This window comes from Caloenas nicobarica, chromosome 3 (assembly GCF_036013445.1).
Source record: "Caloenas nicobarica isolate bCalNic1 chromosome 3, bCalNic1.hap1, whole genome shotgun sequence".
NCBI classification, from domain to species: Eukaryota; Metazoa; Chordata; class Aves; order Columbiformes; family Columbidae; genus Caloenas; species Caloenas nicobarica.
In genome coordinates, this window is record NC_088247.1 from 89,034,834 (window position 1) to 89,611,549 (window position 576,716).

A 576,716-nucleotide genomic window follows, 5' to 3' on the forward strand; every position below is an offset into this window, starting at 1 on the left:
AACCAAAGTACAGTAAGTGCAAGACTGTAACTTGCTCAAGGGCGTTTGCTAAACCCGTAACTTAAGTGCAATCCCCATTACTCAGCCCTCAAGTCCAGATGCTGGGAACTCCCCTCTCCTTTCCCGTCCCTCGAAGGGCACAGCCGGTAATCGCCAGTGCACTGTGCCCACTCTACGGTCCCTGCTTGCCGTACCTGACCTCTGGCAAGTCCCCTTCTCTGGGGCCAGAACAGGAGGGCCAAGGTGGCCGCCTTCTCCCAGCTTCAGCCAGCCCTCAGCTCAGTGTCCTCAGGCAAAGAACACCCATGTAATTCAGCCACTTAACTGATTTTATTTCGAGGGAACCCGAGGACAAACCCTTACAGAATAAGCAGGAACGAGAGGGAGCGTCGCCCCCTGAGCCGCCCCCCGGCCTCCAGGCCTCCCCTCCCAGCTCGCCGCGGGCAGGCCTGGCACGGAAAACGGGGTCCACAGGGAACAAGGCCCGGTCCCGACGGGGTCCCTCACGGGCGGCCACCCGCCAGTGAGAGCCCCGGAGTGCGCACAGGCCGCCCACTTCCCGACACACCGGGCTGGCAGCTCCCGGTCGAGAGCCTAGGCCCCGGCCGCGGCGGCTCGGACAGGTCTTGGCCCGGGAGGCTGGGGGGGTGCGGACCCGCCCGGCCCCCCCCACCCAGGGCTGCGCGGAGGCGGCCCCCAGGGACCCGCTCGCCACCGACCAACTTCCGTGTCGAAGACCTTCCGCGCATGCGCGGCCAGCACCGGCACCCCCACCCCGCCGGTCTTCCCTGGCCGTACCACTATGTGCCTGACATGTAGGTAGAGGCAAAAAAGGGCTGCAGCTCCGGGTAGCTCTGCAGGCCTCAGCCCCCTTAAGCCTCCTCACAGAGAAATTAATTGCCTTCTCGAGTTAATGGGTGCCTTCCAAATTTGCGTCTCTCCTGGTTCCCGCCCCCGATCTAACCCAACTTCCCCCGGGGATGGGCTATGGTATATACCACTCCCAGCTAATCCAGTGGATTGGCGAAACCATCCCGCTTAGGACAGGGGGAGGCACGCCGCCGGCGGGGGGAGAACGCATTGTTGAGTCAGGGGCCGAGCGGCGGGGGAGGGCGGGCGCGCCCCGCCGCGATAGCGAGGTCGTCACAGAAACCGCCGGCGGGAGGGGCCGCCGCAGAGACCTGCGCGCCGCGTCCCCGCTCCCCTGCGGGCCCGGCCGGTAGGGCGCGGCCGTCCCCCTCCCGCACCTTCCCCTTCACCGCCTCCCCAGTGGTCGCGCCCGGCTCCAGCTGACCGGCCTGGAATCCCGGCTGGGAGCCCCGCGCCCCCCCGCCCGCCGCTGCCGCCGCCCCGCGCACCGGCCCCGCCATGGGAGACGCCGGCAGCGAGCGCAGCAAGGCGCCCAGCCTGCCACCGCGCTGCCCCTGCGGCTTCTGGGGGTAAGTGAGACCCGCGGGCGAGGAGGGGGTTGGGCTGGAGCCGGCCCGGCCTGGCCCGGCGCGGGGAGGGGGGCGGGCGGCGAGGCGAAGGGCGAGGCGGCGGGGGGCCAGGGCCGGGCGGGGGCAGGGCCTGGGCCTGGCCTGGCGGACTGGCCGGCCGGGGCGCCAGGCCAGATCGTAGCCCTGGGCTCAGGCCTGTCATGGGAGCCGAGCCTGCAGCTCGCCCCGGGGCGGGGGCGGCCGCTGGCCCCTGCCGGGCGGGCCGCAGGGGGTGCCCGCTGGGGGAGAGGGGTGTCCCCCTGCCTCCTGGCGTGTGGCGGGGTGTGCCGCGTCCCGGGGGGCCCGGGAGGGGGTGGCGGCGGCTCCTGGCTTAGAGGCAGCGGGTGAACCGGGAGGGGGAGGTGGCTGCGTTGCCCCCGGGCGCCGGAGGGCCGGCCTGGCCGCGGGCGGTGACCCCGCGGCCTCTCGAGCAGCTCGGCGGCGGCCTTCCCGGCAGCTCCGCGGGGGGAGGCCTGCTCGCTTCGCCAGGCACGCAGGTCTCCTGGAGCGGCTGCCTCTCGTGTGGGGCTGCCGGCCGCGCTCCGGGGCCTGCCTTCAGCTCCTCATGGGCGCAGATGAGTAATGCGGGCCCCTGGCTGCCCGGCTTGGCGTCCTGGAGTGCGGTGCCCGACACATCCCAGCCCTGTGCCCGGGAATGGGGAGATCTGACTTCTGTTCATGCGGCTCGGGGCAGGGTAACTAATGAAGGAAAAAGGCTAAGGACAAAAATATACCTCTTTCTCCACCTTACAAAGGCAGGGAGGTTCATAATAGATAAGGTCTTTGTTAGCTGTTGGCTGATCCTCTCTTAGAAAGAAGGAAGTAGGGTCATTCTTGTTTGCCAAAGGTGAAAAAAAGTAAGCCTCTTCCTTGCTGAACTCCTCTCACTTCTAGGGTCATGTGTGTCGAAGATGTTCCCTTCAATGATTTTTTTTTTTTTTTTTAAATCAGATGGCAGGTGGTATACTGGCAGATACACATGATCATAAAGTGCTTTTAATGAATGTCACCGAAACATTAGTCCCTAATGTTCTTATTTATGGAAAGTTCAAAGAATATGTGACTAAATAGACTTTTGAGTGCCCACCTGAGATTTACGCTTGTCTGTGGCTGTACGTTCTTGGGATTTATGTCATACAATTTAAGGTACTCTGGGGGAGTGGAGACTGAAAGACATGCGATAAGAGTGATTTAGTGATGTCACTGTACATTTGGTTGGTTTATTGGATTGGCAGGATTTTAAATGAAATCCTATTTTGAGTTATGACAGAAGCCTGAACTTCAACAAATGCCATGGCCCTGCTGGGAGTGATCTTGCAAGACAGTTTATAAATATACAGTAAAATTTTGTTTATTTTTGTTTTGCTAGGCTCCCATATTTGAGCCCGATGTTTTCTGTAAGGTAGAGGAAAGCAAGTTGCTGCTACCTCCCATGTAGCATACTGACTTCTGTAACATGATACTGATGTGAAAGGGTTGCAGAAAGTTAGAAGTGAACTTTTTGTTGTGCTGAACTTCTTGGCTAGTTCAGTGTGTTGTGATAATGAGAAGAAAATCTGGTGCTTCATGTTTGAGGATCTGCTTAATGGAGAGAGGAGGTTTTCAAGAAAACCCATTGCCTTTAAAGTTGCCTTTTTTTTAACATCTGTTTCCCTTGCACAAGCAGCTATCCAAGTGTGGTGGTGTTTTTTTTTTTTTTCCCTCTTTTTCCTGAGAGTGTCATCCATGCAGTAGAGTTTCTTGTAAGATATTTTTGAAAAACAGCACTGTGGGGAAAAGAAGCTCATTTTCTCTACCAATACAGTGAATAAATTAATCTGTTTTTCAGTTTCTTCAAGTGGATGTCAGGTACATTTCAATACACAGTGGCAAGCCAAACAAAACCCAACAAAAACCAAAACTGTGCTGTCAGCCTCCATAGTTTGATGATTTGTTGTACTTTTCAGTCCTTTAGACACGTCACAGTTTTATACCAACTTTCTGAAGAAAGTAAACCATCATAGCAGAAAGACTTATATGCATCTGAAGTTGGAATTCTGCTGTTCTAGATGCCAGCTAGGGTTATTACCAGAGTGAGTCTTATCTGTGACTTTCATGTTACTTTTATATGTCTGTCAAGTCACATTTTGGAATAACAAGGCCATATTTGCCCTTTATCTGCAGGACATTTAAGGCTATGAAAAGTTCTGAAACTTGTAATTTAATGTAGTAGTTTCCATGAAATTTGTAAATAATGTAGAGGAATAGTATTGCTTTATGTCTCCTGGTCCCTATCAGTCCAGTGTTCGAGAATGCTTTCATGGTTGTTTTTCAGTGAGCCTGAACTATGTAGGTAGCAGAACAATTCGGTGTCAGTGGGTCAAACAATAGGGTATAAAAGGTATGCCAAGTATAAAAGACAGTGATTTTTTTTTTTTTTTTTTTTTTAGTAATTGACTTTATGTAATACTTAGCCAGGACTGTTTGCAGTAAGATGTACACTTTCTGCAGTAATCCACAAGATAGGGAACATTAAGGAAAATACTGGAAGAAGCATTAAAATTGAAGTAAACTGTGTGTCTCTGGGATAAAACTTGCCTGTCGGTGAACAGTTGATACAAGGAGCTCCTGAGGTGTGTGTTGATAGTGGTGGCATGCAAAGAGATTACAGGAGAAGACTAGTATGTACTATTGCATTAAAGTTGGAAGGATTCTTCTTTTAAAATGCTTGGATATATATTAGGAATTCAGACCCTGTAGGTTTCAAGAATCTCTAGTGACTGGAAAACTGCTAACATCTTGATGTTTCAAGATCTAAGAGACTGAAAAATGAACAGCTGAAAGAAGGGACTTGAGTGAGACTGTTCAGAACTTCTTAAACATTTGCTTAAGGTCAACAGCTGACGTTTGCTTACCTTTTGTTGAAGATCATGGAATCCATCCTTAAATCTTCTGCAGACTTGCTCTTCTTTTTAGAATGTCCAGTTTGTCATTTATGCTCAAGTAAAGTTCAGATGGAGCACTGACATGATATCTATTTTTTACAAAATCATTTCAGCTACCCAGATAATCTCAGTGGGGAAAACTCATCTGTAGTCGTGATTTTTATGAAAAATTCACACAGCTTACTGTTTGGAAATATTTTGCTCCCCTTTCTTCCTATTTTTATGTCTTAAACTTCAGTCCGTCGCAACTATCTTGCTTTTTATTGGAATAGTTTTAGTGTACAGAGGTTGGAAAGGGTGCAATATGCAAGTTGTTATTTTAGGTTACTTCATCTAGAGTTTATGCTGTGCTGCTCATTCTTATGATGTGGAAAAATTATTTCTTCTTCTGATGGACAGACTCTGTAATGTTTGGTGTTGTTTGGGTTTTTTTTAAAAAAAAAATTCTCTTAGATTAGTGGATTTCAGAAACCTGTTTCACTTTATGGGATTATATGAAATCTTCAGCTCTAAGTTAATAAATACATGAAAATATTATTATATATATTCCAGTTAAGCCATTTTGCTTATTAGAGATGAGGCATATTCCTTTAATGAACTACACATTGGCAGTTCACCATTGGCTTTTAAAGGACTCTACAAAGGTTTCACTTGTGTATAACTCATCAAAGGGCTGGGGCTTTTACTATTAAAGCGGTTATATGCATAGATGAGACTTATAAGCCAAAATACTCCTTGGCTGGTAGAAGCATGTACTGTGAATGTATGTCAGAGAGGATAATACTTTTACAATTCTATTTGTATTGTACTGACTGCTGCTTATTTTTTTTATGGTCCAGACTGATATACCATTGCATTCAGTGCCCTAGAACCAGAAAAGAAGGAAATATGTTAATGGACACAAAACAAATGAATTCCATTCTTAAAATGGTGGCAGCCAGCAGGAAGTTGATTGAAAACATAGTATGATTAGTTTCATCTCATCTTATTTCTGGCAACTGTAAGGTACTGTAGTCAGCTAAAACTGATGGCAATATTGTTTGAGAACATGCCAGCAGGGGTTTTTGCAGGATGTTACCATTTGTTCTGCCTTTCTCTGACACTGCATGCATCATATGTGTGATGAGACATTGTGCTCCAAGCATTCTGTCCAGGCCCAATCCAGAATTTATTTCTGAGTCTGGATTTTCCAGTCACTTATGGATCATCAGGTCTCTGCCGTGCCAAGCTGGCTCTTTTCTCAATTTTGTTTACTAAAATTAAACACTTGATCAAATGGTGAATCATTTAACATAAGCATGATTAGTTTGTGACTGTATATCACCAAAGCTTGCTTTTAGCTTCTAAACAAATAATGACCATATATATATATGCCATTAAGAAGCCGCATCTCTGGCTAGTCTTTTCCTTCCTTTTTTTGGTGATTACAGGTGTTCATTCCATATGAACTCTCAGTGAATGTCCTTTTAATTAATACTTTCTAATCTCATAGGCTGTGTAGGTCATGATGAATGTATAATGCCTTCATAAACCTAATTTTGCTTTAACCACTGTTGAGACATCACATAGATGTTCCTAAATGAGGCTTGAGTAAACTCTTGAAATATATACATTTCCCTCTGAGAATCAGTTTTCACTGGGCTTGTATCACGCAGTTACTTAGGCTTTCAATTACTGAAGCTTTGGATCAGATGCTAGAATAAGCAATGAATTTGTCGGTTTGTGCAAGACAGTGTGCATGCTAATGATTATTAGACTTCAGCATTAACTGGAGTCTTTGAATGAACAGTGAGCAGTGAGGGTGAAATAAGATGCTTTGGGATAGCTGTGTGTGGGGCAGGGTTTCTCTGTAGTTATTGATGATCAGAAATGTCCATTCTTCCCTCTAAAATGATAAGTTGATTTAAATTAATAAATTAATGACACTTATGTTTTAGGAAGGCTAATTCTTACTATCTTGTACAAGACCTAAACCATTTCTTTTGTAAGAGAAAAGCTTGTTTGCTTTTATCTATTACAAATGCTTATGGGCCATCTATCACAGGAAACTGTAGCTTGTTTGAATCAAGTAACTAATTTGCCTGGTGTGGTCCTTGTACTCTGTTTTGGTCTTAGGTTAAGATGAAAAATACTTGAATATTGTATTTTTTTATATATTATGCACGAACTTATGTAATAGTGTGTCAGACCCTTGGATAAAAGAACTTGAAGCAGTTTGTAGTTAAAGCCACCGTTAACTGCTGTAACATCTACTGGTGTGTTACACAAATAGAAGTGAACATTATTTCACTGACAAAAACAAAGAGTGTCAGGAATTGATTTATTTACAAGTTTTCCTAAGAAGTGCTACAGAGGATGATAACAGGTATTGGAGAGACACCAAAATTCTTTGCTTGGATATTAATTTTTAGAAGATAATTGAGAATTATGAGACATAGAGAAGCTTCCATCTGAGGACAGAGGAGGGAGGTGTGTGGACTTCGTCATGTTCCCTGCTTGAATAAGAACATGCAGGATAAAGAATGATAAATTGCGAGGTTCTTGTGATTTCCCTCAGTCTTAATACAACTTGAAAAGCATCTCAAGTAAAGTAAAAAGTTTTTTTTCCACTTTTTTATACAGTGGGGAATTGCCTCTTGCAAGCGCAGTTGCAAGGTACCACATTTTGGATCAGAGCTGTTTGCTGCAGAAGCTTACTTTTAGGAACAGGAGTTATTTGCACTCAAAGTAAAAGCAGATGAACTGGATTTAATACTTTAACTGTAATAAGCTCTTTTCTAGGAATGTGAAAACAGTGCTTTCTTTTGCAGTACTTAATAGAGTAGCCGAAACAGAAAGGCAATTTTCTTATTTAATGAAAAACAGTTGTTCTGGATCAGACCAAAGATGCATCCAGCCCTGTTTCTGATTTAGGTGATAAGTGATGCTGAGGGAATAAGCATGAGGACAGAGCAAGCATGCAGTGATGCTTATCTTGATATTCCTCCTTTGCTTTTGGCAGTCTGACAGAAGGTTGTCCTCTGTTTTATAGATTTATGGCTTAGTAGGTCTTGCCTATTTTTGTGTGAATTTGCATAATGACTTCATGAATCCCTATGTACTCTTGACCCTCACAACGTCCTGCAGCAAGTAGTTCCATAATTTGACCAGTCTCTTTATGAAAAAAAAGTAATTGATTTTGTTTCCTTTAATCTGGCTGTGTGATAGTTCTAAGGAGTGACTAAATTCAAGCAGCTGGTGTATGAGGGTGTTGCGTTTAAGAAGAACCAAAAATAGGCCTGCTTGGTTAAAAATGTCTTTTCACTTTTTCGGTGAAGGTAGAATTTGAGAAAAGAAACACTCGCTTAAACCATTAATTTATTCAAAATCTTTAAATAAAATGTTTTAGAAATATTTTATAATTGTAGATGGATGCAGTGCTAATTATGGACAGATGTATCCAGCACCTTTCAGTCTAACAGTAGCTCCCTCGTTGGTCAGAATGAAATTCAGTGTTTTAAGTACTGCTCTTAAAGTGGGGCTAAAAGGAAAGAAGTAGATTGTGTGCTGCTTTTTGAAGCTCGGAGTTAAAAGTTATTGTGTCTAGGTCACCTCCCAGGTTTCTTTCAATCTTTGTCATGTACCTTCTTAATGTCTTCTGTAAACTGATTAGTTGAGGCTATTGTGATTTGGACAGTGGTAAAGATTATCCCACAGTTAGTGCTATGCGATATCTGTTGTAACACTAATTAGCAAAATGTTCAACTGTTTTATGGTAAGACAGATAAGTTGTGTTTTGTGTATTGCTTTTTAATGGAGCATGCTTTGGGTTCTCAGAAATAGGTATCAGTTTTAAGGAAATACCGCTGCTCTTCTTAACTGTGTAAATTGCAACCACTTCAACATCAGACTTCCACAAAAGTGATAATGTTGTTGGTGCGTGTTGGGCTTGGAGAGCTGTTGAAGTCTCAAAATGTTGGAGGCATCATGACCCAGTCTTTCCTTTAAGGTATTGAAATCAGTGATGGAAAGCATTAGCTTCAGAGAATGATCCTTAGTGGGTATATTCATTGGAGATGTTTGGTTTTGACTGGAATATTTTCACTAACATACTCTGCCGATTATTATTTGGTTTTAAAATTATTTTAAATTAGAAGTTTGTGAATATAAAGAGGCACAGGCTTTTTTAGAGGTAGTTGATGGGAATGATGCATGTGATATATTTTCTCAGTGAAATATTGCTTATATTCTTTGAAGTTTGAAATGTCACTGTTCTCCTCAATCTCCTCCAGTATGCAGCCTTGACTGACTGGCTGGTTATCTGTTATTTGTGTTATCATAAATGTCTTGTGGATGTTTTCAGGCAGTATTTGATGTTGATTATTGTGAAACCCTTATTTGGATCTTGGAGGTAAACTTCATATTCACTTTAGGCAGGTAAATTACATTGTTGTGTTCTGCCTCTTTTCCCCTCCTCTTTTGCTCAAATAGCAAAAATCCTTCCTGTCTATTCAGTTTAGGCAAGGCTCACTTCCTTGAACTTCCTTCTCTGTTTTGGAAAAAATAATTAAAAAACAGGCAATAGCGGCAGCATGAACTGACTACTCTAGATGCCAGAATTGTATTTGCAGATATTAGAAAGATACCTTCGCAGGACACGGAGAAAGCCACGTAAGAAAATACCAGTGAGGACACTATATGCAGCGAATGCAAAATGATTCTGAAAAACACTTTCTGAAAATGAAGCCTTCGTGTAGATGACCATGATCAGTGTTTTCAGACTGTAGAGATGATGTTAACATACAGTAGAAGTGGGCTGGTATTTTTAGATTCTGCAAAAATGCCCAGCCATTATCTACTAGTTTAGGATTTTGAAGTAACACTGGTTTTTGTTGTGTTTTGTTCTCTTTCCGTAATAGGGACTGAGTGTTTATTCGAACTGGTGAGAATTTTACATGCTTAAGGAGTGTGGGGCTTAAACTTAAAACATTTTTTTTTTAAACACATTTTTCTGAAATCTTGTAACCTGGAAGTTGAACAGTGTATTGGAATACCTAGCTCCATTCACTGTGAATTATTCATTACCTGTACTCAGGAAAATATATTAAGAGTTTTGATATTCCATGAACTGAAGAAGGAAGACATTTGCAGTTGTGTATGTTCAATTTCTCTGTTAATAGCATCTGAGTAGTAGCATCATGGTAAGTGCAGTGCTTGCCTGTACAGAGAAGTTGTATTAGGAAATTTTTGATGGATTTGTACATTTAACCTGTTCTTTGGGGTCTTCCCAGCATCAGGGACTGCCATGCTACGTTACTTATGAAAGAACTGTAGGTATCTGGTTCACTTCCTGTTGTTTAATCTGGCCACCATATGCATGCTCTGAACTTGAACAATGTGGGTCAATGGGAGGAAAATAAATTTCAGTTTCTAAATGTTGTATTATTTTTATTAGTGGTTTAAGGGAATTTATTTTGAAAATTACTTTCATTGGCATCATGTCCTTTAAAAAGTTTACCTTGGCTGTTTGGATTTCCAATGTTTGTTTGGTGTAAATTAAAGCGAGTGACAGGAAGTAATGAGGAACTTTGAACAAAGATAACTAGTTTTCCTAAAATAATAAGCAGTCAGACAAACTGAGAGAAAAAGAGGTTATTTGATGATTACTGTCTTCAGCTTCTAGCTCTTTAGTCTATGTAGTATCTGATGCTGGGCGAGTTAATTTGAGGGCCTGTTTTACTAATATATATATTTAAATTTTGCTTGTTTAAATGTAGAAGTCCTGTTTAATTACTAAGCGCCTAAGGAAGGGGAAAAAGGAAGGATCACAACACTTGATTAGAAGCAGCGTTTAAAAAAAAAAAAAGGCAGACTAGTTCTATGATAACCTCCTAGTTGTGCACTTAGAAAAGCAGAATCCAATGTCATGTCCTCATTGACTTAATTGCTAAAACACAACTGGCCTTCACGATGTGGCTGTTACTGAAATCAGCCCTGTCGTCATAACAGCAGCATTTTGATCTCTAATTATAAGTTGTTGGAGGTGTCTCATAGGAAGTTGCATGTATACAGCAGGTAAAATGGTGTCATTAAGCAAGAGTGCCTCAGTGTTGGAAATTGTGTTGTCCTTCTCATTGTTGATTAGGTGCTATTTTCGTCCAAGATACCTCAATATTAAGGAGTCTAGCATTTTGATAAATCAATTATTTGTCTTTGAAACCTTTCTTTAACAAATATCCAATATTACTCTATGAAATGCATTTTTAACTGGAGAAAAGGGAATCTTAGGTCACGTATTGCTTTGCGAGAAGAGGCATTACTGTCGGATGCAGTAATGCTTGTTCATTGTTTAATGTCCTAGTGTTACTTTTTTTTTTTGGTAATCTCCTTCAGTGAACTAATAGACAATAATGGCTTCTAAAATTGTCCGTGTGTTAACTAATGTTTGCTTATTCATACAGATAGGTTTCAAGTGTTCCCCTGAATTATTAACATGTTGATCAATTTAAAATCTAATAATTTCTATTTTTAGAATCACCTTTTGACTGTGTGCTTCTGTACAGCGAAGGACAAAATTAGTGAAAGCATGTTTAACATTGTATGTTCCTATAATAAAAGTTGTCTTCAATTTTATTTGCAAACATGTTAGTGTAATTGTTCAGTTTTTAATTGGAAAATTGATATGGAAAGGATCTCAAATTGATTTTTAAAAATGCTCGAAATTTCAGAAGATTTAAAATAAAGTAATTCTTTGAGACAGCTGAAATTTTGTTTTATTTTTGCAGAGGTATGTGGATGGACAGGGAGTTGTGCTATAACTGCTGAACAGCTTTTAGGTTTAATCCATATATACTCAGTAAATTCCCTAGGTATTAACTCATTTTTGAGCTTTCAAAAGAAAGCAATTAACAATAGTATTTAAATATTGCAAATATATTTTCTTGGCATTAGGGCTTTGTGATTAATACTTCATTGCCAACTAATTGAAATTAAACTTGCCTGGGAAATAATAATTAACTTAAGATGGAGCAAATTGACTCCTCATTTGATTTGAGGAAGTGGACTGACTCTGCTGCTTATAACTTCTTGTGTTGTTGAATACATGGAGTGTTATACTTCTAACATGTTTATCTGAGAGTATATTTCTTTTCCAGAATTAGTTAGATGTTAGAAATTGAAGTGTTGAATGTCACTTGACAGTCTTCTTTTGTCTGTAGTTTGTTAGCAATTGGTTTTAGACACTGGGCAAATTCCTGTTTTATCTCCTCCTTGGGTACCACGATTCTAAATACACAGACATCCTCTAATGCCGATTTTTTTTAGATATATCTTACTTTTATTACAAGAGTTTAGAGACTGTAAACCCATAAAGATAAGGATGGTAGAATGTTCCCCCCTTTTTTAAAAAAAAAAAAAAAAAAAAGTCCTCTTCTTGGCGTTTGAGTTTGGAAAGTGTTTATTATTACTTCTGCTCCTGAGGCACTGTGTGAGAGTCAGCCCCTGCTTTTCCCTCTGCATGTTTTCCTTCATTAGTGAATCTCGTATCACTCTTTGTTTAATTCCACAGTGCTTTAGGAGCCTCGAAGGAAAGACTTGGTAGCAAGGAGTTTTTACAGCTTCTCCACCTCTGTCCTTTAGAGAGAGGTGTTTGTTTTAAATCAAACTTGCTCTAGGACAATATTGACCTGTTGGCATGTTGTTTCCATGGGTGCTCCTGTAGAAGGAAGTGTTTGTGGTGGGTGGAGGAAGTCTCTTTCAATCAGAAGAGTTGCTATGCAATTAGAAAAGCAAGAACTGCCTGCATTATGCATCTGCAAGTCTCAGGTGGCTTTGCAGCACTCTCTTGAAGATAGGACCCCATTATTATCCATTATTCTGTGATGCAGTCTCTCCTTTGACTATTAATGTTCTCGTGTGACTAATTCAGGAAAGACCAGAAATCTTTCTGATGAATAATTAACACTTCCTGTGCTGCTGAAGTGGCTTGTCAAGACAGATACAAAAGGTAAAAGAAAAACACAGTCATGTATATTGTTACATAGGAAACTAAACTGATGTGTTACATCATTCTTTCAAAAGTACTGGAAATTCCATCACTTACTTGCATAACGAGAACTCTAGCATTACAGGTTAGAATTCAGTTGCCTGAGCTGACATGTCTTCTGAAGTGCATCTGAAATTCAGATAACTGAAATTACTGGTTGCTTTTGAAACTGTCGTAACTGGAAACCCAAACTAAACAGAAGTATAATAGACCAGGGCTTTAAGAAACTTAAACCTACAGCTTTCAGAGGTTGCTGTAATTTTGGTTTCTTTTTTTTGTGTGTGTCTTCAGATCAGGTTCCCAGCACATTGCCAGATGTTATTGAGATGGGAAGTGATGTAGCTGCTTTCTTATTAACGTTATTTCTGTCCTTATTCTTTATTTCAATTTACTGATTTAGTAATGAGTTTTTGACTTCTGTTAGCAACGTGTTTGTTGCAAACTTTAGTAAAGAAGTGCTTTTAAGTGGTCTTTATGTTGTGGTCGGAAATGTTGACAGTGTGTGTGGTGTTTCTTTTATATAGATATACATACACACACACAGAACTTTGATTTCTTTGCAGCTTTTGATACAGAATTATGAAAACTGAAATGACTTCTTCTGAAGCACTCATGTAGATGGATTCTGTAGCTAATGACGTACTGTAGAACAGAAAAATGCTCCTGTGTGTTTGTTAAATGCTCCTGTGTGTTTATTAATTGTCAAGGTAAAACAGCTATAAAATAAACATTTTCCATTTGAACACGACTCACTATTGTAATAGTATTTTTCCTGGTATGAATGTCATAGCAACAAAATTAGAGATGATCTTGATTTTTTTTCCCCTTAAATTATTTTTGAGGCTTGTGGAGACAGAGACACGAGGTTTTCTTCAGTATGTGGGGAAGCTGGTCTACTTTTTCAAGTATATACCTAGATATCACCTCTGTATTTAAAATCAGTTTTGCCTATATCCTTAGGTCATCATGGCTGCGACAAAGCTACTGGTAAGACATGAAAGATACGTGTCTTCTGCCATCTAGCTGGACAGACAGGCTCAGTTAGTGTTATGTATATTTGTTCTCAGCTGTTTATTTGTGGGTATTGTTCAAAAACTACTGTTTCTGCTAAAATCATGTAGCATGAGACATAGTGAACATCAAACGTGGTATTATTCTTACCACGAAAGAGATAAGCTGCTAGTTCAATTTGTGCCATCTAAAGATGGATACAGATGTGTTTTAATTTGTTTTGATACTAGTTGGATTAGGCGAGTGTAAACATTTTCTATGAAGGGGCATAGACAGCATTTTACCTTCCTGTAACAGAATGAAAACTTATACATAAATTGACTTGAGAAAAGTGATACTTGCGTAGCTAAAGATCCATCATTTTCATCTGCTAGTCTGCTGATTACAGGGGGTAAGGTGTTAAGTAAAAGTACTGTTAAGTGAGGGGGCAATAAAACAATACACGTGAAGTTCATCGTTTATATATCTGCTATTCATTAGTTTCATAGGTAGAGATAGCTTTGTTTCTCATACCTCCCACTCAATTTCTCAGACTGCTGTAATGCTTTGGTGAATGCGGAGAGTGGGAGAAGATTGTGGGGTCTCCTTTCAGAAGGGGCCTTCCATGGTAAAGAATGCAGCTGGAGAAGATGCATAGCTGTATGATTAAAAGCTCAAAGTCAAGCAGAATCACGGAAACATTAATTTTAATCTTATTTTTCTTGGGGACTAGAGGTGACTGAATAATGCAGCTGATAATGCTGCTTACTTTCTTAATTTTTAAAACTCCTTTTACCTCCTGCTTGTATTTAGGGTTCAACGTTAATTTGACATAGGTAATGAGGTGGAAGAGTTGCAGTTTGCAGCTGCAGCCTGTCACAGTGATTAGGTAGTTAAAGCTTGCTTGTTCGGGTTGTGTACTGAGAAGGTTACACATAGTTTGGATGAGAGTTCAGGATGAGGTAACATTACGGGGCTCATTTTTATTACCTACTGTTAATGGTCACTCTGTGCTTGGTTACTGTGCCTTTGTCCAGGTTTACCTTCAGAAATGCATGAAAAGCTGATCTAACGAAAAGGCCTTTACTGTTTGCCCTGCATGCGTGCAAATGAAACATTTAACGTGATTTCCCACTGTCTGAATTAGGTGGAATAGGTGTACTTATTGGGGTTTATCCCTTCGGTCTTGATTAGTAGAGGAAAATAAGAAGTTGGGGCTTGTTCCCACATTTTCTCCATGTTATTGCAAAATAGGAAAATAGTGAAGATAGCATAATGGTTTCTGTGAGTGCTATGATACCCTTGCTTTTGTTCATGTAGATAAATCTAGGCTGTCTACTTTAGACACAAAATAGTAAAAGCTACCTTGTGCAAATGACAACTGTGAAGATTACAGTTTGCATTTTCATTAATCTGGATCACTGAAGATGGAAAATCCAAAATACCAGTCTGTGTAAAGGTTTCCTTCTCCTGTCACAGGGTGAAGGATGTGGGATGAAGGATTGTTTTTCACTAGATGTTTGAAACCCTTGAACTTTAAAGCAAAATGTGCATGCCAAATTCTTCCTACCCTGGTAATTGCAATGCAGTTGCCTGAGACCTGGGAAGTGTCCTGTGCGAAACGGGAGAAAGGCACAACGCATGAAACAGGGGATCTCATCCCAGCTTTCCGTCTGGCCTCCTTTCTGGAAAGCGCTGTTCTCTGCTCTGTCATCCACTGAACGTCACCCTCAGAAGCCCATTTCTTGTGGCTGGGTGGCCAGTACTTAGTGGAGAAAAGTGAGCTCTCTCTACCGCTGGTCCACACTGCCCTTGGTAGTCGTTGCAGTCTTACTTAGGGGTCTGTCACCTGAACAGCAGTGGAATAAGAGCTCCTGACAGCGAGCTTCCAAGGCACGTGAGAAAGGCTATCACAAATGTCTGCAGTCAGGAATTAATTTAGGCTGTGGCAAAACTTTGAAGAAGCTGGGAAGGGAAGAGGTTAGAGCATGTCCACATTTGGATTATTCCTTTACTTTCCTTGTTATCTTTTTCTTCTAAGTCCTCACAAGTAGAAAAGAAAAACTAGGTATTTTTATTTTTGTCAGAGAATAAAACGTAACAGTTTGGGGTGACCTTGTTCTCTCTGTCCTCCAGGCATTAGATTTTAGATCTGCTGTACTTGCATAAAGGCTTTAGTTATAAATTTATAAGGAAAATGTCAAATGGCTCGGCACAAAATTTGATCTGTCTTGTTAATTATGTAGACACTGCAAACTTCTCCACATACTGCTTAAAACTCTCACTCGTCAGAAAAAAAAGCCCTCATTGCTTATGTGCAATTGTATAATGACAAAGCAAGGTACCTATTGTAGAATGATAAATACCAATACTTTCTACAATTTTACTTTAGATGTTGAGGGAGTAGGTGGCGTATTGGAGAGCGACATTTAAGATATTTGGGAGATCCTGATTAATTTACTTCAAACTGGCTGCTAATGGACTTTATGTAGTTCAGAAGTGTGAGCTAGTGCTTGTCTTGAATAAATTGTATGAATTAACAGAACTTGCATGTTTAATATGCGAAAGTGGACTGATATAGATGGAGCCAGTTAAATTTGTGAGCTCAGATTTGTGGGTCACTGATTAACTCAACAGATTGGTTATGCAGAAGTTGTTTCCAAACAAGACTTATTACTGTTGATAGCACGTTTGGTTATTAAGCTAAACACTTAACTATCCCCCCTGTGATTTAGCATGCATAGTGTTTACTTAGTTGCATTTCTCATTAGTTTGGTGCCGAGAGATGAGATTAGCAGGTTTTATTTATGTTTTGGCAGATTATTGTGTAACTTTTCTTGTATTGCTGCACTGCTAAGTTTATAAAATAGATAAGTTGTTGTTTTGTGTGTTTTTTTTTTTTTTAAGAAAAGCCTTCTACTTGTTTCTTTGAGCTTTACATGATTTGTTATTATTTGTAAGTGCTAGCTGTGTACACCCTGCTTTGCAGATCTGCAACAGAAAGACTGAAATATAAGCTAGATACATTTTTCATTAAAACTTTGATTTTAGTAAACCTAAATTTGGAACAGCAATCATATGAAAATATTTATTTTTACTTGAGGGACACAAAAAGCGCCCTAAACTGGCAAAATAGTTTATCAAGTTGACATTATGTGAAATTGTCAACTGTTAATAAATCAAATGTTCTGCACTAGAATAGTTCAAAATCCTAAAATGGAATTGCTTCCCCAAGTAATTGGGTAAAAGAGAAGTGTGATGCAACATAGACCAGGAAATACTGAGGTTAGCAGAAGAGCAAATGAGTTCAGCTACAGAAGTGTAGTTATAAAGTTGGGGAAAGTGCATAGGAGATAACAAATAACTTGGTTTTCAATCTTATTGCAGACGTAAAGGGAGATTTATGAATGGAAGGTGTGTATGGGGAATGCCGAAAGCTCTCGACTGGGTATGTCACTTGCTCCTTACAGGAGCAGAATTTGGATGGTGCCTGGATGAGAGCAGAAGGCAGGGTTGCTCGTGCACAGGACAAGCCCTGGGTAGTCATTTGAACCAAATTTCAGTGTAAGTGCAGAACAGGTTTTTGTTGCAGTGGGTGGGTACTGTGAAACTCCAGCTTTCGGGGACAAACAGTAAGAAAGGACTCAGACTTTATTTTGACTCTCATATGTCATTAAGAGGAGCTAGGATGATATGGGAACGCATACGGCTGAAAGAGATTAGTGAGAAAAATAGCTAAAAGTTGATTCTACACATTGAAGCATGAAAATGAAACAAGTTACATTGATAGAGATCATGAATCAATGGACACTTTCAGCCTAGAGAGTATTACAGTTTTCAGCTTCACAGGTTTCTCTCGTTGAGATCGTTCAGCCTTTGTGCACTGTTTCAAATATTGAAAAGCTTAAGACTGAAAGAAACCCACCTGAATTCTGATCATGTAACATAGGTCTAATGTATTTTTTTTTCCTTGTGAAAGTTGGGTTTTGATTTATTTAGTGGGAGGGCTAGTTAGAGAAGCCCTGAAAGTAACACGATGAGGTAAAAACAAAAAAGAACTCTTTTTTTATCTTTCATGGGTAACAAGGCAAACATAGTTCTTTTAACCAAGTGTCCTTCACTGAAAGTCCAAGTATAATAAAAGATTTCAAAGCATTTAAATGACTTGTGTGTATATTTTTAATATTGCATCAGTGTTCAACAACTTTGAAATGAGTTACTTGTTGGAATAAATGATACAGTTTTACATTCTAATGTTGTCCCCAACTGGCAGGATAACAGGGCAAAAACTGTTGTATATTTAATCTGTAGTTCGCATTCAGTCTTGTAGTAAAATTTCAGAACATTCAAATGAAGGGATGCCATAGAATAGAATAACCATAGCTCTGTCCATAGTTTGCACATGTGAAAATGAGTCATAAATACATCGTGACTTGCTAGTGTTTTAAATATCAATATGAAATGCTTTTCTACGGCTGTGGACAGGAGTGTAATTATTTTCATTGTAGATGTACAATAATTATTTAATGTCATAGAGCAGTTTTAGGGTTTTTTGACTTCTTACTGGTTACTCTTTTGTGGTTTTAATTACTAGCAGAAATAATCTTGTATATTTTTAAAAAAAGATATTTTCCCCATTAGTAAGATGCATCACTCCACAGTAATTTATTATCATTTCTGCTGACAAACTGTTTTGGGAAAAATACATTCTCAGCGTTATGTTCACATTCCATTTATGATGATTTCTTTGACAGGCACTGTAGTAGTATACCTGATTTTTGTGTCATTTGACCTATTTCCAAACAGTTTTGAGTTGGAAATGACTTCAGGTATTCATTATTTTTCTCTAAAAAGATCCAGATTTGTTGCATGAGTAAGTTTAGAGCCCACAAAATGGTCTACAAGTTCGAGGGGAAAAAATTGGAAATCCTGAATTGAGTAGGTCTGTTCTCCTGTTGCATTTTGACTCCTGTACAAGTTTCTCTGCAGCCTCATTGTGCAATATGTTTAAGTATCTCATGGGAACTTTCTCCTGTCTTTATCCCCTTTCCTTGTGCCTTAGAATGCAAGTGGTGGCAGCGCACCAGGGCCCTGGGAGCAGGAGGATTTCCCCTGGACAGGGCAATCAAGTCAATTGCTTGAAGTAGGGAACAAGGCAGAATTACTGAACACATTGACCAGGGTAAGGGGAACAATTTAGATGATGGTAATGGAAACAATGGTGTTTCAAGTATAACTAAAGTTCAGGTGTCCTGAATCTGCAGGTTCTCAAATTCGTATAATTTCCTGTTAAATTTGGAGGACAGCGAGAAGGGCAAAGCGAGGAGGGCAATAGCTGTTATTAGTATGGATGTTTAACATTCAATGCTATGAACTTAAGAGTAATTTGCGATATTTTTACTTTTACCACCAGTCTTTGCCATAATAAACAATTGCTACATGCACCCAAAAAAGCCTCTTGAGTTTCAGTGATATGTGAATGGCTGCACTGGGTAAGAAATAGTCTCTCAGTCCAGACAAGCTGTAGGCTCCCACATTCCAGGGTGTGATGCTGCATACGGTACCACCTCAAAAGCCTCAGTAACTTGGAAGATGTCAGTAATGAAGAAAATGTATTATGCCATCCACACAAATTCTGCTTTCATAGTTAAATGCAATATCAATACATTGTAAAGCTTTCATACAACATAGCTTTTATAGAGAAGGCTAATGTTTTTAGAGGTGTTCTGCTTTCCCCTAACCAACCTTTGAATTATTTGAGACACTTCTATAAAATATTACAATTTTTTTCACGTTGTATTCCATAAATGCCAGAAATACAGCTACAATCACTGACCTTCAGCTCTATAATGATAAAAATTTCCAAACCTTTGGGCCTGATAAATAAAGAGCATTGTTTTGTACATCGGGGAAACTTCATTTAAGAGTGAAGACCAGGGTATTCACCTGGTTAGCCCAATTCATGGGTGCTATATTTAAACAAACAAACAAACAAAACCCAAACCTGTAGTATGTTTTTGTTCCAACTAAAACTGATTACTTGAAATAAGATACTCACCTTTAAGGAACAGCAAGCAGTACAAAGAAAGACAGGTATGACAATCTGTCCCATTGACAACTGAGAGGAAAGAGGCAGTTCGTTCAAAAACTTTTTTCCCTTTGCACCATTCCATCACTATTCTTGAGGAGGTTTCTGGACCTTCTTGTGTGCTCTGGGATCAAATGTTCATGGTGTATTAGAGAGACAAACCTCGTTTGTGTGACCAGTTTTAGTATAAGTGTTATAAAGGAAAAATGAAAGCTGCTTTAATGTAGCTATGGTTCTCTTGCACAGTAGCAAAAATACAAAAATGAATATAACCTGTGTTCCTCTGAAACTGCAAACAACACTGGCTGTATTGCTGTAGCTTCTGGGTAAACTATGATAGATGAATTAGTTAAATGCAAGCTAGAATTGTGTATGTGTCTTGAAGCTTTAGGAAAGTGTTGGTCACTGGTTTGCAACTAGTAGGAAACCATAGTGTGAAATTCTTGGGGGAGGTGGGAGATGGTGTGTGGTTCCACCCCCCCCACCCCCCGGGAAGAACTTGTTTTATGATGTAAAGGCTTTTAATTTCAAACGTGAGGGTTTAAAGAATGATGTGGTTCTTAAGTATGCATAGAAAATTGTCCAGAGAAAATGACTGTTAAGCAATATATCTTTACATTGTTTTGTACTCTTATATTACTAAAACTAGAGCTGACTGCAGGAGCTTGACCATTGCAGCATGTTGTCTCTTGTACCATTTCTGGTCAATTTAGGGTTTCCAGAGAGCAGGTTTCACAAGCCATAAGTTGATGATATTAACAATATCCTTATATTCTATAAATATATGTATATGTTATATATATCACTTATACTGAAGCCATGGGCCTTAGTACTTTCTTACTACCTCAAACATTTAATCTGTATAGTTGTCTTTAGCTAAGAAGCTGTCTTACCTTTTTTTAAACTTTAGGATATAGGGAAGCAAAACTTGGTCATTCCTTGTGTGATGCATAGAAAATTAAAAGCTTTATCAGTGTTTATCAACTCTGATAATTCTAATTCTCAGATGACCCACAAATTAAATTTTGAGGAAAATTTAATCCTGATATCTGAAGCTTCAGCCAGTTGAAGTCTGAGGTCTTCACTTAGGTTTTTAAAAAGGTACTGCCAAAAGAAAGTGTCTCTTTTGCCTCCCCTCCTTGCCCCCGTTTTAACCTATATGAAGACACCTAAAGGCTTTGAAATTTGTTTTATCAATAGAGCTGTTGGGACTGTCAAACCACTTATTCAGTCCTTTTGAATTTAATAAAGTCTGAAGAGCAGACGTGGGAGCTCTCGCAAACCTTTGCTGAGGGAGATGGAAGTGAGTTTGAAATATATGGTATTGTTCACTTTAGCATTGCTCAAGCATTTTGTGAATGCCTCTTTTATCCTGTTTAAATAGATGAAGTATTCACATTTGATTTCCTGTGTGTTGGGGTTTTTTTGTGGTAATACTTCCCAATGTGTGCATTCTCCCACCTTCTGATTTGCTAGTTCATATGCTGAAAAGAGAAGCAAGAAATAAAGAGCCCAGAACTCTTGTAATGTAGTATACAAAGGAGGCAAATAAATACATTTTTGTGTAGGTTACTCATATTTTCTTTTATTTACTAGAGAAATTTTCTGGGCTATTTTGCATACATGATACTGAATCCTGTAATAAGTTACAAGATTTATCCTGTTCCTCTTAATATAGTATTCAGCATTTCCCCTTCTATCAATAACATACAAGACCACCACATCAATTAATGTATTTGGTTTCTGTGTACTGCTGATAGACTCTAAATAGTACTGTCCAATTTTTGTGAGTGGGTTTTGTTCCCTATAGATTTATTTGCAGGCTGGATTACCATGTAATAGTGCCCACTGCAGACAGCGTTCATTGCAGCCTTGCAATACAGATGTAAGCAGGCTGTGATTTAACTTGGATTTTGCAGAGTTGAGGGCTGATCTGAACTTGATGCAAGTCCTGCTGTGACTCATCCATTGGTACTGAAGTGTGCTAACCTGTTTCTGCAATACATTTCCTTTATGTAGTAAATTCTCATTAGTGTTTCTAGTAGTTCAGCTGATTCAGTGTTTACAACAGCAGGAACCCTTGTGTGCTGATAGTTTGAGTTATAAAAGTGTTTCACAGATGTTAGAGTCCCTAGAGAATTAAAAAAGTTCAGTGCAAACTGGCAGAGACCTGCAGAGTGCAGATTTTGTAACACAGAGGAAAGTCACTATGCTGACGTCTGTCCTGTGGGGGTACTTCTCTGTGATGCCTCGTCATGTTAGGGGTCGTGGGTACAACCCCTGAGGTGGTTATGCCTATGGTATATTTGAAAGCATATAGGGTCACCAGAGTTTTTACTGAATAAACTGTCATTTTAATATTCTGACTTTAGCTTTGTGTGAAGGCCAAGGGGAAGTGGGCACACATGAGCAGTCTGTCCCTGACTCCCTTTGCCTTTTTTGTATTGCCACATCTGATTTTTTTTTTTTTTTAAAGTGTTCTGCAGACTTTTTGAGCCAAAAGCTAAACTGAGATTTGGAGTTCAGGCTCCTTTCTCTGAGAAGGTCAATTAGACACTGGAACAATTTGCCAGTTCTTCATAGGATGTGCTCAAGACAGGTGGAATATTTACTATTAAGTAACCTCCTGTATTAGTGAAGAACACTTTGAGACACAGCTGGTCTTTCTTGGAAACTCTTTCATTTTAACCCATACCTAGTTCACATGATAAACTTCTCTTAGTAAAGTAAGTGATTTTAGGAATGCTTAAGAGTTATTTCTAAAAGATAAAAGTTGGCTGTAGTTGAATACATATCACAACACCTGCATTATTTCTTTTGCTTTTAAGCACCGTAATACCTTCAACAAAATTAAGATTTGAGTTTTGATTAGAGAATATTGTTGTAGATCTGACTGCCTTTTCAGCTGGTAATCTGGTAAAGAAGCAAAGGGTTTCATATTCATGCGCCTCGTTCTAATTTAACAAACTCTGGGGATCCCCAGGTTTGATGGGTGGTAGCTGGCAGTACACCTGTGGGTAAGTGATTTGAATATGTTTGTAGTAGATTGGGAGCAGTACTGACTGATGGCATAAGGAATTATGTACAGTGTTCTGTTCCTTGTCAGGGATTATAGTAGCAGCATAGAAACTTTTACAGTGATGAGTGTGAGTAAAAATTATTTTCAAATAGTGAGTCCTTTAAGCCTGTGAGATAAATGCATGCTAAAATGTCAGATCTTCAGTCTCACAAAGTGTGGACTTTAAAAACTACAACTTTGCTTTCCTATGCTCTGATTAGAAGATAACATCTAAAACTGGAATGTAAAAGTGTGTATCCTGGTGTTAGTCATGACCTAATACATGCTTTAGTTTGTACAATCTCCTGTGTTAGTAAATAATTTGAGAGCTATGTAGTCTGGCATGGTAGCAGAGTAAGTAGTCTTGTGATAGTTTATATTTCAGTCCCTTATACTTCAGCTGGTAGAATGCAGTTTGTCTTGCCTCAATTTAGTCAAGTTTAGACTGAGAACAAAATCCTTCCAATAGTTGTGATGAAGGTGTTAAAAGCAAAACCAGAGTGTTTGCATATACCTTTCTATGTTTCATTTTGGCTTTTAAGAATTTTTTGTAATTTATTACATGGCCCCCCTGCCCCTCATTGCATTGTCATTTGTCTTAGTAATTGTCCAATACTGGTGGACTGGGTTAGATTTTGCTAATGATTTTTTTTCTGTATCCAGTTAAACAGACATACATATGGTCAACTTTCTCATTACAGAAAGTTGTTCTTTTATCAGGTACTTATTTTCAAGACTTTCAGTTTTTGCTGTGGAAGAAATTCATAAACATAGACTGGCAATATGCCATTTTTATTCAGTTGAGTCAAATGCATGTTATCTTGGCTTAACATGTGATAAAAGAAAATGCCGAAGACCAGAATACTCTCCACTAAAAGAACGCATAGGATGCGTCCTGTTTTTGAAGCAGCTTCACTAGTGCTTAGTTGTTCTGTATTTGAACTAAATTGTATTGTTACAATTACAGAAACACAAGTAGCTAGACCTGTGGGCTAACAGTAGTTAATGAGAAGATTGAAGATAATAACTTAGTATTTGCTATTAGATCAGAGATGGGCAGGTTTTAAATCTGTTTTTTGCAAGTGACTTCCCCCTGTTTCTGCCCACCCCGCCCCCCCCCCACCTCCCGAATTGGGATAGAGCATTTAAGGTGCTTTTTCTTCCTGAAAAACTTGAATACTAATACTTCTATTGTATTGCCTCTTGGAGTTCAGGCATCTGCATTCAGAATACTTAAAAAAGCAAGACATTGACACCATGGAGCATTACATTATTTTAAAGGTGTTTCTTATTTTATGTCACATAAATTCTGGACACTGGCTGAAGTGATTTGGGCTCGGGATGTTTATTACAGTGGTGCTATACTTTAATGTGTAGCTGTTTATCCCAGTTAAATGTGTTTGAAGCATTTTTCTATTAAAAGGAAAATTGAGAAGAGTTTTGAAATAATGTATCTGGATAAAGTGCAAAGGTGAGGCAGCTGTTCCTTGTGTGCACGAGTCATAGGATTTGAGGGAAGCAGCACGTTGATGTGCAGTCCAGTTGCTGAACTCCACCACGTTATTGAGTCATTAACTTTCTAGCATCCTTTACTTGGAAAGAAAATGGAGTTGGCCAGTGCGCCTCGAGTCAAGCTTGGATTTCAGAAATCACATTGAAAATGTAGGGGGTGGTCGAGGTATTCAGGCATTAAAATATAATTTGTATGCTTAATGGCTTAAAAAACCCCAACCCAACAACAACAAAAAAAACCCCAACACCCTAAAGAAAAATATCCTTTGGGTATTACGAAGAATATGTTGTGTATGGATCACAAGTGATAGGGGAGGCAGAGATTCTTCTCAGGGGTAGGAGGAAGAGAAACAAGCATAACAATGCTGGTTGCTCCCTTGTGTAAAGGCTTCGAAACTTACATGGCTTGCAATGTTCCCTCTGGTACCTGGTCTTTCAAGCACTTCCATTTCATTCTGGGTTTCTTGACTTAACTGTGCAGGTTTTGGGTTCCCCCCTTCCCCAACTTTGGCATTTGTCTTTTAATGGGATGATTTGGGATGGTTTATAGAGCATATGTCATTGATAACAAGTGAAGGGTATGAGGGCTGAAGGCGGTTTTCTTGGCCAGCATTCATTGTGTCTTAGAACGTCCTGAGAAAGCAACTTTACACCAAACGTTTCTCTGAAAAGATGTCACTTCGATATAAACTGTCAATGGAGCTGTAGGTAACAACTTATCATAAGTCATCTTTCACTGAACTGAGGATGCTTAGTGTATGGCTGCTTTTGTATTTACTTGTGTTTGTGCCTAGGTGCACATTTATGGGAAAAAAAAAATCCCACCTTTTTCTAGCTTCAGGTTAATATCTTTCTTTGTGTATGTTTCTGTTTGTCATTGGCCTAACTTTTGCTCACAGTGTTTGTGGTTTTTTTGGTGGTAGGTTTTTTTTTTTGAGAGCTTGTTTGCTTTTTTTAAGCAGCGTTGCCAAACATTTATGTTTTTATTGGTTTGTTCCTTGAACTCTTTGTAAATTTTACCTGATTTATTTAGGTTTTTCCAAATGCTTCAGAAGTTGAATGTTTAACCCAAACATCTTGAGGGAATTGTTTATAAGCAGTTTTATGTGGGTTAGAAATGCTATGTTCCTTGGAATTATGCTGAACTCTGCCTTTGTGGCAGGAAAACCAGAAGCTACACATGAGATCTCAAGTTTAAATATCCAAAGTGTTCTTTTGGGCCAACATTTGTGTAACATATTACTGTAAATATTACTTTATAACATTGCTGCAGTATAGCAAGCGAGTGGCATTCTGTTTCTTTACTGCGGGATGTTTTTTGAGGCTGAGAGTCTCTGCTCATTACTTGAGAGATGCAAAATCTCTTTCAGACTTCTGCCTGAGAGCTATTAAGATGTTGACCTAAATTTCTGGGTGACTTAAATAAGCATTCAAACTACTTGTGCTACCAGCAGGATAGTACTGGATCACTGAAAAACAACTGACAGAGTTCTGCCAGAAAGGAACTTGGTGTGTTTTGCACTGATGATGATGAGTTAGCCATGGTTTATTTCACTTCTAAAAGTGACTTTTTCTGTTTGGTTGGTTGGTTGTTTTTTTCTTTCTTTTTTTTCTTTTTTTCTTTTTTTTTGTTTGGTTTGTTTGTTTGTTTGTTTTGTTTTGTTTGTAGCAGCTGAGCTGAAATGCTTTCTACCAGCATAAGAGGATCTGCTTTTAGGGATATTTTGTTTAGTTAACTGGCAGGTTGCTCCTAGTGTAGACATATCCTTGATACGATTAACGTCAAATTCCTGAAGGAACAGCTCAAGTACTCATATTCTGTAGAACAGGATCATGAGACATGGCTACAATTTCCCACCTGGGAACTGAAAATGACTGTGTGTAGTCAGGTGTAGAGGCAGCACTGACCGAGGTAAGAGCCTTATCTCTTCCTGACTGTACAACTGGGTACAAGACAGGTTGGGATGGAAGCAAGTGCATTTTTCCATAGTGAGGCTTCAGCTAACCTTTTGAAGACTTTACCGAAGCTTGCTTTAAATGAGGAGAAGAAAAAATACCTGCTAACTTAGATGCTGGTGGCTTCTTTTAGACGTGAGTTTATGAACAGTGGAATAAGATAGGATTGCAGGCATCTTGTCAAAATTCTTCAACTGCTTTTCAAGAAGCACAACAATGCTACAATTCCAGGTGGGTTCAATAAGCAAGGATTGCGAAGAACTGTAAAAACTGAGATTGTCACTCATTTACGAAAGTACGCTGTTCTGTTGCTGCTTTTAGGGGTGCCTTGGGGAGGTCTAGACAAGCAAAGTATCCTGCTGGACAACCTGCGTGTTACTGAACAGGACGAAGCTCCTCACCAGTCTTGCAACTGTGATGGTTTCTTCCTTTGTCCAAGGGACACTCCTTCTTCATTTTGGCTCCCTTATTTCTGAACCTAGCTTTCTGTGCTTTAACTCATAGAAATGAATACTCAATATAATTCTTGGGGTTCTGACTCCTCCTGTCACATCTTTTGCATATAGTGCACCTTTAAGTGCTTTCTCTTTCCATAGTTGGGGGTGGTCAACACTTTAAACTTTTTCCTTGTGTAATGTTTGACTTGTTAGACATTAAAAATATAAACTACTTCATTCTAGAGATCTAATTTTGATATTCTGCTAGCTTTTGTGAGAACACAGTACTTAAACCAGACTTTGTTAGTGTGGTGTGGTTTTTTTGTTTGTTTTTTAATGCTACGCAGCAGTATTTTTTAACCGGTTTACACAAGTTGTCCTTGTAAATGTTATTTAACGTACATACAACAGACAAGATATCTGAGATACTTTGCAAGACTTTGTGTGTGTCTGTGTGTGATTAAAAAGTTCTAACCATTCCAGGCCATGCCAGGCATTTTTAAAGTATTTTTTTGCCAGAGAAAAATTACTTTCATTAAAAAAAGAAAAATGCTTCTCTGTGCTTTTGCTTAGAGAAGAGACAAACTGGGCTTAAATTGCACAAGAATTTAAAGTTTTCCTATTTTCTAAGCTACATCTAGTTGTTCAGGTCAGGAAGTATTGGAATAGGTTTCCTGGGCAGGTTTGATGTGTAACTAGCCGTGCCTTTAAGTCAGGGGCAAAATGGAGACTTCCTTGAGGTTTCTTCCAGGTTCTTTTTTCTAAGAGTGTTCTGCTATTTAGTATATATTGGTGACCCTGTGGTAAAAGGAGTAACATAAATGGAATAGGCTTAAAATGCTGCTTATCAGCAGAGCATTGGAGTGTCTGATCTCAAAAAAATGATAAAGTTGATACAATTTCATATTGTACATCTAAGATGATGATTGTGTTGTCATAGGGCAATGTTAGTTATTACCTGCAATGCACATAAATAATTATCATAGGATCACAGAATGGTTTGGGTTGGAAGGGATCTTAAAGTTCATCTAGTTCCACCCACCCTGCCATGGGCAGGGACACCTTCCACTAGACCAGGTTGCTCAAAGCCCCATCCAGCCTGGTCTTGAACACTTCCAGGGGTGGGGAATGCACAGCTTCTCCGGGCAGCCTGTTCCAGTGTCTCACCACCCTCATGGTGAGGAATTTCTTCCTTATATCTAATCTAAATCTACCCTCTTTCAGTTTAAAGCCATTACCCTATGTTTTATCACTACTCCCTTGTAAAAAGTCCCTCTCCAGCTTTCTTGTAGGTCTCCTTTAGGCACTGGAAAGCTGCTATAAGGTCTCTCCGGAGCCTTCTCTTCTCCAGGCCAAACAACCCCAACTCTCTCAGCCTGTCTTCATGGGAGAGGTGCTCCAGCCCTCTGACCATCTTCGTGGCCTCCTCTGGGCTCGTTGCAACAGGCCTGTGTCCTCCTTATGCTGGGGACCCCAGAACTGAATGCAGAACTCCAGGTGGGGTCTCAGGAGAGTGGAGTAGAGGGGGAGAATCTCCTTGAGGAATTGGTGGAAGGTGGGTAGATTGGAACTTTCAAATTTTATTCCTACTTTTCTATTAAAGGCCTCTTAGACTCTGTTAATACTTAGTATTTTAACCTTTTTACTGTCCTTTAAACAGCAGGCTACACATCTTTGTGAAAAAGATTGTGAGGACTTCCAGAGGAATGTTTGGTGAAGGATTTTGCTGCTGAGATTTTTTTTTTTTAAGAAAGCGTAGAGACGTAGTTATGGGAATATGAAGCATTTATCTTTGACTGGAGGGCAGCAACTCTGTGAGCTCAGCTGAAAGCCTAACTGAATCTGATCTAAGTTCTTACAACCTGTCTTACCAAGTTTAAATGCATTGGATTCTTTGCAGTTTATTTTATGAATTGTTAGAAAAGGCTTTACATTGAAACTCTATCAGTGCTTTTGTGTCAGAGGCCGTGATATGTTTTGTAAGAGTAAGGAGCTACTTTGTTACTGTGTGTTTTCCTCATTTTCCCCTCATGTTTATTTGTGCTCTTCTCTGGCCTTATTGTCAAAAAAGTACTTCACTGTCTTTGTATATTTAAAAACCAAAAAGTGCTTCAGCCATAGAGTGTTAAAAGAATGCTTCAGTGTAGCTATTGAAAAAATAATAAATCAGGGTACAACTACTTCATTTGGATGCATCAGCATATCTTTTGAGTGTGGAAAGCTGCCAGGAGGGCATTGCACTAGTACACCGCGCTATGCATAAAGTTTACCCTCCATTTCATTTCAAATTGAGGTCAGAATGATGAGGTCCTCACGAACGTGTGACTCACTAACTGAAGCATAATTTTCAGCAAATCTTGCAATGATAAGCAACACTTAAATTGTTTACGGTGAAAATGAGGGGTTTAAAAGCGGGATGCTCATTTTCCAAGCAAAAAACCTTGTAGTAGTAGTGATAATAATAAAATCTTATTGATAACACTTTTCTGATTGAACTAGAATTCTTATCACTGAGCATATGGGTTTAGAACAGCTGATGAAGTAGAGGACATTGACTACGTTTGTGGGATATTTAATTTCAGATTTTATTTCACTTAAAAATCTGTTTCTGACTGTATGTGAATGTTTCTGGTTGCCAAGTTCTCTGTAGGTCCACCTGCATTTGACATGCTCCATTTCTGCTTGTTTATTGAAAAGAATTTGGCATACATCATTCTTGAAGAAAAACCCAGCTACATCAGTCTAAAAATATGAATAATTGTTTAAACTGTCCAAAAAACCTTGCCTGTATCCCACTAGCAAGGTCATAAATTAAGGAGAAACTATAAGTATCCAATATGCAGCATCTGTGAAATCAATGAGGTGACTTCTGACTTAAAACGTAAAATAGCTTTCTTTAGAAGCCAGTGTATGGGATATACAGAACTTTCAAAGGAGGATTGAGGGTCTTATTAAGACAATCTAATTAACCTCCTTCCTGTACAAGGTGAAGCGTTATATGCTCAAAGCGAATGATGAAAAGTGTAAGGGAAGTGCAGAACTGGATCAATTTTCTTTTAATGATAAATAATCCTTCTAGTCTGGTTGGATAAAAGTAAACATATGTGGGCTATGGTTTTGCTTTTGCTGTGTGCCAGGATTCAGCTCAGAGTGAATTCTTCAGCAGAGTTATAAACCTTTGAAAATTGCTTTATAATGGAAATGGTGACAGGCCATTAACTACAGTAGTATAAATGCATTGATTTAACATGCGTGTAGTTGTCCTGAGTTGCCAAATACATGAAACAGTATGTACTGAATGTATAGGGTGGAGGCTTCTTTGTAGTTTTAACTAATTAATGACACAATTCATATTATGTTAACGTTTCTCAAACATACAGCCCCTGACAATATTGGACAGGCATCATTCAGAGGCTAAAATACATTTGTACTGTAGTGACACTGTGATCCCACTCTAATTGCTATACTGGAAGGAAACCAAGAAGCATTTAGCATGATGCATTTAATCACCAATGCAATTATAGTGCCACTGAAGCAGAAATGTTTTCTTACTACCAAGTCATAGGAACTTTGGAATCATTAAGAATCATTACTAGAAATGCTCGAAAACCTCATTCCCAATAAAAATGCAGTATCTGGGATTTTACAATCACACTTAATTAGCATCTGTGGCTTAAATAACTTTAAATAGCAAATGCATGCATGCTATATGAAAGCATTATTTTTTCCTCCAAATTCCTTATTCTTCTACCCTCAAAAGACAACCAAACAAAAATTGTTTTCCAAAAAGGCTATTATTCTGGTGGTGTTGTTCAAGCATTGAAACTCTACACCTATGCTAGAATCATTATTTATTTTTATTCTGGTGCAGCTGCATGATTCTTGCTATTGATAGGCATTTGCATTAATAATGCTTGTTCACTTTTATCTTAGAAAGTGTAGGAGACCTAATATAGACAAAGCTGAGCATTTGCCCTTTGGCAATTACATGGATTCAAGCTAGTATTAGTTTTTAGCATTTCTGATTTTTTTTCTTTTTTTTTTTTCTTTCCTCTTAAAGATGGGGATGAGGAAGCTAGGAAGTGCCTGACAATCTGCTGGAAAATGTAGGCTTTTGTTACAAAACCTTTGGTGTTTATTAGATGTGCCTATATACATTGCTTGACAGAAAATTATTTTCATTGGAAAGGCTGAGATCAGGCAAATTTCTGTATAATTCTTCTAAATGCTCTTCAACGATGTAAAATTTCCACATGTAATTTGTTCTTGAACATTCAGATTGAGATTTGTCATCTTTAGATTCTGGCTATTCTGATCAACTAGGAGAGGAGGAAGGAAAACCAAACTTCCAGTGAAGGCATTGATTTGAATGGTACCTCGCGATGGTATACTGCCAGATGGCAAGAAAGAAAAGGAATAATTAGTATAATACGGCATAAATTTGAGTAAATAACTGTCAGTGTTTTTAGTGAAGTAGGTAAGGCCACACCTTCACAAGAATTTACTGGAAGTAACATATGAAAATGGAATTAGGAAAGCAAGCAGAGGGGCTGAAAAATATTCTTAGTTCTTTAGTTTTATTAATTAGCTACATATCAATACACAGGATTTAACATATGTTATTTTTGATACTTAGTGCCTCTCCCTGGCTCTCACTTTATATTATTTATCTTTAACCAGAGATGCAGATGTTGATCTCACTGAAGTTAAGACTCTACAGTGGTCTGCATGTGCCACTGTCTGAAGGCTCAAATAGTTTCTTTTGCTACGGAGATATGTAGGCACAACAGTGCAAATAAGGGATGAAGGTTTGAATAGCCTCAAATGTGGTTTTATTTTATATGTACATGTGGTTTGTTTGTTGCTTGAAGTATATATATACCTTCCAGGATTTCACATTTCTGTAAATTTTTTCTTCTTTCAAAGTCCCTGTGTCATTGTTACCACTTTCATGGCTGTGTTGTTAAGGGAGTGGTTTTTTTCCTTTGGCAGTGGAAGCACGTTTAATACTTAGACTTTTTTCAGACCAAGTCCTGGGGAATTGTTGCCTGCAATCATTCTGTAGCCTCTGGGGTTTTCCAGCTGGCTTGAAGTATCTTCTGCCTTTAACTTGCTCTGCCACTTGACCTTCTGAGCTTGCTTCACCTTGTGGTTTCCAATCTACATAATAATTTTCTGTCACCCTTTAGTTAAATGATTTCTTTTTGACAGATGGAAGTACCTTCAAGTGGGGTTTAACTTTATATTCTGCCTCAGAGATAATACCATTCCATGTGATTTGATTTATCCATAAATATGAATGTCTTACTGAATACCAGCTTAAATTATGTAGAAGTGGAGACTGTAAATTACCAGTATAAAACTGGCTTTCTAGGGATATTGTACACAGAAAATGTATAGTGTAGTAATTCTGGATTAGTGCTGTTAAGCATGAAGCTGGCTTCTATGAAGGGAAATCTGGGAATTACCTTAATATGTTTGGTTAAAAACCATGGTGATTTGATAACTGATTCACAAGCATGTCGAATATCCCTGACCTACTGCAGCAGAAGGGTATAGAAGTGTTGAGTGTCAGCCTAAAACCTTGCAGTGTAAAACATGCAATTCTCATTGCCAGGACTGTCTTTGAATTTTTGTTTTACTGTGCCTTATTCACTTTTACTCTCATGAGTTTACTGTTATGTTCCTAGAAATCTGAATGTGTTACTTTCCGTAAAAGCCACCTGCTCTAGGTAGAGTTGGTCGCTGTGGCCATCTCCTTCCTATGAAGTGGAAGGAAAGGAGGCTGCGTCATGACCAGGACTGTTTGATGCTTTAGAGCTTTGAGTATTTCAAATAAAATTGCCTCAAGAAATAGGAGATATTACAGATGTATAATACATTTGAAAAGGCTATCAGGAGCAAAGAAATTCTATATTTTGTTGTTTCTGGCTGGCAGTATGAGTTTCTGGTGAATGCTGGAGTCAGAGGGAAGTATTTAATGCAAAATAGTGATGTGGTTAACAAGATTTACTATATAGAGAAAACAGCAATAAGTAGGTTTGCTCATTTTTAGGAGTCTAGTGAGAGAGCCTTTGCCTGCTGTAAAGAGGAAACCCTAGAAATAAAAGGGGGTATTTGCAGTGTAACAAGGAGCTATTAAACATGCATTTTCCATGACAGACATTGACATGACTCTCAGATAATAAATAACTAGTAAGTTTGATGTACATAAACTGCTTAATGCATTTTCTTAGTAAAGCTTTTGCTTTAATTAAATATTACACTTTCAAAAAGGGGGTGATGGTTGATCAACACTGTTACCCTGTCTCTGGTGAAAAATGCCGTTTTCTTAGATCTAGTTTAATGTTGATGGATCTGTAGTGACATAAGTGACTGTATAAAAGAAACTAAAACACAGAAAAATTCCGGTCAAAGTTTAGATTCTCTTCTTATTTAGCAACCTTAGACTGACTTGGATGCCTTAAAAAAGTATACAAAAGGATCAGAAAGTGATCCTTGAAACTAACAGCAAACTGAAGTTATTTAGCTCACAAGGTCACTTGTCCAATAGCACTGTCCTTTCAGTGGTGAGGGGGAGGTGTGTTAAGAGTAAATGGCAGCGTTTTTTCTTTTTTTCACATAGCTGTGTGTTGTGTCTGTGTGTGTGTGTTTGTCAGTGTGCTGATAAGTAAATATTACATGGGGCTTTAGATTGATATTTAACAGCTGAGATGGTTGATGATACCACTGAAAACATTTGTCATTGCCCATTCCAATGTCATCGGTATGAACCATCTGAACTCTACCTTTCTTTTTCTTTGCTGTCCCTGGGGTTTAATGGCTTTGCAGAGAAGCTCCTGCCTGGCATTTGAGCTGCTCCAGAAGGTCTAACCCATAAGCAGTGAGTACTGAACTGCAGCACACTAATGCTGTAGGTGTTGACTCACCATGCTGGTTTTAATTGCAGTTCTTCTGAAGGTAGATAATCTGTGCCGACTGCCAACATAGATATTGAATCTTTTGGTATATACCAATTTGATGATGTATTTGTAGGCTACAAATGCGGTTCTGCTTTTCTGTTCCTGGGAATTAACTTTTCGCCTGTGCACATACTGTTTGCATTTAAAACTAGCTTTCATGTGTCTGTGGCTCTTGCAATAGCTGGCAAATGCTTATGTCTCATATCTGCAGTGAACTGTGATCTTGTAGAATTCTTGAGCCTGATGTAAACCAGCTTTCAAATGTGCATGAATTGAAAAGCATCTGTAATGTTTTGATGTGACTAATACTAAGATATGATTGACCAAGTCTGGATTTACTTTGTAGTAACAAAGTAACATACATTCAAAATATCCATTTGCAAATATGGGGGAGGGAGAATTCTATCATTCTGATAGATGTGTTCATTTGTCATATAATTGCTTTGAAAAAATTGACAAAATTTCTGTCTCGAGATAATAAGCAATTTTGATTTTTATAACTTGTATATTATAAGATGCAGATCTCATCTCAAAAGTCTATCCATGTTTGGCTGGAAATAGAAAACAACTGGTTTGGTAGTTGCAGTTGTTTTCGTATATGCATATTTCTAAAGATAAAGATGTAATTGATTTGGCTAAATTGTATGTTCCAGCTAGAGGCTGCCCTGAGGAGTCAAAACAGTCTTGAGGGCAGGGACAGTTTTGGTACAACCATACCTATCAATTTGTGCTTTCAGACCTGCTCAGGATGGTGTTAATGCTTATACAGAATGGCAGAGCTGATTCAGGAATGCTGAACAAATCAAATATTGGGCAGTGGACACAGAAACTGGGTTGCTCTTGCCTAAAGACATTTCAACATGAGGAGAGCTTTTGAGAATATCCTCCAGCTCACTTTGTAAAAGAGATGTTGTGATGTTAGAAAAGAGGTCTATACTTTTTTTTTTTTTTTTTTTGGCCTACTGACTCTCTTTATGAGGGTGAACAATTGTGGCATAATTGTACAAACACTTTGGAGACATCTGGGAGGCTTAAGATATTGCTGTCATTCTCCAGCTGTTTTTCTCTCAGCTGAAGGTTACTGCCCTCAAAGTTGAGCCACGCTAATGGATCATGTGAACCATTCCGGTCCGTGTCAGTGCAAAGTCAGCCAGGTTATTTTAAATTACTGCTGGATGCAGCTGAGGGTAGTAATGAACAGCCTGAGGTAATAACTTCTTAAGCCATTCCAGCTAGACTTCCAAGAGCACATCTGTCTGTGTCCTTATAAGTGCAATACTTTAATCTCTCTGTTGCTGTACTGTATTCAGGATTTGTCAGGGCTGCAAAGCTGTTGCCAAGGAGAGTCTAATATTCAAGTGGAATGTATTGACTCTTCCTGCCTATCATTATTATCAGATTGCAATAGAAAGATCCAAATGACAAGTATATAACATATACATTGGACGGTAAAGGAGGCTTATTTTCAAATATGAGGTGAATGTGTGGAAGTCCTGTTTTGGAAGCTCTTCAAATTGGAAAGATATTGCCAAATGAAGTCTCTTCCCCTTGTCCATGTTCCTAGTTCAGCCACTTCTAGCCACTTATCTTTGATTCCTAGCCATTTAAGTTCTTACCTTCTCTGTATGCTTGATTCATTCCCCAAAAAACTTCCCTTTATTGATTAGAATTATAATGAATTTTTTAGCTGTATTTTTTTTTATTTTTGCCCCAGGTCCAGCAAGACTATGAATCTCTGTTCCAAATGCTTTGCTGGTAAGTGCAGTAAAAGGTTTTGTGTTTTTCGTTAGATTATTGAAACCACATTGTTGGCATCTCCTTCAGGATTTGTGCATGGGTTTTATCCTTCAATGTGTATATAAAATCAGATTTTCCTCCCTTTTGTGCTTCATTTATTTGCTAATCAAGAACCTCTTTTGTAAGTGTACTGATCAAACCTTGTTCTTGAAGTTTATGGAATTCTGGAACACCCTTGAACTACAGAAGTCTACTGTCAGCATAGCTCCTACATGGATGACGTGACTTTCAAAATGCATAACTCTGAATTGTAATTTGGAATTTCGTAGGATTTATTTTGTAATAACCTCTGAAGTACGGTATGGATAAAAAATGAAAAGTTGGTATGGGAAGCCTCTTGCTCCATTTCTTTTTAACTTGCAGCCCTTCCACATGAAGTCATCAGTAGCTCCTCAGTAGGCTAATTTTAATTGCTACATATTATTTTCTTATTGTAAAGTCATTTCTGCTGTGTAAAATGTTAGGAATTGCTATTGACCTTTTTCTGTTAGAGTTTTCTAGCTTTGCCTTTCTGAATTTTATTGGATATTACTAATATTGTAAACTTATTTTTAGTTGTAATATAATTTCTGTCATAGTTCACAATTCTTTATCTCTCTTGGAGGAACAGATATGATGTTAAAAAGTTCAGATTTTTTATTTAAACTTTCAGTTGTGGGCTTGTCTACAAAACATTACCTTAATGTTGAGCTTACAGAATTTTTTTTAAGGTCATTGGTTTCCATTACAAAAATAACAGAATCTTGAAAAATTTAGGCAAAATGTACAAAAAAAGTGCATTTTTTTTTTCTGAGTTTTTTTACAAAAAATAAATTTGGACTTGTAGATTTCAGATCTTAGGTTCAGCATCACTTCTTTAAACAAACAGAGGGGAAATAAAGATTGTCAAAGGCTGTTCAGCAAAACGATGCATGTATTTCTCTAGCTGTTTTCCAAAGCAATGGAAACAGTATGTTGAAGAAAGTGCAAGTCTTTTTTTGTATTCTTTCCCTACTGATCACTGTCAGAAACAAGCTAGCAGGTCTTTGATTTGACTGGGTAGAACTGTTATGTTCATATTAGCACTGTAAACAGCTTCTGTTTGCGTATCTCAGAAATGTGGATTTTCTGATTCTGAGATATCAAAATGGCCCATCCCTGATATTCTGGGTTTAAAATAGTACCCAGACTTCACAGCCAGCAGTCTAGGTATTAAGCAAAGCATCTTTTATTTTGAATTTACTGTTAGTTTTGGTTTTTTCTTTTTTTTTTTTTTTTTTTGTTTTTAACAAGAAGGAAAATTCTTAGTTTCTGTTCTTTAATTCTCCTGAAAAGCCATTGCCTCTGATCAAGTTAATTTTTCTGTTGTAAAAATACATTTGTGTGATTTTTGGGAGGTTTGAGGTGGAAAGCTTGTCTTTTGAAATTTTCAAGACTTTCTTTACAGCCTGTTTATTTTAGTGAAATAAGACTTGAAGAGTTCGAGTAACTTAAAGTTACTGCTAGTTGGAACAAACCCAAGTATTGTAGAAAAAGGCAAATTTACTTTATCTTTTTAGATTTCAAACTATGATTCCTTCAACAAGTAGCATTGAAATAAGCAGTCATATTTGAGTAGTAACTCAAAAACTCTCAAGGTTATCAGTCCCACATAAGTTGTCCCTTTTTTGTTGTTGTTACTAAAATATTTTTAGCTTATTTTTATATTGGGTTTCAAGCCACAGTATTGAAATAAAAAAATGTATGCTCTTGTTTCAGTAAATTTAACCACCACAGAGAGGAAGATTTTAGACAAGTAAGGTGTTGAAAGATGTTTTTCATGATTCCAGGCACTCCAAAGATACAATGTGAAAAAAGTTCCTCTCATTTCTCTTTTAATGTGGCAAGTTACTCATTCAAATATATTGAAGCAGATTTATATGCAAAGGAAAATTGGGAATTATTATTTTTCTTGACTGTCATTTCCTTTCTCTTTTATTTTAGAAAAAAGAAATCCACACAACGAAAAAGGTTAGTAATTTTGTTAAATGTTTTTTGTTTTTTTGTTTTTTTGTTTTTTTTTTCCAGAGGGAATCCAGTCTCTCTGGTTTTTAAAGTCATTTCAGGCACACAGAGCTGCAAAGCCCCTTTCATTTCTGTAAGCATTATCTTTTTGTATAAATCAGGAGACAAGGGCAACAAGTCAGCAAGAGATGAAAACTTTGGGTTTACATTGCAATATGAATTATTACATGGAACTTGGCTATCTTTACTGGTTTTTCAAACCTTCTGAACAATGTACAAATTTGTAAATACATGATCATGAGTTCCTCTTTGTTTTTGCCCTTCCTCTCCTTCCCATTCATGGTCATAGTTTGATGTCTGTGGTTAATTAGCACAGAAGTAGAGCAAAGGGCAATGGTTGGGGGCTGTCAGTTTGCCTTCCTGTTTGACCAAATACTTTTGATTTCTAAACTAATTATCAAGAAAAATTCACTGAATTTTCACTCCCATTTGTCCTCAGATTAAACAAACAGCAAAAGCAACAAGATTTATGTAGAAGCGTGGTCCCCCTTGTTTTGGCTATCTTTGTGCTCTCTTTTTTTTTTTTTTTTTTTTTTTTTAGTGAACCTGGGAATACTTTTCACAGATTATTATAGAGATTAGGTTGTTCAGTCCTCTGTGGCAAGAGTGAACTGGCTACTGCACAGCTATGTGCAACCCTTTGTCTAGAAGAACCTGAAGTGTTGACCTAGGAGGTTCACTGAGCTCTTCGGTACAACCACAAGTCTGCCATTCATTTGCAACAGACGAGTTCTTGGCTTGCACATAAAGGTTGATAAATACTGGAGAGGAACTTGAAGTTAGCCATCCTCTTCAGTCCTCTTTGCTACCTCTTCACCCCAGCTGCCTGTTCCAAGAAGGAATACCTGATTGGTGTTATTTAGGCCCTGTAGAAGCAGCAGGCTCTGAAATGTTCAAGAGCCTCTTTGAAACTATTTCAAGTTAATTGTACTTCGGCAAAGTACTTTACAACATTCTGTCTCCAATTCAGTGCTGACCACATGCTATCAATGCCTCAGAGTCTCCAGATATTGTACAAGTGTAATCCTACACATTAAATTGCTTCAAATAAATTTGCTTTTCAGATGGTTAAGGCATAGCTGCTTCAGACTTCTTGCACATCCAGAATACAAATGCAATAAAGTGTAAGGGGTTTTTTTAGTGAGAATATAGGCTAGTAAGTGAAAAAATCCACAGTGTATGGCCAGAGTATCTCCCTTAGTGACACCACATCTTTTGCTAACACTGCAACCTCTCTTCTTTCAATATGGTAAACTGCGAAATCTGAATGATTAAAATACAGGACAGTGATGAGTGAAATTTTTCAAAAGTGCTCTTTATTACTCTGTCTTTGCTCCCTTTAAATTTATGGAAGTTTTAATATCAGCTTCATGTAGGGGCATTATTTGACTACTTTTGAAAAGCCACTTTTACAAAGTAGGCTCTTTCAAGCAAGAATCTTACAACTGTTCATGAAAACAACACCTGGTACCTCAAGAACTCAATTTTAATTGTAACCTCTGGGAACAGTCACAGAACAAACTATTACAGAGTAAGAACAAATATTTAAATACAGAAAACCGTAAACCTAGATTCTCTACTTCAATCACCCCCCAGAAATGCAGTCTGCCTTCAATCCATTTGATTGTGAGTCTAGAAGGTTTGATTTCTGTTATGGTGCAATCAGCATTGGAAAGAGGGGTGCAGGAAGTGGATTTCAGCGTGTTTAGTAGTATGTGAAACTGAAGGTAAGTGCAGCACTGGGTGGTTTGGTAGAGAGATGCACTTAGAAAACTGGAAGAAGGTGAAATGATGATTACAGTATTCATGGATTTGTGAATAAATTTCATAGCCTTTCTGTCTGGAGGTGTAATTGAAACTTCTAGAGGTGGGTGTCCATCTCTTTTCTTATTCCAGCTCTGGGATGTTTATGTTCCTGTTCTGTGAAGCACTCGATCAGCATCGCTGAATTTGAGAAAATACTTCAACTGTATAACCCAAGAATTCTCTGAGTTTTAAGGGCCTTGAGTCTTAGTTGAGTTTTATTTTTAGTTTGAAATCAAACGCATTTTTTTACGTAGGGCTATCTTGATGAGTAAAAATTACAGATTTTTAATCTCAATCTATCAAGCAGGAAATCAGTGTTGCTGGAACCACATAAGTATTGTCAATACGTATATTTGGCTTTGTGCCAGATTGTGAAATTTTATAACTTCAGTGGTATCTTTTATTCTCCTGAATCTGCAAGATCTAATAAGGGGGGGGAGGGAAGTGGAATAGATATTAATATCTTCTATATATCATCTGATCCTGGAAGTATCAAATTATTCACTATTCTTTCTATCTCCTGAACTCACTGAGATGCCCAAGTGTAGAGTTATTTCGTTGTTTTGTGCATCTTAACCCTTCTGCTTTGTTGAGCAGACTGTTATTTTGTCGTACCTAAATCACACAGTTTTTGGAGCTTACAAAATTGGCGGTCTTATGTGACTCAAAGTCACTTGAATAACACAATTTCCTCTTCTTTCAGTCTTTGTAAATCATGGGAGCTGTTTAGAAAGCTGCCTTGTCTGGCAATAATAACGCCTACTGTAAGCATGAGCTGGCAAGTCAGTGTTCCTGCCCAAATAGATTTTGCTGTTAATCAACTGCTAACTTGATCCTCAGTTAAGCTTTCTTCTTCCTTACTGGAAGCCTTTGCAACAGGTGCGCCTTGCATGTTGCCAGTTCAGATTTTGTTATCTTTACAGTATTATGTTCTACAATAAATGAGAAATTATGCTTTGTTCAGCCCTTTTTCCTAACATTTTCATTCCTAAATGAATGATTAAAAATCTGTTATGCTTGTTGCTTTTCCCTATCCTTGTAATTCCTGATGTGAATCTACGTGTCTTAGTACTTTGTTGGAAAAGTAGCAAGCACTTTCAGAAGATGAAAACAGCACCTAGTACTAGTTTTCTTTAACTGTACACAAAATGTTTCCTTTTCAGTGTGGTATTCCCTTTGTTGGCTCCTAATGGAAGCTGGTGCATCAATTTGTTGCTTCATTAGGCCGGAATTTGTTGCTGTATTCATGTCTGTCTTTGTATTTTGAAGTACATGGACTGCTCGCTACAAAAAACGGCACTCACTGGCTGGCACTTGAGAGTAGTCAGGTTTCACCTTCAGCTTTTATTACACATTCAGGCTGGAAACTAAATAAATCTTTGGGAGATTGTGTAGCTGGTTACAGTGGCAACAAAGATAGTTCTAATTTCTAGAGCACTACTAAGAAAGAACGATAACATTCCAGATATAAACAGAGATATTGTTTGGCATGCATTTAATTCTTTTACTCTATGCCCAAAGAATTTTTAAAAGGGGAAGGCTGTTAGGGAAAAGATGTCTTAGCATAATTAGTAAGCTTGAAAAGGTGAGGTGTGTGCTAAGCTTGAGAAAGACAATCACCATTAGATGGAATTAAGGAAAAAAGAAATGGTTAAATGACTTTACTTGGGCTTCACTTATGTATAAGCTTGATTTGCACTGCTGACCCCAAAGATTTTTTACTTTGTTGGTATGCATTATTCTGCTGCTTTAAAAAATGTAAAGATCTGAGTAATAGCTCTGTTTGGATTGCTAGAGTAGGGCAATATTTTGTGGAAGGATTGGGAAAGGATTTATATGTTTTCAGTTTACGCCTTTTTCCCTAACCTGTCTTAAAGTTGTGGAGGGGAAACACAATATAACAGAAAATGAGTTTATTCAAGTATAGTTGTATTACCTAAGTTTAGGATTAATTGTTTTACTTCACTCAAAAATAGTACCATCAACCAAATTACCCAGCATATTTATAGTACGTGTTCTTCGTGCTTAATATGTACAGGAGAACTGGAAGTGTGAGAGAGAAGGATACCTGAAGATTTCTAGGCTTGCCATTTTGAGTGAAGTTAGTATAATGTTACTTGAGAGGTCCGCTTTTTTTCTGTCTGTGCTATGGTGACATGGAAGTTGTGGCGTACACAGCTCCTCTGTTGCTTTGTGGCAATAGTGATACGATTTTGCTGTGTGTTACCTAGAAAGGCATTAAAGATGCTGTATGGAAGACACAACCTTCCTTTGTCTGGGGACCCGGCTGTGGGAAGCTGGTGTGTGCGCAGCAATGGCTGCTGTTTGATTTGTTCAGTTATTTCTCCTCTTTCTTCCTCCTTCATCTTCCCCCTTATAAAAAAGCGGGAAGGGGCAAGCACTGATGGAGGACAGACCTGTGAAGTATTTCTATTTCTGTACAATTGTTCATGGAAGAAGAAAAATTTCTTTAACAGCTGGCACTCAAATGTTGTGTATTGAGGTAGGACAGGTTTTTTTCTTTTTTTCTTCTTCCTGGCTACTACTAACTTAAGTTAGGGCTTTTTCCAGTCACATTTGAAAGTGTCTTTTCACCAACACAGTCTAGGAAAATTGAATGCCTTTTAATTAAGAACTTCAACACTTTACAGTTAATCAATCCTATCAGCAAACTACCCTGTAGGACATTAGTGACTGTTTCATTGAATTGCATCTTGCTAAATTCACAGTCAAGAATCTGGGGCTCATTTGTTAGAAATGTAAATTATGTTCAAATGAAAATATGACTTAATCTCAGTACTGGCTACCTGAAAAGACTGCCAAGTAGTCTTAATTTTTTTTTTTCCTCTCTCTTGACAAGGCATCACTGATATTTTCTATGTGTTTTCTTTTTCTTATCTCAGAGGATTGCCAAGTCCCATTGTACAGATTATTGACAAGCGGAGAGCTCAGCCCTTTCTGTCTCAGACTTGCATTATTTTTAGTTTTTCACCACTCTGCTTTCTAGTATGTTTTCTTCTTTATGGTAAAGCCAGTTTCTTTCTGGTTTGTTAGTATCTTGTTCACCTTCTAACTTGTAACCTTTTTGAATGACTTGTTGAAACACCAGCTGTAATGTAGTTTCCTGTGTATAGGTTCTCTGATGATGTAAAAAAAATGTTTAGAAATATGACTTAATTGCCATGATGTTTGCACATTGCCAGCACGAAAGCAGAGTTACCTATTTAGAATGTGCAATCCACACAGGTTTAATACATTAAACTTTATTGTAACTCCACTCTCCTATAAATGCATGCATAAGATAGCAGAGGGAATATTTTTCTTTTTTTCCCATTTAGCAATTTGCTTGATTTATAGAAAAACCTGTGCCCTGTTTTGTGTATTTGCTCATTTGGAAACCTTCTAGAGTTTATAGAGACACTAGTGATTTTTTTTTTTTTTCCTTAGCCTCCCTGTGGAGTTTGTTCCATATTACAATCTAATTCCATGTCCGTGTCGTGCACTCCTGAGCTGTTAATTTGTACATTTCGATGCAGTTTGTTTCATCGTGTTTTTGTAATCCAAACTGAATGTAACGAGCTGTGTGCTTTGGGGCCCCAGCCTTGCCTTGCCAATTAGAACAAGTGGTTACTAAGAGAGAGCATGTTTTAAATAAAACATGGCACCTCTGTGTGGGACCAGCAGCGTTTGGGGAATTAAAGAGGATATTTAACTCTTTGAGAAGAGAGGTCAGTATCAGTGAGCACATTTTAGAAACATTCAACTCATTCCTTTGAAAAGTATGGTGCAGATTCATGTGTCATCTTGCAAATAAAATTTAGTTTGTCGTTGGAGACGTGTTACACAGTACTGCATATGGATTATTTAGGAATGCGCAAGGATAGCTGTTGAGTTGACTGCATGTTTTCTAGGAGTGTTATTTCTAATGCCACATTAAAATTGTACAGGACTAGCAGCTAACCTTTTTCTTTCCCCTTGTACTGCTATTGGAGAGGCTGAGGTAGGGCAGACAGAGGGCCAGGTGGTAAAAGAGCTAGTTTCAAAATGTATTTTACAAGAGAAGGAATCTAGAAGCGACTCTTCTATTTAATGTAAGAGTACTAAGGTGATGTGCTAGGTGACCATGAGGAAGGGCTCATTGTTATTTTGCCATTTTGAGGTAGCTGGGAAAGGTTACCTCTATAACCATCAATATCTTATGATTATTGCAGAAATTATCCAGCATTTTACTGGTGTCTACACTAAATAAACTTCCTGGTGAATCCAACCAAGACACAACGACGATTTTGGAAGTTAACTCTACTGTGCAATTCTTTCTAGCATTCCAGCCCCAACATTTCCTTTCCTCCCGTTTCACTCTAAATTGCACGTTCTATGTGCTTGTTTATCTTCAAAGGGAAGAAGTTACTGTCCACCAAAAACCTTCAGCTAAGGACACTGAGAAGGAATTTAGGTGAACAGTCATGGGGATTGACTCAGACAACATTTCAGCAGTCCTTGCCTACACAAGCAAGGCAAGACCAAGGAAAACCTCCCTTGTGAAAACCTTTTAGCTCAGCAGCTAGGTGTGAGGGAAGCACGGCTGTTTGCTAAGGTGACTGGTAAGCAGGTGTACAGGACAAACATGATCTAGATAATAGAGAAAATGTAATTGATGACTTTTCAGTTGTCAATTTTATATGAAAGGAATGTGATCTAGCAGCTAGACAGGTAGCCAGGAACTTGGAACTCTATTTCCTTTTCACAGTCAATGAGCATTTCTTTGGGATACTAGACAAGTTGCCTTTTTTGTTTTCTACTTCTGTTCCTCATCAGTTACTGACAGATGATATTTCCCTGCTTCACTGGAATGCTCGTGAAGATAAAATATTAATATATATGATGTTCAGTACAGTAATAGTGGTCATCTAAGGAGCTGATAAAAAAATTAGAGCCCTATCTTGGGAAACAAAAGGTCATTTTGCGGAACAATATCTGTATTTTCCTCTTCCAAATCAGCTTGAAATAAGCATGCCATTAGCACATATTAGATTAAAATGGAAATTTGCCCCCTTCAAAGTCAGTCAAGGCCCTCAGGCTGACTAAATTGCTCAAAGTTTTGGGATAGGAGCTTGATCCTTTGGTTGTATGCAATGTAGATTCACACCCCACCACCACCATGTTCCACCCCCAACTCTAACATAATGTTAGTGATAGTGCAGGAAATTAGTGTAACAAATTAGTGTCACATCTTATGGAGGAGGAAGGCAATTTTATTTCACAAAATTTGTAATTAAGTTGATTTTGTCTATTTATGCTTTCACACCCATACACTCACAAGACCCAAGATGCATGTCCAAGCACGCTGGCCAACATCACCTGTGTGTGACACAGAGAAAAAGGAGTTCTGGCTGTTGAGCCCTCACTATGACAACAAGGTGGTTTTGGACCTGCCTTTTGTACCCTTGAGGAATGGATGCCGTGAGGAATCTTATTCTTACTCTTGAATTCAAAATACAGCACTATACCAGCTACTAGGAAGAAAATTAACTCTATCCCAGCTGAAACCAGGACACTTCATTTAGTCTTAACCCTCATAAGTCTTAGGGAAAATTCTGGGATTTCAGTTCTTTTCTTTCCCATATGTGGACATTCTACAGTTGCAGTTCTTTTCTTAAGCTTCTCGATACTTTAGTTTGGTCTGTTTCGCTTCTTAATCTGAACACAATCACATTGCACTATTGCAATTAATGCATAACGTTTCTTTTAAACCTTTTAACACTGTTTCTTGTGGACCCTGCAAACAGTCTAGTCATTCCTTATTCATACCAGTCTTCATATATCTATTACAAATATTGTATGTTCTCACAAAGTTACTCTCCAGAGGGCAAACCACTTGTGTAGATTTAGTCAATACAACAAAAATTTGCTTGTTTTAAAACAAACAAAAAAAATTGTCTATGAATGAGTTTACATGTAGTATTAATTAGATGGAAAGTGAAAAGTATAATGACTATATTTTTCAGAGGTATTGAAGTTGTTATTTTATGTTAAATGAGGAATTTTTAAAAATTAACATTTAAACTGTTGGACTAATTTGCAAACTTGGGGGCCGAATCCCCCTTTAGATAATTTTTTTTTCTTGTGATCACATCAAAATATCAATTTTTAGTCAAGGAGAATATTAGTAAGCTAAAATAGTTTTTAGCAGGAATCTGGCTTTAACCTTTATTTTGAGATTAATCTCCATAATGGGGCAGAGTGGGGATTGGAGGGGGGTCTTATGCTGGAGATCTCTAAGCCTGCAGGGCTATGGATAAGGCCTTTCTTGAAAAGATATCCAAAATAACTGCTTCTCTAGTAATTGAATGTGTAAGATTTTGTTCCTTTCCCTTGCAGAAAGTATAGACTGGCTGAATCTGTCACTGAAGATTTAGGAAATGGCAGGACAGCTTATGGTGCCATAATAATTAATCCAATCTGTGTGTATGCATTATAACTGTCTTTTAATTACGCTAAAAGGATCAAGGAGTACAAGAAAGCATAAGATTACTGGCCTAATCTCCTGGTTTAAATCATAGGTTATTAAATATCAGCTAGGTAAGCTGTGTTTGCTGAAAATGACTCCTTTAAACAGATACCCTGTCCAGATGTGAAGACACTGGGGATTCTGCATGCACCATGGGTGCTAGTATTCCTAATGAATAACCTCCCTCAGTATTAAGTATGAAATAAGGTACACATTTTTAGTTGCAACACCATAGGGTTGTTTCCACGGAATTGTACTCCCATTCATTGTACTGAATAGGAAGCAATGTAAGACATTCTGTCATGCCCCGTAACTTCTTACTACAGCATTTACACATTGACCTGAATAGAGAATAATTATTTTCTTTATAGCATTTCTATAGAAATCTAATTAGTCCCCCAGTGCTTCAAGAAAATAAGTAATTTACCATCTTGACATTTCTGTGAGTTGAGGTGGTGATATTAATGTTCACTATACATAGATAAGAATCTAAAGCACAAATGTCAAACCTCCGTTGATATTGGATACCAACTTTGAGAAGCATTGGGACTGTAGCCTCCCTCCCTCAAAGCGTCTGATTTTATGATGCTTTAAATATTGAAAGTACCGATCTCCATACCTTCATGGAACTGCATGGATATTGGATACTTCTGCTAGTGGGGCCCCAAGAATACCCATTTGAACATCCTGAAAATAGATATGAGTAAGAGGAACTTACAGACATGGGGTAGAATTTATTTCTCTCTGATTTCTCTTCACCATTTTTCTGGGGGTTAAAAAGAAGTCGAGCCTAGCAGAAAGGAGCTTTGCTTTCTATAAAATTCTGATGGCATGTTTTGAACTTCTTTCATTCTATCCAGTAAGCAAGTTAAGGGTCCTCTAAAAGAGAGGACTATGATTGTTTGCATTCATTATGAAAATAATTTAAAATTAAGTAGGTCAGATCACAAGTGTTCAAAAATGATTAGTTCAGATACTTGCTGATTTCAGACTGCTTGACTTTTCAGGCTTAGTGGTGGCTTTTGCCATCTTGTAATGCTGCCCCCGTCCTTCTGGTATAAAAACAAATAAATTCAGTTTTGCAGAACTGTGACTGTTACTGGGCCAAAGCATTTGGAAACCACGAGTCAGTGGTTGAGTGTTGATTCTGAGTGTGTTGATTCTGAGCTGTTGGGCTTCAACTGGGTCCCAAGTTGGACCCAAATGCTCTGTCTCACTTGTGATCAGAAGTGCAGAAGCTGAACGAGGAGCCTAGCGGTGATCTTCTGTAGACTCAGTCCACCTTCTGGGATTGCTCTTTCTTTGCTGCAACAAGAAAAGAGCAGAGTAGTACTAGTAATGGTCTTCAGAGCATAACGTGAGATTTTTCTCACTCCCTTGCATTAAGACTTCTCAAAGGACGCATTTGGAGGGGGACTCTGGTTTGTATATTTTTAACTGCTGCTGTTACCCACAGCATAGCTGTTTCTTACTTGAATAACTGAACACATAAATGTAATGACAAACAAGGTTAATGAACTTGGTGTATAAGGAGGAAACCTTGGATCTTTCTAAACTTTGTTTTGTATTTTGGTACATTTATATACATTAGCAGTTCAAGAAAACGAGTAGCATTTTATTTGATCTCGGTTCCTAAAGAACAGGAGCTTTTATAGTTTGGGATTGGAGCATTTCTACCCAGCTTTGTAGGAAAGGTCCTGTAGAAGTGGAGGGCAAGTTAGGAACAGCAAACAGATGTCTTGGGTTGTAAGCATTATAAATGGTCAAAAGAAAACTTGTGCATCTTAAATACTTTAGGATTGCTCAAAGCGGACTTGGTATTCACTTTCTTCCAGTAATTCTCTTTATCTGAGGTGAAAGTTGTTTGCAGTGAAATAAATCAATAATAAAAGACACATTTCTTTATTGGTAATGGTATTAAGGTACAGGCTTTGCTCTCTTAACCAAAGATTGTGGGTTTTTGCCTTCTGTGTTTTGTTTTGTTTTTCTTTCTTTGATTCGGAGTAGGAAAAAAGCCTCCACTACTTTAGATGGTGTCTGTGGAGGTAAATACTGGAGTCTGGCTCATTTCTATGTTGAAAATGAAATATATTGTGGTGTCTACCATTGTGTTTTAGTGATGTTTAGTATAGTATTACTGCTCTTAATAGACAAGCTTTCATTCTCCTCTGTTGACAAGTTCTACCCTGCAATATATGAAGAAATAGCAAGCTGATCCCAGTGTAGGTGCGTGCACTTTTTCACTGTGATGTTTTCTGTGCCTCAGCAAAGTCTGTGCATCATTTCAAGTCCTCAGCAGAACTGCTGTCTGTTCAAGAGCTTTGAGCAGCAATTTAAAAGCTAGATTTTGGCAACACTGGCTCCGTGGTGTGTGGAATTCGTTTGGCTGGTTGGTTTGTTTTGGTTTTGTTTGTTTTTAATGAGGTTTACTATTACCTAGAGAGAATAGATATAGATAGAAATAATCCTAGATACATATAAATAATTCTAGAAATACAGAAGCGTATAATGGATGTTGACATCTACCCCATTGACAAAGGTGAGTTAATGTTTAGAAATACTTTATTAGTCTTTATTCTGCATGATTTCTGTTAGTGTCTATAATTCTTATTTTAAGAGAGTTAAAATTAATTTGTAACTGGAAACTTTCAAGGGTGTAAGTTAAGATAGACATAGTAGTCACTTGTTTTGATAACATGAAAATCGTAGCTCATACATGACTACTGCTGGTCAGAGGTAACTGGATGGATTCCATTATGAGTAACATTTTTTTTAAAATTGGACTCTCAAAACTATGGGCAACTGAACTGAAAAAAAGAATCCAAAATCAAGATGTTTTGCAATATTCTCGAAATCAATATATCTGGTAGCTGTGGACAGCAGCAGGTCTCCAGAGCATTTTGGTCCCTTTTTTTTTTTCTTTTCCTTTCTTTGAAATGGTATTGGTGTGCCTCAGTTGGGGGAAAATATATAGGAATATTCATCAAACACGTTTAGAAATGCAGAGTGCTGGAAGCTTTTGTAACAGAACCTGTTTTTCTTAGTGGTAACCAAAAGAGCTTTTTTGATGTAAAGGTCAGATTTCATGTATTTGTTCCCACTTGAGTTCTTTTTGACAGAATGAAAGGTATTTTGCTCTTGATTTATAAGATATTTACGGTGAGTTAGTACTGCATAAACATCTGACATTGTGAGCAGCTCTGTGTTCTGCTGACCATGTCCTAGTAAATGGTGAAAGGAATTTTAAGATATTTATTGGGGCCTTTTCTGTAGGTACTGTAGCAAAGCACAGAATGTCCATTTACAAGAGAGCAGAAGTCATTGGTTTGGTTTTAACTTGAAACCATTTTCTCTTCCACACAGCAAGCTAGAATAAGTAACTCCCTGTAGAGTGAGAATGAATAGTCAGTTGTGACACTTTCCATACACACACCTGAGCCTGAGTAATTAAATTGTGCCTTAACCTACAGGGAAGGAAAACTTATGGCTCACTTTTGACTTCTGAAGATGTTGTCAGTAGGACTTGAGAGTGTATCTCCTTTTAGGAGATTTCAGAAAATAAAGTACTAAACCTTGTATACTATGATGGCAGCTTGTTCTATAGTTTGGCTTACCAAGATATTCAAATGAGAGTCTAGCTGCTTTTAAAAAAACCAAACAGATAATCTTATTTGTGTCATGACACATGATTTATATAAACTCAAATTGAAGATGATTTCTCTGAAGAACAAGAACAGTATGTAAGCCTTTCTGCATTCTACTATACTGATCAGAATCCATTTAATGGGTTTTGTAAGGGTAAGAAAACTTTGAAACCGTTCTAGAGGTTTCAAAATCTGAAACAGATTTTTAATATGTTTACCCATATAAATGTGTGTGAAGATGGCATTTCAAGGCTTATGTTATCAAGCAGAAGTCTTGCACCTTAGGCTGTGCTTGAGTAATGCCAGATTCAATGATCTTGTCTGCATAGGTTTTTAAATATTCTTCTTCAGCGCGTAGAAAAATACTGAAGTTCTTTACCAATTTCTTTTCCCTATGGTGTTATGCCATGACAGTTAGGAATAAAGATCTCTTAAACTGGACCATATTGTTGTGTCTACGTATTTAGTGAGAAAATAAGCTAAAATGCTGGTCTGTGTTTATATAAGGAAATACATATGCACATACACACTCTGTATTTTTATAAGTATATATGTTCTTCTCTGGAGACATTCAAAACCTGCCTGGACACATTCCTGTGTAACCTCATCTGGGTGTTTCTGCTCTGGCAGGGGGATTGGACTAGATGATCTTTCGAGGTCCCTTCCAATGCCTAACATTCTGTGATTCTCTCTAGGTATGTGCTCTATATTTTATGTAAACGCTCTAAAGTGACTTTTTACTCCAAATCATATGTTAAATATTTCCCATTATGAAATTACTTCACTTTTTAGAACTTTATGTTAATCTATTACATTCCTAATCAAAATAATCCTTTAGAAATTGAAAGAACTTAGTGATGTGCTAAAAGCCACCTGTGTTCTTGTGAATCAACTAAATTTTACCTGCTAGATGCTCCAGAGGAGCAGATGAGGTATGAAGCTATAGAGGTCACTGGCTGAGCACTTGTACGGAAATACTAAGCTACCTCTTGTTAGAGTAACCTCTTCTGGAAGGGCAGAGAAACTATTTTACAAATTTTGGTCTATTTTAGTTATTTTAATGATTAACATAAAATTGTGAAACAGTAAGAATGACAGTTAGCCTCCTGGCCTCTTTGCTGTAATGTGTAAACAGGGATGTTGGGAAGGAATATCATTGCAGGATGTGACAGTCCAAAGCAGTCATTTACATTTACAGAAGTAGTTCCTCTAAATAAATACAAAGCAGGTCTTAAATAATCCAAAGCATTTGAGGTAACTTCTTATTTAAGCAAGTAATCAATCTTAAATTCATGTATTTGTAAATTTTATGAAATTCCATTTTTCATTGAGGTGTATTCCTAAACTGTGGATAGACGAACAAGCTAGTGATATCCTTTAGGCTTTTTAGTTAACACAAGTGCTAAACTTCATGTAAAACCATCTTTTATTTCAAGTTGATATGTTTTAATGTGAACAGTGACTGAGAATCCTTCTTTAAACTCCGATCACCAATTTATAAAACATTTTGAAATGTGAAACGTGATTAGAGTAGCATTTACTAAGTTTAAAATCTGACAATTCTTTCTAGAACTGCCAGGTTAGAACCAATTGATTCCATTTCGCCTTTCCTGGTGAAATTCTAAGCAATTCAGGACCTGGAAATTGAAGAGTAGCATAAGCTGGTGTGAGATGGTGTTATTGAGCAGGTGAAGAAATTCCGTGTTCTTTTCTGCATTCTTCACCAAGTTGGAGGCTGAGTAGCGGTAGAACTTGTGTAAGGATCTAACTGCAAGGGTTGAGATGTTTGCTGGGTTCTACTCAACCTTCCCTTTTGCTTAGACAACAGGAATTCCATGTGCTTCAGCTGGTAGACCCCCAGTAGAAGCCCTTCAGCACACAGCTTGGCAGGTGTCTGGGTCATCTTCTGCCCTCTTTGGTTCCCCATTCCCTGGAAGACTTGGGATTGGGGTGGTGGGAAGTTACAGTGGCATTTACTTCCAAAACCTTGACCTTCTTTTTTTCTGGCTTATATTAGAAATACCTTCTTCCCTTTTATATTGTACCTTATGTTGTATACAGCAAAAGGCTGTATTGTAGTAAGGACGTGGGCACCTTTGCAAAACACTGAGTCCTGCATACCTGGATTAATGAAAGGAAGATTCCCTGAGTTTTGGCTGTACTGCACCTTCCAGTTGGAGTATGGTTGAGTGAAACTAAGGAGGAAATTACTATCATGGCTTTTTTGGCCTGTGCTGTTCTGGCTCTCCAGGTACAACTTTCTATGCTAAAACCTTTCTATGGTAGTATTTAGTATCATTTATTAAACTTAGGCTTAATATGGAGTTGAATTTTATGGTGAACTGCAACTCATGTTCTGCCCTTTGCTCAGGGGAAAGCAAGTAGGAGGCTTCCTGCCTCTCTTCCCAGTTTTACTGCTGATTAGTGAAGCTGAGACTGGAAAAGTGTTTTTCTGGTGTATAAGTTTGTGCAGCAAGCTATTAACAAACTTTCAGTTGTGCCCTAGTCTATTAACAGGAATATACAGGGGTACAAGAATGAATTTGTTGAAAATTTTATGCCTCCATGACCTATTGTAGAACGTTATCCTGCTGCAGTGTTATTAAGTCATTTTTCATCTCCTCTTAAATTAACATTGACGTTCTATTACTGGATTTATTCTTGTCTTCAGACTGGAACATAAAAGAAAAAAATCTTATTGCTGGAATATTAAAATTAATTGTTTGATAAGCAGTACCTTGCTTGAAGTAGAATTCTCCTAGAAAGATGATAATGCAAGATCAATATCTGCTTTAGATTTGCTTTCATGTATGAAAAAGGGCTTTTGGAGCATTCAGAGCATCAGGAGAATGCCGGAGGTAAGGATGAGTTGAAATCGCAGTAAGAAAGAGTAAACTGCAGAAGAGGAGATACCCGTGTCCATCCATGCTGGTATTGCAAGGGACAGTAACTCTTCAGGTAGTTCTGCCTTTAGTGGCATGATAGTGCCTTTTCCATAACTGCCTTTTGTCACTGTTTCTTATTTGGTGATGTGAATTTCATGTGATGTACAGAGAGGTGGTGAGGCTGTTTGAAATGAAATGTCAGCCCTGGTGGTTGGGGTTTTTTTTGTTTGCTTTGAAAAGAGCCCTTTTGCAGAACTCGGTGAAGGTTTGAAGCAGGCAGGTTTGGAGCTGGCATTTTACAAATGCTTTCACTGTAGATTTTTGCTCTGATTGAACTTGGGTCAACCCTAACTAGAAGTTATTGATAAAGAATTTATTTTCACTTATGGAAGACAAATTTGCTTTATAATCCAGTTTCTCTTTAATACTTTTATCAAAATTTCAGACTACTCCAGGTGAAGCACTTGTTTTTAACTTGGCGGAAGAGGCAGATCCGTAGAGAGAGAGAGCTGCAGTGTTCAGCAAAGCCAGTAAGAGGTTGGGGTTGGAGAAGTGGAAAGAAAATCTTTGCTTTGTTTTTAAGATAATTTCACCACCCTACTTGGAGACTTAGAGTCCTTCAGATAAAGCTTAGGCATAAAAGTAGGTGAGCTGGTATTTGACAGAAGTGGTGAAGCACAGACTTCTGCCAAGGGGGGTGATGTATGCAAGGAAAACACTCAACACTTCCACAAAAAAGGTGAATGGCAAATAATTCACTAATTAACAGCCCTAGTCAGAAGCGCTCAATTTTCTGAGAGATAGTTTTTAAATCGGTCATTTCAGAACCTGTTATATTCATTAGGCAAGTGATGATTCGCTTTGTGTTTGGTTTGTGTTTTCTCCTGGTGAGGTGGCCAGCAACACGTGACAGCTGAGGAAGAAGAAAATTATCTTTAGTTTGTTCTGTGGGATAACTGGGTTTTTCCAGGAGTTTTTCTAGTGTCTTGTCTTCCACTTGCTTTCTTGTAGAGTGGCAGCAGAATCACATAAGGTGTATACCTTTAAACACACTTGGTTAAAGTTAATGTCTTCAATTATGTTCATCTGTCTCAGATATAAAAATAAAACCAATGTAAAATAAATTTCAATAGTTTTGTACCTAAAACATTTTAAATTGGTGCAAACTGTTGGTTAGAGTCATGCACTGGCTAGAGAGGTAGGTTGAGATAGGAAAGTTATGTGTTGAGAGTTAGCTTCTTTCTTCTGACCCATGTTGCTGAAATTTAGATCATGAAAGGGATAGTTGGAAACGTTTTCTGCCCGAAGTCTGAGTTGTGTGTCTCATTTGGTGGAACTGACTCTCGATGTAATGGCAGACGATACAGGATTTCTGATCTACTTTTGATATGTGATGTGGGCTTCAGAATACTTTGAGCATAAAAGGCAAATAAGGTAATGGGGTTGTTTCATCCTTACGAAGAATGAAGGAAAAATGCTCATTTCCCCGATGCCTACCAAATGAAACCAAGAGAACTGAAATATATATTCTTAAAATCTGAGTATTACTCTGCAAGAAAATAGCATTTTGTCCTCTATTTTCATGTCAAACACCATGATATTTTTGCACTTGAGCTAGATTTGGTCTCTACTTTTAGATTGTAAAATAAAAGCATAGGTTTGTGCATATTTTAGCTTACCAAAAAAAGTGCGAGACACGAGTGTGAACTTTTAAGGGTTAAAATAAGTGAGGGTAACACTGATTTTTTTTTTTTTTTTTTTTTTTTTTTTTTTTTTAAATTGTTTTCCTCCTTCCTTCTGAGAAGCCAGACTGACACAGGATATCAGCTCTAGCTTGGCTCCCAATAAATGTAAAGAATCTGAGGTGTACCTTACTTTGGAGCTGCCTTTTTTCAAGTGTTCTTACAGCACCATTCGTCTAACTTACTTTTTCTAGCTTGGCCTCATAGGCTGCAACTCCTGCCTTAAGCAGAGCGTACTCATGAGTAGTCTCAACTCAGAATGGATTTTTTTTTTTTTTTAAGGTTTGTGTGAAAGTTCAGGTTATTCAATTTGATCTGCAGAAAAGTAGATAAGAAAATAGGGTATCGGTTTGAACAGAAAAAACCTCATTAAATGAGGGACTGAGTTTGGGATCTCTGTGTTCTGGATGGCGATGGTTTGTGCTGCTACCCGCCCAGCTCTACAGATGTCTGCTGGAAACAGTTCCCTTATATAAGGGAGTGTTTTGTTGTGTCCCTGAGTGATAAGTACACATCCATCAGTGTGGTAACACCTTACAGAGTGCAGTACAAGAAGGTTAAAGGAACCTGCATCTGTATCTCTGATAGCTTTCTGAGAAGCAGTTTGAATGCCTGGGGTGTGATACATTTTCTGTCTTGTGTCATCTATAGGAAGCGTTCCTTACAAATCAGACGTTCTGTGGTAACCTCTTTAAGTTCTTGAAATCAAACCCACAGTGTTCAAGAATTGTAAAACCAATATTATGAAATTTCTCTAAGAAGCAGACATGCATTTGAATGTTAAGCAGCATGTTCCTAGTATTTTTCACTGAGATCAAATAAGTGAAACCTTAATAGTTTTTTATTATTTGTTAACGTGATGAGTCATTTGTGATAATGCTTCTCCCTTCCCCCTGTCATCTTCTTCCATGTAGGTATAAATGGTAAATGTGAGCTGTATTTTTGAAGCTATTTTCTGCATCTGTGTTGTCCGGTGTTTAAATTGATTGGGCCTTTTCTTTTAACTCCCATAATGAGGTTTCAAAACTGCTTTAGTTTCTGATCAAAGCTTTTAGATACGTTCACGCTTGAAATGTACGGGGCTATCAGTAAATATTTTTTTTCTATATGTATGCTCATTACTTTTGCAAAGGAACTGAAAATGAATCTTAACTCTAACCTGGCAAAATTGCATGTGTGTGATACTGGACGCTTCCATGATTAAAAATTTAGGGTAAGGTTAAGTTACTAGCTACTGACAGACAAATTGTGAAAGGTCTAGTAGCTAACTGGGAGAGAATCCATAGAGAAACTATGCTTACTTTTAAAAGTTCTTAGTGTTTAATTTTCCTTTTTGTTCAGTAGCTTGGATCTGGCTCCCCAGTAGTTTGGGGAATCACAGCTGTAGCTTCTCTTCTGCCAGTAGCCAGCGAAGGGGATACGCAGAGCTCCATCCATAGGCCAGAAGAAATGAGAAAAGTGTGTAAAATAAAAATTTTGAGAATTCATATTGAATCATAGGATTCAGTTGAAACATCTTAACAACGATCCGAATTGCTGTTTATTTGCAGTATGCCAGTATGTCACACCTCTCTTGTCAAATTTCTTGAAAGCACTAAACAATAGCTCTGCGTTCACTTATGTAGGGTTGGCAGCTGGGTTGGAAAATCACACTATTCTTTTGGAACCCATCAAAGCTACTCAGTAATTAGTAAATTTAAAAATAATTGAGTCTGTGTGAGTTGGTGGTATCATGTGATGCCACTGGAGACGAAAAGTTATTAGGAAGCTTGAAAAAAATTATTTACTCCCTAGTGCTCCAATCACCATAATAAATCTTCTAGATGATCTTCAGTGAAAAGAACAATAAAAAGTAGATGCTAATTTCAATTTCATTTTACAATGACGATAGTGTTTATGGAATTTTGTTGTGTGGATTTTCTGCTATTTAGGCAGTGGGTTTTGTAATTTCCATGTGCTTCAGTCAAAAATAGAGCTGTGTACTGTCGAAACAGAAGTGCTGATTCACAGTCCGAGCTCAAGAGCGACAGCCAGGAGCTTGGCAGTGCCGCTGGTAGGAGGAACATGCAGACAGGGTTCTTGCAGTGCGAAAAGTCCTGTACTTCTTGAAATTCTCTATCCTGTGTCAGTGGCAAAAACTTCCACACATAAGAAAAATCTGAAAGTTGCATTTTGAGTTGAATTTGTAAAGTTTTTTATATTTTATTTTTTAAAATAACTAGTATACTAGTAACTAGTGAATCAAAGCTACGTTTGTATTTTTAGTGGAAAGCATTAATGTAAGAAATTTTTGCCTAGCGCTTGTTTGCTGTGGAACAGAAGTCTGAATTATGTTTACTTTTGGGGTTCAGAGGCACAAAGTAGATTTCCTTGACATGCAAAGGGGGAGAGGGGACCAGGTACTTCATCAGAGCTCAGTCTGTGGAGTCCCCTTTGCTTACAGCCTGTTCTCCTTGGCATAGTTCAATGACCATTGATCTTCTCTTAGGTTGTGATGCTGAACAAGAAGCGTGGAGAAGGGAAATAAATAACTGAATAGACTGAAGATGTCTTTTTGAAAAGATGAGTTCTCTTTCCTCCTCTCAAGGTGGAGCTCATGTGGGCTTTTAAGGGAAGCTTCCTGCATGGCGCAGGAGAGCGAGATGAGTTTTGGTCACAAATGTGTGCTTGCTTTGAAATGCTGCCTTACAAAGAACTGCCTCTTTATAAATGGAGGTAGCATTTTCTCTCTTCTTTTTTAACTTCTGCTGTCGTGTAGAGGAACAATTTATGAAAAATGTGAGTGCAGGTTAAAGCAGGGCATAGAAATCATTGAAGACTCCGTAATAGATATTTCACTTATGAGGTAAGATCTGGAATGTTGCGAGCCAAAAAAGTCAGCTAATGCTCCTGAAGTATACGAGCATGTACACATCAGATTGTTGGGGTTTTTTTTTTCTTTCTTGATCAATTTTGGATTCATTAATGTAAGCTGCTTTAGAAAGAAATGTTCCTTCACTTGCTTTCTGAACAGTAGGTCCTTTAGTAAGTGTTCAGTTTTCTTGTATTCACCAAAGCAAGGAATTGTCAGAGAAATGGAAGGGGAGGACTCGGTGTAGGTGGCGTTGGGGAAGGGAGCTCTGCCTGGGGCTGTAAAAGGGATGCTTGTCCTGTGGAACCATGTGCATTGTAATAGCTTCTGAAAACACTGAAGGCAGCAAACCATTGAAATGGTTGCCCTTTTTTTTTTTTTTCTTCTTTAGGCATAACATTGTTTTTTAACTCTGAGGGCAGCTTCTTTCCAACGACTGTTCATTTGGCATGATCTGATGTAATAGATTTTTTTCAGGTTTTGAAGCGATATTAGACCATTGTGGCTGACTTGAGAGATATGGAGGAGTGTGTGCATGTGTGTACACACATGTATTTGTATTTGTTTCCCTCACAATTATATAGGTGTGTTTCTCTGACCATTTTTCCCCTTCTCTTTTGTCTACGTTTCCATAGAAATAAGTGACAATTATCCCTATTTCAGTAGAAAGAGGAAATATTCCTCATTTCCAGTTTCATTCCTTGATTGAAGATGCTCTCCTTTCTAGCAGCAAGTACTGGAACGTGTTTTTCTTGTTAGCTATCATTGTGCTTTGCAGTAATGAGAAGGTTTTATCAGTAAAAAAATTTTTCAGCTGCTTTCTGACTTACATCTAACAACATATATGAAACACTTGACAAAATAACAGAATGTCTTCATAGCTCAACTCTTACTGGAATTCTGGATGGGCTTTTGCAAGAAGACCTGCTCTACTCTATGTATATTCTGTGCCATACATAAATAATGTGGAGTGGTGTTTTTGTCTGGTTGTTTTTTTTTGACGCTGGCAAAAGCCTCATCAAACATGTTTGGATGTCATGTAGCTTTTTAAAAAGGGAGGAGAAAATGTGTTGAACATGGCCTGAAATGTGTCATCTACTATTCTAGCATTTCTAAGTAGAAAATACCTCCCTTGCTACTAGTGAAATATGGATTGATCAGCTACATTGGATGTGACAGTGAATGAATGGGAGAGTGAGAGGTGCAAACAGAAAAGGGAAGGTGACAGCATCATAATACTAGAGAAATTTGTAAAAGAATATTAGGTCTATTGATGCCCTGTCCTGTGTCAGGGCCATAGTGGAAGCTATTGACTCTTGCACAGATTCCATTAACCAAATTTTTCTCAATTTAGGAAGCTTCTCAGTAGAAATTTAATTTGTTAACCCGACACAGACCTTTCCCTCTGCCTCTGTTGAATTGGTGTAAGGAAATTAATCTGTATCAGATGCTTTATTCAGAGTTTCAGTTCAAGTTCTTGGAAATAAATCTCTATTTCAGTCGCCTTAGGCAAATCAAGCTAAAAATTTCTACAGTGAGTTCTGTTTGGTGTGGTCTCTAGCATGCATTTATTCTGCTGTGTGTGAATGTATATTGTAGCTGCTAACAGGTTTTCTCATCTGGAAAGTGTGATTCAGATGTGGAATGTAGAAGATGTACTTTACAGAACTGTTTAGTGAAACAGTAAAGAGAAGAAAAGAATTCCTGTTTGTGTAAGAACCTCGGCATACAATATTAAGTTGGACTTTCATTCTCCTTTATGGAAGACTCTGATCTGCACACATAAATGGGCATAGTTCAAGGCAGTTTTCCTGATGATGACGATATACTTAAAACTGTGCATTTTACTTTTTGGTTTTGAGCAGCAGATTAAAAGATAAACTTACACTATTTTTATAGCATTTAAATCTTTTTTCATAGTACTTAAATATTCTCGTTTATGTAGTATCCATTTGGTTTTTTGCATCCTCCTTTTACTTTGCTGTGAATTTCTCATTTAAATCATCCATCATTTTTTCTTCAGTTCATATATGGCACTTGTCTTTTCTATTCTGATTGTGCAATATAAAAAATTTTAAGACGCTAAGAATTACTAAAACTGTATGATTATAAAGTGTTGTTCCAAAAGTGAAATTTTCATTAGCTGAAGGATGAAAATAGTGGCGGTGATGATGGCATCAGTCATTGTCACCACAGATGCAATAAATCCCAAAGCAAGACGGTAGCTGCAAAGAGCAATAATGGAGTTGAGTCTTGCTCTTAACTGTGCTAAACAAAATGAATGTGTGGTTGATATTGCATATATCTATGAAATATTTTCTGTATAAAATTGTCTGTGTCAAGAGAAAAAAACAAATGTGTTTGCCCATTTTGAAGACCAGATATTCTTATACATATGTTTCCTTTAATTTATCAGTTGCCATACCCTAGTATCGAATGTAGAATCTGGGATAGAATGCCTTTTGATGTGAAGTGCAAATATGCAAATCATTTGCTTTGGTGAAAGCCCTCAAATCTTACACTTACACACCATATACTTTTAGTGTTTGTCAGTATTAACTGAGAAGAATGGGAGTAGTCTTTTCTTATGGAATATTGTAAGAATTACAAATAATCTTGCCTGAAGTATTTAAAATGTGTCTATCCGTATTTAAATATCTATGGAATAATGCTTCAAGCTGTTGGCAGCCCTTCCCGTTAGTGTTCTACCCAGCAAGAGCACAGGTGCTTTCTTAATTCTCTGTGGCATTGCATGATGTTCTAGAGGGTATTGTGTTCCAGCAGAGCTGTTATACCTGTTTGCCTTAAGCATGGTGTTTTCATAGCGTCCCAGACTGCTAATTGTGTTGGCTCAAATGTGGTGTTTTCTAATGAATTTACCTCCTTGGTATGGGTATTTGTTTCATATACAGTTCTCCTTATCGTAATGCCTGAAATTAATTAAACAATGTGATTAACATCTGTTATGGGTGGTTTGTTCTTTCTTTCTTTCCCCAAGGTAAATCCTGTAGGGCTGTTATTAATTATTTTATTCTGTGCTCTATATTTATGTTAGTGAAAGCCAGATCACCAAGGTGTACCTTGCCTTTAGAGAAGATACTGATAATATTTGCAGTGGTTTTACTTTCTGAAGGAATTCATTACACAGACTCGAATTGCCTGTGGGGAAGGATGTGCTGTGCAGGTAAGCTTCACCCTGGCTTTAGGAAATTTGTGGTGTGTTGGTTCAGTGCATGGTTCTCTTCAGGTACCATGTTGGCAGATAACTGGGTTTCACGAAGGTAAGCTCTAAGATGTCATCCAAATTTCCTCTCTGAGAAGCCAGTGTAGAGGTATGGACAGATTTCACGTGCTGCTTGCAGTAAGGTGACAACTGCTATATTCAGCACTAGCTGTGGTTCCCTGAGGGTTTGAGCTTTCAGTGTTGCTGCAGAGCATCCAGGGGATGACAAAACTTAATGTAGTTGAGACTAGATCATCAAAGTCAGATGGGATGCAGCTTCCCCTAATGCAAGCATTTCTTAGAGATCATATTTACCTGTAGGTGTTGTTATATAAATCATTGTCTCCTATAAGTTGACAACGAGATTATCCATGATTGTCATGGGTGCTGTTGATTCAGTGTTCCACATGCTGTTGAAATCTTTTGTTTCTATTCTCAAACAGTAGCATCAGGAACATAGTCAGTACTGGCAGATAGCTCTTTTCAGCAACTAATGAGAACTGCTTTACACAGAGAGGGATTCTTTGTCATTGGTCAGACTGCTGCATATTTGACAGAATCACTGAAGGGTTGAGATTGGAAGGAACCTCTGGAGGTCTTCTGATCCAAGCCACCTGCTCAAGCAGGGCCACCTGGTACTGGTTGCCCAGGACCACACCCAGATGGCTTTTGGATATCTGTAAGGATGGAGACACTGCAACCTGCCTGGGCAACCTGTGCCAATGCTCAGTAACCACCACACTGACAAAGTGTTTCATGATATTCAGATGGAGCCTCCTGAGTTTCAGTTTGTGTCCATTGCCCATATTTGAAGGAATGTGGTTGTCAGGGACGGAGCGGGATGAGCAAGTGGTCTAAATAAGTATCCTTGCTATTCCAAAATAAATATTTGTGAAGAAGGAGGAAAAATACAGTTAGATTCTTAGTTGTCCAGGTTGCTTCAAGGAATATTTATTGCATCCTTGGGCTGTTGTGTTTTGAAGCCATTATGTGTAAAGAACAGTGTTTTCAAAGTTCTGTTTGCATTGACACAGATACATATCTGAATGCATGGTGCTATACCAGCCACATATATCCCTGATCTTCTTCCTGTGCTGCACAGCAATGTTCCTTTTCACCCAACATTCTGTCTTAGAGCTCAGTCAAGCAAAGTGTAGTTACTGATTGATGAAGAGTTTGTTGTTTCTTGAGAGTTCGGCTGTTAAAGGCCACATAATAGGAAGCACAGGAGAATTTGTCTTCTTACCTCCTAAAATGCAGTCGTTTGAAGCAGGAGTATTGAGGTTTTAATGATGATGAACAGTTTTTCATCCCCTATACTATTTACTGGGATCTGACTACATTAAATCAAGTAATTAGGCTAGCTGTAATGATGAATTTCAGAAGTTATCTTAATTTACATACAATTATTGTGATATACGTAGTTAATAAGTTGTAGCTTGCCATAAGGCAAGCAATTACTTTGTGTAAAATCAGTATTTGATCAAGTTCTCAGTATTTTAATTTTTCCAGGCAGAATTTTAAAAACAGTGGTGCCCAGTATTGTGTATTGTCATTTCCAGGAGCTTTGCCCTTTCCAGCCATTTCCAATGGAGCATGTTGGTAACAAGACAAAAGCTGTTGTGTAGGTTGCGTACAACAGGCACAGATAGCAACAGTGGCAAACAGTACTTCAACCTTTTTCTCCATCTTGCACTGACCAAGATTTTCACTTCCTAGGTTCACATGACTGTTTTATAGTACCTTAATCAGTCACTGTTCTTTCTTCAAGTACCCATTAACTCCATGGTGTTTGTCATAAAGAAACAATAAGGTGGATGACTGACACTCTCTGGCTCACATACTAAAGATGTAACTGTAAAATTTGACACTAGAAGAACAGCTAATATCGTTTTAACTTTGCGTTTGAATGGTTTTGAGCAGGAACATATCATGCCCTAGAGAAAGGTCAAGTTAATCCTCTGCATTGTGGGTGCTGAGTAATTTATATAGTGTTTCCAGTAGAAAAGCAGTTTAATGGGCCTGCAGGTAACGTTTAATAACTGAGAATGTAAGTTAAATTGACCATCTGTTACATGTCTCTGCACTTGCTGCAATGACATGTGAGATAGTGGAGAAATTTCACACTCTTTTTGTTTCAGATTGTTCTAATTGTTTCTTTTTCATGCAGAGCATGAAAAGACACTTCCAATTAAGAGAATGCCCTCTCTAAATTAAATGTGAATCTAGAGATTTAATCAAACTAATTTCCAAAGTACATTCACTGCTCTTCAGTGTTCGGCCTTGAAGGAGTGGTATGTAACTTCATAACAGAATTGAAGCGGGACTTTGCAAATGGTGCCTCTGAGATGCCTACTGGGTTGGCGCTCTCATTTCTTGACTGATTTCCTTTGGTTAGCAGATTAGTTTGTCCTGGATTGTTTTACTTTGGATGGTTGCATAGTAACTTGCACAGTTTTTCAAAATCCTGGTAATTTGCCTTTAAATGTGACTTTTGGACCCATGTCTGAGGTCCCAGGGCTAACTATAGAATTACAGGAAGGACTCTACAGGAAATGGAATTCAGAAAAATTTTGTCCATATACAAGATACAGTTCTGAAGATGTTAATTTTGGAGACTCTAAATAATTAGAAGGTGGTACCATCCCACAGCAATTCTTGTGTTCCTCGATGGACAGCAGAAATATTGTACCATATGCTAACAGAATAAATAGTGCTTCCCCATATGAGAAGCTGCAGCATCTCAATGTCAGCTGATTTGAAGAATGTCTAGAATGTAGTCACGCACCATAAATGAAAGCTGTCTTGAGAAGGTAATTGCTAACTGTAATACAAGAACACTTTTAAAAATTGAAGTTACTTCAGGGATCAACATGAGTTGAAAAGTGCCCTTAAGCTCACATATATTAGAAGGGCAATCAGTGGTTTAGCTACAAAGACTCTTTGGAAATGTAATAATTAAAATAGTGTTCATTTCTTCAGTGTCCATTTCTTCATGGAAACGTGACCATATATCTATATCTATACATCTATATATATCTACCTATCTATATATATATCTATGTATATACTGTGAGCATAGTTTATCTTATCCATTGTTGAACCTGAGCTATTAATGGTTCAAACACACACACATGAACAACATAAGGGATAGGTATGTACAGAAGCTATCCTTGGCATAAATGTAAATTGAATTTTCAGAAAGATTTCCCTTTTTTAAAAATATCTACATGGTTTTAAATGCTTAGTAACTGAGAAAATAAGTGTTTTATTAGGAACTAAGCATTTTCTGTTTTTAGATAGTGAAGAATTAGGTTCTTGCTTGGAGTATTAAATAATGCCTATAAACTGTTTTAACCTAGTGTTAAGTTGGTCAGATGATGAATGTACTGACTGTATGATGTAGAAAACTACTTCCAAATCAGTTAAATGTTGTCAGTATTTGGTTCAGAAACACTGAAATTCCAAGAAGAAAATATTTTTAAAGCACGTTCCTTGTTTTGGATGAGCAAAATAAAAGTTCCCTTCATTTAAGGACATCAATGAGTGCTTGCGTTTATATAAAACATGATTCTATTGTTGTTGCTCTTTCCCCAATGCCCACTGCAACAGCCTATCCATGGGATGAGTGACAGAAGTCATAATTTTTTCCTACCTTGATACATACCCTGAAAACATTAAATTCTGGCTCCTGTGCATTATGGACTAGAAGGCACTTCAAGCAGAGCCAGGTAGCGGTGCCACCAAATAACCACAGATCACGGGTGGTGTGAAGCATTAGCTTTGTCTGTGGCTGCTGGAAAGCTGACGTGGCATTGGCCATTTTCTGGAGAAAGCTGATGGTTGTATCAGGCGTAATAAAATCACCTTCTTCATGAAGGAGGACTAGGAAGTGTTTCTGCTGCTTGAAAGCATGTGGCACCCCCATAAAAGACGTTTAAGTGCTCTAAGTGCTGCCTTTTAGGGGTTTCTGTAAGAATGAAGCATTGCTAATATTGCCTGATTTACTAGAGCAAAGATTATCTACCCCTTAAGGTAAATTGCTATTGATTGTTTCATGCTTGTTATTGAAAGTTTGCTTTAATGTACACTAATGTCATACTAACAGATATGAGTGGAACAGTAGCTGTGTCTATACCTTCCAAAACAATGAACAACCATCATTGGTATGACAATTCTTACTGCCTATTTGAATGTCTTTTCTATAATGCCATGGAGAAAATATTTGCTAATGTCCTGTGTGCAAATGACAGGAGGGTCTCATATAATCTCTCTTGCCCGCACTACTATTTGTTATTTATAGGTGATATTTTGCAATCTGTCACTATGCAGTGGTATCCTTTCCAAAACACAGCCATATATCTGTCGAGAACAGTATTTATCTCTCAGCTCACCAAATGCAACTCAAATACGCTACAATTTGTAATAACAGGTGAAACAATAGCACATTTTACAATCTCCGTGTTACATCTGTTGGTTTTGCAGCAGCCTGCCAAAGCAGGTTCCTGTGCTTTGAGACTTCTGTTGTGGTGCTATAAACTCTTAATTTCATTTAGGAAACCCCAGCTTTCTCATCTGTCATCATGCTTCCTACTACTATGTCATAAATATTTGGACAGTTAACAAAAGATTGTAAGCCACGATGCTTTCCTTATTTGAATTTTTAATTTTGCATTGTGCTGGTTGCCAATACATATTGTGAACTATGAATAATAACAAATTCTAAAATTCCTATCACTGCTAAAGAATATGTGTCCTGTATACTTTCTATCTTAGCATTTTCTCCCAAAAAACTTGGTTTATAACTTGAGTGACAGCCAGCACTGGACTTTGTTCTAGTATGTTAATTAATATGCATCAGTTCAAGAGACTGTCCTGTTGTTTTCACTACTAGCTGCTAATTCTCGTGGTTCTCATATGTCTTCTCATGGCTTTTCCTTGCTCTTGGACAGTGTGAGAGTTTTCTGAGAGCAGGAGTGACTTTCCAGTTAAGGAGCTGAGGTGTGGATCTTGGGTTCTGCTGTAATCTACAGAGCATTACATCTCAATTCCCAATATTCTGCCATAATTGTTTAAAAATGCTTTTTGTTGACCAAATCTATCAGACTTTGCATTGATACCTGGGACATATGGTTTGATTCTTTCCATTCTGACTTCCGTCATGTAACATAGTCAGGATTGTGCGTTGAGCTCAGATTAAAAAAGATACTTTTAATAACAGAAGTACTGCATCATACCCAGTGAGAACATGCTTGGGTATCCCAGATTGTTCTTCACACAGTTCAAGGAGGACTGCAGCTGTGGTTTATAACTCATGTAGACATGGAAAAAACAGAGGGAGGTTATTCTTATTGTTCTGGATATAAGGAAAATAAAAAGCAAATGTTTACTGTAGTGCTCCTAAATCTAAATAAATAAATTTTATCCAGATTCAGAATAGTTCAGTAATTGTGACTTTGTTCTTAGAACAGTGGGTAACACTTTCTAAAGCAACCAAAGCAACAGGGAACTTTTAAGAAATATAACCTAAGTCATTAACCTTGTACATTGTTCTGAATTTCCACTTACACAAGTTTACATATATTAGTTTTCAATATGATAAATTAGATAGAGGGCAAATAGTAGAGACTTCTGTTGTGAGTTTTGTGGGCAAGCAAATAGGAGTAATGGAAAAATAAGCCATTTTTCCTGCTTGGCATTTATTTAGGTAGACTGTCTTTCCGTTATAGAGCTACTTCAGTTGGTATTTGAAGTTGATTATTAGTATGCCCAGCCAGCCGTGTATTCAGTGCTTTTAAAATACAGTCTGAAAGCTTGATCTGCTTACTTCCACTATATCAATGTTTCTGTTTTCGAAAACACTTAAATGCCTCTCTTCACTTATTGCATACATGGATTCAAGATAAATTCTGAAATGTATATTTATTCTTAAAATTTATTCTGTAGTCTCTTGACAATGCAGAAGCAATAGGAGGAAAACAAAATTCCACATCTTTGTAGCTATGGCCTAACCTGAAAGGAAGAACAGAAAATCACATAGGCTCTCCGAAGCCGTGGAGCTCACCGCTCAGGCTTCTCCTAGTTTTGTTCTTTGAGTTGGACAGATAATGGGATACAGGTTTCTCAGCAGACAGCAAAGCAACTATATGATATGTTCAATTTTTTTATCTCAAAGATAAAACTATCCCCTAGAGACATAATGCTATGTTTCAGGTTACTGTGTTTTCTATAAAACATTTTTAGAAGGCCTGTACTGTCTACTGATTTAACAGCTGCTTTTATCTAGTATTTTTCCACTCAAACTTAATTTTTCTGATTTTGTTTTAATTTTGGACATCATGTTATGTCATATAGAATTAGACAAATGGCGGTATAGATTGCTTTCTTAGACTTCGTGCATTTTATTGCCCTTTCCCATTCTTACCTGCTGAACAGTAGCTGTGCCTCAAAGAAATACTGAAGCTGTTGAGTTGTGCAGTTTGCTCTTTAGATTTGTCAGCCTTGGTTTTAGTTTGTCAAGTTCATCAATATTTGGACCAACCTTGTTCCCCCTCAGTAGCTGGTTCCAGGATTGGTGTTGGGAAGTTTCATCTGAAGCTATACATAGATAAGTTTTCTACGTTTATATGATTGGAGTCAAGCTAGCTCAAATTTAACTCAAAATTTAAGTCACATTGTAAGAGTTCAACTGGCAATATGAACTGGTATAGGCAAACTGAACTAGAAAGCCTCACTTGCTGTTTCCCTCTGCAGACTGTGCTGGGGGAAAAATAACCCATCAAAATGCAAACACCTTGATGAATTCTGTATTTCAGTGTATTTTACCAACTCACAAATAGCTTTGAGACCACAAGGGAGGGGGCAATTACACATGGCTCAGAATGGATGGGCGGTGGAAATTAACAAGCTAATTACAAACTAAGAATATATTGTCAAATTGTCTGAAGGTCAGTTTAGGAATAACTAGACATGTCTTGATTTTGTCAGGTCTGCATCCTAGAAAAAAAGGAATCAATGGTCATGGTATGTTCTAACATGTTCTGGACAGGGCAATGCTTAGAGATGCCTTCCAACTAAAGTAATACAGTAGTGAATGCCAGAAGACAGAAATAAATTTGTGAATTCCCTTAATTATTGCTGAGAGAAATTCAGAAATGTCATGGAAATTACTACTCTGAGTTGGATTGCATTCAGAGCGTTGTCTGGAGTGGGAGGTAACCAGGACTTCTACTAAGAAAAGGAGGAAAATGATTATCTAGAGCACAAAATGCACAACTGTCTAATAACTGGTAGCAAAGGGAGACTTATTTTTGACCCTTGTTGGCAACTGATTTCCCTCTGGAGCAGGAGGGTTTAATTTATAATTTATGTATTTATTTTAGAGGGAAGCATTGACAATGTTGCCTCTCTTAAATCTTTCTAAGGTGCTGGCAACCATGATACCTCTGGCAAAGACATACCTGCTTACAAAGAAAGGAATATTGTCCTTTAGCTAAAAAATGGAAGAAGGGATATTTGTGGAAGATGTGTGACTGTTTTTTCCAAGTTATAGCACTGTTCACAGATATTAAAATATGTATGCCTCTATAGGAAGAGGGTGTAATTTAAGAAAACTTTCCCATAAAGCTACTGAAGCAAAGATACCCAAGTTACTGGATTCTGCAAAGAGCTTCAAACACTCAGAACCTGACTGCTCTCAGAATTGTGACTGCTTACTCTACAGATACATGAAACTAAAGCCAGGGTGTCAAGTACGTTTCTTCTGTGACTGATGCAGTTTCAAGATCTCCTTGTTTGTTCCCTCCTCAGCGTTGCCCCCCCAGTTCTGTTGTGTAACTGGGCTGGGAACTACATGGTGCTGACCAGAGTAAAAAAAAAAAATTGACAACAGAAATGTGCTTGTTCTGATGCGCCGGGTACTATGGGATGAGAGGAGGTGTTGGTTGTTTTCTCAAAATTCAGATCAGTTTTCTGGTGTGGTTCATCACACCGTAATATTTGCACAGCTGAAGACGCCATGTTGGACAGTCGGCTGAGGAACGTGCAGGGAAAGCTGCTTAAACTGCCTCGGCTGTTAGAAGAAATGGTGTCTGAACTGCGGCATGTTTCTCTCTTCAAGATGAGATTTTTACATGATGTAGTCATCTTGTTTTGGATGCACTTCAGTTGCAAAGTGTTTAGGGTATTTTTGCATTGGACAAAATTTCAGATTTTCGGCTTGTGTAGATAATTGGGCAGAATGGAAATAGAAATTTCTTTTTTTTTCACTTTTGGCTTGTGTAGGTAATTGGGCAGAATATAAATTTTTTTTTTTCTAGTTTGAGGAATAAAATCATCCTCAACTAGAGATTAGATGGACTGTATTTGAAAAATGACTTTTTAAAAGTGAAGGGAGGGGTTTTTTGCTGAGGGTAAAAACCTTTTTTTTATTATTGCAGCACATAAAACCTTTTTTTTTTTTTTTTTTTTCTTACTGTTACATCAGAAGGGAGGATGGCAAGGCTTACCATTAGCTGTGTAACTCTAAAACATCAGGGAATGCTGGCTATTTATACCATTATAATATTTGGGGGTTTATAGACTTTTTTTTCTAGCTATTGGTGTACAAATAGTTCAAAGAGAAGGTCAGGAGGAAGAGAGCGAGTAGTGGATTTACAGGTCACATCAGGAATGTGTGTTCTGGGTTGGGAAATGTCAGATCCCAGGAAACAAGACAGCCTGACATTTTCCTCATTTTAATTATTGCAGAGGATTCCTGGACTTGAAATTTCATTACTCTGCGATAAGGAGCATGATCTCAGTTCCACAGAAAGTTGCTTAAAAATACTAATTAACAGGACAATTACCCCTTAAACTAGATTATAAAACAGTGTAGTTTGATCTTTTATCTTAGTCACCACAAAGATGGAATCCCACAGAAATGTTAAAGAAGACTTTGAACTTGTGATTTCATTACAATATTTGCAGTACACTGTAATATCCCGAATATAGTTTCTGCAGTCTTGCCTCTGCGTGTTCTGTTTTGTTTGCATCCTACCTTGTATGGTACAACAGCGGCACTGCCTTGTTTGGGCTGCTGGCTATTGCTGCAGCATGAATAGACAAAGAAGGGGTTTTTATTATTTAAGCATCGAGTATGGTGTTGGTTGTTGCTGTTTGGGTTTGCTTTTGTTTTGTTGTGGTTTTTTTTTTGTTTCTGTTTGTTTTGTTTGGGGGGTTTTGTGTGTGCGTGTGTTATTTTTGTTGTTTGTTTGTTTGTTTTTCTTTTTTTAATCATTGTTGGTAGGTCTTTATTTCCCAATGCCAGTAGTAGGCATATCAATATACTGGTTTACTTTTCTGTCAGTAATTACAATAGGTCTCACAGTGGTTGAGATTTGAGTTTTGAAATGGTCATAATGTGAGAGACTATCATTTCTATTACAGCCACGTTCTCAAGTGTCTGAAGAAAACATGATATGGTGGCAGTGTTATTAACATGAAAATCTCCTTTTAACTCAAGCAAGTCTGTGACATGCTCTATCCAGGGAGCTTACAGATCTGTACAAAAGCATTTGCTTTGCTTTGCAAAGCAGAGGCGATGGTTTGTGCACTGAAGCAACAAGGCTACATAAAATGACTTGTGAAATTAAAGTGTGCCATCTCCTTGAAGAAATGCATCTTCTCATTTTCCTTCTCCCAACCTTTACACAGCCTTGTATTGTCCAGATTGTTGTGGGTCGCTTTGTTTAAATGAGCTTTGTATCTCTGAGTTAATTTTCTGACAGTATCGCTTTAGGCTGACGACTGTGGGTGTTTGTGTATCCATTAAGCACACTGCCAGGACATGTCCTCCACTTGCCACCTCTCCCATTAAACGGCTGTCAGCAGCTTTACAGAGCTGCTTTCTTGCTTTGCATTAATTGCTGCAACTCACTAGATGCAGCGAAAAGCAGCTATTAAGAAGGAACACAGAGTTTGCCTTGAAATTTCTAAAGGTAAATAGAAATGCCATGAGCAGTTAAGTCAGATTTCATATATAGTCATATCAATATGATTAGGAGGAAAGAAGTGTCACTTCTTTTTAAATTTTCTTTTCTCAACAAACCTTTCTCCTTGAGCTCCCACCTCTAAGGAAAATACTGCAAATCTAAACATGTGCATGTCAGCAGATTCTTGGATGAGACTGTCTCATTGAAGTTGTATATAATCCCATGCTGAGATTTACAATTGGTTCTGAAATGAAAATCTGTTAGAATTAGATCAAACATTATCCTAGCTAAAATAAGCAGTGTGGGGAAGATTAATGATTTGTCCATGACAGTCAGCATATAGTAGGGTTGTTGGTGTAAGGCTTTCCAAGAGACATACTAAAATGGAAGAGGAGCGCTAGGTCAATTTGATGGGCTGCAGTTAGTTTGCTGCATATTGATATGATGTATTTTTTTGAAGAATAGGAAATTCTGGTTCTAGTTCTTAAGACAAAAAAGTGCTTTTTTGGATAGAAATGTCTTTGTACTACTTGAAGGAGTAAAAGCAATGGCGAATAATTAAATATTAAAGCAGCAATTTTGTGTATCCAGGCTTTCATTATATTATTAGTTTGGAAATCTACTGGTGAGCATGCATAGAAGGTGAGCACAAGACATGGGAAAGCTTAAGTGTATTGACTGGTCATGTAAAGTTAAATCTAAAGATTTGTTATGTCTGAGAAATTTATGGGAGGCTTTACCTGTGCTTAGACGTATGCTCTGTGATTCAGACTTAATTTATTTTTGAGTTAGTTTTCCTGAGCGCCCTTCATAAGTGAATTCTGAGAGCAAATCATTGTGCTTATGAGTATGCAAGCTAATTCAACAAGGCCAGCATACAGAAGAAGTGGAAAGAGGCTCAGCTGAAGTGATTTTTGCAGCATGAACCACAATGTCAGTGTTGGAGAGCAGAATAGCTCCAAAGTGCTTTGATACAAATGTGTGTCCTGTACATTGGCTGGTGCAGTCTTCTAAAAATGACTGCAATGAAAATTCTTCTGTTCATTCTTCATTCAGCTTTCTCTGTCTCTTCACACTCTGCAGGGCCCTGAATTTTTCACCCAGTAGTGTTCTCTTAAGAATCTGTTTTTTAAACTCCTTGCTGAGTATCATTGAAATGGGCTTTTGAAGGCTGTTCAGTGGTGCTTTTGCAGAAGCTGACTAAGAGTCCTATTGAATGATCAGATACTTACCTCTCCTGCCAAACCTGCTGGGGGGAAGCTTTCTGCTTCCACTGGTCACAGTGTATTGGTGAAATAAGCAATTTTTAATGATGATCTAAATCTTCGATACCTTCTCTCATAGTCATTTGTGTGTTTTATCCCTATGCAGTGTTTCTCTCTACCCAACATCTCTATGCTGCCTTCAAATACAGAGATATAAACCTAATCCTGGTAGAGGAATAAAATAATCTCTGTCACCAGACATGTTCTGTTCTTAATAGTTTCTAGGCCTCTTGGAGGTACAAGTATAAAACCATGTTCATCATCTGACTTAAATATTTTCAGTTCCTTTCTGCTCATTAATAATCATTGCATTGTTTTGTTTTGATGAAAATTCACACAACTACCCTTACTGTGTTGTAAGATGCGTTTAATTCCTAGATTTGTCATCACTTTCACAGAGAAAAAGAAAAAAACATCCCTACCTTTTAAACATGTAATTGCTCTTAAAAAAAAATCTGGTGTCTCCTTTTTCCTTCTGCTCTCCCTCCCACCTACTTTCCCTATTCTAGTGGGACTTGCTCTCTTAACAGAAAATAAATACTGTCTCTTGGGTTTTCTGTAGTTTTTCCTAATTATTCTTAGTGCTTTTACCCATTAAACATGGCTGGTGATTTATTTCTAGCCTCTGAGGAAGCTCATAGTTTAATGGGTGAAACATGATAGGTAATGAAGAAAAATGTTTGGGTGCATGCTTCAGCTTTGAGAAATGAATTTTATCAATGTTATATACTCAGATTTTGATAAGAGCAAAAAAGATCCACTTGAGTTTCTACATTTGGTTGGACATGCTTAAATATTCTGTTTTGGTCTACTCCCATATAATTTAAAAAGCAAACAACCACCAAAAAAAACCCCAAAACAAAAACCCAACCAAACAAAACCCCACCCCTTTATAAAATTCTAACTTTCAACTTTCCCATTTTCTACTTAAAATTTTCCTGTAAACTGATATTGCATAAACCTTTTCAGGGTTTATATTGCCTCTCGAAATCTTTGGGGTGCCTACTACTCCATCTTGTTCAGCATAAATATATATACAGTATATTTTGAGCATTTCCGAACAGTGCTGAAAAAATATGATATTTTCATGCTGATGATTCCCTTGTCCTTTTGCCTGGGCTAAAATGTGTGTTTTACATTTGAAAGATTTTGGGGAAGGGATGGGACTGTGCAGGTGAAAGGGTCTTTATATATGTTACATGTTAGAAGGGATAAAAAACATACTTGATGCATGTAGTGAATGAAGTGAGCTGGTAGTGGTTCGTGTTTCCTGAGGGAGTTTGTTGCAGATTTTTGGTGAGCAATTTGCCTCCTACATTTCACCTATCTGACTTTTATAATAAAAAAGTATTCTGTTACTCCAGAAATCTGTCAGCCATGATGTCAGTGCCGTCTCTCATGGAATGCCTTTAAAGCAGGGCATTTTGAATATAATCCCAACAGTTTTGGAAGATATATGAAAAACAAAGATTGATGTAACCTTGCAACACCCTCTGGTTTTTGAGCAGATGTGCCTATGTGTGTCTGCAACTGTGATTCAGTGTTTGTGTAGAAAACATACACGCAATCAAAACCAGGACTGTTTTCCACTGAGATGGGAAAAAGTCTTATAGCCAGTAGCAAATGAGAGCCATAGTAACCGTGTCCCTTGGAGGTGAAAGCAAAGCTCTTTTAAATGCAATCAAACTGTCCATTAGGGCATTTTTGAAAGTGACTTTTAGATTTCTTTACATTAAAGATTGTAGGACACACAGGTTTGTAGTCATTTAGGGTCTCTTTTTATTTATATTTCCCCCCTTTTTACTTTTAGTGTGGAGGTATATAGATTGGTATATAGATATGTGCACTCACTAATTAAGGTATTATCTAGGCACCTAAGTCTATAAAGTGATGTGCAGTAGAAGAAAGAAATGCAAGTATGAAAAGGGTCTGAAAATGTGGGACTAGTTTGGAATTTCCCACAGATGACCTTACTACCCTGAACAAAATTGTTTAGTTTTTCTACTTATGTCTCATTTGTAAAATGTGTATTGGAAGGAATCAGTGTCATTTAAATACCTGAGACAGAAATTCAGGTCTGAGTACCATGTAAACAAAAGTAAAGTGGTCCTTGCACTAAACAGTATACCATCTCAACAAGCAGGAAAAAATAGTTTTAATATTACCTGTATTCCAAACTGCACTCCTGGCACTGTACACTGGAGGTTGATATATATTCAGCTATGAGGAGATTACATCGTATGTTCAGAATGTCATTGAGGCTTGAGGAAAATTTTGTATTCTGGAAGCTTGAAGCAAGAGAGTTTAAGACAGTCCAACACCTACATCAAATTACAAATGTGTTAATCAGAGATCTTTGAGACTCCAGCACTGGGAAGTAAGATACTTCACAAGTACAAGTTGAAAGGTACTAATTCAAGTTAAACCTGTATTTGTTTAGATCCTTGTATCTGAAATCTGATGAGTGTTTAACTGATGTCTAACACAGATCCATGTATTTACTGATTGTAACTTGGAAATTGATGGTCAGATCTTAAAGCAAAGTATTGACTCCAAATGTCAGACACATTCAGTAACTTGTCAGTTCTGAGCGTTTTGTCAGTATAATCACAATCCTTGCATGTTTCCCAAATTGCTTTTCTTCCCCTTTCCTCCTTGTGTATCAGACCGTAACTCACCAAGTGCTGTGAACATGTTATGGCTGTGTTAAATGTTAAGTTGCCCTCAAATTCCAACAATCTGCAAGTGAAGACTGAAACTCATGAAACAATGAGTGGCAACCAAGAAGTTACTTTCTTGTTTTGAGTTTGGTGCAATGAAGAGGAAAAAAATTAAATCACGTTGGAGGCATTCATTGTCATTTCAGAGTTGTTTGCCATCACAGTATCTCCTAAAGCATGGGGTTTTTGTATACAGAAACATTTGAATATGTATTTTTTTTTAATCTTTTTATAAAGTATATAAAATATCAATGAACATATAAAAGATAAAAATCCTAGTGGAATCCCATAGCTAACTCAATTTATGCAATATTGGGTGGAGCCACAGAAAATCAAAATATCGTTTTGAAAAAAACCCTGTTTTTCACAGCTGACTGCCTTTGTAGGTGTAAAACATTAATATTTATAGTAAAGACTTTGTCTTCTCAGTGGTGACTATACAACCCGTACGGATGCCCAGGGGAAAGGTTCTTAATCAGGAAAAGTAGATTGTCATGAAGTCGGCAAAAACAACTACAGTGGTAGAAGCTTTCTGGAGCCAAATGTTAGTTTTTTTTTTTTAATTTGGTTGTGGACTCAGATTTTTTAAAAGCGTAGAGTAGCATCTATTGTAATTCTAGCTCATGTATTTACTAAGATTATGGTTTCACAGTATAGCGTATATCATAGTCTCTGATAAGTGCCTATTATAGTACCGCTTTAAAAGAACTTGATGTTTTTTGCGGTTTGGGTTACGTTTTTGGTGTTGGTTGTTTTTGTTTTTTTCTCTTTTTGCAACATGTTGATTAGAAGAAGCAACCTTATACTGACTAGAGCCCAGTAATTGTTACCTTCTTGCTCTGTAAAGACCTAATTAGGGTGAATGAGCATGGAAAATAGATACTGAAATACAGTGGTTAAAAGTAATACTGTGCCACAAGAGGAAAGCTTATTTCATTGTGACCAAATTCTGGCATACTTAGAATATTAAGAGGATTAAATGGGTGAATTAAATAGTTCTGCTCTTACACACCATTTACATTTGAAAAGGAGGGCTATGGTAGAGTTTAGATGAGCAGATGTGCCTCAGCTTGCTTGAAATCTCTACAGAGACAACAGAGAAGAGAATGGACCTACTGGGTTTCCTCAGAAAAATTTTACTTGCCAAATCGTTTTTAGGAGAGCAGCAGATATGCATGAACTTCATTAAATTTAAGAGAGATTGATTTATTCATGCATTTTGCTTTAAATTGAACTAGCCAAACTAAATGGCTTTTTTGGGTAGTTTAGTGAGCGCTTAGTGTGTATATATATATACGTATACATATACTTCTCTAATAATTTAGAATCTAAATTAACATTGGAATATTGAAAAAGAAAAGGCAGTTATTTCAGTATCTCATTGTGAGGCTCATTCTGATCTTTATTTTCTGATAAAATTACTTCCAGGTGCATGACACCTCAGGAACATCTTTACTCTCTATTCTCTCTGCTCTTATTATATTTATTTGTAGAATGGCATTTTAAATAAATATAATATTTAGGTTGCATTTACAGTTTTAATTGGAAAACATACTTGAAGTTGCTCTCGTATGGCTTCTTTTCCATTTGCATCTGCAGATTTCTAATAGATGAAGAATTGAATTGTGGAGAAATCTGGCGGATTTTTTTAAGAAACTGCATAAGATATTGGTACATACTCTGGACATTTTCAAGAAATAGTGACCTTTCTTAAGTGGATACATATATATTCTAGTGTTCTTTATTTTGCTGACGTGAATTCTAGTTCTTTAGCTTAGATAGTATTTCCAAAAAATCTGTTGTTTGCAGCTGCATACAGAATAGATGTTGTTTTATGTCTAAACAAGGCACGTAACCTCTGAAAGATTTCAGAAATTCCCAGTTGTGGACTTGCTATTTCCAGCTCCTTCTGGAAAACTAAGCAAGTGTAAGTCCTGAGCACAGGAGCTTGGAGGAACATCCAGGCATTGGTGACAGGGCCGTGACATAACCTGCTATAGACTTCTTGTGAAAAATTGTGATGTAAAAATAACTTGTAACTTTGTCAGTAAGACAAAAATCTGCAAAGCAGTTGTAGCTTGGCAGTTTTGGGGCAGTTTCATTTGAACTTCAATTAGACAGTCATTTTGCATTAACCTAAAGAGCTGCACTTCCAAGTTCTATTTTTAAAAGCAGATGTTTTTGAAGATATTTTAGTACTGATCAGGCATCCAGGTGGAAAGCTACAGCTTTCTGTTCTTCACCGCGTGAGATTTGATGAAAGCCTTTCAGTCTGCTGTCATTGAACAAGTAATGAAGGTAATAGAAACTCTACTTTCTCAGCATCAGAGTAGCAGGTTAAGATTTGTTTCCTTAAAGAAGCTGTGAAGATGAGTTCAGAATAGCAGAGGGATAGCTCTGTACCTTTACTGAACTTCCAGATCTTCCTAAACGTGATACTCTCAGCATACTCTGCTTTTGACAGGATTCAGGCACATTGGGACTGCTCACATTTGCCTAGCATTAGCATGGTTTGCTAATGCAGCATGTTAAGAATAAAGTTACTCTTACTTGCTTCTACCCTAGTTGTGTTGTTTTGTTTTGTTTTAAATTGTGCTTAATAGCAGAAGAGAATGAGTAAAGAAAAAGAAAATAGAATTATGCTCAAGTGAGAAGACGATACAAATATGACCAACAATAGTCTTAACTTCTTTTTCATAGAATATCTCTAAGGTATCATTTGTTTTGGAATACTATTAAAAAGGAGGAGGAAAAAAAGTTGCAAGAATTGTCCACCAATGTAAGATCTGATACTGGCTCCCAAAAAATAAGTGATGAAAAGAAGACATCTATCACTAAGATAAAATGCTTTTTACAGCACTGAAAGAAGTCTGGCAGGCAGGTAATGCAGAAAATCATAAAGATGAGTCTTGAATCTAGATGCTGGTGGCACATCATTCATGAGCATGTACAAGTACCACTCTCCACTGACCAATGTTCTCCTCAATCTTTAGCGTGAATTAACAGAAAGCGTCAGAATCTGACATTGCAATGAATTCGACAAACAATCCCGTTCCTAGCAGTCTTTATGACTAACTTTAAAAAAAATCATTACTTTTCTGCTACTTAATTTTTATGTGAAAGCTAGTCTGAAATTCTTAAGAGTAGTGCCATGTCTGCAACATGAAGGACTGCTGCAGATTTACAGACTGGTGCAGTTATTCTTGTGGCATGGCAAATCAATATCATTGTGCAGTTTTCTTGTAAAGCAAGTTTGATGGGAAATACAGACTGTGTAAATCATCTTTAAATAGACCCGGGAACATAAGTTTCGTGTTTCTAAATCTGCTTTTTTGAGGGAGTGTGGAAAAGGGTTAAGGTTTCAGGTTTGAAGAGCAAGAAAAAAAGAAAGAAGCTCTAGAACTAGAAAGTAGTAATTTTTCCATACATCATGGTGAGCTACTTCAGAGTCCTCTGGAAAAAGAGAGCAAAAGTGAGGGACTGAAAAGCTCTTGATGTTAGCCTTGGCATTACTCTATTTGAGTTTATGCTAGTCACTTTAATATTTGCAAAACAGCAGGGTACTTAGGTATTGTGTAATGTTTATAAAGATGTTATAAGTGCTTTTTCTTTTCAGAAGGGCTGGGTGAGCTTTTTTCAGAAATAATTTTTAGAAACAGGTTTTGTTTGCCTAGAGGGATCAGTATGATTAAGCAGGTTATAAATGGCAAGCCTTAAAATCTGCAAGCAAAAGGGCTAATATCAGAATATTCATATTAATTGATTCGTGGCACTGAGTTCTTCACGCAGTATACTCCTAACCTATATACTTTGCTGATTTCTGTTCTTCTTTCCTCAGATCCATTCTCTTTACAGTGTTGCTTGCTCTCTTCAAACTATTTCCTGTGCACAAGTGAGCAATTCCTTAATAGTTCATGAAACTGAAGAATGTCTGTACAGGGCCAGCCAAAGCTATGGCTGGCCAGCACCCTGTCATCAATAGTGGCCAAGAGGCCAGTCTAAGAAAACAAAACTTCTAAAAATCTCAAAAACCCCTTCCTAAATTTTAAATGAATGTAGGCTTCCTGACTTTGTCATGCATCTCTGGCATGAAATTAGGCAAGTGGCTTAATTTTTCTCATATGCAGCTTTTCCCTGTCTCTCAAAACAGTTGGATGCCCTTACAAAATGGTTATGAAAATGCAGCAAACAGCATTGAAAGTGTATTTGCAAATACTGAAAAGATCATGCAACAATAAATACAAACTTTACCTTTGCACATGTAACATGGGACAGTTCAATATAAAGCAGCTTGAAATATTGCAGTTGAACATAACTGCAGAATCCTGGATTTAATTTGTCACCTCTGCCACCATGGTCTCTTTTGGGGCACTGATTAATTTGCCTTTGTTTTTCAAAAACTCTTTTAAATGTGCACATTTAAACGTATTATTTCAAGCAGCGTCACAACCAGAACTTGATTTGGTGGTAATTTAATAAAGAAGAATTTGACTTGGGACAGACTAGGCAAAGCAGAAGCAGCACAGCTGTTAGTGTAAATGTCTGCAAAATGTAAAAATGAGCTTTCTTCATGAAATTAAATATAGGGTATTGAAATATCTTAATTGAAGGTTGAGCTTCTGTAACCACACTGTTTATCCCAGATGCAGCTGACACATTCTAATATAGCCTGGAGGACTTGGAAATGAAGGAATAAGCAGGAAGCCAGACCAGTGTTGCAACCAAGATTGAATTATGTTCTGAACTGGGAACTGGAGAAGATTGTAGATTGAAGTTCCAGAGTGTATTACAGGGGTCACAAATTAATTAGCAAGGGGGCACGCTGATGGAATCGAATGTGTTTGTTTCACATCAGAGTGCTTGTACTGCTAATGTGTTCTTAGGAGTTGCCGAATTTGGCAGGAAGAAGACGGGGCAGAACCAGGAGCACTCTTGGGCCTTTATGAAATTGAGTGCAAGAGACTTGCAGAACACTCGCCTTTATGAAACAAGATTTAAGATTCAAACTTTCAGTCTTAACTGGATTTGCCTTCCTGTGGAATATCAGTGCAGTTAACAACATGCAAGTCTACAATTTAATTTCTTAGTTAAATTATTGGAGAAAAATTGCATCTACTTGGAATTTAGTTCTAGGAAAAAACCCTCAAACATTAGGCTATGGATTGATATAATCATCTGAAATACCTTCTTTTTACTCCTGTTTTCAGTTGAGCTGCCACTGTTATTTGCCAGGAATCTTACTATATTAATGTTTACAGAAAGATTGGGCAAATAAGAGGAGCAGAAATGTTCCTTAAGGTTGACTTTTAGAATATCTGGTGCAGATCACTTTTAACGTGTAAAACATTCTTTTTGTGTGTAGAAATAGTGTTTCTAGAGATAATCCAAGACCATAGTATGAATTAATGATTCTAGTGATCCTCTCCCATATAGAAAAAAACCCCCTTCATTTTCCCTTTTGGCCTGCACTAAATACATTTATTTTATTGAAGTTTATTTTATATATAGGCAGAAAAACATTTGGTGTCATTCATATCTGTCACTGTGATTCTACTTTATGAGAATAAAATCCATCCTTCAGAAGAACAACTTCTGAAGTTGTTTGCCTCAGAGATATTTTAATATACAGACAATTAGACAGCATTAAAATGTTACCTTACAGCATTTTAGATGAGGAAGAGCAGTGGAATGTCAGCCACAGAGTATTACCTGTTACATTTACTGTTGCCGTTTCCAAGCAAAACCCATTTAATAGGCAAGACTTTACTCCCCCTTTGTTAGATACGTTTCTGCTTCTCTAGCAGGATGAGATATAACGTTTTGGGGTCCCTTGATAAAAGCTACCATCTAAAGTTCATACATTGAAGAACTTGCAGACTTTAATCAGAAATAGCCAATGCGATGGATGATAGGTTTCTTCTCCTGAAGATTGCAGTTGGTGTACCCGGTATTTGAAGTCATATGCACAGGAAAACCTGATGCTCTCTTTTTCATCTATGTTTCTGTTTGCTGCTGTTTTGAATTGTGCCGCTGTTAGCTGTTCAGCTCTGTAGCGTAGGAAGCATATAACTCCTTTCAAACACGAGGGAGTTGTTTTTATTCCTTATGTGTGCAGAATATTTGGAACCATTGTAAAGCAAAGTGGCTGGGTCGTGGGATATTTGTTTTTCCATGCATAACTGCATTGCCCACTGTAGTCAACTGAGGCAACAGAGTGATTTAGACACTTTATATTGCAGTAGTTTTTCTTTTCACGTTGGTACTCTGAATCTTTTTCCAGAGGTGTGCGCCTGATTGTGCACAAATAAAACACCTGTAGTTAGACGTTGTAGGCACCACTGCTTTGTCTTCTAGGAAACTTTACTGCTGGTTATTCGCACAAATTTATGCAGCAGAATTTACCAAAGATGAAATGACATGAGTCATGTTTCTGCAACTCTTTTTCTCCTATTTAATTTCTGTATCTTTCAAGTTTGTTTTGCTGCACTGATTCAGGCAAGATAACAAGATGATACCATTTCACACTTCCCCCCTGCCCCGCTCTGTTGAAGAAAGCAGTAGTAGTTTTGTTTTGGGAAAAATTCTGTAGTGGTTCCTGTTCATACGGAAGGGGAGCATTTCTATGGGTTTTGTGTTATGAATTGGAAAGACAGGATAAAGGACAGGGGTTTTGTTCATTGTTAGAGATGAAAATGATGGATTAGTTACCAAGTTACTTCCGTTAAACAGAAAATCAAATTTGCCATAGCAGTAATTAGTCTGAAGTGGATATATATAACAAGAGACTCTTCCAAGTGTCTTTACAGAAAGAAGGAAGCTTGTTCCCTACTGATGATGATAAAATAGAATTGAAATCAATGTGCAGGCATGCAGGTTTTAGGAAAATGCAATGTAATAGAACACCTCCCTCTGCTGGTAGACATCACGTAGTTTAATCTGCTCTATCGTACACCGAACTGGAAACTCCATGGTGTGAGACACCTGCTGAGGAAGAGGCTGCTCTTGAAGAACTAGTAGAACTTTTTTTAAAGCTAATTGAATTGTACATAGGGTTTCTTGCCACTCTAGCTCCTTGAGTATGATGGCGGAGGGTTGGGCTGCTTGACCCAGTTTATTCTGAGTTTGTCAGGTAATTACATTTTTCTGCTGCCCTCCCCTCTGGCTGCTGGGGTCGGTTACATTTTGCCATTTTTGCTGGACTGTAAGGACAGACTCTCTGGGTGTTTGTGCTTTCAGCAGGTAATCAGAACAGCATGCACGGAACAGCTAATAGCTTCTAGCAATCGTTCGGCTCTTTCTGAAAATTTATTCATCCTTTAGTTTATTCATATTTAGCTGTTTGATCTGAATTTTATGTGCCAGTTCTCTGTTAGTTTCCACAGTAATGCCTCTAATTACTTGTACTTGAAACACAATTAGCCACCCTAACTGGAGGAGAAAGGTTTTTGTTAACTCTTTATCTTGTAGTTTATTAATGCCAAGAAACAGATAATTTCTAGGACTTTCTCTATAACCTTTTCAGGGGTGGGTTCAATCAGTCCATAGAATGCAAGCCCCTGAAGGGGCTATATAATTGTTATTTCTAGCTCTGTTTAGGCATAACAGAGAATGCTTTCAAACACTTCTTGAAAGCATGTTTTAGTTCATTGCCATGGCCATTGCACTTCAGAAAGTGTAACAAACTAGCTGAATGTGTGAGAATAACATTTTTCATCTTGTTTTCCTTTCTGTTTAGTAAGCATTTTAGGATGATTTTTTTCTTGTTGTTCTTTCTAGAGTGTAACGAAAACCACTCTTCTCCCCCCTGCCCAGGTTGAAAACTCGAAAAACCTTTTCCCTTTTTTATATGTCATTAACAGAAGAACCTGTGAAACCTTGTAAATATTTTCTGAGGCTCTAAATGAAAAGCAAAATAGCTGGGGCCTTTCCATGAGTCAGAGTGCTAATTCCAAGGGTGCGACACTGTTAAACTAATGGAAACAAAACTTGTAAGATGGAGGGCTAGCCACAGAATCTATTTGCATGTGCAGCATCCCAATGTTACCAGCATTTAATGAATGTGTTGTTAAAGGTCGGCACATTGCTGCTTTGATTTAGAGATTTATGCCTTGCTAGTGAAGACTACCGTTTAAGGGATCCCAGATCTATTGTAGAGTCATGGCATCATTTTGGTTGAAAAGACAACTTTAAGATCATCAAGCCTAACGGTTAACCTAGCACTGTCAAGTCCACCTCTAAACCATGTCCCTAAGAACCTTATCTATTTATTATGTCCAATAATCACCATTTGCAACCCAGAGCTCCGGAAACAGCACTGGCAAAAGGCTGATTTTCCTCATCTCCAGTAACTTGCAAGCGGTAGCACAAGAGGTCAAACCACGTCAAATCACAAATCATGGATGTCAGAAGCAAAAGGATCATTTTCTTCTTATGTTTATTGCACTTTCGTTTCCATATTAAGACATAGACAAGAGCCTGTGTTTTTGCCAGTTTCAAGAGTGATCCTCCAGCACTGACAGGCAGAAGGATCACTTCATCATCACAAGAGATGCTTTAAGTTCACATGTATTTGCTGTATAAAAATAAGTGAATTGAGGAGAAGTGTATGTATCTGTCTTTTCCACTGGGGGGGCAGGACTGCATCATTCTGGGGAGAGTAGTTTTTCCATTAGTCTTCCTTTTCTACACTTCTTTTAATGTAAAGACATGAGAGAAGTATCTAAATATTGAAATAATCAGCATTTGTAAGAAAAAACATTAAAAAATCCACGAGCTTTAGATATGACTCACTGGATGACTGCATACTGATTTCAAATTTCAATATGTGCTCCAGTAATTTTCTTCGGGATTAATTGGCTAATAATGAAAACGTGTGTTGTCATTGACTAGATAAATTCAACACTTCTACTCTTTTCTTCTAGAAGACAATTTTAATAAGTAGGAATAAAAATAAAATAGTTTTTATTAACTCAAAACTTAAGCATGTTTTGCTGCTCACAGAAGGGCCTAAGCAATGTTTATTTTCTGTAGGAGGTTCTTTGATATCTACGCATATTCATATTTTTGTTCCTAAAAGACTGGAAAAGACATACAGATATATATATATATATGTATATTTCAAGTTTGCTGAAAATAAGCAAGGAATGCCTAAGTTGGGGTTGAGTTTTTGAGCCATAGCATTCCATAGTCAGAAATTAATGTAATACAGTGGTTTGCGGCAACCACATCTAGTGAGAGTTTGCTGCATTTGACCTTTTGCATTTGTAAATCAACTGTCTGTTTTTTGGTCCTTGAGCTTCTGCAGGTTTTTTTGTTGGCAGGCTGAGCACTCTGCTCTCGCACATTCCAGTGTGATTACGGAACAGGAGGAAGGGATGGGAAGTGGGAGACTCCAGCTACTCCTTTAAGCTCCTGAACTCCTTTGGGAAGTTGGCGAAATGTGGAGCTTGAAGCTAAGGCACAAAAGTGTCAGATGAGTTTCCAGTGAGCTTTCTCACTTGTGTGATTAAAGCATGACCAAGGGTTTTTTCATCTTATTGTAGATCACTGCAGTCACAAATTGCTCCTATAAACTCCACCTATAGCAAAGCTTTTGCTCCCACAGCTGAGGACTGTCAGACTTGGAGTTCCCTCTCCGTACTTTTCTCTAGCTACTGCATATGAAAGGCAGATATTTATTACAACAAGAAGCATCAGATTCCAGTAAAGTTGGGAAGAGTGGGAAGAAGCTCACCCCTTATGCTTCACCTTACCATTGATTGCTTTGGTGGTAAAACTTCATCGTGATAAAATACTAAATCTTCCTTTAAGACACATTGCGAAGGGTTGAGGTGGCCGTGGGGGGTGAGGCCGGGCAATAAGAGTGCCGGCTCTCCCCTCCCTTCCAAAACAGCCTTTAGCTTTGCTTCTGGGCTGTTCAAAGGAGACTGGGGAAAAGAGTCTGATAAATGAGTCATTCTGAGGGATGTTTTGAGAGTTTGCCTAGTGGTAGTTATTAAGGTACCTTAACTGGAGATGAGGGAGAGGGAACTGATGAGGGGTTTGTGGGTTAGCACTAGAAAGGTTTAATTTACTGGAGAGGCCTTCTATCCCTTGTGAAAATCCTGACGATTTATAGTATAGTCAAATATTTGGGAATGCTTGAACTATAAATGCGACTGTTATTGACAGAAAATGAAGCAAATGTCCACTTTAATTGGAACCACATAAATCAGACTGGAGGAATTAATTAAAAAATAATAGACGTGTGTTTTGAAATTGGAGGGTTCTCTAGGTATTGGAAAGGGCATGATAAGGTGACTTAAAAGATAGCTTTTCTTGTACGGGAGCTAATTGAAACATTTCTTCTATTAAAACAATATTAGTTCCTACGTGCCTGGTGAATGAAGTGTCTAGAATAAATATGAATGCTAATTAAATTCTGCTTCTATCAGTTAACAGTCCCATTTACAAGATCTCTCACTTATTACAAAAGCACCTTGAGAAGTTCACTTCATTAGTTTACTTCATATGACTTGCTGCCGTTGCAAAGTGCTTAGTTTATGGGTTTATGGATCAGATTCTTCTCATGAAAATGAATGTTTCTCCCCCTTTAGGAGCATAGATTTTGACATATCATCACACTATTAATTTAATTTGAAATGAGGCATTTCTTATTAATTTGTTTGATTTCATAAAAGGATACTAGTACTACAAGAATTCTAGAGATAGGAGTGAAAGACCTGCCTATTTTTTGTAGGTTGCGTGCTGCTCTTAGTCAATTCTAAACTTACACTTGAGTATTTTCTAGAATTTTGACCTATTTTTAAATGTTCATGTTACACATTTTTCCAGTTCTGCTTTGAGAATAAATTCTGTAGATTGCAGCTGCTTAGATGTTTTCCCTAGGATTTTTTTTAAAAACTGTCCTATATTTAATTTTGTTATATCTCCACTATTGTATTACCCTCAGATCATGTTAAATGATTTTTCTCTTTGGTATAAAATGGATCCTTCAAATAATTGCAGCCATTTAGTTTTACAGACTAACTCTATAACCTTGTATCAGTTTGCTTTTCCTGGCTGTTGAGCACCAGAGTTTCTTTTCTTGCTTCTTGCTAGGGTTGGTCAAACTGTCATCATTGTCATCTTTTGCAGTGGAGGCATCTCAGACTCCATGGCAAACTGCCCACTGGGTTGGTGTTCTACAAGTAGTCTGTTTTGGCATGTGTTCCTCCTACTAAATCTGCGTTCTCCATATTACTGAAAAGTAAAATATTTCTTGCAGTTATGACAGAGTGGTTGCTTTATGCTTTCCACAGTTTGTTTGAAGTTCATGCTTTCACCTTGGCTTGGGTTATTCCCAATATCCTTTGATACGGATTCAAAAATCCATACAGTCTCAATTAGTTGGATAATAAATTGTCTGAGTTTCCTAGTTCCAATATCAAATGCTGGTGCAATATAGTTATCCCCTTGTTGCTTTTAGGTTTTGCAGTGCAATAGTACCTTTATGTAGTTGTTTCTCACTGTACATGCTCTGTAATGGATTCAAGTATGAATGCTGACTGCGGACCTGAGGGATTCTGTAACGGGAAACTTAAAGTGGATTGTTAAAATAGTAGTTAACTCTTCATAGCTTCAGTACGTTGCATCCTGTGATGAGAGGCAATAATATTTATTCTTATGTTGGTGAGTTTTACAGAATAATGAAACTTTAGATGAAATAATGTAAGCATGCTACTTTAAGTAGCAATAAGAAATGTGACAAGGGTTTTAAAAATGTTATTTTCAGGGGTTTTGACTGACCACCTCACTGGTCAGTACTGCAATAGCTACGGTAAGCAAATTGCTATTATCAGGCAGAGCAAGGAGTGTTTGTTCTGTGAAGAAGCTGCTCTCAGAGGATACTTTTGTACAGGATAATGAAATTCCCTTTTCATCAATTCAGCATTTTGCAACCAATTTTGGAGATGGTTGGATCATGTGCTGTAAAAATGGCCATTTTTTTCATGGCAGTCATGTAAGTTGTTTTAGGCCTTCCTTAGATTACTAGGTTACTGTAGATTCTTCTACTCTTATGCAAAATTGCTTTTCTCTTCTTTAAAAAGATGTCTGCATACACATTTTTTAATGACTCTGATCTCCGATCTTAAATTGAAGGTCATCTGTAGTAACGTTATGCTTGTTATCTTGCTAGCCTTTGTTTGTTAGTTATTAATGAATTTTCTTGCCAAATAATAGGCAAAAATCTGATAGTCAAATCTGGAGCTTCCTGTGTAGCTTTGAGGGAGTCATTTTACAGAACCATGAGAAAGACGGCCTATTTCAGAATGTCACCTTTAAGCAGGGGGTGTCTCTTTTCAGAAGAACACCTCAAAACACAATGTCATTGGATTTAATGCAAAAAAAAAACAACCCTACCATGTTAAATATCTTAGTAGTTTTACAATTATGACTGTTATTAATAACTTAATTTTAATTTCTGAATGATACATACATGTAATTGCAGCCATGTTCTCACTGTTAATCACACTTGAAGATCCATCTTTTTTATTCTTCATGTTTATGTTGCCATATTTCTAGTATTTTTTTCTGCTTGTTTGAAAAGAAAATTAAATGTATATGAAAAGCTGAGTACATGCAACATGCAAATCACAATATTACCTGAAACTCTTACTAATAATGTGTTGCTACTTTAAAAAGTGTACCGATCATGAAGGATAACTGGGCATAAAGAACACATTTCGGTTTCTCTTTATTAATATAAACTGGAAGAAATTAAAAAGTCATATTTAAGAAGAAAAACCCTAGGAGCTGAAGGGTTCTCCTGTACCACATGCACTCAAAATTGCAAATGAAGTTCAGTTGCATACAAAATCATCTTTCTAATATTTTTGCTGGTTTGTTAGTTCTCCTTGTACTTTGTGCTTAACTCTGAAAGTGATAAGCTCTGCTGATAGTTCATACAAGAATATACTGCAACATTTATTTCATAACACTACAGTCTGATTTTTAATTCATCCACCTATCATTGCTATTATTAGTGTGGATGTATTAAGAAATATGTTTTTGTGTGTGTGTGTATGTTATATATTGTTTATATATTTATAAATAAATTATAAATGTAATTTTTTACAGTGCTTACCTTTGATTCCATTTTATGAGTGGTGTTGTCCTCTAATACAAATGCTTATTCAAATTCTGTGGTGCATTCTCCTTGGGGTAGGTTCTCTGTGTTCATTCTGTGAATGGGCTAGTGCATTTTTTTGTCTGTGTGTTATTTAAAAAGAAAAAAATAATCTGTTCCCAAGTGGGGCTTTATTCCCAGTCCATTATTGGAGTTTCAAAGTGTATTCAGATATCTACTTAAAGGAAAGGTGTTATCCATTTCACACTAATCTATTATGCAAAATGTAGTTACATATGAATGACACTTGAAATGCCTTCAGTAAGCTATGAACTAGACAAGGCCGGTGAAGAGTTGTCAGTAAATAAGTACATGAAATCTTTAGGTATTGCAGTACTATTCCATGGACATAGATGAACAGTTTTTACAGGCACGTGAAGAAAAAAATAAAATTATGCAGTAATTTAAAATAACCATTCCCCTGTGCCAGTTTCAATGTCATAATATTTGTGTTACTTCCCATAGAGTACTTTCAAAATGCATTTTCTCTGAAGTGTGGAACTAAGAGTAGGGTAAAAGCCCATTGTGTATGTTGGGATACTGATGGACTAGCAGACACTTGATGTGACACTAACACATTAACTTATGCTCTGTAAAAGAACAAGATGCTGTGGTAATAAAAAATGTGCAGATTGCACATTTAATGGAGTGTAAGAAGCAAACACTCTCCAAATAACTTTTTTTGCTGGTTCACACTGTGAAGTTATGGGAGCTGTAGGCCTGAAGAATAAAGAAGTGGTGTAATATTGCCTATCAACCAAAATAATTACTTTAAAGACTAATTTTCTCTGCTTAGCATGCTGTTTACTCTGACGCTTCTTGCAACATCCATAATTTATTTAAATGAACCCATTTCTTATTAATGAAAACATCTGTTATAGACCAAGGAATAAGGAGTGTTTATAACCATGACCCTTAAAATAAGCTGAAAGGAGACTTCACTTTTAAAGCCCTTTGTGAGTTTCATAAATTTTATAATTTCTTATACAATAGCATGAGTGCAAATGAGAAAAAGCTCTGGCTTAGTGTTAAGTGGTTTCCCATAATATTTTTGACATGCCTGTCTTTTTCAGAATAAAATGCTTTATGACATGCTGATATTGCTCGTATTTGCCTTTACCTCAAGTTTCAGCTGATTGTAATCACAAAAGTTACTTACCAGAAGCTGAAACGTTGTTCCCTGCTTAGTTACAGGCTCCTTACAGTTCAGCAAAAATAGAGGACTCAGTGTTTCCTTGGGTATTTTGTTGGATATTGATGGCTAAAGTAAACTAAATACTGGAATTGGGACTGTCTGATCTTTTATATCACAGAATCTGGAGTATTTTAGGTGATAGAAGAGGTTGGATGTTCTAAATATTTGTTAGTTTGATCTTGAAGTAATTAGTGAAAGGAACGTATTGGGAAGACGGGCTCTTCCTGGTTGCTCACCCCAATCTGGTAACAATAACTGGACAAATGTACGAGGGAGTTTTATTCCTGTGCGGATGTGGTTTCATGTGGCACCTCTGGTTTTATGGGTTAGAATCAAAAGCTGTAAAGGTAATAGCTTCCATTATCTGTGTTATTTTGTGAGTACAAGTGGTCAGAAGATTGTCCTGCAAAAGAACTTGTCTGGAACAAATCTGGCTTCTTGCCCTCTCTTTTAGTCTAAACTATTTCAAATCATTGTATATATAGAATATGAAATGTTTGTATCATGTCTATATATGCACTGTCATTGTTTTGTTTACAGAGAATCTTTAGTACCAAAACAAAAATAACACTCTTACTATTAACACCCAGTACATTAGAGCCCTACCTCAGATTTTCTGCTCCTGCTCAGCTACTTGATATGCTGGGTACAGCCCTTAAACTCAATAAAGCAAAAAGGATTTTGGAGCTAGGAGACCAGCAGTGCTGCTGCTTACTACTAGCAGCTTCTCTACTATGCAGTAATAGTTTATTGGCTGTATTTCATGCATTTTATTGATAGATCTTTCCTTCTGTTATTCCCCCATCCAGGAAATGGCTAATTTTCACATCTTGCTGGCTCTATCTTGTAACTAACACCAGCATACCTTGAACTTAAAAAACCAAGCCAAAACAAAAACCACCACCACAAAGACCCTGAACCTGAAGGCAGTGGAGAAAAAGATACAATGTTGAGAAGAAAAAGAAAACTTATTTTCTGACTAATGGAAGAAGTTTGTTTCCACTGAACCTGTGTACCAGTTGGAGTTTCTGTAAAAAGTTACAGTTACTTTTCGTTAACTAGGAAAGGGAAAAGTGGATTTGATGGATTTTTGGTCAGTTGTGTATTTTGGCACAGGCTTTGCTAGCATGGTGAAAGTCCCAGTAAAAAATATGGAAAAAATTAATTTTGAAGTGTTTTGCATGCACCTCTAGTTAAATAGAAACTTCTGGAAATTCTGATTAATATCTGCCAACTCTTCTGTTTCTTCCTTGTTGAGATGATTAGGAGAGGTCATTGTTCTGTCAACAGAATTATATTCTGATTTTAATCAGAATAAGGCTTCACCTTCAAAACTTGCCAGGGTCTTGCCTCTGTTGTGTAGTTTTGTTTTGTTTTATTTGTTAGGCAGTTAAGGTTTAACTGGACTTATTTGGACACAGCTCTTAGGTGTAAATCGTTGTAGTAGTAATCGTTGCCAGCTTTAATTGTGCTTGGGAGGAAATCAAGGTGATCTGCAAGTTAATTGTGTTAATGAGACTCCTGGTTAACAGAAGCCAAATGCTGCCCACTGGTACACAGAAGAAATATAATAGAGCTTCTCCAGTATGTTATTTGATTATATATGTATTTGTACCAGGTAAATACTGGACCACATAGTGTACGTATACAGTTACAGTTAGTGCGTCTTAGGGCATTTGAGATTGGCAGTCTCAAGTATTCTTGTCTGCAGTGAAAAATCAGTTAAAAAGGGAGGGTGAGACATGTTCTCAGGTTCCACACAGCTGAGCAGGCTGAGACTTGTTTGCAAGTTAATTGATTTGTGGTCTGAGTAAAAGTTAGTTCTGAACACAAGGTCCTGGATTCGCGAAGGCAAAGAGCATTTCACTGCCATGGTGGAGTTCACTGCTGTGTGACAGCTCTGAACTATTTCACTAGAAAGCTTGTTGGGAGATGCTGTCACTGAATGATCATTTTTGACAGCCTTTTATGCTCTCTTTAAAGTTGGAGAATTTATCAATAGGTTGCAAAAGTGAATAGTTTTTCAGGGAAGAAAAAGCAAAACAAAACCATCCAAAAACCAAAACAGCTTGGTCAATGTGCTCTTAAACTTGCAGCTTTGGGAAACACAGTGTAGCACTAGTACTTACCATACTGTCATTAAAGGACTGTCAGGACTTGTATTATGTAGACCGTATTGTAAAAATAGTTTACATTTCTCTGTAAATGGCTTTTGTGGATAACGCTGAGCTGGTGCAGCCTGAGTAAAGTGTTTGCAGCTATCTATTATAGCAAAAAAAAAATACTGGCTGAGAATTTTAAACTTGCGGTTACTATTTCATAGTAACTATTGGCGTTCTGTAACTCTAGACTTTCTTTTTTAATGCATTTTTATAGATTGCTCACAGTGTATAATATTGACCGTAACTATTAATTTTGCTCTGCTCCTTGAAGATGGAGTTGCTCCCGTTTCTGATACATGCACACAACACAGCTTTACTTCTGTGCACTGCCTTGGATACAGTCTCACGTAGAACACAACTTTTGTAGCCACCGTATGTTTGCAGGCAACGTGTGAAATTTTAAGGTATCTTCTGTACTGATTGTTTAAAGATTGGTGGTTCCTAAAACATCTCCAGTTGTGAGCTCCCCTTCTGTCAGTAGAGGCGTGAAGAACTGAGTATCTGGGGTGGTGGCTCCAGTTCTAATTGCTGCAGCTGTCTGATTGTGGCTGGTGCAGAATCCCAAGCGCTTGAAGCTTTCTTGACTGTACAAACACACTAATAATATCCAGGAGCCCAGCTCGGGTGAAATTTTGTTGATAACTAGTGAGGCCTGAGTTAGGAGATCTTCTTGAGTCCAGTAACCCATCCCTGACAAAGAGCATCCCACTGGTTTTTCAGAGCTGCGTTGTGGAGGTGGATTGTTTCCTGTCTGCCGCCTCCTTCCTCCTCCTCCCTGCCTTTGAGCTTGTCTTCCACAGCAGAAGTTACAGCTTAATTTCTCTGGCAAATCACTTAAATCCTAAATCAGCATTTAGGGACTGTTTGACTGTAGTGCTTCCTAAATCCAGTGAGTCATGTTGGTGAACACATCATCATCTGCAAATATTTATGGACTACTCTGTTTTCTGCTCTTGTCATGACATCATAATGAGCAACCGATATTGATTTATGTACGTGTTTGCACAATTAATAAATTCTGCCTTTATGTGTCATTTTTTAATACAATGTGTTTAGGAATACCAAGAGGTGGTGTACTTCATCTCCAGCTGTCTTTTTGCAAGGAAGAGGTGCCTTTGCATTAGGAGAGTAACTGGATGTTACGCAACCTAAAATCCACTTGTTTGGGAGGGGTGTTACCCTGGGGCATCCAGCGGCAGAACTGAAATCCAGTAGTGTAGCTGGTAGGAACTGGGAATAATGCTGTACTTCGTCAGGTATTGGCACTGTGGGTTTGGGAAAGCCCTTGAACTGTTACAGGTGGGATTTCATAAAACAGCAGAATGAAGTATTGTTTTTAGAAAAGTGTAACATCTCCTTATACTTGTATTTACATGCCTTAGTTATTCCCTCATCGGGTGTTTGCACCTTTATGCTTTTGTATGTACTTTGTGTGAACTATTTTTAAAATGATGCTGTGTGTGTACACTGATATACACAGTGGTAAGCTTTGGATGCTCTTGAACAGCTGTGGAGACAAGAACTTTGTGTAGTTCTAAAATTGTTTGATGTTCAACAACAAATAACTTTTAAGAAATAAAAACTTGAAGGCTACTCTAATTTAGTGTTGGATGAGATATACAAATGATCAGAATGATGATACTTCTGGCAGTGTTTTGGGGTTATTTTTGTTAAGCTCAGGTGTTTTGCATAACATTGGATTATTAGATTGAGCAAGTGGGATGACATATGAAATCTTGGTTTTGATAGATTTCCAGAAGAAGCAGCCAGATGATGACTCTACCCCCAGCACAAGCAGCAGCCAGTCAGATTTGTTCTCTGGAGAAACGAACAGTGACAACAGCAATACCTCTCTAACCACGCAGGCCGCTAACTCCAACCAGCAACTTTTGACAGAACTGAATGTAACTTCACCAAGCAAAGAGGAATGTAAGTGCACAAGTCCTAAGTGACAGCAAAGGAGGCATAAAACATTTTAATTTTGTTCTCAGGCTTATGTTTTACTGACCCCCTTTGCAAGTCAAATGGCCTGTGTTTTGGGCAAAGGGAAAGATAAGGAGTTATTCACAAAATAGACATTGATGGCTTTAACTGAAGAACAAGTTAGAAGGGGTTGCAGGAGTTTTTAACGAACTTTACAGCTGTTTGAACTGCAGTATACATTTTAATTACAATTTCGAGGCACTGTCATTTTGAGAAGCTTTTTCTTGCATTGCTGGTAAATTAATATATATATTCTAGGATAAACACCAATGTCTTCTATATTTTTACTTTAAAACCTTTTGGTTTTTAATAATTGCAATTGCACGTAGCACTGAATGTAATGAATGTTTGTCTAGACTGCTGCTAGGTTACATGCATAAAACTTAAGGTTCTTGTGGTGATCCATCTCTTCTTCCATGACCTATCTTTCTTCTTTGTAAGGCAAAAGTTCTCCCTGAAGGTAAGTTCAAATGTTAACAAACACAATGAGATTAAGTAGTCTTTTAAATTATGCTGAAGCTCTCTATATATTCTGTACCTAATATGTGGAGTTTTAAAATTTGCATTCTACAACTTAAGCTCAGCAGTGGAATTTGTAGTGTGATTTTCCTCCAACTGTAGCTTTATTTCTGAAGATTCTTTAAGGAGAGAATGCTGCTTGAGCTGAGTTTGCTTGTACCTCTTGGCTGGTAAATAGATGTAGAAACTGCAAGAAAAGCATACTAATTTTTTAGTAGGGAATCTACTAGAGCTGCTCTGATTCTTTAACATTGAGATAACTGCTCGGAAATAATGCTGACAAAGCACTAGGACTAAAAAAAAAATCTTTTCTATGCTACACTTGTTTTCAGTTATGTTAACTGTTTGCATAGGATGGTTTTGCTGAGTTGCCAAAGTATTTATTCTGTTTACAAGTATGCAGACTTTGCATATATATTCTTTTTACTTCTGCAGATTGGCTGTGGACAAAGCACAAAGTGTCATTTGGGGATTGTGGTAATTTATTAGACTAACTGAAATAAAATGTTTAAATGGAATTATTGTTTTCCGTCTGTATGTGAGAATATTGCCAGAAATACAGCAGGGTTCAAATGTGAATGTTCTCATACCAGTTCTGTAACTCTTGTCTCTCCTTCACATACACAGTTGCTGCTGAGCACCCGTCATCTCTTCCTTCTGTCCAGCGCTTCTTCAGGGGAAACCTGTAGTCTGCTGTAAAAACAAGGCCTTAAAACAACCTTCCTAGAGAATTCAGCAAAACATTGTGCTTCAGCAACACATTTGGGCCCTCACGGGGCAGGGGGTTTCAGCACCTCTGCTCGCTTGTTAGCCAGGATCTACTACTTGGTGTTACAGGGCACTTTGCCGCTGCTTCATGTGTCAGGTTTTCTGAAAATTTGTTCAGTCAGGACTTAAATTGTGTTACAACAAAACATTTCTGTTGTGGCTGGGAAGGTCTTGGGGATAAGTGGGAAGGTGATTACAGGGATGGAGAAGAGGGAAGGAAATTAAATAGTGTCCTTCATCTGGAATTGCTGTAAGCTTGTGAACATACACTGAAGGTGATGGATATTAGGCAGCACAGCCTGCAGAGAGCATTTGAAAATATTACCTATAAAAAAAATTCTTTGACTTCCTGCTGGGGTGATTTTAAGTGAAATACAGGGGGGAGATTTATTTACAGTTTGAGCTCCCTCTGTCTTCTCTCACATCCCCACTACTTCCTTAATGAAGCTTAATATAATTTATCAGAAATAATTATACACAGATGGAACTTTTCTGATGGATAATAGCCTCAGCATGGAAGATTCTTTCCCGTAATGAAGAATGGTGAAACTTTAAATGTCTTTTTGATTTTAATTTGAAGGTGTCCTTTTCTGTGCCATATTTATTTATTTTGCAGCAAGTTCTACGAAGCATGCACTGCTCTCATTACAGCTTTGTTCTTCAAAGAGTGATATTTTACAGTGGCGTGTGATGATGTACAGCTATGTAGTGGCCTGAACAGAATTGTGGTAATTCACCAGAAATCAATGTATGACATCATTATGCTAATCCCTATCAAAGTGTGAAAAGATGGGAGTACTCGGAAAGGATTCTTGTGGTGCATTCCACTCCCCTTTCAAGCTTTTCAGAAGAGTCTCACATCAAGGCATTTGCCATAGTACTTGAGTCCATGGGTAAACAGATTGTACAGAATTACAGCGAGTCATTTCGGTAATTAACAAATTCCATTCATGTTACAACAACTGAAGAGAACCATAGAAATCTCATGTGGTAAGATTCATATTCTGTATCAGAGAAAGTGAGGGGGTTTTTTGTACTTTTTAAAGTAACCGTTTGCTTTTTTTATCACAGAATGAATGATATAGGATAAAAGTTCCTTGGACTAGATTTTGCAGAAATTCAGTTTGACAATATGCAAGTATTTCTGCCTTTCTTGTTACTATTTTGATTTTCTGTGAGATTTGTATTCCTGAGTGTCTTATATACAAAACCAGTTGTAGTGACTTTCCATCTCCTGCCACCCCCAGTTCTGAACAATCACCTACCCCAGTGTCTCCTTTGCAAATTAATATCTCTTCCCCCTCATATTTGAAATGTAATTCTCAGTCTCACAGTTGCAGTCAACAAAAATGTTTTTTTCCCTTATTCACATGTGTTTAGTTTTGATGAAGTATTGCTTATCACCAATTTAAAAAAAATGCTGTTGCAATTTTAGGGGGGAGAACATTCTAAGATTTCCTTTTTTTTTTTTTTTTTTTTCCCCCCCCACTTCCCTGCCCCGTATGCCTTTTTCTATCCAGAACCTTCAGGTCTTATCAGTTGCAGTAAGTTTTCTGAAATAAACCTTTGCGGACAAGAAGTATATTGGTATAGCTTTACTAAATCTAGATTTGTGTGGATTTTTAATAATCTGTTAACAGATGGTTGAATCAGTCTAAGTTTTGTTCTTCTGCTGCTTCATGTGCAGATAAGTTTCTCTGTTCAAGTTTTTGTACAGTTTTCGTCTATTCTGATTTTTCCCTTCATCTTCTCCCTGCGTTTAGGAGGTCCTAATGGTAGTTATTTCAGTGTCCGTCACCACGTGGGCTGGTTGCTCTCTCAAAGGTTTCCTTTTCTTATTGAGTGGGCAGGGATTTTGTTTATTTTTAACAGACAAGAAAAAAGGGGTTTGACAATGGCCCTCACTTCTCTCTCTCCCTACCTCTGGCCACCAGCATTCTTTAGGAAAATCGGCTTATTAGAGAAGGTTCTATGCATTTTGGTAAAGAAAAGGTCACACTGCACATGGAATAATTTTGCTTAGTTTCAGGCCTTCATTGCTTTCTTCGGGGCTGTCACATTATTTTTCGGTCACTGTCTGAGTAGACCTAAACCTGACACTGTGCAGGTTTAAAACTAACTGTGCTGTTATGTGACAGGAGAAATGTCAACGTGAACAACTCTGACTTTGGCAGCTGGATTGGATTTGATATTTCAGTAGTTCTTAGCTTTAGTTGCCATGATTTTATTTAATTATCTGCTTAACTCTTCCTGGCCAGCTTGAATTAGCAAGAACCACAATTGAAAAAGGACAGAAGGAATATCTGATGTTTCTAGAACAGTTAAATGCTCTACATTTCTACATCGAAGACTTATAAGGAGACACAAAAGATCTGAGATATTGCTGTAAATGTCAAACAATACATTGGAGATTTCAGCCCAGAAAGAAGGTGGTGGTCACTGGCCACACTTTTCCTCTGTGTGTGCTGAATTTTAAATGCCTAGATATGAATTTGCAGGACTGAATATGTGTAAATTTTGACTAGTCATCGTATACCCTCCGGAATTTGAACTGTTGCATGTCAAGCTAAGTGTTTAAAGCATCATTAGTTTATCAAAAACACTTAAATTGGCAAGACAAGTTTGAAGAATGCTTTTGAAATGTTATTTTATGAAGCATTTGCATGTGCTATCTATTGAGATACCGGGATTATAAAGTTAATTTAGTGAGGTTACTTTATGTACATAAAGTGTGCTGCATCTGAGACAGAGATGCACCAGGCTTCTGTAAGAGATCTCTGGCAGAAGGGTGAGAGATTGTTTTTTTCTGCTGCACCTGTTGGATGTTTATACTCTGAATTTCATGGCTTGTTGAAGCATGACTGTGCAAAAAGCCACATATGCTATCGTACTAGACAAAATAATGATTTTTTTTCTGGTTTTGGAATTTAAAAAATGTCAGTATTTTCAACATAAGTTTATGAAAAAAATTGTAAACAAGTGCATCCTTTCTCTTTTTTTTTTGTCGAATGGCCTTTTCTCTGACACTATGCAAAAGATTTCTACCAATTTATAATGACTTCACAGTTTTTGCATTTTGCCTGGGTTTGTCAGCAGAGTCAGATGACAGCTTTCCTATGTATGCTCTGAAAATACTTCATATTTTGCATTAGTATTGTGATATCCTTAATTGTGTTTTGAGCCTCTTAAATAAGGAGGTGATTTCTAAAATGACAATTGTTCCTGTATGCTGTCCATTATATACTTTTCTAAAGGCTCTGGCTTTGAGAATTCATTCATTCATTGCAGTAGAGGTCAGGATGGAACCTTTCTTTTTTTTCTTTCAATTCTGGCTATGGGTAACTTTGGTTTTGGGCTTATCTTTGGCTGAAGGTTATGTGTATACCCACTTCTATAAAGTATTGCATGTATAAAGAGACCCAGCTAGCTGCCTGGTTTTGTCTTGTTTGTCATAGGTGGTTGTACAAAATAATTTGTTTCATTGCTAACCTAATTTATTCTGATACTGATTTTTGGGTTTTTCTCTGATCCCAAAGAATGCAGTAACTGTTAAAATTATGCTGAGCTACTAAACTAGCCTACCTAACTCACAGGATTTAATATTGCTATTAAAGTTGTACCTAAACATAACTGAGAAAGCTGCAGATAGGTGGTGATGATGATGATGATGAATTCTCATTTTCTTTATCAACTCACAAGATTGTCACGTTCTTTCATCTTGTACTCAGTTTTGTTTGTCTTGTATCAGAGCAAGGGGGACCATAGCTCTCATATAGAATACGCACCTGGGTGTTTTTTAATATTGCAGCCATCTTTGGATTTCTATGCCACAGAGTAAGAACCAGCCATTTTCTCAGGCTTTTTATTTTATTAAGTTAGGTAATAGTAAAAGGTGTTTTACCTCTTAAGCGTTCTTTTTTTAGCCTTCTCTTCATTAGATGGTGTGTACAAATAGCCTTTTGGTACTGTTTTTCATATTAAAATTAACAGTAATTCAGTTTTTCATTTAGAATATTCATCACAAAATATTTTTTTTTAATTTAGTACTGCTGTAAACCCTTTTTTTCCTGGTAACTTGCAAGAATGCTTTCAATTATAAAACCATATGTAGTTGTGAGCTGTATGAGTTGTCTTTTGAGAAATACCACTAGTATTAGGTGTCACTACGGAACATACATGCAGTTAGAAACTTGAACAAATCAGTGTCTAGTAGAAGTGTCACCTTCATCATCATTTCATGGCGTGAGGATCTTTCTGTGAGTTTCAATCGAGTCTCAGTTTCATTTAAAGAATATTTCTGATTCTTAAGCAAAGAACTGACCCATAGATTTATGAAATGAACACTCCTTTCCACATCTCTGGCATGATGATTTTGAAACATAACGAAGACTAGTAGAATAGTACCACTGTTAATTGTTCCCTCTGATTCATAGTTGTTTCACACTGCAGAGTAGACAGTATATCCTAGGGTCCCATTTATTAAAGTGAAAGGACCCCGTGGAACATGAAACAGAAACACAGTCTCATAAGAAAAATGTGGGTTAGAGCAGCACAGCTATCAAGGTTACATAAAAATTATTTATAAAATTATAATTTAACTGCCAGTTTCAAAAGCACATTTTCAAACTTCAGCTTGCACCTATAAGGTAGGAAAGTTTCATGTCTATTTTACAAATGAGGAAACTGAGGAAAAGCAGGTGAGTGAAACAATAGCAGGGGAAAAAAAGGGGAATCTGAATCTTGTCTCTATTTACTTCGTTATAGTTGTTAAGTTTACCAGCTGTCCGCAGCAGCACAGCAGTCCAGGTTTCACTTCCCTCTCCAAAAGCTGCACGTAGATAAAAATCCACGAAAGTAAATAACAGCAGATTTGTAAAACTAGAATTTAGAAGTATTTGTGATACAATCCTCTTACCTGTTTAGTAATAACAAAGCTTAAATTATCATGCGGTTTACCCATTCTGCAGCAAAAAAGCAGTCCTTAAGTGCTGTAAAATTAATTTGCTTTTTTTCCTTAAAGAGAGTTATTCTGCCTGTGCAGACTGAATCTAGAGACTTATGTTCCTGTTTGTTTATGTATTGATGTTTGTAATCAATGGCTGTTTTCAAGCCCAGTTGTGCAGATTAATTAGATTATGTCTCTACCAATTCAGGAAACACACAACTAGATTACTGGTTTCGACAGGTTTCCAAAGGTGGGTTCTTTCCTATATTGCCAATAGCCATGAAATTCTCCCTGTCCAGGCTACAACGCTGCTCTCCAAGGAAATTCGGCTCTTATTTATTACCCTCTGCTGGCCCAGTGCGTGCAGGGAGTTGGGGAGGAGCCATCGCTGTACCGAAAGCTCAAAGCAACCCTTGGATGTGCTTATATCAGTCTGATCAAATGTTATTGAGCTTCAGCCTCCTTCACTTATTTTTCACGTTTGTTCATTATCTGGTTTGCAGTTTTTGTGTTATCTGTAATTGGTTCAGTGTATTATTTTAATCTTAGGCTTTGTACTCTTGTACAAGTCTGGTTTCATTCCATTCTGCATCTCTTCCTCTGCTTGGTAAGTGCTTCTGAGTGCTGCTCAAACACACCTGCCACAGCTGCTCTGGGTTCAAACTCAGTGCTTCCTCGAACAGCAAAGGAAGGGGGGTTGCCCTGGTACTTCACTTATTCCTACACAGGAGGTTCAGCCTGAGTGGAGTCACTTCAATTTGTGAAGACTCCAGGAAGGGGAAACAAGAAGTGACCCTGACTCGGGGATGTCCTGCAGGACAGGTGGTCCTTGGCAATTGTTACCGTCTTTCAGGAAGGAAGGTGGACAATGCAGAAAAGCATTCTAGAGGTCAATATAAATATATAGAAATTATAATAGTCTGTTACAGTAAATAATAACAATATTAACACACATATAGAAAAATAAGTAATACATAGTATTTTACTACTTTAGGGAGTTAGCAGAGAAACTGGATTTGAACCTGTTTTTCCAAATTGATATATTTAGAGTACAGTAAACAATAAGTTACAGAAGGGTAGGGATATCAGAAGCCACAAACATAGCAGCTACATTAGCAAGACCTTTTCTTTTAATATGTAATAGTGTTTGAGTTACAGGATCTTGTTTTGTCCTTTTTAATTCTCTGTTTGAATTTACAATCTCAGTGATTTTCGCAATTCTAATTTCTTTAGTAGATTTTAGTATTTTTGCATTTTTAATCATCTTCTCTTGGGATTACATTATTGCTGGGCAGTGACTGCTTTTGTTTGGATGGGGAGATGCAAATGCCAGAAAGCATACACTGGAATAAAAAAAGAGCAGAAGCTATTGTTTAGTCTGTTAATTGGATATAGAGTAGAAAGATATCTTTATTCTTCCATTTTAATCTCTTGTGCTGAGAAAAATATTGCAACCTGCAGCCCTGTGGGTCATGTTAAAAGCTAGACGTGTCGCCTTTCACTGTTCACTGAAGTATTTTATATACCACAATTAAATTCCCTTGAAACACTTATTTTTTGGGGAATGAAAGTGCAGGTCTTTCCTGAGTCATGCTAAGTAATAAGTCTACATATGTGTATAGCCAAGAAGGACCAATGTGTTAGTGTACATGGCTTCCCTTTCATGCAGAATTTTTATCAAAGTTGTGGGGAATATACTGTCTGGTTTCAAATAATACAGAGCTGCCTGTATTCACCATTATGTATACAAAAAGGATTCAACGTAATGACTTCCATGTAGAATTGCACGGTCAAGCCTATACTACATAGCATTGAATTATGCATGACATTTTTAATGGTAGAACAAAAACAGTAGCAGAAGGAAATGCTGCAGAGGACGTGCCGCCTTTGCTGGTTGTTAGGCACTGGTACACGTGCGTGCAAATCCCAGGATATTCTTTGTTGAAACTCTGGTGCTGGGCTATACAAATCAAAGCTATATGAAAGTAATACCTAATGAGGGGAAATTAAATAAAAGAAAAACTCTGACACAGGGAAGTGCAGAATACATACCAACTTATTGTACTTTAGAGAGTGAGAAATAAAGATCCTTTATATTTAGTTGGATGCTGAAAGTATCAACTAGTTTAAATATTTACTATACAGTAATTGCAAGGATTAGTCTTATTTGATAGTCCACAGTGATGATGCCTGTCAATGTATGTTCAGTGAAATGGGGAAAATGTAACTAAAACTAAAGAAAAGCTGCAGCATCTTAAGAGGCAGCTGTGGTCTAAAATCAGTTCATTGAAATTCCATACCCTGTTGTATATATTTTGGTATATTCTGTATCCTGTTATAGATATTGTTTACACAAATTCAGTATTGAAAATGAATACTATACACTTGGTCTTTGAAAGCTGAAACTGACTTGACAGACCTGTTGTGTAGTTTTTTGAATATTGGAAGGGTTTCAATAGGAAACTGGGTAAGGGTTCTGATGCAGGATGGGTTTTCTTCCCGAATGCAGTAAACCCTAGATTAGGCACTTTTTGAGCCTTTTACAACAGTATTACTAACACGCAACCATTTCTAGGTTGTGTTTGGTCATTTCCTGGGTCCTCTTCATTTCGCTTAACATCAGGCCAGGCCCTAATGAGTAGCCTCAGTGTTTGTCTGCAGGCCGAACACGGGCTTCCTGGCCTTTGTAGCCTTCTCTTTCAAGATTACCTGCTCCATGGTTATAAAATGGTGTATGTTGCTGGGGGGGACTTACTGGGAGAAAACTCAAGAAGTTTATCAGTCCTTCTCTGGAAAACAGAAAGTGTAAAACTTGTAAGATCTTTGCTCCCAAGTGCATTTCATTGAAATCACTTCACCAAAAATAATTTCCTCAAGTCTTTCTCTCCCAATTGCAGAACTTTCTTTTCTATTTTGTAGTGTTAAAATGCTATGAGGGTAGACAAAGTTACCTAAGACATGATACTGAAAGTAGAAATGAAAGAAAAACGTGAAGGGGAAGCATCTCGGAGAGAAGCAAAAAGAAAGAGTTTACTACAAGGCCAGACTTGAAAGCATTTGAAAAGAGAAAATCATTCTCAAAGCCCAAGTGCTGCTTTCCAGATATGCAAAGATTGAAAAAATATTAAGGGAAAAAGTATATTTCAGAGCGTGAAAACTTATGTTGAAGGTTAACATGTCATGCTAAGCTCTGTTGTATTGCGAGTGTATCAGTACTGTATCACCAGCAGTCCCATGCAAACGTGATTATTGGTATTTTGATAGCCAAACTTTACTAGATCTCATGTAATTTCAGGCTCTCTAGCATCATCCAATTTATAATATCCAATTATCGATGCTATGATGTGTTATTACCACTGGTAATGCTACTGTTGATTTGTCTTGGCTTCACTATACGGGGGGGTGGTTTATTTATTTATTTTTACTACGAGTTACTAAGGATACTCAATTGGCTGCTATTTTACCAAGATCTCTGGAGAATTCTTCAACGATGATGCATGTTAAGAAAAAAAGCCAGAAAGCAATTTACTACCAAGTAGATAACAGATAAGTGGCCAACAGTCCAGAGTTCAACCAAAAAAACTTAAACATGGAAACAGTTTGTTAGCATATGCTTGTGCCATGCTCTGAAAACATGAGAACAAGATAAGAGGCAAAGTTGTTATCTCACTGGAGTCAGTGACAAGGTTGGCATCAGGGAAGCTGTCACTTTGTCATTTGCATTGCTTGTGAGTTAGTTAGATACATTTCTAGCTTTGTTCCAACATAAAAAGTACTTTTGTCAATGCTGGAAAAATTGCAATTACAGTGTGTATTTTCCTAAAACTGCCTCTTGAAATGTTTATAAAGTATAACATAACTTGTCTTTTTGCCCCAACTTGTCATCTATTTTTTCAGTGCAAGACATATCCATATTTGACTGGGAAGGAAATACTGAGAATTGTAGACTACTTCCCAACATGTTTTCCAAAGACAAGTGCTCCTCAGCATTTTGTATTCCTAAGTATAGTCTTGATGTGGTTGTAAATGTTCAATAGAGGTGGTATTTTGAGACATATGATCTTCTCTGTTTCCAGGTGGGCCATGCACAGATACAGCTCATGCCTCATTAACTACACCAACCAAAAGATCTTGCGACTCAGGTACGTGTTTTGTGGGGGTTGAGGAATTCGGTTTTGCATGATACGTAGCTGTATGGTTATAGTTTAATACTCAGGGGTAGTAACTATATCTGGTGAATGCCAAATAAAAATAAATACTGGTGTTTTGCTGTCAGAAACATATCTATATATAAAAGGATTTGTATGGCAGATAGTTCATCTCAGAGTCCTGTTAAACGTAATTCCATATATAGGCTGTGTTTTCAGTAAATCTTTGTGAACGTAAGACATACAGGAGTAATTGGTTTGATTTAAGTCTAATGATTGTGATTGTGTTCTGGAAATCCCCTCCTTCAAATGTAAAGTATTGAGTAGAAAACTGTTTGGAGTATATTGACTCGACTTTCCCTGATCGAAGATGCAGTATAGACAGCTGATGTTTGCACTGAGACTAAATTTTACCTGCTTTGGGTCCTTTTGATGACTTTACTTCTACATGGAGGACATAGATGGATAATCTCTCACAGCGCTAGTGTTAGTAGTGATGCGTCGGGTCATTGCCAGAAGGAGTTGCTTCTTCTGCAGCGGATCTGTCACGAGGAGCCGTGTGAGCGCTTGTTCAGGCAGGCAGCCCAGTTACCCGCATTGGCTCACACCTTTTTCAGGCTTTGGTTTTGTGCTGCTGAAGGACAGTTCGTGTGATCCTTTCCACCAGCGCCGCTGTGGGAACCCATAACTGCCTGTGGGGTGGTGGGGGCTGGCGTCTAGGTGGTTGTTATGTGTTAGCAGCCTGTGTTGCCAAAATAATTTTTGCCTATATTTGCACTTAGGTACCAACCAGTTGAGCTGTATTGAGTGTGTCAAAAGGAAGAGTGTTGCTGTTTGATTAAGGGCTCTTATTCTTTCAGGAGTTCAAAGTAAATTTCCTCTGAAATCACTCCTTTAAAAAGTGTTTCATGTTGCTCTATGTTTAGCTGAACTGTCCTTGTACCATATGTATGTGTTGTTAGCTTGCCAGCGAAGGTGTGATGCTGCAAGTTGGCTTGGTCTGCAGTGAAGGAAGCTTAAAGAGAATCTACATTACCTTGCACTTGGTGCAGGTGCAGACCTCTCAGTGTGTGATAATCTGTGACAATGCTGTGGGAATTGCTTGCCAAAGAACTCTCTGAGTTTGGCACCGGAAGATACTGAATCCAGCTTCTCCAGAATAGGAAGACTGGGGATTTTCTTTTCTATATAGCCATGGAGGTGGACCGAAACAAGACCAAATGTTTGCCACTGTATCTCTTGCAAACTAATCTGCTTTGCTTGTGGTATTACTAAACTGTATTTTCTTTATATGGTAGCTGTTGTAATGTTTAACTCTGGTTTTCATTGCAGGGTCATTTGAAAGCTTTCGATGATGCTATAGATACTGAAAACTGAGAGTACTGTTTGAATATTTTAAAAAAATGTGCTTGTGATTAGCAAAAAGGCAAGTAAGTCTATTTGGAGTGTCAAATGGCAACAGTAAAAGCTCCTTAGAATAAAGCAGATGAAGCTACTATACATGTTGAAAACCATCCCTTAAATGGTTGGCTAACTTTGCTCGGTAGTTCTCTCATTTGCAGTTATGCTAACGTTTGGTCCCTACATGTTTGTATGTTAATCATTTGGTGTGTTTAGCAAGAAAACAAGGAGATCATCTTAATTCGATGTCACATTTCGTCCTCAGTCAACTAAACCTAATGGTTTTATATTACCTCATTTTCCCCAAATGCTTTTTACATTATTTGCTCAGTGATCTGCATATTTTGTTTGTAGTCCCTTACACTAATAAACCTGTTACCAGGAGTTACAGTTTTCCTCTACAGAGCTTGAATTTTCAGCAAACTTTCATTTTTAAAATAGATTACCATGTTTTCAAAGTCTGTATTTGGGAATCCAGATATATATGGGAATTGACAGGAAAACATTGGCCACAGAATAGTACCCAGAAATGGTGTGACATGTTCAGGCATCAGCAGCGGACTATGTAGGTGAATATTTCACACTACATTCACTTCAGCTTAGTCTCCCTTCCTAGGAAGTTATTTAAGTGATCCAGGCAACGTTTGTCAATACTACACATTGTGTTTAAGCTTCTTTTCTGCAAGTATTCTACATTTCTTCTGCTCTGAAGAGCTTTGAAGGAAGAATGATTTGGTGGAATTCATCTGTGTAATTTTTTTCCTCCTTCAAGCATAGTTTTTCCCTATAGTCTGCCATATATCAGCATTTGAGACAGAAAATTAGAAATTTGACCTACTTATGTTGTATGCAGGTTCCCATCAGGAGGATATTAGGGAAGACGTAAACCTTTCATATTTTATTAGCATTAATGTAACCATTGAAGAAAGATCAAAACAATAAATCTGCCAAGACACAGGAAAAGTTCTCTTACAGACAGAGGAGTTTTTACCTCATGTACTTGTCAACTTGAATGCTGGAGGAGCTGTTCAGATAAAAAATTGTGTTATGACACCAAATTGTGGGGTTTTTTTTTCTTCCTCCTCTTCGCCAGAGTCATCGCTGTGGTATAAAGTATTGCTATTGCAAAGCGTGCCCCTAGGACAAGGATTCTAATGAAAAGAATGAATAAAGCCTTGCAATCATTAGTTTGGATGATGCCTCAAAGGTTTTTGAGAGCCAGTGGTCTGAAGATTTTGTAGGAGAAAAGATGGGACTATGTGGCCTGTTGTATAGCTTTGTATGTACTCTGATTGGTTTCTTAATGGTTAGGTAATGTTATGATTGATGGCAGATACTTTGAGGCTTACTCGAGTCAGTAGGGCATCCAGATCCCATTTATATTGGGTGCTGGTGTTGTGAAAGTGCAGTACTAAGTGGCATATTACTCTTGTTTTTCTGCTGTACAACTAAAGATGATTTAAGATGCAATTCTAAACAGCCAGATTTTAAAACATTTTCATGCAGCTTAAAGAAACCTGGAAAAAATCAGTGGAACTGTGTGAGTACACTCAGTTAAGTTTTAATTGTGCGGTAGGGAGAGTACTAGAAACAGGCAGATAAAATGCGGTAATGATACAATCAATTCATACATTATATCCATAAAGTCGGTGAGTTTTTAAGTACTTTATTTCTCAGTAGCAGTTTTTTATGAGAAACATGCATCTTGAATATTCTGTATAGTTGTACGTGCAGATAGCTTGCATTTTTTGAGGCTATCTGTCCTACATGGGTGTGGTGGTATTTTTATTGTGCAAGATTACAGTATCTGTCTCATTGATCACTGCTTTTTCTAGTTTGACATTTGAGTCTAGAAGATGCAAATAATTATTCCACAGCTTGAGCAAGGCAGTTGAGCAGGTGTATGATCCCTTTGAAGTTTTGAGTTTGTTGATGTTCTTATGCTAAGGCATGTGCTTGACCATAGCAGTGCCAGAAATCCAAATGCTTTGAGACTGAACCCATACAATCGAGAAGACAGAATATTAGGAGCTATAGAAGGGGCAGGTTGTGGAAATAGAAGTACACAGATTTTCAGCCAGAGCCAAAAGCAAGAAACCATTACTTTTGTATGATCATTTTTTATCAATCTTTATGATGAGTAAGGACAAAAAGACCTGGTACACCACTAATTAGATTTTGTTTTGGTTTTTTTTAATTGCTCTGAAGTGTTAAGCTCCTGAGCAAAAAATACACAAAATGTTATCGAAGGGGGTTTGTAACATTAAAAGAACTTTGAGGTATGATTTTCATTGGTTTCCAAGGGACTTTTAAGTTGGTTTTTAGTGTTTGACTTCTGGAGGGCATTGTGTTAGAAATCCAACCTTCTTGGAGCTCTCTCACCGACAGGAAAGTGATGATAGAACAGCCTTCGAGCAGCATAATAAATCACCCAGCCCTGGCAATAATAGTGCCCGTTAGGGACACTCTTTTTTATTTTTTCCCTCTGCTCAGTTTCCAGCTGTACTTATAGAACCGCGCATCAAGCAAGGCTGTAAATAAAAGTTATAACCTAATAGGTGGGTGCCGAAGTGGAACGGACAGGAACCGAGGCATGGAGGCCTTATTGCTGCTCATCAGCAATTATAAACAGGATAAAGTGTCTGGGACTTGCACTGATGCAGCAAGAGCTAATAGAGGCTGGGAGATGACACTGTACCATGATCAGATGATGTATGTTGATGGGTTTTTACTATCTCATCTTATTGCCTATTTCTGTGATGTGTTGTATTATCTGTTCTGTGCTTCCATATCTATCTGGATGGACAGATTGGTTTCCTCTCCTGCTCAGAGGAGCTTGAGCACATATACTCAAGCTTGCTTTTTTGCACATATACTTTACATTAGTTGCCAGTACTGGTTCTCTAACAGCCTTCTCAAAGTGTTATGATTATTGTAGATTAAAATCCTCCTAATGGTAAGGATCTTAATAGTCATATCTGCAAACAAATTTAAGGACTTGCTGCAATTGTAGGATTTATTTTCACTATCACCTTGTTCAACTTTACGAAATCACCCTCATTCATTAAAAACGGTGGATATGGCCACCTGAACTGTCTTTTACACAAAATGCATGCCATGCATTTTAGACTAAATATTTTATAACCAGTGTGGTTGGAGAATCCAAACAGATGAGTTTGGGCTCAATATATCAAAAAGTTTGTTAAAAGTCATCTATAGCTGTGATGATCTTTGCCTCTGAGTTATAAAGACTTCAGCTCTTCCTGGGAAGGTTTTTAAGAGCTTGTTAACACATAGTAATTGGTAATATTCACAAAAGTCTTTCTTGATCTTTTATCTCTCGCAGTCTAGCACATTTCTGTGCTAGACATCTAAATCATCTCTTTACTAAACCATAATGAAAAAAAATGCCTTGAAATTTAGCCTGTACTTGCTTTATTCTAAAGAGAGGTTTTGCAAGTATCTTCATAGTCTGTACATTAATCACTCATGCTGTTTACTTCTGAAGAGAATTTTCTTCTGAGTAGTGGAAAAATACAACATTCAGAAATGAAAAGGTGTGCAGCAGCATGACAGCAGGTGAAAACAGTGGCTCCTGTCCTTGTCTATTCAGTACAGCCAGGATAAAATAAATAGATTATTTTTCTATCGTTTTACTGTATTGGGGTAGGAATACTTACATCTGCCTGTGTTGAAGTACACTAAGGCGAGATGATTATAAACTCATCCTTTTCATAGTCGGTATTTATTTGAAATTAACTTTCACGCTTACTAGCTTCCAGGTGTTCCATTCCTTTGCATTGCTCATAAAGTGAGGAAGCTATAGAGTTGAAGTGGCCAAAAGGACAAAAAATGTAATGTGACTGTGGAAGCCCTATCTCACATGCTTTGTAGATGAATGAGAAATATTACAGACAGTGTTTCGAAGATGTTTATAAAACATGCTAGTAATTCCTACTTAGGAATAACTCCTTTTTCTAATCAATCCATTGAAGTTATTCATCAAAGGATTTCTGGCCTTAAGAAATAAAACAAAATTACTGTTATGGAATAGGCTAAACAGATGAATATGATAATTTACATGCTTATTGATGTTTCCCCTTTTATAGCACTGTATTCCTCAAAATTGTACTCATTCAGATTAGTTCTCAAGAGCATATAAGGCAGCCGTATATGATCTCCATGTTACTGATGCGTCCTTTCTAAAGAGAAGAGGAAGACCTCAGACACAGAGGATTGCTGCTTTCCCCTTGGGTGGTTATCAGTGCTTTCTTTGGAGTTCGCTTCCTTGTGCAGAAAGTGGGATTCAGTGTATGCTGGTGTGAGTGGCAGAAATGTGTTCCAATTTAAGTAGATTTTGGTTATACAGGGGTGCATAGGTTATGAGAAACAAGCTTTTCCTTCCTCCGTGTGCCCTATAATACTCCCAACTATCCGAGATTGGTACCAGGCTGCCAGTTCATTCAGAGTCTTAAGTTTTCAAGTCAAGCATCCTAATACAGAACGTCCTCCAGGTACTTAAAACTGTTACTCTTACTACCTTTATTTATTTATAATCACCCAAATTCATCTTTTATGCTTTGTGCTGTTCAGATATGCCCTTGAACCTTCCATTTTCATTTGTACTTCACCAAATAACCTGCTTAAGACTTTTTTCATTATTTGTAAGTCCGTTCCTCAGCTTTCACTTGTCTTTATCGCTTTTTGCTGCTCTTGATTAAAATTTTTTATCTGTTTTCATTTCCATATCCTGAATGTTGTTATTAAAAAGACCGCATTCAAAGTAGAACAACTTTGAGGAAAATGTGCTTAAGTCAAGAGGACAGGATTATCTCTTGTGAGGAATTCATATTGAATTGTAAGCCAGTAGGAAAATTATTTTGAATGTCAAAGGTAGTACCAGATGATAGAATAGTAAATGCTGGCTCTCGATTAGCTGCGTTAGGAAGAGCACAGCCGGCAGACCAAGGGATGAGATTTTTCCCCTCTAGTTGGTACTGCAACAGGTACCCACAGAGGCTGCGAAATTGTAGTCCTTGAAAATTTTCGAACGTGGACTGGACCAGGCCTTGAGGAACCTCATCCAACTTCGATGTTTACTCTGCATCAAGCTGGAGGCTGGACTAGGTGACCCCCAGAAATCCCTTCCAACCTAATTTTTTCAATGCCACTAATAGAAAACAAATATGATCTGAGCGATTACTAGTATTTAGTCTAAGTTCAATAACACTGAGCTGAGGCAGGTAGGCCCTAGAAGTCCAGGCGGGCGTTTAGTGCCTCAAACATTGCAGAGAAGGGCCAGGAGAGACTCTTGGAAAGGTGGGAGATTTGGGATGGTCAATGCCAAGCAAAGAGCTGGGATAAGGGTCTTTGCACCAGGGTTCTCGATGGCCATGAGCAGCATAAGCAAAGTGTGCTTTAGTAAATAAGATATTCTCCTGAAAAAATGTATGCTGCTGCCTTTATGGCTTTCTCACCAGTTTTTCGTTATGATCTGGTGGGTGGTTTTCAGTCTGGCTGGTGAAATTCTTGCCAAATAGAAAGTTGTATGTTTTTAAGATCATCATGTTTTAAAATTCAGATATGACCACATCTTTGTGTTAAAGTCTTAGGGATTTATGACAAAGGATTTGTACTCAATTTCATTGAAACAGAAGAGTAAATATTTTATTCCTTATATATGTTTTCATTAATATGAAACAACTTTACCTTGAGTATTTTTTTTGTGATTTCATGCCATATTTAGTTTTTAGAACTATCAGGATCTCTGTGATCAGTTAACTGACCTTTGAGAGTAGGTACATAGTTATTATTAGAGAATACACATCCATTAGGCTTACTTGGCATTAGGCTCCCAACAGCTCTGAATTCCTTCTTTCATTGTCAGCATCCACCCTGAGACTGCTGGAAAACCATTCCCAGGTAACAAAATTGCAGATCATAACTTTAAATAAACTGCATCTCCATTCATTTCAAGGGCAAAGAAATCAAGGTTACATGTCTTGCATTTCCCCCCTACAACCCCTTCCAAAAATTTTTAAAAAAATATATATTGGAACAGGATTGGGGGAGCTTTGGGTTTGCTTTAATTTCGATTGAACTTGCCCGATAGCAAGACAATCTGGAGAATGTCACAAAAAATTTTAAATTTATTATTTTATTGCACTGGAGGTTTTCTTTTAACAAGTTCAGCATTAAATGACTAGCCTGAAATATATTTAAAAACACATAGCAACTTATATTTACTTTTTTTTAAAAATTATCTTAGATTAAAACATGTGTAACGTGCAGGGAGCTAATCTGTGATCCTGTTCTGCTGCACTTTTTGATGTGAGGGTTGGTGCCCCAAAGGTTTAATCTGCCTCTTGGTGAGGGCCTCTATTCTGACTAGTGATTTCAGTGAGCGTCAGACAGCTTTTAAGTACAAGTTTTCACTATTTTCCATTTAGATATTAATTATCATACAGACCTTAAAAATACATGGAAGTGGTTTTAGAGTCTCTTGGAAGTATGCCCAAGTCTGTTGAGCATACACAGGGGAAAGTGTATCTTCCTAGAAAGTGAGGGTTTTATAAATATTTGTACATTCACTGAATTGTCATGCAAACAAGTTACCTCTTTTTCCTCTTCCTGTTCCACATTATTTTCTGTAACATATACTGCAAGGAATAACTAATGAGACCAACATCTTGGAACAAGAGAGGGTTGTAAAAGAGCTGGATGTAAGATACAAGATGTGCTGTTGCATCCTCTGAGTTTCACTGGTCTGTCCCACCTCTCCCTTTGTGCAGAGCTGGTCTTCGGTTCAGGTTTGCGGAGATGCTTCCCAATATCTCCTTTTAGAACAGTAAGAACTGCCCAGTAAACCAGCCTGACTTCTGGTGTATTCTAGACAGCAATCAGGTGTACAGAAATTGTCTTCTGTGCCAGGGCTGGTTGGTTTTTCCCCACAAAAATTGCTAGAAAAAGTAACACAATCAAAATATAAACTGATTTTTAAGCTTTATTTAAAATAACTGAATCAAAACCAAGTCTATTTTGAAGATAGATTAGCTGTACATTTCAGAACCTACTCTTAATGCATTCAGTACAATTTTTATCAAAATACATGAGCTCTTAGGTTTTTTCCTTAACATTAATCAGCTGCAGTCCTTGGAATTATAGTCTTTCATTGCAAGATTTCTGTTGCTAACGGCATCACTGAGGTTCTGCAGTTAATGACAAATAAGATTTTTGAAAGATAAATATTGAAAATATATATTTTTTCAGTGCTAGCAGGTGGCAGTTCTTTACAATTCCTCTTCTGAATCTGTGTCTTAGCCTTGGAAAACCCTCATTACACCAATGGGGGGAAGGGTGTACGAAGAAAAACTCAGCGTATAAATGAAAAATAACAGAGCAAGTAGTTTCTGTATAGAACTGGTTTTAGGCTATTAGTTTGAAGAATTACCTTCCTGAATACTGTATTCCATCTGATTGATGAGGACAAAGCTGGAGTATCCTACTAGGATTTTGAAGCAGAGCAGCACCACTTATTTATGCACTCTTGAGCTGACTAGCGAGTATGCAATATTTATAGCGTTATCTATTCTTGTTAACCCAATATTAGAGAATTTGACAAAGCATAAGAGGGCTCTCATTAAAGTCAGCAAAACCAAAACTGTGATATTGCTGAACACTTTTGAATTTCCCATTTTATCAGAACCAGTGTAAGCTTATTTGTATGCGTTTGTACATACACATTCATATATGTAAATATACATAGTTGAATACTAGTAAGTAGTCTTCAGGTGCTGTGGAATGGCCAGGATGTTCATGATTTGCCTTCGTAACTTTTTCATCATGTATATTCCCATGTTGTGGCTTTTTTCTTTGTTCTTGTGTTTCTGTTCTTAGGTTTAGCTATCTGTAGCATTACTCCTTCACTTAATAATCCTGTTCTGATTATTCAGGCCACATATGATCTCATTTGTTCTACAGCTTTAACTGTGACCAGAATTTGCCTTTGTTCCTCTCTCAACCCTAGCTGTATGCTGCCAAAAAAACGTAATTTAATAATGAGAAAATAAGTTCAAATTGATACCTGTAATGGTTTTTTCCTGTTTTTGTACTAGGGAGTTTAGTGTTGTGGCATTTTCTCTCTTCTGGCCTTTTCAAGGTTTGTTCTTTATAACAATCTGAATGTATGAGAGGCTTGAAATGCTTTGTTAGCTATCAAGAAAAAAACCCAACCCAAACAAGCTTCTACACTGCAGAAATTACCCCGAGGAATCAAGACAAGGGGAATTTAGCCCCATGCCTGCACACGGTAGCAGTCACTACCTGTAGATGGTTTTGCTGTCAGCAGCTGGTTTTCAACATGTTCTTCAGCTGTTTCCCCGTGTAGCAAGAGATGGGCAGCGAGCACCAGGCCGAACGCTCAGCGGGACTGTCCAACCCTCCTTCTCTCCAAACTCTCATCTCTTGCTGTGGGCTCGAGGTTCCCGGGCTTTGCTTGTGGGTGCGATTCAGGAAAGGAACCTCAATCGCCTCGTTTTCTAAATAAACAAGGTCCTTTCAGTCAGCGGCAGTAGGGGTGGCCATTGCCTGAGGACACATTTCGGCTAATTGAAATGCCCTAAGTTAATCGTCAAAGGAATTGTACAGTACAGGTGCCTAAATACACTGAAATACATACTTGTTGGAATCGATTGGGTGTATAAGTAAAATATGTTTAAGAAATAAATGAACATTTCTAAAGGCATGTCGACATCAGAGAGTGTAGGGGGGAGTAATGCAATAATTTAACTATAAAACAGATGTAGTGAAGGAGTGAAAATACGAGATGAAAACTAATTAACTTTTCACTTAATTTAGCAATTATGAAATTTATTGACAAGAAAGGTTAATAAGCATTTTCACACTTTTTATAATAATAACGTAGCTAAAATGCATGCAGTAGCCTATATAGTTCACTATTTGTCATACAATTTTCAATGTTCATTTCATCTAGGTTACTGGCACTAGATGAGTCTCTTCCGTTTCATTAAAGACAGTAGTTAATAGCCTCATTAAGTTACAGTGCAGTACAGTATACTTCCGTTTTGATGGATGGTAGTACCAACAATACAGGAAAACAAAAAATGTCAGAGGTAGGGAGGAATTAGTGTGTGTGTGTATATAAAATATATACATATATTTCTGCTCCCTCCCCCCATCTATGTATCTCAGAATTACAGAATGGCTGAGGGTGGAAGGGGCCCCTGGAGACTCTGTGGTGCAATCTCCTTGCTCAGAGCAGGGTCACCCAGAGCAGACCAGGGACACGTCCACTCAGGTTTTGAGAACCTCTGAGGATGGAGCCTCCACAACCCCCTTGGGCAACCTGTGCCAGCGTCAGGTCTTTGCTACAGTAAAAGAAGTTGTTGGGGTTTTGTGGTCGTTTTTACTTACTAGGGCTGGAAAAAACTACTGTTGAATGGGTTTGGTAATTGATGAGAAATAATAACTTCTGCAATGCAACTTCTGGGGGTTATTTTATAGTCTTCAGAGCGATTTAACAGGCAGCCTCCTGAGGCACAGAAGTTGCTGACGGGACCTGAGTTCTATAGGGATTATTCCTGTGCAGTCTCCCTGCTCCACGTTGTACAGGGACAATGAGTTTTAGTGCAATTGCTTTTAAACTCCATGGAGGGGAAAAAATAAATCAGTGAAATGGTGATCCTAAGGGCACTGCGATGATACTAGAAAAGAGACTGTGTCATTAAATGTTACCAAAGAGTTTATGTAAGAATTTTTGAAACATCTGTCTGTACTGTTTTAAGAAAAATCGAGGTGAATTCACGGAAGAAATGAATTTCTTATGAGCATGAGTGCTTTGAAAAAGGTGCACGCTTTGGTTTCTGATGCAGCTTTGAGATGCAGGCTTGATCACGTGAGAGGATGAGATGTTCATCTCAGTGTAAATACCAGAGATTCAAAATAGCTGTTTCCACAGCACTATACAGCAACGGGGAGGAACCGAGGTGGTCACGGTTGTCAAACTTGGCTTGTAAGATGTTAATCTTGAATTTCTGTCTCTGCATTAATAGTCAACAAGCAAATGGGTTTTGGAACAACTGTGTTAATTTTAGGTTCATTTGAAGCAGAGGAGATAACTTTAAATGATGATTCTGGTAAATGTGATAGGAAAGATTTGTAAAGAGGCAGTTTCCTCTAGATGAAATTTCTAATGCATAGTCAACATGCCAGGGAATTAAGTAATCCCTCATCTAAAAATGGAATAATGAAGGAAAAAAACCAGCAAGATATTGCTCAAATTTTATTTAATACCTGTGATGTAGTTATTGTCTGTGACTGTGCAAGTTTCTCCATGGACAGAGGTTTTAACAGCTCATGCTCCTTTTAAAATAGTTTCAGAGGAGAAGGCAGTGATGCTTGAGGGTTCATTAATTATTGCTCTTACTGGTGTTTGCACAGGCAGCTGAGATCGGAAATGTCAGTCTGTCAGTGTGATGGGTTCTTTCTGAAAAAAAAAAAAAAGAGTGCCTCAAAAGCTGTCATCAAACCAGAGATTAAACAGATTCATCTCATTCTTGAAGCCAGCAGCAGCAGTGGAGGGCTCCTCTTACTAGTCTCCCATCTCTTCCTTTCTTCCTTCTTCCTTCCCTGTTACATTTTCTCAGCCCATGTCTCTGCTGGGCCTGGAGCTTCCCCAAAATGCCATGAAAAAAAATCGTGATTGTTAGTGAAGCCATGTGCTTGCAGCCTGCAAACCCTTCCATGGCAGGAGAGGAAGATGGTAGGATTCAGCTCTGACAGTTGTAACACCATTTAGCTGGAAGATTTTGAGGGGAGAACATGAGTAATGAAGACAAGAACTGTTGACAGTAAAGAACACATGTGAGTTTCTGTCTAAGACATAACAGAGTTTTTAAGAGCACTGCTCTGCTTGTTGTTTCCAGTCAAGCCTCCAGTTTTGGTCTTGCTCAGCTGAATTACTTTGTGTTCTCATTTCAAATTGGAGTTTGATAGAGCCACCACAACTAGAAGAATCTCCATCATCAGATACAGATTAAATGAATCCTTATTTCTTAACTCTGAATTAAAATGATGATAGGCAAGTGTCAATGGCAGTTACTCTGCTGAAAAATTTGTTTGTGAAATTTTGGGGATGTCTCATCTCTATTGTTGTTTTTCTTCTTTGCACAAATCATCCTCCTAAGGAAAGCTAATGTCGGTCACTGGCTGAAAGAGTCCTGTTCTCTGTAGCCATTTTTGATTGTTTAATAGTTCACATGGAGAATTTAGTCTTGACTCTAGTTGCAGCACTTCACCCTGTTCATAGGGTATCTTTTTGCAATCAAGGTAGTAAAGCCGTGCATGACAATTTCCTTTTGCTATCCGAAGTTTAATGTTGCAAGATTCCAAGTGCTGGAAGACTTATTTTGCATCCTGTATTGCTTGTGTCAGTATCTTGGAAGGCACCATGGTCTGGAAGAAATGCATGCAGGACTGAATGTAAAAGTTCTGGTTTCTTATCTGTGCTTTTTCCTCTCTCCTCGTACTTGCCTATGAGAAGCATGTGTGCTATTGGTCCATATCGTAATGAGTATTAGCTTGTGCTCCTGTGTGATCAGATACCTGGCACTGTCCCTGAGAGTCAGGCTGAGTTCACCTCAGTGTTAACACTGGTTAATTTATGGCAAAAATACATGCATTTAAAAAAAAATTAGATATCTAATTTTTCATTTCTATCACATATAACCATCTTAAGTTAATATTCAATTAGTCATCACCAATTAACAGGATATGTATAATTAAATATTTTAATTATAGGACTACCAGCCTGACCTAGGGTAGATGTGTTTCTCATCAAGGCACATGGCTTCTTGAACTGATTAGATGCTGGTTGACTCATACACATGAATCCCTTAATTGGACTTTATTATAAGCAGACCACTATTGTTTCCATCGGCTTAATTCAGATTGCCAAATTCATTTCTGAGAAGTGCCAGAATGGCTTAGAAGATGTGTGGGAGGTAGCTATTTCAAAACAGCAGTGTATCTGTTTCTCTGAGCAATGGCTAAACTGCAAATCATGTATTTCCCCATCTTTGGCAACGAGTTGGGCTGGAACAGGTTCTACTGAACCCGGAGTCAGGCAGGTTACGGTGCAGCCACTGCGTGGGGGAGGTTCAAGGCCAGCCTGCTCTTGTGGGTGCTGAAAACCAGTGTCTGTGCAGGGACCACTGCTGTGGAGTAGAGTCGGGCAGCCTGTTCTGGGGATCTTTCTCTGGGATCATCCTCTGCAGAGATTTAATTTAAGACAGGACTCATTGTTCCATGACTGTATTAATTCATTGTGCACTACTTTACTTTCTTTTCCTCGTCAAGGCTTCTGCACTGCCAGGCATTCAGAGGTGGAGTACGTTACGTTCTGAATGTTAGTTTAGGCCTAATAGATGTTTTTTGTAAAGTCCAAGTTGTAATCTATGACATTGATCAAAAAGAAGCCTATATTGAGGCACACATCAGATAAAATTATTGCAACATAATAAAAACTTATCACCTGTATACTGTGAAGAAAGCAGCTCACTTTTCTATTAAATGTGAGATATGGGGACTCTGTACTTACTGAAAAGCCAGGCACATTTTCAGCATATCTTAAGAGCAGTATGACAGAAATAAAATAGATCCAACTGAGGTAAGTTGTATATTTGTAATGGCTGTAACACTGGAGTCCAACAAGTGGAAAAACATTATGAGACAAGGTCTGAAACACAGATAAGGAAAGTGTGTTAGTTTATACTGCATGTGAGGACGCAGGGCAAGTTAATGGAGCATAGCTGGAGGGACAGGCCAGCAGGTATTCTTTGTCTGACTTCATTAGATGTTTGGTCAAGGAAAGTCATGATGTTGATAAGCAGTGGATCAGATAAGCTCATTGAAATAACAAGGATATGAACAATGTTTTAGCCACAGCAGTTATCTCTTCCTTGCTAATCCAGGGCAACTAAAACAGAGTAGATATGTTTTCCATAAGCATAGAACACCATGTGAAGGTAAAAACATGTTCAATAGTCTACTGTCCTGCCAAAAAGATGGAGTTCTCTTGTTATTTGTTGAATTAATGTCCTTTCAAAATGAACTAAACTGAACTAATGCTTTTTTTTTTCCCCTTGATCACCATCTTGCACTAGAATGCTGACTGCAGTAATGGCTTTCAGCTGTTAGGCTACTTGCAACGCTAGTACAAACAATTTACTTTGAATACAGGTTGAATTTAATTTATTTGCAACTTCTATTAAAAAGAAATACAGAACTGATTCTGCTATGCATAGGTTTGGGAAGGGAAAATGTTTTTTCTATCCTGACCTGACTCGGATTTCAGGATAGCAGATCTACTGCCTCTGACATGCCACACAGATTGGGCTTAGGCATCCTACCTTCCAGTCAGTAATGTGCATCTCATGTGCTACTTTAGAGCCCAGGTCAACACACCCTCCATTGTAAAAGAAAAAAAAAGGCACTATGCTACCTGAACTTTAACTTCTTAAGGTTTTCCACACACTATTTTCTTACAAGACTAAATTTATAAAGTTATTAATACAAATAGTATTCTGACTAATTCTTTAAAAATGGCTGAGCACTTTGAATTTACAGCATGCATCTAATGGTTGGGCTCATTTTTTTTGGATTTGTATTGTTGGTGTACGCTAATTTACATATAAATTGTTATCCATGTGGAAAGAGAGGGAAGCACGGTATGGTGCTTTCATGTACCGCCTTCCGTCATCAGAGACACAGTATACATGCTGTGCCGTAACAAACTCCCTCCTGCCCATGGAGGAAATGGGTTGAACCCACGTTCGGTTGTTTTCAATCAGCAGCTGCTTCAGTGAGTTTGTGCAGGGAGGATGAAGGAGGCACGCAGGAGAAACTAAATGAGATGACGGGTGAAGCCTGCAATTGTTTAGGATGGTGTGTACTCTACATATATCTCTATATGACCCAGCCATAGCTGGAAGTAAGCTGTCGTTTCATTTTCTATTCAGTACTGCCAGCAGGAGGGGTTCTTACAGGGAACAAAGGGAATTTGTCCTTTACTTGATGCTCATTTTGATTGTTAAGAAAATGCGTATATGCAATAGAATGGGAAATATCACGCAGCTTGGTGGTGACCTCAGCTGAAAGCAATATACCTTCAATCTGCCCAAAGGGATGCCTCAGCAAGGAAGTTCTAATATTTTCCTAAAATATTTGTTGTGAATGCAACAGATTCACAGTCGGAGAGTGAGCCTTCTCCTGTGAAACGGCCACGGCTACTGGATGACAGTAATGACAGGCCTGAAGAAACCAGTCGATCCAAACAGAAGAGTAGACGCCGATGCTTCCAGTGCCAAACAAAACTGGAGCTAGTACAGCAGGAACTGGGATCATGTCGCTGTGGTGAGTACTGTCTGTCAGTAGCGTCCGGCTTTCTAACGCAGCCGCGCTCGCATCCGTATTGGAGCTGGAAATACAGAGAACGCTTGCATTTTTTTATCTTTCGAAGATACTTTAAACAGAAACTGTAGCTTCTGCTGATAGCAAAAAGTTATAATTAGTTCTTGTTTAATTCCCCCTTTAAAACTTTGGCCTTGATGTACTGCCTTGTCTCAAGAGATCTTGGTTGTTAAGGAATTTAGCTTCAGAAGTCCCTGTAAGGCCAGAGAGCATCATACCCACTTGACAGGAGAAGAAACAAAGCACATTGGTAAATATGCAAAGATGACAAAGTTTTTACAGAGCTTAAAGGGACATAGGTCATCATTTACAATTCTGTATTTTATAATTACTTTATTATTAAAAAGTTAAAAAAACCCCTCTAACTGGAAATATTTCCATTCTCACAGCTTTTGCAAGAGGGAAAACTTGTTCACCATACACTTAAAATCATCCAACCTGGCTTTTCTGAAGCTGATGGCACTGTTCAGCGAACTGAATTGAGGATGAAATTTCATGCTGACAGCCAATTTGGGGGTTCATATTACATACAAATAATCTTTCTGAAATAATAATTAATGTGATTGGATTCCAGAGGAGATGCTCTCTCCTTTGTGGAACGATTGTATTCATAACTGGTTTAAATGTGCTCATCAGACCCAGTGATAATGCACACGGTAGTTACACCTGCTGATTATTTTTTTCATACAATCATGTATTGAAAGCTTACACTTGTGCTCTCTGACCATGCTTGTATTGATACATTTGGAGAAGTTTGTTTAGTTACTTCATTGTGTCTCAGCAGGGGAATAATTTCCAAAAGATTTGCATAGATGATAGGTTCAATTCCTATTGCACCCATGAAATGTAGAATATTCTATTAAAATGTTTTCTGGATAGAAGGCACATACTTCTGAGCAGCAGGGGGGGAGAGAAAGGATTGGCTAAGCTCATTACAAAGACCTAGTTAATGAATTCTATATTGAATAACAAATATCAGTTGAAGAGAAGCGACAGAAAGCTGCAAAGATTCCATGTTATCCTTTGTTATTTTCTTCCGCATCTGTCTGTCTCCAGCCCTCAGAGATTAGTGTTGTGTTGTGCTCTTTCGGACATGAGACAGGCCTTGTTTCAGATATTGGAGCACTGACATAGAACTAACATACATTATCTTTGAAGCCACCAAACGTAAAATCAAAAGCTGTAATGTTCAAATTCTTGTTATGGAAATCATGTGTCTGGATACTTTGAAGTAGCCAGTAAGATTTTTATCAAACTGAAGAAATTCAGCAGCATCAATGACACATTTTGGTACGGCTCTTTCTGCTCAGTGTGGTAGAGGCAGGAGTTCCTGCTCTTGCTCTGCTGCTGTCACACATCAAATGACTGAGGCTGTTCACAGGCACCTGACTGAAATACAGGAATCCTCCCTAATGTTGGGAGCAAGAGAGTTTTACAAGTTTTGGGGAGAACTGGAGAAAAGATGACTTAGCTGTTATGTTATATTATTAATCTTTCCTGGATTCTGAAAAACTGGAGCTATGTACAAGCAACGGAGTTGAAAACAACTTTTAAAAAGTCCTTCCATTGATTAGTAATGTTTTTAAAATTATAAAATAAGACCTGCATTTTTTTAATCGTAAACTGGATGACAAATATATCTAGTTGGCTCCTCTCAAGTTTTCTTGAAGTAGTTCCATAAAACAACACTGTTGCAATATGAATGTTGTAGGAATTTTTCTTTAAATCGTTTCTACTGCATATACAGCTTTATGGAAATACTTCGGTTAAAGTTCATAAAATGTGTTAATAAAACATGAATATGAAACAAAAAATTCAGGGTTCCTCAACAATAAGTGAGGAAATAAAAATTTGCATTCCTATATTACATCCTATATAGTTTAAAGGATGTATAATAAACATTTCTATTTCACGCATTTAATGGGAGTAGTGGGAGGCAGGATTCTATTTCCGTGTTTATAAGAGGGCTGAAAAGACCAGCAATCTTTGGTTTATCTGTGTGGTTATAATGTTTCATTAATGGTGAATTCAGGACCTGCGTTATCTATAATGAAATGCTCCCATCTGATTGTGAGCATAGGCACACCCCGCACTGCTTACTTGTCATAGTAATATTAATAAGAAGCAAACAAAACCCCACCACTGCACAACATGGGTCATCTCAGCTTCGCATCACCTGAATGGCTTTACCAATACTCATCAGCATTTTTAAAGCAGCTGCCTTAGAAACCATTCTCACTGGCTTTGCCCTTCTGTCTGTAAAACTAGGTTGCTTTAGGTCATGAATGACAAGCCAGATCAAAAACCCTGGGGGGAGGGGGGTGATGGGAAATGGGACAGAATAAATGTGTTAAAATTCTCATTTAAAAGATTTTCTAAATCCATGCGTGATCAGGTTATCTTTTTTGTCATAACGCAAAGCACAGGTAATTATGCGTGTTTAACTGGAAGTGTTGCAAATATAATAAACCATGTAAAATACGCACATACATTCTTCAAAAGTAATGGTCAAGGTAGAACGCTGTTTGATACTTAACTCTTTAAGACTCCACAGAACAGCAATTTTATTGTTTGCTGTTACACATCTTCTTGTCCCAATGTTAAAAGTACTGGAAATCATCTCCTTTTTTGATGCTGTGTCATGGTGACTCTTCCAGTGAGATTTTTAGTGAGACACAGTAGAAATAAAAATCTATACATACTGGACAAGTTTTTAATGTAGACATACATGCAAATATTAATCCAGCATAACTGTGAGTTGTGCAATGGGGCACAACCTCTGTAAAAGGGGGCAGAGAGAGTGGGCTGCTGCTTCACACCAGATTGGGAGATCTTTGGGAGACTCTGCTGTATTGGCCCTGCTCTCTCCTGTAAGGCCTGTCCAGGGAGAGATGATGCTTCTGAGCTCGTTCCCTTGACACGACACGGAATTTTAGACAGATTTGGCTGTGCTGCTGGGCTTTGCCATGAAGAAAACAACTCACTACTGAGAAAGGAGTTCCAATAAGGGTTCTTCAGATTCAAACACAACATTTTTCAGATGTAGAAAGATTTGTTTATTTTCATACACGCATACTCTCAAGATCTTTTTTTCATTTTGCTTCCGCTCTCTACAAGTTATTAACTGCTGACAAGAAATTCACAGCTCATAAATAATGCTTAAGAGCCATTGCTATATAAATCGAATGTGTTATGAATTGTGATGGGCCTTTTTGTAGCGTTCTGTGCCTGGAGCAGGAAGAACAGAGGATGTCATTTTCATTAATTTCTAATGAGGTGCCAATTAAAGCCAAGGAAGGAACTCAGAAGGGAAGAGTCACAGAGCTCCCCCGAATCCTGTACCCTGGGGCTGTCAAGCAAGCATGCTGCCTAGCCTCCTCTGAAAGTTCCAGTAAATTACAAACTCATCCAGAGCACATACAGACAAATTCAGCTTCCCTTTGATCTTCAAAAGAGCAATTTGTAAGACGAGTTCTGAGCCTTTTCACATGGTGAACTGGGAGAAGTGATAGGAATTGTTAATTGCTGAGGCACTTTGGAAGCTTCACTGAGAAAGAGAAATTTTAAAATGAATTCTCATTTTGTGCCTCTCTGACTGGATAACCTTTAAATCAACACTGCTAGAACAAAACCAGCTTCCTGTGAAACGTTTCTAGATGACAGTTACACTGTTTTCCAGACAGCAATGTTCTCTGGTTTGGGGTGAGCCGTTCAATAGCTTACTGTCTTCTAATGGATAACTGTTGTATTGAAATAAGTATTTATTTAATATTAGATACAGTGAGCAGTTACATCATCAAGGAATTACAGGAATCATATTCTTCGAGTTACATTCTATGACAGCATTTCTGCTGGAAATGAAAGCAGTCTGAAATCAATTGCCTGTGATCCTTGATCTGCAAATTAAGTTGTCAGTTCAGTGATGTGATAAGCAGGTGGTTACCACAGACTTGCCTTAAAACCAGGGGCAGCAAATTTGTTAGTGAAAGTAGCTATATAACACGGAGTTCTGGAAATGTGTTTTAGAAAAAGACAGTTTGATTATTTGCAAATTACACTATAAATTTATGGGCCTTATCTTAATTACTTGACTAGATGTATATTGCTACTACCTAAAGTTGTGTACATTTTTAAAAGATACCGAGTTGCAAACTTCTAAGCCATAGAAATTATTTGCACAAAAAAGCCTAGCTTATTTTTATAGCAGAGGCTTAGTATTTTACAGGAAAAAGTAGTTCTGTTATCACTTGCTATGTAAAGCCAACACACACAAGTCTCCAGTGGTCTTTAATACAGTTGGAGTTGCATAAGATGTACGAGGGTATTCTAAATGATCAGTGAAGAAATTTCACACCTGTCATGTTAGATCCAGTCCTGGTCAGCAATTAAATTAGTACAGTGTGCCAGCTCTTCGGCAGCTTTTGTGTCTATGATGGTTTTCTATTTGTAGGCCACATCCTAATGGACACATCTGTAGCTTGGTCTCCACTTATCCAGAATTCTTGGCAATCAATGGGGCAGCCAAGATAATGGGCTCTGGAAAGTAAGCCTAGCTTTAGCTTCCAGTAGCAGTACCATAGAGAGATGCTGCCAAATTGTTTGTGTACTTCTCAGCAATCTCAGGTTTTTCATGTTCTTTGGCCAGAATAGATGCTTAATAGGTTGGGAAGATGTTGAAACCTTCCAATTTGATCAGAGTTAAAAAATAACTGCTCAGTTGTGGTGCAATCTGATCAAACAGTTGTTAGTGGTATTTCTTGCCTGTGTGGACAGGAAAGATTTTCTTGGAGTTGGACTGGCCTAGGTTGTGTAGTAATAAGTTATAATTTCCCAGAATGTGGACAGACTCGAACAGTTATGTATTCACTGCTGCTCTTGGTGGAGACTCTGCAGTAACTACTACCTCGGGCATGGGTGAAGGTAAAACGTGGTGGTTTGCAATTTTTATTAGTGAGATGTTGGCAAGTATTGACGTTTTCTGTTTTCTTGATTGAAGGGATGCATGTTCACAAGTGGCCTCTACAGCAGTAAGACTTTGAGTCAGGAAATGAGAGTTTAACTTTGCCAGTGAACCAGGGTGCTGCCTCACGCTGCTAAAGCATAGAATCGCAGAATACCAGGTTGGAATGAGGGTTCAGCACCTTGTTGGGGCACACCACAGATTGCTCCTTTATCAGGGCATAACTTTCCTTCCTAATTAGTTAGGAGCTTCATGTGGATATAACTTTATCCACATAGATCACTGTCCACTGCTTATTGTGACAGAGATCTAACTACTAAAGCATGGCTCTAGAAAAAGGACACAGATTTTTAGTCTTTCCAGTATACAATGTGCCGGGTGTCTCAGAGATGGTGCTGGAGGTGACTTTAATGCAGACTAGATAAATGCCATGTCAAATTTTTATTAGAAGTTGGTGAAATGCTTCATCAAGATGTGATCAAAGTGGGTAAGATTGTCTTGATAAAATGGTTTCTAGTTCTAACAAGTTTAATAGCAAGCTGCTTGGTCCCGCTTAGCAACACAGAAAATCAGCATGCCTGAATAGTCAGTGACTCAATTTGTACCACTTTGTGGCTTATTTATCATAAGGTTAACACATAAGAACACTTAAGATTCTTCATTCTTTGCTTAGATTAGAGGAGGGGACAGGAAAAACAGAAAATAAAGGAGGTGATAATAGTATAAGATGTGCATGTTGTACAGTACATTTGCATCGGATGACAAATTCAGTCATGTGGGAAAATAAAAGATCAAAGAGCAGTTGGGCTGTGAATGAGTATGAAATAGGTAGGTAAAGCAACAAACTAGGTATTTGAGTAATTTTAAGATTACTTGCCTAGAGGGGAAAAAAAAACCCATGTAAGTGAATGTTTAACTACGTTGATTGAAAACAAACAGAAAAAATTGGGGCAGTGGGACAAGCAATTTTAAATGCCTATTAAGAAAATGAAAGGAATCATTGACAGAAACAGAGGTATTCTGGCTGATTATTAAAATAAGAGAAAAAACTTATTTAAGACAGCTCACCAAAAGACACGTCCGAAAATGTATGTGAAGTTTTCATATTAATTTCTTCTTTTGTATGTGAACAGTGATCATGAGGGAAGCTACTCATGGGAACACAATTACAAATTTGAGAAGTAATTTGAAAAGAGTAGCTCAAAGGAAAGCTGACCTTAAGGTGATGACAGAATAAACCTGTGGGGAATAAAGTGGCATTATATCTCTTACAAAATATCCTACATCCTAAACCAACTTTTCAAGTCTGGTGCATTCTAAAGATAATTTGATGCTTGCTAAATTATAAATATACATATTATTAACAATGGAAAGGACTTCCAAACATTGAGTAAATACAAATTCAAGGACATCCAGCCACTATGGGAAAGCATTATAAGCAAGTTATAAAAATCTTTAATCTTGGCAGGGGCAGGAACAAATTTTTTAAAAAAATATTTGACAAACATACCTTCTAAACTATTTTGGAAACCATCTTATGTGTATATGTGCATGTATGTATATACACACAAACACATAAGCATCGTTAATAAGTATAAAAAAAAGAGTGCTGGTATGTTACTACGCTTAGTTTTCCACATCCCTATTTTTAATTTAGATCTGTATAAATCTGTAATAACCTGGTGGATTTCTTCTTTAAAAGTGTCTGTTTCTTTATTTCTGTTTTGGTCTTCCACTAAGCAGAGGTCTAAGAGGAAGAACAGACTTATATGAAGCACTGAGCATTTCTGTTACCCATCAGAAACAAAATGTGTCCACCTAGAAAAGACTGTACCTTTTTTACAGATACTGTGGCAGCAAGTCTCACTGTGATTCAATAACAAAACAGGTAGAAGAAAAACAGCTGCAGATTCTTAGCTTGTGTAACAGAGCTGCTCATTCATAAACACAGGAGATGATGCACTTGTTTGCATTGTGCCAGAATAAATTTGGAATTATTTGATTTACTCAGTTAATTTAGAAATTATCTTCAAAAGAACAGGAAAAAGACACAAACTGAAGAAAAGGGAAAGGAAAGGGAAAGGAAAACGACAACTTTTTATTCTTTGTACAAAGTAGTCCAACATGTATTGAAACTAATGTTTCTCTTAAAAGTCAGTAAAATATTAAATCATGGTTCCATGGAAATTCTTCTGTGGAGAAGAATTTGTAATGGCACAGGTAAATTCACTTTCTAGATGGATAAGGTTTATCTGGTACAAACCAAAATGGCTTCAGGACATGATTATGTATTGGTATAATAGATGTACTTCCATTGATGAAAATTAAATATGAGCACTGGTTCTGGAGATAGTCAAGCAGTTCAGTAAGAAGTATTAAAGGAAAAATAAATCTTATTAGTAACTAGTTACATACTATAATTCTGGGAAGTCTTCCTGTGAGGCCTTAAGATGTACCGTATTCAGCTGTCTTCTGGTGACTGTTCTCCTAAGACAGTTGCTGCCAGAATAGTGCTCAGCCATTCCAGTAATGCCTAAAATCTTAGCTTTCATTCCTGAAAGTACTAAAAAAACCCCAACAAACAAACAAACCCACCCAAAACCAAAAAAACCCACTAAGATTCTTAACTTGATAGGGAATTGGAGCTGTTAACTAATGTTGGTGTCTCTGAATAATATGTATTCTGAAAATACTAGAAATTACATAATTAAAAGCAGTTGACTAATTGGTGTATCATGGATTCCAAGGATAGGACCAAGAAAAACACTTTAGTGTCTAGGCTTTAGGAAAGCTGTCCACAGCTTTAAATGGAGTTCATGGTCTGCTTATAGTTTGGAATCATGAAGTACAGTTTGAGAAGGCTCTAGTATATTCCCCCAGTTTGTTCAGCTAAGGTGGGCTTCTTAGAGCATGTGCTTATTTCTTCCACTGTGCTACCTAAGGTTCTGCAGCAGGTGATTCTCTTGATTTAATAATGTATACTGAGCCTATAGTCCCAATTAATAGATGTAATTGAAATGAGTCAGTCTCTTAAGTCCTCAGGTTCTCCTTAAATAAAACAAGTTAGCGTGGTCCTTTTAAAAACAAAACAAAATAAACAAAAAGAGGTTTTATTGTGACACTACTGATGTGGTAGGTCCTTCAGTATATAACCTTCAGGTGAATTTTCATGTGGAAACTACAGTATGAGGAAAAAAAAGGCATTTTGTTGGTGTGCCACATTAGGTCTCTTCTTCAGTACCTTACTTGTACTCTGGTTACAGAAGAAAGAAGCGTATGCATGAAGTAAAAGATGATGCAATTTTTAATTGTCTTGTATGCACAAGAGATACATGGCCTAGTGAACTTGGACATAAAAATCTAGCTGAGGCTACCTTATTTTAATTCCATCTCTTTCAACACCTTTAGGGAAGTAATTTGCTCTGTCTTTGAGTTATTTTTTCTTATCAGAAGATTGAAGATAATAGCCACCTACCTGCCAGACGTTAAAGGAAACATTTTTGAAGGTTAAAGTACTCTACCCTTTCTAATCAGAATTGTTTCTTTACAGTGTTCTGATTTATTCAGAGTCTCACAGGCAGCTTCCTCAGGACTGTGCACTTTGGGAGCTTCTCCTGGTCAGCAGGAGGCTGCTGCAGTCTGTTCTCAGAAGGAAAGATGCTGCCTAGAGATCTTTCCGCTCAAAGTGAACCCAGCATCTTTGTCCCTATGTTAACAAATAGCTATGCACATAAGTACTGATTTTACTAATATGCTTAATATTTGAAGCAAACAGAGAAGGCCCCCAAATATGCTATAATCATCAGACAAATCCTTAGGCAACATCACCAGCTAGTTCAACTGACCATGAATAAAGACTTAGGTAGCAGGGAATAATGCCCATTAAATTTTGGTTTGAAAGTCTAAATTCTTCATAGGAAGAAATGGGGAAAAAAAATCACACCAATATCAGAACTGGGGGAGTAAGAATATTGAAAGAAATTGTCAAAGTTTGCCTTGAAAAGTCAGAATTCTTTCCAGGAACTAGAATATTTTTCCCCTACAAACTAACTAAATAAAATATTACCTGAAGGAAAATGCCACCTATGGTCTTAAATTCCATGTCTAAGGTATAAGAAAGTGTTAAAGCTCGGTACTGGGACTTGAGATACCTGGTTCTCTACTAGGTTGCTGTAGGCCTTCTAAGGAAATGGTATAAAGATCAGTGTGCAACAGTTTTTACACAAGTTTTAAAAAATAATATTAGTCTGTGTCAGCAGCTTCTGATATTAAGTATTTCTGGCCTTGGAAGAAAGTTTCAAGAGCTGAAATATTGTATTTATGGGTATTATAATCACTAAGGTAGGGTATTTTCTTCAGTAGTTTTTAAAAAGTAATATATTTCATTGTATCTTTATATATCTTTATATGTATTGAAATGAAGATGTTTACCTGTAGAGGTCTGCACAACCGTTAAATGTTCCTGCTTCACAACCGTTAAATGTTCCTGAGTTGCTGAAAGTTGCTAAAATATGTGCAGAATTGGTGTACAGGGGGTCCTGCCCTATTCTGAACAAGGAGCAGGGAATGTTGTGTAAGTCTGCATCCAGGAAAAAAAGGGGAAGGGTGGATCTGCACATCTCTGTAAGCACATGTTTTCCTTTATGGTATAAAGAGAAGAGAATCGCCTGCTGCAGAACCTTAGGTAGCACAGTGGAAGAAATAAGCACATGCTCTAAGAAGCTGCTGGGTGGAGCTCTGTTTCCCTTTGGTTAGAAGAAGAATTACTCTTGACATAGATAGCAAGAGCCTACAGGAATAGAAGACTTTGCATGGAGCAGAATGTGGAATCTAAGAGACCCTGGACATAAGGTGTAAATATGGGATAAAGACAGAAAATAAATTTCAGTTTAGGTTTAAAAGAAATAGAGCTGCTTCTCTCTGGTGATTTGGCCAACAAGTCTAGCTGTTGTCAGACTGTGGATCAATGTGGTGCAACCTCTAGAAAGCTATTTAAACCCAGGGCATACATAATATTACTCAGCAAATATACTGAAAGTCAAACCTGGAACCATATTCATCGTATTGTGATTTGAAGTCTAAATGCACGCAGGATCCAGGAGAACAGTTAGAATTAATACAACATGTAGAGTATGTTAGTATGGACCCTTTCATTATTCATTCCAGTTCTTTATTAGTAGTCTTATCTTTCCTGCATTTTCATTGGGCTAAACAAAATTATACACATACATTATTGAATCACTCAGTATTGCTTGCTATTTTAATTAACTTACTGGATACACTTCAGCTTTTAATTAAATCTGCAGCTTCTGGGAGAAGTGTATTAGCTCAGGTGGGCTTGATGTGGAGAGAATTCCAGAAGTATTAATACTCATCCAGCTCTTTTGAAAGTGTCAAACACGCCGCACAAGGCCCTGCACTGATTCCAGGATCACTCTGACATTCACCTGCCCTTTTTTTTTTGTTCTTTTTCTTTTTTTTTTAAGATTTCACACCGCTCTCAAATCTAAGTGTTCTGGGTACGAAACAAATACTTTCTTATATGCTGGTATAGCCTATGGAAAATCTTATAAGAGTACTACCATTTGCAATAGTGTTACCTGCTATTATGGTTTACCTCTACTTTATTAGGTGTTTACTCTTGGACACTAGGATGTCTTTTTGGTATAAATCTGCTTTTTCACTGCAAACCCTTTTCTTTGGATTCTTTCTTCCACATCCTACAGGATATAACCTTGTGAAACAAGGAATGATATGGGAGGTGCAGTGTTGTTTTCAGTGTGTTCTCAGCCCAGCAAACATGGTAGTGAGTGTTCCTTTTACAAGTGTAGTGGTGGTAGTAATCCTTCGTGAATATATCATTGCAAGATCACATGACTGTTCAAAAAAAACCCAAACTCTCTTCACCTACCTAAAGTCTATAAACTTTTAATTTTGGGCTTAGCTTTTTCTCTCCTTCAAGTCAGTCGTACATTGGTGTTCATTGTCTGGCACAGCTGTTGATGCTGCAAGTTGCTGGGAGCAAAATGGTTTCTTTGCAAATTCTCTTGTTAAATTAAGCTTAACTATTTTTTTTTGCCTTTGTGCTTCAACAGTTTCATGAGTCTTTTGGAGAAAAAATTTTCTTTCAGTTATATTGAGGAAGTATGTGACAAACTAAAATGCTAATTTATGTGAAGTTGCATCTATCACCGTAGATGAACTGGGATCGTACTCCAGTTTTGTAGACATTTCACAACAGTGGTAACGCACTGCTTGTGCCAGCTGGTAAGTCAACATGTAGCACCACAACTACTGCTTCTGCCTGGCTGCTGTGGATTGCAACTTGGACAAAATCTGAGGACAGAGTAGAAGGTTCTAAGGGGAGCCTACAGATTAAATGTGTAGGTCAGTGACTTATGAGGTTTAAAGCAGTTTAGAAATGAGTACTGCATGGTGTATCTGGAGTAATCATATACCAAAGTTGCTCCGTTAGACTGTCCCCAATAGATGTTGGCCTTAACTCATGAATCCACAGTGGGGTGAAGAAGTTGTGATGCAAAAGTAGTTACTCTTTATGTGTGTATTCTGTAGAGCAAGAAAAATATTTGGTCCAAACCAAAAGATTTAACCACTGTTATTTTGAGGTACATGGCAGAACTGAGATATGATCCTGAATGAGACCTGGACTATTTAGTAAGACCTGACCAACAGCAAACTTTTTTTAATTGCAGTTTATAAATACAAAGCAGGTATGCTGTATTTATCACTTTGAGGATTCTTTGAAATTCAGAAATAGTTTCCTGAAAACCTCAGTTCTGTTCCTGAAGATGCTCCCTACTTCTGTGGAGTTGGTATCCACTAGAGCAAAAGCAGGACTTGAATCTAGGAGAATGCCATATATATAAATTTTTCCCACTCCGAATATACTGTCTACAAAGAATCAAGAGGAAACTGTATCTTTTGAGTTCTTCTACTTAGTTCTAAGGTTGAAGAGTAGAATAGCGTCTTGTGTAGAACCTCATTAAGAATTGTTGATTCAAAAAAAACCCTAAAAAATCAGCATGTACTCTGTCCTCAAGTGATATAAATTCTCTGTTCAAAACTGTGTCACATTTAAAGTAGGAAAAAATAGTTTGACAGCTTTCTGTGCAAGTAAAGTAGTAAAATAGGAACGTGAATTTGAAATTAGCACAAATTGGGATAAAAGGTAGTTCATTTGCAGTCTCCACGGTGCAAAACTGCATCTCTTGCCTGCTCCCTAAAGCAGCTTCCTAGGCTTACAATCTTCAAGAAAATAGAAGACACTTTGAAACACAGATTATATGTGACTAAACTTGGAAATAAAAAGTCTTTGCCTTGCAGTCTGAATTCTTGCAGAACCTTTAACCATACCTGTCCTGTGGCTGTTAAGATGATGTCATCTTTCTTTTGTATACAATTTTTTTCATTCATTTCATGGGCAGGTTTTTTTTTCACCAATAGCTTTTTGGTCTCTAATGCATGTTCATACCTATTGCTTTACCCCCTTTGTGGTAGGCAGCAAAACAGAACAAGAAACTTAAATAAATAAATAAATAAATCTTTGTTCCCTTCATTTCTTCTAAGCGTAAACCTAGTAGTACAGATACAAAATGAATCTGCAGCATCTCGTAGGCACCCGAGTCTCAGACATGTAATTTTATGTAGCATCGCAGATGTCACGGAGCTGTGTGCTTCTAGCATGGAACCTGAGATTATGACTGACTTAACGGCAGAATGGAAGTCCAAAGTGCACGTCCAGTTGTGTGTACAGACTGGCAGATTAAAAGACACATTCTAAGGTGTCTTATACCACCTCTTTTCCTCTTTTTTTTGGTTCAGATATTGATCATTTTGGGAGTCATGAGTAAGTATAGACGATCTATATAATGACAATATTAGAAAGGGAAGTTGTACTGACCGTAGCAGATGGCTGGAAAAATAAGTTAATAAGAGAAGTGCACTTCCTACTGCTTTTCCTGAGTCTTTTGCAGCTGTGCTATTTGTGAAGGAATGTGGAACTGAAATGCCTTGAGAGGGCAATTTTTAAGATACTGTGCATTAATATTTAGAGACTTCTAACACTGAGCACTCAAGAGGTTAACATTCCCCATCCACTCTTGTTGGAGTGGAAATGATAGCAAGGATTGCCTCAAGCTATGTTTGGTGGAGTTTTATAAATACATCTATTTAGTTAAAATGCTTCACCATAATGTGGTTTACTTCTCTTTCCCCTTGGGAAGGAATGACATCTTGCAAACCTGGGAAAGGGAAACAGGAGAATAGTTTAGCTCACTTATTTCCAAAAGCTTGTTGTTTAGCTTGTTGGGATTTGGTTTTATAGAAAATGTCAGTAAAACTGAATGGTCCTAAGAGTCGTGTAATGAAAGCTGACAATGCCAATGCAGAGCATTCCCCAAAGAAGAGAAAGGTAAGATAATTAGAGTATATGCAAGAAGCTGTCTAGAAGGAGAATAATACAAGATATCAGCAGACTAGAATATTTTTATACTGCAAAGTAGCAGTGCATACAAGCTGCACAGGAAGTTTTACTAGTCTGGACTATAGAATACTTTCATGTCCTTCCATTGCTGGATGTTCTTTTTGAACAATCACTGAAATATCAGGGGAACAAGCTAGATTATATTGAAATACAGAGAGCAAGTGTTTTCTGAAGTACTTGATGCACAAGACTGATGCACCCACTGATGCACCCACTGATGAATGGGGTGGGTGCCCTGGTGACAGAAGATACAGAGAAGGCAGAGTTACTGAATGCCTTCTTTGTCTCTGCCTACTCTGCCGGAGGCTGTCCTGAGGAGCCCCGTACCCCTGAGGCCCCAGAGGAAGGCAGGGCAATGGAGGAGATTGCCTTGGTTGATGAGGACTGGGTTAGGGAGCAATTAAGCAACCTGGACATTCATAAATCCATGGGTCCAGATGGGATGCACCCGCAGGTGCTGACAGAGCTGGCTGAGGTCATTGCTGGACCGCTCTCCATCATCTTTGCCAAGTCTTGGGAAACAGGAGAGGTGCCTGAGGACTGGAGGAAAGCAAATGTCACTCTGGTCTTCAAAAAGGGCAAGAAGGAGGACCCGGGCAACTATAGACTGGTCAGCCTCACCTCCATCCCTGGGAAAGTGATGGAACACCTTATCCTTGGTGCCATCTTAAGACATATCAAGGATAAGAGAGTCATCAGGGACAGTCAGCATGGCTTCACCAAGGGGAAGTCGTGCTTGACCAACCTCATAGCCTTTTATGAAGACGTAACAAGGTGGATTGACGATGGCAGAGCAGTGGATGTGGTCTACCTTGACTTCAGTAAAGCATTTTACACCGTCTCCTACAGCATCCTCACGGCAAAACTGAGGAAGTGTGGACTGGACGATCGGGTAGTGAGGTGGACTGCAAACTGGCTGAAGGAGAGAAGCCAGAGAGTCGTGGTCAATGGGGTGGAGTCTGGTTGGAGGCCTGTATCTAGTGGAGTGCCTCAAGGGTCAGTTCTGGGACCAATACTATTCAATATATTCATCAATGACTTGGATGAGGGAATTGAGTGTACTATCAGCAAGTTTGCTGATGACACCAAGCTGGGAGGAGTGGCTGACACGCCAGAAGGCTGTGCTGCCATCCAGCGAGATCTGGACAGGCTAGACAGTTGGGCGGGGAAAAATTTAATGAAATATAACAAGGGAAAAGGTAGGGTCTTGCATCTGGGCAGGAACAACCCCAGGTTCCAGTATAGGTTGGGGAATGACCTATTAGAGAGCAGTGTAGGGGAAAGGGACCTGGGGATCCTGGTGGACAGCAGGATGACCATGAGCCAGCACTGTGCCCTTGTGGCCAAGAAGGCCAATGGCATCCTGGGGTGTATTAGAAGGGGGGTGCTTAGTAGGTCGAGAGAGGTTCTCCTCTCCAACTACTCTGCCCTGGTGAGACCTCATCTGGAATATTGTGTCCAGTTCTGGGTCCCTCAGTTCAAGAAGGATAGGGAACTGCTGGAGAGAGTCCAGCGCAGGGCCACAAAGATAATGAAGGCAGTGGAGCATCTCCCTTATGAGGAAAGGCTGAGGGAGCTGGGTCTCTTTAGCTTGGAGAAGAGGAGACTGAGGGGTGACCTCATTGATGTTTATAAATACGTAAAGGGTGGGTGTCACGAGGATGGAGCCAGGCTCTTCTCGGTGACAACCAACAGTAAGACAAGGGGTAATGGGTTCAAGCTGGAACACAAGAGGTTCCACTTAAATTTGAGAAGAAACTTCTTCTCAGTGAGGGTGACAGAGCACTGGAACAAGTTGCCCAGGGAGGTTGTGGAGTCTCCTTCTCTGGAGACATTCAAAACCCGCCTGGACGCCTTGCTGGGTAACCTCACCTAGGTGTTCCTGCCCTGGCGGGGGGATTGGACTAGATGATCTTTTGAGGTCCCTTCCAATCCCTAACATTCTGTGATTCTGTGATCTTGCTTTGTGTCTTGGGTAGCTATTTGTTCTACGTTCATTTCTTACGTATTCCATGTCTTGAAAAAAGAAAAAAATATTTCCCTCCCACACTTTTTAATAGCTTTATTGTTATTATCATTTACATTCCATCTTTCTATTTGGAAGGGATGGAGGAGATGCATAAACATTGTTTGGGGATGACTTGACTTTTGGGGAGGAATTATGTCCAATTAATCTGAATAGTGCTGCAGTAGCTTGTATCATTGCATGGGCTAATCTTTTCTGTTGGTTAATCTGTCTGGTTTTGCTGTGTTGTATGATATCCTCTAGATATCTTCACCTTTAAAATATATGTTAAAATCTGTTCTTGCACAGAAATCTGCTTGTATATTCACACATGCCTTGTTAGATAATATACCTTTGGTAGTGAATTTTTTGGCACCTTCATCTTTTAAGGTTATAAGGTATTTTTAAGTTCTGTTTGAGCCTCTTGTTGATTACAATTGCAAATTAGCCAGAAAGGCAAAATTTCTTGGCATGTGAAGCCAAAGCACACAGCACAGAATTCTGCATAGGAATAAGTCTATGCCATTATTAAGACTACTTTTGAATAGGCTTTCTATAGGGGATCTATACAAACACAAGTTGTTTATTATATAAAATTTGGAATTTGCTGCAAAATCTAGCAGTTTTGAACTTCTGAATTTTGACTTGGGAATGAAAATGATAAATAACAGTAAAATTGGGCAGGTAAGGTGATTTTAAAGTTTCTGAAGCTCTGATTTTGTATGGTAATTGTGGCAGCATGCAACTACTTTTTAAGTAATACACATCAAGATGTTTCAAATAGGAACATTTCTAAATGTTTTTAAGCCACTTTGTAAATGTGTAAGCTGTATAAATATTTAATAAGCTCATCTGGCACTTCCACCGATTCTTAAAACATGTTCACAAACTAAACAAACAAATCTGTCTTCCCTTAGCAGCTTTCTGAATGTCTCATCAATGAGATTAGGACCAGAATCTTGGGGCAGGAGAAAAAGAAGCTTCCTGTCTATCATGATGCTATTCACGTAACAGGGTTCATTGTATTTGTTATATATCTTACGTAACAGTGTGATGTTCTCCAGCCGCACATTAGAAGAGTCTGGGACTACTCCGTGCCCGGCCACAGATGTCCACTAGAGGAGTCCCACCAGTGTGCTGTGCTTCTCCATAGGTAGTTTGCAGTAATCCAATTACTGGGCATTTGTGCCATGTTCCAGAAAGTCTGCCCTCTTTCCATTGAGTTAACAAAGAGAAAAAGAAATTGAACAAAATCAGAGACACTCCAAAATTATAATTTGTTTTTTGTGTTGTGGATTATTATGACATTTAGCTGAATTGTTTCTGATGCTTTACATAGCATTTTGTTGGTATTTCAGCAGCTTACTGTTCTCAGAATTTGTAGGTTTTAGTTGAAATATTTGCTTATTGTCATTCCATATTCCCATCTAGCCAGTGCTCTTGAATGTAACTATGAGGAAAATACAGTCATTTTTCATCATTACCCACACAGAGTAAATGTAGGTCTGTGGTATTCTCTCATCTTGAATATGGAAGATTATTTTCTTTGCTGTCCTCCCCAGTTGCCTTTTCCCAGCTGATTCCTCAGGAATGTTGAGAGCAGCTTCACAGATGCTTGTGTATGATCTTAGAATTCCTTTGAATGATGTTTTTTCACATGTCCTATGCAAAAGACTCATCTGTATGGGTACAAGTAAGGCAGAGATGGTACACTGCTTTATAGCTTTAGCCATTTATGCTCTAGTGATGAAATGGAAGTGAATTTTTAATGATATATTGTGAAGTAGTTTCTGGGGTGCTTAAAAGAGCTCAAAGGTTTTGAGGCGCTATGTAATGTTTTTCCAAAATGTTTGCATTAGGGGCTCAAGGAGTAGGTGATTCATAGTTTACTTCTAATATCAGAAAACAACAATTGCAATAGTGTGAGATATATTATTACATTTACTGGACTGAAATCTTCTATGCTTGAAGTGGAAGTCTGGCATATTTTGGTTGATGACTAGAGTGACTTTAGTTGACAGATGGATTCCCTTTCCAATGCTCTTTCCTCTAGCAGAAAGTTATTTATTTCGTCTTTTAGTTTTAGTGTGCTAAAAAAAGCATTTCTGCAGCAAAATTCTTAAGGGGAGACAACCTGCATTTGGTATCTTCCTATAATGAACTGAACAGTAAATATACCACAAGAGTTCATTAATCTAACTTGTTTCCTAACCATAAAAGCAGAGTTCTCAGGAGAAAAGGTTTCACCTCCAAATCTGGATTGGCTTTAAGGATCAAAATAGAACCACATATATTGGCCTTCTGCCCCAGTGCATATAAGTTAATAATGGAACCATTGTAAAAACTCGTGGTTTTGATACGACATCGGGCACTTGTGTACATGCAGACCACAGAACACCCACTCTGATTTCCAGACCAGTGAAGAAGCAAGGAGTGAATATAGCAATAATAACTTAATTGAACATATCCACTCTGAACTAATGAAACTATGTTCAGAACTACTGTTACTCAACTAGCTACTACATAACAGTATTCAAGTACATTAAATTTTAAATGAAATCTACAAAAATACAAGTTCTAATCTTTAAAGTGACTTGGGCATTTGGAGCAGTGGGGCTAAAGATCTGATGTCTCTTTTGGAAATGAGACCTCCAGAAGATCCTCATTGCTAATTCAACAAGAATAAACCCCCTCCATAAAAACAGCTAATATATGCAAAATTATCTTTAGTAATGTTCAAAATGTGCTTGGGTATTCTTTCATTAGGTATTATCAGTTCTAATTAGCAGATCATTTTAAAATAGATATATAAATAACAGGTTTAGATCATTTAGTTGCTGAAATTAGAAATACTTTTCTCATAGTCTGGGAAAATGAAAATCACCTGCTATTCTTTGTGAACAGTTCTTGAAATTCTGTTCAAGAATGCGTGAGGAAATACTTGACAAACAGAAAAAAATAAAGAATATGCTTCATCTGGAACAAAAATAACATACAGTACAGCTTTTTGTACATGAAAACAGTGCTCTAAAAAGAACTAAAAGGTGTTTAAAAATGAAATAAAGCCATGGCAAAGCACAGAATAGATTGTATTGGGGAGTGGCAAAGAAGGTACATAATGAAGTTACACTATATAATATATATACTAATATATGTACTATATATAAACTATATATATACACAAATATAGTGTATATATATACTATATGATATATATTACTATATATAATATATGTATACTAATGAAGTATAATATACAAAAGGCAAGAGGCTTTGTAGAATGTGAGGAGATGGGGCAATTGAAAGGTCATGTTCAAAAGTGATAAATCATCTTGTATATATGTTTTCTTACTAGATATATAGAATTGTGAAAAGAGTCTTGCAGAAGTTGTGTAGAAGATTGTATGCATGTTCAAGATCTGTTTTAGATAACATTAAATAGCATTTCTACATATGCTTGTTAACCATGTGGAGAAAATCTGTAGAACCATCAGGATATAAAAAACAATTTTTACCTACAAGAGACTGAGACGACTTGAGCCGAGTATAGGTCTGCAGGGTTTCTTGCATTTGCTGTTTACACATCCATTGCAGATAAGATGAACTTGATTTTTGAGCATATCTAGTCAGATATTTATGTATTCTTGTGCCTGCAGTAAATGTTGGTTCAGTAATTTGAAGTCTTATTTCAAGAAATAAGGGAAGCCTTCAGTCCATGCTTTCTGTAAGAGAGAATTAAGTGAAATGCCTGTTCAGTATTGAAACCATAATCCAAGGATGTTTTCAGTTTAACAACCAGACCATGAATTTTTGGCACTTCGAGAAAGATATTTGTCACATTTGATTGCGGTATGACCCAGATTGAGATTGAAGTGGAGGCAGTGATCACAAGGGGCAAGATATATATATATCAATTCAATCTGCATCTTTCCATCCATATTTCTGAAACGCACATGCCAATACAGAAACCTTGTCTTTTTTGCTTTGTTCTTAGAACTGGGTTTCAAAGCCAGACACAGATAATAGACATGCCTTTTCATAGCTGGTGCTGTTGAAACAAAGAGCGAAGAGAAATCATTTTTTCTTCATTTTTTAAAAATAATTCCACATGTGATACTTTTTCCCTTTCTGTTTTCTTAACAGTCACACTAACAGAAAGGTAGCCTGTTCTTTCCTACAGTTGATGTTTTATAGTCTAGGAGCTTGAAATACTTTACAGAAATTTATATATATGTGTGTGTGTGTGTATATATATGCATAAACACACACTCTTTCAAATCATTCACTCATTTTTATAATTTTCGATCTCTCAGATATCATTATTTTGTGGTTTTAATATCTTTTGAGCATTGAAGGAGCAGCAGTAACATAAAGCATTGGGTGAGAGGCGAAGTGATGCTCTTTGCAGCATCAGGCAGGAAAAATATTGCAGCATAGGTGATCTCATACTTTATTGCATATACAGTGGACGACATAAGCCGTGCAACTGTGTGACTTTTTTCCCTACTGTATCATCTTAATACTACTTATCACTATGTAAAATTCATTCTAAGAGGTAGGAAATTTGAGGCAATTTCTTTACTGTTAGTAAGTGTTGGGGCCAAATAAGAAAAAAGCTGATTTTCTTTGTAGACTAGAAAGAGGTGTCTACTGAAGATGCTCTCCTCGCCTGCAGGGAGAAGTATTGCCATGTGTTTCTGAATCACATGCTCCCTGGAAAACTGAACAACAGTGAATACTTCCAGACAAAAAGACAATAACCTGCATCTTTTCAGCTACAGAGCAAGATGATGCGGCATGACGTGTCCCTATGTCGAATGCCTGTTCACCCCCCGTGCTTAGTGTCAGAAGAGTTCACGAAGAGATGCTTCTGAAAACCAGCACAGTAGTGGAGCAGTGAGCCCTGCCACAGGCACAGCCAGCTTGGGGTGCTGGCAGTGAGGAGGAAGCAAGCTACTTACATTTAACAGTTCTGGCTTGAATGCCTGCTTGGGAGCTCAGCCTGAAGTACCATAAGCATGAATTTCAGAAATTATAACCAACTCCACATAAAAGTAGAAAATATTTCAGTGAAGGTGATCAGCTTTTTTTTTTTTTTTTTTAATTCTTAACCATTAGCTTTGTTACTATCTGGGCATACCTAGTTTGGACAATTTTGAGGGCTTCCTCTGTAAAATGAGAGGATGGCAAAAAAACCCCAATCCCTTTGATACTGTGTTGATAAATACTCAAGAAAATGCAGTAAATAATTAGATACTTTTAATACCGTGTAAGGAAGATATGTAAAAACTTAAAGCTGGCATTAATTTTTGAGAACTGAGTAATCCCCCAGTAGGTGATCCTTCACTTCTGATTGAGGTAAGACTGTCACTTTAATCAAGTCCCTAACTGTATTTTTTTTTCTTCCTTTCCGTGGTAGGTTATGTGTTCTGTATGTTACATCGCCTGCCTGAACAACATGACTGCACATTTGACCACATGGGACGTGGGCGTGAGGAAGCCATTATGAAAATGGTGAAACTGGATCGGAAAGTAGGGAGATCTTGCCAACGCATTGGCGAAGGATGTTCCTGAGTGCAAGACTGCAACCAAATGCTGTTCTCTTAGTTCACTAATGTTAGCCTTATTTAGGACAAAGTCAGCCAGACACCTTGTACTAGGCAAGTTTCAGACTACAGCCAATCAGTTTCCTTTCTTTAGCCAACCGTCCTGGTACTGTAGTTTAGGGGTTGATGGTGGTTGACATTGATTTCTGGCTGGTTACTAAGGTGCCTGCTAGCCACCGTATAAAAATAAAACATGAAGAAATACTATTTTTGAGCATGGCTAGTGGATTTAAACAAAACAAGAAAAATCCAAAGGCTTCTGTTATTGCTGGAGTCACTCTAAAAGCCTTACGCTGGAAACATTCCAGCTGCAGAGTTAAAACAAATAGTTGTATAGAAGCTGGTGTAAAAGTTTGCTATGCACATGGCTTTCAGACAAACTGTTTAATGTGCAGCCTTTCACCTCTTCACTGCTAGTGAATCCTGAGGAGGTGAAATACTACTAAGAGCAGCAACTGCAGCTGCTTAAGCCCAGAAGACCTGACTGGTCACTCGTGCCTTCATCGCGTGTGGCTTTTGAGTTAGGCAGTGTCACCAGCATCAGGGATTCTGTTGGGGTAGAAACATCTTTCTGGTTCTTTCCAGGAAGCCAAAAAGAAAGGGGGACAGAGATTCTTATGAAAAATTTTTATATCTATCTTACTATGAAGAACCTATCAGGGTTTTTTTGTTATTTTGTTTTGTTGGGTTTTTGTTGTGGTTTTTTTTTTTCTTCTCAGTTAAATTATTATCTCACTTTAAAGCCAACTCCATCCTAGAGCAGTAAATGGTGCATACTTTTTACATGGCATCCACAGAGATTCTACAAGTTGTGTGAACAGATTCCACACACCTTGAGCAGGGCAGCCATTCCCACCGGCCGAAACCTGATTGGCTCTTGTTTGCCTTTTGCTAAGTGCAGGTATCTGATAATTGATCAAATAAGGCTAATTCACAGCACAGTAGCCATGGCTGGATTCTACAGACTGACTTTCTGTAGTTAGACTTATATATTGGGGGGAAAAAAAAAAAGGACATTTTGTAGCAAACGGAACTCAGTAACAGTATTGGGGAACAACCGGTAAAAACATCTTTATCAGACTGAGTTTGTGTTTCTCACTTCCAGAGTGTCAATGAGATAATCAAATGGGCTACATCAGCCCTGTTTCTATGCAGCTGAACGCTCTCATGAAAATCTCTGCCCGCATCTATTGCAAAGCAAGTATAGCAAGTGGATGTGAAAAGCATTACCTGGAGTAGAATGTTTTGGATCTGTTTAGACCTGTAGTTCTGTATTATGGTATGTCACGTTGAGCTGAACTGAATTGCACCAGTCTTGTCAGTTTGGAAACAAAAAAGCAAACATTGTAATCAGCATGTCTTCTGCTGCTCACAGGGTTTACGCAGGTAAAAAGGATTTGTACCGCTGTGGCCCAGCTCAGTCCTGAGTGAATTTAGCTTCTCAGTCTATTAATAAGGTATTAACAATCAGGTGAATTTGTAAGAAAATCTGAGGGAGGGAAAGATTTGTCTCATTTTCAAATACTGGGCAGATATAAAACATCAGGGGGATGAAGTAATGCATCACTTGAAAAACTCCAGTGATTTGGGAGTAAGCCTGTGTGAGTCACCCTCTATTCTACTTGTTGCAGGTAACTAACTCCTTATAGGCCAAATTATATTGTTACTTTGGTAGTCAGCTAGGAGCGTTTAACAAGGAGACAACTAATTTTAAAAAAGAAATATATATATATATATGTGTCTCCACACACACTCAGCATCTGACTGTATTAGCATTAATTAACCATGAAGCAAATCAGAAGTGTCCCATCATTATAAAATGTCAAAATGTCAGCAATCCAAAAGGCAAGCTTTTTGGGTTTTTATTATTATTATTATTCAAGAATATAAGACCAGCAGCAAAATCTTCTGTAATGTGCTGCATTTTCAGGAAATGGTCCTGGTGAGAGGGACAGTCCAAGGATATTATTTACATTTGCCATGAGAAGTTTAAAAAAACACGGATTTTTGGCGGCTGCTGTGATATGCACTTTCTTTTCCTACAAAATCCTATTAAAGCATTTGATGGGCATTCTGATGGATACAGAAGACTTTTCCGCATTAATACTGAAGATGCTATTTTGTTCCTCCTTAATATTCTCTTTAATCTCGTTACAAGTGCACAGATGGTTTCAAGGTGGCTCTTGAGAGAACACTACTTAAAGTTCATGTGAATTATGGACAATGTTCACTTTAAACAAAAAAGTTGGGGAGGGGGTTGTTCCTTTGCAGTATCTGTTCTGTGAAGTTTGTTAAACGTAAAGAAAGCTTAAGTTCTTGTATCTTAAGAGAAGATCTTATTTAACCCTTTTGTGTTCTAGATTTACTTACACATGTAGCCTAGAGCTCAGTTTTAGTTTAACATATTGTGAAAATATTAAAAGAATCTTGTAACTTCATTCTTTTTCCTCCTGCTAAAAAAAAATTAAACCAATCAGATTAAAGTTTGAATTCTTTTCTGCCTATTCCAACAGGTCTTGCTATTTTGCACCATTTCTGCTGCAAGTTCATGTAAGAAATATAAATGGGGAAAATACCAACATTAGGCCAGTAACTTCAACCTGAATTTACAACTGGTGGAAGGTGGACAGTATTTCCTGCCAGTTTGGAAGGGGATAATATTTCTGCTGGGTTCAAGTTTAGTGATTTATTGTGTAAGCAAATCTGGCTGAATCTACTGTAGCCCAAGTATTGGTAAATTTAATCTTGAGGTTAGCTATAGTAATCAAATGAACAAGCTGTTCATAATCTTAAGTCAAATGCATACTGTTCACTATATCATTGGCATCATAGTTTTAAGATGTCTTAAATGTTCTTTTATGCATTTTGACAACTTCTTCACCTAGAGTAGCTGTATTCCAGATTGTAATGGGCTGTATCCATAATGGATAAGTAGAGAAATAACTATTGTTTCTTAATCATTTAGATGCTAGAAACACAAGGCTAATTAAAAAAAAACAATGGACTGTATTAGAGGGAGAGAGACTATCAAGGTGATTATTCAAAAACAGTTTTGAAAATTGTTTGGAATTGAAATTGTACTTGATTCATGGGACATGTACACCCATTTTTTCCTCAAATTGGTATAGTACTTTCAATTATAAAACTGTGGTGATTCTCAAACAAGATGGCTGTGTTATAGTAAAGGTAAGTTACGTAAAACAGCTCTGCCTTTTCGTCAAGCTTCAGACCTATAGCTGGGGGCAAGCCAAGGCTTCAAGGAAGAGTAAGAATCGCCCATGAAGGCTGCTATGTCCAGCCTGTTCTTAATTGCACTGGTTTCTGTTTTGAAGCAGTTTAGTGTCTTGAATGAGAAGCAATGTAACTGTAAACAAGGTAGTTGAGAATATTAACTACTCCTCAGGAATGCACAGGCAACACCCTGAAAAGAGTCCTGGTGCAGTTACAGCAGTCCAAAAGTAATATTAACTGTTTTTATCTACTCCATGGAAGGTGATAAATACATTCAAAACTCCAACTTTCTTCTTTTGGACAAATTGCAATCCCTTGGCCTCTTGAACACGATGTCCCATTTATATATAACTTTGTACTTGTCGTGGTGTTCAGTTCATTCTACAATCATAGCAGTTCCTTCTACGACGATGCTACAACTTGGATATAAATCTCTAATGGATAAAAGCACTTTTTAAAAATCTTACAGTGACTGTTTCAGTACAAAGACTCTCAAGGGAAGAAAACTGATACTAATGGTGTCATATAGATTTTTATAACAGATTCCAAGAAATGCATCAGTGGAATAATTGACAGCACCTATGCTCACAGTTGATGTGTACACAGTTAAGTGCCCAGACAAATGAATTAGCATTCTTTTTGTTGTAGTGTAGTTACTGAAATTGTCAGTCATCAGTGGAACAGCAAAGAGAAGGTCTAATCAATGTAATACCTTAATGTCACAATGAGATTTTAGCAGATTCACACTGGAGATAATTTGTATGCTCCTGGGAACTTCTATATGTAGAAAACAAATGGAAACATTTAAGACAATGCTACTTAAAATGAACTGTATTTATTGGCACGAGATGTTTATTTCATCACTCAAATACCTGATTAGAAGTCTGCACACAGAACAAAAATAATACAAGCAGTAGTAAGCTGTGGTTCAGTACAAAAGCTGATTTGGCAGGAGCTGCTGTATAAGGATACAGTTCTAGTGTAACCACTTCTTAATCTTATGCTTAGCTGGGACTCTGTCTGTACATACTTTGCTACACAAAGGACCACTGGAAAAACAGTGTGTAAGATTGAACTGTTCAAATGTATTCACAATGTCCATTTTACATGGTGAATTTGTGCAATAGTGGGCTTGATCTCTCCCTGTCAGCATGTAAACAAACTTTAATGCTGCTGGAAAAAGGCACTCAAATAACAGTTTGCAAAGACATCAGTGAGAAAGACATATTTTTCTTTCTCCTCATAGTCTTAATTCATTTTTCCTTTTTGTTGAGGCAGTCAGCATGTGCAGCTGGGCATTTGAAAGTAGTTCTGCTTGAATGTTGCTCTTTTCGGCTTTTCAGTACTCACCACAGGGGAAAAAAAGCATCAGCTTTATTCTTCTTGCAAGCCCCTGCATGTTAGTTCAAGCAGATTAAAATATGGACCTTGGTCTATAAAAGTGATTTTACTGCAGATAGACTGTTTCTTCAGTTCACTGAAACTTAATGCAGACATGATTTACTTGTTGTGGATGTTAGGCTGTGGGTTTTTTGAACTTCAATTCCGTGATACTGTTCATATACACCTTCTTGTAAACTCTGCATTCCTCATCTTCCAATGTGAAGTTGAGGCAGGAGGAAAGAAGGTGTGAAATCAGGAGGCAGAGGATGCAAATTGACAAGTGCGTAGGGATCACATCCACCTTCTTCAAGTCTGATCATAAAATGATGAAGAGGCAAATAACTACTTGCCAAACAACACCAACTTTTTTCACTTGGTACTATGGAAGACTGTTCTGCTTTATCTTTGTGAATATACCTGTGTAGAGTTTGTCTGAGTCAATTCTGCAACATATGTTATATGCAAAGAAATGAAACAGGACTGTTATAATTAGAAAACATTTTTGATGGATTATTTAGTAATAACTATGTATTTTGCTACAGGACCTTCCTATTTTGCAATATGCTGCTATTTTCTTTGGAAGAAAAACAAGCAGAACTTTATAAGACTAACTGTAAATGATTTCAAAATCAGTACATGCATCTGAAGCATTAGGAAAAAATTACTGAAATTATATCTAGTTTTTAAAGATGATGACTGCATCCTCTAACAAAAGAGTTTTGTTCTTCAGATAGTAGCAAGTGTTGATGGCAATGGTTTAACCATAAGCAGAATGTTCCTTTCTGCTAGGTTTGTGCAAAGCTAATAACATGCAATAGGATGCTGTGAGTTAATAACTTGTAGCATGGTACAGTGACTGTAAGTACTGAGAATAAAATTATAGAGACCTACTCTTGTCTGTCTGCTCTCCCTTCATATGAAAGGACAGAAGATGGCATCCACCATTTCCTAGTTGCTTAGTCCCTTTTATTCTTTTTGGAGTTGCAGAAAACATTTTCCTTCCCTTTATCAAGTGTGCTCAGGGAGGATGGTAAACCACACTCTTAACTAGAGTTAAGAACTAGAGTTCTAAACAATTCAGGGCTTTTAAAAATAAAAGAAAAAAAATTGACATCTCTGAAAGCAAAGTGTTGAAAGTCATCTGCTGTATCAGAGATGCAACACCAGAAGGAGCTCTCTTTAGGGTTCTTGGAACACTTGAAAATTATGCATGTATTTTTTTTTCCTCATCTTAAATTTCTTGGGGTCTCTTTGAAGCAAAGTAGCAATCCTTCATTAAAAAAAAAAAAGGCATGGCATTGTATCATCTTTTGATATATATACTGCATGTGCTTTAGATTCCTGAAAGCTTTAGCTAGACCAGTTCCTGGAGATGTCTTAATGTATTACATTTGGCAGCAGCATGAGGAAGATTATGAGCTCCAAAAATAAGTTAAAATTTAAGTTAACAGCTTGGCTAGCACAACTGTTCTTGTCTACACTAGAATTTTAAAATGATGGCTAGCTAAAAATGTTTTAACTGATCCACCCATATCAGCTTTCCTTGAATTCTGCTTCTTTGGATAGTCTGTCACATGCAGAGCAGCCAGAGGTGTTAAATTTATTCTGTCTGCATGTAGACTTTTGCCTTCATCAACCCCTATGTTTATATAGATTGAAATACTAATCAGGTAAGCAGCAGTTAGTCACAAATTCTATAGCTATCTTCAAGTCACACAGCACACCTGTTGTTTTCTCTTTCTGTTTTTGACTGTTTGGTCTCAGGTCCTGTCAGAAACAATAGTTCCAAATAGATCTTTCCAAACACAGACACACACAAATCTGCTTGGACATCAAATGGCTGAAGCAGAATTATGCTTTTGGGCTAAGAACAGCTTTCACTTTCTGCACATCCACATATGTGTAATCAGTCCTTGTCTGGTTTGTCTTCTGGGAAAATGCACTGTGTCCCACTATCTCAATTTTGCCTGTTTAATAGTAGCTGTAGTTTAATCATTATCAACTGCTATAGACTTAGTTGAGGAACCATCATTATGCTCATTTGCAATTCCATTAAAAATACTCCCCTCCTAACAGCTGAGAAGTTTGGGTGAATGCTAACAGTCAGGTTACAAGTATTTTTCAATAGTGTCTCATGCTGTTCCTAGGTGGGTGGATGAAGGGTACGTGTGTCCATGTGTAGATGTAGGATCAGCTAGGTGCTGCAGACTGTATTCCAGCTACTACCTTAATAGCAATACTTTACCTCTGAGGCAGCAACTCCTGCTGAATTAGCAGAAGCAGGGAAATATGTGCTATTTGAAACACATTATCTGATACCTCTCTCAGTCTATGTTCTAATGCCCATGCAGACCTTCATTTCTCTACTCCTTGGCTTCTCTGTTTGATGAAGAAAGCCTATGGAAGTTACAGCAGCGCTTTTGCAGAATCTCCCTCATCAACTACAATGCCTCCCACCCCAAACTGTTATGGTCAAAGACAGGGTCTATGTGAAGAAAACATCACAGTAGATAAAATCTCGTCTAAAGGTATTGAGGCTTGTATCGCCACTAGCTGTTTCCATCGGTAATGAAAATGTTGGTTTTAAGTGTTAAATGACTGCTGCTGTTTAGTATATGAAATTCTTAGAGCTGTCATAATACACTGTAGCAAATAACATTAAGACTGAGTTGTACTTCTAATTTAAACCCCTTCTTCATTGCTCTTTCTCTGTGGACTTTCTCAACACAAGGAACCTTATTAAGGCTAGCTTGATACTATAGCCACTAGAGAAATGCAAGCAGTATTTAATAGTACATCTACAGGTACCAAATATCCATCCAGACCAAGAATAAAAGATTTTATCTTTGTTCTGCCGTGCTTTCTTTCTATTGTTAACTCAATGTTGTTATTCTGTGGATAAAATATAAATGGTTCATTTGCCAAGTAATGCTAAATGTTTATCAATCACAGTGACTGATTTAAAATTACTAGCATGTGGTTGATACTATGGGTTTGGTTTCTTTACATCAAGCTTCATGAAGACAATTCTCAACTGCTACAATTACTGAAACGGGCAGATTTGAATGACACACAAACCAAGGATCCAAGTAGACCCAAGTCAAACTTTTTACATAAATCAGAACCAGTTCCTTGCCTTTACTGTTCTTGGATAATAAAGGTAAAGCCAATTATGCTGCCTCAGCTGCACGCATGCGCAAGTTGTCCACTGGCTCAGCAGCTGCAGCAGTACTCTGTGCTGTTATCCCAAGCCCTCAAAGACCTCAGGATTCACAGAACCTATCATCAATAAGGCCCTGAAGGCAATCAAGTTGTATATTGTACCCGTTCTTTCTAACCACATTTGGCGTGTGAAACAATAAAATTCTTTATAAAGAGATATAATGTATTAAACAAGACAGTGCTGATCTGTGACTGAACTGTGCTTTCTGGGCTGGCTTTCTTTTATCAGCCTTTGGCTGATAGCAGAAAGATAGGGAAGGAAATTCAATGGCCTACGGTACTTAAAGCACTTCACAGGAACTGAAACAAGTGTTAGACCTTATACAGTTTGCATATATCCAGCAAGGTAGGAAGATTAATGCAGTCTTTAACCATTTGTTTCACATCAGCCCTGATTCAGTCACTTAACATCAACAGAGAGCAGTTTTCCTTAGCCAGTGTTCAGCACTCTTCTAGAGTAAAGGCAAAGAGGATACATTATTCTGAGAGCAGCCTGAAGATATATCAGGTAGAGCTAAATATCTGCTATAAGGATTACATAGTTTTGTGTAAAATGTACCAAAATAGAATTCCAATACTGAAATGTGTTTCAAATACAACACTACATTTCTGAGTTCTCAGAAAGCACCATGGGAACCAAGATTGGGGTATTAACAGCAGAAAAAATAAAAGGTAATAGGTTTCCCGCACCATATAATTCTTCACGGTGAGACAGTCTGACCCTTGCTGTTCTTACTGTTCATGGATTTCTTGGTGTAATTTTCTGTCTGAGAGAGCTTAACTGTGAAATACAGTCTATGGATACTGTGTAATTCCATTACTAGATAACTGCTACTCCAAAGCATATGAGAAGAATGAAAGCATTAAGTAGAATGGTTAACTTTTATCCTTTATTTTAGAGCATATGGCTAAAGGTTTGATCCCCTAAATATAGAAAACTAGGGAAATCTAAAGTAGTAAATTCTTCCAAGGAATCTGTGTAAACTCTTCTTGCACAGAATTTATCAGCATGTTAATTCATAGCTGCCAGGTAAATAGTCTTCAGTCTTAAATAAATAAATAAATAATGGGGGCAGGGGGGAGAACCACAACAACAATGATAAAGTAACTTGCTCACTTCAGCCAGAAGCACATTCTTCATGCCATGCTTCTGCTGCGTGCAAATTATTCAATCTGCTACCCAGAGAAATAAAAGTACAAGCATTGCATGCCAACTCCTACAGTCAAGGAAGGTGGCTGAACTTCAAAGGTTTGCAACAGATAAAGGGTTTACATGATCCTGTTCTAACCAGCCTTTTTTATTACCTCTCTGGTGATATGTAGGTCTTATGGAGAAAGTGTAACAACTTCTTTTGTATTGGTAAGGTGCTGAGCAAACCAAGTGTCAAAAACTACAAAAACAAAAAAAAAAAAATAACAACAACAAAAACCACAAAGTCTTTCCTTCTCAAGGATATGGAACCTGGACATGTTCCTTGAGTTGCAACAGGCCTAGGACACTCACAGGATAGTCTCACATGCACAGGCATTATTTGATTAGAGATGACAAACTACGCAACCTTCAGCTGCAGGCAGTTCAGCAATTTGTTCATGTAATTTGGCAAGGATAGAGAAGTAATACTGGGCTCTAAAGTATCCACTTATCCTGAATTCACTTGAATGTATAGCCACCTCTGATACAGAGTTACAGTCCAAACCCACCCACATACAAGAACCAAGCTCTATTTGTGTACTTTTCCATATTGACTGTGCCAAACCAGTAAAAGAAATGTCATCCCCTCTATGACTGGCATAAAAGTTCCTCATCCCTCCAAAGTCATAGGCAGTAGCAAGAAGTTCAGAATCTCCTGGCCAGGCCAAGACCTATGCACCAGCCTCCCTACAGAGAAAACGAGTACAAAACCCTGCTACTGTGGACAGAAGTCACTGAGATTTCCTGCACCGTCTTTGGTAGATGGGCAGGAGAAAAGCATAGTGATGCATAAGATAATGACAGTACAGTGTTTGTGCAGCACTGGAACTAGCAAGACATCTCTTGCATGACTTTCATGCTCTGCCTCCCCTAAACCACTTGGCCACAGTCTACCTATACTCTGCAGACTCTCTCCTCCAGCAGTAGGGAAGGCCTTAAGACCTCCTGTGCAATAACATCCATCCACTTTCTCAGAGAAGTGGCAGATCAACACTGTGGCAAATGATAGATCGAAAGCCCTAGAATTGAAGGGAAAAGAGTAGAACTCCCAGTGCCACCTTGGGCTGCTGAAGTCTATCTTGTTCCGGGTCCTGAACAGTTGGCAAGCAAAGATCAGTGAAGGGGCACACATGCTCCACACAAGCCTCCTTCGTACATCCCACCAACTCTTGTCCAAAGTTGCAGCGGTGGCTTGGTATTTAATGGTGCTGAGACTTGGTGGGGTGGAGAGTTACGCAAGACTTGGGTGGAATGTCATCCTGGCATGCAACAAGGGCAATTGCTTGGCTGGTTTTTAGGATTAGCTCTAACTAGCCTCTGTTGGTAGCCAGGCTGTCAGCAGAATCTAGCAGTTCCTGTCGCAAATTGACAGTGGTCATTTTATCATTTTGGACAGAGAGCTTCCTGCAGAAGCTAGTTTAGTTACTGACCCAACCTGTGGGTGCAAGCAGACCAGGCTGTTCCTCAGGAACATAAACAGTAGATCTTTCAGCCACAGTTTCATTCTACATTTGCTCAAGATGAGCCCTGCATCAGTGACTACACAATGCCAAGATATGACATAACACATCCGACTCCATGCTGAACTAATGCTTTGGCTCAGTATTTTATTTTCAGAAGAAATGAAAAACAAATAGACATAGGACATTACTGAAAGGACAGGTCAGTAGCCAGGGTGACTGGGCTCTACACTAGACTGACTTGTTCTTACAAGCCATTTAAGGTTCCTAAGGTTAGCTGGAGTAGTGTTCTTTCTCGCACTACGAGGGTGTTTGATTTTGCTTGCTAAGTTGCAAATGGGGCTGTTTCCTCCCAGAGGCACTTGCCCTTTGGGAACAGGATCAAAGTATGCAATCATATTTGTAAAGTACTGTAATACTAGTAAAGAAGTGTTACATACAGACTATTAAGAGGCAGTCTGTCAGTATCAATTTCAGAATAGCATGAATAACCTTTTCTACCAGAAAAAAAGCTGCCTGTGTATAGGAGAAAGGGTCACACAGTTATTTATTTGACTGAGTATAAATAAAAACAGTATTTGGCTCCTGAAGAAGAATGTGAACAAAGTAAACCCAGAAGCTGAAGGTCAGGGTTTAAAAGACTTTAATTTAAGTTTTAGCAGCCTTGAAAGCAGAAATTCCCCCTCATCTCACATGGCTACCTCTTCCATAGATCAGGTCTTTGGTAGCACTCCAGTTTCACATCTATATTTATTTCATCATCAATGGACAAAATTTATTGAACTCCAGCATTTAGCAGCTGAAAAGTAAAGCTAAGAAGTAAGAGAGATATCAAATAACTACAAAGACTTCTGGTAAATGGCTGAAATTAAACTTGTTCCTAGATAAGCTAGCAGCTCCTTCTGTTTGACCATTAAGACTCCTTCCCCTTCCACTGATATTTAAAGAAAACCCCTCTGGGAATGCTGCAGCATCAGAGAAATTGCACAAGGCTTCTGTAAATTTCTGGGCTAACAGCGAAAACTTTAAAAAAATACTAAGTGCCATGAAAATCAGTTGCTACAATCTCTCTAGGCAGCAAAGTCTGCAGACAATGTCACTATTCAAAAAAAGTTTTAGTTTGATATTGCTAACAATTCTGTAAACAAATCAAATGCATAGAATTATGCAACTCTGTTACAATGCTTCAGAATAAGTAATTCTACATAAGTGTGTGAGCAAAGCAGCAACACTTCTTTACAGCAACAACAGGATCTCATGCCAGCAGAGAAGCAGCCATCCTAAGGGCACAGCAAACAACTGCATAGCTGCAGTTGCACTGACCATCATTCCACCCAATACAGAAGCAAAAGCAGTTCTGTACTTCACTAGGATATTGCTCAGTGTGTATTGCTTGGCTTGCAAAGGCATTGATCAAACTAGCTTGCAAACTTGGCCAACAATGTTAGGGCTGTACTTGTCTACAGTAAGTCTGGCTGAATCTTTGCGGCCAATCTAAACCTGTGAGTCTTGGGCAAGTCCAATGCTGAGATCTCCAGACTGCAGATTTGCTAGCCATACAGTGCTCAACACCTCAGTTATCAACACACTAACACCATGCAACAAGGCCAGTAGCACCAACACTGACCAGACTTCAGTAAAAACTTGTATTATTTCTTACATTTGGCAGCCAAACTCTGCCCAACCTTGCTCTACTGAGCTTAAGGGCCCACTCTCCCACTTGTCCAATAAAAATAGGCTATGACAGGACCCTGAATCAGAGTATTCATGTGGAACTACTCACCACCTTTTCTTTCCAATGAACACATCAAAGTACACCAAGAAGCTCCCGATCTATAATATGTTATAGTTTGTTTGGCAAGAAAATAAGCCCTCTCTTCAAATAGGTAAAAAGCTTGAATGTGCTTGGTAAGGCAGTCAATAAAAGAGTTTCAAAGCAAATCCTCCCTTCCTCATCATTCTGTCCTTGCAGAAAATGAGAGGGACTCTTTCTGCTGGAGTTTCCCTACCCATGTCACTGCTCTTCTTTCCCTCTAAAAGATTTTCCTATCTGAGAAGAATGGCTATTTCTGAGAAGGTACAAGTACTTCCACAGTATTTCACCTGAGTGCAGTAGCTAAAACAGGCAGCCCTTCATCACTGCTACTCTGCTACAACACACAGTACTTGAAACAAACTGAACAAACCAAGCAGGTATAACCTTTGCTGCATAAGCCCTCCATCTGGTGCCATTTCCATCTACTAAAAAAACCACACACACCCCCCAAAAAACAAAGCAAAAAAAATCAAAACAACCCAAACCACCAAACCAAAAAGAACTGTCCTAGCACAGCTCAACTGATGTGCTCAAAATCTGCCTTACTACAGTATACTCAATGAATTTCCTGCAGCCAAGGGTAACTAAAAAGTCATTTTGCATGAACAGAAGACCTGGGTACAATGAGCTACCTAAATTTAATTCAGAGTTAAACCTTCATTCTTGTTGTCAGTTTTGATGCACAACTTAAAAATAAGCCATGAAGAGCTGCAAAGGCAATTTTGTTCTTCCGTTTACAAAGAAGAAACTAAACAGAAGGCAGCTGCCAAAAAGGTAGCATTTGTTTTAGTCACATAAATAGCATCTTCCATAACCTCCATTTCTTGATGTCAACAAATGACAGTAAGAGAGAAATTGAGATAACAGCAGGTCTCCATGAGCCCAGAGGTAGCATTGGGTCTCAAGTGATGGACAGTTGAGCACTGTGTGCCAGATGGCCTTAAAACCTATGCAGTGGCTCTGCTCATTCTGAATGGCTTCTTTTTGCAGCAGAATGTAAAATGGTACGTGTTTACTAAGCTGTCTGGGAATCAGAGAGAGATGGTTTGTGTAACAGCTCTATTTTTTTGTTTTGTTTTTAAACGAGATGTGTAAACCCGTAATCCAAATGTTTTTAAAAAGCTCTCCCTTTTTACAGCTTCCTTTCCCAGCTGCCAATTTGTTTTCTATCTACAAGCTTTGAGAATTTTCATGATTGTTTGATGTAATAGCTTCATCAGCAATTGCGGGGTTGTTAGATGTTTATGGATATATCCAATTAGTTAGCATGGGGATGGCTTTGGTGTCTAATTTGTTCCATTTTTGCCTTCTCCAATACATTTCCACAGAGATCAGAATACCAGAAACAGAATCAAACTGCACAAGCCAATCAATGTCAGATGCTGAACCCAGCAGAGGAAACTGTGAGAAGTGCCTTTAGAACACCAAAAAGAGGTTTTTTGTTAATTACAGTTACACAGCACCCCTCTGTCTCTCTCATTTCCCCACAATCCAAATATGATGTCTGAGATGGCATATTTTGGCTAGGTTCATTTTTCTCTTTTGAAATCGTTTCACTGACTTTGTAAAACAGGCACCCATCAGGTAAAACAATTACCCAGGAGGTTTCCCATTCGAAAGCAAGATAGGTTGTAATGCTTAATCTTGTGCCCCCACCTTCTGTCTCTCAAGCAATTCTGTCATTCTAGATGCAGGTGAGAAATCAGTGTAATTAGTACAAATTTCTCAGTGGTAGCTGAACTGTCCTCCCTTGTATATGCCATTCTTCCTCCTTGTTCCAAGTGCACAGCAGATTCTTACCTTCAGCAGTATAATGGGAAGATCAAGTCAATTAGTGGTGAGAGAAAAAAAAAAAGCTCCTCTTGTATATAAAAAGGGGAGAGCAAGTACTGCACAGATTAGGTGGCTCATTACATTCTTTTTCATCTTAGATTTTAAAAGGCAGCAAAAATGCTAAAATATCATCACAAGTATTTGCTCTGAGTCTCTACAGTCATACCAAAGTCAAAATGCAACAAAGAAGTATTAGAAATCCCACACGAAGCCTGGGTACCCAACAATTTCAGATCAGAGAACTGAAATGCTTCATGTGGCATTTAGAATGCTACAAGCATCAAATATGCTCTTTGGAGATGATATGTGCCATGAGTACATCTCATTATCCTTTTACACTAGAAAAATCCAAATGTTCACTACTGAAATTTTACTGCTAGACCTACCCTCACTTGCAAAGGGCTCAATCATGAAGAATTCGTTCTTACAGAAAGAAAACCTAGAATACAAAGAGCACTTTCCTTCTGCTGAGTTTCCTACACTGAAGTAAACAAAGCCCAGCCCTTTTCACACAGACAGATCATCAAATGGCTTGATTCAACACAGATTAATCACTATCCCTCTGAGCACACTGGCAACACTACACTTTTCTTTGGCATGAAGAAACCAAATCATGTTCAAATGAGATTGCTGTCTCCATCCAGCATAGAACTGCAAGTGATTGAGTTACCATGGTATAAAGCAAATAACAGCTTGTCCATTGAGCAACAGTAGCCAAGGCCATGTATGCCCTTAACCCATTGCAAACACAAAGCAAAACCACTTCCACTCCGTTCAAGCTAAAATCTTGTGCTAAGTTACCATTTATCACTGGTGCCTCAGTAACACTTTGCACACATTCTCCTCCTCTTGCAAACATAGTCATTCACACACACTACCTCAAACATTTGTTATCATATGAACATAGATTTAGGGATGCAGCACTGAAGATGTTTACACAGAAATTTGAACAGGCCATGCAGAATAAGACTCTTAGTGCATTGAAAGTTTTCAACTGCAGCATAAGCTAGATGCAATTTTCATGTCATGCATGAATAATGGCACTTCCAGAAGGACATCATCTCCTGTTATCACACCAAAGTGCTGTCTGCCCTTGAAGAGAGAGGAATGCCAGCTCCTCCATCATAAAGCAACACTCCTTGCAGCTCAAGACTTTCCATTAGCATCCTCCCACCTAAGAAGTGACCAAGCTTGAACCTGCCTTACCTCACAGAAGTTAGCAGAATCACAGCTTGCAGCAGTCTGCCAGCATGTCAAAGTACTATTCTGATCTGTGCAGTCAGTGTCCTTTTTCCAGCCTTGGCTGATTGCCTCTGAGATGGAACCTCAGCTCTAGTGACATCTTCAAAGAGACCAACAGCTGCAAGGTATTGCACTGATTACTACAACAGACTAGCACTAAAATGGCTGTGAAATCTCACTGCATCAGGATGAAACACAGATATTACAATCCAACATAGAGATGTTCACTCCCAAAAAGGAATACAGTATTCCCTGATGTTGAAGGGCAGTCACCCAATGTATCACCCCTCTTTTCCTTCACCTGTGCAAGTCCCAGTCAGATCCAACAGCTCTCTCTAAGATGATTAGGCAGGACAAGAACAAACCAACACCCAGTGCTTCTAGGTCAGCCTGCCTTATTACCTTCAAGGCACCTATCATGTCCGTTATCCTTGGGTTGGAAGACATCTCCCTAGACCACAAAGTCTCTGGCTTACGGTGACTCCTTAACTGTCAGCAGAGGGAGTGCTCTGAGCTAAGCATTCTCCCAGCTATCCCAGGTGTTAACTGCCACTGGGCTAGGAGGAAATCCCAGAAGCAAGTTCTTCCTTGCCCCAAAAGCAATGCCCCACTTACTAGACCACACAAAGAGCATGAGGGTAAGGCCAAGTGACACGCCAGAAGACTTTAAGAATCACTGCATAGCCTAAACATGCCAGACATTGCTTCCTAAAATTGCATCTTCAGTTGTTGAATCATCAGCAGAGTTCTCTCCACACTTGCTGCAGTTTAATTGGTTTGACCGCAGGTGACCAGGCTGTGTACAGCATTTTACATATGGTGGTACAGTCTTAGTATTTCCCTTTTTCTGCTGAAAATTCCTGATTAAGCATGTCTGGAAACAGAAATACAACACTGAGGTCATCACAGAGTACATGCACAGCAAGCTCTGTCATAACACCCAGTATTCCACACTCAGTTGACAGCTCCATTAGGGCAAAGGGCTGGCCACTCTGTTTTCCTCTTCTACTCGACCTACTGGTTTCATTTGTATTACTACCACACATAAAGCAATGGTCTTTACTCCTTCGCAATTCAATTACCCCCACTGCACAATTTTTTTCCTAATGTTGAGGCAAACGTAATCAAGCCAAGTGTGCCCCAGGCATACGCTTCCTGTGCTGGCCTTTAAACATGGAAGCAGTCACACAGTAAAATCCAAAGAGTCATTGAAAAAACTTTTCAGGTCTCATGTTCTCCGCACTGCCCATGATACGTGACAATGATTGGACAGACCATGCTGTTCCAACACTGGGCACTTCCCAAGCTGCATTTTTTTTTTCCACTTCTACTGTTACTTGGTGTTTCTCCAGCCTCTTGTATCGTTCTCCTATTTTTCTATAACTGTTCAAAGGTCTTTGGGACACGGCTTAACTTTTCATTATATACACAGTAGAGTCTTGAGTCTGATTGGAGCTCTTAGATGCAACGATACAAATTAATAATAATAGCTGCAGAACGGTGGTAATACTCTCCAGTTGTGATGGGCACGCTGGAAAGATTACTTGATGTTTATAAAGCTCTATGAGACTCTTGGATGAAAGTCAACCTAGTGATGCACAGGATTTATTATTCTATTCAGCACTTTAGTATCCAAGGCTAGCATCTATTCTAGTCAAAAAAGATTTTTACTGTATTGTAAAATGGAACAAAATGAAATATATACAGCACATGGTGCTTTATATATAAGGCACAGGCAGCACAGAAACAGAATTTCATTATCGAAATGGATGTAGCTGAAGCTGTCACACACAGTAGGTAAAAGACCAGATTCAGTGACCTCTTATTCCATTTAATCAAAACTGTTAGTATACGGTTTTCCAAAGGCCAAAGAAAATGTGTGGGTTTTTTTTCTTTATCAGGTATTTCATCAGTTTGTAATACAACTTTGTAGTTGCTTATGATGTGAATCTCAAGCAGACTTGACCAGCAATGAAATGAAAATAAAGTGGATGTATGTTTAACAAACAAACGCACAGTTCTATAATATTCTGTTCCTTTTACCACCAGATCTTAACAATTCAAAGAGGCTGCACTCCCTTTTCCCCATCACAAGCTTCTGCTCATTTCACAGCATCTCCCACTGCACTATTTAGATGCAGGTCTCTAGTAAGTCCTCCCCTGCTCCAGTTCTGCGCTTGCTGAGCACAGAGGGTAGATGATACTGTTTTAATGGTGCTAGTTATGCTATATGTGGTCGTGCTGTTTCTAGGAATAGACATGCTCAGACATCAATTAACATCTAACTGCAGGAATTAATCTTGTTCCTCTGCCTCAGATGCCACAGAGATCAAACCAAGCCCATTTGCAGCTTTATTTTTAATTTAGTGGAAATACAGTTTTCCCATCCAGTGAAAAATAATTAAGTGACATGCTGTCCAGGGAATATAATGTTCAGGGATCAGGATGTTTATGAAGAAATGAAACAAGCAGGAAGAGATCATAACTGTGCCAAAAGAAAAGCATCTTTGTTATTTCAAGTCTTTCTTCACACTTTCTCAGCAGTATTTTCTTCACACCTTCCTGCTTGAGTGATCCTCTCAGAGACAGTGAGGATTATGAGTGGCTTGGGAAGGAGCTAAATTTACCACCCTAGCGCACAATCCCTTTTTCTCAGGGTCAGCCTATGCAGAGGGGCAAAACCAGAAGATAAAATAAGGAAGTAGAGGGAAAGGATTTTAAAACAACAGCAGCAGCAGCAATCAAGCAAACCATTTTTGCAGCACTCCCTTAAAGCAGCCACCCATCTTCTTTATTATCTGCTGAAGAGAGAAATTGCAGGCCACGGACAAGGCTTTATACTGTATTTTGCAAGTTTTTGTACTGAATGAAGCCAAGCAGTTTTCAGCACACAGCTCCCAGTCTTAAGATGCTGCCCTAGTTTTCTGTGTACATGAGCAAGGAAGACCTGAGCTTGGCTGGTGAAGTTAGGGTGGAAACAGGCTGGATTATTCAGCAAGAAAAAAATACAATTCTGTATGATAGCAGCAAACCTACAACAGATACCAATCAGAAAGCCATCTGAGCCTGACCCCCTAAGAGGGCTGGGTGAGATAACTCAGTCATGAGACTACACTCTGTGATTGGGTCACAACACCTTCTTATATTAAACCTAAAGCAGCCAAGGCAAGCATTATGTCCACTTCCTAGTGACCTATATTTCTTACTGTATGGAAAGGGACTTTGATGGCTCCTCTGGTTTTCAAAAAGAACTGAACCAACCCTTCCTCACTCCCAGGTTAAATTGGCAAAGTCCTAGGTTAACTTCCAAGATCAACTGGCATGACGCATAGCTTCAGTCATTTTTACTGCTTGTGTCAGTCCAATTATTCTCTCTTGGTTCCTCAGCACCAGTGGCTAGATCAGAGTTGATCTCATCTAAGGCATCAACCCTTTGCTTTTCTTTTGTTATTTGCCAAATACAACATAACAAATACCAATGAACCCTACCTTTTACTTCCTCCTACTAAAGGGAGATGTGGAATATTCCCACTTCAATGCCTTCATAAACAGCTCAAACTCTCCGCAGAAATGCAGGTTAAGGAAAAGGTGAGTGTGAGAAGCTTTCTGGCACTCCCTGTGTGAGGGGGCCATTTGGAGTAGATGAACATCAACTATCAACCCCACACCCACAGAAATTTCAGAATTTACCAAGAAATAAAAAGGGTGGTAGTGGAGCATCACCACTCCATCTGCTCTCATAGGCTTTCAAATCCTACTTTCCTAGTTTTAAAAAAAAAAAAAGAATGGTTCTCAGAGCTTTGGCAACCAGACCCATATTTCCCACGTTGCATTGTAGTCCTAAACATGACAAGTGTTGGTGGATATTTGCCATGTCACACCTGATCCAAGAAACTTCTGGTTCCTTGGGGAAGACACTCAAAAATGTGACTCAGTTTGGTGAGACTCTCCTAGTAACACATCAAATTTACACATGGTTATGTGTGAGTGAAAAGCAGAGACAAGCAGTTTGTAGCAATCTGCAGTAATAAGGAAACCAAGCCCATTTATTCAATGCACGTGATTAGTTACTTAATTTACATTCCTTCCAAGAAGCAATAAACATCCTTCTGCTGCTTCCCATTCCCCTCCCCTGAGACTTTCCACTAGGAGCTCAGCTGGAGGCAAGGAAGGAGTAGGAGAGGAGGGAAACAGAGAACCTAATTCCAGAAACCAATTCCTAGTTCTCAAAATACAGATACATGACTCTGCCAATACATGTCAACCTTGACTTATAACCTCTGTGGCTGCTGCAGTCTTTACTGATTGCTGACAGTAGAGCTCCAAACTGCTAACACCACATCTCAACAACAATTTGGCTTGCTTGCCACTTCTTCCACTACCTTATTCCTGGAGTTTTATCCTGTCCCTCCTAATTGCATCCCCCTCAAGTCACTTCTTACCAACAATCCATACCATTACAATCCAGTACTTTTCCGAAGCAAGAGAAAGTAAGTTAATTGGTAAGAGAGCTGAAAGAATCCATTCCATACTGTTTCATCCTGTCCTACAATAAACATACTTTCTTTAGGAGACTACCATTGCAATAAAGAACATAAAGAAAAGTGAACCCTTCCTAGCACAAAGGTCTTAATTCTCTCTCCAGGTGAAACCACCACAAAACACATAAAACAAAGACCATTCTAATTGGATGGTAATTACCTCATTTAAAAAATTACACAGAATTTTCTGGTGAGAAAAAGCACTTGTTATCACCTTGGAAATACATCCTATGGTATGGAAGAAATACGGAATTAAGACTCTCAGATAAAGGAAGTAACCTTAATGTAAACCCTAAGCATAGAAACAGTACTTTAAAAAGTAAGCCATGCTCAAACAAACAAAAAACATTCTCACATTCAGAGATCTACTTTATTTCTTTCTTCCCAGACCTCAAAGGCACAGGCAATGTGCACCCTGATGCAGAAGCAATTGGTTTACTTCTTCAGAGTAACAGATGCACACCTGAACTCATCAGTAACAAACAGTTAAGTGAAAGTGCTGCAAACATGAGAAAAGAATTCAAATTATTAAACACAACAGTGGTTGGGGGAACATGCCACAGGCATGGAAGTAATGTCAAAGCACACCACTACTTCACACAGTATTTGTATATAACAGACAAGATTTTACAGAGTAGGAGAGAAGGGTGTTTAGATGAAAGACTGCAATATCCCATTTCTGACTTAAGTTGCAAACCACTATGTGACTTACATGCCTACCTCAGTTTCCCACTTATATAATGATGATACTAATAGTCAGACACCTTTTAAAAATATTTTACTATCTTCATTTGACAAATGCAACATTAAGTTTATTCATGCTAGTCACTTCTATCATACTCATTAGCTCTACTTGAAGACATCACAGCTTTATTAGAGACACCGAAACTGCTTCATAAATTTCAATTACCTAGTACAGATCATTATTACTATTATTTTATTAACTCTTCTGTAATTGCCTGTTGTGCATACAATTACAAAGTTAATTTATGTAAATCTCACTTTAGAAGCCCTTTCTGTACCTTTTATCTGCACACCTAGCACATGTGTGTGCTTACAGAATTGTTTTCATTAGCTTTAAAATCGCCAGCCTGAAATATTAATTGTGCTTACACATACTGGTGTGATTGAAACACTAAAACATTGTTTTTCGATGATATTGTTTATTTCCAAAGCACCCTTTTGTGTCACTGAGAAAAAAAAAAATCATCTTACCATTTAGACGTGTGCAGAAATATTTAGATTTATAGGAAATCTTGAAAAAGAAGATCAGATCATTATTGCTTTGATTTTTTTAAGAGGAAAACAAAGACAGCCACCTACTTGGGTCTTAGGCGTAATTAACATATCAAGATCTCACATTACTAATCAACAGCTTTCAGTCAGCTGTTGCCTATTGATGGCAATGGTCTGCTTTTATGGAACACCTGAGGACTTAAAACATGCACCAGAGAGAGGGCAGTCTTCAGTTTTGAGCATTAATCCAAGGACTATTATTAATTGGTAAAATAACTATGTGTTTCTCAAGGCTGGGATCAGAACTCTGGACTCCCAGGTGACTGAAGTACTTCATGTAGGAACCGAATTTCCTTTTCCCACACATTATTTTCTGCATGATGACACAGCTTCAATAACACCGGTAACTAGTAGTCTGCCTCTCTCCCAGTAAGCTACAGGCTTTGACTATTTCTAGGAGTAAAGAGAGATGTGACTTTGAAAGTCATGAGGTTGCAAAGGAAACAACCTCTCACTTTCTGCATGGTTTCTCTGACAAGGCATTACATACCAAGATGACACCTCCATCTCTTCTCCTACAATGAGGCTACCTTAAGGAAAAAATAAAAGCTCTCTCCTCTTTGTTGGCATCTCTGCTCATGAAAGAACTTCAGACGATATCCCAAGTGTTTCCAAATTAAACAGTTGAACTCTACAGATAGGAAGGATGATAAACTCTTCCGCTCAGAATTTCCTACTGGTTAGGTCTGTCCCATGTTCAAAAAACTGTTCTGCAAGTCATTTTGATATACCTAGATTTTCCAACACCTCATTCAAGGAGTGCAAGTGGGATTTCATACAGGTTTCAGATTCAATTCCAGGGAGAGGTGATTAAAATATAAAGCATTCTGGCATTTAAAGTGCCATACTTCATTGTGCTGAATTGTTTTTTGTACCTAGCTCTTAGAAACTCACATAATGAAGCTGTACTTACTTGCCTTCCTCAAAATTAGAAAGCATCTGAAGGTAAAGACAGCAAGTTAGTTTAAAAAAAATGCAAGGGGGAAAAAGGGTACAAAACTAAACTGACAGAAAGCAGAAAACACCTGTAATATTATAATAAAAGAAGACATCTCAGGTTAAGACTATAGTAGTTTTACCTATGCAAGCGTGAGCAGGTCCTGCACAGACTCATACTCTCCCCTGGGGCATGCTGCAAACAAGTGAAGCCATGATGCATGGCAACCTCCCAGAATCAGACGGGAAATTATGAAACCATGATTGGAAAAGCAAGGAAAACAACAGATAAAAACTGAACGAATCACAGGGCATCTCTTGTAAATAAACATAACGACGATGGAATTACTGTCAAATCAAATTACACAAATTACAGATCGTAAGCTGTAGCTGCAAAGCAGCCTGATTGATTACTCCAAATGAAACGAGAAGCAGGAGGAGGACACCCCCAGCATATTAAGCAGCTCCTCACCCAACAGCTGTGGCTCTGGCAGCTCGGCCAGGCCCGGGAGGGAGCTGGGGACGAACCCTCCCGGAGCCAACTTCACTTACAGTGTGACGTTAACAGACTACACGATACTTCAGACTGCACGTTACTTTTAGGTCTTGTTTTTCCCAGCGCGGTGCAGTCCCTGGTTTACGGGTGTGATCGCCCCGTTGGGAAAGCGTTGACAGGGCTGGTGCATTAAACGAGGGGCACAAGCCGCGGCAGTGACAGAGACTGGCCGCAGCACGAGCGCTCACTGCTGCCATAGTGCAGCCGCTTGGGCTGAAAAAGGGAAAGTCGCTTATTCAACCAACAGAGTTAAAACAAGGCAAAAAGGAGCCCGAGCACCACCACCACCTCCCCCTCCTCGGCCCGGCTGCCCCGCCCTACCTCAGCCGCGGGGCTGGCGGTCTCCGGCTCCCTCTGCCGGGGCTGCGCCAGCGCCAGCACCGCTGGAATCGCCGCCGTCCCTCCGGGGCCGCAGCCGCAGCCCCCTCGGCGCGCGCTGCCATGCCCCCTCACGCGCGCCAGCCGTTGGGGCGACCGTTAAACGGCCGTTGGAGCTGCCTCGAGCAGCGGGCGCGTGGTGAGCGGAGAGAGGGGGGAGGCCGGGGGACACCCTCCGAGCGGGCGGCGGGTTTCAGGCGTCTGCTGGGGAAAGGGAGAAACGATCGAGGTGCCGGCCCTGGCAGTCGTGGGGCGGGTAGGAGGAGCTGGTGGCGATTTGGGAAATGGTGCGGGAGAGGGGTCGGACCCCGCTGGTGGAGCCCAGAAGAGGGTCAGGGGGGGTGCGAGCGGTGCCAGCGGCCCTCGGGCTGCGGGACGGTCGGGACATCGGCTCTCCAGGGAATCCCTTTGCTAGGCCGGGCCCTCGCCTGGTGAAGGTCTTCTGAGAGGTGCTGCCGTGTGATGTCTTTCACGGTGATATCTGATCGCAGTAAGATACCTCGCCCTGGGACTGATAAACCATCTTTCTTGTAGAAAGTAGCCTTATTTTAAATTTGAATGGTTTCTTTTAATAGAATAGGTTGTTTTTATCGTTTATTCTGTCTGTACAAAACACACCAGATTTGTTGTGCGAGATGATGCTACAGCAAAGGACGATGTTTAACAAAGATATCAAAGGGTTTCTCACAAAGTGATGCTCAATACACACTTCACGTTATTAATACCAAGGAAAGAAATAGATGGCCACATGTAGGTCATCCATCTCAAGAGAGAAAAAGACTTTCCACGGCAGTTTTTTCTATAAAATTTCATCTGGTGCACCAAAAGTCCCAGTCAGTTGTTTCAGCTGTGTTTCTCTAAGGATCCTAGAAGAAAATAGTAAACCCGTAAATATGTGATTTCATTAAGCTCACAACATCACAGAATCACAGAATCACAGAATGTTAGGGATTGGAAGGGACCTTAAAAGATCATCTAGTCCAATCCCCCTGCCAGAGCAGGAACACCCAGATGAGGTTACACAGCAAGGCGTCCAGGTGGGTTTTGAATGTCTCCAGAGAAGGAGACTCCACAGCCTCCCTGGGCAGCCTGTTCCAGTGCTCTGTCACCCTCTCTGTGAAGAAGTTTCTTCTCATATTTAAGTGGAACCTCCTGTGTTCCAGTTTGAATCCATTACCCCTTGTCCTCTCATTGGTTGTCACCAAGAAGAGCCTGGCTCCATCCTCATGATGCTCACCCTTTATATACTTATAAACATTAATGAGGTCACCCCTCAGTCTCCTCTTCTCCAAGCTAAAGAGACCCAGCTCCCTCAGCCTTTCCTCATAAGGGAGATGCTCCACTGCCTTCATCATCTTTGTTGCACTGCGCTGGACTCTCTCCAGCAGTTCCCTGTCCTTCTTGAACTGAGGGGCCCAGAACTGGACACAATATTCCAGATGAGGTCTCACCAGGGCAGAGTAGAGGGGAAGGAGAACCTCTCTCGACCTACTAACCACCCCCCTTCTAATACGCCCCAGGATGCCATTGGCCTTCTTGGCCACAAGGGCACAGTGCTGGCTCATGGTCATCCTGCTGTCCACCAGGATCCCCAGGTCCCTTTCCCCTACACTGCTCTCTAACAGGTTGTTCCCCAACTTAAACTGCAACCTGGGGTTGTTCCTGCCCAGATGCAAGACTCTACACTTGCCCTTGTTATATTTCATTAATTTTTTCCCTGCCCAACTCTCCAGCCAGTTTAGGTCTCGCTGGATGGCAGCACAGCCTTCTGGCGTGTCAGCCACTCCTCCCAGCTTGGTGTCATCAGCAAACTTGCTGATAGTACACTCAATTCCCTCATCCAAGTCGTTGATGAATATGTTAAATAATACTGGTCCCAGTACTGACCCTTGAAGGACTCCACTAGATACAGGCCTCCAACCAGACTCCGCCCCATTGACCACGACTCTCTGGCTTCTTTCCTTCAGCCAGTTTGCGGTCCACCTCACTACCCGATCGTCCAGTCCACACTTCCTCAGTTTAGCTGCAAGGATGGTGTGGGAGACAGTGTCAAATGCTTTACTGAAGTCAAGGTAGACCACATCCACCAGTCTGCCATCATCAATCCACCTTGTTATGTCTTCATAAAAAGCTATGATGTTGGTCAAGCATGACTTCCCCTTGGTGAAGCCATGTTGACTGCCCCTGATGACCCTCTTATCCTTGATATGTCTTAAGATGGCACCAAGGATAAGGTGTTCCATCAGTTTCCCAGGGATGGAGGTGAGGCTGACCGGTCTATAGTTGCCCGGGTCCTCCTTCTTGCCCTTTTTGAAGACCAGAGTGACATTTGCTTTCCTCCAGTCCTCAGGCACCTCTCCCGTTTCCCAAGACTTGGCAAAGATGATGGAGAGCGGTCCAGCAATGACCTCAGCCAGCTCCCTCAGCACCCGCGGGTGCATCCCATCTGGACCCATGGATTTATGAATGTCCAGGTTGCTTAATTGCTCCCTAACCCAGTCCTCATCAACCAAGGCAAACTCCTCCATTGCCCTGACTTTCTCTGGGGCCTCAGGGGTACAGGGCTCCTCAGGACAGCCTCCAGCAGAGTAGACAGAGACAAAGAAGGCATTCAGTAACTCTGCCTTCTCTGTATCTTCTGTCACCAGGGCACCCACCCCATTCATCAGTGGGCCTACGTTGCCTCTGGTGTTAGTTTTATCTGCCATGTATTTGAAGAAGCTCTTTCTGTTGTCCTTGACCCCTCTTGCCAGGTTTAATTCTAAGGAGGCCTTAGCTTTCCTAGTTGCCTCCCTACATCCTCTGACAACAGCCTTATATTCTTCCCAAGTGGCCAGCCCCTCCTTCCATGATCTGTAAACTCTCCTCTTCCACTTGAGCTTATGCAGCAGTTCCCTGTGTAACCACGCAGGTCTCCTGGCTCCCTTCCTTGACTTCCTACGTGTCGGGACGCTCTGATCTTAAGCTTGGTAGAAGCAGTCCCTGAATGTTAACCAACTATCTTGGGCCCCTTTACCTTCAAGCAGCCTTGCTCATGGGATTTCCCCTAGCAATTGTTTGAAAAGGCCAAAGTTGGCCCTGCTGAAGTCCAGGGTTGCAATTCTGCTTGCTATTCTGCTCCCGCCACACGAGATCCTGAACTCCACCATCTCATGGTCGCTGCAACCAAGGCAGCCCTCCACCTTTACTGCTTCAACCAGACCCTCCTCATTAGTGAGGACGAGATCCAGCAGCACACCTCTCCTAGTCGGCTCCTCCACCATTTGCATCAGAAAGTTATCATCAATGCACTGGAGGAACCTCCTAGACTGTGGCTGGATGGCTGAGTAGTCCTTCCAGCAAACATCAGGGAAGTTAAAATCCCCCATAACAACCAGAGCCTGTGACTGTGAGGCCACGCTCAGCTGCCCGTAGAAGGCCTCATCAACTTCCTCACCCTGATCTGGTGGCCTGTAATAGACACCCACAACAGTATCACCCCTGCCAGCCTGCCCCTTAATTCTCACCCACAGACTCTCAACTCGCTCCTCAACTGCACCTGGACAGTACTGTATACATTGTAGTTGCTCTCTCACATAAAGAGCAACTCCACCATCTTGCCTGGCCGGCCTGTCTTTCCTGAAAAGAACATAGCCATCCATGACCGCATTCCACTCATGTGAGCTGTCCCACCATGTCTCTGTAATTGCCGCCAGATCATAATCTCCTGACCGAATGCAGGTTTCTAACTCCTCTTGCTTATTCCCCATGCTGCGCGCATTGGTGTACAGTCAACCTTAATATGTCACTGTTACCCATCTGGCTGGGTGTGTAGAGGTCAGAAAGCATTGAATAGTTTGCAGCTTGCTTTTTCTTCACTCTTTGCTTGCCCAGCAGTTTGGCAGCATTTGCTTGGGATGCTCTGCAACAAATTATGAGAAAGAAGCAAAGCTAAATATTGCCTTGGCTTCCATAACAGTGTGAAGCTCATACTGTAGCTCAGCTAAATCTTCCTGTGAGGTCTTGAGCAGACAAACTCTTATTTAACTCACATGCTTTTATTTTTTAATAAAATTGTCTTTAAAATGTATGAGGTGCATTGGAGGGTACAAGGTGTACAAGGACAGAAAGTGCACTGTCAGCCAAATAAGCAGCTAAATGCAATAAATAAGTAACGAGAGGAAGCAGAAGGCCCTGAAAGATGGGCCCATAAAGATGTGGGAATGCCCAAGAGAGCAGTCTCATAGAAGAGCAAACACTTCAGCTTTGCTCCCAGACAGCCACCCAGCACAGAGGATGCAGAAAAGAAAGCTACCACTGCTCCTGGCAGATGCAGTAAGACTCCAAACACAGGCACAGGTATTTCCAGGGCTAGAAATATTAATGCTTTATGCAGAAGTACTCAGACAGATGCTATTGCAGGTCAAAAGGGAAAGGAGAATCCGTTCCTACTTGCAGTGATGAGCTCCATGTGACTGTCCTAGAGGGATCAGACAGTCTGCCGTTTCAGTTCATTAAAAATCTATGGCTTTGCTCAGTAATGACTGAAGCCAATTCAGGGAAATCTGGAATTGTCCCCTCTTCTTCCTTTCTCTTCATCCAAGGTGAGAAGGGCAACACTCACATTTCCCTAATATCATGTGTCCAGCAAGGCGGAGATGCCATGCAGGTTTTCTAAACCTTTACAGAGTGGGAAGTAAGTAATGTGCTCAGGCTACTTGCTTCTTCACAAGAAGAATTAAAATGAAGATGAGGGTGAAGGGAGCGACATGACTGTGACCTGCCACAACTGATACATACAGAAGTACACACGGAAAACTTGCTGGAAAGTGACACTCTCATGAAACAGTTAAATCCAAGTTGATGGCATTATTCCCAAGCATTTCATTGATATGTTACATCGCCAAAACCATTATTAACTGCCCAGATCACTGTGTGCCCTTGGCTTCGCATTTATTCCAAATAGATGGAGAGTGGGGGAGATATTTTCAAATAGAGGAGCTGTAAATTTAAGCACTATTTGATTTTCAGAGGTGATGAGATTTCTTAACTGCCAGTGAACTGAATCAAAGGGGCATTTGCTCAGCACTGCTGAAAATTAGGGTAGTTTTGTTCAGGTAGTGCATCAATTTGAAAATAAAAGCCTAGTTTATGTACCCAGGTTGAAGATTTTGACCATTATTTTTGTCAAGCATCAGTCTAAGGCCAAGTGCAAGACCTGAGTGGCACATGCAAATAAACCTAATTTTATTCTTCGCAAATGTTAAGAGCAACAATTTTGACTCAGCTTTTCTTTCTCAGTAGCACATAGTGCTCTGGAAAGTAACGGGTCTGCTCTGTTAATACTTGGATGCTCATTAGCAGAGCTGTCCCCTTTGGGGAGGAGTGGGGGGTGCAGCTGAGGATTGATAGCTAAAATTTCTGACACTGGCTGTGGAAAACCCTTTTCTCTGTTCCTTAAGAGAGGAAAACCTATAAAAAGATTTGTTTTACCATGAAAATGTAAAAGGGCCTATGGTACATTAATTTTTCATATGGAAAAGATAGAAACAGGTTGCAAGCTTAAATAATTTACTTAGAAGAGGTAACCTCCTCTCTTTTATCTAAAACCCATTCATTTTTCAAATACAGGTGTTTTTGAGGAACAGACTACTGCTGGCTCCTGAACAGTCTGTAGTGGGTGTGATTTTACTGGCTCAGTGGAAACCCCAATGGATAAGCCAGCCCCTCATGCCAGCTCATCCCACCACAGCAGGATCTGGTGAACAGTGGGATGAGGGAGAAGAAAGGTCCCATTGATCAAGACTTCTGTGGTAAAACACACAGGTGAAACCCAATAAACTATCCATTAAAGCAGCGTAAATCCTTATGGTGACACCCTTATGAATTTATTCTTGAACCATCCAGAGTTGATAATATTCCTGGACTCCCATCTATAAGGATTTCTGGGGTACTCTCTCACACTGTAGTTACTAGATGAACAGCAAGCTTTGCTGTGCTTTAGTCGTCCTGCCTTCTGGGGTTAAGCTCTGGATAAGGAAGCGGAACACCTCCCAAACCTTTTCCGACTACACAGTGCAGTATTGTTGTAACTGATAATTATGATTAATACTATGCAGAGGGTTATGAATGCAACAGTGCTAAACAAAGAACAAGAAAAGAAAATGTGTGAAATGCACCAAAAACGTTCAAAATACTTCACAAAGAAAGGAAAATGGGAGACTGTCTATTTACAAGCAGTCCTATCTTTCAGAAACCTCCATCCAAATACCAATGTTGGGAGCCCTTCTTTGCCAAGAATTTACTCTAGTTAGAGATTGAATCAGAAAACAAAATCTCCTGCTGCTTTCAACACCTTTCCCAACAAGAAAGAGCATTACAAGCATAACAATAAAGTGGATTTTTTAAGGCATTGCTCTCATGCTAGGAAATGCAGCTTTGTAAACGCCACCGCCTCAAGCCTTCCACCATGTCGGGAATGGCATTAGCGAAGAAGCTGGCAGAAGAGGAGCATCTTAATCTCTGCTGAGTGGTACTGGGGTGTAATACTCACAAAGGTCTTTCTACCATGCAAGGCTTACTAATAAGTCATTAGATCAGTGCCTCTCATTTCTCACTACAGAATGGCCTTTTCAAAATAAAAGTAAAAAAATAATTATTTGCAAAATTCCCCATTACAAAACCATCTGACAGATGGCAGCTGACAGGGAATGTGGCTGTTTTGACCTAACTTACACATCCGAGGAGCAAAGAGCATTCTGCACTTAGGATGGATAGTTAAATCATGCTTACGCTATTTGCTAATGATTAGTTTGTAAGAGATTATTATATTAGATACTAGCTATTTTCCAACAGCTATGTGACCTCATGGAACAAGCCCATATCAATCTGATTTTAGACTGCAAACATTACAGTGCCAAACAGCAAGTACAGTCCCTCTGCTAAAATTTCTTCATACAGAATACTCAGTGAGTAGCTCTGGGTGTGAGATCCACTTATAGAAACTGTTATCTACTCAGAACCAAAATTCAAACTCAGTGGGTAAATAATTTGTTGCAGATAGCTCGAGTAAACTGACAGTGGCAGGCTGGGCATACTGTCACTGTTCTCCTCTATACCCACAAAAAACACTTGTAAAGGTACACGCTGCATAGCAACATAAAGGACAAGCAGAACATCAAGCATTTTCTTTGTAGCAAAAGTGAACGTGATGCTTTTGTCAGCTGCTTCCAGTAGGCGACACAAAGCTTTGGGCAGGAAATAGGAAGCAAAGCATTTCTAAAGGGCAAGTCAAGCAAGCGCTCTCTAAAATTTCCAAAAGAACAAGCACACGTTTTGCAGGCAAATCTGCTGTCTGGCTGGATCTGTTTACCACTTGCCTTATCTTAGAGGCACAACTGAAATAATAACAGGGATTTTGATGCTTGGCGAGTTGCTTAAATACGGCTCATTAAAACCCAGGGTGACGTGGGAATGTGAAGTGTTTTGCTATAAGAAACAGTAATATCAGTATCAGGGACAGACATGTAAGAATGCTGTCACTGTAAGCTGGCCAACAATGAGGGCCGTGTGTTCAAGGGAGGTGGAATATGACTTGGTTTCACTCCGAGGAAAGGGCTTGAGGAGGATATGGGAAAAATGGAAAATCTACAAATCCGAGAAGCTGCAGATGGACAACCTAGTCTACATCTACATCAGTGTTATTGTCACATTAGACGGTGGCCAAGATAAGATTTACTCTTCCAGATCTTTTACAAGGAGCTGAAGCTTCCAGGCGGGCTGAAGAGAGAACTGCTGTGGGACTGGGTACAACATGGCACTTCTCTCATTACAGAAAATTGATTAGCCTGTTGCTTACTGTCATTCCTAATCTTTGGTGATTTGAAACCTGCTTCATGCTGGCCATGCCTGGCCATGATCCTTGTGCATGGGACCTTGCTGGGAAGGCAGCTGGCTACCCAGGAGGGATGATTTGTGATTCCCTTCCATCACCCTCACCCAGAAAAGGGAAATAACTTTTTTATCTGACCTCTGCAGAAAACCTGAAGCCTCCAGCAGCCTTGGCAGCAAGGTGAAGTAGAGACTGATCAGTAGGAATTTTGCCACTGATGTTGCTGATCTACTCCTGCCAGCCCTCAGAGCACACTTGGCTTTTGCACCTTCCAAGGGAGACTCATACTTTTCTACCAGCTCCTGAATCATCTTTTTGTCATCACAAACGTAACAGAGTAAATGGGTATTCACTGAAACTGGAGACTTTTAACTAGGACTTTTCTATTAACATTCATTCTGAATCCTTATCCACAAAGGTGAAATGTTTGGCTCATATTGTTTATTGCTTCACATTAAGCAAAACAATTGATTCTTAATGGAAGAAAAGTACTGGCACAGACGTATCGATCAAAATCCTATTCTCTAACCGACAGCTGTCTTAGTATGTAGGTACCAGAAGAATACGTCAAAAGAATCCATTTGCCTTTACCCTTCATTATATGGTAGTAAAGAAGAATTTCTGATTCTGTATCTGACTTGCTCTTCTCCCTTTTGTCTCTCTGAAGCAGGGCAACGGCACATACACACACTGAATTACCCAAATCCAGTATTTAAAACAGCAGAAAACTGATTATACAACTATGCTCTGCTAGCTCTCCAGAGGTCTTATAACAGCTCATAATTGCTAATTCAGCCTCAGAAACCCCAGTGAGACAGGCTGGAACCATTATTTTAATTTTTAAGTATGAGGAAACTGAGACAGTGAAAGGCAATGACTCATGGAGTATTGCTTCAGGAAGACATCTTAGAAACACGGAATTGCTGTATCAAAGCAGACTGGTTCATGCAGGCTCGGTCCCTGAATTGTTGTGTGCCTGCTTAGCTTAATGGTGTTGGTGACACACTGGCAGTTGCCACCACCAGATAAATCAGAGGAAGTTATAAGATCCCTGGACATAAAATCTCATCATTCCAAAGGCATACATTAATGACTTTTAAAAAGACCTCTCTCTTCATCTTGCTTACTTACTGCATGTACCTCACGGTATTAGCTGTACAGCAGCCAAGCTGTAATGGGCCAGAGAAAGGTGCCTTCTTCCTACAGCTTGCTTGATGTCATTTTATGGCACCCTCCTGAAAGATAACTGTGAGGGTTCTTTAGATGGAGAAGCTAGAGCCTGGCTATCCAGGTTTCTAGCCAAGTGCTGTAACTGTTTATTTGTTAAAAATTAGAGGCATCATCATGACCACAACATTTTAATGAATTTATGACCGCAGTGCTCTGTTCTGAACTCAGAGATGTTTCTATGAGTTAGGTATCTGTCCTTGGTGCCTTCTAGATGAGACCCTGCACCTGTTGTGTCTATTCCTGTCTTATGACTCTGGACATTATAATTCTAGATATTCTTTAAAGGGAACAATGAAGTCTTCTGGTGGATTTTTGTGTTCTCAGGACTGGACAGGCATTGGAAAAGGAGCCTGGTTTTCCTTTTGTTTTCTGCAACTGTAATGTTGGACTGAAGTGCCTGAACACCTGCAAGTCTTTTGCACTAGCTCATTTTGAGCCCAAAGGAGGAAAAAAATTTGTACTTTACATCCAAGCCCTGTGAAACCAGAGTAATTAGTCCTTTATTACAGAAGAAACCACACTCTTTGAACTTCAGCTTCTGTGTTTTTTGAAGAACATCTAGCACTTGAAATCCATAACATTTTGGATTGTTTTCTTTGTCTGAGAGCTACTTGTTTTCACTCATCACCCACTGAAATCTTCCTTGTGTCCTTTCTCTAGGATATATCAAAGGGATGAAAAAATTAAGTAATTCTCTGGGGAGGCATGCTGTTGTTCAGTTTTCCTTTAGCCATTCGAGAATCAGGGTAGTCTACTAGTGCTGTTGCAATGAAAACAGAGCTCTCCTTCATAGTCTTTAGAATGACAAAGGAGCTGATGTTAGTGGTTGGTTACATATTCATTTTAATGGAATTTTCATTCCTCCCTCATTAACCAAGAAGAGGAATGTTTCAGATTACTGATATCCCCCACAGTTTTCCATGTTCTCCCAGGAGACAAATGAAGCCTACTTTGGTTTTCTCTAAATATTTGAGTACCCAGAATTCCCTTCAAGGATTTTTCAGGTAGCTGCCTCTCCTTCTGCATATACATTTCATTTGAGCTAAGAAGCTCATCCTATTTTTCTGCTGAAAATACTGATAGCTATGTATCTGATTTACCATGACAGTGTAGGAGACAAGCATTTTTCCATGCTCAGTTCAAGACACCTTTGCAATCCATCTTCTCCTGCACCTCCATTTCATAATCATCCTGGCCTTGCAGAGCTGTAATTTGCAGAAATTAACGCCATGGACATTACTATACAATAACTTCTGTTTTCTGGGATCGGATTGTGCTTTACCTCTGGTATGACTGCAGAGGTAGTTGGCTCTGATACACTTTATATTATAGCTGAAGAGTAGTGGTGGAGTGCATGGAGCCCAAACTACAAACCTTGGCAGATTGAAAACATCTCAGTGCCTGTGCCACACTGGAAGGACCAGGTCGGCTGTCGGAGTAGTGTGCAGGGACAGCTTCCAGAGCCACAAGAAGTACAAGGGAGTACAGCTGTGCACAGCAGGTCCGTGTGAGCTGGACCTGAGCTAACGCTATGAGGAACCACCACCTCCGCACCTGCAGCTCCATGCTTCTGGTTCCAGGACTTGTTTGTTCAAGCCATGATGTATACCTAGATCTTGGCTAGCACTGTGCTGGATTTAGTTGAATGCGTTTTGCAAGAGATTCTAAAGATGAAAAACTGTCCAAATCTGACTTTACCAAACACAGCTTCATTCTTGGCTCATTTATTGCCTCTGATGCTTTACTTGTTTAAAAGCCAACCCGGGGTAAAGCCCGCCTTACATTTCCAGGAGGCTAGGGAAAGACCAGGCAGAGTGCCAAGACTGAGGATGCTGCAGGAGAGGCCACCTAGCAGACAGAAAAATGGACTTGTTTCTCTAGCAGGGGTGCTAAATTAGTTAACTGTAGTTTGTAATGCATTTGATATGCTTTGGGCCATTCAAGTTCAGGAAAAAAAAGACTTTGGAGGGAAAGAACAGTAAACTATTTTTTGTACTAGCTGATTATGACTACTATTTCTCCACATCTAGCTTTACTCACAAGTCCTAGGCTGTCCTTTTTGCCCCATTTGTGCATGTGATTTCCTTCAAACTGGTTGAATAGAGAGCATATTTGCATGGACATTTTGTTTCACTTCGGTTTCTCCAAAATATGCTTCTTTGGGATTTTTGGCTTCCTGTATCTGCTTTCTGCCACAGCTGAAAGGCTTATAGGAAGTTCTGAGGTGTTTATTAGCTGATTAATAATTACAGGAGAATGAATAATCTCTCTAGCCAAATCGCTGTCCTGCCAGTAGCATGTGACAGGCTGAGAAGTCCATTTGAATGCAGAGGTAGGTACCTGGATTCACCAAAGGGAGCATTTCATGGGTGGATGTTTAAAATTAAAACTATATTTTGGCAAATAAAATTTGCATCAATAAAATGTAAGCCTGAAACTTTCCATCCGCAGTCAAATTACAGTCATACAAGATCCTCTACTTGACTGCAGGGACCAGTCTGGCAGTCAGAAATACAAGTTTATTTTGAGTTTCACTCTTGAATCTCTCAGATGAGGCACAGCTTTACCACTTTTGTGATTGTATCCTACAGAGAACTTCGACTGTCCTACAGCTACGGCTTATAAATCCCTGACCTGACAATGTCGTAAGGGATACTTGTTTGCTGTTTCCCTGCTACGACCATTAGAGAGCGCTTTCTATTGATCAGAGTCCACAAAATTAATTCCTACAGATCTCAGGCTAGCTGGTGGGTTAGTTAGCTTCCTCTTTTTCTGCCATCAAAAGAAGAGTTTAGCATGAATAGAAAGAGGCCATGAACATTGAGAACAGTGTAATTATTTCAAGTTCATATTTTTACCAGCTGTTAATCATGCCAGCAGTTTCCTCCCACTATGCTTCATGTGCTGAGCCTCCTCTTTTCCTTTAATCATGAATTAGTGCACTTGTCAAGCAAAAAGATTCTCATAAAGTCCAAGGCTCTTCTGAATTTACTGATTGTCAGCCCTGGCAGCCTTTCAGCTAAGTTTATTGGGTATGTTTTAGCAACTCCATTCAAGGTAAAACAGTTTGTCACCAAGCTGATATACCATATTAATCCCTCCTGGTTATATAGTGGGATGGCCACTTTCCTGACACCTAATAGTGCCAAAGGGAGACTTGCACCAAATGCATGCCATAAAATGATTGCCCATAAGAACAGCAGCAAGAATCAGGAAGAAGGAGAAAAAAATGTGCAGGGTTTAGAATTCATTAATCTAAATGCCCTATTCCCCTTGTTGGTTTCTCCTCCCTCTCTCAGCAGTTTTTTCCTTTCACATAGATGTTCCTTCCCACCTATATAAATTGTAAATCTTGAGTCCTAGACTGAATTTAGTTGTGTTGTTTAGCAGAAGCACACCATCAGTATAAACACACAGACTTGTGTAAATGTCTTGATTTTTTTCCTTACTGAAGCCATAAGTTTTGTTTGGTAATCGAAATCCCGCTAAGGGAAATTTAGACAAAACAGTAATGGAAACACAGACATACAATAGTGAAATATGAAAGACAGCTGTTACAATCACTTTTACTCCTAGGTATGAATGAAAAAAAACCCCAGTGCCCCAAATTAAGTTTCTTCTGTTGCCAGATAGTTGCAGCAAATCTTTAGTAAAGGCCATACCAGAATGGAAAATACTGTTTTCTCTAGATTTAAAACTGCAATGAAAACAGGATACTGTTTTCTACTCAGACACTGTTCTATGGTTTCCGTTTTCATGTAATAGACATTTGGGCAAGTCCCTCTAATCCATAATCCAGTCTCTGGTATATAAAAATCAGCTTTTTTTTCATTTGCTTGCACAGACTTACGTGTTTTGCCACAGACCTGTCTGTTGTTTTGCTACTTTACCTATTAGTTTGTGTTTGAAATTAGATTTCAAGTTCCTTGAGACAGGAATCTCATATTTTGCACTGTACAGGTGTTTAGAATAAACTGAGGTGATTTAAAAACCACATAAAAAAGAAGAAAACAACATGGCAATGATTCTGAATTTCACAGGTCTTCATTAGTGCACATCTCTACCAGTTTTTACTTCTCATACAAAGGATTCTGGGTTAGTCTTGGAATTACAGATTGCAGGTAAGTGAACTGTGAGCGAAGACTATTAGAATAATGTTTTTACAATATTTTAGTTACAGGGATCTGCTAGTAGGCTGTCACCCATATAAGTAAAGACAAACCTGTCCACCCAGCGAACTAAGTGTTTTCACCATAGACGTGACTCAAGAACTGAAGTTATTAGCTGAGGAGGCTTTTTATAGCATTTCTTGAATATTTAAAGATCTCTTTATTTTGTGAAAATACCATCTCTTCGGGAAAGAGGTTGCCCTCAAGCCATATATATTCCACTGTTTCTTTCTCAGACCTTATTTTGCGATTGCTGGGACACTGGTATTTCCTTCTGGTTTTACATGGGCTTTTATTCCAAGCATTTTCTGTACTTCTGCATTACAGAAACTAATGTTGATGCAGCCATAGAGTTTAACGTTACCCTCTTAACTCACTTTGCCTATCTAACCTAGCTAGGCACAGGCAGTGTTCATTCCTATGGTAGCTGAGTGCCCAGGGAGAAAATTCCACAACTGTTTTCATTAAGAGTAAACAGAGTAATAACCAGACAATCATGCAGTTATGAGATCAAAAGTCTCTCTCAAATGTGTCTAGAATCCACACTGGCTGTGCCACTCTTGATTGCTTTTGCCAGAATTCATTTCCCAGTTGGCATGAGACAGGAAGAAGCAGAAAGAATTTCTGAGAAATCACTGCATTCTCAGTCTCTGGGCAGTGACAACAGCAGCACAAACTGACCTTATCTATCACTGATGAACACTCCCCATAGATACAAACAATGCAGGGAAGCAGCTGATATTGCAACTTCTTTGCTAAAACTCTGTGATTTAGTGTGTAATACACTGGCGCTTACTGTGTAAGTTTAATACAGAACTCCAGGATTTACAGCGGTTCACAGTGTGCAAGAACACTGCCAGATACTGTGATTTGTACGAGACATAATTGGAAGAGTAGAAACCATGGGCAAATATAATACATGGTCTTTGCTTGTTTTAGTTCCTTTATTAAAGCTTTGATATGTATTTGCCAGTTAGCTGAGAGACTTGGGGAGCTAGATCAAAGAAAGATCTCACACGTGTGTGTCTGCATTTTTTCATACATGCATGTGGATATATTCATATATCTGTTAAAATTGTTTTTATTACGCTACTATTCCTATTTTTGTTATATTAATGCTACTGTATATCTGATGCTTTAGAGGTGTGAAGTACAAGTAGAGTATAGGCAATAACTATAAATACTGCATATGCCACAGACTTTAGAATATACCTTTTCTTGATTTACAGCCTTTGGGTAGCCACTATCTGCCTGATTTTGACTAACAGGTGGAGGGAGAAAGGAAGAAGAGTCAATTTGGGGGTTGAGGGACAGAACATGTCAGTTGTTTATGTATATTCTGCTTTGAAACCACATGGAAGATACTTCAAAGGCAGTTAAGGTAATAAATTTCTCACACTAATGTTACCATTAATTCATCTTTGTTGATGATACGCATACCCTCTGCCTCTCAAAATCATGGTGACATCTTTCACAGTGTGATGCCATTGTAGTAAGACATTATATGAAGGTCCTTTATTACTATGGCTAAGAACAGAAAAATCTAATGGATGTCTGAATGATAAACATTTAATACAATAAGCCATACTATGCTGTGCTGTGACATGTCTACTAGAAACTGGAAAAAGCAGCATCTACTTTGGTTTAGGGTTTCTTTTCAGCTGTGGTTTGAATTGGTTCTTCAGCACTGGAAACCATTGCATAGGAACAGTGTGTTGCTCCTATCCTGAGGAGTCCCACCCAGTTTGCGTTTCTTTGGACTCTGTTTCAGGATGTGCTGTCAGGGTGACCTGATTGCTTCACTGACTCCTGTTGCCCTCTGCAAGATGAGCCTTAAGCAGGTTATGCACTTGTGCTCTCCCACTGGAATCGCTACGTCACCAACATGGACATTCCCCCAGTATGATGCTGTGAAAAGGCATGGTCTTCAGGAAAAGACAAGTGAGACAGCAGGACAAGTGCTTTATTATGAGAAGTATGTTTGATTATTTTTTTTTTATTTGACTCGGCAGTATCAAGAAACTCTCATGTTTTGATGATGCATGGGCAGACCTATGATGTAATACTACATAACTGTAATAGCTCAGCAAAGACCCTTAAGCATGTAGGAAGTCAAAGCTTTGAAAGTTCCTGTTCAATATGTGATGCCTTCTCTTAATTTTTTGGTGTTTCTACAGCTTTTAGTATTCAGATATTCAACTTTAAAAGTCTTCTCCAATTTAATACAGAGCCCCAGATGCATCTCTTAACTAGGGAGGATAATTAGATGAACCAGGCACACAATGATGTTCCACTAAGGGTAGTCTCTGTGGCAAACCTTTGAAAAGCAAAAGATAAAATTCTACTGGAATACCTAAAGAAGCAGTAACCATATGGGGCCTGTGATGTTGAATATATCAGAGAAATCAATATAAATATGTCTCAGGATAAGTCAACATATGGCAGGCATCAGCAAGGCTCAGACATTCTCAGCTTGGGTTTTGTGTTTCTTACATAGGTCACAGAAAAAATGCTAATTCCAGGGAAAAAAAATGAAAGATCAAAGCCTACACATGAGTTAAAAGTATCTCAACATGTGGGCACAGCAAGTAATTCATGGAGCAAAATGAGCAACAGAATATATTCCTTCTGAGCTGACACATGTAATACCTGACTGCAGCCACAGGGGTACAGCCACCTCTGTTCCCCCAACCTGGTCTTCTGACCACCAGCATTTGCACCATGAAGAAATGAGCAGTCAGACCTCATACTGCAGGACAGTCAGTCATCACATGAAGAGATAATCAGAATTTCTCTTTGCCTGAATCTCATGCCATGCTGTTCACCATGTTTTCTGAAAATACACCATAAACAAAATTAAACTGTTGTATTTTTCTCCACCCCCTGTCTCTCAGGAATTGCTTTCTGACTCTGTACCTTCTTCCATCCAGGACTGCTCAACAGGTCATGTATGTTTTAGAGAATGCTTCCCTTAAACTGAAGCAATGAACCCTGGCCCCTGCCAACAGCAATGCAACAGATTTGACAGAGCAACAGACAGGTGACGACATCTATGCTAGGAATAGTTTTCTCTCTTTCTGGAGGCAGTTCATACATTCACAAACTGGTCAAATTTGTTTGTAACGCACCAGTCTGTCATTCAGTGGAAGTGAGTTAGCAATTTCCAAGGTAATCCTCCTATTTCCCTGCCAACAGCTCTGACAGGAGCCCCTGGGGAAATAACCATTAAGTAAACATCTGTGTATTTCCTATCTGTCAGCATCTCAACAGCTTCAAAAGTGAGGGCTGACATGAAAGACCTGCCAGCTTTACCAGAGCCCAAATTCTGAGGCAGCTGAGATTAGCAGAAACTCTGACTCAAGAGCGATAAAGACCCAGAGAAATACTGACCTGCACAAAGTATAATAGCAAATAGCTGTTTTCCTAAATGTATAATGTTCACCTTGATACACTATATGTCAATTTCTACAACAAAAATCTCTCTTGAGAACCTGATGCAGGATTAGTATTGTCATCTGTCTAGTGTCTTCTGTCTGATGATGATACATCATATTGTCATCTTGTCAAAATGATTAAGTGAGCTAAAAAGCTAAAATTTTAGCACTTTCATGATAAATAAAATGCATAAAGAATTCTTTTTGTTTGTTAGCATCTGCTATGTTTTAGTAATTTGGCTCCGAGGGAGGAGGGAAAGAAAAAACAGGGTGGGGAGAAAGACAGGTAAGGAAAACCATTAATCTTGAGAAAAATAAGACGGTGATCCACCCATCAACCTTAGGATTATAATCATTCAAAATACAATAGGCAATTTTATTGAAAAAATGATAAAGCAATTTGGTAGTTCACATTCTCAGAAGTAAATTCTACAAAACAGCTGTTACCAAATAGGTTCTACAATATTTTCAAGGGAACAGAATATGTTAGCACCTTTCTTGCCATAAAATGGACCAGCCAACACTTCCAAACTACACCCAAAACCACCTTTGCATTGCACCTCGCAGAGAATAGTCTCCAGTCAGACTACTAGTGAAACTGAAATCTTACGTCACCCTTAATATTTATTAAAAACAGGGAGGTGTTGCAAGTGACATTTGTGATGGACGCTGTACTGTAGCTATCTTGATACAAATTTGTAATAGAGTTGAAAACATTTGATATTTTGGATTTAGATATCATACAAGCATCTCAAGTGAACAAAGGTTTACCATTAAATTTGATGTAGGACTGCTACAGGCAACCATGGGGCATTCTCTAAGGCATCTTCGATTTATGTGCCTACTGCTATGTCTCAGCCCATGACAGCATGCTTGATTTGGCCTGCCTGCTACTGCAGTCAGCAGAGAGAATTAGAGATTGTAGTCAATATGCATGATACAGTTATCTACCAACTTCATTGTTCAGCTTACTTCCCACTGACCACATAGTGAGCCAGGATTTGGCAGGCTTGGAAAGGAAATCATCTAAACTATTTTGTGGTCTCCTGATCTTACAAAGAGTTATGAGACACCAACCTTACTTGTAGGTCAGTTGGTTGATGTAGCCCTGAATATTCATGTTTCATCAGCTCCCTTCCATCTCATCTCCTTCACACTGGCAAAAACCTTGCAACCATGACAGAAGCATCTCTTTGACTATGGATCAGGACAGCCTGAAGTGCCAGGCCCTTTCATGAGCTCCTTCATAGACAGAAGTCTGGCCAAAGGATCATTTCCTGAAGATGAATAGAGATAATATCTCATATGCAAGTTAAATATGTAATAGTTAAGCTTAGAAATAATTGTGTTTAAGTTATTGGAACTGTCATTTCCCTGAACAGTTACCACCGGAAGTTGTTCAGGGTTAATGCTTGGAAAACAAGAAAGAAAATGCCCTGGAGTATTAGTAAACATGTAGCTTGTGTTTCTGAGGTTGCCAGTATTAACACGGACATGAAGGGAATAACAGCATCCTCCTTGAGCGGAGATTTTAATCACCCTGGTCATGTACTGGAACCCCCAAATGTTGGCCCATCACTGAAACAGATTATGTCCAAGTGTGAGAGACAGCAGAAGTTCTTAAATACACCATCAGTCAAACCTGAACCTGGCAAATGCCAGAAGACAACAGGATTTCTTGCTTTAAGTCCTGGGTCCTAGTCTTGTTTGAAACAAAAAGAAAGGTCAGTTTAATGGGGAATTCATATCTTGTAAAATATGCAGGATAAAGTATGTACACTATACTGTTGCTCCCAATTCCAGAAAAGTGGAAAGAATAATGGAGCTTGCTGGCTGTTCTATTCAGGGGCTAATACGAAACCACAACCGTGCCAAAACTTCCCCTGGTTAGTTTTTAAGACTTTGAAATTACCAACTCTGTATTTGTTTTTTTCTGTCCAAATACTTCTACAGGTCTGCAGTTGAGAATGGCACCTTTGACAAGGCAGCTGTCTGTATTTCCTTCCATTAAAAAAAAAAAACCAAACAAAAAAACCCAAAAAAGAAACCGTTTCACCAGTGCTGTATGAGAACACAGTCAAAGAAAATGTTTGTGTAGTAAGGACATGCTTTCTTTCCCTTTCAGTAGATTGAACTTGAGAGTCAGAGAATAGAACTATCACTGGTAGGAAGCCATTACTCTTAATAACCAGAGAAATCAAAATATAAGCTTACATATTGGCAGCAAAGTTCTATTGATACTATGCGGCTTAGAATGTGGCTAAAAGGGAATCATGATGTATTTTCCATTTATATTAATAAAAACTAATTTAACTGCTGATTAATAATGAAACTATTGGCTTAAAAATACTTCTATAAAAGAAAGCATCACCTCTGTTATGTGATGCTGAAGTCTGAACAGTGGAAATAGCAATAAAACTACACCGTGTCAGCACTATCACAAAATAATCTTTTCACTCAGCAGCTGATACCAGCATGTGATAATGTCAAATCTGAATTAAAACAAGGATGTTTATGTAATGGTCTAGCACAGAGCATGGACCATAAAGAACACACTTGTCAGAAATGCATCTATATGTACCACATTCTAATTTCTTAAAAATACACTTCTTACATATTCATTTCATTAGACTGTTAGAAAGCAAGACCTTTTGAGGTCCTTATAATGGCATCAGTTCAATAAATTGCAATGATAGATTGATAGTAAGTTGCCTTGTTAAACAGAATGGACTTGTAGAACTGCACCAGGGAGCCTCAGGCACACCCTAAGCACATTTCTAATACTCTTGCCATGCCCCTCATTTATATATTCAAGTATGTTTGTTTGTGCATGATCTCTTCATACACGTTGTGTTTAATGAAACCATGAAATCAGGCTGCAAAACGGCTATTTGTCAAAAACAAATGCCTCTGAATAGAGCAGAGACTTGGTTTCATGCAGTCTCCAAGGCAAGGGTCTTTATATGGTTTTCAAGCAGCAATCCTGGAACCTACAACAAAGCTTACTACCTAAGAATACAACAGTCCATATTTTCAAAGCTCAAAAATTCTTTGAATCAAACTGGGGATATCTCATTAGCCAAGCGTGTGTATGCCCACAGCTGATTTGCTTGTAGCCACTTGCATACATCAGGTATGCAGAAATATGTGCAAGCATGAATGACCTACAGGCAAACAAGTCTTTATATTAAATAAGCACAGCTGTGTCTCAGCCTCTGTTGTTGGCCTGCATATGAGCTCCAGGCAGCAAGTCACACAATTTGAGAATAACGGAGGCAGGAGGCAGTAGCTAAGGGTAGACAGGAGGGCGGACGTGCTGGAGAGCAGTTCATTCTCCATGAGGATGACCAAGCCCCAGGGCTATTCCAGAGCTGACCTTCCTTGGCTGGGAGGCAGGTTGGTTACCTGCATACAGCACATGCAGGCCCTGAGCAGCAGCTCCTCTCCTCTACAAACCGTACCATAGCGAAGGACCGTGAATGAAACTGGGAAGAGACAAGCAAAGTCTCAGCACATGTATGACCCGACAGATCTGAAAATGTGAAAGCTACTCCACAGTGTACCGAAGTAAGGGTCGTCTTTGGTTCCTCCTTGATAAACATACAGTGGGAAAACTCAGGACGTAGAGGAAGTAATTACCTCACAAATACATTTGGTGCCTTGAAGAAGTCAATGAGCACAAGGATACCAGTGATATGGTCGATATATTATATTTAGGTTTCCAAAAAGCTTTCGATAAGGTTCTCCACAGAATCTCATTCTGCTATGGGCTACCATCAGAGACAGGATACCAGAGCACGGACACTGTACCACTCACTAAGGCTCCAAGAAACTGAGCTGTCATAGGATATAGAATGCCCTGTCATAAAGAAGTAACTGTTTAAAAGATAGGAAACCAAATATACCTTTCATATTCTAATAATACCTCCTCTTGTCAATTTGATTTTATCCCGGAGATGGGGATATTTCAAGGCTTAAGCAATACCACTGTCTCCCATACATGCATGTTGTGAATGTTCACATTCAAGAAACAGAGGGAGGTGTTTGATTGAGGTGTTTGAAGTGAATGTTTCCACTAACACATCAATAACAACTGGCCCACATCCCCTCTGCAAGCCAGAAGAGAACCTGCGCAGCAGTCACAAAGTTTGTTGCTGAGGAGAGCAAAGATTTGTGAATATTTCAGTTTCTCCTCGAGTCATGCAGCCTTCAAGAAAAAAGCTTAACAATTTAAACCTTAACCTTCAAACACAACATCTTAAAATACCAGACAACAAAGAACAGTTCATAAATGGGACTAAAGCTAGCACTGCTTAGGTTAGACACATGCAACTTCCCAATGACCCGGCTGCATTTGGGGATATTTTTGTGATGCATCCTCTCTTATTAAACGCAACATGCTTTTTTCCGTACATCTCAGTTCTTCTGATGCTTTCGAGACAAGAACCACAAACATTCCCAGCTATAGAAGATTGGCATATTATTGGAGGAGAAAAAGGGAAAGAGAATGGCAAAGCACAGAAATAGAGGGATTCAAATAAGATCTTGTATGATTGTTTCATTTTTGCCTTGAGCTATAAGGCGACAAATGCCTACTTTCCAGGAGATCTAATTTGCTTAGCACAGCCTACGAGTATATTTAAGCAGCAGTTAACTGAGAATAAATTACAAAACAAGTAAGTGACAAAAATGTTCTGGTTATGTGCATTTTGTTTCACACCCTGAAGATAAAATGATTGTGATTTGATATGTATCTGGTCTTTCCAACTTGTACTGAAATGATGCGTCACGGCGTTTTGAGCTTCAGCTGCCGATGCTCATTAACAAGTGAGTCTATCACTTAGAAACAACTTTAAAATAAATCTCCAGGCTGTAGCATCCAAACTGACTCTGCTACTGTTTGGAAAGGAAGCTGTACTTCCACCTCAGTCTGCACTCTCTTCATGATCTCTATCTGTTGATGATGATTTTAGAAGCCTAAGCACAAAGATAAACTGGACCCTTACCAAAGCAAGGAGAAAGTATATTTCTCCTTAGCTTTGCTCTCATCCAATTTCTTTTTCTCTTCCCACATAAGTGGGACAATTTAATAAGTGAGTTGAGTGGCAGCTTATGCTCCAAAATCCACACATCTATTTTTTAAAATGGACAGCAGGATCTGATGCTTAGAAATCTCATTTTTACTCTAAAAATCAAATAATAACTGTCAAACTTATTAACTATTGTATGGCTAATCAACACACGAAAGAAATGAGATCTAATTATATTGTATATTTGCTGTGGCACCCCAGCTTGATCTCACAACTTGGTATCGTACTTCCATCTTTTGAGTTTGACCTCTCCACATCCGAGGTAACAAAGGCTATATACATTTGTGACAGGAGTAGTATTACACACCTACAACTGCCTAAGAGATTACACGCTAGAGGAATGTAGTGTTGTTACCGGAGAACAGTCACCACTTTACAGCATGAAGTTCAGAAATGCAGGCAAGGCTTACAAAAATGTTGTTCAAGATGTGAGGCTGATAAGCCAGGCAGACAAAGACCCTAGTATTCATGAATCAAACACTCAGGGCTCCCGCCTTTCACGGTAGTCCAGAGGAAATCAAGTGCTAAATATCTCTGAAACATCAAGCCTTTTTTGGTTCGTTTGAAAACAGATTCCCAAGTCTCAAAATAATTGCCCTCTTTTTGTGAAATGAAGTGAAATACTCATTCGTACACTTCTTCCAAAGAGTACAGTGGCACATCCTGGTAGCAACCTCTTGCAGCTCTTGTTCTCAATATTCACTGAGGCTTCACGGGTGCCCACTGGCCTGAAAGTCACTCAAAAAACCAGCAGCGTTTTCTACGTTGATATTAAAACCACATCATTATGAATTAATACATCAATGATGTATTCATTTCCTTGCCATGCTGGGAAATCAATCCGGTTCAGCCAAAACTCTTCTATTTGCACATGCAGTATGTGAGCAGTGACAAACACGCTCTACCGCTATTTTAACAAAACTACAGACAAGCAGTTAAACACTAAAGATCACTTTATTTCTCAAATCACACCCCTCTCATTCCTGAAAAGGGGCATTTCTAATTGTCACTATTTTAAATATAATCTATAATTTCCTGTGAAGTTAAATACTTTGAAGAAAAATCCCCAAAGAAATAAACACAAAGCACAAGAGTTATTTAACTTCATTATTTCCTTTGAGCATTGTCTGGTCCTGCATTCACTCTGGTGAGTTTTGCTGCTCTTTGAAACTCTTAGAAAAGAAATCCAGAGCCAGCCTTCCTTGCTCTTCATAACCCTCTGCTTATCAGCTGTTTATACAAACTGCTAATACAATGCTAGAGCATGCACGGGATAGCTTATAGCAGTTTAATAATTCTATAACTTCCATTAGAAATACACACATTGTTACTAAGGATATAATTGTGATGCTTTTTCTAGGTAATCACAGAAAATTCCATGTTACGACCAGCTTGTTTCATGATGTGCACATCTGCTGGTGAAAAGGAAATCAGTACTAACAAGGTTTGCTGGGTTGTTCGACGGATGACTTACAAAACCAGATGATTCTCAAAGTTATTGATTGGAACACTGCAGCACAACCTGCAACCATCATTTTAACTGGAACTCAATTAGCCCAAATGGTTGGCAATACGTATCTATTTTGGTATAAAATGTTACCAAGGTCATCAGAACACGCCACATGGCGTTTATTCTCATATGATGAGCACAGACCAATGCAATAGCACAGCTCCTGCTAACAGCCAGCAATGGAGGTCTGATGACACAACTTTTATGACAGTTAGCACAGTAAAAGAGAGGTGAAAATAGTCCAGCAGAAGCAATACCATGTTCCTTCAAAGAGCTGAGACCAGGAAGTTGAAGCACTTCCCATTTCAGAACTTGTGCTTCTGAAAAGCTTTTCTGGAAGGAGGTATCGGTATGAGCCTGAATGAGTGTGGCTGTGAATTCATCCCAGTTACGTGTCCCGCTCGAGACAGTATTCCTGAAAATGCAATCAGGGTCTGGCAGGCTGATTTTGCTACGTACACATGCACTGAAAGAACATTAAAAGGCTATGATAAAGTCTCAAAACTTCAGCTGAAACTCACTGCTGTTCACAACAAGGTCTGAGGTAGTTTAAAAACCACTCAACATTTAGGAAATACGAGAAAGGAGGAGAGGGAGTTAATGCACAAAACTTTGAAGATACAATGATAATTGCTACAGAGAAGGGGAATGTAACCATATAGTTTTAAACTACTGTCTGTCAAGAAAGAGATGCACTGATAGAAATGAGTGAAAAAGTTGATTAAAGCTGAACTTCTGTTTAGCCTGCCTCCTTAAATTTATGAACTTTGAAGGAACATTCACTTCAGAAAGAAAACCAATGATAATAATGAAATTGAGCAAAGCAGAAAGGAAATAAATTTTTACAAGATATTGGACAAAGTTAATAGACATGGGCACTGAATTGTGAAGTAACGCTGTACTTCTCAAAATGAGTCCGCCGGCTGTTTGAATCTCCAGAGAGCTGAAATACTTTCACACAGGAACACTGAAAAGTTAAGAATTCTTTTGAGGTTCGCTTTTGCTGATGCACTTTATTTTGAAAACAACACTTATGTACAACTAACACGCTGAGCAATGCACAACTAGCAAATTGAACATATACCTAGTGCATCATAGTGAGAAATACTTAAATTTATATTTAAACTTAACTCAGATAAGCCTGCACAAAGCCTGACCTACTACTTAAGTCAACAGAAGAACTCTTCTTGATTTTTCTCTTAGGGTAACAAACAGATTGCAAACTGATAATGGAAATACAAGCTCCAAAAGCACTAGTATTTCCCATATCCACGGACAAATTTAACTTTTGCTAACTAGCACGTGACAGCTTAGTGGCATTTTAAAGTCTGATGTGAATGAACAGGGATGAGGATATTTTATTCAGCATATGACAAAGAGATAAAAATAAATACATAAACAAAAAAATCCTTAATATATCACAATTTAGAGGAAAGTTCCAGGCAACACCACAGCACCAATGATATGATGCTAGGTAGGAAGGAAAAGGAGTATAACAAGCAGATTGGGGGATGCATGTAGGAAAAAGTAAGAGCTGTGAGGACTGGAGACAAACAGCACTAGCTCAGACCGTAAGAATCAAGTCTTTGTGTTGCTCTTCCTATCAAAACTACTAAAGCCTTGCTCTCTACATCCTCTTCCTTTTTTTTTTTTTTCAGATAACTAATAGATTCCTTAACAAAATTCCCTAAATTTAAAAAAAAGGCCATGTAGGAACATATCTTTGCAAATAGTCACTTCTTCTTAGGTAACACCTACACTTTCTTAGCTCTATATGCACAGATGCATACGTGTAAGTCCACACTAGTCTTTCCCCCAACTGTTCCTTGCAACTCCAGCTCTTGCTGTAAGTGATATGTTTCTAATCTAATCATCTAAGTCCCATGAACTTTGTATTATTGCATGAAAACATTCACTCATTTACCTCTCAAAATGAGTGACGTAATTCCTGAAATAGATACAAAGCATGCAATAACAATGCCTTTGTTATTAAAAATGGCATAAACAAACTTACAGAATGCCCCAAGTGGCATCCTGGCCTGTAGAAAGCAGAAGAAACCTCATCTGTTTGCCAGCAATGAAGCCGCTGCTGTTGTTTCAAAACCTGTTTCTCAGCGTGACAAATCTCTATGAGAAATGCCTGTGAAGAATTCTACTATCTTTTAGCAGCTGAAAATAACTAAAAAAACCAAGAGACAGCTATAGAAGATGCAAAAAACCCCAATTCTGTGGCCTGACCATGCTTCAAAAGCACAATCTAAAATTTTTATGTAAAGACAAATACTTCTTAACATCTATTGTTAAACACATTTATTGGACTTTAGGTGTTAACCATAAATCGCCCAGTGACTGTAGCTCAGGAGTTCAGAGACAGAGAGGTGATGTAGACCAAAAATGATCTGAAGGAAATGAGTGATTTCTGGAAGGTGTGCAAGTTCCCCGCTTCCTCTACAGAAAGCAGCTGCAATAACTACTATTCACTCAGATTACATGGCACAGAGTTTTAGATGCACAAAGACTTGTCTGAAGAGTAATGCAGCCCAGCTTACCTGATGGTTCAGGAATCACCTGGTACCTTTTGGATACATCACATTTGCTGTAAAAGGCCATACTGGTCAGTTCTGTAAATTCCTCAGACTACTTAATATAGACTGAGATGTTGATATATCTGCCAGTTTTCAGGAGTCACTGGATAATTCAGATAATTCAGAAAATGATGAGAAACTGGGTTACCTTGTTTTAACCGAGGGGTGAGTATCACACAGAGAGAACAGATGTGCCAAGATAATAAATATGAAATAGATATGTAAAAATTCTAATAAGGAAAAGTACTTACATTGCACCAGCAGTGCAGCTCTCCTCTACGATAGCCCAGGGCCTAATGCAGCAGGAGGCACCAGAGAGGCACATTTACACCTGTGCAAGGTGAAGTTACCAGTCATTCAGGTTTTTAGCCAAAGTAATCTAAACTTCAATTCCCATGACGTTGATTTAATGAATCGATTATTATTTTTTTTCAGAGCACCGAGTTGTATTATTCTATTAGGCTGTAAGGAATGGGAAAAATTAGTTCTCTGATCTCTGGCTGGGTGATACTGTCTAACGCCAAGGGTTTTGGGAGCTGACTCTTCATTTCCTTCCACTATTTGTATATATCGTAGTAATTAAACACATACCGTATTATAAAACTAGTATGTAGTTATAATGGCGTTAGTCTATTCGTAAATGGCAGATACCTCCAGTTTCCTTGTATAATATAATACTAGAGTTTTTAATCTGGGCTTTCGTTATCAAAGAAAAGTTGCAGAGTGACTTTAAAACTATTTTTCTAGTAAGCATTTTCAAAATCAAACACAGATTCTATCATGGAATATGGGTGGGACTTCAACATTACCTCAGCCAAAGCTTGTGAAGAGCCAACGAAAAGTCTGCAGGGTTTTCTTGAACAGTTTACAGAAATCAAATGAAGGTTCACTCTGTAACGACCACACAGCACACATGGCAGCAAGGAGGAATACAGGTGTGCTATTTGGACTGCACCCCTGTATTTGAGATGAGCATTTAATTTGCTGTATTTTATGCACCTCACTACAGCCAAATTGCCAATACTTAACAAGTGGGCAAAACCAGCCTTGGACCTGCTCGCCCACATCTTGTTCAGACATCTGCACTATTTAAGCAGCCATCAGACAGAGTCAGCATCCTGCCACACCACAACCGTAGCGTTTCACACCTGCCTGCACAGAATTTTTTTTTAGTTTTGGAGCTTTAGAACCTGTTCTAAATTCAAGCTAAACAATTAGCTACTAGCTCAATTTAACATACATACAGATATATATATATATGAATATTTAGCTACTCCTAAAACTTGACCCAGGAAATTTATTTCTGTATCCTGAACAAAGCTTTGTGGAGCTCCTATACATATATCCAAGTTAAGTAGTACAACTGATAACAACAATCAGTTCAGAGAGAACTAAGGATTCTAACCTAAATACCTTTTAACTGAGACAGGGGGACATGAACAAATTATTATTTCTGAAGCATGGTTTAGTCCTCCGGCAACTGATATCATGACATACAAGCCTAAACATTTACTCTTAAATACATTAACTCTTACTGGTTCCGATTATTTCTGACTACTCCAGCCACAACAACAATATTACCAATGCATTCACTTGCCCATTTGATGGTATATTAACACTTGTCAAAATATAAGCCAGTTAATACTTCCATAGAGAAAAAGCAATGTATAGCATGGCTACTTTCTGTGAAATCACATCTAAATTCCTATTCCTTATTTTGAGTGTCTCGGAGTGGGTGTCACTGTATAACCAGAACTATTAACACACAACAATCAAACAAAAATGGCATTAACTTCTAATCTTTGCACTGACTCTAGATGTACAAAACATCACTGAATAAAGAGTAGATGCTCTCATGCATTTTGCTGGAAAACTTAATTTACTTACAGTGGAACAATTATAGACATTTTTTCTTTCTTTCATGGAAACCAACTCCCATCAAGTCAGATACTAAACTAAATCTTCTAATCCAATGTTATCATTACTAAAGCTGAAGATGCATTAATTTGGATTTTTCAGCAATGCTGAGAAGCACTGAGCTCTTTCATGAGTTGCCATTATAAACAAGAAAACCTCATTTTCTTGGGAAAAAAAGAAAGAAATGAAGATCTGAAGGAAGGAAACTGCAATGACAAACAGTTCCTTCTCTAACAAAATTGGTGATTCCTCCTCCACATTGTCTTTTACATTAGACTTAGATTAACTTCTCTCATTGTAATTCAATTTAACAAGCCATTTGAACTTGTTTTATAGCTGATTGGCAATGGCTGAAAACAGAGCTGCACAATTTTTGCTCACTTCAGAAACTTATTTTCCCAGATAAATCAGTTTTAAGGAGTTTTATTCTGTGAATAAAACAATCTTTTAAATGCACTTGGAATAACTCAATTAAATAAACAGACTTTAGAAAGGGCTTTGTTGAGCTCCATGTAAGTGAGGCCTAAGTATGAATTCAACCTATGGAAGAAAAACTGAGAAAATGAGGCCTGGGGAATTTAAAGATAGTAATTACCATAACTGAAGTACTAATTAGAAATAATGACTCAATAGTGACAATATAGTTAGGGCCATTACATAGAAATCTAAAACTAGGTCTACTTTATAGTTTCTGACAAGAAAGCAATGGATACCTGGTCAGTTATGCTCTACCTCTGTTGCAAATAAAAGTCCTAAATAATTACAGTATTTCATCACTGTTAAACCATAATATTATAAATGCCCTGATGTAAGGCTGTAACAGCACAACTTATTTCCAACGAAAGGTGAAAAAAAAAGAATGAAAAAATCAGAATAATATACAAAAACTACACCTGAAATTGGGTGTCAATAAATACAGACAATAATTAGAAAGAATGAAAATATTCACACCAAACCACATATCAGTTCTCTATGTGGTATCTTCCTTTGTCACTAGTAATATGTTGCTGACACAATGTTTAAGACAGAGACCTGTACAAGGCGATACACATAATAGGGGTGCTTGCTGGTGGGTAGTGTTAGAAGACCAAGCAGAGTTCAGGTCTCTTAAACATTTCACCATTATTTCGTTGAATAAAAAGGTAAAGGATTCCCACTAGAAAATGTGACATTGTGGCAGGGCTTGTGTTAAACGCCTGGGAGCTCTGTGATCACATTGGACTCACCTCAGTGACAGGTGCCAAGAGTAACTAACAGAAGAAAACAAAGCCTGTGAGAAAGGCCAGGTCTGACTGAGAATCAGTCTAATACTAAAAACTTCTATTTACCTGTATGAAGGGACAAGCCAAAGTTGTGGGAGTGAGAATCTCTCAGATCTGTTCATTCAGATTCTTGGCAGAGAGCAAATGTTGTGGGAAATCAATAGACATTTCTGTTCAACAGTGAGTCATAGGACAAGATCAAAAAAATTTGCAGTAGGTTATAGTCCATAAGACTTATTTCTATCATAAAAATTAATTGTACACATCAAAGTTTACAAACTGCAAATCCTGTTATTTCTCTGACAGCCTAAACTCGGAACAGCAGGCACAAACTTTTTTAAAACATTCTCTACAATGGTGACTACTAAAGACTAACAGCTGGGAAGTTATGCCCTTTGCTTATCCACAGCTTGAGAAAAGCAAACTTGTTTGATCAAACTGCAAAGAAATATCACTACTGGCACAGAAGGACTTATCTACCAAAGACAAGCCATGCTCTGTGCATCTCAGTAGCTCCAGCATGGATTACGACCAGGACAGAAAAGGTTTCTAGTTTTCAAAGGGGGAAAAAAAAAAGTAAATTTTTAGATCTATACCTAAACAAGATCTTTGTGTCCCCAGTCGCTGGTCTCAATTCTTCTATGCCCAGGTCCTGGTCGGCACAAGCAGCCTCCTGCTGCCGACCTCCAGACGGTCGGAGGCAGCTGTGGCAGGTGTCACCAGCTGTGTGTAACGCAATGGACACCCAAGGGCTCCCACGTCAGAAGGGAGCAGTGGGAACGGAGCGGGCTGGATGCAAATGTCAGAACTCAACTGCAATTTGCCAACGAGAAATACTATATCGTTATTGATAAAGCCTCATCAATTTTATTTGAAACAAGAAAAAAGAAGCAGCTTTCCTCCTTCCAAGTTTCTACTGATGCGTTTGCTACCACTTGTTATATTTCTTCTCGGTTTTCACACAACCAGTATCCAACAGGGAAATTCTTTCAAATTAAGTAGTATAATAAATTAACATACTATTTGCTATGTTGACATAACTCATTTTATCACTATAGTTACACAAAGGAAAACCATATTTATCCTACACTAGCTTTGTTTTCTTCTGACAAGGCTATTTGTCACCACAGGAAATCCCAAGTTCATAAAACTGGATAGCTGACATTTCCAATATAATATAGTTTGTGAGGAGTAACAATGCTGCTAATTGATTTTGGCAGTTTCATCAGCATTTTTCTTAATACAAAATCACTTTGTTCCATACTGAAAGACCAACAGGGAGCTCTTCCCAAAAGTCACATGGATCTGGAGGGTAAGAGACTGCATCACCATCAGTGTGAAAACACTTAGAACAGGCAAAGGAGCAGGCAATGTAATCCAGACAGACATAGATGGATAACCAATTCTGTGATTGTAAAGTAAGAGCCAGATCTTTTACAATACAGTGTAAAAGCACCCTGTTTTATGAAGATTATGAGAAAATTCTACGCACACACAGCCTCTGAATTTTTAGTTCCAGACTGTAAAACATTTTTTTCTTGGGAAAAAATAAATATCTGCAAATTCTTCTTTTTGTATTCTGAACAACTGCTTGTCAGTGACCAGATGCAGTTCCACTTTTCTAAACCAAACATTTTTGATGATGTGTTGCAAGTTTTCTTAGAGATGCAGGTGAAATTTAAGTAATCATCTTTGGGATTGAAAAATGTGTTTTTCTTCAAGATGGATGCTTGATTTAGGAAATTCCTTTTCGAGTGTAAGAAATGGCAATTTTGTACTTTGAAAAGTCAACTAAGGTCAAGATTAATACAACATCCATTAATTAGTTTCTTGATATCATGAAGGCTTTTCTTGTCATCCCACTGATGAATGACAGAATTTGCATCTCAGCAGGTAAACATGTTTGATACTTCCTTGATCTACTGCACAGCATTTGCTACAGCCAAAAATAATAGACAAAGTGGAATACAGAGTCAAAACAATTTAGAAAACAGATTACTAGTTACAAAGGAATATGAAGGAAGAATAACTTCTAAAAATAACATATTCTGAACTGATGTGTTCCATAAACATTTTCTTTGCCAATGGAAGCCTTCAAGGAACGAACACTTATTTCATATGCCTTCCATTCCACTTGAGTAATTTTAGATTTCCACTGTACCTCTGCCTTTTATTTTCTTCTGTTCTCCTTGCCTTGGCTAGATTAGAGAGGTAGAGTGTTAATGGGGTACTTGATGAAGATTGAAGATCTATTTTCTCCCCCCTCGGAGACTCGCCTGATTTGAACAAATGGAGGCAAGTGAAGCAGTCTCTTCATGTCCTTGGGAAAAGCCTTTTCCATTTCAGCATTTCCAGCTTTCAGACATGGTCCCCTTTGTTCACAGAGAAAAAGAAAGAAAAGGTGCCAGCACAAGAAGGTTCTGAATAATTTCATGTAACGTCAGTGGGCTGCAAAAGCTCCCTTTCCATCTCCTTTACGGCTGGTGAGCGTGTGAACGTGAGGTGGATGCAGGAGGGGAATGCAGGGAATTAGTGCTTGCAGCTTGAACAGGGCGAGAAATAAGCTGTTGGCCACCTGTCCCCACCTCTGTTGTTGCCACCTCCTTGCTACTCTCATCCTTGTGGGTACTGTTTTGTGCTGGGCACTCAAAATGCACACAGTGAAACACCTGGAGAAAACAAAAAAAGAAGATAAAGCAAAACAATTAAATGCTGGCAAAAGCATGATCAAAGTAAGATGAAGTCTATATGGAAGTATGCATGCCAGATCAGTGCCAAAGCACTTCATCAAATTAGAATGTTTCACCATGAGGTCAGAAACATCTATCCATGAGCCATAAACGTTATACAGTGATACAAGAGAAGGCCTTCGAATTATACCAACCTTTACATATGGCACTAAAACTCAGAAAGATGGTTCCAAAGCAGATAGAGGTATTTGTAAATGATATTTTTCCACGCCAAGTAGCATAAACATCTACTACATGCTATCGGATGACAACAGCAATTACATTAATTGTCTTAAATGTATCTTATGCTCTAATTACTTCCTTAACAGGCTGAATGTTCATACACACTAGAAATGAAATTTAAATCATTACCAATATGATTCTATTTCAAGATTGCCCTCTGCTGTAATACCAATGGTAGCTCTACAGACATATCCTGGAGTGTGTAGAAAGGCATTTATAGTGGCCAAGGAGGCTGCTACTTCATCAGATGAAATATTCAATTTCAAACAGTGATCATTTTTGGATGTTTCAAACAACATCTGGAACCACTGTACAGGTGACTGTATCTTAGAGAACCATCTGTTTAAGCATTTTTTCGAATTTATTTTCTATTTTACCTACGCTTCTACTTGTTCTTGCAGTGCCTGGGAGGAGAAGGGCAAGGAATCCTTTAAAATTGTTACAAAACTTCTTCCCACATTATTTCTCAGTGCTACAAACTGCACAGCTTTGCCACATACTAAACAAATAAATTGTAAACGGATTTAAATTTTGCTATTTTCTCATACATTGTAGCTTTATATCTAAAGCTTGATTAATATTAAAAACTGAATTTTAAAATTATTGTTTTAACTTAATTTTGTATGCTTTTATGACATCTTCCATCCTTCTTCCTGCAAGTAGATCACGTCTTTAAAGCTCTTTTCATAAACAAAGGTAATCTCTTATAATCTTAACTGCCCTTTCCCAGACCCTGTCAAGTTCATGTGGGCAAAATCAAATACCATAAACAAGACATCGGTATACGATGTATTCACACAAGACTACACAATATTGTATTTTCGATCCTTTCTTCAATACAACCAAAAATCCTGTTATTATTTTTTGACCATCCCTGCTCAAGTACACATTGAGCAGATGTCTGCAATGACATGTCTGTAAGAGCCCCTGGGTCTTTTCTGAGGAGGTAGCTAGTTAATTCAAATTCTGACAGCATACATGAAATGAATAAAAAAATATTCACAGTCACTGTTTTTTTTAATCTCCATTATATTTTCCTATGCCTCTCAGTAGAAGAATTCTTGCAGTTTTTTATACAAATACATAGTGATGCATGTTTATATATCTATATATACACACACTCATACAAAGATGTATCACTATGTCTTCGGATACATACGTATGAACACATAACAAATCTACACCCGTACCCACACACGTACACATGTGCACAAAATAGTTTTTCTCTGCATTTCTTCTGGTGAGATTTTTTTTCTAAAGTTGAACTAATTTCTACAGTGGCATGAATTCTCTCCATCTGTTACAGTGCTTGAGAAGCCAATTTTTACATTCAGCTACACTTCCCAAGAAGCCCCTTTTATACTCGTCCAGCTCCCATGTTTTTAAAGTAACAGCTATTGTCATTTTCCCAGCCACACTTATGAGCATCAGGATTTGTAGGAAAGAACATTATCTCATCAGCACATCTCTGTAATACGCTGCTTTCTTTGAAAGGCAGCACAGTCTACTGAGTGGGATGGAGGCCTCCAAGTCAGAAGATTCCATATTTCTACTGTATCCCACACCAATAGTGTTTCTCTCATTTAAAACGTCACAGAGTGATGGATGCTTTTTTAAAGCTAGTATGGATACCACTGAAATTTAGCTAACACTAGTCCCAAAGTCCGAAGTATCCAATTCTTAAATTGTTACTTTCATTGTTACTGATTTTTCATACTAAATTCTTAATGCTCAACTCAGCATCTGGCACATTAACAAGCTTGTGAATTTACGACGTTATATTCAGTTACTCTGCCACTTCAACATACAGAGAATCCAGCTTGTGAAAGCAGCAGATGACAGAGAAGTGCAACTGAGCTCACCTGCTTCATCCAGTCGTGGAGTTATGCATTTCAGAACAGTATTACTAAAACAAATAACCTTGCATGTGTTTCTCTAAAAAGGCAGAGACGACAGTTCAGTAGCGTTCTCTATCAATGGCATGTTATACGTCTCACCGATATTTTAAGAAAGGTCCAAAATACAAAGCAGGAAGGCCAAGTACATACACACCGGTGCAGTAATTTGTAAGATAAAGCTCTCACATTAGCAACTAGGTGTCCTTTCCAGGTCACTAATACTGAAGAGGAATAAAAACATAAAACTTACACAGTAAAAGTATTGGGTGACCTGTCTGACAAATACATGATGACAAGGACTAAGTAAAAATAATCCATGTCTTTATAAAAGTAGGATGTCTGGAAGCTCAAGAAAACAAAAAGTTACCTTCCTATCATGTTCTAACATACCAAAAAATATTCAAATGTCAAGTCAAAAAAATCTGTGAACATCATGTCTTTCAAAACTTGGAAAACATGGCAAAGGAAAAGATGCATTTATAAGATGAAATCATTCACAAAATAAAGAAATTTTAGGGGATTTTTTGCAATTCCAAAAATCAGCTCTTCCCTTTGAAAAGTATAGATTGTGCTTCAAAGTATGTGTTGGCAGAATAAGCAGGAAGTATTTTTACACCTGTTACAGTAAAACTCCTTGATGAGAATATCCTGCTGTTAGCATCTTTTGTTTAAAATGAGAATGGTTTGACATAAAATACAACCAGCTATGGGCAAAGAATTCTGAAAACTGCTTGTGTTCTTATTGAAGAGACTACTGAGACTTCATACCAAACCAAGACTCTGGCTACACTGTTAGTATTTAAATTGAAAGTGTGACAAATACCTTGCTGCCTTCTCTGGAAAATGAAAATTTATTACAAAAATGTTACAGACCATCTGTTTAATATTATATATCAAGCCAATGTAATTTAGTAATATGAGCATGCTGATAATGTTCCTCCTCTACAAGCTAAAGGAGAAATAATTTAAAAAAAAAACAGCATTGGGTACAGATTTTAAAGACAAAAGAGGCAAAGACCTAGAACAGCAGCATGTGTTTATAGTTCCATTGAACCCCTACATGAATAGCTGTAACCTCCATTTGTATATGCTGATCTTAACTATAGTTATGCAGTGCTCCATATAAATAATTACACAGGGTATTAGATCCCTTGGAAATAGTAACCAATTTGAAATTAGAATGATGTTTAAAAGCTCCTTACTCTTCATGGCTTAAAGCTAACTTTAAGAATTAAAAGTTGAAGGCAATGTTTCTTGTAGGCTGATTTGCTAAGTTTATGCAATGCACCTCATTCTTTTTTTAATAAAGAGAACTTACAGAGACTGGCATGAGAGGAAACAAGACTGTCTGTATGGATCGGTAATGGCAAAGGTCTTCCTGCCAGTACAACAACGCTGGAGGCAGCTTCTGACTCTGTATTTCTAAGAACTCACTGATTGGGGCTGAACTGTACACTGCAAGAGACAGTGCTTAGGAAAAAACATTATATTCCCAGTTCAGTTGATTGGTCAGCTTCTTTCCAACTGTCTGCTGAGAACTAATGTTGACATCTGGCGGTGCATATGTTTGCAATAATTGCTCTAAAATTGGACATAAACAATGCTATTTGACAATTCTTTCAGTGCTTAACAACCAGCAACTCCATATGCTAAATATGATCAGAAATCCCGACTCCTAATGCCGTTAGGGTTGACAAACTCTACTACAATAGCGCTAACTGAAGTTCGCATGAAAGTACAATATTTTGCGATGAACTAATTGTGTGGGTAAATGGTTTCACTAAAGTCAGCTGTAAAATCTGCACTTCACAATTACAAAAGACAGATGCACAAGTAAACAAAGGAGATGATATTGCATTTGGTTGGTTAGGGCAAAATGTATTTTTTCTGTATAAAACGAATTGAAAAAAACCTGTTGGTTTGGCCACTATTGGTAAACTGATTTACCAGGTATGAAAATAAATTATAACATAATCTTATGCAAATTAGATTTTCTTATGAGGAATGACATTTTTCTTATGTTTTATTCATTAAAAAGCTAAAACAAAGCTGATAAAATCAAGTAATCAGAGACTATACACCTTTTTCTTGTGCACTAAAATGGTATTTTCATCCTTCATCAAAATAAGGAAAAATTTAAACCCAAACCCAATAGGAATGTTTGATAACATTGTGCAAAGGTCAAAACCAGAAATAGTTTACTGTACTTTGTAAAAACCCCAAAATATCCCCCCCAGTGGTAATAGGCCTTCAACTCTAGAGGCTGTGAAGACGATAACACAGTTCACAAATATTCAAATAAGAAAAGCATTCATTCTTATTTCAATGGGTTGCCAGAGCAAAAAAAAATGAATTACATTTTAGAAAGCACTATCAATTTCATTGTAAGATATGAAAAACTGTACTATTGCATAATCATGAAAAATATATGTTTTCTTAAAAGTTCCTTACCTCATTAGCTGTGTTGTGAGTTCCAACTATTCTGATGAAAGATGCAGGCTGTTTATCAAAAGTGATTGTTTGCCACGATCTACGAAAAAGTCCAAAAAGAAATAGAAATATTAAACAGTAACAACAGCTTGCAGTAGAATACACAGAGAATCCATTCAAGGGCAAGTGGAGAAACACTTTACATCACCTGAATTTCCAGCACTCCTTGTTCACTTTTATTTTTAAGTGCCTTGATTCTGCTTATGTGTTTCCATACATACCTTATACTACTGTAATTTGTATGCAGGAATAATACTCATACTATTGCTGAAAGTTAAGAAAATGGTAATAGAAAAAAAATCAAAGTCTAAAATCTGCATTAGACAAACTGTATTAGACAAACAAACTGTATTAGACAAACAAAAGATCAGATAAATAAAAGTAAATGCATCCATCTGTTAACTACTCATGAGGAATATCAGAGCTTGGTTAAAGAAAATTACAGCTCTAGGAAAAAAAAAAAAAGAACAAACATGCAACCAACCAACAACGACAAACCCCAAACAAAACAAAACCACACCACCCACCCCCAAAAACCCAAAATGAACTCCTCCCACTTTAAGTGAAGCAGTGGAGGCAGGGGAGTCAAACTTCCCTTGTGTGCACCAAGGTCCTTCGAGTAAATGACAGTGACATTGAGCATTCTTTGCAGTTCAGGTTGTGAGGATTTCCCCATCCTGACACAGAGGCAGTGGGGAGCACAGACTACCCCCCCAGAGCTGGAGTATAACTTTTTGGGCTAGACCGAGACAGCAGAGATAGATCAGGACCACTATAATCTTCCTCTCTTATTCATACTCTTCTATCTGGGTGAGGCACAACACCCCAAGTAGCATAATGAGCAGCAGGTAAAGGACCCCAATTCCTACCGTACCTTTGTGCTTACAGACACAATGACAATAAAACAGACAAAACAAAAAAGAATAATAGGAACTAGAGGTTTCAGTTTGATGCCAGTCTCCCACTACACTAGATTAGTACTTAAACACATTAGAATTGAAATTATTTTTTTATTCATAAAACATGAAAGCTAGATAGAGAATTTAACTTTTTAGCAAAGCTAGGCTATTACAGAAGGCTTCAGCAATAAAATATAGTTAAGTATAACTTGACTAACTCACTACAGAAGAAAATCATTGGATAGTTTTCCTGAGTGTGTTCAGAATACTTTTAGTAGAGTTCATATAAGAAACGAGGAACCAAAGCAAAGCTGGAATAAAACGACAGTGGCCACATGTAGACCACCCCAAGGCCCGGCAGTATGAACAGCCTGGCTGCTGACTATTTGTCAGGCATTTGAATTTCCCTGTAGTAGGGAAACCTCTTTGCCACAATCATAGCATTTCTGGGTTTAATTTAGTTGACTATTACTTTTATCACTGCTGTCAGGTTATATTTGCTTAAAGAAGATTATGAGCCCAATCAAGACCTAATTTCAAGTAGTTTACTGGCATTACTGCATGAAGTAATGGATATAATTAGTTACTCGTCATAATAGAAAGGTGAGGTCTGTGTCAGGTCTCAGAGGCACAGCAGTTATGTATCTAATGACACAGTTTATTTATATCCCTTATGTGGCTATGTCCTCCTTATTTTAAAGCTCAGGCTGTTTCTTCAATCTCTAAATAAAATAGAAAATGAAAACAGACTATTTTGTTGACTGTCTCGAGATCTGAAAGATTGCTGTGATCTAAACATTTTTTCCCTACATTGGAGAACAATTCTTCTTGAGTTTCCTTCTCATATTACTCCAGTACAGCCAGTCAGTTAATCTTCATGGCCAAACGTAGATTGTTATCTTGAAATACAGAGTCCCAAAGATGAGTGGCTGGGGTGATTAGACAACTGCCACACTACTACTCATAACAAAGCATTGCCACAGTTTGCATTGTGCAGATGCTCTTACATTTACACACATGCACTTTTATGCAAGGAAGAGTAATGATGTAAAAATCAGATTTCCCCATTTAGTGATTTGGAAAGTATTCTAAAGCTATGATATTCTAAATAAAAGAGTTTAAAATCCTAAAGAAGCTGTTAAGAATAGCCTATGCCTTCCTAACCTCTAAGGTAGAGTTTGCATCCTGTGCCAAGAAAATAGGTTAATTAGGGATGATAGAATAGAATATAAATGGGTCTGTGTTTATAGTACTTCCAAGCACTGGTCATATGCACACTGCAGGAGCGTATATATGCAGATTTTCCAAAGATGGCAGTAAATGCCGCTGTCTGTCATATGAAGCTGATGCATTTTTCAGGAATACAGCTGAAGAGTGTGACGAGATATTAAGAGAGGCTGAGAAAAAGGCCTCTGAAGATCCTTTTTACAACCCATGCCTAGATCAGATCCTCCAGGAAGCTCCTAAGCTCTTCCACTTTCCACTGCATTACAAGTCCTTACTTTCTGCTACAATGCTGTTATTAGGATTGAATTATAATTACCCTTTTAATAATATTAAAACCTGATAGAAAATAGTAAAAAGAGGATGTGAGACCTGAAGGGAAAAAGAGTTTTCAATAAATTGGGTCGTTAGAATATTTAGTTCTGTTATGTGTCCATTTTCTTCCTTTCCCATTGGAAAAAGAAAGTAAAAATGACAGACAATTTGTAGAAATGTTATTAAAATTCAAGTTATTAAAATTCAAGCATATTGCCACTAGAGAATTAGTACTTGATAGGATAATGAGAAAATTAGGTGTCTCAGTTTATTTCCTTAGCAAAAAAAGAAAAAGGGAGAGTGGAAAACAACCCAACTGGATTTGGGAAAAGTCATTTGAAATATGAAAGGCAAACCTTCTTCATTAGAAAATGGCACTGATTTTGACTGTAACAATTCATTTGAGAACATCAACATACACAAAGCAATACCTTTCCAGTACAGAAATAATTATGCAGAAAAGAGGTAATATATGCAGTTTAACTACACCCATATACAGGAAGAGAGACTACTGAGAGAACATTATCAAGGCATTTCTGCCCTCTTTTTGCATTTTTTGCTGATATATCAAATTCAGTAAGACTTTTATTTATGTATCAAGCCATAACAATTGTTCAGTGGTGTTCCTCGATTAAAGACATAATAAGTAAGCCTTGTGTTTCTTTTTAATCATCTTCTTCTACTACTAGTTCTAGCGATTGGAAGGGACCTCAAAAGATCATCTAGTCCAATCCCCCTGCCAGAGCAGGAACACCCAGATGAGGTTACACAGGAAGGCGTCCAGGTGGGTTTCGAATGTCTCCAGAGAAGGACACTCCACAACCCACCTGGGTAGCCTGTTTCAGTGTTCTGTCACCCTCACTGAGAAGAAGTTTCTTCTCAAATTTAAGTGGAACCTCCTGTGTTCCAGTTTGAACCCATTACCCCTTGTCCTATCATTGGTTGTCACCAAGAAGAGCCTGGCTCCATCCTTGTGACACTCACCCTTTACATATTTATAAATATTAACGAGGTCACCCCTCAGTCTCCTCTCCTCCAAGCTAAAGAGACCCAGCTCCCTCAGCCTTTCCTCATAACGGAGATGCTCCACTGCCTTCATCATCTTTGTGGCCCTGCGCTGGACTCTCTCCAGCAGTTCCCTGTCCTTCTTGAACTGAGGGGCCCAGAACTGGACACAATATTCCAGATGAGGTCTCACCAGGGCAGAGTAGAGGGGAAGGAGAACCTCTCTCGACCTACTAACCACCCCTCTTCTAATACGCCCCAGGATGCCATTGGCCTTCTTGGCCACAAGGGCACAGTGCTGGCTCATGGTCATCCTGCTGTCCACCAGGATCCCCAGGTCCCTTTCCCCTACACTGCTCTCTAACAGGTTGTTCCCCAACTTAAACTGCAACCTGGGGTTGTTCCTGCCCAGATGCAAGACTCTACACTTGCCCTTGTTATATTTCATTAAATTTTTCCCTTCCCAACTCTCCAGCCCGTTTACATCTCGCTGGATGGCAGCACAGCCTTCTGGTGTGTCAGCCACTCCTCCCAGCTTGGTGTCATCAGCAAACTTGCTGATAGTACACTCAATTCCCTCATCCAAGTTGCTGATGAATATATTGAATAGTACTGGTCCCAGTACTGACCCTTGAGGGACTCCACTAGATACAGGCCTCCAACCAGACTCTGCCCCATTGACCACGACTCTCTGGCTTCTTTCCTTCAGCCAGTTTGCAGTCCACCTCGCTAGCCGATTGTCCAGACCACACTTCCTCAGTTTAGCTGTGAGGATGCTGTGGGAGACTGTCAAATGCTTTACTGAAATCAAGATAGACCACATGCACTGTTTTACCATCATCTATCCACCTGGTTATGTCTTCATATATGTGTCTTCATAACCACCTGGTTATGTCTTCATTTAAGTTTCTCTGTAGAAATTCTACTTTTCAAATTATTTTGTAGTCACGCTATTTGTGTACTTGTGCCATGTGCTCATTTTATAATTTCCTTACAAGAGCTAGTGCTTCTAACTTCAAAATAGCTTTTAATGGTCTTTACAAAAATTTCTTCCATAGCTCTGGTATTGATTCATACAGAAGTCACTGTATTCCAGGAATAGGAGCATTAAAACATATCAAAAGCACCTCATTTTTGGTCTGAGATTAGATACTTCTGCGTAATAAATGTCACTTCTTCACCTTTACTCCCCATGTCAGGCATATAAATCTTTCAAGCTGGTGGCAATGCTTCCACCTTCTTCACTTAGGACCTGGTCAGGAAGAAACTATCAGAACTTACTCCTCCCATAAACTGACATCGCTGTCTTTGGCCTTTCTGTATCTCTCTACTCCTCATTAGTGACCCTGTAACAAAGTGATTTTTCAGGCTTTAGCTTTTCCAAATATTCAGGAAGTGTTGTTCTTTTTTCTGCTTTCACACTTGTCTTGCTGGCTGATTCATTTCAGATTTGCTGCTCGATGTGCAGCAGTCCCAGTCCCTACTTTCACAACAGACATATTAATAATCACTACCTCAAGCTGAGGTTTACATCTCTAAGAGAAGACTCAAGACTAGCAGTCTACTCAGATTTATACCAGGGTCCTCAAGCTGAAATGCAGCACTACAAGTTGTATGGCTAGCAAAGGTCCCCTGATACCACAGCTCCATTTTCCAAAAGAAATTAGCCTTGTTACAGTCCTACGCTGTTTTATTTAACACTTTACATCTCACCTCAGTCACCCAACTTCTAACTCTCTTGTTCTGCCTGGCACCCCTAAGGAGATGCAGTAATTGATGATTAGCATTCCAAAGCCATGCTTGCATCCTGTGAGCCTGTCATATTTAATTACATTTTAACTATATTCGTCTTCTATAATAGCCTGAACATAATTTAGATAATTATCTTTTGCTCTCTTATTCTCTGACTCTGCCTGTCTCACTTGGAGCTCCTTGCAATAAAAATCACTTTCGCTGCTCAAATGTATAAACAGACTCTTGGGCCAACTGCTTTCATCTCTCTGATAGCAACAGCTGTCACTGACAACTCAATGGCTTTTGTGCATCCCACAATCTCTTCACCATGTTCTATTCAGAGGAAGAAGAAAATAATTAGAAACTCCTCCACTTCCCTGTTTCTTCCCATCTTTTTCTTTATTAGGCTATTGCAAGAAGAATGCAGGAAATACTGATGACCAGGTAAATTATAACGCTAGCTTGCTTGCTATTGCTTAAGCTATCTATAGCTCCAAAACAGAAATTCACTTCTTAAATAATTTAATGGCTTTTCTCAGCATTTGGAATCCTGGCTTAGTTATTTCTATGAAAAGCTGCTATCTTTCTGAAGATTTATTACATTTAATAGAATATAAATAATGACCCTTCCCCGTTATTTCCTTCTCTTCTAGAAAGAAGAAATTACAAAAGAAGTGGAAGCTTGTCTTTTGTTGAGATTTTCTAATGAGCCACTGGCACTACAGACAGCTACCACACTGTGGGATCACCAGAGCAGCACTGATTACAGCTAAAACCACGTTCAGGCCAAAAACGTAGGACAAAAGAGAAAACTGTTACATGTAAGTAACGTTCATCGAGCTGTAATAACCATATTGTATTTGTATCACGGCTTGCTTTAGGCTAAGCGTGTACATTTTGTGTGTGCATGTTGTGTCTCCTCACTTTCCAAGGTGACGTACAACCTCCATGTTTTGCTCCTCACTCCAAGAAGAAAAGCAAAGCCAAGTTGGGAAAAAATGTGGAAATGAACACACCCTGAAAAATGTCAATTACCAGCATGTGACCTCTACTTCGCTTTCTAATGCTTGTCCACATATGCCCCCTTCTATATTAAGTGGCACAAAACTTCTTGGCTTATTTGGATGTGGACTTTCTCAATTGTGACTACATATTTTTTTAATGAGACACAGCATTCATTATGATGGAATAGTGAGGAGATATTTGTAAAAGAGATGACAGGAAAAGGAGAGTTGTGCTGTCTTTCCATACGTCAGTCTGATGATTGTACTGATGTAAACAAGACAGCAAGTTATCTAGCATGTGATACTGTCAAAAAATAGCACGCACACATAAGCAAGTCAAATAAGACTCAAGAAGTAATATAGTTATGTCCTGCATACGTGTTACACCCCTCGCTTTATTAGCGAATGACATACTAACCTCTGCTATGGAGTACCTACAAAATAAACATAGAAGTGTGCACTAAAAATGCTATAAGTTATTGTTATACAGTCATTTTTCTTTATAAAATACCAAAAAGGTCTACAGCTATCTAATAAATTGCCTATAAAAAACATGGTTTCCAGCATAACAGTACTAAACAATACAGTGAATAAATGCTCCCTCTCCTGTTAAAGCTGTAATTTAACATACTAATTCAGAGTGTCAGGCCCATAAAGCACAGAAGTCAGACTGGGCAGCTGGCTCAGCCACCCCCTCTCCATCCAACCTCCCGAGCCACTGAGGGGGAGAGAAAGCACGAGAAACAAAATATTGCGAGAAATCAAAGCTCATCCACATTTTGATTTTTAAATTAAAGACAAATTAAGTACAGTTCTATCCTTGGTCAACCTCAACTAAAAACTGTGACCTAAAACGGAGCGTCCGTCTATTCTGCTGTTTCCAGGACGGCACTCTCACAAAAGGTGGCCCATCAAATGTGGTCCTTCTAAGGAAGGAAGGAAGGTGCAAGCTACAAGTACCAGCCTTCTCTCCGCAGCTCTCAGGGGCAAAACTCACCTAATAACGCATCTTGGTTATATCTATGCTATAGTCCATTGAGGAGATAGGAAACATAATTTATCCAGTGTATCAAGGAAAAAAAACCAAGAAGGATTTGAAGTACTAATGGCAGAGGTAATGAAAATGGTGAAGAGAAAAACTAGAGTCTAGAATAAATGTGAGAATAATAAAAACTAAAAATCACCTGTCACAGTATTTGTTACATAATGGTTTTATGTCTTGACGTGTAAAGATCCGTATTCCCAGCTTTTGGGAAAACTCTCCTCAAAAGCGTTTATTCTAAATATACTTCCTATAAGGAACACACAATTCTGAAAGCATCTGAACAAAATTTGTAGTTATTTCTGCCCTAAGATTGGTCACCAACCCAAAGAAAATATCTTTCCTCTATAAGAACACTTTACTAAACTGCTATAAACATTTCATTGCATATGATTTATTGTAGAAACCAAATGTGAGCTTGACAAAGGAGACCTATTAGAATAAAAATTCTGTCATGAAATAGGTTTAATGAAGTCTGTACCGACTTTCCGACATCTCTAGAAAGCTTCTAATGTAAAAGACTCTTTAGAGTACCCCCTACTTTGACAGCTTCAGTGCTGACATTTTTGCTGTTTTAGAAAAAAAATTACATAAAGGAAATGTTAAAATATATTAAAATCGAGCAATGGTAAAACTGCTTGCAGTAATTATCTATCTAAATAAATGTAGCAATCAATTTTCAAATATATTCACATGCCAATATAGGCAACCAGTAGCATCTTTATACTGCATAAGCTGTGTACTCAAATAATTTAGCTTGCTCACACATTTTTTTAATTTCAACAGGTTGTCTTTCTGTACTTCCAGAAATATAGTTTGTATTTAAAAATCTTACAGAAAACAAAATTATTAGCAATTTGCTGGCAAATGTCTGGCAGAATGCCACAGGCCAAATTTCTATGCCATAGCAAGAATTTTGCATATGGCATCTATGCATACATCCTTGGGGGCCAGCAGTGGTGGCAGACGAAGGCTGCGAACTTGAGTAACTTGACCTGTGAGTTCATCTTCCCTACTTTTGTGTACACCAGAGCACATATGCAGAAGAGAGATTTGCGCAATCCTAGAGGTTGAATTGGTTTTGTTGTGCTTACTCATTACCAATAGTTATTGGTCCTGATGTTCACATAGATAGCAAAGATATGAAAAGCCACACAACACTTTAGCACACCCAGTAATACAACTAGTGGGATGCTCTTAACTTTGAAGACTTGTCCCCCCCATAATCCTACAACAGATTATAAGCTATTTTTATTACATAACTTTTCATACCAAATGAACAGTTGATTACCAGCAATTATATAAACAATATTTTTAGAGATATGAGAAAGAGCTATGCTCCCTACTAAACAGTTCCTGTGTAGCATGTAGACTACCACTGTATTTATCGCACTTCTCTCTTACATCCCCTTGGGTGTGATTTCATGGCCCACTCATAAAAACTTCATGTTTACGGCAACCGCCCTTCTATTACTGTTGATAACATCTAATTGACATGTCAAACCTCCAAGGAATACAGTAAATTGAACCACAGCCTCCAAAAAGAATAGAAGAGTGAAAAAAAGTAAATCAGTATGTGCCTCCTCATGAGAGCAATACAAGCAAACTGAGGTTTGTCAATGGAAGGGAGGAAAACTGTAACCCTTTCTATTTCTGCCAAACTGAACTATCTATTAGCCTGAAGGTCAGAAAACAAAGCCTTGCGACCTCAGACTGAAACTTGAGTAGCAAAAAACCTGAACTCACATCCATAACTGCAGTAATTTTAGACACAAGACTAAAGCGAACTGAGACAAAAATAACGAATACAACTTCTGTGTCTGTTACCATTTATAGAACCGAAAAAACGTAGCTACTCTCCCAATACTTTCTGCTAAGTTAAATTTTAGTATTTAATTCATAACTCCGTACCTTAAAAATTTATACAAAAAGACCTAGGTAAAATTCACAAATATAATTTTAAAAACAGAGGAAAGTTGACTTGTGATGAAAGAGCACAAAATACAGTCAGGCAAAACTTGTGTAAGTAACAATCAAGGTAAGAGGAAAAAGGCAGAATGACTATAATATGTAGTTGAAGTGTATGAAATCCTTTAAGAAAGAAAAATAGGTTTACAGGGATACAAGACAAATAAGGGAATGAAACTGGGTAATATGATGTTCAGAACTGGTATCAAGAAAAAATTCTTATTGGGGGAACTCAGTGTGATAGAAAACCAAAGAGCAGAATGGAAGCACCACCCCTGCAAGTATATGAAACAAACGGACCGAGCATTATCCTAAAAAAATATACCACATACTGCAGAAATCCCCAAAGGATGAAGCTAAAGATAAAATAATTATTCCATTTTGTGATTTATATAATCTGCCCTCGTGAAAACATTACTGTAAATAAATCAGTGGCTTAATACTGCACTGGAACAGGTTGCCCAGGGAAGTGGTTGAGTCACCATCCCTGGACATGTTTAAAAGACGTATAGGCGAAGTTCTTAGGGACATTGTTTAGTGCCAGAGTTAGGTTATGGTTGGACTTGATCTTGAGGGTCTCTTCCAACTAAAATGATTCTATGATGTATCTCAATGCAGGACAGTTGTAAGACTGAAGACCATACTTGTTTTGGCCAGCATAAGCAAATCTGTACTTTTGAGAGTTTTAATGAAATTAGATCCTGAATATCAACAATCTAATTATGGCAAATCTCTAGATTTGATGTGTTAACATCTATTTGGCCTCCTGATCATACAAGATTTCAACAGTTGCTATGGCTTTGCCTGTAAGAAAGGGCTACAGATAAAATAGTAACTTACCATCTAGTTAATGAACATTTGGGCATCTCTTCCTTGGGTTATTAGATGAACTTACACAACAGTGAATTTCAAAGTAAACAAATACAAAGGCAGAACAACAGTTGAAGTATTAGACATTCCTTTCTTATCTCAGGCAGAAAATGGATCAGTTTCACAGAAGACATCTATAAATTGGATAACTTTTTTGTAGTAACACTTATTTATAGAGGTGCTGGGAGTGTGCATGTGTGTGGGTGCCTGCATGCATGTGGTTATATGCGTGCTTGCGCAGACATTTTCAGAAGAGAGAATATTACAATTCGGTGAAGGCAATCCAATGTACTGCCATAGGATCCTTCCATTAATCCAAAAGCATTAATCCACATTGTTAAGTTCTTACCCAGACACTGCAAATTTATTCCTGTGCTGACTGAAAAAAAGACTTTCCTTAACGAGATGCAAGGGAAGAGTATTGTTATCCTCCTAGTAAGAAAATCAGCATTTCTGTTACATTGAGCAGAGTTTTGAAAACTTTTTTTTTTGTTGTTAGTTTTTTTTCTAGATTATATACTATGAAGTAACAATACATGTATCTATTTATATCGTCAGCTTGGCAATTTTTACTGGCCTCCAAAGAGACATTCAAATCTTCAATGGCATGGGAGGAAAATCCAATACCTAAAAGAAACAAGTACCGATAGGATAGGTAGTATTTGGTATTGCTAATTTTCTCTGAGGTGGAACTGAGCTAACATCCAAATTGATGTCAGAGTTACTATGATGTTTTCTTCTCTCTCCTCTCAGTAACGTGCATGAAGAGGAGCTGAGAACATGCCAGACACATGGCAAAATGGAGCAACGTAAAGCTGCAATGCATGTGGAAATAGCGTACGACAAAAAATCCAAGGCACGCTAAGACACTGCAGTTTGCAAATCCTTGCTGATCTAATCAAGGCTTGTTTGAAAGATCCATGTGTATCTGTGGCTGAAAAGCAACCACAAGGAACAGAAGGTAGAAGGGGAAAAAAAGAAAAGACAAATTAAGAATTTGAAAACCATTCTGTGATCCTGAATCACAGTTAAAAAACATGACTTAAAAGAAGCTAGATCTTTCTTCAATCAAACTAGACTCAGTTAAAAAAAAAGCTCGCAAATGAAACGTTAGATGCAGTTTTCACGCTTCTGAGAGGCTCCTAACGCTCTGTAATGGAATACAACTCTGGTTTCTCTCTGTGAAATCTTAATTCTTCGTGATTAATAAGGCAAGTCTGTGAAGCTGGAGCCTCTTTCTTCTTTTGCTTTATTAGAGTCTTTCAAAATGTGGACATATAAACACAAGAAAAAATATGTACTTCAATGCCTCTATTGTTCAGGGCTTTTAAGCTCAATAATTACACAAAACGACCCTTTATATCTGTCTGACTTGGTCCAGCAGGCATTACTAGCAGCATAATGAACAGATTAATAAGAATCCTCAGTTTATTTTTGTCAAGTGAGACTTGAAATTGAGCTTAACTATGTAGCAATTTCCCAGACGTCTTACTTGAATATATTTCATCCTCGTATTGTACGAATGTGGCCACACCGAGTTCAGCAGCTCTGGAAGAGGCATTCACAGAGCTGCTGTGAAATTTGCTTCACATAAAATAGGATGAAGCATGGTTGAAATACACTGTTTGACATAAGGGGTACAAGAACAGTTTTGCTGTGAAATTAACTTCATGTAAAATAGGATGCAATGTGGTCAAAATACCCTGTTTGACCTTGCAGGTACAAGAGCAGTTCCTTTTATCCTGTTCCACCTCACCACTTGGGAGCTCAGGCATGAGACAGAATTAAAGATTATACAAAAATTAGGAAAAATGTTATTTTTGTCATTCTAGGTATGACAGGACAGCAGATGCATGCAATACTGACAGGAAGCAACAGAGAAAGCAATGTGAGCATACAGGCAGTTGGAAAGGCAAGAGGGCTGAGAAATGTTCAAGATATTTTATTATGAGATAAAACAGTCCTAGAAAGTAGTTAAGGGAAAGAACGATGAATGAAAATGGATGTGAGGGAATTCTAGAGATAGGATCATTTAGTGAACTACGTATGTAACACCCCACATGCAGTTACGAGGAAAGGTATTCACACACTTCAAACATTATCTTTATAGCGAAAGATATAATCTCACCATGATAGAGATTACCCTGTTTCACAAAAGTATACCCAGAAAAAAAGAAATCCAAAATTGAGTTTGCCACTAACATTGTGTAAAGTATTTTCTCACCTGAAGTCCTTAGACAACATGGAAACCACTCTTGTGTACATTTGAAAAGTGTTTTAGAACTGTTAAGTGCATGACCTAGATCTCTCTAGGTGTTCTTTACCTGTGATATATTACCAAAGGAAACACAGCAGTACCTGAAAACTGCAAATGCACACAGTACATCATAGGACAGAAATATGAAACACTGGACAAGAGCAGTAAGCCTCAAAGATGAAAACTATTCTTGAAAAATCAATCAGAAGACAGTTAATAAATTTTGTTAATGAATCTCACATCCACATCCCAAAGGGCTTTCCATGTGAAAGTACTAATTACATTCATACAAAAACTATAGGAAAAAAACCTGAGAGGAACTGAGCTGAGAATTTAGGGTTTGAAATAGCTATTACATAATAAAAAGATAATAAGCAATGGAAACATGAAATTAAGTTTGGAAGTGTTAAAACATTTATCATAACAGCCTTGTACTCTGAATAAGAAACAATGAGCCCAGCAGGGGGAAAAAAAAAAAAAAGATCCAATACAATATGTTATAAACCTTCTGAAAATGAAGTCGTGCACTCCACAAGAAAATCATAAAACTGCCCCGAACCAGCTATATAGACAGTTGATACCAACTGCCTTAGAACTGCCCATCAATAAACAATATTCATTGTCTCCCAAATTCTATCACAGTTTCAGACTGTTTTTTCCTACCGGGGAATTGAACATGGTATGTCCACTGCCAATGGATTAGGTCCATTTCATAACAACTACACAAGAGAACTTTAAAGAATGATACTGAGTTGGTAACTGTCATGATAGCCTGCTTCATATTTGTCTTCACGGGGCTTATTTTATCAAAAGTGTCATTAACTCTGAGGTTTAACTCCTACTGGCCTTTGGTATCTTCTGTTTTTCATTTGACTTTCAGACTCTCTGTCAGTGAATTCTTCTAACAAGTGCAGGTCCCTATTGTTCAACACTAACACGCTCAAGCCCACTTATCATCAATGTTTTAAAAAACAGGACGGAACATGACTGTTTTTCATTACTGTCATACTGTGTAGAGAAAAACAGCTTATTGTGGAGAAGAAAAAAAAAATAGCTTCCATAGAGCACTTGAAAATTGACAATTACACAACGAGTATGCATTAATTGGCTCTCACTTAGGGAAGGTAAGCAAGCTTCCCCTGTGAAGATAACAGATATCCAGTTTCTGTCTTCAGCCTTTTGAAACTGAGAGGAGGTTCAGAGTAGCCTGTCAGTTCCTGGCTTTGAGCATTGAATTACTAATTTACACAAAATGCTACATTAAAAATACCATTAAAACAACCCAAAGCAGCATACTGATGGTTTAAAGGGGAAGTTCACACTTCAGTAGACTGCCAAAACCAATACATGCCATTTAAAAATAATTTGATTTTCTTTCTCATAGTTTTGTTTGCCACTTACTGATCACCAAAGGTGTCTGTTGAGGTCTGTGTTTGCTACCTTTTTGGCCCATCTTTATGCACATCTTTATGCCCTTGTTCCAGAGAATCAGCAAAATGACTTGGAGACCTCACAGATGACTTGCGAGACAATTCACTCATGACTTTCAGAAAGGATTGTAACTCCACTGAAAGTGCGCGGAGACAGAAAGCCAGGCAGCAACCGGCAAAGGAAACAACTCCTATCCACAGCTCTTCGAAGACAGGAAAGTGAATAGAGAATATTACTAGAAAAGCAAATTTTCTCATTGCAAGTATTCTGTCTCTTCAAATGTGGGCCTCTGTGAAATTCTCCTGAGCTTTAACTCCATCCACTTTCATTTGCTACGGCAGCATATCCCACACAGAAAAGCAAACCAGTTATTCTTCTGCAGTCAACTGCAGTATATTAAACACAGAACTAATGCCAGAAAGGGCAAATGCAGGATTTCAAGACCTTATCAACCACCTAGAATACACTCAGATCTTCAAAATTTAGAATAGAAAACGACATATTTTGGAGTATACGTTTTGGAAAGAATTCATATTTCAGCCTCACACAAACAAGTGTATATTGATTCTTAGCTGACTGCTGCTCTGAGAGATGCTTGTAGTCAAACAGGCAATCCTGGTCTGAGGCAAGAACACACCTGCTTCTCATTTTCTTTAAACAAAGACACATAAGGCGAAGTGATGACAATTTTTATAGCAACGTAGGATTATTCCTTTTTGGGCCGGGATGTCCATGTATTCACTAAGAAAATTAGGATGTGGCTGAGACAAAAAACAGTTGTAAACTTTGACCACATTAGCAAAAGATCTGTTTTGTTTCTTCCAGGTGAAAGAGAGGATGCGGCACTCAGAAACATGTGGAGAAGGAAGAGACGAGGGGGCTGTTGCTTCCACCCTGACCACGCCTGGTCAAGGCGAATTCCTGAATGCAGGAATCTTTAACTGTCTGCCCAAACCTGATGGTGAGTCAAACCCAGGCACACTGCACGAGTTTGATTCTTGCTTTTTCTTGGGGAGTGCCTGAATCACTCGACCAAGAGGCATTTAGAAGCAGATTTCTCTCTGTTGGAGCTGTTTGCACAAAATACCAAGGTATTAATGGTAAGGGGAAGCACAGAGACGGGAAAAACAAAAACATTTTTCGCATCTAGCAGGAGTATCTTTACCATTATACTATGATAGTAAACCAGGTAAACTGCATCACCTCTGCTTTACTACACCATCTGTTAATTCTGGTTAAAATCCAACTCTTCTACTGTTTGTTTTGTTGTTAAAATTACATGCAGTTAAAATAACTTGTTTGTTTTTCTCAGGGAAAAAAAAATCCATATGTTTTCAATTTGGTTCAAGATGTCCTTTTTAAAGGTTTTTTTTTTTATTTTACAGAAATTAAACCAAAAAGTCAGTTCTTCACATTCCCACTAGTGACTGGTTCAATTTTCTCTTATTCATTAAGATGTCTCCTTCACCATATTGAGATCTGGCCCAAAAAGTGAGGGACTTCATTCAGAGCATGATATCTCTTCCATTCCACATTCAACTATTTTTGAGCACTAAGAATATGGGTTTTTATGGTCACACTACCACATTTCAGTAATTCTCAGTAAAATGAAAGTGGTCTAGCTCTGACTGTATATAGTGATGATAGCCTCTACTTCACAAAAACAGTCCTAACATTAATAGCATTTGTCATTTACACAGTATTTTATATATTTGTTTTATATGTGAATATATAGAAACAGTTTAATATATAACTTATAAATACACATTATATATATTTATTTTCTATATTATACATATACTTATTTGTATAGTATTTGGAGTTATCAACCTTTCGTTACAATGAAAGTAATTTTTGAGCTGAAGTCACTTGGGCATTTCTGCAAATCCCACTGGAAGATAAAATAAAACATATTTAAAGGGTGTTCTTTCCTGTGGTGGGGTGATTGAAAAAGTCCAATTTGCTGTTCATAAAGGCCAAGAGATTTAAATGTAGTAGGAAAAAATACTGTCAAATGCAAAGATATCACTTGAAAATTGAGAGGGGCATGTGGGGGCCCACAAACCTCTCAACTTACCTCAGTTACAGATGATACAGTATTTAAATGTAACTGCAGAGGCTAGGAAAAAAAAATACAATTGTCTAATTCATGTGAAAATGGTTCCTGCAACCATGGCTTTGAGAACCTCCAGAACACCTACATTTTGAATCACAATCTTGAAGTAGAGAAAGCAAGTATCTTTATTTCAGGGATGCATCTATACTTGTCCAAGGTTAAGGCTTTAAAAAAACAACGTGTGGTTTGAACATGGGGAGTAGATACTTGAATTGGGCAGTGAACCAGCAATTCTACCTGCACTGTGCAAACTTAAGCAAATGCTCCTTTTGAGTGTTAGAGACTGTTAGTATCAAAATGTACAACGAAAAAGTGCAAAAATATTCCAGTTCTGACTCTCCCTCTCTTTCCTGTTTCCAGTTTCAGCCTTTTAGTGCTCCTGCTGCTGAAGACAGACAAAAAGATGAATTTTATCTATTATGCTGAGATGCCTCTGAGAATCATTAAATCCCCTTTACTCTTTTTCCAGACCCATTGGCAGAATCCAGGCTTTCTGCTCATCAGTTCCCTGTTCTTTACAGACAGTGAAAGGATGTGTCAAGTTCTCCTTCACCGACATGTCTAGATCGCATTGCAGTGCACATTTGAATCGCACTATTTGTTAACAGATGAAATAAAGCTTTAGAAAATGTGTATCGGCAGTGTTGCCAGAAAGGACCGAATAACTCTCTTGCCCTATGTGACAAACCAAGATACATCTCTGAACTTGTAAAATCCATTTTGTTTTGTTTGGCACAAATACAAGATGGGTTGGGGCTGTCCCCAGGTGAGCTGATGACTTCAGTTTTGTCCCAGGAAAGAAAGCAGATCTTTTGGTAAACTGACTCGGAGAAAAGGAGAGAAATAAAACGTTTATAAGTCTGAGTTTCCCTGGGGATCAGCGACGAGATTATATTCTACCAACATTCACTGAAAACTGAGCTTACCTGGCTTCAGGATATGTAATGTATAAATTTGCAGCCCGATGACAAGTATCTGGGTCATTCTTAGAATTAGAAAGCTTAAGAGTCTATCAGCATTGAATTACTCTTCCCTACTAGAAGAATGGGTTTTATCAGCAGCCCCAATAATTACAGAAAAGCCAACGGAAAAGTATACATGTGGAGAGTATTCATGCCCAATTTCTTACCATTTTAGTACAAAAATGAAAATGAAACAGTTTTTCTCTCTTTTTAATTGCTTTTTAAGACACATGTTTTTTATGGAAGGGGCCTGTTCAAAAGCAGAGTGGTCAGTGCATACGGGTCAGGCACTCTGCTTCGGAACAGGAACACGGTCAAGCTTAGGTAACTGGTTGATCTGCTCTGGTTTGGTCTCTACCCTCTCTCTCCTTGCACCCTTCAAATATCATACAATACAATTATATGCTTTGATAAGGAAGAAATGCATTTGATTAAGAAACTCCTTTACCAAGCTCTCTTTTCCTCTCCTACCACATTTCTAGAGGAGGAGTGATTTGACAGCAGGGTCACCATAAACACACGAACTCCGGAGAAATGTGCTTTAGCTTCTAGTGATCACAAAACCAAGAGCATGGTAAGGCAGACTGTTTCTGAGAATGATCAAATAAACTGTTTGGAGAGCCAGTACTGATGTGGATCTGAAGAACTTGATTCTGGTTTGAAAGTCTAGATATTCAACAGAACTAGACACTGTCACCTCCTAAAGCTGTATTTACAAGGGTCTAGAGTTAGAAATCTACAGGTTATGTAATGATCATTTTTGTCACGGTCAAAAAGTCACCTATGTAAGTACTGAACAAAAGCATAAAAACCACCAGTTTCCCAGTTCTGACTTTGTGCAAATAATTGGAAAAAAAAAATTAACTCACTTGCAGGAAATTTTTGTGCAATCAGCCACCATAGTCCACTGCTGCTGATTCGTTGAAACCTCAATGTAGTAGCTGTAGCTCCGATCATCACAGTCCCAAAGTAGCAACCTAAGTATGAAGAAGTTGAGTGATAAGTAAAATAAACATTAAACCAAGCTGTTTAAGTTTTCCAGTTCTTTATTTCCTCCTCTCAGTCCTTTATAAATTTAGCTGTTTCTTTGGAATGTGCCTCTAACACTCAACAAGGTCTCCACTGCTTCTGTCATCTCAAACTTGAGTGTCTCTATTCTTATTTTCCTAAGGCAAGCAATAGACTTACAGGTTTATAATAACCATCTTACTAACATTACTACATTAATTCAATTACTTTTCATTTATTTGAAAGCCAATAAGTGAACTAATTTATTTGGCATGTAACATAACATTGCCCACTTTAAGCCTGAATCAAGGATCTGTTTGGAAAGGTCAGTTTAAGCAGGGAAAGAAAAAAGGTTCTGGCGACTAAAAAATTTTACACTGTCTTCTTAACTGTATTCTCCCTTGTTTTCTTTTAATATATCAGAAGAAAAAGGAAAAAATAGAGGTATCACAGATTCGTTCCATACTTATTCTAATGAACACGCAGTTCTTCAGGAAGGGCACTAAATGACATATTGAACAGCCTTCAATTTCCATACTTGTCTCACAGAGAGGAAGATCTAAAGCATCAAGGATGTGATTTAACTTAAGTGTATCATTCTCAAAAAACATATCTGGCAAATGTTGTATCCTCTCTCCTCTTTCTCTTTATATGGGGATTATTTTCCTATTGTAAGAGATATTTAAAACCTCAACATCATTCCTCATTTTAATTTTATTTCTAAGGATATGAATTAAAGCAAACCCAAGAACGTTGCCCTTCCTCTCCTCTCCCCCTCGGGGGATGGGATTGAAATACACGTACTTAAGAAAAATATCCAGTATGGCTTCTTTAGTAAAAAACATGAAAAATTCTATCCAGCATGTTTGCGAACCAACATAGAACATCCTTTTTCCCAGTGAAGCATCCACAAATAACAAGAGGCTATTCATACAACTTAAAGGGGCAATGGACTGGCCAGAACAGAGGCAGACATGTCTGCATTTTCTTCTTTAGAAGCAGTTAAATGTTGTCCATATTTTGATTAATAGATGTAGTTTTGCCTACATGTTACGTAAAACCCTTGGCCAGTGTCATTCCACTCGTTAGGAGGGTACAGTTTAGAAAAACTAACTGCTGTTCTTACTGTTTTCATATAAACTCCATGGTGAATGTGATATCAAAAACAAAATCTCAAAAAATCTTTTCTATTTGAGTTAGAGATGACTAGACACAAAATAAGCATGCTGCGTTTACCATTCTCTGAATTAAAGCTCTCTTGTCAACCTACCCAAAGGTTTTGAATTGCAAGATTCTAAGTGAACAGTCCACATTATGTCTGTCATGGAAAATTATGTCTGGCTGATTTTGGTTTTGCTAAAACTCTTTATTTTCTGAACCCATACTCAATACACCAATGGAAAATAAATACTGCAATATATTGGCTGTTACTAACTGCTGCTGTCTCCCGATCCTCACGTTCTTGTCAAAGTTAGCTAACACTTGCTAGAATTACTGCTTAAATCTATTTGATAGAGAAGCAAACGAACCTGCTGTAGTCAAAGAATCAAAACATAGGTAGCTATCCAAAAATAGCTATAACTACAGCCACGCACATAAACAGAGCAGTGTGCAAGCCAGATGATACAGCTAACCCATGTTCTTTATCCAGCTGTGTGGAAGAACTTCCACAGATCCACATTTTTCAAAGTGCAATAGATAAGGGATCCATTGATTGTCAATGAAAATAGCTGAGATATACATAAAAACAAATGGAACTTGTGTCATACTACAGACTTTCCCAGAACAGAGTTTCGAGCTGCCTCTCTTTAATCATCTTTCAGAAGAGCATCTAAGTTTTATATTATAAATCCTTTCTTCCAGTTGAGAAAGTCTTTTTTGCTTTCAGCTGCTACCTCTACTGGGAGGAATATCACTGCAAAAATTATTGCTCACTTTTAACATTTAAAAAACTCATTACTGCTAGATGGGGAAAAAGACCTGGCTGGCAGCTGAACGCAGAATCCCTTTACAGAGAGAGGCTGTGCCAAGCAAGAGCTGGACTGTCCTCAGAATTTGATTATTAAGGACACATATGTCTGTACCTTTGCCCTAAAACCCTATTACTTTCTTTTCAAAACAATCTAGTTTAGCTCTCCTTTTTTAGGTTTTGGAATCTCATCATTCAAAGTGAATTTGGATCTACTGGACAAGCAGATTTAAAATGAACTCCCTATATACTCTCAATGAACCCAGTGGATTAATATTATCAAAAATAATAAGCTATCAAAAATTGCTAAAAGAAGCTAAAATAAAACACTTTTAACAGAAGGATTTATCTCATATTAATACTCTCTATTTGCGAATTTTAAAAGTCTGAGCTGACTTACTAAATATAAAAATTGTTTCCCGTAGCATCATGAAAGACATAAAGAAAACTCCCATATCCCAAAACAAAACCACTCAACTCCAACCCCTCTCCCCCTGCTTCATCAGATCCTCCCCACTCTGCTTTTCTGTATCTTGAAGGTCTCCAAATACTGAAGAGATGGAATGAAGTCTTTTTTGCTAATAAATACATAAATTAAAAGTATACAGATTAAAATCCTGGATTTGGTAACTACTAATACTCAACAGATCCTGAATTGATTTAACATCTATATTTAAACCAAATCTTCTAGACGATAAAAAAGAGGGAAAGCAAAAACACAGGTACATTTGTCTTTTCTTTTTCTTTAAGCTATTAAAATGTAGCTAATAACGCTTTCCAGTAGGATCCTTTTCATCATGGTGTTGTTTCCTTGATCCATGTTTTCAAAGCTATGATCAAGAGTTTCAGTATCATAAGCACACTAGTGACCATAATTTCAACTAACAAAACTGTAATTAAAACACAACTGGCTCAGCTTTAGAGCAAAAGGCTAACAGGACATATGTGTTCCTTTTAAGAATGTGTATAATTACTCTCTCCCAAAACAACCTAGCCCAAATTAAACAGGTTTAAAAAAAGCATATGGCTTACAATTATTACAAACCAACCAATGAATAAATTAAAGGTGGCAGATTCTTTCCCAAAGTGACTTAGCATGAATGCTAAATGCAGATTTTTGTTTCTTTGGGATTTGTGAAAGAAAGGAAAAAAAAAAAAAGCTATTTCTTTACCTCCCCGCAGTAGCTTTCCTAGGAGAGATTGGGGAGGGAGACTGACAAAAGAACCAATATGGAATTTATTCTGCATGAAATGCCTTTCTGGATAAGCAGCGAAAAACTTTCAGGTGATCATATGAAAATTCACCACAGCACACTGGGCACAAGGGTCCACTTTTTATGCCCAGTACAGTAATCTTTGAAACACATTCCATGCAAACTACCAGGCTAACCTTTCGTAGAGAACCTATGTTTTGCTAAGATGGATACTAAATCACAGGGAGGAGAACATTCCACTTAAAAAGTCTGAACTATACTCATTGGAAATGCATTTGTTTATAGTGAAATTGCCCATGTTCCAAGGGCTTTCCATATTAGAATAAAAATGTAAATTAGCTCTTGTTAGTAGATCTTGCCTTCAGGATTGAGAAGCAAAATCGGAACAAAGCTTTATCCAGCTCTCTACCTGACATATTGGGAGATTTAAATGTATTTCTCATGTGCCACTTCTTTGGGTATCTAAAGTCTAAGCCTGTCAGTCATTTAATACGGTACTGTTACTTATATCACATGTTGAAAATGACTTATTTTAGAAAATAAAAGCTTTTCAAATATAAATAAAATTTCATATTACAGGTGCAGGAAACGGATTATATTGGCTACTCGCTACATGAAAAGATGCTGCAGTATCTTTTTTAACAGTATTTCCCTAAACGTCATGTGCTTCCCTATGACTGATTGTTCTGCATTTACACAAGTATTTTGTGCTGTCTCTGCTTGCTTTTTATTCCTAGATTTCTGAGAAAAAGATTGTCACTGTTCAGTCACTGTGTCACTGTTTAGTTCAGACTGCTGTATAACTACTACTCAAGGTGTTAGCAGAATACCAAACAATAATAGTCATGCACCTGACAGGATGGTATCCGCTTCCTGAATACCGTAAGTCAGTAGATACCACACACAGTATAAATATTTGATACTATTGTGTTCATGAACTACTTGCATACTTACAGAAACCCAACAGACAGAAATTAAAATGTGAGGTAGTTACACTTTCTGAAAGATGAGGAAAAAGGAAGAAAATGCAAAACTCTATACGAAGAGCTTTTTTTATACAATTCTCTTTACATTTTTGCTTCCAGTTGTCTATAATTCTCTTTAATTTTCTGCATATTTAGGTTTCAGTAGTTATCTTGCAGGAAACCAATCTTTCTTCCGGATCCTAAAAAGGAGACAAAATTCCTGCATATTTGCTATGTGCTTATACGATAATTTATTCTGAGTTACAATTTCACTCTCAAGTCAGGCAAGCACAGAAAACGAGCAACAAAGAAAGAAAAACTTCATAAGCAGAAGTGGTATGGAAAATTAGAAAGCATAAGAGATATGATGATGGTATAAGCAAACAGAAAGCACATTAAAACTAATTGTTATAGTTCTGTGATTCTGTGATTTGTTATTTTAAGAATTACTCTAAATATGAAAAGCAAAACAGTTGGCTATCACATATTCTTATTAGCAATAAAGTCTTCAAACAGATTAAACAAGGATAAGTGGTTAATCTACTTTTACAAAGATGCAAAAGATTTCTATGTATTTTAACATGCAAACCATTACAGTACAGAAAAATTCTGTCTCCCTCCACCACATATATTATAACAAATCCTGTTCTATCTTTTGTTTGTTTGTTTGTTGTGTTTGTGGGGGGTTGGTTTTGGTTGGTTGTTTTTTTTCCAATGAATTGGAAATTCATTGGCAAAAAACCCCTATGAAGTTATCAGCCAAAGACTGTAGCATAACAGTATCACATTTCTATTCCAGATATATGCAGGGAGAGTTAGACAGAGAACTGTTGTGATATGGCAGCGTTTTCAGTGTTAAAGTTTTAGCCATTTAAAAGCTAAATAATGTTTGCTATGTGAAACACACCAATTGCTGTCTTTCTGTTCCTAGTTAAATATAATCATTTTTCTGTCATTGATAAGGTCTTTTTCAGAGAGGAAAAATAGCAAGATTATTTTCTGTCCAGACAGACAACAATGTGGAAAAACTTCCTACAGTAAGAAAGGAATAAAACTCCTAAATAAAATAAAATCACAAAAAAACCAAACCCACAACGTTTTCATTTCTATAATCTAAAAGACAATACTTTGTTACAATTATTTTAAAACAAAATCATGGAATAGTTTGGGTTGGAAGGGACCTTTAAAGGTCATCTAGTCCAATGCCCATGTTTTCCAGGTCTTTTCTATTAGAATATACTATTGAGCACAGCCTATCATTACATCTGCTTCAGAATTTCTCAGTAAATTCCAATGTGGAAGTCAAGAGCTTCAAATTTACATACAAACACCTGGAAAAGTATTTGATGTTAATCAATGAGGTTTCAACATGGTCTCCTATAACATCCCTGTATCCAAATTGGGATGCTACAGTTTAGATGGATTGGCTACAACGTGGGTCAAAATTACCTAGATTGTTTAGTTCACTAGGCAGTGGTTCACAGTTCATCATCCACCTGGATGCTGGATGCAAGAGGAGTTCTTCCAGAGCCTACTCTGGGACTTATCCTGTTTAATATCTTTATGAGCTACCTGGACAAGGAGATGGAATGAGCCTTCATCAAGCTTGAAGATGACAGCAAAATGTGGGGTGCAATCGATACACTCCAGAGTATGGCCGCCGTTCAGTAGGACTGGTTGCCAGCCTCTGGGAAGACTAAGGGCATGGGCAAAAAAGAATCTCATTAAATTCAACAAGAGCAAAAGCAAAATCCTGTGCCTCATACAGAGTAATCCACTGCAGTAGTAAATGCTACAGTCTGACTGGTTGTGCTAAAAAGGACATGAGAGTCACACTGAGCAGAAGATGCCATTAGCTGCCTGTCTGACCCCTCAGCAATGAAGGCTGGCAGGACATGGAGCTGCAGCAACAGGAACTGAGCCAGCAGAACAAGGGGAAGAAGTTATTCTCCTTTACTTGCTGTGTGTTAGATCACACTCGGCATACTGCATCCCATTTTGGACTCAAATACAACATTGATAGGTCTGAGCAATTCCAGAAGAGGACCATCAAGACAGCTGGGAGACTGGAGCACATGCTCTGTGCAATAGGGAGCCTAAGAAGGCTTGGGGATGGGGAGGAACTTAACAGTATTTTTCAACACCTGACAGGAGGTTACCAAAAAGACTGAGCCAGGCTCTTTACCGAGGTGCACAACGGGACAAACAAAAGACAATCGTCAAACATTGGAAGAGGATGTTGCAGAGGCACAGGAAAACAGGAACCTCATGAAAAGGAAGAAAAAAGTACACTGTGAGGATAGTTAAACACTGGAACAGGCTACCCAGAGAAGCTGTGGAATTTCCTTCCTTGGAGGTTTTCAAGACCTGAAGGCAGAAAGCCTTGAGTAGCTGACCCTCCTTTGAGGAACAGGCTGGGATAGATGCCTTCCTCAATTCCCTTCCAACCTCAATAGAATCAAAGAATCAGTTCAGCTGGAAGAGACCCTCAGGATCATCGAGTCCAACCATAACCTAACCTAACCTAACTCTAGCACTAAACCGTGTCCCTAAGAACCTCATCTACCACTTCCCTGAATAGCCTGTTCAAACGTTCTAAGATTCTAAGACTATGGGATGACTTCTGCAGAAAGCATGCATTCAAGAAAATGAATTTTCAAGTCCTGAAAAACTAAGCTCTCCATGCATTTCTAATGCATATTTGAGTATCAAGAGTTCTTCTGCTTTTTTCATACTCAGAATGTAGTTGCCATGGTAACACACTCTGACTTGGCAGCTCTCTCCAGTGGTATTCTGATTTCTATAGACTAAAAGCAGTTACTACCCATTTTTCAAAAGCTCATATACTTACTCTTTCTGACAAAAATATATTTGATAGCATATTCATGTCTCTAAACTTAAAATATATATACTTTAATCCCTAATTATTAATTTAGAATCCAAACCCAGAGGTCTAATGACTCCGTTTCTGGGGGTAGAGCAATTCATGTCAATCTGCAGCTACAGTGTATAGACAACCTAAAGAAAATGCTCCTGGAAATTTTTTTTCTATTAGGTGGGAGGGTGAGATCGAGGGAGTTTTCAAGCAAGCAAACAGCAGGAAGACAGGCAATGAATACAGTTCAATCACTTGTGGAAGACATTCTGTTCAAAAAAATCTCTTGCTTTCATTAAGATGAAATATTAAGACTTTTTGCTCTAATCTATGTTTAGATGTAACCTGATTTCTGTAGCAGTCACAGATTTCCTGGTGCTAAATAAAGAGGCCGTTGTCACCATCTTGAGCATTGCACAGTACAGGACATGTTCTAGACCCTTGCCAAAGCTGGAGCTGCCACACAGCGAAACCTCGCTTGACCACTCCAAGAAGCATCTGTCCCTTGGCTGCCTGTGATCCACAACAGACACGGCTGCGACCCAAACCACTTCTTGTTCTAGGCAGAACACAAAAAGGAAAAGATGACACAGCACCAGCACTGCTGTCTCTAGGCAATGCAAATGGTCTCCTCTGTCAGAAGATACCCTAGACAATGATGTTTGTTATTGCTGGGTTTTAAGGCAAGGTATTCCTCTTGTTTGTACTATACATGCAGGAAAGCTGATGAAAGATGAGATTCTGACCCTGTATCTGTACAATGAAATACAAAATCATTGAATGCCTATTAGTTTTAAATTATGTGTTTGGTTTTTTTTAATTTCCTCTACACACTTGCCAATTATACAATTATAATTTATTGGCAACGAAAAGTCTAGTTTACCTAACACACTATTTAATAAGACTTTAAAACCTTCTGCCCAAAAATAAACACTAGCATAGTATTTAATACAAGAAAGCCAATTTTTTGGACTGACTTGAAAAGATGGTATGATTCGCCAACTGAAAGATAGCAGAAAACCCTAAAAGGAAGACAGAGAAACTGCATTTTAGTTAATATATTCCTCTCTTACTCCTCCATGTGGCCAAAGCTTCTGTTGCTACTTAAATTTAAGTTTAAACTGGCATGAAAATGATGTAATTACATTTTCAATTACCTCTTTTAAGAAATCTGAGTACTGTGTCTTCCTGGTTTTCTACTTGAGATGCAATGCTTAATTGAACATTAAAAACACCAGACTCAAAAGCATAAAACATTGAGTGTGGAAAGCTGCCAACTGTCCTTACTCAACTTGTTTCACACAGTGAGAAGAATGCCGGACTTGCATTATGCATAACATCTGTAGCTGGTATACAGACAAAACAGTAATTTTGCTATGTTAGAGATTTGCCTGGATGTCTGATTTTAAACTTAGTCTTCAAAGCTTTACAGCCATGCCACAAGCCACAACCAAAACACACAAACCAGGAATAGTAGAGCCTCACTTGCTCATCAGACAGTTTGAAGAGGCAACTTTAACAGGCAGACGGCACCGAGCTGGTTCCTGGCAATACGCCCCCACCTGCACAGCCCCTGCTGTGAGCCAGTACCTCACCTGGGGTTTCAGCTTTTGCTCACCAGTACTCTGACTTAAGAAATCTTTCTCTTTTTTTCTTTGCCACGAAACAGAGAAATTAAGTCCCTAACAACATATTCTAAATGGATGAAGAACAGGAAGCCATTCAGACAAGGTTTTGCATGTCTGATTTTCTGAAACTAAAAAAACATTTATAGTCAGAGAATGAGAAGTTGGCAAGAATCTGTGAACACTCCTGCTTCTCCAATCTATTTCCGAAGTTTCTACGTTAGCCAAAAGTTTGTTCTTCATATGTATACAGACATTCACTGCAGAAATAGCCCAATGGACTTCAACCCAGATCTAAACACATTCACTAATCCAACATCGTAAAGCAATATTCAGGTTACTGTACCCTTATTATACACTCCATGTTTAAGTAAGAATTGGTGCTAACTGTGTAGTGAGAAGGAAACCTGGCTGACTCAAGATGATGGCTTCCTTCAATAAAATATTTCTGTTTTCACAATGAGGTGGATATGAGGAACTGCACCTACTTTGACCACAACTGAGGCTGCAATTAAATTTCTATTTTAATATAAGTATATACCTTTAATCTTACAATTTGACTATTACTATTATTATGCCTCTGAAATATAATATTTTCTGGAATTGCACTGCTGTATCTCAACATGTATTTCACACACTTAATTTTTAATATGCCCATTATACTGAAGAAGCCAAATGACAACTACTAAACTAATCCCCTAATTACTGTTGTTTCCAAATGTCATATATTCTAATGAAAATTAACTGTGCTCAGCAAAAGTGTCACTGTTGCCCTTAATTTTGCAAAACCAAAACCCTCTTACCGTATTGATCCAATCATGTAGGGCTGTGCTAGCTGGACTACAATAGCACCGCTCCCAAGCTGATGGCACGTGTACCCAGAATCCCAGTCGTAGTTTTTTGTGTCTCCATTCAACAAGGCGTTGCGACTGCGACTTACACCCTCAATCACACTGGCACAGTCTGCAATTGTTGCAACATTTTCAGTGGGAACTGTGAATTAAAACACAAAGACGACAGCATACAGTCAGAAAACAATTCAGATATCGATGGTCTTCTGGCAAAGAATTAGGAAAAAGAAGAAAAAAGGATGAATGTACAATCAATATAAAGAAATATAACTCTTATTTAACACGAGCTATGATGCAGAATCAAGTGGTACAAATTAACATAAATGGATTTTTGTCTTGGTGATATGAAAGCACTCTTTCAATACAATTGGGAAAAAAAGTTCTTGTCCAGCAAAATTTACACAATTTTCAAACAATTTTTTCCTGTTTTCATGATGAAACCTCCACACACACACACAATAAAAAAAGACAGAAAAGTGGGAGATAGTTTAAAGCACTGATGTCGACTGTGGAAAGTCAGGATTCCAAGTCTTTGAAACCAGGACTTGAAGTCTCACAGCTCAGGGGACCACTCTCAACATGTACCTGTTGGTACTTCCGACAGTCTCTCTGACTGTAATTAGAAATTGTACCCCAGAATTTAGAAAATGAAAATGCTTAATACTTACAGAATCCTTCAATGCAATTACTGAACTACAAGTGGGAAGGAGAGACCAATAGGTCTGCCACACAAATGGAACAGGAAGGGCAGAAGTATTTACATTCAGTCAAGAGTCGGGAAAAAGGTATGACTGAATGCCACAAATAAAGAAATTAAAATATCCCAATGGCAAAAGAAAATAAACTACTTAGAACCCATCCTGTTGAAAAAAGGAAGGCCAAAAAACAGGACAATGATTTTCCTCCAGGAAATACTGATGCCTTTATACAGTTATTCCCCTCCCTTCACCATTGCCCTGCACTCCCCCTTGATTTCAAAGATCTTTTCTGGATAATTCTTTTTTCTATATTATATGCAGCCATCAAAAATGCCAGCATGCAGTAGCCCGCTACGCTAAATAAAGTCAAAGGTATTACTGCAGAACATTGAATTTGCCTTCTTTCATTCACCTAAGATGCAGTTATTTGTAAATTACAGGAATTCGAAAATCTTTCAAATTCGTAAAAGCGTTCCTGGGAAAAACACGACAAGAGGGAGTTTCAGTCAAAAAATGTTAAGATTACAATTCTAATTGCACAGGCCAGTGCTAACTGCTACCTTGTGCTGCAATATGAATAATGAACCTTTTCTTTCACCTCCAGAACCACTCCTGCAATCAGCATTCAGATCCAACCCCGTGGTCCATGTGCCAGCATTGTCTGACTTCAGTTCTTCCCACTCCTGATACATTCAAACCTGAACAATCCAGCTTGGAAACTGCTGTTATAAACCGAATTAGATAAAAGATCGTGTAACCCTCTACTAGTCATTTTTAGGAGCAGGGGAACATACTCGGCAATAATAAAAGCGTATTACTGGGAGTTATTCTTCTCGAGCAAAGAACATAAATTTAGTGTTGGTTTCCAGAAAACCTTCCAAGGAGAGGAATTATCTTCTTGTATATATTTAGTCCTGCTTAATCTGGTTTAAATCCAACGCCAAGTTTACCCCTTCCTTTCAAATCAAACAGAATTCATAGTATAACTAGAGCTTGACACAATTTCAGCAATTTCATCAAAGACAACAGCAGTTCCTCTGGGAGCACGCTGTAAGGAGGAGGTGTATTCTCTTGTACATATTTTACAAGTGTTTACAGCACTATTTTACAAGTGTTTCAACACTTATTTTTGGAATTGCCTATTATTTCCTCTTGTTAACCTTTAATCAGGTATGGTACTTTCTTTCTATTCATAATTCAGAGAGAATCCCAAGCTTTTTGAATGCCATCTTCCAGCAGATGACAGATGAACATAAAAAAAGCTATTCAAGATGCTGAGTCAGGCCCAGTACTTTCCTAAAAAGCTCAGTATTTAGCTAACCTCTTCAACTTTTCAAATACATGTGTCTCTCTCTATACCTTCAATTTAAAAAAACAATATTTATAAGGCTGAAAAATGATGGTCTCTGAACTTGTAAAAATCAAGGTTGCCTGTTAAGCCTTTGGGTTATTTTTGGGGAAAATGTGAAGAGTACTGGTTGTTCTGTCTACATGATTACAAAAATTATTTCAGCACAGGCTACATTAAAAAAATGCTAAGATTTTGCCTGTCAACTCTGATGAAGGACAACAAGTCTGTGTGGCAGTGCCATTTAAAAGAGAGAGGAAGAAATAAGTTACCAAAAATTATCTGAATGACAGTGATTAATTGAACAGAATTTCCAAATTTACAATATCTCATATCAATATTTTTGAAAATAACAGAAAAGAACAAACAAGCTGAAACAAGAACAGCACAAAAAAATCAGAAATACAGAAGAGATACAACACTATTTCAGTTTTCACAAGAAAACAAATGATGGTACAGATGCAAATGTACCATTTTAAGCCACTGTCCACTGATAACTTCATTACATACTTTTAATAGTTGTCTGTAAAATATGTATTTAAAATACTATAACATCTGGAAATGGCTGAAAGATAGCTATGTGAAATTTCAGAGCTAATTGTGAGAGTCTCCAGCACCCAAAAAAGAGATAATTTTACACAAAGAGCTAGGATTCTGTGCTTTAAGTGTACTATTGATGTCAGGAGCATGATCTTATGAAAATCATCAACCAACCAAAACACCATAAAACACATGGGGAAAAAAGTGTGAGCTCATTGCCAAGTAATAATTCAAGGCAGTTTCTGAAAAATCTACTGCAGTATCAGATGTACCATCATCTTTCTTTGCTCATAAAAAATGAATAAAACCACCATGTTATTATTCTAAAAACCTTCCTATTCTCTCTTACTGAAAAGAGACATGCAGAAATTCCCAGAGTCTTGCGGGGGAGCAGGTGGCAGACAGTAGAACTGCTTCACTGGGAACAATCTGAATAAAGCAAAGACTAACAGTGCAAACGAAGAGTACTGGCATCGAAATAAAAGTTTGCCTTGGCTTCTTTTCCTTTTTCTCTTCCCTGGCAGTAAGGGAACTTCTTTGAGTATTCATTTTATATAGACATTAACATTTGCGATACATTATTGCTTTTTGTAGGAAGAGGAAGATACTGACATCTAGGTTAAAACAAAAACAAGTAAAAGATGAAGTGTGAAAATCCGTGTTCATGTTGAGGCTCCATGGCATATTCCAGACACCCTCTGGACCATGTAAGGCACTAACTGAACACAGGACAGCTCAGTTCATCCAATATTTTACCTGTACACCCTCTGAGCATCATCCAGCTCCTTCACACATTTAGAGTTCTCCACTAATCCGTGACCTCCTAAAATGATGTTACCCTGATTAGTCAAACTTCTTAACAACCGCACAGAAACCATATCAGTGCGCTTTTAATATAATTCTGTGGTCTTCCCTACAATGGTTAATTAGAAAGTGATTCTAACTAATTGCAGTGTGCAGAAGGTACCATACTGTTCCTTCTCTCTAGGGGGGTCTGCCCCTCCCTATTTTGAATGTTCATGATCATCTTTTATATCTGCTTGATAAATTTATTAAAAATACCATCTGGTGGGGACTCTGCTCTGTGCTGTATTTTCAAGTCTTCTGGTTCTCTTCCTTTTTCCCATTAGAATGTCTGCTTAGATTCAGGTCACTTGTTTACAAAAACATACTGCCAAACCAACACTCTTGTTTTGTTTTTTTTTTAAATCCACAAGCTATCCAGCTTTTACAGTAAGCAATGTTGTAAGAGAAAACAAAACAAGGAATTACAAATACAGAAATGCTTTTTTTCCACTGTTCATACGGCAGTTTTGCTCTGACAAATCTGATTTGCTTTTATGGAACAGTAAAGATGTGTGTTAGCAAAGTGTACACATTCTGTAAGCAAACAAAAGGAGAAGATGATTGAGGTTACAGGACAGCAGCATCAAAACATTTATTAAAACTTACTTTCTTGTCTCCTGGTCTATGCTGCAGTATGTAGCAATGAATATCTTGGCAGTATATTTAATTATAGTAATAGCATTTTTATAAAGGATTGTCATTTTCAAGGCATGGCCTAAGGGCCACCCACACTGGCCATATTTAAAGATAAGACAGATATGGTGTTCAACTATCCTTACAGATCCCCCAGGAGAAAAGTGTACCAGGAGCGTGTGCTAGCCTCAGTCATATTTATCACTTCTTAAGCTTTTTTTTTCTTTACTTGATTTTCCATAGGATTTTTTTTTCCCTGAAGCACTCAGAAAAAAATTAACACAGCTCTTTTTAATTCGCTTCCATATCTGAGTGTAAAGTACCTCCTTTCATCTCCCAGTCTTGCTTTCTGTCCATCCACCATAACTTCACCGCAATCAACTGGCTAACACGGGGGGAAAAAATGACAGAAAATCCTCAAACAATTCCTTGCAACACAGGAAGGAGCAGAACGGAGCGGGTTCCTGCACCAGCTCACAAAATCAGCCATTAATGAACCTTAATTTAATTACTAAAACACACAGAGAGAGACACCAGATCTACTAAGCAGTCTTATTTTATAGGAAGGCAGTAATTTAAAGCAATATGGACTGTTGAATATATTTATGCTTTACTCTAGGCAACAGTCAGTCAAAGCTTCTCAGCTGAAGTGTCATCACCGCAACACAACGGTTCATTTTACTGAGTTCTCTTAAGACACAAACCCATCGCTCTCTGAAGAAACTATAAACAAGAAATTATGCTGCAAGAAATAAATTTTTGTTTTAGTTGATACAAGGAAGTGATTTTTTTTCTTTCATGTTGACAGCTGTTAAATGCTCAGCTTTCAATCTCTCAGTGTTTAATGGTAATTTTAATAGTAAAATTGCATTCTACCTGAACATCCAGTGAGCTGACAAAAGTTTCCTCATTAGAAAGTGATGGTTAGAAAAAAGAAAGCTGAGAGCAAAGAAAAAAACCAGAATTAGGGATGCCACTATTATTCCAGGGTTTGATTTTACTGTATTAAATAATTAAAAGGATGTTGGGCATTTTGCTTTCACTGTTTTCCACATGCCAAAAGATTTTTTTTTTAAGTCTAATCTTTATTCGGTATATGAATTAGCACTTGTTCATTTGTTACACAGTAGAAAATATTAAGTCTACAGACCTTTCAGTTAATTAAAAGTACAGTCACAAAGTCCTGTCTCTTTTTCCACATACTCTTTCTTATTTTCTTGAGCTGAAACTTGCTGATGATATTGCTACATTTCATTTGAATCTTTAATCAAGAACTCAAGAAATACCAACTTCAAACATATATCAACAGCATTTCTGCCTGTTCCAGTGAAAAGCTTTCTGCAAGTTGTATTTAGCTGGAGAAGAAAATCCCACAATCTGTCCACATTCAGCTGTCAGTTTGGATTAGAATAACTTCAGAGAAGGATGATTTTTCAGTTGGTATCTGCTAGAGCTCATGATTCTTGATCCAATAAATTAGAACAAACGCATTCAAGTCAATAGACCTGGCATACTTTTAATTACCAACCAATTGGCTGGCTAGAGGGCTCCTTCATCAAACATTCTGCCTGAAGAAGGCTTTCAGAAACAGCAATTGTTTCAGAAGAGCCCTAGGAAGTACGCATGTATGCATCCTTCATTGCAACACTGGTAATGGGAAGGAAAAAAATAAGTAACTGGAACGATATGAACAGATCTCTGTTGAAGAATGGGTAGCTGTAACTAAACCAACCATGTGACTGTCCTTTCCTTTGGAAAGAGGGGAGGAAAAAAAATCCCTGCAGTATTTACACCGTCTTCAAATTTTCACAATTTCCTAAGGCTATACTTGCAGCAGAGCTGCCTTACACTGCTGGGTAAGCCTGCATGGTTTTGAAAGAAGGCTAACCTTTAAAAAAGAGAAGAAACAAAATATGATAGCGTTCTGTGGAGTCAACATTATACTAGACACAAAAATAGCATCTTGCTGCTTCCTTGGAGAGAACAAGAGAGAGAGCAATCTGTTACAAAGCTGAACCACCTACTAGGAAACTGATATGACTGGTTTCTCTCTGTTATAGATTTTTTTTTTTTCAATAACTGCCAGTGAGTAAAAGACAAGCGAATGATTATTAATTCATTTCAATTTTTGCCTTTTAAAACAAATTCTCCTAAGGCATTGAACAGTGCACAAATGAAGGTTCACAATGATTCATAAGTACTGAACAGCATTCCCCAGAGGGTGACCAAGGACATTCCAGTGTTTTATATCCATCACCTGCTCTTCAGTCATTATTCACTGTTCTTCTTTTCTTGTGTAGCGTACAAGTTACAAGATATTCTGACAGGCTGAGATGGACTACAGATAAACACCGCTCTATATAAAAGCCTCCCACATTGCACTCCCTATGACCTTAACCAGGCTCAAAATGGGACAGTGGTCGGTCAGACCCACATGCCTGTGCATGGTCCTCGACTGCCCCTCAGCACTGAGTACTGATTAAAGGACTGTGCGTGGTTATCAGTTTTTTCCCTTTGAGACAGGAAAGAGGAATTGCTTCTTACGTTTAGGTGGGGGAAAAAAAAGAGGCATTGCAGAGACGTAGCCCCTTACTCACTGCTGCAGCTTCTTGCCCCTGGGCAGATCGGAAGCTTTGCAAAACCTCTCATCATAGCAGGTACCGCTTCTGCCTCTGAAGGAGTACCGCTCTTGCTTGTGAAAATTTTCATTTGTTTTGGATTCTAGATTAAATATTAATGACTAAAGAGCATTTAAAATTTCAGAAGTGGAAGTTCATCCAAAGCAAACCCTGTGTTTTTGAGATTAAAAAAAATATTTACATCCCTTTTAAATGAAACAGTTATGTCAATCTCATGATTCTAATATGCAGAACTGTTAACTTGCATATTTAGAGATAATACCATGCCAAATGAAAAATTACACCTCAACTCTAACATCAGCATTAGGGAATCATTTCATGAGATTGAACTGATTTCTGTCACTTCACTTCACGAGATAACAGAATTCAAAACAACACTAAAACACGGGAGAGTGCTAGAATTTCCTGCTACTTTTACTTCAAAATCGCTACTCAACTACCAACGGATCATGTCAGTACTGCATCCAGTATTGCATAAAGTAACTGTATAAATCATCTTCCATATTAACTTTTAAATGTAATATGTCAAGTTAACAATTTGTCATGAAAACCTTGTACACAAAAAACACAGGAACATAAAATTGCTATTATCATGAAACAGCACTTCATTTTTATTATTTGTTTACCAGCTTTCTAATCTTTAGCTTTACACTGACAGCCATTGCATAGATACTATGTATCAGTACTAATATATAAGATAAATTATACTCTTTGTATGTACAGCTTTCTGATCAAGTTGAATAGGTTTCAAGAAAAAAAAAATAATTACCCTTAAATCTCCAGATAAGATCTCTCTAAACAAATACCTCAGTGGCCTTATTTGTTTGGAATGAGGTTTCAAATGGCAAACTCTTTGCATATTATCTTCAATGTTGTTTTGGTAAGAGTCAAAAAGTCTTTCTGAAAGAACTAGATGGCCTTCAAGGGCTGACCGACATTTCATTTTCTTAATAAAACAGGTTATAGAAACAGCAGCTGTGTTTGTTTTAACCTAATTTAGTACCATATTTAATACCATACTGCATAAATAAAGAACCCAATGGTATGACCTAATGCTGCTTTTCAAGGGTTGAGGATGAAAGCTTCTATGCTCAGTCATGCTTAAAAGTAACGTACTCTGATCACTCCACTTTCATACATTCCGTAGAGCTTTCCTGACTGCTTTCAGTTCACTTTACCCTATCCAGTCACTGCAGAAATAGAATCCAACATTACAAATGCTCATTAGAGCAGTAAAACAAAACTGTGCCAACTACCCCATTGGTAGTCACACAGATATTCTACATAAGTGGAACTGGGACAGTCTGCTTGATCAAGGGAGACAGATAACATTCTACCTGACAGAAACCATCACAGGTATGTAAAACGAAGCACTAAATGGATATAAGGTCACTTTGCTGGATCAAAGCTGTTGAGAGTATTTTTGAATAGGTAACGCTGATGGCCATAAATTCTGGTGGAGCAGCTTTTTGATCCTGCAACATTTCACAATGAGACTGCCCCCTTTCTCACCATAAATTCTGCAAGGTCATGTCTCCAGCTGTTGCTGCCTCATTTACAATGTGGAAGTTGCTTCACATCCCCCTCTCAATTAACTACTCACTGAATTCTTACTCGTCTAATTTCCTATTAATTGACTGACTATCATCCCTTCAACATAAAAAGCTCTACAGGCCTCTCTTTGCTTATTGTAGGTCACTTCAAATGACTTGCATGTAAAACAGCTTAATTTACTGACACTGAATGACAGCATAGTGACACTGATCACAACGAACAGCAATGCATGCTCACTACTATGTAGTCCAAATTCTATTTACCTGTAAGATTCTGTAACTACAAAAAAAATTTTCATAAACAGATAAATTTTAGTAAAGCTATATCAAGTCTCCATCTCCTAGATTATCTTTGAAACTAATGAAATACTGAAACAGATCAAATAGTTCATTTCACCGAAATGCTCACTAAACTACAAAACGTCATAGGGTATCTGAAAGACAAGTTGATTATGGCACAAGCACACTGCCACATGGATTTACTACCTTGCCTACTGTGACAACCAAGCGATCTTCGAGTTAATACAAAAAAAAAGGAAAGCAAATATGAAATCTGAGCCTTAAATTAAGTGTTTGCTAAATAAGAGTGATAATCTTAAATCCAACACATCTAGATACATGCATCACTTATTTGCACACAGCAACTCTGATTTTGTCATAGCTAGCAGTGCTAAATATGAAATTTAGCTCAAACACTTCATCAAACTTGAAATATTTTGATTCTCTCCTAACTAACTTACTGAAGGTAGCTGTTTTCTTTTAACACAGTTCTTCCTTACTGCTTATTCAATTTTCTTGTGAACAGCAATTGCAGTATTACTTGCAAACTCCACAAAACAAAGGGAAAACTTTCTATTTGCATTATGGGACAGCTTGTACACTTCAGAGCTGCATAACATCAAAAGTAGTAAAGTGTGATTTGTCAGGCTACTTATTCTATGCTTCAAAAAAACCCTCAAGAAATTACATAGTAAATCTCCTAAGATTCAGTGTAATCATGCGATGACTTTGTATAACGTTTGGGAAACAGGCTGCAGGAGTTGGGTCCCAGTTTTTCACAGCTAAATATTATAGCTTCCTCAGAAAAAAAAACCTAAAGAAATACGTCTTACTAAAATCTTCCCTCTCATTCTTTTTTGAAAACTGTTTTCCCTTCCATCTACTGTAGACATTTATATGTTTAAGACCAGTGCAAACTCTGAGAATTTTGCTGAAATTTTAAATTTCATGCCAGAAGTAACAATCTGTGGGAAATCCCACCAAGACAACTACTAAATGGTGCACAAAACTCTTCCCAATGAATTTCAGGATCTCACTTGTGTGAGTTTATATAGAAGAAAGCACCTCTTTCGAGTTACTAAAAAAAAAATCTATATTAAATCTTCCTTCAACATAGTTTATCATTCAGTATTTGGTTTGTTGGGGATTTCTACCTTAAGTAATGCAGTACTATGCAGAGGTACTTCAATCAGTATTATAAAAGCTGTCCGGAGCTCCAGAAGCACAGAGCTCCATCAGCGTGGTGTTTGGAGAATAACAGCAGCCAATATAACATTCTGCCAAGGCTAGGTGTGTCTATGACACTTTGGGGAAAAATCATAACATGAGCGTTTACTTTCAGCAGTTGAAACTAGGCTGTGTAAGAGGCCCTAAGTGTCACAATCCATCTCCACTGCAATAAATAGCTCTGGTCACTCCATCCTCATTACAGAATTCAGGCTAACCTAGCAGGAGGCAATAGCAACCATACTAAGACATGCGAAGAAAAATCAGATTAGCAGCACAGAGTTACTCAATTACCAAGTGGCTTTGTCAGCAGCAATTGATTTAATTTGAACTTTAGCATTCCTGAAGCATCACTAATTAATCCACAGGACCAGCCAACTAATTCTATGCTTACAGCATCATTTAACTCAAGTTAGGGTTTTCTGTGTGGAAACAGAAGCAGAGTAAGAGTGCAGTGATAGCCAGTCTTAAAAGGCAAGCAACGGTTCATGTAAAAGGAAAAGAGTTTTCTCTCTTACCTATCAGACCTTTCTCAAGAGTAAAGGTTTTGTTCGTGAACATGCATTCAAATGCCACAATATGAAAAACTTTGTTCACTGTGTTGTGGGTCCCAACAATTCGTATATACCTACAGTGGAGAAAGAGAAAAAAAAAAAAAGGTAAGTAGTATAAGTTAAGCATGACAAACTTCTATGCACTAAAATATAAATTATTCAGTTGGACTATATTGTGCAGACCCGTAAGAAGTAACTGTCAAAAAAATAAAGTAAAATAAGAAAATGAATAAAAAAGAGTATAGATTTCACAGCAGACTTGCATCTACTCAGAATGCTGTCTCCAGTTCAATTTAAGGAAAAAAAAATATTTAAAGAGCTGTAAAATCCATCAAAAATATTTCTGGGCTAATTTGTCAAGAAAAGTAAAATGAGAGACCTTCTGGATCAGAAATGGTCTTTTAGTGCAAATGTGTGCTCATGGAGGCTTTAAATAATGATGATAATAATAAAAGCAGTAGTAGCAGTAGTAGTAATAATAATAAACTCCCTTTACCAAATACTTTTCACCACAATGAAAGATTTCATACAGCCAGGACAAACCCAACAAACCCATGAGGTTTCTCTGCAGAAGCCACAAATTAATTCCATTTTAATATGACTGTTTCTAATTCTAATAGTGGATGTACAGGATATCAATGTCTTTGTTAGTGTATCTTTTATTAGTAAAAACAACAACAAAAATATCTGAACAGTCAAATGTTATGAAATAAAGCTAGCTCTGGGTTTCATTTCCGGTTGCACAACTTACACTTCTAGACCCTAATTGAAAATCAAGTAGATCTGCTCTTGAACAATGTGTTCACCTTCTGTATTACCCTGGAGGCTTCACCTTCTCTTAACAGTCATTAACTTGTTTCAGTCCGATTCCCACATTTCCTGAAGAGACCCAACAGTTCCTACTATAAATTTTGAAAAATCCTAAATGGAATATCGTATGCCATCTCAATAAATGTTGAAAAAGCAACACAGAAAATTACCTAAAACAAATACCATTACCCCACAAAATGAGTTACCTACACTGCAGAAAGCTTTATATTAAATGAACTCTTTTCAATTAAGTATCAGAATGCATGAAACTTAGACAAAATCCACAGTCTGTGGTATTACATAAAACATTTCACTTACATAGTATAATTATAGTTGCAACATAATGTCTGTTCACTAACAGCATCATTTTGGCTTGTGTTCAGCAAACCAATTTGAGAAGATACACAGCTTTCAACACTGAGATTTTTTAAAAAACAATAAAAAACCCCCATAGCTACATACCATACAAACATTCAACTTTCTCCTACACTTCAAGACTTGAGTGCCTTATGAAAGAGCTCTTATAAGCAAGTATCAGTTACTGTTATTACTGATATTGGTTCATATTTACCATACATAAAAAATCTTCTAGAAAAATAATTTTAAAAAGAACCACTTATTACGTGCAAATGACTGCAAAAGACAACTAAGTTACCTGAATATCATGACATTGCTAAGGTTTTTGACCTCTGCTCATTTAGCTTATAATTTCATTTAAATAAAACAATTATATATTTTGAATAAACTCACAAAACTGCTATGAAATATGCTCAAAATTTCACTTTAAAAAATTTTAGTCACCATTACTTGAAACAAAAAAGCATTATATGCTATTCCCGAATTAATATTAACTTACAGATCAATTAATAATCACAGTAGCAAATTTCCTGCAAGTCATTCTGTGTAGAAAAAGTAAAAGTTGCAAAACTGGAGAAAAAATTTATTTTTCATAAAGAAGGTGAACCTGTATTTTAAAAGTAAAACAGAACGTAGCCCTCACCATGCAATAGTGACAAGTGCCTGAAAAGAGCATAGTAGGAATCTCGGTTGACAGTGGAGGAACCAGCAATTCTTTCCCCAGACTGGCCCATGTGAACCAGCCAGTTGCTGTGAGGTGACAGATGAAATGTCCTATTATGGGATTCACATTATGAAGGCAAAACTGTATCAGCCTCAGTTTTTCTTAAGATGCCAAGGATGATTCACACTGCTTTTGCAAGTGACACACAGGTTAAGCCACAGCAAAAGCACAGTAGACACATTGGAGCAAGACCCCAAGGTTTCTACTTGCAGATCTGACCTTCTGCAAAACTGACACTGAAGATCCATCCACTTGACTTCAGTAAAGCATTTGACACCATCTCCCACAACATCCTCACAGCTAAACTGAAGAAGTGTGGTCTGGACAATCGGGTAGTGAGGTGTGCTGTGAACTGGCTGAAGAAGCCAGAGAGTCGTGGTCAATGGGGCAGAGTCTGGTTGGAGGCCTGTATCTAGTGGAGTCCCTCAGGGGTCAGTACTGGGGCCAGTATTATTCAATATATTCATCAACAACTTGGATGAGGGAATAGAGTGCACTGTCAGCAAGTTTGCTGATGACACCAAGCTGGGAGGAGTGGCTGACACGCCAGAAGGCTGTGCTGCATCCAGCGAGATCTGGACTGGCTGGAGGGTTGGGCAGGGAAAAATTTAATGAAATATAACAAGGGCAAGTGTAGAGTCTTGCATCTGGGCAGGAACAACCCCAGGTTCCAGTATAGGTTGGGGAATGACCTATTAGAGAGCAGTGTAGGGGAAAGGGACCTGGGGGTCCTGGTGGACAGCAGGATGACCATGAGCCAGCACTGTGCCCTTGCGGCCAAGAAGGCCAATGGCATCCTGGGGTGTATTAGAAGGGGGGTGGTTAGTAGGTCGAGAGAGGTTCTCCTTCCCCTCTACTCTACCCTGGTGAGACCTCATCTGGAATATTGTGTCCAGTTCTGGGCCCCTCAGTTCAAGAAGGACAGGGAACTGCTGGAGAGAGTCCAGCGCAGTGCAACAAAGATGATGAAGGCAGTGGAGCATCTCCTGTGTGAGGAAAGGCTGAGGGAGCTGGGGCTCTTTAGCTTGGAGAAGAGGAGACTGAGGGGTGACCTCATTAATGTTTATAAATATGTAAAGGGTGAGTGTCACAAGGATGGAGCCAGGCTCATCCTGGTGATAACCAATGATAGGACAAGGGGTAATGGGTTCAAACTGGAACACAGGAGGTTCCACTTAAATATGAGAAGAAACTTCTTCTCAGTGAGGGTGACAGAACACTGGAACAGGCTGCCCAGGGAGGCTGTGGAGTCTCCTTCTCTGGAGACATTCGAAACCCACCTGGACGCCTTCCTGTGTAACCTCATCTGGGTGTTCCTGCTCTGGCAGGGGGATTGGACTAGATGATCTTTTGAGGTCCCTTCCAATTCCTAACATTCTGTGGTCTGTGAAAAGATTATGATCAAATTACTCAGGGGACTAACAGCTTGTTGTTCAGAAAAAGCTGATCTGAAATGTGACAGTTTTAGGAGGTCTGGTAGGTATCTTCAGCTAAGGGTATGCCTCTCCTCGTTGAACTTACAGGTACAGATATATCTGATCCCATCACCACATCCCAGAACTGTCTAATGCAGTAGACACTCTAGACCTCTTACATAAACTTTGGCAATGCTACATTTGGAAGAAACATCAAACAAGGAATACTGACCATAAATTAACATAGTGCTTTGAATAAGTGTTATGTAAAAGGCAAAAGCAACAATTTGTGTCTCCATAAGCAAAAAGGGGGAAAAAAACCCCCAAAGCCCAAACAAGCACTTATACTTGTTTTTTGTCATCTTTCGTTTGGTTTTTTGTCGTCTTGTTTTATACTGTCTTTTCAGATTATTTTCTTTATTCACAAGCACAGTACAAATCCAAAATACGCAGAAAATGACCAGAATCCAACAACACTGAATGCTCTTGTTCTAGCCAGCATCAGAAGTACAGAATTTGACTAAATGCAGGAACAGTCTTGTAACATTTGCAGTCTTGGAAAATAGTGCAGGCGGGGGCTGGCCCGCCCTGGAGACTCCCTCGTCTCTCTCGGGGAAGAAAGGTATTGATTGAGTTGTGCTGCTTGGACAAAACCCGCTCTGGGCCAAGCAACAGAGCATTGCTAATGGAGGTACTTTGACATGCTTCAGTTACGCTTCCTTGCTTTAAAGAGTTTAAAGAATAAACAAAGTAACAACACTAATACGAACACAAGAAACCGCTTTACAATTAACTTCACAAGCTAATTTATTTCAATTTTTTGTGTTATGAAATTGTAACACTGCAGCAAACTTCTTTATTGGTTTTGGCTTTTTTGTTTCATTTTCTTTTATTTGGAGCGGGGGGTGGTTGTTGGTTGTTCAAGTTTTTTTAATATATCAATAGGGTGAAAGACACAAGACCTGAAGAATAGTTTGCCACGGGAAAAGCATCTTTATCATGCTGCACTCTCAGCATAAGTAACATATCACTCACTGGTTAGCAAAGTTCTCTGCCAACAGGTAGAAAGGAACAAAGCTTATTCCTGCATGCTCAATAGCCTATCAGTTATTTTGAACAACAGATGACAATGTTTTGCATTGCTGGAAAGCTGAAATTTCGCTGTAATGTAAAACAAAATCCCATCCATTAAAATAATAATGTATACATTTATCTTCTAAAGTATATTATTTCAGTGTTGTAATGTTATTGCAAGGTAGAATGTAATAATATGACAAACCCCATCTATTCTCCTCAATGCAATACATATATTTTACTTCTTTCCTTATTTCTCTCAAGGTGAATGATCAGTGTGATTTCCTGCCTGAATCTTGCATTCTTCTACTTGGTGGAAATTTAAAAAATGCAATCTTCAAAATTAATTTAAACAACCTGACTTCTAAAATCACATTCTCAAATTTTGCATAAAAATTGTAGCTTATTATTCCACTTGATGCAAGATACTAAAGCCACCATAGCCCAAGATTGTAAAAAATAATCTTACAAATAAGGCAGAATTTATTAGGAGTGCCCAATACTACTAGGTAAACAACCTGTATCTGAATTTCAAATATCACCAATGAAGAACAATATTGAAGGTACATGACCTATTTAAAGAGAGTCAGATGAAGACATTGTAAATACTGAAGTAGTACATCTTAATGAGAACACTAAACGACGGGCTGAAAACAAAGGGTTGGCTCAGAAATACGATAGTGAGGAAAAACTGCAATGTGGACAACTTCAATATGAGCAATGAAGTCTTAATTCAAAGCATACAGATTTCAGAAATTTAAAATGCCTATTATAGCTCATGACATGCTTGAAAATTTGTACATTTTCCTAAGCAGTTTTCTGCCAGATGGAAATGCAATGGAGTCATGATTAAAAATAAAAGCCCTTCAGGCAATCATACTATATGTACCGTCTCATCATTTTCCTGGAGTGATTTATTAGCTGGAATATAAGACTACAGGTAACAAAATTAATATGAACAATTTTTCAGTGCATGTAACTTTGACAAATGCTTAAAATACAGGGAACATGTTCTATGTGATCACTCACTAAGTTTTTAAAACATACTGTGGTGCTTTTCACCGAGACAGAGTTAAATTTCTGCACAGTAGCCAGCATACGGGTATGTTTTGGATTTGTGCTTTGCACCCACAGCTTTTGCTTTATTAAACTGTCTTAGTCTCAACCCATGAGTTTTTGCACCTTTACCATTCTGATTCTCCCTCCCATCCTGCTGTGGAGGCTGAGCTGCCCACCGGGGTCGGCCCGCAGCACCATGATACTGTTTTTGGCTCTGAATGGCAGTGCAGCAACAGGAAAGGCTCTCTGGCTTTGCTGACAGGCCTAAGGTAGAGACAACTGAGAATTAAGCACCAAAGAGTCTTCTGGTTCCCACAAGCAAATCTGCACTAAGTGGCAAGAGTATCAGGAACCAGTTGTCCAGGGGGGTTGTGGAGTCTCCTCCTCTGGAGACATTCAAACCCGCCTGGACGCCTTCCTGTGTAACCTCATCCAGGTGTTCCTGCTCCAGCAGGGGGATTGGACTAGATGATCTTTCGAGATCCCTTCCAATCCCTAACATTCTGTGATTCTGTTATCATATCTGTAGATAACTGAGTAACATTGACAGAGATGAGATCAGTGAGCAGGCTCTGTGTGCAAATGTCTACAGCCAGCGGGGAAGAAAGTGCCTAGGCCTCCATCAAGTGCAGGGAGATCCTTCTCTGAACTTGGACTCCAAAGCTGGGACACTTTTCTGAGGAACCACTGTGAATACTGGTGCTAATAATGCCTCCTTATATAATAACCTGTTCTTTAAGGTGTTTTCTCAGAAAAAGACTGAAGTTTAACTTTTTTTAAGAGGATTTCAAGCCTAAGAAGAGGTCCCTACCCACAGGGAGCCTGGCTAGACCATGGCATGGCATTCTCTGCTGCTGCACCACACGAGCAGACAAGGTGTGAGGCCACTTAGTGAATCAGAGGAAAGTATCCAACAGCTCCTCACTCAGCAACCATAGTTCAAGTTCTACACATTGAAAAAGTTGTAGGTTGAACACACTTCTCCCTCCAAAGGCTCTTGTTTTGAAATGATTGTAAGATATCATCATGAGATGAAAGGATACTTAAGACTGCAGGGGCAAACAGTTTGAGTAACCCTGTATCTTTCAGAGTCCAACTCTGGAAGTTTAACTGCCTTAACCCATGCTTTTTTTTTTTTTTTACATATATATACAAAAAAATACATCCCATAAGAACACAAATCCATCTTGGTCAACTCAGTATTTTCTTTCTTGAAACTAAGGGAATAAGAAACAAGCAGTTGCAGGATTGGATGTGCTGGAGTGAGTAACTTCTCCACTCTTGTTTGTAGCATACAGAGGCCACACAACAGATCAGCCCATAAGGAAATAAAATAAAACCTTTTACTGCATAATACGACATTTGATTTGATCTTGTTTCTTTTAGATACTTAAGAATAAGATCAAACTTTGCATAGTCTTGCAATTACTTTTCGCCAGTTCAAGTCATGAGAACGAATATGTTCACCTCTTTAAGATGCATGGTATTCTGCCATCCTCAACATTGCATACTTGTAATTATTGCAGTCCTCTGAATTAGAAAAAACAGAGGAAAAAAGCTAAAGATCATATTTTTAGCAGACAAGGTTTCCTGAAATAAAATACAGGTATCTTTTATGCTGATTAAATCAACATAAATGCATATACTAGTTATTTTCAATAGCCACAAAGAGTAATTTTTTTATAAGTGCTTAGCAAGCTTGTCATTAATTAAAGACCACTGACCAGACTTACTTGTATATGCTGAATTACAAGATGATTTAAAAGCTTTGATTACCACAAGGTGGAGGGGGGAAAAACAGCAGAAAGCCCAAACTCTAAATGAACAAAAAATTTTAAAGCACTTTTTAAAGTAGGTAACACAAGCTTGGGCAAACCTGATTAAACGAATAATTAACAGTATAATCAAAATCTTGGTGCCAAACTATGAATTTTAATTATATTGCACACTGAGGAAGAGACATGGCAGACAAAAACAAGGACAGACATTAAAAGCACTACAGGCAGTTTTTCCAGTGCAATTAGAAATTGTTCACTTTCCTGTCGGGAGCAAAGCAGTTTTATACAACACAAAGTTATCTATAAGTCTTTGTGTGATAGGAGAGTAAAAGAACCACAATTCAAGGGGTAGACAAGCTCCTCTGTCAATGGGCTTTACACTCAGCTGATAGACAGCAGGGGAAGACAAAAAGAACCCTGAATCATTCTTTAAAAAAATCAAACATTGATCAGCTTGGAGGGTTTAAAAGTACTTCTCTGGCAGGGGAATGGGACTGCAGCATGTGAATTTTGCTCCTTTAGAAGACATTTTATTTTGGTTTCTGGTCCTGTTGGAGAATAATGGATATTGATAGTATTTAAGTGCTGTAAGAGTTTCACCTACATGTCACAGACTTCTGTAGTCAGAGTCATACTATACTTGACCCCTGAGATTCCCACAGCAGGAATACCAGAAAAATGTGTATTCGTCTTTCTTCCTCCCTTTCCTTTTCCACTAACAAGAAAATTATTTTAACTAGAGGAAAACAGCGTGTTCTACTGGATCTTGATAGAGTCTTAAACTACTAAAATTTGAATGAACTACCTGGGTTGATTAATTAGGCAGCCACACAACAGTCCCGTCATCCTCCCCCTATTTCCCCAGAGCAATTCTTCACCTTTACACAAAACTATAACTTGGGTAACCTTTTGTGACTACAAATACTTGCATTTCTGAACAACTACATTATGTTTTACTTCTACTCTTTACATTTGTACAGCTGACACATTTATTTTGGACAACAGCTGCTGCTGAGCATACCACTGATTCGGCTATGGGTACCCTGGAGGACAACTAACACCAAAACTCAGCTGCCTGCATCAGAACAGTACCTGGGACATGTGTGTCAAATCATAAAAATATGCATACTCTAGGATCCATTTTAATCCTTCATTTTAATAACACCAGTAAGATACAGACAAACTCTGGAATATATTAAGCACAGATTCTAATCCCTTGGGAATGTTGAGACAGAAGACTAAGTAAAGAGAGGTAAAGGAATTAACTGGTATTTTGCACTGATATCGACTCTAAGTTACTATCAAAGCAACCAGAACAGCAACAGCAAACTAAAATTAAGAATTAATTCCAATATGGGCAAACCGAGCTCCTAAGAACTTGGCATTTCATGTCTCTTTGTGGAGCATTTGGTATGAGATGCCAGTGCTAGTCCTACATACTTCTTATCTCCTTTAACTGCCTAGAAACCGCAAACATTCACATTCTGATCACTGCCACAGAGATGCACAAGATACAGCCCACCACACAAGGGCATTAGAAGACATTTTGTTTGTCTTTTGGTGGAAAAAGAAACAGTGCTATTCACCACTATCTAAACCCCATTTATTGACAACTCGGTAAAACGTATAATCCTTTAGACTCACACAGCTGAATCAACAGACTCATAGCAGAAGGACAAAAAAAACCCCAGAGGGGTGGGGGAAATCTATCACCACAATTAAATCATGTGGAAAACCAGTGGACATAAATATATAAAATAAAGAATGAAGCCAGAACAAAAGTGGAAAGCATTTCTGTCTTTTGACAGGAGACAAGTTTTCCTGCCCTTAGATGAGAATATCTAATTGACTCTATACCAAAGCAAACCCCTGCTGCAAATACAGAAAATACCACTGACAAATCAAATAAAACACACAAGATAAAATCATTGAACTCCCGTAGGAAAAGCATCTGTAAGCCCTGCAAAGCCTGCACAGTAACAAACATTTTCACCTTCACAATTGATGCAAATACAAGCAACAGTTTGAAAACACAACACATTTTGCTTTGTAATTAGCTTTAATATGTATCCAGGTATTTTATGCTGTGGTATTCAAGTGGCTAAAAATATTGATATAAAACAATTACACAGGATGTGTAATTGTTTGTGATATTAAGAATTATCAACCAAACAACCAATGTTTCTGAACCAAATTAACACCTAATATGCATGGGAACATAAGTAACATCTGCATGATGATCTTTTGTATCCCATATGTAAGAATAATGAGCTTACAAATGGCATTTTTTCATTATTTCTTTCCATTTTTATTTATTTATTTTTTTTTTTAAAACAGTAAACCCCAAATCTGAGGTAAACTTGATTGAATCTGAATTTTCACCTGGTGCACATCTCTAGGTCCATTCAATTTCTCAAATCTGAACTTGGCTCTGCAGGTTTTTTTTCAGGTCAGACCTGAACCCAAACCAGTTCTTTGTCCCAGAATCTGTCTAGATATGGGCAAGAATCTGTAATTTAACATGATCTCATAAAGGACTTCTACCACAAACTCAAAATCTGGTAGGAAAAAATAGTAAGATCTTGATGCCATGAAATCTGTATTTAAACCCTATCCCTGATTCGCCTTTGCAGCCAAACCCAACTTAAATATCACCTTCATTTATCTTTATGCCGTGTCTGGCAAATACATAAAATGGGACCCTAATGAATTAAATTTTATAGAAAAAATAGTTCTTTTAAATAGAGAAGAAAGCATTTCTTCAGAAAGTCTAGTTCTAGCACAAAGTAGACATGGGATTTAGAGAGCAGACATGAGCTTGCTCTGCATGCCTTCCATGCGACAGAGCCAGATTCTTTCAAAAATGCATATAATCTTCAACAGGACTTTTTTTCTCTCTATCACGGTATATCCTGATGCGGTTTCATGGCTTTGGGTCAACTTAGCTTAGGCTTGATTATATAGAAACATTGTAGCCTCCACATTTTTAAACACATTGAATAAAACAAGAAAATACAGGGAAGTTCTTTTCAATGAAATCTGAGAAAGTTTTCCATTTTCCCCAGCTTCTCATGTTCCACCAGCCTGTGAATTTAACATGCAATAATTACTTCTTTCTCCAAGGACACCTCAAGTAAGAGCTGTCTAGATCCAGACAGGAACCAGACTACATACAATATGACAAAGAAATACTTGAAAAGTATTAGAACAAAGTGATCTAGAAGGAAATGGACAAAAAAAGGTCAATCTGCACCAAGGTAGCTCAACAAAGAAATAATTGTGGTTTTGACCTGTGTTTAAAAAAAAAATAATCACGGAATTTAGAAATTTTTCATAGAAAACTGTAGTGAAGACATATACAGAAAACTGTATTCAGACCTGGCATCCCAATATCTGACAGTGGTAAAGAAGGGTGGATTTTTTTAAAAGAGAATGAAAATGATAAAAAATGCAAATTACTGAAAGAACCCTTTTTAGACAAAGGTCGTTTGGATGAATCATCAATAATCAGAAGCACAGCAAGCCTAGGTATTTGAGCACATAAGCAGAAGACAAAAAGAGAAGACCTCCAGGGCTCTCCAAAGGGGGTCATAAATGCACATGAAGAATGAAATGTTAAAATAAGTCAGATAAAAACCAAGCAAACAAAAAAAAAACACTCGACAGTGTAACTTTTTACTTACTGAGGAACATATCCAAGGAATATGCAAGGAATCCTGCCATTTCTTTTGTTAAAATTATACCAGAAAAGTGCTAAGTGATACTCAAGTGGAATCAGCTAAGTACTGGTAACATAAAAATGACCGGATATATCTTTTTCATCAGTATTTTTATGATTTGAAAATTTTTAATTTGTACTTATGAATACAACTCATTGTAGTTGGAGGTGGTTAGAAAATCAATGCAAACTATTGGTGGCTCAATTTGTAATTCGCTGCACAAACAATTTTGGAATGCTGAAATGGGGGGTAATTCATTAAGCTGAGTCTGCCTTATACATTTAAAACATTTATGATAAAGCATTTACTGTTAATATTCAAGTGCTTTAGATCTGAGGCAAGGATGGCTTTGTTAATTGGTTCCTTAACGAAATATATGATCATACAGTTATTAAAACCCTTGTACTATCCAGTGACTTACAGATTTATAGATGCCATGACAACAGCAACTATGTCACAAGAAACATCAGCTTAAATTCTTCAACAGTAGGAGCAAAACCCCGGAAAGAAAAAAAAAAAAATCACAAGTAATGCCCTATTTAATCTAGTGGCATGTCAGTTCTGATTGCTTTGGTGTTCCTTTCTAACATAATTAAAGTGTGTAACACCTGTTCTCCTCCTGACAACACACAGCTTAACCAAATTCTTAACTATGATCATTCTTTAGACGCATTTTAGAAATTATGTAGTGAAGACTCAAATTGACATGGACATATATATCAGACACTACGAAACGGAAGAGAAATTTCATTGGAAATTATAAGACATTTTTTCATGTTGGTGAAACAAATGTCTGATGTGAGACATCAGTGGAAGTATCAACCAATTATTTCTAAATTGACTAAGTTCTGCATTTTTTGAGAAAAAATCTGTCATGTTATCAATTAGCAGTATCACCTGCTACACATACATAGAATTGCTACCTCAGTTAATCGGTGTCTCTAATCTACATTGCTTATGCCTTCCAGCATATTCAAGACCTAACTGCTAACTACTGCAGGCCTCAACTGAGCTGTAAAATAAAGGACAAAAGTAATATTATTCATGGGACTATTCATCAGACATGGACGGTGCAGCACATTCAATCTCGTAAGCTTCATAGGTCTAGTTATTTTTAAATCAAATTGTATTTTACTGGAAATAATAGATAACATGGTGAAAGAAGAGCATAAATTTGGATTACAAGTAGGTCTACATTAACCTGCACAAACACTTCTACACAGCTTGGCACAATGAGATAGCAGAAGAGGGGGGCAGTGACTCCAATATCTGTATACAGATAATAAAACCTTCAGAAGGCTCCTGTGAGAAGAGTTGAATTATGGCTATTTTAAAGACAGGGCATTTAAGACAGAAAACTACCTACCGTAAGTATTTCTTGTTGTTGCTGCCTTTTGTGTGTGTGTGTGTGTGTGTGATTTGTTTCAGCTGTAGAGGAGAACCACATTTATCATATACAATTTGCCACATTTATCTTGCTGATTTCATAAGCAATCAGGAGAACTGTTTGATTAGTTCAGAACACTAGTTCGTAATATCACACCAATTCAACTGATTACAATGGATTTTAGCTCACTGAAAGACAACCATCAGGCTGGAGTGATACATTGGGTGCCATAGCTCCAAGAAAACGTTATCATTTTGTTAAAATGTAGCTCCTACAATAAGAAAATAATTTATGTTTGACAGGTCTATGACCTGCACCACTGAAACTGCAGGTCTGCTCACAAGACGACAGAAATATATTTACTGAGCTACTGAATTCAGGTCTCTTCAACCGGTTCCTTAACCAAGGAACAATGTGATTTAATAACTAATCATGTAGTTCCCTTCATATGGTAAAACATCTAAAAATAATGAAATGTTTTAAATCAAATGTCATAAACCCTAAAATCGATTTGGAGGCAATGGAAGATGGTGACCAGAAAAATAAGGCTTAAAAGAAAAGTCTTACTTAACAAAGTTCTTGTCTGTCCAAAATTTGCTCAATGCTGAGTGAGCTGCAGATAGGTTCCTTCTAGGTGATACTTATACATCATAATATATAAACACCTGAAAATTAGCCACAAAGTTTCACACTGTTGAAACACAGCTTAATGCTAACGGCTGAAGTTGCTATGCTTTTCATAAAATGATAAAAATCATTACATTTCTGCAAATCAGTTTGGGTTTGTGTGCTCCTTGACTCACACCTTACCTTTAAGCTAATACTGTTTTGTACTGGAATAGTTTGCTGATGATTCCAGCTCAAATGAAAGGTTACTGAACATCTTTACCAATACATGCAGTAAAGCCAAGGTGCAATAAATCAAACTGTTGCAGGTAATTCTATATTAATGTAACTCCTTCAACTGTTCACCAAAAAGCTCCCACTACTTCTGTCAATATATGCAGCTCAAGCCATATTATACAAACTGGTGGCAGAAGTATTATATCTAGAAAAGAGAGCTGAATGAAGGAATTACCTCTCATTTTGTCTCAAGACATTAAACAACGTATTTCCACTGAAAAGCTAAGTAGTTAGGATGTATTTATGTTCAAACAACGTTTCACCACAGTTATTGGATTTTTCCAGGAAAACTGAAGACTTACAGGTTGTCACACATTATCATCTACATCAGTGGTAGAAGAAATATCTCACTGGGGTGAATGCAGGAATTTGTCGCTTGTACAACACCTTCAGGTCACCACAGCTTAACAGGACAGTAACAACACAACACCGTCAGACTGTGTTGCAGGGAAGGGCATTACCACTGTGAACACCTCTACAGAGAGAATTTCAGGAAAGTAACTGAAAGGATCATATTGCATATTTGTATCAGTAACAACAACAAAAATGCCTTGATCATCCTTTGTAATCCCTTTCAAATACCCAACAATAGATCCCACAGAGCACTGAAAGGACATAAAAAAGTCAGTACTTGCCTGTGCACAAATATTTCTAACCGTTGCAGGATGAGTATTTCTGCAGGGAAGTAAGTTTTATGGCCATGGAAAAAACCCCTAGAGTAAAAACTTCCTTTGCTATGAACCAAGCAGCTTTTATTTGGGAATCAAACAGAAATTTGTCTGGATTCTACCTAAAGACAGAATGCATCGAGTCATCATCCTTTTAGCTACCTATATATTAAAAAGAGCCAGAGAGAGCTTTCATCAACCATTTCGAAAAAGTAACAAACTCACTGCGTATAAAAATTGTACCGAAAATGCTGAAAGTTGCAAATTGATGGGCTTTGAGTCAAGTTATGACAAAATAAAAGCTTCTTAAATAATTTTAATGATCTACCTAGGATCCTCAAATGTAACAAACGTATTTCTGCTCCATAAACTTCTGCCTTTTTCAGTTCAGAACACACGTAGTATCCAGAAAGGATAAGCCTCCTTTTGCCAGCTTTATGCTATCACTGAAATATTTCCATTACTCATGAGGGTACTGTGTTAAGCCCCGATTCAGGTAAGTCTTGATATTTTTTTCTTCTATCATTAAATCTGGTACTATGTTCAAGATGAAAACTGCTCAAATGTAGCTCTAAATAACTTTTTTTTCCCTCTATATATCAAAAGAAAAAGCAAGAGAGATGTTTTTTTAAGTGCTCTGATCCATCTAATCTCTTACCACAATATCCCTGATACCACCTTATAAACTTGGGTCCCACATCTGTTTTCACCTCGACAGCAGGTGGAAGAATTCTGTCCACCCAGCACATCTAGCACTGATGAAACAGAGCTCTCAAAACAAAACCATGACGTGGTTTAATGGGAAGTTGTTTTCTTTCACTTCTCTCTGCTTTGGAGTCTGAATTAATTTACTTAGGTAACACTTTAAAATGTGACTCCTCAATCACGAAATAAACCACCACACTTGAACTAAAAAGTCAAAGCAGCAGGTGAGATAGTGAGAAGATAGTAGCTCTAACAATTGTACAGCCTATCAGAAACCTGCATTTCCACATTTGTGTTGGAAAAAGAAGTGCTGAGCTGGTGTATTCACATGCTTGTTTCACCATAGCCACCCTCAGGATATCTGCTGGCTCTCCACTGTGATTACCTTGTATCTGGCCTTCCCAAAGTGGCTCTGAGCATACACAACTATCTCATATTCAAAATCTAATTAGATCATTACAACATTATATTGGAATAACTTCCATTAAAAAGCATTAGCTTGTATCATATCTTCAAGTAGATTTTTTCCTCTAAATAACACAATTCTTGCCTCAGAAGTGACAGCAGTGCTCTGTTGTAAAGAGTATCTTGTAAAGGAATCTTACCATGGAGTTATGTAAATCTCGATTCTGTAGACATAACCTTCATTAGCATATCAATTCCATTTACCTGAATGTGCTGTATTACCTTTTAAACCACCTACTTCACTTCATTAAACTGATAATTTGAACTCAGTATTGCATTATTTTGCTATGCAGCTAAAAGAGAAGTTTATGTATTTTATTCTTATATATTAATGTAGTGAAAACATGTTTCAGGAGGCAGCTCTTCATTACACTTCAATGCTTTATTCCTCACTGTAACTGATGTCAGTAATGACTAGGAGGCTATTATCAGACTAATACTATCTTTTCCTCCATAATATTATTATTCTCAGTATAATGACATAAATCTCTGTTTGGAAGTAGAAGCAATCAATATTATTTATTGCTGTATTTTCATTAACTAGAAAATTACAGGGAATACAGGACTGTGACTTACTTTTGTCCTTCAGGGAGTGGAACCTTTGAACTTCCGAACAAAGGTTGCCCCATCACACACCCCTCTGGCCCTCCTTACCTATGCCTAAAGCCAAATTTTCACACTTCATGTTCAGATCTCTTACTGTATCTCCCTCTCTCTGCTCAGACCCCCTTTCCTTCACCTTGGCAGCTCACTTAGTGTTTCCCTGCCAGGTCATGTATCCTAAAATAGATGATACATTTGATATATTCAGAATGAATCTTTATATATTTAGAATATAGCCTCCAAATTTTAGTTGAAATCAATAACTAACCCGTGTACTTTTCACCATAAAATGTTTAAGAACCCTACTGCCTCCATATTTAGCAGGTAATCATGGTATTGATTTATGTAATGTATGTCCTTTCATGTATATCCTATATATCTATTTCATATTTGATCGTAGAGCTTTCTTGACCTCCTGCAGCTCCCAATGGCTCAACTATATCAACCTCAAACATACTGATAATTTTTTTTTATATTGCTTTTTTTAAAATATTACCCCAGAGAAGGCTGGTCTGTGTTTCTACATAAACGCACACAGTTGACTCGCCATGTCTCACTCTCAGATTCTTAATGTCAACTCAGGAAAGAGATGGATAAGACAAAAGAAGTCAATAGTACCAAACTATTAGTGAAACATTGGTTTATATAAAGCTTTTAATCTGGTTTAAGAGAAGAGAGTCCAGGAGCATGCTTACTTAGCAAAAGTGACTGAAGTGCAGGGAAACATAGTCATGGTAATTTTAATGCCACAATACCATTGGTTTTACACTCTGCATTGTGGATTAAAGCACACAGAAGTCTCAAAAGAACCCTCAGAATCTCAGTAGCTGAAACCTGCATCCTACAACTCACCTGCTATTATTAACCATGGTAGCCAGCCTGAGGTTAAAATGTGCATGTGTAACTCAGAATCACATTCTCATTTTGTTATATGCACATACCATACAGATAAGATTTCTACGTGATAAAACTGCACTTAAAATGATCTCTCATACTCAGGGATTCTACTACATTTGCTGATTTTCCACAAATAAAAAAGTAAAAAAAAAAAAGATTGGTCATGAACAGATTTCAGCTCTAATAACTTTATATAGATGGAATACTAAAAATAATTTGCCCAATGTCTGATTCCATTTTCTATATGTAATGAACAAGTCCATACACTAACCACTGTGCGAAAACATTACAATTAGATACTATTCAAAGATGCATGTCCATACATGACAATTAGGGCAAACATAACGAAATGCATAATGCTAAGGAAAGATCAAGTAGCATAAGAGACTTCGCATCTATTTCTGCTTCAGGAGCAGTATTTATGACAAAAAGAAAAAAACAACAATAATAAAATAATGTCAACCAAACAACCCCAAAGCATGACTATAACAAAGGAAAGAGTAGAAATAGGAAGAAGAGCAAGAAAAAAGAAAAAAAAAGAGAAAATGCAGTGAAAATTAATAAACAGGCAGTTCCATATTATTCCATACTTATCTCAATCCAACATATCTTTTTAAAGGAACTTGCTTTTGAAGTAATGCTTAACCTTAAAGCAAAAAGTAACAAACAAACAAAAAAGATATCTGATTTTATTGTGATATCTCTTAACATATTTAGCGTCAGACTTTAAAATATTCACCACATTTTTGAGGGGTGGGAGGGGAGAAAGAAAAAGACCTTTCAGCAGAATTGCTTCTCTCCCTTAGCACAATGACCTCATGTTTGAGTTTACCTGGTTGGAACCCACGTGTGCCCCATCAGGCCGTTATGGAAAGCATAAAAGGGCATTACTGCACTTCTTTTGTTTCTCACATAGAAAACTTTGTTCTCCTGCACAAGTGCAGCATAATTTTGAAAATATCTCATCAAGTGAGCACTGCCAATGTTAGTTTGTAAGAATTCAAAGATTATTTTATTATAAATAATACATTATTGTTGTAGAATATCAGTATTCTAAAAGGTAAACCTTGTGCCTACACTTTTAGTTCCACACCTACAGCTTTGGTTTTCCACCTCTGTTTCAAAGCAATGATGTTGCACACACATATACAGAAAAGGACATCTATGATGAATAAATAAAATGCAAAAGTATGTTATTACACTGCAAATGGAGAGCACTGTAGCTGCACCTGTACTATGACTCCAGCCATATTTGTTTTGCATTAGTACAGTCTATGAACACGGCTGTTCTGCACCAGAAAATCCAACCTCGACTCATATCCTCATAAATACTAATGCTAAAGGCCTGAGACACATTTAAATTAGAACTCAAAGTTAAACCTTCATGACTTTTGAAATATTAAACCATCATCATCAAAAATACATTTTTAGAATTATTACATAAATTTCAGCTGTGATGTCCCTTTCTAGAAAGAGACATTCCAGACCTGCACTTCAATAAAAGGCTTGGACTACAGACCAAACTTTATTCAAATTAAGGCTGAGACTGAAAACCTGGTGAACCCTTTGGCCTGAAAAAGCAGCCTCGCTTCCGCAACAAAGGGGGAAGTTTTCAAGTACCAATACGAAATTTCAAAGCAAACTGGCCTCCAAATGCATACATTACATTGTGCAGAAATCCCCAGTCACAGAAACAGGACCAGACATTATCAAATTTAAAGGACAAAAGACAACAATCTTGTCATTCCCAATCTCACACAAAAAGAGAACACGATAATGACTTAATTCTTTTTAACTACATTGAGTTGGGTTTCTTTGCCAGCCTTAAAATATCAGTGTAGCTCTTATTCAATTCAAAGTCTCGGGACCTTTCTTTCTTTCCTTTATAATCCTTTCTCTGTTGAATTTAATTGCCTTGGCAATGCCGGAACACTGCCTGATCCTAACAGGCCAGCATTGATCGCTCTAAACCAATTGGTTCCTTCATTACAGAGAAAATGAAGTAAAGAGAGAAGGCAGGTGTGCTCTCACACAGGCAGCTGGACTTCAGCTTCTCTTGCCCTTCTTCTCCCTCATTAACTAGTAACCAATCGATCAGGAACCTGCTCAGAACCCACAAAAACTATTCATCACTTCTGACACGGAATGGTGTGGTTTTAACAGGTCACTAAAGTAAAGAATATTTGAGGTATCTATCTTTAGAGCCTTTAGAGCTCGTACAGTTTTTAAACCAACATCCAAGAGAAAGGAAAATCGAAATGTTACACTCCTACACAGTTCTAGTCTAAGCCTCAAATCCAAAATAAAATCTCTGTTAGTTATTTGCCCAGGACAAGAATGTGTGGTGTAGGGCACCTAATATTACATGGTCATTCTTGTGAAGAACTTTGATGGATCCAGAGAAAGACCACAGCTGGGGGACAGAGCACAGACGGCCCCACTCCCCTTTCCAGCTCATTCTCTTCTGCACTTCCATGGTCTTCAAAATGCCAGTGAATGTTCATCCTAAAGCTTTACACATAATTTTTACCTCCATCTTTTAAAAAACTTGAACCCTGCTTATATTTCCAGCTATTTTACATCACTTTTTCCTAATAGCCCCTTTGCTATCACTTCATTTGCCCATATAACTGCATCAGAACTCCTTTACCTCATTTACCAAAAATTACTCTGTTCAAATTACTCTCAAAAATTATTCTTCTTGAAAAGTTGTGTCTTGATCAGCTCCTACTCTAGTCAGTTCTTCATGTTGCTTCTTCTCTTTCTCCAGTTGTAAGCTCTGCACAATATGCCTTGTCTTTATGCTTTTTGTTCACTAAAACAGGCTTGTAATTTCACATTACGATCAGTTCAAAATACTGCCACCAAGGCAATTCAGGAGAAAAAACTGCAGAGATATTGTAATAAATGTATCAGCAGAGAGGAAGACATTGGGAAGGGAAAAAACTCACAAACAAAGCACCTCAAGAAGAGAACCAAACAGAGCATAAAGGGACAAGAAGTGTACAAAGGGAAAAGTGTAGACCACAACCAGTGAAAAAAACAAAAGAGAGAGTGGCACCGCTTTGATTAGGAAAAAGAAAATGCCAATGGAAGACATTGCATCAAAAAGTCACTTAATTCTACTAAAAGAACCAGAAAAGAGAAACGGAGAAACAATATGTCACTTTATGGTACACTGAATGGGATGAAAAATTTAACAGGGTAGCACAACATAGGGGTGTAATCCTTTTATTTGCAAATCAGCATAAGAGCCACTTCTCTCTCAGTTATGTCCATCATCCCACAAATTAATAGATTATTATTTTTTTTAAAATCTGTGGAAATTAATTGACTGAATCCATAGAACATCATAAGAAAAATCCGGTGTTTCATCTGTGTTCTTTGTAATAGAAACATGATGTGACCAGTGAAACTTGTTTCAGTTTGGAAAAAAAATTTATCTGTTATATCCTATTTATCCCAGACTACAACAACAATTGTTGGTTACATAGTAAAATGGAATTACCAAGGACAAATAAATTAAATACATTAACTAATTCTGCTGCTAAATGTTTCCTCCCCTTTGGTAACATACAGAATCAGCTTGCTTTCTGCCGTTGCTTTTCACCCTCTTCCCCCTCATCCCGCTTCCCTTCTCTTTTTAAGCCTTTGAAAAAACCATCCTGTGTATCATTCAAAGGCCATGATTTCTGAAAAGATGATATTGCTATTCAGGAACACAATCTCCTGTGAAGCAAATCAATGTACCCATATAGCACACTATATAAAGGGCTATTCACATGACCTAAGTTAGCAATTTGGATTCTTCCTGAGCTCCAGAGGACAATTCAAGTTCCCAAGTCTGGCTGGGTTATCCTTTGTCACTGAATCACACACACACATTCATGAATAGGTATCTAACTTGGACAGAAACTGGATGATTACACCTGCTGTGACTATTTGGCAACATATAAATAGTCATACAGATATCAAAAGACAAGTATGAGCACGCTCAACAACTATTTTAAAGACTTTATGACGAGGGAACCTAACTGATTTTTCCCATAAACAGTCAGAAATTAACTTCTAATGGTGAAAACACCAGGGGGTTTGTGACAATCCTACTAAAAAAAAAGAACAAAAACAAACTACTGCAGAAAACTACTTCTTGCTTCAGCATTTTAAAAATCAGCCAAATCAAAGGTTCCTAAATTCTTTGGACAAGATGACAGTGGCAGTCCGCTAAGTTTCTCAGACCTCTGGATACTCTGTAAAACTTATTAAAAAGAATTATCTTATGAGTATCAGAATAAAATAAGCCTGTTTTCTATTCATGTGTGTCACAGACTTAATTGGTTTTGACACATGCAACTTCAAATTAGGTTTCTCCAAAACTGGGGTATTTATAAAGTCTTTTCCTGTCTCTATTTGACTCTCTTCTGAAGAGAGATCCTGTGTTGTCTAATAATATGTAGGCCTTTTTCCAGTGAAGGCATTATTAGAACCTTTTTCCTATATTTGGTGGCTGTCAGTATAGACTTAATTTCTTTATTGAAACAGGTACGTACACTATAAAAGAAATGTGCTTCAGCATGCTATGTTTCCACAAACAGTAATCAATAAATCGTAGTTTATATACCATGGAGCTAGATTATCCCGTGAATCACTTCAAACTCAAGATACATGTGCTGACAACCAGAATGCAGAAGAAACATCAACTTTGAAGAAACAATACTGTAGGGACCCTGTGGTCATCATGCTGCTTTTACCTGAACTACCAATTTGAGTCACACATAATCTAGGAATCAGAGTCCAGAAGTCACAGAAAAATACGCTTAAAATAGAATTTATAAAAGATGCCATTTAGTCCATCCCTCCTGTCACACAGAAAGATCAAACCACAGTTATTACACTCCAGACAGATAAATACCTAACCCCTGTTAAAATTCTCCACTTACAAAGCTTTCACAGCCTTCATAGACAACCTGTATTTAGCCAGTGTGACAGTGCTGCTTAGTGCCAAATCCAGCTTTTCGTTGCTATAATTTATGCCTATTACCCTCTGTCTTATTCCTTATGAAGAATATATTCATCTCTAGTTTTGAACAGGTTTTTTACCTATTGAGAAGTTTTTCACACCTCCCCTCAGACATCTCTTCTCTACACCAGTCAGTCACAAGTTTGTCCATCTTTTCCTGTCGGTCAAACTGTGCTGGTTCCTGGTGCTCCCTTCCAGGCTCTTCCTACGCTTCTCCAAGTATGAAATGGTAATTTCCTCAAAGGTCCATAATTAGCAATTCAGATATGACTGAACTGAAAGAATGATGCTGATTCATATTACAAGCTACACTCCGGTTTATATATTCAAATAGCATTTTTTTTGTAACGGCTGATACTGAAGCCTTGTGTCCAGTGTAGCATTCACTAAACATTGCAGAGCCTTCTGGTGCTGAGGTGCTATTCAGCCATTTGCTCCTCACTCTCATTCTTTGAATAGTATTTTCCTGCATGAGTACAGATTCTTCCACTTGTTCTTATGAAACTGCATTCTATTTATTTCAGACAGCGTCTCCAATTTGTCAAGATCCTTTTCAATTCTAATTTTGTCCTTCACATAACCGCATCTCCTCTCACAGTTCCACGCTACCTTCAAATTTAAGAAAATACAGTGGGGTTTTTTTTACCACCCAAAGCATTAAGCGTGTACAGAGTAGCATGGAACAGAAGAAAAAAACCTATAAAACTCCCACTTCATATATCTATTTTTCATTTCCATATAACTATGATTACAATAGGTGCTGCTTCAGTTTTATAACCAATTTACTATATTTTCATTTAGACCACGTTCCTCTTGCTTGCATACTGAAATACCATGTTAGTGTCAAAAGCTTTACTAAAGACAAAATATAACACATACTGATGTCTTATCCATGACCTGTTTTTCTGCCTCAGAAGGAAACTAAATTGACTATCTGTTTTTGACAAATCCAGTTTAGCTGACAGTAATTTCTTTATCTTCTAGTGCCTACAAACAATTTGGTTCAATTACTTGCTCCAGTATTTTTCTAGAAACTGAAGTTGTGCTGTATGACATAATTCCTCAGCTCCCTCTTTTTGCTTCTTTTAAAAATGGGAAAAGAACAAACTTGGTGCACATTACCTATTTTCCATGAGTTCATAAAATCAATAACTTTTCCAAGTTAATAGGTATAAGTTACACTACTAGTTCAAGAGCTGTTTTCTGGGGATTAGAAAGCAAGGTATCTATTTTCATAAATGAATAAAATGGGAAATAGAATACAAATTTTAAGTATTAGCAGAACAACTTTATTTCTGGTTCTGCAATTACTAATTGCTAACTGCAACTACTACTGTCAAGAAATTGGGGGCTTACACATCGCAGATTTTCAACGACAATATCTGATAGTTTAAGTTTAGCTTATTAGTCATAATTCTCAAATTGCAGAAAATTTTATGAATGATAGAACAAGTACTTCCCTTTCCCTAACATGATAATTGCTCCTTACAGCTTCACAGTGAAATAAATATGGAATGTAGGAGTTAAATTTTGCACGTCATGAAATTATTTGTAGTATAAAAGTAAAACTTCAAAGTGGAAGAGGAAAATTATGCTTTACTACTGCTATTGTCTAAGGGGCATAAATTAAGAACATAGACAAAAAGAGGTAAACACAGTGACAATACCTTTTTATCCCTTTTTTCTTCCCTCCTTTTTTTTTTAATCGTTTGGAAACAGTTTTAGAGAAAGCCTTTCTGTGAGAACGTTCAGCTCTGGTGGTAAAAAGTAAACATAAGCCAAAGATGCCAATAGCTCTGCTCTCTAATTTAATATGATGCGATAGTGTCCTTAATGCTACACCACTGAGGGCCTTTCAGAGACCTCCACTGGAAGGCAGAAGAGGGGGAAAACCTGAAGTGAAAGACTCTCATATTCTAATTCAACCTTCCTACAGAAAGAACCTGGATACCTCTCCTCCTCTCTCTCCCCTACTGAAAGATATAAGTATCCCTGCTATTTACACTAATTAAAAAACAAAACAAGAAGAAAACCCACAGCTTTCTGGCTTCTTGAGAAGATTCCACTCAAGAGAAAAACCTCTGCAGGTGAGAGCTCACCTTACCAGAAAAGCACAGAAACTACTATTCAACACACACCATGATAGAAATTTTATACCTTTGAAAAAACAAGCCCACCTTGTTTTTTAATTTAGTGACTAAAATCACTAAATATGTGATATCTGATCTGTTGGTATCTGCAAAGTGTCCGTAAGGACTATTCATTTCTTTCTACCTAAAACTTTGTCTAAGTGCTATAGAAAACTGTCTTTCAAAGTCTGTCTCATTGTGCAATGTATTTGGAGGTTAAAATAAAATAAATAAAAATATTGAGAGGGAAACTATCTAAAAAGAAAACAATTTTTTCCTAAATGTAAATTGGGTGGTGGAAGGCATAATAACCAAAGGCAGGCAATTAGCTCTGTCCTGTTCATCCGCTGTATATAAAAACTAATAACGTTGAAGTAAAATTATGTGGCATTTGTTTTTATTTATCTGAAATAACTGGTTTATAACATGGCTAAATGGGAAGCAAACAGGGATAATTTATTGCATTTGTCTTGTGCAAATACCTGCATGTTATTTATACTATTGTTTCAAAATTTAGAGTCCCAAGGTGAGTAGAAAGAAATCCAGCTGTGTCAATAACAACAACTCCTATGCTTTGCAGGAGAGAGCTGCCTTCCCACTTCAAGAAAGTGTAAAAAACATTTTAAAGCAGACAACCACTTCAGTAACATCAGCCTATGGTGCTGGTAACAGATCAGCATATTTCATCTTGGTATTCTTCAATTATTTAAATGCAGTAATCTTTGTGTAAAAGAACAAAAAACTAGAAACCTATGAGACCTATTCTTATCCTCAGATCCTGAAAATCCATACTCTGATTAGAGAGATACTTATAATCCCACTGAGGCAGCTGAAAATTTATCTGCTTGTAGCAGCTATTTGCTGTTTCTAATTTAAAGGCAAGTATTGTATATCAAAACAAGATTCCAAATGTACATACTATAATGAGAAGCAGCAGTATATACTGCTCTCAGAAGAACATCATGGTGGAAAACAGTCATCAGATACTCTGGGGCCCAGCCCAGATGCTGGTCATACTAAAGGACAACCGTTTCCAAAACCTGTCTGAAAAAATAATATTACTACTGGATCAAGAACCACAACAGATAATGGTATTACCAAAAGAATGACACAAATTTGATTTTAAACAAAAGAAATGAAGTAGAAAGATTAAAAGTCAGAAGTAGCATTCATCTCTCAGTTACTTCTGCTCCCCCTCTTCCACCAAGCAGATCAATCATACTACAGACTTGAACACTACTAATTCACTTCTACCTGCAGCATGTTGACTCTAACCTGGTTTGTTCAGCTCAAGTACCCCACCACATAAATGCTACTATTCTGCTTACATATACTTGCATCTTCCTGATAATGAATACCAAATAAAAGTCCCAAACCCAGTTCTGCACTCCAGTGCCTCAGCATTCCAATTCTGGAATTATGACCAGGAGAAACTACAGTGTGGGAAAAGGTGTATTTCCACATGGATTTAACTCGGGTTCATGCAGACTGTTCAGCACAGGCTAACTTCCACAGGGCTGCTCAACACTTTCCCACCCAAGTTTATTATATTGGAACACATATTATAAACAAAGCAAAACAGAAAGAGGAAAGTGACTGTGGAGCTGGAGTGGGCATTGCTCTCCAGCTGACCATCCGGAGCGGGAAGGACCAGAGGGCAGAGGCTGCCAAGGGCCGCGATGGCGCTGATAACCCGCTCCACCTCCAAGCAGCTCTCAAATAGACATCTTGGAGACATCTCCATTGAACTTTGCAGCAAAAAGAGATTAAAAAACAGGCACTAAAGAATGTCGGCCATGATGTTACTGCCCCCCATTTTCCTAATTGATAACTGCACTGCAATTTTAAGCCAAAGTAAAGGTATATTTGAATTCCCAAAACAATACCCATGTCTCTCTCTTTCTCTGTACTACTATACTTTACTTCCCTGTAAGAAATAAAGTCTGCACATTGTTAAACGTAACATCTTTCCTTTGTCAACAGGCTCTTCAAACTGTAAAGTGACAGTAACAGTTTTCTAGCTTCAAGGTTTCATCTTCCTTCATTTCAGACAGACTGTTAATAAAGTTTAGTACTAGAATTTATTATTTGAGGAATGAGACCTATTTTTCATGTCGTTATGGAAAAGAACATTGAAATGAAAGTCAAGACACTGTTCCACAGTTAATTTTTACTCTAGGATCAAACTTTCTTTTGTAGGGAATCTCTTCATTATGAATTCAACTAAAACAGCAACACGCACCTACTTATCTTATTATTCTGCTAATAGCTCATTCTCTATTTTTAATACATACATATAGATTTTCTGCCAGTAACTCGCTGTTTCCCTGTGAAATAAAGATGAGCTCTTGCCTTTGAGCACACTTTACCAGTTGACATTCCAGCCAGAGTTAAAATGTAAGAGACTGTCTAGAGTAAAGACATCAGCTTTGAGACATTCAATGTACTCTGGACATTACAGAGGAGCCCTGACCATCAAAACTTCAGTGACTCCAACTTTTTTGCTAACTTTAAGGAGGGAAAAGAAAAAAAAAAAAACACACCCAAAAAAACCCCACCACCACACCAAAACCAGGCTAACATTACAAAAATTATAAGAATAAAAAAATGTCATGAAAAGTCAGCTGTAATTTGTTTTTTTTTTTTTTCTGCTTCACTTACATTTTTGTTTTATAGATGAAGAGATGACAATCCAACAAACACTTTCAATTTTCAGAAAGAATCTTTCATTTCGAAATCAGTGTTAGCTCCTTTTCACTTATTATCTCAATCAAAACATGCAAAATACACCAAGTAAAGCATATTTGGAAATAAAAAAAATATTGAACAAATTAACACCCAAAAGCCATTTTCATAAAAGTTGCCTGATAAAAAGAAGCTTCAAGAACACTAGATCTGAAGCTTTGACACTTTGCAATTTCAAGTAACATCAACAAATTTCACTTTTGAAAAAATATTATAAGCCCACAACAATAAGATTTAGTTATATTTATTTTACCATTCTATGGAGTATATTTCTGAGACTTTCTCTGCTGCTGCTCCCATCACCTACCACCTTCAAAGGCTAGTTGAAAAGACATCAGCAGCAGATTCAGTATTGTTTTGCTAGTTACAATACTGCCCTTTTGTTTGTAACACAGACTCTGTTTTTGATATGATAAGAGACCAAGTAACAATTAATCTGTTCAACCTTTGCCTATCTCAAAGACTAATCTATTCTGCCCATTACAATACTACCTTACTGATAATATGGATGCAAGAATAAAATCAGAGCTAACAAAACTCATTCTGGAACTTCCAGTCACAGCACTTCATTTCCACAAATACCATTTCCAATTAGTATTTTTTTTTGTCTGAGACAGTAGGAAAGAAGCAAGTGGGCAGGCAAATTTTTCTAATTAAATTTGCCCTCTAGTATTAAGACACTTGATACATTTAATGTAATTCCAGATGCAACAAAACGTGGTTTCAAAACTCATTCAATGGCACGTTATCATTCCAACTTTCCACATGTTTATTTTCTCTCCATGAGATAAGGACCCAGAGCAATCACCTCAAATACGTCACTTTCCTTATCATACTGTCCTCGCTTGGGGGTCAATTTTGGTGATGACATAAAAGACGATGCTGTAACAGCCTCAGACACCACTGACTTAGCAGGAATGGCAATGACTCAAATACATTGGCCTTGCAGAGAAAGAAGATAAAGGCTAAACAGCAAGATGCAAAGAACACACCAGCATCACTATCAGGCTCAGAGAATTAAGATACCTGCAAAGCTTGCGCACTAAGTGTAAATACTTAACTTTGCAAAGATACTTAAATCAGTTTTATTTTTTTAAGCTAAAATGGATACCTTCTGGCAAGAGATAGATACAAAGTCTATTTTCAATTAAATTCTTTATTCACCACATTGTTTCTGAACCAGGAACATCACACGGAAATAATAATTTTCATAGAACACATTTGATTTTGAGAATATCAACACCAATTAAAAACCCAAACCAACACCCCTTAAACCTATTTTTCAGAAAAAAAAGGCAGGACTTTGTTAAATAAATTTCTCTTTTTCTGAAGGAATTGGATACTCCAGCAGATATTGAAATAGTCTGCAATACACACAAAAAAATTCCCCAATTCATCACATCATCTATTATTTTATACATATTTATACTTCTGCTCTCTTAATGTCTGCTATATAATAAACTGAACCCTTACTATTCAAAGTGTAAAGCTTAAAAATTTGTTAGAAAATACATCGTTATTCACACCGATAACAAAAATTTCCAATGAAAAGTATTTCTATGAAACTGCACAGCAGAAGTTTTCCATTTACAAGGAATTTAGGAAAATTAAAATTAATCTTCTGAAAAGGAATGGAGCATCCTTTGTTTGCTATTACAATAGCCTAACTAGTACAATAATACTTAAGAACAAATCTTTGGTATAGCCACGTCAGTAAACATAAAAAATAAAAGCAAACCCAAACTACACGTCTGACCAGCACGTCTGTACCAGAGAAGAACTGCAGAATGGGTGTAACTGCACCAGCAAAATATTGTTATGAAATTAGAGTAACATATCACAGGAAAACAATTTTTCCTTTACAAAGGCTTGATGGTGGTATATTTATATTGCAAACTGCTAAAGACCTAAATAAGCCACTAAAATTTACTTGTAGGATTAGGCAATGGCAATTGAAGGCCACTTGATTTCTGCATGACAGAATCATGATGGTGATTTAAGACCCTTAACTAATATATACCACTCTCTCACACTTATGTTGGTTCGCTCTGCAGCCCTCCCAGGCCATTCCCATGTCTGTGCAGCCTGAGCAGGAGCTTTTTACACCACTCATAAAGGTTACTTTACTATACCACATGCCACAAAGTATACTGTGTTACAGCATATAAAATCTGTGCAAGAAAGAGAAAATGCTGCTTGCAAGATACACACCGAAGTAGATGGGTACTGCTGAATTTCTACCGGGGGCGGGGGAAGCGGGGGAGGAGTAAGTGTAGAAATTGGCTAGATTACTGAAAGCAAATATTTTCTGTCCCTGCTACATTCAATACCAATAGCTACCTGTCACCTAACTCAAATTCTGATATTTTTCAGCAGACCTACACTATCTTTTCCTCTTCTCTTGCACAAAAGTGTTGGCATTAGTGGAACCTTCTAACATACTGCTCCTATGTGTCTGTCATTCATAAGATATAAATAATGAGGAGAACAGGTATTAGCAGTGTTATGTAATTTTATTTGTAGTTTCTTCTGGCTCAACAAATGTATAGTGGGCTCTCCCAATATGCCATGTTTTATGAAAGTTAGCTTAAGCCATGATAAATTATCAGTTAATATCTACATTGTGCAAATTGTGTACAGACCTGGCCTAAAGCCATGAAAAAGTAACTTCTGCTATCCTTAGCACCACCTTAGTCTGCAAAGAAAGGTGAACAGAAGCATTAAATCTCTGCATTGAGCAAAAAACCAAAAATCCTGGAAGTCCTGCATCCTTACCTGAAAGATCCCCACACCCCACGGGCTACATACACCCCAATTCCCCACTCCTGCCCCACCAAGCTACTCATTCACCTTCCTCCATGAAGCATTAAGTGCTTCCACTTCTCCTCAACACCCCTGTCCTTAAAACACCTGATCCATGTACTTCAACCACTTGCTTCTTGCTAAGAGAGGTGATGCCGTACTCTAAAGGGCAGAGTTCTAAGTTCATCCCCATCTTCTCCCCTACATTTATTGATGCTTATTCCTTCTAGAAACAGTAGGAGACTGTGTGTGTCTATACATATATATGAAACTAAGGCTCTTCGATTGTATAACTTAGGCTCTTAGATGTTCCAGACCATTGCCTAGAGGATAGGATATTAGCTGTTGTTTAAACTTGCATACAAATTTTCACAGAAAAATCCAAGATGGAAATATGAGTGATTAAAAATCCAGAAACTCCAGTAGCACAGGCAAAGTTAAGCTAATATTAGCATCAAACTCTGCCAGTATGATTCTCTTGCACTTATTTCATTTTTAAAAAGCATTTATAGCTCCTCTGAAAAGTTTCAGCTCAACAAGACCAGCTAAAATGTCAACAATTTGAAATTCACAGTGAAAAGATATTAAAGTCACATTTAGTTATATGATTCATTGCTATTGCTTCAATATGGAATGAACAAAAGCAGTAAATTGGAAAACATGACTACAATTTGTTTTGCTATTTTTTTCTTAGAGAAGCTTTACAACAAGTTTAGAAACTTGTATGGCATCTACATAAAATAAAATAACAAAATACCTAAAATGCTAACAGAATGCTAAAGTTGTAGTTTAAACCTAATGAAGTCTGGAGTATTTAATTTAGAAAACTCTTAGTAACCATAACTAACTTCCTTTTTATATATGCTTCATCCCATAAAGCTTTGAGGAGTCATAACATTAGGCATACACATTAAAAAAAAAAAAAAAAAAAGAAAAAAAAATCAGTAAACATCACATTCTTAACTATGCTTTAATTTCAACATATTTTTCAAATTGAGCAGTCTTTAAAAACCAGCTAAGACTCTAATGTATTTAATGCTATGAAACGCAAGAGAAAATGGTAGGTTCTTTGGCAGAGTCAAGCCCATGAAAGAAATCCAAGGAAAATGTCTCTTAGACGTACAATAGAAGCTGAAATTCTAAACACTTCTGTAGTTCTTGCTGGTCATATAACAAAAAAGAACGAGATGTAAAATGTATGTGAAGTAGAGCTACCAGGTGTTTGGGGTGGAAGGCCCCTAAATTCAGGGGGCTTGGTATTTTCCAGGACACATAAAACAACTTGACAGAGCTCTCCTAAATAATTCACGTGACTCAGGAGTATCTTTTTTACTTCAATCCTAAAATGTACGTAATATGAGTTTTCTTCTGACTCCCTCTTTAAGACAATCCTGGGAAGCGAGATTCCTCCTCCCTAACTTTAACTTCCTCCTTTCTCTTCCTCTAATTTCCCCTACATAAAGCTGTTGGATATTAAAATTTCCACATTTTTTTCCTTTTTTGTGCCCCTTCTTTTATTACTGAATACTTTCCTTCAAACAATAAGGGACAGAAGAGAAAGGCAGCAATGAAAACATAAACATGCTCATCTCTTCTAGCTTATTTCCAGCATTAACTGCAAAGTTGTCTGACACATACTTGAATTTCAAAATACAAGCTTTTAGTTAAAAGCAGAGGAAACAGTACACTAGACAACGTCCCACAATGACATACATTTCATGCTCCAATTAAAAACAAAAACAAATAAAATCCAACCAAATAAACAAAAACCAGAAACAAATGCTTCAACAAATAATGGTCAATTCAGGTTTACCTGAACAACAAAAGAAAAAAGTGTATTTAATTAAGGCACAGTTCCTTGAAAAGGAAAACTCAGCTGTGGCTAGTCTTTGCTTTTCAGTTACTTCCATAAGACATATAGTGTAGAAAAAGCAAAAGCCAGCATTTTCTCCAAGTCTCTTGGTATTCAACAGGGTTACTGTTGAATTTAAGAACAAAGAGCTCTGCCTTTCAGGTTGGGGAAAGAAATCCAATTCAAAGACAGAATTAATACAGCAGCCTAATCATCTGACAAACAGAGTTAGAATAAAGTAGTTTAATACAAAGTATAGTGACTAGGACCAATAGTTGTGGCATGGATTCAGTTCTACTGCCAACAGATGAGCACACTGTCAAAATATATTCATTTCCAGAATAGTGTTACAGAAACATTTCACAAAAAAGACTTTATTTGAACTTGCTGAAGACCATATACTCTTTGAACTAAGCATGTTAGATTAATAGCTATTTTCTTTTCCTGATGTTCAAATTATCACAATGTGACTGTTATTTCATAATCAAGTAACTCAACTTTCTACTGCTGACATTCTGAATTAACCTGGTCATTCCCAACATCAATTCTCATCTGCTATTCTCAAAATAAAATATCAAAAACAGTTAAGCTGATCTAACGGCTCTACCATCTGAAAGGGCTGGTCTCACTCCATTTCCAATTTTATTATTTCAAGCTTCCCACCATTTTTTCTACTTACAGCCAAGGAGTTCCACCTCCTTTCTTGCAACACTTCCGGTGCTTATCAGACAGCGCTTATTCGCTTAACTTATTAGGAAGTAGAAAATGACCCTGTCACGGATCAGCGAGGTGAAGCTGTTCATGTAGAGGCCAGACATGCAGAAGAGCCAGCACAATGGAGAGGTGATTGTGTTCACCCCAAAACAGGGAAAAAGATCTCACATCCTTTTCAACCTTCCAAATACTCAGCTAAGGACTGTATTTGCACAGTCCTTATGAACCCATTAGCCTGCTAAACTGCTTCAAAGTAGTAAGCAGCAAACAATTCCTCGCTACTGAGAATAATTGCTCTAACAGTGAGCATCTAGGAGGTTCTGTGAGGGGACACTATTCGCTAACTTTGAGTGCCTCTTCCGCACAGCATTGCTTTGAAGCAGGGAATAAGTAGAATTCATATGGTGAAGCTGGGGTACGGAGGTACCTGAACAATAAATTATATACTTGAAACCACATAACGCACCTAAAGCAAAGTAGAGAACTCTACCCAAGAGACTTAACTCCCATGTTAGCACTTTAAGCAGAATCACCCGGCATCTTCTTAACAAATATGTAGGCAAAGGGTCATGAACCAAGATCTGAGGGATGCAGCAACAAGGCTATCAGAAGCCAGCCACCTGTACTTCCAAAACCACATTATTCAGGCCTGCACAGCAACTGATCTCGATGAAGCATCACAAGCATGTTACCCGCTCTCCAATATTTAAGCTAGCCTAGCTATTTCGACACATCCTTATGAAGTTGAACCCACATAATTCTAACTAATGAAATTTAATGAAATTATTTATGACCTTGTAAAATCCAACTAGGCATTACACTCCTTGACATAAGCATTGTTTTTAGATATATTTTATGTCCTTTTCTTCAAAAAGAGAACAAAGTAGGAATTTCCTTCCAAAATTGCTAAAATGTGAGTGTAAGACAAATTGCAACATAAATGTATCTGAAGCAATAAACCACACAAAACAATAACATACATTACTAAAGAGATGTTTACCTAAGAAAACTATCCTATGTCAAAAATTCAGCAGCAACATTTATTAGTTCCTTCCCCAAGAGCCACCTGTTGTCATTTATACTACGCCATTTCACTACGTGATTAAAATAAAAAGTCTCTTCAGGAAATAATAAGACTATATCACACCACAATTTACAGCTTATCTGTCAAACTGTGATTATCCTGCATTTCTTATCAACCAACCTGTACGCCATCTATTACTATGTAGCCATCTATTACTATGTATGAAAACTCACCCTAAAATAACTTCACAGTTGTCACAGATGACTGTAACATTAAGAAAGTCTACAGTTCAGCAAGAAATACATCATCATAATAGGTTGTACTGTGCTTTCTATCATGTACTGTTTATGTGAAGACATATGACAACAGTCACTCTCACTCGCATTGCTCACTCTGTCCTGACCTTTCTTAAATATTGTTTCTGTATGTGACAAGACAAACGCAAGTGTGCTGAAGTGCCCTGAGTGCCTGGAAAATTGGGTCAGGTGGTTGTACCATCCCTGCTGTGCCTCACCTAGACTATGGATTATTAGTGACAGCTCTCATACGAGCTTCAGGAAAGGGGAATTTGAAAGAATCCTTGTTACTACAACTTTGACAATAATTAAAACGGAAATAATAGACCTTATGCAAAGGTTTATACCAGTATTTTAAAAATGGCAAGCAAAACAGAATAATAAATATTAAGGGCAGGCTGATGGTCTGGATGAAGAGGGTAGAAAATTTAAAATGGCATTATGTGTATAAGCATTTGATCTCTCACGGAAATGCTTAAACTGGGGAGAACAGCAGGAGTTTTGGCTGACATACTCTCGTTTTAAAACATAGATCAAACTTTCTCTTCAGTAAACACTAGTTTTCATTTTCATTCACAGGCACTGTCAGATATGGCATCCTAAAGCTAACCAAATCGTAGTGATAACAAACATGCCATGATTTCCTTCCCTCCTCCACAAGAAAATAAATGACCAATTTTTTTCTGGCTGTACCTTCATTATCAATAATGAGGTTAGGGAGCATTTTCTCAGCTGCTACAGCTATGGATTCCTGGTAACAAAATACTGTACTAGTGAGCACTCACACAATGTGAGCTATTGAATTCCAAATAAGAAAAGCAGCCAAGACCCTCACAGCATTCTAGCAGTTGTCCAATTTCAGTAAATTCAAACCTTTAAAAACTGCACAATAAAGTGCTTTTGTACACTTTTATTAGCTGAATCTACAGCAAATAGCAAAAACATTCCTCTGGGCTTCAATGCTGAGGTTTTAACTCCAGCAATGGGAGAGAGCAATTCAAGCACTACTCCTGTCAGGTAAGTCAACATTTTAGTCATTTGTTTTGTCAATTAAGCTGATTTTGTTATTTCAGCAAGCACAATGTTCACTTCTGCTCAACAGAAGAATCATATACACTTGAAATGCCTATATAATTGGTCTGCAAAAATCAAGATTTAGAAGAAACAGCATCTAGATTGAACCAGCACTTACTTCAAATGTTGTCTATACATATACTAAAAAAGAAACACAGGAAAAATTATAAAGCATTATAAAACTGAAGAGAAGGCAGAAAATGATAGACCATTGAGCAAATACTAATTTTAAAAAAGAAAAATCTTCAAAACTACTTTTATCTTCAAACTTTCTTTCCCAGTAACTTCTCATGAATTTGACTGCAAAATAAGATTTGCAAAGTCTTATTTTAAGGGTTTAGGGTGTTGGTTTTGTTTGTTTGGGTTTTTTTTGTTTTGGTGGGGTGCCTCTTTTTTTTTTTTAGCTTTTTTTTGTTAACACATGTAATGAAATGAATACTAAAAACAATGTCAGCAGCATTTCGCTTTTATCTAGTCAAATAAGGAATTATATGAATTTTAGTGAATTATAACCTTAAAAATTTAAATAACTTGCAATGAAACCATTACTGTCATTCAAACAGGTTTCTACAAGTTAAACTCTGCACATTAAGTATAAATTAATTTGTCATTTGAAGAATATCAATCATTTATCTGTTTAATAATGTGAAGAAAGAAAGATGCGATTGGAGAATGTTTTTTCTGGAGAGAAAAAATTTTAGTTATTGCATAGCCCTCTCTAGTGGTAAAACATGTTCAAGCCAACTAAGTATTTGGAACAAATCTATCTGACTAAATAATTCATCATTTAGATAATATAATTTTATGTAACTCAATACACATTTTTGGTTTTTACTTTGGTGGAAAAACAGCCTTATTTGGGAAAAGTGCCTGGGTTTGTGGTGGTTAGTTCTGTGTTGAGGTTGATCTTTTCTTTTTAAAAAATACTTCACAATCTCCCACATGCAACTTTTCTCATGGCAGCGTTTCAAATATAATCTTTGTGAAGACTGATGCTGAATCTAACAATGTTTCAAACTTTCTTCAAATTATGTCTTTTAATCAATATCTTTTGTAGGATGTTGCATGAACAACAAAACAGAAAGCATTTGCATAACTCTCCTTTACATTCTTTGACTTCAAGCTTCCAATCAGCTGACTCCTTATCTCTTCTTCTAACAGCAAATTTTCAATGGGAACCTTATAGTCAACAGTGTAGATTTCCCACTAGATTTGTGATTTAAGTAAAAAAATCTTATATTATTTTTCAAATGCAAGACCCAAGTCATCTCTATATTCATTACATAAATCATCTGAAACTCAACTGTTTTTGAAATGAAACAAGCCCTGTGTTACTATTTAATGACTTGGGACATGCCAGTTCCTAAACTCTCATTGTATGCTAGAAGCTAAGATCAAACTTATTTTAGCTTTTCTTTCTGGGAACAAGCATCTTTTCCGGCAGAATAGCAAAATATGAGCTTTATTCTAGCAACAGAACACGTGCAGGTAAGACTGGCTAATCCATTTTCATGACAAATCATAAATATTCTGCTGATAACTGTCTATAACAATTCTGAGCAACTAAAAGTGAAGTAATATAATAATAAAAAAATAATTAAAAATATTATGAGCATCTGACTTCCAATATACTTTGTTATAAAAGAAACTGGAAAGCATGATTAAAATCCTGATGGCAGATAAAGATTTTTTTCCTTTTTGTTTTGTTTGTTTGTTTTTAAAGAAGCTGTAAGGATTAGATTAGAAAGGATTAGAATTCTAGTCAGAGTCTGGGAGCTGTAGCAACTTAAGACACTTGCTAGTTCCTTGTTGTTTAAAGGGTCCATTCTTAAGCATTAATTATCACATACAAGTTTATGCTTTCTAAACAAGATTTTTACATGATAGAACAAATTTAAAAACATTTTAATTATTTAAGTATACTCTTGGGCCCACTTTCACTCTCACACCCAAACCTCCAAAGAGAAAACTAGAGCTTTGCTGATTTGGCCTGGCAGAAGGGCCGAGCAGGCCACAGATACAAGAGGTTCTGGCACATAAAAAGGACTTAAATATCCAAAAATCAGTCTTGGTTCAAGAAAGCAATTCAAAACGTTTACATCCAAGGAATCACCTAGTGCTCGAGGAATGTAACCACATGGAGGATCCTACTTAAAAAAAAAAAATAAAATAAATAAAAAATGGGCCTTTTAATGCCTTAAATATCCATGCTAACTCTTTCTAAAACTTTACAGAAAATATTCTTATTTCAGGCTATCATACATTTATTCTAAATTAAAAGATTTTCTAAAGCATTTTTGACCTTTGATTTCATTTTAAGGAGTAAATAACAATGAAAATGCACTTGTTTTCAGAAGTAAGAATTTAGGAAAGGAAATTTATCAGTCGTTTACTCTGAATTTCATATTAGATTTTATTTAACAAATTCTAATTCTTAGATATATAGCGTTCTAGACAGAAAGAACAATTTTAAGAAGTCTTGTATTATAAAAGCATTTGTTTTAAAATATTATTAAATGTTGTATCTAGCTAACTAGCTATTCAGTATTCCCAGTTTGATCTTAATTGTAAGCAACTTTTTGGATTATATGTTACAAGTATAAGCTGAGTATTACGTTAGCATACAACGTAAATTTAAAACAATTATTGATTATATTTTTAAAGGACTTTTATTTAATCTTCCTGAGAGTAGTTTTAAAATCCTTCTACACAGGTTTATGTGTATGTCTTCTTGTATATCTAGATACAGAAACATGTGTGTGCTTGTGTGTGTAGGTGCTTTGTACTACCACCGAAAACACTGAAATACTGTGAAAATACTGAAGGCACAATCAATTCTACATTTGCTATACATTATTTTGTTATAAGACAACACCAGAGAAAAGCATAATGGAATCAACTGCTTATATATGATCAGTTTTATTGAACTGCTACTTTATTTTACGGCAGTAAGAAGGCCTTAAATTAGAATTCAGTATCCTATGTGGGGTTAAATACGTAAGACACACAGTTTTGTTTGCTAGTCAAATATGTGACTGTGTATATTTCATGTGAAACCTTAAAATTACTGTAAAATGGAATAAATAATTTCTCACAGGCATATTGGCTTTTGCTATGAAAATACGCTGTACATACATGATAGTTCTTATATGCTCACTGCTCCAATAGCATCTTGAGCTACTGTGTGGACTAAAAAGCCCAGTCTCTTCCTTCCAAGAGCTGCTTGTATAGTATTTTGATAGGAATAGGAATTCGAAGTGCTAGCACGATGTATCAGCACTGTGACAAAATGTGGCATTTTGCTGGCACCTTTCCTTACTGTTAAATGAATGTACATTCTACATATAAACTGTCAGAACAAAAATTACTTGCGATTTCCCGCTTACATTCCCACCTCAAAACTGGTCTGCCTCTGTGTCGCAAATTTTAGTATAACACTAGAGCCTAAAGAGTGGCAGTTTTCTTAATTTGATACCATTTTTATCAACGGGCAAGCAGTATAAATCTAATAGTTTGCCTTCTCCAGCCCTTGTACTCCTTTCCATGTGAGAATGCAAATGGCCCCAGCTCAACAGAAAACAGAAAGGAGTCCAACAGCAGAGGCAGAAACTCCTTTTTGGGGCCTTAATGAGGTCTCCAGAGCCCAAGGCAAACCAATAACAAATTGTACTTTTCGTACACTGGAAAGTGGGGGCTGCAGGGGGGGGGAGAGGAAGAAAACCCTGGAGCTTGTCATTTGAAATTAATTGAACTTATCCATGCCAGGAAAACACTGGTAATAAACCCTCCCCATCTAAATTAAAGTTTTACACCATGAAAAAAACTAAAAATTTATGGCAGTAATTTCATCTTGGGTTTTTCAAGAAGAGCTTGCTGATTTTCTTGCACTCAGTAGAAAAATCCCAGAGGAGCAATGCAGGCAGCAATAAGGCAGACTTCTGAAAAGATACCACTTAATTTCTCACTCCTTCCCTTGCACTGTTGCTCCTCTTCCACTTTTATTTAACTGAATATTAACTCTATCACTGCGATATGCTACCACCACGTTTCTCATTCTGTAAAGTTAGTAACTCTCACGCTTTATCATCCCCCTGAGAGGGTGTTGGTTCATTACTCATTCCATCATCCTAAAAGCAGTCCAGAGATGCTAGACAACATGGGATTAACAAAGTGGCCTCAAAGATCAAAACAGAAAAGATTCAAAAATATTTAATCTCGATTTGGGCCAGAGGATAAACTTTCTATATAAGAGTAACTGACACTGCACTTCTTATTCCCGGCATACCACAGGAACAGTTATCTTGGATTTGGCAATTGCTGAATAAATGTTTTGCTTTACTCACTTACTCATCTTATATGCTATTAAAAATCCATCAACTAATATTGCATCTATTTAACACATGACATCCTAACCCTTCATTCAAGCACTAAAAATAAGATTTTGCGATTCTAGTTTGTTCTGCAAACAAAGGCAGATTAGCCAATATCTTTTAGCTTTATTTTCCTCATCTGCGTAAAGATAACTACATGCTAAAGGAATTTTTTAATATTATCCATGCATTCTGCAAAACCTAAATAAATTATCATTGACATCCTCTATTGCTTGACCCTGTATCATAACAATGAATATATCCATACAGCTCACACATATATCTATTGTGCCACTGAACATGTTACACTGTGATGTTTTTGTGTGTCAGAAAACACTACCAAAGCTCTCCAAATCAATCATTTAACAAGTTGAACCTCACACACTCAATTTTTCATTCTTTAAAACAGAGTCAAGCGAACTGAAGCCAGACCTTTCATGAACCTGACGGCTCCACTGTCTCCAAGATGTTCCCTCACTCTGCACAGCAGTGATGGTGCACAACAGCACAGGAAAATCTCTTCCAGAATTCAGTCTTGAGATTATTCTGTCTACACTATTGTCTCAGACTTGCCCCTGGCATGGTTCCAGCCTAGACCAACTCCCTTCTCAGGGCCTGCGTGGCGGTCCAAATGGGCCAGAAGCTATTTCCCCCGTGGGGAATGTGGACGGTCAATCCATTCTGGAAACAGAGTTTAATAGGATGGATGTGGCCAAACTGTGACAGTCATGACAGTTCATTTCAGAACTAAAGAAGGGGCCTTGGAACTATTTATTTCGTTAATTGAGATGCAGTTGTAGACTGCTTGAAAAGGTTTCAAGAGTTTACTACGACAGTTATTAGAAACAAACATACTTTCTAGGCAGAATGACAAACTCTCAAGTTTTTTCAGCATTCCTAAGCACCCTCTAAGCTCGACTTGCACAGTGCATGTCTCCACATTTTGCACATGACACTTGCTCCAAATCCTGTCTTCCGTATACAGCTTACTTTGCCCTTTAGCTAATGCCCTCAGTTTAAAAGGCTTTCTTTACTTTAAGAGCTTATCCTCCTATTCCTCTCTTCTGTCCAGGCTTTCTAAACCTCTCCAATCTCTTCAGAGACTCACAAGCTACACAATTCTTAAGATCTTATTTAATCCCCCTGATCAGGCTAATACTCTCTTTTCGAAGAAAGTCTGCAGAAAGCCAACTGCCTTTATCTAGGATGAAATAACCATGTTGTTAGTTCAAGTAAGAGCCATAAAATTGGGATCAAGAAAAAAATAGTGTAGCATTTGTTTTCCTTTAAATCCAGTAATTATCAGGCTGATTTTCTGATAGTAAACTTTGAGAATAAATCAGAGTGACATTGACAAGAACTATGTTATCCTGTATTTATGTATTAATCCAATTATATCATCCAAAGATGCACAACAATGATTTACAAGTAATCTTGACTACCTGCCATACATATCTGCCATTAAATTACTGAAACTGTTCCAAATCCTATCTAGCATAAATATCACACAATTTTCACATCAACAAAACATCCTTCCAATTCTGTTGACACCATGTGACCCATTTTACCTTAACTTAATATCAGTACCTACAACCTGTTTTATCATGACTGACCACAGAATTCACCTAGCTGTCTAAATTTTTTTCAAGTATCTTCCAACTCAGGAGAGCAATATGCTGCCAGAAAAACAACAGCCACTTCCAGGGAGGGATTAAGGCCTGTCCCAGGTCAAGTATGAAACTCTTTTTCTTCATTTTTCCCTCCCTCTTCCTTGCAGTATGACCTAGGTCTTACTGAGATAAATTAATGATGAGCTCTGATTTCTTTACCACCTCCGTTTAAGCTATTAAGCCACACAGGGTAAACTAAAAACAAAGGAAAAGCAAAAACATGAGATTGCTTTAAACTGTTACTATCTGGCATTAGCTCAGCAGAGAATTAAGACCATCAAAAACAGAGAAGAAAAAAGATTGATGTGACAAGATACAGACACCCAACGAGAAGCAGCGGAGAGAAGGAAGACAGCAGCTCAGCAACATGACGGCTCAGCCTGCTCCAGGGAATGACAAGGCCAGCGCTTTCCCACTTGACTGATGACTGGCCTGCAGAGAGTCACTAGGGGACTGTGCTGAAGGTGAGAATCATATTCATGTTTAGTCTAAGAAAGTGTTTTTCTCAGTTAATTACTGTGCATATGAACAAGAACTGTTCTTCACTCACAGACTGGCTATGATCCTGCTGCCCAGCATGCACAGCCAGCAGAAGATATCCAGCAGCAACCCAAAGATTTGACAACTGCATGATGTATCTCTACCACTGTGGAGAAAGGTGGGGGAAGAGAAAAGGAAGTCTCAAATTTGACCCTTTGGAGCTGTCTACGTCTAACTCAGTGGATCGTTTTTCTTTCAATAAGATGCTGGCAGGGTTTCCCATGCACTCAGCATGGGATTACCAACTCCCAGTCCAAGAACAAGAGGTTAAGAGAAGGTCAGAGTCACAAGGTCAACCTCAAAAATCCCCACCTCAGTGCTAACCTTGAGCTCCAGGCAGGGGAGGACCAGGAGGAACCACCCATCAAGTCCAGTATGGCTTTCTGAAGGAAGATGAAGCAGTGACGGCATGGCATACGGGGATTGTGTGTTAGTCCAGGGAACCAGCTGACTTAACACTTGGTTTCCCAAGCCAGAATGAATCACTTAAAATTCAGACCTGGCCTGGAAAGGGGATGCAAGCATTAAATAAAGAATTAATACATTTCCTAACTGTAGAGGAAGAATGTGAGCATCAAGACATTGCTGATGTGCAAGCAAACCACTACATTTAACTTGCTCAACAGAAATTGCAAAGAGGAAAGCAGAATCAAAAAGAAAAATGTCTTCTAGCTGCAGATGAACAATCACACCAGAGAGCAGGCACTTGTTCCATTTGTACTTTTGGGCGTTGTCAGAAATTGTATTGTAGAAAACAGGCCACAGAAATTACTCCAGTGACCCTGGAGTAAATTATTATCCATTAAAGCTTTAATGTTGCAGTAACTGTAAATGACAATTCTAACATTAAGGTGTGGTCATAATTCTACAAAAATTTTCAACTTTATTTTTAAGACCACCCTCCCCCTGTGCTTCTAAGTATGATACCGCATATTCTAATTAGATGATGGCAATTAAGTTCACAAAATTGATTGCATATTTCCCTCCTACATCTTAAAATTTAAAAAAAAAAAAAATCTGCTACTCGAAGTGAAAAGCACATGTGTATTTCAGAATATCTGGATAAGAATTCCCCATTTTTGTTCTTGATATTGTTGGTTATTGTTTTATTTTAGCTACACATTGTAACTGCCATATCTATTAACTCTTATGTAGTACTTCGAAAATATTTACCTATAGTTACTATATAAGAAGTCCATTCTAATGCATCACATCTGGACACCTGAGACATCATGCACAAGAAAATGTAAAGCACAAAAAAATTTCTTTTTTCCCCTTCAGTGATGCTAATTTGTACATATTCCTCTTTTACAACAGGTCTTGCATCATTAAGACGAGACACATTAGTTTATTCCATCTTCATGGAACTTTGGCTCACTCAGTGTAATAGTGTTTTAGCCAACTTTGATGAAACCGCCATCTTAAATAGGCTGAAGCTTATTAATAAGTGAAGAACTGACATGTTTATGCATAACATTCTTGAACCATAAATCAAGATAACTACAAAGTCAACATAAAAGCTCTCCTTAAAAGACTACATGGGTAGAAAAGCTCCACGGTACTTCCAAGTCATTTCTTCTGGCCAACACCTGAAGTAGCACTGACCAATTCTGAAAACCAGAAGTCGCAAACAGAAAGAGCAAAGTGTGGGAGGAAGCAAAACAAAAGACATTCAGAGGACCACAGAAAAAAAACCCTCTTCTCTCCTTTAAAAAGGCCACTAGAAATAGGAAAAACACTGCAGAGAGAAAGAAAAAGCTCAGTCCTGTTCTACCAGCCTGATCCAATGCACCTTGTATAAAGGCATTCTCCATTGTTGGTGACCCCTGTGATGACCTCTGTTTTCTCTTAAGTATTGCAACTACTTCAAGTAATTTTCATGGTAACCACATACAGTTCCTAATTTTAACACCCAAAACAAATTGTTATCTGAACAATTGAAATAAAATACATAATTTACCTCCTTATGCTGATATAATTCACTAGAAGCTAAAATGAACAAAGATATTCAAGTCCAGTTATGCCTGAAAAAGAAAAGAGCATAATTTTCCAGTTTTACAGCTGCTTTCAGAATTCCTCCTGAAGGATTACACTTGGCAGTTACTCGGCTGCAAAATTTTACTTCTATTCCATAGATTTTGAATCCAAACTATTAAATCTATTAGATCAATAGTAATTCCTCCCACCTGCACTTAAGAAATTGATGTAATGACCATAAAATTTTCATACTGAAACACTTCCTTTTTAGGTAATAGAGAACGAATACATTCAACTTTTTCAATTGCATCACGGCAGTTGCACACAATGCAAGCCATGAAGCTACATAATAAGGATTAGATTATGAATTTCACCAAAATGGTAATTTCGAATAAAGCACCACTGAGCTTACTTTAGAATAAAATGGGATAATAGATGTTCTTCAGTGCCTAGGTGCCTTCTTCCCCTCTGCAGCTTTTTTTGGTGGTTTATTTCTGAACAGCTCAAACACTGATCATCCACAGTACAAAATGAGAAAAAGTGTCAAGTTCACAGTAAATATTCAGACAAGATATATTTTAAAAATCAGTTAATCTTTAGACATTTTATAAATGATACACTAGTGAAGTCCTCCAAATACTCAAGAGGCTGGTCAAGAACAGTACTTCCTCTCATTCATCTCACCTCCCATAAAAAATGTTTAATTGCCTTCATCCCAAAACACACAGAACAATGCATCACTCCGAGACATATTTAACTGAGGTCCGGTAGTTGCCAAAGCTAATAGAGAAAACAGGCTGGCCTGGGCAGACACTCAGTTTGCATTTCATGCATTGCTTTAAGCAATCTTCCTTAGCCAGTGATTTGGAGGATTCTTTAACAATAATTCTTGGAAGAAATCTGCACTAAAAAAGCTTATAGTACAGAATAAAATGGTTCCATCAGCTCCACAGTTAGATTACTTTAGACACAAATTAATACTGTGTCTAAAATGCATCTTTTGAGAAATACAATTTAGAAATTTTTATTTAATTCAACAAGCCCAAACTTTTTATTAAAAAAAAAAAGTATGTGATATTTCCAACTTCTAAAAAAAAAAACCTCACAAAACCTGGATTCTCTCCAAAATTCAACTATCTCAGTCACCTTATTTCTGATAACGAGAAATACAAAACAACCACGATACAGAAACAAGCACCAGTAAGATGTAGACTGTCCGTTGCCCCTTGAATAAGAAGCCTAGAATCATCAGCATTTGGAAGACGACTTCCAGAGTCCAGTCTTCTCTCCAGTTTACCAAATACAAACCTAAGTGCTCCTCTGTTAAAGCACTTATGTTTTCTCTTTCACCTTGTAGATGTTTGGTGCACATAAGTTCTAGAAGGTTATTTGAGCAGAGAAGCCATTCTGTCACCTCAATCTCCTATCAACATCCTCTCTACTTCATTTGTACCATTTCTTCCCCCTCGAGTTTAATTAGATGCAATATGCATCTAATTAAACTCAAACCACTGTTTCTGAAAATATCCAGTATTTTTTTGTCCAATATCAATCAAATAGTCATTTTCTAAGCACAGGCCTTCCCTGCACCCTGTCCTTGTACTAACATTCCTCCAAATAAGTATTAATCTCTTCCATCACATGTGTATCTCCAGTTAATAACACGGACACTCCTGACAGAAAACAGTTCCCAAAGGAAAGAGAAATTATTCACATCATTTAGCTACAGGCATTCAACTCCGGGAGCTATGTTGTGGGAATGGTCACCTGACATTCCTCAGCACTACCAGTAAACATAAAAGGGCTCCAATAAAAGGCATTCAAAACACCACATTGAGGTTCATGCTCTCTGTCAAGTCCTGGAAGAGGTTCTCTGCTCTCTATTAAATATATCTGCAATGTGGCAAGATTAGCCTTCTCCAGCCATTTGTGTTACCTTACATTTGCCTCTAGAATTACGTTGCTGTGAAGTCAGCCAATCTTTATCCTTGTCAGATTGTTTCTGTAACATGTTATATGGCTCCATGCTGTAACAAACTTGACAGTAGCGGTCTTCAAACAATTCTTAAGAACTAGAAAAGTAAATACCTAGCAGCATATTTTTCTGCAGAGCATGTATATGTCACATGAAAACTGAAGTGAATACCTGCACTTCTCCAGCATTCACACTGATAAGAAACAGATACAGAAAGAAAGCTGGCTCAAGAGTCTCCTAAATTTTTCATTGAAGTTGTAGTAACAGAGGAATTCTTAGTAATTAACCACTTATGAAAAACATAAAGGAACTAATTTTCAAAGAAGAATGAACTATTGGCATGTATTCTGTCATACTATTACTCTGTAAACCAAATCATGCAAGATAGAATTGAAAAACACACACCTAACATTTTGAGAAGACAATAATTTTCTAGTTCCTTTGCAATGCTCATCAGCAGGACAGAAAGATGTGTCTTCTGAATGATCAAGACACTTTGGCTTTGATTTTCCTTGCCCTCATATAGACGATCAGAAGAGTTTTGGTGGCTGTAGATACCTTCCCTGCTAGTTCGCTTGTGTATCACTACTACGAACCTCACAAGCTCACCTTGCATACAGCACTGTGAAACTTTCAAGGGTCCCTCATTCTCTACATAGTAAGAATGTCAGTGTGTTGTGGAAACAAAGTATTCTAAATATGCTACTGACCCCAAACCTTCTTAGTATAATTATTTCCAGACACCTGTAGGGAAGATCAGTCAGGATAGGACAGTGCCAACAAATGCGCACTCACCAAAGGACTGTAAACAGCTTTCAGTATCTTCCCAGAAATGAGGTCATGCACAGATGATGCAGACGAGGCACAGGTAACTACAAACTTTCCATAATGCAAAGGATAAAAAGGCTTTAACAAGTCTGAAAAAATAAATTTTCTAACAGTGAACAGCAGCTTCTGTTAAAATGATGAATTACATGCTCTTCTGTGTAAATTACATGAGAGTACAGTGAACCCCTTTTCACTGACCGTAATTCAGTATTCAGGAACGTGTCTGACTACTCTTGATGATACGAGGAACATTCTCTTATTACTAATCTGCAGTATGTCAATCTGCACGAAGAGGATAAAATACATTTATAGGTTCTAGTTTCACCCAAGAGTGAATTATTTCAATTTCATTCATTTTCACTCCAAAGAAATAATATAGATTTGCCATACTGAAACAATTTGTTTCCCTTTCATTTACACACTTATCTGTGAAGGCAAAATGAAATATGACACAAGAAGTCATCTCTCTTTGCAGCTGTTATATATGCTTTATAATTTACTACAAACTGGAATCATCAGCAATAATGTCTTCCAGACCTTCACCCTATTTTGATCTACTGAAGTTTTAAAATCAGTTTTCATCGCAACATACATTAAATCCCTCCCTTAAAAAAAGGGAAATGAAATACAACCTGAACGGGAAGAGTATCTATGCATACACATATATATAGTGTTCCACCCATCTAGTTCTCCTACCTATTAAATCAGAATCAAGAATACCCTCATAAAAAAAAAAATAACCCTTACCCTCCAAATAAAACATTAACATCACTAGTTAAACTGAAAAAAAAATTCTTAGATCAATAACAGCTTTCATAAGTACTCATTTTACACAGAAAATTGTCCTGCTACCAAGACTGTAACCAAAATCACAATTATTTTAAAAAGCCAAGATCTGTAGCTCTTACAAGTTGATTTTATCAGATTACAAACCTATTAACATGCACTGAAGAACACAACTGCTCTATGGAAAACACCCTAAGGTACAATCAAGATAGATTGCATACCTTACTACTATGTATTCTAATTTACTCTTACTTTTTTCAAACGTCCAAATGTGAAATTTAAACTCTTAATTTCTAGACTCTAAAAGGCTTGTTACAGAAACAGTAATGTAGTGCTTTCTTTTGAATTAATTGTTCTTTTAAATAAAGCTATTTTTAAACTCCATTATCCAAATTATGCTGGCACAAAAAGAGAGAGGGCATCTGATAAGGTCACATGAAGAAGAACATGTAATGTCAAATCACATGGAAAGTTAGTGTAAATTCCTCTCACACAAATCCCACGCATTTGAAAAATCAAGTCTCTCATGAATTTGAAGAACTTGACTTTTTTTTTCCTAAGGAATTTTCAGGATTTTTCCAATTCAATTGTAACCACTTCAAAACATAACTGCAAAACAAGCAAATTTACCCCTCAACTCTACATAGGAGTGCTTGAAAGAAAATAATTATTTTACCTTCAGAATGTTTCACTCATTTTAAAAGTCTATAGTTCTAGTCACTAACTAAAAATAAATAAATAAATAAAAATAGAAATCCTGCACATTAGTCCTCCCCCCAAAACCAGATTTGCATAATTTGAGAAAATCTCCAGGTGGGTTTAGAGTGATTTTTCTTTTTTTTTTTTGGGGGGTGGGAAGGGAGGGAATTAAAAAAAAAAAAACCCACAACATATTCAATCTTAGCATCTAAAGTATATCAGAGAATTAATCTTTGTAAACAGTGCATCACTTTCAACCCAAAGTAATAATAGTGTTAAATCTTGCTTTTTAAAGCTTTAACATAAGAGTTGAACAAAACCTCAAGTCTCTTGTGAGTCATGTAGTTAGTCAAGGAACTGCGAAAGACAAAAGCATTCATTTGCAAAACACTGTCAATATCAAGAAAAGAAGAATCATGAGATCTATACTCTTGCTTCTAAGTAGCCTGGGAGCTAACAAGCCTCAGTTCTGCACATGAAAGTCAGTTTTTCAGGGGCAGCCAAATGCCAGGGAATCACTGAAATACTGCAGGCGGTTGGGAAGGGTGCTGCCAACAAAGCAGAGGGATGTTCTGTCTCTACCAGTTTGGTGTGCCCGTATCTCTAGTGCTCATGTACAGTTCTGGTCTCCACACCTGAAGGAGCACACAGCAGAGTCACAGAAGATAGAGAGATCACCTAAAATCATAAAAGCAACAGAGCAGATGGAACCAAAGAGGAGATGGCTGAGGGGGCTATGCTTGACATTCACAAAATCTTGGTAAGAGTGAAAAAGGTGAATGCAGTGTTGTTATTCACCAGATCCCATAATACTGGAACGACAAGACACTAGTAAAAGAATCATCTAAACAGATAAAGCAACTTTCTTCATGCAGTGGCTAATGAGCTTTTGGAATTGGCTGCCACTAGGAGCTGTGAAAGCAGCCAGGAACAGCCCAGTCAGAGAAGGACCTTGGACAAATAAATGTACAAGAAATCTCAGAACTCCTACTAACAGGATGGGTAGAAGAATAAGGAGAAGGGCAGCCAGAGAGAGGCCGGACTCCCAGGCTCCCCCTGACCAGCACCTCCTGCTCTCAGGGTCCCAGGCAGGACACAGGGCCAGGGGCTGCTGATCAGACTCAGCAGGCACTTAGGTTGTTAATGAGAATCCAGCCTGATTAGCCAACTTTGCAATTTGCCATTAAAAGAGACAGGATAATTGAGCTGAACAGAATACAGATTTAGAAATCGATATTTAATACACCTTCCATCACTGCTGTTATTCCCCAACACAAACAACAAAGAAAATGGCATGAAGTAATGAAGCCACCACTTTACTGATCACTAATGACGCTACTTACAATATCTTTATTACATCTCCAGCGGGGAAATATTTGTCCCAATCTTACAAATGAAAAACAAGCATAAAAGTATAAAGCTGTAAAAATTGCTTTGTGATAAAAATCAAAACCCAAATGCAGAATCTAGTGTTTTTGCAAAGATCACTCCTCGTCTCTTTTACAAGCTACTACAAATTATAAACTAACTGCTTCCAGTAGCAGCCTAAAAAGGATAAATAACGTGGTATTCCTGTAATTATCCCTACTGTAAAAATTACTACCTTTTAAAACCTTTTTTTCACTTGCATTGAGATTTTTTTTCCCAAACATACTGTATTTCCTCTGCGTGATCTTTTTTTCCATTGCTTTCTTTCCTTCACTCACTCATTTTTGTCAGTTGAAGATGGTTATGCAAACTTCCACAACGTCTTATTACCTATAAATTTGATTCACGATAGCGCCTAATGTGTTAATTTTTATTTACTGGTCTTTTCAGCTTGATTTTTCATTTTTCAACTGTTTATGTCCTATCTTCTCTCATATTACCGGGGAATATTCCTTTCATGGAACAGAAAGCCATTTAAAAATTGCATCAAATGGAACCATCAGCCTAATCCTCCCTATTGAAATTGAGATGAGAAAGAGTAAGCACAGTCCAAGCTCAAGAAGCTCAAATGCAACATCAGGAGTAAAAAGAACATTGAACAAAAGAGCTTACTTTATGGGTCTCCCATTCATACACTGATTTATACCTTTAAAAAGTGCTACACGGAAGATAATTCGAGGTTTGTGAACAAAAAAATCAAGCTTAACCACAGACAAATTTGCTTTACTATGATGTTTTTAATGTCATCCAAATCACAACTGAGATTGGCCTCCTGTTAGTTGACAAATACCTTTATAAACTTAGAAACTTAAAAGTGAATCCATACAAGTGTATTATTTGGGTTTATGTATACAATTTGAGTATTTGTAATGTGTAAGTGTGGTACAGTGCTTCAGATACAAAGCAACAAACTATGCTTGTTATCTGCTGTGAAACAGGGAAAAAGAGAAATGCTTTACACGATGACATCAAACAACTTCAACAGATAGCCATCACTGATCAACAAACCAAAATAAACCAGAATTCTTATGAATTTAGCAAAATAAGATTTCCTTTAGCCTATCTTTGTAAATATATATGGCAAGTTTGCACAGTTAATTCTACCTCTTGGAGTGTAACAGAAATCACAGGAGAGGGTTTAAAGAAAAAGAGTGTTGAAAATGCCTTTTCAATACAGATTTGTCTTCTGCAACATTAACTTTAAAATATAACTTGCTGTATTATTATTATTAACAATTTGATAATTTAGTGTTTAGGTGTATCTTTATGTATAACTCTCAAGCTGAATAACTACTGATAATTTTCACCAACGTCAGATCTCTTTTATGAGGTGAAACCACATGAATATAGACCTAGAAACAACTTAATGTTTAAGAAACTTGCAATAAGTACATTAAAATTCAGAATATGCAGAAATTCAAACCATACTAAAAAAATAGCTATTATGTCAAACATGAGAAATACATAATCTAGATGTCTTGAAAAGTTAATAGTTTCTTCTAGTGTTTAAACCAAAGAATAAGAAAACAATATACTATACTTTTTATAATTCAAATCCAACAAACTCGATTGGCAGACTCTCACATTTCTTAAGTATTTCTATACAAGCCATACTGACTCCTCTACACACACTTTTTCAGACAAATATTCATTTTCAGGGGATGAGCTGTCTGGCAGGTTGTCATCAACAGCTTAAATGCACAGTAGCTTTTTTGCTTTTCCTCAAAGTTACGCTAGGCTCTTTAGGTTAGGATAACTGAAATTGCTATGGCAGAGACAGAGAAGGAATTTGAGAAAAGCAGCCTTCATAAAGTTCCCGATGAAAAACTGTTATTGATTATACCTGTAGAGAAGTGAGCTTCTGTATGACTAGAACCACATTTAGAGCTGAAATTAGAAATGTAAGCTTAAGATCAAAAGTATACATAACCCTAAATGAAGAAAGGGATCTTTTAAATCAATACTCAGATCCTGATCCAAAAGCTTTCTTGATCCTGTGTAGATGATCTGCATTGTTTGAAAAATCTGAGACTATCACCTTATTTTGGGAAAAGAAAAAAATGCCAGACTGAACACATACTGGAAAAAAGATATTTAATCACTGAAAGATAGAAAGATGACCAAGCTGCACATAGCCACTAAAATGGAGACTTCAGGAAATCATTTCCTTGGATTTAACGAAGTTAAAAAGCAAGGTATTGGAAGCATGCCAATAAAGATTCCTCAATATGATCAACTTCTAAACAATCAAAAACCAAACAAAAAACCAACCCCCCCACCTGCATACAAACAGTGAAAACTGATTTGTGAAAATAACGTCAGTGAAAACCCTCAAAGCTCTGGAGTGACATTACAAAAACATTAAGAAAAAGCAATTTTGAAATACAAGCCAAAATCATTTTTACTTATCTCTGGACACTACATTATCACTGTATTACATACAATATTAGAATTTGGAAAAGATTTTAAGATTTCAGTTTTCCAGAAATGAGGAAAAGCTAATTTGTATTGTGCAGAAAGGTTTATTTGTTTTGGTTGGGGTTTTGTTTTTCTTTTCCCTAAACTCTGAAACATCAGCAGTTCTGCACAGTTAGAAATAAAATATTTATACAACAGTCAATGCTTCCCACAGCACAATACAAATAAAATAACTAATCAACATGTTGCCTATGCAACCATTTGTATTTCTCAAGTGCGGTAACTAAGGTTAAGATGGTTTCAGTTTAATCATTCCATTTGCAAGAAGTCCTTTTATAAGGATATTAGTGACTCAGTGATGAAAAATTTTTCAAATGCTTTTCAGACTGACTGAAGGCCTCACCAGAGCTCCTGCCAGCAACTCTTAATCTATGTGCTTCAATTAGGTCAGTGATATAGTTGAGTTGCACTTTAAGTTGGAACAGATGTTCAAAAGCCTCTTTCAGATGTCTCTGTGCCTTTTCTAAACACCGCTGTTCTCCACTGGGGAGAAAGCAGAATTACTTGCTTTACAAAGCTGGTGCTCAATTAGAACAGCAGACATGGCTTTCTTCTCAGTTGAAGCACCTGGGACGGTGTTTCAACTGCTTTTTTCTCAAGAGTTAACTCTTCTCTTTTTCAACATCTTAAACTGAACCATATTCAGAACATCTTTTGGCAAATGATTATTACTAAGTTCCACCAAGCACAGGAAAACTGCAAAATGGGTATCTACTACCACTGGCCAGGGAAGTGGTGGAGTCACCATCCCTGGAGGTGTTTAAAAGGCATTTAGACGAGGTTCTTAGGGACATGGTTTAGTGCTAGAGTTAGGTTATGGTTTGACTCTATGATCCTGAGGGTCTCTTCCAATTGAAATGATTCTGTGATTCTATAAGGATGTCCAAGACCTACTGGTAAGGCTAAAAGTGAGACATTGCTGTTTCATGTGGAAAGAAAAATAAATAAAATGATTGTACCATCACCAGTATAAAGCACAGGTATCTGAGGCTGCCTGACCAAGAAGACAATTAAAGAAAAAAAATGTTATCTAGCCTGTACTTAAAAATCACATCTGTTCATGTGTCACTACCTGCAAAATAATTGTGCACAACTAATAACCTTTCTTAGTTTAGAACTGTGCTAGTACTGAAACATTTACTCTTATTACATTTTGCTTTTTTCAGTGCTCAGGAGTCAGGCTCTACAATTTAATTTATCTCCACTCAGGCAGAGGATTATAAACGGTGTGATCATTAGTAGCAAAAACTGCTGGAGCATTGAACAAAAAAAATCACCCAGTATCATCAATGCTTAATAAAAGGAAAGGCAAGAAATTCTCTCCACACTGATAAATACATTTAATACACGAATGCACCTTCTAAAGTAAAAACAATTACATACCACAATTTCTATAGCAGCCAAGCACTTTAAGGGAAACACGGAGCATTTAGACATATTATACCACTACTAATTCTACGTAGTAGTAGGAGAAAACCTCAACATTTTTCAAGTTAAAACAAATTTTTGAAAAGGGAAAAAATAATATGCTTAAATAATTTCCCACATTTATAGCATTATCAGATCTTTTAATAGAAACATGCTTTAGGACCAAAAGTTTATGGAGTAGTAATTAATTAATATTTCCCTTTGATTAGCCACAGTATAATGTCTCAAGAAGAGATAAGAAAATAGTAACAAATGCAGATAAAAATTGACCCCTTCCCCCTTTCATCATCTTTGTGAAATTCTGGTATTAGTGACAAAATAGCATTACATTTCAAACCATAAATTGTTCTCGTTAAGCAAACACTTCTCCAATTAAAACTCAGAATCATCCAATGTCAGATGAGACATGGAAAATATAGCAAAACCAGCAAACAATAATGATTCCGTAAATCTGGAAAGTTTAGTACACAAGCTCAACATGCACTATGAATAACAGCTAAACATTAAGTCTTCTAAACTTTTATCATAGTGACACCTTGTGGCTACTTTTGACTTATGTTGAGACTTCTCAAAATACTTCATTTTCTTGTAATTGCTTTAATGAACTTCTTCAAAATTTGTGGTCCAGGGCAAAATAAAAAGATGGAAGCCACAAAAAAAAAAAAGTGAGAAGGATAAAACAGAAAACAGCATTGCCTGTTCAAAGACCTTTAGAGATATTAACATTCACTTAATGTATTTCCACTTTTTTATCCTGAAAAGAGAGCTGTGGCTTAAAAATCTCAGCTCTGCTTATCTTAATTTTTTTTTAATGAACTATTGTTGCTTACCCGTACTCAAACTGATATCCACATGAAAAATAACCTACAAGCAGCTCTTCTATGATTTTTATCACTGATTTCTTAAAACACAACACAATCCAACATTGTCACGACTATGGACTGAGTAGGTGCTATGGAAGACAGAGTTAACTTTTTAATATCATCAGGAAGATGGTGTTCGTTTTTTCAGTTTAATGACAGGGTATGCAGCTGGCTTAATTAACAAACACATACTAAAAATACTTGGAAATAGGAAAGGAAAACATTCACTCCAAAAATTGGTAATAAACCACAGAAGGATAATAAACACACAAGCATTCTCTTCCACATTGCCTATGAAAAGAGGAAGCTGGAGTAACTATGAATCTGACACTTGTTCCTAACTGACAGAAACCTGCTTACATGACTATTTTCTGTCTCCCGTCTTCCATGTAAATAAAGTCTTCAGCTCTACATGAAAACTGCTATACGAATGCAAACAATGAAACTAGGACCAAAAGAAATGGAAAAAAAAATACAGTACCACTTTAAAAAAGAAAAAATTGCCCTGTAAACCCTCTCTCTTATTTGCTTTTTCTGCATAGTATATGGCTGTTCAATTTTTAAAGGTGGTGGAATAACATCATCTAAAATATTTAAAGCAAAAATTAAAAGTCTAAAATACAATTATGTCAATAAAAAGCCCAGGTATAATACGTAGTTTTTTCTCTTATTAAAAAAAAAACCCCAAACAAACACCACAAAAACCCCCAAAAACCAAAAAACAAAACCACCTCAAAATACAGCAACACCCTCCCACCTGTTATACTAAGCTTCGACACCTAAGAATTAATCTTCCTTGTACAAATCAGCTTGTGTATCTGAATCAGGGATTAAATCCTACAAAACACAAATAAATAATTGTCTTTGTGTGAGGAAGCATAAACAATCTTCACATCTCCTTTTCATTACAGAATTGCAGAGTCTTTGGTCACTGCCCTTCCATTTTTCATACATTAATCTAGATAAAGTCTATGGCTGGCAAACGGTATCTGAACCTATTGAAACAGACTGGAGCCCACAAGGAACACGAAGAAGGGAAGAGTGTAGAGTCACATTGCTTACTTGATTCTGCCTAATCAGTTTGGATGGCTTGGTACATGCTTTGCCCAGTACAAATTATCTTTCATGGGAAGTACAATAATGCCGCTAACTCTAACACTGCTGCAAACACTACACAATGCTCCATATATTAAAAAAAAAAGTCATGATACACACTATGACACTCATAATACAATAAATTACTTGTTAAGGAGACTGAACTGGTCTTAATTTATTGTGGTATAAATTACTTGTTTTATTTAACAACTAAATGCCAGAAGGTTGCATTTTTTTCCATCCAGCTAGTGTGAGAAACGCATTGATTGTGGATTTGAAAAAGGATAGATTAAAAGTGAAGGCTTTTCAAAAAAAAAAAACCCACCTTTACACATGCAAACAGAATATACACACCATCAATTTTTATGTCTATGGAAATGTTTGAACAGCTTCTTAAAACTCAGGTGAACACATTAGTTCAGCCCTTGACAGCTCTCACCTTGCATAAGTAATATTTATGTGAAAGGTAACTCAAAAAGGCAACTAACCTTGCCTAATGTTACAGGGCTCATATTCTCTTTATAATCTATATTTGAACAATTGCTCTAGTGTATCAGACACAAAGAGGCTGTCCTTCAACAACATGTAGAGAATCTGGCATGTTCTACTCCCTTGCTTTGAAAAGAGATGCCTAGATAAAAAACACAGCAAATAACTCTAGTCTTCAATTCTCTGTTACTACTGAAGAATTTATCCTATACAGTGATGCCATAAAGCACTCTGAACTAAAATCAACTAAAAAACCACCACCACTACCACCACCAAAAAACCCCACAAAACACATCACCACCACCTATCTCAAATCTCTACCAGTAAGAAACTGTACTGTGAAAAGATATTTAGTCCAGAATCTTCCACTGACAATGCACATATACCTTTAAAAAAATTGCTGCATGGTTCCCTAAGTGGTCGTTTGCAAAGATATTATTATCTGCATGACTAAGACAAAAGGGGAATAAATGTTAAAATTAATGGCAAGAACACAGAGCAAAGCATGATACTTGCATTCTTCAGTACTCCTGTTGTCCATGAATAGGAAAATTTTGGCAGTGGAACTTGTCAGACTGACTCAAGAGTACAGAGCGGAAGTAGTGTTGAGCAATATGAAAACATAAGTAGTTTGGGATGTAAAGAATGTATTAATTGACCTAGTGCTAATATATGTGAGTGATGAGTTGGATTACAGTCTTCCTTTAAAAATGGGGCAGGCATTTTCATTCTGAAATGAAATAAATGCTTTTTGTTTTGTTGTTTGTTGTTGTTGTATTTTGGGGTTTTTTGGTTTTTGGGTTTTTTTCATTATTTGCTGATAATCTGATAATATCTTTCTGGACAGAGAATATAAAACACTTAAAACATATCTGCCCTTTGACAAGCATGCATAACATCTGTAAAAACAATATCTAGTCTTAAAAGAATACATTCTGACAATCTCATATTAGTTCATATTTTTAATCTGTGCTAACAACACTGGATATCATATCTTTTTAGACAAAAAGCTGCTATGTATTTTAGGATTTCTGTTTTGTGTATGTTAGTATCCTAAATATAACCAGTTTAACTCATTTAAGTAAACAAAACCACTTCAAATACATAATCACAAAACCGCAAAATTAGAAACAGAAAAAAAGCCTAGTCCTCCTTGATTACTTCTTTCTATACAGCATATTAATTACAAGACAGATAAATCAAAGTCTCAAATACTAATATGTATGTGTACGTGGCCTCCCTCACCCAAAACCTCTCTTCTGGAGGTCAGCTGGTCCAAACCCCTCATTAAAGCAGAGCCAACCATCAAGTTGAACCTATTTATATTAAAGCAAATAAATAAATACAAAGATCTTGAAGTGGAGCTCCTAAAAAAATTGTCATCAATTGTAGGTCTCTTAATTACATATATAATAGCTTTTTCTTATTATTTACAGGAAAAATACATAAAAAGAACAGTAAACTATAGTCACAGTACTTTTATTTTTGACTAGCAAATGCACTCTTTATATAACATAGGCGACAATTCACTGATGTACAGACAAATTACAGAACAGCCTTATCTAAACTACCCTGAATTATCATGTTGACCCACAACTGGGAACTCACATTGCCTTAAGGTTATTGCTCCTTAACAACAAGTACTCATAAATTTATGCTGCTACATCATTTTCTCTTTAGCTCTTTCACTTGCTCTTCAAATCAGATACACACCTCCAGGGAATTCCACACCACTCTGTGGATATGATAATGAGGAACAGAGATTTATAGAAAATAACAGGTTTACTGGGGATCATGGAGCAGAACAGGAAAAATAAGAGGCATGAGGACTATGTGATAGGGAAAACTGTGCTGTAGTTACCTGGACAACTGTATACTTCAACTATCTGCTAAAATAAAACTGCAAGGTGGAGGTTTCCACGTGTGCTTGTGCACGCATTTAAGCAAACAACATATAGCTATGCATAAAGAAACACCACATGAAATTAACTCCCTCCTGATACTAGGCTTGTCCAATAGAGGGCAAGTCACAAAGGATTAAGAGATCAGAGAGCCAGAAAATACAAGAGGTCCTTTTGTGCCAAAATATGAGTAAGGTACTACCTAAAACCTTGGAATAACGTTCTCCTCTTCACTCTTGCCTCAGTGCACTTTCAGGCAAGGTTAAAAAAAGTCTTTGCCAAAACAGGGCAATAATGCTCTCAAAACATGGCACAGACACACGTAAAGGTAAAGACAGCTGAGGGAGAGGATGACAAGCAAATAAACTGATACTGAATTAGAAAAATCTCTTTTGGACAAGTCTTTGGATGAGGACAAAGAATGGCTGCCCTTTTGAAAGAATATCAAGGGAAGTCCTGCCATAACATCCTAGATCTCTTCAAATCTTCTTGCCAGTATGACGGAAGCAAAAAAGCTGTGCTTACTAAAAATCTGTCCACTTTGCACCAAGTTAAGGTCACACACGCACACCAAAATATCCCCAGGAAACGTACAACACCTATAAACTCCATGAGGCATTGCATTATTGCTAGACGATTTATTACAGACACCTTGAAGAAAAAAATTATCAGATTTGCACACAAACTAGAGGACAGCACCAGCCATTTCAGAAAAATAGTAAAATCAGAATCATAAAACTTGCAGGGAAAAGGTGAAAACGCATTTCTTTATATCAGGAAAAATAACTTTCAAGTCCGTTACATTCAGGATGAACTTACTAAGAGGACAGGGAGCCTGAGAGAAGAGTTATCTGAGAAGGAGAGACACACAAGTGACCCACCAGACACTGCTGGCAAAGAGTTGTAGTCCATGTGGACAATCTCATGTTGCAGAGCAGTAAAGATCAGAGAAAGAGTCATTCTTTGGAGAAAATAAAGCACTTTCCCTCCTTGGGGATGCCAAGAATTGCTGTGCTGATTAAAAAGTGTGTGTCTACAGAATAATTCTTAAAATGTAGGGCATTTCCTTTTTCGGTCTATGACCCAAAATCTCATTATGGTAACATCCGCAATCTACAAATTGTTGCCTCTCTATCAATGAGCTCGATTCAGCTTTTGCATAAAATAGCTTCACTGTGATCATAAGCTCTTCCCAGAATTCCCAGCATTTACAGTAAAAAGACATCATCACCTTAACAACAATTAAACCCATCTGGCTGCTTTGGTTTACACAATGCATTGCTCAAACCTCCTTAGTCCTAATTCTCCCCTTTCTCTCTCTCACAACTGCCTAAAACACTTTTTCAATGCAACAGCAGAAAAAATATAAAATATATAAAAACACATGTCCAAGTTGTACAGCAAGTATGTAAAAACATTTTAAACATTTTGGCAGTCGAGGAATGATGTTTACTACTGACTGAAAAAAAATAAATCAGCTGCAAAAGGAAAAGTGAGTACAACTCAAAAAGTAAAGAACAGATAAAGAGATACAGAGTTCAAGATGGAAGCAAGAGAGTTTTCAAAACAGGAGGTCTGCAATTTATCACCTATATTTACATTTAAAAAGCAACCACCAAGATAGACAAATTTAATTTTTTTAAGATAGCAGATGAAAGTTGCGTATATCATACATTATCAAAACTCATAATGCAAGGGCAAAATCCAGCAACTTATTCTGGTGTCTACATTATTTAATGATAGCCATGCAACATGACATGGATGAACTAACCTGCAGACACGGGCAGGAAAATAGAGGTTCTGCCAGGATCGACAGAGGTATTTTGAGTGATCAATAACCCGAATCCAGTCTAACTCATCCATGGACACCTCAATGTAGTAGGAATAAGACCTATGGATTGTCAAAAAACACTGGTTAAAATACAAGCAGCCACATCTTGGGTATTAAATCTTACACTTTCTCTGGATTTTCAGTTGTGCTGAAAATAAGGCTATTTGTTCCTACCCACAGACCTGTATCTAAGATATCTAAAATTAATTTATCAACTTTGAAAGGTAATGCAGAGTCTTCAAGATGTCAATTGCATAATCAGTTCTCACATTCACACCAACCAGATGTGTAATATTCGCAACCCATATAAATACACGGTGTTTTAGCAACATTATTATTACTAGCCCATGTGTACTCCGCCAAACTAGCATCCAGCATTTTAGAGTTTCAGCAGTTTGGATACAAAACTTACTGTCTGCCCTCTGTGTGGTGAGAATTTAGGGATTCTCACATCACCATCACTAGAATAATGTAAATTTGTAGCCAATATACAACATGCTGGGTTTTTTGTTTCTGAAGGTACCAAGCAAACAAAAATTATCTCAAAAATACAGTCCCATTATCATACACAACACAATGCCTTTTATTTTCTTAAGGATAGCATGCTTTTTGCAGAGGTAATTTGGACAGCTAGTCTCCTAAGCATGTTTATATCCACAATTCATCTGTTAATAACACCTCTAAACTAGAGGTGCAAAACACATCTGTTAGTTTGCATTTGGTTCTGTTAATAACGTACATTATCTATATAAAGATATTCAACAAACCAGAGCTTCGGAGAGACAGTTAAAATAAATGAGTAGTTTAAAAAGATGTCCACCATGCGCTCGTACAGTTGCTAAACCATCTATTTTGGAGACATTATTCACGTATCCCATGAGAAAGATGCAGATAAGTGGCTGGCAATTCTTAGACTAAAAGAGTATATAAGTTGGAAAGGATCTCTAGAAAAAGCAAGGACAATCTTAGAGCAAGATCCTTAAGGTCCTGGCTGGTAAAGTTCTGCATACCTCCAAGGACTGATATCCATAACCTCTCTGGGCAAACTTTGCCTACATTCAACTACCCCATTATCAATTATTTTCCTAATATTTACCAGGAACTTATCTTGCTGCTTTTGCCCACTGCTCTTTGCCCTCTCAGCACACAGCTGTTAGAGGACTCTGGCCCTGCGTTCTCTATATTCTTTGACTAAATATGTGAAGACAGCAATAAGTTCCCCCTTGTACTGAGGAGCCCACAGCTGGACAAAAGTAGCCCAAATACTTTGTTTTCCATTTATCTTAGATAGTTGAGCTACTGGAGGCGGGGTGAACCTGACAATTTGGGCACTATACCTGATACAAAGCAAAAGAAAGTCCAATAGCAAACTTTCTGGAGAAAAACAAAAAAAGTCAGGATGATGCATAAATGAGATTCTAAACCAATGTACCCACAGCAATTTATGAAGACAAAAAACTCTGGAGTAGAAGTCCATCTTGTCTGGTATTCTGCCACCAAAAAAGATTTGTTCTACAAATTTCAGAGGAAGGGCAAAAGACACCAAGCAACATATTACTGTTTAATAAGTTGTCCTAAGGATAACGGGTTTTCTCTACGTTTCTACAGCTGCTGGGTTTTGCCTTGCAGATGAGGGTCATTTTTCTAAAAATTGCTAGAGAACGCTTCATTATATGTCTTCAATACTTTTTCGAATGTTATAAAATTGGTTGATAATTGGTTTATAAACTGGGTTGATCTTCTGGGACAAGTAGTGTAATATTGTATGAAGTAGTTCCTTGTACTTTCAAAGTTTTACTTTTCAATCTTTCCAAAAGGAATAGAAGAAAAGCATAAATTTCAGTTGAACTGAATGTGAAGAACTTACTTGAAAAAATTAAATAGCTAAAAATTAATGCAGTTTGTTTTGAATGATTAATAACTGTAAATCATATTTTTAAAATAAGTTAATTTACAAAAATAAAAATCAATAAAACATTAGTACACGGTGTTGTAAAATAGCACATATCTTAGTTAACAAAACAAAATGCAACTGTTTCGCAATTTTAAACTATTAGTCTGGAAGCAATATAAAATTAAACTTTTATCAGAAAGGTAATAATGTGTTAAAAGTATAAGTAGCTTGTTTTATTGTTTTTCATAGAAAATTGCTTATGAATATCTGCATGAGCTGTGTACTAAACTGTAAAAATCTTTGTCATGCCAAGTTATAAAATTAATATACTCAATTTGTCAGATAAAAAGAACCTTGCAATTTTCCTACTTAAGCAGTCACTCAGTTGTTAAAATATGCGTAATTTAATCTTTCATGCATTCCATAATAATACAAAGCAGCTGAGCATAAATTGGCTAAGTCATCCAAGATAGTTCATACTTCACCAGTCTCACCAAGAAGTGGCTTCTAATAACTGCTGTAGTTAGCTGGTAATTCACTAAATAAATTTTACTATCTCCAAATTATTAGCAAAGTGTGTTATTTCTTAACAATTTTGATATATTGAAAAAAATCTGAATAAACATTCCTTCAATGTTTGGAATGTAAATACGTAAAAAATACGGTTTCTGCAAAAGAACTAGAATATTCTTTTTCAAACTGAAATAAAAGCAGCTGAAAACTAAGTGGCAAATAGAAAACAATTATAACAATTTAAATTATGTAAACTTGCATTATTAATATAAACTATTTAATGAAGACACAAAAAATACTCTGAAATATTATGAGGTAGATTACTATCATAGAGATGATCTGGTGTGTAAGCAGCCAAAACTGCATTTAAAAAACAGGGTTTTTAAAAATAACTATTTTCATTGTCATCTCCAACACTGTATTATGCTGTTTCTACAAAATATTTAATGAATATTTTGCACTGATATATTACCACTGGTACAAAATGCATTACTTTCCCTATTTACATGAACTTGGCACCTACCGACTATCTCTGTCCCACAGGAGTATTCGTATGTGGTTGATTATTGACGGCTGGCCTAGTTTGATTTCAATTCCAGAACGGCAGTCATCATCGATCGGGTGTCGAGAGAAGCCATGATCCAAGTCATAGTTCTGAGTATCCCCATCTAATAAAGCGGACTTCAGCTCCCCTTTTACAACCTGCGCTCCATACTTCATTGTTGCAATATTTTCCCCTGGTACTATGAAGAGAAGGAAATAATTGCTTAGTTTTTACACTCTCATACTGCAGATTAGATGTTCTAAACGTCAGCTGTATTAGGTCAGAACAAAGAATTATTGCCAGCATCCTTTTTTGGCCATGACCACACGCTCAAGGAAAAACAAAAGTAGAAAAAGAGAAGTATTTTAGAAATTTTCCTTCTTCCATCTCATTTGATACCCCTAAGGCCTTTTATCATAATATGTAGTGATAATTTACTAGTATGTAGCATCTATGTTCTCAGTCCCCTTCACGATTTTACAGAATTCTATTGAACCTTTCTCATTCAATCATCACTTTCCTCCTGGTTTTAAAGGTTTGGTCTATTCAAGTCTCTCTTTGTGATCACTCTCTCACCATACCTCTAATAATTTTTTGCCCTTTCAGATTTTTTTTTGTTCTAATTTCAACTGGAGGTTTTTTGGTTTGAAGTGGAAGGAAACTAAAAATCCCATGAAAAGTTCAAGATGTGGATGCATCGTGCATTTGCAGAGTGGTATATAGGGTGATATAGCTATACAAGCTATTTTGACAGCTATACAAGCTTCCAGTATTCTGCAAAGCTAAACAAACCTGAGTGAAATGGGAAATTTTGGCTACTAGAGCTCTGAAGTGACATGGTAAAGCAAGGTCTTTTTGCCACCACTTAACAGGAATAAACTTGTTATATCCTACGAGCAGATCTTCCATCAAGATAACTGGGGATAATGATCCCTAACTCCAACTACGAAACAATACACTGATGAACCACCCTGTTAAAAAGGCATTTTGAACAGTCTTGTTTGAGGACAGGTCTATAAAACATGATCTGAAAGCTAAATGATGAAAATCTGCCCCTTAACCATTCAGGCAGGTTGGCAAGAGAAGTATGGATTTTAACAGGACATTAAGTTTAACATATAAAGAACATAATTTGAAGTGGTGGAATTTTAACTGCATTGTAGTACTACTACATAAAAACATCAAATGCACAACTATGAAATTGCAATGTTTCCACAAACAGCAGTAGTCCCAAGAGCCTGAACTAGTACTAAAACAACACAGAAATTCAATTCTATAAAAAGCTGTAATTCTGACAAAGCTAGAAATTTTGAGATTAGGCGTCTATTATTATTGAGACATAAATAGGGAGAAAAAAAGTCAGAAAACACTGCACTGCCAATAGAATGTCTTACATGACAAGACTTTTACAATATCCTAATATTAACTCCTGTGTTTAAATATTAAATCTGTAACTTCTAAGAGAGAACAAAGGGGAGATGCAGTTCTGAGAAAGTAGTTACATTTTCAGGGCTCTTCATACATGACTGACAGACTCCACTGCAGGCTTTCAAAGAACACTTCACTTGATTCTTTGCTGTGGGGCAAAGACTCTCTACAAATCACACATTAGATAGCAAACTAACAATATCTTTCTGAAGCTCAGTGTTAGATATTCTTGTTGAATTAACAGAGAACACAGACAAAAGTCAAACTTTTCAGACTTCCATTAACAAAATTTTGGAAGACTTGTTTATACTACTTGGGCAAGCATGTAAATAGTATGAGAAAAATCAAAAGTAGTGAAGATTAAAATCTTCATGAAGCAGAAAACAAGTTATCATCAACATAAAACCATTTGAATGATCACGTATCCCGCAGCCAATGCATTTTTATTTTTAATGTTTTTGCCAAAGATTTGCTATTAGAATAGTACTTCCTCTAGGAAAATACTCTTATTGCAACATTCATGTTTGAGTAATATGAGATACAAAGTAAGAAGATATGTTGACTAATACCATTTGAGGAATAGAAATGGCAAGAACAGTATGTAACAAGATATTTAATTATATAAGCTTTTTAAAACACATGATAGATAAAAACTCGAAGAACGAATTAACCATATCCTCCAGACAACTATAGTCACCAAATGACTAAAAGAAAAACCAAACCACCAACCTCATACTTACTTAGCATGCCCCTGTAGTTGAGGTCCATGTCCCGACTTTCAGAACGAATCTTAATGGCATCTAGGATGGCATCGGGTGACAACAATCCAGAAGGTCTTACAACATTTAGTAGTTCTGTTAGACTCATTAAAGGCAAACGTACTGCTTGCATGATTTCAGCATGGTTTTCCTTGGGGTTATGTTTACACCAATTCATCAAAGCTTGGAAAATGTCCTTCTCAGGAGCTGCAAATGAGTCCCTTAGTACAATACTTAGAAGAGCAGCCTGGAAAGAAAAAAAAAAGTCCTAAATAAATAGAAATAAAATTAAATAATTTTTTTAAAACAGGAAGAAAAAATGAAACTAAAATAAGGCAAAAATGAATGGGCATTTTAACTTTAGTCATTAAAAGACTACCTGAAACAGTAGCTTGTTTTAGTTACTTATGCAAAAAATTATTGAATCTATCACATAAAGAATAGGTAATATTACAAACCCACTAGGAGAAATAAGTCAGAATTGAAATGCGGAGAACTATTCAAATCAATTTAATTCCAGTTACTGCATCAAATTTACTTTGGAACATAAGAAGTGGTTTGGGGATTCGGTAGTATAGTTCAAAGCATTCCCTTAAGGTTAGACTGGTATAAGAACACTGACGAGAAAAAGTGTGGCTTGCAATCACCTTTTAAAACCATTTATAACTACTTGGGATTTCTACCTCCCCCCCACCCTTTCTAGCTCTCTTTCAGTACCAACTTAGAATCAGCAGGCAAAAACTTCAGTGGTTCTTAATCATGCAGAAAACCCACTGACTGCAAAATGAGAACAAAAAGAACAAAGAACAAAAAGACAAATCTCTCATATATAACAGGACTGACTATACCAAAGATGTCAAAGTATGTGCTTCCTGATGAATGACATTTGCTAATTTCTTTATTGATAATATGCTCTCAGAGCTCAGATTTAACAAACTGCACATAACAGGGTACAGTAGAGAGAGAACACATTTTTTCCCCATGCAACTAGTAAGTCACTCAGCAGAGTGTCTTGTACTTATTCAAGGAATAGACCCATCACAGCCTTTTCACAGAAAACATTTAAAAAAATAAAAATTAAACCATCATTCATTCAAGATGCTCTACTGCTTCACGTGAACACTACTTGAAAACACTCTATCATTATTATGTCCAGTTCAAAGACCACTCCAGAGTAAGTGGAAAATTTCAGTGGCATACAACAGCCTAACTCAGACACAAATATGTATGCATCTAACAGCAACAACAAAAACAACACAGAAAAAACCCAAACCACCCTACACCATCACCATATTATGCAATTTCAGAACACGATGACAATAAGTAATATAAATCACAGAAACTTCCAGAATGCTTTAGCTTACACAGTAGAAATATCATCCATCACCGAGATAGCTTATATCAAGAAATTAATGGAAAGTAGTATCTTCTGCTACCTTCAAATCTTTCCTTTATATCCTCTGGACAGCGTTCAGAAGCCAAATTATATTATTTCAAGAACAGATGAAAAAAGACAGCTTAAGATTAGATTGTCTGCTCCTACCTTTTCAAACACTCCATCAAATTTACTACATTTAGCTATTCTGACTGGTCAAAACTAAATACCTAAAAAATTCAGAACAGTTCACCTTGGCTTAAACATTTCCAACTGTCATAGTTTCACTAGTAAAAAATGATACCTGTTAACTAATATATAAACTTGTATTTTGTGCCCCCATTAGTATTTTATCGTGAAGTTGTAGAGAAATTAAAATTAACATGCCTGGGGAAAAAAGTGCAAACAAAAGATATACCTTAGAAAGCGACAGGAAGCCTTCGCTGGAGAGCACCTCTTGGGCATTTCTATCCATGAACATACAACACATACAAGTTAATTTGGGAAGGGAATACAGACTGGCAACATCAAATGTCATGCAGACATTCTGAATATTAAGTATTGTGCAAAGATACTCAGACGTGGAATCCTCCAGTTCTGGGAACCCATATTTATGTGCCAGGCTTAGGAAGTCTAGGAGAACCTCCTCTTTCTCATCTCGTAGTGTAGCACGACCAGTGTAAATATATTTCAACAGCATGGTAAATGCTTCTGCAGTGGTGTCCTGAAGAGGAATTTCTGCTTCAGGCTGAGATTCTCTCATTCCGCCATACAATAATGCTCTGTAAGGAAGACAAAATTTGAGAAGTTTATATCCTGATAAAAGCCAGGCAAAAAGTAGAAGGAAAAAGGAATAAATGACTATTTACAGCAAGGGGAATACAAAAGGGATATGGTTTAAGAATGTACAAAGGAAAAATCCTTATACTTGGCATATAAAGTAAGGTCTGCTCTGCAAGAAGCTGCACAAGAGTAATACTCTAATGCATCAGGTTTTTATCCTACACAATAATTGCTCCATCTCTACTTTGAACAATAGCTTGCAAAGCAGAAAATGAGATTTGATCCTCTTTTTTTTTTTTTTTATATAGTGCTCTCAGTGAGAAAAAAAAAATGAAAATTTTGCAGAAAGCAAGTGAAACTAATAGTTTGCCACTATAATGGCAATGGTAGATGAACAAATCATGGGATTCTTGATCCTCTGTTCCTTACCCTAAACCCAGCACACAGCAACTCCAATGAAATCCTAAATCTTGAGCAAAATCCAAGTACTAATAATGATTTTTTTATAATATGATAGGCAGTTGGAACACAATTTGCGTTCACACCTTAGTTTACTTATGAGCTTATCCCTCTCATAAAATTAACTGGAAGATTATCAGGAAGCTCTATTAATTATATTTAGAATGAAAAATGTCCATCTCTTAAAAGAGCTGGATTAGCATCATTCCAAGTTTTAAAATATATATTCTAAACTGTACCAGCCAGACCTCTTTAAATACTCAATTCCAATGCACGAAAATTGAACTTTCTAATTGAGTATATTCCATAGAAGCAAAACATCCATACTCTGAGAAATCAAAACCATTTTACAGCACAACTTTTCTGTTCAGAAGTTACCTCTCTCTTGAATTTGTGAAACTACCTTCAAAATCCAATTTAATGAAGGTCAAAAGAATAACATCATGACATGGTATTTATCTTTTTATATTTGGACACAATGATTTGATGTGCAGGGAAACATTCACACAGAAAAGGTCACACTCAATGGACAGATGATTACACCCTGAAAAGTTCATAGAGAAACAATGTTTATCTTATCTGCATGAAAATTTCCTGTGAGCCTGACAAAAGCTTTACTTCACCTGAAATAATGGCACCTAGCAGCCAGGATCACTCTGTGTGCCGGAAAACGTTTCTTTTCTACAATAAAGGTAACGTCACTATATTCTTCCCCATTCATTAGAGCACCAATGTGCTCTGACAGAATGTGAACGTGGTCAATCTCACCCACAGCTGTGTAAGGACGAAGCGGGTGGCTGTTACTCATCTTGGAGGGATGGTGATATTGGTAGCCTAAAGGAAAAAGAAAACAACCAGTATTATAAAGGGCACAAATATTAAAAAAATGGCAAAGATCAAGCTGCGATTACAAAAAAAAAGCGCTAATCAGTGTAAGTTACCACATATTACAAGAAAAATGAAAACAAGAGGTTTTCTATTAAAGTTCATTTACAACAGGACCCAATGCAGCTTGCAAGCTTGCATCAACAATTCAAGCCAACAGAAAATATTGCAGAGAATTCCATCACCTTGTTGCTCTGTTAGTCCATTTACTTATAATAAAAAGCTTCAAAAAAAAGGAATTAAAAATTAAACTATTTTAATTAAAGTTACCATTGGAAAGCAATTTTATCTGAATTAAAATGCACATATATTATAAAGAAATAAAATAATTTGACCAATTAAGCACAGTCTTAACTGCCAAGTCTCTACTAAAATCAGTGATAAGTAAAAACACCAGTGTTTTTGCAGAATTCCAATCAACTTTCCAGAACTGGGAGAAAATATACAATCTAGATAACTTTTAATAAATAACAAAGTCTGTCAAAGAGCAAAGCTTTACAATGCACAATTCAATTTTCTTATCCTTTCTACTCAGTTTTCTTGATGTCTTCTTGTTCCCTTATATATGTAAGAAAATAAAGCCCCTAAACTCTCTCAGTCATAAAAGTAAGTTATTTCTTAATTCACAAGAGGTTTTAGTTTGGTTGGTTTTGGTTTATTTCAGCAACAGAGGCTTTCTGCAGTCTCGGTGGCAAGAGCATCCACAGGAGAATTTAGGTCTCAAATCAGCTTCTACACTTCCACTTGCTTTTAAATAAAAAAAGGTTGGCTGCTTCAGATAATAACCATCCATATTTTCAGAGACACCTGCTGTGCTCCCACAACTAGCCACTTTTCAAAATGAGCACATACTTAGTGCTGAAGAAAGACGGTGTACCACAAGAAGCAGGAAGATTATGAAGCCGTGCCCCGCACACAGCTACCATATTAATGTTTCAAGTGAAATATTCATGACATGAACATATTTTAGGCTATATTTTAAAAGTATAATGAGAAAATACACATCTGTTTCCAGTCGTTGCTACCCCAACAACAAAAACACATGTGCATGGGGTTAAGCATTATTTGCACTTATGAAACCCCTGGAAACAGTTAATCCAAAATCAAGATACTGTAGAAACATGGTCCCAAAGAACTTTAAGCTAAACTAGAAAAAGTGACAGAAATAGAAAATAAGATTCGAGAAAAATACAGCATACTAGATTGATAATATAGCACAAATAGGAACAAAACCCAGCTTCCTTTGGGCTGTCTCTGCTGCTTGAATTAGAAGCTGAGTGCCTGTGTTATCATTACAGCGTGAAACCAGCAATACTGGTGGAGATACTGGAGGCAGCCTAACCAGGGGAATACAGAGCTCTGTACAGTCCTTCTTCTACCCTGACATGAGAGTAAACTAATTTTTATGGTTTTCCATAATAACAGTCTGCTTCTTCCATTTGCACTGGTTAATTTACAATTAGCTAAGACAACTCTGCACTAAACAGATTTATGCCACATATACTTTCAGTAACATCTACTTTGTAACAAGCAAGATTAATTTAACTCACATCAGTCAGGTTACATTTATTTATACTAGCAATAATATTTATCACAACATAATTATCTTGGTTTATAGACCATAGCAAAATTGAAACGCTCTCAAAATATAAAACTTTTTCTTACAACAAAGGAGCACACAAGAGGATGTATTTGTTATTCAGCTGCAAATCTCAAGCCTTGATCTCCCTTCAAGACTTCTGCACATTACAAGTCTCTAATTGCTGTTGTTGATCTGTATTCACAATAATCAGACAACCCAATTAAGTGCAAGTTACATGCACATTATCAAACAACTCTGTACTCTCTTCTGCTAGTTCCGATTTTGATTGATTAGAGAAGTTCATTTATGATATTCATACAAGTACAAATACAGGCACAGTTTGATTTTAAAATCTTTTTTTTTTTCCCTACATTTTACTTACTTGTTTCCTTCATCCACTCTTATTTCTAAAAAATAAGAATAGGTCCTGTCTCAACTATGAAAGTGGTAAAGGGAATGCCATCAGCTGCACACTGACATTGCTTCTAGTAGCTGTGGATGTTGTCATGTGCCAACAGGGTGAAAAGTTCAAGGGCAAATTGTTTCCATTTCAGGTTAAATAAGTAAACAAAATCAAAAGCACGCTTCCCTCTCAAGGGTACATGAACCTCTCTATAAGCAAGGATCAGTATACAGAAGAGGGCAAAGTCTGAACTGGGGACACTTGCTAATAAGCCGATGATGCCAGTTCAAGACTCTAAACTACAGCAAGTGATGGAAGTAGAAACTTAGAAATCCCTGTGTGTAAGCTGCAAGACAAATTTGTTTCACTTTTTAATGCTCTAAATTGCTGGTACATTGTACTGTAGTAAATTGCCAGTTTCAAGCAAGAACATACTGATCAGAAGGAAACACGGGACTCAAACCATGGCTACAGACCTCTGGCTGAGGAGCCTTGCAAATGCTTAAATGACACGAAGTGCTGGAAACTGGCAACTTCATGAAAACTATGAACATGCCCTATGTACTTTCTGTGTGTAACACTAGGATATTGAAGAAGCACTCAAACTCATTTACTTGTTTACTACTACACATTTCCAACGCAAGTTTCATCTGTACTGTGGATTTTCCATATAAAGCAGCCCAGTGAGAGCAGTCCTGCCTTCAAAATATAGAACCAAATAATGCATGACTTTGGATCTTCCTAGACTAGGTTGATGGTAGGAATTCCATCAAGCCTTGAAGTGATCTGCACATTTCTTGTTTGAGGAAGAAGAAAGTAATATTCTGCTTCAGTTGTGGCAAGCTGCTATGAGCTCACAACTTCCCTGTGTAGCTAAACATATATTTTTCTATTTGCAACTCCAGGTATTATTTATGATTAAAAAGACAGATACTGCCAGGAGCTTGGCAAAGCCCTTCCTGAAGATCCCTCTGGCATCTTCTGTCATCAAACAATGTCACCCTGTTCAGAGAAAACAGGCGCTTACTCTTCCTGCTAGTCAAAGTAGAACACTAAGGAAACTTCAGAATAAAAGGCCAAGCCATTTACAAACCTCTTGCCAGCACCATAACCTATTTCCAGGAGGCACTCAGTGCTAATTAACTGCTTCTGCAGACAGCTGCTGCAGCTTTGTTCATGCCCCAAAAATAAACACAGCAAAACAGTCTTCTCAGTGAGTTTGAGGCACCATTAAAACTGCAACAATCTCAAAAGGCATCTGTTAAGTCAGAAGGCCAGCAAACCGCTTCTGCCCAAGATCCCACTAAAAGACAGCCTTCATGCTGGTGATTTTCAGTAGTGAGAATGTGAAAAATGCACCCCAATACTTATTGCATAAGGTAATATGCAATATTACACAATATGTGTCATGGCTAGAAAAACAACAACAAAACCCCACAGTTTTCAGCTTGCGATATTTCTTTTTAGTAAGTAATCTGTAACACGTTACGTCATATAGAAAGGTGATCTAGAAAATACAGCAACAACAGCAAAATCCCAATGACACCTTTACTAAACAACTCTCAAACCAGTGCTGCAATAAAGACCAGTAGTCAGTCACTTCCCCTACCTGGGGGCTATCACTAAGGAGCTCTCTGAAAAACAATGCTGTTTCAATGAAATACGGAAAAGTTGGTTTCATAACGTATCAGGCATGGAAAAAGGAATTTAGGAAATTGTTCATGAATAATTTGGAATTTTTTTTATATAAAATGAGGAAAAATATTTGCATAACTGATAACTTTATTGCAACTTGAGAAATAAATGCAAGTAAACAGACTTTCGCTACAGTTGAAAATTGTATTAAATAAGTCTGGATTATAAACACTGATCATATAATTTCATGCCCTTGAAACACTTAATTCCTTCATCATCTAGTTTGTACCTAGCAAGATAACACAGATTTTGTCAGAATTACACAAAGGCAATTTTCAATAGAGTTCTCTTATACCGCTATTTTATCTAGAAATAGGAATTGGTTCTCAGTTGATAGGAAAGAATTTGAGTAGTATTTCAATTTTTTGTAATTCATTACTTCATAAAAACATCTTGCTATGCTTTAAGTAAAGTCCAACAAAATATTACTTTAATTACAATCTCTATTACCATAGCCTCACAGAACACAGTAGGCGTGACCGTAAGGCTACTGTACAAACATACCATTATTTGAAAACATATGGTTTGGTTTTTAAATGGATATACACATGTATTTTTATTTAAAAATATTTTGTTCTCATAGGTTCTAGTACAATAAGATAACATCTCAGGAAACAGGAATTTTTAGTAAATATTTCCACGTGCACCAAGTATAACCTGAGTAAATGTTTTGATTCTGTCAGAACCTTCACTACAGAAGCTCTCTTGTATTTCTAAATAACAATAACAAAATTGACTGAGTGAAAACTGCAACAGAAATGGAAAAAGAATACGTTCTAATACTTAGTATCCAATAACATAATCAATGCAGTATGAATTTATAGATACAGATCACGATCAAGTAGATGAAATTCACAGAACTTTTAAGTCTCATCTCCAACCTTTCTGTTGTGAAAGGAATAAAAGAAAAGCAGATGTTAACTCTGTTTAATTGTAAATAACCACGCCGTCTAATGACAACATTCTAAATAACAATTTAGTATCAAAAATATTTTGATTCAAAGCACACGGGAAGTTACGCGCTGCTCACCTGCAAACACTTGCCCATTACTTAAGTGCTATAGTGCTAGTGTTTTATGTTCTGCTCAGACATATGCCTCTGATAGAAGACCAAGAAAAGTTTAGCTAGGTACAAAGAACAATATACTAAGTGCAGATTATTTCTAGAACACACATATAAAATAGATACTAACGCACTCAAAACAAGCTGGTTACAATGGCATACAAGTAAGCCCTTAAGTTAAAATTTCAAGAAAATACATTGGTCCACTCACCAGTAAAGCTGTCCGAAGATCTACAGTGAACGTAGCCTGTAGACAGCTGACCAGCTTCCTGAAAATTAGGGTTCTTCGCCATTCTGAACAACTGACAGATTGAACAGCAAGCTCATAGAAATGCTCTTCAGCAACATCCAACTGCACAGCAGCAACTGTACCATTTCCTGAAAGAATGCATGAAATATAGACCATCACAAAGTGGTGGCATGTACCCTATCACAAAAGTGAGATGCATATTTCTCAGCTGCAATTTTTGTGCAAATAAATTCTTAAAAAAAAATCCCTCTATTCTATGGGAAAATTTCTAATAATGTTAGAACATAGCATTAGAATTTTTTTTTGAGCCATCATCATTTAATTTCAACCATTCATTTTTCTAACCATCAAAAAAGGTGGTAACATATTGCTGTTCATTTGTTCACTGTAAGCCACAAAAAATTCATCTGACATTTTTGCTACAGGATTAATGTCCTTGAAAACACCATTTTCCTACACAGGTGTCCTAATTAAGCCAAGTCTATACAAACTGTACCACATACTTTTTATTCCCTACATATCCAAAGTTCTCTAAGTGTTCTTACCTAGCTAAAGATTTTGGGGAAGTTGTTTGGGTTTTAGTGGTCGTTTTGTGGTTTGTTTTGGTTTGGTTTTTTTACAATACTTCAGGCAGTTGCAGATCCTTCTCCTGAGCAAGCCTTTAATTTTACAAATACAAAAGCAAAGCCATGGGGTGAAGAAATACCGAAATATGAGGCTTTATTTGTTTAAATATATAACCAACATAATAAGTTTCTCTCAACAAGTATAAATTACTGTTATTCTTCCCATCATACCTGCCAGTGGGAAAAATTAACTGTATTTAATTTGCTAAACAGATGATACCTCGGTCTATGAATTCTCTCACAAGAGACACTAATCTTCTTTAAAGATAGAAAGGGAGAAAGAAGAAAAAATATTTTTAGGTAGTCTTATGAACTGGAAAGTAACCACATCTTAATCCAGCAAATTGGAAACAGGTATTTGACAAAGCGGATCTTGTAGTTTTGGAGAATATCACATACTATGTAAATATTTCGCTTGTATTATGAAAATGTATTCAAGAGCCATTTACAAAAATTCTAGTGGTTTTTTTTTAGATAAACATGAGCAGACAGACCTCAACAGAACAGTATACTTCAAGCATCTGATTTATAAATTCGTAACAGAAAACATGCTAAATACACCTACACTGCATGTAGGCTCAAATTAAATCTCACAAAACTCAAAAAATTAAGTGACTCCAGCACAGGGCTTTGGGAGGGGTCTGTGTGCTGTGCTTTAAAAATGACATCAGCAAAGAGCATTGCTTGACAAACAAGACTACATCAAGTTGTTTTGAGTTGTCTTTTTTCTTAAAGTCTGATAATATGACAGCTTCTTTTAAATCAAAAAGTAATTTCAACAAATCGCAGCAGTGCGTAACTTGCAAGAGTAGTTATGTACTAAGACCCCAGAAGAACCTGTGACAATATCGTGTGTACTATCAAAGTGCCAAAATATTGAATTAATACTCAAACGAATAAACAAACAATGCCACTACAGGGTCTTGCAAAGCGCAGGGGCACGCAGAAGGGCAGGCAGGTGAGACGGGCCCATCACACCCACGGAACGGAGGGCGGCCGAGCACCAGCGATCCGCCCAAGGTCGCGCCCGGGGAACCGAGGCCGCCGCCTCCCCAGAAGCCGCCTGCCAAGACTGGCGGCGCCGCGGGGACAACCTCCGCCCGCCCCCTTCCCTCGCCTCCGCAAAAAGCCGTTTCAGGTGGGACCCCTCCAACGCCGAACGCTCCCGGCTGCTTCCCGCGGGCCGCCCCCTCTCCCGCCGGCAGCTCTTCCTCGGCCCGCTCTCGGGTCGACCTGTCCGCGCCCGGTAGGAGCCAGGACAGCACCACAACGGCCCGCCGAGGGGCCGCAGCCCGCCGCGGGGGAGGCCTTGGGAGCCGCCGCCCGGTCCTCACGAACCCTCTCCGCCGGGCGGACGCGGCCGCCGCGCTGACCGTAACGCTCCCCCGGCACTCACCGGCCCCGCCGCCGACAGGGCCTCCACCTCCGGCCCCGCCGCCGTCGCTACGTCAACCGGCGCGCTGACGTCACTTAGCAACAGCAGCCGTCCTCCTGCGTGCTGACGTGGAGGCGAACATGCTCGGCAACAGCGCAGGCGCGCGTCCGGTGGTGGCGAGGGCGCGCTTCGCCCGCCGTAGTTCCGTTCGCGCGGGGTCTGGCTTCCGCTTCCGGCCGCAGAGCGGAGGCGGCGGGTAGCAGAGCGGCACCTGCGGAGCGGAGGCGGGGAAGAGCGCCTGGGTCTCGGCTCGGGGCAGCCGCGGGGCCGAGGGCGGCTGGAGAGCCGGGCTGCCCGCCGGCACCGCGCCGGGGCCCACCTCAGCAGGAGCCGCCCCGGGCGCCCCCCGCGCTGGGTGAGGAGGGCGGGCCTCGCGGCCGCTGCGGCGCCGCTGGAGCCGCATTCAAACCGCACGTTTCCCTTGTCCCGGTGTAACGGTGCGCTCGCCAGCCCCTTGCCCATCGGCGTGGGCTCTGCTGTCCTGCGAACCGAGAACCTCTGCCCGTCTGTAAGAACGTGGGCTTGTCTCCAGGTGACCATGAGATTAATTTCTACAGTACTGCATGAAGCTAAATTTAGCTCCTCCGAGTGGCAAAGCACTACAGGCTATTTAATGCCGTGCTTTATCTAGCAGAAAATACGTGCTGACTTGGAAGAAGGAAAAATAGCAGTCTGTAATCAGTGGGAACATAATTTCAAAAGTTTTTACATCTAAAGTCTTTAACATCTGTTGCAAGGTAAAAGAACTGTCATTAAGTGTTTTTCTTTAGTTTGTTCTTTGATTTCATAATTGAGAATACTAGTTTTAATTAGCTCTTAGTATGGCAAGTAGCAGTAACATTTTTTGGTTTTTTTCAATAAACATACATTGCCCACTTCATGATACTGCTATAACTAGTTTATAGATGCCAGTGGTTTTTTACTTGTTTCCTCTTTATTGCCTCATCATGTTGTATATGCTTCGGCAAGTACATAAACCAAAACTCAGTCCAAGATTAGCAATCATGCTTCCATTTCAGTACTAAGCAGAGAACCTTTGACAGAGCCTGCTCCTCCTCATGTAGTTATCCACTGAACTACCTACACACACCCTTTGACTTACTCATGGGATTTACAAACTATCCTGGTTTTAATTACTGAATTCCATACAATTGGGTCAATAGCTTTTCCAGTCACACCTGTACTTTGAAATGTAATAAAACAAGTCCAAGTGAAACACACTGTTGATAAAATATGAACAACCAAGTTACACATTTGTAAAATTGAGATTTTTCCTTGCCAATGCCTTTGTCATAAAGCTTTACATGAAACATCTGTATTGCCTGAAATAAAATTGAGTTTTAGACAACTTCACCTAGATTTTCATTCATCTAAATTTTTCTACTCACACAATCTAATGAGATATTCTGAATAGTAGCTGCAGTTAGCACTTGTGCTTCAGTTGAGCTTCATTTTAAGTTCCTATTTCAGAATAACCAGCAGCAGAAGGGATGTATATGGAAAACATAGTTTAACCATCAAAACCTACGTAAGCTGTGTGCTTTGTCTCAGTACCGTAGCTCTCATGCTTCTTGGCACTGTTGTCATCCTACTACAGAAGACATCATGCTAAAGTTACACTACAGTCTTAAATGAAGAGTTCTTCTAATTGCTGCTGTAAGGTGTTCTAAAGTACTGTGTCCCTTTTTTTTAAAGTAGGGTGAGGTTTCATGAGTCAGCTGAGCCAGCCTAACTTTCTGCTAAAAGGAACAGCTTCATTTACTCATTCAGGAAACTAAGGAGCTTTGAAGTAGCTCCTCATTTCCACTTAATAAACTTGGCATAAAACTAACCCAGCATTCAAGAAAATATTTGCCACTCTATTAAGCTGAATTAGCCTGCTTGGGGCAGGGAATGCAATGTCAAAAACCCCACATCCGGGAGGAAGACAACTGTGAGATCATGTGTTCACAGCTATTAAGACAGCACGCTTACTCAGGAGATCTCACTCCCCACAGTGGTAACTATACTGTCCCTATCAAAATGACCTAACATCCAGGAGAATTATCAACCATACAAAGAACAACAAAGGGAACAGCCAGATATTAGTTCCAGAAGTACAGGAGGGCAGAAATAGAGAATGCAACCATGAACCAACAGCATTTATTGTTGGGGGAAAAAAAAAGCAGCAAAAAAAAAAAAGGCAACTTAGGAAATATTTAAGAAGGGAAAGAATCTACTGTATAAGAATGACACTGATAAGGCACCACCTAAAGCACAGTATCTGTAGATACGGTAGAGACCAGCCAGAAAATACCATACAAATGACACTTTAAAATGTCAGGGTTGATTCATATCACAAACAGAAAACTAAAAAAAACCTTACCTTTTGAGTTACTATGTCTACCTTCCAATGAATTTATGATTATTTGCAAATCCATAGGAGGTATTAAGCAGAGCAACAGTTTTCACATTCATTTTTCCAACACCTAAGGCTCAGATGAAGGATATAATCTATTTTATTCATTTTCAAGGGTAAGTAAAATATCTTGGATTAAGTTTTATGAATGATTTTTCATGTGGAGCTCTGTAAAATTACTGAGTTTGTGTGCTATCTTGTTAAGAAGAGGCAGACAGAATTAAGGATTTTTCAGATGAGGTAGGACAGCAACACTTTGTTATTAACATCTACATCATCATAATATGTACAATATCATAGTAGAAATCAAATGCAATACTTTCTACATTTCTGTTTTAACTTCTAAGCCAGGGACTTATTGACAGTTATTATTAAGTCCGCACATTAAGTTACTAAGACATCCTGCTAACCAAGTCACACACTTACCTTCTTCATTTCTGTACTCACAATTCATATTATCACAAGATTTCTTCTGAAAAAAAAGAATCCATGAACCAAAACAAGTAGCCTTTCAGTTACCTAGGATTCAACAGTTAGCAAAGCAAGAGGTCATACTGCTTTAAAATTATTTTGCAGTTCTCACCAATGCTTTATTTGGAAGTGAACTGCAATGCCATTACACTACTCAACAGTCAAATAACTGAAGACTTGGTAGGAGTTAAGTGCTACTCAAACCACAGCAAGACAGGACAGAGGGTTTTTTCCTTGTTGGAAGGGACAACACGATTTCAAAACCCAACATGGTTTATACACTGTTCATAAGCAGGTGGAGCAGCATAAAACCAAATAATTTGTGTAAAATATGTAAATGTTAGTTTTCCTGCTGTTTACGGGTATCATTTCAGTAACCATCACTCATTCTGAGAGGGCAAATTAAAACGTCTACTAGTAGGAAACTTGTTTCAGATACTCTTTTTCATTAACTTCCTAATACAGAATGTACAGAGCATTTAAGTTAAATATAGCTGAAGACTTTCAGTGAAACAAAAATTATGAGCAAGTTCTTTCTAGCGCTGGAAGAGACAAGAAGGATCACTATGAATTAGACCTCTTATCTTGGCTGTCAATTGGCAGCCAAAAGACAAAAGACAGAATTCTTTCTGCTGGACTGATTTACTGCATCTACAAAGTTTCTTGTTCCAGGCAAGGCTGTTTAAGGCTGCTCCTTAAAGAGTTTTGCCTGGCATAACGTAAGAAAGATTAGGACTTTCAAAAAACATGCTACTACTCAAGTCAAAGTTAGTCTGACATTTTATTTTCTAGTATACAAGATAAGGCATGAAGCCTTCAACATCTTCTGACTTCATTTAAAAAAAAAAATCTGAATTTTTTTTCCTCCTTGTTGAAGATCATCAGTAGTAACACAGGATTATTTGTTGTTGTTATTTTAAATCTAAACAACATAAGATGCAGTGGATTTCTGGTTACGTGTCTTTTGGTAGTGTTCAGTGAAATATTAAGATAATCAATGTTCAAGAGGAGAATCTGTGTAAGTGCTCTTCCAACAAATAGTTGAGTATTCCTAATTGGAAACAAATTGCAGTGGCAGCACAGAACAAGAAAAAAGGAAGTACAGTGAGGCCCCAGGGAATAGTTTTCAAGGAGACTCTGAACACAACTGATTCCTCTCCATTATGCAAAAATTTCACACTGTCATAGATTTTCTCCAGGGGCATATCTAATAGAACAAACTTCAGTAGAACTAAGAGAGAGTCGCCATGTGGTTAGGATTCAAAATTTCAATCCAGTAGCCATCAGGATCCTGAACAAATGCAAGTCCTTTCATTTTACCTATCAGAAAAAAAATACAAGATAAAGTTAGGACTACATGACTAGTTCTTAATGTCAAATATGACTACTTTGAAAAATACCTTCTCTTTTGCATGAGATTTAGTTAAATTTAGACAGCTAACTCTGAAAACATCCAGATTAGTTTTTAAACAGCATTAGATCACTGTATACTAATTTGTCAGTCTTACTCTCAACCAAGCTGTAGTTTCAAATCACTCTGAATTTCTGTCTTTTGTTGACTGAAGTTTTCTCCATATGTCCCTGTAAGTGTTCATCCTCTGAATTCAGAAAATATCTTTGTGCTCCAGGATGTTTTGACATATGTTGTCAAATTGGCTTTGCCAGTATAAAGTCCTGTGTTCCTCTGCCTTGTTCGACTCCCATCAGTCCTACCTCAACACTCAAGTTTTATGTTACTGGTTTTTGTTTGCTTCTCCCCGCAATGTGGTTTACAGTGCACATTTGCATCACTTCACGAAACACAAAAACGCAAGGCCCAAGTGTTTTAAATTTTACTGTTGGAAAAAATATTTCTCATTAAAACAAGGTCCCCAAAAGTTTTCTTCAACCGTAGACCAGGACAGCACAGCTTTACATATTATCTTAAAGTGTTAACCAGAAACTTTTGATTATACTTGCTCTATCAGGCTATTTACTGTAACAGAACCAACCCAACTCTTAATACATTCTAGTTGCAAAAACTTGAGAAAGTAGATGTTTGATTCAGTAATATAGGAAAAAAAGTAACATCAGGTCTTTCAGCCTGCTCCACAAATAATGAATGTTAAGTCGAAAACTTCCTCTTCCTCCTTGGCATTTGCTACATCAATTTTATTTCTTAATGTTAACAATAAGCTTTTGCTCTCAATCTCTCTTGACTACTTCAAGAGTTCTTTCCTGTGATTTATTCCATTTGCAGTCTAAACTTACCCTCCTACATACTTAGAGCTGTGCAGTGATATAGAATCAAAATCAAGATCTCTCATTTCAACACTCTCAGGGTTCAATAGGTGCCAAACAAATTAAAAAGGGCTCAGAAACTCTGCTAGAAACACTGAGTTCAATTCTTAAATCTAAAAATCTGTGTTCGAGTTTTCAGCTACACTTCTTACATTTGCTTCAGCTGAAAACACAGTGAATAAGATGAAAATCACTCAAGTTTCTTTTAAATTACTTGTTCTTTTTCCCCTAGCAAGGGATCTAGAAGATCAATTCCAATACATGTAAGCTGAAGCTTAATGTACTGATGTTACTTTCAAACTAAAAAAAACTCCACCGTCAGTACAGGCAACAGCCTAGCTCCTATAGCCAGAAGGAAGAAGTATCACAGATTTGTGCCTGTTGCTAAGTATCAGATGTCCAGTCTGGAACACATCTGTCCTAAAACTTTCATGAGGTCTCTTCATGGAAGAGAATCCAGTTGAAAAATGTGAGACTTTTCACCACTGATTACCGCACATTTTAGGCTATTTTGACACAGACATTCTTTGTTTATGTACTCTTGAGCTATACATTATGCATTTTTTACTACAAATGATACAAGTCAAACAAGGCTATTTCTACCAAAGCCAGCTAAACAGTTAAAATTGTAATAGCTAATATGTGGTATCAGGTGGATTTAAATAAAAATAGCCAGAAAAGTCAAGAATTACTCAGTTTTAATGGGTGGAAGTAATTATGTCTTCCGAGATATCTTATTTTCATATGATAAGAACTAAACAGATGTGCGTGTGTGAATGTGATCCATGTAAAAGTAAATTCTGTAATAACTCTAGGCAGCTGTAAACATAGTAAACTATGACATCAACAGAGCACATGAATTTTACTGAAGGTCAGACTACATACAGAAGGCACATAGCTAAACTGATTAACTATTGTTACCAAGATGGATCTATTTTCAGTTTTGCCCACTGTGTAAACGGGTGCAGGGGTAACTAGTTCTAGCACCTTCTAAGCAGTGACAACTACTAGATATGTATTACATAGCTCCAAGAAAGATTTACTACACGATATATTAAAAACAAGGAAAAAAATGGATTCGCGTTTCTGATAGAGACTTACCATCATCTGGTTTCTTCACGAATTTCACTCCTAGTTCTTCAAACCTCTTACATGCTTTATTGACATCAGGGACAGTAATTCCAATGTGTCCTGTGCAACAAGGTAAGAAGAGTCAAATACACTATAAGTATTGCTGGGTGTTCTAGGAAAAAGTTTGTTCAGATTTCACCTTGTGCAAAAAGTTTCCATGCTATGGTTCACATTAAGATATGACTGCATACAAGAAAAACATTGTTTTCAGAAAGAAAAGCATTTGAGGTATTAACATTGTTCTCCTTCAGAAAGCTGGCTTTTCGATAATTCCTTTTAAAATAGGAACTTCAGAGTTAAAATATCTCATATTGTTTAGACGAGAATATTATCTAGAGAGGAAAATACAAGATTTTCAATCAAACTGTTTTACCTGTATTTCCTTTCTCGAAGCATGCCCACATAACAGGATTTTGCTGCACTTTCTCAATTCAGCAGTACAAGTTTATCATTAATGCTGTATTTGTAGAGACTAACACTAGCCCTATGCAAGGCCTGAACTTACAAATCAATTCAGAAGCTTTAAATGTCAAGTGGCTGGATTCAACATGAAACTTATTTCAGAAGCCAGTGACCTTTCGAGTACTCAAAATATCAAATCGAACCACACAAATACTATCCTCAGTGCTACAGACAAATGGAATTCTCCTTCTAGCTTACAATGGTTAACCAGTGGACTATAAAATATAAATCCAACGGTAAATCCCTCTAAACAGCACGATAATATGATACACAAGAACAATTATTGTTCTTCATTCAGCAGTTACTATTAGCATGTGATTGCTTGCCAAAGGAGTAGGCTGTAAAAAGTATAACTGTGGCTCATTACTCTGAAACGCATTTGTTTACCTATTTTCACAATCTTTCACAGCATGCATGCTGGAAGAAGAGAAGAAAAGGACGAGGTGTGAGTTCCTTTCTTTCTCAGTGCTAGTACATTTTCTTCAAAGTAACCTACTAGTAAAGTCTTTTCATCCATACAAGTTTAAAATATTTTCTCTACTAATTCTCATTTTTAAAAAAGCCTATAGCACACACTTCCCAATAATCTTCGCACAGAATTTATATAGATGTTTTCTAAAAAACATTTGAAACTCTGTTTTTCCCTAGTACACAACAGAAAAGATATAATCACAATAAAACAAAGCTTAATAACTACAAACGCATAACTGAAGACCTACCAAATCCTCGGGGATCTGAATTGCCATTGTGGTAAGACTGTTTTTCATCATTTTCAGTACCCCAGTTGCTGTAAGAAGTAATTAATACATATTGAAGAAAAGCACCAAAATTAACAAATCCTATATGTTCAGTTTCCTCAAGAGGGTAAGTTCTTTCTCCTAAGCAACCAGAGAATTTCAGCTGTTGGCTGCATTCATTAAATTATCAAGATTCTCCCCAGTGAGAGGCCCTAAGGACAGTCTCAGGGCTAATCCGGCCATGTTCATACCCCTTCACTAGTATTCAGGCTCTACATATGAACGAGTCAGGGACACTCCTGTCTTATTCACATTAGAGAGAAGGTTGCGCTGCATTAGTCAGTTTATCTGCCCATCATTGGGGAACAAACAGTGAGGGGAGCAGGTCCTGAAGTGAAGCAAGACAGTGGGGTATTTGGGAGATTCTTTCTGCACAATTACGGTAATTAGTAGCATTAACCAAATTGTCCTGTTTATAGGAAGTGTATGTTTTGAATTAATACCTCTTTTGATCAGATTCCAAAAGCAACAGTTTTCCATTATTAGGATGCTCTGGAGATCCAGAGAAAGTTCTAACCACATTGAGTTTTCCTAAATTCTGCCGTTTCCCTATGCAGATGGCATACATACTTAAAATACAGCAAGCATTATTTCATATTTATGTACCACTGTTCACCTAGCGGTTTGAAAGAGCTCTGAAAAGAGAAAGATCTCAGCTGTATTTTAAGGCTATATAACAATGAAGATGTTTCCACAGTAATTATTACATTTTTTACTCAGTCCGACAGGATTTACATTCATCCGCTTCTGTTTAATCACTGTTAGCTAAATGTCATCTCTCATTATATGAATACTTACTGTGTCAGTTCAAGTGTAGCTTTTCTAGAGAAGGTCCAAGCTGTTCTCTCAGCTTTATCTTTCGGGATATCATTTTTATCTTCATATGCCAGGAAATAGAGTGAGAACTTCATAGTAGGAAAGTCAAATTTTTGAAGCAGTCTAAATGGCAACAATTATTTTGAAATAGTAACTTAAATGGGTAATCAGGTAGCTTGCAAATAAACCAAAATGCTTCCCCCATGAAAGAATTATTGCTATGATTTTTTGCCTTGCTGACTGTAATCCACAATAACTACACTTTGAACTATCAAATAGAAACACTCTGGAACACATTACAAACCTACAAAATTTAGAAGAATCAGATGCTTAAAAGCCAAACTATCAGTATGTGAATAGCAAAGCTAGTACAAAGACTTGTGTCTTGAGGTTGCCACTCTGTTTACTTGTCCATATTTCCTCGGGAAGATCTTTATGTTTATCCACTTTAAAATATCACCAAAGAATAAAAATATTTACTTTGAAACATTCATTCTGGAGAGCTCACTAGCACCAGACAAAGTTTAAGAACACAGCAGGACTAAAAACCTAATATCTTTAGATTAAATATATTTACAATTTCAATAGCTAGGTGTAATGATAAAATTAATTTCAAATGTGACAATTTAACTACAAAATACTTGAGGTCACAAAAAGCTGCTAGATGCAAGAAGTCATCCACTTTCCTGTGAAATACTTGATACTTCTTTATTTTCAACTAATGTCTAGAGATGGTGTGGCATACTTCATTTTTATGTAGGACATTTAACTACAACAAGCAGGCATACAAACTATATCTAATTTCCTTTTCAGCTTACTAAGGATTTAATTTTTATTTTCTCACACCCACATCTCCACTAAAGTCGAAGTAGTTATTTTATTTTAGTCTGCACTCATTTCAAGATCTTTAAAAACATGCTGGAATGTTGTTTTGAAATAACTTATTTCAAATGTCAAGGATGTGCAAGGAGCTTTACCATAAACACGTTAGGCTACTGCTGCACATCTGCCTCCCAACAGCCTTTTACAAAACGAGTTTGGACTTGACCTCCAGCTTCCATTGCCTTGGCCTGTTATCAATATAACCAGAGGTGATCAAAACCACCTCTGAGAAATAGTAGAAAACATAATTTCAAGATTTACAGCAATGACTCCTGATTACTTTTATGACAGTGCTTATAACCAGTTATCTGCTGCAGGCTAAGTGAGTAGGAAGTAAGCAAGTTATACATTGATAATTAATGACCTATTTAAGGGGGAAAAAAAAAAAAAAAAAGAAATTTCTAGTCCAGTTCATTTGCAGTCTGGGCACTAACTGTGCTGTGGGAGTTCTCAGAGACTAATGAACTGTGCAACTGGGAATCAGTTGATGGGCCAGCACTGTTTATGTAGTTAGACCAATTTGTATAATTACATCAAAATAACAAAAACTTTTCAGAAGAACAGTAGGAAAAAATGAACTTATTGTGGCATTTACTTTTACTCACGTCATTCCAAGAACTCTTGTATAAAAATCCAGTGACTTCTTAGGATCCTTTACTCTTAACATTGTCTGTTGAAACATAAAATCCTGTGGGAAATAAAGGTTTGTTATTTATACATCCACCAGAATTTAACTATGGGTATTACCAAAGATGACAGTTAATAATCAATTTAAACCTAGCAGGTTTATGAGTAACAAACAGACTACTACGTTAAGTGTAAATAAAACCTTTTTTCCCAATCCTACGCATACAGATTTATGTTAAATAAATGTGCCTTTGAAACAAATAAAAAAACCAACAACATCGGTGTCACTCAATATATATCAAAAAAGGTATAATTCTTATCTTCATTATTCTTTCATGGAGCTGTACAACACATGAACTGCTCTGCACACAAGCACACTAGGCAAATGACTATTTGATATGGGGCCTCACTGCAGACACAGAATTAAAACAAAGTTCAACTCCTGAATTCATTCTATCTATTATTTCACTGCACAGGCATTGAATTTCTGTCAAGCTTGATCACATCTTGGCAGGAAAACTGGCCTGCAATTCTGCAAGGTTATTTTCCTCAAGCCACTGGGTAACTTTATATACCAAGGGCTACCGCACAACTAAGCAGATGAAAAGTGAATGGCTGGATAGATTGACAGGTACACGCACACACACATATATATAAGGCAGAAAAACTGAAATGCAATTATATCATTCTCCTAATTAAAAATAAAACAGAAGTTTGGAGTGTTTGGGGGGACTTTGTTTGCAACCCTGGCGTGTGTTGGCTCAAGAGCCCCCGCAGCGCCGGGTGACCCCGCGGCCGGGCGAGGCCTCAGCTCCAGCCCGACCGACGCTCCGCGCACCAGCAAACCCGGCCGAGTGCGACACGGCCGCCTGGAAGCGGGGCGGGACGGGACCAGGGCTCACAACGCCCGGCCCAGCGGATCCCCCCTTCACCACCATGGTGAAACCGAGCCGGGCCGGTCTCCCTGCACAAGGCGAGACGGCAGCTCCCAGCCGAGCAATCCCCGGCCACCCCTCTCGCTCGCCCATGCCGGGACCCTGCCCGGCCCCATGCCGCCTCCCAGCCACCGCACGTCCGCCCGGCGAAGAGCAGGGGGGGGTGGGCACGCCGGCGCTGCCGCAGACCCCCCGGTGCCAACAGCCCCGAGGCGCCCTCATCACCCCCATCCACCTCACCTTCGTGCTGGCATCCGGCTCCGAGCAGGCGCCATAGGCTGCCTCGTCGCTGAGACCGCTGAGCTCTGCTGGGGCCGCCATGTCTGGGAAACAGGCAGCGGCTGCTCCCAGGGCAAGGCGGAACGCGCCGCGCTCCGCCCCGCGCTGGTGTGACGCTCGCAGGCAGAGGGTCCCATGCAGACGGCTTGAGCAGCCGTAGGTACCGAGCTCCCGTGGAACGGTGCTTTTCCTGTAAATCCTCCCAGCTGGCGGCATTTTAGGGTGGTTCGAAAACCTGGCCCTGCGTCTTCAGCAGAAACCTTACAAAGAAACCCGCGGTCCGCTCGGTGGGTATTGAGAGATGCTGGTCTTTGCTTTGCCTGCGGGTGCTGGGAGGCTTCAAATTCGACACCCTTTGAAGTGACACAGTGATGTTTTAGTAGAAAGAATTATTTTAGCTCTAAAAGAAGAGAATAATCTTTCTTTCAAAAACTCATCATGAAAAGCTTTTTTTTTTTTTTTTCCTCTGGATCGAGTACGCAGAAGAAAAATACAGATAACTGGGTGTCACAAGGAGGGAGCCAGGCTCTTCTTGGTGACAACCAATGATAGAACAAGGGGCAGTGGGTACAAACTGGAACACAGGAGGTTCCACTTAAATATGAGAAGAATCTTCTTCTCAGTCAGGGTGAGAGAACACTGGAACAAGCTGCCCAGGGCGGCTGTGGAGTCTCCTTCTCTGGAGACATTCAAAACCCGCCTGGACACCTTCCTGTGTAGCCTCATCTGGGTGTTCCTGCTCTGGCAGGGGGATTGGACTAGGTGATCTTTTGAGGTCCCTTCCAATCCCTAACATTCTGTGATTCTGTTAAAAAGCACCTTTGCAGCACAGCATTCTCTTAAGTCCCTTCCGCTGCTACACGCCCGAACCCCGAGCAAGAGAAATCACGATACTTTGGGTTTCCTGCAGCCTGAGCCGCGTACGCCGCGGTGCGGAGCTCTTCGGTGCCCAACACTGTCTTTACGAATAACAATTACGGTTCGGATTCCGGGGATTTAATTTTGTCGGGGCCTGCGGGGCCCGCACCGGGAGCGGCCGGTCAGTGGCGCTTCTGCCCCATCGCCCGCGTCTCCCGGGCGCGGTGCGGCGCGGTGCGCGGCGCGAGCCCCGGGCGCGAGCAGCGCCGCAGCCGTTACTGTCTCTCCCCAACGGCCAGCGGCGTTAACGACTGGCGCCGCGCAACGCCCGGCCGGCGGAGGAACCGCCCCGGGGCAGGCGTTGGAACCGCTTGCTCTGCCTTCCGAGGGGGCGACGGCCGGTGGTTGTGCTGATGGGGTGCTATTCCCCTCTCCCCGCGGCGTGAGGTGCAGCTCCAGCCAGGTCGGTGGGGCTCGTTGTCCGTAGCTCTGTGCCAAAGCCGAGGTGGCGGTTAAGGCACCTCAGCTTTTCAGAAGAGAGCCACAAGTCGGTATCTCGTGTGCTTTGTGCTTGGGAGTCCTCCACTTTTCCTTCCGTACTTCACCTCATCCTCCTTCTACTTTCTAAGACCTTTGCTGGAAACCAGACTCGTTGTTTTGTGGTGGTTTTTTGGTTTTGTATTTTGTTTGGGGTTTTGTTTGTTTGTTTGTTTTGTTTGGGGTTTTTTGTTGTTTGGGGAGGTGGTTTTTGGGTTTTTTTGAGAGGGGGGTTGGTTGGTTCTTGGTTTTGCTTTGTTTTTTCTCGTGAGCAGGTGAGGTAGCTGAGGTTTAAAGCACCGTGAGGGGAAGGAATGGAAGTTTTAAAGCCACATCGTCTGTTACAACTAGGATAGGTAGGCAGCTGGAGTTTGTGTTGGTTTTTGGAAAGTGTGAAAATCTCAGCTGAGCCACCAGACAGATGTTTGGAGAGTCAGGGAGGACGCCAGTATACAATGTAGTCTTTGTTTCTAAAGAGAGCTTCCAGAACCCCATCTCTCTCATCTTGAGCTTTAGGGGAAGGTATCAACTTCCTAGTCTAACTTCAGGAGGACCAGTTGGAAGGCAAGGAAATGAACATCCAACCAATTCTACCTGAATGTCAAGGAGGAAAGTACCACTGCTAACCTTATAGATGACTAGCCCAGCCAGATAAACATGAAGGGAAGGAAAGGAAGTGAATTAATTAATTTAGATTTGACATTTTCCTTAGTTGTTTTAGTATTTTTACTTCAAGAAAGAGATGAACATTTTCAATAGCAGGTGATTGCATGCCAAACTCCACAGTCACTTTGCTAATCATGGGCAAAAATAAGGAGCTAGCAATGTAGCAGCAGATGTCAGTTTTCATGTCAGCTTCACTTCTGATGTTCTATTTTCTGAATCAGACAAGAGTATCTAAGGGAGTATATAACAGTTACACCTGTGGTTGGCTGCCATAAGGCCTCATAAAAATTACTGGGTAATTTTAATCCTTATGGTAATTGCTATTCCACTCAGAGTACTGTTTTCATGCTTTTATTTTTGTCTGTTATTCTGGGTATGACCCTGATGGCATATCTTAATATTTGTTTTATAAAATATTTCTTCATTATATCATCCCCGTGAAACTGAACAAGCTTCTTTTAGAGGAAAATGTAGATACAAGGTAAGGACTTCAGGTATAGCCCTACTGATAATTACAGTGCTTTAAAACGAGTTGCTTAATCCAAGTGTTGATTTGAGCACACTGAATAAAACATTACATTTTCTATATATGTTTATGAATGTTAAGATCTAGGGAATGGGATTGATGGCAGCCAGCAAATGAAAGTGGATGAGTATGCCCCATTATAGGAAACCATGCAGAGAAAGTATTTAGATGCTGCTTTGTATCTCTGGATTATGGTCTTGAGATCATGAACCAAACCTTTCCTAGGCTTATGTGCTAGTGGAGTAGAAACGGAGAGAAAAAAAAAAAAAAAAAGGAAGGAATCACCTTTGCATAAGAGCCTACTACTTAGCAGTTAGCCATGAATATACTTCGGTTTGGGCCATTGTAGAAATCCTCATCTAGGACAATTAGCCTGCTACTCCTCGGCCACTGGCAAATGGACTGAGAAATTTCTCCTGTTCCCTATGAACTGCAGTGTTCCAGGGTTTTGGCACAGAGTTAAGAGGGAGTCTGACTCTGTTTCATTATGCTGAAGATGTCTGACACTAAATTACATTTTTTCCACTGAAAAAATACTATCCAACGTGCTACATCTTGCATTGCTTCTGCAAACATGCATGTCAAGAACATTATGCATGGCAAGATATTTGTATAAAAATCACGTGCGTATGTGAGCAATGATTTAAGACCTGGTATGAAAGTGTATGCAAGTTTTTTCATAAGCTTAGTTGCTGAATGTGTGTGTAAATTTTGCAAACTAATATTTAAACAAATCTTTTATATTCTAAACCATTTTATTTCTCAGTAATCAGCTATTCAGTGAAAGTATTAATATTTTAAAATATAATTATTATATAGAAAGGTGTTCACAAAAAATGTATGGTAAATTATTTTTTAAAAAATCTTTCTCTAATCATCTTCAGCTTGACATTTGTGACCTATCATAAAATGTATATAAATGTCTATTATCTTAAGAACTTGAAGAGACCTTGATGAGATTATTAAATTTATATACCTGGGAAACCAGTTTTGAGATGCTCTCATTTTTTGGGTTTTTATTCACTACGTTGCTCTTCCTTCTGGTCTTCTTGGAAAAGTGGACTTGAGAAATCTGGATTGTTATAAACGCTTTATTTCTTTTGTTTGTTTGTTTGGGTTTTGCTTTTTGTTTTTTGTTGTTTTTTTTTTCAAATCGCAGATTTCAGAATGGAGAAGATACAAAAAAATAGTAAAGACAGTTCAAACACTGGAGACGATGCTTCTAAAAATAGTGCTGGGCCTAATCTTGCTACAGAGAGTCCTGTGCCTGCTCTCCCTACTCCAGAAGATGCTGTAACCAAATCTGCACGCAGTTCTCGACAGATAGCAAGCTTAGCCTCTTCCCGAGAGTCTGTTTCTGTTGCAACTCGGAAGCTGTCTAGGTTTTGCCGAGGCACTAGTGGAGTTCTATCCATGCAAGAAATTCTTAAAGAAAAAAAGGTTTGTTATTCAACCTTAGGTCTTGAAGTAGATTTCTGGTTCTTTTCTCAGATGTTTAAATTCAATTTATATTTTTTTCCCTTTCCTTTTTGTTTATTTTCAGTTCTTTTAGTAAATTATTCCTGGTAGCAAGTGAGTCTTTGTTTTTAATATTTGCAGTCTTTTAAGGTTTTATTTTAAAGTAATAGAGGAAGGAAGCAGGAGATATTAACCAAATTATTTATACTGAAGCAAAGCTGTACCCAGCTTAGTTCATGCCAATATTTACTTACTCAAGATACTTTAGTTTTAAATTGATGTTGTGACCTTTCTGTATTAATATAGTAAAATTAAATATTGATTGTGGAAAATAAAACCAAATAATATGGCACACAAATATCTTAAAATCTAGCTGTAGTGTATTTAGTGCTTGCTTATCCTTGACATAACCTCAGAATTCCCTTTACGTTTTATAGTAATTCTTAATGATTTGTTCTTTTGTTAGCCTCTGAAAATTAATTTTTTTGTTTTGTTCGTGGGTTGGTTGGTTGGTTTGTTTTTAAGAGTAGGGAAGATATGTAGTTTTATAATACAAGACAGTAGATTTTGGCATTAGTTCCAAGTTAAGTCATTGTTGTGATTACTTTGCATATCTTTAGCTTGAAAGACATGTTTAATGTTTTAGGCTCGATTCCAAGAAGCAAGGGAACATCGAAAAACAAAAATTAATGCTTCATATAGATACATATTTGAAATTATCAGTATCACTCTAGGTTTAGACTTAAACACCGTGGAAGAAATGATTTTGGATGCCCCTTCGGTGAGTCTGTTCTATATGCTTGTTGATTTCAATTTGTAGTCAAAATATGTAGCAGATTGCTCCTTTGATAGGAAGCATTATCCAGAATTTAGATTGTTTCTGTCAGAAAATGTGATTAATAAGGTACATAACTAATCAAAAATGATACCTGACTAAATCGTTCAGCTTATTTGCAAATATGCTTGGAAACTATTCCCAAGGTTTTTGATTGTGGCTTTTTCATCTTTCTTACCTCAAGGAAAATGTAATTACTTCTGTTATTTTGACCCAAGGGATTCTTGTCATATCCACCAGTTCCAACAAATTTCATCCGTCTGAGCCTGACATTATTATATTCTAAAGATGATAGTTTTTATTTGTTAAGCAAGTCCTCACTGGAATGCCAAAGATTCTGCAGAAGTATGTGTAACTTCATAGGAACATCTTGAAAATTATGAGTGTTATTTAGTTATAAGAGGGAAGATTAATCCTGCATCATTTAATTAATGTAATTACATTTGAAAAGACCCATTAAATAATTTTCACGTTTGAGTGTTTATTTTTGAATGTTAAAAAGATAGGCTAGTGGGTTCGTAAAGTGAGTAGATCTCAAACTTGTGGAACCTCTGAAAGGTCAGTCATTCTTTATGTGTCTTTAGTGTTGTGTCTTTCATAGTATTTCAGAGTGCTTGAAAAAACAGGGGCAACCAGCTAAACTGCTTTCTTAGTAGAGTATCAAAACTCAGTATGGCTATATGTGAAAAGATATGTCCCTTGTGTTCTCTGATTGCATGATGTTATTTTCATCTGTTCGAGCATTCAAAACTCACCCAGATATTGTCTCCTTTGATCAAACAAATCAATTGTTAGAACTTTAGCTGTTCACTTACAAGCCAAATTTAGTCCCATTCCAAATTTGTTGTTTATTGTTTGCTTACTGATATTTATATATCATAAAATGTAATTAAACAGTCCTGGTTTTTCTTACAAAACATAGAGGTGCTTTAAGTGTTGTCAATCAACTAACATTTCCTTTTTTACAGTTGCTAAATGTTTTAGATCATCCTGACTTAATGTAAAACTACTGTTCTACTCTGAGTTTGATTAACTCAGACACTTGAGAATCTTTGGCTTCTTAAGGCTTTTTAGTTTTGTTTTGCTTTGGGGGATTTTTTTTTTTTCTGTAATCAGGACCATCTGAAAATGTTTTATGTTTGGAAATTTTCCGGTTTCTGGTTTTAGTTTACTCATACACAGTTTAGGCTGCTGAGGCTGTGTCAACATGGTTCTTGAACAAATTGTCAGTTAGTAAATTCCCATATACATATCACGTCTTTGACATCTGTGAGTTAAGTTTTACCCTTTAAAGCATTAGCCTGTATCTGTAGTGATACAGTGAGTGTTTGTACCACATGGACTTGAACCAGAATCTGTTTGCTGAAGTAGTACCCACAAGCACAGCTCAAGTCTTCTCTGTAAAATCATACAAGCCCTAAAGTTGCTGTTTGCCTTTCTGTTCCTCTCAAGTTGGGGTGCTTTTTGTAGGGGTGAATCTTTTTCTGATTTTTGTCATTGCCCTTTCAGTACTTTACCAATTTTTCTTCTCTTTCACAGGTTTTAACACTTATTCACCAGTACCTATTAAAGTGAAAGCACAGCATGCATTTCTAGAGCTGCCTTGCTTTTTCTTTTATTTTTGCACAATGTTCTCTTCTCAAAAGGAGTGGATTTAAATTCTGTCCACCTGGGTATTACTCATTTTCCTATCACCTTTCTGATTCAGATTTGATTGTTGTTTATGCTCATAGGAAATATACCACATCTAGAAGTGTACGTTTTGTGCTTGAACATGTGATGCATCTCCACACATACTTGCTAGCTAAATTTCAGACTTTTTCTGATGTGGGAGGAAACAGGAGGTCTCGCTACCAAGGTTGAGCCCTTTGGTTGGACTGTTTGAATGCCCGGTCGCATCTTGTTGAGTTAGTCATCCTTGCAGATAACTACAGAGACTGTGGAAGAAGCTAGATTTTAACGAGATCACCACTTTCTGATCTCCTCCAAACCTTCTTTCAGTGCTTTTCAGAGTTTTGTTCACTTCCTGCTAAATCACATATCCTGATTTTACCAGGACACAGAGATTGCCTAGGGCAGTTTGAAAATTCAGATTTTGGAAACCCTAGCTATAATTTCAGGCAAGTTCTTCAGAATGATAATCCATACACAAACAGTATTTGTTTCAAAGCTTTGCATCCTTACTATCCAAAGCACCTTGAATAACATGACAAAATCAAAATGGCCATCTGGAGGCCCATGGTGGTCATGGGTGGCCAGTTTATGGACAGGTACAGCAAGCTAAATATGAGGTAGCATGTTTTCCCCCAGATGTGATCTTTGCCCTTCCAGAGGCCAGCAAAATCTTGCTCATCATGAAAATGTTTTGGAGCCAATGTGGCCAATTCATGTTTTCAGAATAAAATCCTAATGTGTCATGTTACTCCTCTTTTCCAAATTAATCTTTTATGTTTGGAGGTAGAGTAGCAATAGCAGGGTATGTCAAGTCATGCAAATCTGCTGTGAATGTTTCTAAGTCTTTTACAATCTGTTACTCCAGTTGATACTTTAGATTTACAGATCTCTGTGAGTGACAAAATATCCTCCAGTGTCTCTGCATTACTGGACAAGATCATAAAGTTTTGATATATGGTTAGCAGGAGCTAGGCCAACTGTGTGTGCAGGTTCAGTACTTCAAGGTGATATTTGAAATATCTATTGTGTTGTTTTGTAACTACTCACAATATTTGAGGATAAATACTACATACCACCAAAACTTTATACAGTGGCATGGTCAAATTATTTTTGCATGTCTTCAAGACATATACAAACATTTTGAGTAACAAGTATTCACTTTTTGATTTAACAGTTGGAAGCCTTTGATTATTTTTTTGCCAAGGGAGGAAGTAAAGCATTGAAAGTTTTCTATCAAGAAGGAGTAGCACCAGGAATAGGTAAATTTTTAGCAATATTAATACAAGCAGATGTAATAGTGCCTTCTGTTGTTAATTTTGTTTCATGTTTCCCAGAATAAAGTCTGGTTTTACTCGTTCATAATTTTGCAGCCTTTTGCTATAATGACTGAAAATTCATATCTTAAATGCTTGTTTCAAGTCAAATTGTTTAGAAAAAATCAGTCAATTCTAGCTGTTCTTGGAGCTAAGGCTATAAAAAGATAAGTTCTTCTAAAATCTTAAATTCGTTGCAGCTTTTTTCTTACAGGAGTTAAGCGCTCAGTTTATTGGAAAGCACTTTCGTACAATCTATCTGAATTTGGATTTATTATAAATATTTGAAATTTTTTAGTTTTTGTATGCTTGCTAGAGAATTAGAATTTTCTGTCTAAAATCCCTAATGATTCTCTAAGCATTGAACATGCTGTTCCCTTGCCTATTTGTATGAAATTATCATATTATATAGGATGACATCCACAGAGGACCTGAGGGTGTCTCAAATTCTCTATTTTCTCACTTAGGCATGAACTCTTGTTTGATAGGGTGAATGTGAATAAACAAAGTTTCTCAGTCACCAAGAAATTAACCCAGTATGATGGACCTGAGCAAATTCCCTTTTCGGTGTAGTACTATTCGCCGAAAGTGCTTAGTAAGACAAATGTTACATGTTCGGTGTAGATTTTTAATTGTGTTGTTAATTACAGCCATGAAATCCATTGGTTTTGATTCTGTTATACACAAAAGAGGAAAATAAATTATTTCTTTGTTGAATTTTATTTCACTCTATTGACTTTAAGCAATTTATAATACTCTTAACTTTAAAAATAGTGACACATATGAAATTATTTTCAGAATGTGGTCGGACAATTCCAGGAGTTGTAAAAGGAAGTAAAATTATGCAATTTTATGTGGACAATACACCAGACAAATGTGCAGGACTATGCTTCTTTTTTGTTCGTTTTAAGAATGACAATGCTATAAATGAAAAAACAATACATGAGGTATTCTCTCTTTATTTTAAGAACTAAAAACTGTAAAAGTAGTTATTTTTGTTTGGTTATTTGTTTCACTGTTGTCACATAACTAAAGTTACTGGTAACCACATATTTTGAATGTTAAGCTGTACCATGCTATTTGCTCTCCTTCTTGGGTAGACAATGAATAGCTGTATTACTTATACTCAGGATATCTTGTGAATTTAGTGTCTTACAGGACTCTTGTTAAGTAGGTGAGGATTTACATAATGTCTCATTCTCCTTGCTGATTTTGAAGAGGTTAAAGCCACTAAGTACATTTTAGATGTGACCAAAATCTCTAAGCTAGGACTCACTGAGAAGACTTTATTACGAATACGGGGAGAGAAGTTTACTTGTACCTTTCTCTTTTATGTGTCTTTGAATGTGTGGAACGCACGTTTATCCTATGTAAATTAGGTAGCATGAGTTTTTCTGCTTTACAAGGCAAATTGTTAGAGAAGTGTGTGTTTATCAAGATTCTCAATGTTGGTCCTAAATATTACTTTTGCATCAAAGTCCTTACTGAAGTGATGAGAAAAGGAAATTTATGTCCTAGAAACTTTGTTACATGAAGTATGTTAATATATGCTGATTTAGAGGAGATTTAAAATATCAGAATATTAAATATAGTCAGAACTTGTAAAATTTAATTTTTGAGAGTAGACAATTTCATCTGATCCAAAGTTATATACATTCAGTCACATAATTGCTTCTAATATTATTTCAGATATAGACATCCAGAGCATTTTCACTACTTGCATTTCATTACTTAGTACCTAATTGTAGATGGGGACTTTTAGAATATTTTTAATTGTTATATGCTATTCAAAAATTTCCAAACTTTCCGTATGATGGGAAAATAACTGAAATTACAAAAATATAACCTGTCAGCCTTTTAAAACTGTATTAAATCATTATTGACTTCCCTTTATCATTAAAAACAGTATCTTATGGTCACATTGTCAGTACTATTATTTTGTAAAGGTTTTTGTCTCCTTACATAAAAGTTTCCATTGGTAAATTGGAGTTCCTGTATAAAAAATGCACTGATTTTTATAATACCATTTCCAGGCTAAGTTACTGCATTACTAACCATCATTCTCTTACAATGCAGGATGTATTCTTTGGTGTTTTTGATGCCACTGAAGGACTTCTACGTGGTATTAAGCATATGATAGGAAAGATTTTTCTCCCTGCTATCCTTGCAACAAACAATTGGGGTGCTTTAGGTCAGTCCAAACAAGATATAAAAGACAAACAGAATTTCATGGAAAAAATTAACAGATACAATTCATTTTTAGAAGGTAAGTGTTGTATTTAGGAAGCAATCAAACTAGAGGAATTCTGCTTAAGAATTTCTGATTAAAGGCAGTAGCACATAGATAAGGATCTTTTCAAGTTCTGCAAGCAAAAATGATACTATCAATTATTTGCATAAATACATAGGTAGATTATTTACTTCAAAAAATACTCTGGTGATTTGTTACTGGATTTCAAATAAGAATTTTCTGCTTTATGAGTGCAGTAAAATGGCTATTATGTTGAAACAACACTGATTGCGTACATATTCCCAAATTTAAATTACTTACATTAGTAGAAATTAATTTTAGAGCCTTAATTGTTTTGTATTGTAATTATGGTTTGTTTGGGGTTTTTTGTGTGGTTTGGTGTTGTGTGTGGTTTTTTTGTCATTTGTTTTGGTGGATTTTGTTTGTTTGTTTTGTGTTTTGGTTGGTTGTTTTTTGTTTGTTTCTTTGTTTGTGTTGTTGTTTTGGTTTTTTTCCTTCTTCTGCAGGGGCTATAATAAGCATTGAAGGAACTGTTGAGTTGAAAGAAATAGATTACATTAATTTTTCTAAACTCCAGTACTTTGAGAAGGTAGCTGCAGCAGCTGAGAATCCTGACATGGTTCACCAGTTAGAGGAAGTACTTATGATATGGTATAGACAAATTGAACAGGTAAGTTTTTGTTTTTACATTAATATGGATAGATATTTATAAATCATATATGGGACTTGCCTGAAGTTAGCTGAAAGCTTCAGCTGCACCTGCTGAAAAAGAAAAGTGCTTCACTCCAATGCATAGGTGAAGTAGCTAGTCCTTATCCTTAGGAACTCTTACAGTCTAGCACAAAAAAGAGGTTTTGAATAGTTCGTACACAAATAGTAATAGGACAGAAGGATGCAGGAGTAATAACACTGGTAAGGACCATGTATATATACAGTTATGTATACTCTATACATAACCTGTTAAGTTTCTGCTGCCAAATATAGTATGAGATACTACTCTTAGAAAGATCTTTGACCAGATCCAGTAGGGCATTTTTGATCCTGTGCAACTCTTGCATGGTAAGGTCTCAGTTATCCAAGAAATTAGTGCCTGAGATTTCTGTGATAACACACAGAACCCTTCATCAAAATACAGAATCTGTGTAGACTGAGAGGTACTCTACTTGTAAGGGCATACTATGTATAGTGTGTTTAGCTCATGAGAATAAAAATGTAAAAGACAAAGAGCTGACTGCATTATTCTCAATATACAAATGAGTACATTTATGACTTTGTGTCTGATATTTAATGTTTTCATTAAAATAGTTCTTCAAATTTTTTACAAGTGAAGTTATACTTGGTGCATTTCAATCCATAGATTCTGATTAAAGAAAAAGATATTAGTATATGCTGATATTGACCTGGTTTATGACAGAAGCTGAACATATGTATCAGTTGCCTTCATTTCAGTTTAAGAATGTGATTAAGTGCACTTCAGACTTAGGATGCTTGTCCAAATCAGAAACATTTTAATGTGTCAATAATTGCAGGCTTGTTCCTTTTTAAGTTAGTATCCCCAGAGTGTTTCTTCTCTTCTTCTTTATTTGTCTAGTCTCTGTAGTAGCCATTTTTTCAAATTGGTTGCAGGTTCTGATTGAGAGTAAGCAGATGAGGAAAGAAGCTGATGATTCAGGTCCGTTGACTGAACTAGAGCACTGGAGATGTATGTCTGCTAAATTTAATTTTATTATTGAGCAGATCAAAGGGCCAAACTGCAAAGCTGTCATTAATGTTCTGACTGTTGGACATTCTAAACTACTACGGGTAATTCTTTATGTTGTTTTTTACTATAGTAGACAAAGCTTGTAATATATATTTTGTTTCATTGCATCTTAAGAGAGGAAAATTTAGATATGGTGCTGGTGTGACTAATATGTGAAGAGAAAGAACAAGACATTTTTAGAGATACAGACAAAAATTTTCATAAATGAAAGTAACTTCTATTGCCTACTTTGACAATACCTTTTAAAAATTAATTTACCAAGGTTTACTTCTGGCAAAACAGTGCAAGTTAAAGAAATAGTTCGCTATGTTTAAAGTTTTTTACAGTACTGTTTTCCCTCTAGATGTGGCAAGAGTTAGATGCCAGAATCACAGATGCAGCAAATGAATCAAAAGATAACGTGAAATACTTATGCACACTTGAAAAAGTTTGTCAGCCACTTTACAACTATGATCTTGTAAGTATGTCTTTCTTCATTCTTTAAAGATAGTTTAGGTATTTACATAGAATGCCCAGGGCAGCATAAATCTTCTTTGTATTTGCTTAAAAGTAAATTTTTCTAATTTACTTTTTTCTTTTTTCTTTTTTTTTCTAAATGCTGTGAAGTTATATGTTAAAGTGTTAATTTATTCTACATTACATAAAATATAATATTTTAAAATATGTATTTTATCAATAAACATAAATATGTACGATTGCCTAGTAAGTCAGACCTGCTGCAAATATTATTTTTAAAATGAGCTAAAACAGGTATATGTTTTGTAATGCAAGGATCTCAAAATATGTTGTTCATTGAAAATTCCATATGTGTCAATAATCACACAGCTGTAACCAAAATACCAAAATTTTGATTATATAGAGAATAATGAAACCTAATGACGTCCTAAATGGGTAAATTAATATTTTGATATTGAAAACAGTATTAGCTGCTTCTATTTGCAGAAGTACCAGCTAGTCAGAATTTAAATAATTGGTTGTCCATGTAGACTAGTCAGCCCTAGTTCAAGGTGACAGTTGTTAGGTTTAATATTAGCTGTTAATCATGATAACAGGTGTAGGTTTCTAGTGGTTGTTGCAGAACAGGGTGGAAGGAGGAAATATCCTAGGAAAAATGGCGTGTTCTACTTTGTTTTTCAGTCCTTCTTGGCTTTGATCCTACTTGTCTCCTGTCCTCTGTCAGGAAGTGCTGCATTTCTTTTGAATTTCTGGCAGCTTAGAATCATACTTCAAAGTTTTAACTGAAGGGATGCAAAAATCTGTGATAATATATGACATAGAATTGATACTGCATGGAACAGTAGAAGAGAGGACTATGATGAACAGTATTATTATAATAAGATGCTGTTTGTCTTCAGCTCTTCCGAGTATCACTAGAGGGTGCCAGGTACCTGGCCAAAATGACTATCTGCTTCATATGAGCTATTAAGAAAAAATTCTTTTTATCTTAAGCACAGAGATTTGTAGGTAGAAACCCATTAAAGAGTACATAATTTTACTGATACAGGATAGTTAACTATCTTTATTTAATCTGGAACAATTTGGATAAATCTGAATTTCTGTTTCCTTTCTTTGAACATTGTTCCAGAGATCAAGATAATTTACATAGGATTTTTTATGGTTTTCAAATTAAAAATAATGACATTCAGGTTAAATAGATCCTGTTTTAAAAATAACTGTGTTCTTGGTTGAGTTGAATTTAGTATCCGATATTGGAAAGTGTTTGAAATATTAGTGGATTAGGAATGGAGTACACGCAGATTTAATACAATATTTAGTGTGTGCATAAAATATGGCATTTAGTTTATGCAGTATCACACATAGTCACATTTGTAGCTGAAGTGGGTTACAATATGGAAATTTAGACGGTGTTTAACTCGAGGCTTTGAATTAGAGAGACCTCTGTACAGTCCATTATTCAGGGGTTGATTTTTTTCAAGGATTAAAAAAGAAAACCAGTAGACTCAGAATTTCCGGATTCTATTTTGGAGATGGGAGAGAGTGATGAACAACATGTGGACACTGAGGGTTGTTTTAATACCATATAGCCTTCTTGCACACTCTTCTGCCAAATGCAAATGTCTGCTATGTCTACCCAAAGTATTAGTGTGTTTATTTTGAGTTTGAAGCCTGAAGTTAATGACAGGAGCTTGGCTTCTCTCTTGAGGGCTGAGAGTCAAAATTACTTTTTCTTGATGTTCTGAATTGCAATTCGGTTAAGTCCCTGATAATGTTAACGAATTATCATCTATTACTTTTTTTTAAAACTTTTTTTTCAAAATACTCTGGAAGTGATTGACTTACCAAACACTTCTAATACCACAGTTTGATTTTAATGATATGAACAATGGTTTCATGAGACATATGAAAGATTTAGATGTTTCATATGATGATTGAATGAATTAGGCACTTATTAACGAAATTAACATTGTGACAATTATTTAATGAGTTATGTGAAATGTCTGAATGAAACATTTTGTGTAATGATTGTAATCACAGTGTAATTGCATAGAGTATATTTAACAGCTGTACTTGTACTTTCTTTTATGCCAAAAAATGCAACCTCTACTTTTTGAATCAATGTTCAATTTTAATCTCCAAATTAGCATATTAAATAGCATCTTCATATTACTATCTTTAATCGGACTTCTCACCAAATCCATATAAGAGGTTTATTGGTTTTATTAGTTGAGGTTTAAAATTTATTGAGCATGATTAGTTGGTTGGTTGGTTGGTTGGTTTTTTGTTTGGTTGGTTTGTTTTGTTTTTATAACTAACATTTCAGTAAGATGCCAAGTATTTTGAAGATTGGTCCATGTGATTTAGGGAAAAACGTCACTTAGAAGTTGTCAATAGAATACAAATAGTTGCTAAGAATAGAAAGTAAATTTTTTCTCAAAACTCTGCTTTAAGGTATCAATGACACATGGAATACCAAGCTTGATAAATGCTATACGAATGATTCACAGAGTTTCAAGATATTACAATACTTCTGAGAGAATGACATCATTGTTTATAAAGGTAAATATATTAATTATAATATTAATTATAAAAATTATGTGATTTTTCAGAAAAAAACCCTCATTTTGTTTAAATCAGTAGGACATTTGTTAAGAAATGGTAATAAATAGTGGGTGTCTGCATGGGAAAGAAAGATAAGTCTGTTGATCAGGAGAGGATTGAACTTGGATTAGAGGACTTGCCTTCTGGAAGGAACTCTGTTGTTATTCTTGATTCAGCAAAAATTTTTTTTTCCTTATCTTCTTGGTTGATCTCCTGATCTGAATCATTCTGCTCAGTTGTTGCCTAAATCACTGAATCAACAAAGATTCTTTTATTATCAGCCTTGAACACCTAGTTAACCAGATTGCTATCAGTCTGACTAGGCTGTTCCTCCAAAAGAATGAAAGACAAAAGGTTCCTGTTTTTAGAAGAAAGTCATACTTGAAAAGTTATAATCTTTACCACCTTAAACAGAAAATTAAGACCAGCTAGTTAGTTATAACAATATCTTTTGCCAAATCCAAGTATTCACTGGAGGAAAATATGGTTTGTCTAATGGTTTTAGAACAGGGAAGTCCTTCATAACTAAAATACATCCAGTAAGCACAGAGGGGAAATTCATAGTAGACCCTTATTACACCACTTTTATTTTTTCTAACACCCCAGATTTAAGTGTAAAGCTTTTGTTACAATTCAGTTTGAACTAGGATATTAAAAACAATGTGCTTTTTTGAGGCTATATTTATCCATGGCTGGGGCTATTTTCCATACATCAGATCTTAGGTATGGATTATGCACTACTCTTTATATATACTGTTATATAGTAAGTTTTTATATGTTTGTGTATTGATGCTTGCTAATGCCTATTATTGAGCGTGACCTCATTAATGTTTATAAATATGTAAAGGGTGAGCATCAGGAGGATGGAGCCAGGCTCTTCTCGGTGATAACCAGTTATAGGACAAGGGGCAATGGGTACAAACTGGAACACAGGAGGTTCCACTTGAATATGAGAAGAAACTTCTTCACAGTGAGGGTGACGGAACACTGGAACAGGCTGCCCAGGGAGGTTGTGGAGTCTCCTTCTCTGGTGATATTCAAAACCCGCCTGGACGCCTTTCTGTGTAACCTCATCTAGGTGTTCCTGCTCTGGCAGGGGGATTGGACTAGGTGATCTTTCGACGTCCCTTCTAATCTCTAACATTCTGTGATTCTGTGATTTCACTACAGAGACTAATAACAAACTGGTTACATGAAACTGTGCTAAGAAATAGCAAGGAAAAAGCTCTATTTTAATCCAGTGGTTTAAGGTCCCCCTTACTGTTTGCTTCCATTTAAAGATCATCAGAGGTGACGCTGGAGGTCCTATCTACAACTTACCTAGTCATTGTATTACGGTGGGAAGCTGCCTTTGGTGTGACAGTTTTCAGTCTCTATTGAGTTAGGGATTCTAATTAAGACCTGCTTACGGTACTGTCATGTGCTGGGAGAACTGGTTTGAATTGTTCACAATATGTAATAGACGAAAAATATTATCTTCCTTTAGGTCTTTTCTGAGATGTTTTTTCTATATCTGTGTTCACTCCTGTACTCCTTTCTCTCTTTCTGTCATTACAAACTTTGGATTTTTGTGGTTGAGAAGTAGAAAAATGTTCTCTCCTTTCCATAGCCATGGGAGACCGAGGTAAAGACATACTGCTAGGATAGAAAATTGCTTAATGCCCATTTTCAGATAAGGATGCACACACTACAAAGTGTAAAGATGACAACATAAGTGAAGGATAGTTAAAGTTAAATAACTTCCCTCTGTTCTTGAGTTATGGTTGGTGACATTCTATGTTTATGCATATGTATTGCTGGACTTAATAGTACTTACAAATACTTCCTGGGACTTAAATATACTTCTGGGAGTGTTTTAAGATTTTTTTATAGGGTGTTACATATATTACATATATTATTTCGCCACTGTTATTCCCACAGGTGAAATTTATCCAAACTCCAATAGTATTTATACATGCATGTGGGAATTTTTTGTTAGAATTCGTCAAATGAGCAGATTTCCTTAAAAGCTTGAGACCTATTTGTTTTCGTTTGTCTGCACTAGGTTACAAATCAAATGGTAACGACGTGTGGAGCATACATTACAAATGGTGGCTTGTCTCGTGTTTGGGACCAGGAGACATCAACAGTCATTGGAAAAATTAAGGTTTGTATTTTGATATTTTATTATTTACCCATCAAACCTATTGACTACGTATTGATATGCACAAGGAAGTCCATATCAATATATATAAAGTACTTCACACCTCTTTACTGTTTTATTTCATGAAGCTTTGAGTGTTTTACCATTTTTTAGCCCACTGGCCTTTGTTGAAATCAGAATTGGAGTGGTCTGTCACTGACCTTGGAATTGGCATCTTCACCATATGTGCGACCAAGGAATTTTGTTATTGTACATAATCCACATTCTTCCCTCTTGGGGGTATATTATATGGTACCATCTTCTCTCCTGTGGGGAACCCATTATTTGAACAGACTCCCGCTTTGTTATAGTAGCTCCTTCCAATGCCAGATTTCCTTGGCACACCATGAAGGTTCAATCCTATGAGAGTTCTCCTCTTCTTCCTCTGATGGTGACATATTAAGAACAAATTAAGCACATGCAATATGCTGTGGCAAAATACATCCAGCTTTGGGGTTGTTGGTTGCGAATACTGACTTATTTTCCACCTTCTCCTTTATCAGACCTCAACAATTGACTCCCTGTCTTACCCAGAAAAGCACGGGATTTCATAGTCCTTTAAAAATTAGATCCAGAGGTACAAAAGAAAATGTATTGAATGTATGTCTCCTGAACTGACAGGATTATATGATTCTAATGATTCATCTGCTTCATTGAGGTCATCTGGTGACTGTTCTACTGCTGACAAGCCCTCATTATTCTATGAGAGAAATATAAGCCCAGTTTCTAATCATGGTGATCAGTCTTCATTCTAGTATCCGTACATTTTTGAAGATCTGAACATTCTTTTCAATGAGGATCTCTTTTCATTTCCTGTATTTCATAGTCAATTGTTATATATACCTACATATTCAGTCAGTCTGGTGACTGTCAGTATATTGTGATAAAATCTGCTGTTTTCTGAGAACAGACACAAGATTTTGTAGTCCAGTGATTACAGACTTGACATTTCTCACCAGTCATTATTTTTACAACTGATAAAGTCTTAGTATTTTAAATAACTAATCAACTGAGATTATTTTTCAATCTCGCTTTAACTCAGACTTGTCAACCACATTCATTTATAGAACCAATTTGCTTTAGGTCCCCTGGGACTTCCAAGTAGAATACCCTGTTATGCTGAATTTTGTTCCTATCCAGAGGACAGCCTGACTGTTCTTAATTAAGATAATGGCTTTTCTTAATATTTAAATGTCTCTTTTAGAGGAGTAGTTATCACCTACTCTTCACTGGCCTCTAAACCACTCTTAGACATGAACTAGAACTTTCCTCTTCTTTCGTTGATTCATTTCCCAGTGCTAAGTCTTTCAGTGTTACTGTACTGTTGTATGTTTGTATGTACTACACATACTGAAAGAAAACCACTGTATTTAAGTCACTACTGCCTGTTGACTGAAACTAGATTCAGTGATAATTAACCACTTCGGAATGGCTGTAAGTTTGAGTTCTCCAGTCTCTCATCCACTAGCATAACATAATGAATACGGTATTTATTCCTTCACTTTTTAGGACTGCATGTTTTTATTGAAAGAATATCAGAAATGCTTTCAGGAAACAAAGAAAGAGATTTTAGAAACTCTAGGAGAACAGACATTTGAAGTATCAGAAACATACATTTTTGGAAAATCTGAAGCTTTTTGCAGGAGATTAGAAAAAGTGAGTATACTATGTCCTATTATCATCAGTAGAGATGAACAGCTTCTCCAAAAAACAGTTTAAAAGGTGGAGACTTGTAAAAATACATGTTCTTAATCATCCTTTGAAGGAGTTTTTAACTCTTCATTGAGAGAAATTAGGCACTTTCACAGAGTGAGTCATGCCAATATTTCAGCAATTAACTCACAGTGTCCTTTGGGATCTGTCAATTTACCTCTGTCAGTGTGGAAAGAAATAATATAATTGATCTAGACTTATATAATTATTTTAGGAGGTTTAAAAATATGTGAAAAGTAACACACCTTTGCTTTTTTGGATGGTGTCCCAAGGCATTAAAAACTCCTGTTGCTGTCAAGTACAGTTCTTAAGGTAATTCTGCTGCTTGGTGTGGTCTTAACATTTAACTTGCTAAACTGATGAAAGGATTTTAAACTAGCATTCATTGAGTTTGCATGGAAAAGAAAATAGATGTTCCTTGATGCAGAATAAGGTCAGATAAAGGATAAGAGAATAATGGGACATTGATCACAGGGTAGGAATTCTTCGAGTCTTTGTTTTTCCTTGTCATGCAGTGTATATACTAAACTGTGTGGTTGGGGTTTTTTTATTCTGTGAAATCTTTGTGTCATCAGCATGAATATGTCATGTTTTAACTCTTTTTCCATATAGCTCTATTGAACCTAACAGTCAAATACAAAAAAGAAACCCTTTACCATCAAAAAAATGAAGATGATTTTGCTTTGTATTGGGTTGTGGTAAGAATTGATGTCGAAAACTAAATTAACCACGGTCTGTTGAGGATACTTGATTTAGAAGCTCAGAAGTAACACATTTCTGAATGCAGTAGTTAGAGAAGAGGCTAATGTTTATTTTATTTTACTCAGGTTTTAGTTTATAGGGGAAGTAACAAATAATTTGTTATAAGCATGGATATAATGTTTATATTTCAGATTACAAAGATCATAACTGTAGTACAAACTTTTGATGCACTGAAGCTGTCTACTATCGAAGGGATAGATGTTATGGCAATAAAATTCACAAATATCTACCGCAATGTTCAAATGAAGCAATATGACATCCTTGATCCACGAAAAACAGATTTTGATGTGGATTTTGCGGACTTCATGGCAAAAGTTGAAGGTGTAGAGGTAAGTAATATTGCTAATGTAACTTACATTAACTACTTAGTATCTCCCTGAATGTCAGTGAGACTTTGGACTGAGAATAGGCTACATTGTTCTTCTTCCAAAGATCATAGAGTTTGTGATTGCCTGGAGGGAGGTTTTTCTCTTCTTTCTCCTCCTTCTAAAGGAAGCTGTAAAAAATAAATCATACAGTCCTCAGTGAAGATTAGTCACTCTGCAGCCAAAATGACAAAAATAATGAGACCTGAGAGAATGATCTACATGGAGGTGGTTTATTACCTGGAGGCACATGGTTAGATTTTGGGCAGAACAAAGCTGCAACATGATTTGATTCTTTGCTAAAATCGTCTGGCATTCTAAGAGTTTACTTGGCTGATACTATCTATTTATTGATTATACTAAGCATAGACAAGCGAAGACTGCTATTTTGTGCTTTAAGCAGCAACAATTTTGAATGCTACTATGTTAAGAAATTATCAGACATGAAAATACTATTATATGACTAGAAAAACTGTACTAACTGATATATTCTTTAGGGACAGATACAGACATTTATGCGTACCTGTTTTGGGAGAATTTTGTCTTCACAGCATGCACTTAAGTTACTTCAAAGGTACTGGCAATTATGTTTTCAAATATTTAAAAGCAACTTCAAATTACTGATTAGCACAATTTAAATAACACAGCTAATTTTAGGACAAAGGGCCTAATCAAGAATTTTTCATTATTGGCGTTCTGAACCATCTAATCATAATAAAAGATGCATTTTAGCTTTCTTGTGGGAATCATATATTCTCATGTTTCTTGATTTCATTACAGTTTATTTCATATATACCAGAGGATACTAAATTAAAAGCTAAAAAAACCCACCACAAGAAAAAAAAAACCCAACAGGGCAGAACTTTCCAACTTACTTAAATTTGCTCAAACCGAAAAAAATTCCCAGATCCAGAAGCATTTCCTAGATTTGTGTTTCTTTCATTTTGTGTAATGTTCATGTACCTCCCCCCTCAAAAAGAAAAAAACCCCGCATTTTAGAAATATCCTTTTGGGTACTCATTTTTAATACAGGTTTCAAAAGCTGAGAATGCCATGCCTTCAAGAAGAAATAGCACGTACAGTTGGTTGTATTCTTCAACATTATGTAGCAGAACTTGAAGCTACTAAAAAGGTATTTAATTTCTTTGCAATAAGTTTTAAACTTCATGTTAAAATAAGAGCTAGTATTTTAATATTTTTCTTTATTTATTCTGCCTATTTCGCTAGCTGTCAATGCTCAATTTATCATACTTCTATTTTCCTGTTACAGAAAACAGACCTAAGTGTTTAGGCAATTACAATATACATACTATTGCAGGTGAATGTCTCGTCACAATTTTACTTTTTAAACCAAAACCTTTTCTGTTGTTCCTTCGTCAATTAAAGAAAAAAAAAAAAGTATGTTCTTTACTGGCTATGCTCATTACTTGCATATAACTTTCAGTTTTTTATTATATGAGGCCTTTACAGTTAATTTGCATTTATAAATGACAATTATCTAATGTTGTGACAGTATAAAATAGATAAAAATATAGGTAAATTGCATTTATGTTCATTATAAAATAATTTTCCATTATTTGTGTAGTGTACCATGACTAGCATAAATGAGAATTAACTTCTGGGGACTGTTCATGTCACTTGACTTTAAACTAGAGAGGAATTAATCTAACCAGACTTTATATGTCTGCAAAATAAACATCTGTATCAGAACTAGACATCCATACTCCCTTTCTACCTAAGAAAGAAATGTGTGTTCTAGAGTCAGTTCATCTGATCTATTTTATGTGTTAACAGGAGGATTTAAATAATAATCTTGAAATGGCCTTTTTTTTTTTTTTCCAATGACTATAAAAGGAATCTGGAAAACCAAACTGGTGTAAATATTTTTTAGAGACGCTTACATTTTGTTGGATGAATGACATGGGTTTACATGAAGAGCCAACAATCTGTAAACTCTGCACTTACTAGGAAATTATTCCTCCAAACTGTGACTTAAAACTGTAGCCCAGAATAGCTGCTCTGAACCACTCTTTACAGTGTCCTTTCTCTATCTACTTATATAACTGTATATACTTATATACTGTATATAACACTTCCTGAAACTCTAATTACTGGCTTAATTTGATGAACATATTTTCAGCAGCACTGCCTGCTGAAGAAATCATTGACCCGAGCCCTGGCTGTTTTATCCCAGCCAAAAAAATAGGTACAATTTCTAAGGGGGTTTAATCCAGGTCAGTTCCTCTCTTAAGTTCACCATGAAGCTACTTGAATTTCTTTTGTTGGGACTGTGCAGGATACAGTGTAGGGGTAAGACGACATGCCAGGAAGTGAAGAATGGTGTTTGCTTAAGCAGTACAGCTGTTTGTGTTATCACAGCGTGAGTTTACATGCCTGAAGTTGGGTGGATACAAATATTCCTCTTCTCTTGAAGAATATGTCACCAATATACTGGCTAGTTCTAAATATTTATTAGATATTATTGGACTGCTTTTTATATTTGTTAGGCAAGTTATTTCTAATAAAAACTTGCTCCCACTGCAATACTGGTTCTAAAGTGCTTGAATAATTCGTCAATGCAAATTTGGTATGCAATTATTTTAGTCCGAATTTTTCTTGACTATAATGCAGCCATTCAGTGAGCAGGGCCCCCTTTTTTTTTTCCTCAGCTTGGGCACAGATAAAAGCATAGTCTGTGTATGCAGGAGCCTTTACATGCATACTGATGAGAAGTTGTTAGTAGAAAAGAGCATATCACAGAATCGTAGATTATCATGAGGTAGAAGGGACCCACAAGAATCATCAAATCAAACTCCTGAAATGTTAGCAATTAGCCAGGTGCATGTGTCTGAAGAATAATGTTGACATTTATATTCAGATAAAAACTCTCAGTTACCAATATAGCTTAGGCTTTTCCTGAGGGCAGTTTTGAGTAAAGGAGGAAAGGCCCCAAAAATGGTTCTCACAGTACTTCCTTACACAACTCACTTTCACAGCAGATGGCTCCAAAGTTACACAGCTGCACCTGTCAGGCTTGACCTTGAATGCTGCCTGCTCAGCTTGTAGGTTTGCAAAGCCTCTTGGTGTACTCAGGGCTCTGTCATAAGTAAGCACAACTAAGAAACAGCATGAGATAATGAAGACAGGAGGCATACTGACAATGGTATCAATGTGTGCATCTCAGAAGCTAGCAAGTGGGGGAAGAACTACATTTTTCTCTCAATGAACTGTTGTATGACTCTACACAAATTTGTGGTTCCAGAAGAAAATTAGTTTAATATTTCAACAGATATTGTTTTAATCCATGTGTTTAATAATATTCTTATTGTAGCTTTACCAACTTCAGAAAGATGACCCTCCGCTTGCTCGAAACATGCCACCAGTTGCGGGAAAGATACTGTGGGTGAGACAGCTATTCAGAAGGATAAATGAACCAATCAACTATTTCCATGTAAGCTGATGTGAGGAAAACTTAGGTGTCTTGTGTAACAGTGAACTGTCTTTGCTTGGTGTAAGTAGAGTGACGATAATGTTCCTGGCTACGATGATGTCACTTCTCACATGCTAGGCAGCCTGTTTCTTTGCATGCGGATATCTAGTTAAAAATGCTCTGCAGTAATTGCTGTTGTAGATTCAAGATGTAGTACTAGACTAGAATAGACCAAAATAGGCTCTTTCAGTTCGAAATGACGTACAACGATCTTCTAGTCCAACTGCCTGACTAATTCAGGGCTGAACAAAAGTTAAAGTGTGTTTTTCAGGGCATTGTCCAAATGCTTCTTAAACATTGACAGGCTTGGGGCATTAACCACCTCTCTAAGAAGCCTATTTCAGTGTTTGACCACCCTCTCAGTAAAGAAATGCTTCCTAGTATCCAGTCTAAACCCCTACTGGCACAGCTTTGAACCTTTCCCACATGTCCTGTCACTAGATACCAGGGAGAAGAGCTCAGCTTCTCTCTCTCCATTTCCCTTCCTCAAGAAGCTGTAGAGAGCAATGAGGTGGTCCCTCAGCCTCCTTTTCTCAAAACCAGACAAGCCCAAAGTCCTCAGCTCCTCCTCATAGGACATTCCTTCCAGTCCTGTCACCAACTTTGTTGCCCTTCTCTGGATGCATTCAAGGACCTTCACATCCTTCTTAAACTGCACACTGTGCTGAAGGTGAGGCTGCACGGACACTGAACACAGTGGGACAATCACTTCTTTTGACCGTCTGACTATACCATGTTTGCCCCCAGGATGTGGTTTGCCCTCTTGGCTGCCAGGGCACACATTGCTGACTCATATTGAGCTGCTGTCAGCCAGCACCCCCAGATCCCTTTCTGCAGCGCTGCTTGCCAGCCACTCCTCTCCCAGTTTATACTAGTGCCTCATTTTACTCCGTCCTAGGTGCAGGATCCAGATTTTTGACTTCTTAGATTTAATCCCATTAATTGTAGCCCAATGCTCCAATCTATCTAGATCCCTCTACAATGTCTCCTGTCCCTCAAGAGCGTCAACAGCACCTCCCAGTTTGCTATCATCATCAAACTTGCTACTGGCATATTCAACTCCTGCATCCAGATCATTGATAAACATATTGAACAGAACTGGCCTTAGAATTAAACTTTGAGGAGCCTTGGTGACCGGTCACCAGCCAGATGTAGCCCCATTCACTTACAATGCTTTGAGCTCTGCCCCTCAGACAGTGTTTTCACCCAGTGTACTGTGAACCCACTCATTCCACAGCTGGACAACTTGTCCAGAAGGAAGCCGTGAGAGACAGTATTAAAAACCTTACTAAAATACAGAAAAACACTTTCTTTGACTTACCACTGAACTAGCACCCCAAGCTGGAAATACGTACTGAATTATTTATATGCCTGTCTTCGTATTGCTGAAAGACATATTTTGCCATTCCAGCCAGTGGTGCTTTTCTTCTTTTTGTAGTGGAGCAGACTGGGCCTAGTACACAAGACTAATGTCCTGTATTTTAACTGTTCTCTATGGAGAATCATGTCTCTTTACCAAACGGCTGCTAGGAGTAGCTTAAGGCATAAATGTGGACTGCCTGACATCCTGAAATTGTCTGGTGTATATGTTTTGGTACCACTGAAAAAGCAAGTTTGTTGTAGGACCCACACAATAGCTGCAGCACTGTAACTAAGAATCTGGTCACCAGTTTCATTCCGGATAATATCTCAACTAGTCTGGGAACAGGGAATTCCATTACTGAATAGTATGGTTTTCTTTTGATATGGTTTTAATTTGAATGTACTGTGTTTTTAATAGGAAAAATCAAATATCTTGACTAGTCCAGAAGGCAAAGCAGTTGTTCGATTATACAACAGAATTGCCTATGTATTGGTGGAATTCGAGGTAGTCTATCATAAAGCGTGGGTGAAAGAAATTTCACAATTACAACATCGTAAGTAATTAAATATATAGTTGTGGGTTTGGGATTTTTTTTGACTGTTATTGAATGCTAAGTTAACACAAATCAGATATATTTTTTTTTAAGCCTCATTTACCCTTAAAATGTATAAATGAATAAGTAGGCCCAATAATACAAATCTCTGTCCCTTACTGACCTAGAAACTTGGTTTTGATGCAGAGATTTCCACATTTGGTGCACTGTTTGAAAAATGGCTGGAAACAGTAGTGAAACAAATTTAAGGCACACATTTTTGTATTCAAATTCTTTATATATACCATTTAATAATTCTTCTTGTTTTCCTTCCACTACAATAATTTATATGGTTGTATTATCCCAGTTCCTCTCAGGACAAGTATTACTTTATGACTAGAAAAAAAGTTTGATAGTCAAGGTTTATTATTTTAAGATTAAATGAGAGTCAAAGTTTGAAAAAATAAATTAAAAAAAAGAGTAGATTTTTCATGTAAATTATAGACACTCTGAGGGCTTCAAAACTAGGAGCCAATCTATAAGAATAAAATCTTGTCATCACACATTCAACAGAAGTTTTTGTGTTGCTATTTGGGCTTTTATTTTGTTTTGGATTTTTGCAATATCCCTATATAAGATTTAATCCTCTGGGTTAACAAATTCTTGTAAGATACTGAGCACATCTCATAAGTTTTGTGTTTCCAGGTCCTCAGAAAATGAATTTCATAATTTTCTAACTTGAGCTAAGAAAAAATATGCCACAAATAAGGCTGGATCTGATGCTTGTTTAGCTTATTAAGAAAAAGGTTTTATATGGCAGAAAGCTAATATGGTGAAAGTCAGTTGTGCAATTTCTTTAACTGGAAACAATGTGAAGCTATTTCACAAGTAACAATACATATTTAATCATTGTATAGTAAAGTCAGAAATCTGTGTTCTATAATAATTTATATAACAGAAACAATTGTTTGTCTTAGAAACTGATACGAAAATGTCTTCACAGCCTTACAAACCACAATATTTGTGCGTCATCCTAAAACTGGGAAGTTCCTGGTTAATTTTGATCCCCAAATTCCAGAGATTGTCCGAGAGACCAAATGTATGATAAAGTTGGGTCTGCAAGTACCGGAGCAAGCAAAAAAGATAGTAAAAATAGAAAATAACCTGAAGTCAAACAAGTTGCGTTTAGAGGTAAACCTAAAAATTATCTTGATTGCTGTTTTTCCCCCAAAAAGAGAAAATCTGATTAACTGTAAACATTCCTCTATGGTTAAATAAAGAGTAAAGCTGAGTATAAGATAGTTAAAGGTAAACTTGTGGAATGCACAGGTGGACATAGAGGTTCTTATTTCAAAAACCTCAGCTAACTGCTGTGTGGGCTAGTATAAGCATATATATCTTTTTATATTCTGTGGCATGTTACATATATTCTCATGATGAAATAAGTAAAGCTATCAAAAAAGGTTCTCTCTGAAATTCAGTAAAACATAGTTTCACAGTTTTTGAGAAGCAAAGATTGGAATTTTTCTGGATTGGAAGATATGGAGAGCCACAAGAACATCTAGAATTTTGCAGGTGACCTGCCAGAGAAGTCAGGTTTTTGATACTTGTAGTATTTGCTATTGTTGTAGTATTTCAAGAATCTTATATCTTGGGGATGAGTTGTACCATACAAGATTTGTGTGTGTGTGTAAGACATAAGACAAGAGGATATTTTAAAACTAGGTTTATATGTGACTTTAAGCATATGCTACTCAGTTGCAAGAGGGTATTTCAAGTTATGGTCACTAAAGCTCAAGCTGTCTTTAGCTTTAGAGAAAGATCTTACTTTGTCTGGCTTTGTACTTAAAGAATTTGTTGCATGAAGGCTGCTTTAGTTTTCCCTTGTGTAGCATGATACGGATTCACTACATTCCAGAAATGATGTACATAGGTACGTAATATCTGTGTAAAATTCTATACTTGTTTTCAAATGTAGTCTTGTATTGCTTTCTGTGCTTTTTTCTGATGATTCGATTGTATAACAGGTTATTTCCTTCAGTAAAGAAAGCACTTAAAATATTCTTCTTGATACTACCATTTTTAATAATTAACAGGGTCTTCTCCAGTGTTATGAAGATTTGTGTCAAGAAACACCAGTGATGTTTGTAGATCTAATGTCTCCCAAAATGAAAAAGGTCAGTATTGTTAAATGCACTTCAGTATTCTTCAAAAGTACTTAGAATAACTTAATAGTAGTTTATAACTTTAAACTATTTAGATGGATCTGCATGTTGTGAACTTAATTTTACTAGAACATTTAAGACAAAAAATTTGCTCTTTGCATCCCTCATATAATTCTCAAATAACGTGTATCACAGTAGAATAATCTTAGTGCCTATGAGATGGAAACATAGTAGAACAAAGAATATGGATTTTGTGGGTCTGTTTATCTACACAAATCTCTGGCTTTGACATGGAAGTAAATGATTACTTATTTCAGTTTTAGAAGTTTTCACAGGAAGTTTTGCTTTTAGTTTAGCTGAAATACTAAGTGTCGTGATCCTTGTCTTTGCCTGGAGAGAATTATTAACCTTGTGAATTGAGTCAGTCTCTTCAGTGATGTAGAAAGGTTATATGCTACGCTAAAGGCACAATTTTATTGGAGGTGGGGAATGTATATACGACAAGCCACTTTGTTTTGCCAAACAGTTGCAAGTGTATGTGTGATTGTATGTATGTGATTGTTCTAAGTAACTTTTCCCTTTTTGGTTGTAAATAATAACATCAAAAGGTTGCAGAGTTTGCTTAAGTTTGTGTGACTACATAGCTGGCATGTGCTGAAGTATAAGAAACAAAAAAATTGTCCTTGCTCATAAGAGTTAAATAATAAATAATAATAATAAATAATAAATAAATAATAATAAATAATAAAAGAGAAAGAGATAAAATGATTGTAGTCTTTACTGTAGTGATACTTCCGTAAACATGAGTATATCACAGAGGGAATTGTACACCTCCGTATTTTAGAGGAAACAACTGACAAAGAGAAGGATGAATATTGTACAAACAACAGAAGATGAAAACCATATATATAAAGATGATAGTAATAGCTGTATTTGCAAATTGCTGTGTGTCTATTTGAGCTGAACTAACAGTTGTAGTTGTGATATAGACATAGCAAAAAGAAGCATTAGAATAAAGAGAAGGGGTGAAGTCCAGGCAGTGACTTGGTAAATGTCAAGATTTAAGAGCAGATGCGATAGGTGGCTATTTAAAATTAAATATGAGTGTAATCAGTTCAAAGTTTCTCAGCAATTAAGCATAATTAAATTTCTGTCACTTCAAGGATGATGGAGATGGCAAAATTTAAAATTGTGGTGGCTGTGTACTTGGAAATCACGGAGAAGTTTTGGAGTGCTAGGCAAAAATTTCAAGGGAGATCTGTGAGAGAGTCTGGAAAGGTTCGTTTTCATAGCCTGGCAGTAGTATGACTCCTTTTCCTCAGTGTCCCATCTGCTTTGAAGGTACAGGAAGGAGTTTGGTGTAGATCATACAAAGACAGGGAAATGAGCTGATTTTGCCTATATGCTGAACATCTTGGTGGCAAATCCAGAAGAAATAGACTGTGGAAAACCAAGAATTCAGTAAGGGAAATGGTAGGGAAGAGAGGATTTTTAAAAATAGCATCGAAGCTATTACAAAATTCGGAGACGACTGCTGTGATTCAAAAAGGAACAAAGGAAAAATGTCACTAGATAGATACATGAGGTTGAAAGACAACTAATTATGCTGTTGAGAGTGGTCAAGATATATGTTAAAGGACAAATTGCAAGATCAATAGTGGACTTGATTTTAATTTTGCACACTAGTAGGAAACACTAAAAGATGCTACCTAGGAGAACAGGAAGGGGAAGATCTTTGCTGAACATCTACACTTGACATACTACAGAGGCTGTAGTATGCACTACCCTCCATTTCTCCAATATTGCATAAATTCCTTCGATGTTTTCCTTGAAACCATGTAACCTTCCTTGTAAAACTTATACACAACTCTTTCATCAGTGACATTAGTGATTCTAACAATAATGCATTTGTTTTAAATTCTTTCTTTTTTTTTTTAAATCTACAAAATTATATTTTTATGCTTAGATGGAAACTGTGTTGAGGCAAGGACTTACCATGTTGACTTGGTCATCTGTGACACTGGAAAGTTTCTTTCAAGAAGCCGATCAAGTTCTGTATATGTTTAAGCAGTTTTTGAAAAAGGTATAAACTTTATCACTATATAAATGAAATAATACTTTAATTATTTCCAGTACACCACTCTTCATATTGGAAATTAATCTGTGCTTATTTTTGTACCACTTGAAATACGTAGAAATTATGTTTGCTTTTTATAGTATGTTCTTTTTTTGAAGAATGAGGTACTCCATGATTCTCTTCCATTGTTACCCTCAAATGTTTGATCTTTGCTTCCATTCTTGCAGTAGAATATATTTCCAATTGTTCCCAGATTCTGTGACTACCCCTCTGATTTTCAGAGTGTATTTCTGCTTCTCTTGAGTGCCCATGAGTGCAATTGCACACAAGATACCACGATGTAAACAGGGCCCAGTGGAGAGTTTTCTAGCATTAACTGTATTCATAGCAGGTATGCTGTGAAACTGTTTCCTCTTTGTGCAGCCAATATAATAATAAAAGGGAGCATGCTTTTGCCTCATGATTCTCTGTATGCTGACTGCGTCTGTGCTTTTTTCCTCTCTCAATGTTTGCCACATGATTTCTGAATTATTTTGATTCCATTAACATGTTTGAGGACCTGTGTTGGTTCTTTTTCTTCCAAAGACATTACCTTGATAGTCAGATCATTCATTTGGCTTGATGGTTGAACGGTATGCCTATGATCTCTCCTATCAACACCATAAAGTGTGTCTCCTGTGGTAGATTGTTAATCACTGGTGGGTATATCCACTTTTTTTCCTGTATGGCAGAAAACCAAAATTATGATTGAGTGCTCTGTTTGCCACTGAAACCCAAAGATGAAAAAATATTCACTATTTAAGAAGTTAATAGTTCTTTGAGCCTAAGTATACCTGAAATAACCATGTCTTTTGTAGACATACTCTATTTTCCTTAAACATATAGGTTGTGTGTATTTCTGTCTTTCTTGCCCCTCCCATATGAATACAAAAAGATGTAAACTTGGTTAGACCCTTGATTCCTGTGAATGGGATATCGTGAACAAATAGGGGAAAAGTGATGTAAAACAGAAGTGTAAATGATACTGTGGTGAACAAGATATCACAGATGCACAATATTTCATGTAAAAATTAAAAAATTGGAGAGAAGTCAGCTTTGTTTGGATTCTGGCATGACAAAGCCACTTCAAAATAGTTGACTGAATGATGATAATGCTGTAATTTAGAATCAAAAACCCAGTGAAAAGCTATGTTGAATAAAAGAAGTAGGGCTGAAGACTAACCCATCAAGCAAGTTACAGCAGGCCTCTCCTTGTCTTGCATCTATACTCATCTGCCCATCTGCCTAAAACTGCTGTTAAAACAGCAAGGATTCTTCAGGAGCCTAGCATGGATAAGATAGTGGAGCAAGAGTTATTTTCTGTTCCATTAATGGATGGATTGATTATTTTCTCAGGGCACAGGAGATGATTCTTTCCATTGTCACTCATTCATTTAATTTCCAAGACTCATAATCTCAAAATGCTGTCAAGAGAAGCTCATTCAAAGATTAGATCATTGCTGTTATGCTGCAGAAGTAGTCTTGGCTTATACTCTTTGCGAAATAATTTTAATCATACAGTGAATTTAAAAATATGGTGCTGATAACCAGAAATCTGTGAATAAGTGGAAACATCGAATTCCTCTAAAGATTTCCCTTTTTCAAGGATTCATATGTCTCAGTTTCCCAACATAGAACCAGCAGATACTTAAGAATTACAAGATTTTGTTTTTAAAGGACTGCCTGAAATGAAATTGTGGACACTACTGATCTTTTTAGAATTGTAGTATCACACTGTGCAGGATTTAAATGCATCCACTCTTAGCAATAGGGTTCTCATTTTCTGTGGCAACAATAACCATATAATTTCCAGACTTTCTTTCATTGTTCGTATTCCAGATTGCAATGGAACATGTTAACAAAGGCTAAATTTTTTGGGGGTACTTCTCTCCCCAGATTCCCTCTGTAGACAATAGAGGAATAATTCACAGTAAAAACAGACTATATTTAGCCATTGTTAATAGCCCCTAAGTTACCATAACTTAATGAGGCATTGCTGTGCTTCATTTTTTCTCTGCTTCTCTCATCTTGAAGTCTTTTGTGTTGGTGATTTTTCCCCAGATTTTTTTTTTTATTATTATTCACTTTCTTAGAGGATTTTCTATGATGTAAGGTTCTTGCGTTTTCACTGGGTAGATACAATTTTTTTTTCCTGCAAAACACTTTACGCCTGTTAGAATCTCGAAAATAGAATACATTATGCTTTAAAAATAAATGTATGGTATTAATACAATTTTCTCTTTTTAGGTTAATGATTTAAGTGAAGTGCGGATTGATTCAATATTGAAAGAAATATCAAATACTCTCTTAATTGTCTTACCAGTAGATGGAGCTGTCACAGTAGAGAATTTGTTGACCCACAATGAGGTGTGTGCCACTTTACATATTCTAACTTGAATTCTTGAGTATGTTAGAAACAATGCCCTAGTAAAGTAATATGAAACTAGAAAACAGTTCTTCTCACTGTAGAAATACAGAACATTTTTAAATTAAAATATTGTGGTTAAAAGATTTTATACGAAGATAAATTGGTTCTTAGGTATTCGAGATACTTAACCTGTAATATATCATAGATAATTTTTATTTATATAACTGCTTCACCGTCAGGTGAGTGGTGGGGTTTTTTTGTATGAAGATACTCAGATATACACAGCCTTTTTTTTTTTTTTTTTTCTTATTTTTCTTTTTAAAGGAGAAGGCAAAAAATACCTTCCAACAAGTATATTTGAGAAAGTTTCACTGGTTCCAAATGAGGCTAAATATGTATTTAATTAGTAAATTAGTATAAGTAAATAAAATTGTTGAGAACAGTTGAAAGAGTATTTGGGTAATTTCACATTCAGACTCTAAACTCCCTGCAATATTCAGGATTTTCTTCTGACCTTTAAAAATACCATTGCATTTCAAAAATTGATTTCTTTTTTAAACCCAAACAGTAAAAACATAGTGATAATATAACAGAAGATTTTTATAATTTTGAATAAAGATTTGGGGGTTGTTTTCTCAGTTTTATTTTTAAAATGTTGCTGTTTCATTGAAATAGTCTCAGTCTGAAGAAAGCAATATTGAGGTAAATGTTTTGGCTCTCCATGAAGAGCAACAGTAGTAAGATAACCAGTAATACTAATTAATTGGTACTTTTATTTAACAGACTTATACTGAAGAACGTGCTGAGTTATTGAACCACAAAAGCATACAAATTGAAGATGCTGTTCAAGAACTAATATCTATATTTGAAAAGAATTATGAAATTAAATCTAAGAAAACCTCAGAGAAACATGCATCACCAGGTAGCTGATGTTGATTATTTAAATAAAATTTTCTGTTCCTCGTTCTGTAGATTTAACTAGTACATATCAAAATTTCATTGTTTTAGCTAATTGTCTTCAGACTTCTCCTTCTCACTACGGTTTCATTTGTGTCACAGTTCTGCTTTCATTTACCACTGTTAAACTAAACCACCGCCCTGTGAAATACAGAGCTAATTCAGTATTGGTGGGGTTTCTAGAACTAAACTCTGTCCTTGTGTTTAGATTACCAAGATATTTGCTCTAGAGAAAGAAAGTGGTGGTTCCATTTCTCATAATCACTCATAACTTTTTTCTTTTTTCCCCTCCATGAAATGAAATAGTGTCTTTCTCTTCTCAGCTATGTCAGATATTGGGTACTGTCCCTCTGTCTGTGACTTTTCTGCTGTCGTAGAATTTTATCGCAAATACTAGTGCTTTACTGGTTGGTCAGTTTAAGTACAGTCAGTTGACTACCAACTGCTAGCATATCAGTCTCACAGCTGATCAATATGGCTGGTTCATACTGCTCTGCAGTGTGTTACCAAGATTTCAGGAGGTCCTGTAACCATTATAGGAGATATAGTTTATAGTTGGAGAACAATATTCTGTTTTAAAGAAAAATGTATTTGGGGGCTTAATCAGTAATGGAACTCCTTTCCTTATACAGGATTTTTTTCATTCTGGGTTCAGTTTCCTCCAGGTATAGAGGCATAGTCAGAGTCAGTACTTCAGGTAGTTCAATATGATGCAACCAGAAAAACCTGATTAAAAGATACTTCTCTGTGTTTTGTTAAATTGTTTATGTTGATTTGTTTGTTTGTTTGTTTCCAGCTGATATATCCATGTCTGCCTACTTATCTTTATTAGCATATTTGTAGTGCATGGTGTTTATTAGACTGAAGCTTACAGGCTGGCTCTTAGCCACATTCCTGGTGTAAAAAAACCCAACCAAACAAAAAAACCCCTGTGAAATAAAACCAATTATCTGATCCAGGTACTGCTAACACAAAAAGCAATATTGTTTTGCCTGTAAAGAGGGGGGACAGCATGCTTCAAAGCAGAACACAATGTTCATTTAACGGAAAAACATTTCTTTTAAATTTACAGTAAAAGGAAGACGTATAGCATTTGAAAGTAATGAGGAGAGAGAAAAGAATGCTTCTGCAGCCTTTCGCATTGATAAAGAAGATGAATTTAAAAAGGTATTTTGTGATAAGAGAATTTTTTTTTGGACCAATCAGATTAGTAAACAGTATCTTGAGTTTTGGTAGCTGGATATCAGTCTTACAGAAAGACATCACAGAGAATATCAAATGCCATGTAAAAATGACAGAATAGCTTCCTTATAAAGTGAGTTTCAGGTAGATTTTAGCTTTCACAAGTATATTCCATGTTATTCCCATTATCACCATTATTAAACAAATTCTTGATATGTGAGTGCTAAGTGGAAAAGTTTGGAGAAAATTTTGTGCCTAAGTTGTAATACAGGTTTTCCTTCTTGGATGGGCAGAAACATTCATCCTTTCTATGCTCCTCTTCCAACGGCACCAAGAAAAATCACTTTTGTACCATTTCCTTGAATACAATCTCTTCATATTCAGCAGAGAAGGGAAGTAGAAGTAGAGAACAAAGACTCATAAACTTGCAGGCACAAATGCAATGATGTTACAAGATTGCATTCTGCTGTTTTGTGCTGGTGATTGTTACACGTAGCTGTATTTTTATGTTCTTAATCCAGGACAGTCTGGTTTTACTGTGTTTATTTCTTATTTGAAAAGGGTACATATGCATCAGTGTTTCTTTGAAGGACTTCAGCCAGATCTCTGTATTCTGTCTCTAAGACAAATTGAGTTTCCTCAAATGCTATATTCTCTTTTTCAGTCAGATTTTACTTACTTACAAGCTATTTTTTCCCCAGCTTCTCCCCGTGTTTCTCGTGTAACTTACAGCATAAATTCCTTCAGACAAGACTAATATGTTTGACTTAAAACCATCTGAAATAATCTTCAGGTTTCTGCCTGAATACAATAGTGAATAATGTACATTTTATTTATTACAGAAACGTAAAGAGATGGTTGCATATTTCAGTTACCAGCTGGTAGACAGCCTCCAGAAAGCCACTCGGCTCTCTTTGGATAGTCTGAAAAAAAGAATATTTGTTTCAAAGTAAGTTGCAAATGAAAGATTTATTCAATAAAATTACCAGAACAAAGTTATTTCTCTCTTAATATAATAATTAAAATATGCATTCACATGTGTAATGATACATGCATTAGTCAAACAGTTCCAGACCTCCTGGTCATTTTAGCTCAAGCAAAACCTGGAGAACCTTCTCTTTTTGTTGCAGTGATGCTTTGGGCCCATACTTTTCTTTTATGCTACAATTCTTTACGTTGTTAGTTATAGTCTATGCATTTTGTTTTGTGCAGAAAATGGAGTTTATTTCTACTACTGTTTCCCCTCTGTCTGTACTCTTTTGTTTTTATTCCCATATATTTCCCTTGGGATTGCTTTCAAGATGCTGTTAGTACCACGTATTTTCCAACACAAATAACTAGAATTTAAATGACCATTCTAGGTCATGTATGGCAGTGTGCCTATATGTTCATCTCATTTCAGATTATTTCTGCAACCATGGCTATGCACTCAAAGCTCCCATGTGTTAAAGATCATCCATGCACTCTATTAATTCTATATAATGGCAAGATCGATATGATTTTATCATTCTCCTATATTCAGTGTATTTTCTATAGATTCTTCTATGCTCAAACAGGCATACGCTTCAGAGACATAATTGCTTCAGTATGTATTGTATGTTGAAAAGCCTACTTAGCATTCTATTAAGAGAATTTATTTTAAGCAGATGAAGCTGATGGTATTTTGTCATTAGTGTATGTTGAAGCTTGAATTACTTTTTTCTTTTTCTGAGGACATCTCTCCTAGAAATTGTATTGAAAACCTGATCCTACTGATGTCAATAGGCATGTGTCCTTCATATTTGTTTATGGTATCGTATTATTGAATCCTCCCTTATTTGGTCACTATGTCGTGTCATAGCATTTAGAAATTGTACTTTGCCCTTTGTTTTTAGTTTTAGTTTTGAGTGGGTTCAGCTCATGTGTTAATAATTTTGCACTAGCTTGTTATCTGTGAAACTTTTTTCTGTTCTGTTGAAGATTTATCTAAAACATAATGAGGCAACTTTTACTTTTGATAGGTTGTTGCATGAAATGGTCAGTAAAATGTTTTTATGTCCTACTCACAGCACTGGCAGAGTTCCATCATTCTTAAATTGAGAGATTAAAATCCAGAATCAGAAAATATTCTGGATAAACAATTCTTAAAGCGGTGGCTGGATCGAAGGTAACCTTTGTCTGAATGATGGAGCCCTGGTTATTATCTTTATCCTTTAAACAAGAAGTTTCTGTAAATTTTGTCAAGTAGTTCTTAACTTAATGTGATAATTCTCCATGAGGGTTTGCCCAGAAAACATAGCTCAAAAGTATATTTCTAAGATAGGGAGTTTCATTGTGAAGTGTTTATGACGTTTCGAAATTATTTTCAGCAAAGCTACATTTGGTAGAGGCAAGTTTTCTGAACGTTCAAGCAAACCTGAAGAGGTCCCTTCTTTTCTAAAAGCAGAAGTACACCTTTCTATTCCCAATATGGTAAGTTATATGTCACATAGATAAGGTAAAATACACTGTCTTATCTCTGCATTTGCTCAAGCACAGGATGTGGGCACACTTCTACTGAACCAGCATCCATTCCGAAGAACAGTTCCTCAGACCTTTCAGTGCACTGAGAGCACTGATGAAATGTGCTCATGGTGCCAACGTTCCTGGTTTCTGTCTTAGTCATACTTGCAGAACCTGGCCTTTTATCATGCTTGTGTGTTTCAGCAGTTATGTTGCAATCTGTTTATTAGTGCTCTTTGCAGAATGATGACAGTTCTTCACGTGTAGCAGTTGCATTGCTGGAATAGATTTTTCAGGTTTGTTTTTTAACTGTTTTGTTCCTTGAGTGATTAAAATCCTTTGCAAAAAATAATGAACATTATCTTTGCCCAGTTTGACTTTAGTCATCTCAGTAGAAAGTTAGGTGACCAGAAGGAGAGGATTCAAAAGGAGAAGATTCAAAAACCAGAAAAGAGCTGTGGATTTCTGTGGGCAGAGGAAAAAACAAACAGATTGATTGCAAAGAACAAATGCATGCATTTGTTTTCCTTTTGTGGAGTAAGATCAGTCTGTGTCAGCAATATGTGTGGCATTTTATTTTATATATGAGAAGTTAACTTAATGTTATCCAGCAGTTTTATAAACATGAAAAGCTTTATATTAATGAAATTATAATGAAAGAAAGGTTCTGTTCCAAGGTGATATTCCTTTGACATTGAACCAGTGTTCATATTGGCATTCTGTTGTCCATTCACACTGTGTGTGTGTGTACTTGTGCATGATGAGAGTTGTGAGGCACTGGAAGAGGTTGCCCAGAGAAGCTGTGCATTTCCCATCCCTGGAAGTGTTCAAGGCCAGGCTGGATGGGGCCTCGAGCAACCTGGTCTAGTGGAAGGTGTCCCTGCCCATGGCAGGGGGGGTAGAACTAGATAATCTTTAAAGTCCCTTCCAGCACAAACTATTCCATCATTCTATGATTTTCTCATTTCAAAATAACAGCTTGCTCATTAAAGCTATAAGATAATGTTCTGAAAACTATATTTGAGGATTGGGCGTATCACAAGAGTGATCTTTCTTCTGAAGTTCAACAAGAAACGCTGTTTTTTCTGTTCCTTCCTAGGTCACTCTCAGGTAGGTTCGTCCTCCTGCTTAGTATTTTGGAGAAACTGACGTGTGCCTTTACTCCTCCTTGTCCTACATAGAATTATTTTCAAACAAGGACAGGACAAAGTCACAATTAGCACTGTTGATGCCAATACAGTTCAAAAAATATTGGGTTCTGGATTTCATGGCTGTTTGTGTACTACTAAATAAAACAGGCTGGAGGCCCAAGTGCGCTGACGTGAAATGGTGTGTATTCACCATAGTAAAAGCTTTTCTTCCTGAATTCAGGAGCTTGCATTCAAACTGTGTGTTAGGAACAGCCCCTGTCATGTTTCATGCACCAAACTGTGCCTGAATTTTTTTTCTGGGAGAGTCCTTTTTGCATCATTCCTAGTTATGCTAAGGGAGCCTGCCAGCATTTATACAGTGCAGATGACAGCAGACCAGAGCCTGTGTTTTTTGGCTTTATTCTGATAGCTAGTTGCTCTTGATTCAGATCAAGAATCCTTGTTTTCCTGCCAGTTCTTTTTATCATGTACTCTGGTAGCTGAATATGAGTTCTCTTCCTCTTCTGACTTGGGCATTAGGTTGCTCGCAGAATTATGATATGAAATCTTTGCCAAATATACAGGTAGAGATCCCGCATGGAGTTTCATTAATTTACTTAACACTGTGATCTTGCAAAAGTTTTTGAGGTAATGCTACATCTGGGAGAAAAGAAACATTCAGTATTTATTCAACTAGGACCTTTGACACTTTGATCCAGATGATTTTGTTTGCCTGAAATTACCCATGGTGTGAATATATGTATAGATAAACACTTAGAAGGAGAGGTAACGTAGCTGTAAATCTTCTTTAAAATGACCTGTCCCTAAGTATTTGTTTGACCATTCCTCTTACAACTTTCTTTCACAGAATTTAGGATCCAATGGTTAAGAGCAACAGAGAGGGGGAGCTTGGCTTGCAATTTTTAATGCTTTTTGTTCTAGAATGCAGGAAACAAGGCTTGCAATGTATTCCCACACCCTATAAAAGTCATTATAAAAATGCTGTTTAAAATGTTGTTGGAATTGTAAAAATAACCATAAAAAAACACAATAAAACTATCTACTTATACACATGCTTGTCATTTTACCCACAGTATGACTGTACAAATAGGTCAGTAGAGTATGTTTCATTTCTTTAGAGGCAATTCTCAGCGAGATGAACTGTTAAAGTTACATTTTCCAGCTTTTTTTCTGGGGCAAGTTCTGTGGTTCACTATGAGTGGAGTAAAACTGAGGTCTTTAAAAATGTCAATGAGTTGCATTTATTTCAACAATATTTCAACTGTTTTAAACAGATAATTGTTCCCAGTTTAGACGATATACAGCAGGCCATCAATCGCATGATGCAGTTAATACTGGAAGTAAGTCGTGGAGTTGCTCAGTGGGGACAGAGACATGTGCAAAAATCTAATTTAAAAACAGAACCAGGCACACGGGAAGGATCTTCAGCAGGCCTTGGATCACCAGGAAAAAAAGCCAAGGGAAAAAAAAAGGCGAAAGGGGAAAGTAAGTGTATGTTTGTTTGGTTTTTACTTATTTCAAATTTTTACTTTAATAAAACTGCTGTATATAAATATTTGTGAATAAACTCATTTTTCTTTAAAGAGGCCAACTCTGGATTATCTTGAATTATTTGGGGGAGGGTTATTTTTATTTAATTAGCTGTATTTTTAAGAAATAGCTTTACAGGCTTACATAAATGTTAGAACTATGAGAAACAATAAGCAAAACATCTTAGAAAAAATGCTAGATTCTGAATCTCCTATTTAATTTGAGGCAAAGTAAGCTTGTTAATTCATCTTTTTACATACTTACTGTGGGATGTAGCCATAATGATATAGTTGGAACCATAAACAATGATTGTAAACTAGCTCTCATTGGAATATAGAGATAAAACATGAGCTATTTTAATGAATTATAAAACATTTCAAGTGTTTCTTCATGTGAATATTCTGACTGTAGATAGACCTGCATCCATTCTAGTCAGATACTTTTTTCCTTAATACTATTTTTAAGCATATCCCCATATTATTTGCGAGCATCCACAAAAGCCCCAATGTATTTTTACCATCTTGTAGCTGCTTAGCTGAGCCAGTGATCAACAATACAGATGTATCTTTATTGTGATTCTTTTGGAAAATCTTTAACATTTTGGAAAGTTTTTCTTTTCGATAGTCCAGATCTGGGACTTTATTCTTCTACTGATGTGCTTTGTATGATTTTAAGCTCTTTAATGGGCTTCAAGCAGGGTGTTAGGAAACTATCATCACCAGACAGACATAGCCTTTTCCTCTGCTGTATCAAAATACAACACCAGCAAGTAACCACTTTCATGACCTTAAATTACTTGTCAGCAACACCTGAGGCATATGTTAAAGTTTGGTCAATGAGATCTATGGAGTACAGTGGCAAGGATGGATCAATCTGAGACGTTGTTTCCAGTGACCAGATCCCTGAAAAGGTCTTCAGACTGAAGGAGGGGTTGCGCTAAATCTACCTCCATTGAACAAAGTGTGTGTTGGGAAGAGTGGATTTTTCTTCTCCATTCTCTTAAATCTGTTTCAAATGCTCAGGCATTGTTATGACAGAAGGGACTCATTAGGTATCAGGTCTATATTGACCCTGACTGTCTCAGCAATTCATCAAAGATGAAAGAGGGACATGATAAATTGCATTTTATTTTCTTCCTGTTTGAGCTTACTTGTAGTTCTTAAAAGAGACAGGGCTCCTGTTTCAACATCAGCAGTGGAACTGGAACAGCTACCAGTGTCTAAACTGCCTTTGAAAGCATATTTGGAAACAAGAGGTTTAGGAAAATCTCTAGATTGTCCTTTCTCTCGCTCTTTTTTTTTTCTTTTCTTCTTCGTTCAGTTCTAACCTGTTTTAGACAAGACTTAAAATACTTTGATATTAGCTGTTTGTATGACAAGCTTCAAACCATGACAAACTATTTCTTGGCAAAGTTAAGCATATTTTTTGAAGCCATTGAGTAGAATGATAAGAGTTATTTATTTGAAACATGTTAGAGTTTAAGAAACTTGCACACTTTTAAGGGGTTTATACAATTGAAAACTTTAATTATATGTTTTTTTTAAAAAAATATAAAATAACACAGACTATTTATGAGGCTTTGTCATGTTCCAGTTACAATTAAATTACAGTGGAAAAAATAAATTTGTGAATTAAGGCTATTTTCTTTCAATTTGGAAACATTCACTCTAGATTGAATTTGACCTAGCTGCATAGAGCCTGGCCTTAACTAGCGCTTGGTACTTAATATTAAGCAGTCAGGTAGACATTTGAAGAAGGATAATTAGCCTTACTGAAGAGCATCATTACTTAACTTGACACGTGTAAGTTTAGAAGAGAATTCTAACCAACCTTTTAATGGTTCATTCCTTTACATATAATTTTATTTTACAGAAGGAGTTGAAGGTATTGTGATCGCCAGAAAGCAAAGAAATTTTTACTCAGCCGTTGCAGAAAATGAAGACATTTCTAAATTAGTTGTGCTCCTCTCTTCTTCTGTGAATTCTATAAGAGAAGCAGCTAGTAAAGTTCTTCAGGACTTTCAGAAATATAAGGAGCTCTGGACAGAAGATAGAGATGCCAAAATTCAGGCGAGTTTAATGATGATCACCTACATGACTGTTCTTCATTAGTCTTACCTTTCAAAATCAGAAAACACCAAGGAAAAAGATGTAAAAACCACATTAATAGCTGAAATTCTTATTCTGTCTTCTTAAGAGTAGTATATTTCCTAAGCAGAAGTAATAGTATACTACCTAATTTTTGTGGTGGGGTTTGGCTTTTTCCGCTTTTGTACCATTCTAGAAACTGATAAACTGGTCCTGGTTTTGTTAATTACTTTAATTTTTGTCTGTTGAACTCTGGATTTTAGGCCACAAGGGATTACCCCAGTCTGACATGATGTATACCAAAACCCATAGAAATTCCCACAGCATCGGTGCTGATAATTGTGCACTTTTCTCTATGGAAAGCATTTACGTTGAGTTTAGTACATATTTTTATTCACCACCCTTCCTGTAGTTATTTTAGGAGGTGAGCTCTGCATTTTCTATTCCAAGTAGTATCCTCTATTCAATTCTTGGTTGTTTGAACTCTCAAGTGTGCTAAAAAATTTAGCACCTACTACAGCAACAAAAAGTTAGTTTCAGGAATTGGAGGTCTCTGGGACTTCTGCCTCAGAATGTTTCACACTGTTCTTCTAAAATAGAGTTTTAATTGTGAGTTTGAATTCAGAGGCTCAGTAGAAGAAAGTTGATTTCTGTAACTACTTTATATGTGGAGCTGAGAATTTACTGCTAGTCTAATTAAAATTTTAATATAATCAAATAAATATTATTAGTTTGATCTAGTTACGACTGAAGAAAAGGATACTGCTGCAGAGAAAGCCTCAATAACAATGCAGTTAAGTTTTATACACACATGCTTTAATTTCTGCATTCTTTCTTTAGCACTATGATAACCCTTTCAATGGCTGTCTGGGTACTCTCAGATGGAAGAATAGAAGCAGGAAACAGCTTTCAGTGTTTATTACTTGCTCACAAATGTAGTTACATTGAATACAGCTCTTGTGTAACATATCTAAAATGCAGCTTTTCAGAAACATGAAACCTTTCATCACTTGAGTTCTGCTCACGGAACTACTTAAAGAGTGTGTTTTATTGTGATTGTTTTGCACATAATTGGGCTAATAGTGTAAGCTCTCTGTAAGTGTGTATTTTTTTGATCTCTGTTTCATCTCCTGTTCTCACAAAACCAGTAGACACTTAACATGTTTTGGATATCTGTTTCTCTATTAAATTTGATTGGAATTTCCCAACAAACTTGGGAGTTACTGACAGAGAAATTGATAAACATGAATGCCTCATCACGTGCATTTTACAATGCGTTAGTAAGGCTACAGAAGGCTAAAACCAGGTATGATATTGGTATGTATTTTCAGTAATTCCTGAGTAACTGTTGCTGCTTGTTTTACCGAGTATGAAAAAGGGCATTTGTTGATTGACATTTTAAACTACACACAGGAATTTTTTGCTACTTGTCCATCTCTGACTGAAATTAAAGAACAAATACTTTACTATGCTGCGTTTGAGGAAGAGACAAAAGATTTAAACCCTACTATTCTACTTGGTCCAATTGAATTGCATACAGGTATGACATTTCTGTATGTTTGTATGTGCAGTGTTATTTTGTTTATTATCTGAAATAAATGCTTACAATATGAATAGAATTAATGAAGAGACCTCCCTGACTGGTCAGCCAGGAGTCACTCAGACCCTCCTAAGAAATCTGACTTGAAAAAGCTCTCCATTCCCACGGCCTTCTCCTCTTTGGAGTGGTGAAATTAAATTCTGTCATGGCTGTGAAGTTATCGTGGAGACTTGCTACAGAGCTAATGAATGTGTATTGACACTGATTTGATCATCCCTGGCATGCCTCTTTGGCACCAGGTCAGCTAGTGATTATAAAGAGCACTGGAAACATAAATCGCCTTCTTTGCTATTGGCACAAGACTAGCACATAGCTGCATTAGCTTCTTTTTTGCTATCAATGTTTGTTTCTGCAGGAGATAAGTCTGCTTAGCCATTCCCATGTTCAGCATCCACAGCTCTCAGAATATCCTGTGTTTTCCTGTCCAGCTCTAGTTTTAAAGGTGGAGTAGCTGGCACCAAGACCTGGTGTTGGAATGTGTTCTCTTACATAGCATGTGTTCCTCAGTTCTATAGAGTACTGTCCCTCAGTACCTGGCTTTCTGTGACCCTGACAATGTGGTACTCATTGATCTTGTACTCTGAAGAAAAATCTGTTGTGGAAAAATGTATTCTCTTCAAACAATTGCTTGTTGAACAATTAAGCTCTTTGTGCTATGACAGAGAAGCAAGGATTTCAATGGCCCTTATCCCTCTCACCTCACAGATTATTATGTAGCTAACATGTCCTCTCTGGACCCATGTCACTGTTCTTTGTTTTCTTCTGCTTTCTGTGGGAGACGTTATCATGGTTGTTATCTAGGGACAAGTAGTAAATGTATCCCTTTCCAAATACCGGTGTGGTCGTGTTTCTAATGAGCAACCCCGATCTTCTGAGAGATTAGATTGATTAGATTAAGAAATTACCTCTGTACAATTTGTCTTCCTCCTACGTCACAGAAGACAGAAGCTGCACACTTTGACTAGAGTTCATTTCAGGATCTAGCTGGTGTGTTATCCCTAGCTTTCTTTCAGTGAATATGCAAAAATGTCACACTGCTGACTGCATATCCACATCCACTTCCTGAATGCACCTTCTTATTAATGAAACCACTCTGGAGCCGATTAATTCACTCTGTAAAACTCTTGCTGTATATTATTCTATCCAAAAGAATATGTTTTTTGATGATGATCATATTACTCCTTTATCTGTGACCACTGCATCAGAGGGAGCCAAATTCTCTATGTTCAGAATAAGGATATTGAATTGTTTTATGATCTGGGGAAGCAGGTATTTTTCTCAGATTCAATTCAGGTTTGGAAATTGGTTTATTATAATTCACATATTCCACCTTCTGGACAGGATACAATACTTTTCTTGAATTATGCCTGGCCTTCAGGAATCAGATTTTTAATGCTAATAGCCATATTATCAAAGGAGAAGCGACAGGGTATTTCAAAAAGATGGACCCAGTTCCAAAGTGTGGCTTGTAAATGACTGAGGCCAGGGGCTGTTTCTGCACTCGAGAAGCATCTAGTGGCAATCATTTGAAACTCTGTGCCCTACCCTTTCAAGTGCTAAGAGTTTCATATGTGGATGGTTCATGGTTACAGAGATAATAGTGATTTCAAATTGGGTGCATCTTTTTGAAACACCCTGTATATCTGCTGCAAAATTTGTTTCGTGAATAGAAAAGTTATGTGCTGTTAGTATGTTTCAGTTTCTTTCACCAAAGTACAAAATGCTGCCTATTAAAATCCTAATTTATTCTGATAATAAGCTAGAGTGCCAATGATTGGCTTTTCTGTGTCTTCACTGTTGGTTTGTGTTTATATGTAAACTGCATATGATATGATGTGACATCTTACAGTTTTAGTTGTGAAGTACTCCAAATCCCCATATTGAAATCCCAAGATACCATTTCCTCAATGGGTATAAACTATTTAAATATCACTGATCTTTATAGATTTGGTTAAAATATATCAAAAATGTTCTCTGAGAATCTACATTAATATGAAGGCCTTTTCTTCTTTATTCATCTTCTCTATATGTTCTATTAGATAAATTTACCAGTATGCTTTACAGATATCATAATATACAATTAAACAACATTTAAATATAGTTGAAATTATTTTGTAACTTTTAAAATGCAGTAATTGGATTGCCTGCCTGCTTTTCATAATTGCTTTTAAAGAACCATATGTGATGATATGGGAGGTTTTTCACAGAAAAAAAAAGTAGATTGAATTTTTCATTTATTTATTTTTTGTTAATCAGCACCACTGAAAATAGCATTAGCAACTGAAGCCAAAGCCTGGAAGATGCTGCTCTGTCAGTATATGAATGAGGAATATAAAAAGAAAATGACAGACATGATGGCATTCGTAAGTGAACATTTAAAGAAATTGGCTCGACCTCTGCGTGACTTAGATGATGTCAGATTTGCAATGGAAGCTTTATCTGCCATACGCGATAAGAGAATCGAGATGGATATGACTCTGGGACCTATTGAAGTAAGATGAGTTTTAGTTTGTTATCTTGATAAAAATGTTGTTATATGATAGGAGTCATAAGATGAACTGAGACCCCAAACAGTTTACTGTCCTGAAGGATCAAGGCTGAAGATGGGAAATAAAGTAATATTTTTGTTGTTATTTTTATTATAAATTAAGAATCGGTATTAGATACTTTGCTAGATACTGTAGAAATGCAGAAAAGAAAAATAATTCTCTCTCAAATAAATAATAATATAAATACAGTCTAGGAGACAACATGCAGAATAAAGCAGATGAGAGTACAAGGGAGTAATACTCTCCCTTTTGCTGTGTGCTTTTCCATTAGCCTTAATCCTCCTCTTAACTTTTTTGTATTTATAAACAAACATCTTGATCATCTAACCCCTCTAATTATAGCCAAAATATATTAATGGATCCACACATCATTGTATGCTCACAGAAACTTGCAGCATTCTTTTAGTTTTCCCTCTAAGAAAGAAGCTGAAAGAAGCTGATTTTTATATGCACTTGGTATTGATTATCACATTTTGAAACAGTTGGCTTAATAGAACACACTTGGTTTACATTTTCATCTGCCTTTTGGAGAATAAATTGTATTGCTCTATAGTAACACTTTCTTTCCTGAAGACTGTTCTATTAAAATGATACCAGACTTTCAGTGGATTGTTGTCGCTTTTTTGAGTTTTGCGTTAAGAAATTGGTGTTGTCTTAACAATTTATGTGGTAGTTTGTAAGCCAGGAATGGTACAGAGGCTGTTTGAAGGTAGATATAACCAGTTCTTTGATCCAAAAGGGGTAGAGGTTAAAAAAGTGAAGGAAGAGCCTGAACAATTATTTCAACATGTAAAGTAATATTCATGTCTACTAAATGTTATTTCTTAGCCTGACTGTCTTCAGGCTGAATACATGGACGTGGTATTCTGGAGAAGGAAGGTGCAGGCAGTATTTTTATCAGTGTATATAAGTACTTGATGGGGGCTAAGAAGGAAGAGAGAACCAGAATCTTTTCAGTGTCAGCCAGTAAAAGGACAAGGGTCAACAGGCACAAATTGAAATACAGCAAATTCAATTTAAATCTAAGAAAAATTTACTGCGCGCATTCTTAAATGCTCGAACAGATTGCCCAGAGGGGGCTGTGGACTCTGTCTTTGAAAATATTCAAAACCTGACTGGACGTGTTCCTGGGCAACTTGATTTAGGTGACCCTGCTCTGAGCAGGGAAGGTTGAACTAGTCAATCTTCAGAGGCCCCTTTCAACTTCAGTGTTTCAGTCTACACCTCCCCCAGAAGCTGAATAGGAGAGAAATCTAAGTGCAGATATCTGCATGGATTAAACAACTGTGTTTATCAACCATCACAAACCACATAGAATACAAGTTATGGGTCAAAGGAGCAGCTAACGTAATGCATACTGCTGTTTGTCTTCATTAGCAAATCTTTTGCCTACCTGTTGGGAAACTATAAAATATGAAAATAATCTTATTTTTAGATAATGGCATGTTTGTCGGAGGAGGATGATAAAGCAGGAGCCATGCAAACAAATTGCAAATGACAACAAGCGATATATATGCAGGCATTTGATAGCTTGGCAAACATAGTAATAAATATAGGTGATATGGTAAAACATTTAAAAATGTGTAGTTTAGTGTGCTAGTTATTTAGAATTAGGAAAAATTAATCAAAATCTACATTCAGGTGAAATGTAGATGACTGGAATAAAAATACTATTGACATATATTGAGATATATATTTTATATATTTTATATAATAATTGTATTGTGTTTGTATTTTTTTTATGTATTTCAACCAAGATATCTTTCAAGAAATATTTTTGCTGTTGTTACCTAATTCTTCATCCATCATCCTTATTAAAAGAAAGAAAAAAGCCCTCACAACAAACAAATATTTTTGCCTAAATTACATGAACAGATTTTCTTTAAAATGTTTCCTACAAATTAGATCTATGTTCCTGCAAATGAAATTAAAATGCGTCATTCCTAAGGTTTACTTTTTTTAATCTAGGAAGCCTATGCCATTTTAAATAGATTTGAAATTCAGGTTACAAAAGAGGAATCAGAAGGAGTTGATTCACTCAGATATTCTTTTAATAAATTACAGAAAAAAGCTGTAAGTATATAAAACTATGTTATTTTCCATTTGTCTTCGTGTGCTTTTTTCGGTGTATAAATGACAGTGTGGGACCAATTGTCACTCCAATCTGTTTTCTCCTTTTTGGCCTCAGTTGCACACTATTTTCTATACCTTTGATTAGTATGTCCATTTTCTAATTTTATAGAGCTCTTTAGAATGTAAATATTATTGTAATTTTTAGATATATTTTCTTGCAGGTTTTAAGCATATATCTCTGCTCTTTGTACTCTCTTTCCTTTCCAGGTTTTTGTAATTTTTGTCTGATCAGGAAGATTTCTACCCTTAGATTACCTGTTTTTAAGAAGTGCATTCTCTGCCAGTGCCCTTACCCCTAAGTGGTGATTGCGCATTTACCTTTATTGCTTAGGGCAGCCTTATATCTCTCAAATGCTCAATGTTTATTGTGTGTTTTCTGTAGTGTAGAAAGTTAGATGGAAATATGCAGATATTTGTTGGAACAATTAAATTAGATCCTGTCCCACAGATTAGTTGCTCTGGAGCTCAAGAGTGTTTTACATTTGCACTTCATGTAGCTCTTGATTCTTTCTCTCAAGCTTTTAAACAAAGAAAAGAGAGAAAACTGAATCATCCATGAGGAAGAGGACCCAAACACTTTGGGTTTTGAGACTTTTTTGAAGGGAGAAAAGGAAGGGAATATAATTTTTTTTTTTCCTGTGTCCTTTTATTGCCCCACCCCCTTGTAATGAAACATATTCACTTAAAGGTGGAGGGGAGATTTTATTATGTTATTAATAGTTCTCTTTATTTCTCCATTTTTCATCTCAAAAATTGAACATATAGCACCATAAAAGGAAAAAAATCTATTTCTCTTCAAAGAATAATTTTTTGTTCAGAATTTTAATAATTGTTATTTATATTTAACTCAAATATTTGCTCCTAATATTTAAAGGAATAACTTTGATTTTAATCTTTTTTTATGTCAGACCAGAGTTCAAGATGAGTTGGTTCAAGTTCAGCCCAAATTTAAGAGTAATTTGCTGGAGTCTGTTGCAGTTTTTCAGGAGGATGTCACAAGCTTTGCCATGTCATATGAAACGGTAAATGAATTTAGTAGTTACCTGTAAGGCTTGTACTTGTTTTTCAATATTTTTGGTTTGCAGTAATTAGGTGCCAGAATTTTATTCTGCTAAGCTACTGAGGGTTTGGCACCGTGGTTGCTAAGCAGTCATCATCGTAGGTCAAACTTTACAGTATGAAGAAATAGCAATGCACACAACTCTGAAAGGAAAGAAAATAATCACTGGTCATACAACTTGCATTGAAATCTTAATTTAGAAATTAATTTAGAAATCGTAGCACATGTTGTGGCATCTTTGCTCATACATCAGCATTAGAAAAGGTGGTCTCAAGCCGCTCACTGGGTATTTTATTTTCAGCAAAAGAACAAAATATGAAAATGAAAGTCTTGTCCTATTCAGTTTAATTGTGCTAAAGAATTTTAAATGTCATAAAAGTTATCTTTTCCTCGATTTACCATGTTAAGTATTGCATTACCAAGATACATAACTTTATTAGATTTTGACTACCAAAAAATATGCATTTTGTTGTGACCTGTGAATATACAGTGGCCTTCAGTCACTTTGAGAACTAATATTCAATTTTTTTACTGCTTGTTTGAAAGGAAGGACCTATGGTTCCAAGTATTCCACCTCAGGAAGCCAGTAATAGACTACAAATCTTTCAGGTAAGAAAATAAACTGTTGAGTTTCCAAATAATTAAAATTAAAATTGGTATTGCTTAGCAAAGCAAGTTTAGGAAAAGACACATTTTACAACCTTTGGTAAATGTGTCTTGGTGGATGTTCTGTGTAGTATTGTGTTAACTATAGTTTCTATTAGGCAATGTTTTCCTAAATGTGGAAGGATTGATTTGATTGATTGATTGATGTGTAACCTTGCATTTTGTGAGCAGAAATTATTGACTTGAAGTAATAAAAGAAGTAGATGATGAAAGATTCAAGCACAACAACTGAATAATGACTGAAAAGAAGCTGGGTTACATATCATTTGCATTAGCTAATACTTTCGTCTTTTAAAGTTCATATTTTCCATTAGATAATTGTCTTTGAAATTGATATTTGTTTGTTATGAACCTTAGTTCATGGGTCTATAACCAGGTTTTAATCTTTTTTAAATCCTTCTTCCTTTCTCTGCAAGTTACAGTAACTTGAAGATTTTTTTCAATAAGACTTTTTTCAGTGTCTTCGTATTGTGTAGGCTGTAAAAAGTAAATGCAAATTTTATGAAAAGCACTAACTAACAGAAGGTGCTTAAACTTCCTAATGCATCAAATACATATTGAAAATGGAGTGATTTTAGTCGAATTGACTGTATTTATTATTTTGCCAAAAGAATGCTTTGTAGTTATGGATAGTAATGCCAAAATCATTCTTCTTTCTTCACCATTTTTAATGGTGATCATAGCCTTTGGACAACAGTTATACTTTGAAAGTAGTTGTATTTTTCAGTACTCTCCAGTGTTTTTCTCAGACTGTGTATTTTTTCTTAGTGAAGTGGAATTAATTTCACATCCCATTTTTATAAAATGCTTCTTCAAATTATTGATTCAGTTTTCACTATTTGAATTCAATATATGAATTCGAGTATTACATTACGTGAGAACTTCAAAATTTTTGATCAAAAATATTTTCAGACAATTAAGTGTGCTTCTAATAGAATTCTTTCAAGTCAAGTTTAGAACTGTTTAATTATTTAAATTAAAACTTGTAAAAATATTTTAATTTTGTCTGTATGAATCCTAATTTTATCAGGCTAACTTTGATGAGCTGTGGAGAAAGTTTATCACATACTCATCTGGTGAGCAGTTGTTTGGATTGCCTGTCACAGACTATGCAGTTTTGCAAAAGATCAGGTAACTGTGGAAATACAGCTCTCTTACATGTTTATTAAGTATGTTAGAAAGGCTTATGGTACATCGAAGAGGAAACTATTACAATATGGAAGGTTTCCATTGCCTTAAATTAAACAAAAAAAATCAATGAAAATTTTAGAGGTCTAATGAATTTTCCAGTAAAGAATAGTTGTATTTATAATGGTAACAGAACCATACCAGATTATTTTACTGCATGTAAATACCATATAAAGGAGTAGAATACCATGTCCTAGAAATATATATATGCTTATATATAAGTAGATGAATAAATATAGTATTATATATTAAGATATGGCACAAAGAGCAAAAAAGAAAAGATCAGTGTATCATCATATATGAAAAATATAACTAGGACTTTTATGAAAGCTGAAGTTTTTGGAGCAGCTGTACAGATGAGAATCAGATTCTGAAGTTTCTCCTCCAGCTGTTTCAATGGTTTGATGATGATTCATACCAGATGAGGATCTGACCCTTTCTGGCTGTTTTTAGGTTATCGTTTTAGTTCACAGAGTGCTACTAAAGTAAATTGACTCATTGTCTCCACTTGCCATGCTTTGCTTTGCACTGCAGAGCCAGTGCAGAGTACGTAAGCTAGGTTCCTTTTGGATGAATGGAAGTTTTATAGAATTAGACTAAAGCAAAGCTTCCTCCAAATATGTTTAGCGTAGATATTAGGTCCTTAGCACCATCTGCTCTTTTTTGTGGATTTTATTCACGAAGTGTTCCTTTCTACATTAAGAAACATAATCTAATTGATTTACCTCTATCATTTGTAGTTATATTAATATACCATGTATTTAATTATTGTGAGATAGATATCCAAATAGCTGACTGAAATCATCATTATGATTTTTTTTTTTCCCCCAGGAAGGAGTTAGGCTTTCTTCAGAAATTGTATGGATTATATGATACTGTAATAAACAATATCAATGGTTATTATGAGATACTTTGGACAGATGTAGATATTGAAAAAATTAATGCTGAACTTCTGGAATTTCAAAACAGGTGTGCTCATAATATGAATTGTAACTGATGTTCAATGCATTAAGATTTAAGTAACTTCAGTAAAGCTATTTGTTATATTTAAATAAAACCTTCCATGAATAAGGTTGTCATAAAGTGATAAGAGTCTTCAAGGAAGAGTGGAATAACACTGTACTTATAGTTTACCAGCCTTTACCTATAGTTTTGGTAATTGGAGGGCATACAGTCATTTGAAGTGTTGATCTCCTTAGCTAAAACCAACCAAGAGATTAGGAGAGCTTGTAAAAGGTAAGTTCTTAAACTAGTGTTAGCCCATTGATTTTAAGTCCTGAATAAAAGAATAACATTCATGAGTCTTTTAGAATATTTTGTCATTTTTTTAAAAAATATTTCAGTCATTTCAAATATATTAACCATGCTGAGTGTCTTAAATAGTGTGGGTTTGTAAAAAAGTTAAAAACATTGCAGTAATGCTGAAAGCTTAAAATGTTTTTGACACTGTTGAGAGGATGAGATCTATAATTAGTTTGTTTCAGAAGTATTTTCTGACCTTTTAATTTGACTCTATTTTTAGTTTTTTCAAAAGCACATATATTATTTTGGGGAAGAAATAGAACACAGAAGACAAGGATTATTTCATAACAGAGTAACTGCATCATTGACTTCAGTCCTCAACTCTCCTGCTACCTAAGAGAGTCCTGTTATAAGCTTGGCAAGCTCCATCCTAAAACAAGTCCAGCTTTCCTGGCACTTTTCTTTGCACTCCCAGTCCTCCTATTAGAACAATATTCCAGAATCTTTCATTATTAATCTCCAAAAATAAAGGCATGACTAATCGATGTACAGTTGTACTTGTGCCAGCATTTGGTATTTTTGAGTACAACTATACTGCAATTATAGAGCAGTGCAGGCCTATTAAAACACCTTTAAATCAATCTTAGATAATGTTAAAATCTAATTGCTAAAATACAGAGCTCCACAAGAGCTAAATTCTATTACTCTCTGAAATTGACGTTTGCTTAAGGTAGTCCAAGTAGAAGTGTGTAAAAGGGCAATTACTTTTGTAAATGCAGTAAAGAAAAAATATCTTCAGTATAAATAGTTTGTTCTTAGGCCGTTAAGTAGACATCCCACCTACTTACCCATCATTTCCTTCCATTCTCCATTTGTCAACGTATTTTACCTCTTGGCATTACATTGGCAGTTTTTCATGGCTTATCACACTGATGGGTTCAGGTAAACCCAAAATAGTATAATAACCTTCCTAAACTACAAGGAGTGGATCTTTACTACAGAATGTGGCGATTTTTTTACTTGATTTTTTTTTTTTTGACTCTTATTGGCTTCTAGTCCAAGTTGTCATGGTAGTCTAGTAAATACACATTTTAGATTTACATTATTTCTGAATTTCTAAGTGGGAAATGTTAACCAGAGACTACAGACCTCTCAAGGAAATATGTACCAAAGATTACTTTTCTTTCCCAAATTTGAGGCTATATATGCTGTTAGAATTTTAGGGATTAAGAGTCTCTCAGTGAAGCAAATTGTTGACAGACACCTAATTGGCAGCATCTTGTCTTTGTGTAAAACAGTATCTCCTGGTTCACAAGACTCAGTAATGATAACAGGGCTCCCAGCTCTGGAACCTGCAGCATGACATTCAAAATCTGCGTCTTTAGCTGTATGTGATTCCTGTGTCCCAAATCCCTGAACCTGACATTAAGTCTTTACTAATGAGTGAAAAGAATGGCTGCAAACAGAGAAATGTATGAACTATTCAGATGTCTTGCCTGGTTTTCTAAGGAAAAAGGTGATCTGTGATGTCACTGTCTTGACCATGTCTGTGCTCCTCTTTTTTAGCGATTTTTAAACTGTTGGCTAGTTTAAACTTTTAATAAGGCAAATTTTGCACAGAATAACCTTGAGTTTTATAAAAGTCAAAACTACACAATAATCCACAAACAGACACAAAATACTTTTCCCCCTCAGGGAAAGGCAGGCAGGTATTAAACATTATTTGACAGCAAACAGCGAGCTAATTAATATGAATGTACTGGCAACCACATAGCACCAACATAGCTCTAAACCAGACACAGACTGTTGTATTGTACCTGGCTGCAGCAAATATGAAATTATATCAGTGGGAAGGAGAGAGGTAAGTGACAAAGAATGCAAACCCAAGGGAAATACGATCCAGGCTTTATTAGTTTTCCTGCTAAGGAGATTCTTTATCATTTACATTAAGACATTCCTGTGGTGGGTCAACTGCTTAATTCTTTGTCTTTAGGCTCTGTAAAAGTGTGGTCAAAGAGGTGACTATTCATTTAACTGCTTTACTGAGAGGTTTTTTTGCCACATTACAAGTATACAATTTTCATTTTCCGAGTGAATAGTTTCAGGACTACTAGCCAGAAGTCAAGGAGAAGGTGGTAATATGTATCTAGTTTTCACATCTATCTGTGAAGTGGTGTGCTAATACATGCCATGTGTGTTACTGGTATTGTAAACTGAAGTAAATATTGTACTTGCACAAGGATTGCATATGTGAAATTTAACTAATTTTACTTTCATTTTTTATTTGCCAATAAAAAGCTTGTGATGATAAGCAGTAGATAAGCTATGTTTTAATGTAAAATGCAATGTTTATATTTATTTGCAAAGAGCATTATCAGTGGTTAAAATTCTTAAATATTATGATTTGTTAGTAGGGCATTTGCTTTAGTTATTCCTAAAAAGGTCAACTAATTGACACAAATTGGAATTTCACATAGAAAATGTTGGCCTCAGTACAAGCTGCTTCGTACCTCCTTGTCTGTTTTTAAAAGGTTTAAACAATTCCTATTTTGACAAAAGAGGCATTTACTACTGTATCTATTTAACTGAACTGCAGGTGTCGTAGACTCCCTAAAGGACTTCAACACTGGCAAGCGTTTTTAGACCTCAAGAAAAAAATAGATGATTTTAGTGAGTCTTGTCCTTTGTTGGAAATGATGACCGACAAAGCAATGAAGCCAAGACACTGGGATCGTATTGCTGAAATAACAGGACATAAATTTGATATAGAATCTGATTCTTTTTGTCTTCGAAACATCATGGAAGCACCAATTCTTAAAAATAAAGAAGATATTGAGGTAGGTACATACATTCCCCCCTCCCCGTTCATTATATGTTGTCAGCAAAAATAATATGATTACATATAAAATGATCACCTTTTAAAAAAGTATTTTTTTACTTCATTAAAGTCCTTGACCCTCCATCAGACCACACTAGTTTAAAATAATTTATATTTTATTTGGAAGTTCTTATCCGTGTGAACAAAGACAGGGGTAGCAGCTGGAATCTTTGGACGCTTATTTCTAGATAATTTCTTTACATTCTTCGTGGTCTCGTTTTGTATAATTTTTTAAGCTCTTTTTAAACAGGAAAAAAAAGAAAAAACAAAACCAAGCAGAATTTCAAATTGTCACGGTCACCTATTTTTTTAACTATGTTGTTGCTTTAAAGATTTGTAAATAGATCAAAAACTTTAGAGGAGGCTCCATGCTTATTAATATTTAATATGAATACTTTTCTAGATCTTTATGGCTTCTTTTGAACCATACAGTTTCAAAAGATTTCCCACATAATCTGAAAAACTCTCAATGGAGTTTTCAGGTTTTATAGGGTAAATATGCATGCAAAAGCCATTGTTAAATTCATACTTGATGTATATGGAAACATTCCACGCTGATCTGCTTAATTTTGAATTAAGCTCTGATTTGAATAGAATGTTGGACTTGATGACCTTTCCAAGCGAAAGGTCGAAATGTGATAAGATTGAGAGTTCATCTAGTGATGAGTCTACATTGCTACCCTAAGCCTTGTAGAAATTATGATTCAGAAATCTTGTTATGCAGAAATAACAAAATGTCAAGCTACAAAAATGGTATATCCGTGCATTTCTAAGTGTGCACTTCTCAGTTATCCGTACATGTAATTTGAGTGGGTAAAATTAGTAGTGTAATCTCTGCATTTGTGTGACACATTTCTGTACTATTTTATAAAATTTTCTATGTGGTTTTTAATACTCTGTTACTAGATGTGCAATATTAGGAAATATTTTTTTTCTGAAGAATTAACATTCTAAAAAATGGTTCTTTCTTTACAGGATATATGCATATCTGCTACAAAGGAAAAGGATATAGAAGCCAAACTTTCTCAAATAGCTGACATATGGGGAAACCAAACTCTGAGCTTCTCACAATTCAAAGCAAGAGGAGAGTTAATGTTAAAGGGAAATGAATCAGCAGAAATTGTAGCATTGATGGAGGACAGTTTAATGATTCTTGGCTCTTTACTGAGCAATAGGTACTTTTAAATGGATTATTTTCTGGAATAAACTGAAATAGGAACTGTACTATTGTCAAGCTAAATCAGCAGTAAATTTGAATGGAATATTATTTTTTGAATGAAAAAGAATGTTACGGTGTCTAATGAAAAACTTCCTCAAGTGCAAGACTTTCATCTCTTAGTAGCAGACTACTGTCTCGGTATATTTGAATGTAATCAAACTGGTAGAGACTTTCCACAAGATTCTTCTTGTTGTAAGTGAAACAAGTGTTATTTGTGTGGGGTGTGTGTGTTTTTGTGGTGTGTGTTTGTTCGTTTGTTGTGGGTTTTTTTAACTATTGTATTTATTTATTTTATAATAGCTTTTTAAAAAATTAAATGATTTCTTCTCTTTCTTTTTCTAGATACAATGCGCCATTTAAAAAGGACATTCAGAGCTGGGTTTCTAAACTAAGCAACTCTACAGAAATAATTGAAGAATGGCTCATTGTGCAGAACCTCTGGGTTTATCTTGAAGCTGTTTTTGTAGGGGGAGATATCGCTAAACAGTTACCCCAGGTAAACTTTACAGTGCTTGCTTATCATTGTTTACTAAAAGCTATCTGTGTAAGAATTTCCAACAGATTATGCTGTGAAAGTACTTATATTTTTTCTATCTATAGGAAGCAAAGCGTTTTCAGAATATTGACAAATCATGGCTAAGAATAATGCAACGAGCTCGTGAAAACCCAAATGTAATTACCTGCTGTGTCGGTGATGAGACTATGGAGCAACTTCTCCCTCACTTACATGAACAATTGGAAGTATGCCAGAAATCACTCACAGGGTATGAATGGTTTTGTTTTTAATGCATTCTTATTTTGTAAACATTTTATGTGAAATATTGATAGTGTTTCAGTCTGACTTTCACTCTTATGTAGAAAAAAATGGAGACCTGAAATATTCTAATAAAAATCTTCTTCAATTTTAAAGATACTTAGAGAAGAAAAGACTAGTGTTTCCTAGATTCTTTTTTGTTTCCGATCCTGTCCTTCTTGAAATTCTTGGACAAGCAAGTGATTCTCATACAATTCAGGTACAAACTTAATGATTCTTTTTCTGCTTATAACAACAAAGAAATAGAATATGAAAAACCATTTAATAAATTAAAATGTAACCATTTTCTCCTTACAAACTTTGCTTGAGAAAAAAATTAACTTCTTGCTCTCTAGTCTTTAACAAAATATGAAATGGATATCTATAATTAAAAAAAAAAATCTTCAGAATTCAGAACACTAGAATATGATTGCATCAAGTGATTTCCTTGTGGTTCCTTTCACAACTAAACTAACAGAAGGGTCCCTGTGAGACTTCCATGCTTTGCATATTGCAAAATTCATCCAGCCAGTCTGGATTGTTACTGAAGGTTGATTGAGATAAGATAGTTGATCTCACACTATAGCTGATCTCTGTTCTGCTGGACCACCTCTGGAAACTGCAAAAAACCAGCAAATAGAGATAAAATCATTAACAACTATTGCTGTAATTATCACCTACAGATAGCCTGAAATTCATCTATAGGTTTAGATGAACCTTTGTGGGGTAACCTTACTTGAATTTTTTTTTCTGTTTGCTGATGTTATATATTTACATTAAAAGATTTCTAAATGTTCCTTACAGCCACATCTGCCTTCCATATCTGACAACATAAACGAAGCAGAATTTCATCAAAAGGATTATGATCGCATACTGGCAGTCATATCAAGAGAAGGAGAAAAAATTCCAGTAATTCTCTGACTTTTTTTTTTTTAAAAAAAAAAATTGATCACATAACTATATACTAAATGGAATTATTGTTAATTACAAATGAACATTTCAAGGACAGGTGTAACAAAACCATAAGATGTTAAGACATTTAATTAAGATTAAATAAATTTCATGTGTTTATTGAAATTAAACATGCAGTTGTCTTGAACAGAAATTTAGTAACTATTTAGTAACTAATGTTCTTGAACAGAAGTTTGGTAACTATGTTTTATTTTGGTACCTTTTACTTTTATTCATTTTTCAGTTGGACACTCCAGTGATTGCAAAAGGACCAGTAGAACTTTGGTTGCAGGATTTATTGCGTGTGCAGCAGATGTCATTGCATGGCATAATTAGGGCAGCATATTACCAAATTAGTGACCCAGGATATAATTTGCTGAATTTTCTTAATCAGTTCCCAGCACAGGTGAGATGACAGGATGTGGATTTTTGTGTGCAGTCTGGATGTGTGAGGGGGAAGATGGGATGTGAAAAGCATACAGAATTGTCTATACGATTAAGTTTTCATGGAGAAAATAAGGACATGGATCTACTCAGTAGAAGGCAATCCTTCTCGACTTCAACTTTGGTACCCTATTTTATAGCATAATATTTTTCTTGTAATCTACTTCAAAATGACTTTTTTTTTCTCTTGGAGAATGTAGAGCATATATTTTCTGTGATGGATATTGAACCCTTTTCAGATGCAAATAACATTTCTTGTGCAAATTGATTTATCTCTCATAATTTAAGATCAGAAGAGCTATGATTATGATTATTTATCTCATAATTTACAAGATTTACCTCATAGTTCATCTATTTGTCACTACGGTAATACAGTCCAAATAGAAGCCTATCATCTTGAAGGATTCTAGTTTGCCTAGAGACTCCTCCATCTTACTGATAATTCATGAATTTCATTAACAAGTAATGAATTCTTTCCTGTGCTGTAGAAATTCTGACTGTAATTTGCTAATCAGTACAGTGCTGGGTGTAATTATTTTTATAGAAATTCTGCAAATATTAAAACTGGCCCATGCATTGCTAGTTAAAAAAAATAGTACACTCAAATATTTATTTGAATTATCTTGCAGCTGTATTTATGATGTAATTATGTATTATCTTGGAAGTATTAGAAAGTCCACTACTTTTTTTTAAACAGATAAGGACTGTTTGTCTTGTTTGCATGGCAGATATTTCGAAGTGGCTTTACTAAGTTCTGCAAAGCTGCTCTTTCCCATGTCTTGCTAATCCATATGTTTGTATGTTTGAAGAATTACTTGTGTAAGAATGGGCTGGTGGGGTTGAGAACAAGAAGAAAATGATCCTTGGCCAAGAAATTTAAAGTAAAGAGAAAGAAAACCTCTGTTACAGGACAGAGAAGAAAGTGGCGAAAATACTGACAAATATTTGAAACATTTTCTTTCCTTCAGAGTGCCTTTTTCCTGTGTCAGAATCTTCTGTTACAGGCAGCATGAAAAAGCCATATCAAAAGATTCTTTTTTTCTCTGACTAATCGGTTATTCTAAAATAAATTTGTTTTAGACTCTACTGACGATAGCCTAACGATTCTAAGATGGTGTGCCATTTCCTGCTACACAATCTCTATATCCGTGAACTTACTACAGATATAGGGAGACAGAAATGTAGAAAGAGTCGGTTAGTCAAATTTTTAGGTCTTGGTGCTTTGTGAAAGTAGAAATACCGTGTGTGGGGGGGGGAAGGTATTGATACGGTTCTTATCTATCCTGTTATGTCATAGGTGTGCCTGATATTGTAAATCAAGATCAATATGAGACTGTAGTTTACCCACAACATCCTATACCTCTCTAGACTTATTTGGAAGCAAAATAACTTGTAGCTCAATGTTCTCTAGGCTGTACTCCCATCATGACAGCATGTTAGAAAGATAGCAATCCACCCCATGTTCAGCAGAAATGCACAGCATTTTTTTAAAGTGTTCTTTAATTAGCTACAAATTTGCAATGGGAAATTTTCAGAATTATTTTTCCCACAATTTAAGACCAGCTTATCTTTGTGGTATTGGAGTACACTAAGGGATTGTAAGTGAAACTGAGAATCATTCTTGATTTGTGTGTATCTCAGTATGTGACAAATTTTCATAAAATTTTTTAAATGTTTTCTTAGGAGTTTCCAGTACCACAGCAGAGCCAATTAATTTGGGCACAGTATCCTGGTGATATAGCATCATGCTGGATGTAGTGATGATTTGGGACTCTGTACAGCATGATTTATTGTTTCTCTTACACCTAACGCTTATATAATAAGGCTAATGTTCAACAAGTGATTCTTGTATATTTCTTTCACATATTAAATTTGTAGGTTGGATTACTGGGAATTCAAATGTTGTGGACACATGATTCGGAAGAAGCTCTACAGAATGCTAAAGAGGATAGAAAAATCATGCAAGTAACCAATGGGAGATTTCTGGAGATTCTGAATATGTTGATCAGCCAGACCACACATGATCTTTCCAAGTTTGACAGAGTGAAATTTGAAACACTTATTACCATTCATGTGCATCAGCGTGATATTTTTGATGATTTGGTAAAGTACAAATTTTGATTTCTGGCAATTAAAAGTATTTTCTTTTATAATAATTTTACTTACATGCAGTAGCTACAGTTACACATGTGTATGCATGTGTTTGTAAGACAGAGATGTCCATAATCTCATTGTAGCAAAAATAGTACGTTTTTGCTTGAACTAGAATAAAATCCATCAGTTCCGTCATCTAAATATTTGCTCCAAATTTTTACACTTAGAATATTTCAATTTTCCACTTCTTCCTACAGAATTGTTTTGATAGACAAAAATCTCTTAGTATGACCTTTCTTTGAAAAACTGTTGTATTACTCTTACTTGCATAACTAAAAGTTGAGTCTGCTGAGGGTGTTGTGGCTTTGTCATCACAGATAATTTCCTCATGGAAATTATCATGTTACAGAATCTCAGTAGTTGGCACTAGGCTTCATTTTAGCTCCACCCCTTCTAGAGTTACAGCAATGATAGCAACATCTTCCATATCTCCTAGTTTCTTCTTTCTGTCTCTGCCACTGCCTTGGAGAGCAGGCTACTGGGATTCTCTTTCTGGTTCCTAAGGAGAAGACATAGAAGATGAACAAAACACCCTATAAAATGAACAGATAATGCCAATCTTATGCCTTAACTTTTTAGACTGTGATGAATTGTTTACATTGCTTTATTCTTTGAGGAATGCCATCTCATTTCTCACATATTTTTACTGCCGATGGCAGAAGCTTATTAGATTTCTACACAATTGCCTTCCATGCTTCAGCCAGATCCTTCCTTCATCATGCCATTTGGTCTAATGTGTTTGGTGGATTTAGCAGTGTGTTGTTTGCTAATTTCATTCAGAGAGTGAGCTGCACTACCAAAACGATATAAAATTTATTTGATTAACACAGATGTAATGATTAGGTTAAGTCATCAGAACATTTTTCAGTATCAGTTTAGCATACATCTGGAGACATAATGTGATGTTTATATGTATTTCATTTTACTTACATAGGAACTTTAACTTGAGTAATCATTTATTATTCTCATACAAATAAGCATTTTATCACAGCTATCAAAGACAATAAATGTAGATGCTCAGTTATAACATATACATCTATTTACTCTCTTTGAAGGTAAAAATGCACATCAAATCACCAACTGATTTTGAATGGTTAAAGCAGTCTAGATTCTATTTTAATGAAGATTCAGATCAAGTTATAGTATCCATTACAGATGTTGATTTTGTTTACCAAAATGAATTTCTGGGTTGCACTGATCGTCTGGTTATAACGCCTCTTACAGACAGGTTAGAAAAACAATTATGCATAATGAATACTTCATATATGCTAAGTGTTTATTTAACATGTATTTTCATGGTACATTCTGAAATAAATCCTGTGTGGGCTAGGTCGTTCATGGAAATCTCATACATTTGCTTAATCCTACTCTTTTAGAAAACGTAGAGTCTCACTAATTTGTACACTTAATAATTCCTATAAAATGTTAATGTTGCTCAGTCTTAAAAAAAATTGTAGTAATAGAAATGAATTGGTTTAAGGTTATGTAGTAATGTACAGTTTAGCAGTATTTCTATACTGAAGAAAAGATGAGATGAAATATTTCAAATTTTGTAATAGGGGTTTCTATAAAGATTTTGAGGCTACCAATGTCTTTGAAAGACTAAGACAACCAGTCAGTGTCTGGACTTTTATTAGTGCTGGGAAACAGTTTAGATTTGTCCATAGGAATCTAGATATTGACGAAGTCCCAGGCACATGCGCTCACTTGCCATTCTTCTGTAGCCAGGCAAGCAACCAGCCATTAATTTTGTTTCAAATGTGGCTTAACAATGAGCCATTAACAATGAGTATTTTTCTTCCCCTCCCCCACCCAGGAATTTCTTGGCTTTTTTTTTTTTGTCAAAATTCTTCCTCCATGGATTTCTTTCTTGAGATGTCACTTTTGACCAAATGAGAAAATAGAAGGCCAAAATATACTTCACTTGCAAAAAGATCCCTTCAAGAATTGAAAATAACTCTTCCAACCTACAATTGTTCACCTTGCTACCTATGTGGAACATATGTACAGCTTTTTGAACACCTTTATTTCTTCAGAAGAGGCAGGACTGCTATTGTGAAAATATGGAAAGTTCAATACATTTCTGCAGTGAACTGTACTGCACTCAACAATCAAGTTTTTTTGATGCAAAATGTTAAATTCTACCTCAAAATTTGCCTTGACCCAAATAGAACTGTAGAAGTGAAACCTTTATGTCACTTTAAAGTTTCTTGTTGGTTATAAAGCGTCAAGGTCCTTGCAGTGCAAGTTTAGCATAATATATTATAGTGATTCAAGCTAAACTGTAGGAACTAGTTAGTTATTAAACTCTGTTCAAATATGGATTAAAACCAGAAATACTTTCGTTAGAAGTGCTTTCAGAGATTTGATAGTGAAGAACTTTGCTTCTGTAACTTACCATGAATCAAAATTATAACTAAGACTCGTATATAACTAAACCACTAATCTAAACTTTTTAAGATGGAAAAAAAAATAAAGCTTAGGGCGATTTTTCGTAGAATTGTAAAGATTTTTTTACCTGTAGTTGTGGAAGGGACCATATATCCTTCTTCTTTCACACTTCACTTGACTATTTAGACAACGGTAGACCTAACCTAATGAAATGTATACAGATTAAGATACTGTGGAATATGATGAAGTGGCAGAATTCAACCCCAGCATCTGCTCTTTATAGCTGTAAAAAGAGTTAATGACAATTAAATTCCTTTATGTGATATGCATTAATTTTTAGCTTATCTAATATTCACAGTTTCTAACAAACTAGATTAACACCAGATAGTTTTTTGCTTTTCTAAATAATGTTTAAATGCTATATTTTTGGACTTTTACCACTCTGAACTTCCTACACTTACAGAAATCAATAGAACTGATTTATGAAGAAGTAATGTTTCAACATAAGAGCTGTAGAATCTATCACTTAACTCGTTGTTATATATATATATACACGTGTAACTTTCATATGACTCAATGAATTAATATGAATTAATGTTTATAGGTGCTATATAACTTTAGCGCAGGCTTTGGGAATGAACATGGGAGGAGCTCCAGCAGGACCAGCTGGAACTGGTAAAACAGAAACAACAAAAGACATGGGAAAGGCTCTGGGAAAATATGTAGTAGTCTTTAACTGCTCTGACCAAATGGACTTCAGAGGTTTGGGCAGGATTTTCAAAGGTAAGACTTCTTTATGTAGGATAGAAGAGAGCTCCACAGGTCATTTAGCAGGTGCAGTTAGAGAAAGTTGCTCAGGACCTTATTAATTTTGGGGTTTGAGTATCTCCAGGGCTGGACATTCCACAACGCTTCTGGGCCCCTGTTCATGTGTTTGACCATCCTCATGGTAACAGGTTTTTTATACTTCCATTGACTTGGAATTTCCCACATTGAAACCTGGGTTCGTTGTCTCTTCTTCCACTGCACCTCTAAGAAGAGCCTGGCTCCAATTTTTCAGTGCCTCCTATTAGGTAGTTATGAACAGCAATAGGCTTTCCTTTTAGCTTTCTCTTCAGGCTCAACAAATAATATTCTTCCGGCCTCTTCCTCTGTGTCATGTCCTTCAGTCACTTACCATCATGACAACCATCTGCTGAACTCACGCAAATGTATCAATGTCTGCTCTCTATTGGTAAGACCCAAACTGGACACAGTACTCCAGCTGCTATCTCACAAGTGCAGAGTAGACACAAACAATGATTTTTCTCAACCTGCTGGCTACACTGTTGTCCAATATGCAGCTGGCTTCTTTTGCTACAAGGGCATAATTCTGGTTCATGCTCAGTTAGTCGTTAAGCAAGACGTGAGGTCATTTTCTACAAAAGTGCTTTGTGGCCAGGCAGCACTGAGCCTGTACTGCTGCATGGAGTTATTCTGTTCTAGATAAAGGACTTGAACTTCTTGAGATTTCTGTTGGCTCATATTTCAAAGTTATAGTATTGTATGTATTGAGAAGTGAGGAATGAAATAATTTTGGGGTTTTAAAAATTTTTTTATTTTTAAAATTTTTTTTAATTATTTTTTTTTTAGCAACTGAATGATTGTGGCATGAAAGTACTTAAAGCTGTGGGTTTATAATCATACTGCCCCTTTGAAAGTCAAGCTGTTCAAATTTAAAAAAAAATTCGAATACATGACAGAATCCACTACCTACTTTACTTCAATGTAATTTGGGAAAAAAAATGCAGCTACAAATTTTCTCATAAAAAGTTGCTAAAGAAACAATTCTCTTAGTTGCTACTATATACATGTTACTTTTCAAAACTGAAATTAGGCAACTGTGAAATTAATCCTTTATTAAAATATTATTGTTATTAATAGAGTGCTTCTAGATTTCACTTTCCATTTAATTTTCTTTTTCAGTTTTCCTCTCTTTCTTTCATAGACAAGTTTACACAGAGCATTGTCCACTCTTTGCATGTTGTTAATATCCTTTACCATTACATGAAAAACTTGTAGTTTATAGTGAACTTAAAATGGTAATGCTTATGCATAGAAATATATGCTCTAAGAGAAATATTTTCTATCTCATGAGATTCAAAGTTTTATTTAAATCCCTAGTTAGTGAAAAAATAATTTCAATCATAATGATTTATAAGAGGCAGGTAAAAAGTAATTTAAAAGCATTGTGAAGGCTGGAAGACCCAAATGAAAATAAAGAACTTCCGTGTCGAGTTTTTTGTTTGTTTATTTGGGGGTTTTTTAGATTAATAATATCTTTTTTTTTTTTTTTCTTTTTTTTTTCAAATAATTGATTTGCCACTGTACAATAAAAGGCTACAGAAAGATCTGGAAGAAAGATCTGCCAAATGCCCCAAGATATCAAAATATTTTTCTGATTTTGTTTCACTTTTAAGCATTTTTTTATAAATCAGCTAATATTAATTCAGATTGATGTGGAAATAGGTGGACTGGAGGAAGATAGATTGTGGCCACAGAGCAATAAAGAAAACTAATCTTATTTAATTATTTGAAGGAAAAGTAATCTAGTTCACATATCTCATATATGCATGAAGAACAACAGATATATTTTTCTGTCCCTGTTTCAGGTCTTGCACAGTCGGGATCCTGGGGATGTTTTGATGAATTCAACCGAATTGAGTTGCCTGTCTTGTCAGTAGCAGCACAACAAATCTATATTGTTTTAACAGCAAGAAAAGAAAAAAAAAAGCAGTTCGTTTTTTCTGATGGAGACACTGTAGATTTAAATCCAGAGTTTGGAATTTTCCTAACAATGGTAAATGTAGTAATAATTTCAGAGAAATGACAAATTATCCTATATACAAGTTAATTAAATGGCAAGGTAAAAATAAGCCATTTTATTAATTGATACTGTTGTTCAGGAATTAGACTAAACTACTGGAACACATAAATAATCTGTTTATTCATTAATTGCATGCCTTCATTTTTACTTTAAGATTATTGAAAAGGTTCATAGTTATGTCCCTTCATTACTGTATTGCCGTTCATTATGTAGACTAAGAGTATGGCCAAGCTTCCAGAACTTTCTGTTCTCACTGAGGGGACCGAAACACCAATATGCTTTGCTACCTTAGCTTGAAATGCTTTAGCAATATTAGTAAGAAAGATACTGTATGAAAAAAACCCCAAACATTCACTTAAACCAGGAGATATAAGAAAGACATATTTCAAAAACACATGCCTAATGGGTACTTTATATGGATATATAAAAGGAATTCTTCAAGCCGATTTGCAGAAGACAAGTAGGATTATTCTGGAATAAACCACCCTGCTTGTACTGTGGTGACAACAAGTCTTTTCAAAACCTCTGCAAAAATTATCAGATCCTTTCATTTGTTGGTAAAAATTGTGTATAAACTGGTAAATACGATGCTGGATGTCAACTTCTGGCCTTCTGTAGCAAAAGAGCCCATTCTGCTCTGTGTGTCAATCCTGGAATCACTGTGGGCAACATGACAGAACTCTACTTCTTATATCATGAAGTTTTTATCGGTGATATCTAAGATATGTTGCTCCCTTTCATATCATGACTACTGGTGAAAAAGACTTGCAGTATATATAGATCAAAGTTAGGTCCTGCAACTGAATGGAGAATATGCGCAAAAAGATATGCAAGGCAGTACATGTAATTTATACCAGTTACCAACCATTACCCAAGGGAGAAACACAAACTCCTGGATTTTAGGATATTGATTTTCAGAGTATGCTGTCTTGTTGCCATAGGTTTCCGGAGACTTTATGTCACTAATTCCTGTAATCTTGCAGGCAGGGGATTTTATAGTGTATGTTTCCTAATGCCAAAGCAGATGACAATCCATGATGACTATGGGAAATTAAAATCTTAATCTGCGTGTTCGAGTGCAAAATAATAACGGAGGAGATAATGAATTCTAGTTTCTTAAATGTCATCTGTTTGATGTCAGAGTTATTCCTCATGTTTACAAGTTTCCAGAAATCTCGTATTAGTCAAACTTTCTTGGTCATTAAAATATTCTTTCATATGATTTTGTTGTACACTTTCCATGTTTTTATCTTCTTTACTGTGTTATTTTTACTGTGTCATTGCAAAATATTCTCTGCGTATTCTTGAACCGTTATTAAAATCAATTCTGTCACTAAAGGAGAATTACAATTGCATATATAATTCTTACTTCAGCAGATAGGTTTCACTCGGAAATTATCATTCAGTGAGATTCTGTACTTTAAGGCGATCCTTTTAGATGCAAGGAGTAGAGTAGAGCATCCTAATATTTCTTAACTGTGGACTGATTTATAGATATATATTTAAATATTATTATTTTGGGTTTTGCTAGGCACTGAATTTTTAATGTTTTACAAAACCTACCTTTCTGCAAAATGGTAATGCAAACTTTATTCACGTTGGGCATACACTAGAAGAAATAAACCAACTAGACTGTATTCCATGAAACTTTAAATTCTGATTGCTGGCTTGTTACAATAAAGAAATTCAGTTATTACTCTGTCCATTATGCATAGTTTATTAAATTCATGGTTATGGTTGACGTTTTTCTTCACATTTTAAGCATCAGTAGACAAGAGTTCTAACTCTGAACAAACCTAGGTATTTATGCATAAATTTACTTTTATTGAACAGTTAAAAGGATGTTATTTTAACTATTGTAAATAATAATGCAGTATGTTTTCTTCTATAGAATCCTGGATATGCTGGACGTCAAGAACTACCAGAAAATCTCAAAATTCTATTTAGAACTGTTGCAATGATGGTTCCAGATAGACAGGTACAATTACTGATGGAACTGAAAGGAAAAATGTATTTTACTTTGCTTACCTATCTTCAGAAAAACTAATGGCATTTTTTTTTTTAAATTGTATTTCAGATAATTATTAGAGTTAAACTTGCAAGTTATGGATTTATTGATAATGTGGTCTTGTCTCAAAAATTCTTTGTTCTTTATAAACTTTGTGAGGAGCAGCTTACTAAACAGGTAGTGTTATCTATTCTTTTCCTTTTTGTCTTCCTATTTACACAACACAACCCCTTAGATTTTTGTTTGTACAGATTGTTTTTGAAGCATCATTTTTATGCTTTTTACAGAATATCAAAGTAGTTTGAATATAATTCAAAAATATATCTTTAAGATTTTTTTTTAAATAACCATGTTAATCCATGTATATTTAGTCACATACATTTGTTTAATTGTTAAAGAATCACAGTTTATAGTTGCAAGTGTATGAGGTTCTCTGCCTAAACATGGCAGACAGATAAAAAGCAACCTGGTGATCTCATTTTCCTGTAAAAATTATCTACGTCTAGAGAAAGTAGATGGAAATTGGAAACTGCAGGAGGAATGTCTTAAGTTTGATTTTAAGTTGCCCCTCTCCCCATAGCACTGCTTTGATCTGAGGTCTTGCATTTAAGCTGCCTCAGTTGGAAAGACACAGTCTGGAATGGAACTATTATTTTTTTTAGAACCTTGCTATAGAGGGCTACAAAATAATTGTTATATGATATTATAAGTGTTGAAGTCAATTAAATTTAGACTAGAAAGAAAACCTTATCTTCTCCCCCCTGCTTCCTGAAAGTAGTCTTATTATCCTTCACTTATTTTAAAAGAATAATTAATGAACAATGGCAGCAATTCCTATTTTAGCTACCTTTTCCAGGCAGGCAACTATACTATTCAATATGCAAGTAGGGTATGATATACTGATGAAATAAAACTAGAGATCTTGTTACTTGTTAACCCTTTTTTTCCGCTCCGTAGGTCCATTATGACTTTGGTCTAAGAAATATCCTTTCAGTACTGAGGACTCTTGGAAGTCAAAAGAGGGCCAGGCCAGATGAAGGCGAAATAAGTATTGTTATGAGAGGGCTAAGAGATATGAACCTTTCTAAGCTGGTAAGAATCTAATTAAATATTTTAGCACCTCATATAGGCAAGTCTACTAGATATTTCATGGGATTTTGTAGAAAACTAGAAAAAAATCTCGAACATACTTTTCTTTAAGAATTAAAACGTGGTAATCATGTTGTCATTAAACAGCAATGAGGATTTATTAGACTTGGAAACAGTGCTCGGGGTATAACAGTTCAAATAGGTTAATAGTGGCTTAGCTGTGGTTATGATATTTTAGGTACTGACTTGCGTACAGCCTGGCTATTATAAGTAAACCAAATACTTTGAGTATCTACTAAATTAGACTTCTAGAGATTTCTCTACAGATAGGATGTTGTTTCCAATGTAAGCTGCAAGTGTTTTACAAATCAATTTTACAAATAGGTTCCAGTGCCTGCTCAGTGGGAAATTTCTTTCAGTTTTGACTTTATTTCTCACATGGCATATGGTTGACATTTTCAAAATGTTATTTTTGTAGTGAGCTGTCTGGTTGGTTGGCTGTGTTTATGAACACAAGCATCTGTATTAAGAAAATGTATTCTTACTGTTTATTATTTTAAAATGGAGATTAATTTTGGTTTGAGAACCATGCATTAAGCACTTAATAAGTTTTGTTTGTTTGTTCGTTTCAGATAGATGAAGATGAGCCTTTGTTTCTCAGTCTTATCAATGATCTGTTTCCGGGCTTACAGCTTGACAGTAATACCTATGCTGAGCTACAGGCTGCAGTAGCTAACCAGGTTGAGGAGGCAGGATTGATTAACCATCCACCATGGAATCTTAAGCTTGTTCAGGTAAAACTTTTTTTTTTTCCAAAACATTTTTAACAAACAGGAGTCAGAACACCATGTTAGTAGCTAAACCGCTGTCTCACTTGTGCTTCTAATGTGGGACTTGTGTTTCTAGTATGGGAAAAAACTGAGGTTGTGTGTACATCACGCTAAAGATGACCAATTGAAGGGATTTATGTTTTTATTTCTTTAAATTATCCATCTTCTTGGTGTAGATGGAATTCATGAGGAATTGCATTAAGTATCTTTTATTTTATATTCTATTTCTATTATATATATATATATTTACTAGTAGTGTATTAGTATTTTGTTATGTTCTTAAATTGTGTTTATCTCAGTCCGAGTTTCTCCCTTCCCTTTTGATTCTCTCCCCTATTTGGGGAGTGGGGAAGGAGTGAGTGAGCGGCTATTGTGGTTATATTGCTAGCTTGGATTAAACCATGAAAACATAAAACAAAAAGTTGCTTAGTTTTGATATAAATAACACTTGGTTCTTGGCATTTGAGGAATAGATAAATATACCCTTCGTGCTGGCAGCTTGCCATGAGTACAGTAAGTTTTGTTTACCTTGTATTGCAAGCTTGTTAGACCTGGAGTGGGTTCTGATTGAAAAGCAAAAGAGAGAAAATTGTTAAAGTATGGCAAGAAATTATTTTTACTTTGGAATATTTGTAAGATATTAGGTTTTGTAAACTGATGGTTTAATTATTAAAATGTAATTTTGGATCATGGTAATTTGTATTTAGCATGCAATAATCTTTATGATGTGTTGCTGATCAATGAGTATGTAGTTATATAGTATGACAGAAAAGAGGTACTTAAATGGCTTTTTGAACCTCTACTCCAACATAACATTTAAATGGCTGACAGTTGTATTTCTGACATGCAAACATGTTGGAAACTAATTTTGAATTTATTATTAAAGACAGTTAACTCACGTTCTGATGATCTTTATGCCAACACACTTCCCTATACACATTCTTCCTTAAAGAGCAAACTACCACGTAATTTGTTGGTGAGAGCAAAAGATACAATGCATTTATTCGACAAAGTGCAACATTCTTCCTTATGTTACTTCACAGCAACTAAAATATCATGTCTCTGTCATCAGAGGTGTATTTGACTCTGCTCAGACTCCACCTAATTTACAGGTTTTGTTCCACATTCTGCAGGCTGGATCTATAGTGTCCTTCACATGGATGATCAGCAGAAACTGTGCATGGGAGAAAACACTTGACCATCCCACTTAAAGTCACATTCACCATTTTATTCACGGCTTAATATTTCTGGTTGCCAAACTGGTCGTAGGAAGAATGTTTGTGCCATAACAAATTCCATCTTCCACAAGGAATAAGAAGTTTGAAGTTGTCAAGTTTATGGTGGACTTGATCTTAGTTTAGATTTGTGGTGCCTGTAGATCTTACTCCTGGACTGATATAAGCCTTTATTCATCTTACAGAGGAAGCAGCTATATATGCTTCTTCTTACAAGGTTCTGTCGTTCAGAAGGACTACTATGCTTTTGTTCCTTTCAGTTGCTCCAAAAGAAAATACTTGTATAGGCAGACTCTGCCACTTCCATAGCAAGCCTAAAGCTAATATTGAAAGAAAAATAGAAAATTCAATAAAGAACTGTCCTGAACCTAAACATATCCGCAATCCTGTAGGAAGTGCAGTCTCTGTGTTTATTTCATATACTTAGGTATTGTAGCACTGTAGCAATTAGACATGCTTATGTTCCATTAATGTTTCATTACTATTCATTTTTTCGTTTTGACTAATATAGAAAATCCTTTGTAAAATCTGGTTAAAGTATTTTTAGTTGCTTGCTTTGAAAATTTTAGGCAAAGTTTAGTTCTGTAAACTTTTTTTAAGATTAATTAAGATTAACTGAGATTAATCTTAATTTAGATTAGGATGTGAAGGTATGTGCTATTCCACAAAACACTGAAAGTCAGCAGATGCATGCTGATTTCAGTTCTAGGCATATAATTTGTATGTCTAATACATTTACAATCACTGACTATCAAATGTATTAAATGCAAGCAAAAATCTTCCAAAAGCATGTATTTCTTAAAGTATTTTGATTTTTTTTTTTTTTTTTTTAAATAGTTGTATGAAACTTCTCTAGTACGTCATGGGCTGATGACACTAGGACCTAGTGGATCTGGAAAAACAACGGTCATAACTATACTAATGAGAGCACTGACACAATGTGGCCAACCACATAGAGAAATGCGTATGAATCCCAAAGCTATTACTGCTCCTCAGATGTTTGGAAAACTAGATGCTGCAACTAATGATTGGACAGATGGCATCTTTTCTACACTGTGGAGGAAAACACTAAAAACTAAAAAGGGTATGTAAATACTTTCTGTGTGGTATAATAAAAATACCTCTTGAATGATATGTTGAAAAAAACATCTTGAATTTGCAAAGGTGGTGAAGTTCCCTCTTGAGAGAAACTATAGAGAACATAGATGAGGTTACAGTTCACTCTCAAAAAAGGTTAACAGTTTAAAAATTTAATATTTCAGTAGTATATCTGCATTAAAAAAAATGTTTCCTTGCCATTTCACTTCTACAGTGCAGACGTGTTATTTAGGAGCTGCTAAATTACAATTTAGATTTACTTATACTAGTAGCACTATACATGGTGTTTTTCCCGTGGTTTTTCATTTCTGTAATTTTGGACTGGAATACTGAAATTCCTTTTCACAGTGACTCATTTGTATCTGAAAAAAAAATCTATTTTAAAAAAGAGAACTCTTTTAGAGAGCCTTCCTAGAAGGAGATTATTTTTGAAAGAAAGGTGAATTTTTTGTATTAGAAATGTCAATATTTTCTCTATTGGATATTTTCTATATACAAAACAAAGCTGGAATTTTAAAATTTGCCAAAATTTAGACATATTCATTTATATTTATGTTTCAAAAGAAAATAAAAACAATTAGATTTTCAGAATTGATGAGTGATTATAGTTTTCATTAACTTAAATGGGATTTGTGATTATTCAACACATTTTGTTTGTTGCCCAAAGAATCCTTATTTTAGCAACCAAATGCAAAATTCCCCATCCCCTCTGTGCTGCTCAGGAGAGGTGGGTGGGAGGAGGAAGGAGGAACACTTAGATTGTGATGGGAAGGAAGCAGCTGAATCTGGAGAAAGAAAAGGCCATGAGGGAAAGGTGTTTTCATTTTTTTGTCTTTGTTTCTCATCGTCCAAGTTGATATTAATTGGCAATAAATTGATTTTCCCCAAGTCGAGCCTGTTTTGCTGGTGACAATAGTTGATAAGTGATCTCCCTGTCTTTATTTCAACCCAAAAATGTTTTCACGTTATTTTCTCCCTTTGTCCTGTTGAGAGGGAGTAAGAGTGTGGCGTGGTGTCTGTCTGACAGACAGCCAAGGTAATCTCACCACAGATGTTATAAAGATATACTTGTGCCCTAATTTGCTAATAATTTTTTCAAAAATAGTTCCTTGACTAAGTGTGTAATTTATATGGTCATGAGTGTCTGTGGAGATGGGAGAAATTATGATAAATGAAACCACATTTTTATATATTATTTCAGTTCTATACCATCTTTTTAAACTTTCTTTCTTGCTCTATTTTGATTATTTTTCCAGGTGAAAATGTGTTTCTGATTTTAGATGGTCCTGTAGATGCGATCTGGATTGAGAATCTAAATTCAGTTTTAGATGATAACAAGACCCTCACTCTAGCAAATGGAGATCGAATTCCTATGTCTCCTTCATGTAAACTGTTATTCGAGGTCCATAACATTGAGAATGCCTCTCCAGCAACAGTTTCTCGAATGGGTATGGTCTACATCAGTTCTTCTGCCCTCAGCTGGAGACCAATATTGGAAGTAAGATTATCATTGCTGGCTACTCCTAACTTTACCTTGTTACATGTTTTGTACAGAAAAATAATGTGGATGTTTTTCAGGCATGGCTGAAAAAACGTTCTCCTCAAGAAACTGAAGTTTTAGAAAGTTTGTATGACAGAATCTTTGAACCAGCATATCAATATATGAAAATAAACCTTAATCCAAAAATGGAGCTTCTGGAATGTAACTACATTGTGCAGGTAAAACAGGTTCTGTGTAAGTCTGTATTAATTGACTGACTATAACAAGTGTGCAGAAATAGCAAAGAGAACATTTGATAGCAATAAAATTCAACTTGAAAAGGTTGTTTCCTAATAAATAAAACCTCAAACTTGGTGTTTGTTTCTTATGCAATATAAGAGGGAACTATTAGAGATGTGCAGAAGAAACCTTTACTTCTCCTTTTCGCTTCATGTATAGGCTCGTCTTTTGTTGACTGACTGGAATTCGCAGGCTTCAGTGAGTTTTCAGAAGCATATGTTTAATAAGCCAGTGGTCTCATTCCAGTTCTTTTAATACCAAACAAATTGTGGTAAGGGTCAGTTTAACCCTGCTGGTAGTGTCAGCAGAGAGTGTGAAGAATAATTCTAATTATCTTGTTATCTCCAGATGTGATAGCTGTGATTATGTGAGTCAGACGCTCCAAGGTCAATGCAGCAATTTTTTTGCCTGTCCCTTCCTATCAATTGGAATTCTAGCTTGACTGGAGTCCAAAATTTATCAGTGATTTATTAATAATAAATTTATGGGTTTGGCAGATTTTGCAATACTGTCGGTCCTACACTGCATGTCTCCAGTTGATTTGTTTATGAGTCTGTTGTCATCTGCGGATTATAAGTCTCCAGACTTTGCATTTGTCCATGTGATCTCAGTTTTATATTAGCCGTCTCATAATGAATTCAGTAGTGCAATTGAATCAGAGGGTAGGCAAGATAATATTTTGGATAACATTTCCATTTAATATTAAATTAGTCAATTTGCACTCAATGTCTTTACTGTTCATTAGGGATTTAGCTTCAGATTGCCAGCAGTTTGAAGTATTTTGCTGCAAATAAATAGCCAGAGTAAATGCTGCAAAGATTAACAAATGGAATTAGAATATAGAATTTAAGTCCACTGTCAGAAACTCTGTCACTTGCCAATTTATGATGATGAACAAGATGGATGTGCTATGTACACAATTTTTAGATGGAGATAGTTTTATTTTCTTCTACATTTGTTGTCTGTGAAACCTCTGACTGAATTGATGTTGTCTTCATGGAAGACTTTTCCTGGGACTAGCAGTTTCCATGTTGTTTTAGATTAGGGCTTGTTAGGAAGTGTGAGCAAGTCAGTGTTCTACTCATACTGCCTGTTTAGGGAAATATTTCCCTGATTTAACCCATATTGAATGTTTTTTCCTGTGAATGAAAATCTCTACTAAGCTTCTGTCACAGGTGTGACAAAGTAAATAACCTGTAGTGGATCTCCATATTGGGGTTCATCTATGAACCAGAGCTTTTATTCTATCATTTGACAGATTCATCTCCTCGCTTGGTTCCCACCTCCAGTGTTAGATTCACTTAGTCTTGATTTCTCTTCCCAGCCAGGATTTCATTCTTGGTGTAGGAAGTTAGGGCAAAAAGTCATATTCGTTTCTGTGTTGGGCAGTTGCTTGCAGCTACCAGCACTGGGCATTGCTTGACAAGGTTTCTTGGCGTCACCCAGCATTTGTCTACATGCATCTCTCTGATCTCTAAGATCTTATCCCATTTCCAGGACCTTTCCTCCAACCAGGATCTTTACCTCCTTCTTTCTACCTTTGGTTAGCATTCACAATTTAAGCCGTTTTTTCATGTACAACAGCTTCATAATGATTTTATGTAAAAAGTGGTCCCGCTTTTGCTTTCCTCCTTGTAAGTTCATCTGACTAACTGTATATATTCTGGTTTAGGGTTATCCTGCCTTACATGCCTATTGGAAATGCCAATAAACTTGTAGCTATAGGACTTCTAATTGATATGATCTGCATGAAGGAACAAAGATGTTCAACAAAATTCTTTACCAGGGATTTACATAGAAGCTAAGCAGTTGTAGTAGAAGACAGGAGGTTCATTTCTAGATAAATAATTGATTAGAAATTAGGAAATGTGTGATAGGAGTATCAGTTCTTAGGAATGACAGAGGTTAACACTGATCCTGAGCTACCTTTGCTGGAACAATGTTGTTGAAACTGTTCATAAACAATAGGGAGAAGTTTTAGGTGAAGAAGTTTACTGATGATACTAAATTATTCAGGGTAGTAAGGACAAAACAGCTAACCATGAAGAACTTTAGACAGACTTTATGAGATTGAATAAATAGGTAATAAAATGGCAAATGAAATTCAGTGAAGATAAGGATGAAGGGGTTCACACAGGGGAAAAAACAAACTGTACAATGCCATGAATAGCAGACCTAGTGGACATCTTGCCAAAGGGTGTTATAGGTGATTGAAGTTTATGTAGGCTCAATACCAGTCTTCATGTTTTCAGGGTGGAAAAATCCACAGAGGATTACTAAACACAGAAAAAGTGTATTTGGTTCAGAAAGTGGCAAGCTGAAGAGGGTACCAGCAGGAAATACCACCCCCAGTATCAGCAAGAGGGTTTTTTCTTTGTTTTTACTCTTCTTTAAGTGTCCACTTTTGGTCACTACTGCAGATGGGATGCTGGGCAAGTTTAATCTGATTTGTTGCAACCATTTGTGTGTTTTTATAAGTCAGTTTATTTTTTTTCTGTTTCCTTTCTCCAAAAAACTCATTACAGAATATTGCTAACACCCAAAGTATCATGGGAAATTTTGGACTCCAGCTTGTATTTGAGGGAACAAAAATATTTCATTCAAATGAACTGGGGCACAGCCCATCCTGGAAATAATTAGATAAATTGATGGTCTTCCAAATAAAGGAAGCGACATTATTTTAACATTATGAAGTGTAATTAATACTGATTAATCATTTTTAAATGAAATTTTAAAGTAATCAAAAGTATTCTAACTACTTAGGTCCTGTAGGCTACATTAAAACTATATAATACTATCTAGTATACGTTACTTCCCACTTCAAGTATGAGATCCAAGACAGCATACAGAATACTAGTTCCAAAAGCTCATTGAAAATCTGCTTCACTTGTAAAAACATGTTTTGAAACAATGTGCTTGACACTGCCTTGTATAGAAAGAGAATATGAGTGATGTTATCTAAGACAGTCAAACATCTGGCATCATGAATGAAATCAAAGAACTGTAGATAGCAAGTTAAATGATTTCTGGAACCTAGAATCTAGTTCCTTAGAAAGAGTGAAGCAATCATAAAATAGGATATTTCAATCTATATTTTTAGCACAAAATAGAAGTCAATGTGATAGACACATTAATTGACTATAATTAAGATAAATACATTAGACAGATGCTGAAAGTTCTTCCATGCTTAGAGATGGAAAGAGATGGCTATGCCCCACCTACTTTTGGAGTTCTGAATATCCACTACAAAAACCCCTTAAAAAGCTGTTCTGTTACCCTAGCTCTTAAATGGCATGTATTATATAGACATAATTTAAAAGGATAGTTGATGATCGAATTACTTAAGTAATTTTAAAAAATTTTACCCAATTTTATATAGATATCTTTATTCTCTTGGGTTTGTAGTTCTGAATTTTATGTTATTCTTTGGTAACCTGTGTTGGTTTTCAAATTATGATTTAAAGCTTGGATACACTTAAATAATGCATGTTCACATATGTACAGAAATTAGAAGTGATTATGTAATAAGTTCTAATTTACAATATTTCAAAATATTTGCAGTCTATTAATCTTCTGGAGGGTTTGATTCCGTCGAAGGAAGGAAGTGGTTCATCAGCTACATCTCATCTGCATAAATTGTTCTGCTTTGCAATAATGTGGAGTTTAGGTGCCCTTCTGGAGCTGGACAGTAGAGATAAACTGGAAGCCTTCATTAGAGACCATGACAACAAATTAGACTTACCAGAAATGTCCCCTGGCAGCACTGAAACAATGTATGAGTTTTATGTTACTGATCATGGTAAGAAAAAGCATTGACATTATTTTTATACTGGCATTTTAAAACTGAGTATAGCTTCTTTGAAATTTAAAAGTCCTTATTATACAGCCATATGGTCAGAGATTTTTCATGACTATAGTAGTAACACAGATTCCACATGCAGCATCTCTATGGAGGTGAGAAGTCAGAAACAAGGGATAGAGTGCTCACTGGTAATATTTTCTTATTTCTTTTGGTTTTAATTCAGTTTAATTCAGTTTTGTTTTCTATTGACTTCATCGGCCTACACTTTTTAGTTAATTTATGTTTAGGCTGGTTTAGTCTAAATTATTGTAAATATTATATAGCTAGATTTTTTTGTTAAAAATATAATCTGATTTTAATTCCACTTAATAATAATAATTTGTCCATGTCTGATAGTAATAAATCTTACACTTTACAAGATTGTAAGAACAGTGTGATATTTTGAATATTGTGAATACTGATATTGTGAATAGTGTGATATTTTCCACAAGGAATTTATAGTTTAAATAACACACAATTTCATAAAGAACTTCCTGTTCTTTCCAAGTATATTTTCACATGAATACATATATTTCTTTTGTATCCAAATTCAGTTTGTTTGTTTGTTTGTTTGTTTTTTCCAACAATGCTTAGTGTACACATACACAATCCCTATTCTCATGTTCTATAATTTTTCACCAGCGGTGTGAGAATGAGTTTCTAGGTAAACATTCTTTTGGGTTTTTTATTTAAATAGCCATATATAAGTTTAAGAAATATGTGTATATTTAGTAGGATTGAGGACTAATTAGGGGTCGTGACTGAGTATGTCCTTTTAGCTAGATTTGAGAAAATGTATCCCTTTTAATACTTTGTAGTACTTCACCCATAACATGTTGGTTGATTTTTTTTTTTTTTTTTTTTGTACTAACAACGTTGAACATGATCAAAATTTTGTGAGATATTTTCCTCTTTTTTTTTTTTGTTGTCACTTCAGGTGAGTGGGAGCACTGGAGTAAAAGAGTTCAGGAATATGTTTATCCAACAGATCATGTCCCAGACTATGCTTCTATTCTAGTTCCAAATGTTGACAATACCAGAACTCAGTTTTTGATAAACACCATTGCAAAACAACAGAAAGTAAGTACAGGGTTACTTATTTAAGTATATGCCTACTATATGAAATAAATATAAGCCCACTTATAAAATAACTGGAATTTGCAATCATTCTTCATATTCTTTGCCTCTAGTCATTGCTTGCCAGGTACACCATTATTTACATATTGCTCTGGTTTTATTTTCTAACATGAATCCTCTGTACTTATTTTTGTGCATGGGAAAAATATTTAAGATATCTTTTTATAAATTTTTTATAAACTTTTTATAAATGTTTAACTCTAACAATCTATTACTTTTTTAGAGAAAGACATGTAGTCTTGTTCTTAGTCTTTACACCATATTCATTTTTCTGCTTTGTGCTTTCTTGAATAGGGAAACAAGGAAAATAAATTCCACAGGGCAGTTCATTAAAAACCTGAAATTCCTAGCCTTTGCTGTATTTTTTTTCTCTCATTGGGAATGCTGTAGCTAATAGTAGTAGCCACAACTAGAGAAAAGGAGAGGACAGTCCTCATACAGCTTTCACCAATCTAGTATCATGGCTTTTCACTCAGACCACATTAAACAATAGTTATTAAAACATATATAGGCCTAATTTCAAACACAGGAAGACCTGAAAAGTGCATATTTTGCTTTAGCACTATACTTTTAATAACACTAGCAACTTTGTATGGAAATCTGTGTCAGCTTGCAAAATATAAATCAGTGCACTCCCTTCTTAGTACCTGGAGTCAATATCAGAAATATAACGAATGCACGAGCCAGTGCTGGAACCTGTTTTTTTTCTGTAAAATTCTGGGATTTGGACAGAAAACCTGTTGGTTGGGTTTGATGCAACTGTTCCAGAGGCCATAATGTGGCTGTGCCTTTGATGTATCTGACACAAATTATGAAAACACGCAAAATGTTTAGAAACAGATAATTAATCTTTGTATGTTAATGCCTTGGGAGATACTGATTATATTTCCAGATACATTCTTTTGGCCATCATTGCAATAGAAATAATGAACATTGAAATATTCCAAGAAGAATCTCTGAAACTTGGCATTTTCCACAATTCAGTGTTTCTGTGGGGTACAGTTGAAATCTTCCTATCTTCAGTTGAAAAGTTTCAGCATTCAGTGTGCAATGGGACTTGTCTATGCTTCCCTGTTGACCAGTGTGACTGGAAGGAATCAGCTTGCTTTGTTTGCAAGCATTTTTTTTCTTTGGTGAGGTTTGATTAGATCACATATTGAACAGTGATGGAGAAATTTTATTTTGTTTTACTATTTTCCTGTGGATCGGATGACAGCAGCATGAACTTTCTTTCCAGGTACAGCTGAATTACACATACTAGATGAAAGCAAAGGGATGTTTCAGAGATCTGACTTCACTTGTTGGTTCTGAGAGTTTATTACTATCATCCGTGGTGTCATGGTTAAATGATTGCTTGGATGTTCAAAAACCGAGTGAAGAATGAGACCATGTGGTATCATTGTGGCTATCTGTTAGAGAGCATTAATTTAAAGCAGGAGCAAGTGAGTCAGGAGTGCTCAAGCATTTCAAATCTCCTACAGGAATCTCCTGCGTTACGAACTTTAGTGCTCACAATCATAAAGAAATACATACTCCCTTCTGTAAACTGATTAAATTCCTTTCATGGAGTAGATATAATAATGAAGATAACATCTGTCAAAAATATAAGTAGGATGAAAATCTGAGTTGGAAAAACACCATGGAGGATTTTACATGTCTGAAAAAGAACAGCATTCTTATCTAGCTCACTTTCATGAGATGAAATGGGAGGTTTATATTAAAGGCTTAAGAGAAAGGAAAGAAGTATTAATCCTTTTGTTCAGCAACATTCTGATTTAGATTGAGATTTTACCGAGATGAGAAGGAAAGCCTCTAATACATTCTCGCTTCATCCTTCCTCTTTTGACTCTGTACATGATTTGTCTTGGAGAACCTATGTGGGATGAAAAACACGTCCTGTGTCACTGCATATGGAGACACAGAAAAAACCTGCTAGAATAATACATTATTCAAAAGTAGATACAGAAAGTATCCCTTTCTCTAAAATATGTCTGTTATGCATATTTAATTATAAGTTCTGATGCTACTGTGATTTAAATATGTGTTACAGGCGGTTTTGCTCATAGGAGAACAGGGGACTGCAAAGACAGTCATGATTAAGGGGTATATGAAGAAATATGACCCAGAAGAGCATTTGTCAAAATCTTTAAACTTTTCATCTGCCACAGAACCATTTATGTTTCAGGTAAAAATATAGATTTTAAGCAACTCTTGCATATAGTTTCCTTGCTATGTATTTAAAGTGTACTTAATTCTGATGATAAAATGAGTGATTTAGAAATAAAGTTGAAAAAACCTTTTTCCTCTAAGTCATTTAAACAGTTCATAAAATTCCATAAGAATAATTTTTGCAGATCAGAATATAATATAGTCACTCAGAGATAGATAAATTCATGATTGCTCTATGCTTTTTCATTATGGAATTCTAAGAATCCATTTTTTGCTGAAGATCTTTCCTTTTCATTTTAGATTAATGAAAACTTTTGTTTAGACTTCTTCATTTTTTTCCTGATTCTTCATTTTATAGCCGTAATTTTTATTTTTGTTAAATAAATAGCAGATTTCAACTTACCCTCTTATTTTTCCTTAGCTCGGGAGTGTCTACAACATCAGAAATCCAATTTTTAAGGTCCTCTAGCATTGCAACTTTGTAGAGATTTCCCTTTCCCAATATAACTGCTAAAAATCCATATAAATACAAACAAATTCTACAGATAGTTTTCTCAAGTGATTGAAAGGATGATTTATACCACTGTTCTGTGATCCAATACTACTAAGTTGCTAGGATGTGATCCTGTAAGTTGAATTGGCTTCATTACTTCTTCAAAGCAATGAATTCATGGTGACAATCCACCAGTAGGTTAAAGTAATCATCTTGGAGTATTTGTTGATTGAAAAGTCTGCTCTTGGAGCAGGTCTTACAAATTCCATGCCAAAATCAAACTTCTTTTTTTAAGAAGCTAGTGTAGATGTTATTAAAAAAATGGTGAAAATTAATGGATTTTAAATGATTTTTTTGAAGTTCCAAACTCACAGAATATCTGTGAGGCTTTTCTGTTATGCATAAGATCTCTGACCATGGCTTATATCAAACTGGGATATAAGGCAGGCGTCTTTCCAGGCATGCAAGATTAATCGAAAAGTCAGTATCTCTGTCACAGTGTCCTTTACTTAGTGTATTATGGGTCCCTAGAGCATTATTATTTTGAAAACAAAACCCAGACTTCCTTGTCTTTGGTACAGAGTCTGTGAAAGGATCTTATTTTGTCTTGTCAGTCCTGTAGTACCTCAAGATATGTGCTTTCTTTTCATCTAGCTCACTGAATATGTAGCTCACTCTGCTGATTGTAGCAGAACAGTTGAAATGCTTCTAAGCACTTGAAAGAGCCTCAGTCCAAGCATTTTTTTTTTTGTTTTGAGTCATTGTTCTGAGCATATTTGAAAGATTGGGTGATTTTGGATGTGTTAGATGTGCTAAAAATTTCTTAGTTTCTTATGTAATCACTTCCTTTCTCTGAACAGTTTCTCTTTTTCACTTCAATCACGTATCTCCAAAATGACACATAAATGCTAACAATGGTCTATATGTGTTTATCTTGGAACACTCAGCTAATTATTTTATGTTGTGAAAAAACAGGACCAAAAAAAATCTGACATGCATTAAGAGGAGTGTGGCCAGCAGAACTAGGGCAGTGATCCTCCCCCTGTACTCAGCGCTGGTGAGGCCGTACCTCAAATACTGTGTTCAGTTTTGGGCCCCTCACTACAAGAAAGAGATTGAGGTGCTGGTGAGAGTTCAGAGGAGGGTGATGAGGCTGGCGAGGTGTCTGGAGCACAAGTCTGATGAGGAGCAGCTGAGGGAACTGGGACTGTTCAGCCTGGAGAAAAGCAGGCTGAGGGGAGACCTTATCGCTGTCTACAACTACCTGAAAGGAGGTTGCGGCATGACGGGGGTCGGTCTCTTCTCCTAAGTAACAAGTGATAGGACAAGAGGAAATGGCCACAGGTTGTGCCACAGGAGGTTTAGATTGGATATTAGGAAAAACTTCTTCATAGAAAGGGTTGTCAGGCATTGGAACAGGCTGCCCAGGGTAGTGGTTGAGTCACCATCCCTGGAGGTGTTTGACTAACATTCGTCTAAGGAAAACATTGTCTACCATCTTGTAAGGTATTTTTTCTGCCATTCTTTATGTTCCAAGAACCTTTAGAAAGACTGTAGAGCTGTAGAACTTGATATATTTCAATTATATATCAACGTCTTGTTAGTCCATTTCATCCTGCTTCTTATTTAGTTCGAATCTCAGTCTTCAAAGATTGTCACCAAAATGTTAATATATTGCATTACATAGTTCACAAGACATCTGGGAAATCATTGTAAAAGGAATTTAAGTTGCCCCTATACGGCGTGCAGTTATATTGCAAATATAAAACAATTGAGCTTAGCTAGGGGAAATCCAAAGCAATCATATTTTTAAGATAGTGCATGACAAACTCTCCGAAATCAGATTCCTTTTCCTTTCCAGTGCTACCCTTTGGAAAGGAGATTCTTAAATGCCTTTCTAAATAATTCCAATATTTATAAAAATTATAATATAGGTAGTGAAAATACTAATTCTGCTTGTTGATATTCTAGCTTCATTCCCTCATTTCTCAAATTGTGTATGCTGTCTTCCCACTAACTCTTACTGATCTGTGAAGAAAGAGGAAAAAAAAAAAAGCAACAGAATTCACAATTTCTGATCTGTTAATTTTGTGTTCTCTTAGCAGTTTCTCTAGCATTAATCTTGAAATGTTTCAAGACTGAAATACAAGTAACAATAAGTAGTAATGTTTCATACAGAGATAATGTGTCACACTAAAACTAATGTCATTTTAGTTTGGTGACTACTATAATAATTGGCTTCAATGCTGATAATGAAATACTAATCTCCCAGTTTGAAAACTTTTAAAAAACTTCTCTAGTAGCCAGAGATGGTTTGCAGTACATAGTCCTATGGCCAGAGAATTGCATAGGAATGAGTGTGAGGAAGAGGAGAATAAAGTTCTTTAATGATGAATTGAACTACTAACAAAAAGAGGAAAATACTGGATAAATGCTCTAGCAGAAGGAAATAAGTAACACATTTTTTTAACTATATGTTTTAAATATTGTTGCTTCACATGCAAAACATGAACTTTCTTTAATTTTTAGAGGACAATAGAGAGTTATGTGGACAAACGTGTTGGAAGTACTTATGGACCTCCTGGAGGCAGAAAAATGACTGTTTTTGTTGATGATATCAATATGCCATTTATCAATGAATGGGGAGATCAGGTAACTGGTTTTTAACAAATATTCTCACATTGTTGTGCTTTTTTTTATGTATGTGGGAATCAGTGGACTTCCTCAATATTTTAGTTAACTGTTAATTGTTGGAAATGTTTTCTAATTTTGTTACATTGAAGAAAAAAGACAAAATCAGATTTCCTGATGAGACACGTAGGATAGTGGTATATCTTACATTATTTCCGCTTTCACTTATATTCGTAACACTAAATAAACACATTGCAATCTGGATTAAAGATTTTTGGCTTTTGATGAGCTCATCTACAACTTGTGTGTGCAACATTCATATGGCTACACCATCCCAAAATCAGATAAAAGTGTCTCACAGTTCCTTCCCATAGCAGATCTGAAGTATTTCCAGCCCAGGACGCTAGGTCTTCTGGAATGTCTTTGCTAACATAAATATCATGTATTATTATTACTATTTTAAATTGGCTCAGAGTAAATAACAAATTAGAAACCTGGCACCTCTGTGCCCTTTTGAATGCTCAGGCTCTCTGGCTTCTGTGAGGCTCACAGTTTGCCTTAAGGCTGCACACAGCACTGAGCTGGTTTGTTAACAGTGTGGGTAGTAGGTCTGGTTGTGAGAGTGGGCTTGGGCATGTACTTAAGTGGCAGTATGGATATGTGAGACTATGTAGACTGAATAGTTCCTCCTCTTCACTTTGGAAAGCTCTTTTTGTCAAAATGTAAGCCAACCATGTGTTTTTAGTGTCTCTAAAGTGGAACCTGGCCTTCTACCTAAATGCCAATATATATCAGTTCTTTGGTTTTCATCATTTGCTCTCACTTGAGAGAACTTTAATTTTTTTAAAAAATTGAAACTAGTGTTAAATAACCCACCACACTGAGCAGGTTGACCATAGTTTAGGACATAGGTGGTTGTGCTGGAGGAAAAGCCCTCACAGGCCCAGGCAGTATTCAATAATTGGAAGGGTCTTCTTTATGGAAGGACCTGCGCTAGGTCTTCCATTATGGCCCCAAGACATTGCTGAAATATTTTTAAAGTGACAATAGTCTGGAGTTGGTGCCCTGCTGTATACCATGTGGCTTTGTAAGAGTATGTGAACACGTAAGGCTTGCTGAGTATTGTTGGAGCAGTTGCTATGGGAGCAAAGTCTGCTGCCTCCTGATCCTTACAGGTACTGTAGAGTGGAATGTGTAGTGAATAACCTTTTCAGAATAAATAGCTTCCTGTTTTAAAAAATAATTTGTTTTACCTCAAAGGAGGCCAAAAGGAGAACTGAAAAGCATAGTTTGAACATCTGGAGCTGAATGTCCAGCAGCAAAAGATAAAAAAAACCAACACATTTTTTTTCCAGTTCATTGCCTTAACTTTATTTAGACAACAGGAATAAAAATGCATTTTGTTGATATTATATGGCAGTACAGCTCTTAAAGAATTTTCCTGCTGTTTAAAATCATGTAAACCAAGATCTCCCAGGAGGAGAAACCTTAAGAAAGATAGATTAATCTGAGTTTAGATTCAAGTGAAAAGCTCTCTCTAGGGACTAGTGGTAGAGTTACAGGAAGAAATTAGATTATCAAGGTATATTTTGGATTTTTTCTTGTTTGAATTTGTACAAGTTACATAAATTTACAGATAACAAATGAAATCGTTCGTCAGATGATGGAAATGAAAGGAATGTACAGCTTGGATAAACCTGGAGACTTCACTACGATTGTAGATGTACAATTAATAGGAGCAATGATACATCCTGGAGGAGGCCGTAACGATATTCCCCAGCGTTTAAAAAGACAGTTTTCTGTATTCAATTGTACATTGCCATCCAATGCATCCATAGACAAAATTTTTGGTACTTCTTTTTCTTGTTTTAGTACTATTTTTTTCATAATTAACTTAAAATGTGTAAAAGTATGTTCTCTTCCTCACTTTTTGTCATGCAAATTCAGAGTAACGGTTCCAGTGAAACAACTGTAGCTGTATTACAGCAAAAATAATGCCAAGGAAGAGAAATTAACCCCTTTAAATGCTTGTCTTTCTAATTTTAGACAAACCAAATAATTAATAAAAAAGTAATTGCATTTCCTGGGAGAATCCGAGTACTCCTATTACAGCATAGGTTACCATTCCACCTCTGCATTGTCTGAGATGCTCTCTTTTGACAAAGTTCTCAAGTCTGTTAACTCTGTCCATACAGTATATTGTTAAAAGCCAGCAGTTACTGCCAGTTGTTTCTACAACAGTTCAGAAAAGCCTTGGACAAGAGAGACGAAATTAATTAATTTGTAATTTAAAAGCAAATTAATGTTTTACATAAATGCTTATATGTCTTGCTCACAACTTATCTTATTATATCCTAAAACTTGAGATTAATTGTATATTGAATTTTATATTTGCAGGTATTATTGGCTGTGGATACTTTCAGTCATGTAGAAATTTCAACCCTGAAGTATGTGATATGGTGGGAAAATTGGTTACAACAGGCAGAATATTATGGCAGTGGACAAAGGTATAAATTACAGGGAAAGTTTAATCACAATCAGTCTGAGCAGAGTGACTGTTAGTGTAATCTAGGCACATATTCCTTAAGAACATATTTAAAATGAGAAAAAAATCACAAGAGAAAGATGGGCTAAAAAAAATTTGGAAGTACAATCTGGAAAAAGATCAGATTTCTGTATACATGACAAATGAATGAAAATATCAGTCCATTCATTCATATAGTTTTATTCATGTTACCCAAAGCTTGTATCACTGTAGCTAAGAAACAGGGAGTGAAATTCTTAATAAATTATAATTTGTAATTTATAAAGCCCAGAGCAACATATGAAATAATTACATATTATAAGAGTTGGAGTTTTACATTTAGTGCTAGATCCTACTTCCAAACAAATGAGATATTTTTGAAGAGTTTACCCACAGTACTATTTGTAAAAGTTAGTAATTTTGTTATTTTTATATTTTATATGTAGTTTTAAATATAAATTTATAATTTATATTATTCTTTATTCCTTTAAAATGTTACTGATTTTGAAAATTAACAATATTTTCCTTTAGACAAAGATGCTGCCTACACCATCTAAATTCCACTACATATTCAACCTTCGAGACCTTTCTAGAATTTGGCAAGGAATGTTAACTATAAAGGCAGAAGAATGCGACAGCAGCACTGCCCTTCTAACACTTTTTAAACATGAATGTACCAGAGTAATTGCTGACAGGTATAATAACTGTAGCATTGTCTGTTTAGTAGATCTAGCCATTTACATTTGCTCATATATCTGTAAAGCTTCCTAACAGGAGAAACCTTACTAGGCCAATTTGAAAAATTTTGTCTTATACCCCAATACAGACTGCATGTAAAATTACCCCAACAAATGTCATGCTGTCTGCTGATAGGTTAGACCAGTAATTGGATGGAGAACTCAAAAATATATGCATATTCTATAATTTAACCTACTTTTTTTGCACTTATATTTGCCTACACTAAGCCAGTTCCTCTGTAAAAAAGAGGATTATATGGTGTCGTAAGTTTATACACAGAGAATAATTTAGAATTGCTTTGATATCCTTACAGAAAAAAATGTTGTATGCCTACGATTAAAAGATGGCCCATCTCCTCTAAATCTCCTTTATATATTCATAAAACAGATACAGTTATGAGCTGTATGTGTTAAAGATCCAGTAATATTCTTGTGTTTACAGTGTTTCGGTTTGTTGTGAAATTCTATATGTAGTACTATAGCTGCTAGTAAAAACCTGACATGTACTCACCACTACTGTGGATTTTCACTAATATAATTATTTCTTATTCTGATGTCCTGAGGAAAGACCTTCATAAGTTTTATAAAATTAATGCTTTATAATCTCATGAAGTTCAACAAGGCCAAGTGCAAGTTCCTGCACATGGGTTGGGGCGATTCCAAGCACAAATACAGCCTGGGTGGAGAATGGGCTGAGAGCAGACCTGAGGAGAAGGAGTTGACAATGACAATGTATCCTGGGCTGCATCAAAAGAAGCCTGACCAGCAGGTCGAGGGAGATGATTCTTTCCCTCTAGTTGGCTCTGATGAGACCCCACCTGGAAAACTACGTTCAGCTCCGGGGCCCCCAACATAAGCACATAGGCCTGTTGGAGCAAGTCCGGAGGAGGGCCATGGAGATGATCATGTTGTTTCTGTGTTTTATGTGATTGACTATTTACTGTATGGAAGCATTTAATTTCTGTGAATATTGCCTAATCAATTTCTGTGACTGTTGACTAATATGTATTGCCTAATATGCATTTTAATTTATAATTTTTTAGTATTAGATTATCTTATTTTTTTCTTCTACATATATAACTAGAACTCAGGTGGGTTTTTTAATTTGTTTTTTTGATTGTACTAATCTATGATTTTTAGATTTATTACTCCTGAAGATACAGCCTGGTTTGATAAAACCATTAGTAAAGCAATTGAGGAATATGTGGGTACAGGCCTAACAGAAGTTCTCCAAGCTGAACCATATTTCGTAGATTTTTTACGGGAGATGCCTGAACCAACTGGTGATGAACCAGAAGATTTTGTGTTTGAAGCACCAAAAATTTATGAGGAGGTATTTCATTTTACACATTTTACACCTAAAATACTAGACACTGAAGTTTTCCTTTCATTATTAAGTATGCTATATTGCAGAACTCATATCATACAGAAAGCTTTGTTTAACGCCTACCACATTTTTTTGAAGATATGTCTAGATTTTTCTGGTTAGTAAACAATAAATCATTTTAGTGACGTTAAAGTTAATGCCATATAAATGTAATTTAATAATTTCTATTCTCCTTGCCTTTTTTTTTTCCCTCTCCCACCGCTAGCAGAAAATTTCTGCTTAAACACAACTACAATCACTACAGTGAATTAACAAGATAATCTCATTATGGGTGGCTAATACGTGAACTCAATTTTGTGCAAAAATGTCAGTGCAGTTTTAAATTCTGAAGGACCACACTAGTATTGTAACTGATTTATTTATTTATTTATTTATTTATTTATTTATTTATATTCCAGATTCCAAGCTTTGAATTTCTTTGTGAAAAACTGCAAATGTATCAGGGGCAATACAACGAATGTATTAGAGGATCATTTCTTGATTTGGTGTTTTTTAAGGATGCAATGACACATATTGTTAAGGTTTGGAGATTGTTACTTTTTTATTAGTTGAACCGTTGCAACAGTGTTCCTGATTTGGCAAAGTTATGCTTGGAGGGCACATTCTGAAAAGCTACTCTTGACCCCAAACTTGCTTGCCAACTTTGCCTAGTCATTTTCAGGAACTAGGAAAGACCTACAGTTATTTTACCTGTTTGCATGTTTTGTAATAAATACCTTAGTTTATATATTTGTTTAAGATTTTCTGTATTCAGAGGTATGAAGATTTTCCTTGATAGGAAAGGCGAGGTCATTAAGAGGCACATTTATATTTTGTATATAGAATGATTTTGAGTCATTAAGAATTCAGAGAACACTTCAAAACTATCTGTACCTGACAAGTGACCAAACAATGTGAGGTAGAATCTGTTTGGATGACAGACATGAAAAGAAATAAATTTAAGCTGCAGTAGATTCAATGTATAGAGTGGAGGAAAGTCTCTCATTTACAATCAGCGGAACCCCTATTCAGAAAGGAAGATATAAGGAAAGAATTAAGCCAATGTTAGAATATGATTCATGGGGGAGGAAAAAAGGCTAAGCATGAGATTTGTTTGAAGCACTGTGCCTCAGGTTTAAAAAGTTGTGTTAGTTATCTCAGGAATTATTTTAACTTGATGATCTGTTTACTGAAAGGCACATGGAAGCCACAGTGAAACAAAAACAGAAGGAGATGTTTGGTTCTTCTCTAGTTGACCTCAAGTGAAGTAAATGATTTTGTTTGCTTTGCATTTAAACAGAAGAAAATAATTTTATTTTTAAATACAGTTCATGTGATGCTAGGTGATTTTCTGAAGACCTTGAAAGTCTCTGATACTCCATTTCCATTGGCAAGTTTTAACCAGAATATCTGGGATATGCAGTTAGGCAGCAGAAAGTAGCCCTGCTGTCACTATGGTGACAATAAACTTAGTCACACTCATAATTTCATATTTAAACTTCTATTTTAATATAGTTATCTGGATAGGCTCAGAGAGAACTCTATATAAACCCAAAATTTCTTTGAGGGGGCGTTACTGTTTACTGCAGGGTGACAAACTGTGGTAGATGCTCTCTGTTAATCCCTGCCCTACCCACTAGGAAAGGTTATAGGAGGAAAAGGGAGAGAGACTTACAAGTTGGAAAAGGTAAAAATGCTTTACTAATGCTACTAATAAATAGAGAAAATAATACAAAATATACAAAACCAATCTTGAATTTCCCAGCACAGTGCAGTGGCGGCTGTGGTGTAGCTGGCATTGCTCCAGCGGCTGCAGGGCAGGTACCCGTCAGTCCTGGGCTGGACTCTGCAGTAAATGGGAACTGGATTCAGGGATGCAGGGCCTGGAACTATGCCTGGGATCACAAGCAGAACTGGCAGGGTCCTCTTCAGTTGCTGGCCATGGTCAAAGACAGCAAGACCCTTGTGGTCTCCCACTTTTATAGGGTGTATAACATGTATGGGATGGAATAGTTAATTGGTCAATTTTAGTCACCTGTTCTGTCCGCTCCTCCTTGCAAATACGCCTCTCACTTACGGGATGTACAAAATTTATCAATAATCTTGGTTGCCATAGCAATAAGTCTAAACATGGGGCTCTTCTGCATACCATTGCTACTGTTATCAGCTCTAGAGCGAACAGTGTCTGAAAAAACATTCAGCCAAAGTCAGAAAAGTGCAGTTACTCAGAAGAACTTAGCTGAAAGGAAAATTCACTAAAAGAACTGGTCTTGTTTTACACAAAACCAGGACAGAGGAAAAAAATGAATAGAATTAGAAGGCTTGATGTAGATGCTGATCTTTTGCATTTTATACATAAATTATATGACAAGCTAGCCAACCTGTAGCATCTTGAAAGTAATAGTGCACTAACATAATAAAATCAAGGAAGATGTGATATATATTAATATATAAAGGAGATGTGTAAAAAAGCAATAACAGTAAATTTGTATATCTGGGAGACTTGTTAAGAAAACTATCTTCAAGGAAACGTTGAAGGTAGATAAAATAGAAGATAACACTAAATGATAGTTGAAATGTGTATGAGTCTTTCAGACTCTTAAAATTAGTAATGAGGTGTGTTTATTCTTCTAGCTGAAGTTTTTTTAATTTATATTTTTTAAGCACATTCAGACTGATGTCTTCAACATAGAACTCATGATGTCTCTCTCTATGTATTTACATCCTATCTGTAACTAATTATAACCATCCTATATTTTTACATGAAGCTTTTTCATTAGTTAGACAAAATTCCTAAGGAATGTACAATTGTTCTGCTGAGAAGAAAAAAATTCTGCAAGTATTCTTTTAATAATCTACATTGTGTTCTAGTAATAAAGTGTAGAATATAAAAGATTTTCAATTTTCCTAGTTAACATTTTAATTTCCATTTATTAATGTGCTTTTTTCCCATTTTTTCCTATATAGATTTCCCGGATAATTCGGACAGCATCTGGAAATGCTTTACTTGTTGGAGTTGGTGGTTCCGGTAAACAAAGTCTTTCAAGGCTGGCCTCCTTTATTGCTGGCTATAAAATATTTCAGATCACTTTAACCAAGTAAGAAATGCTAGAAATATATAAATCCAACTCATGCTATTGCTTTCTCTTTGCACATAATCTCATGTTTTTAATGGCCTTCCTTATGAATTTATTTATTTATTTTTAAATTTTGTCACAGTTTTAAAATGTAGAAAACAATAAATTCTTTGGTTTGTATAAAACACTGGATTAAGTTTCAACTGAAAAAAGGTGGACCTTGTGTTAACTATTCTTGAGCCAGAATATGAGTTTTTACAAATGATGTTTGCACTATCATTCATAAAATGCTATAATATGAAAATAGCAGTATTCTGAGCTGTTTTGAATTAATAGGTAATGTTTCTTATTCTTCCTAGATCCTATAATGTAAGCAATCTCTCGGATGATTTAAAAGTGTTGTTTAGAACAGCTGGGTTTGAAGGACAAGGGATCACTTTCATTTTCACTGATAATGAAATAAAAGATGAGTCATTTTTGGAATATATTAATAATCTGCTGTCTTCAGGCGAGGTAAGGGTCTCAGTGTGACAGCCAATGTAGGGATGCAGGAAACTGCAGAATTTGTTCCCACTGGTTTATTTATTTTGGTAATAAATTGTAGAATCAGTAATGATTAACTCTAAAATATCTCAACTTTTTAAATGAATGCCTTTGGTATGTAGTTACTTTATTTCAGTGTAAGGCAGGAAAAAATAAGGAGCTGTGATGGATATTTCAGTAGCCTCTATTAAATGAGTATTCACTGGCCAGTCAAGATGTGTACTCTTCTGAGTTAGATTTCATAGTTTTTAATGGTGTTACATGAAGTCTAAATCGGGAAAAATTTGGTTTTTAATCAATCTAAACTGTATGTATGCAGAGAGAGAGATACAGATGTATACAAATAGTTATAAACTCTATAATAATTACATCCATGCAATTTATTTTCTTATGAATTTTAATTTTTTAAAAAGATTTCTAATTTATTTCCTCGGGATGAATTGGATGAAATCACTCAAGGATTAATACCTGTGATGAAAAATGAGATGCCTCGATGTCCTCCTACCTTTGATAATCTTTATGAATATTTTTTAAGTCGAGCAAAAAAGAACTTACATGTTGTCCTCTGCTTTTCTCCAGTAAGCTTTTTCTTTATATCTATTTTCCATTAGCAAACTATCTTATAAGGTGTGACAGGATTATTCAAGCTTTATATTTTTAAGGAGATTTAAAGATGCAATAGAAGATTAACGAAGTCTGGTTATAATTGCTGAGATAGTAGAAGTAATAGTACAGTTGTCAGCACTTAAAAACAAAACACTTAAAAATTAAACCATTCCTTACATGTTAATTTTTTTTCCTCCTGATGTATTCTTTCCTAATACAAATCAATGAACATATCTTTTTGAAATGCTTGCTTTTTACTTGAAAACAATAATTTAATGGAAATTAAAATGCATTAACTTACGTTTTAAATGGTTAAGAAACATTTATATTTTTCATTAAATTTTTTCTTCACATTTCATAATATATTGAATGTTGGAAATTTAGCAAAATATTTCTATAAAATAAAAAACAGTGCAGGGTGTTCTCAGCTGAAAATTAGCAATAAAAACCCAGGCTATTATTTTTTTTCATATGCATTAAACATTTTGATCGATCTAATTAAGAATCATATAATAAATTTACACTTTTACTCTCTTTAGGTTGGTGAGAAGTTCCGTGCACGTTCTTTGAAATTTCCTGGCCTTATATCAGGATGCACCATGGATTGGTTCAGTCGATGGCCCAGGGAAGCTCTTATAGCTGTAGCCAGTTATTTTCTTTCAGAATTTAATATGGTCTGTTCTGCAACAGTTAAAACACAAGTAGTGGAAGCCATGGGTCTCTTTCATGATATAGTTTCAGAGAGCTGTGAGAATTATTTCCAAAGGTAATATTTTATACAAAATTAATCCCTAAAGTGTTGCTACTGATAGTTTTTTGCACTTGCGTTGTATGAGTCAATGAGTGTCTTTTAAGGCTAATACAAAAATAAATCTGCTATATCAATACATGCAAAGGCTGTGAAAAGTAATTACTATTTTGCAAATTCAGTATCTTCATTCCCAATATTCAACAATCTTTAACATTTTTATGTGGATAAAAGCAATGTCATTGGAAATAAGGGTCTGCTTGATGAAGAAATTTTATTTTGACTGAGTTAAAAACTTGATTTATGTAATCTTCTGTTTAATTGGAAGTAATCAAATGGTTGTACACATCAAAAACGTATTAAGTCAATGTTGCCAATATACTGTGTTTTAGGTATCGAAGAAGAACTTATGTAACACCTAAATCCTACCTCTCTTTTGTCAATGGCTACAAAGAAGTTTATGCTGAAAATTTAGAGAGTATTAATGAACAAGCTGATCGTATGAAAATTGGTAAGCAAAATAGGGATAAACATATATTTCCATCTATGGTCTCAAATGATCTGTGTTTTTAATATTAGGCTACTTACTCAGTGATCACTTAAAATCAGTTCTGCTGGATAACAGTTCAAAACTGGTATAATATGAGGACCATTTCCAAGCACTCCAGCTATCGCCAGTTCACAATGATTTTCTTACAAAAATGCCTCAAAGTAACTGCCAGTTTAATAATTCATCTCAGCATTATACTAAACTTAAATAGTTTCAATTTAGCATTTGCAATAGAAAGTAGCACCTGAAAATGGCCAGAGAGAGCATCTGTGATTTACTAGTGTAGAGGGGGGGTAGCTCTAAGAATAGTTATGAATTTATTTCTGGATTTCCCTACAGAAATTCACACTATACAATCTGAGCACTTCACAGTTGGCTTATTTCAGATTTGTGCCATAGAATAAGTCGTTGTTACTTGTGGTAATTTTATAACTAGACATCTGAAATACAGAAAAGTATGACTGAAATGTTCTAATTTTGGATAACTGTTTGAAATGACCTAATTTTTGGCATTAGATTGGTACCTAATGCATTCAGAATACTTTTCCAGTTTTCTCCATTTTTCATCTAGACATGCTTTTGTAAATCTACAAAGGCAATTTAACAGCTTAGGATACTTGGTCTTTATGGGAAAAGATACTGTATATCTAACAGAACAGAGAATTCAACATGATAAGTTTTTCCATACAAAGGTTAAAGGATGTAGTATTTAGACAATGATTAACAATGCAGTTGGTGCATTTCACATGAAGAAAATAAAATAAAACATGTAGGCATTTATTTTATTCACAAACTGCTGAATTAGAGTGAACTGCAGAGGAGTAAGTGATCCTCAATATTTTCATCTTATGCATTATTTCCCTGTATGGATCAGTTGCCAGCTCTAGAAATCAGGACTTATGATTGGTCCTGTTTTGAGATGAGGATGAAGTCTGAGAGCCTTGAAGATTTGTAAGGGTGGGATATTTTTTTGTATTCTTTTTCCAGTACTTCTGTTTTCAAAAATAATTTAAAATAGTTGACCTAACTTGCTTCAGTACTGTCAAGAAAATTTCATGTGTAGATTTTCCTAGTCTGTCACTTGATATTACAGTTAATTCCTTATGTGGTCTTCAAAACAAAATGACCATGTACTACTTCTACTGCAGCATCTTTATATCGTTGATGCTCAGAAAATCATGTCTGTCAGCTTATGGGCAATACTCATGCCAGTTAGAAAATATTCTAAATAGTTTCACTTGCATAGAAAAGATGTATTACAAAACAAAAATGCTGGTCATCGCTGACTCCAAATGTGCTCCACTGTCTACTGCATCCTAAGGAACATTCTCAATAAGTTTGTTACCAATTATTTAGCTACTGTCTCACACATCCGTCTTTTAATCCTTAGTCTTTCATCACTTAATGTCAACAAGATTTAGAAAGTTAAAAAGGCTAGCCTTGAAATTTGTTTCAGTTTGTTAGGAGATTATCCTGGTATGAGATTTAAATTTTATATTATTAGACTCTGCTGAGATAATGTCGCTCTTTTCATCTCCTTATTAGAATGTTTTTCTGTTATGTAATGATGTCTGGGCCAATTCAAGATGCTTGTAAAGCAGCAAAATTGTAAGAAATGCCTTGACCAATACTGATTTCTAGAAAAGTCCCTGGCTCAAGCACACTGAAATCATGCCTGTCAGCACTGTAATATCTATATGAGAAACATATTTTGAAAGATAGAAGTAATCTGTTTTCTGCTTTGTCACTTTGGGTGAAAAATCTTGTAAGACAGATGAGGAAAAAACTGAGATCCAATGACAATTACAGTTATTTCTGAATGCTTAGCATCTTGTGTCTTCTTCCAGAATCCATCAGGGGAATTCTTGGTAGAGCACCACATGTGCAGATAATGTCTTTTCATATAAAACTGTGGTTCTACAAGATGTCAGTTTAGCTTTGACAAAGTAGTCATATCATCCAGTTGAGCAACTTGTTTCTAGATCTGCTAATTAAAAGTGACAGAAATTACATCCTTGAGATACTAATAGTACTGTGGCCTAGTATCTTAATAAAGAGATTTTTATAATTTTTCTATATTCACTACTTTTCTGCAGTCATCATTCAGACAAGTTACAAAATACATTGACAAGAGATAAAGATTACTTTGATTGTCTCTATAGATTCAAAATATATGCTGACTTTTTAACTTGCTTTAGATAAATTGCAGATGATATCTACATGGAGTTCTACATATCCCCCTGAAAAATACTGTTCCTGTTTCTAATGCCTAAATCAGTCATTCCTTTATGACTTCAAGCACTAAAAATAATCATCTGCTGGTATGGTACTGTTGTATTGTTTCTTGTGACTGGAAGTATGCAGAGGACCTGAAAAAGCTATAAATGTTTCTTGTCTACAACAGAAATTCTTCAATTCTTCTTGTTCTGTGTATTCTCATTCTTTGTCCATCTTTCTTTCTTCTCACTCTAGGACTGTAGCAGGGAAAGCCAATGCAGCAAAGGGGGTCTTTTTTTTTTCTTTTTTTTTTTTCTTTTTTTTTTTTTTTCAGTGAAATGAAGCAACAACAATTTTGGAAATTGCTGTCGGAGGATTGGGAGGTGGGGGTAGCACGTTAGTGTATGTTTCTCTATCTTGTATTCATGGTGTGAATTTTGGGGTTGTCCTGTGCAGGGACAGGAGCTGGGCTCAATCCTTGTGGGTCCCTTCCAACTCAGGACATTCTATGATTCTCCGATCCCATGATCCCTCAGAGTATTTTAGAAAGTGGCATATGCCCAGGAAATGGAAATATTCTGAAACATTTCTCTTGTCTCCCAGACAATGTCTTTCAATGAATATACTTTTGAACTTTATTGTTAAGAATGGCCAAATAGCCTGTCATTTGGTGAGTAATAATAACAAGCCTGTAGAATGGCAGTAGCCTGATCATGAGGCAGCTGTGTCAGAAGAACGAGAAATGTTCTAGGGGAGAATGCTTGTCTGTGTGAAATCTTGTAAAAGAAAAGCGGAGAGACATCCCAGAGAAACACTGCACAACAAATGTATAACTGCAAATGTGCTCTTGCTCTAGTCCTTAGGGAGAGAGGGAAATAAGGGGGATGTTTCCAGGCAAGTTGTAAGATTTTAAGATTCAGTAATGAAGAAGAGAGGAGAGGCTAGACATGCCTCAGCATGCAGTGTGGAGCTCAGGAATAGCCAAAAACTGTGCTCAAATCTGTGAGCAAGAATGGAGAGAAAAAAAGAATGCATCAGTGCATGGGAAACACACCCGCTTTCTCTCCTTTACACAAACTTAAATGAGAACATGAGGTACAAAGCATTTGGGATCTAGATCTAGACTGTATTATCTCACTAGATAAAAAATAGTTTTCATTTTTCTGAACTTTATCTTTCACTTAATAGGTCTGTCTAAGCTGATGGAGGCCAGTGAGTCTGTTGCTCAACTCTCTCAGGAACTGGCCGTTAAGGAGAAGGAACTGGCTGTGGCATCTGTTAAGGCAGATAAAGTAAGTCCTTGAGTATTAGATAGCAAAAGGCATCAAATAGCACCAGGATATATAGTGGGGTAAAGTGCTATTGCAGAATTTTCTCATAATTTGTACAAGCCAAAACATGTACACCATGGTCTGAAATGAGGTTTCATTCCTTTATCTGTAGCATGTTGATTCAGCATTTGCTTCTGATTTTGCTGCTTGCTCTTCTCCCATATCTTCTCCTATAAGCATCAGGTTTCATTTTTTATTTCATGTTATTTTGTGTGCTTGATTGACATTTATTAAATTTGGGGTCATATGAGCACTTATTTGCAGATAAGAAGTTAACAGATATTAGACAGGTCTTTACTATTTCAAAATTGCTTAGAAAAAAGAGCATCGCAATTCAGTTTCATAGTTTGTCTTTTACATTAACAAGTTGTCTGTGTGCTAATGAGATTGGTGGTCTGGTAGAAATCTAGTTTCCAAAATACTCTCTGGAAAGACATGTTAGGGTATGTATTAATATAGGCATTCTGTTTTCTGAAAGATACCAGGATGCTCTGCTGCACTGGAGAGCAAACTTTGGGCCAGTGATGCCTAAAGGACTGCCTGCACTTTTCAAGGCCTTTAATCTCATAAAAGAGAAAATTACGACAGAAATGGATGAAATTACACTTCGTGCATTTCAGGAGTATGACAGATATACTGGCAGAGTTCACTTTGTTTAATATTTATATTTGATATACATTTTGAAATAGCTCTCTGCCAATCATTCACATAGCCTCTTAGCTTTTCCAATAGGGCACTACTTATGAGTCATCAGAAATAGAAGACAAATAATAAAAGAACAGACTTTCATTTAAACTACTTGTAATATTGTTCACATTCTATATATTTCTCTCTGTTAGTACTGAGCCCTATAGAAAACCAGAATTGGATTTCACCTCCCCAAAATTGAGAGATTTGGGGATTTTATCTGTAATTTTTTTTCACAGATATTTGAGAGCATTACTTATGCTCTATATAGATGCATACAGCATGCTAGCCTTGACCCTATAGCTGATACTTGTCAAAAACCATTCTAACACCAACTATCAGATGCACAAGAGAATTAAAAATAAATGCACTGAAGAACCAGACGCAAATGGATAGCTTCATTCTGTGTATTCACACAGGGCTGTTTTTTGAATAGACTAAAAGTGAGTCTTTTTAGATGAAAGAAGTAAAAGAGAGGCTGACCATTTGTGCAGGTGGTTTGCCATCTTCTGTTAGTTTTATTAGCTACGCTATCTTTACTTTTATCTGCAGAATTACAGCACGAAAAGCAAATACTTATTGTATTGAAAAACTATAGGTTCAAATAAAAAATAATTCCATCATAGGATAAAAACTGGCTTTTAAAAACCACTGGAAGGTCTTCTATCTGTTATAAAAATAACTCATTTTTTCCTATCCAACTCCTGCTGAAATATAGTTAGGGTTAGCTTTATGTTTTTCTGTATAATATCTTTTATAGACCTGTTTTCTCTTGTGTCTGAAAACTTAATTACTTGCTCCACCGTTTTGATTTAAATATTTTCTGTATTTATTATCAATTCCAGGTACTAGCAGAAGTCACAGAAAGTGCTGAAGCTGCATCTAAAGTAAAAAATGAAGTCCAAGGTGTGAAAGATAAAGCACAAAAAATCGTCGATGAAATTGATGTAGAAAAAGTGAAAGCAGAGACTAAACTGGAGGCAGCTAAACCAGCATTAGAAGAAGCAGAAGCTGCACTGAATGTGAGTAAAATGCTCGCATTTTCATTAATTTAGTAGTATTTGAGTCACCCATGAAAGAAAGGCTAGAGCTGCCCACATGCTGTTTTCACTTGGTTTTTAATGCGGGTACCAGCTCTTCACAGCTGGTAGTCATGTTTCTGAATATTTATGGATCTCACATTTTACTTTAAGCACATTATTTTGTAGTATTTGATCTGCTTCCCCCCTAATACTTGATAATTATGAAGGTGTAAATCTTTCCAAAATTTACAGATGTCTTTAGAATGTCTGTTATTCTGAATTCAAGAGAATACTTCTTATGCTAAAAGACTTCTTTCTTTGTACTTAATTATTAGTGTCTTTCTTTTAAGAGGAATAAAAGGCTATCTCTTCATCACAAAACATTTAATTTGAAGTGAAACAGGAAACAAAGGGGATTCAGGGCAAGCAGAATCAGGATTAAGAAATTTGGAAGCATTGCTGCATTGCACGATTTCATTATTCTGCTCTGAACAGTTAAAAAGTAAATAACTCTGGGATCAGAATTCAATGATGTACTGTATTTTTATAGTTTATAGTTTTCTAGTTAGCAGAATGTACGTAAGAAAAAATATTGAGTGGTAAAAAAACAGAAAAGGAACTTTGTTTGCTCTGACACTGACATTTAGATAATGAGATCAATGAAACTTCCAGAAATGGTCACAAAATTAGCTTATAAAGTGTGTGGACTTGTACATTACGCTGTGTTTTTTATAATGTGTCTGTAACTACTCCTTCTAGACAGATGGTGGCATGCACATATTTTGTAGACACGAATTAATGTTAGTTTTGAAGTTTGCAATGATTCATTATTCTTGTATTAGTTACTGAAACAAGCAAAGTGTCAGTAATGCTACTAGAAAATGAAGAAAAAAGCAGTATCTCATACCTATAATAACTTAAAACCCAACAAAAATAACCAAATCCATCTTGGAATAAATAATGACACTTAACCCTTAAAAATCCAAAATACTGTTTTACCAAGGAAACTGCTTTTAATTAAGTCCTATGCAATTTTACAGTATACTTTTTTCTTCAGTCGTTTGGACTGACAAGTGAAATTAATACTGCTGTTCCATGTATTTAGATTTGATTTTTGAGTGATATCTTTAGCATTGGGAATATATTCTTGGCTAGTATAGGTTCATTAAAATTATTGAAGTTTCATGAAACTATGAAATTTATTAAAGTAAGGTCAGTTACTCACTTTATTTGTATGTACTTAGTACAAACTTGTGTCGAAGTATGACAAACGAACATTAAAATTGAGATATTGAATGGGAAAATAGAATTATGGTATTGATGCAGGATCCTGTTACAATTTTCTTCAAATAGACCATCAAACCAGTGGATATCGCTACTGTAAGAAAACTTGCAAAACCTCCTCACCTAATTATGAGGATCATGGACTGTTGTCTGCTATTATTCCAAAAGCCACTTGATCCAGTTACCATGGATCCAGAAAAGCCTTGCTGCAAGCCATCGTGGGGAGAATCATTGAAAGTAAGTAGAGTTTTCAAACAGTGTTTCTTAAACATCAGAAATAGTAAATTGCATATCAGAGAATTTATGATGTTATTTACTCAAAACAGGACAGAATTTTTAAAACATGCAAACATACGTTTTTAAGATAGGCATAGTATATAAATAGAGTTTTTTGGGTAGCAAGTATAATAGGTGGGTGAATTGCTTGGAGACTTTTGTAGTAGCAGCTTTAGATTTTCATTGTCCTGTTCCTGCCACGTGACCTGATGGCAAATAAATAACTCATACCAATCATACTAACCATACATGAGGTAAGGGTGTTCTGGAAAACCTCTCTTTCTCTTTGGGAACTTGTACATTCACATTTAAACAGCCTTTTCTGATGCTCCCAGGCTCCTTGATTGTTTGAAAACTTGACTGACTAAGAGACAGTAAGTTTTCCCATTCTGCATTTCAATCTTCCTTGGCCAGCCAGCCATCTCTTCCTTCTGGACTTCGATCTTCTGTCAGGATGCTAATTTGTATCCATGTCTTCTCCTGCTGTTCTTTAAATTCTGTTATTCCTCTGTTAGTGTATTAATTTACCAATATTATTGCCTCAATATTTTTTGTCATGCAAATGAAGAAAAAATAATATTTTGCATATGAATACAGCTTTTGTTTTTTACTTAAGCTTCTCCAGGAATTAAGAAATCATCAGAACACTTTTTTTCCCACCAGCATAATGAAATGGGATAAGTAGTTATTCCATTAATTGCCTTTAACATGTTTAACATTTCTTAGAAAAAAGTTAAAACCAATGATTTCTATTTCCAGAAAAATTTAGATCGCATTTCACAAATGCAAATAAGTTTTTTGGCATTCTCTGAGGCTTTATCTTGTTTTGTTTTTGTGTGTGTGTTGTTGTGGGGTTTTTTGTTTGTTTGCGTTTGTTTGTTTTTAATGGAATGCTGCTTCTTAAGTGCTTTTAAAATCATAGATTCATAGAATAGTTTGGGTTGAAAAGGACCTTCAAATGTCATCTTGTCCAACCAGCAGGGAAAATGGCAACACAGGAACACAGAAGATGGAAAATACATCATTAACTTTCAAGTCTAGTTAATGGAATGAACTGCTTAAAACTTCAAAATAATTGAAGGTGTGTGGGAGGAGTTAAACTGAATAGCACACCAATATTAGATGTATAAATTACCTCTTTTTACAGGAGAATTTTAGGAACATTTTTTGTAACACACGCTCCTATAAGCACACTTTTGAATGTAAAATATCTAAATAGCTTATAAATATCCTATGTGGTTTGTGTTTTGTTTTGTTTTTCAGCTTATGAGTGGCCCGTTCTTGCAGAGTCTACAGCAGTTTCCTAAGGATACAATCAATGAAGAGACAGTAGAATTACTCCAGCCTTACTTTAACATGGAAGACTATACACTGGAGAGTGCTAAAAAGGTGTGTGGTAATGTGGCAGGACTCCTCTCTTGGACTCAAGCCATGGCAATATTTTATGGTGTTAACAAAGAAGTCTTACCTCTTAAGGTAATATATCATCTCTTGCTTTGCGTTTGCTTTCCATGTAATTTAATTTAATTTACTTTAATAGTAGTAGGATTTTAAAAATGTGTTTAGATAACTTTATTCAGACATAATTACCCATACACTTTAGTGGTTAAGGACGATAAGAGCAGAAAAACCCCACATCCTCTTGATTCTAGACAGAACACAGAAAAAAAAAATAGCCTAGATTAAATCTATGTGCTATGGTTTACTGTGTACAGTGAAAGCTGGTTTTGCTCTTTGTTTTTATTATGTTATAATAACTTTATAATTGTTTTCAAAAAGTTGTACCATGAGAGGATCTTCATTTCTTCACTGAAGAGTCCTGCAAACAGAGATTTGCAGACATTTTACCTTGTTTGCTTTCATACAATAACTTAGAGGGAGTGGAGGGCTGCTATCTTGCCCAAATACTGACTTTCTGAAGAGATTCAGAATTCACATCAATAAAGGAGTTGCGTTGCAATAATGGGAACCAAACTGAGTAAAGCATTTTAAAGAGTAATTTTTACTTCAGTGTGGGTATTCTTTTTGATGTTTTTGAATATAAAATTTTATCAGAGGTAAAGACCATACAGAAACGCAAATGCAGTGATTGTTGCTTTTTGGATTCTAAACCAACTATTTAATCCCTACATTTACGACCGTTTATACCCTTCCCCCTCCAAAAAAAAAAAGTAAACCAGGAAAGCATCTGAATGATGGCTCCAAATCTTTTCCACATTTTTTGTCACTGGTAGAAGTGTTATTTACAAAAGCAACAGTAATGCAGGTGGATGATTTAAAAAAAAAAAAAATTAATGGATTTCCTGTGTTCAGCACACACATCAGTTTAGGAGCAATGGGAAGATGCACTGTTTTAGAGCCATGGTTTTCTAGTGGATAAAAGCTATATTGCGAGCTGATAAAGGACCAATGTCTTGTTGTGATTGTTGATCACTACAAAATGTACAAATAAAAAAAGAAATAATATAGCATATAATCAAGGAAGCAGCAAGAATATTGAGTGATTGTTCCTCTTGGCTACTCAATGTGTACAGATCAGAAACCTTACTTCCTTAACCAGATTCTTTATTTATTTTTTTTAAAATTTATATTTAAAGTTGACAATATATAGTAGGAACCTTGAGTACTGCTTTGTTATTTAACAAAAAAAAAATCATATCTGCAGTACATATGTCACATAGTTTTCAGATTAAATGTTTTTATTATTTACATAAATAATAAAATAAAATTATTTTTATGTGTTATTGTCTCATTATTACAAACTCAGTAGGCTTAAAATAATTCATCAGAGTAAATTCACGTCTTGTATGATTATTGTTTTAATATTTCTTCTCTTTGCAGGCTAACTTGGCAAAACAGGAAGGCTACCTGAAAACAGCTAATGCAGAATTAGCAAAGGCTCAGGAGGTATTAGATGAAAAGCAAGCTGAACTGGATAAAGTGCAGGCAAAGTTTGACGCAGCAATGAAGGAGAAAATGGTGAGATAAAAGTATTTTAATATTATGAAAAATGTTTGCGTATTATACTGTTATATAATCAGGAATTGATACAAACATGCATTTAGGGGCCTGCTACCTTGAATGACATGGATGAGGTTTTGCTATAAAAATATTTATATCTATTTTCTCTCCCTATTTTCTTCTTTTGGTGAATAGGAACATATAAGACAATAGATGCACTTAGAGTTCTCAAGAATTAGTTTAAAATAAATAAAATAGTCATAACGTATGTAAGAGGATTAAAAAATATAAAATAACTCTCTAGGTATTTGCATTCTGTTATTAAATTAAGAATGACTTTTTTTAATTTTAGGACTTACTGAATGATGCAGAAACATGCAGAAGAAAGATGCAAGCAGCCTCTATGCTTATAGATGGACTGAGTGGAGAGAAAGTTAGGTGGACTCAGCAAAGTAAAGAATTTAAAGCTCAGATTAAAAGGTATCAAATTCATCTGAGGAAAAAAAAGAAGTGTAAAAGCTGAAGAGCTAGTAAGCTAGTAACACTACACCGCATTCCGGTATTTCCAGTAGGTGGCAGGTAGGGATGATCTAAGGTTGACACTGAGAAGGAAAATGGAAGGATTCCTAGCCTAATACCAGATTGGAAAAGAAGCATCCCTTTTGATATTAGTTACGGCATATTTGAATAAAAGGAGGTAGCCTAGAGACCAGATGGTAACCTTTGTCCTATAGTCTGTGTGTTGAAACACATGTGGGACAGCAGGCCTTATTCTGAGAAGCCTGGGAGTCCTCATTATGTTGCTGTCCAAATGACAAAATGTTGAGCAGCCTAGGAGCCACAGATCCTAGCTGTCCAGAAAACAGGAAACCTGTCAAAATAGTTGATGATAGTAAAGAACCTGAATGTTCAGGCCCAGCTTCTCTGGAATGCTTCTGTTTCTATAAATTTCATAGAATCATAGAATGTCCTGAGTTGGAAGGGACCCACAAGGATCATCGAGTCCAACTCCTGTCCCTGCACAGGACAACCCCACAGTTCACACCATGTGTCTGAGGGCATTGTCCAGTCTCTTCCTGAATACCATCAAGCTTGGGGCCATGACTACCTTCCTGAACTCCCTCCCATGACTACCTACCCATTTCCTATGGGCAAATTTGGCATTTCTGGTGACATCTGCTCATTCCAGGAGAATCAAGCTTGTATTTTTTGATAAATATTGTATTGCAAACATATTTTTAAGAAATAAGTCAATTTCTTGCTTCAGTTATGAAATAAGGAATGGTTGTCATCAGGGCTTTATTACTTTGTAGGGGTGAAGATAATGTTTTCATACAGTGCTACCCTTAAGTTTTACCACAAAAATATTTTGGAAAAAGAAAAAAACTTTTTTCATTGTCAAAGAGCAACAGTTCTCTCCTTAAATTGTCCTCAGAACAGACATCCTCTTATGTTTCAAAAGCTAATTGTCTAAATCAATAGAAATTGAAATTGTACATCACCTTCTATTTATGGTTTTGTTCCTTTTCTAGACTTGTGGGAGATGTACTGCTCTGCACAGGTTTTCTTTCATACTGTGGACCTTTTAATCAAACCTTCAGGAACCTTTTGCTTAAAGATCTATGGGAAGCAGAGATGAGAGCCCAGAAAATCCCCTTTACTGAAAACTTGAACCTGATTTCTATGTTGGTAGATCCACCAACGGTAAGTTCTTGGTGGGTTTCATCTTAATGTAAGTCGACGTATTTTGTGACAGCCAGCATTACCTTGCTTAGAACAGAACCTCAATATTGCTGTGCAGTGCAGTTCTGTGGTTTGCAAATGTTCTTGGCAATTTCCACTAATCATCTGAGTACTGAGCAATGCTTAGATGATAGATAAACAAGTTATATATTATAAACAAGTGACACATTATGCAATTAGACAATTGCCAGTAAGACAGTGCACTTTCAATTATCTTATTTTGAGAACCTGTCACTGCAGCTATAGATCAAATATCCACTAAAACAGTAGATTTGGTTGTTAGCTTCTGGTCCTGTCAATATTATCTGTGTCTGGTTTCAAAACCAAATTTTATATCAAAGAGGACATTTAAAAAAGAATGCATGAATTCTTTTCATTCAATGTGAATGTATGAGAAAACAAACAGAGGACATTCCCAGAACCTTCAAATTTCTTTCACTAAATATTAAGCCCCAAATCTCTTTTAGCCTGGTTTTCTCTTAATCGATCCCAATGTTAAATTTGGCTGTCCAGCAGCCTTTTGACTTTCTTACTCTTTTAAAATATATATTTATTTATCATTCTGTATGGTTAAAAACATCCCTGAAAATAAATTCCTGGAAGTATTTGTCCATCTGCAACAATCACTTTTCAGCAGGTTCAGATAGGCATCCCCTTTGGCTTAATGTCCCCATTATTTCTTAGGACAATCATAATTGAAGGATAATTCCAGTGAGATTTTATTCCAAACTACTTAAAATAAATATGCCTCTCTCTCTGTCTCTCTGTCTCTCTCTCTATATATATGTATATATGTATATGTATATATGTGTGTGTGTGTGTGTTTTGGTTTTTTTTATTTGTCAGATTACTGAGTGGAATCTTCAAGGGCTACCTGGAGATGATCTCTCAATTCAGAATGGTATCATTGTCACTAAGGCAACTAGATATCCCCTTCTGGTAGATCCACAAACTCAAGGAAAATCATGGATTAAAAAGAAAGAACAGGATAATGAGTTACAGGTGAACAGTGTTTTAAGGAATTATGTACTGTATTATATTCCTTCAAACATTATGGCTTTAGCGTGTGCCTGCATTTGAGTCAGTGTAACTCTTCATATACACATATCTGAGATTAATTTGTATGGAGACTGACAATGATTTAGACGCATCAGCAGGGAACTTGACAAGAGCTGTAAATCTAATTCAAGAATTTAGAAAAGATTATATAGTAAGTAAATACTGGTATGAAATCTAGCAAGAAGCATGAAAGAGAAGGAGGTAGCCTTGTGTTCAAAATTGGTAAGTACGTTTCCTATATGGAGGTCAAAGTGGTGAAAAGTATAGCAAAAGGGCATAATAAGAAATTATTAAATGAGACTAAACTGGGCAAGATTGCAGACAAAGGCAGAATAATTTACAACTTTGAAAAGGTACTCAAACTGATTCAGTCCAGAATTTAGAACCCGAGATGGAATTCATACATGAAGTAACTACTACAAAAGTCAACTGAGGACAACCAGTTGAAACCAAACCCAAGACAAATTGTTTATCTTAATGTTACTGCAATTTTAATAGCTCTTTTATAGCTTAAGCCAGTAGGGTTAAATGCCTGGTCATGAAATATGATACAAAGATGTTAATGTGCCATCTGTATTTTGTATCACAAATGATTTTTTCACAAATGAAGCAGCATGGGAAAAGGAACCTGCATTTTAAAACACTTAACCTGAATGTTGCAAAATCTTGCATGAACTCCTGAATCTCAATAGTTTTGGGGGGTTTTAGGTTCTCCAGATTTTTGAAGGCCTTAAGTCTTGGAGTAAAATTAATGTGAAGTTCTTGCTTGTCATTTCATCATTAATAAAGCAGACTGTCAGAAACACATCAAAATTGAGATTGGATGGGATCCCTGAAGATCATCTAGTCCAGCCTCCCTGCTCAGAGTAGGATCTACTAAAGCAGGTTGCCCAGGACTCTGTCTAGTTGGGTTTTGAATATTTCCAAGGGTGGAGACTTCACAACCTCTGCGGGCAATCTGTTTTAGTGTTCAACCACTCTCACAATGAAGTTGTGCCATTGTTGTTTTCTTGATTTGTTTTCTTATGTTTAAATGGAATTACCTATATTTCAATTTGTGCTTATCTTATCTTGTCCTGTTACTGTGTGCCACTAAGAGAAATCTGTCTCCCTGTTCTTCATTCTCACCCACCAGGTATTTATAGACGTAGGTAAATATCCTTGTGAGCCTTCTTGAGGATAAATAATCTCAGCTCTCCCAGCTTTTCTCATATGTCAAGTGCTTCAATCCCTTAATAATCTTAGTGGTCCTTTTCTGAACTCACTTCAATGTCTCTCTTATACTGGGGAGCCCAGAACTAGACATAAGACTCAAGATATGTGCCTCCAGTACTGAGCAGAGAGGAAGGATCACCTTTCTCAATGGGCTGGTGATGTTTTTCCTAATGCAATCCAGAATGCTGCTGGCCTTTGCAAATGCAGGTTGCTGGCTCATGCTCAACTTGTTGTCTACTAGGACCCCAAGGTCTTTTTCTCCAAAGCTGGCTTCCAGTAGAATGGCCCTATGTCATACCTGTAGAGAAAATCTTGAAAGTATTATGAGAACTTTCTGAAAGTGGAAATGTAGGAAGCAATACAAAATTAGTGTTTTATTTATTTATTTGTATCTTTTAATGATTTCATATATTATGAATCCCATTTCATGCTATCTCAAACATCTGAGTTCATAATATTGTAACAGCAATCCTTCTGTTAGACTGAGTTCAGGTTTCCAGAAAGAATTTCTCAAACTTCAAAGCTAAAATTAGAAAATGTAGTCCTCATGGCATAGGATAGAAAATTAAAAGTTAAGCATCTGTGATTTCAAAAATATATTTAGCATCTTCACTTCCCAATAAACTGTACCAGTTTTACTTGGTACATTATTACTCTTATAATGAAGTTTTGGAGATTCCATTACAGTCACTCTTTTAATTTACCTTTATATGGTACTTTTCATTGTGTACACAAGAAGTATTTCTCCATAAATTGCAGCATGGTTAACATTTATTACTTTCTTTAAAACGCAACTAACAAAAACAATGAAAAAAATGCATAGTTAGATCTGTGGTTTTCATCTAAGACTTTGAAGAAATGTGATTGTCCTTATATTGAATTATAATTTTCTTTTTGAGGTAACAACTTTGAATGACAAGTATTTCCGTACACACCTAGAAGATAGTCTTTCACTGGGACGATCACTCGTGATTGAAGATATAGGTGAAGAACTGGATCCAGTCCTTGATAATATATTAGAAAAGAATTTCATCAAATCTGGAACCTCTTTTAAGGTTAGTAATCAAACAAAAGACCTGAAAGAAGTGGCTAGCTTTGTGATGAATGATATTTTACAATAGTATTGCAAATAATGTGGGGTTTTTTTCTGGTCAATATTAGTAAGTCAAATAAAACTAGTTTTCCTCTGCTTATCACTATTCTGTCTTACCCCACAGGTGAAAGTTGGTGATAAGGAAGTAGAAGTTATGACTTCATTTAGACTGTACCTGACTACAAAGCTACCCAATCCTGCTTTCACACCTGAAATTAATGCAAAAACATCAATTATTGATTTTACTGTTACATTGAAAGGACTTGAGAATCAGTTACTGAGAAGAGTAATTCTTACTGAAAAACAGGTAAACCAGCAGTACACACACTTTTTTTTTTTTTTGGTGATTATTTAACTGGTTTTAGTATGTAGGGGAAAAGAAATGTGCAAATGGAAAAAAGACATCAGCCATTTTCTAAAATTTTAGTCAAATTCAGTACAGAGACTCCCAAATAACAAAAATACACCTAGAGGATCTTCTACATATGGCTTTCAGTATGACACAAACAATGAAGCCTAAGCATTTGGCACTGATAAGATACTTCAGAAGATACTGAATAAACACTGCTTAAAAAAAAAAAAAAAGAAAAGAAAAAAAAAAGGAAAAAAGAAAAGGAAAAAAGAAAAAGAATGTTATGCAAACATGTTTTAGATACCTGAAGAAGTAAAATGTATATTTCATGAACTTGAAAAATCAGCAACTGAATTCTAAATATGACTCATAGTTACAGTCCATAAAGCGTCATGCCATTTTCTTGTTTTTTAATAATAGGAACTAGAGGCAGAACGAGTTAAACTCATGGAAGATGTAACTTTCAATAAGAGGAAGATGAAAGAATTGGAAGGCAATCTTCTTTACAAACTGAGTTCAGTCGAAGGTTCTGTATCAAAGTGTAAAAGAATCAAGATTAAGCAGATTAGGCAGATTAATCTGATTCTTATTACAACCTCTCCATACAGAAACTGATTTAGCCATCCAAGATAGAATAAGAGAACATCCAATGGTAGAAATTTGAAGAGTGGTGATTTAGCAGTGTATGAGGGATTTGATACTATAGCATACCACTTCATACAACCCTAGACACTAATTATTTTTAACACCTAAACAAATTTTGTAAACAAAACAATTTATTGAGAGCTTTCTATCCCTCATATGAGATAAGGTATCTCATCATGGGCAAATCCTTAACCCATTGAAAATGCAAAATAAAATGGGCTAGCTTAAATGGTGATCAAATTCTTCTGCAGTATATTAGGAGCACATGATCAATTACTGTCTCTTTGGTGGATAAAGAAGGTGGTAACTTTCAGCAAATCAATCAGTAAGTACTTGAGATGCATGTATACTATTGTGTTACCATTGCCTTTAGGACCCTAAGTCTTTTTGACATTGAGTGTACCAATCAACAGACTTCAAAATAATTGAAGTACTATATATGAATATGTGTGTTATATGCATAACAAAGTTGACTTCTCTAGTATATGCTGCAAAGCTGTTGCTATAGATACATCCATGTTGGTGTAGGTTGAATGCATTTAACATGTTGAATATAAAAGTAATTTTTAGTGTTACATATCCTTTTTGGTCTCCATTTCAAAAGCTTCCTACAATACAGTAAATAATTTCCATTTGTTAGAAATAGTTTCTATAATTTGGCCTTTAAATTTTTACACATATAAAGTGAAAAAAAGTTATAAAAATGTCCTAAACATCCAATATTTGACTTTTTAGGTTCACTAGTAGATGATGAATCCGTGATTGGTGTTCTGCAAACAACTAAGCAAACAGCTGCTGAAGTAGCTGAAAAGTTGTCTGTGGCAGCAGAAACTGAAGTGGAGATTAACGCTGCTCAGGAAGAATATCGACCTGCTGCTACACGTGGAAGCATTCTTTATTTTCTTATTACAGAAATGAGTTTGGTCAATAATATGTATCAAACTTCACTGGCTCAGTTCTTGAAGTTATTTGATCAATCTATGGCCAAGTAGGAAGACACAGACTTTTCTACTATTCAGATAGTTGTATTTCCAATGTATTTGCTGTTATTAACATGCTTTCTTTGTGCTTTGTTTTCATGATTCAGATCTAAGAAGTCTCCTGTACCTCAGAAAAGAATCTCAAACATTATTGAGTATCTTACCTTTGAAACTTACTCATATTCTGTTAGAGGCTTGTATGAAAACCACAAATTTCTCTTTACCCTCCTCCTGACATTAAAAATTGATCTTGAAAGGGAACATGTGAAAAACATAGAGTTCCAGACACTCATTAGAGGTAAGTTTAAATATTGTGTTATATGTAGAGATAACTTCAACTTTTTAAACTTTTATATCATTTCAAAGTATTATTTTTTTTTTCTTGGCTGCATGGTTTCTACCATGCATTTCTGTGGGAGCTGCCTCTGTCCTTATCCCTGCTGTGATCCAGTGAAGTTAGATGCAGTTCGCCAGTTCTGCCTCTGCCATTTACCCAGGCTGTGTTCTGTCCTGAGATCGAGATGATAGTTGTTCTTCTCTCCATCAATTGGTTAAATAATTGTGTATTTTTGTGTTATATTTGGAACCTTTTTTTTAATCAATTAGGTGATTTCTTGTTCCTTTGCTTCTCTTCTTTGATGGAGGTGAATAAAGCTATATTCTAAGTTGCCAGAACAACTCCACATGAAGTCAGGAGGTGCTACAGACAGTCTTATACACTTTCAGCTTGAGCTTTCTCTGACTTTTGCCAACCAGCTAACACTGACTTTCAGATAACATAATGTGTTTCTGTGGCCCAATTGGCCAGGTCTGCCTCCTGTGTACTCTGTGAATTTGTGCCTCTGCTGAAAAATGTGATCAGGACTGCTTATGTGGAGGTCCATATAAAACCTGTTCAAATTTTACAGTATTCAAATTAATCTTGCAAAGGTCTAATCTGAAAATAATGAACCTAGATCATCTGCCTTTAATGAAAAATGGGATAGGAAACAAGATTAAATTAACTTTCTGTTTTGCTTTCCAGTTTGTCATAAGGGTTTTATCCTTCAAGAATGGCATCCAGCTGCCAATTTGCCACTCATGTCAGGAAGGGCATACTTGGAAATGCTTTCAAAATTGTCTGCTTTAGTAAAGCCTCAGCTAAGAAACCATATTTCTTGGCTTCTAAGCTCATGGATTCTTGTTTTGCCAAAGGAAAATATAACTTTGGCATGTGAAGCAGAAAGTGGTCACTTACCCTTTTCGAACTGATGAGAATCTGTAATAAAATATAAGAGTACTTTTAGCAATTTTTGTCTAGTACATATGATTGCAGTTTCCTGCCTGGCTTTACAACAGTTGATTTGATAGTGAGAAATTCTTCTGGTGTATAAAATGACACTAAAGTAACAATAAATTTTCTACAATTAGTCATATGATGTTAAATCAGATTGAGAAGGAGGCAAATGCTGAGCCAAATTGTCCTGGATTCTTAGGTATCTTCTGCAATGAATGAATTGTTTAGTTTTCCTCCTTGGATGAGCAGCTCTTGGTGCAAAATGAATGCCATTTTACCAAACATCATGGAGAAGCTGAAGAAAGGATTTATTTGAAAAATAAATCTCTTTTCCTCTTATTTCCATTTATTTTCCTGGAGAGCTTTTATGTCTTATCATCAGCCATATTATCAGGGGATGTCTCAGTGAAATAAGCATTGCTATTTGAGATGAAAAAGTCTCTAGAACTCATTACTCAGCTAGTCTCAGGAGATTGTAAAATCTTTCCTTCTGCTAAAGTACATAAACTGAATTTAACTCTATTTAGTCTATTCCATTAAGGCCAAATTCTAGGCCCCTCCTGATTATTTTAATACTATAGCTTGAAGGTAACCTTAAGTCACCAGAGAAAGCAGGTCCCCACATTATAGGAAAATAGCCTCCCATGATGGTGGCGTAGAATTTTTATTAAAACTGTAGAAAGAAACAAAATCCAAAGGATATGAGAAAACCTAAGGAGTTTGTTTACAATTTTGTAGCTATCCTGACACTTAGGTAGGCCGTGTCCTTTACCAGTAGAAAGTGGGGGACTGGCAGAAGTGAAGAATATGATCTTTTCTCTCAAAAAATATCTTTTACTAAGAAGCTCTCTAAATATTAGAGAGCTTGTTACAGAGGAATTGCAAAACATCTTTGGCTTTGCTGATGTAAATAAAAGCCAGAAATATGGCCAAGTATGCTATTTTGTGGACACTTCATAGTTACGTCTTAAAGTTGAAAAAGGTCTTTTTGGCTAAAGTGAGTGTGATTCTCTTGCAGAATTCAATAATTTGCAAAAACATTCCTGTTGGCCTATTGTATTAAATTTGCAAAAGGTGTGGTTCTGGAACAGAGTATCATTTTGTAATAATAATGCTAATAATGGATTACAGATTTGTGTAAACACTTTTTGTTATCCTCTCTTTGATATCCCTTATTTCAGTTGCAGAGACTAAGGGAAATTCTGGGATCCCATGGATCCCAGGCAGTTATTTCAAAGTATATATGCTAATGCCAAAGGCATAAGAGGGTGCTTGAAGGAAACTTTAACATGTAGTTACAGGAAAATCAGTATTATCATCTAGATTACATGAAGCAGCCCTTTCTTTCTGTGACGTTACTGAAGCTTGTCATCCTTGGGGTAAAGAGAAGGAGAAAAAGTGCAACAGAAGGAAAACTTCATAATAAAAGCACATGAAGTAGCTTTACATTTTTGCATGACAGAAATAGTTTGGATTCATACATAAGAACTTCATATTCTTGAACAAGTGTTTGCCCTTTAGTCGTCCCTTCAGCAGTTCACGGAAAAAAATTCAAATCATATATTACTCATATATAATTCTATTTCTTGATTACATCTAATGGTATGCAGATGAGGAGGAAAGCATTATACAAATTTTTCTAGAGGCTGGAATTTTTCACATTCTTATGAATGACAAAATGAAAACTAAGAAAAGGAAAGACTTTTTCAGGCATTGCCTATCTAACTCATTAACATAACAAATGACTAACCATAGAACTCAGCAGGATTTATCAAAAGATTAGGTATGTATATTAGTAGCAAGAATATAAAGTATTACAATGAGAAACACATTGTTTACAGTTATGTAATTCTCATTCTTCACTGAATAATCTTGCCTCAAAAAATTTGAAGTTAAAAATTTCCCAAAAAGCAAAAACTTCCTTAAGATCTGTTTACTGCCAACTCACTGGAACTTTTACTTTCTTTTGATATTAAGTGTTTCCATTAGCATACTAATGTACAGATTCAGCAAGGTGATTCTACTTAAGGATATTCAGGTAACTAGGAAAATATTTAGTCTCTCTGAATCGTGTGTTTATTCTTTTAAAAGAAGGAGAGCTGCTGTTTCCTGAAAAGCTTCACTGATAATATAAATAAAATTCTTTCATCCTGAAAGCCAGCACGAAAACATCTCAAAGAAACAAATCTTTCCCTGTAAAGTCTTTAACGTAAGCAGAACAGACTTCAGTAAAATCAGAAATAATTTGTTGCATTATAGCATTTGCAGCACCATAAACTCTTTCCTAGAATGTGTCAGAACTTTAAAGTAAGTCTTAGTTCTTTAGCGGCATCAAAAATACTATATATAATGTCTTCCCAATAATTTCTTAAGTAAGAAAATTTATGCTTTATTTAAGAAATAAATATTCTAATCTCCCTTCATGCCAGTGATAAGTTTGTCTTCTGTTCTTTTCCTTCTTGCTTTTATGATTCATTTTCTCTATATCCCATTCATGGAGAATTTGAGGATGAGGTGGGTGCAGAATAAGGAAAAAGATCTGTGTTAAAACCTCTTGAGAACTTACTGAATAGTTAGACACAGTTTGTAAAAGTATCAATATATTAATTGAAAGGAAACTACATTTATATTTATGTATGTAAAGCTTGGTAAACATGTAGGTTTAATTTGGAATAATTGAAATAATTATGGGTCATATATATATATAGACTATGTATACACACATATACATGCTCTCATACATGTAAGTGCTTAAAAACAGTAGTTATTATTCCAATGTGATTTTATAATTTCTAATAAGTTGGTGAAATTCATTATATCAGTGACCTAAATGAATAAATGATCTTAGTTTTGGAGACCACTGGAAGAACACCCTCTAGTTTTCCCAATAAGTGACATTCATTAATTTCTGGAAGAATGGGGAAGAGGCAGCTACAAGAAGAAAATTATTATAAAAAGTTAATATGATAAAAACTTAAAAGTTAATCTGTTTAAAATTGAATTGCAATCTTATCCTAGAGGTGTTCCATCGTATTTCTTCTCCACTTGCACGTCCAAAGATATGAAACACATGTATTATCTACTGTCTATCTGGCCTTATATATGCTATTTTAAATGATTTGTGCTCGTTAGTCTAGTCTAGGACTGATTGATTCCAGCAACCCAGTGTTTCTTATCTTGTTGTATTTGTTTGTTGGTTTGTTTTTGTTTGTTTGTGGTTGTTATGGTTTTGTTTGTTTGTTCATTTTCCCCCCCCAATGATTAGGGACATGGTTTAGTGCCAGAGTCAGGTTATGGTTGCACTTGATCATCTTGAGTGTCTTTTCCAACCTAAATGATTCTATGAGTCTATGATCCCAGGAGATTACTTTGCTAACATGTGTAACATTCTTTAGATATTATGACTATGCATTTCACTAGAGAACAGGTAGAAGTTTGCAGTTGAAAAAAAAAAACCCTTTCTTTTCAATTTCTTTTCTTTTTAGGAATAGTGAGATAAAATATAGACTGTCTAAGGGAAGGTCTTCAGAGGAATATTTTTATCTTTCAGATAAATACAAACAAAATGATCTTTATTGTATTATCAGCACCGATGAAAAGGAAAAGAGATTATTAAAGAATTTCCCATACGTCAAACATAATCAGTATGATTCTATAAATTTATAACAACAAACTATCTGGAGTGGGTGATGTAAGATGAGAGGCTGAGACAACTGGGCTTGTTCAGCTTGGTGAACGGAAGGCTTAGGGGAGACCCAGTAGTAGCCTTCCAACACCTATGTGAAGGCCACAGAGCCTGGCTCTTCACAGTGGTCCACAATAGGAAGATTAAGACAACAGAAATAAACTGAAAAAAAGAGATGTTCAGAGGGGATGTAAGGGGATTTTTTTTCTATATGAGGACAGACCAACATTAGAACACATTATCTAGAAAGGTTATACAGTGTCCATCCTTGGAGGTTTTCAAGACCAGACAGATAGAGACCTGATTTTATCTCATAGCTGTCCCTGCTTTGAATAGGTTGGACTAGAGACCTCCTGAGGTCCCTTCCAGACTAAATTATCCTATGATCTTATGAAATAAATGCTAAGTACGCAAGAATGCAATTAGTATCCCAGTGAAAATTACATGGTCCAGAAAACATAATTTAATAAGAAATGCCAAATATACCTTGACCCTGGAATGTCATGTGTCATCAGAGTGCTTTTATCTACAGGAGGTGCAGCATTGGATCTACAGGCTTGCCCACCCAAACCTTTCCGCTGGATTCTTGACATGATGTGGCTAAACCTAGTGGAATTGAGCAAACTTCCACAGTTCGCAGAAATTTTGAATCAGGTTATATCTACTAATTATCTTTTTGTTAATAACCAGTTTCCCAATCAGAATTGTTCTTCTGCATTTTACATTTAGAATGCATAAGAAATGTAGTTAAGAACAAGGCCAGAGAGAATAGAGAATAAAGGAATAGAAATGAACAGCTAGGTAGCATGAATGAGTGTATATTTATTTGTTCTACATTTTTTTATCTGTTTTATTGTGTTTTGTATTATTGTCACTGAGGCAGAAAGAGAAGAGAACAGGAGGAAAGAACTAGTAAAAAAGGAAGACGATGAAAGAGAGACAGAAATAAGGAGAAAGGGTAAAAAAGGTAGATGTATCAAAAAGGCTCAGAAAGTTCAGCTATGAGTGTCAGGTTTTAAGTTACAATGTTTTATATCTGGAGTCTGATAGACTTTTACAAGTAAATTGTTTGCAGCTTGTTTTTAAATATTCATTTCTGTTCCAAGGTTAACATGTTATTCAGCTATGATGAGCTAGCTATAAAAATACTATTTATCTTATTAAGACATACATGAGCTTTTATGCACATAAGCTTGTGACATGTTTATAAATTATTGTCTTTACTTTGGTAAATCTATCATTTTCTAGCGCAGTTAAAACACTCCCTAAGTATTTCTCTTTCTGTGCCTCCTAAGCACTCCTTTTTATCAGGCTGATAGCCAGGACATTCTGTTCTTGCTCTTACAGCATTGATCAGCCAAGTCCATTTTGTGCCCTGAAGGGTGGCAGAGATTTTATCTAAATGGTGTACCTGGAAGTGGAAGTGGTCTTGGCTGTTTCCCAACTTTGTATGAAAGCAAGGTCTTGATACATACCAGCCCATTTCCTCCAGGATTTGGTTTCTGGAGGTATCATTGAGTATTGAGTTAGGAGAAAGCTGAAGTGATTCTAGTTTTGCCTTCATTGTGGGTTGTTAGGGCACCAGAACCAAAAATGCATGCCACTGCACACTTGCTAAGATTATTTGAATTTAACCATGAGGTTATGAATTATGTATTTTCCTTTTAGTTTGTAGATTGTAATGGTTCTGTTATTGGACTTTTCTAGAATTGATGCAAACAAAATTTTAGACTCCAAAATACGTGGGTGACCATGTTACCCCCAAAGATCTCTGTTTTTAACTAAGCTTTTAGCACTACCTTAAAATTGCCATATATTTACAAATTGAAAAGCAACAATTAGGTGATTTTAGTGATAGAGATGGAATCTGGGAGGGTGGCAAATGACTTATCAATAAAAATGCAAATATGGAAACAATATCTTTTTAATATTCATTTGCATCCATTAGATGTGCTGTTCTATTTGGCTCATCATACTAAATACAAGTGAATCATTATTAATTTTGATCAAACCAGAAAATTATTTAAAGTAAGAAAGAAATCCTTGAAAATGGTATACCCTGTTCTCAAGAGGTTGCCTATGATTTCCTTTTTTTCTTGGCAGTTACATTTTTTTTTCCTCTCTAAAAATTAAGTCCTCCAGTCCCAGACGCCCAACTTAATTTAATAAAGAGATATTCCTTTTTAAACGTTTAAATGACCCTGTTCCTTTTCACACTCTTACTACTTCCAGCTGTGGTAGAGTTAGAGATAGTAAAAAGAAATATGTAATTAAAGCTTCATGATTTTACTGAGTCAGCTAAAGTCCCTTCAGCTCAGTAACTTATCTCTGGCTGTGGCCTGGCTTTGAGAAGATGCCTCCTCTGAATACATCCTAGCATGTGATCAGGTTGATGTCAATTAATGTAGAACTGACCTATTGTCTTATAAAGTAAGTTTCTTTTCTTTTCTTTTTTTTTCTCCTCAGACTTAGGTTACAGTTCAGAAAGGGACATTTGGTGTTTATTAATCTCTCTGAATGAGTTTCATTATTGGAAATAAATGGTTGGAAGAGGTCTCTGTATGTTCATTTCTCATTCCTCTCCCAGTCCATTCTTTGTGTAGGTGGTTCTGAAAGTACTTGTATTTGAAACCAAGTCAGTCAACTGGACAGAGGTCCTTGGTTTATAATAGGTATATAGGAATGTATTTCAGAACAGATGGTATTAGTGTGTTCCTTGTTCTCTTTCCAGTGATCTGAGAATATTGCTGTAGCCGACTTCTCAGTCACTGCATTAAAAGCTCAACTGCATAGCAGTTTTCACTATGTTCTGTCCACTCGTATCCCTTGTCCTATTAGGTCATGGATTCTAAGAGGTGCCTAAATAATCATACTCGTGGTCAGATTTATTCTTTTTCAAGTCAAAAGCTTACTAGAGTCTGTTATTCTTGATTGGGATTCATTGACTGGCTGGACTGTACTGGGATGGATTTTTCTGTTCTTCTTAGTACTTTGTGATCAGAAAGGATAAAATAATCACAGTATGTTTCTCTCGTAGTATAGAATACTTCCGCTAATTATTTTCTTATGCAGCTGTATGTGTTTGGGAGGGGAATCCATGGATAACTGATTGGCTTAAGGGCCTGCATCTTAATACTAAAATTTCTATTTGTAATATCTTAATAGCAATTCACATGGCATATGTCTTAAATGCTATAGACTCTTAATTTTACTTGCAATATATACTAATATAATAATGGCCTCATATTAAGATATACATTTACAAGGGGAATTTGCTACAGCTGAAATATATTTATATGTGCATTAATGTAATAAATTTAGGTAACCTGTAATGAAAAGACATGGAAAAATTGGTTTGATAAAGATGCTCCCGAGGAAGCAATTATACCTGATGGATATAATGATTCACTTGATACCTTTCGCAAGCTTTTACTCATCAGGTGAGCATCTTCAGAAAATTCAGAAATGCATACATGGTTGTATCACGTCTCAGTCTATCAGTATGCTATTATCATTATAGTGTAACTTTTATTAATTTCTGGGTGATGTGAAATATTATTTCATTTACTCACTCCGGAGCTATCCTCTGAGGAGTCTAAAAAAGTTATTTCTAGAAAATACTTGTTATAGCCTTGCTTTTATGTCATGACAAATGGAAACTGGCAGCAACATTGTAGACTTCTCTGAAAAGCCACTGAAAAAGTAGAATAATTCAGATAGTTTTTAAAAATTTTTCATTTATTTTAAAATGAACTATTTTAAATAACTTTAAATAAGTAATTAAAAAATAAGATACTTGTGAAAATGCAAAAAACAGGTATTAAAAAGCCCCATGTGAAAAGTGTGCTATAAATTATCTTATTGCATCGACTAAAATCTCTGTGGCAAGATTTGGGATAGAATCGATTTCCCCAAAGCAACAGTCAGCTGCCTTATGTATGAGATCTTATTTTCCTACATTCATTGTACAGTTTCCAAGGGCGGCAACAAATAAATCAGAGACACTACCAAAAAAACCCAATAACGTTAATTACTAGATCATGGTTTGTCTTTGGAGCAGATTCCACCTGTGCAGTAAAAAAGGCCAGAATCTGATGGAAGTACTACATTGTTCTATGCTATATGCCCTGAAGGAGGAGGGGAAGCATCTAAATCCTAAGCCTTTAAATAATAAGCCTATAAATGGAATCTTTGCAAAGTCGTATCCAAAAGTAGGTGTTTCATTTTTTTTCCACATGGGAAAAATGAAGACTCATCCCCAACACAAATGCAACCCAGTGCAAAAGAGTTGAGTCTGTACCCTAAAAGACTAACAGACCCAATGAAACATCTGCAGAATTTTAATAAAGGGCAAAAACTATCTTACTTTTCCCTACCTTGGTCCTCAGATACAAAAGCTCTGTTCAAAATGAAGAATGTCCTAACCTGATAAAGGTAGCCAGAACAGAAAATTCCAGTGCAAATAGCTTACTTAAGGCAAAATTGTAAGCAACTGAAAAGTATTGAACAGTCATAAGTAGGGGGAAGTCTACTAAAATTATCTATTATTGTATCTGTAAAGATGAACCTACAAACATAATAATGAATGTGTATATATACATATATGTGTATATTTTGAAGAGAAAATCTCTATTTGATAAAAATATAATTTCTAATTTGTCTGGTCTTTGCAACAGAAAGAGGCATTGAATTTGTATCTTGGTCGATATTTTTATTTCTAGGTCTTGGTGTCCAGACCGAACACTTTCCCAAGCCAGAAAATACATTGCAAATTCCTTGGATGAGAAATATACAGAACCAGTCATTTTGAATTTAAGAAAAACTTGGGAGGAAAGTGATGCACGAACACCTCTCATCTGTTTTTTGACTATGGGATCTGACCCAACTGGTCAGATTGATTCCTTGGCTAGGAAGCAGAAATTAGGTATGAATTAATTATTCCTTGTCATATGTTAAGATACAGAAGGGTAATGTAAGTAATTTCAGATTTTTTTTTTCTGAAAAGTATTTCTTAAATTCTGTTGCACTATTGATTGTTCCTGAATCTTAGAGATAAAATAATATTTTCGATAAAAGATGGTATGCTGAGGATCATTTTGTATGCAGTTGGACAGTAATGGTTTTGGTTAAGTTGTTATCATCCTTCCCAGTGATGATGTTTTTTTAATTCCTAACCATAAGACTTTAAAAATTATTTTTATTTTTATTCTGGTATGGTGACAATGCTGTTTTCTTGTTTTAACTCTTAACTGCAGGTAACATAAAATCAATAATCTGCTTACAAGATCACTTTGTAGCAAAAAATACCCACAAGATCTGCATTTGTATATTCCGGACTTTACGGCTACATTATATGGAAATTTGGAAAAATTGTGCATATAAAAGTAGTTGGAAGTAGATACATATATTCATTATATTAGTCACGCTAATACATTCACAAATGCAATTTTACAGTAATGCATTGTACTCATTTGTGTAGCTTCATTACCTACACTTAAAGAAAAATCTGAGTTCATATTTCAAATACTGTGGCTTACTTCATGAAAATTTGGCACAAATCATTATGGCCTATAATAACCTTAGTCATAGTATTTCACTTCTACAAACACTGTAAATATTGTAGATGTATATTTTAATGTTATTTTTTAAAGTTTCAATGTTTAGAGAATTTATACATAGTAGCATATATGATGGTGAAGACATTCTACTTCCATAAGTATATATTTTTGTATAAACGTGTTTAATTGTGCTGTATTTGTATCACTGGGGTTTTTTTACTGAATTAGAATTCTTTTTTTGAAGAATGTAAGTTCATTAATTGCATATTGTCAAATATGTTATAGACTGTAGGACCATCTCTATGGGTCAAGGTCAAGAAGTTCATGCACGCAAATTGATACAGATGTCAATGCAACAGGTGGGAAAAAACACTGCAGTGTAAGTTGATTGTCTGTTTTAGCAGTCTTTCACTCCTCTTTTGCATGCCATCTTTAATATTTTGCATTTTCACCTTACTGTTGGCATATCTCAGGGTAGAAAAGTCTCCTTGAGTGCCTGAGCCTAGAAACATTCCACTGTGGGATATGTATGTACCAGTGGAGTCCAAGTCAATACTTCTGACAGCAGTAATATTGAGCAGCTTTTCAAAGGTTGCACATTACCTTCGTATCACTGTGCTGTTATCCAAAGGTAAAAGAACATCATGTCCTAGATCTGTCCTTACCTGGAACTATTTTCCCCCCCGCCCCCCGCCCCTCCCCAATGAGAGCTACCTATATGTTGCAGTTTCTACTAGATAAAATGTTGAGTGTACACATAGCTTAAAGCTGTAGGTGCAGAAGGATGTGCTGGCTCCTAATGTTGCCTCACATTTTCCTCACATTTATCTGTGCTGTTGAGAGATCATCTTGCTTACCAGCAACTGGTTTTGGTTCTTTGTTTCTTTAACTGCCAATCCTTTTGGCTTGGAGTCCCGGGATGTCTAAGAATTTCCAAACAATATTTAAGAATTTTTCTCTTGAATATCGTGGTGTATTTTGTTATCGCAGATGATACTCTCAAACAGTAAAAACAGGAGAAGTCTAAGCAGCAGCTCCAGACAGATGGTAATTGACACTTCAAATACATTATAAAAGTTACAGTGTAAAGGTAGCACAGTCTGACCAGCTGAATGCTTCAAAGAGTTGTCAACAGTGTGGCCTGTAAACTCAAAATATCAGGAATTAGTCCTATTCCAGTATTCTGAAGGACTGGAATATCTCTATTAATAGAAAGTAGAAGACTACAAAAACTGTATTGATAAATGAAGCATATTTTTCATCTGACCATAACCAACAGTTAGTCTTTACTAAGGCAGGGGTACAGCACTGCTTGTAATATTCATCTAAAGAAACCTGGACTGACGTGTTCAGTAAAGGTTTGATTGATACCGTATTACCTATTTGTTAACCAGTATATGCTTTCATACTTAAAGTAGGATTATTCATCAAAAGTTAGATTAAAAAGTTAAAGACGGATTCATTATAAGATTTAAAACTTAACTTCTCACAATATATGACATCTATTAGATTCCCTGAGTCTTTGTGCTCATCCATGAGAGCTCTGGAAGGACAAGTGGTGAAAATGAGGTCACAACACAGAATATTCTGCAAGAACAAACGTACTTTTGAGACCATTGCAGATCCAGTATCAAGATTATTTCAGATTTCAGTCTGAATTAAACGGTTCTTTTGTCACTTTATTCTCCGATGTTTAAACACAAGATGAGGAAATGCTTCTTTCTTTAGACTTCTGCAAAGTCCTGTGCTCTTAATCTGACAGACTGAAGTGCTTCTGAGCCTTTCTAGGACTTTCTGTCTTTCATGCAAGAAAAAGAAAAGGTCAGGCAGTATCAGTTCAAGGAATTCCAGTTGTATCACCTGCTATCTGTGAGATATCTTCATTTGAGTGGAAAAAAAAAAAATCTCTTGCCAGTTGATATTTATTTGACCATAGTCCAGTGGTCTTCATTTGTGTTTCTCTATTATGGACAAATAGGATACTTGTATATGGCCTTTACTGCGCACCTGCTAGCCATGACTGTATAATCCAGGGTTCTCTAGCTAATGCAGTCTTGGTTATAGAAGTTCTTTATCTTGTATCCCAGTAACTGCTCAAGTCCTACCAAATGTTGTGATACCAGTACTGGAATATGGATGTGCACCACTTTGGAAAAAGAGAAAAAAAATAGATCTCTTTATAGTGGATGGCATTTTTATGATGTGCAATTGCATGCATACATCTTTCTTACTTCTTTGTGTTTGTATGTCTAGAATGGTCATCCTGAACTTCCAGTTCATTGGAATGGTGAAAACTGGGGCATTCCTGCCTTTCTTTGCACTTAATTAAAACCACAAGGATACTTAAACCAAAACTCCAGTAGGGCTACTAGTAACAACTTCTGAACTAAATACCTTGGTGGTGTACACATTTTACAGAGGGAGGGATATATGAGTATTCAGATTTGCAAGAACAAAACAGAATTAGCGAATGTGCAGACAAATATCCTGCTCGTTTTCCTGCGTCTGGCCAAGAGTATATAATATGATTAAAACTGCTGTGCTGTGTTACAGGTAGATAATTTTAAAAAACTAAGCCTGATTTATTTGGAAATGTGACACATTGATTAAAGACCTTCCTCAAAGAAGTGGTTCCCTATAAAAGAACACCTTCATTTAATCTTTCTGGTTTTTTTAATATCCATCAGTTCACCATAAATATTTAAATTATATTTTGTTACCAAATGTTATTTATTTCTTTCTAAATGATCTAAAACAAAATTGCCAAAATGAAATTACAAGCTGTACTGAAATCCACACATCACTGTTTAGAACTGATTGAATAATGCCCCATTTTAATATCAGGCTTCTGATTAATTGGGTTGCTAAAGTGATGCTACAGAAACTGATTGAATTTAAGTTCATAAGCAGAAGTGCAGAGTGATAATAATCAAAATAGAAATTTAATGCAACTTGAGAGCTGAATAAGATCAAAATATATATGCAGAGGTTCAATTTCATACGTATGCATTTATTGCAGATAAACTAATCACACTTGAAAAGTTTGAGTCTCATTACCACCTCTGTACACTTACTTTATTATGTTATTAACAAATAAGTTTTAAAAATATGTATTCCTTAGATTTCAGCTGTTACTTTTCCACTCACATTATTTTTATCACTGCTGTTTTGCTGGGAGAGGACAGAAGTTATGTCTTTTTGCCACTAGGTAGCACTAATACTTTACGTAGAATATTGGCTCTGGTTATATTATTTTCATTGTGAACCAGTAGGATGTGGAAATTACTTTTACACTAACTTTTCTTATTTGCTTTAACTGTGCCAAAACAAAAATCAAATAATAATACATATTCAGGAATCGACTAAAAGTCAAAAAAATCCCCCCTGCCCCCCAAACCAAAGAAAACACCCAAACCACCACCAACAAAAAAACCCCACATGCATTCTAATATAGACAGGTGTTTTTAGCATTATGAATAACTTGTTCTAAATGTTATATGGTAATAGTTTATATTCTTATTTAGGGAGGTTGGGTGTTACTTCAGAATTGTCACCTTGGACTGGATTTTATGAATGAACTGCTAGAAACACTTCTCACTGAAGAGATACAGAATGAGTCGTTTCGAGTTTGGATAACTACTGAACCACATCCTAAATTCCCAATTACACTGCTACAGGTTTGTTCAAATATTTAATTCAGGTACCTTGTACCATCAAAATCATTCAGATTAAGTGTGTAAATGGAAATGAAATAAATGGGGGGTGGAGGTAGAACTAAAGCCCAAGGAAAAAAAAAAGAACATATCTTACAATGCAAATGCCACTTTAAAGAGGACATTACTTACTGGTAACTGGAAGTTCATGAAGATACATTCTGTACACAGAAACATTTGAATCAAAACTATTAGGCTTTACCTGTATCCCTTTTTGCCTTTGTGAACAGAGCAATGCCTGCAACTGCTCTTAGACCCGTCCACATTTCCCTATCTGAAATAAATGATGAAGGAGGCAGAATACACATAGACAGCACATGTCAAGGAACATTATCTACCAAGAAGTTACCTGATTTTCTTTGGATAAACTTTAAATGGTTGTTCTGCAGATCTCAAGGAGAGATAAAATTGCCCAAACTCTTACAAAGTACATTGAAGCCACTTATGATGGTTCCTAGCACTCTTACAGCAAGTCATAATGCTAGTTAATACCTAGTGTAATAGCTGTCCGTTGACACTTCTGTGTTCATACACCCCTTTCTTCTTAAAAGCAGTGAGAGTCTCCTTAGTGGTTATCATTCTCTCTAAATAAAAATAGATAACATACCTGATAGCTAGGATGTCAAGGGGGAGAAGGGTTCTGTTCTTGAATTAATCTAGGTGGCAAACTTCAGTAAGAAATGTATGTCACCATGAAAAAGGACTGTGTATAGAAAGCTAGCTGTATGGACCTATATTTTCTTATATTTTCTCAACAGAAAATGAAATCATCCTGCATCTCCAAGAGGTTTATGAATAGTGGGGTACATAAACTTTGCTAAAAGTGAGAGTAGAAAACTGAGAGGGTTGCTAGTTGACTCTTCACTGCATTTATCTCAAATGTTTCACACGTGGTTTCCCAGTCTATAGTGTCACGTTACCTGTTAAAATATTAACATACTGGTGCCCAACGATAGGATGAGGGGCAATGGGCACAGACTGAAGCATAAGAGGTTCCATCTGAATATGAGGAGAAAATTCTTTACTTTGAGAGTGAAAGAGCACTGGAACAGGCTGCCCAGAGAGGTTGTGGAGTCTCCTCTGGAGACATTCAAAACCCATCCATGGACACATTCCTGTGCAGTCTGCTCTGGGTGAACCTGCTTTAGCAGGTGGATTGGACTAGATGATCTCCAGAGGTCCTTTGCAACTCCAATCAAAGGTCAACTCTTCCTCAGAAGAAAGGAGAGGGGGTTTTGTTTGTTTGTTTGTTTCTTAATACATAACATTAATCAAAACTTAAAAAAGATAGCCTTTGAAATGTGGAAAGACTGCTTAGCAAGTGTTCCCATTCAGTCCAAAACTCTGTGTTCATGTGCAGATAGATCCTTGCAGAAGGCTGGGGCTCATCTCCAAGACAGCTTCCCTGGGCTCTGCAGCCCAGAAAAAAATCATTCCTTAAAAATAATTGAAGTTCTTTACCGTAAATATGGAGATAGTAAAACTGCCAGGTGAAGTACATATTAATCAGTGTTTCCCATTAAATGTCTCTCAAAAGGAGAAACAGTTCAGAGCTACACTTGCATTCAGCCTGTGAGCAGCCTGGCATTTACTATCCTTTCAATGCATGCTGCCATGTTATACAAGACAGCCAGACAAGTACTTCCTGTTGGAGCAGAAAAATACTTTTGTATTTGCATTCCTCCAGCATTCTAAAGTGTCTCAAGGAATATAGTTTCTGGTAAGGCCAGTCTGCGTCTGAACTAATAGATTCAAGTGTGCCCATGAACATTACCTAGCACTGGGATGCAATAGTCCATAGAGGTAAGTAGTTAGAACATTCTCTGATGTGAAAACCTGTGGTAACTAACACTCTTTCAAATAATTTGAAGGCACTGTTTGACAATTACAATTTTGTAGAAACTATTCCCATTAGGCAGTTTGCATGAAACTAAGGGGTTGTATTTGAAGTTCCTGTGGCAGTTTACTACCACAAATGCTGATTTCATGCCTGCTAACTGGAGTGCCCAGGAACATTATCTGGTGAATCTAGTTTGTGCTGCAGACATAGCCACAGAGTCTAGAGTAGCCACTGTGAACACAAAGATCTGATCTGAGGCGAGTTTTCTTTTTATTTACTGTGAAGTCCTGGGACCAGAAATACTGTTCTTGTCATCTACTCAGGATAGTTCTCTTCTATCATTCAGTTATTGACTTGGGGAGAGAGAACCATATGATGCCTACTGAAAAACAGGGCAATTGCTTCCAGGTTGTTCATGAAAATTCTTAGATCCACGGACAAGTATCAGTGATAGTTCTGACCAACGTAAACTGAAGGTCTGTGCTCAAAATCTTTATGTGTATTACAGAGTTTTGTGGCCTAATATGTACTCCTTTTATGCAGTTTATAGTAAAACTACGTATCAACTTCGTATCTACAATGCTTCAGCTATTTGCATTTTACTTGTAACTAATAGTTGTGACATTTTCGTATGTTGCTGGTTTTGTTCAGTAAACAAATCCATTTTCTTTATCTTTTTCACGTGACAGATTGCCATAAAGTTCACAAATGAACCACCCCAAGGTGTACGTGCCAGTTTGAAAAGAACATTTTCTAGAATTAATCAAGATCTGTTAGATGTTAGCAATATGCCTATGTGGAAACCTTTGCTTTACACTGTAGCTTTCCTGCATTCTACTGTTCAGGTATTTCTCGTAAAGTTTGCAAATAGCGTTATAATATATAAAGACCCTTTAACAAAGGTTCCTAACAATACACATTCTGATATTTATTGTAGCATCATGTTGCAGGGCTGAAGCTTTAATTTCTATAATTTGTATTTCAAGGTTCTTTATTCTCTTAGCTGTTTTATAATTTTTACACAATTTTCATACTACGGGCATTTAGAATGGAGATTTTTCTAATCTAATTCTAGCCATCCAAAAGCTAGTCATTCGGTGTGAGGGAAATAGTTCTCTCTGTAGTCAATAGCAATAGATAAGCACCTTGAAATATAAAATCATCTTATCTGTCTTAGATGCCTCTCTATAACAGAGTGAATAACTTTCTGGATATATATCACTCTTTCTGTCCACCAATTTAAAGGAAATCCAGATGCCTAGTTAGAGTAGTTGTCTACATTCTAGATGGCTAAAATTAGATAGAATTCTATCACTTAGAGTCTTGTTTTTATCTTATTTTTATCTGTGTCATTGTGTTTTCTACATTAATTACAATGCGAGCACAACATCTGCACTTTGTATTTTAAAGATATATGTTTTAAGACCACCACAAATACCAACATTTTGAGCTCTCTAAACATATATTCTTTCCAGCAAGGATATCAAAATAGTTCTAAAATGCTATTTAAGCCTTAGGGTCTATTGAGCTGAATGTATTTTCAGTGTAGCAGAGATGGTGAAAGAGACACAATTTGTTGAGGTCCCTATTAAGATGCAGTATTCTGTATTATTTTCTTCCTTCTGTCTTTTTATAAACAGTGAGAAATTTGTTCTGCGTGCTGCCTCAGGATTTTATTGTTCTTGTGGAACTAGAACACCTAAGCTTATTCAACCATCAGCACTTTAAAAAAAAATTATAGCTATTAAGCTGTTCAGAAATTTTATTTATGGATTGCCAATCAGCAAGCAATATATACATTGCCCTGCCTTTAAACTGACCAATTCCTAATATCCTTTGGTGACAAGATTGCTATAATAAAGATGACTTAAGAAGTAATTCAGAGAATTTGGCAGAAACTTATTACCCATTACTTTCTGCAGGAAATTATTGGTTAATGCTATCTCATCTGCTTATATACAATACCTGACTTTGAAAAAATAAAAGGTTTTTTTTTTTTTTTTTTATTTCTAGTTCTTTTTAAATATTGTAGCTAAGGTACTTAAATGTTACTTAACTAGATGTCAAAGACTGTCAGTCGTTGCTGACCCGGTAATTTAAACTCTAAAAAATATGTTATCACTTAGTTAATTTTAGCATTTCAGTATTACACTATTTATTTAATAAATTTCAGCACTATTCAGCAATTAAGTTCTTAAGTTCTTGGATTGATTTATTCTATGTTCTGAAAAAAAATCATTGAGCAATGTAACTGAGGTGGTTAAAATAAAGTGTTGAGAAATCTAATAGTGTTGGATTTTAAAAATGTTTGGCCTGAAGATTATATTCTCTCAGTTTTATAGCAAAATATTCTTCTATTCCTGCAAATGTTATAATTTTACTTTCAAATATGTATGCAATAATAAATTTGAATAATGTAGTGGTGGCAGCCTTATAATAAAGTTGTAAACTTTTAACAACATATGTTAAAACAATACAGTGAAACAGTAAGACAAAAGGGGTAACCTTTGGATAACAAAGTATTAATACAGGAGCTTGAAAAACTGAAACTATCATTAGAAGACTTCATATGCAGAAAAAAATGAAAAACTGTAGAATTCAGAATTATTCTGTGTGCTGAAAATGCGAAGATTTGGTAGTTCTTTAATTAATATAAAAATCTGATCGTTACACAGACATGAGACATTTCAAACCTTTGGCTGATACATTGATTAGTAAAGGTAGCAAAAAATGATTTTGTTGTTTTTTCTATAAATGTTTATCACTCATGCTGTAACTTAATAATAAACTTTGGTTTTTACTGATGTATATGAGGCACACAGCTGTTTCTTAGGCTAGCTTTCTTATTCAGTTCAATTATTTACTCCACTATTGTTATTATTATTGACCTTTATTAATGAAACAAAATTATATGTTGTTTCATAAACATATTTGGTTTTAATTATATTCTTAAGGAACGACGAAAGTTTGGGCCTTTGGGTTGGAATATTCCCTATGAATTTAACTCAGCAGACTTTAGAGCCAGTGTTCAGTTCATACAAAATCACTTAGATGACTGTGACATCAAGAAGGTGAATACTAAAATTTGCGTACGGTATACTTAATTGCTTTGTACAGCATCTGTAATTGTTTTTTGTCTTCATGTTGCTATTTATAATATTTTATTCATTGCTATTCTTTCAGTGTAGCTTCTAATGTTCAAAGTTTCATATTCTCTTTAAGACAGTCAAGCTGAAATATTGTGTGGGCTATCATCCATATAACAATATGTAATAGTTAAGAACTTCAGAATTTGATCTTGTTCTTTTCAGTACTATATCTAAAGTGTTATCACATCTATACAATAAGTTATTTGGAAAGGGAGCTAAAAAATTTGACAGAGCAAATCAAACTTCTCTGTGGCTGCCATTTGGTCTTCTGTTCTTTCTCAGGGAATAATGTAATACAACATCCATTCCTTGCAAAGCTCACTTTGTCAATAAAGAAAGATGAGAAACTGGGAGCGTGGGGAAAACCCAACTCTACTGTAAAATTATAAAGCTAAGCTCAGAAAATATATTTGGATTTTTTTTTTCTTGCAATAGTGATCTTTTCAGCTTACATTTCAGAGCCTTATGAGCTTAAGATGATATTGAAATTACATGCTGGATACCACCTTCTTATGTATTATAAGTACAATATTTTATTTACTTGCATTCAGGGGATATCATGGAACACAGTACGCTACATGATTGGAGAAGTACAATATGGAGGACGAGTCACAGATGACTTTGATAAGCGTCTTCTTAATTGCTTTGCAAGGGTGAGAGACCTTGAAAATACAGTTATTTGTCATTTTTATTGGCAGCTGAAATATAGAAATCAGAAGACCTCCTTTCTGCTGAATATGCACTTCTTCACCAGTTCATAAGACTCTTCAGAGTAAAATGAATTTTTCAAAACTTCATTCTTTGGCAGTGAGGTCCTTTCCCCTGCTTTCTCTTTAGTGAGGAGCAGAAACTATTATAAAGATTTAGCTGGAACTCAAACTTAGAAGACATAGCTTGTAATGATTTACTCATGTATTCAAGTAAAATTAGATGTAGTAGCTAAAACAAGAACCTTAATTCTCCAAGAATAAAAATGAGATTAAAAAACTCTGAGTAGCAAAGTAATTGCATTTTTTTCCTCTGGATTTTTCTCAGGTATGGTTTAATGAAAAGATCTTTGACAGCAATTTCTGTTTTCACACTGGATATAAAATTCCAGTGTGCAAAACCCTGGACGAGTATTTTGAATACATCCAGTCACTCCCTGCCATGGACAGCCCAGAGGTCTTTGGTCTCCATCCTAATGCTGATATTACGTAAGTAGGTCTCAACATATTGAAAACAAAGACCCTTTCGTTTAGCATTTGGAAACAAATCCCTATGAAATGCTTAAGTAGAGTATATTTTTAATAGGAAATCTAGGATTCATGTGAATTTCACTATTGAAGTGGAACACTTGATGTGTATGTACATGATTATGAATGCAGATTATGAATGCAGCTACATTTTGTATCTTCTTTTAAAGCAGTTGGAATTCTTATTCTCATGGGTTTAGGATTTTTTTTTGAGTTGAAAGCATTGTAAAACTTTTATATCAACACAAGATACAAGGTTCTATACAGTTCAAATAGAGAAAGTTTCTAATGTTTGCCTCGTGTTCCAAGTAGTATGTTATTTTTTGTGTACACCTGCTAAATGATTCTCTGGATTACAGCACACCTTTGGATGGAACTACACTCTTTTGTTGCCATCAGTCTTGCCATTCCCATTATTTAAAAAAGGCTTTTCAACTTCACCACGTACTAACTCCATTATTTTTTACTTAGTTCACTTTTCATTCCAAATAATGTATGCAACAGCTTGGCTTTTATTTCTTTCTCACGTTATATGCCCTGTGAAAGGATATGAATCATCATCATATTTTTTCACCGAAGTTCTTAATAATTCTGCCATGAATTATTGCATTTTCTTAATGTCCACACCCATTGTTTCTTAACACATCTTTTTGTATTTTTAAACAAAACAAATGTTATTCAAATTCCCAACTGTTGTGGAAACATAATATCTTCTAACACTTTTGGTCAAAACTATACTGTCCTACGATTTTTCAGTCTCAAATTTGAGAGGCTGATGACAGATCAAAAGCCCAATATTCTAAGCATGCTGTGAGAACAGTATATGGTTTTATTGTCAACTCTCCCTAGCATCTACCATTGTAAATATATATGCTGAAGAAAAGAGTCTAAGGGTATATTCTGTTTCAAGTTATTCTCTGATACTTGCAAGACGTGCCTTCCAGAACTAATTAAAGAAGGGCCAAGATTTAAGAGAGAACTAAACAAAGTCCTAAAGAAAGACATGCTTCAGATCCAAAATTAGGCTTGTAGGAGGGCTTAATTTATAGGAGGAAACAAGACTAAGAGTGTTGGGGGAGCTTTAGTTAGCTCTTTTGTTTCTCTCCAGTAACAACTTTTTCTTCCACTTGGTACATCATTATATTCCTGCTACTTCAGTCCTTTTCCTGGAGATTTTCCTTTGTAGGTATTTCTTTAGAGTTTGGAAAAAATGTTCAACAGCTTCATGCTTTTTTTCCATGTCTTATCACAGTCTGTTATAGGCAACTACGCACATGTACTGTCTATCTGAACTTCATCTTTGACACACAGACTAAATGGATTAGCATCCCGTACAATACCATAAAAAGTAGCATTCAAATTCTCCTTAAAAATATCCTATCAATTCGTCTCAGAGCATGCAGAAGGCAAACTGCTAGAATTGGAACCTTGAAACAGCCAAGACCTCTCCATGTTACTATTACTGAGGACAAGAAAGAACTTATCTCCCATTGGTTTAGTGGAACAGTTTTCCAGTTCAGCCAAAAGCTTGAACCGTTGGTTCCCACTGTAAGACTTCACTGAATGTCTATCATCTACTTGGGATTGACACCTGAAGTCATTGTGACTGATTTTAACTTGCTATGTGAACCATAGGCTCTATGGCAATGTAGTTAACAGGTACCTGAGCAGGCAAGGGCTTTTCTGACAATCTTCTGTTAATACCCCTTCTCCAACTGGTTCCATATTGAAGCCTTAAATCTAACTGAATTTTTGTAAAGATTCTGCAAGCTTTTTTTAAGCAACCGAAGACAGAGCAGAATTTCCCATTATCTCTTGGTGAATGTGAGGTTTTGAATACCATGCTGCAACAGATATTGCTGGTTTCTACACAAAGTTTAGGTAATGCTTCTGTCAAACTGCATTCGTTCTTAGTTCTAACTTCCACTACTGAAAATTCCTGATGGCAGAGACTTCAGTATTTTTTCTTATGACACAATTTGCTTTGCAATACTGCTTCAGGGAAAAACAATACAAACAGGTATAAAATGCTTTATCTTCCCTACTTACCTTTAGGCAGAATTGACACTGTAAATGAGATTCGTTTGATGTTGCTTTAGCATTGGTTTTGGTTACCCAAGACTTCCTTTACTTGTCCTGGTTTCGTTAAAAACAAGTTTCTCTTTTAGTGAATTTCCCTGTCAGCTAAAGTCTTCTTACTAACTGCAGTTTTCCTGAAAGCTAGATGCATGTTTTGGTAGACAGAGCAATGGAATGCAAGGTCATTGATAAGGATGGATGCACGTCCCGCGAGAGCAGTGAACTGAAACAGGTGACCAAAAAAACTGACCAACTAAATATTCCATCCCATTCATGTGATACTTCATATAAAAGTGGGGGATCACGAGGATCTTGCCCCTTTTCCTTATGGCTGACACTGGGAGAGGACCTTGCGAGTTGTCCCTGCAAACTAAGGCCTAGTGACAGACTGAATCCACTTCCGGTTGGCTGCAGAGTCCAGTCCAGGACTTTGGGTGCTGGCCTCACATCTGCTGGAGCAGTTGCTGGGACTTTCAAGATTCATTTTGTATATTTTGTATTATTTTCTCTATTTTTATTAGTAGCATTAGTAAAACATTTTTAACTTTTCCAACTCTCTTCTCTCGGTCCTTCTTTCCCTCCCAATCGCCTGTCCTTAGTGGGAAGGAGGGAGAGTGAGGGCCTGAAGGGGGAAGAGGGGGAAGAGGGAGTTAACAATACATCGGCCACGGTTTTATTGTCACCCCACAATCAAACCACAGCATTACTGTAATGGAGAAAAATAGATCCTAGTAAAGTGCAATTCCTCTGATCTCAAAGCAAATATCTAAAACACATGAACTGAATCATGCTTCTTTGCATTATCCGTAAGGACAATCTAGACAAATAGCTGTCACATAGCCATCTACACTTAGATTTCTAAATGTGGTCAGGAACACCCCATCATGTGTATCTGATTTCCTTCCCAGGAACATGGTATTTTCTCTACAAAGCTCTGCAATATTTTTTTTTCATTATTATTTGCATCTGTACTTCAACATTTTACTTGCAAAATAAAGGAAAGTCAGGTTTTCCAAAGCCCAGAAAAATTTTGTTTCGGAGTGTCTTTGATATTCACTGTATCCCCACTGTTATGTGAATGAAATTTCTTTTTTCTATTTTCTCCCCACTTCCATGCCGGAATATTGTTTTTAATTATGTACACATTTAGATGCATATTTTTCTCTTTTCTATTTTTTTTAATAATAAAACTCTTCTTGTTCAAACTGCTACCGTTATTCATGTTTGCTTCTTTATACAAGATTCAGATGATAATGTCTCCTCTTCAGAAGATTTATAGCTTGTGTCATTGAAGAAAGGAATATTACTTACCTTTGATTCTACTCCTTTGATGTTGTTTTTCAGAAACTGTTCTCTGCTTTTCCCCAAAGTTTGCATATTAGCCTTATTTTTTAAATTGTTTCTATTTTTGTTTAGATTTTGAGAAAAACTATTCATTTTTACAATTCTGTACTATTCTGTGATTTAATTGATGTAATAATCATGGGACCTATTCCGTCTGCATAGAAAAGTCTGACAGCAGTATTGGAAGAATATGACTTTCAGTGTGAAAAGGAAGGTTCAAATCTCTTCTGTCACTAGTTGATAGATCAGCGAAACACTGAGTAAGGGTTACAACCACCAGTATGTCATCCAAATTAGGGATGAAGCCATGGGTCCAAGAGAAATTTCATTTTTTCCACCTTTTCTGTTAATATGTGGTCTTGAATAATTCTTTAAGTGGGGCCATAAGTGGAAAAAAGCTGGAGAGTTTTGCCAAACAAAATTCCCACCATTCCTACATTCAGAAGCAGAAATTGTATCCTCTGAGAAGCAAACTGCCAGTACGGTTTGTAGTCTTTGTAACTGGATTAACGAACTGTTGATGTTAAAATGCTGCAGTATTTAGCTTCTGTAGTCTTATGATGCTATCTCCAAAGCTTAGATGCTTAAGGACTTCACATGTTTTATCCTGTGGCACAATCCTTGATTTCATTTCTTATATAATTATGTGTGACAAAGAAATAGAAGGAGATGGGTGTCATATGAAGGTGAAAAGTAAAACTGACATGCAATTGAGTCAGTATAAATTTATGTTCTGAGTCAGACTCAGGCTGTATGTTCCTCATGTAGCTGATTCCATAACATAAAAGTAGGCAGTGCCAGCATTGCAGTACCAACACATACGCTGTTACATTTTCTTTCTTACTGCCTCTCATAGCTCTATGCCACTGCATAGCTTTATAATAAAAGTACTACTGTAATTCTGCTTGTGTTGAAGGACTAACATGGTCTACTATATCTTACTATCAAATGCCACATGAATTTAATTCACTTCTTTGTATTGAGTCAGAACATAAATTTACATTAGCACTGCCCATGCTGTACTATGGAATAGAAAGTTTTAATTTCCAACACTGTATATCTAGCAGCTTTTATCATTAATCCTGGAACACCTCAAGGCAGAATTAATTTACTATTTAATAAAGGAGCAGCTTGCAGAGTTATGCGTCCACCTTTTCCTTCTTCTGCATTCCACTTTTAAGATGTAAATAAATGAGGGAAATATTCTTCCTTGTTAAAAAACTTGGTGCTTCTTCCCAGCAAATAGCTGTTTAGTAGTTCAGGCACATGCCATTTTCTTCCCTTTCCTTAGAATCCCTGGAAATCATGATAGGTTTTTCTGCCACTTCACATTCTCAAAGGTTGAGAAGCAGCTTGTGGAACTCTTTCTTAGCCTTGAATTAGTGGAAGAGCAACTGTGTAACAGGGTATGTAGAGGGAAGTTCAAATTTTTTTACAACCATGGAAAACCACAGGTTGTTCACTATCCATGTGTTCAGCTTGGTGCAGGACGCAAAGGAAAACAATTTCTTTTGGGAGTTTTGATTTAACCTGGTGACACAGTACATTTTTTTCTCAACTTTGAATCTGTGTGTTCTACAAAGTATCCTTTTAACTATTAAAAAACTCTTCTGTAATTTATAACATCTTTTATCCTCTCAGATACCAAAGTAATACAGCAGCTGATGTTCTCGATACTATTACCAACATTCAGCCTAAAGAAAGTGGTGGAGGATCTGGAGAAACTCGTGAAACAATTGTTTATCGTTTAGCTGAAGACATGCTAGAGAAACTTCCTCCAGATTACTTACCCCATGAGGCAAGCTAATCTTACTTGTTTTCTTAGTGTTCTCTCTGTTGAGTTTTCATGTAAGACACTCCAAAAAATAAAACCTCGACTGTAAAGAAAGATCGTATAACTAGCAGCAGATTAAAGCAAGGAACCAACATCTTTATTGCTATCAGCATGAATCGATATGAGGCATTTTTATTTAAAATTGAGACATCTAACAGTTGATCATGGAGATATGTCATGGAGGCTACGCTTGGACTTCCATAGCTGCGTGTGATAACACAGAAAAAAAAAATCAGTCTTGACTTTTTGTGACAGCGGTCTCCTGGGCCTTCTGGGTAAAGTACTATTCTAGCAAAATCATTAATAATTGTGTGGTGTCACACAAAACAAAAACACCCCCTTCCCCCGCCCCCCCCCAAAAAAAGCCCCCCACAAAACCAAAAAAACCCCACAACCATCAAAACCCAAACCAACCAAACAAAAAACAAACACAAAAAACCCCGCCAAAACCCCAACCAACCAAAACCCCACAACAACAACAAAAACCTGCAACAGTTTTAAGGGGATAAATGTTAGTTGAATAATGTGAAGTATAAGTCTACTATTTACTTTTCTGAACATAAGAACGTGAAGCTGTCATATATGTCAATATTTCAACATTTCAGATTGAACTAAATTCCTTCTTCTGTGCTCCTATATTTTAGGTAAAAGATCGTTTATATAAAATGGGGCATCTTAACTCTATGAATATTTTTCTTCGGCAAGAAATTGACCGAATGCAAAAGGTGATCACAATAGTCCGCAACACTTTGAATGATCTTAAGTTAGCCATAGAAGGAACTATTGTTATGAGTGAGGCAAGTAAAAGCATATTTACTACGTATGGAATACTCTATTTTAAACTATTACCTTAATTGCTTTAGTTCATATATTATAATTTCATTCCTTCAGAATCTGCGAGATGCACTTGATAATATGTATGATGCTCGAATTCCTTATGCATGGAAAAGAATATCTTGGGATTCTTCAACACTTGGCTTCTGGTTTACTGATCTTTTGGAAAGAAATAGTCAATTCTCTACTTGGATATTTGAAGGAAGACCAAATGTGTTTTGGATGACTGGATTCTTTAATCCACAAGGTATGGGTAGTGAAAGGACTTGAGTAATAATGTATTTAATAATAATTTAATGGGTTTTACTACATATATAATATTACACCCAGTAAAAATGTTTTCATTGCTGTCAGAATATGTCATAGAAGCCACAACAATAAATGGATTCAAAAAAGTCATTAGATAAAGTCATGAGAAACAGGTCCAATGACAGCAATAAACATAACTGTTCAGACTTCACCTTCGAGTTGGGAGGTCCCAAAGCTCCAGATTGTCTGAATCTGGAAGAACATAAAAGGGAAATTATTTATGTGCCATTTTGCCCATTGTAATATTATTTCACTAAGGGTCTGCCTTTGTCTCTGTCTCTGTCACAGACAGGATGCTTGTACAGTCTTTTAGTCTGACCCATAAACACAGAAAACATGTAGTTAACAAATAAAATGTCTTATCCTGTTGACGTATTGCAGCATGATATGACACAGCTTCTAAAGAAAATATACTTAATTACAGTGATACAGTTTTCAAAGAAAATATGATTTTCCTGTGGTTTCAAACTGTTTAATCATTCCAAACTGTAAGTTGTATGGAAGATGTTTCATCTAGAGTGATATCGTATTTATATGCTGTACAGTAGCAACAGAAAGAACTTTTTTACAGTAAGAACAATCATTCACTGAAACAACCTCCTCAGGGGCATGGTAGGGTTCCCATTACTGGAGGTTTTCAAGATGCAGTTGGACAGGGTGCTAGGTAACCTCAGCTAAGCTCTCTTTCCCATGAAAGTTTAGACCAGGTAATCTTTCAAGGTCACTTCCAACCTGGGCTGTTATGTGGTTCTACGAACACGCAACTATACCAGAATTTATAGCAGTTATCTGTCTTTCACAGAGATCATCAAACTGTAGTTTTCACAGTGTTTCAATTTCACACATTATTTAATGAACAGTTTGTCCAAATTAATCAAATATATACTGCAAAGTATAAGTAAACATTATCTATCATTATCTGTTATAGCTTGATATAGTTATCATTTTATTGGAAAGAGGAAGAAAACCAAAATGTAACCATCTTCATGAATAACAAAACCTGTTACATTACTAGATGCATGTTCATAGGAGAATCTCATACAAAACTCTCATGAGAATCTTCTCCCATGTAACAGCTATGAGGTGGTGTTTGGGTTTTTTTGTGTGCTTTTTTTGTTTCGTTGTGGTTTTGTTTGTTTGTTGTAGGATTAACCTCTGAAATCCTTGAATATTTTATGAGTTATCTTCAATTTCTGATGCTTCTGTTCTTATTGGCCTTTCTATGACCAAGACTGTAAAAAGTACTAACATCAGAGTAGTTTTTGGAGTTGCTTTCAGAAACAGTTGAGGTGCCTGGAGCACATCCAAATTATCATTAAGAGATGATATTGAGATGCCAGTAAAACATCATTCCATTTGCATCATAAATGGTAATGCTGGTAAGCATATTGATCTCTGGTGATTCAAGAGCTGTACTCATGGAGGTGTAAAAGAAGAAAATGGACCAGATTCTTTTGACCACGGAAAATATTTAGCCTAATGGCAAACAAACCTGAGACACAGATGGTCTTGAACTTGATGATTGCTTCAACCTCTGTGTTCAAAAAAAATAGTCCTACAGATGGAGAAAGGAGTCTGCTCAGTGCAAAAGTTGTGTTATGGCTATGGGTGATGTAAGTATAGTTACTGTGTTCATAATACTGCTCACCAGGAAATTCTGAGTAAATTAAATGATACAGTTTAAAAATCGACTGGTGTGAGGCAAATCAGAAACTGAAATACCCTGTGCTGCCATTGCAGGAAAATATAGACTGTTTGCACTGGTGAATCAAGCTCTAAATCTATCATAGCATTGGCAAAACATAATAAGGTTAAAACAAGAGGAATGTATTTTATCAGTTTAGTGGAAACATCTATTTATAGTACTATGAATTATCACCAATAATTATATTTAAACCTGTTGTGATTTTTTAGCAATTATCAATATTTGTCTCCTATAAATTATCATTATTAAGGGAGAATGTATTTTAGTGGTGGTGCGATATTCCATTCAGTAGATATGGCACTTGGAATGAACTGGCTTATGAAAACCCAAATATAATACTATATAGATATACTTAATTCTTAGCAAATTTTGGAAGCCTAGATCACATTGTTTTGTTTTTATAAGAATATACAGTATTTGAGAAATTAATACATGCTCTTTTCAAGTGCTACATTAATTCTATTTACATTACATATGAATATTTTAGCTGTGACAAATATCTGAGCTTCTAATTGGCTTTGTCCTAATTATCATGTTAAACCACTTCTTAAATCCTGACATGCTGTCTTCTACTGCATACCCTGTACTTTCGTGATTCACCCCCTGGTTTGTCAGTATTTTATTCAGTGGTTTCACCTTCTCATAGATACTTGGCAGCCCACAAAATTCTTGTTGTCTTCCTTTATGCTCTATCAAGAAGGAACCGATGCCATTTCATCTTTAGGTCTTTGCAGTAATCGCTCTTAAGCATACAGGTCTCTATTGATAACTTCTCTCTCTTTGCCCTACTCCTTCTGACAACTCCAAGTAATTCTTTGCCTGGTACCATGAAATAGTAGCTATTGATTTTTTGGTGACTGCATTGTCATCTTCTGAGACACTTATACAGAAGCAACCAGTTATTTGCTAAAATTGTTTCATTTTTGTAGCTTTTCCCCTTATAACATATCCAAACCTCTTTGCTGCCGAGTTATGTGCCATCTTGTGCTTATACTATTCAGCCCTTTACCTCTCAAACCTTTTTATTGCAAACCTCTGTAAAGTCTGTTCAAAACAATACTCAAAAAATCACTTCACTTGCTGCTTGTGTCATCCTCTACCTTCATTTCTGTCTAGGACTCCCTTTCCTTCACTAACAAAACATAAATTTTTCATCTGCCTTATCTAGATCCCTCACACTCATAGTTATTTCTATTATCACACTCAGATATACCTTTTCTTTTTTCCATCAGTGAAAATGACTTGATTTTTCTACTTCTTTCATTTAAATTAAAAATTGTCTTTTTCCTGAATTGCCTTTACATAAGTATCAGCTCACATATTTGCCTTCAAATTCCTTCTTTAAATACAAATCTGCTCTGGATTCTGTAGTTGATTGCCTAATGATAATTTTTAAGTTGGTATCCTGAGCAAACATTTGTTAACTGAGTAATTCAGTACATATATTAAAAAGTATACTAATTTATGTGCCATTTTTTAAATGCTTTCTGTGCCACTTTTGTCATTAGTTCTTACTTTGGCCCCAAAGCAAAGTTTGTTATCATTAGTCAAGGTGCTTATTTTCAACAGAATTCTGAATATCTGTCTGTAACATTCAGCACAGAACCATGCAGATAACCGAGCACAACTTTTTTTGTGATGGGAGATATATACTAAATCTCTGGCTTAATTTCTCAAGGATTCCTGACAGCAATGAGACAAGAAGCAACTCGAGCACATAAAGGCTGGGCTTTAGATACAGTTACAGTACACAATGAAGTGCTAAAGCAAAACAAAGAAGAAATCACAGCACCTCCTTCTGTATGTATGACATGTAAAGATGTTTCAGTATTAATTTTGGTATTGAATTTATATTGTGTATCATTCGGTCATTTTGGATTTCTAAAGGAGAAAGTTACTATTGTCTTTACATCATTGGTTTTGCTCAGCATAGAAGATTAATAATAATAAGCAAGAAGTTTTTTTTTAAATGTTGCAGTTAGAAAAATATTTTATTAAAAGAATCATTTCATTGTACCACTTCTTGATTTTTGGAATTTATAGTAAACTTGAGATGAAATTGTGTAGTGTACAGGCTTTATTAAACAACTTTTATTGCCATACATTTTGGTGGCATCATCTTCTGAAAAAGGATGATTTTATACTTTCAAATTAAATAGTTTGGAAAGATTCAATGTCAGATATTTTTTCACTATAAAATGCATATTCCTTTTAATGTTTTAAGCCAATTACTCATTTTACAAAACAGATGCCTTATTTTGTGTGATCTATCTGCTTACTCTCCACACAGGAAGGAGTATATATCCATGGGCTCTACTTGGAAGGTGCAGGCTGGGACAGACGAAATAGCAGACTCATTGAATCTACACCAAAGATTCTTTTTGTCCAGCTGCCTGTGGTGCATATATTTGCTGTTAATACAACCTGTCCCAAGGATCCCAAGCTGTATGTTTGTCCTCTTTACAAGAAGCCTGGGAGGACAGACCTGAACTATGTTACAGTGATCTATTTAAAGACAGTAGCGCCTCCAGACCGCTGGATATTGAGAGGAGTGGCTCTCCTGTGTGACATCAAATAAACTGTTTTTCACACTGTAACAGAAGCAGAATATATTGCATGTCACCAATTACATGTGTGAATCTTCTACTGCTTTTTATTTGGTGGCCATTGGTCATTATACTAGAACTTTCAGTCTTGGCTTAATTGATTTTTTTCTCTGCTTACAGTAAATTCATTTTGTCTTGGCTATTTGGTGATAGTTTTAAAGTAAAGTTTTCAAAATAAGTTCCCTGGTCGTAGTCTTTGATGTTTCCATTACATTACTTTAAAATGGAGTATTTGCTTTAATAATATAATTAATGTAAAATGAAATGTTATTAAACGTTAAAAGAGAAAAACTTGGCTTTTTCACATTCTTTCTCCTATACAGATTATAGGTTGTGTTTCAGTGACATATGATGAAAACAGAAGACAATAGAGGACATAACAAAATTTAAGCTCTTCCAGATACAGGTTTTAATATATTCCTGCATTCTGCATGATATATACATTATTTTATTTGACTCTGCAGGAAACTTTATATTTAAGACAGAAAAGTATATTTGATCCATACTTTTTCTTGGGGTTTCTCAGGGTTCACTTCTTATGCTATATAGATTAAGCAAAACTACACCAGGAATATTTGTGTCTGGAATATCTGACAGAGACCAGTACCTTCTCTGACCAGTTTAGCTGTGTGGGAACATAGCTGCAGAACTAGAACACTACCAAATACTTAATATGGATGGTTTTGTAGTTAAAATAGAGAATTTTCCTGCATCTCAGCTCTAGAATATAGGCTGGAATATTTGAAGTGGCTATCACAGCATTTTTCTGTGATAAACCTGATGAACATCCATGAATTTTCCAGACGTAATTAGTATTAAACCAAGTCTGTGTAGGTAATATTAAACAAGATGTGCAGTCTACACTATCTCATTAATAATCTGCATAAAATTTGTTCTTGCTTCAGATAACCTTTATTTGGCAACACAATTTTTCACTCAGAACCCATGACTGGACTACGTTCTTCCTTTTGCAGTTTAAGAGTGATCAAATGCAGCTTCTGTGGCAAACTACTTGATGAAGTCCTGGGGCATCTGATGGGATGGCAAAAGGCTCTTCTTGAGTTAGAATCCTATGGCTGTCTGTTGGAGGTCACCCTCGCAGGAAGGCCGTGGCATATAGCTAATAATAATACATAGATATGAAATGATGAGCAGTGTAACAAAAAGTAAGATCCCCAAATGCCATCATTAAGCAAAACTTTTCTTCTCTCCTCTGTAGACTGTTATATCCAAATACAAAAAAACAGCTAAGATGTCAGGTAAAAATACACAGAAACTGTAAAAGTTAAAAGTTGTACCACATAACTGTATATGCATAGAGGGGAAAAAAATCAAAATAACAAAACCTGACTGTGCAACTGCAAGAGATTTTGCTCCAAGTAAACAAAAAATTGATGGCAGTACTTGTGGTGAGTCGAACCTCTAACCCACCTGCCCAGTTGCTTGCTCACTCCCACCCTGCCCCAGCAGGATGGGGGAAAGAAATGGAAGAGCAAAAGCTAAAAACTCGTGGGTTGAGATGAAGACAGTTTAATAAGTGAAGCAAAGCTGCACACACAATCAAAACAAATAAAGGAATTTGTTTACTGCTTCCCATTGGCAGGCAGACGTTCTTCCCAGTTCCTGAGCATAATGATTACTCAGGAAGACAGATGCAATAAGCACAACTATCCCCCTTCTCCTTTCCCCAAGCCTTTGGTGCTGAACATGACATCATATGGTATGGAATATCCCTTTGGACAATATGGGTGAGCTGTCCTGGCTTTTTCCTCTCCCACGTTCTTTCCCACTCCATCTACTCACTGCACGGATAGAGAGGGAAAAAGTTCATGTCCAAAAATCAGCACAACTATAGTGTATTCAGTCTTAAAGTTTTTTTCCTGGTCTGGCCTTTCAGCTTAATTACAATGGGGAAACAATGTGTAACCCTGTGAATGCCACAGGTGGAAGATGCCACAGGTGGAAGATGTGCATTGTCACATTTACAAGTCTATGTGGGAAAATACCAGGGAAGGTGCAGATTATTAATGTGCTGAGTTCTATAACTTACGCCAAAGATGATTTTATTCTCCGTCCTGTATAATATCAAGAATAGGGATTAATAGTATAGTGTTATCTCAACTACTTCATATATCACATCAGATTCTTGAGAACACCTCTTTCCTGTGTTTGTCAGAGTCCAATCACTATTTCCCACCTCTGAGCCTTTCTGGGTGGGTTTTTTTCCATTCTGTTTGCTCAATACCATGCATTAGCTCATTACTTCCAGGTTACAATGAATGTTATTTTACATATAGCTTTCCAGTTAGTTTAAGGAAATGATCTATGTTTTGTGACAGCAACAATCTACTTTCTATTCAGAAGGCTCCTTTTTTGTCTTTGCTTTAAGAACATTTACTGTCCTAGTCATATGTGGGATAGGAAACTCTTACACTTAATTTGTGACAGCCAGTCTCTCCAAACATCTAACAAGGTGCAGTTAATTACTTGAATCACCACAAATTATTCCTCCCAGCTGACATAATCTACAGGAATTCAAGACCTTTCACTCCCAGGAATGCTCTATACATCCAAGATATTGTAACGAGCAGTCAAATTCCTAAATTAACTCTAACATATTTTTTTTCAAGTTACTGAACAAGTTACTTCTTGAACCTTTTCATGCTAATTTGCCATTGAAGATACTGCTGTTCAGGTTGTCAGACAGTATTGTGGTCTTGTCAGCAAAACACAAATATTTAACATATGATCAATAAAGACAAATACTTGAGATATGACACTTGTCTCTGTAAAATCAAGGTCCTAACTCATGAAGCTCTGTGTTTGGGAATGTAAAGAACATGTCCAGCATTAGCTTAGAGGGTGCATCTATATTCTGTATTATTCTTTCATCGCTCAGTGGAACTGTCAGAGATAAGTTCAAGCAGGTGAGACGATGGAAAGCATACACTTTTCCTCTGCTCTAGAGTGGACGCATTAATTGGAAGTCACAGATTTGCCAGTATGTCAAGATACTTCACTTTTCATAGAAGTGTTTGTTTTTAGGTGATGTTTCATGAGAATTCTGGAGCGTGGCTGTAGGATGAGCTTTTATATAACAATGGATAGAGTTAAGAAAAACTGTGGAAAAGAGCTTGCAAATGTGGGGGCGAAGAGATTTGTTTTCTGCTCAGGTTGCTAAATCTCACAAAACCACTGATTGGAGCTTGTTCCAAGAAGGTAACATTTCAGCTAAACTTTAACTTAAAAGATTTGTTAATTCCACAGAATAATTTTCTTCATCTACACCTTTTTTTTGGCTCTAGATTCTGGTTGGTTTTAACTAAAATTTGTTCAGCAGAGATTCAGAGTATTCATTTTCTAGGTGGAATAGTTTATGGAAAGACCTACAGTTTTCTTGTTCAGTAATCTCATTCACTGACTATATACAATCTTAATATTTAAATTAATGCATTATTTTTTGACAGTCTGGAAGAACATTTGGCAGCAGCACATAAGTATAATCGTGTTGACAAAAGTACTGAAAATCAAACATATACAATGTGCAAACTGTAGTTTTAACTATACTGATGTTTCTGCTGATTTTTTTAATATTGGACTGTAATTGCGCAGCTATGAAGTCTCTTGATCAGATCTCTTCACAAGCCTCTGCTGTTATTTATACTCCTAGGTAGACAGCACACATATCACAGTGGACCTTGTCAGAGGCGGTACCTGTACCTGCACCACACAAGCAAGGTACTCCTGAGGCAAGTCTAGTTGTATAAAAGCCAAAAGAGATGCATTTTCCAGTGATCAATACTGCCCTAAGAGCACAAAAGAAACACGCACAGATTAAGTTGCAGAAATTCAGGAAAACTTCCTCTTCTGTTCGTTTTTTTTTGGTGTTGTTTGTTTGTTTGTTTGTTTTAACTTAGCAGCAGCTCACTGTAAAGGTCAAATGTAGCAACAGACTTTGGAAACAGAAATACCCCATGATTCTTTTATAGCAAAGGTTAGGATGGGGAAATAAGACTATACTTTCCATTTTTTGAAGTAAACAACTGCTAACATGCATGACTTATTTTTATGCCTCTTTATTTCCATCACAATTTCTAATTTATTAGATATGAATATATGCTAATGAGGTCCCTGGATATATCTGAACAGTCTCTGGCTTACTGAATCAACTACTTAATAAATGAATGACTCAAATAAGGTATTAATTAGTTAGATGACAAGTAATTAATGTATGTCCAGGAACACAAGACCCGAGTTATCCAACTTCCACTATCTTCACATTCCCAAATGTCTCAAAGGATTAGTGGTTGTGTTCTGCCAGTTTTTTGAGATTTTAACTTAATCCTTATCTTGCTGATAGACCTATCATTTGACTTATAGTTTTGTATTTTTATTATTAATCAAGATATTCTTCAGACCATTCAGTTGAAGTTCCACCTTCAGCAAAATTATTTTATCGTTTTTCATAACTACTGAGATCTCACCCAAAATTTATCTTTAACGTCATTTTCAACATTTACCTTAATTAACATATAGTAATCAGTATTTTTCCCCCAAGCCTCATTCGGCTCCAGGGAAATGTGATTCCACCTCCTGGATTTTAGGAAAACATTACCTTTTTATCTTTCTAGGACAAAATGACACATCTCGACTTAAAGCAGGTCCTCTCTGACCCCTTGCCTTTCCCCTACCCCTGCCTCAACTCCTGGACTTCCCTTGTGGATCTGCAACTTCTAATATCTTACAATATCAACAGGTTGACTCCTCCCATTCACCTCACATTTCGTTTTTCCAAAACAATCTTGGCAGCACATCTTAACAGATAAACTGTCTGCAGCTTCCTTCATACATTCACTAATCAGTAATTCCTGTTACCAGTGTTTATATTTGATATTCGGATTAGTCAGGTGGTTGTTCAAGAGGTTAGCTAATTAAAACTCCTAATATCCATTTCTCAAAGTCTGCTAGCTAGTCACCAAAGCAGGATTTCTGTGAACAAATACTCAAAGGCAGAATGACTATTTACCTTACAGACACAGTAATTCAGAGAATCGCATTAAACAGATAATTGTCCTTCTTCTTTGCAGCTTCAGATGACTTCTGAGCATGCTGCTGTATAACAATGGAAATCAATGATGGTTAGGGTCACCCTTTTTTGGGGGGAAAATATTTATGATGCCTCAAAAGACACTGTGATTAACACTTTGTGATCTCCCTCTCACTGGGCACGTCAGCACAAAAAGTAAAATTGCTGTAATGTAAATGACCATGTAAATCAAATGGATCTAACCTGCATATTTACAATCTAGAGAATTTCATCCAAACAGTACCCTTCTCTTGCTCTCTTTAGTCGTAGCCATGATAGCACACAGGAAACCCATGAAACAGGTTCCTCATCTCATTCATCCAGGGAATATTTTTTTATTCAAAATGCTAGACTTATAAAGTATCACCTCTTTCTCAAGAGACACATCCTGTCCCTCTTCAAGGGATATTTTTCTCAAAAACCCAACAGATGCTGCAGACAAGCTGCTAAGTGCTTGTCTCAGCATTTGGGAAGCATTTTACTGAGAAAATCCAGGTCCTACCTACGAGGCATCCAGCAGCAGAATAGACAGAAATAATCTCTTTGGAAAATACCAGCATTATGATCATTGCCCGAGACATATATCAAACTCTACAAGGCAGTTTTCACTATCAAGGTTTCCCTTGGGGAGAATATATGGAATTGAGTGATTTCCAAATGATTTCCTCACAAAAAAAATTATACCACTACAGAAGAGGGAGACACGAGACTAATGTTTCAGTCAATTTTACTTAATAAAGAATAATTTGGCTTTACTCTTTCCTTCCTTTGTTCTGTGATTCATAGCTTCTGACTTTCTTCTTGTGAAAAATGAGGAAAGAAATTGGATGCTTTACTGAGTGTTTCTTACCATCATTTCCTTTGTGCTAGCATATTTTCACTTTGTTCATCCTAGATGCCTTCTATAGTCCCAAATACAATTCTTAACAAAGCACTATTGAACAGGGGATTTTCAATTAGGAAATTTGAATTAGGAGTCAGGGATTGTGGTAAGAAATTTGAACCATAATAAAGTTGTTTCCTGTTCTATTACATGATTGCAAACAACCTTTACATTTCTATACTTCTAAGATCTTAACATATAGGAATATTTGGATCAGAGTCATAAATTACTCAATACAGGGCCATATAAATCATTCAACAATATTTTATGGAAAAGATTTAAAATAGTTTATTCTTTATAAGACAGAGAATGTGAGCTTTGTGTTGAAATTAAATACCTATCTAAATAATTCTCTCCATACAATCATTACATAGAATAAATTCCACGAGGCAGCCAGACCCCAAAAGTAAATAGAGCTATTTCAGCTCATTATGTAGTTCACGCAACTTTAGTTAAAAAAAAAATTGCACTCATTTCTTTGTTGTCATCAAGAAATATATAGGCCAAGGTGTACAAGCCATACTATCTGACAGCTGAAAAATGGAGCTGTCCATTTTGCTCAGGCACTACTCGTTCTTTTTGTATATTAAGATACAACCAGGTCATTACATCTGCAACTGCAAAGTAGCAACAATTTAGGTTCATTCATTCTGAGTCTGGATCTACAATACTATGTTATAGAAAACTGGGTAATTTCAACCCCTGCGCTCCATCCATGCATAGCTACGAAGACATTTCATGTACTGAGCACATTCTCCTACATGTGGGCATGTAACTTAAGTAGCAGAACAATTAGCATTTATAAGCACTAAACTAAAAATAATGATATTATTGAGCAACCTGGTCTAGTGGAAGTTGTCCCTGCCCATGTCAGGGGGCTTGGAACTGGATGATCTTTAATGTCCTTTCCAGCCCAAACCATTCTATGATTCTGTGAGATTTAAAGCATAGGTGTGTACTATGGCCAGGAACCAGAAGAAATTCTCCTGCTTCTTAATGAACATTTAAAAGTTTTGTACATTAATCCACCATACAACTATTTGCCGCAGCCATGTTCCAATATAAAATACTGTAAGATCATTTTGAATATTACTAAGATGATTAAATTACCCACTTCCCAAAGTACAGGTTTCAAGGTACAATTCAGATGATTTAGTTTCTCCAAAGATATTGAAGGATATATAGCTCAAAGACGATATCCATTCTAAACATCAATGCGCAAGAAATCACAGTTGTAGCTTATGTGTTTCTAACTCTTATTTCCATAATACTGCTCAGAGCTACCTACTACCTATTTTTTTTGTTCCATGAGGCCTACAGAAGGATTTATCTTAAATGAACTTTTATTTCAGTTAAGCGGGTATCTATACAAATTAAAATCCTACGAACACAATCCACATTCAATGTTTCAACACTAAAATTCATTTCCTAAACACATAGTTCAAATTTCTAAGTGATATATTTGAATAACTTCATAAGTGCTGGGCCTCAGCTCAGATACTTTAAATTTTATTGAGCTTGGAAAGATCTTTACTGACAGTTCCTCTTGGCTTTGTAAAGAAAAAAAAAAATGAGCCAAAGTGTATTCACTGCTGCAGCACACCAGAGTTAGAAAACACATGAGTAAATAGCCAAGAGCCTTTCAGGCCGAGGGGCAACTCTTACACAGCCACGGTACAGGGCAGCAGCTCCCTCCAATTTTCAAATAAATCCCGAGTTTAGGTAAAACACTTCACACTCTGAATCTGAGCAACCCTGTACCCTGCAACTTCAAATATACATATACAAGGTAGAAAGGAATAAAATTTCTCAAATCTCAGCAACACTGTGCCCTACAACTTCAAATATACATATACAAGACAGAAAGGAATAAAATCTCACTAAGAGTTTAGATCTATTTGCACGGCGGTTGTTTCCAAGAATTGTATGTCTCTATCCCACAGAGAAACTTATTATAAAAGATGATGTTTATAAAAGCAAATAGTTACTGATCATGGAGAAGAACGACGTGCATAACTTGCACTGAAAACAGACAAAATTCTTTAGGATACTGCCAAAGGCAGCTTAGGAAAACGTCAGTCACTCAGCAAATGTCACAGCAGAAACACGCAGTTTTGCCATGAAACAGATTTTTATCTTTAGAAAGTTTCAGAGACAAAGCGTTTGGTCTCATGTGGGACAGGGATGTTACCTTCTGCATATATGAGGCCAGCGGTCATAGTTTTAAGGCAGTGGAGCCTGAACCCTTGCAAAGGCTTTGTCTTTCATCCACGGGACCCTCTCATGACAAGCCACTGGTTATGCTGTTTCTGCAGAAAAGGATTATCAGGGAGGTTATTAAAAGAGACACTGAGATTTTCAAAATGGAGTTTTGCCTTCAAAATATAGTAAATTGCATTAATAATGCTCAATGGCATAGGATTACACAATAATCTCTGTGTTGCAGTGTAACTGCAAGGTAGCTTCATCTTAATACATCTGAGAGGTTTGCTCCAGCCTAGGGATAAACAAGAGAGAAGTTACTAAGTCCTACATTTTAAATAGCAGTTTCAGTCCTTCAGCTACAGGAAAAGACGTGTTTGCGTCAACAAACTCTATTCCTAAATTGAACAAAGCTTACTCAACTTATTGCATTGTATTTTATCAAGCTGAAAAGACCCAGCTCCTTTCGAATTTGGATAGTGTCATTTTAATGTTTCACTTGGCGGTTTTCAAACTGTTCTTTTCTTACACTAACACTGATAAAAGATCAAGTTAAATTTTAGTATTAATAAAACCATGAATAAATATTACAAAAATCCAGCAGACCCAGGTTTTATAGACAACATTCATCAGTATTTCTCCTTCCAAAAGATTGTAATTTATTGGACAAATAACTTTCCATCTCTAGGAAAATAACCTCTCTTATTATAGTGATCTAACTCAACAGGATTTATTCAGTCTTCTGAAATTTGATAATAGCCTCTTGATGGGCGCAGTGAAAATAGGCCTGTTCAGAGCTTACTCTGATCCATTTTTTTTTCCCCTCCAAAAACATTAATGTAGATAAAACTACCATATGATGCCATCATACCTAAAAAGTTACCTTCGATTATTTCTGGAAAGCAGAATTATTCCAAAGTAATACCTCTGCTTCTGAAGTGGTATATGTCACCCTCATAGCCCTGGTAAGGTGCTTCGACACAGACATGAGTCTGTTCAGCTCTTGTGAAAGAGGCTGCCCCACCGCTGCACACAAGTGCTGGCAGGCACCCTGGGAGCAGAAATCCCACCTGGAAAACTTAATTTAAAAGCCTGGTGAAGAAACAATAGAAAGCAGCGGAGATTTGCCTGTGAAATAGGTGCACCCTGCTAAGGCTGGTGGTGCTGTGCAGGTGGAAGAGGTTTCTTTCCTTTTATGTAAAGGTTCCTGTTGCCTGGCCCGAAGGAAGCTGGAGGAGCTTTTGCTCAGTTGCCTGGTGTTTTTGTTGATTTACTGAAAGCAGATGTAACATGCAGGGTCTCTAGGTGCCAGGAGGTAAGGCCAGCCCATAGGCACTTGGAAATGGCATCAAGTGTTGGGCTTCAAGTAAAAGATGCCTGTGAGGTATAATGAGGCTTGAGCAGGGGCTTCTCTTAGCCCTTCAGGGGAGTCAAACCACATAAAACAGTTAACGGTAAACTGTTATTTTTCCTAGTCATGTTTCTATTATAAGTAGTCTGGTATTGCAGATGCTTTCTTCAAGGATGTGTGCTAACTGCACGTAACAGAAATGTACTTTTTTACAGAAGTTTCTTATGTGTAATTTATCTTAGTGCACACACACAGTAAAATATAGACTCGGGCAAAATAAGTAGGCTTTTCCTTGCCTCATTATCTTCATACCTTTGAAGCAAACATTAGTTATGGGTTTAAATCTTTTAAATCTGATTTCTCTAAAAATCACAGTCTTTTCATTGTTCCAGGTGATCTTGCTGTGGCTGAACATGCTTTTTCAATTAGATCTTTATTTTTCATTCCTTCTCACAGCTCCCTAAGTCTTCATCAATGTCTGCAGCAGACATCATTTTTCTATAGGAAGGGTATTTTATTTTACTAGAATAGTAAAAAAGAGCAATGTAAGAAACATCACCTGACACAGATATTAGGGGTTTCAACTAACTTGGGGTCTTTGGGAATCATCTCTTTTAGCAGCTCAAAATGTGTGTTCTTTCTCTCCTCTCTGGAAGGTGTGTTTTTTTCTTTTCCTTCAGTCTTTGTTTTCTTTTGCTTTAGAAAAGTTGAAGGAAGTATCTTTTCAGCCTTCAGTCAACCAAACCATTATGGCAAATTCTTTCTGCCTGGAGTTAGTTGTTGAGATGTAACTGCTGTTGTGGCAATTCACATGCTGAAGAATTTCAGGATCTCACAGCATTGATGCTCTGAGTAGTTACATTGCCAAAGCATCAACCTAATGCTGTATCTGAAATTAATATACAACATTAATATTTAAGCTATTAACTTCTTTATATTCCAGTAGCATCTAACAGACCAATGTGAAATGTTTACCCCACTTCCCAGTTCAGTTTTGGTATTTCCTTCTAAATCTGCTAGGCTCTGTATGCTTTCTTCTTCCAGATTCTGGTGTATAATCTCACCCAATATGTGAGATTTATTGAGGATTTAGTTTTACTAGTCAGTGCAAAGTGAATAGGTAAGGACAATAATATAAATCTAGTACAAAACAAATTCAGAGGATCCTTTTGCTAGGCAAATAAGATTACTAAATCCTCCAATTTGACACATCCTCCTACTGCTAGGACTGACCCATGCCCTGACTTTAATTTAGAAACCAAGCTCTAATCTGACGTGCAGCTCTGCAAATTCATGTCATAAATGGGTAATTGCATTTACTGTTATTAAAAACTAATAAAACCTGGACGTCATGAACAGCACAAAGGCCACCAAGATGCTCAAGCCTGGACAAAGTCAGACTAAAATAAAAGAAGTTGAAGAGGTGGGGGACAGGATGGCAAAGGACTTTTCTCGGCTTTTCTTCCTTTTTGCTTCCCCTCCCCGAAACAGTCCTTCGCGCTGACGACACCAGCACCCAGCGCGCCCGCCCCGCACACCGCGGAGCGACCCCCGGAGCCCCAGCCCCGCCGGCCGCCGCGGGGCCGGGCCGGGCCGCACCGCACCTGGGCCGGCCCCGTCCCCGCCTCCGCCGCCGCTACAAAAGCGGCCGCCGGGGCGCCCGCCGCCGCGCTTCTGTCCTCCGCTGCGGAGCGTCCGCGGGAGCCGGAGCGCCGCCGGGCCCCCGCGCATGGGGGGCCGCCCCGGACATGCCCTTCTCCCCGCCGGCGGCGCCGCTCGGCTTCGCTCTCCTGCTGCTGGCGGCCGCGGGAAGGTCCCTCCCCGTCAGGCGGGTGAGTGCTAAGGACGTGCCGGTGCCCCCGCCGCTGCCCGGCCCGGCGTCCCGAGGTTATTTCCCCCTCCCGTCAGCGCCGGGGCGGTGGCTGCGGGGGCTGCTCTCTGCCGCGGTTTTCCGCGCCGCGGAGCGGGAGGCGGGCGCGGGGGAGCTGCGGGACGCGGCTCCTGGTGCGCGGGTGCGCCTCGAGGACCATCTGGAAGTTAAATCCGTTACTTTTTGGGTGCTAGCGCCGGCACTTGCAGTAGAACAAGCGGCCACCGGGGACGCGGGGTCGCGGCGCGGGGGCGTTCCGCGCGTGGGCCCCGGTGAGAGTTTGGGTTTGAGGCGAGCGAAGCGGGGGAAAGAAGCGGAGACGCGGCCACTGCGAGGACGTTGCCCTCGAGGTAACGCTCCCTCCCCGCCACAGAAAAACACGCTCCTTTGTCATGTCAGACGTGCCGTGGGAAAAACAGAGCGGGGCCGTGGCGGTGGGTGGGGAGTCGGCTGGAGGGGGAGCGGGTGGGAACCCCCTTTTCTGAAACTTTGCAGGGGACGAGGCGGCGGGTGATGCTCCGCAGGAGACGAGGGGCAGGGTCTGCGGGGGCGGCTCGTCTCACCGCTACCTCCCCGAAACGCCGGGCGAATTGCTTTAATGCCTCCTTTGGCGGCGACCAGGTGAAACAACTGAGGCTGCTGGGTTTTCCTCTTGTTTCGCCGGCCCCGCGGGCGCGGTGGAGCTGCCAGCGCTGACGAGCCGTGTCGTGGGAAAGCCCGGAGCAGCGACAGGCTCGGGAGGAGGCTGCTCAGGCAGGAGCTGGGCTGTGGGACCCGCACAGAGCGAGGCTGGGAACACAAAGTAGAATTCGTGGTGAAGAGCATCGAGAGGCGATGGGGAAGAGGGAGTGGGTGAGGGAAGGGTGAACGGAGAAGGCTGACCGCAATTTGGTGGGATTGAGGGGGGCTGCTGCTGTAAGGAGAGCAAGGGTGTCCTGGAAGCTGAGGTTGTGGGCTGCAGAGGTGAAGTGAGGGACAGTGAAGCTGATGATGGACCAAGTTTACTGCCTGTGCAGCTTCTTTTCAGGTGCTAAAAGTTTGAGGGTTTATACAGGTTTATACTGGTTTATACAGAATAGCACTAAGATGATCTGTTTAGTTCCCAACTAAGTCTAAGTTGGTGGGGTTGTCTGTTTGTAGTGGGTGTTCCTTGTTAGTATGGACATCTGGCCTTTGAAGGAGCAACAGGCACAAGTTGCATCAGGGAAAATTCCAGTCAGGAAAATCTCTATCATGAAGATGATCAAACACTGAAATGGTGGCCCAGTGAGAGCGGGGAGCCTAAATCCATGGTGCTTGTTATTTGACAGGATAAGGCACTGGAGCAGCTTGAGGTTGTACCACTGAGCAAAATAATGATGGGGCTGCCAGAGGCAGAGAATCAAAGTGAAGCAACTTTCCTAGCAAAGGGGTCTCCTTTAGTTGGACATAGAACTGGGGAGAGGTGAGGAGATAGAGGCTTCTGTGGTCTCAACACTAGGGTCACCCTTGGACTTCAGTGTTGCAGTAAGACAAGTACTTTTATAGCCTCTTCTGACACTAGAGGGTCTTAGCTGACAACTTGTCTAGAGCAGCGATTGTGCTTGTCATATGCTGAGAAAATGTACAAAATACTCTCCTTAATCCTAAGTATACAGAAGTGTGGGACTTTTGCTGTCAGGAGTCTTTTCCCAGGTTCAGTTCAGAATAGTGTTAAAGTTAATATTTAACATAAACTGAAAATAGCATTGCTTAGGCAGTAGGGGATAGTAAAATGCAGGTGATAGCAATCAGCTGCAAGGTCTTCTGGTTTAAATGGGGAGGACATCTGAGAGGAAGGTAGAATGATTCGATATGGAGTTGGAGGAGGAACTATTTTTTTGATCCTGTGACTGTTTTCCTTTGACCTTCCCTCTCTCTCCCTCCAACTCCTCAAACAAGTGAGAAAAGAGAGGGGGAAAAGAGGAAGCTGAGAGTGTGTGTAGAAGGAAAAAATGTAGAGTTTCTATGTGAGGTGGTACTTCATACTTGCCATCATCTTAAATGCAGGGTGACTGGAAATTGCTTAATAAGTGTCTAGATCTTCCTTACTGCATTGAGAGTAGTAGAATGACCAAGAGCTGGTAGTATGTGGCTGCATTGCAGAATCTTATTACTAATGACAAGCCTGAGTCCTTTCCCTGCTCTCCTCAGCTCTTATATCTGAAGTGCTCTTGTATGGAAATAGAAAAGTACTCACATTAATATCAACACTTCCATTAATTAGAGCGTTTAAGTATGTGTATGTTGTTGGTGCTCTCTTAATTAATGTTGTGTTATTTACGCTTATTTAGATACAGTTGCTAGTCTGTTATCCAAACTAACAGTCAGCATGACTTCTTAGGTTGCAGGTGTTAGGGACGCATATAGTTACTGTTACTTGCTTAGCCTTCTGAAGCCTTCTGTGGCTGCTTCTTGTTCTGCAGCATCTCCTTTATAACCATGGGTATCTATTATCGGGTATTTCTCTCAGGGAGTACTACCTCAGAATCCTGAGAAGCCATGATGAAAAGATGCACTGTGAGGGGGTGGTTTTGAATGCGTCATTAGTCTGCTGTACTCTTGCCACAATCTTGCAGGACCATGCACACTTTGACTTTCTGTCTTCTGTTGCATGCCCTGATGCTGAGAGGACTGAACCAAGGCTCCCGACTACCACTGTCCTGTAGATTGTGTTCCTTAGAAGTCATAAGGGCTGGAAAATGGCTATAGAGCTTGGCTGAAAAACAGTAGAAAAATTGAAAAGTGACCTGGAAACTAGTGGCTCCATGCAGAAGCAAGTACCGGGAGTTGGGCTGCATCTGGATTAGCGGGTCTTTACCTGGGCTAAAACACCTCCATACGTAGGTCGGCTGGAAGTTCTGCATCATTCCTTGTTCTTTCTCTATTTTCTGCTCCCAAAAGCTTGCATGGAGCTGGTTTTCTTTCCTGCCCTCTGAAAATCACGATGTGCTAGACAAGTCACAGCAGCACGTACTGGTACTGGTGTAGAAAGCAATGGAGGGAAGGGTGAACAGACAAGGTCTGACACTGTGCCACCTTGCTGTAGTTCTTATCAAATGAGACTTGGCTGGCTTTTAGGTAATGGGCTCCTTTCCAAGGAATATGGCCAGGTTCTTCAAAAGTTAATATTTGCAGGCTATGGAAATTCATGGTTATATTAGTATGGTGTAAAACTCTAAATTGCTTAATAGTACAATCATCTAAATTAATACAGATTAAATTCGCATCCCAAATGACTAACACCTTTTGTATTCAGAAAATAATGTGGTTTTTGTTGTTTGCTTTTTTCTTTAGTAATGACACTAATTTTCTAGAAACTCTGTAAAGCTAGTGACAGTGTGTGTGCTATAAACCAGATGCCCTAATGCAGCAAATCTGATTATACACACTAAAAATAAGATAATTACTTGTTATAATATCCCAAACCTAAATGTATGGGAGGGGGAGGAACAACAACAAAAAACAAACAAACAAACTCCCAAACATTTCAGCCTTAAGGAGCCTAGGATATCAGATCTCCAAGGGCCAATGGAAAGGACTGTATTTCACACAGCAGAGCAATGACTTGGCTCTTTGCATTGTTTTAAAGCGCTAATGTCTGATCCAGGCAAGTTTAAGTTGGTGAAAGAGTTATCAAATCTTTTCACCTTTCCCCATATTTCTACTGCCATTGCTGCACTCCCCCACACCAAACTAGGCAGCAGTCTGAAATAGTTTGGACAAAAGTATCTGAAGTCTAGGTGGATACAGCTGGGCATGGAAGGGCCTGTTTCATGGCTGTGCCAGCAATGAGGTGTGTGTAGCTCTCTTCTGCGAGAGAAAAACTCGTGTTCTCAAAGTGACGGACATGGAGCTTTGAATAACTAAAACTCTTGCCCTCTGCAAGTTGTAGCTTTGTAGCTCAGTAAAGTTCAATGAAACTGGGCTTAATATACAAAGCATAAACAGTTGTCTGCTGGCTGTCAAACAGATTTTAAAGGTATTGTATCATATCCTGTTTCTGTTAGCCTCTCAAACTAAACCAAGCTTTAATTTGCCGCATTAATTGATCGCCAGTTACTTGAGAGGACAAACCAGGAGCTGTTATCTCTGAAATCACAGGGCCTTTGCTAGTTTATAACTTGGAGAAGTCCTTTGGAAACTGATTGTTTCCTTCTGCAATGCTGTAGTGAAATGAAAGCTATTATCTTTGCATTTGGCTTCTTTCATTAAAAACTTTTGTATTTCTCTCTCTGTGGCAAACCAGTGTATGTACTGCTGCCAAGGCTGTCTGCTCAAGTTTCCTTGGCGCAGTGCATCAGTTCTATTAATTTGTGTCTTTACAAAAGTAAGTTTACACAATAGCAGATATGTCTTTGCTATGGAGAAAAAGTTGTCTGCTCTGGAGGTAAGAGACCTTCTATTTAAGCCCTACAATGTTGTTTTCTTGTTCTGAATTAAAACATCAGATAGGAGCTCCTTCAATGAAATAATGTCTTTCTAACCTAGGTACCCAAGAAAAGACCAAGTTTAATACTTGCATCCAATGCTTCTTGGCAGAGGAGCGATAGGGTAAATAGTACCTAGGGATCTCTTGCTTGCCAAATGGAAGGTAGCCCCTTAAATGTCATAGTTTTATACTAAATGCAGCAAATTTGGATTTACAGTAGGTGAATATAGGCTTGCTGCTGGTGACTGAGTACTGTTCTTTGATGCCTCTTTTTGTTCACTATTGGAAACTAGTAGTTATAAATTGCAGCCACACTGTCCTATGATCAGCTGCATCCCAGTGACCCTTAAGTGTGAACGTGGAGGAGATTATGAAATGCATGTTAGTCTTCACAGGTAGGAGGAAAATCTTCAGGCAAAGTTGCAGCAGCAGTATCATAACCTTCTCCACTGCTGAAGGAAGGCAGATGGCGCTACTCTTAGTGCTATGAATGTGGACCCATGCAAAGGGAAACTCCCTGCAGTTTTATCAGGACTTCAGTAAGCCTTACAGACAGTGTTCCTGAGACACAGTGTGGCAGATGTTTGTGGAGGAGAACATGAATGAATTTTCACCAGTTGTCTTCCCCTTCATCTTTGTGGTCTTATTTTCTTAAAGAAACAAGCAGCAACCGCTGCCTCCAATGTACGTGAATGAATTGATACAGCTTGCTAAGTGCAGACATGATGGTGTAAGAATCTCTTTCTCAAATGCTTACATGAAAACCTTGTGAGCAACCCCTCACCTCAGGTTTAAGTATGGCATGTCTCATGAATACTGCAGCTATGTATAGAACAGACACAGGTTTAATTTAATTGAATGAACAATTACAAAATTGTAACTGGGTAGAGCAAATTGTAGTTTACACAGGTGGAAAAGAATAGTTCCTTCAGCTGGTCATTTTACTGACTGCATCTTATTGCTGTTTCACTATAATTGATTCTTAATGGATTGCCATCTTAGTGCAGTCTGGTATTGACTGCTATTTTTCTTGCAATTGATTGCATTTCATTGTTGGTTCACTCTCTTGCCATCTTAATTTGTTTTATGTTGGCTTTCCCATTTACTGTATTTTTCTGTCTTATGCTCTTCTGTCCATTGAGCTCATCTGCATTCTCCTGTTCTGTTCTTGTCCTGTCTCACTTATGCACATGCCCTGCCATTCTCCCAGTGCTGCCTTTGATGCCTTCAGGTCAATTTTTGAAACGCGTTCTTATCTTGATGTGTGGTTTCAGCTTTAGCTTGCTGCTGCCCTTTTCCTTCTTCTGTTGCTACTACTATGCACTCTCTGTGCTATGGGAGAAGTTTAGGAAAGTGAACCTGCTTTCTGATTGTGCCTTGAAAGTAGCTAAATAGTCAAGATTTGTGTGGAGGAACCTTCTACAAATATTAGATTATGAACTCCTTGAGCACGATTGAGACGCTTGTGGCTCTTTTGGTGCCCTGTGTTCTCTACCTGTTGCCTTCAAGGACAAGTAAGCATGAGGTAGCTTACCATCTAAATTTTCGTATACTTTGGGCATATTGTCTGCTCAGGCATTCACACCTCTTACCATTGTTGACACTGATTTTTATATATATATTAAAAGTTTTTTTGCCCCTTCTCTCTCCATGAAGCAGTTTCTTGCCAATTTGTTAGACTTAATGTCTTCAGGGCAAACAGGAGTGGCATGTATGTGGACATATCTGCATGGGATATTCTCTGTAATCTTGATCTCTTTAAGACTTGCATTTCTGACTGTGACATTTTGGTAACCCTTCTGACATCTGCAGTTCTGGTGCTGCTCAACACATCACTCTGAAACTGAGCTTTACTGAAAGGCCTAGCATCAAGTGAACCAAAACACTTCTGTGACCAGCCTAAGGGAAAATGTGGAGGGAAAATGGTGCTCTTGTATATATCCTGGTGGCCACCGAGACTTTTGCACTGAGTAAGTCTCTGGTGCTTGGCAGAAGCTTATGGAACAGTCCTCCTGCACCAGAGCATGCTTTTGTGGTAGCACAAGCTGTTTAGACCATGACTGGCTCTTATGTGTGGACAAGCAGCTCAGCTGCTGGAAGAGCTGCCCTGAGTGCTCTGGCTCTGCTCATAATGGGTATTTCTCTGGTGCTTTGAAAGGTGGTCCAGCTACTTGTGAGCATGTCTTAGGTGTTGAAGCAAGTTGAGGAATGGCAGTTGATGCTGTAACCAAGCTTTGCCACACTGTGTACTGAGCTGTGATAATCAAGGGAGATGTACAAAACTCCTTCCAAAGGAGTGTGTGGATTGCACCTCTTAAAATTTGACTCAGGCTATGTAGCATCAGTCTTCCTTTTCCTCCGAATTCTGCTAGCAGCAAACTTCTGTTTCTTTCCCATAGGAAACAACTGTCTTATTCTTCCATTTGCTAATACTCCTACTCCCTTTATTGACCAACTATATTCATCCTTATGTACAGTTTCATTTTGAAAACTGAAAAATGTTTGGTTTCTTTTGTGTTTGTGGGGTTTTTTTTCCTCAAAGCATAGTCCAGTTGTTTCACTGCAGCTCAACTCTTCGTAACTAAGTTTCAAAGTGTTTTTAATGTGACCTGGTTATGAGTCAAATTTTGCATTTGCTCATCTCTTTCGTTGGTTCAGTCTTTCCTCAGCATCTGAAAAAAAGCCCTCAAGCCAACAACCAACCAAACACCAACAAATGAGTGTAATTGGACTGCACAACCATGTAGGGTGTGACTGGAGGGAGGAAAGGAGAGATGGCCACTAGATGACTTCACCACTGCAACAAGCAAGACTCAGTACTCTAAGAATCTCTTAGAGCAAATAAATCAGAGGATTACTTTGTTACCTCGATGAGTGTAAAAACTCGCACCCACCTTCAAAAAAACAAAACTGAAAGAACACCCTAAAACAGAACTGAACTTTGATAGCATTGTAGAACATCTATTTTTTTATTTGAAGTCTGCTGTCACTGCGTAGGGCATTAGAAGGATATTATGCGAGAGGGTATGGTGTGTCCCTGCAATTGCAGAGATCTCATCACCAAATCTTGTATGTTTTGAAGATGACATAGTCAACTTTTAATGGAGAGAAGGACAAAGGGTCTGCTCAATTAAATGGGGAGACTCTGTTTTTAAGGTACTTGTTAGATTTGAGGCCACATCTTTGGGAGAGGTTGGAGACATTAGGCTGACTTTCTCTTGCCTTCTGTCTGTCCTCCTTCTGTGATATTAATCTCTTTCTTAGCTTTTTGTTGAGTGGAAGATAAATCCTAGGCACAGGATGCCATAAGTGCTGTCAGCAACTCAGCAGATTTTTTTGTTCCCTCCTGTAAGGGAGAATAACTCAGAACTGTTGCAGGTAAAGGCAGAATCTTTGCACCCTTTGGAGAGTGTTTCTGGTCTAGTTTCCTGTTTCTGCAGGTGCATGGTAGAAACTATGAAGTATGGGGTTAATGTAACTACTAAGCTGTGGTGTGAAAAAGTAGTAATTATTGCCTTTCAAACCTTCTGGGAGAGACTGACATGCCGAATATCTGTGAGCTTCCATCATAAGATTAATTTCCTGACATACACGGACTCCTGGCTATGCAGTAGCCTCTCCACAGATTTTCTTCAAGATGGAAATTGATAACTTTGTTTGCTCCTCTGACATGTCTAGAGTGCTGTACAGAAACTGTCGAAGAGTTGCTGTAAGACATTTTGACATAGAGGAAGGGTTGTGTGTACAGAAGCACTGACAAGCATCAGGTGTCTTACTTTATGCCAAAATTGAAGGGGGAGAATCAGTAAACTTTCAAAAGATTTTGTTAGAGAATGCTCTATTCAAGTCATGAAATTCACTACGTCATGAAATAAATTAGTTTACTCATCCCAATTTGATCTTTATGTTGTTCAGGCTCCGTTACAGTGAACCACTTGGAACCTGGAATAAGGTGGCAGGGCAAGGTACCTGTCTGGTTTGGGAAGTCCGGAAGCCTGTTGCTTTTATGGCTGGCTGTGACTTCTCTACAGACTGATCATTCTGCTGAGGAGTTTTGTACACAGCCAAATTCTGTGCCTTTAAGACAGGGTGACAATCTTGGCATCAGTGCTTGAATTTTTCACTCTGTTTCAGTAGGTGAAATTGAGTAGGAAGTGTGAAGTTTGAAAGGAACACCAACATCTAGGAAGGTAACAGCCTGCCCTGTATGCTATAATATTACTAGAGGTGCTATTGTTGTGGAGAGAGCCAGGCCCTGGAAAAAAACCCTGCACTTCCATGTAAGCCACTTTGAAAAGTGGTGTGGATATTGGTACAGCGGTGCATTGGTTAAAAATAACAGATACAGCCCTGTATCAATGGATCAATGATATTCAATTAGGTCAATCCCCATCTTCATCCTTCCAACCCCTTCCTCACAAATAAAAATTTTCTGCTCTACAAAGCCAATTACAGAGAATGAATTAGGCCTTTAATTTTTATCCCTTGAGATGGGAAAGTTAAAGATATAGTATTTGATCTGAATTATTTGAAATAGCTAATGGTCTTTTGTCAGATGCTGTGGCATCTTTTAATCTATTGCCCTTCTCATTTACCAATCGCAATGAAGAAAAATTCATCAAATACCATTTGAAATGCATCATTCTAAGAATAACAAAAGGATCCCATTCCTTTTAAGCTCTGTGACATTGCAAGCAGAGTACACACTGGGGAGGGGAAAACAAACAAGAAAACAAACAAACAAACCCCAAGAAAACAAAAAACAACAAAAAAGAGCACCCAGGAAGCTGTTATATGCTGTTTACAGTGATGCTGCATAGGTATAAATTGCATATTAAATAAATTAAGATGTATTTGTAATGGACTTCTTTCAAAAAGCCCCAAATACTTAATATGTATGACTTCTCTAAATGAAATACAAAGCCTAACAGAGACGGTATGGAAGACATTCACATACAAAGGTGGTCAGAAACATCCCGTTAAAACAGTATTTCAGACGATTAGGTTCCAAAACATTCAGTGTTGTGATAGATGCACTTTAAGCCTGTATGTCAGCACTCCTCTGTTTATTAGTTGAATCAGGCTAAAAGTTGACACATGAAACTTTTCAAAAAACTGCATCTAGTCTCATTTGGTTTAGCTCCCTATGGAGTTCCAAGGGGTAGCTATTGTCGGTTAAAGGATAAGCTTGCATTAAAAGATATCTGTAGAATAATTCAGTATACTCTGAATTAGTTTGTTGCTTTTCGTGGGTTAAGACACCTGGTGGTAACGAATGAGGCTATTAAAGCTTTCTAGAATAAAACTGATTCTATTCCTAATGAGATGTATGGATAAAAAATGTTAGCTTTATAGTTTGAGCTCTTAATAACCTTGCAACAGTAAACACAGTTGTGAATTGTAGGAAACAAAGCTGGTGTTCGAAACTGCATTTCTTGATTTCTTTCTTGTTTTAATGTCTAAGCAACATTGGTGTCTTGGGGCTGGAATCTCGAATGGCTGAGGTTGTAAGGGACCTCTGGAGGTCATCTCGTCCAACCTCCCTGCTTAAACAGGTCCACCTAGAGCTGTCCCTGTGACTGGAAAAAAATATTTATCTATTTATTTACTTGTATAGCATCCATGCGGATGGGTTATAGAGCAAACAAAGAACTCTGTATTTCCTAATCTGTTTTTCTACTTCCTTGCTGCTTACAGTAAATGAGTGTTGGGTCATCCTTTAATGATTCAAGGAAGCTTTCATCTTGCTCCTCACTCCTGCCTTCTTCCCCACTCTGCCACTCTTCATCCCTCTTAATTAACTAGGACTTGAGTTTCCATGTGGTGTTTTGCCATTCAAAACTTCTTTTCAAGATGCAAAGATCTGATAACTCTCCATACAATAGACTTAAAATCACCTGATTGGACTCGTAGTCCTTTACGTGATTGCACCAGCAATGAAACATTATATGAGCAGGGAAATGGGCAAATGATTACATGGATTAATCTCTTCCCTTACAAATTAATTTTAGAGGAAGCTGTTACCATTGCAGATTGTTACTTTTCTGTAAAAGATGCCTTGAGTTAGTACAGCTTTCACCACTTCTGCTTGGTTTTGGCAAAAGGGTGTCACAGGCTCTCCAAATGTGAACAGCAGTCTCTTGTTTGGACCTTTATGGTGATGTTCCAGGATGCTCTTTTCAAAGAGGAAGGATAATAAGGAGGGGCTTTGGTTGTTTGGTGTGTTTTTTGTGTTGTGGTGGGTGTGTGTGTGTTTGGTGGTGGTGTTGTGGTGTGGTTTTTGTGTGTGTGTTTGTGTGGTTCGTTGTGTGGTGTGTTTGTTTGTTTTTCTTCTGTGGTGGAGGCAGGTGGTATGCTATGAGGAAACTCTTTCAAAACCCGTCCAGGATGAAATGTTTCTTATTCTCAACAGAAAACTGTGTGAGGATAGGTGGGAAGTACATGCTTTGAGCTACAAAAAGTAGTCGGGGTCCTCTTTGGGGACAAGGCTTTAATTTCTGTACATGGGAAAGCAAGGAGGAGAAGATGGGTAACAAACTGTCCACATCATTGCTGTAGTATTAATGGTTTAGTTTGAGCAATCAAGTGAGATGTTCCATCCGGGACAGTGGTTGTTGGTGATAAGGAGTCTGACTGAACTGAAACTTGTGGCTCATTCACAAGCCGTTGCTCTTTGTTAGAATTTTCATCTTTCATAGTGCTTACACTTGCAGATAAAGGTTTTGTTTTAAGAATGAAATAGTCAGGTGGAGGAAGAAACAGAGGTGGCTCAAGACTTATGTTAAACTTATCTCTGTGGCCGCTGTGTAAGTCTGGTGGAACATCTTGGGGCTGATAAATGAAAAGAAGCGCCCAAGTTTGGGCTTTGGGGTGTGTTTGCTTTTTTTACTTGACTGTCTTACACAGACAGATTTAAAGTTGCAAACTTTCAATATCTTACTTCATTTTAGGGAGTTTGAGTTAGATGATTAACATTCCTGTGGCATATGTTTTAATTACTGAATAGGAAATAGCATTGTATTGCATTTTTTGTAGAAAGAGTGACAACCACTCCTACTTTCTATTAATAACAAGGTAGGATGAGCACATGTGCATGTTGCTATAATCCATGCAGTAAGATAACCGCTTCCAAATACCTGTTTTGTGGAAGCAGCGGTAGTGATGAGGTTTTTTTCTGTGTGCACTTGATTACCAAGTCTGTATGCTTGGACACTAATACAATAGGTGCCTTATAAATACCTGTAATAGCTACAGAAAGCAGTAGGGTACAAATCCCTTTTTATATTGAGTCAGGGTTGAAGGACTGTTTTTTCTAAAAATGTTCCCAGTTCCTGTACAATTGACTGCAGGGGAAGGAGGGGTTGCAGCTGCATGGCTGACATCTTAATCAGTGAGACTGTTTGTATTATTAAACAATATACTCTTTAGAGCCAGGTACTTAATAACAAGCTACGCTGTCAGTGCTGCACATACTACTTAGGGAGCTTAAAGCTGTAGTATGGAGAGAACAAAGCTAATGTAAACATCCTTTATAGTTCATAAGGTTAAATTTATACTTGCTCAAGCTTTCAATAATTGGTTTCCTTCATGTCTGTCCCTTGTATTGCTCTTTGCTTGTAGAGTTCCCCTTGGAACCAGCAACTTGGTTCACAGCCTGGCTTAAATATTTGCTGTGTGCTGTCCCCTGTTGTCCTTGGAAAGACCCTATAGGTTTTTCTTCAACAGAAAGACTTAGTCTTCTTCAGTCTTGGCTTTGCTGTTCTGTCCGAGCTGCTTGGCATAAAGCTTAAATAAAGCCTTAAAGAAAATTCATATGTTCAAGTAATTAATGAATATGCCTGTACTTCAGAGAAGGGGAGGGAGAGCCTGTGCAATGGCTGATCAAGAGAAACTAAATATCCAGTTGGTGTGCTAGAAAGAACTTGCATAAAAATACTGAATTCCAAATACTTTCTCTGGTCCCCAAATTCTATCTGAGTTGATGCTACTTTATGGCCTCTGGAATTTTTTTGTTTGTTTTTTAATTTATAGCTGTTCTTATTCTTCTCTCTTTCCCCTGTTTTTGTCATGCTGGAAATATTTGGAGTGAAATCAAGCTCTGGAAATAAACAGATTTATTACACTGTTCAAAGTGTCTCTATCCTGCTCAATGGACAGCTGGGATCAGCACAGAAGAAAAGTGTTTTCTTGAAAGGCAGCATGGGCAGCAGGTTATGTCACTGGGAAATGAGAAGATAATTTCATAGCAAATTCGTAGCAAACTTGGAACACTGTCAAGTATGGGATGACAGGCAGCCAACATGGAAATATTCAACTTCTAATACCATTCTGGGCTGGCTGTTTTGTGCTTATTTTGCAATACTCATCTTTTATTTAGTTTAATGATTCAAACTGGAAAACAAACTATTTGAACAGTTGGGAATGGAAAGTGTCATCCTACTTTGATCTTGACTAAATCACTTTCTCTTTAGCCTTCTGTTCCCTCTCATCTGTCTCTTCTTCCACCCCAGTGCGTTCTTAAGTTTTTGACCATTTCTGGTCCAAGTAATCTGATGAGGGAAATGTTTTCCAGGTTAGTGTCCTTTCCATTAAAAGTTTTCATAGAAACAAAGCAGACGAGCTGGCCAGTCTGCTGTGTGTTTGTCTGGTTCCCCAGGCTGCTTATCTAAAGGGCCCCTCCAGGGAGCACGTCCCGGCTCTCGCCAGGGTTGTCTTCCTCTCCTCCGTATAGTGACTAACTGCCTTATTTGGTTGTGGTGTTTCTATCCTTGAATTCCATAAAATAGCTACTTCAGAACAACTCCAGTTAAGAATGAAGTTTTTAGGATTTTTTTTTTTTTCACCCCCTCCCCAAAACACTAGTTTATACAGTGGTCAGCCTAGTGAGATTCTGTATTCATCTGGGGCCCCACTGGGTTGTACTGATGAGTATTGGTGGTGTGTGTGGGTTTTTGGGGTCTTTTAAGCTAATAAAAACATCCTTTTTTAATCCTTTTTTTTTCTCCCTTTAAACTATATAGCTTAATGAGCCTTCATCTTGGGGATAAGAAATGCAAAGGATGAAATGTTAATGAATTAATGACTGACTTATTTTAATAATCGGTAACTATTATGTAAAGGATGTTGATAGAGGTTTGCATACACAAAGACTTATTCACAAGATCTGAATAAATCTTGGTTGTTGTAAAGGAGAAGAATGCACCTTACAATAACTTGAACAGAAGCTGTTCCTGCAGGTGGTTGGAGCACAAGGTTTTTCATGTACCTGCCCTTTCTAGCATGATTTTGGCTGTAGGCTTTAAGAATATAATCAAAGCTGACCTTTCTTTCCTTTCCATGTAGCACTTTTAGTTCTACATGAGTATAAAGAATGTTTGTATCACTAAGCTATAGTCTTAATTGCAGCATATTCTGCAGTATCTGTATACCGCATGTCAGTCTTAAAGGCCTATATGATCTACTGACTAGGCCTTCATAGGGTTTAAAATTGGTGATTTTATTACTAGTGATAAAGAATAACTAGGTTTATTTTGTGTATTTTGCTGTTGGTTTGCTTTAAAGGAATACTGATGATTCCATTCAGCCTTTTTAGAGCTAGGTGTGACAGAGTAATAAGATGTATAGAGAGAATCTGTGGTAGTGAGTTTCTTTTAAAAAAGATGCTCTTCTAATAAAACTGCAAGAGCATCTCAGACAGCTGTGGAGATATTAATCTTAAAGTTGAGATTTGCTGCATTTTCATAACATACAAAGTAAAAATGAATTTCAATATTATATGTGGGTGTATGTATAAGAAAGGAGGATAATAAGGCTGGCAAATTTGGGCGGAATCCAATTATTGAAGTTAGAAAGTGAGTGGGGCTATTAATGCTTCCAAACTGTGAATCCACTTATGGTCCTGTGCTTTAGAACAGAATATCTCAGTTGGAAGGGATGTACAGTAATCATCTAGTCTGACTGCCTGACTAAAAGTAAAAACATGTTAAGTGCAATGTCCAAATGCCTCTTAAATGCTGTCAGGCTTGGGGCATTGGCCATCTCTCTAGGAAGCCTATTACAGTGTTTGACCACCTCCTCAGTAAAGAAATGCCTCCCAATGTCCAGCATGATCCTCCCCTGGCACAGGTTTGTACCATTCCCATGTGTCCTGCCACTAGATACCAGGAGAAGAGCTCAGCTTTTCCCACTCAGCTTCCCCTCCTCAAGAAGCTGTAGAGAGCAATGAGGTGGCCCCTCAGCCTCTTTTTCTCCAAACTAGACAAGCCCAAAGTCCTCAGCTGCTCCTCAAAGGACATTCCTTCCAGCCCTGACACCAGCTTTGTTGCTCTCTTCTGGACACATTCGAGGGCCTTCACATCCTTCTTAAGTTGTGGGGCCCAGAACTGCACACAGTGCTCTCGGTGAGACCGTGCCAATGCTGAACACAGTGGGAAAAGTCCTGTCTTCCTGAACTCCACATACAGTCATGAAGAGGGAGAGGAAGAAGGCAACAAGAAAGGAAAAAGGCAAGGGACATCTAATGCTGTATTCTCTGGGTGCTTTGGAAGGGTGTAAAAGAGGGGTGGGTGTGTGTGTGCACACGTGTGCATGTGGCTGGTATGATGTTTGAGCAGAACTTTCACATACAGTGGCTAACTTACTTATTTTAAACTTAAACGTTTCAGTGAACTTTCTGTCCTCAAAATCAATGCTGCTAAAGCAAAAGGATACCTGAGGTGCAAGAGGAACTGTTGTCTGTAGTATATTGGTGTGCCACTTTGCTAGCTGCAAGGAACAAAGTTATTTTTTGGGCAAGGTAGTCAGGCATGAAAGCTTTTACCAATCTCCAGAAGCAGATGTGATGTGCAGCCCTGATACTGCTGCACTTCCATCTACAGATTTTGACTTGTTTACCCAATCCATTCCCTCTTCTAATTGGAAAAGTAGAAAGAACTGTAAGCTACCATCTGCAGCTGCAAAGCTGAAAGAGTAAAAATGATGTGAAAGGAAAAGTCATTATATAAAAAACACAAACGCTTTTAACTTTGTGTTCAAGATGCTGATAGTATTCCCAAATACCTTGAGCTGTGTAATCATCTTCTGTAACAACTTAAACCGTTCTTGTAAGAAATGGAAGCGATGGCTAAAATTACTCCAGCGATGATGTATAACAAAAAGGTAAGGAAGCTGATGGCAACAAGTACAAACCAACAGTTTAAAAAATGTAAACGAAAGTTAAAATATCTGAAAAGTCTGTGGTGGCTGGGGCTAAAGGGTAACAAGCTCCTTTGTCAGAACCCAACTTGGTCTTTACAGTGGTGGGGTGGAGGAGTCTGGCCTCCCCTGCACAGGGCTCCAGAGCAGTGTTAGCATAGTACCATATGCTAGCAATACTATGAAAAATTCAATTTATTTGTTTTTACTAGTAATTATTAGCTGTTCAGTGTGATACTCATCCAGCAGTGTTGTGAAAAGGCTGAAAAATTATCTGATGCCACGAACAGTATCACAGAATCACAGAACGTTAGGGATTGGAAGGGACCTCAAAAGATCATCTAGTCCAATCCCCCTGCCAGAGCAGGAACACTTAGGTGAGGTTACACAGGAAGGCGTCCAAGCGGGTTTTGAATATCTCCAGAGAAGAAGACTCCACAACCTCCCTGGGCAGCCTGTTCCAGTGTTCCGTCACCCTCACTGAGAAGAAGTTTCTTCTCAAATGTAAGTGGAACCTCTTGTGTTCCAGCTTGAACCCATTACCCCTTGTCTTACTGTTGGTTGTCACCGAGAAGAGCCTGGCTCCATCCTCGTGACACTCACCCTTTACATATTTATAAACATTAATGAGGTCACCCCTCACTCTCCTCTTTTCCAAGCTAAAGAGACCCAGCTCCCTCAGCCTTTCCTCATAAGGGAGATGCTCCACTCCCTTCATCATCTTCGTGGCCCTGCGCTGGACTCTCTCCAGGAGTTCCCTATCCTTCTTGAACTGAGGGGCCCAGAACTGGACACAATATTCCAGATGAGGTCTCACCAGGGTAGAGTAGAGGGGAAGGAGAACCTCTCTCGACCTACTAACCACCCCTCTTCTAATACACCCCAGGATGCCATTGGCCTTCTTGGCCACAAGGGCACAGTGCTGGCTCATGGTTACCCTGCTGTCCACCAGGACCTCCAGGTCCCTTTCCCCTACACTGCTCTCTAATAGGTCATTCCCCAACCTATACTGGAACCTGGGGTTGTTCCTGCCCAGATGTAAGGGAAAATGTAGAGTCTTATATTTCATTAAATTTTTCCCCGCCCAACTCTCTAGCCTGTCCAGATCTCGCTGGATGGCAGCACAGCCTTCTGGCATGTCAGCCACTCCTCCCAGTTTGGTGTCATCAGCAAACTTGCTGATAGTACACTCTATTCCCTCATCCAAGTCGCTGATGAATATATTGAGTAGTACTGGTCCCAGTACTGACCCTTGAGGGACTCCACTAGATACAGGCCTCCAACCAGACTCTGCCCCATTGACCACGACTCTCTGGCTTCTTTCCTTCAGCCAGTTTGCGGTCCACCTCACTACCCGATCGTCCAGTCCACACTTCTTCAGTTTAGCTGCAAGGATGGTGTGGGAGACAGTGTCAAATGCTTTACTGAAGTCAAGGTAGACCTCATCCACCGCTCTGCCATCATCAATCCACCTTGTTATGTCTTCATAAAAGGCTATGATGTTGGTCAAGTACGACTTCCCCTTGGTGAAGCCATGTTGACTGCCCCTGATGACCCTCTTATCCTTGATATGTCTTAAGATGGCACCAAGGATAAGGTGTTCCATCACTTTCCCAGGGATGGAGGTGAGGCTGACCGGTCTATAGTTGCCCGGGTCCTCCTTCTTGCCCTTTTTGAAGACCGGAGTGACATTTGCTTTCCTCCAGTCCTCAGGCACCTCTCCCGTTTCCCAAGACTTGGCAAAGATGATGGAGAGCGGTCCAGCAATGACTTCAGCCAGCTCCCTCAGCACCTGCGGGTGCATCCCATCTGGACCCATGGATTTATGAATGTCCAGGTTGCTTAATTGCTCCCTAACCCAGTCCTCATCAACCAAGGCAAACTCCTCCATTGCCCTGCCTTCTTCTGTGGCCTCAGAGGTACGGGGCTCCTCAGGACAGCCTCCGGCAGAGTAGACAGAGACAAAGAAGGCATTCAGTAACTCTGCCTTCTCTGTATCTTCTGTCACCAGGGCACCCACCCCATTCATCAGTGGGCCTACGTTGCCTCTGGTGTTAGTTTTATCTGCCATGTATTTGAAGAAGCTCTTTCTGTTGTCCTTGACCCCTCTTGCCAGGTTTAATTCTAAGGAGGCCTTAGCTCTCCTAGTTGCCTCCCTACACCCTCTGACAACAGCCTTGTATTCTTCCCAAGTGGCCAGCCCCTCCTTCCATGATTTGTAAACTCTCCTCTTCCACTTGAGTTTGCCCAGCAGTTCCCTGTTTAACCACGCAGGTCTCCTGGCTCCCTTCCTTGACTTCCTACGTGTCGGGACGCTCTTGAGCTTGGTAGAAGCAGCCCCTGAATGTTAACCAACTATCTTGGGCCCCTTTACCTTCAAGCAGCCTTGCCCACGGGATTTCCCCCAGCAATTGTTTGAAAAGGCCAAAGTTGGCCCTGCTGAAGTCCAGGGTTGCAATTCTGCTTGCTATTCTGCTCCCGCCACACGAGATCCTGAACTCCACCATCTCATGGTCGCTGCAACCAAGGCAGCCCTCCACCTTTACTGCTTCAACCAGGCCCTCCTCATTAGTGAGGACGAGATCCAGCAGCACACCTCTCCTAGTCGGCTCCTCCACCATTTGCATCAGAAAGTTATCATCAATGCACTGGAGGAACCTCCTAGACTGAGGCTGGATGGCTGAGTAGTCCTTCCAGCAAACATCAGGGAAGTTAAAATCCCCCATAACAACCAGAGCCTGTGACTGTGAGGCCACGCTCAGCTGCCCGTAGAAGGCCTCATCAACTTCCTCACCCTGATCTGGTGGCCTGTAATAGACACCCACAACAGTGTCACCCCTGCCAGCCTGCCCCTTAATTCTCACCCACAGACTCTCAACTCGCTCCTCAACTGCACCTGGACAGTACTCTATACATTGTAGTTGCTCTCTCACATAAAGAGCAACTCCACCACCACGCTTGGCTGGCCTGTCTTTCCTGAAAAGAACATCGCCATCCATGACCGCATTCCAGTCATGTGAGCTGTCCCACCATGTCTCTGTTAATGCCACCAGATCATAATCTCCTGACCGAACGCACGTTTCTAACTCCTCCTGCTTATTCCCCATGCTGCACGCATTGGTGTACAGGCACTTCAGGGAGCGAGCTGAGTACAATGATTTCACCCTAGGGGGATGGAGGGCCTCCCGGTCTTTATCGATTCCAACCTGTTTAGCCGGGGAAAGTTGAATCGGATGTTTTTTCATTACATCAGTCCCATTTTATTAAAACTACTGTAACATACTTCATGTTTTGCAAGATAATTCCTTTTAAAAACCCTATTTGCGTGGTTAATTCAACTCAGACCAGAATTAAGTGCAGAATTCAGTACTCAGCGTAATTAACCACAGTGGCAGCTTGCTGAAGGGTGTGGTGGATTCTCTGTCACTTGGAGTCTTCAAGTCAAGATTAGATATGCATCTGAGTGGTATTTTCTGGTTAAGCTAGCATGCGTGTGATGGATGCAGAAGTTAATATGGGGCCCTGAAAGGTGCAATGCAGGAAATTGATTAGATTATTATTGTCATGGGTCCTTCTGGCCTCAAGGTCACCGTGGTTGCCATGTAGCATTCCTAGTGGCAAAAGGTGAAAAATCATGAGTCATCTAGTAATGAGCATAGACAAAGAGACCTTAAGGGCTATTTCTCCAACAGCTGAAATCCTCAAGTTTTTGCTTCTGTGTGAGTAATAGACATTGGGCTCCTAGCTTAACATTTTTATACAGGTAGTGGGCTTAATTTCAGGCTGCTTAGCTTGAAGATGGTGGATAATTAAGATTATTCTTATGCCTCGCTGTGAGCTGTGCTGCTTTTGCTTGTCTCTGCTTCACAGCAACTCTTATCCTCTTAAACATTTTGCCTGTTTAATTTTACCCTGGAGAGTTTGCCTGTCTGGCTCACAATGTTGATGGCAGAAGTCCTTATGGTGGCATAAGAAGAAGAGGGGAGTGAGGGAAGGGGGAGGAAATCACAGCCTTTCTCTGGAGACAAACCACGTCTTTCAATAGCAGAGCTGGTTAATGCTGCTTCAAATGCTGATAGTTATGCTGTACGATGACTCTGTGCTCCAGAATTGTGTCTTATGGATGAACTGAGATGTAAAACATAAAAATCCCTTGGAGATCAAGTTTGTTCAGAGTGCATACTTTTCCTCAGAAAAAGACATGTCACATAAAGCCACTGCTGTTTAAGGTACCAAGTTTTTTTTTCTCTGTTCTGTGTGAGTCTATTGTCTTTCTACAAGTGCTGCTTGATTTAAGGTTAATGTCAGATGGGAAATATGTGGCTGTGAAACTACTAACATGGAACTAATGGAATGATTTTAATTCCTTTTAAGTGACCTATCCATTTTCAGCTTTATTACTGCATGGTCACTGCTTCCCTCAGTGCTTTTAAAATTGGAAATGGAGGAGAGAAAGCTTTGTCCACAACTTAAAATATTCATTTTGACAAAGGTTAGAGACCTGACCAGAGGAGTAGCTCACTCTTCTGTGTTCCCATTTGTCCAGGCTGGACAGCTATCTTGAGAAGGTCTCTACAGGTTTGTCTTTGCTTGGCTTCTGAAGTTGTTTCACCTTGCTTTTGGGCTTTATCATATCTCTTGCTTTCTGAAAACCAGTGTGCTTGCTGCCTGGACAGCAGTCTTCCTCTGTTGCTTACTTTTCCCCTTTCTTTTTGAAGGCCTCCCTATAGAGGGGTGGGAAGAAATGTGAGTCCACTCACCTTTAACATCACACTTCAATTCTGTAGCTTAAGCCACAAACCTCATTAGCTCCATATAGCTCTATGACAGGATGGAAAGGAAAGAAGAATTGAGTGGGAGGCAGCCTGATTTCTGTGGAGAGTTGTGACTGTCTTTGAAACTGGCTGTTGCCACAGCAGACATGCAGGGCTGAAGGCTGTGATATCTGCCAGAAGTAAAGGAAGATCCAGCTCTTGGGCTGGTAAGGATTCTGAATGAAGAAAATCCATTGATTTCCCATGTATTGACAAAATTATGTTGTGAGACTTGAACTGATGGAGATCAAAGCCTGCTAGAAGTGGCCTGAAGATCAGGTAGGAATAAACTTCTGAAAAACTAGAGGCTGCATATGAGTTCCTCTGTGCTACTATTGGGAGACAGAAGCACTGTAGTATCTGGGATTGCCTTGCAGAACTGATGTCTACACCCTCTGCTGCTGATTCAACTTGTGCAGGTAGTGCCAGGACCTCTGGACAGAAGAGGGACTGAGTATTAGCATCTGAATATTATGTATGCAAATTTAATGCAGTGGAGGTAAGAATGTAGGGGAATAGGGAAAATGGTGAGCTGATATATGCATGATACTGAAATGGGTTGTGGGCTGCTTACTCATGTTTTACCCAATCCAAATACTCAGCGGGAACTGGGAAAATTGCTGCTTTGCTTGTTCGAGAGACTTGTGATGTAGAATGTCTGATAAACTGGCCCAATATTGAGTACTGAAATAAATGTTTGAGGATTGTTTTTTACTAAAATTCTTAAATGGCAAAATCCTCTGAGCTCAAGGAAAGGGTGGACTGAAGCAAGATCAGGATTAAGCATGTAGAAGGATTTTTAGTTTTATTAACTTCTTTGTCATCTACACATGCAGCTGTCATGGTACTAACTTCAGAGAAATGATACTATTGGCATCTTGGGGAACCAGGAGAAGACAGAACTCCCAGAGTCTATTTGTATCTTGGTTATCCATTTGTTTGCTTTAACAATAACAGTCATTTCTCTTAATACTTTCATTCTGCTGTGCTTCTGAAATGAAGAAACTACGGTCTTCTTTTTGGAAGTGGTATGGTGGTAGACTAATTCAGATTTGAGGAAATGCCTGATCTGGTTCCTATGGTAATATTGTGGTTCATAAGTTGCTTTACAGTCCTAGAGTAAGGAAAGTCTGTGATTCAACTTGACTTGTCTGTATTTCTGTAGTCTGCTTGCCTGGCTGAGAGGGACTGCAGGAAAACTGGAAAGTAAATCTATTCTGGATAAATCTGACAGGTACTTTTACTTGTCTAAAAGGGGAGGAGGGGAGAGTATTATTGACCTTCCAAATAATTTGAGTCAAAGATGGTAAAATGTTACAATACAATACTGAACAGCTAAGAATTGTTTGGAATTCTTTGATTTAAAAGTTTTCAGTCTGCTTAGTCCTATGGAATGCTCTCATAGCATTAGTCCTGTATTAAAGATACAAAAAAAAAAAGAGAAAGTTAATGTCAACTAATGTATTAATGAAAGCTTGCTTTTAATGGATTTCATTCCAGCGTCCTGCAACTACATGATTTCTCTCTGACTGTAACTTTAAATATTGTAGAAGGTGGTGATGACTGTCCTCAGAGAATGAAAAAGCAGAAAATTGAGATTTCAGGTTGGAGCTGTTTTATTTTTGCCTTCAAGGAAGCTAAATTGGCCTCAGCAAATAAAAGCAAATGTAAAATTGTGCAGAAGTGAAAGCAAACATCGTAGTGCACTCATATTGGCTGTTGACTCTTGCTTGTAACATCACTTCTAGAGAAGGATGACTGTACCATTCAGCCTTAGCTACCCAGGCCTCACAAATTCAGCAGGCTGTTGTCAAGTTGAGATGATGCTTTTAAATTGTCTCTTTGCTTAGAGGCTTTCAGGAGCGTAGCCAGAACAAAAAGCAGCCCTGTACAGGAAAGCTAAACTCCTCTAAGTTCTGTTTTAAAAGAAGGTAGAAGGAAAAGGATATGCAAGCTGGGATGGAGGCAGGAATACAAGTTCCATGTTTGGGTAGTCTCTGCAAGTGGTAATGTCTTTTGGATCCCTCTGCTTAGGAATGCAGCTCTGAGGATGCTGCTGCAGTAGTGTTATGCCAGATTTCTTCTATAATAGCTTGTACCCCCTATTGATTTTGGTGTCCAGGGACAGCAAGATCTTCCCCTCAAACTTTGGATGAAATAAAATGTGCATAACTTCAGTCATGTTGATTTGATCCTTGTTAGTCAACTTGCGCTATTTCTTTGTTTCACATGATCAGAGTGCAGTCCCCGTGTAGCACCTCAATACACCTCTTTCCTTTGTCTTATTACTTTTTTTGTTCATTTTAGTGTTTCTCCATATTGGGTTAAGACTCTAGCCTTTATGCAACATTGCTCCTGTCTTGTTTTTGACAAATCAAGCCCTTGGAATGTAACACTTGACGGCCATGTGAGTTGAATGCTGAAAAGTATAAGATTATGTGCAGCCTGTAAAACACCACACTACAAACAACGAAGTGAATGTGAAGTCTGCTATATATGATACAATACTACAAGGATGTTATTGTACAGCTTCTGTCCTGTCATTGTGTTATGCAAAGATGTGCCTCCAAATTGTTTTTTATTTAATATTTGAAAGGAAGACAGATTATGTCTGGAGAATGAGCTTCGCTGGCAGAGCTCCTCTTGTATGCTCTGTTCTCGAATGTGCCATAACTGTCAATGAAAAGACTAGCAATTTGTGAAGGTGTTACATATAATTACCTTGGCAAGGGGATGGGGAGGTGGGAAGGAGCAATATGGCAGATAATGGGACAGTGGACCTTGAGCTACTGAGGTAGCTAATTCACATTAGTTAAAACCAAAATAAACTACTGCCCTCAAGTAGAACTGCAAAAGCTATACAGCTTTGATTGTTTTTTTTTCTCCAGTGATCTCTAAACAGTAGATATAAAACCCATGAAATGATATACTGGAGTTTTTGTTTTTGTGAGTATTGTTGGTTTTTTTAAATAGCTTTGTGGTGATCTCTTTTTTTTTTTTTAACTGGAGAACTAAGCTTGTTTAAAAAAAGTATGAATGGAATGTATTTGGTGGGAGAAAGGTCTCTGAAGGTTAATATGTCTGATTAAGTGTGTGGGTTTTTTGGTTTGTATGTTGGTTCTTTGTTGTTTTTGCAGGTATTGTGGTGATGGGATGACAAACGCGACTAGGTTTACATTGCTATAGTATTTGTGATCATGGTAAAAACAGGTAACACTCTACACATTGTCTTCTGATCCAGCACCATGGCTCTTTAAGAAGAGTGACTGTTAAATAGTAACTTGAAAAGTTGGGGGATGCAAAGGTGAAAAGATACAGAATTTTTCTTGTCTAGTGAAAATACGGGTTATTTACAACAAAGTGATGTTTGTTTAGTCTGTGAGGTTGTGATGAAGATTGTGCTTTTTTTGTGAAATCCTCTTTTTTTTTTTTTTCTTTTTTTCCTTGGAAAGTCAAATGTTGCAATTCCCTGGCTGTGTGAGACTGCAGACTCTGTCTGTATCTTTGCTCAGCCAGCTCTGGGACTGGACTGTTGCTAGCTGTTAAAGAGAAACCAGTCAGCTATAAGCTTAAGAAACAGATCCTTTTAAATGCACTCGGTTCAGTATGTCATGAAGAACCAGCATAACTAATTGCATTTTAAACCACAGCAAGAGCAGCCAAAAGTCTAGCTTTGACAGATGTTCTTTGCTTTGTTTTGCTTCAGCAGTTCAGAGACCTTCTGGATGAGTCAGCTGCCCAAAGGTAGGCATCTAGTGCTATAGTGTCCTGAACAGGACTAACAGATATGATGTAGTGTGCCAGGGAAACCTGCACCTCTGTGGCTGTGGCAGGAGACAATGAAAGGCACTTGTGCATGTTGAGAGGAACAGTAGGTGCCTGTGATCAGGCATACGAATTCCACCCTAAATCTTCTCTACTTTTTCAGCCTTATATATCCTGAGTTGTCCCTGTAACTCCACTGTGATTGTACATGACAGTGGTGTCCCTCAGGGGTCTGTATTGGGACCAGTACTGTTAAATGTCTTTATTAATGACATAGTGGGATTGAGTACACCCTCAGCAAGTTTGCAGATGACACCAAGCCGAGTGGTGGAATTGATTTGCTTGAGGGAAGGGATGCCATCCAGAGGGACCTGGACAGGCTTGAGAAATGGACTCATGTGAACTTCATGAAGTTCAACAAGGCCAAGTGCAAGGCCCTGCACCTGGATCAGGGCAATCATCAATATCAGGACAGACTGGGTGATGAATGGATTTGAGAGCAGCCCTGCAGAGAAGGACTCAGAGATACTGGTGGAAGAAAAACTGGACATGAGCTGACAATGTACACTTGCAGCCCAGAGAGCCAACCATATCCTGGGTTGCATAAAAAGAAGTATGGCCAGCAGGTCTAGGGAGATGATTCTGCTTCTCTACTCAGCTCTGGTGAGACCACACCTGGAGTACCATGTCTAGCTCTGGGGCCCTGAGGACAAGACAGACATGGACCTGTTAGAGTGGATGCAAAGGAGGGACAGGAAAATGATCAGAGAGCTGGAGCACCTCTCCTATTGAAGAAAGGCTGAGAGTGCTTCTGTACTTCAGCCTGGAGGAGAGAAGGATCTGGGGAGACCTTACTATGAGGGCTAAATAGTAAAGATGGAGAGAGACTTTTTACCAGGGCTTGTACTGTGACAGGACAAAGGGTAATGATTTTAAACTAAAAAAGGTACAATTATGTTGGATATAAGGAAGAAATTTAGTATGAAGGTGGTGAGGCGCTGGAGCAGGTTGCTCAGGGAAGCTGTGGGTGCCCCATCCCTGGAAAATGTTCAAGGCCAGGTTGGTCTAGCGGAAGATGATCTTGCTCACTGCAAGGGGATTATAACTAGATTATCTTTAAAGGTCCATTCCAACCCAAACCATTCTATGATTCTGTGTTATTACAACATTTAAATTTAAATATCAAGTTTTTCTTACAGTAGCAGAGACTGCATTTTGTTTCTAAATATGTGAGGGTAGATCTGAAGCGCTCTTCTCATCTTCAGCCTTGTAGCTTCCTCTGCTCCAACAATGCTACTCAACTTTGCCTTTCTTCTTTCCATAGGATTTCTAGTGTAACACCTTCTGTATCTATCTAAAATGCAATTTAAACTCTTTATTCTGTTTTGCCTGATGTGTTGTGTAACTCCATCAATGAAAGTCCTCTTCTAAAGAGCATGTCACAAAGCATGTGTCTAGATTTGCAATGCACAGGAAAATCTCCTCATACAAGAGTCCTATGATTTAATTTTTCATGAGTATTGGCACACTATGTCCCCCACTAAAATTGTGGGATTGCTTTTGGCTCTGCAAGAGTTTGGGAGTTTTAGTTGCTTTTGAATTTTACTCATTTCTTCTGTCTTTCTGCATAGTTGCTCAGTTTCTTCTGTCATGTTTTGAATGGCTCATATACTACATCCCTGATGGAAATGTTTACCAGAACAGATGAAAGACATTGTAATGAAAATAACTTTCTGGTAACAATGGCTGTCAATCTAAATATGTGTCTGCTTCAACTGTAAGCATATGGATTCATGAGTCCTACAGTGACCAAAGAGGAAACCTCTTTCCAGGCTGGGAAAGCTTTTCATGGGGTAGAAAAAGTCTGCAGGTAACTATTTGCATCCCAGGTCTGTCCATTGCTGAAGACAGAAACAGTAGAATAACCCCTGGAACCATAGGTTTGTACAACATTTTCAGTCTATCCTGCCTGATCTACAGCAGTTTGGCTTTATTTATTTATGTCTCTAGAAGACTATGCTTAATTTTGTAGCATGCTGAAAAATTAGGCTGTGCTTTATTCCCTTGATGCTATGTTATGATTCCCTTGACTGTATACTATGCAAGTTGATTTAGGTGTCTAAAAAGTTTGCTTTGATATCTATGCTTCTGAATGCCAGATACTTTGCCTTGATCCAGAAAATGATAGGGGCAAAGAGATATTATTCTCATTGAAATACTGCTTGTCAAAAGAAAAAGTTCAGGAATGGGAAGAAAAAACTGGACAGTTTGAAATCATGAATAAAGCATTCCAGGACATCCCTGGGATGTTTGGGCCCAGAGTGGAAACTCTTGTGGTCAGGGCTGAATTCTCCCACATGGTCAGACAGCTTATGAATTTGGAATGATTTGTGAAACAATAAGTCAGCTGAACCGGGAGCTCCCCGTGCCTAGTCAACAGAATTGAGTACTAAGAGCAGGAATATGCCTCAAGTTGGTTTTGTTTTTGTTCTTTAAAATGCCTTACTTGAGACTCCAGGCAGAAGCATTCTGCATTTGGAAATCTGCATTTCCAAACCTTCTTTAGGAGATGCATACACTTATGATGCTTTTTTTTTTTTTACTTAATCTAGCAAGAATAAGTCTTAAGAATAGCGGGGGGAGTGATTAGTGTTCTGTGCTATTATGGGCTGCTATGGCATTGAGCACAACCAGCCCTTCCTTCTGAAGCTGTGCAGTTGTACAAGAGAGGAAGAAGGTGGCATGAGGGCAGGTAGGCCAGGGTGAGGGACCATGTGGTGCAGTGGTTATTTTCAAACTGAGAGGAATCCTGAGATTCAGCCTGTGGTTTAAAACAAACAAACAAAAGGAGAACAACAAACACCACCAAGGAAGCCAAACAATAAAAAAACCACCCCAATAACAACAACAAAAATCTCCGTACCAAAAAAATTATACACATTATTGTCTATGACAGAAGTGTCATTTGCTCTTTCAAGCTGCTCTTTAGATGGACTGAAATACTGTTAGGAGCTGGTCAGGCAGAGGATGAAATGGAATAGGGTCATCTTGTGTTTTGGGAAGTTATTGAAAGCCCACTGTTACTGTTCAGGACTGGACATGTGCTGTCAGTCTGGGCTCAACATCTCGGAAGAAACAGGCAGAGGAGGAACGTCTCTTCTGTGCATTGACTGGGGTGTAAGTGCCTGATGAGAACTTGCTATTGCAGCTTTGAGTTCAAAAGCCCGATACAGTGAAACCTGAAGTCTTAAACTGGTGACAGAATGGCAGGGTCTCTGTGGTTAGGCAGCTGGTGAGACACTTTTTTATTTTCCTTTGTCGAAGTACTGGGACTTTCTGTTTATCTTGAAGGTCTCATTCAAAATGCTAAGGTGCTGCAGCCTAAGAGAAAGCTCAGCTGGCTGATGTCACCAGGGAGTTTCTCACTGAATCCAGTAGCCCCTTTTGTGGGAGCTCATTTGCTGCTTTTTCACTAGCAGGGAGGATGCTGAAAGTTTTCTTTCTCTGGTGCTCTTCAGCTACTGGAGTCATGGGTTCATTAGTAACTAAGGAACAGAAGCACTTACAGGAAAAGCTCCTAGAAGCTTGCAATAGACTTTTCTCTAAAAGAAAAGCTGTTTTGATCCCTTGGTGGTTTTTCTTGCTTGTTTGTTTTTGTTTTGTTTTGTTTTCTGAGGGGTGAGAGATTTGTCCAGAGTGATCCAACTGCTGACAAAGTATCTTGTAAAATATTACTTGGGAAGCATAATTAATGTTATATCATCCAATTAGTCAAGCAGCCCTACAGAAGACTGAGAATAATGACTTTACCTCCAAAGGTTGCTTAGTCTTGCGTGATGTCAGATGACTACATTAAATTCTAAACTGGGCAATGTAATATTGGAAGAGAATGTGATAAATGCAGAAGTCTGGGGGATGTCAGATGTCCTAAAATATGATCTCATTTTATGATTTCTGGAAGAGGTATTGCTCAGGTATTTTTAATGATTCTTCTTTTGTACTATCTATAGTAGAGACAGCACTGTCATTTTTGATGTACCTTCTCCTTTGACTTACCTTTAGTTTTTAAAGAAGAGTAACTCATCTGTCAGATGTTGCTTGTGGATTCAGATTATTTAGTTCGACTTCTGTGTAATGAGCTAGTTATAAAATCAGGTTAAATATTGCCTCTTTGTGAGAGTGAGGAGATGGAGTTTGGACAATAAAGGCTTCTCCCATACTAATGCAATTCCAGAATCTCTTCTGGTTTTCAAGAAGCATTGTACTTGAAGGTTTGATCCTCAACAGGATTTGTCATGGGGTAAACAGTGGGTCGAAAGACTCCATATTAATATGAAGCTCAGTGTTGAGTGTTTTGGTTTAGTGTGTGGTGGTGGTGGTGTTTTGTGGGGTGTTTTTTGCTTTGTGTGGGGGGTGTGTGTGTGTGTGTTTTTCCTGCAATAATTGAAGAAACATAACTGTTCTTATAATACAGACTGGTGATTGGAGCATCAACATTTGCAGGACTTCTTTGACAAATATATTGTAACTATTGAGAAATTGGATCTTGACTGATGGGCTTAGGGAGGTAGTAATAGCATCCTGCCGTTTACTTGCTTTCATATTCGAATTAGAGTGGAGAAAAGTGATTACAAATTGCAGGGGCAGACAAGTTTGTTCTGTGAACAGCAAGCCCTGTAGCAGAGTTGTGCTGTGATACAACCTCTGTTTTTGAAATTTCGCTCCCAGAGATGCTGTTGTGGCAAGCTCAAGCATCTTCTTAGATGGAAGAGTGCTTTCAGGAAGGTGACTGTATTAAAGCCCCACAAAAATGAAGGCATTTACATTTGAAACATGGAAATCATTATTTCTTGGACAGGAGGAATCTCATCTCTGTAAATGCAAGGTGATACTGAGTGACAGCAGAACTTTCTGGGGTAGCAGTGTTGTGCTCTGTCCCATGTGGGCTGTGAACTAAGGATAAAACCATCATATAAATTCAAGCTTATGCCCACACTACAAATAGAATAAACTTGTTAGGTGGCCAACTTAGCTCCCACTCTCTGTTGGCTTTTATTGATGCATATCTATAGTTCATGCTGACATAAAAATTTATTTAGTAAGATCCACATTATACAGGAAAGAATGTCAAGTCAGAATGAGCATAAAGGTAGTAATGTGCAATCTCCACTTATCTTGGATTTAGTTGCTGTGCTGATCCTGAGCAGAATAGCCTTGAAATAATGTGTCGCATTGGACTTCTAAAATTTACTGCCTTTTTTGAGAAGTAATTTACTGGTGCTTCTGATATAAAAAGCAGTAAATGTAATGTGAGCCCTCCTCTCACGAGGCAGATATGTCATCGTTACTATCAGAGGGAAGAATACCAAGGCCATACCAAAGTGTAGTTCAATGCCAGGTTGCCTAGCTATTGCTTTTGAAGACTAAGATTAGCATTTTGCAGGTCCCAGTGGTTGTGACATTACATATGAGCCATTAGCAGCAAGTTGAAGTCTTTCTTATCCTGAAATGTTAAAAGCATGAAAGAGCTGAAATGTAAGTGTTCCTGTATAAAAGCAGGCAACCCAATACATAAGAAATACAAATGTGAGGAGTTTCTCATTCTGTTGCATGGTAAGATGTTTATATGGTGATGGGAGAAGAAGGAAGAAGATAACCCCAGGAGTCACCAGCTGCTTCTGAAGCTCTGAGAATTCTCCCACTCTGAATGATGCTGTTTTGTGGTGCATTTTGTCTGGCCTGAGCCCACTACAGGTTTATACTCTGTGTGCTCAGATTTCACTGTACTAGAATAGTGTGTTTGTAGCATTGATCACCTTGGATCTGCATGGATGCTGTTTTTGTTGCAGCAGGAATAGTTTCAAAGATGTTGAAAAGTGATTAAAATGATTCCTTTTACAATAGAATCTGTGAAGACAAATGATGGCTACAGAAAGAGGCTTTCCTATAAAGCTGTTAAGGATTTGTAAGGAATTCTGTCTTTAGACTGTTGAATGAGCTAATTTATTGCTAGAGATTAATTCTACTTAATGATGTACGCATACAGAAAGGCTCCCAGTGTCTGTGCTCTTGCCTGTCTTAATTTTTCTGCATCCATTTTATGCTGCTTAGGCTGCACCATTACTTACCTCCTTAATGTCCTTCATCCATTCTGGCCTTCTGACTCCTCCACCTTAACCAGTCAGCCATATTTCCATCCTCTTCTCTACTATCCTTCTCTGATATACTTTCACCACAGCAAAACTACTACTGTTTTTTCTCACATGGTTGACTATAACTGAGGGGTTGAGGGGGGACAACAAACAAAATACCCAAACAAAACAAAAAACCCCTATAAATAAAACGCAAGAACCAGTGATTTTAGCAACAAAAAATATAGTTCTGTGTTTAATAAAGCTATTCAAACTTTTGCAATTTGCTCCAAGTTTTGGGTGCTGACCCAGGAACCTTGTCCTCATATACTTATGTGTGTTTAGTGCTTTGTTGCAGAAGAATTAGATCACTTTTCAGGAAAATGTAGTCTCTCTTTCTTGAATAACTACTCACATTGTAAATGTGGCACTGTGTAACTTGTGATTCCTGCTCATGTTGGCCAAAATGGGTATCAGCATATATTAAAATAAAATTTGAAGTCAATTTGATAACAAAACATGGTAGCTGAACCAGAATAAACTGTTGCATAGAGATAACAAAATATGTAGTCTTGGGATTTATATTTGATTGTCTTATTGTAACAGACTATAGTTAAAAAACTGTCTGCCAAATCAGTCATCTCCACAAAAAGGCATGTCTAATTATTTTACTCTTACAGCTTGCTAATCTCCTTGTTAGAGTCGTTGTCTCACATTATGAGAAACCAATATAAGTAGAATGTTTCTACTTTTTCATTAAATGGATGGATAAAGGCTTGCTCTTTCCTAAGCTGTAATTAAAGCTGGTTATTCCTGCATTCATGAAGGCAATAGATGAAAACTTGATTTAGAGGAAAATACTTCAAGGCTTGCTGACACCACAAGAGCTAATTTTCTTAGTGCAAGCAGTTTTAGGATATTTTTCAGGATGTTTTAAAATATAGAGTCTTGTTTCTAAATGAAACTCTGTATGCATCTTTATCTTGTAATGATTTTAAAAGTTAAATTTGGATTAACTTCATGTGGTCATCTGCATGCATGGTCAATATTTTCTTTTTGGGAAGGTGTGTGACACTAACTTCTGAAATTATTCTGAATCATAATTTGAGTTCATCTAGAAAATATTCTTTTTAATTAATGTATTAAAGTGTTAACCTAGCCATGACAGGGTGGTGAAACAACCCTGTATATCATCAATAACCACCCTTGTAAAATGAAGATCTTTTAAACAATGTGTAACCTAAATGCTAGTTTTTAAAGACTGCCTGAGAGAAACTTAGGCTTGAAAGTTGTTCCTTCTCCCTGTACTCCAGTCATCCATCCTTATTCAGCCCATGTGGTCCCTTTATGGCATTTTAGTTTTAGAGTTACTTGTTTCTGTGTTTCTCTACACACACTTGTAGCCCTAATTTAGGTGATGTTTATTTCTACTTCAGGTATGTTGAGCATAGGTTACCATGCTACAAGTTTGTCTGTTTTCATAGGCACATGGGGTTAAAATTCAGTAGGATGCATTCATTTTACACTAGGGACTTCAGCACAGACAGCCTTTGGCAGCATTTATTGGCATAGATAAGATGATTTAAATCAGGCAGACAAGGGTCAGAGTTTCAAAGGTCCACAGGCTTGTCCCTTTTTTTGATTTTGGGGGAGCTGGCTAAATTCTTCTAAAACTATGGCCATAAGGCCCTAGCTACAGTTACATTGCATGTAAATATAGGCAGTTATTCTTGAAATGCAACACAGGTATCTACTAAATGTTTTACTTCTCATCGTATGTACAAGAGCATCTTTAACTAAATGTAGTGGCTTAGTCCAGGCAGAAGGATATGAGAGGACTTGCGAGGTTTGTACTCCAAAAATGCTAGTTCTACTTCTTTTATACCAGAGTGCTTCCACTGGTGTGTAAATTTTAAAGTCACATTGGTTGTAGTTGACAGCATTCAGTTTGGCTTTCCTGAAATGCAGTATATGTTTAAAATGACCTATTTGTTTTAAAGCAATCCTTCACATGCCCTGGTTTCCTTCTAACCACTGAAAAAGGTTTAGAAGCACAAATGGAAAATAAAAATTAGCTGTTGAAACTGTGAGGATAAAATTACAAGGATTATTAACCCTCATGCTTCACTTAATAAACTGATCGACAGCTGGGATTTAATGAATTTTCCTCTACTCAGTGTGTTGTACCATCAGGTTCATGCTGTTAATTGTATGTCTAAGACACCCCTGCTGGGATTTTCTCTGGAAAAAGAATGCTGAGTTAGCTGCATTATTGATCACTTACAGCCTGCTAATCCTGACACTTGTAATTCAGTTTATACAAATGCGGAGCGGGGAGAGGAGGACTGAGATATCTTACTTAAATGCAATGAGTATGCTGGGCCTCTGTGAGCCAGGTGGGGCATCTGCTGGGGTTGAGTGAGCAGCCAGTGCTACATTTTGCAGTTTAATAACAACTAATTCCTTTTGTGCTCACACAAAGTTTGCACGTACTATTCCCCTGCCCCCTCAGTACTTGTGGTAGCTGATGGTGGAACCTGCAGCCTGTCAAACTGTGCAAAAAGCATGTCCCTGCTCTTTCTGCGATTTCAAGAAAAATGTGCCGGATGTAGGGAAAAGATGTTGTTCATGGAATGAAAGCTGAGCTGGAAAAGTTGTCATCCACATTCTGGAAGAATGCTTGGGGAATATCGACTGAATACGGTGAATTAACTTGATCTATTTATGGGTTAGCAGAAATACTGCTGTTGGAAAGAAAACCTCTCCTAAAAAGACTTGCTGCTCTTCCTGTCTTTTCATGAGATAATAAATCACACAACTGGGGCATGTTCAAGAGAGCAATTCTAGCCCAGTTTGGGTTTCAGTGAGGACATGGTATAGCTGTTTGTGGGTTTTTGTGGTTGATGTTTTGTGTTGTGGTTTTTTGTGTGTGTGTGGTTTTTTGGTTTTAGTTCCTTGTGGTACAAATAGAATGGGATTTCTTTGGCCGCAATTAGGCAAATGCATAGCAGCATCTTGTACCCCTTATGATAAGCAGTGCTGTTTTGGCTTATGGTAGTCATTTTTCCATCCACCTATTCAGGCTGCATGAAAAACATACAGTTTAAATCCCTGTGGTGTCTGAGACTCATGATTTCTCTTTCAGAGTTCAGATGGGTCCCTCTCTGGGGTTATGCAGAAGTGGAAGGAGTATCAGCTCCAATGCCTGAAATATTTGTATGAGGCACCCCCCATTGTGGCAGGTAAGCGTGCTTGGTAAGGATAAGAATGTATTAATTTTTAAAATGCGTGATAACAGTTGGCAAGGGAGTGATTATGAACTTGAAAGTACTTCTCAAGCTTACTTTCCAGTCAATTTCTTCTTTATCCCATTCGCTTCCTCCTGCTCTCTGTGGGACTCTTCTCTCTGCTGAGGAAGCATTTTCTAGAACAGTTTCATGATAAAGATGTTAGTCTTTAAGTCCAGAGTGTGGCTGTAGCATATAAAAGCAGCACACTAATGTAATACCCCTGAAACTTTTTTAGGGGTCGGGGTGAGAGAGCACACAGGTGGTAAGAAATCTGGGACCATTGTCCTAACAGTTTGTAGGCCTTAAAGTTGGTATAAATCATCTTGAGCATTGTAAAATGCTGAAATGGCTTTAAAAAAAAAAAAAGTACTTTAGTGAAAATGAGAATGCAGCTTGTCTTAGCATTTGAGCTGCTCTAATATACTGAGAGCAGCTGCGATGTGATGTTTAGAGGACACTGGAGACTTGTCAATGATGCTCACAACTGGACACAGTGTGGCCTCTCCTATGCTTCAGTGCTTTTGTGACACACTGAAAATGACAAGGTGGGTCTAAAGTTGCATCTGTGAAGAATTATTTCAAAACTGTTAATTTTTTTTCTCTTAACTATATTCTTATGGCAGAGCGAGAGCAGTAGCTGATGACAACAATGGCAGGGAAACATTCATCTCCCTCTGCTCCATTATCCTGTTGAGCGCTTGAGTGCTGCCCTCTAAGAATGACAGTTTAATAAATCTGTAGTTGAAGTATTCTGATGTTGATTAAGCTGTAATGCAAAGTTATGATTGTGTGTGGGTATTTTGTTGATGGATCTATATATTAGGCTAGACTTTACAACCACATGACTGTGAACCAGTTCTCGGAAATAATTATCTACAGTAGTCATAGCAAAAATGAGTTTTAAATTAAACTGAGACACATAATAGTGTAAAAGAGAAAGGATGGGAATGGATCAATATTGATTTACTTTTCTTGTCCCTTGATTTAGTCAAAGATGCTAATCTGTTCTTCAGTTCCACCCTGAAACAAGCTTCCTGTTGTGTGGAGAGAAAATCTTTTGGACAAATAAATCTCACTTAACTCCACATTAAAGGTTAATTGCATAATGTTGTTATGGCTTAAATGCACATGTCCGTGTTCCCTTTTATTGTCTGCTCTTCAGTGTTTTCCTCACAGTATTAATAGAAGGCAGTGGCATGACCCCTCCCTTCCATCTCTCTGCAGAAGGCAAGTTCTGCAACAGAACGTTTGACAACTACGCTTGCTGGCCAGATGGACTGCCTGGCACCTACGTGAATGTCAGCTGCCCCTGGTATCTCCCCTGGGCTAATGCAGGTAAAAGCCTTTCCATATAGGCACAGCATTAAACCAACCCTGCTTTCCTTGCACAGAATTTGCAAGGATAAAATTGGCTTAAATGGCTATGAGCGCAGTCAGTTCTCTGCAACAAAGTAGTAGGTATGGGGCTCAGTATGATGCACTCTTTAGCTCCATTTAGCAGAAGAAAATGAAAATGAGAGAAGATACTGTTCTTAAGGATTGCGTTTAGTTTGCATTTTTTTTTCTCATGTGATTTTGCTGCTTGAATAGTGGTTCCTATTAATAAAATAGTGCTGTGGTGCTTGTTGAAGACTATCTAACAGTAATAATGGTGTTGTTTGAGATAAAATTATCAAAGCTCGACGGTAGGTCATCCTGTGGTAGATAAAGAAAAAAACCTTCTAAAGTGAAGTTCTGCGTCATGAGATAAACCTTTCTCGGAGTGCTGCAAGTTGAACGTATTGTCAGTGATTGCAAACACTTTTTCTCTGCAGGACTGAATGTCACCTTTATATTTTACAGCCTTATGTATATGTATGCCTGATACCACTTCAAAGCAATGTGTATTAGATCACTTTGTCTAGTGTTCTGTCTAGTATTCAAAACCAGCGATTTGTGCAGCTTGTTCTTTGTGAAGACCTTTCTATGTTTTGAAGTCTATATGAAACAGTTTATTAACTAATTACTTTGGTGGGGTAAATTGGCTTTGGTCCCTGTTAAGGGACAGAGGATACTGGTTAATGAGGGTATATAAATCTGCTGGATGTAAAGATGGTTTAAGTGTAGAGTACATAGTGTAAGTGTTGGTATGAAGGGATTTTAGGAATGAGGAGAAAAAAAAGGATGGGATGGTGAGGATATTTAGATGTACTGGATAATGTGGGACCTGGGCATGGTGCAAATGGTATGGAATAAGGGGTGTAGATTGTATTGGTATGGCTGGGATGGAGGTAAATTCTTCATAGCAGCCCACATGGTGCTTTTCTCTGTATTTATGGCTAGAAGTGTTGATAATGCATGAGTGGTTTGGCTGTTAATGAACAGCGTGTACACAGCATCAAAGCCCACTCTCCAACCCATGTCCTACCCAAGGCCAGTAGGCTGGGGGTCTGCAAACTGGGAGGTGACATAACTGGGACAGCTGACCTAATCCGACCACTGAGATATTACCTACCGTAGGGCGTGGTGGTCAGCAATAAAAGCTCAGGGAAAGGAGGACGAAGAGGGTACAGAGACTCTTGATTATGGTGTTTCTCTTCCCAAGTAACAGTTATGCATGCTGAGGTCCTGTTTTCCAGGAACTGACTGGGCATCTGTCGTCTGGTGGGAAGCAGAGAATAAATTCCTTATTTTGCTTTGCTTGCACATGTAGCTTTTGCTTTCCTTATTGAACTGTTATTATCTTGAGGGAAGAGGAAGGGATCCTCACACCAAAATCAAAATGTCATCACAATGCCAACAAAGGTTGACAACTTACACACAATAAGTCCACCCCTCATCCCTTCACTTCTTTATAGCCACAAAAGATTGCCCAAAATTATTGCCCTCTCTGGCAATGTCCAGTTCTAGTTTTGCCTGTTACCCTTCCTAGTTACTGTCTTTATCTTGACCCATGAGCTCTTCCTTCTTGTTTTCTCCTCCATCCTGCTGTGAGGAGTGGGAGTGAGTGAGTGGCTGGGTGGGCATTTACCAGCTGGCCAAGGTCAACTCATCCACCATGGTATCTCCAATGGCTGCAAGGGAGTTTCTGCTCTCATGTCTGCATCACTTCTTCCCTTCCATCTTCTCTGATCTCAGTGCTCACAGGGCTGTTTCTCACACTTGTTTTTTCCTCACCCCTCACTTCCAGACAGTGTTTGGTGCTTTCTTTACATACTTTTCCCCTGAGGCAGCACCATCTTGGCCGAGGGACTCAGACGTGCCCTGTGCTGGGTCCATTGGAAATGGCTGTGTCCAGCATGGGGCAGCTACAGCCTCTTCTCACAGAGGCCACCCTGCAGTCCCCTGCTGCCACCACCTAGATATGAACATGCAGGATGCTTGGTAACCTGCTGTAGCATGTAATGGCTCTTGCTGTTGAGTAGGAGAGATGCTTGGAAATGTACAAATTTGGTGATGGTGTGTTGTATGTAAATGGCAGGTCAACTTTTGCAACCCTTTAACTTTCTGGCTAGCTCGAAGCTTGTCTCAGAGGTAAGTCCCTGAAACAAAATTGCTGAGTCTGGATTGTGTTGCTCTTTTCAGTTTAATTTGGTGCGTCTTTTGTACTAGGCTTTCAAGGGAAGAGATTGGAATCAACATTATAGTGTACTTAGTGGTTAAGGAAACCCATGGTGTGTGTGTCTTTCTGCCCTGTGCTCTGGGGTCCTGCTGCCACTCTTCTGCCTTGCCTGCTTTCCTAAGTGACCTATATGCCTGGCAGTTTTGTACCCATCTTGTTTGTGCTAAACGTCTATGCTGGGGTAACTCCCCACCCCATGTATTGCTCTGTATCCTACTGGCTGAATATTATGCTGCTGTATCCATATTTCTGACTTTGCACATCTTTTGTATTCCCTCAACTGTCTTTGTAGTAACTGCCAGTTTGATAATTTGTGAAGTCAAAATGCTGTTTGCTAATCCTCTTCAGATTATTAATAAAGATATTTTGGTTTTAGAATGGGTAAACAAGATTTTGTAAGCATGTGATATTAATATTTACCTCGATTAATTGACATAAAATTATTGGATGCTGCAGAATTTTTTCCAATACAGCTTATCTTTCTGGATATCTGAAACTCTTCAGAGGATTAAAATTCTTTTCTCTAAACTTGTTTACTTGCAATCTTTAAGACCCAGGACACGGTTATTTGACTTCCAGCTGCTCTTGAAACATCACTGCTGGAGACAGCCAAGGTTTAACACAATATTGCAGATTAATAAATTATTGGAATGTGCAATATCTTTTGTGCTTTTGGAAATAAGGTTTTTTTAAAACATTATCCTGAAACAAGTGTTTGTTTCAGTGAAAAGAACAGCAGCATTTTGTATAACCCCCTGCTAGGGAGGATTGCAAAAGTAGTTCAGAAAGTCATTAAACCTCAGGACATGTTCCCTTGTGGTGCATAGTGTGCGTATACCTCAATCTCTGTTTTATTAGTGAGGAATAATAATGTAACGAGGAGGCCTTTCATTGACTACTATAAAACAAGAAGTTTGTATCTGTGCCAGGTACGCAATTTAGGAGCCTGAATTACAATGACCTTATTTCATGACGTCTTGTGGAGTCATGTTCAAAGTGAATGCTAATGGGCCGCCATGAGGCAGAGGTAACATCTTTTTAATCTAAGATCTGGAGCAATAGGGAATGGGACAGCTTGTCACTTACAGCTGTTGCTAAAGCATGCTTATTACTTGTTTTTGCTTAGCCCACTATTTGGAACTTGAAATAGATTCTGGAACTGCAGAGCTTCCATCTCTTCACCTGATGAAAATGGAGAAAATGAAAAAATGAGACCTTGTTTGGGAAGTATCTTCAAAACATGTTCATTTAAGGCTCCCGTTACTTTTATTAGGAGTCAGCTTAAGTGTGTAAAAACAAAAAACAAACAAAAAAACCAACTTGCTGTGGGACTTCACACCATGCCCCTTGAAGTCCCATGGGGAAGAAATCGAAACACTTGAATCATATAATCAGTCCTGAGTTGGAAGAGACCCACAAGGATCATCAAGTCCAATTCTTGTCCCTATGTAGGACAACCTCAAAATTCACATCATTTGTCTGAGGGTGTTGTCCAATTGCGTCTTGAACACTGTCAGGCTTGGGGCTGTGCCACCTCCCTGGGGAGCCTGTTCCAGTGCTCCACCACCCTCTGGGTGACAAACCTTTTCCTAATGTCCAGCCTAAACTTCCCCTGGCAGATCTTCATGCCATTCTGTCAGGTCCTATCATTGGTCCCCAGAGAGAAGAGATCAGTGCCTGCTGCTCCTGCTCCCCTTGTAAGGAAGCTGTAGGTTGTGATGATGTCTCTCCTTTCTCTGGGCTGAACAAACCAAGTGACTTTAGCTGCTCCTCATATGGCTTTCCCTCTAAAGCCTTCACCAACTTTGTGGCTTTCCTCTGGACACCTCCCTCAGGTGACTGGCAATACTGTGCTTGATGCACCCCAGGACCCAGTTGGCCCTCTTGGCTTCCAGGGCACACTTGGTTCATGTTCAACTTGCCATTGACCAGAACCACCAGATCCCACTCTGCAGAGCTGCTCTCCAGCCGCTTCTCCCCCAGTCTGTATGTACAGCCAAGGTGGTTGTGTCCCAGGTGTGGAATCTGGCACTTGCCCTTGCTAAACTTCATACACCTCGTGATTGCCCAGATTGTCCAGATCCCTCTGCAGGGCCTCTCTGCCCTCAAGAGTGGCAACAGCTCCTCCCAATTTTGTGTCATCAGTAAATTTAGTATTCCCTCAAGTCTTGTGTCCAAGTCATCTATGAAGACGTTTAAGAGTACTGGCCCCAGGACAGATCCCTGCATAACCCCACCTAGTGACTGGTTGCCAGCCTGATGTAACCCCATTTACTAAAACCCTTTGAGCCTGGCTCATCAGCCAATTGCTCACCCACTGCCTTGTGTGTTTACCCAGCTGTATGCTGGACATCTTGTCTGGGAGGATGCTGTGGGACACAGTATCAAAAGCTTTACTGAAATCCAAAAAGATCACATTGACAGGCTTCCATTGGTCAGCTAGGTGAGTAACCTTGTCATAGAAAGAATACTGCTTATGATGGAATACTAAAATAGGGCAAGCACTGAGTGCAAGTCTCATTATGACCTAGCCATTTCTGTAAAATCGTAGAGGAGTTGGCAGGAGAGGCAGGTGATCCAGGAAGCATATAGAGACACTGAACATTTGAAGATAGGATTAGGAAAGTCAAAGCCTATGCAGAATCTGACAAGTGATGTGAAAGGCAACAAAAAGAGCTCCTAAACAGAAATGAGAGAAATTTGGATCCACTGCTGAATGGGATAGGAGGGTCTCGTGACAAAGGATGGGGAAATGACTGAGGTACTTGCTGCCTTTCTTTGTCATGGCCTTTACTGTTAAAACTTGGCTTTCAGCAATACCAGGCCACTGAGATCAGTGGTAAAGTTGGGAGCAAGGAATATTTACCCCTAGTGGAGGAGGGTTGGACTACGGAATGCTTAAATGGGACATACAAAACTCCATGGGACTTGGTGGGATGTACTAACAAGTGCTGAATGAACTGATTAATACCATTGTGAGGCCAGTCTTGATTGCCTTTGAAAAGTCATGGCAATTGAGAGAAACTCCTGAGGACTAAAAGCAAGCAATTGCCACCACTATCTTTAAGCACAAGGAGGAGAATCTGGGAACTATATGTGATCAGCCTTGCATCAGTGCCCAGGAAGGTGACGGAGCAAATAATCCTGGAAACTGTTTCCAAACGCATAAAGGACAGGAAGGTGATTTGGAGTAGTCAGCATGGATTTATGGAGGTGAAATCATGCTTAACAAACCTGATGAGATGGCTAGCTTGGTCGATAAGGGGAGAGCAGTGGATGTGTTTATCTTGACTTTAGCATGGCTTTTGACACTGTCTCCCATAACATCCTCATTGACAAACTGATGGAGTGTGGATTAGACAAATGAACAATGCGATTAACTGAAAAACTGATTGAGCTGCTGGGCATATATGGTTGTGGTCAGCAGCACAAAGTCCAGTTGGAAATTGATCCCTGATGATGTACCCCAGGGATTGGTAGTAGGGCCAATACTGTTTAACATCTTTATTAATAATCTGTATGATGGAACTGAGTGTACCTTCAGCAAGTTTGCAGACCATACAAACTGGGAGGAGTGGCTGATAACACCACATGATTGTGCTGCCATTCAGAAGGACCTTGAGAGGTCAAAGAAAGGGGCTGATAGGAATCCTGTGAAGTTCTGCAAAAGGAAATGTAAAGTCCTACCACGGGGTAGGAATAGCTGTATGCACCACTACTGACTGGCCAGAAAGCAGCTTTGCATAAAAGGCTCTGGAGGTCATGGTGGACACCAGGCTCAGCATGAGTGGCAATGTGCCCTTGAGGCAAACGCCACCAACAGCTTCCTGGGCTGTATTAGGAAGAGCATCACTGTCAGCTCAAGGGGTGGCACATCTGGAGTGCTTTGTCCAGTTCTGGGCTCCCCAGTATGAAAGAGACGTTGGACATACTGTAGCAAATCCAGCAAATGATTATGAAGTTTGGCCCCTTAGTGAGGGATACAAGTGTCTCTCTGGTGAGATGAAGCTGAGAGAGCTGGTGTTCTTCAGCCTGGAGAAGAGAAGGCTCAGCAGGGATCTTACCAATGTGTACGGTCGCAAGTTGAAATATGGGACATTTCCTTTAAACACAATTATTTTACTATGAGATTGGTCAAACACCTGGAACAGGTGACCCAGAGAGGTTTTGGAGTCTCTATCCTTGAAGATGGTCAAAGTTGACTGGACACAGACCTGAGCAACTTGCCCTAGTTCAACCTACTCTAAGCAAGGTGTTGCACTAGGAAATCCCAAGTCCCCTTCCAATCTCAGCTGTTTTGTGATTCTCCATTTCTGTTAATTCTTTTAAGATTATAAGTCTTGATAACTAGTTACTGTAACATGTTACAAATTCCTTTGGTGTCAGCTAGAGTAGGAGATGGGAAAAATAATTTGTGTGGGAAGGGTTTGTAATGCTGGAGCATTGCTCGATCAATTACAGGTTTTGCAAACCTTACGCTTTAACAGCTTTTATTCTTGTTTGTGTCCTACTCTTCTTGTCCTAGTGGCTGTTAGTCCTGAGCCTGTCCTTCTGCAAATATCAACAGCAGATGTAGCTCAGCAGGTTGCTTATCAGACTGGCAAGCTGAAAATGATCTGGAGAACTTTTTACCTGCTCAGCAGGTATATATTGTGTCACTAGTCCAACCCTATGTCATGTTAGTAGCTTTTTTTGTCTCTACTTGCTGCCACAGAGGTACTCATTGAGGTGTAGCTTTTTTCTTGTTTCCTTAGTGTGGCAGCTTCTGAATGACTGCTTGCATAGTGGGCATGAGTTCAGTAGTAATGCTTTCTCCAGGTCTTCAGATTGCTCATTTATCTCAAGGTACAAGAGCAACTGCAGGGAGATGGGAATCTGTTCATTGAAAAACTTGAGAATAAAGCTGGTGTTCTCAGTGCTGTACATCTATCCAGACTTGTATGCGTACAGATACTCAAGATCAGACTTTCAAAAGACAAACCCATGGAGGATGGGCCCTGTGGGTCTTTTGTGCTAAGCACTGCATGCAGTTGCAAGGTTTTGTCTCAGTATCACTTGCTTTGTGATTGCAGCATTTGTCTTCTGCCCTTCTTGAAAGTGCTGCTTGCTAAGGCAGCCTATAAACTACAGCAGAGACAATCAATACAGTTCCACTAGTGTGTCAGATCTCTTAAGAAATGCTGAACCTGAGACTCTTTTTTTGTTGTGTTACCTAGTGGGTGTGTCAGCATCCTGGCCAAACTCAGCATTGGCATGCTGCCTGCAAGGATGGGCTCTCTGAATGCTGGCAATATGTCAGTGATAATTGGATAGAAAAAAGATCACAGCATTATATCAGGATTTTATGCTTGAAACCACGTATCCCTGTACTTTTACGATTTGCTTTTGTGACAGGCAAGGAAACTAAACCCAAGTTTTTAGAGGATTTTTTGATTTATAGCTTGCATTGAAGTACTGGGCGTTGGGTTGTTGGTGCACTTTTGGGATGTGGCCTAGAGGTTGGTTTATTACATGTTTCTTCTGTGACACTTCACTACTACCTTTTTTCCATCTGTAGCTGTGCAGCAAACTAGATTGAGAATTTCACGTGACTGAAATGTGGGGGTTCGTTCTCATTCCTTTAAGGTGTTGGTGTGGTGGGGGGTTTTTTGTTTGTTTGTTTTTGTTTGTTTTTGTTTTCTCATGCAGGTTAGTTTCCTGAATGGTGTGAGTGCAGCTGTATTAGCATGGATCTGCATCAAGTATATCGGCCATTATAGTATTGCCTTAACTCAACAGGAAATGGTGAAATAAGGATATTTGAGGTATCTGGGTAATCATTATCACACTGAAGCCAAAGGACATGAGGTTTAGAGTAGTCTCTGCTTCACTGCAGGTTAAACCATTGTCACTGGAATGAGAAATAGGTGGCTAATGTGTCCCACAGCACAATGCAGGTGTTTGGTATCATAACAAATGAGGAACCCAGACACTGCTGGGCTGTAACTACATGGTAGGAGTTAATAAAGTCATCTGTGTCCCTGTAGTGCCATATAAAATAGCTTTGTGCATGTAATAAGGAAGCCCTTTGGGACAATGAGAAGCAGCGGCATTGGGGCAAACAAAAAGTAGAGGGGAATCTGATTTGGGTCAAAGCAAGGACTCTTGTGAAATTCATAAATTTTCTCTTCTTGTTTTTCAAAGTGGTATTTTGAAGTGCTTTCAAAGCATGAAGTGAAATGTCTGGATTATCAAAACAAACACATGCTTAATTTCTGCCATGCCTTGCTTCCCGAGCTCCGCCCCCCCCCCCCGCCCCCCCCCCCCCCCCCAAAAAAGAAAAAGTGTTTCTTTTAGCCTGCTTATACATTTCTGAAAGAGCAAACTACAGCAATTTCAAACCTGTATGGGTTATTTCACTCCAACTCTCTTTTGCTCCTATTTGTTCTTACGTAACTCCCACTGTTGGGCAGGTCTTCATGGGGAGATGCTGAAGTAGCAGGAGCGAGGTTATTGCTAAAAGGATTTGTCCTGTGAAGTTGCCAGCACAGATTTTGGACCATGGCCAAAGCTTGTTGTAGGCAAATTTCACATACATCTGACTGCCTGAGTCAGAGCTTTTGCTCCCATATGTGTCCTGGGCCAAACCTTGCCTCTAGTGAAAACCCAGAAGGCCTACTGAGTTTATGGTAGCATTGAAGTTACACCAGGTAAACTTTACATGTCTTTCTATCGGCATTGTAGTCAGTGAGATTACCATGAGTTACACTAGGGCAGCAGCTGTCTCGAAGTCCAGTCAGTGCAGAAACCTCTGAGGGCAGCAGTGTTCCTTTAAGGGACGGCAGGCACCTCACCTCACTGTGTGCTTTTTCTTGTTATGTTCTTATAATTGAAGGCCAGCTGCCAGTAACACCATGTGGATTTGGAAGCTGTGGAGCTGCACAATTCATCTTGCAATTATGCCTCCTCTGGGGTTCTGACATTTTATTGTTTAATAGCACTAAATCCTTTTTAATTTAAAAAAAAAAAAGTCCAGAGGTACTAGTTTCAGACAAGAGTTATGTGAACAGTAGCCATGTCAGTTGCTCCTATATGCACTGGGTGCACAAAGGCTGGCTGCAAACTTGCATTAACAGAGATGTGGCTGTTATTCCAAACTCCACTCAAAATTTTCTGAACTCTTTGGATGCTTTTGTTTCAGCTTAGGATGCATCTCTGGTTTTGAGGTGGCTGGACACCTGAACTGACTTAACTGCTAGTCTATATCTGCATTGGTATCTTGCTCTGGCATTGTAGTGAATTTTGAAGCAAGCCCCTGATTGCCCTGCTTACTGTGACTGAGTTAGTTTGAGCAGTTTTGGGATCTGTTTCTTTGGAGGAAACTAAATCAGAGACTGTGCCCCAGGTGTGCATTGTATTCTCTTCAGTTCTGGATCAAAACATAAGACCTAATAAATCGTCTGTGCTACTGTGAAGTCTTCCAGTATGACCATACGTAGGCCATTGGAGGACTGTGGAACTGCCAAGCTCTTGTTAAATCCTGAGTTTTTCTTGTACCAAGTAAAGGGCTAGGTGGCTTGTATGCCTTTAACTGCAGTTGACCATGAGTTCTCAATGCTTTGTAGTTCCTTATGCTCTCTAGATCCACCTTTCTTCTAGTTTGAAATCCTTTCCTTTGTTTAACTAATAACTTCGGTTGCCATTCACCTTTGCTTGAATCACTTGTCTCCTAAAATTCACTTTATTTTTCTATATTATCCTCTCTTTACTACATTACGTGTTGCAATGGTGCCACCTGCTCCTTTTTTTCTCCCAGGAGACCAGGTAAATTACAGCCTAAGGACCCCTGGAAACAGCATAGCTTTTTACCCTGTGACAGGAAGATCTGAAAGACCAGCTCTGACAGTAACCTTGTGGCTGCCTCTAGCTACTGGTGAAGCAGTCAGAGTCTGATTAAATCTAGTAAGCTGAAGGATGTAGTGGAGATCTCGGACCACAGCTGTACTTTGCACAATAGTTTTCCTAGTCACAGAGATTGTGCAAACCGAGCTTCATGTGACAGTGTGGTAATACAGAGGCCAGAGACTGGGTTGCTGCTCCAGATTACCTTTAGGTGCAGGGACACATCCAGGTCAGCTTTTCCTCATTTCTGCCTGTTGTAGCCTATGTTTGAGACCGTTTTCCCAGCACTCCCCATTTCCTCTCTAGTGACAGAACTACTTTTCCTGATGTGTCTTTAGGTATGGGTGGGCTCTGCATGAGGCTTTGTGTGGAAATGGGCCATTGCATAAGAACTGCCAAGTGCCAGAGGTTGCCAGTCTGACCGTGAGGATTTTATGCTTTTTAAAAGCAATTTTCCTAGGCTTATGACATATAGGTAAGCCTTCTTATGGTACAGCAGAGATGATGAAATTGTCTGCACAGTCCCCACCTTGCATTAGTGTCTAGCTTAGTCCTGGCTACTGTTTAAATCGTGAACTCTGCAAGCCCTGATACGTACCTCCCCAAAAGCTGTGATTATAGACTTACACAGTTATAACAGCATCATGCACAGCAATACTGCAGATCCTATCACCGGCTACACAAGCAGCAGAAAAATAAGTGTTGAAATGGATTTTGTTTGGGATCTGAGAGATTCATCTGTGGTTGTTGTGCCCACCAAGGAGAAGGGCTGAAAAAGGGCTGTTGCTTTTTAGAGGGGTCTGTGGAAAGCCCTACAGCTGAGGAAGCAGGCATTTGTGTGAGAGTTTTCTTTCAGACAGTTTTGAGGTATATGCATGGCTGGAACACTTGGTTCGGGGGACCAGGTTAAACCTTGTCTAGTTTAATCTTGCTTTTTGTTTAATCATCCAGTTTCATAGTTTGAGATGCCACCCAGAGGGACCTGGACAAGCTCAATAAGTGGGCCCATGCGAACCTCCTGAGGTTCAACAAGGCCAAGTGCAAGGTCCTGTACCTGGGTCAGGGCAACCCCCGGTATCAGTACAGGCTGGGGGATGAAGGGATTGAGAGCAGCCTTGCAGAGAAGGACTTGGGGCTACTAGTGGATGAAAGATTGGACATGGGCTGGCAATGTGCATTTGCGTGGACCTGCTGGAGAGGATCCAGAGGAGGGCCAAGAAAATGATCAGAGGGCTGGAGCACCTCTCCTATGAGGACAGGCTAAGAGAGTTGGGGTTGTTCAGCCTGGAGAAGAGAAGGCTCTGGGGAGACTTTATCGCGGCATTCCAGTACTTAAAAGGGGCCTATAAGAAAGACAGAGATGGACTTTTTAGCAGGACCTGTTGCGATAGGACAAGGGGTAATGTTTTTAAACTAAAAGAGAGGAGATTCAGGCTAGACACAAGGAAGAAATTTTTTACAGTGAAGATGGTAGAATACTGGCACAAGTTGCCCAGAGAGGTGGCAGATGCCCCATCCCTGGAGACATTCAAGGCCAGGTTGGACAGGGCTCTGAGCAACCTGCTCTAGTTGAAGATGTCCCTGCTTATTGCAGGGGGGGTTGGACTAGATGGCCTTTGGAGATCCCTTCCAACCCAAACTGTTCTATGATTCTGTGATCTTCTTAAAACCAAGATAGCAGATTGCTATGTGAGCGTATAAATAAATTACTTGTCTTTTAACATGCAAGAGAATAAATGCCATTCTCCATTTTATCAATTGTTTAAACACATGAAATATATTCTTAAATAGATTGCTGGTGAACTTTAGATTGAGGTACATGCAACTGAGCAGTGGCTTATGAACTTTCAGCTGGGGTGAGATATGTGACCTCCTTTAGGGACAGTGAAGTGCTATATGCTGATTTCTCTTCTGCTGCAACCAAAACATGAGCATTCCTCATCAAATATGTGATAGGAACAGAAGGAGATTTTGCATGTGGCCAGGCACCGAAGTGCATACATGGGTGATGGAAGCAGCTGTTTGGTGTTTGTGTCAGGTACAGATCTGGTCACCTGAGGCCCTCTAGGAAGAATTTAGTTTTCTGCATTGCAGGACATAGCATAAATGCTGGCCAGCCTTGCTGTGGGATATCAGCTTGCTGTGATGGCATCTGTGGGAGTGAGAGTAGTTGGCAGGACTGCACCTTCTCCACTAATTTTTCAGTTATAACTGTATAGTGGTTTTTGTTTTGTTAAAGTAATTCCTTGAGATGTACTGTGAAGGATATCACGGCACACCTCTACAGAGGCACAGCTGAGCCTTGTTCTTTCACTGCTAGACAAGTTGGCCCCAGCTAATCTGACCGTGAATAGGACATTTAAGTGAGAAGTAGACACTGTTACACCCAGCTTCAAGGAAGCTACTGGAATATGTCTGCACCTTGCCCATGCTAGTCTAGCAGGCAGCTTAGCTTCCAACAGACATGTTTGAGCTCACCAGTTACCTTAAACTTCATTTATGCTCTCATTACAAGTTTTGCATAACTGAAGTATATGTTATCTACCCACTCTTATTTGTTCGCAGTACCAGTATAGTCTCTTAAACAAAGGGACCTCAAACCTTTCTTTATGTTACTTGCTCTTAAGAATTTGCATTTTTTAATTACAGCGGACAAAGAGTAAACTGAATGAATTGAGGGCCCGAATAAATGTGGATCTTGTATGTGCTACATAATTAAACACCTTCTTGAACACAGCTTATTTTCTTTCTGGCTTACTTAAATGTTGCTCATTAGTATTGATTTTTTTTTTTTCTTTCCCAAGTCCCAAAGATGGGATAAAACATGAATACCTGACCTTAAAATAGCGTGGGTAGAGCGTAACTTGCTAGAAGATCCATATGACCCACAACCTGCTTCTTCCTATCTTTTTCAGGAATCCCTGGCACTTCATCTTTGGATGATGAGAAATGGTCTTCTCACATCCAGCCTACATGCATTCTCTTTTATAATAAATACATTTCTGGTGTGATAGCGAGCTTAAAGTTCCTGCTTTCTTCCAAGATCCTCAGTTCAGTTTGGGTGAAGATACAACTCAAGCTACTCAAATAGCTATAAAAGTAAATGCTTTATGTAAAAACAAATCATACTCTTTACATCTTGAAGTTATTAGCTCTCTATTTGAATTTTTTATAATATTTTCATTTGGCAGACTAGTCATGCAAAAATTGTGGACTGACTTAAAAGGTGTCTGCATGTAAGTAGTCTAATTAAGAACATCCTCCCTTTCATGCCATTTCACAAATAAAGATTTAATTTGAAAATGTGCTAACCTACACAATGATTGCATTTTTTAATCACGTACACAGTTTTGTCTATTTTGCAGTATTATCCTTTTACACTTGCGTGTTTTGCTGGTAACTTTCCCCTTGAGAGTTTTCTGTAATAGTCTAGGTCTTGCCTGAAAGACCTAGGTCCCTGCTATGAATTTTGAAAGTATGTCTAATCTTCCTCAAACATGCTCCAAATGTGAACTGTTAGGATTCCCATACATCACTTCAAATTTTCTTTGAATAAGAACAAAGTTTTTCTGGGCAGCGTGTTTATGAGAGAAGCTGGGTACATGACTAGTTCAATAACAGTAATAATGATAGTGGTGGTTGGCACCTGGCCAGACTCATCTGAACTTTCTGGAACTAATTTACTTTTTGACAACTGGAATGAGCAGAAATGAATTGGGCAAGAGAAGGATCAAGTGTTCATCAGCATATTTCCTCTGAAAGCAAAAAATGGGCTTCTACATGCAAAAGCTGCCTGATAATTGTCCTGGAGCTTGATGAAGCAGGGCATCAACAATTTCCTTTAAACAGAATGAAAGCATGGGTAAAAATGTGGAAAATATTGCGTTATTGCTGATAAATCACAGTGGGCTCCTCTAAGTTTTTAGAGATGTCATGTGGTGTTGGCAGTGCGTATTCAAGGAAAGGTTTTGCACCATGGCAGGAAAAGAAAAGTTTAAGTCAAAAGGATTGTATGTCCATCCAAATACCTTTCAAGCAATGAAAACTGAATGGAAACAAAAATGCAATAGAAAACTTGGGGAAGATTGTGAATAGAATGGTGTAAGTGTTCCTGATTTTCAGGTCGGGTTAGGTTCCAACTTTGGGAAGGAGGGTAAGAGTCAGACTGATGTTAAGATTTGGCTTTGTAATGGAAAGGTAAATCTGGACATAACTGCAGCTTTATTGGCCTCCAGTCATTATTGACAGGAAAAATGGTGGTTTCCATAATAAAAGCACTTGGTGGGGTTTTTTTGTTGTTTGTAAGAGCTTGTATTTAGTAGCTTATAGGTTTACAGAACTTTGCTTGACTGAGGTTCAACACAATAGAAGTCTGCCTTAGGCTGATGTTTTTGAAGAGCCTTTTGTCAAAACCTTTCTCTACATTTCAACATCTGGATGGGGAAGATGGCTGTAACGGTACTGGTGATATGCCTCTTGCTGCTCACAGGGGTGAATTCCTTATGCATGTTCCCTAGACTTCCCACAGTTTGTACCTGTAGTCTCCAGAGGCCACATGAGAGCAGGGCAGTGGTTCTTTCTCTGAAATCCTGTGTGACTGTCAGGCCAGATCTGTATTTGACACATGGCCTGAGGGGGACTTCTCATGCCCTTGCTGGCCACAGTAGGCTCCAGATGAGAGAGCAGAGGCACTTCATTGATTTCACTCCTCCTCACTGCTTGTCTGGAACAGGAGGAGCTGCTGGGGTGCGATGAGGAGGGCTGAGGAATGGATTGAGGAGAAAGGAGATGTGAGAGGCTGGAGTCAGGTTGCAATTTTGTTTAATTCCAGTGTTTTTGGAGAATGGCAAGTCAGAGTAGGAGCTGAGAGAAATGTTAATGTTAGGGTATATCTGTTATGGAGCTTGAAACTCAAAATCAGTCTCCCTTTGTTATATAGCAGAGAAATCCATGGGCAAAGCACAGGGATATATTGATGTGGCACAAGACAGTGTCCTGAGCAGTAGAATTAAGGGCTGTACTTCTTCCTACACCTAAGCTAGCTGGATTTGGGGTTTTATCATATAGTACTACTTCTTATCATGCAAATGCAGCTTATATCTGTAATGATAAGTCTGCAGAGAATAGAAGAGCAACGTCTGTAGGAAAGCCTTTACCAGTTGATAAAATTTTTATTTACAGCTTCACATGCTTTAGCTCCTGTATACAGAAGTAATAAGCTTTAACCAAGGCTAAAGTGCACAGCTTGCTCAATAAAAATGTATGTCTTTGCGCTTTGAAATGCAAGGGGTACTTCATTGTATTTGATCTGCTTTGAAGTATCCGCTTCCTTTACTTTGTGTAGATAGTGGGTAATACTTCTGGAATTACAGTCATCTCTAAATGAAGCTGGATGGTTTGGGCTCCTTTTCATGATATGTTTGGCAGTTGCCTGTGCTGAAAGCTTCCAGTTGTTTAGGATTTTTTTAATCTTTATAACTGTCCTGTCAGAGATGTTTATTGAATGATTGGTTCTCTATACCATTGTTTTTGAGGATAACTAAATACCACTACTTTCCCTGCAGTGTGTTTGCAGCACCTGGTGATGGTTTCAGCCTGCGTCTTCTGGAACTTCTTGTTTTGCTCAGAAGATGCACCAAACAACTGGTGTTTATTTACATGTCTACTTCCCTCTCCCTCCTAGCTGTGCATATTTAACATGCTAGTTATCTGTTCATTTTTCTCAAAGTTGTTTTTCCTTGCTTTAGCTCAGCAAGCATTATGCTAATGATTTGCCTAGTTGTTTCCCTTTTTTTTTTTTTTTTAGCTTGTTTTTCTTTTCACTATCTGCATGTTTTGTTTGTTTATTTGGGCATTTTTTTGGGTTATTTTTATAAGTCCTTGAAGTATGTGCATAGTAAAATAGATCCCTTCCTCTGCACTGGGAAGACTTCAGTTGTCTTTTGCAACCTTTTAAGAACACTTTTTATTGCATAATTTTTTGCTTCATTTTAACATCCTCTAATGAGATGTCTTCAATTAATTACATTAACTGATCCAATAAGTTTGAAACACAAAACCTCTTAGCACAGTTTTTACAAGTTTCTAACATATTAAACTTCCAGTCACGTTTGTTGTTGCAATAAATTTATTCCAACTGACTTTTATTTATTCTGAACAAAACTTTTACTGGTGCTTTTTGATATCTTACCAAACCTTCACAAAGCTGAACCATTATCATAAATACTTGTTTTTCACTAAAAAACCTCCTTTTATTACATTAATTCGCATGTCTTTTATAGTTCATAAACACTCTCTATTAAACCTAATGCACACATACATGCATGCGTTTTTATGACTTGTTTTTTTAAGTATATTTCAAAAAGTTATGTTAGGGTTCACTATAGTCTAGCATAGTTAATGCAACTCTTTCTCAATACACTCAGCTGAAATGCTTGGAGAGCATAACTCCTTTTAGGGTAATACTCTGTGTTAAAAAACAGTATTGTTTTTCAGGAAGATATTTTAATTTTTATGAGATATTAACTCCTACCCAGTGATGTGTAAGGTTGCAACTTAAAGAATGTTTTATGCTTTGGCATGGTCTGCTTTGCTCACACAACCTTTATTGGCTATCATTATGCAAGTAGTTTTTAATTATGAAGCTATATTTTGCCATTTTCCCACTGATCTTGTATTCCTTCCCTATGCAGAATGGATCTGCTTGTGGGATATGTAGTAAAGGGGGCTCTTCTCTGCAGGATCGTTGCCTCATTAACTGTGGGAATTTGTGTTGACTGAGGCAAGATATTGCAGATCTGGCAACGATGATCACAGTGCTAGGAGAACTGAATGCCCGTGCAGAACAAATTTTGTGGCATAATGTTCTTTTTTGTATAAATCTGGCTTTACTATGTGACTAGAATATGATCTTTATTTTTTTAATTATCTGTGTACACATATGAGATAATAGCACTTAGTGTTCATTGGGGAGGTAAATTGGTGGTCTTTGATGGACCATACAAATAAAAACCCACTGTATTTGGTATAGACTTGGTTCAGTATGCTCAAATATGCCTTGACATCTCACAATGGTAAGGGTGAATAATTTCCCATTAAATGATCTCTATTCAGTATCCTGAACAAAACAGTAGATTCTGTTGGAAAAAAATGTATTACTGTGTACATAGAAACTGTTGTTGGGGGGAACTAAACCCCACATAAGTAGCTTTAGCTTAACGCTTTCTAATTCTTGAATGTTTCATTTTGTTCTGTTAATGTCATTCCAAAACAAATATTTAAAAATAAGAATTTATATGCAGGCAGTATCTCTTGGGTGAGCCAAAGAGCATCATCTCCATATGTAGAGTCTCTGACTTCGTGCTTTCGGTAGCACAAGCACAGGACTCAGGCATTAAGGATTTCCAGGACATTCAGGGTGAGTTTGTGCAGCCTGTGGCATGGCCTGCACTTGCTTAGTTGGATCTCCCTTTGCACTATATAAAGTTCTGTTAGGTCTGCATAAGTGCACAACCATCTTTTTGTAGGAGTGTGGATGCATGACTCTCTCTTGTCACTCTTATTCATTTAAGTAATTTTTTTTTTTTTATTGGAAGAGGCTGTAGGGATTCTTGGATCTTTCAGGCTAGGAGCTAGTGATGGGGACAATTCACAGTGGGGATGTTCAAATCTGTTTCCCCACCTCTCCCCCAAACTATAAAATATAACTGAAAATTATTCTCTACCTGCTGCAAGAACTTGAAGTGACCACCAACCTTTCTGCCTTCAAGGCGAAATATAAAGCGTAGCTGGTTTTCAATTTTTTTTTATCATGACTAAAGCAAAGGACTTGGGATGATGAATACGCTATGGAGGAGGAGGAGGAATAGTGAGAACATATACTATATAAAGTACTTGTAGTTAAACTGCTTGTTGAGGTAATATAATTTCAGATGATGTGGCAGTGAGCCCAGCATAAATGCGCATTTTGATAAATGTGATTCTTGGACAGTAATGCAGGCTGGAGCTCTTCCTGCTCCCTGGAGGCTTCGGGATCAGGCTGGTGGTGTGTTTCCAGCTGCAGGCTCACACGTGAGTGCACGAATCCTGGGTTTAAGATGCCTTCACTGTAAGCAGCACTGGGGTTGGGACTGAGGGACACTTATGCAGCAGGTTTTACAGCCAAGAGTGGCTCCTTTCAGTAGAGCAGTGCCCTGGTCACACCAAATGAGAGCTGAACAGAGCTGCTGATTGGAGGCACAACCTCCTAAGTTCTGATAAATTGTTGTCCCCATCAAAGGGCGAGTTGCTCATTTCAGGAACGAATCAGTCTGCTTTGAAGACTGTCATGATGCTTTCGTACTACAGAGTCCCTGTTTTATGGAGAAAACTGTTACCTTTACCGAAACATTTCCCCTGCTGGAAACAGAGAAGAGATATTAACAGAAGAGAGGTCTATAATACTTGACACATAGCAGCCAGGCAAAACTGTGGGCTCTCTTGTTCTTTTTCTGATTCTCTCATCTCTCTGCCTGAATAGAATTGATTGGAGAGGACATGCTGTAATTTGTTTTTACAATGAATAATGTTTGAGTTTACCCTCAGGTACAGTTGAGTGAGTAATCTCACACAGACCTTGACACCCTGATGTTGTAAAACACAGATCAGGTTGGTTGTTTTAAGTAGAGAAATCATTTAATTGTGTTTTATTTCTAGTAAAAGGGGGCTAATAAGGAAATGCTTGTGAGCCTCCTGCCTATGTCATAACCTATTTTCTCCATATGTAACAGCATTTGGCTAATTGTAGTATTTTATTTGATTTACAGACTTATCAGAGAAATAGATAGATGTTCTATTAACTTCAGTGCTAACCCTTGAGCTCTCCTCTGTCTTTTATCTGTCTTTTATCAGTTTATAGAGACCGCATTTTGGGGCATCAATCTATGTTTTAGCATGTAATAAGGTGTGATTGACACTGTTCAAATATACTGGTGCCATTAAGCTGCTGTTCCAAAGGCAACTTTTGTGAGTGAATGCATTTAGCTTGTAGATTAAATAAAATCAGATTCCCTATGCACTGGCTCTAGCTTTCATTTGTTTGTTTGTTTGCAAAGGATGAAAGCCAATTCTAGAATGTAATAGTCAGTGTGATTTAACACATTGACTATATGGTAACAAAAAGCATTATAACACAGGGAAAAGGTATTGTAGGATAGCAGGGAGGCAGCAGCTGCTCGAACCTTGAGAAAAGGTTGTTCATCATGCTAGTCTATTAGAACTGAAGCTGATTCTTGTATGTTTGGTATTTGCAATGCATGAAAGGTAAGAAGGTCTGAGTCACTCTGCAGAATTCTGGCACAGACGAATGTGAATCACCTCTGACTAAACCACCTACAAGCAAGAAACTGAAATTGCTCAGCAGTTGAGGGGGAAGCTGTGTGTGTGCCTTCCTACTATCTTGGCACACAGGCAGCCTCAGAGCCTGTCATTGTTAGTTTGCCTCTGTAGGTATAGTAACTGAATTTTTTTCAGCAATGACTTTATATGTAATATATAAGCTGAATATATATGTAATATACATAAGCTGAAGGAAATGAGATTCCTGGTGATCTTTGGGTCTGGCCCACAGGAAAGAGAGAACATGTACAAATATTGTCCCTTTATCCATTTCAGGAGGTTGAAGATCTCTGCCATCCTAAGCCATGACCAGCTGTGAAGAGAGGAAGTCATAAAAAGTCCACGTGAAAAAATTGTTTTAAGAACATTTGTAGGTAGCTTTAATGCAAACCACATGCTTTCCTCTGAGCAGTAAGAGTGGTAAGATATGTGCAGTGCTTGAATCAAAAAGTCCTTGATTAAAAGCCAGTGGATCCCTTTGAAATGAGTTGGAACTGCTTTCACTAAGCAAAGATGAGAATTTAGTTTGTAGATGAAACAAATAAAAAGATCTAAAGTCTCCACTTTGGGTTTTTATCAGTTATTTTGGAGACACACCCGAGCAGAGTTTCTGCTGTTGAGACTATTCTCCATCCTGCTCTTCAGTGAGGCAAGACCAGGGAAGAGCGTTCAGTTAAGGCTGAACATTCAGTTAAGGACTGTCCTAAAACTGCATTCAGCCCTTTGAAGGCAACCACGAGGCTGATGTGGCCTATGGTGAAAATGAGTTTGACACCCCTGAGTTAAGGTAACATCTCTTCTGAGCTGTCAGTCATTAACAGCCTTTTTGGGTGGTAGCAGGTGGCTGGTTGTGATGGAGCCTCTTGCTCAGAGGATGAGTATTAATAGATGGAGGCTGTTTGCATTGTGCTTCTTGGAAACAGAGAAACCAGGATCGGCTGCAGGATGATGCAGTTCGGGGGGGTTCTGCTCCAAAGGTGCATCCTGCAGCAGCTGTGCTGCCTGAAGGCCAAGGATGGTGGGACTGTGGCTCTGCGCCTCCTTTTCTGGGGCTCTTCTGTGGCTGATCATGCAGCACATAAAGACGGCAGCACCCCTGGGCTGGGTTTGCTTCACAGGTCCTGCACAGTGCTGGTGCTGGATGTGACCAGCTGCAGGGTCTATCCGTCACCGAGCACTTCACAGCTCCTACAGTAAACCTCTGCTGATGTTGTGGGAGTTCTCTGGTATTCGATACATAACTGCAAATAATCCGTTTCCACAATGGTGAGACTTGTTTTCACATTCCTGAGAGTAACTGGCTGCCAGCAGTACATCACCCCTGCACTTTCTTCGTGTTGTGGTTTGTGCCATCTCTCAACTCTCTCATGAGCATAGCTCCATGCATCAACCAGAATCTCCACACTGCCTTAAAGTCTGAGTTTTCTTTTTTTAACTTTTTCTATCTTGTAAGCATTTTGGCTAATAAATGATTCCATAGACCAGATGTACTCATACACAGTCTCATCTCTTTGGATTTTTGGTTTGATTAATTCTTTGCTTTTTAAGGCTCTTCCTGGACACAAATAGCCCAGTTGGTCTTTAGTTGCCTCTGTGTCCTGCACTGACCACCACTGTTTTGGCAAGCAGTGAGGCTACGACAACCTGATACAGCTGGCTTGTGGCTACCCAGAGGTCCATAAGAGCCATCAGTCCAGTTCAAGTGTTTGCGACTCCTAGATGTGGCAGGAACTCTCCTTTACAGTGTAATAGGGTTACATTCACTTTTTTTTTTATATCTGAATTAATTGCCTTGTCTTTCTGTCTGATGGCAAATTTCATGTTTCATTTACTGTAAACTCTTCCGTTTTCCAATATATGCCAGGTTTCAGCATACAATAGATTTTTTTTTCATCCTTATTATTTCAAAAGAAATTTTATCAATAAAAGAAAATTAAGATGTGTCACGATGATTTGGAGAGAAAATAAATACATTGAGGCTAAACCTTCATCCCAATGAGACCTTGACAGTAAGAAATGCTGGGGCAAAAAATTCACAGTTTCAGAGGATGTGAAATAACGTTTGTGTGGTGGTTTTTTGTCATTTGGTTTGGGGTTTTTTGTTGTTTGTTTGTTTTTAATCAATTTCCCTTTAGCAAGTTTTTCCTTTTTTTCGGGAAGATAGTGAAATTTCTTTTATTTTGTCTTGTAATACTTGGTTACAGCTCATGCAATGACAGTCAGACTGAATTTCTGAGTCCTGTGACCCTCTAGGGTTTCACCCTCTGGATTTCAGCTTCACTGGCTTCTAATATATAATATTTACTGATTCCTAGAGCTACCTTTGTGTAGTGTGTTGAATTAATTACTTCAATTTGCTGTCCATTAATCTTGAGGGGGGACAAGAAATGATGCTTTCCTATTTGCTACCCCCCATCAGCTGAGATATCCTTAAGATTGTGGCAACATCCCGAGGGAAAGAAGCTGTTGGAACTGCCAGTAGATAATGGGTGCAAGTGGCAAAACATTAATGGATGTAAATGTATATGTTGCACTGACCTAGTCTCTCCTTCTGTGTTTGTGTAAACTTATGCAAACAGGTATGCTTGATATAAAGGAAAAACCTCTATGAGGCACGACTTAACTTTTATATAATCTCAGATAACTTTATATTATCTCTTACTGGTATTTTCAGTAACACCAATTACAAAAGCAAATAGACTATGCTTACCCAAAACCATTTTCAGTTACTATTTAGCATACTCATTAGAAATGGCTTATTAGAATATGAATGTCTAGATTATTTTTTGAAAAATCATTCTTCGCTTAGAGTACTAGTTTACCACTGACAATTATCAAACAAAGTATGAGTTGTCAACTAATATGCAGATAGCGTACTGGGTTGTTATAATTTCAAATAAGTTTTAATGTTTTCCCAATGAAACAGGAATCCTGAGTTCTAGTGAGTTCTGGTTTGCAGTTATGAGGGAGCTGACAATGGGATGAGGTTGTAGCACGCAAGGCTGGGTCTGAGCAAAACCTGTAATTGAAAGGTGTTTTGGTACCTGTGTAGAGCTGAATCCTCCTAACTCAGCTTCTCATACGTCAAAACGTTGTGTCTGTTTCCAAATATTGCCACGGTAGAGGCTAACCCTGGTTGAGCGGTTGACCCGGCACCACTTTGTTAGGGGTGGCTTCATAATGTAGCTTAGGTCAGTTTACTGGGTCAAAAATGTAATTAGTAAGAAACTGTTTGCTGTGCTCTGATACAGGGACATCTCTGGGTTGCTTGTATATGACAGTAGAGGTTGTTAGACTTCCCCAGTAGTCCGAATACCAGAGATAAGTTTTCTTTCAATACACTGTGGTTGAGGGCTCCTTCTCCTTTGTACTCTCATTTCGGTGCTTCAGTCTGATGTAATTTTATTATGAGCCATTTCATTGTACCTGCTTTTACAAGATCAAGTTGCTAACTGCTTTGGAAAGGCAGTTTATTTACTGCTGGTTTTGTTATTCAAACATGTAGACAGACGGAATAAAAAGAATATATGGGCAGTTTAGGCAAAGATTTATGGCTTCATTTTGTAGCACAGATGTTTGTATAAGCATTTACATTTTGAGGAGCTGTGTTAGTGTACCTGTTCTGAGGTTTATCTGAGTCTGCATGATATCAGAAAAGAAAAAGCACGTTTACTCTTTATGCGCCTTCTTTTCTTTGTGAATTTTGAAGCTGAGGCTTAACATTGCCGAAATGTGTGTGTCTTAAAATTGAATATTTCACTGAACTGGCATTTATGCATGTTGTAAAATCCACACAAAGACAGCAGCAACTATTTCAGACTGTTACTGCTGAACGGTTAGTAGTTGTCCTGGAGGATGTGCTGTCTGGTCCTTTTGCAGCTGTGTCCTCCCAAGCCACTCCCTGGCCTTGAGGATGAGCAGCAGCAGCATCCTCAGATGAGCAGGCAGGGAGCAGGTGAAGAGCTCCCCTGACAACGTGGTGGCTTCCCCTCCAGCCAGGGGAGCCACCTGCGAGGACGAAAGGTTGCACCTTGCCTCATGAGCAACCTCTCCTCCCTTTAACACTGTGGCTCATTTTGCTTCTGGCAGTGCTGCATGGGCAGGTGTACCGGTTTTGCACCCTGGAGGGGACATGGCTGCTGAAAGAGAATTCGACCCTTCCCTGGAGGAACCTGTCTGAGTGCGAGGCCTCTGACCAGGTAAGAGTTTCCATCTCTTGCTGCTGTGGTTGTTCAGGACAAAATAGAAGAGAAGAAAAATATAGTCATTGATGCCCACACATTTTTGTCCTGTCAAAGTAATCTTTACCAGCTCATCCTGGGTGTCTTACTTGAGTGAGCCTGGGGGAGATGGACATCAGGCCTCTCTCCTTCAACAAAAAGAGCATGGAAGGTAGACAAGAGCGTGTTTAAATATTCATGAGAGAGCCAAGAGAAGTGAACCAGGTAGTCCCAGCTGCGGTGCAGTGCAGGGGGCTCAACTGCAGCCCACCCAAACCAGAGGAGTGACCTAGTGTTATTCCTTTGCATTTTCTTCTATTAGCATGTTGTTACAGTGAAGTTCTCTCTGTCTTGTTAGCAGCTATTAAGGTGATTAAGATGAACTGAACTGAAGGATATTTGCTTTTCACCTTTGAGCAGGGGGCAGTCCCTACTTTTTGTTTGAGGTTTTTTTATCTTTTCACCTCAATTTGCCATGGGCCATGGAATAGGCTTGTCAGTGTTATTTCCTTGCTCTAGTGCTCTATACTCTGCAGGGAGCTGAGACACCTGGCAACAAATGAAGGAGAGCATAGGGATTTCCAGGGGACTTTTGTCAGCCATTGGCGTCAGCTAGTGCACCGAGTGCGTTCCCATGACACTGCTGTGTCCCACTACTGCTGTGAGCCTCCAAGGGTGTTGCTTTTCCTCACGTAAATTGAGTGTACTCTGTGTGTCTCAGGGCACTGGGAACTAGTGCATACCTCGCCAAAACAGTTCAAGTATATGAAATTCCCAAGTGCTGCAGGATCTGTATCCCAGTTCCCATTGCTCAGTGCCTCATTCTTCAGAAGGAATAAATGGCTGCAGACTAGAAGGAGATGGGAAAAGAGAGTTTCTAATTCTCCAGATATGTTAAATCTAACTTTTCGCTTTAATTTGCAGCCTTATTCCTTGTCCCATCCATGTTCTGGGTTATCCTAGCAGAGCATGTTATCTTAAAGCAAAGTGTAAGCCTGGTTGTTTGACTTTCCCTTGTTTGCCATTATGGTTTCCTCCACAGCTGTGTTGACACATGCCAAGGAGAGAGATACCTAATGGTAAGATGTGGTCATTTGGCACCTGCCTCCAAGTTTCCATGAACAGATCTGGATTCTAAAACCCTGCGTACATGGTGTCACTCCCTGAAATGTGAACAACTGTTTGGTTTCCAGCTAATGTGTATAGAGCCCCTTAATAACCTGCTTGTTTATGCATCTTTTACACGAGAACAAGAGGTCATTTTGACAAGTTTGCTTTGTATTATGTTGCAACTATTGCTAAAACAAGACCCAAGGGGTTTCTGATTGAATCCTTATAAAATAACATTGTTGACTTTAAATGTGCGATGTGATTTTGATCTGTATAGATGTTTTAAATTGTCAGATCTCAGTAGCTCACCTGAGCTTTGATATTGAAGAGATTTTTTCATAAGGCAGCTCTCATATAATTCCTTGTTTTAAAACATTAACCTAGCAAATCCCCAAGGAGCAGCCTGTATGTTCACCTTAAATCCTCCTGGCTGTGGAAAGTACATCTGAATAGCTGCACTTATTTCTGAAGTACAAGGAATATATTTCTTTGTACAGCACAGGTCTCAGGAGTCAATCGCAGAATTAGTAGCTTGAAGACAGGAAGTAAAATGCTTGAGTCTATTTAGACAAATATATGTACTTAGAAATGAAGCAGAATAGAGAATATGAATATGGCTCAGAGCCTGAGCACTAAGCCTGTGTTGCCTGTAGTGTTTCAAATACTTCTCCCAGAAGATTTTGGCCAGCGCTTTCAAGCAAGGGTCTCAGTGGTCATGTCTTCAACAGCGAACTTGAAGAGAACCATAGCCCAGAGCTGTCAGGGGTGTGAGCATCACTGCTGCTTTGGCCCACATCAGCTCACTCCCTCCCCAGCAGTGCTGTAGCACCAAGGTCATGAGATGGTGTTGGGTGATGGTTCATCACCAGGAGGTTGCATACTTGAGGCAGAAGAGAGACTTTTGGGGGGCCAAAAAGAGATTAGTTATATGAATGCAAGGCATGTTTTGCCTCAGAGTCAACAAATAGGACCTGTCTGGTTTTATTTCTAAGTACAGATGTAGCCAAAGGACCTCCCCCTCATTATAGCAGTAAGGAGACTTGCTTTAAGTGTTCAAGTCTGAAAACACCAGCTTTGCCATTTTTACTGCAGGGATGAGTTGTGTCTCTGCTTCCTGCCATCTGTTTAAGACTTGCTTGTGTGGTAATTCATGCCTCTCCAACTTTATTATGAAATAATGTCATATTATATATTTTCTAGCCTGACTGGAAAGCCCAACTTGTTTGAGTGAACACTGGGAGCAGCTGGGGAATTAAGATTAAATTTTTATTTCTTTAGAACATATGAAAAGTGGAAGACTAATTTGATATGTGCATTTAAACTTGAAAGTAGGAGAGTGACTTCTTGACTTCTGGTTATCATTAAGAAAAGCTAAAAAGCAGCTGGGAGAAAACCGAAGCCTATGAGCTCTGTCTTTCCCCACCACCCTCCTTTTTTTTTATTACTTTTTTTTTTTCTTTTCTCCTTTATATGCTCTTAGGATGCACCAGAAGAACAGCTCCTGAATTTATCCATCATATACACCATTGGATATGCTCTTTCCTTCTCTGCCCTTGTAATAGCAACTGCCATTCTTCTTGGATTCAGGTAACTGGTGAAGCTCTGAAGAGGGTGGAGAAAAGGTGTTGTTTTTCTGTATGATAGCATCAGACTTGACAGAAACGTTTGATTTTTTTTTTTTTGTCCCCTCTTCCATCACCTCATTATTTCTTTATCTTATGTCACTTCTGTGTTCCTTCCATCTGGTGAGACTGGCATACTGAGTTTATCCAGATATGCACCAACAAAGTGCATGGAGCGCATCAAAATTAGGAGACTATTGGTTGCACATACCAATGCTACACTAGGTAGGTTTGGTTCAAAAAAAAAAGGAAGAAAAACAAAGAGAAAAAGAAAAACAAAAATAAAAAACCACCAACCAACCAACAAAACCCGCCAAACCAAACAAAAAACAATTTCGGACCCCAACAGCCAGCAGAGAGATCTCTTTTTTTCCTCTATTAGTGCAAGAGGTGTCTTGATTCCAGCCAGACTTTCCTGTAGTTTGGGGATGCTCAGCACAGGAGACTGATATTTAGAACAGGCAAAGATGTGATCCTGCTCTATTGTGGGAAAGAAATCTCTCTGCCGTGAAGTCCTGTGCCCTGCTGCCATACACAGCCAGGTCCCATCATCCCTCTTACATGCTGATGAGGCTGCCTTCTAAAAAATGTATAGTTTTCCGTCTCTTAGTACTCTTGTTTGAAATCAGGTCAGGTACCTTCAGTGCTGTGATCCTTAAGAAACTTTCTTCCCTGAGTAAAGAATTATCATTGCCGGTTAATGATCATTTGTTCTGGTGTTCTGATGATTTGTTTCTGTCACCAAGCCAGTCCCTCTTCTTTTCTCCCTCCTAAGTGTAGGGATACCCCTTGCGTATTTAAAAAGATCAGTCATGCCTTTTAGGTTTCAATTTCCCAAACTAAAATGTCCCAATTCTAGTATTGTACCACACATTTTGGCACTGTATTATCCCTCCTCCTACCAGTGGAGAAGCATAGGCTAGTGATCTCAAAGAAGATTTAAAATGACTATAGAAATGCAGAGATATTCTCAGCCTCTGTGAATCCTACATGATAATTATGATTTGGATTTGTATGTGTTGTACCCGTGCAACTTTGGGACTCATCTGACAAAACACCAGATGGTCTTGAAGTCTCAAAATGTCCCCCAGGATAAGGGCTTTCTCCTTGTTTCATCCATCAATGACACTTTTTGAGTAATCTTAGCAGCCCAAAAGTAAAGGTCACAGAGCACAATGATATACTTTTTGAAAGAAGCAAGGATGTGCATGTTTTTTGGCAGGGAACAAAGAGCAAGTTTCTCACTGAGGATGGTTAGGAGAGAGGGAATTTTGATGCCTTGACTTTTGTGGAGAGATGGTTTTGCTTTAGCTGTGAAGCAGGGTCTGGAGAAGTGTACACGAGTGTGTGCTTCTGATTTTGAAAATGAGGTTTTAAAGATGTTGAAGAGGTTGAGAGCCTTGTTAAAACTATGCCATCAAACCCTTTTGTGCTTTTCCATGTAAACTGTCTGTCTGGAGCAACCTGGTCCTGGATCTCATGAAATACATGAGACCTACCCCTATGTGTTTTGCAGTTGCTGGATTCTGACTGGAACCTCCACTCATGGCCTCTGCCCAGTAGCTGTGCCACTTCAGCAAATGGGGATCGAAATTTAATTCAATGGCACCAGAATGCTGGTGTTCTCCACTTTTGTATTAGGAAGGCCTTTTTATGTTCCTAAACTACAGAATAACCTTTATATTTGTTTTTAATAACAATACAACAGAGGAAACAATATATCTCTAGTGTCCAATTTTGAATCCTCTGAAAGAAAAGGAAGAAAAGTCTAATTTCATTGATGAAACCTGAATTAGGCCCATAACTGCATGACCAAAACAATTTGAATAACTTGCATTGTTTGTAGCAGAAATACTCGGTAACTGCTTGCAACCTATTTTCTTCACTTGGCTAATTTACATATTTTTTCAATCAGGTTTAAGCGTGTAGCACTTCTGAAGGGTAGCAACAAATTAATTTTGAATTAAAGAAAAATAAATATTAATCATAGGTAAGTTTTGAAATAAGCCGTGACTTAAAAGTGATGCAAAAAATTCCATTTGACCTATGAAAAAAAGTTCTCCTTCCTTTTCAATGCAAAACTGGTAACTTTCAGACCAAGCCTATTTTTCTACCCAAATTTATAGAGCAGTAAAACTAGACATTTAAAGCATAAGTTCACTGAAACTCTTGATGAAACAATTGCTTTTTATCATATATTGCCCATATCTTTTAGCATCAAAAAATAATTATACCCAGTGTTACTTCCTTTGAAGCAAAGTGTCTATCCTTGCAGTACTGGAAGAAAAATATTTGTGGATGAAACTGGTAAAACACTGGCAGGATTCTGCAGTTGGATGCCATTTACATGACTGCAGTTTCTTTTTCTATTCCTCTTCTTAACACGTAGCAATTTTATTGTCATTGCAGCCAGCTGCTCAAATTCAGGAAGATTTTTTGTTTTGTGGGGTTTTGTGTGTGTGTGTTTGTAGGTTTTTTTTGTTTTCAATTCTGAATGCAAAGGTGAAAATTGTGTTCCTTTTAGTGCTACAGGAAGTATTTACAATTCCCCGAGGAGGCAATTTGAATACAGGTTTTTCTTTTGTTGTCAAAGTGGTAATTTACAAGTAGATGTTTTTTCATTGTGGGTTTGAGCACAGGCAGGAGCTGTACTGCACACCAGTTCCTGAGCCTTGCCAAGGTAAACCTGTCCAGTGACTTTGGAGTCAATTCAAAGAGATTAGATTTAGGATTATGTGAAACTTGAGGGGTTTTTTTAGTCCTTTCAGATGTGTCTTCTGAAAATGCCTTTATTTTTACACTTCTTAGACTTTTAAAATATTTTTTTCTGTACTCACTGATCTCTTTCCTTCCCCTAAACATTCACACTTAGGGCCGAAGTTTTGAATATCTCTTCCTTGATAGTGATTTCTTCCCAAAGACAGTTTGAAATCCCTACAGCCGTTCTCAAGTTATGGGATTTCCTCTGGTACCTCCTGATTTCCAGCAGGGCTCATTGTTCCCTCCCTCAGTCCTATCTGTGATGTTGCAGCTTTTACATAGGTAAGTGGATCATGACTGTGGTTCTTCTTTTTTACAGACATCTGCATTGCACGAGGAATTATATTCACCTGAACCTCTTCACCTCTTTTATCCTCCGGGCTATATCCGTCTTCATTAAAGACTCAGTGGTGAAGTGGATGTACAGCACAGCCACACAAGAGCAACAGTGGGAAGGACTTATCTCCTTCCAGGTAGGGGCAGACACTGTGGTGGCTCTCAGGATATTGGAGACATCACTGTGGTGTGTCTACATGACAGCAGGTAATTTCATGTTGTACAATGAGGGTTATACAAAATGCTGTTATTCAGTCCACGGAATTTCTCTGAAACTTGTAGCACAATGGTTCTAGTTCTTGGCACAACAGTTCTAGCTGTGCCACCCCAGGCTTGATACAGGCAAGTAATTGATGCTGTGGCATGTTTCTGTGCCTGTGGGAAGTTTGCCCACACTAGACAGAGGAAACACAAAGAGGTGGATTTTATATATATATGTACACGTGAATGCCCGTATCTTCTTCCCATGCTGCAGGTTCACTTCTGCTAGCAATGAAAAGAGAGCATTCATTTCCCTAAGCCAGCACCTTTTGTGATAGAACTGTGCATCTTGTATAATGACCATATTAGTTGGTGGTTCTTGGAGATCTTTATAATCTGTTAATGACAGAAAAAAGGGAAGCATCTGATTAAAATGTAAATTTGAAAGCATTTAGAAAAGCTTTGGAGGAACATGCTAATTAAATACTTCTAATCAAAAGGGAGAGGATATACGACTCTCTTGTGAATATGATGAAAGCCTGCCTTTCCCCCCTTCAGATTTGGAATGCAAAATGTACTTGAATCTTCAAAAAGGGATTTTCATTATTTGTATAGCTCTTGTGATTCTCGAACATGGGTACAGCATTTCTTGCCACAATACAGCATTGGGGTCGCAAGGGATGTGTCTTCTGATGCATACTCAGTGTCAGGAAAGGATGGGAGGCTTAAGCACTAATACCATGTAGTGAGTCTCAAAAGATGGTTGATTTCTTCTCATTTGCAATGTATCAATTGGCAGAAAATATCATTATACTTATCTTAAGTGGTTTGGAAATGTTCGCATTGGATTGTCACTCATTGCCTCCTCCTAAAAAGGCTTTATGCTTTCACACATGGTTTATTGAATAGTGATTTCGTCAGATCTGATGGATATATTAATTAGGTAATCACGTTTCATACTTATCTAAAACCCTGCTGGCCTGCCTCTCTAATTTACCAGCCAAGAGAGATTTTGCACTTAAATGTGATGCACTGGGCAATACCGCTGTCCTATCAAGAATCTTTTGATTTGGAAAATAGTCAACATTATGACATCCACTATTTGCTCTTCAATAGAGAAATTCTCAGCTGCAGAATAGAATAGTGAGGGAACTGAAAAGATTCACTGACTGCGGTTGGTGCAGTACCTTTCACCTGCTGTTTTCATCTTCGTGTTGTGCTTTTAAAATTATAATCCATTGCTTATTGAGAGAAAATGCAGAACATGTAATTTATTTTTTTTATAAGAGGAATGTTGAAAGCATCTGTCTGATGTGTACAGCACCTATTACTGGTTTCTGTCCTTTCAGTACTCAAATGTGATTAATTTAGCAAGCTTTGTTTTGAGGAGCGAGTAGGAGTGAGAACCACTCTTTTGGGTTAGTATCCTTTTTTTCTGAGCTCCTGTTGCATTAATTTGGGCTGTGCTTTTTTTTCCATCACAGGAATCACTCAGCTGCCGCTTGGTCTTTGTGATGATGCAGTATTGTGTGGCTGCAAACTACTACTGGTTGCTGGTGGAAGGCATGTACCTGTACACACTGCTGGTACTTTCAGTCTTTTCTGAGCAGAGAATTTTTCGGCTCTATCTCTGCATTGGCTGGGGTAAGTTAATCTTTCCATATGTCTGCCTGTGGCCGCATGCACTAGCAGATGGAATAATAGGAAAAAATAGTGTGTGTCTGTTGTAGTGCTGCCCAGTTCACGTCCTGCACTCTCCATTCCCTTTTTGTTCCTGATCCCTTCTCTTGTTTGAGCTGGAGGGTGCTGGGCCAGCACAGCTCCTGCGTGCTTGCAGCATAGAGGCTGCTGTGCTTTCATAGCAGAGGGGCTGTGCAGCACCACAGGAACTCCCTAAACCAGTAGCAGGCCCATGGTACTTTCCCTGCAACAAAACAGCTTCCCAGTATAAAAGATGTGCGGGTGATTCCAGGTGAGTGTGGACTTTCCTGGACTGCTCTGCTTCGTATCCTGAAAGTTTCCCATTACATTCAAAGATGTGTTAACTAATAGTGGTGCAAAATAGCAATGATACCTGGTATATGGTCAAGGGTTGTCAGTCATTGGAACAGGCTGCCCAGCAAAGTGGTTGAATCACAGTCTCTGGAAGTGTTTAAAAGATGTGTAGATGAGGTGCTTAGGGACATGGTTTAGAGGTGGACTTGACAGTGCTAGGTTAATGGTTGGACTCGATCTTAAAGGTCTTTTCCAACCAAAACAATTCTATGATAACAGTAGAGAAATGGTGGCAGCATGAGTTTGGGAGATGCAGAGGGGCTGCTGAACAAGAGGCTGCTGGCGGGAAGTTGTCAGGTTGGTTATGTGGGCAGAGCAGGTCAAGTAATGATTGTCGGGCAAATGAGTGGTCAGAGTGTCCATGCCATGGGCATGTGTCTGCTTGAGACTAAGGACAGTGATGCCTTGAAATCAGTTCCTTGAGCCACTCACCTTCTGCAGAAATGCTAAAGCTTCGATTCCTTCACTGTCTAGTTAGCCTGAAAATATATTACTGTTCAGGATTAACCCTATTTTTGGGATGATCTCCTGTGTGCTTTTATTGCGTTCTCTCACTTTCTCTTCTCCCTGCTCCTCTTCTGGTGGAAATCAAGTGACTTTTGGAAAGCTGAAAGTAAATCCAAGTAAATACTGCAAGTGCTTTCACAGATACTAGTTTGAACATTTAAGTTGCTTTGACTGTCCCTCTCTCTCTATGGATTTTCCAACTGTGAATATTCTAGCAAATTAGTTTGCTGGTAAAATGCATATATATGGCTTGCTGTGAATTACCCAGTTCTACCGAACAGTGATATGTGTGGAACAAGGGCTGTCCAGCACATTGATGGGAATAAACAAATGCAAGCAATGGCAGTCCTGGTGGAGAGTTTTAGTTACAAAGTTCTGTATCTTCCATTATTGTTTTATATAGGACATGCAGCAAAAGCAACAACATCTTGTATAACATTTGAACTATGTGTGTTTTAATCATATTTTACGAATTTCCATACCCTCAATTTTAAAAAAAATAAAAGGATAGGGAAGCTATCCTGAAGCACTGACTGAGGTGATGAGAGGAAATGGAAAAGAAATTAAAGCAAAATTATATCTAGCTGAATCCTGAGGGTATTGTGTTGTTTTATAAGTAAGGGATAGGATGGTTTTGATCTGAATCACTTCTAGTTAGAGTTTGTCTCTTGCAAATGCAGAAGGCAGAAACAGAAGACACTATTTTGTTTTCGTTCTTCATTTACAATGAAAGTTCTGCTGCTGCATATTGAATTTTTGGATGAGTTTGTGGATGTGAGTGGTAATGCCAGAACTTGGCACTGGTTATATGGGTTTCATCGAAGCTTCCTAGAAAAGCTCTACCCATGCCCTTCAATCCTCATCTGTACATTTTCTTGCTGTTCCAGCCATGGCTGCATGTGCAAACCTTGCCAATGATTCTCCATCTTCAAATGCAGGAGCATCTGCTTTTCAGTACTCCCAGATTACTCACAACAGTAACAGTTTTGTCTCTAAAAAGCAGAGAGATGAAGATTTTTTTCCACTCTTTCTTGCTGCTTCTCTGTTGATTCCATTTTTTTAGGTGCTCAGGTCCCTCACCAGGTACCTTTCTGCTATATACAATGCTGAGAAGATTACCGGGTTTTGAGCGGCATGATAGCCTCAGCATAATGCCGAGGCTTCAGAGAGACAGTATGTTCCTGTTTGCACTGAGAGTCTTGCTCTCTGAAATACGTTATCAACTGTAAAAATAAAACTGGATCAAAAAATAAATATCTATTTGATTGCAGAGCTGATTTGATACCCTGATCTTTTGTTCTGTTAATAAATTGCCCTCTTACAGGATAATTTTTTAACTCATTCATTACTCATGATTTGATGAATATTTGTTTTAAAATTTCATGTATGTATTGTTCACAAACTTAGTGGGTGTGAGTAATTTCATGTTGCTATTTCTTCTAGTTACAACTGAACTTTGTGATCACTCACAGACCATATGGTATTGTTTTTGCTGTCTGAACAGCTTCTGCAGTCTCCCATGTGATCACATATTTTTGCACTTGCACTTCTCTCAAATGTACGCATGAATAAAACTGTTTATTCTCCTCAAGATTTTTGTTCACCTGAGTGTTTGTACATGCTCTTGGTCATGATGTTTGCCCTGCTGTACTTCTTTTGCGGAAAAATAGGTCTCAGAAAAAAAAAGAAACTAGAGCAAATTATTTCCTAAGGTAGTCCCAAGCAAAACTGTGCTGGAAGGGCCAGCGTTCAAATAGGTGGACATGTCTCAATACCTAAGCTTTTGAACTGTTATATTAAATAGTGCTATTTTTTTAATAACTGAGGAAAAAAATCCACGTAACTGTGTAAATAAAAAAGTACTTCTCCCATTTAATGTCTAACATGATAATTTCATCGCAATTCAAAACACAGAAAGGGTAAACCTACTTTTCAATTATAAACATGTAAAAGATCCATACTTAGCCTGTGTCTTCCTTGGAACAATTAGCAGACAGTGGGGGGTGTAAAGAAAAATTAATAAATATTTCCAAAATATATTTTTGCTATATGATAATTTCGGGTCAGTTCTTAATGTTATTAGATGGTAATTATTCTTTCCTGTTGAAGTGTTTTATAAGGAGAAGAATCTGTTTAATCTCATGTAATTTTACTATGCAAAAGCTAGGAAAGTTATAAAATCTTGATAGACTTGAGGAAACTAATGTAGTTTTACAGACTGGGAGTAATTTATATTGACATCATGTATATTGATAGAATTCTATAAACCTTTCTGATGACTTGTGAGGTAATTTCCTGTAATGGCCATTTAGTTGCTGAGATTTCACACCATACGAGTCTTTGAGATGGCAGTGTTAAATTTTTCCTGTTTCATTTAATGTGGAAAATGCCTTACTTGTGTCATCTTTTTCTTTGTGAAAGCAGACTTCCATACATTTGTGTCAACCCTGAGTTCCACATATCTTCCTGCAAAAACAATGGTTTATGCCATTTTCAAAGCCGATGGGAAAAAAAAAAGAGCAGAAACACTAACAGCATCAACAAACAAAACTCTTAATAGGTGAATGGCAGAACAGGTAGATGAGTTGTTCCATTTTCTTTCCTTCAGTCTGGAGGTCAGCACAACAGCAGCTAAACAGGAGGATGATTCAGATAGTCATTATCACTTGAAGGAAAAAAAAAAAGCTGTTGCTATACATTGCTGGTACCCAGTGCTTCCTTCCTCTGGTGTAGGGGAAATTCCTTGCCCATTGATCTCACCTAGAGAGAACAAAACATTTGCAGAAGAAGCGGGGAAGGAAAATAAGGTAACTATGGAGGTCAAGATGATGACTTTTGCTTTGTTTGTTTCTTGGGATGTGCAGACTGCCTTTAATCAGGGTGTCCAGGACATCAGCTCACTGTTCATCGTGTCCAAGTGAAGAGTTGCTGAGCCTGACATTCACTTCAAGCAGCTGTGTCAGTGCTGTACAAAGTAGTCTCTGGAGAAGAGCACTTTATACTGTAACACCGCTGTATGTATCTTTCAGCAGCTTTTAGTGGAAAAAGGACCTGTTCACATTCAGAAAGGGGTGGGAGGTAGGAATGAGGAAACAGCAGCAACATCCACAGTGACTGTGTGTGACATCTAGGTGGGAAGAATGACAGGAGGAGACAATTTTCAGCACTAAAGGCTAAGAAGAAGATGTTAATAAAACCCTAAACATTCTCTGAGCTTCTACGGCAATTTTACACCCAGCTGCACTTGCAGCAGGGAAACTGCCATAAAAATAAATAATTCCCCTCCTTCCAGCCCTTGGCAATCCAAATTTGCTCTAAGGAAGACTACTTTGAGGGAATGAAGCTGTTAAAGGCAGGAAGCCTGGCTAGTGTGTCAAAAATCTCCATCCTGATTGCAGGAGGATCTGACTGGAACAGAGCTGGTAAGAAAACTCCCTTCTGAAGCCCACTGTGAATTCAGTGTAGCAGCAGGATACGTTCCTTGCACTGTTTCTTGTGTGTTTTGAAATGAAAACTGTGTTTCAGACAAGGGTGTGAAAATTTGCTTTATGTCCAGACCAGTCCTGGTAAGAAACACATCTGTCAGCAGTTTCTCTTAATTCTTTTCACACTTTGTCTTCTGGATTCAACTCTTTCATGTTATTCTGTTTCTTAGAAAGAAAAACATTCATCTTTTCTTCTCACACCTTCATTGGTCTTATTCTTTCTACATCTAGTCATATTTACTTAGCACTTCTTTCAGTTCCTCATCACACACTTCTTGCATTCATACCTCAAGCAGCTGACCAAGTCAGACCATCCTGGATGGTCTGACTAGATAAAGGGGAGGGTCAGAGTTCTTCTGGCAGCAGTAGTGTCCTTCTGGTTTGTGTGCCTGATTGTTTCGGAGGTTGAACTTCTCACCACATGGAAACCAGTGATGTCAGGTTACATCTGAAATGTGAGCTCTCTCCTACAGAGACCAGTTTACTTCAGGAAGAATCTCTAATCAGCACGTGAGGTTGAGGGGAGCCTCGCTTGCTCCTCGTACACCTTTCTCCCCTGAAATTGCCTTTATGTACAATGTAAAGCTAGATATATCACGTGTTCTTAAGAATGAAAATGCATATTGAGGTAAGGGAGTGAAGATGGCATGGACTAGCACCACCTGGTGACACCTTTCATGGTAACTGCTACTTAGTGGACTCTAGAACAAGTTTCAGCTTTTCTGTTCTGTTACCAAAATATCTCAGGTCCATTAAATGGAGAGACCAATTTCTACATGGTGTTACCAGGACATGGTAGCTTCCATTAGCAGCAGCAGGAATTGCTCTCCTCTCTGCTTATTAGGGACAGTGGGGTATTCTGAAAATGCCAATGAAACGGTGGTTCCTGTGCATAATTTCTCACAGCTTTCTTCTCTAGCCTACCCCATCCTATTATATTCTGGATAATGCCTGTTTTTCCAATGTGTGGGGTTTTTTTTTTTTTTTACTATGCAGACACCTGGCTAGGTGTAGAATATGTAAGATACAGTGAAAATAAGTACTTTGGGCTGCTTATTTATGCAATGGGATGTTAAGATGTTGGTTTGGTGGTTCCGTTATTTTCTTATCATCCATAATATATACTGTTATTGCAGCCTATAATTCAGATGCCCTGTCCTCTGTAATTTGAAGTTGAACTTTATTAGCTGAGCTGTCGGCATGCTTATTTCCTAGTGCACTTGACAGATTTTATAATCACCATGTCAAGATTTTTAGTCAGTTATTAGCCTGCAAGAAATAACATGGCAAAATGTGCCCCTGACAATTTTCAGAGCCACCCATTTCTTAGATCAAAACTTTGCGAATTTGGTACATGTTAGATATGAATTTCACTATTAAGTCTTGATGTCTCAGATTAAAATGTGGATTGCTACCATGAACTATAATGCAGCCAGTGGTGTTGCAAAACCAAGGCACTAGGGGCCTACATCACAAGCGGGAGTGGGCAGACGATGTTGAACTCACCTTGTACATGCTCCCTAATCATTTGTGCAATATCTGCATAGCATGTCATGTTACCACTCAATATATCAGTTCCCTCCACTGACAAACAGCCTTTATAATCTTCGTGTTCAGATCTTACCCTGTAAGTTTCATATTAAGATGTCTTGATTCTCAGCAAAGTCAAGAAAAGAATAATTAAAACTATAATTAGTTTCTATGAATCAAAGTCTCATGTGTAATTGGAAGTGGTTTGCAATGAGCCTGTTCTTAATCTCTTACGCCACTATCAAAGCAGCACGGAGTGCTTGGTAACTTTACTCACAAAATATTGTGTGCTCTCAATATCACGCACATTTATGAAATGTGTTCAACCACTTGCCCCAGTAATCTCTACTCAATTCGTTATCTTTACTATTATTCTAATTGTTGGTATTTTTTTCTTGCTGCTTTTTAGTCTCTTCTTTTTTAATGATTGAGGAGAATAATTGGTTTTCCATATCTGTAGTATTTAGCTGTTCTGATAGTAGAGAAAGAAAACAGTACAACAAGAGGGAAGGTTTTTGCTGATAACATGCACTACAGATGCTGCTTGTACATTTTCAGACACAACAGATCACTGATTTCCCTGTGGCTTCTGCTGTCAGGAACTGTGTATTTGCCCCGTGCAATACTATACTGCATCCCGATGTTCATATGGTCCCTTACCATATTGATTCTTAAGAATGTAATAACAAAGCACATTAAATGTTGCCCTTCAATATACGTACAGCATCGGACACTGTCCAAGTTGTTACACAGAGGAATTACGGACTATCTTGATCCATCCTTAGGCAGAAATTCCTCATCCTGCTTACTGAGTCTCAACTTGCTCTCCTTTCTCATGAGCTTTGTTGGCATTCCCTGTACTGAGCATGGGTTGGTAGATGCACTTTAAAATTATTTTTCAAGACCTAGGCATTTAATAAATAAAAGAAATTAATTTGAGAGCCTTTGGGATTGTCAACAAGTAGTGACTGCCAGCTTATTTGGCTTTTCTCTCTTCCCTTTACACCCCAGATAAACTGACCCACCATAGCACGTGCACTGTCAGGTAAGCGCAGGACTAAGCCTTTTCTCAAGACCAGATGCATCTGCTGTCTTTGCTGCAGCCCCTCACGTTCTTGCCAGTACCACAGCCCAAACCTGGGACTTCTCTGCAGGGGAGGCTTGAGCACACTTGCTTTGAGTTGTGTGCCCACGCTACCCTTTGCCATCAGGGGTACGTGAGGCTGAGTGTCCTCCAGCCCTGACACCTACAGACAGCCTGTGCTTGGTGCTACCTGAATACAGTGTAGCTGACCCACAGGCAGAAGTGTGGATGCAAAGGTTCAGGTCAGAGAGCATTGCACTCCTCTTCCTCTCTAGTCTGAATTCAGAGGCCAACAGAGCTTCCAGAAATTTCATTCCCTTGGCCTTTCTGTGAAACTTCCCACGGGAAAGGTGGTATATGCTGAGCATGGGGGTGACGGTCTGCTGTTGTTCATTTCTCATGTCTCTTAGAAGCAAGGTGGGGGCCCAGGCAAAATGAGTTACGTCTATTAGTTACTTGAAGGTTAGATTCCATCTCTCACCATTGACAGCCATCTGTGCTGGGTGGGAGCTGCAACCCTGCCACCAGTTAATTATGTTGCTCATCATTATGTGGGGGGTTTGTCCTTTTCTCTGCTTTTCCTTGTCTCTTAATGTTAGCGTCAACCTTATCTCCTCTCTCCCCAGGTGTGCCAATGCTGTTTGTTATCCTCTGGGGAACTGTCAAGTACCTTTATGAAGATGAGGGGTTGGTTTAGTTCTGATTTTTCTCATTTGTGCTGTATGTGTGCACTGGCAGGTCATTGTTTGCTTTCTGTTTGGTGTGGTTTGCTTTGGCAATGTGCTGAAACCTCATATAATTGCTTCTGTTTTGTCTGAAGGTCTTACATAACATTTCAAAAAGGAGCATATGTTTCTTTCTGGTCAGAATTTTCTGCATGTCTGAATGAATCTATCCTTTTGCAGGTCAGGGAAAGGTATGTTTTGTTTTTCTGTAGTTACAGTATCAACAGTAGAAGTCATCATACCCAACCAAGACCACTCCTGATATTGTGCCTTTGGCAGTAGCTGTTACAGTTATGCTTCAGAGGAAGGCAAAAACCTCCCACACGGTTCTGCCTGTGATTTGTAGTGGTTAGCTTATGCCTAGAAGCAGAGATGTGATTGCCTGTTCTTGTTTAAGCTTCTGTTATTTAGACCTTCTTAAAATAAAGGCATATTCTCTGTCTGCTTGTGTTAGTCTTGCTGAAGTCAACTATACCACATACAAGACTGCTGCAAAGCACAAAATACTTTTTGTCCATTTTTACCATAGTTCCTGGTCTGGAAAATGGCCTTTATATATGCTTTAGGTGATAAACAGCATCATATAATAGTTTGTTGGTTTTGTTTTGTTTTGGTTTTTTTTAGCAAAAGGGAGGGGAAAGTGACTTCCTCTTCTTGGTGACACTGACTGCCTGGAAATATTTAGATAGGTTTATTTGTGATGAATTAAGTAACTTTATGCTATTTCCTTTTTATTCTAAATGTACTATTTATTTGGTCTTCCTCTCACTTAGTTTCCAGACAACCCAGCCAGCACTTTTGTAGAAGGTGCTTTTTTAATTCCTCCTCCCGCCACACAATCCTTTTTGGAGAGATGCTGCAATGCCAAAATTCAGTGTAGTCAGAGCCGTTCCCAGACTTTTTTCTAGTGTTCATGAGTATTAAAAAACAGGGTTTTTTTTCCAGTGTCCTTCGTAGTACTGAACCAGTTGAGTCACAGCTGCTTCTTCTGGCTTAAGCAATGCTAGGATTTTCTGACTGTCCTTTTCAAGGTTGACTCGATAATATTTGTAGCAAGATTGTGCCTGTACTGATGAATTGCAAGTTTTGTTGAAATTATTAGAACAGGTATAGAGAACATGCGGCCCCTGAACAGGCGACGTTCCACAGGCACATTTTCCCATTGATGTAGAAAATGTATGCAAAGTGCTCATGCTGAGCCTCCTACATTATGCGGTGCTCAGACCTGATTTATATTTTCTATTATGGAAAACTGTCACTCACTGCCTTCAGCAGACCTTAAAAGGGGCAATTTTGCACCTTATTGAATTTTCTAAATCTTGTGTAAATATTTGTAAAATACAGCAATAAATAACCACGTGCAGCAGCTTCTCTGAAAGGCAAGATTTCTGTGCCTTGGGCAGGCATTTGCTGGAGCAGACAGGGATATCTTTCACGCTGTTTGCCACAGCGCTGTCACCAGGGATGTGCAGTGAGCTGTAAATTTCATCTGTGACTTAACTACTTCCCTGGCTATGAGGAATAACTGGAAGTAAATGTGGTCAGGGCTGGGAATTTGAGGCAGTCCTGTGAAGACAGCCATTTGAATGTAAGACTGAAGCCTGCAAGACTTACTTGCAGACTGGCTCCTTCTTTCCTTACATGTGCAAGTGTAAATCCCTTTAGAAAGCAGTTGCTGTCTTAAAAAGTGAGCTATTGAAAAAAAAAACTTTGTCTAGATTACAAATAAAATTAAAGGCAAGATGTGCTTCTTAGTTATTGGACTATGTCTAAAGAGCTGATACTTACACATCGTTGTTTCTATCTGCAATTAATTTTGGGAGCAAGACAGCCAGACTACAATATTTTTTAAAAATGGAGCTGCTCGGCTGTGCCTCTTCCAGGTAAAAATTAAGTGTTTTCCTTTTTAGAAAAAGAATACCAGATTGGTAAGCAAAGGCAGAGACTTCCCAGTAGCGTTTGTTTCACTGGACCTATTCTTCATTCACAGCTCTGAGTCTATTAGTTGCCCATTATCTTCTGAGTGATACTGAGCAAACTGCAGGGATAGATCCCAAACACAATAGATGGTGGTGTATTTATGAGTGTGGCAATCCCAGAAAGCACAAATGGGCAAGAAATCATGTACAGATCTATCAGTTTTATTTTCTGGACACTTTAATAGCTGCGACACTTTTATTGGGCTGTAATGGCGTTTTTATTGCACATATTTGTATAAATTTAAAAGTAGCTAAAACCGTTCTATGCCACAGGAAGCAAATTAATACACACAGAAATGTAGCAGAGTTAATGTAAAGAATCATTTCTCAGCTTCTATCATTATCAGGAAATTTTAAAATTGCCCCCGCTTCCACTGCCACAAGTCAGAAAATTAGAACTCCGCTTCCAGCCATGCCTATTATCCCTCCAGTCTTGAAGGGTTCAAGTAAAATTAATTTTAAAGGCTGCATGAAGCCAGCTCCTAGTCACATGTACCAATTAAGAAGTCCTTCTGTTACTCAGATTCCAACTCAGGTACGCTGACTGCACCCCATACATATGCCTTTTTTCTCCAGTATCTAAAATACAATTGAATTGTACATCGTGGAGCTGCTGGCTGCGATAATGTGCTTGTTGTATGCATTAAACTGAAAGGCAAAATTAAATCCTGACACCCAATACCAGCAAAAGAATATGGATTTGCCACAGCCAAGCTGTTTCACTTTCTCCTGTGGTACCTGAGCACATGTGGGTACATTGCTGTAGTATGGATCCCTACCACGTGCTGCACCGTGCTGGTTTCTCTCAAGATGACTGTCCCATTACAAGGCTGGGTGGCTTTAATCTCTGCCAACATCACTCAAGCTGGAGCTTCATAGACCTGTTAAGAAAACCTAAGAAAAACTGAGCATATATATATTTTGGCAGGTGAGATTTGGAGACGAAGAGGAACTTGTTTTGTGAAGGAACCTACGTTTTCTGTAGTGCTGTTTCACAGTTTGTTTCACAGCCTGCTGGCTTTACTGATGGCTGTCACTTTTGAGTAATGCTGAGCAATATGGTAGGAGGCTAACAAATTTATTTCATGGGAATATTAGGAATGCTGTCACTGCAGCAACAAGTGAAGTGTTGTGTGAACACTGCCCCAACACCTGGGCCACTGTGCACACACATGGCCCATCATACCGTTTCGGGTGGCTGGCTGTGGCCGGAGTGGGACCTAAAAGAACTAGATGTACAAACCCCCAAGTGTAAAGTTCCAGTGATCCCAAACTGTGGCTTTCAGGCATCATGTTTCTTGTGATTGTTCTCCAATATTATTCAGGGACGCAGGAATTTTAAAAGCTAAAATAAGACTTACAGGGAGAATGAAGTATTATATTGCCTGCAGCATGCTACTTGCTTGGCACAAGGCTCAGCTGGCCAACAACATGTGGAACTGTTGCTCCTGTCTTTGATTTTACTTGCTTATAACTTTTAAGACTGCTTTGGGGTCTGAAACCTACACATATACACTGAAGGAACTGGAGTTTGCTGCCTTGCTTTTTCTTGGTTGAAATTAGTAGATCTTTTTTGAAAATAAGAACAAACAAAATAGATAACAGATCTAAATACTAATATGAGGAAAGTGATGATAGGTAACGGGATAAAGAACTAACAAACAGTTAAATAATAAGATGACCTGACATTGGAGACTGAAGAGTAATAAAAAGTAATGCAGAAAGAGTAGGATAGAAACCACGCAGGAAAGGTCTGACTCAGACAGATTCCCCCCTTCTCCTTTCAGCCACAGGACAAATTTGACCTTGGTTTTAATGGACTGAATCTTCACAATTAACTGATGATAATTCATAGCAAATTGTGGAGGGGACCTAGCCATTAGTGGGCAAGAAAGGCAGGCAAGTAGTATCCGGTTCAATTATGCTAGCTGCAATAGTACGAAGCATTCAGTGTTTCTAAGAAGCAACTGCACCTGTTTCCATGTCAGCATGATGTGCTTTCCTGGTATCTAGTCCTCAATATTGTTTTCCATCTGCATTGCTGTAACAGAATAAAAAGCGGGAGATTTTAGTAATGTACTGAAACTTTTTTCTTCTTGTCTCCTCCTTTTTGCCATCTGTCTAGTTGCTGGAGCAGAAACTATAACATGAATTACTGGCTGATCATCAGACTGCCCATTCTCATTGCCATTGGGGTGAGTATGTGGCACGTGCAGTGAGCTCGCAGATTTTAATAAGAACAGGACATAATATAGTACGGAGAGCAGATGTGCATACGGCTGTTGTCCATGTCCAAAGGCTTTGGGGGTATTGACGTTTTAATTCAGAAATGTGATTTTGTGAAACCAAATTGGTTTCTGTCACTGGAATTCCTGACCAGCATTTTATTTGTTTAATTTGCCTGCATGCTGCCATGTTGCAGTAGCAGAACATGATAACAACACAGCATGCTGCAGTAATCCTGTTAACTCCACGGTGTGGGGAAAGCTGTGGCAGGTAGTACAGCGAGGCAGAAGATAATATTCTAGGTATTAGACTACAGAAGAGCAGCACATTGTGTGGCACTGTGCAGCAATGCCATGTTCTGCAGCCACAATACTGTGGCAGTCGCAGACCTCCAGACAAGGCAAATGGGACAGCACACACCTTGACTGTGTCTCCCTCCTCAGACATGTAGCTAAGCTCCCCTACTTTATTTAGCGAACTGCCTATGTTTTTAAAGGTGACTTGTGCATTCACAGAGGTTGTATTTAAAGCACAATTTCTTAGCAAGGAATTGAATTCCATGGCAAATTCTGTAGCTGCAGAGTAGCAGGATGCACAGGGACCTACACATGACTACACAAACCAGCTTTTTTGAACACTTATGCACATGTGTTTCTTGATGATAATATAAACCCATCTTTCATTTCTCCAGGTAAATTTTCTGATCTTTATCAGAGTTATTTGCATCATCATCTCCAAACTACAGGCTAATTTGATGTGCAAAACTGACATAAAATGCAGGTATGTAATTTAGCAGTCTGACACTTTTTCTGCCTCTCAAAATGGAAGCGGATAAGTAGGGACATGAAAAGCAGTGGATTGACAAAGGTGGTTAAAGATCTTAGGCGTTGAGTAATGCACAGGTGTGGTGTCGCACATTGGTATGACTGCTTGGACCATCAGTCCCCAAAGAAGCCTGCTGGTGAAGCCAGGGCAAGTGTTATACCTATGTTATAGATAAGCAGAAAGCTTGATTTTTAGTTCATCTCCTTACAGTCTTCCATAATACTGGGCGAATATTAATTAAGCAGGTATTTTTTAAATACTTGCAGCAAGTGCAAGTACCTCACATTATTTGAAATAAATAATGATGAGAAATAAAAATAAAAACTTTACCTTCAATGAAGATCAAGAATGGGGCTCATTTTGAGTATTGTTCCTTGTTCTTCTTGCCGGTCGTTACTAGGACAGTCTTTCAATCTTGAATGCATATGATGTTTCAAAGAGATGTCAGATTTGTTACAGAAGTGTTCAATTTTTATTCTGCAGGCTTCACCCTGTCCGCGTGTGTATTATTCCTGTTATTTAATCACCTTGCTAAGATTCACAGTCACATCTTTCGTTTCTGCATCTTGGAGAATATTTCTGTATTGCAGTATGAAAAATAATGTAAAAATAACAAGTTAGCCATAGGGTGAATTAAACAGCGTGGAGCCTACATGCTCTGGTAGCCACACTGTTACTGATGGCTGACTTAGGTGGTTTGAAGTTGGGTATTTCACTGCTGCAGCCTTCTAAGCTAGAAGGTTCCAGCATGTATTTTGGTGTATTCTCATCAGTATAGAGTTGCCTTATATGTTACCTACCTTATTTACCTCATGTGAAATCTTGGAAATTCTGATATGTGTTTAGAGCTCAAAGCAGAGAAAAAGACTTCTTTTAGTGAGGTGTTGGCTTTTCTTGCATCCCTACTGTAGTTTTGAATATATGTGACTTTTATTTGCTAGGGTAAAATTTGCTGGGGTGGAAAGGAGGGATTTTCCAGCTTTGATAGCTTGAAACCATTTAAAAATCTGACAGTAAATTTGCCCTGTCAAGGGAGAAAGCCCTTGCCCTCCTGACTTCTGCAAGCAGGAGGAAAGTTCGATACAGCTGAGCCATTTCTCAGAGGTGCAGGTCCATTCAGTTCTTCATGTTTCATGTTCAAGAATCTGCTGTATAAACAGAAAGGCTTTATCAGGAAACGATTTACCCAGCAACACAGCCTTCTTCACTGGTAAAGACTGTAGTCTTGGTGGTCCTTCCAGAGGTTGGTTGTTACAGCCAGAATCTTTGGGGAAGTCTTTTACTCAAAAGGGTTCAGTTCATTGGTGTGCCTCTGATGATAATAAGACCAGTGAGCTAGAGATTCCTGAATGAGAAAATTTTTCTTTTTTTTTTTTTCTGCTTAAAAATACTGGAAAAGATTTTGGGGTAAGACAGAACTGCCATGTTGGAATGTGTTCTTTTAAACAAAGACCAGTCTAGGTGCCCTAGAAAGTCATTAGTTTAGATAAGTTTCTGTATGGAAGGGAGAAAAGAGTTTTGCTCTCGGGCCAGTCTTTCCTCTGCCTCTCTCCTGTTGCCCATTCAGTTGATGAAGAGAGAGCTCATTGATCAGCATGACAGCAAATTCCTTTTCTCTGTGGAAGGGGCTGGAGTTGTGGAGAAATTTCTCCACTTGTTCAAGGAAAGGATTTTCTCTAGGAAGGTGTTAATTACCTAGGAAGCCTTTTCATAGGATTTTGCATGGCTTCCTGTTTAATGCAGAGCTCTCCAAGATTCCCATCTAGAACAATTAGCATTCATTAAGTAAAATAGAGATTTGCTGTACACCTACACAACTCACTTTTTTTACCCAGGCAGTGTCTCCAGAGCCAATGCAGCATCAGCCTCCTGCTTCTACCTCTATCTCAGACAGGTGGTGGTGGAGCAGAGCCTCCATCACAAGACTTGCTGGTAAGCTGCTCTTTTAAACAAGCCCCCTATCCCCCAATGCAACAGTGTGCCTAGATCCACTAGAGATCTGCATTTCTGCTTACCTGTATGTGTAAACTGTATAATTTCAATAGTTGCTTTGATTCACCATCCCTCGGTTCTTGTGTACCAAGGATGTTGACAGGCTAGTGGTTGAGCTGACAGGAGCCTTGTGCTTGGTGTGTAATATCCCCATGCAGCAGTACAGACTGGGCACTGACTGGGTTGAAAGGAACTTCACAGAAGACCCAGACATGCTGCAGGACAACAGATTGAACATGATTCAGCAGTGTGCCCTTGTGACAGCATAGGCTGACCAGTGAGCTGCACTAGCAAGAGCATAGCCAGAAGGTCGAGGGAAGTGACTGATCCCCTCCGTTCAGCACTTATGAGGCTGCTTTTGGTGTCCAGGTTGGGGCTCCCCAGCACAAGAAAGACCTTGTGTCCTGTCCCTCCAACCCCTTGGGACTTGGATCAGTTTTGCACCAAGCTAGCTCTGCGGCTGGACCAGACATGTAAGGAGAAAACCCAAAAAACTGGGTTCAGTCCGTCTGGAGAACAGAAGACTAAGCAAGGCTTTAATTGCAGTCTTCAGCTACCCAATGGTGGTTATACAGCAGATGGAGCTGGAGTCTTTTCAAAGGTGCACAGTGAAAGGACAAGAGGTAGAGGTTACAAGTAATAGCAAGAGAAATTCCAATTATTTGTCAAACATGAAAAAAAAAATCACAGTAAAAGTGGTCTGACACTGGAAGAGAGGCCCAGAGAGGCTGTGGAGGACCTTGGAGATAATCAAAACGTGGCTGGACACAGCCCTGAGCAACCAGCTGTGAACTGGAGTTGGACCAGAGACTTCCAGAGGTCTCTTCCAACTGGAGCGATTACATGATTCAGAATAGCAGCCAACAGCTCTAGGGCACACAAGATCTACTACGTACTGTCAGCCCTGCTAGTCCAATGGTTTTGTATCTACTGAATTGACTCAAGACAAATCGTTGTGAGACATTGACCCAGGGTAGCCCTGTAAACTCTTATGTGAGGCCTAGGCATCTTTCATTATCCTACTGGGTGGCTAGCATGTATGTCTATCAAGAGAGAGTTAAGGACCATTCTTGTGAATGTTTTCCTGTGGTTGTATCACTGAACATCGCTCTCTTACTGATGAAAAATGTTTTATTTGTGATTGGTTTGTCATTTTTCCTTTGCTAGCTGTGTCTTTGAACTTGGTGTTTAAATCATGGAAACATCACTCACTTGAAGGCAGTTTAACTGCTTTTGCAAAGTGTTTTGCAGTTATAGTTCGTTACAATGTTTTGAAGATTTAACACACGACAGAGGTGAGAAGGAATAGCAAGTACTCCTGCCTTTGCCAAGATATTTTAAAAATATGCCAGCCATTGATAGATTATTTTTTTCAGGTCATTGACAAGGTAGGTTTTGGTCATCTTTCCCACCTAGAGATGGGGAAAGGGATACACAAGAAGACTTCTCAGGTACAAGAAAGCATATAACCTGCTCCTGAGTTTGGAAGGTTTTCCAGGTGAAATGCAGCCAACAGCTGAATACAGAGCTTTGCTCACAGCAGTAAGGGGTTGGCAGTGGACTGTCAGGGGCAGTTAAAGCATGTTGAAACCTACTAAGCTTAATTTGAGCATTATTATTTGGGCTTTTTGTGCAGCCTCTCAAGGAGAACCCTGCGACACAAAGTGGTGCAGTGACTTACCAAAGTTGACAGTGTGTCAGAAGCAGAACGCGGACACGGTGACTTCCAGTCACCATTGGGATCAACAAAGATCTCCTCAGTAGCATTGTTTTTTCTCTTTCTTTGTGATCTTAGGCTGGCCAAGTCTACATTGACTCTGATCCCGCTGCTGGGGACCCATGAGGTCATCTTTGCCTTTATTACTGATGAGCATGCCAGAGGGATGCTGCGCTTTGTGAAGCTTTTTACTGAACTCTCCTTTGCTTCTTTCCAGGTAGCATTCACACTGTGCCCATGTCGATAAGGTATTTTTTAACTGCTGTTTGGGGACCTGCTTTCTCACTCATTCATTGCATGTTCCCTATTCTTTGTATTTAGCACTGGTTATTACAGGATTATGACAGTGGAAGAGAAAGTATGAGGACTAATTTTTAATAGCCAACTTAGATGCTAGTGTCACATGCTCTTATTTTCAATGTCTTAAATTTACCACAATAAACTGGTATTCCTATCCACATGCTAATACGTACTTCCTATGGGACACCTCAAAGCAATAATGAAATCAGCTGTGATTTCCTGTAATTGTATCTTGGCATTGCTGAAAGCAAATTTTCTGCTTTCTCCAGTGTTTTTGATACTCCTTGGAAAATCTGTGCTGTGAGAGGTAGCTGACTGTAGCTGTAACTGCATATGAGGAGGATGTAGGTGTACTGTGATTTTTGTTCAGCTGTTTCCTTAGGTAATGCCATTTTAAGAGTCTCCTAAGAGAATCATTATTCTTCTAGTTTTGCTGCTCACAGACTCATTCCCTGTCTATCAAGCACAGAGCCATATTTAAGATCACTTAATTGTTCACTTATGAAGTGTTTATAACTAGAAACGATGTAAGAAAAACAAGGGGAAAGGAGTCTTTAGAAAAAAATAACATGTTGAAGAAAACAGTAACTCCTTTGTCCTAAGATCATGTGTTTTGAGACATAGTTTGGTCAAAGCTCTCCTCTGCCATCAGAACTGTTGGGGACCACAGATTGTCTCCATCTTGTTCTACTCTTATCATGCCAATGTGGAACCTCTAGCCATCCACAAGTTTATTTGTCAAATCTGGGGAACTGCTCTGCACTGCTCACTGCTCTTCTGGTTTTTGTTGATTTCAGGGGCTGATGGTTGCAATTCTCTACTGTTTCATCAATAACGAGGTAAGAGAGACACTTGTTACAATTTGCCTTATCAGCAGCCACTATAGGAAAAGGAAATTGAAAATGGTCTTGAACTGCTAAATTGTCCTTGTTCAGGACTTTTTTTTTTACAGACACACCTCTATACAGCTACACAGAATAACTCCTCAGACAAATGTTGTTGGAAGGAATTCAGGCAGTATAATTTAGGGCCACTGTTTATAGACATGAAATCTTGCAGGTTGTCTTGCTCACAGTCTCATAGTTTGCACTGCTGAAGCTTTTCTTTTATTAAGAATTATAGCTGCTCTTCTTGATCTGTCTCATACTGCTTCTTATTTGCTTGTTTTGGTGAATGTGGGAATAGAACCTGCTTTATTCTGAGAACTCAGCTCATCTTGCTGGTGAGGTTGGAGAGTCCTCTTGTCTTAATGACTGTACAGTTTGGCCTTGTTTGGTTTCCCTGAGGCCCAGCTACTTGAAAACAGCATCACGCTCTCTTTCAAACTGAACTGCATGGAATGGTGAGCTCTCCCACAGGCCCAGAAGAAATGTAGCCAGGGCTTTGAGTTAATTGATTGCAAGTACCATCTTCTATGGCTTCTGAATCCCAGCCCTGTTGGGGTAAATAGTATTGTTCTGTTTCTCTATTACCTTCTAAGTGATCATTATTCTTCATTCATTCAGCAGCCAAGTTTGCAAGGGAAGCAGATTTGGCAGCCCATTGTTAAGTTTAATGCATATCAATGTGTTTTACACTCATGCTAAATCTACTCTTAAACATGATATGGTAATTCAAGATCACCTGTTGAGAGGCATCACTGAGGAATTGGAATAAATGGAAAAATGTTCTATTTGGGTCATTATGGCCAGGCTGGAGTCAACAGAAAAGCAGCAGGCATCTTGAATTAAGCCCTGCAGGAGACTGTTCCCTTTTGTAGTTTGTGGATAAGATTTTGTTTAGGTGAATGCGTTAATTGTGCTGCTTACGAAAGTCAGGTGGGTTACAGCAGGCTTTGCTGAATTATGAGTTAGAGAATGTTTATTTCAAATCCCTTGTACAGCTTTACAAGTCTGAAATGCAGCACCGTCTGCTGGTGCATCATATATTTCTTCTGATTCACTTTGGCCTTTGCTCATACATCTCCTGTGCAGCTGCAGCCAGGCCTTTTATAAGTAATGCCCAATAATTTCCTCCATGTGTTACAATGGCAAAGTTACATCATAGCCCAAACTTAATTACAAGCCCTGAAACAGTTAGGCTTGTGTCATTTGAGGGAACTTACTGTGAAGTAGCCTATCTACGTTTCTAAGTGGTCATCCAAATCTCTTGTTGCTATAGTTCTCTTGCCTTTGTAATGTATTTCCTAAAATCTAACCGCAATGTGCTCAGCTTCACAGAAAACTGACAGACAATCTGAATTATTTTGCTTGTTACAAAGTTTTTTCTCCCTCCTTTTTAAAAGGAGGGAGAAGGATTTTGTCAAGCCCAGTCATCAGCATCCATAAATCCATGTAGAGAATTTGATTAAGTCAAATTCTATTTCTTTCCTAAATGATATGAGAAATTTTTGGGTTTCAAACTGGTTTTCTTCCGATATACTATATGTGTCTGAAGCCTGTCCTTGTTTGCTGTATGGGCTACATTTTTATTTTTGTCTGTGACACTCACCAACTCCTTTTCTTTTTCCTTAACAATACAGCATGAATTTTTGTTGCAAGTCCTGGTGCCATATTAGGAGTAGAAATCAAGCTGGAAGTTACATTAATGCTCTTTTGTAGTATCTGCTTATGGAAGAACATTAAAATATGTTCGTATTTTCAGTCATGTTTCACCTGAAAGATTCTGGATTTTGTCTGATATTGCTCTGAAGTGAATGGCAGGGTCTCATCAGATCGCCTGTTGTCACTAATGTTCTCTGAAAAATACACTGGGCTTAAGATCATCAGTTTTTCTGCAGTTAGTGTTGCTTTCTGTAAGAAATATTCTAACCAGAGATGCTGCTGCTTTCCATCAGAGTTAGTTTAAGCTGATTCAGGTTTCATTCTCTATAGTCTTGCTTCTCCTTTTTGCCTCCTTCCTATCACAGTGGGAGTACACTTCACTCTCTTCTACCTTAAAAGAATCTGTTCTGACTCCAGGACATTATTTTAATTACTGCCCAATCTTTCTTCTTTCTTTTCATTCTCTATTCAGACTATCCAATGAATTGCTCCACCAGCTCCATCCCATTTCAGACCTGATTTCCTTTCACTATGATTTGTGGAGATTTTTTTTTTTGCCAAAGTTTAACTATTTTTGTAATCAGATTCCAGATTCATTGCTACACTCTCAACATCCTAGCTCATCAGGTCCATTAAGCTCAATCAGCTCCTCTCTGTGAGAAGTGTTCTCAACCTTTAATCTCCATGACCATCTTTTCCAAGTTTTTGTACCTCTTTCCCTTCTCTTTCAAAATACTCTACATAAAATTTTCCTCCTTCTCTTTTCTCATGGGAGCTTTGTTCTTGGTTCCTTTTTCCCTGTATAGCTTATTTCTGGGGAATCTTATCCACACATGGAAGTTATTAGGATAACTGTTTTGCTGAAAGATATACTTCTGTGCTGAAGAACTGCCCCTTCACAAAATAAATCTGAACCTATTCAAGGGGTCACACATTCACAGCTGTCTAGGCAAAAACTCAGTTCAAGAGAGAGCAGAGTTGCTCTTCACCCTTTTCCTGACCTCTGGAGGGAAAACTAATATTCTGTCATTCAGATCCATTCCTAAGACGACATCTCTGATACAGTCTGTTGTTCAAGTCTTCCCATTCACTTCATCTCAATCTTGCAGGCTATTTGTGTCATAGCTCTAGGGTACAGCCTGTCATGTCCAGCCAGACTGAAGACTCATTTCCTCCCTTTGATTCTAAGATACCGATTCCTATTGCTCATTGACTTACTGTCAGTAAGTACATTCATGCTTTCTTTCTGGATCTGCCTGTAAATGTCTACAACTGCATCTTCCCAGTGCTGCCTGTTAAAACAGCTGTTTTCCATGCCCACAAAAGGTACCAAATACTGAGTTAGTATATGGTCAATTCTTCTCCTGCAGACAGTACAGTCCCTGTATTTCACTGTTCCTGGGCTATTCTCTGTCATTCTTCTATGCCAAGCTATCTCAGATACACTGTCTTTTTCTGTTGTCATTGTGCAACTTTTGACACAATGACACCCAGTTATCACAGTAAAATACAAGCTTCTGTCTCAGCATCTTTTCTTCTGTCCCATTTGGTTGTGGCACCAGAGGGACACATTCCATTGTCAGAAATGCAGAGATACAGCTGGTACCCACCAGGACAGTAGTCAGTACAAGGGCTGTAGCCCAGCGTGGACAAGCCCCACTTGAGGTAACCACCAAGGGAAGACAATTGGTTGTGTAAGGCTTTGCTCCTTTTTGTAGGGCTGCCTCCCAGATTTGGTATTTTACAAGGAACAAGACAGACATACAACAGCTAGTTCCCTAGGAAGTTTCCCTCAGAGTATGAAGGTTTCAGCAGCCAGTTTGTGCTGGAACTGCCATCAACGTATTTAGTCTCTTGGTGGTCAGTACCGGAACCTAAAAGGAAACAAAAAACAGCTCTTCAGAGAAGGGTCACTTGAGTGTCCCACCTATAGTGAACTTGCTTCCAGGCTGAAGCACACACCATAGTGAATTGGTTACTGTAGTTGCACTCCTGCCTTTTTCTAAATAGAGTAATAAAGGTTCAATTTTATGTCCTCTGCCTTATGTTTTAAAAGCTAATGGAAGTTCTTACTTCAGTCAAGTGGCAAGAACTTTGCCTGTGGAACAGGAAGATCTGAATTCTGTTCTTGCTTAGCAGTTACAAGACCCTAGATAAACTTCCAAATGAGTACATAGGTTACACAGTTTAACCCAGAACCTGCGACTGGATGAGCATATTTTGTAACTTTAAAAAAAAAGCTAGTATCTGGAATGAGATACTGTAATTGTTATTTAAAAAGGGGAAGGAAAGTACAGTCTTTAACATGCTTAATTGTTGGCTTTTCAATTCTGAATAAATCTTCATTTTTGTATGGAATAAAAACCCGTAAATATTCAAAGAACAAAAATAATCCAAACCATAATATTGTTTAAATCAAACCAGAAGTTAAAACAGAACTCTTAAGAATATTTGTGGTGACAATATTGAGTGGGAAGCCAGTCTTTGCAGTCATTTCATGGCTGATAAGCAAAATCAACTTAATTGTTAGTACTGGTAGGGCATAGAGTACATTCAGTATTGCAGCTGAATGCAATTTAGAATAAAATAATGAAGGTGAGATTTCCTGGCACATAAAAGAGCTTTATTTCTACAAGTAAAAGTGGATGCTGTCATTATTTTAAATAGGGAATAACCTACAATGGACTAATGAGATAATTGGATAATTTGAAGCAATAATATTGCAGGTTTATAGCATTGCCAGCTTTTCTCAGTAGTATGGTATCTTTATTTTTTCCTTGCTCTTTTCAAATGGAGTCATTTAAAGGTCTGATTCGTTCCACCTTCATTCCTTTTGCTTTCCCTCTGTTAGGTTCAGATGGAGTTTCGGAAAACCTGGGAGCGCTGGAGATTGGAACATTTGTATGTCCAGAGAGACAACAGTATGAAACCTCTGAAGTGTCCGGCCAACAGCATCAGCAGTGGAGGCACGGTAGGCAGTAGTGTCTATGCTGCCACTTGTCAGGCCACTTTCAGCTAAGATTTCTGCAGGCGAATGAGACTGAGAGCAATGAACTGTATAATATACCTGAAAACCCTTAAATACCCAAGCAAGTGGCTTAAGTATGCCATCTCCAGCAAGAAACTTAGGCATATGCTGCTCTTTGCCTGCAGGCTGTTGGACAAAGGTTTCTAGGGAAAGCAATCTGCTAATGTAATCAACACATCAGAGGAAAAATTGATCACATCTAAAGTAAGTTAAAAGAGTTTCTTCCTATTTGCACACAAGGCCTCCAGGTGTCCAAAAGTTAAGCATAGCATTGATCCAGTCTGAGACCACAGGGTCAATGGCTTATTACTGTTGAGTGGGTGAGCTGAGTGATTGAATGATTAAATTACAAGGATACAAAATATGGTTATTGCCAAAAATACATTTATACTTTTATGGGGTAAGGCAAGGTGTTATCACCACTTTTACAAAAAAAAAAAAAAAAAAAAAAAAAAGACCTCAGTGGGACACAACTTGCATTTTAGGGAAGAATCAGTTTTGTACTTAGAGTTTCCCAGAGATAAATTTGAAAATACGCTCACCTGTTTTCTGGGTGGGTGAAGAACAGTATCATGAAGGTCTATCAATACAGCAGGTAGTGTGGTGTAATTTCTGAATGCTCTTTTTAAGCATCACTTGAAAAAAAAATAAACTAAACCTAGTATCTGGTGGGGGCTGCTTCTGCTATTAATAGGTGCATCTTAGCTCTATTGACACAGATGGAAATATCCATTGAATACACAGCCCTTCTGTTTTTATACAGTACTCTGCCTCTGCATTTGGCACACAGGTGTTAACAGGGACAGGACAATGACTTGTGCTTCAAGAGGACATTATCTTCCTAGGCTATACTCTGCTTCTTGTGGGTGCAAACACATGGAAGCCAGCTGTGGCCACAGCTGCTCTTACCAGACGTCACCAACTTGGAAAAGATTAGGTAGTTCACAGTGTGGGCTCACTTTTCTGTCTCCTCCAGCCTTGTTCGTTCTCTCCAGGCGGGAGACACCCGCAGGGGCTGCTCTCCCGGCGGCGGGACAGCGGCTGTGGCGGAGGCGGTGGGTTCAGCACCGCGGACAGCGCCCGGCCCCTGGGCTGCCCGCCGCCTCCGCCACAGCCTGCAGCCAGCACAGCGGGATTCAATCCCCCCAAACACTATCCTAAACTCAACAGGGTTTTTTGTCTGTTCGTTTAAAACTGCGAGGGCTCTTGCAGTGAATGCATCTACGCTGCTCATTATGTTACCCACCCTGATGTCTACTACAGTTGCTGAGGAAAAACAGGTATACTTACCAGCAGCACGTGACCCATCACATTGCTTAATAACAAACTTTACCTGTCTTCACTCGACTGTTATTCAGGCTCCCTTTACAGCAAAGAGGCAAGGTGCCAAAACTAGCTCTGAGAATATCCATCTGTAGACATCCTGTAATAAGTAACTTCCATGGCGTAGCATTTGGACTACTCAGCAGAGATAAAAACAAACCCTGATTTTCAAGGCTCTCTTTGCACTTGCATTCACAGCCCCCATTGCCAAGAAAGTGGACTGGATATTCTAGGATGCAATTCAGCATCTTTCCTGCCTGAAGCTAGATTGCTTTGCATGAGATTATTTAATCATTGTATTAGAATCCAAATTGCCAACAGGGTGGATTGGTATTGCAATCATCAGGTTAGAATTTAATTAGAGAGCATGGGTTACCTTCTTCTGCTATCATGCTTGTAATTGTGCTCCGGGGCAGGGGGGAAAGTCAGAAATGTTTGTAGAAATCCACCACAGGTCTCAGGCTGGCTTATGTACGTTTAGCATGCTGGCTTCTACATGGGCCCTTTCCAGGCCTTCCCTTCCTAACATGGGTTGCAGAGCTGTCCTTGGAATGAAGCACCTCAGGTTCTTCTATAAATTTAATAACTAGCTTCTTTGTTGTGTGACCATCAATACAATACGTGATTACTATGTGCGTATGTCAACTGCTGTCCTGCAATTTAGTTAATTAGCTTCTAGTACATAAAGAGTATGCTTGATGTTTCTATTTAACATCTACCCTTAAGTGCTTTGAATAGGAAAAGACTAATAAAGTTAGTCACTGGAAGGTGAAAAGGCACCATGATGACAGATGAAATTTACAGCTGTATGATAATGCACACTGAAGGGAATAATTTCACTCATGAATATTCGTGTGGGTGCTAGTTTTCCAGAGCCCTGCTCAGTTGTGTGCAAACCTGCAAAAATGTTTCTGCTACTTGCACAGCTGTTAGCAAGATGATAGTTTTGCTATGAAAACAGGACATTATGGAAGTGTTTTAAACTCACCATTATGCTGGAAAGAGTATGCGTAACCAGTGAAAGAGGACAGACAGAGGAATAGAAAGTATTTACATGTGTGGTTACAAACCTGTACTTAGTTGCTGTCACAAGATTCTTTCAACAGTTTGACATGCTTTTGAGTTACTAGGCTCTTCTTGTCCTTCCCAGTCACTTAGGAACGGAGGGCTTTGGGCCACAAGAATGGCTCCAGCACCAGATGACAAACTTACCTTGGTAACTTCTGCCTTGTTAGAATACAAGAGAAAAGTTAAGATGACAAAGTAAGATCTTGGCCAAGCAGAGGGTTGTGCTGGAATTGTTTTTTTCCCTCTCTGATTAAGTACTCCTTCAAACCTTTTTAAATCCCCTCCAAGTACTGAGGGAACAACTCAGTGAAAGTAATTGCCACCAAAGCAGAATTACACTAATCATGTATTTTGAGAAATACTTTCAGCAAGGCCTAAACACCAATTTCTCCATCATACTTTATCTACTTCAGTAAAACCTTTTACAAGCCTTTGTTGTTATTCATGCCATCTCTATCACAGAATTTATAATGTGCAGTTATTTGAGTAGCATGAAATAAACAAACCAACACAAAGCACTGGAACAGATGAACTGTGTGAATTTTTATTTCTTGTGCCTTTCAGCTTCATGCTCAGTTATTGTGGTAACTTGTTTCATGAAGCATTAAATAGAAGAGTCTATAAATTCACCTGGACATAATGTAACTAGAGTTTATAGCAAATGAAAACTTTATTTCCATCATTGCTGCTATAAAGTTTTATAATGTCGTGGATGTTACCTTATATTTAATATTTATTTGCATGCATTTCCTTGTTTTAAAAAATACCCACAGAACCAAACTGTACAATATGTCAGATTATCAGCTCCCCATGAACACTATGCTGATGTTTATTTTTATTCTTGTGAATAAAGTTTCAACTCACAAAATTCTGTCACTCACTGGTATATTTAAGTATCACCTGACTCCTTCTTATTGCATAATTGGAATACTTTTTAAGAATGAGAGGACTCACAGTTCACGGTTCTTCCAAGAAAACAAAGCTTTATATTTGCAACTCTATGTCCACTGCATAGAGGCCTTTGAACCTGCAGAGGCTATGTTAATCAAAACCACAATGCACTACATTGTATAGAGTCATAAGGAATCAGTAAGAATAGTGAGAACTCTAGGGGTCTTTACCAGAGGAATATGTGCAAATCCAAAAATTCTGTGCTTGGCTTTAAATAGGAACATTTGGAATTTATATAATAGCCCAATATAGAAGCTAAGAGAGCACTGTGGAGAGCTACTGAGAGATGCTTAGCAGTGTTAAATACATTACTTGTGTTTCTCTTTCCAGTCCAATTAAATTCAAAACACTTCCTTTTGTTTCCCCAACCAATGATGAAACTTGTGGCAAGTCAAGCCTGAACATGGTGTGTAACTATTAAATTAGAAAAGGCACAATGAAACAGGATTGGAAAGACCAGTTTGTGACTCTTCTTCTCAACTCAGTCCTCAGAGCCAGAAGTTCTACCGGCTGCTCTTTACTAAGACTTAGTGATTTAACACAATGATCTATAAATTAAAAATGCTGGTGGATCATACAAGAACACCTGACAGTCTGTGGGATGATGGTGAGCAGCATCAACAGCTGTGCTGTGCAAAAAGGACTGTAGCCAACAATGGGGCAAATCCCTTTCTATCTGAGGGCCTCTTGCATTTCCATGTCTGCTGCACACTGACCCTAATATTTTTCTAAATTATGTTTAAAGAAAATCATGTATTACCTGCCAGGAATAATAACAAGTCTTTTTTTTCTTAAATTACAAAACATCAAAGCTGTAATACAAAGCAAACAGGGATCTGGCATTAAAATCGGATGTTTGTGTTAGATGAAAAACAAGAGTGTGAACAGAAGCAGCAGCCTATTTTAGGTATATGGATGGTGCTTCATGTCTTTTCTTCAGCAAGAGGATTCCAGGCAGTGCTGGGAAGAAAAGCAGTTAACCATTCCACTAAAGGTGCCGTCAAACTCCAGCCTTCCTGATACTGCTGCCAAAGGTCAGCAGGGGCCGAAATTCACCAGCCGACCCGCTGGCAGCTCCCGCTGTGACCAGGCCGTGCCCCTCGGTGCCACTGCAGCAGCGGCCAAACCAGCTGCCCGGGGCTTTGCTGCCAGCGCCCCAGGAAACGAGACCAGAGCGCGGGCTTCGCCACGGCTTTATTCGGGACCGGACCGCGCCTGGGGAGAGCGGGCCAGGACTAAGGCGCATGCGGCGTTTTGCATAGAGAGAACCCCCTTCTCCTCCCCTAGCCCTTCCTCGGGTCCGTAGTCCGCAGGGGTGGAGGCAGCGCGGTGGGGGAGCGCAAAACGGGTGTCCCCGCCGGGCCGGCCGCTACCTCCCGGCGGCGGGCCGGTAATACAGCTCCCGCTCCAACTGCTCGGCCGTCAGCGTCCCGGCGATGGCGGTGCAGCCGGGGTTGAAGACGGAGTAGGCGCTCAGCTCCCCGCGCCGCCGCTCGCCGGGGCCGCGGGTGCCGGCGTACATCCAGTAGAGCAGGGAGAGGACGAAGTAGGGCAGCCCCAGCTCCAGCTCGGCGAACAGCGCCAGCAGCACCGCCCACAGCAGCACCTTCAGCAGCAGCGGACGCGCCCACACCGGAGCCGCCACCGCCTCCCCGCCGGGACGGGCCTGTGGAGGCAGCAGCGAGACGTGGCGTCAGGCCCCGACCCGCCGCCACACGGCCCCGCCCCGCCCACCTCGGCGCTCACCTGAGCGCCGCCGCCCGGACCCGCTGTGGCGGCCTGCTGTTCTCCGGCGGGCTCTGGAGTAGCGGCCTTCCCCGGCGGCTCCGCGGGGCGCGGCGAGACGGCGGCGCTGCCGCGGACGGCCCGAAACTCCGCCAGCCGCCGCTCCACGGCGGCCGACATGGCCGCCCCGCGCCTGCGCAAGGGCGCCCGTGACGTGCCTGTGAGGGGCGGGGCCCAGGAGCGCCCCGCCCCGGGGGCAGCGGTTGCCGGGCGGCGCGCGCCGCCCTGCGGGCCGGCCCGAGGGGGCGGTGCGGCCGGGGAGCGGGGCGGAGCGGGGAGGCCCCGGGGGTGCCTCGGCCCAAATCTGAGGGAGTCAGGCAACCAGCTGCCCCCCCGCTTTTTCCAAATTGATAGGCGTGCCTGCCATTTAGCTCTGGAGAAAAGGTGAAAAATCACCAAAGACCTTCCCTTCCCCCTCCCGTACCCGAACTCTACTCTTTAGTGACGAATGACAGAATCCGAGGGAATGGCAGCAAGATCTGCCGGGGAGGTTCAGGCTGGACATGAGGAAAAGGTTCTTCCCCCGGAGGGTGGTGGACACTGGAACAGGCTCCCCAGGGAGGTGTCACGGCCCCAAGCCTGACAGTGTTCAAGAAGAGACTGGACAAGGCCCTCAGACACATGGTGTGAACTGTGGGGTTGTCCTGTGCAGGGACATGAGCCGGACTCGATGAGCCTTGTCGGTCCCTTCCAACTCAGGACATTCCATGATCCTATGATATTTAAACCTTAATTACTCATATGAACACCAGGAAGAAAAAGGAGCAGGAGAGAACAAAGCATGAGTTGACCGAAGCCTGCAGAGCATGACATACATCAGCAGCCCCGGTGACTACCAATATCTGCGCTGGGCGTTTGAGCAGCCGTTCAGGAGAAGCGCCGAGCAGCCTGGGCAGGGGTGGTGTGGTGACCGAGGGCAGCTGTGCTGGGCACAGCCAGTGGCCACGCTTGCTTGGCCTGCCTGAGGTGGCTGCCACGGAGAAGCAGGCGGGGGGCTCCCTCCAACACAGACCTGTGGGCTTCACCAGCGACCCTCGGCAGGGATGTGTCCTAGAACATGGCTGGACCATCCCACTCTCTATTTAAACAAATTTAAAATAGGGGAAATCATCTCTGTCACAGACCTTATCGCTGTCTACAAATAGGAGGTTGTAGCATGGAGGGTGTTGGTCTCTTCTCCCAAGTAGGAAGTGATAGGACAAGAGGAGATGGCCTCAAGTTGCACCAGGTGAGGTTTAGATTGGGTATTAGGAAAAAATGCTTCATGGAAGGGGTTGTCAGGCATCGGAACAGGCTGCCCAGGGAAGTGGTGGAGTTACCATCCCTGGAGGTGTTTAAAAGGCATTTAAATGAGGTTCTTAGGGACATGGCTTAGTGCTAGAGATAGGTTAGGTTACAGTTGGACTCGATGATCCTGAGGGTCTCTTCCAACCGAAATGATTCTATGATTCTATGATCATCTTTCAGCTATCAGTAGAACCGAGAAATAGAAATTTATTTACAGGAGCCAGCTCTTAGCCTTAAGAGTAAAATATTTATCACTCTCCAGCAGTAATAGTTAGCGATGAGACATCGTTTCATCCTGCAGTGCTGTTTCCAGTTACTTATAGCTTTCTCAGAAATGACCTTTAGGGCTGAATATCTCATGCATGTGTCAGCTCAGAAGTGAATATGAGAAGTCTAATAAAAATCAATTTGGGTGTTCTTAAGTTATCTTAATGTGGAAAAAATTATGTTTTTTTCCAGCTAAATCATTTTTCAAATGCCTATTTTATGCTTCGTTACAAAATAACTTTCTTTTAACCTTCCGACTTTGCAAAAAACTACCACAGTGTATGACATTTTTCTCTTTACTTGTGGAAATTTGATTTTGAAATAACAGTCAAAATGTTTTAAGATAGCATGCACAGGACATGATTTTATTTTGATTTTTTTCTCCTTCCTCTTGTACTACTCTTCATGAAAACAGCTCCTCCAAGAAGTGCTGGGTAATTCGACATGTTATGTTCCGCATGCATCGTTAATCAAACGAATGGTTATACTTGAGTTTAATACCACCTTCGCAAGCTGCACCCAGTGATTCACATGCATTCAGATTTTATTCCAAATGTACTGGTTTTAGTACATATTTGATGTTGTGCATCCAAATAGCTGTTTTATGGCTGTGTCAGGCCACCTATATTACCATGTGTTGTTAGGAAACGTGAGTGTGCCATGAATTGTGCCTTTGAAGCCTAAGTGACTTCAGTAACCTCATCGTTAAATGAGTGTTACACTGCAGACAGATATCTAAACAAATTTGTATCCATAAAGTCTTAAATGACTTCAGTATATCTTGTTTTTAAACAAACAGCTTCACTGAATAGACACTTAGTTTTGTTTATTTGTTTAACAAACCTTCTGGACAAATTGTTCCCTGCTCCAGTGCTTACAAAGGTCCTGGGCAGTTCACCAAGCCCAGTCTTTGGATCTTCAGCCAGTGGTTGGGAGGGCAGGGGAAACATGGAGAAGTTGAAGGACACTTTTCTGGAACTCTTGAGTTGGTCAATGCCTTTCTAACTATCTATGAGAAAATGAAATTGAATATAGACTTTTTGTAGGTGTGAGACTATGAGCCAAGTCTTGCTCCCCTTTGCTGCAGCTAAGTCAATCACTAACGAAATATGTTGGGTGCTGTTGATAGATTGCTAATGCTTCATTCTTGATAACTGAAATTCTAGAACTGCCCGTCAACTTTTAGGAGGCAGCATTAAGATAACTTTAAAAACTTGTGATTTTTTTAACTTGGTTTCATGCTAAATCATAATTGTCATGTCTGTAATACAAAGAAGCCCACATGCATTTCTCTCTGCTAAGAAGAAAACGTGTTGTTCTTCATATATTTCCACTTCAGCAATTTTGAAACATTTTCCTTTATCCCAGTTATCAAATTTTCATTACATTTTAATACTTGTGATACAGAAGAGTTTTTGCATTCTGCTTTCAGGCAGTTAGCACTGGTTTAAGGGACTACTTTTGCCGTAATTGGGAATTTCCAACCCATTAGCAACCTTGGGTATGGCTCTCCATCAGCAAGCGCACTGATGGAGATGAAATGGCTGCTGAAAGAACTGACAAAACAAGAAAACTAACAGGGCCATGTCCAACGTGCAGTCAATCATTTATTTTTGGGGGGTGACTGCAGAGTTTTTCTTACTTAATTTTCAAGTGTCTCTGCTCTTTCATGCTCATTAAGGAAGCAAGAGAACTGAAAATGAATTTGGGGAGATATTTTTGCATAAGGCATTAGAACTATTTGTGGCACAATACCAACCCAAGTTAAGCTGAGTGTTGACAGCAACGTTCAGATCCTGTGGCACCCTTTGCATTTATCACAGCAGCAGCTCGTCACCACGTCTTGGCATCAGCAACCTCTTTATTCAATAGCTCAGGGCCTTGGTCGGTGGTTTGGAGTGTTGTTACTTCCTACAGCTGCAAATATCTGTTCATGCACACCAGCTTTTTCAGATGTATCAACACTAATCAAGTCACATTAATTCTCTTGATGGATTAATCTAATTCATTGACAGGAGCTTTCTCCTTCATGAGATAAGCATCCACACACACGCTGACTTGCTAAGTGCCATAAATGCAGACAGAAGGGCAAAGCATTATTAATGTAATGACCTAGCTTAATCAGTTCAATGGAGCTGAGGGAGCATTAGCTTTAGTTGTTGAGGTCTTAGAGAACATGTATAAAATAGATTGAAGTGCACAGATTCATACTTGTCTAATTCTCTACGGAGCTTTCTGCATATCCATTTACTAATCAGTTCTAAAATGCAGAGAAGAGCTGCTTCCTTTGTAAAAAATGTTCATTAATTTTCTTTCCTAAAATAACAGCATCAGGGTACTTTGCCTTTAGACGTAAAGGAAATTTTTTGTCTGTCTTTTTATTGAATGAGTCTAGGTTCTGAATTGCAAATTTTCACATCTGTGTGGTCTCCAAATGTGGTCTCCATTTGTATATTCAGCAGTGTATGCTAAAAGGCGCTGAGATACTAGCACTTATGTTATTGCTTTATATGCTGAAATGCTCTATATTTAAACACATTAAAACATGGGCGAAGCTGAATTATCAATATTTCTGTCACAACTCTGAAATGTTCCTTATAATTTCATGGCAAACCTCAATTTGAGAAAAGAGCACAGTAAATATCCCTCACTGGTACAATGCCAGCTGTAAATGTCAGATATTTAGTGAAATCATTGTAACAGAAAAGAGAGATAAGCTACTTTATTATATTTAGAAGACAACACCCCATGAGCATTCTAGCTGGGATTGTTTTGCCATATTCATAGCTTTGATCTGATTTGAAAGTCGAAGTTTTGAAAACTGTTACAGAACTTCAAAAGATCAGAATACTGCCTTTTGATTCTTGTCATATAGATAGAGTGGGCAATAACGCAGCTGCCACCTGAAATTCACTATAACTGAAGTGAAAGGAAGCCTGATTTGTCTCTCTGATCTGTCAACATTATGTTAGGTTTAACCAGTCCACTCTTCTCAAAACTTAAAAAAACCTCCTAACTTTGTAAATTAACTATCAAAGCCCTTCTGTGAAGTTGGAAATACATAAGGCTCTTTGGGCTTGACATGAATATTTTTTTAATTCTGGGTTTGCACAGCACTTAACCACAACAATGCATAACTAGATGCTGTAACAGCAGTTCCCTCGTGTCACAGACAAGGAATATGAAGTAAAGCAAACATGAGAGGACATCTTAAACCTGATTCTGGATCTCAGTTCTGGTTCCACACCTATTTCCTTCCAATCCATCGGAGTTTAAAATGTGGAAAATGTTATATGCCAGAAGGTGAATAAAGAGAGAGGAAGATAAAAGAGGAATATATTACCCCCTCACATACCTACACACTTTCTTTTCAGAAGCCTTTCATTAAGAGTACACTGTAAACTTTAATGTTCATCTCGACTGCCGGTTTTATAGAGCCACTCCCACAAAAATGTGAAGAGGAGCAGAGCATGGACAAGTTTAATTTTTAGAGGAGCAGAATGCCCAGAAAGGCTTTGCAAAAACCATTTCTCATGCCTTCACATCTCTACCCTATATGATAGGGCAAATCATCACCCAAGAGCACTGAGCTCTCATCACACTTGGCAATGTGTGTTCCTGCCCACCAGTTGGAGCCTCGGGCTCTTGCTGATAAAAATCATTTGCCTAGAAACAATCCAAATGGGGGTGAAACTGCACCTGGACCCCTGAGACAGGCAGGTATACCAGGTGCTAGGGGTTAGCACTAATTCTTAATTCCCACATATTATTCAGGGAACACAAGATAAAGGAGACACCATGGCAGTGCTATTCTTCCTTGGCTCTAAGTGAAAGAAATGAGCTTACCTAAAATAAAACAGATGTATGTGTATATCTCCATGTAATCCACAGGACAAAAGTCCAAACTATTAATTCTCACAAACTGCCAGATTTTATTGAAATACTATTGGTTTAGTCTTTTGGTCAATTTATCACCATCACCATCTTCTCTTAGCCCCAACTCCTACGCTGGATTTTGGAATGTTTATGATGATTGCCACCAGAGTGAAACTAGTCAGTCAAATCACAGTTAACGGATGATGAAAGGTTAGCGGCACTTCTGTAGACAGACAGGAACACCCAAGAAAGCTTTCTAGACAAACCTAGAATTAAAAAAAAAATATTCACTCCAAGCCCAAATATTTTAGGGCCTTCCCTAGTCTTTTCAAAGGCAGGAGTATACTCGCCAATCCACCAAGAGAACTTTAGCCTTTCAGCATGACCTAGGAAAACACTTTTCCAAAATGCTATTTAAACACATGATATAGCAACTGCTTATTTCCAAACTATGCTACAGAATAGGTCAAATAACTGATTGTCACTGCAGCAGAAGCTCTAAGCTGTGTTGGGGTCCACTAGTGAAAGTTGGTGGGTGGCATACACAAATATAAGACAGGTGCAGCAGTAATGAACTTAATCTCCAGACTCATCTGCCAGTTACGGAAGGGATTTCTATGGGCTTGTGACCCTGGGAGGAGGGCAGGAGAAGAAAGCTTTATATCCCACCAGTGCAATGAGTCAAGGCTGGTACATCATCAGAATCAGCTGTGAAAACCCCAGTGTTCAGTGGCAAAATGCTCTAGCTGTTATACCATTGTACAAAATGTGGCCATCACCATCAGTATGAAGTTTCCCCAAGTACTCATTCATTTTCTAATGGAAATGGTGATTACTTTATTAATGCTCTGTGCTGAAACCAGAGCTGTCAGGTATTTCAACTGTGTACCAGAGCAACTTACCACCCCTAGGAATGAGTCGTTTGAGAATCCCAAATTAAATTTATAGAAAATAGGACATGAAGATGCTCTGCTCAGTTCAGATGACAGCACTTCTGCAGGCAGACAGGAGCGCCCAAGAAAGCTTTCTGGACAAAGCCTGGCTTATTACCAGGGCAGAGGTTTTATACATGGCCGTCTTGGATTGCAGCCAAATAATCTAAGTTCTGTCCGAATTCCTCACCCATATTTCAGTGACTGCCCCTGCCCTATTTATCTAATATCTCATAACTGTCTTTTTGGGTCAAGTCAGAGTCCAGAGGGCAACTGATCTGTGTGTAAGGGCCTAATTGAAGTTTCAGCGCCACTATAGGTAATTATATGCTAATTTGGATCTTAGTCCCCAAAAGCTGACTTTTAATTCATTAAGAAAATACTAACAAATGTGTCTTCATGACAGTAAAGAAAACACAGGAACTCAAATGGATACAACCAAAGTAAAAGGTACAATGGTGGCACAGAGGTCTTAGGAATCTGAATTCCTTGCTTTTTATGTTAAACTTCATAGGGTATAATTCACAAAGTATTTTTTGTGTCAGTATTCTAATAAATGGAATAAAGATCTGGAAGCAAAGCCTGTGTGAGGCAGAATGGAAAAAGAAGCAAGATCTAAGTAGGTCTTAAATTCATAAAAGACTCACAGAAAGACAGCATTTGCTAACTGCTGAAAGCTAGTAAGAGGCAACTTTGCCTTATGAAACTGGCTAATAACTCCTTGAATTAAACACATTGCCAACCCTGACTTGCAAAAAAATCTATTCAGTATTCCAAAATCCAAGACATAATGCAGAAGCCTACCTCTGACATCCTCAAAAGTGGAAAATCC

The 576,716-nt window shown here is 37.8% G+C and overlaps 6 protein-coding genes across 9 annotated transcripts; 3 read left to right on the forward strand and 3 right to left on the reverse strand.

Moving 5' to 3' along the window:
- The first annotated feature begins 1,286 nt into the window (after positions 1–1,286).
- ZFAND3 (zinc finger AN1-type containing 3) lies at positions 1,287–142,216 on the forward strand. Of its 2 annotated transcripts, XM_065631300.1 has the most exons (8): positions 1,349–1,439; positions 33,298–33,349; positions 35,143–35,183; positions 37,188–37,214; positions 92,158–92,337; positions 102,700–102,765; positions 118,432–118,602; positions 139,547–142,216. In XM_065631300.1, exons 3-8 carry the CDS (start codon positions 35,156–35,158, stop codon positions 139,699–139,701), a joined length of 627 nt encoding a protein of 208 aa, XP_065487372.1. In that variant the 5' UTR covers positions 1,349–1,439; positions 33,298–33,349; positions 35,143–35,155; the 3' UTR covers positions 139,702–142,216. The 2 variants fall into 2 exon arrangements, with proteins under 2 accessions (XP_065487371.1, XP_065487372.1); XM_065631299.1 differs by lacking the exon at positions 33,298–33,349 and having other exon boundaries at positions 1,287–1,439.
- Positions 142,217–191,615: 49,399 nt separating this feature from the next.
- BTBD9 (BTB domain containing 9) lies at positions 191,616–311,222 on the reverse strand. 3 transcript variants are annotated; one of them, XM_065632816.1, is made up of 12 exons: positions 311,130–311,222; positions 309,069–309,235; positions 303,853–304,063; positions 302,406–302,769; positions 300,595–300,859; positions 298,406–298,625; positions 295,416–295,535; positions 236,862–236,971; positions 226,533–226,722; positions 216,943–217,050; positions 199,208–199,286; positions 191,616–194,555 (listed from the first exon to the last, which is right to left on the reverse strand). In XM_065632816.1, the coding sequence occupies exons 2-12, from the start codon at positions 309,148–309,150 to the stop codon at positions 194,361–194,363; spliced, it is 1,944 nt and encodes a 647-aa protein (XP_065488888.1). In that variant the 5' UTR covers positions 309,151–309,235; positions 311,130–311,222; the 3' UTR covers positions 191,616–194,360. The 3 variants fall into 3 exon arrangements, with proteins under 3 accessions (XP_065488888.1, XP_065488889.1, XP_065488890.1); XM_065632817.1 differs by lacking the exons at positions 309,069–309,235; positions 311,130–311,222 and having other exon boundaries at positions 303,998–304,061; XM_065632818.1 differs by lacking the exons at positions 309,069–309,235; positions 311,130–311,222 and having other exon boundaries at positions 304,002–304,058.
- Positions 311,223–313,294: 2,072 nt separating this feature from the next.
- GLO1 (glyoxalase I) lies at positions 313,295–322,336 on the reverse strand. Its single transcript, XM_065631468.1, has 6 exons — positions 322,208–322,336; positions 321,011–321,093; positions 319,506–319,646; positions 318,630–318,697; positions 317,419–317,508; positions 313,295–315,357 (listed from the first exon to the last, which is right to left on the reverse strand). The coding sequence occupies exons 1-6, from the start codon at positions 322,286–322,288 to the stop codon at positions 315,269–315,271; spliced, it is 552 nt and encodes a 183-aa protein (XP_065487540.1). The 5' UTR covers positions 322,289–322,336; the 3' UTR covers positions 313,295–315,268.
- A 3,664-nt stretch (positions 322,337–326,000) lies between these two features.
- On the forward strand, positions 326,001–464,230 carry DNAH8 (dynein axonemal heavy chain 8). The gene is made up of 92 exons (XM_065630428.1): positions 326,001–326,273; positions 326,938–327,072; positions 329,975–330,059; positions 330,912–331,060; positions 332,190–332,379; positions 332,871–333,034; positions 333,991–334,167; positions 334,470–334,583; positions 337,037–337,144; positions 339,231–339,332; positions 340,878–341,024; positions 341,975–342,172; positions 342,706–342,782; positions 343,241–343,340; positions 345,540–345,659; positions 347,479–347,614; positions 348,597–348,784; positions 349,690–349,770; positions 351,725–351,841; positions 354,122–354,241; positions 355,026–355,164; positions 356,272–356,366; positions 357,224–357,330; positions 358,730–358,832; positions 361,288–361,498; positions 363,419–363,612; positions 365,044–365,170; positions 367,487–367,722; positions 369,748–369,852; positions 370,821–370,934; positions 371,519–371,581; positions 372,669–372,769; positions 373,658–373,795; positions 376,665–376,905; positions 377,922–378,121; positions 378,508–378,661; positions 378,766–378,929; positions 379,076–379,178; positions 379,763–379,867; positions 380,154–380,315; positions 382,232–382,456; positions 383,563–383,735; positions 385,503–385,681; positions 387,550–387,737; positions 389,656–389,742; positions 389,842–389,949; positions 390,730–390,864; positions 391,494–391,655; positions 393,764–394,010; positions 395,281–395,522; positions 395,603–395,743; positions 399,366–399,603; positions 400,583–400,725; positions 402,833–402,967; positions 405,974–406,096; positions 407,712–407,925; positions 408,473–408,582; positions 409,131–409,294; positions 410,477–410,669; positions 411,122–411,244; positions 413,670–413,800; positions 414,139–414,292; positions 414,736–414,900; positions 415,468–415,694; positions 416,069–416,187; positions 419,632–419,735; positions 421,307–421,483; positions 422,837–423,004; positions 424,307–424,519; positions 425,885–426,022; positions 426,357–426,484; positions 427,537–427,708; positions 428,594–428,749; positions 430,921–431,076; positions 431,239–431,421; positions 431,887–431,992; positions 432,847–433,099; positions 433,199–433,389; positions 438,585–438,706; positions 441,374–441,492; positions 442,774–442,976; positions 443,896–443,969; positions 447,135–447,287; positions 449,853–450,008; positions 452,118–452,234; positions 452,864–452,965; positions 453,348–453,508; positions 458,612–458,768; positions 459,449–459,601; positions 459,696–459,885; positions 463,331–463,452; positions 463,943–464,230. Exons 1-92 carry the CDS (start codon positions 326,001–326,003, stop codon positions 464,228–464,230), a joined length of 14,031 nt encoding a protein of 4,676 aa, XP_065486500.1.
- Positions 464,231–491,218: 26,988 nt separating this feature from the next.
- GLP1R (glucagon like peptide 1 receptor) lies at positions 491,219–564,386 on the forward strand. Its single transcript, XM_065631505.1, has 13 exons — positions 491,219–491,257; positions 509,149–509,245; positions 510,518–510,628; positions 534,240–534,349; positions 536,961–537,067; positions 540,182–540,335; positions 541,884–542,043; positions 549,687–549,747; positions 553,890–553,959; positions 554,682–554,770; positions 558,603–558,741; positions 559,622–559,663; positions 564,219–564,386. The coding sequence occupies exons 1-13, from the start codon at positions 491,219–491,221 to the stop codon at positions 564,384–564,386; spliced, it is 1,347 nt and encodes a 448-aa protein (XP_065487577.1).
- A 2,958-nt stretch (positions 564,387–567,344) lies between these two features.
- Positions 567,345–569,669, reverse strand: SAYSD1 (SAYSVFN motif domain containing 1). The gene is made up of 3 exons (XM_065632044.1): positions 569,484–569,669; positions 569,111–569,403; positions 567,345–568,952 (listed from the first exon to the last, which is right to left on the reverse strand). The coding sequence occupies exons 1-3, from the start codon at positions 569,640–569,642 to the stop codon at positions 568,790–568,792; spliced, it is 615 nt and encodes a 204-aa protein (XP_065488116.1). The 5' UTR covers positions 569,643–569,669; the 3' UTR covers positions 567,345–568,789.
- Between the last annotated feature and the right edge of the window lie 7,047 nt (positions 569,670–576,716).

Bases quoted from the DNA above. Each gene is read 5' to 3' on its own strand.
- DNAH8 (XM_065630428.1), top strand. From the start codon at position 326,001: ATGGAGAAGATACAAAAAAATAGTAAAGACAGTTCAAACACTGGAGAC. The intron at 327,073-329,974 runs GTGAGTCTGTTC...TTGATTTAACAG, and splicing joins TGATTTTGGATGCCCCTTCG to TTGGAAGCCTTTGATTATTT. The intron at 389,743-389,841 runs GTACAATTACTG...ATTGTATTTCAG, and splicing joins TGATGGTTCCAGATAGACAG to ATAATTATTAGAGTTAAACT.
- GLP1R (XM_065631505.1), top strand. From the start codon at position 491,219: ATGGCTAAAATTACTCCAGCGATGATGTATAACAAAAAG. The intron at 510,629-534,239 runs GTAAAAGCCTTT...TGCTTCTGGCAG, and splicing joins TCTCCCCTGGGCTAATGCAG to TGCTGCATGGGCAGGTGTAC. The intron at 549,748-553,889 runs GTTGGTTTAGTT...CCATCTGTCTAG, and splicing joins TACCTTTATGAAGATGAGGG to TTGCTGGAGCAGAAACTATA.
- BTBD9 (XM_065632816.1), bottom strand. From the start codon at position 309,150: ATGGCGAAGAACCCTAATTTTCAGGAAGCTGGTCAGCTGTCTACAGGC. The intron at 298,626-300,594 runs GTAAGTATGAGG...TTCTCTTCATAG, and splicing joins CAACTACAGGGGCATGCTAA to TACCAGGGGAAAATATTGCA. The intron at 194,556-199,207 runs GTAAGGAACTTT...TGTTTTCTCCAG, and splicing joins CTCACAACACAGCTAATGAG to GTGTTTCACTGTGTGCATTT.
- SAYSD1 (XM_065632044.1), bottom strand. From the start codon at position 569,642: ATGTCGGCCGCCGTGGAGCGGCGGCTGGCGGAGTTTCGGGCCGTCCGC. The intron at 569,404-569,483 runs GTGAGCGCCGAG...CTGCCTCCACAG, and splicing joins GTCCGGGCGGCGGCGCTCAG to GCCCGTCCCGGCGGGGAGGC. The intron at 568,953-569,110 runs GTAGCGGCCGGC...CGCTCTCCCCAG, and splicing joins TACCGGCCCGCCGCCGGGAG to GCGCGGTCCGGTCCCGAATA.
- ZFAND3 (XM_065631299.1), top strand. From the start codon at position 1,369: ATGGGAGACGCCGGCAGCGAGCGCAGCAAGGCGCCCAGCCTGCCACCG. The intron at 92,338-102,699 runs GTAAGTGCACAA...CTCTGTTTCCAG, and splicing joins TTCACCAAGCAAAGAGGAAT to GTGGGCCATGCACAGATACA. The intron at 102,766-118,431 runs GTACGTGTTTTG...TGAATGCAACAG, and splicing joins CAAAAGATCTTGCGACTCAG to ATTCACAGTCGGAGAGTGAG.
- GLO1 (XM_065631468.1), bottom strand. From the start codon at position 322,288: ATGGCGGCCCCAGCAGAGCTCAGCGGTCTCAGCGACGAGGCAGCCTAT. The intron at 318,698-319,505 runs GTAAGTATTCAT...TACTTCTTACAG, and splicing joins GCTACACTTGAACTGACACA to CAACTGGGGTACTGAAAATG. The intron at 317,509-318,629 runs GTAGGTCTTCAG...CTTGTTGCACAG, and splicing joins TTCAGATCCCCGAGGATTTG to GACACATTGGAATTACTGTC.